At 38.9% G+C, this 576,716-nt stretch overlaps 9 protein-coding genes and 1 long non-coding RNA gene across 16 annotated transcripts in view; 6 read left to right on the plus strand and 4 right to left on the minus strand.

Moving 5' to 3' along the window:
• pou1f1 (POU class 1 homeobox 1) overlaps positions 1-2,206 on the plus strand; it is an 18,969-nt gene extending 16,763 nt beyond the window's left edge. Inside the window, exons 5-7 of the mRNA XM_057852764.1 lie at positions 1,583-1,747; positions 1,827-1,887; positions 1,972-2,206. Coding sequence (XP_057708747.1) covers positions 1,583-1,747; positions 1,827-1,887; positions 1,972-2,206 — 461 coding nt within the window. The remainder of the gene's footprint in view (positions 1-1,582; positions 1,748-1,826; positions 1,888-1,971) is intronic.
• Positions 2,207-8,592: 6,386 nt separating this feature from the next.
• chmp2ba (charged multivesicular body protein 2Ba) lies at positions 8,593-26,902 on the minus strand. Its single transcript, XM_057853382.1, has 6 exons — positions 26,677-26,902; positions 22,276-22,367; positions 14,306-14,500; positions 13,339-13,441; positions 10,114-10,220; positions 8,593-9,784 (listed from the first exon to the last, which is right to left on the minus strand). The coding sequence occupies exons 1-6, from the start codon at positions 26,708-26,710 to the stop codon at positions 9,671-9,673; spliced, it is 645 nt and encodes a 214-aa protein (XP_057709365.1). The 5' UTR covers positions 26,711-26,902; the 3' UTR covers positions 8,593-9,670.
• A 25,344-nt stretch (positions 26,903-52,246) lies between these two features.
• On the plus strand, positions 52,247-55,540 carry vgll3 (vestigial-like family member 3). Its single transcript, XM_057852919.1, has 4 exons — positions 52,247-52,625; positions 53,593-53,935; positions 54,028-54,585; positions 54,658-55,540. The coding sequence occupies exons 1-4, from the start codon at positions 52,509-52,511 to the stop codon at positions 54,696-54,698; spliced, it is 1,059 nt and encodes a 352-aa protein (XP_057708902.1). The 5' UTR covers positions 52,247-52,508; the 3' UTR covers positions 54,699-55,540.
• Positions 55,541-124,946: 69,406 nt separating this feature from the next.
• Positions 124,947-174,060, minus strand: edar (ectodysplasin A receptor). 6 transcript variants are annotated; one of them, XM_057851457.1, is made up of 14 exons: positions 173,748-174,060; positions 171,975-172,769; positions 171,804-171,859; positions 151,341-151,406; positions 148,871-148,990; positions 143,887-144,068; positions 142,841-142,926; positions 141,640-141,717; positions 140,852-140,977; positions 140,694-140,765; positions 134,012-134,084; positions 128,666-128,999; positions 128,494-128,557; positions 124,947-126,167 (listed from the first exon to the last, which is right to left on the minus strand). In XM_057851457.1, the coding sequence occupies exons 4-14, from the start codon at positions 151,389-151,391 to the stop codon at positions 125,782-125,784; spliced, it is 1,572 nt and encodes a 523-aa protein (XP_057707440.1). In that variant the 5' UTR covers positions 151,392-151,406; positions 171,804-171,859; positions 171,975-172,769; positions 173,748-174,060; the 3' UTR covers positions 124,947-125,781. The 6 variants fall into 6 exon arrangements, with proteins under 6 accessions (XP_057707440.1, XP_057707442.1, XP_057707441.1 ...); XM_057851459.1 differs by lacking the exon at positions 171,804-171,859 and having other exon boundaries at positions 172,682-172,769; positions 173,743-173,896; positions 173,969-174,035; XM_057851458.1 differs by lacking the exon at positions 171,804-171,859.
• A 13,096-nt stretch (positions 174,061-187,156) lies between these two features.
• Positions 187,157-382,321, plus strand: LOC130926755 (E3 ubiquitin-protein ligase SH3RF3-like). The gene is made up of 10 exons (XM_057851916.1): positions 187,157-187,937; positions 306,187-306,462; positions 317,579-317,674; positions 333,635-333,946; positions 334,587-334,702; positions 341,598-341,768; positions 351,495-351,739; positions 361,967-362,292; positions 378,117-378,475; positions 378,554-382,321. The coding sequence occupies exons 1-10, from the start codon at positions 187,533-187,535 to the stop codon at positions 378,720-378,722; spliced, it is 2,475 nt and encodes an 824-aa protein (XP_057707899.1). The 5' UTR covers positions 187,157-187,532; the 3' UTR covers positions 378,723-382,321.
• A 12,315-nt stretch (positions 382,322-394,636) lies between these two features.
• septin10 (septin 10) lies at positions 394,637-413,369 on the minus strand. Its single transcript, XM_057852664.1, has 10 exons — positions 413,206-413,369; positions 412,497-412,611; positions 410,991-411,186; positions 410,719-410,905; positions 404,100-404,261; positions 403,925-404,021; positions 401,737-401,905; positions 401,521-401,653; positions 401,174-401,352; positions 394,637-395,609 (listed from the first exon to the last, which is right to left on the minus strand). Exons 1-10 carry the CDS (start codon positions 413,254-413,256, stop codon positions 395,594-395,596), a joined length of 1,305 nt encoding a protein of 434 aa, XP_057708647.1. The 5' UTR covers positions 413,257-413,369; the 3' UTR covers positions 394,637-395,593.
• Positions 413,370-413,816: 447 nt separating this feature from the next.
• On the plus strand, positions 413,817-417,190 carry sowahca (sosondowah ankyrin repeat domain family Ca). The gene is made up of 4 exons (XM_057852663.1): positions 413,817-414,350; positions 414,905-415,245; positions 415,528-415,917; positions 416,604-417,190. The coding sequence occupies exons 1-4, from the start codon at positions 414,002-414,004 to the stop codon at positions 417,066-417,068; spliced, it is 1,545 nt and encodes a 514-aa protein (XP_057708646.1). The 5' UTR covers positions 413,817-414,001; the 3' UTR covers positions 417,069-417,190.
• Positions 414,510-418,769, minus strand: LOC130927105 (uncharacterized). Its single transcript, XR_009066350.1, has 4 exons — positions 418,410-418,769; positions 417,845-417,896; positions 415,425-415,890; positions 414,510-415,303 (listed from the first exon to the last, which is right to left on the minus strand). It is a non-coding gene; the product is annotated as an uncharacterized LOC130927105 (long non-coding RNA).
• Positions 418,770-421,815: 3,046 nt separating this feature from the next.
• On the plus strand, positions 421,816-434,584 carry akap17a (A kinase (PRKA) anchor protein 17A). Of its 2 annotated transcripts, XM_057852535.1 has the most exons (7): positions 421,816-421,979; positions 422,373-422,712; positions 427,813-428,031; positions 428,761-428,973; positions 432,613-432,761; positions 432,841-433,081; positions 433,169-434,583. In XM_057852535.1, the coding sequence occupies exons 2-7, from the start codon at positions 422,386-422,388 to the stop codon at positions 434,003-434,005; spliced, it is 1,986 nt and encodes a 661-aa protein (XP_057708518.1). In that variant the 5' UTR covers positions 421,816-421,979; positions 422,373-422,385; the 3' UTR covers positions 434,006-434,583. The 2 variants fall into 2 exon arrangements, with proteins under 2 accessions (XP_057708518.1, XP_057708519.1); XM_057852536.1 differs by lacking the exon at positions 421,816-421,979 and having other exon boundaries at positions 422,375-422,712; positions 433,169-434,584.
• A 969-nt stretch (positions 434,585-435,553) lies between these two features.
• asmt (acetylserotonin O-methyltransferase) lies at positions 435,554-472,155 on the plus strand. Its single transcript, XM_057853226.1, has 8 exons — positions 435,554-435,736; positions 439,572-439,746; positions 441,194-441,323; positions 443,126-443,194; positions 450,526-450,644; positions 465,688-465,828; positions 468,411-468,533; positions 469,392-472,155. Exons 1-8 carry the CDS (start codon positions 435,641-435,643, stop codon positions 469,607-469,609), a joined length of 1,071 nt encoding a protein of 356 aa, XP_057709209.1. The 5' UTR covers positions 435,554-435,640; the 3' UTR covers positions 469,610-472,155.
• Positions 472,156-576,716: the final 104,561 nt, after the last annotated feature.

The raw sequence follows: 576,716 nt of genomic DNA on the forward strand, positions 1-576,716 counted from the left end.
TGATCAGTATGACTTTTACACGCCTTCTTGTGGTTTCTTTCAACAACCATCTACAGATTTAGCTGCCGATCTCAAGACAATGTCTGATGTATTTAAATCAGTGCTTCTCAATTATTTTCTGTCACGCCCCCCCCAGGAAGACGTAAATGTTTCGCGCCCCCCCAAACTCTCTGCCGCCACTGTAAATAGTATCATTTGTCTACAAAATTACTATTATAAATACGCATCTGCCTAACATTGTGTCCTTTTTTTCTAATAAAGAAAAAAAGTAACATAGATCAACTTATAATAAAGTATAACTTTATTAACATTGTTTTGTTTGTAACAGAGAAGACTTGACGTGCATCAATTTGCCTGAATTTAAAAAAAAAAAAAAAAAAATTCACATCCAAACTAAAAAATATTGTGCCCTGCGATTGGCTGGCAACCAATTCAGGGTGTCCCCTGCCTACTGCCCGAAGTTAGCTGGGATAGGCTCCAGCACCTCCGCGACCCTCGTGAGGAATAAGCGGCATGGAAAATGAATGGATGAATGAATGAACTAAAAAATACACTCAATGTACATTTTTGACCATTTGATACAGAAAAATAAAATGTAATAAAATCAGTCAATAATACAAAATTAAAATTGATTAGAAACATTCACTCATGAGGACAATGTGCCAAAAAAATTGACTGAAAAAACATTTGAATAAAAGAGGGAAAAAAGTGTCCTTGGACAGGACAGTTTTTATTTTTGCTGCTCACAGTATTTACCTCCTTTGCAATGGTGTGGAGTTATTTTGCAATTAGCATGCTAACAATGCTCACTGGCTTACTGATATAACACTGACAAAGCAGGACGATTGTTGGCAATATTCGGCACGTTTTCACTGAAAAAATCAAGCGGCTTAACAATGAGATTGGGGTCTAATGTCTTTAAGTGGCGTCTTAATTGATTTGGCTTCTTGCTGTCTGCTATAATTATTTTTAGACACAGTAAACAGTGGTCTTTCATCATCACCCACTGTATTAAAAGTCAAAGCTAAAAGGCAAACGGCACGAAAAAAGCGCATTCACGGCGGCCGAGGTAGTGAGGGCAGTCGTCGTGACGATCCCAAGCCGAAAATGGCACTTCTCGGGCGGCGACGTGAGAACTGGACAAGACAGTGGGTCGCTGCGTGAGTGAGTCCGGTCGGAAAACGGCTTTCGAAAACGGCGGTGGCACACTGCTCTTCATATCTGTTGTCTGTGTGTGCTGAGTGCTCTTCCTTAGTTCAAAAATACTGCGCGCACTCTGAAAATGAGAGCGCCACTGCCACCTACTGAGTGGATGTGCAACACTTTATTCCAGTACGGCAAAAAAAAAACATGTTCCCCGAGGTCACATGCGCCCCCCCTGGCATTGCTCGGCGCCCCCCCAGGGGGGCGCGCCCCACTATTTGAGAAGTACTGATTTAAATACAGGTTGTCCCTATAGTCTTGAAAGAGACAACTGACGGCAATGCAGTTATTCCCTGTTAAATTGCCTTCAGCTTCCCCTAGTAGACTTATTTAAAACTTGCTGAAATCAATACATTTTTCTTTTTTTGTGCGGCACTAGGCTACACTCAGACCAACGTGGGTGAGGCCCTCGCCGCCGTGCACGGTTCAGAGTTCAGTCAGACCACCATCTGCCGCTTTGAGAACCTTCAGCTGAGCTTCAAGAACGCATGCAAACTGAAGGCCATTCTGGCTAAGTGGTTGGACGAGGCCGAGCTTGCTCGAGGTAACCATCTTGCCATTTCCTCCCATCCTTGAATACACCTCTTGTTATATAATTCCCCTTCCTCTGACCTCCCCGTCAGCTCTGAACAATGATAAAATTGGAATGAATGAACGGAAGAGGAAAAGACGAACAACCATCAGGTAAAATGATTTTTTTTTTTTTAGACTAGCCTGTGACTGCAGCTTTTAATGACTTCATTATCCTCCGCTTGATCTTCAATGTAGTCTGGGAGCCAAGGAGGCGCTTGAGCACAGCTTTGTGGAAAAAAGTAAGCCATCATCCCAGGAAATAGCCCGGATAGCTAAAGGCCTCCACCTCGAGAAGGAGGTGGTTCGAGTGTGGTTCTGTAACAGACGCCAGAGGGAGAAACGAGTCAAAACCAGCCTCAGCTCCTGCTTGGCCAAATTAAGTCCAAACTGCATCAGCCAGATGAGTAAAACACATCGGCCAATGATATGAATAATGGATGTATTCCTAGCATATCACCTGTCACTGTGTTGTGTCTAACCCAGCAAGTTGAATGTTAATTTTTTTTCAAGCAATAAAGAATTGTAGACAATTTTTTCTACTTTTCTGATAAGTAATACAGTTTATTCTTATACGCTGTACAGTATGCTGCTTGAGAAGACATACTTTTTGGCGAAATGTCTAATTTGCAAAGTTGCTGTTACAATTAGCGGCGTGCCAATATATCGATTATTAGATTCATCGAGATTTGACAAGTAACGATTCGATTACGATTCATAAATGTTCCAAAATGATTAATTTCCATAATAACTTAATGACAGGAACTCTGCCGCTGCTCGCAGAACCAAAGTAAAAGACAAGCCTGCCACCAGGACACAGAAAGGAACGCACAAGGCGAGGATGGCAGCAACGGAAGTTACTGAGCGAGAGATTTACTCCTCAGGATTAAAAACTAGCATTTGGAAGCATTTCGGTTTTCATCAACATGACAATGGAAAGGGCATTGACAAAAGTTACTCCATATGTAGAACATGTAAAACCTGGATTAAATACAGCGGTGACGATACAAACATGCCTGTTAAAGTCGTTAACACCGTGATAATCATTCAATAATCGAATCATAGCACCCTGAATCGTAATCGAATCGAATCGTAGGGTGCCTTAGATGGTACACGCTTAGTTATAATGTGGTCAGGTCTCAGCTAAAGATTATTATTTTTAATAGTAATTTATTCACTGCCATTGAAGACAAATGTCAATTTCATTTTTACAGGGAGGGTTGGCAGTGAATGATCACTTGACCGCTGTCAATGGCAGCAAATACGTTTGTATGTGTGCCTTTGTAATTCCTAAAAGGTTTGTATATTGTTAGAGTATTTGTGTGTATAGATATAGCTTTTATTTCACAAATTAGAATTGTACTACATAAAATGTCAATTTTGGCAAGAGATTTTCCAGATTTGATATATTAGCCTTTTTTGTTAATGGCTTAAGGACATACATTCTTAATATAGTCTTGGTTGCTGTAGTGTGACAAGTTCACAAGTGCCTGAGAGACATTTTGGCGGAGGTGGGTAGTTACGCGTTACTTGTACTCCATTACATTTACTTGAGTAACTTTTTGAGAAAAATGTCTTTCTAAGAGTAGTTTTACTAAGACATACTTTTTACTTTTACTTGAGTTACACTACTCTTATTCTGCTACTTTGGGCTACACAAGAGAAGTTACATTTTTCCTCTTTATTGTACATATTAAATTAATGTTTTTATTTTTTTGCCAGTGATGTCAAGAGTAGCGCTACCAATTTCACCAATGAGACATCGCAACAATAATCACGACTCTATTACACCAATCTGACACAAGCTTGCCGTTCTATGATCACGCCAGCCTGTTCAATCACGTGGAGTCTTTAAAGCACCGTAAAAAAAGAAGTATTTGACGTAGAGCGCTGCCCTCAACATGTCTTGAAATGGCGGATTTAAACCTCTGTACCAGTTTTTTATTTGATACCAATTGACCACGGAAAACCGGAGATATGATCCTTTTAATTTCATAATAGTAACTATGAAGGAACTATTCACTATTTAAACTAGGAAATATTTTCTCCACTCGAGAGCACTCATGTTCTTTGGACGAATAATGCTTCATTTCTGTCTTTTTTCCCCCCTCTTGCAGGAATTCAATGATTATTTTTTTTCTTTTGTATTTCTTTTGCTTAATGTGGTTATGTAATGGGTTATTGTACAATGTCATTATAACAACAATTGTTTCTGCTGAGAAAAATATACCATTGTTTAAAAAAGAATAATAAATAAGCTGCTCACAATGTTACTCATTACTTCAATATTCTTTTCACTGGATACTTTTTTACTCGAACTTGAGTACATTTTTTGGATGACTACTTTTATTTGAGTAATATTATTTTGAAGAAACACCACTCGTTCTTGAGTGAAATTTTTGGCTACTCTACCCACCTCTGCATTTTGGCAACCGTGACTACCACAATATGTTTAGTACATTTTACACAGACTTATAACTAACCCATGTTTAGCTGCGTAAAGTTTAATGTCTTTAAGCAGGTCAGTTGTATGAAATTTTTTTAATCAATGTCGAGATTTGCAGAAGACTTTAAAGTGCTGTTTTGTATCCATACCATTGTTACAGCTCTTTCTCATTTGTACATTCCAAGTGAACCAATTAAAAAATTCATTTCAGAACATTCATTCATACATTTTCCAATAATTGCCAAATTGTCGTTTTCTTCGTGAGCAGTACAGACTAGTATGTTTATGAACAAGGCACTTTGGAAGCCCAAAAGTGACATCCAGCTAAATGGTACAACTACTCCACCTGGTGTTATGAATGTTTTGTTGCAGGTGTAACACTTGCCATTATAATGAATTGATAAAAAATGTCGACTGCCTTCACTTGGTTAGATTTTGTCTGCCCATCATTTTTTCCCCATTTTAAATGTTTTCATGACAAGATAGAACAAAGTTGATTCCCACGAGATGACACATCTTATTGTACTCTGTTGTTTATGAACACAGGTATATGGACCAGCTCCTGATCCCCCCCCCCCCCCCCCCCCCACTCGCAAGAGCTAAAATAGGCAAAGTGGAAGATTTTGTTTCTGTCACGCGTGATTCCACTATAATCGTATTTCATTTGTCTCCCAACAACAACAACAAAAAGGCTGCTCAAATCGTGAGTTACAGTATATCACAAAAGTGAGTACACCCCTCGCATTTCTGCTGATATTTAAGTATATCTTTTCATGGGACAACACTGACAAAATGACACAATGGCACAAGAAAGTCCGCCCGTCTCATCAGCAGTGTTGTTAATTTTACTTTAAAAAAGTAATTAATTACAGTTACAAATTACTTCTCCCAAAAAGTAATTGCATTAGTAACTCAGTTACCTGAATGTAAGAGTAATTAGTTACTTGGCAAAGTAACTAGGGATATATATATATATTTTTTTTTTCTCAAAAAAAAAAAAAAAAAAAAAAAAAAAACACACACAGGTCACACAATGTGAAGCTTAAAGGGTTTGGGGGACAATTGGCCCTAACCCAATTCTTTACCCTCCACTTAACTAGACACAAGGGTATTGCGATAACTAGCTAGTAAACTTTGCTATGTGTGGAAGTCATTTAAAGTTGTGAATCAATGGTTAAAGTTGTTAAAATTTCTCCCGTTATTGCATTAGTTCCCTTCTGTCTACTTTAAACATGTGTAAGTTTTAAAACTGTTTCATCATTTAAAGATAGATTTAAGTTAAGATTTTGCCGATTTAGGAGCATTTTAGATTTTAAAAAATTACTTAGGTTCACTAGGAAGGATCTCTACATCAGGGCCTTCCTGAGAGGTCTACTGCTTTAAGATGGCGGCTGTTTACAAACGCATGTAGTCCTTAAAACATGTTGGCAATGCAGCAGTGTTTGTCATTTGCATCTAGTTCTATAATATGATATCTACCGTGTCATGTGGGCGTAGTTTGTCGGCTATGGCTGCAGTTAGTATTATTGGAGCCACCTAGCATCGCGGTTGCAACGGCGTCTTCCCCACTCCTGCTCAGCTCTCGTCCCCGTGAGTCCGTTTCTCTCAGACTTTTTTTTTTTTTTATTCAACCAACTTAGTAACGCATAGTAACGCACGCCTTTCCCGCCTCAGTAACGGTAACGGCGTTGCCAAGATGAGAAAAGTAATGAATTAGATTACTCATTACTGAAAAAAATAACGCCGTTAGTAACGCCGTTATATTGTAACGCCGTTATTAACAACACTGCTCATCAGACCATAGGACATGGTTCCAGTAATCCATGTGCTTTGTTGACATGTCTTCAGCAAACTGTTTGTCGGCTTTCTTGTGTACCGTCTTCAGAAGAGGCTTCCCCCTGGGGTGACAGCATGAAGATACGAAGATGGCCAAGGCTACAAGAAGATTGCCAACACCCTGAAACTGAGCTGCCGCACAGTGGCTAAGATCATCCAGCGTTTTAAAAGAGCAGGGTCCACTCAGAACAGGCCCCTGGTTGGTCGTCCAAAAAAGCTGAGCGTACGCGCTGAGCGTCACATCCAAATGCTTTCTTTGAAAGACCGTCGCAGGAGTGCTGTCAGCATTGCTGCAGAGATTGAAGAGGTGGGGGGGTCAGCCTGTTAGTGCTCAGACCATACGCCGCACTCTACATCAAATTGGTGTGCATGGCTGTCTTCTGACGACGGTACACAAGAAAGCCCGCAAACAGTTTGCTGAAGACATGTCAACAAAGCAGAAGCCATGCACACCAATTTGATGTAGAGTGTGCCGTATGGTCTGAGCAATAACAGGCTGACCCCCCACCTCTTTAATCTCTGCAGCAATGCTGACAAGACTCCTGTAACGAGTCACGTGACATTTTGGAGGGAAAATGTCAAGTCGTACTCAATTTGGATATTTAGGGATGTACAGTGGGGAGAACAAGTATTTGATACACTGCCAATGGGTTTTCCAATTGGCAGTGTATCAAATACTTGTTCTCCCCACTGTACGTAGTTTCTAAGGGTGTACTCACTTTTGTTGCCAGGGGTTTAGATATTAATGGCTATAGTTTGAGTTATTTTGAGGGGAAAATAACTATTATATAGTGGGGCAAATAAGTATTTAGTCAACCACCAATTGTGCTCGTTCTCCTACTTGAAAAGTTCAGAAAGGCCTGTAATTCACAACATGGGTAAACCTAAACCATGAGAGACAGAATGTGGGGAAAAAAACAGAAAATCACATTGTTTTATTTTGAAATAATTCATTCCCAATTAGAGTGGAAAATAAGTATTTGGTCACCTACAAACAAGCAAGATTTCTGGCTGTCAAAGAGGTTTAACTTCTAACGCGGTCTAACGAGGCTTCACTCGTTACCTGTATTAATGGCACCTGTTTTAACTCATTATTGGTATAAAAGGCACCTGTCCACAACTTAAGTCAGTCACACTCCAAACTCCACTGTGGCCAAGACCAAAGAGCTGTCGAAGGACACCAGAGACAAAATTGTAGACCTGCACCAGGCTAGGCAGACTGAATCTGCAATAGATAAAACGCTTGGTGTAAAGAAATCAACTGTGGGAGCAATTATTAGAAAATGGAAGACATACAAGACCACTGATAATCTCCTTCGATCTGGGGCTCCATGCAAGAGCTCACCCCGTGGCATCAAAATGATAAGAACGGTGAGCAAAAATCCAGAACCACACGGGGGGACCTAGGGAATGACCTACAGAGAGCTGGGACCACAGTAACAAAGGCTACTATCAGTAACAAATGTACCGCCACGGACTCAAATCCTGCACTGCCAGACGTGTCCCCCTGCTGTAGAAAGTACAACGTCCAGGCCCGTCTGCTGTTCGCTAGAGAGCATTTCGATGATCCACAAGAGGATTGGGAGAATGTGTTATGGTCAGATGAAACCAAAATACCACTTTTTGGAAGAAACACAGGTTCTCGTGTTTGGAGGAGAAAGAATACTGAATTGCTTCCGAAGAACACCATACCCACTGTGAAGCATGGGGGTGGAAACATCATGCTTTGGGGTTGTTTTTCTGCAAAGGGACCAGGACGACTGATCTGTGTAAAGAAAAGAATGAATGGGGCCATGCATCGAGAGATTTTGAGTGAAAATCTCCTTCCATCAGCAAGGGCATTGAAGGTGAGACGTGGCTGGGTCCTTCAGTATGATTATGATCCCAAACACACAGCCAGGGCAACAAAGGAGTGGCTTCGTAAGAAGCATTTCAAGGTCCTGGAGTGGCCTAGCCAGTCTCCAGATCTCAACCCCATAGAAAATCTGTGGAGGGAGTTGAAAGTCTGTTGCCCAACGACAGCCCCAAAACATCACTGTTCTGGACGAGATCTGCATGGAGGAATGGGCCAAAATACCAGCAACAGTGTGTGAAAAGCTTGTGAAGTTACAGAAAACGTTTGGCCACCGTTATTGCCAACAAAGGGTACATAACAAAGTATTGAGATGAACATTTGGTATTCACCAAATACTTATTTTCCACCATAAAAATCAAACAATGTCATTTTCTGGTCCCCCCCCCCCCCCCCCCCCACATTGTCTCTCATGGTTGAGGTTTACCCATGTTGACAATTAAAGGCCTCTCTAATATATTCAGGTGGGAGAACTTGCACAATTAGTGGTTGACTAAATACTTATTTGCCCCAATGTATAAGCTACACAGACTACTTTTCATTGTGTCTAAGTGTCATTTTGTCAGTGTTGTCCAATGAAAAGATATACTTGAATATCTGCAGAAATTCGAGGGGTGTACTCACTTGTGATAAACTGTAGGTGCTAGAAATAAAATTTACATCCTACTAAACCAACTATTGTTTAAATGAGAAATAAACAAACATTAAAGTTTTCCCTGAAGAAATTTTATTACTTATAAAATCCCATTTACATGTTCATTCATTAAGGAAACAAGTGAACATACAAATTAAAACAAAACTTCCAGACCAATTCAATTGTTTAACCTCGATGAGCTTTCTCAAAACATGTTTGCAAATGATTAAAGTCATTCGTTGTGCATGTGTGACACATGCAAAAACAAAAATTGACAATTCGGGGAAATAAGGGAGAGTAAGTAAGATTAACGGTCGAGACACAAGTCGAAAGACGAATGACAATGTCCGTGTCACTCATGGTGGCTGATGCCAGAACAATCAGCTTCATCTTGTGAGTAGGAACATCTCTTGCATAACGGTGACAGTCTTTTGCAGTGTTGTGAAAAGAGAGAGAGAAAAAAAAAAAGATCCATAACTGCACAGCAGCTGAAAGAGAAAAAAGGACGGCAGGATAGATGCCATCCTGCAATCACTGAAGAACTCCCAAGGTTTATTCAATAATATAAAGACCAAGAAAACCCTAGAACCCCTCAAGTGATGACTCAGTATGGAATACTCTGTGGCTATAGCACAGTGATTCCTTAGTTAGTACCAGAAGTCAGCAGTAGAAATCAGGTGCCTCTGAAAATGTGGAGTTTTATCATCTCCAATTGCTTTCTTGTGAGGCTTTTCGCGATCATTTTGTATATTCTATCCTACAGAAAAAGAACTCTAATGAGAAGCAAACAAGAATGTATTGAATTATCCGTCTAGCGTCAAATTTCAGCAAAGGTAAAGGATGACTTGCATATGCATGTAGCCCTTTAGAAAAGAACGAGCTGTGCCGTAAACAGAAGTGGAGGTTCCAGCTTTTTAGAGTCGAGCGTGAATATTGTTGTTCCACCTCTTGGCTGTCGCCTCACTAATGTCATAATAAATATTTTAGTAGAACTGTGGCAGAAGACAGCAATGTGTCTGTCAATGATTCTCAGTGTGTGTTTATGCGAGTATGTGCGTGTAACCATTGAACCTATGATAAAGCTAGCGTCTGTCGCCGTTTGTAAGGAATGAGTATTCATCCCCGGATGTTAGTCCACGCCGAGGGCACGGAGCTGTCTCTCAATTTCCTCGTCAGACATTGTCGCTTTTTTAGATGCGGCGGCACCAGGGACGCTCTTTCCTGCAGCTGGAGCTCGTACCATCTGCGTACACAGACAGAAGCAGAAAAAAATTACAACGTGCATACTGGCAGCTTTTCTTGTCCGGCGGGTACAATATATGATAACTTCTAGATCTCAATTTCTGATCTAATTGCCAATTCAGAATTAGCTTAGGAGATTTCTATTCTTGCGTGACAGCTGTGCTCCTGTTTATTGGACAATGTCTGTAGGGGAAATGCAATAACTTTTACACGCCACAAGGGGGAGCCTTACCCATGGCAGATGGGCGCCCTGATACTTAAAACTCGTTGCACATAGATGCTGCACTTTGTGGAACTTAACTAGGCAAATACTCCTTTGGATTTCCTTACCTTTCCTGATATCTCGATACCAATTTCATCCAGGACTTGGTTGACAATGTCCTGAGATTCCTCTTCATCACCAGACTCATCCAAAAAGTCATCCATTGTGTCGTTTACTGAACACAAGTATGGGAAGAACAATTAATAAGTTGAACTGACTACAGTTGTCATGATATTAACATTTTCAACTGATATTGACACTCCAAAAAATGCTTGATACCATTTTGAATACCATATTTTTCGGACTATAAGCTGCTACTTTTTTTATCGCCGTTTCTACCCTACAGCTTTTATAAGGAAGCGCCTTATTTATGGATTTTTTTTAGTCTTTTTTTTTTTTTTTTTTTGGGGGGGGGGGGGGGGGGGGTGAGCTTCAGATTTTTTTGTTAAAAATAATAATAATAATAATAATTAAATAATTAAACATAGTTTAAAAGACTGACTTTACAAATTTTGCCATTACATAGCTCTCAGCCGCTACATTAGCTTGCCAGATAAAGATAAAGCTTGCCAGAAGCTCGTCAGACTTACTCAAAATTTTTTATAGATGAATATGGCGATTCACAAACATCCAAATTCCGATTATTTAACTATACCAGGTAAAGCGGAACTAAACACAGTCAGCGCGGTCTTCAGGACGCAATAAGGAACGGACTGAGAGTATATATGTTCAACTCATGCCGCTAGATAAAAAAAACAATAATACCTGACTGCGGCCGACAGCCGCTACAGACAACGCCCAATTGCTAGTTGCTACAAACATACGGCCACATAAATCCACGGTAGATAACACATATATATGTAGAACTAGATGCGAAATGACAATCACATATATATAGAACTAGATGCGAAATGACAGACGACGGCGGCGTTACAACATGTATAGAGAACTAGATGCGAAATGACAGACTTGCCGGCGTTAGTAAACAGTCGCCATCTTAAAGCAGTAGACTTCTCTGGAAGGCTCTGTTGTAGGGACCCTAATTAACTTTTTATCTAAAATACTCCTAAGTCGGCAAAATCTTGACTTGAATCCATCTTTAAATGATGAAACAGTTTAAAACTTTCACATGACGAAAGTAGACAGAAGGGACAATATGGAATAACGGGAGCAATTTTAACTTTTAACAGTTGATTCACGACATTGAATAAATTGATATAGTTTAAAGCTGCTGATACAGAATGGGGACTTGAGTATTTTATTTACTATTTTGAACTGTTAACTTGATACTGAAATAGTAGTTTGTTTTAGCCGAGAGGATTTTTGAACAATTTTGGAACTAATGTACGAAACATTAAAAGCAGTTTGGGGGTACATCAATAATCGATTTATAATCTAATAATTAGTAATCGACTCATTAGGTGCCCCAGGATTCCCACCGCTACCATCTAATAATATATGCTGCTACAAAAGAATTTTAAATGGATGGGCATCCACTAATCCGCTATTTGCTACGACAAGAGAAAGCGATGCTAGCGTTGATTAGCCGTTTTCAACTGGCACTTGGAGGACTTTATTGCCACAGTATGCTACAACAAAGCTGCTGTATTAGCGCTAGCTGTCAACCGTTTTCAAGAGGATTTTATCCACTTCAAGATTAGATGGCAAGGTAAAATGGATTGTATATTTTTGCAAATGTAGTGACCTGTTTTTTAAAGTTAGTTTGTTCTTAAGCATTCAGACAACATGAGTTGGTGATGTTTATGAATGTTTATCTGGTTAATATATATATATTTTTAATCAACCAAACATTTCTGTGTAACATTTATGTACACAATCCAATGTTAAGATTTGCACACCTGTGGCTTATACTCAGGTAAGGCATATATGTGGATTTATTTCTAAAATTTTGTGAATTTGGCCGGTGTAGCTTATGATCAGGTGCACTTTATAGTCCAGAAATTATGGTACTTCTTAAATAATAATTGAAAAGTTTTTATTAACACGGAAAATGCAAAAATGTAAAATCAAACTTCCCCTATGACAACAAATTTCTGGAGAGCGTTGGTAGTGCAAATACAAATAGAAAATGAATAAAACAGATTTCACTAATTAGAACACTCAGAGTGTCGATACTTTTTAACTCAAATATCGTACCCAGACACATTTCACTACCGAAACTTTTTTACAACCCTACAACAATATTTTTCGCATAAGTAGTTAGAGGTGGGAATCTTTGGGCACCTAACGATTCGATTACGATTCAGAGGCTATGATTCGATTATAAATCGAACCGCTATTAGCTGTTTTTGATGTTTTGGACATTAGTTACAAAAACTTTAAAAAAAAAAAAAAAAAAAGCCTCACAGGGTTAAATAAACGACTATTTCAGTATCAAGTTAACAGTTAAAAACAATAAATAATATACTCAAATCCCCATTCTGTATCAGCAGCTTTAAACTACATTCAATTAATTTAATGTTGTGAATCAACCGTTAAAGTTGTTAAAATTGCTCCCGTTGTTCCATAATTTCCCTTTTGTCTACTTTCGACGTGAAAGTTTTAAAACTATTTTAAAGATAGATTCAAGTCAATATTTTACCGATTTAGGAGTATTTTAGATAAAAAGTTAATTAGGTTCGCCTTGCAGGTAAGTCTACTGCTTTAAGATGGCGGCCGTTTACTAACGCCCGCATCTAGCTTTCTGTACATGTGCTGCTAACGCCACCGAGTCTATTTTACATCTAGTCCTATATAAATATGATATCTACCGTGACATTATGTGGACGTACTTTGTAGCAGCTGTCAGCAGCAGCCAGGTATGTTGTTGGTGTTGTTTTTTTATCTCGCGGCATGAGTTGAGCTAAAGCCGTGAGTTGAGCATTGGCATTACCCAAGGGGCCGGGTAATGACAAGCATGATGTTTAGCTACTCTCACTCCGTTCCTCATTGCGTCCTGAAGACTGCGCGGCGCGCTGAGTGTGTTTTACTTCCGCTTTACTTGACATATTTCAATAATCGGAATTTGGATGTTTGTGAATCGTTCTCGAATCTTCCACGGCCGAATCGCGAATAATCTAAGAATCGGAAATTTCGCACACCTCTATAAGTAGTGGTTATTTAGGGATTGAAAACACTTTATAAAAAAACAAACAAACAAACAAAAAAAAAACACACACCCGAGGTTTAAATCTCAGCTCAGGCCTTTAGTGTACTCTGGTAATCGTAACAAATAAAAAAAATTCTGTTTTCAGACTCCCTTTGCATAAGAGAGTGTGTGTATGTGTACATACTCATATCCTCAGTCATGCCCATTTTCATGTTTTCTTTCTGGAACTCTTGCATGGTCTTCATGGTCTTTTGAGGATCCATCTTTTTGTTCACCGCTTGCATTGTCTGAGGAATTTATTGGGAGTACAATTTCAGCTGTGTTGCTGTGATGCAAATATTGAAAAGAGTACAAAATAACGGAGACAGCAAAATGAATCTTTGTAGAAAGGATACAAACATGTCTGCTCCAATACAAACCATTACTAAATTGCACATACCAACAGTTCTCCCGAGTCTTAATTACATTCAGTCACATTAGTTTGTTGAAATTAATTAAAAAATGTTACCATTACCCCGTAGCACAAAGTAATAGTATCAAATGCTTAAACGAAAAGTGGAAGCTCCAGACAAAATTGGAGAATCTACTTTGGCTTAATGCTTTGATTCACCACATTATTAACTCTCTCTGGGCAGACAGTCAACATTGTAATGCAGAAACTTGCTTTGATTCACCACATTATTAAGTCTGGGCAGACAGTCAACATTGTAATGCAGAAACTGACAAATGATTACACCTCATTAACTGAGGGCTTATAGCTGAAAGTGTTGAGGTTTAATTCTGAAATAAGTGTGTGATTTCTGGGATTTTTGTTCCTGTAACGCTTCATTAGGAAAGCTGAGATTCCTCTTCACACTGGGACAGAATTCACACTCATACTTCAATTGCACACTAAAATATCGATATTGTCACAGTCATAGAAACTAGTTCACCAACTATGTAATAGTACTGCCTAACTTTTTTTCCCTTTCAACTTCATCATTACAGGGATAAAAGATATTTTGATTGGCAGTACTAGATCTACTGGTCGTCTTATTTTTTTCAACTGTTCAAAGACAGAAGCGCAAATTTCATGCTGAACAAAAGTGCAGCATTAGCTTGTTTCAGCATTCATAATTTCATTAAAGTTGTCATAAAGTTAAGGACAATACCTTAGCTGTGGAAGACATGGCACCGGCCATCTTCATTTGAGAGTTCATGACCTTGGTCTGAGTGGACATAGAGGTGACTTTGGAGCTGACGGCGTACGTGCGGTTCTTCTGCTTCCTAAGCTGGACCAACTGCTTGGCAAGGATCTTACATGCCTCCCGGTTCCCACTCTTTGCCATTTTCTTGATCTCTGCTTCCTGGTAAGGAGAAATAACATTATAGGACTTTCCTGGATGCTTGGCATGCTGCCCACCATCATCATCTGTTATTATCATTCGTTCTTAGTTCAAGAAATCGCTTTACTTGCAGGGTAAATGGAGTTATACTTGTATAGCGCCTTTCCACCTTCGAGGCCCTCAAAGCGCTTCACACCCTATCCCCCATCCACCTATTGGTGACGCAGCACCAGGAGCAATGTGCGGTTCAGTATCTTGCTAAAAGATACTTAGACAAGTTCATCATGGCGGAGAATCACACCTACACACGACTACTCTTCCACTGAGCCACGCCATGTCAGCGTGTGTGAAGTCTGTTACAATTCTAATGTATATTCAACAAAGAACACTAAGTATTGATGAACCAACAAAAAAATGCTGTAAAATGCAAATGTAAAGTGCTGAAAAATGAAAATTTCATCTCCATAAAGCTTTTCAGCAGATGGAAGCATCAAGTGCTCCAAAATCTCCTGATAGCTAGCTGCATTGACCCTGCCCTTGATAAAACACAGTAGACCAACACCAGCAGCTGACATGGCACCCCAGACCATCACTGACTGTGGGTACTTGACACTGGACTTAAGGCATTTTGGCATTTTCTTCTCCCCAGCCTTCTTCTAAACTCTGGCACCTTAATTTCCGAATGACATGCAAAATTTGCTTTCATCTGGAAAAAAGTACTTTGGAACACTGAGCAACAGTCCAGTGCTGCTTCTCTGTAGCCCAGGTCAGGCGCTTCTGCCACGGTTTCAGGTTCAAAAGCTGCTTGACCTGGGGAATGCGGCACCTGTAGCCCACTTCCAGCACACGCCTGTGGCCGGTGGCTCTGGATGTTTCTATTCCAGACTCAGTCCACTGTTTCTGCAGGTCCCCCAAGGGTCTGGAATCAGCCCTTCTCCACAATCCTTCTCACGGTGCGGTCACCTCTTCTTGTTGTGCAGCGTTTCCTGCCACAGTTTTTTCCTTCCCACAGACTTCCCACTGAGGTGCCTTGATACAGCACTCTGGGAACAGCCTATTCGCTCAGAAATTTCTTTCTGTGTCTTAGCCTGTTGCTTAAGCGGGTCAATGATGGCCTTCTGGACAGCAGTCAGGTCGGCAGTCTTGCCCATGATTGCGGTTTTGAGTAATGAACCAGGCTGGGAGTTTTTAAAAGCCTCTGGAATCTTTCGCAGGGGTTTTGTAGTTAATTCGTTGATTCAGATGATTAGGTTAGTAGCTTCTTTAGAGTATCTTTTCATGATATGCTAATTTTTAAGATAGGGATTTTTGTTTTTTCTTGACTTTTTTGCCAAAATCATCAATATTAAATCAATAAAAGGCTTGAACTACTTCAGTTGTGTGTAATGAATCTAAAATATATGAAAGTCTAATGTTTATCAGTACATTACAGAAAATAACTAACTTTATCACAATATGCTAATTTTTTAGAAGGACATATATTCAACAAAGAACACTAAGTATTGATAAACCAACAAACATATACTCAAAGCTCTCAAGGGAATTACTGCGTGTACAAATATAGACATAAGAGCCATAGCCGATACAGATAAGGCCAAATTCAGTGCCATACAAATGCACGCTTTTAGCTTTGGTAAACATTAGAATATACAGAAATGCCCAGAGGCATCATGGCTATGTGTGCAAGTGTGTGTGGATACACTTTCCAAGAGTATAGTGGAGCTTCAGATTATTGGAATCTGGCCAGGCCTTTGAGCAGCCATGCTTTTTTTTTTTTTTTTTTTTTTTTTTTTTTGAGCGTGCCCCTTCTAAACGTCCTGGATTGGAGATAATTAATTATTCATATTTGAATCTAGGTTCGCATAGACATCAGACCGAGCATGTGATACATTAGTGTCAGACCTGCTGTGAAAGTCTACAAAGACTAAATACAAATTTGGAAAGAGAGAGAGGGAGAGGTGTGCATCAGAAACAAAGGCATTCGCTGACTATCACCATGTCCGCTGTACATACAAGAGTACGAGTACAGTAGTGAACAAAAGACCCAACATGGCCTGCGGTAGAAATGTGAAATGGAGGGTGTCAAGATGTGTATCCAACAACTGTGAGCCTTAAAGGCAGACAGATGGCTGAACAACAGATGGACAATGTGTTGCTGCAGCGGTCACTCAAAGAAGCTATAACATGGCAAGTTGGCAACATAAAAATGTCATGACGCTTGATAACACACATGACTTAAAAGTTAGGTGTTTTTCCTGCGTGTTTCAATTGAATTTCCACTTGTGTCAAGCTATAAATTCAAGTTAAATTTTAAGTTAGTCTAAACTGTAAGTCTTTCTAGGATTTGAGTTTTTGCAGTGTTCAAAATAAATACTGTGCTGTATTGGAGCACATTAGGCACCAGTGCTACTTGGTGTTTTATCCAGCAATGACTACTGAGCTAAAATTGACAGTTAGCATTATTATGTTTTTATTTTACACCCTAATCACTCTACAGCGCTGTTTTCACAGATTAAATAAAGCCTGTATGTAAGAGTTAGCCACGCATCGACAGTGGTCATAATGAATAGAAACCTAGCCCTCCGCAGGGATACCGTTAGTGAGCGAGTGACAGTAACGTTAATCTTATTTATGAGCGCTCAGAAATGAACTGCTTTAAGATGGCGGCTGTTTCATTAACGCCGCCGAGTTTGTCATTTTGTGTCTAGTTCTACGTACATGTGATATCTATGACACGCATCAGACGCTACCTGCTAGGCTGCTACCACCGTAGCAACATACGTAGCGGGCGTAGTTTTTAGCAACGTCGGTGCAGTTTGTAACGGCTGTCGGCTGCAGTAAGGTATTTTTTTATTGCTTCTTCCTCTACGCACGTGACGTCAGCGCGTTGTCCCGCATTAAAAGTAGTCCAGACAAAACGTGATGCTTAGAGCTGGCAAAATTAAACGATTCCTCGAGGTGAATAAAATTACTCTGATCAGTTTTTAAACTCGAGTTACTCGAGTATTCGTTTCAGTTCTAATATTCATTACCTATTATAACACACCAAATGGCTTATAACTTGTATAGGCATGTATGTCCAACTGCTCATTAACGCTAATTTCTAATCAGCCAATCACACTACAGCAACTCAACGTATTTAGGCCTGGCGACATGATTAAGATGATTTGCTGCTGTTCAAACCGAGCAACAGGTTGGGGAAGAAATGTGATTTTAGTGACTTTGAATGTGGTATGGTTGTTAGTGTTAGACGGTGGTTTGAGTATTTCAGAAACTGGTGATCTACTGGGATTCTCACGCATAACCATCTCTATAGTTTACAGAGAATTTTCCGAAAAAGAGAAAAGCATCCAATAAGAGGCAGTTCTGTGGACGAAAATACCTTTTTGATGCCAGAGATCAAACGAGAATGGCCAGACTGGTTTGAGCCAATAGAAGGCAACAGCAACTCATAAAACCACTTGTTACCACCAAGGTATGCAGACGAGGATCTCTGAATGCACATCATGTTAAACCTTGAGGCGAATTGGCTCCGGCAGCAGAAGACCACACCAGGTGCCACTCTAGTCAGCTAAGAACAGAAAACTGAAGATACAATTCGCACAGGGACACCAAAATTAGACACAAGAAGATTGGAAAAACATTGACTGGTCTGGTGAGTCTCAATTTCTGCTGCAACCTTTGGATGTTATAGGGTCAGAATTTCGCGTCAACAAATATCTCCATCCTGCCTTGTATCAAGTGTTCAAGCTGGTGGTAGTGATGTAATGGTGTGGGGGACATTTTCTTGGCACACTTTGGGTACGTTAGTATCAATTGACTATTGATGCGACAACAAATCCTACCCAAGTATTGTTACTGACCACAGTGTACCCATCTTCTCATGTCAATTTCCAGCAAGATACCATGCATACCATCTCATAAAGCTCGAATCATCTCAGACTGGTTTCTTGAACATGACAAGTTCACTGAATTCAAATTGCCTCCACAGTCGCCAGATCTTAATCCAATAGAGCACTTTTGGAATGCGGTAGAACAGGAGATTCACATCATGGATGTGCACCCGACAAATTGGTAGGCGAAAGGGTGTGCGACCAGGTACTAGCAAGGTGTACCTAATAAAAAGGACAGTGAGAGTGTGTGTGTGTGTATGTATATACACCAGGAGTGGGCACTATTCCACAAAGGGCCGCAGCGGGTGCGGGTTTTTGTTGCAACCCATTAAGAGGACACTTTTTCACCAATCTGAAGTGCAATCAGTCGATTGCTGGCAGGTGCTTCTCATTTCTGCTGAAACCTCATTGGATAAACTATTTAAACTCTCTGTGCTGGGTCAGTTGGACCAAAGACCAGGACCCACTGCGGCCCTCGAGGACCGGTTTGCCCACCCCTGATATACACAGTATATATAATCACAAAAGTGAGTACACCCCTTGCATTTCTGCAGATATTTAAGTATATCTTTTCATGGGACAACACTGACATAATGACAATTTGACACAAAGAAAAGTAGTCTGTGTGCAGCTTATATAATAGAGTTAATTTATTTTCCCCTCAAAATAACTCAAAATATAGCCATTGATATCTAGAACCCTGGCAACAAAAGTGAGTACACCGCATGGGAACTACGTACATCCCTAAATGTCCAAATTGAGTACTGCTTGCCATTTTCCCTCCAAAATATCATGTGACTCGTTACAGGAGTGCTGTTAGCATTGCTGCAGCGATTGAAGAGGTGGGGGGTCAGCCTGTTAGTGCTCAGACCATACGCCGTACTCTACATCAAATTGGTGTGCATGGCTGTCACCCCAGGAGGCAGCTTCTTCTGAAGACGGTAAACAAAAAAGCCCGCAAACAGTTTGCTGAAGACATGTCAACAAAGCACATGCACTACTAGAACCATGTCCTATGGTCTGATGAGACGGGCGGGCTTTCTTGTGTACCGTCTTCAGAAGAGGCATTTCGTCAGTGTTGTCCCATGAAAAGATATACTTCAATATATGCAGAAATGCGAGGGGTGTACTCACTTTTGTGATACACTAATATATATATATATATATATATATACACAGGTAGTCCCCGGGTTACGAACGGGTTCCGTTACTACGCTGGCAACGTAACCCAAAAGTAATGTATTTTTAATGATGGAGGTTACACTGCCCTCTGGTGGCAGCCTTAGGTCTGGCTGGACTGTTGTTCAATAATGCTTCCATACGGGAGCACTCAGACGTCCCACATGGATGAAGGATAGCTGCGCTCTGGTTTGGCCCACATAAGGCTGTAAGTTGCTTCAGCTAATATACAGTATGTCTGTGTATGCAATTGTAATTAAGTTTTGACCTAAAGTTTGTGGCGTTACGTGTGAGCGATTTGCTATGAGAATTGTAAATACGTTAGCATTTGTAGCATTTAAGCTAGCACACTTTGGTGGAGCAAATTAGGCTAATTTAATCTTCTAAATTTACGTATTGATCAGACTAGATGGACGTTTGAACAGATATCGTTTTGTATTGAGTGTTTTGTTAAAATGCGTATTGTTTTGAACAAACGTGTACATACAGTATGTGTGTTACAGCTTTACAAATTTTCAAAAGTGAAGGATGTAAAAAGCTTCAAAAAGAAAAATTGCTTTGTTTGCCATCTGTCAAGCTGAACAACTTCATGTTTAGTCAGGACAGAATAAGTCATTTTAATTAAGTAAAATAAAATATAAGATACTATGAGGTACAATTAGGTACTGTTTGTGAGACTTAAAAAAAAAAAAAAAAAGACTGGGGACAAAATGGCGGACGAGACTCCGGCATCAAAGTCGAAATCGAATAAGTCGAGTATGTTGCAACCCGGGGACTACCTGTATATTTTTATGACTAATCATTATAGCATTTTTCTTTACGTTTATAAAATTTTCTTATAAATTTTGAAATTATGTGTTAATGATAATAAAAACAAAATTGATAAAATAAAAAAGGAATTAAAAACAGAAATACTTTAGTTATGGCCCCCAAAAGCACTCTAAAGTTGATTTTTTTTTTTCATAGTCTCTAAATGAGTGCTCTATAAAGGGTTAAGAATAGAACATTATTTTGGCCAATTCCAACATATATTAACTCAATGGCATAGAATGAGCAAAATATGATTTGCCAAAATCTTTTAGGTTCTTGAAGTGGTGAATACCGTAATTTCCCCGAATATAACGCACACTTTTTTTCCCCACAATCAACTTGTAAAATCATGGCGCACATTATAAACGGGTACATGGATGGAGACAGAAATATATATATATATATATATATATGTGTAAACCGATTTTTTTTTTTTTTATTGACACGGCCACGTTGTGTTGAAGAAACGTATGCGGCGACCCGTTGCCGACCATTACGGTACGTGACGTCATCATTTTGTTTCGGTAATACTTCACTCTAATCGGCCGAATAATTTCATCTGTGTTAAATTCTGCTTTTTTCACTCTTCATAAAGCACAGAATTTAGTTTGTTGAACTCATTTGAGTCAACGTTTATTGCAGCTCCGCAACTCGGACCATAACAAACGTAAGCACACAGGCTTCCTGTGTCCGCCAACTATATCTGTCCCTCGGGAAACTCAAACCCAAATAACAATAGTTACTATAGTTACTGTCGTGTTGACAGCGATGAGCTCTCACGGAATTCCGACTTATGTTCTCACTTTCATTTTACCGTATCAATCCATGGAAGAAACATTTATTCATCATGATGAAACGAGCAAGTTATACAGCAGCCTTTAAAAGAAAAGTCACATCTGTTTTGTTTTCTCCTAGATTCTGGTAAGTTGGAAAAGTTGTCAAATCATTTTATTACCGTAAATATTGTCAGTTTATGGTAATGTTTTGAACTACCAATGTGCTATGCTTGTGCTGTGTTTCACCAGTCAGTAAAATGACATTTCTGTATCTGTGCACGAGCTCTGTTTTCTTGTATTCTTCTATTTATTGGTGCTAAAATTAAGGTGCGCGTTATAAACGGGTACAATAATTTTCCCTAGATTTTACAAGTAAATTTGGGGTGTGCTTTATACACGGGTGCACCTTATATTCGGGAAATTACAGTATTAGCTTATCAAATGAAGAAAATCATGTAATACTTCACACCAATTCACATTATGAATTTACCTACTGATATTATTCATTTGTGTCACCCTAAGGAAAATGAGAATTACAAATTTTAGTCATGGAGCACCATCCAGGGGAAAATCAGTTTTGCAATTGTGCATTTATATGCAGGGGAAAGTGCACGTGTGTGTACTTAGGGCTAAACTGCAAAGTAGGTCATATCCAACACCAAGTTTCTTCTATTGAGAACATGCAACCAAGGCTCAAAACCACGACTAATTAGCGCAAATGTGAAATTAAAACCTTGTCCCCCAGTGAGTTAATTATGTCCTGTATGATATTTGCTTAATACAAAAGAGGCAAAAGGAAACGCCTGTTTCTTTTATGTGGCAGCGAGAGGAAATGTTGAGTGCTGTGCGCAAACAGCCTTATCGTGGATGTGTGTATATAAAGAGGAATAGTTGTATGGTTTGCCCGCAGCAAAGCCACAGCAGCAGATCCATCACGTCTATTAATTGAGGCCCATTAGTCCAACAGACATAATCCCTACAGTAGCAAGTGGAACCGTGTTGGTCGGTCTGTTTAAATCTCAAATGCAAGGGAATTATAGTTGGATGTTGATGCAATATGTGGCAATAAATACAGACAAAATGGTCTAATTACAGTACTGAAGTTCCATTTTTCTTTCATATGTTGTTGCGGTCTCACCATTTGCTTTTCTTCCCTCTCCAGGGCCGCTCTGTCTCTTGTAATCTGCCTCTGGGTGCCGCGTAGCTCCCTCGACTGTTGCTTGATGATGTCTTAGGGAAGACGTAACATTTCAAATAAACAACTCTGACAAAATGTTGGCCCTTACAAACACAGTAGCACTTCACAAATGTTATCATTAGGTAACCCAGTGTAATATATTCAGAGCCAATGCAGAAAAAAAAAGAACAAAACACTTGACATAAAGAAATGCGATTCATAAATTGTGATGAAAAGAAATGTCAGTATCAAGAGGACATTTTTGCAGTTGATGGAAATTTCAATATTTCTTTCCCTCTTCCGACTTACTGAATATTACATACAATAGCTGGCAGGTCAGTTTGTTTGGTTGTGCTATTGTGACATGAACTGGTTGATTGGGGGATGCCAAAAACAACTCTTGAGAAGTTAATTTAAGCACGATGAAAAAGGACATTGTCAATAAATAATACCAAACCATTAACTCGTCTTTTCAGCTGACAAATCACTATCAACATGTGAATTGTTTGCTTAAAGAAATTTTCCTGACATGGTGGTCTACATAGCCCTGTTGCGTTTTTTTTGTCTCAAAAGACACAGAGAAATAAATATTATTATAATTAATAATAAAGTTTTTCAACAAATAATAGCACTAGGAATATTCATACCTCAGTTTGTTTAAGAGAAGGACTGTTCATGAGTGACGTCACAAACAGTTTTGTCATATTTATCCACCACTGAAATGACACTCCAATCTCCTCTTTCAACTGTTACTGCTTCAAGAATCAAAGAGAAAGTAGGAATGGACATGTGTAGTGTTTGCTGTATTGATTGAATTATGAAGCTATTATTTGTGTTCTCTAAAGCACTTTAGTATGGTTGTGGCTGTTGTGAGGAGGCTATATAAATAGAGTCAAGTTAAGTAGTAAATGTTATGAATCATAAATGGTACGTGACTGGTTGATTCTGAACATAAGTGTACACTTGTACAACAATATTACTTCAACTGTTTATTTTTGCTCTCCCTGTAAAGTTTACACATAATTCATTTTTCTTCATTTGGTTTGTACTGAACAGGGTATAAGTCACATTGTTTTGCAGGAAAAGTTATTATATATTTATTATTATTTTTAGTTATTTTATTTATTATTTAATGTTGGCGTTTTTTTTCTTTTTTTTTTTCTTTTTTTTTTCTTTAAACATCACAAAAACCTGGCATTTAAAAAAAGTTGAGTAGACTTTTTACATCGCTCTGAGCAGTCCACATGAAAACTGGCTCATGTAATTTAATTCTCTAACTCCATAGTAGGGCAGGTAGGCTATATATGAATGTAAAATATGTTGTTTTATTAGTAAGTAATATGTCCATTAGCAACACAGCAGTTCTGCACTGACAGCTTGCATCACGTCTGAGTCAGCTTTCTCCCTCCAACACTAAGTGGAATCATGTGAGACAATCAATGAATGACCATAAATCCACAAGAGATTTGCATAGCAAAACAACACAGCCAATGGTGTAACTACTACAAACTCTAAAATTACAAAATAATTTTTGACTTAAATTATCGTTCTTTTAAAAAATAAATGGAATTAAAATCAGAACACAAATCAATTTAAAATCCAGTTCCAAAATAGAAGAAAAATAATATTTGTATTAGGGCTGTCAAAATTATCGCGTTAACGCGCGGCAATTATTTTTTTTAATTAATCACGTTAAAATATTTGACGCAATTAACGCACTAGGCCCGCTCAGACAGATTTAAATGTCAGTACAGTGAAAGGCCAACTTGTTAATTGTGTTTTATGGAGTTTTTCCGCCCTCTGCTGGCGCTTGGGTGTGACTTGCATATGTTATGTGGCGTAATGTCGCCCTCTGCTGGCGATTCAGTGCAGCTGATTATTTGGGTTTCGGCGCGCTTTTCTGACGTAATTATATGTCGACGCGAACTCACAGTAATAGACAGTGCTATTCTGACCAGCTAACGTCCGCATCCAGTATTCAGTGGCAGTTGTCATAGCCCCATCACACTGTTTGTGTCTAATACATGCATCGCTTGTGAGTTATATTCCTCCTTTGTTTATATTCATGAGCATTAGATAGTTATTGATGATGTGTATTTGAATTTGTTCACATATATGGTGTAATGCAGTTACATTGTTAGATGCTTGTGAGCTAATTGGCTAATGGACACGTGTGTGTACATTTTATGTTATTTTGTGATTTATGCAAGTTATTGACACATTGCCTTGTTATTTTCAGTTTTACAAAAATACAAGAAACGTGCTCCTGTCAAAAAGAGATGACTTCAGTAAAGCCCATGCAACTTTGCCACACCGTCTGATTTCTTTTTGGAATTTATGTTCGCTATCTGTCAATTTGTGTACTCACACACATTGAGGACAGAATAGGGCTACTAGTTTATTTTTTGATTGAAAATTTTACAAATTTTATTAAAACGAAAACATTAAGAGGCGTTTTAATTTAACATTTCTGTAACTTGTACTAATATACATCTTTTAAGAACTACAAGTCTTTCTATCCATGGATCACTTTAACAGAATGTTAGTAATGTTAATGCCATCTTGTTGATTTATTGTTATAATAAAGAAATACAGTCCTTATGTACCGTATGTTGAATGTATATATCCATCTTATCTTATCTTTCCATTCCAACAATAATTTACAGAAAAATATGGCATATTTTATAGATGGTTTGAATTGCGATTAATTACGATTAATTAATTTTTAAGCTGTAATTAACTCGATTAAAAATTTTAATCGTTTGACAGCCCTAATTTGTATCCTTAACAATAATAAAGTAACAATGCTGTATTTTAACAGCCATCCATTTTCTATGTAAAGTGACTAAAAAGTTATTATTTGACGCTCTCCTCTTGTGCCCTTACGCCCTCAGCAGAAAAACAGAAAATGTGGGAAGATCAACAGCGCAGAAGCGTCATCAAGCTGCTCTGTCAAAGACCATCCATTCCTTAGTATACACCAAAATCAACACATTAAATATATACAGGTTAATTTTTAGGAAGTGTAGAATCCAATGCACGCAAAGGGCAGGCATAATTCTTCAGAACGGGAGGGAGATTTCATGGAGCGAAAAAAATAATCCCTTTTGTGGAGCGAAAGTTCCCATGAACTCTGAGGAACAACGTCACATCGTGTTGGACCACTTGCGAGAGCGAAACTTGAAGACGTATGTAGTGACGAAGCAACAACGTCTTCGAGTGGGAGGGATGTTGTCCTACAAATACAAGTGATCAAGCCCCCAACACTGATTTACAAATCACCTATTAAGCAGAAACCCTTTTCAGCCCAAGGCTACAAACGACACACTGAGACAAGATGAAGGAAGGAAGGATATTTGGTGGATTCTGCCTATAAGAGGAAGCTGAGAAGATCTGACATTGGCTTGGTAACACTGAGGTGATGGTAAGAACCAGATGTGGACCACCGCTGTTGTTAAATGTAGGATGACAATTTTGGGAGTAGTAGGTAGGTGCTTGAAAATTTGCATTTAAATGCGGTATTTTGTCTTAGCAAAAAGATTTGGGGTAAAGTGGACTAAGATTTCTTTGCCATTTCTTCTGACACTCTCCTACAGCACTCTATAATCCCAATTAAATATGGGTTGAATTATTAATTAGTTTTGACAGGGGTTGGCTTTTGCCCTTGTAATGGTTGATTATGTGGCCTGAGGAAAATAATTTTGAGATTGAGAGACCACTCAGATTTTTGACAATGTAATATATAATCAAAATGTTTTTTCATTCATGATTCTACAACTAAAATTATGATGTAAGAATATGACAAAATGTGCTGTTTTATAAAAAAAACATGATCAACTAATTGACAATAGATAGATAGATAGATAGATAGATAGATAGATAGATAGATAGATAGATTTTTTTTTTTTTTAAATATATAATTTGAATATTAAAGCCAAACGTTAATTTGAAAACTGTCGTGGGCGCTCAAACGCTATCATATAAAAAAATAAAAATTAAAAAAATATTTAAAAAATAAAAAAATATATGAAAACATTTTTAAAAAACTAGTCATGGGAACACCGGTTTAATCATCATTTATACCGAAACTAAAAACCTTTTCCGACTTGTTTGAAACACCAATCTGATAATTGAAGCAAATTGATGACATTCCTAGCCATTTTTGAAGTAGACGTACAAGGATAAAATCACTATTTTCACATAAATTGAGGTATGCTGAAAACTATTACGTAATATTAAAAGTAACGATGTGTCTTATGACTCACGAAACATCTAAAACAGGTCAAACGAGTTCAAGTATAAGCTAACTTCGAGCTAAAAACACAAATAAGCTATCGGCTTCTCACACAAAACAAAACTTACCATCGACTGTCTTCTTCTTGAAAAGGGAAGCCATCGTTTTGTTTTGAAGTTGACACTTATTTTATAGATGAAGGTTCAAGCGATTCACTGAAAGGACTCGTGGCGTAAACACGCACCGTGTTGGACGGACAGAACGGCCGGGTGGTTATTTTAGCAGCCTGGCTGTCTTGTCTTCCTGGTTGACTTTCTGTTGTCGGCAACGAGTTCCTCCCTCAGCTGACTGGCTGGACCGCTTTGCGTGACGTCAAAACACTAACAATGCTGCCTTCACTTGTACCCCGTGAAACATACAATGTAATGTGACAATGGATTAAACATGGACAGGGAATGGCTTTTGCGACTTTTAAAACCAACAAATTATTTCTGTTTAGACATCTGCAGCGTAGTCGTCACACACCGGAGTGGCTGTTAAAAGCAAGTGAGTGTGAAAGTTGAGACTATTGTCGTTTCCGCAGTTAAATTAGATATTGAAGGTAGCACCAAAACTTTAAAGAGGCGACAGTAGCACACTAGGATAGAAAAAAATCATAGAACGTGATACATTTCACGTTAAATTTGATAAAAATCACTTTTAATAAGGATGAATATTGTGTTACACCGTTATAAATTACAAAAAATAAAGATAAAACAAATTATAAATGTATATTTGTAGGATAAAGTGAATATTTTTCTTGTAACAAACAAACAAAAAACTTTGCGTCCATTTACGTAGAAATTAAATTCTGGGCCATGTAATCCACCATATTAACAATTGGGTAGCCTACATGACCCAAAATGAGATGTCCAAAAATGGGGATACCACCACCAGTTCACAATGAAGACTGTAGGATTTTTTATTTTTTTTTTTAAAATTCATCATTAGCTTTATGTATTATTTATGACTAAATGAAATAGCAAATAAAAACATGGTAATACAAACAAAACTGATTAAATTAAAAATAATTAAAAACAGAAATACACGATGCTTATGGCCCCCAACAACAGAATAAAGTTTATTTTATTTTATTTTATTATTATTATTTTTTTTTTTTGCACATTTAACTTATTGCCTGCCATTGACAATGATAGCTGTCCAATTCGTGAAAACAGGGAAGACTGGCTCATGAATGCTCATGTCTCAGTACATTGATGGCACTAGAGGTCCAATCCAATTTGACTGGGCAATCCCTTCCAACCCTCCCAGTCAAAATGGATTGTACATCTGGTGCCGTCAATGGCAGCCAATGTGTTCAAAGGGTGCTTTACAAAAGGTTAAAACATGATTACTTTCATGCTTTGACATGAGTCATCACCTTAATCACCTTAAAGATGGGCAAGTTGGTCTTAATTTGGGAAATAAGGATGGAGTGAAAATGTAGAATTGATCATTTTATTAAACTATTGAACGTGTTGTAACAAAGTAATGACTTTTTTTTTAATCTGGTCTGAGAGACTTCCATAAACTACTTCTGTATCAAAAGGAAAGAAAATGTAATACATGGGATAACAACATGCTGTATCTCCTCGCTACAAATACTGTCCCCATATTAAAAACAATATTTTAACGTACACACTATTAACTAAATAAAAGCTGTATAGCTACAACAACAAAAACAACATCAACAAAACTTGCATTATCACATCCTGTTCTCCCCTCAATTTCCTTCCATATCTCATCATCCCAAGGGACGAGTGCTTCCCTTCGCCTCTATTGTGTATTCATATTGTCTTATTTCATATTGATGCTGAGGGCAACTTTATGTGGCGAGGTGGGACTCATGAACCATAACCAACTCAATTTAGTGCATGTGCGAGCGTGTGTGTGTGTTAGTGAGGTGGGTGGGTGGCAAAAAAAAGGTGCGAGATGCCCAGCTATGGGTCTAGGAGGGAAGGAGAGAGGGGTGACTTTGTGGAGGAGGAGGAGGAAGGGTAGCCCACAGCTCTTCTATCTCCGATAAGGCATTACTGTGTGCGTGTGCGTTGCGGTATGCGGGTGTGTGTGTGTGTGTGTGTGGGGGGGGGGGGGGGTGCGCAGCAGCATGTCCTCCTGAGGCGCCGTACTTGTTAAGGTTATTAGAGAAGATGTTTGCCACTAATCACTGGAGGACTACGGGGACCCCCCCACTAAATGGGCTTATCATCACATGGTCTCAGTAGTGATGAACTGGCCCCAAGCATTTAGGGCTCCCCCAGGTATAAAAACCTTGCATATGTTTGCGACTGCTTTGGTGAAAAGTAGCACAAAGTCAAGTATATTTTTATCAAAATTTACTGTAGGGCTGCCACGATTAATCGACAAATCCAAACAAACAATTATTAAACTAATTGACAAACAATTTGACAATTAGTTAATTATTTGGAAACATTGTTTGATTAAAAATGATCATAACCTTCTTCTTTGAGCCACTTAACAGTAAACATTCTCTTATTTTTATAGTCCTCGATGAAAGCTGATAACTGCAAACATCTGCTTTTTCTTTGGTAAGCAATGATCGTTACATACAGGAGCATTCATAGTCCAACTTTTCTCAATGCATTTTTTGTTCCAATGCACATTTTCAGTTAAAATGTCAAGCCCAGTGCAATAAAACAATAAATAATATGTTAATTAATTTAGGACCCAATTAGTTGACCAATTGCAAAAAATATTGTTGATACTATCAAAATAATTTTATGTGGCAGCTATATTATAAAATAATAGTAATATTAAATGTGATTTATCGTGGAATCAATATTTCAAATTAAATTAAATTTTGTGTAAATCCGAACTGTAATGGACATTTTTTTCCTTTTTTTTTTTTTTTTTTTTTTTTTTTTTTTACAAATAGATCATCTTGAAAGTAAACCAGCATCACCTAACAAACATGTTCAACGTTCCATGATATTTTAATGTCCGTGAAAATCAAACGCTGCGAAGAAGTGCTTTCACTGAAAAACAAAGAGGCTTTTTAATCTGTTTTATCATCCCTTATCGGTGAAGTAGTTTTATTTCCAATTTGCCTCTATAAAAGCTTATCCGACACCACTTTATCTGTCCACCTTCTACTGTGTATAACATTTAGCCTAGGGCAACATGTATTGTTAAAGCACTAAACGCAAAATGTGTGGGGCGCACACATACACACAGTGGCGAGACTTTCATGTGTGAAATGAGAACTCTGAACAATCTGCAGGAGTCATACCATAAAGCTATTCAGCTTTGAGGTATTATTGAACAAATCACTTGAATCCCTGCTCTTGATGTCTGTGAAGTTGCTGTAGGGTGATAACAACTGTTTCCACCTCCTCTGTACAGATAAACCTACAACCAATGATGAGTGTGATGAGTGCTGCCATGGAAAGGAAACTAAGGAGTCCAAAAAGACCCTCCAAAATTATTGTAGTGGTTTGACGGTTTTGTGTGTGTGTGTGTTTTCCGTTTGTGCAGAAAAGAAATAGAAAAGAAACCGATAAGTACAGATTGAACTGTGTAAAAGGACATTGTTTTATGTGACTGTATGGGGCACTCCTCAAACAAGTTCCATGAAAATATATTGTGCAGATTACAGAATCTAACTTACTCAAATAATGTTCAAGTAAACAATCTGATACAACAAGTACTGTATTTTCTGCACTATAAGGTGTATCTAAAAGCCTCAAATTTTCTAAAAAGCCAACAGTGTGCCTCAAAATCTGATGGGCCTTATATATTGGTTTATCATGGCATGACAGTCCTTTTAGGGCAGCTTCATCTAGTGGATGGATAACACAACCCCAACCACAACTACTATTACTACTACTACTGCACCTTATAATGCGGTGCGCCCTATAGGCAAGGCAAGGCAAGGCAAATTTATTTATATAGCACAATTCAACACAAGGCAATTCAAAGTGCTTTACATCACATGAAGATCATAAAAATACATTTAAATCAACACAACGTAGAAACGAAGACAAAAGATCGCATTTAATCACAGAATAAAAATAAATAAATAAAATAAAAATAAAACAAAAACTACTACTACTAATAATAATTGAAATCAGCAATGGAGATAAAAACAAGAGGAATAGAAAGCAGGTAGATTGAAATATATAGACAGTTATAGATATGCAGTGCTAAACAAAAGCGTTTTTAGCCCTGATTTAAAAGAGCTAACAGTTTGAGCATACTTCAGACGTTCGGGTAACTTGTTCCAGAGGTGAGGAGGATAATAACTAAATGCTGCCTCACCCTGCTTGGTTCTTGTTCTTGGAACATGCAGAAGACCGGTTCCAGACGACCTTAGGGGTCTAGATGTCTCATAGGACTCTAACAAGTCAAGCATGTATTTTGGTCCAAGGCCATTAAGTGTTTTGTAGACGAGCAGTAGTATTTTATAGTCTATCCTTTGACTTACTGGAAGCCAGTGTAGCGATTTCAAAACTGGTGTAATGTGGTCCAGCTTCCTTATATTTGTGAGGACTCTGGCTGCAGCATTCTGTACCAGCTGCAACTTCCTGACTGATTTTTTATCAAGACCTGTAAATATACTGTTGCAATAGTCCAATCTGCTGAAAATGAATGCATGCATAATTTTTTCCATGTCTTGTTGAGTCAGAAGCCCCTTAATTCTGGTTATATTTTTTAGGTGGTAATAAACGGATTTAGTGACGGACTTTAAATGGCTATCAAATTTTAAGTCTGAGTCAATAATTACGCCAAGGTTTCTGACTTGATTTGTAGCTGTAAGTGACATTGTGCTAAGTTGGCTGCTTATCTTTGACCTTTCCTTTTTTGGCCCAAAAATGATCACCTCTGTCTTCTGCACATTTAACTGGAGAAAATTCTGGCACATCCATTCATTGATTTGATGAATGCATTTGCTCAGGGTGACTAAGGGACTATAATCATGTGGGGACACAGAAATGTACAGTTGTGTGTCATCTGCATAGGCGTGATAGGAGATGTCATACTGTTCCATTATCTGAGCTAACAGAAGCATATAGATGTTAAATAAGAGTGGTCCAAGAATTGACCCTTGAGGGACTCCACACGTGAATTTGGTTCGTTCTGACTGATGGTTTCCGATTGACACAAAGAAATCCCTATCATGTAAATAGGATGTGAACCACTGAAGAATAGTGTCAGTAAGCCCTACCCACTGTTCCAATCTGCTGAGTAGTATGTTGTGATCAACCGTGTCAAATGCGGTACTGAGATCCAATAGTAGCAGAACAGATGATTTGCCTGCATCGGTATTCCGACGAATATCATTTAGGACTTTGATAAGCACAGTCTCGGTGCTGTGTTGTGGTCGAAATCCAGACTGAAATGAGTTAAAAAGATTGTTTTGCATCATATAATTCTGGATCTGTTCGAACACAACCCTTTCGATAATTTTCCCCAGGAATGTCAGATTTGATATTGGCCTGTAATTACTAATGGTTGAGGCATCCAGATTAGGTTTTTTTAGGAGAGGTTTTATTACTGCAGTTTTTTAAGTCTGAGGAAACTCTCCTGTTTGGAGAGAAGTATTTATAATCTGAAGTATGTCTGGGGCTATGCAATGAAAAACAGTTTTGAAAAAGTTTGAAGGAAGGAATATATATGAAAACAACTTTAAAAAAGGTTTTATCTTGCCAGAAATGCTTTGAAGCCGAAACTTCAAAGCGCTGCATTCGTCAATCATCATTTAACTTGTTAAACAGTTGCTGTGGCAACTCATTGTGCGTAAGTGAGCAGCTTGAGCGGATTTGAGTGGACTCACTCAATGAAGCGTTTAATAAAGACAAGCATTTTTCTACTTTATTCTTGTTAAATAATTCGGTGGGACAGTAACATGTTTAAAACCTATCAAAATTATTACATTTGAACTGCTTAAAAACTATTTATTAAAATATATATGTAAATACAAGATATTTTCTTTTTAATTATACTTTGAGGAATAAAAGTGAAAAACACTACTACTTACTACTTCGCGGTTTTTTTACTTATCGCTGCGGGTTCTGGTCCTCATTAACCACGAAAAACGAGGGATCACTGTGTAGTCGAATGAATACTTCACCGATTGAATCAATCAAAAAAAAAAATTACATATTATCTTTGTGAAATCCCCTTCTATTTGACCTTATTGTACTGTGTACTGAATACTTTGCTTCTCTGGCTGAACCAACACACATTCCTTCTTTTATTTCCATATTCTGAGGCAATAGAATTTCAACCACATAACACTCAGAGGCCGAGGGTACATCTTCAATCTCTGGCATAAATCCCAAATAATAATACAACATCATATATGTCAGCATCTTTGAGTATTCCTGTGGTCCTGCCATGAAACAAGTCTGAAATATGTCTGTATGCAAACACAGAGCAACACAGGGGTTTGATGGGAGGCTGGGGACTATGAGAAGCGGTACTGTTGTCTGATGGATGGATTCAGCAACGGTACTCAATTAGAAATACAGAACTGTAGAATGAGGCAGAAATCAAATGAATACGGCCTGCCACAATGGAATGTCACATAAAAAGGGAGGGCTAATTGATGGAAGAACACAGGGGGAGCTGATTGAAACAAGAAGTGCAACTTAGACAGCAACTTGGGGCGACATCTGGAAGTCAGCGGGTGGCCACGAGGAGTGATGCAGGAAGCGTGGAGAAGATGGTAAAGGCAACAGGGAGGACAAGGATGAACCAATAAATCGACTGAGTGCCTCCACCCGTGGGAAGACTCCAGTCACGCTCGCTGGCACAAAGCAGCATTGGAGAATTGTGGGTAATAAGAGATTATTCCCCCCTGCAGTGCTTGCTCATCATCACTTGCATCCCCCGCCTGCTGAGCACCAGAACAGAAAGTCAGAGCATGTGCAGGTTGGACCACACATCTAGTCGACATGCTGATGGTTTTGTGCATAAGGTCAAACTGTGATGTTGTATTGCGTTAACATGCTCCTGGCGCCAATTTTGGATCCCACACATGCAAGCTCCAATGATTTTCTGACTTTTATCCACAGGTTCATTTTGCCTAAGGAGGCCAATCTGAGTGTGGATAGACCTGACATGCATTAAACCATCTCTCCTAAGGCTATAAGCATGTGCAGCCATCTTCATCCAGGAGCCGGGCTGTGACTACAAGATGGAGACTGGTGGTCCCAGCAGGAGTCCGGCTCAGACACACCATCAGCATGAGGGAATTAAAGTCATTATGGCTGGAAGGGCAATAGAGGACGAGTAATTCACTCTGTAAATGAAGGTGAAGGTTTAAAAAGTAGTTTGAGGGTACTAATACATTAAATAGTAGGTGCCATTAGTCAAATGTGAAATTTGGGTCCTGCATTAAACAGTACTTTACTAGTGGAAATGGCTTGATAACCACAACAAGCAAATATGTTCATGTTCAAGTCAGACCATGTTTGGAAATGCTGCAATTAAATGTTTGTAAAGTAAATTCCTGGAGTTGAGTAAATAGTACCATAAGTTGCATTTAAAACATTTCCATTTCACCAAAATATAGTTGACATTTTCTAATGACGTTCATATTAATTGCATTAGGTAGATCTTTTTAGACAAGCAGACTGGTCAAGCTCACAGAGCGTTTTTTTTCTTTTTCCCTGCTACAGTTTAGTAAAGAAAAAGCTCCTGATGAGAACACCAAAAGCACTTAAAGGAAAAGAAAAGCGTAAATATATAAGTCCTTCATGTGGAACATGTTTTCTCAAAAAAATTAAATATGCAAATCATAAATGTTTAAAGCAAAAAAAAAAAAAAAAAAGACACCCCTTCTGAGGACCACAGTTGTGTGCGTGCAGCACATGTACCGTAATTTTCTGACTATAAGCCGCTACTTTTTTCCCTCATTTGGAATCCTGCGGCTTATTTGTTGATTTATTTGGGTAAATAAATAAGACCGCCAGAATTATGACATGACACTGTCATGGGCATTAATGAATGTTTATGACAGGGTCATTAAGTGTCACCTGGAGAATTTTGTCACTAACTTCACTTATGTCCAGCTCAGATCTTTTAACATCTATTCAAAAGTGAGATAATTTTCCGGATGACACAAAATGGCATCTCTCATATGCATTAATTAATGCTCATGGCAGTGTCGTGTAATATTTATGATAGTCTTATGGTGCCACTGTCGAATAAAGTGTTACCAAATACCATAACTCGCAATTAATGAAACAACTGGGACAGTAACTGAAGAAATAATTAGCACAGAACATGAATGGATTTGATTGTTATTTACATTTGTAGCGCTGCAATGCATGCTAGGAGGCATGTTGGTGGACAACAGTGTTGAAAGCAGGTGGAGCAGTAATGGCCAAATGAAGCTTCTTCAAGCAATGAAGCATTGCAGCCAATTGGTTCAAAGCTTCATGGTGGTTCATTTGGTCTTATGACAGTCTTACAATGCCGCTGTCAGATAAAGTGTTGCCAGTTCCTTTCTTTTGGTGAAAGTATCTCATTATACAGTGAGGACAGCTACGGCTTATAGTCAAGTGCGGCTTATTTGTGAGAAAATGCCATTTTCATTTCAAATTTGGTGGGTGGCGTCAGGTGCGCCTCATAGTCCGAAAATTACTGTATTTGATTGGCTAAAATAGTCCTGGCATTGAAATGTTTCATGCAAATTTTTGCGTTATTTCCAGAAATATTGGCTTTTATTGACGTTTTTCTCCACTATTACATATTAATAAAATTGAAATTCTTTTTTTTTTACCCCAAAATTGTTGAGCAAGATTCTTTCCCCTGGGATGCAATTAATCAAAACATTGTCTTCAGTAGCATCAGGCTACAAGCTTCAGATCAGTAACTTTAATTGCTATGGTATATTGAACTAAATTAAAATACTGTATTATGCACGTAGCAGCATGTAGTATGCACAGGCAACTACTGCTACCTACTGCATTTATGAATACATATGATTTGACTGTTAGTTCAGAGGTAATAATGGGCTCACTGTGTTCCTTTTTTTTTTTTTTTTTTTTTTTTTAGGGTATTTTGTTTTTAGAACTAGTTTTGTGTGTGGTAATTGGAAGCGGGATATTTTTTCTATTTTAATTTCATGCATGTTCAAGACATAAGCAGCAACATTCGCTCCAAATTTGTATACATTTTGTTTCCCTCAGTTCGTTGTGGAATTTTAGATTAGATGTTTAATGCATGTCAAAGTGATATTTAACCCTAAACATGGAACCATCGCTATCATTGGATGGATTCCCCAATGTCAAAATGACCCCACATTTGAGTCTACATCATCTCATTAACTTTTAGCCAGCAGCCAGAGCAGCTTCATTATCTTCACACATGCAGAATGAGTGGTAAAACTGGTGGATAGACTAAGTAATTATGTGCTTTTCAAGCAAGGTCGGTGTTGAGACTCTGAGGGAATATCCAATATCCTCTGGTCACTTTGTAAGAAGAGTGTGCGCCCTCACACATGCAAGTGCCTTCTGTTAGAGAAGTCTTTCTTTGTCTTTGCAATCAAAACCTTCATTATCATCTAGAAGATTTCCATTAATGACAAGAACAATTAAACGTGACTGTTCAAGTCTGACTTAATCTTAATAGGAAAGTATGGTGCTTTTGTTGCACAAAAGACTTGGGATGCTCTTTTCATCTTTGCAACTCCATTAATGTCCACACGACTCTGTTTCTCATTCAACTGCTTCCACATGACAAATAAGACTAATGTGTTAGATGGTCTCTCCTAGTGATTTCGACATGTATGCTTGTGTTGTAAATTAACTGGAAATAGTGATGTTCATCATGTTAAGGTGTCTTGCAGAACTCTTGGAATTGTGCCACAGCAAGGGGTTTAATAATATAATGGACCTCAGTGTGTATTTTATACACAGACAAGCAGAAGCATATATTATGATTTCACGTTATTTATACTGGGTAATTCAGCCAAGGGCGTGGGTTTGCATAGGGACAGTAGGGATATAACAATACCAACTTTTCAGGATGCTGAAATTGTCCCCACCAACTTTTAAGCCACCTTATTTGCATCATATAATGAGTTCAATTATATAAGTAATTTACATTGTCTTCCCATTTGTTGTAAGGATACAATTGACCCTACCATTATTAAGTGAATTTTCATTATGTTCAGGCTTACATTTACCCCTTTTCACTTTCTGAATGTGCCGTTCCATTTTCCCCTCTTCAACGCACGATCGATTGGCTGATGACTTGCATTACCGTATTTTCACGACCATAAGGCGCACCTAAAAGTAAATTTTTTTCTCCTAAATGGGCGGGGCGCCTAATAATGCCGTGCGCCCTATGTGTGTACCGAAGGCGGACGTGAGTGAAAGCAGCATGAGAACCATTAGAGGTGTGAATGGTGCTCGTCATAGGGGGCGGGCCGCCATTCGGTAGAGTATAAAATTGAGTTACGTGCGTTGGGCAAATCAACTTCTGTTTGAATCAAGACCCCCGAAAATGGCAACTCCGACGAAAAGACACGCTTACGAAGCCCAGTTCAAGCTCCAAGCTATCAGCTACGCGAAGCAACATGGAAATCGAGCCGCGGCGAGACAATTCAGCATCAACGAGTAAATGGTTCGCAAGTGGAGAAAGCTGGAAAACGAGCTAAGCCAAGTCAAGAAAACAAAGCTGAGTTTCCGCGGAAATAAAGCGAAGTGGCCTCACCTGGAAGACGAACTCCAGAGGTGGATTCACAACCAAAGAACAGCCGGGAGACGCATCTCGACAGTCACCATGCGAATGAAGGCACACACGCTGGCGCAAGAGATGGAAAATTGAACATTTTCGAGGAGGTCCGTCGTGGTGCTTTCGATTCATAAAACGGCGTCATCTTTCCATCCGGACAAGAACTACACTGGCGCAGCAACTTCCAGCTGATTACAAGGAAAAGCTGACCATCTTCCGGTCCTACTGCAGCAAAAAGATTGCCGACAAACGCATCCAGCCGAAGCATATCACGAACATGGACGAGGTGCCACTCACTTTCGACATCCCGGTGAGCCACAGCGTGGAGAAAAAAAGGGCCAGCACGGTAGCGATACGCACAACAGGGCAGGAGAAGTCATCTTTTACTGTTGTGCTTAGCTGCCATGCTAATGGACAAAAACTGCCGCCGCTGGTGATTTTCAAAAGGAAGACGTTGCCGAAAGAAAAGTTTCCTGCCGGAGTCGTCGTGAAAGCCAATCAAAAGGGCTGGATGGACGAGGAGAAAATGAGAGAGTGGCTGAGGGAGGGTTACGTGAAGCGACCGGATGTTTTTTTTCCATGTTTCACCGTCCCTCTTGATCTGTGACTCCATGCGCGCACATCTCACACCCGCTGTGAAAAACGAAGTCCGCCTGATGAACTCGCAGCTTGCCATCATTCCGGGAGGCTTGACAAAGGAACTACAACCGCTGGACATCGGTGTAAACAGGGCGTTTAAAGTCAAGTTGCGTGCAGCGTGGGAGCAATGGATGACGAATGGCAACGCCGGGCAAGTTACGCCACAATTTGCGAATGGATTGTGGATGCTTGGGCTAATGTGTCGGCTTGCACTGTTGTTCGAGCTTTCGCCAAAGCCGGCATTATTTCCGAGGAGGAGCCTCATGGCAACGAGACTGACTCGGACAACAACGCGGGGGTTCCTGGCGTGTTTGATGGAGACCTAGCCCAGCTGTTCATGTCAGATACAGAAGATGAGGACTTTGATGGCTTTGTGGATTGACAAAAAATGTGAGTACTTATTAGAATTATTTAATAAAGTACAATCGAACTGAGTTTTGCTTCCGCTGCCTTTAAAAAAAAAAAAAAAAAAAGTTCGTGTGTATGCTAGCGTGCAAGCTAGCGTGAATGCTACTGTATGCTTTAGCGTGAGTGCATGCATACACGCCCACGCGCCCAATAATCCGGTGCGCCCTGTATGTGTGTTAAATACAAAAATAGCACACAAGAATTAGAATGCGCCCTTCAATACGGTGCGCCGTATGGTCGTGAAAATACGGTAATTTAAAATGTATTTATTTTCTACATTATCTATTTAAAAATATCTTAATTTGCAGCCTATGCAAACATTTTTTTTTCAGATAATCATACATTAATCATAGTCGAGGTAAAAAGCCTAATTTTTTTTGTTCAGTTTAGCTGTGCTTGTGGACAAAAGCAGTTGTGTTTTACCTGAAGGAAGGCTCCATTTTTATTTAGTTTTGTTCTACCCTGACTAAGAATTTTTTTTTTTTTTTTTTTTAAATAATACTAAGGCCATGTCTACACGTAGCGGGGTATTTGGTAAAAAGAACAACTTTTTCTGTGGTTTGGCCTATCATCCACACGCACACGCACATTTACACAAGGGCCCTTAAAAACGCCGTCCAGAGAGAAGATGTGCAAATTCTGCATTTTTGGCGCCATCATGTGGACACTGATAACCGAATATATAACTGTGGAAACATCACTGACTGCGACAAACTTTGTCCCTACGTCACACATGAAACCAATGTTTACATTTGGAGTAAATTGGACAGGAGCTTTTTGCTTCCATTCAGGGGTTAACAAGATCCGGCACCTCTTGATTTTTGCTCTCTGTGTTCCGGGACTTATTTGGGCAGATCCGGCTCATTTTGTGTTTAGAAAATAGTAATAATATGTGGACCGGTGATTTCCGTGGCTCGTTCGTCGTCGCTCCTAAGTCCGGTTCTTCCTTCGGGGAAGTGGTGTAGTGTATGAAATGACAGAAACGCCTCGGGTGGCTGTTGCATGGAGACTTTAATTAACTAAACAAAAACCAGCGGGGGACAGTCAGCCAGGCAACACCGCACTCCAGCGCAACTTTCTTTTTCGCTCACTCTCTCTCCCCCCTACGCTCGCCCACTTTTCCTTCTTTGCCAAACTGGCAATGCCGGTCACACTGAAACGGAACAGCAGCCCCTTGGGGATGCCGGTAACAATATTTTTTATAAAAATTTAACATCATTTGAAAGAATCGGCGATTTGACATAAAAATTAGGGCTGTCAAACGATTAAAATTTTTAATCGAGTTAATTACCGCTTAAAAATTAATTAATCGTAATTAATTGCAATTAATCCCAATTCAAACCATCTATATAATATGCCATATTTTTCTGTAAATTATATATATATTCTGTAAAATAAATTGTTGGAATGGAAAGATAAGACACAAGATGGATATATACAGTGGGGAGAACAATTCAACATACGGTACATAAGGACTGTAGTGGGCATTTCACTCTACTGTCATTTAAATCTGTCTATGCCGTCCTCACTCCGAAGCATCTACTTTTTCCAAAGCTAGACAGCTAGTGAACGACGCCTTAATAATCAGACTTCTCCCTTTTTCATCTGATTTATTAATAAAATAGCCTCAAACCATTGTCCTCTTTAGACCGTCGTAAAACTACAACAAAAAAAAGTACACAGCATTGCATTAGCAACAACGTTAGCTTAGAACGCTATACAGGTTCACTAAATATAAACAAAAAGCGTCTCATACAAAAAATAGAACATTTCGCTTACTAACATAATATGTACATTCTTTACAACAACCATACTTACGGACAAATCTTGTCCAAGGATCATATAAGCACAACATTACAACGTAGGCGTCAGCCCGAGACGTCGTGCAGCCATATTGAACTGGCAAGAAAAAAAATAAACCATGTCGCAAAGCGACCACAAGAGTTCGCTGTTAGACAGCACAAAAAGCCTGCTGTAAAACTTACCAAAAGGCAGACTACTGTCTGAGCGGGACATGTGCGTTAATTGCGTTAAATATTTTAACGTGATTAATTAAAAAAATTAATTACCGCACGTTAACGCGATAATTTTGACAGCCCTAATAAAAATATAAATAAATAAAAAAAAATTTAAAATGGAAATTTGGGGCATCTGGGGAGTAAGCTGCCAGGATCAAACGGTATTTCAAAATGCCAAAAAGACAGTTGCATTTACTGTCCTTTTCCAAAAAGAAAGAAGATGTTTCAAAACGAGTCAGAAAAGCAACAACCGGTGATGGGGACACTGGCAGCGATCATGCTAATAAGTGGGACTGGGTGCAGCAGGAGGCTAGCGCCGCATCAGTGAGCCAGGTTCACGGACAGCCAGCCAAGCCAGGGCAGGAGGCTGCTACCGCGGCAGCAACTGGTCAGGTTCAGCACCACCCGGAGTGGGGGCCAGTTACAGCGCTAGCAGTCAGCCAGGTGGACCACCAACAGCCGGAGCAACAGGCCAGTAACCTGGCATCAGCTAGCCCGGTAGAGCAGCTGGAGCAAAAGGTGGGACTCGCGACATCAGCTCGCTTACATAAAGATTCAGAAGGAGAGGAGAGCGCACTGAGCGGAGAAGAATGTGGGGCATCCAGCGACAGGTCAGGGATGGGATGCACAACTGTTTGGACAGCAGCTCATTTCAAGGTGAATGCAATAAAGTAGGAGACATCTTTTGAATTATTTTCAATTTATTTGCTTACATGGGCCTATACAATAATTACAACTATGTTATTGAAAAAAAATATTATAGAAATCATATGAATTATCGGAAAAATATGTTTTCAGACCACAGACTCAAGGCACGAGTATAATGGCGTAGTGATACATTTGGTGATTAGGCCCTAGCCATGTATTAATCATCTAGCCATGTTATATCATGATTAATACATGGTAACTCACCAATCAGAGAGCTTCCTCAAACCTAGCCGTTATTATAATAAACTATAACAATGGGAGATTTGCATTATTTAACCACTGATTTTTAAAAAAAATGTTTTACAAGTTAGATCTGTTGAGAAACTAATTGCTCACTGTGTACTGTAAGTCCCACCTGTGGATATATGGGCAATTGCCCGTGCTGTGCAGAGTATAGCCTAAATAATTGTAAATTGTGTTCATAACATTTATACCATGGATACTATCTGAAATTGAGGCTTGTAAGTCCCATAGCATGGCAAGTGGGCATTTGCGTCTTGTTTTCAGTACCATTTTCTGCATATGTTCCGGGACCTGTACCTGTCTCGTCATCCCTGCTCTGTCATATGTACATTGCGTTCCGGCACCTTATGATTTACCAATTAAGCACTACTTCCATTTATTTACAAGCTCTTGCAGTGCTTCATGCTGAAGAACACATGCGAAGAATGAGTGTATTATGGACAGTTATTTTTCGCGCATTGTTATGAATGTACTTAAAAATGAATTAATGCGTTTTTATCTATTTTATTTTATTTTATTTTATTTTTTTATACAAACGTGCTAGTGTGGACGTAATTATTTTTTTCCCGAGGTTTTAGGGCAGGATCCTCGGCTTTAAAAAAACCCTGCTAAGTGTAGAAACGGCCTTAATTTATTTATTTAGACAGACAATGTTGAGTGGTCTGAAGACAAAGACATTTTTTTTTTGCATTCCTGGATAGAAAGAGATTATTAACAAAATTGTATTTATTGTGTATGCTAATATAAGTTATGTTCAAATATTGTGCTTTAAATTCGCTAATTAAATCCAGACATTTATTCTAGAAGTTTTCTAAGTGTTTCTTTCGTAGTTTTTTAACACAAAGGCTTAAATCGTCCCTACAAATGCTGAGCCCAAACCTATGACCTTGGATTCTACTTAACTTTGTGCCGTCGGAAGCATACTCATCCTCAATTAATTCATATAAAAAATTCAATGTCAAATCTTTGTAATATTTTATAAAGCTCTTAAATATGTTAGAATGTGTTTTTTATTCAGTTTATTTAGCTGTAATCATCATCATCATCGGGCCGTCAAGAAAGCACTCAAGCAGGTGTGTTTCCATAGATTTTCTCCAGAGAAAGAATGATAGCAATTATTCAGCTGGATATTCCTGATGCTGCATTCTGCTTAATGTGACTTTTTATAAACAGTAGTCAGCATCATCTCAACACCTGCAGTATAGATTTAATTAAACTTCCTAATTAACCAGAATCCTGTCTCCTTATTTTTCTGCACCTAAACACTGCCTTTTAATTTCTTCAGTCAGTTTTGCCAGATATTTTAGCAGCTCATATGTGGAACACTGCTTCAAGGACATCTACAAACTCAAAACATCATCACAGACTGCCTCTGAAATGTGTCTCAGTTGAAAAATGTCTAAGGATCCAAAGCACTTGAGGTTCTTCCTCTATTCCTTTAGGGCTTATAGGATTGGAAAAGCAAACAATTCTAAAACTTCATAGTTATTTCTGTCTCTAGCTTCTGTCCCCCCAGTTTCCCCTCCTTCAAAACATCCGCTAAAAATCATCACAATGCCTAATTACAATAAGATGCAGATGACAGGAGGCACGAGCGGCTCCAGATGTTTGGCGGAAAAACCCCAAGGTTGGCTGTCTGACACGAGGAATTCATGTGCATCTGTGCTATAATATACACTCGCAAATGTGCTAAAGTGTGTGCGATGATATATAAACAAGTGTGTGTCCCTAAAGGCTCTTGGAGTGCTCTATTGCCCCAATTCCTCACCACAAAAATGTACAGTGGATGACAGGACTTTTCAACCTTAAAAATAGAGAAACCTTTTTCATTAAAATAAATCTTAAGTTAAAATGCATGCAGTAGCTTTCTGTTGATTCAGCTCTCAATATGAAGGAATCCTCAGCAGCACTAAATAAAATGTCTATATAAAGTATACTGTATCACTGACACTATTGAACTCATGTGACATCAATTATTCATTGAGTCTTCCCAGTTCTCTCAAACTGATGGCCTAATTCCGTGATGTCTAATCACAACAGGAGACAATGGCTGAATAATTTGCACTCCCTTTTTGAGATCAAAGTGACAGAAAGAAGGCTGAAAAGTAATGGAATCGTTAACCATTTGTCTCAGTCCCTCAGGTGTCATCAGTCCCAGCACCTTGAACAAGAACCACGGCAATGACAGCAAGCAGGGCCAACCCAGGGAATAATAATAAATCATGCTGTCTTATTTATGTCTCACTGGGTACAAATGTGCAATGATGAATAGTAAACAGGAGGCTGTGTTGCTGCTAAAGAGCGGATGTGCGTGCTGTTTAAAAGCTTGTCTCACTCTACATCAGGGGTCTCCAAACCTGTCCTCAAGGGCCGCTGTGGGTCGTGGTTTTTGTTTCAACCGATCCCACACAGACGGTTAAACAATGATGTTTGTGCTGACACAAGCAGTATCTGACAGCAATCAACTGATTACACTTTTAAGACACCAGATTGGTGAAAAGGTGTCCTCTTGTTCAGGTTGGAATTAAATCTTGCACCCACTGCGAACCTTTGAGGAATAGATCGACGACCCCTGCTCCACAAAATATTGTGTGTGCGTGTCTGTGTGATTTATATAAGTGTATTTTTACTAATACATTGGAACAAGCATACAGGTGGTAGAAAAAATGTCTACTCTCCCTTGTTCAAACAGCAGGTTATTGTGATACATAAAATTTGGACCAGAATGAGAAATTTCAAAACTTTTCACATAAATAAGTAGCTTATACTCCAAACAACACAACTGTCACAAGTGTGCACAATTTTCTTATAAGTGAGACATGTTTGTTTCGCATAAACCACTCACATTCAAACTAATGTTGAATGCAAATCAGTGATTTAAAGTGCTTCTAAATAACATCAAATTAACTTCAGACAATTTGTTGGCTTTCTGGACCTTTTTGGTTAGTTTATTTCATGCTTTTTATGACTGTGTCATAAGACTGTCATAATCATGATATGGCACCTGTCATTAATATGAATCGATGCTTATGACCAGTGTTGTGTTACTGCAATCTGATTACTTTCTTTCAGTAACGAGTAATCTAATGTGTTCGTTTTTACAAACCAGTAATCTGATTAAAGTTAGTTTCATTAATGTCTGTGCGTTACTATTTTGTTATTGCCTCATAATATAGTAGAATGACGAATATTGTAGTCATGTACAAAGAGCATTTTGAATAACAATTTGTTAGAAAGGTTCCTGCTACGTGTTCGTTTCCATGGTAACCGCTCATAGTCCTTCCTGTTTGGGTCTCAGGTCACTGGCGTGTGCCAGCAAGGGTGCACATTCGAGCCGAGTGCGGCCACCTGTTGAGATGTGAGAGGGATTGTTGATATGCGTGCGCCCATAAATGAACTTATTTCCCTTCATTCTGAAGGGTTCCAATGATAGGTTGGTGTTGGTACATGCGCAGCCATTTCGTAGCTTTTCCTTTGGAGCGGCGGGTAGTCGTCGCTCCCGCTCGTCCTCGCATAGTCAGACCGTTTTTACATCATAGTCGTGTTGCACATTTATGCCATTAGGTGACATCTTTGGGATGTGTTGTAAGTCCGACTGAGTGTAAAGTGCTTAGTTACCGCCACGTTTTGTGGCCAAATTGAATGTGTGTGTGTACGACGTACTTCCGGGTTGTGCGCGCACATCCGCGGCCGCCCCGACCTTTGTGTTTATTGCACTGTGCAATTCATTTGTGTGTTGTTGATTATTATGCAGTCACTTTGCATTGTTTTACATTGGCACTGATATACTGTTAACCCTAAACCCTAACCATAAGTTTGTGCTATTTGCCGTAATTTTTCACATAAGGCTTAATCTTCGAGTTAGCGGGGTTTAATTAGTCGGTGGAGTTGATTTCAAAAAATTCCATACAGTTTGTCAGTTATTTGTTAGTTTCAGGGGCTCCTGAGTGGCTAAGCAAGCGCGAGTAAATGGTATTTGAAATCAACTCCATCGACTAATTAAACCCCTGAAAATTCAAAGATTAAACATTATGTGAACAATTTGGATTTTCCCCTGTAAATTTAATTGTCGGAAAGTCAATTATATGTGATAACATTTTTATGTTGTCATTCTTATGTTGAACCAATAAAGGGAGAAAAAGTAACCGCTAATTACTTTTAAAGTAACTCAGTTACTTTGATATGAAAGTAATCAATAAAGTAACTAGATTACTTTTGTGAGGCGTAATCTGTAATTATATTACTTTTTCAAGTAATCTGTGTCAACACTGCTGATGACAGATGTCATTTAGTGTCATTCAGTAAACTTTGATGCAAAGGATACATTTTTTTTAAATGACTTTGGGTTAGGGGTTTAGATTAGGACTAGGGTTGGGCATCGATCATCAATGGGATCCGGTTCTAACACTCCGATGCTCCCAGAACCATTCGAATTTTAAAATTTCGATTCCCTGTTTCGATGCCCTGACCACCGAGCGGAAAAAAATTGCTGCCGAAAACCACGAAGAAGAAGCCACAAGAAGCGTGTGATTGCGCATTGCAGCTTGATTACAACCATGGACACAGTGCGGCGGCGCTCAAAAGTTTGGCTCAACTTTACAAAAAAAAAAGACCAGTCAGCTCAGTGCAAGATTTGCAAGACAACTATTCCATGCAAAGGTGGCTGCACGACATATATGATTAAACACTTCCGGCTTCATGGAATACAAGTACCGAGTGCCCAGTGCATTGCTGAGTGCCGCGTATTTGACCCGCTGCGCAAGTCCTCTAACCCAGTGTTTTTCAACCTTTTCTGAGTCACGGCACGTTTTTAAATTGGAAAAAATCTCGCGACACATCACAAACCAAAAATGTTCCAAAATTACTTTCTGGACAGTATATTTATTTATAAGATAGTTTCTCAACATTTATACTTAGGCATTGTGAAACTTGGGCCTGTTTAGATGAGCCCCAAGCTGATATCCTGGCAGGAATCTTTATCAACAGCTCTCAGTCTCTATTTTTATTTTTTTATAGCAGTTAGGCTTGAAAAGCTCAGAATTATCAGACAGGGGGACTTTAGCAATGTCTTTAACCGCATCAGGGCCAAGCAGCACGCTGACAGTAGCTTTGCAGGCAGGTAGTATTAAGGTCTCTGCCCCAGTGTGGGACTTTTGGATTTAGCAACAAGTTCAGCAACAAGGTAACTGGCTTTGGGGGCTTCCTCATTTACCTTTGTAGCTTTTCTCAAAAAGGTTGCCTGTCTCTCTGTGTTTTCATAAAGGCGAACAAAATAGTTCATCGACTTGTTTTGAAAAGACGGGTGTTTCGTTTGGGGATGACGTTTAGGATAGCTGCTTGTGTCGAGTTCAAGAACTGCTCAGATCTCCTGCCGTCAGCCACCTTGCTGCCCTTGACAATGTGTTGGAATAAAACACAGGGGGAGGATTGACTGTCGTCACATATGGATAAAATGGAAAGGACACTTTCTTGAATATTGACTCTTGATGAGTCTAATCAAATGACGTACAGTAGACTTGCTAGGGTCCACATTGTCGCAGACAGCAAGGTAGCTAATGGCTAGAAATCCGAGCAGTTACTGAACGCGACAAGAGCAATACCTCGCTCATCTGCACACGACCCCAACTTTCTACCTCCTGCTTCCTTCCTACTGCAACTCCGCCCGACGACGTAAAAAAATAAATAAATAAAAATGCAATATCGGATAATTTCTCGCAGCACTGCAAAACACTGCTCTAACCAGTCAGAACAAGGTAAGTAAAATAATAAACTAAGTCTGTCTTCTGCTGTCCCCACAACCCAACCCCGGATTAATCAGTAGATCATGGATGGATGGATGGATGAAATAATAGGAGAATAACTTGTATTATTACATCGGACTACGGTAGACATATACTGTATATAGAACTAGATATGAAATGACAGACTCGGCGGCGTTAACACATGTATAGAGAACTAGATGCGAAATGACAGACACTCTGGCGTTAGTACACAGCCACCATATTAAAACAGTAGACTTCTTAGTCTATATAGCCTATATAAGCAGCTAGGTACTTTACGTGGCACGTTGCCGCCTTCATTAAAATCAACAGTATTAAAAGATCATCAAATTACAATCAATAGTAGAATTTATACTAATGCCTCGTTGTAGCTCCCAGCTAAGGTACATGTATGGCAAAAGAATATGTGTAAACGTTTTCTCCGTGAGCTTTTGAAAAATAAACATCTTTGTGAAAGTGCACTTCTGTGGAAAGAAACTTCATCATATTCAAGTTCAAAGACTGATATTTAAATGCAAGTTAAAAATAGCCCTGTGAGAAGTTCATATAATTTAAAAAAATCATCGAGAAGTTAAGACATTAATATAACTACGCAATTTTTTACCCTGCCTTTTAAAAGAATTGGAATCAAGAATCGTTCGGAACCGGAATCGAAACGTGGAATCGGAATCGGAACCGGAATCGTTCAATTTCAAACGATGCCCCACCCTAGTTAGTTAGGACACTTAGGGCATGTGTCAGGGAGCGCGGGAAGGCAGGTGGTGTGGACCCAATTGCAGGGAAACAAAAAGCAGCAAGGCAGGTGGAGGAGAACTCAAAATACGTTTTAATAACAACTAACCAAAAGCACAAAGTACAAACAAAAGGACTAGGGATCAAAAAGGCAATGTTCAAACCAAAACTTACTTAAGCAGAGGGACTGGTGCACGAGGGTGTGGAACGGACTTGACTTTGGCAAAGACATAGACATAGACAATGACGCAACAAGGAGTGAACAGAAAATGGGAGCTTATATACACACACGCAGACAAGGGGTAACGAGACAACAAGGAACAGGTGAGCACAGGAGGATAGTCTAGGAGAAGGCACATCAGGTGAAATCAATGGGCAATCACAGGGACAAGTCACACTAGGAGAAAACAAACACAAAACCTAACAGCATGTGTCGTAAGCATTTGTTCATGTCAATAACGAGTTGTGATTCCACTGACTGATATTTCAAACTGTTCATAATTACTTCCACCTTGTCCAAGGCTCAGTTCCAGTATCACTTTCAACAGTTTTGTATGTATGAGTTTGTCTAAGTAGCGGTCCAAGTACTAAAACCAAAAAAAAAAAAAAAAAAAAAAAAACGATACTGAATGACCTAATACCTAATAATTTTTAATGAATTTTGAAGTTCTAGAAGATAAAAATAAAAAATATAGTCTGAAATTGACAGTTTGTCAATTTTTCCAAATATCTATCCTTCGTCCTTTTCCTCTGTCAGCCATTTCCGTTGGTTACCACTTTCCACATACTTGAATCCAGTGTTATTAATAACGGCGTTACTAGGGGCGTTAATTTTTTTCAGTAGTGAGTAATCTAGTGAATTACTTTTCTCATCTTGGCAACACCATTACTGAGGCGGGAAAGGCGCGCGTTACTATGTTGGTTGAATGACGCGAGAAAAGTCTGAGAGATACGTACTCAGAGACGAGAGAGCATGAGGCGGGAAAGGCGCGCGTTACTATGTTGGTTGAATGACGCGAGAAAAGTCTGAGAGATACGGACTCAGAGACGAGAGAGCAGAGCAGGAGTGGGAAGGAGGCAAGGGAGTTGTGACGGTGTTGCAAACGCAATGCTAGGTGGCTCCAATAACACCAGACTGTAGTCTACAAAATACGCCCACATTATCCTACGATAGATATCACATAATATAGAACTAGATGTAGATGACAGACACGGCGGCATTAGCAACATGTATAAAGAACTAGATGTGTTAGTAAACAGCCGCCATCTTAAAGCAGAACACCCCTCAGAAAGGCTCTGTTGTAGAGAAACTTCCTAGCGAACCTAAGTGTTTTTATCTAAAATGCTCCTCGGCAAAATCTCGACTTAAATCTATCTTTAAATGATGAAACAGTTTTAAAACTTACACATGTCGAAAGTAGACAGAAGGGAACTAATGCAATAACGGGAGCAATTTTAACAACTTCAATGGTTGATTCACAACATTAAATGCAGGGGTGAAAGTGAGCCAGAACGGTCAGGAACGCAATTCCGGTATAAGATTCAGGGCCAGAACGCAGTTCCGGTATAAGATTCAGGGCCGGAATGCTGTTCCGGTATACGGTGCTTTGATTCCAAAAATATGACGGCAACTGTCAAAATGCTATGTAAAATAGAAAATAAATGAATAAAAATGCTAAGCTTCCACACATGCATTTAATCTCCAAGAAGAAAACAATCCACCAACATCAGATTTACACACACAAGTGTTAACAACAAGCATAATAAAGTGTTTCACCAGCAGCTGCAGTTATCTGAGTCTGACGATGATGAGTCAAGTGAATGTGCAAATGCACGCAGCGAAGCAAAATGCCTGGACTAATTTATCCGTCCAATTGGCTGACATACTGATTGATGTGATCAGCAGAGATAGTTAGCTCTGATTGGTTCAAATGTGCAGGTTTTCTGGAACAGAAAAAAAAAAAGGTTGAATTGATGCAAAAAAAAAAAGGGCAATGCAACATAAAATGGATCAAATCTTTAAGAACAACAAAAGAGTTGAAGATACGTATTTATCATATTTAGTTTTATTTGCTCTGATGGCGAGGTTCAGAACATGTAAGCTGTCAATGTGCACTTTAGACTTATATTTGTTCATTTATGTTAGGCTACTTACTCATTACCTTATGATTTTAAAAAGTCAATGTCGGATCTTCAAAATATATTTGATTTTAACTCTGCATAATATACGTCATTTGTACTTATTTTTCTGAATGTATGTTACTTATATCTTTGTTATTAAAAAAAAAGTAAATGTTCACATTATCTTCAATTTTAATTAGGGCTGTCAAACGATTAAAATTTTTAATCGAGTTAATTACAGCTTAAAAATTAATTAATCGTAATTAATCGCAATTCAAACCACCATAAAATATGCCATATTTTTCTGTAAATTATATATATTCTGTAAAATAAATTGTTGGAATGGAAAGATAAGACACAAGATGGATATATACAGTGGGGAGAACAAGTATTTGATACACTGCCAATGGGAAAATCCATTGGCAGGTACATTCAACATACGGTACATAAGGACTGTAGTGGGCATTTCACTCTACTGTCATTTAAATCTGTCTATGCTGTCCTCACTCCGAAGCGTCTACTTTTTCCAAAGCTAGACAGCTAGTGAACGACGCCTTAATAATCAGACTTCTTCCTTTTTCATCTGATTTATTAATAAAATAGCCTCAAACCATTGTCCTCTTTAGACCGTCATAAAACTACAAAAAAAAAAAAGTACACAAGCATTGCATTAGCAACAACGTTAGCTTAGCACGCGATACAGGTTCACTAAACATAAACAAAAAGCGTCTCATACAAAAAATAGAACATTTCCCTTATTAACATAATATGTACATTCTTTACAACAACCATACTTACGGGCAAATCTTGTCCAAGGATCATATAAGCACAACATTACAACGTAGGCGTCAGCCCGAGACGTCGTGCAGCCGTATGAACTGGCAAGAAAAAACTAAACCATGTCGCAAAGCGACCACAAGAGTTCGCTGTTGTGCTGCAGCACAAAAAGCCTTGCTGTAAAACTTACCAAAAGGCAGAATACTGTCTGAGAGGGACATGTGCGTTAATTGCGTCAAATATTTTAACGTGATTAATTTAAAAAATTAATTACCGCGCGTTAACGCGATAATTTTGACAGCCCTAATTTTAATATACATCCTATGTTCTTAAATAGTTAAAATTGAGATTTGGCATTTAGTATATTAGGAAATGAGGGAAAATAAATATTAGGAGATGGAAGTTGGGGATATGGCTGTTTTTTGTTTTTGTTTTGTTGTTGTGACTTTTATCTTGCAAATCATTGGAAAAATACAATTTTGAATGAAAATCAGTGTGTTATTGAAATAACTATGCTAAAACAGTTTTCTTTGCATTTCAGTAGTTAAAGAGGTTTGATTAACAACACTGCTAGAATCATTGTTTTGTACGCCTGGGTTTTGGAGTTCATTGTTACGGAAAGGCAGCCTTCTTCTGACAGCTGTTTTGTCAAAGGCTTTTTCTAACATGGACAAGACAATTACGAAATATTAGTTTCAGAATTAGGGATTACCAAAATTTACAGTGAGCAGAGTATCACAGCAAGAAATCAAATCTCCCTGACCTGCCATCAGCACTTTCTCCACAAGATGCCCTCATACACTTTCTTCTGTCCCTGCGTACAAAGCCAGCCCACACACTAGTTTACATTACTTTCCAGACTGTGGCATCATCAGAATGAACATCAGTATCAAAGACACTACAATAACAACATTGGCAAATTGCCGTGAAATATTTACATTTTTTAGATCTTGATGTCTTGGGCAAGTTTGTGTTGTTTCTAATATTTTCATTGCTAAATGAAGTTTCATGCAAGGAGACAAATATTTTTTAAAAAAATAGCTCTCGATTATGATGCGGCTCAGCTGTGCAGTATTTGATAACACAAAAGGCCTAATGCAACTCAGCTTTACTTTTCTTATTTATTTATGAATGAAAATCTTGTTTGGTGCCAAGCTTGTATTGGTTCTGACGGCGCACTTCATGTTGTAGAAAGAGAGAGAAATATTTGTCTGTATCTGATGTCTGTACATTCCGGGAAAAAAAATGTGGCACAAGATAATTTTAGAATGTCTACATATAAAATGTATGAAAAATAGGAAGCTGCCTGGTTTGGTTGTTAGACTGCGCCATTGCTGTGTAAACAAACTTGTGGTGGTGTAACATTATCTGAAGGGTGATTGTATTTAGTGCATATACAGCAAGTGTGTCCTGGCCAGACCCTTCCCAAATGGGCGTGTGTCAATGTGCTCCAACCCTCTCTCACGCCTACCTCATAACCTAAAATGAGAGAGCGATTGAGAGAGAGTGAGTGGGAGAGATAGAAATGCTCACCAAACAGCCAATCAGAAGAGGTCTGAAGACTTGACAGGAGTTTTTCACTAGGCTCGAGTGTCACAAGTTTTTGGTCTACTTCGTGGCCCCAGGTGGTGCACTGCAGGAGGGACATTGTCAGTATTCAAGCAGGGCGGCATGGACATTGTATGTGTTTGCCAATATATGGAGGCTTGGAAAAGTAAGAGGACACAAGTAGTCTGAAGCTTCTGAGCCCCTGTCAACTGAATCCAGTCATAATCTTGCTCTCTCGCTATGAGCTGCCTGGATGTGATGTACCACCAAAGCTATGGAGCACACCTCCTCCCAACAGAAGCCTACAAATCTACTTACTACAACCACCACTACCAGCAACAGCAACAACAACAACAGGTGAGGCACTTTCCTTTCATTGGTGTTATATTTTGGGACTGAAGAACCCATATCTAAGAAGTCGGCTTTTTAAAGTGAACTTCTATGCTGTTAACTGGTGAATTTTAACACAGGAGTGCAGTGTTATAAGTCAACAATCATATACAGAAGGAAGAACTCAAGTTCAAATGATGTAAAAAGGTTCATTTATCTTCCCTTTGATGAATAAATGGTGACCTAACACTTTAGAATTTTCATATATTGTTACCAGAATACATAATAAAAATCCTGGTATACACTGTATGTCTATTACTGTAGACAAGAAATGGAACACAAACAATCACAAAGTTCACATACTGTAAATGGTTACGTTGTGTTTGTGGACAACGTGTCACCTTAGTTGTTTTTGTGTGAAAGTGTATACTAGCAGTAATATGAGACTGTGATCTCATCATTCAAGTTGGTATTATACTTTATAGTGTTACTGTGTACCGTTTGTTGCAACACCACCCCAAAAATAATGTTCAATTGCTAATTTAAGACACTAAAAATATCAACTTAACTATTACACTGTTATTAATGAAAGTTTTTTCAGTTAGCTACATCCGAGTTTTCTTCTTAAAAGCAAACAACAGAGGTTACAATTAATACTGGAGACTCAATCTGCACACACTTATCTTTGTAGGTGAGCAAATTTTTTCAGCACCAAAGCATTTTTAACAAAACTGGTTTTCTCAAATGTATGTGACCTAACATGCTGACTCTCAATCGTGTGGTGACAAAATGCTGCATGGCTCCCACAAAGTGAGAAAGACTTCTGCAGCACTTTTCAGACAGTTCAGAACTCAAGAGGGTTAATAGATTAGTGCACAATTTGGACATATAAAATGTATTCATTTTAGATCCCAAAGAATTAAATCAATTATATATACTACTCAAATAATTAAATGAATAGAAAAACAAATCCTGTTTTGCTTTCTTGTCCCAGAGGAGGCTGAATGCTCACAGTAAGATGCACAACTGTTCGGGCCAGCAACAAGGTGAAGGACGAGGAACATTATCCAGAGATCAGAGTCTCCGTCTGGCTCCTGGAACCGAATCTGGATGTGTATCATTACATAACTTGGAGGTCAAAGACGGAACTCAACCAGCAGGTGCGGAGTATCTGAACTCCCGATGTATATTGTTCACCTACTTCCAAGGGGACATCAGTGATGTGGTGGATGAACACTTTTCTCGGGCCCTGAGTCAGTCGGCTGAAATGAACAGGGAGACCAAGCCGATACGGATGACTCAGACGCCTGCCTCAAGCGCTTCCCAATCATGGAAAGGTAAACAGAGGCATTGAGATTAGAAATATTTTTCTAAAAATTAACATTGGGTCATAATAATTGGCTGATTGTGATTCATGTTTTTGCTGTAGATGGCGAGTCACTCCCAGACGGTCAGAGTAGTCCATCTTGGAGCAGTTCCTACCAATCCCATTCTGCTACCTGCCTCCCTCCTGTCTCTGTCTCAGTCCACCCCGAATTCTCCCCATGTCCGATTTCCCTCAACCACTCTGATGGAGGTCTTTGGGCTGGTCATGTGCTCTCTCAAGCCAGCCTCCAACCATTGGCTAGTCTCACAGACAGCTGGACCTACAGCCTGAACCCTCAGAGCACAAGTGGCTACCCCAATGTTCAAGATATCTACCATCCTCACCCCCATGCTCATGTCCATACTCGACATCCCCACCAACACCGACATAGTGTGTTTCATTCATATCCAAGCCACAGCTCACCGCTGGAATCAAGGTTTAGTCCTCTTCTGTTGCCCGGTGTGAGGAACCAAAGCCAGTCAGCAACTAGCGCAGGGAGTTCCCCACACAGCGAGAGTGCAAAGACGGACATGGACCCCAGCAGCAGTAGCCCAATTATGGCTTCATCTGTTTCATGGAACCCTTCACCACTTCATGGATCCCTTGAGTTGTATGATTCAGGTTGGTTTAGACACAAGCATAACGTTTTTTAAGTTGATGGACTGGGAATAATAATGCTTTGTCTGTTTGCAGCTCAGGACCAGACCAAAGCAAAGTCATCAGTTTGGTTCTAACTGCTTACAAGCATTAGGGAAGGACTCATCTTACACTAAGAGGGACCATCAATATGTAGCTGCAAAACTTGTACTGCAATGTACAATATGGACAACTTCACCACTGTTCCTACCATACCAGCACAGTTTAGGATGGAGATCATTGATGACTTGGAGTTCACAGAAATCTTTTGGTTACTGCCAATGAGGAACTTCATGTCTTCTGTCATTTTTTTATTGGCCAAAACAGTTTTTATTTGTTTGTTTTTTAATGTGTGTTTAAGTGGTTCTGTTTCAAGAACTGTTTGAGTCAATACCACTATAAATTGCATTTGGAGTCCACAAATCATGCAATTTTCATTTGTTTTGATCTCAGAGGAAATGATTGTAAACCAATTCATTAGCTTATTGCCTGCCATTGACAAAGATAGACAACCAATTCATGTAATCTGGGAGAATTGGCTTTGAATGCTCATTGAAGGCACTAGATGTGCAACAAGTCAAAATGGACTGGATGTCTAGCACTGTCAGTGGCAGCCAATGAGCTAACAATAATATGAATCTGTAAAAAACAAAAAACAAACAGCAACAAAAAAAAAAAACAAGCAATCATTTTTGAGTAATCTGTCATCTTTCTTCAAGAGAGGCAGAAACCGTGGCTCTTTATAGTATAAATTATGGTTACCAATTTACGTTTGAAATGGAGAGGCCTCAAAGACACCTTATTGTGATATTGACTCATACACAAAATGATGTACAGTTTTGCCTCTTTTTTTTTTTTTTCCCGCTGGATGACCTTTGTCCCTTGATGCTAGCTTTGAATCTTTGTCTCAAGGGATGTGTGATTTATATTTTGATACTGTATGTTGTACTATAATTAATAAATTATGAAGTTCTATTTACAAATTAAGTTTGGGGTCCTTTCAATATTGGAATCACAATTACGCAGCCACATAACTGGTTTAATCTACTTCCCAAAACTAGTTGGCATATACATGATTGAACAACAAAAATGGTATTTTTTGGTAACGGTAAATGGTAATTATTTCTAAATTGTTTGCATATCCAGGTCCACGACCAATACATAGTGTACGTTTTTCCAGCTTTTGGCAATCCTCTGAATTGTTGCTGGAAAAAGTGAGCAGAACCAGAGGAAATAGGCTGCATTCCATAAATAGTTATTATAAGATACCATAACAGGTAGGCGTTTCTTTGCTCCTCACGAAAACATGCACATTAAATCAAACAAAGACAAACAGCAAGAATGTGTTTGTCCCGTCTGGACAGGAAGTATAGTTGACACGGCAGACATAGACAGTCAATGCTATCAGTGAGCTGGTTCGTTCCATCTGTTGTATCAGTTTTCCAGAGTTTGCATTTCAAACAGTTCTTTTTACCAAGTAAAAGCATATGAGCTGAGAACAAAAAAGCAGGCAAGGCATTTCTCCATTTTCAACAGCAACATTGTATGGGTTTAAGGTGGCCAAACCAGTTGGTATGATCAACAGTAGCAACCCAGTACTGACATTTAAGCCTCCTTTTTTCTATTATGCAGTACTATTTATGAGTCAGAAGCTCTTCTGATTGGGAACAAATCATGATGCATCCAGAAGGAAATGAAGTCTAACACATTATTGGCTTTAAATGAATGCCAATTGCTTTCCTTCATACATCTTTAAAAAAATATATATTTTGAGAATCAACTCTGTTAAATTTCATATGGCACAATTGAGAGTAAAAGTGCATCAGAGATTTTCTCTTCTCACAGACCGTAGCATTAGCATGTCGAGGATGTATATGCAAAGAGACATCCCACTGGCACTCTTGGAGGATAACTCCAGGCACTTCCACTCCAGGAAAACCAACAAAAATCAATTCTGGATTCTCAAAAGTTAATTGAGATAGTCATAAGGGTTTTATAGTGTATAAAAATAGGCTTTTAAAAAATTACGGTGACTGTCATGCTGAACCCTTCATATTCCCCTTGTACCGGATTTGTGCTCATACACTAGAATAGATTTTAAAAAAAGATTAAAAAAAAAAAAGTAACAATATACAATGCGGTGTATCTATGGACAATAATACACACATGATATTAAAGTATAGAATAGCCCATCTGGGTCTTTGCTTCACTTCTTTTTTTTCCTGTGCAAAATTGCCTTTTTTGTGTATCCAATGGCCTTCAATTCTGTACCACATCATTGAATTGGCTTTAAGGAATTGAAAAAAAATAATTAGGTTGTATTTTCTCTTTTGCTGCTGCCCCATTTTAACCCTTATTGAGTTCGGACTGGGATTACTCTGATTCCTGCCAACGTCCAACAAGATATTGGCGAACAATAAGCCACACACACAAATACAATATCAATTTCATTGTAATTTGCCCCCAAACATGAGACCACACAACTCAGCACAGAACAGACGGTTTTTCATTTTAGGACCCTTCTTCTGTGTCTTCCAACTACTCTGCTTCTAACTTGATAGGACACGGGATGGGATCCTTTTTTTTAATAAAAATTAAATGAAATAAAAATGAAACCAAAAAAACTAAGAGTGCAGTTCTTCACATAAAGTTTCTTTGGGAATGTGCAAGCTGTATCACGGTTGTATACTAAATATGGCATGATTTAAGTTAAGCCACACAATTTTCTTTGATGAAAAGATTATGTATGCCGAATTACAGGTACCTTTTTTTTTTTTTTCAGCAGCAGCAGCATTTTTTCATCGTTAATTCCGTAATGATGTCTCAAGTAGCCCTCCTTAACATAATAACATACACGTAATTTTCCCATCTGATTTTAATTTGCGTTCTAGACACAAAACACGAAGAGGTCATGAAGATGCTTCATGAGCTGTTGTAGAAAGAAATGAAACCATGCTTGTGTTAGCTAATTGTCTTCTTTGCTATCAAAATATGTTTGATCACATCGTAAAACGGCTAACAAAAAAAAAGTTTAATTTGCTATTTGCTATTTATAGACAAGTTACCTAAGCTAAAATTTCATTTTCTGCTACAGACTTCCGGTTTAGACACAACACCATGAATTGCGGTTGAAGTAGACAAAGTTTTAAACTGCCCAAATCAAACCAGAGAAATCCACGGAATCTGCAAAAATGGATTCACCGAAGATGAGACTTCGGGATTTTGTGTGCTGTGCATGAACTCCTGGAAGCGCCTATATATACAGTATGCTTGGAAGTGAAATGTTTTGAACAGCGTCCACCTTCAAAGCACCAGTGTGGATCTACCTCGCCGTGAACCTTAAATTGAAACCAGCAACAGATTAAGGATTTGGCTCGAAGTTTTAACCCTAAAGGGTCCACCTAGAAGATTGCATGTTTGTTCATATGACTTCGTTGATCGTTCGTGGACAAAATTCTAACAATCTGTGCAGCCTTTGTTAATATGGGGTGTAGAATGATACACCGGCCACTTGAGTGACCAAAATAAGACGGAATTACAAATAATATTAAAGTTGCCGAATGCAGAAGCACTGACACGGATTATGTTGTTTTAAAGGGTATGACAACACCTGGGGAAATGCTAATATTTCATCATTTATCCATAAACGCATGCTTTTTGGATTAATATCATGCCACTTCGTGTAATTACACACATCGCAACACCAAGAAAATGATAGAAATTTGGATCGATTGTCAAGCTAAAAGGACCCCCCCCCCCCCCCGAGATCCCGGAAATCTAGCATATTGTGTGCGTGACGTCACCACAAAGAAACAACCGGTTCAGTGCTTAGTACTGAATGGCGGTGATGATAGCGGACAATTTTGTTTCTAGTTGCAGCGACGAATCCGACGTAACGAACATTCTTCTAATGGTGACGGGGAGAGTTATGAACCTTTCTTTGGTCTTTTGGGTTACCAATTTGAGCCCAAATGAAAGCCAATGCAGCCTAATGAAAGGATCATTGAGAGGAGCAATCACACTGATGAAACACCGGCAACATCGTGTGGGAAACACCGAATGGTTTGTTTTGCATTTCTTTTTGTGAAGCTGATTCACCGTGACCGCAAAATAATGTAATGTATAGAATAATTATCATTTATTGTGCCATCATAGGTTTTCGCTCTGCCAACAGACACAAATATGAATGGGATTCGAGGATTTGTTCTATATATTTTACGAGCAATAATATATACATGTGTCCAGTCCTATATCCAATGCGTGATATGTTTTTATTATAAAAGAGTACTCACTCTGGCCATTTCGAGCTTGGCTGCTCTGCTCCTTTGGTTAGCCTGGAGTGGTCACATCAGAGCCAGTCGTCCTCTTTCTTGATATCTCGGGACATTTATGTGGCTGCGCGTGTATGGTGGCTGCTTTCATCAGCAATTTCTTAGCAAAACCTGATTTCATTTGTCCATAGTTCGAATAGCTTTCAGGTGTAAAATGCGCACCACACAAAACCGTGCCGGAGGCTGGGTCTGCAAAATTAGCCCTCTTAGCATGGACAAACTTTACTCATTGTCTGCGTAGTCCAGCTCTTTTTCTCGCGTTCGGGAACTCATGGGTACTACATTGCGACAAATGGCTATTTGTAGACCACATAGCATGACAGGTTTCAACCATTTTAGTGATTTTTTGATAAAACACGAACGCAACTCTCTCGTCGATAAACAACGATTGCACCTGCCTCGACCTTTCGTTTCCTTGTTATGACGTCTCCGCCCCATTCGGCTGTTTCCGGAATACTTTCGGAAATGTTCGTAATTTTCGATCTATTTACGATAATTGCTCATGAATGCGATTTATTTTTTTGGTTAACTTTATTAATATTTGTTATCTTGCCACATAACGGTTCTATTGATATCTCACAGCCCCTTAGTGTTTTAATACCCTTTAAGGAAATACTGTAAGGTAATTTTCATCTGGTTATAGTTATAAACTCATCGCACATGTACATGTTAACACAAATAGTATGTCATCCTTTTTTATTGCAGATATTGATCGCAATTAAGCTTTTGGACAACATGATTCTATTTCGTGTTTTATTTAAAACAATTGATGCATGTGCAAAACAGGTCAATAAATCACAATTTATAAGATCATTGGCAAAATATTAACGAAAGTGGAGCATAAATCGAGCCTTCCATCAAGCAAAATTTTAACGAAAGTGGAGCATAAATCGAGCCTTCCATCATCAAGGTAGAATGCACGTAATCTTGATATACGTCAATCAACGTAAGTGTTGTTGTGAGGCACATCAAGTTGCCTTCCCTTGCCTAACAGCGTTTCCCACCTGTAAACAAACGAACAAAAAACGTTTAACACTTGAATTTATGCATTTAGCCCCTAAAGACCTGGAACATGAAGCAATTATCAGAGAATCCCAAAATTTGAAAAATAAGGTCCTAATGGAACCTTTTTTTCAAATTTGTAAAAAGAAATGTCAAAATGAATATGTGTAATAAGCGCTCGAATATTAAAAACCCTAGCTAAATCCTATTTTTTTTCACATGGAACCTGCAGCTGCATGTGTTGACTTGCATCCATCATTTATTTATTTATTTATTTATTTATTTTTAAGAAATGTCAAAATTCTGAATTACTCTCAAAATCATGAATTTGTAGGTGTATCTAATGTGATACATTTTGCAATAAAGGATTCAGGTAAAAAGCCCATGTATGACTTGTAGTAGATGAGATTTTTCCATTTCTTTATCGTTGAAGCTAATGCTAAGCTAATGATGTCTCAGCTGTGATGCAACACACAGAATTGTAGTCAAATTGAACATAATTGTATCTGTTATTGCTTTGTGATGGCACAGTTTTGGTTCCACATCTGCCTTCTTGAACACAAAATTCCCATATTCATGTATTAGGAGTGGACACATTCAACTGGATGCTTCAGAGATTTTCAGATCCCTGATTGCGTTCCACTGCCATTGAATAAATAAAATACAAAACTATTTTGGTTGTGGCGACTCTCAGCCATTTCTTCTTGTCCTCCCATGTCGTGATGATGGGAGATGGATGCGGCATTTCCAAATGGTCTTTCTTGAGGGCTTTTGATGAGTAATGTCACTCCAGCGCTGTTGTTTTGGTTGGAAGTCGTGAGCATAAATTCAGAAGTACCTCGGGAACTTGTCTATAACAACAACAAAAACAAAATCAAATCACCCGGTGTATTTTTTACAGATTACACGTAGAAACTACGTTAAAAGCTTGAGGTTTTTAGGCTGACACCACACATTCACTATGAACAAAGAAGGAAGTAATGGCTATTTTCAAAAGCAGAAAAAAAAGTTTGGTACAGATAAAAAGTATTTGCGCCTCATATTTCAGCACCAAACCAAAATCGTAGTGTTACATCGAACAAAATTAATTTGGAACAAAACGGAATCACAGCCTTGACTGCAAAATAAACCTAGAGGCAGTTTGGTAATAATAGTTTGCCTGTTCACATTTTGCAAAATACAAAATAACAAGATCTATGTCCTTGCATTCATCGTGCGTTTGCAAACCACCAATCCTCTTCCAATCGGGGGGAGAGGCACTCCATTCCATTCAGTAGGTTATTGCTGTCAGCTCCACTCTGGGTAATGTTCCAGTAACCGCAGAGGCCAGTACATAGCTGTCATTCCTCTGTTCACTCAAAGCACATTTAGCAACCAACACCTGTTTCCCCCCTGCTCAGTCTCCACTGCCCGGCTGCTCGAAGCAAGGCCTGTCCTCTGTTTAGACAAGCAGGAATCCACCTCATGACGTTTTAGAAGCCAAATTGGCTATTTCGGACTAACGCTAACAGTTGTGGGAAGCTCACTTGTATATCACACATGCCGAAAAATCCATAACAGGAAGTAGTGTGACATTTTCCGAGGGATAGCACCAGGCAAGCCAGATAGATACATTCTATAAACTGTGTTTGCTTCTATCAAACTTATCATGCAAGAAGTAATAATTTGGCCGGCATTCGGGTTATTAGAGAGCTTATCAATCGTTTGTAAGTCAGAGAGGTTTGAATGTTAAATACTTCTTCTACATTTGACTACTATATCCAATTTTGAATCATTTTCTCCCGATCCTTCAAACAAAATAACTAGCACTAGTGTCTGTCATTAAAAGAAAAATGACATTGTGACTGTCAACCCTCATAAAGCCTGCTTAGTGAAGTGTGTTATCGTTATGTCGTAGCCACACTTTAGCCTCTCAAATTGTCACTCATTTCAATTACTGTACAGTCATCAAGTGTCCTTAAACACAACTTTCCTACCACTCGTAAATTGAGGTTAACAGAACGCTGAGAGTGGATGGATCGCAGATCTGTCACGGTCCTGTCAGGTAGACAAGGACAATTAGCATCAGCTACAGTTGGGAGGAATGACAATAGAAAATGACCAGAGAGTTATGTGACAGTAGGAGTTAGTTTAGGAGTTTTTTAGAGTTAATTTAAAATACTTTTCTATTCCATGCATGCTCCACCAATGCCCTGATGAATACACAGAGCCCAGACATTTTAAATGCGGAAGCTCCAAAAGGCCCTTTTTCCAACCTTCAACCAATGACATATTTTTTAGTTTGAAATTTACAGTATGGGCGGGGGGCAACTTCACTCTAATCGGGTCAATTACTCTGGGCCACCACGCACCTGTGAACACCAACGCGCATCCCCGCAGCATCAGAGCTTTTTCACTGAGTCACCGCCAAGTCTCTGTTAAGCAATAACACTCATCTAACCCACTTGAGACTTTTTACTAGCTGTTTTTACATTTCTGGTTTTGATCTGATCAGCCCAACACTCATTGCTTTATCTTCATGCTCATACAAGCGTGCGCGTCATGCACGAGCTGCTATTACTCTTTAGGATGAAGGTGGCAGTTGTGAGTAAAAAAAAATAAAAAATAAAAAGACAAACTCCGTAAATGTTTCTTTTAAATGTTTGAACCATGAGTCTATTGTAGTAATTGCTATAAAATGCATTGTATATTAAGCTAAAACGCAACAATACTCAAGTCAATAAATTATTTCCCAATTTCAATACAGTATTTCTTTTAACGTAAGAGTGCATTTCACTAAAACATTTTTGTGGAGAGACCACTAAACAGTCAATCCCTGAATTCGACAGATTATTCAATAAAACATGCAGGTAAATTCTTCTGTATTTATTAGCTAATATTCTTATTTTATTTTTTATTATTTTATTATACTTTATCTTTTATTATTATTATTATTATTATTTTTATTTTAAACCCGTCCTGTTCAGCTGTTTGACATGGAGAATGGAATTCTAAGTGTCAAGTTGGTCTGAACAGTTTTAATGTTTCACAGTGAGAGTATGACATACTCCCATTGTGATCATACAACATACCTCATTTGTTATGACAAAGCAGCGAACAGGAAGGCTATGGGGGAACAGAAGAAAAGAAACACAAACAACAACAATAAAAACATTGAACGCCTACACTAACAATTGATATGTTGGTGCTATCGTCAGCTAGATGTATTTCCGGTTGACACCATGTGGGGGGTCTGTTGACCAGGGAAAGAAGGGGGCGGGGGAGGGGGAGTCTATTAGCTAAGTAATCGAAAGGGGTAGAGTGTACACAAATCAGCTCTGTGGTCTAGAACCCTGTAATTGTGTGAATCCCTTGTGAGTGTAAGCCCATTGGCGACCGACCCTATGCCGCCCCATCGCCACCCCCGGCACCGGGACCCCCCACCCGAGCGCGTCCAATCACACTCTTTTTTTTAAAAAATTATGTATTTATTTATTTTTTTAATTAAAGTCATTTAGATGATGACAATTCTGTAATTTATATGAATATAACATTTATTTATAAATTTAAGTAAATTGTTCATTTTGTTTGTAGTGACTCTATGTAATTGAATAATTTCACCGTTTGAATTGAAATAAGAAAATAAAATATATTTTCCACAATATTTAAATTCCTTGAAATGCAACGGCATAAGTAGCATTACAGTGAACGCTACAAGTTGAACAATAACACTATTAAAAAAAAAAAAGAAAAGAAAAAAAACATTGCACACACAGCACGAGGGAATCATTTGCCTAGCCACCTGCCCGTCAATCATTCAGTGGGCCCAATGTAACTGGACCTGCTGCTCCCAATGCTGCCTGTAGTGACCATACCACACATACCAGAGCCACAGAGACATTCCCGGACCATTGACTCAGATGTTTGCTTTTGTTTTGTTTACACTTTGGAACTGTCTCTGAGATAATGTTTTCTCTGAGGATTAAAAGGAACCAAAGGATGATTTCCTGTGTTAAACACTCGAATCAAGTCAGCAGGATGCATGTGTGCCGACAAAACAAATTCTGTATTATTCTCGTGAGATTGTTTAGAATTAAAAAAAAAAAAAGAAGTAGAAAAAAGCAGCGCTGCTGACAATGAAGTACAAACATACAGTATTTCTTGTGCTCTGCATGTGCAAACTGATTGTGTAGTTCATTTATGAAAATTCCAAATTGAGATTGCAATTTTTAGCTTTTTTATTAAGCAAGGGGCCTTGTGTGGCATGCAATGACATTCATTATTATGTATCACTTATCTTCACAAGTGTAAGTATGGGCAGAGGGTGTGGTACACCCCGGATTAGTTACCAGCCAATTGCAGGGCAGAAAGAACTATACAACTATTCACGCTCACATTTAAAGGGTATGACAACACCTGGGGAAATGCTAATATTCCATCATTTATCCATAAATGCATGCCTTTTGGATTCATATCATGCCACTTCATGTAATTACACACATCGCAACACCAAGAAAATGATAGAAATTTGGATCAATTGTCAAGCTAAAAGGACCCACCCCCGAGATCCCGGAAATCTAGCATATTGTGTGTGTGACGTCACGACAAGGAAACAACCGGCTCAGTGCTTAGTACTGAATGGTGGCGATGATGGCGAACAATTTTGTTTGTAGTTGCAGCGACGAATCCGACATAACGAACATTCTTCTAATGGTGACGAGGAGAGTTATAACCCTTTCTTTGGTGTTTTGGGTTACCAATTTCAGCCCAAACGAAAGCCATTGCAGCCTAATGAAAGGATCATTGAGGGGAGCAATCACACTGATGAAACACCGGCAACATATCTTGTGGGAAACACCGAATGGTTTGTTTTGCATTTCTTTTTGTGAAGCTGATACACCGTGACCACAAAATAATGTAATATGTAGAATAATTATCATTTATTGTGCTATCATAGGTTTTCGCTCTGCCAACAGACACAAATATGAATGGGATTAGAGGATTTTTTCTATATATTTTACGAGCGATAATTTATACATATGTCCAGTCCTATATCCAATGCATGATATGTTTTTATTATAAAAGAGTACTCACTCTGGCCATTTCGAGCTTGGCTGCTCCACTACTTTGGTTAGCCTGGGGTGGTCTCATCAGAACCAGTCATCGTCCTCTTTCTTGATATCTCGGGACATTTGGGTGGCTGCGCATGTATGGTGGGCACCGCATCTGCTTTCATCAGCAATTTCTTAGAAAAACCTGATTTCATTTGTCCATAGTTCGAATAGCTTTCAGGTGTAAAATGCGCACCACACAAAACCGTACCCCGAGGCTGGGTCTGCAAAATTAGCCCTCCTAGCACGGACGAACTTTACTCATTGTCTGCGTAGTCCAGCTCTTTTTCTCGTGTTCGGGAAATCATGGGTACTACATTGCGACAAATGGCTATTTGTAGACCACATAGCATGACAGGTTTGAACCATTTTAGCGATTTTTTTGATAAAACACGAACGCAACTCTCTCATCGATAAATAACGATGGCACCTGCCTCGACCTTTCGTTTCCTTGTTATGACGTCTCCGCCCCATTCGGCTGTTTCCGGAATACTTTCGGAAATATTCGTAATTTTCGATCTATTTTCGATAATTGCTCATGAATGTGATTTCTTTTTTTGTTAACTTTATTAATATTTGTTATCTTGCCACATAACGGTTCTATTGATACCTCACAGCCCCTTAGTGTTTTAATACCCTTTAACCAACCTTCCATATACGTTTTGGGGCTGTGCGAGAAATCCGAGTACCCAGAGGAAACCAACATAGGCACAGGGGAACACGCTAACTGAACTCCTGACCTGAGAACCGTGATGTGTCATGCTAACTAGTCAACTAGTTTAATGACATTTTTAATGACATCTAAAGTTCCTGAGTGTGTTGTGTGAGTTCCTGACTTTTTTAAATTTTAAATAAATAAAGAACAAAAAATATTAGATTTAAAAACTATCACAAATGCATGATGAACGGTGCCTCATCATTACACCTATGTTCACTCCTATGGATATTGTGGTATTGTCTTACCTCAGATCTATATCAGTCTTACATAATTAATGGTAGAATACTGCAATATAATTATCATAAGTTAGCAATCCTCACCGTATGCGTAATCTTCCTAAATTTGAGTATGAATGCTCCTGTGGTTTTCAATGAACAGAAACACATCAAACAATTGATAAAAGATATGACTGTGGGCAAAGTTGGAATAAAAAGGTGTTTTTCCCAAACTACAAAGGCATCAAAGAAAAACTTCTCTGACCACATAAAAAATTTCAGTACAACCGTTTATGTTTGGTCCTATGTTAATATAAACATGATCTAGCTTCTGAAACAGCGCTGTGCCTTGGCATACATTTAACATTTTTATTACTATTTATACACACTTGTCACTCATACTCATACAGTGGGGCAAATAAGTATTTAGTCAACCACCAATTGTGCAAGTTCTCCTACTTGAAAAGATTACAGAGGCCTGTAATTGTCAACAATGGTAAACCTCAACCATGAGAGACAGAATGTGGAAAAGAAAAACAGAAAATCACATTGTTTGATTTTTAAAGAATTTATTTGCAAATCATGGTGGAAAATAAGTATTTGGTCAATACCAAAAGTTCATTTCAATACTTTGTTATGTACCCTTTGTTGGCAAAAATGGAGGCCAAACGTTTTCTGTAACTTCACTCTTCGCTTGGTGTAAAGAAATCAACTGTGGGAGCAATTGTTAGAAAATGGAAGACATACAAGACCACTGATAATCTCCCTCGATCTGGGGTTCCATGCAAGATCTCACCCCGTGGCGTCAAAATGATAACAAGAAGGGTGAGCAAAAATCCTAGAACCACACAAGGGGACCTAGTGAATGACCTACAGAGAGCTGGGACCACAGTAACAAAGGCTACGGTCAGTAACACAATGCGCCGCCAGGGACTCAAATTCTGCACTGCTAGACGTGTCCCCCTGCTGAAGCCAGTACACGTCCAGGCCCGTCTGCGGTTCGCTACAGAGCATTTGGATGATCCAGAAGAGGACTGAGAGAATATGTTATGGTCAGATGAAACCAAAATAGAACTTTTTGGTAGAAACACAGGTTCGTGTTTGGAGAAGAAAGAATACTGAATTGCTTCCAAAGAACACCATACCCACTGTGAATTATGGGGGTGGAAACATCATGCTTTGGGGCTGTTTTTCTGCAAAGGGACCAGGACGGCAGATCAGTGTAAAGGAAAGAATGAATGGGGCCATGTATCGAGAGATTTTGAGTGAAAATCTCCTTCCATCAGCAAAGGCATTGAAGATGAGATGTGGCTGGGTCTTTCAGCATGACAATGATCCAAAACACACAGCCAGCGCAACATAGGAGTGGCTTCGTAAGAAGCATTTCAAGGTCCTGGAGTGGCCTAGCCAGTCTCCAGATCTCAACCCTGTAGAAAATCTGTGGAGGGAGTTGAAAGTCCGTGTTGCCCAATGACAGCCCCAACACATCACTGCTCTAGAGGAGATCTGCATGGAGGAATGGGCCAAAATACCAACAACAGTGTTTGAAAAGCTTGTGAAGAGTTACAGAAAACGTTTGGCCTCCGTTATTGCCAACAAAGGGTACATAACAAAGTATTGAGATGAACTTTTGGTATTGACCAAATACTTATTTTCCACCATGATTTGCAAATAAATTCTTTAAAAATCAAACAATGTGATTTTGTGTATTTTTTTCCACATTCTGTCTCTCATGGTTGAGGTTTACCCATGTTGACAATTACAGGCCTCTCTAATATTTTCAAGTGGGAGAACTTGCACAATTAGTGGTTGACTAAATACTTATTTGTCCCACTGTACATATGATATCGCTGCTAATATTGGTAATATTTGCACTACTTATCTGAGCCACAATATTCAAATTGCTGCTATTTTCACACTGATACCTACACACTAAACTCATTTATACTTTGTTATAATTTTACAAACCTTAAATTTGCGGTCCCTGGTAAAAAGTTTTGGATTTTATATTTGTACACTTATATTTTTTATCTTTACATTTTATATTTATCTTGTATACGTCAAAAACTGGAGTTGCACAACCAATTTGCTGTGAAGGCAATGACAAACAAAGACTCTATTCTATTCTATTCTATTCTATTCTATTCTATTCTATTCTATTCTATTCTTGTCACGCCTGGGTGAGGGTTGTCATGTCTCGGTATATTGTTGTCTCTTCCTGCTTTATTTTGAAGCCTCACCCTCCTGTTTCCACCACTCCCCCTTCCTGCTGTCTCACCTGTCTCTGATTATGATTACCTATTGTTCCCACCTGTGCCCCATCCCTAATGTGCTTGAATTGTTTGTCACTCCCTGGTCTCATGCCAGTGTCTTTGCCCTTCGTTGCCACCAAAGCCAGTATCCATAGCCAAAGATATTCTAGGTTTTAAGTTGTTCATAGTGTTCTGGCATAGCTCTTTGTTATTTTTGTGCCTCCAGTGCATTTAGCCTTGCTGTGTTGTTTCTCGTTTGTATCATTTTTGTTTATAGCCCGTTACTTCCTTCTTCTGGAGCACCCTCCGTTTTAACCTGCCTCTGACCATTTATGTTAATAAAAGACTGAATTCCACATATGAGTCAGCCACATCTTGTCTAAGTGTGACGATTCTAATCTCGTCACCAAAATGTTACAGAAAGGGATATTAACTTCATTAAAGGCAGTGTTGTTAATCATACTTTAAAAATGTAATTAGTTACAAAATACTTTTCCCAAAAATAATTGAGTTAGTAACTCAGTTACGTCAATGTAAGACAGTACTTCTCAAATGGTGGGGCGCGCCCCCCCAGGGGGGCGCAGAGCGATGCCAGGGGGGGCGCGAGTGACCTCGGGGAACATGCTTTTTTTTTTTTTTTTTTTTTTTTTTTTGGCCGTACTAGAATAAAGTGTACTTGCACATCCACTCCGTGGGTGGCAGTGGCGCTCTCATTTTCAAAGTGCGTGCAGTATTTTTGAAGTAAGCAAGTGCACACGGAAGAGACTCATGCAGAGCTGGACTCACGCAGTGACCCACTGTCTTTCTCACGTGTCCGGCCGAGAAGTGCCGTTTTCGGCTTGGGATCGTCACGACCACCGCCCTCACCTACGGTTCTCCCTCGGCCGCCGAGAATGCGCTTTTTTCGGGCCGTTTGCCTTTGACTTTTAATATAGTGGGAAATGAGGAAAGACCACTGTTTACTGAGTCTAAAAATGATTATAGCGGAGAAGCCAAATCAGTTAAGACGCCACTTAAAGACATTAGACCTCAATCTCATTGATAAACCGCTTGATTGTTTTTCAGCGAAAATGTGCCGAATATTGCCAATTGTCACAATCGTCCCGCTTTGTCAGTGTTATATCAGTAAACCAGTGAGCACTGTGGTGAATCAGCGAAAATAAAAACTTTCCTTCTGTCCAGAGACCTTTCCCCCCCCTTCTATTCAGTTTTGTTTTTTTTCGGTCAAATTTTTTGGCATGTTGTCCTGAAGAGTAAATGTTTCTAATCAATTTGAATTTGTTATTATTTACTGATTTTATTACATTTTATTTTTCAGTATCAAATGGTCAAAAATGTACCTTGAGTGTATTTTTACAGTTTGGATGTGACTTTTTTTTTTTTTTTTTTTTAACTTCAGGCAAATTGATGCGCATTAAGTCTTTTCTGTTACAAGCAACACAATGTTAAAAAAGTTATACTTTATTATAAGTTGATCTATGTTACTTTTTTTCTTTAATAGAAAAAAAAGGACACAATGTTAGGCTGAGGCGTACTTATAATAGTAATATAGACGAATGATACTATTTACAGTGGCGGCAGAGAGTTGGGGGGGGCGCGAAACATTTACGTCTTCCTTGGGGGGGCGTAACAGAAAATAATTGAGAAGCACTGATGTAAGAGTAGTTACTTTGCATGTTTGACACGTTATTACATGATCCATTCTATAACGTCTTTCATATCAAATACGTTTATATTAACTGATTGAACTGTCTTTTTCATTTAAAAAAAAAAACAAACCTAGGTCGCACTTTTTACATTGTTTTTCTCACCGATATAAGAGTGCAATGGTATACAAAGTTTACCATTCAAATGCTGTGAGGAAAAATACTTTTTGTTTTTCCTGTTGTTCTGAGGCCGCATGGAAACATGACAACCGTACCGAGGTACGTATTGAACCGTGACTTGTGTGTACTGTCACACCTCTAATATATATGTAGATATATTTTTAAACATGCAGGTGAGGCTCTGAATCTCTTCCCTCTTCAATCTTTGCTCTAGTTGTTTTGATTAAAAAAAAGAAAAATCACAAACAAGTTTATGGATATGTCATTCAAGAAAAGTTTAGGGCAAGTGACTGTTTTTGGTAATTAAAAAATAAAAAACCAAATTATTATTATAATATTGTAGCATATACAAGGACAGCGCCCAATTGGTGATGATAATGCATACTCAACAGGAAAACAGCCCATTATTTTCAATTAATTATACCCACCTGAACGTTCCGAACTGTAAAAACAAAACAAAAAAACTAAAAAAAGTTGCCCGAGAGTGTAAGATGACGCTCGCCACACCAATTGCTAATGCTAGTGAGAACGTGAATGCTATGCTAACACTCTGAACCAAATAGCATCATATATGCAACGGTGTCACAACTCAGCCTCCCGCTCTGCTTCTCCGCGGTCTCAATCGCGCGTCATTCAACCAATTGTAGTAACACGAGTCTTCATATCCTCAGGTAACGGTAACGGCGTTGCAAAGATAGGAAAAGTAATTAATTAGCTTACTCACAACTGACAAAAATAACGCTGTTAGTATCAGTAGTATGCCATTATTAACAACTCTGATTAAAGGTGATCTCGTCTCATCGTATTCAGAACATGACTAATCGGGTGCTAAATCGGCACCTGTGTCATGAAACACAAAGTTCAGAGAAATGTGATGTAATGTTAAATAATCAAGCATGAAAACTTTTCATATTCATATAATTTTTTACCCAATAACATGCCTCAACTTCCATTTTGTCAGGAGATGTGACATGTGTCTATCACCTGCCAGTACACCCTCTACTTAAGTTTTCTCCCTATCCATACTAACTGCCAGATGGTGGACCTGGATTTTTTTTTAAAGCTACGGTTATTAAATGATTTTTTTTTTTCAGCTATAATATTAAACAACTTGGCTTCATGTTAGAGCAAGGCATTAGGGTTTGGAAGATCCCCGTATCTCAGTATGTGTGTGCACGAGTGCGTGTCAGCAGAGAGTGTAATCTGAGGGATAACATGCAGTTTAGCCAGATGATCTCCCAACCTCCCTGTGTTCTGACAGGTTGACATCCATCATTCTTTCTATTAACTTTGCCTAATTGGCAGGTAATTCCTTGCACCCATGCTAGACTTCTACTGTCTTCTCATTGATATTGTAATGGGCTCCTCCTGTCAGTAGCTTTCTCCACTAGTATAACTAGGCACCACGTGGCCAGAGAGCTCCTTGCCCGGCAGGACGTCTTGTCCTGGGACAGCAGCTCGGTTGGTTCTGTCACTGCAACCTGGGGACGCCAAGTTGGGAACTTCCTATGTACTGATGACCCCCATGTGGTGAAACCCTCCTCAAGTCTGACAGGAGAGCCGGCCCCAAATGAAAATGTCGACATTAGATGCCCACGCATCACAGTAGTTCTAAATGGACATACATTTGTATAGTACTTTTCTACATAGGCGGAGTTTGACTATTGGAGCAGGGGGGCACAACATGTTGATGAACCTGAAACGCAGTTTCAGCAATAAAATTAACTTCCAAGAATAATTATAATAATATGTGGAAAATAGGTGTTTTTTGTTTCCCATCATTTTTTAGGAGAATTACAAATCAGACTGCTTAGAACAGCTATACTTTTCGCCGGTGTTAAATTTTTCACCCCATCAGAAATTGCTACTTTGTGTCAAAAATGGTAAACACTACAAACTTTCTTTAAATAAAGGAATATTTACTCACGTTTGTTCATGGACGGACATGTAGAAAAGTTCTCCTCAGGCACATTCTGCCATGTTAGCTGCACACAACAACTGCATGCCGCTCTCTCACTGTTTACGTCCTCACCATGTAGTTAAGCATTCATTTACACTATATTCGTGTGGAACGTGTATGTTTACGATGTTACTACTTTATTTAACACCTGTGGATAACATTGAGAATGCAATTGAATGTAAAAGAGGGCTTATTCACTGCCACAGCTTTGGGAGCAAAATATTATAAGTGTGCAAAATTTGTTGTTTAATTAGCATCTTTAGTGGAGCAAATTGAAAGTCTGCTCACCATTTTGGTGGTGCGCTCTGGCTTTTCATGGTCCACATTTTCAATCCTTGGTTCTTGCTCAGTAGTTGTTGTCGCTTTGAAAGCTTAGGTTTGAAAAAAATTACGTATATCTATCTTGCCTCTTTGTTCCTCCGGTGGTTTTGGCTAAGCAAAACAAATGACCGGTGCTAGTTGTGTTACTTTGTGGATTTCTTGAATAATACAACTTACTGAATGGGTTCCGTTTTTTACTGACAGATCTTTAGTTACAAAACAGAAGAGAGGCATCATTAACATTAACTGTCCACTGGCGGGCTTTTTATCAGCTGTCTCGAGCTCGCTGTGTATCTCTGACTTCCGTGTGCTGTAACCAGCAGACATTACTAATCGAATATGCAGATAAAATTTGCTCATATCATTACAATAGTCACATGATCTGTTCGAAAAATAATTTTGACCCATTTTTAAAAATTTTTTGTTTATTTCATTCATTTTTGTTGTTTGTTTGATTGCTTTACAACTTTCATAGACAATATTTTACCAGAAAATTATTCATTTTAAAATCATTTATAAGAAAGTCAATTACATGCAATGACACTTTTTGCCCCCCCCCCCCCCCCCATAAAATCCGCTTATGCTTTTCTACCATGAAGGTGCTCGAAGCGATTTGACACTATATCCTCAATTACCACTGATGACTCAGCACCAGGAGCAACGTGAGGTCCAGTATCTTGCTTAAGGTTACTTAGACAAGGTCACCAGGGCAGGGATTCGAACACACAACTTCTGGGTTGGGAAACAACTACTCTATCACTCTTTTGTTGTCAATAAAGTATATGACACAGTTAAAAACTCAAAAATTCAAAATCCATGACTTTTTGTGGCACCATCCTGTGGCACAAATTCCAGTTAAACTCTAATCCTGCTTAGACAGTGATTGACAGGTACTTGTGGGACCATTGGCCAAAATCAGACACAAGACATATGTGAGTCCCGCCCTCCTGTCACGTCTACCTTCCCATGAGTCTTTTGTGGAGAGGGTGAAGGTGGCAGGAGCAGGCAGGAGCACGTCAGAGCAACAGGAAGAATCTAACATACTTGCTGTCGCTCTGTCACACACCGACAGCTTCCTTCTCTCCTATAGGAACAACCCTGCTACACCCTTACTGTCAACCCCCTGTGAATGTGTGTGTATATACTTGGATGTGTGAGAAAGCTGTCAGTTTGTTCAGATTTCCTCTAAGCAGGGAGCTTCCTTTTCGCTTCCACCCAATGCTAGGCGACTCTCTTTATGAGGAGTAATTATCACAGCCTTTACATTTCGATTTACACCACAAGCTCAATCAGATCAGCTGTGAGGATTTTTTTTCTCCTTACATTGGGACGCTTTGTTAAAATCTACAGACGTGCAAAATGTGATATGAGTTTGGAACAATCTTTTCGTTCTTTAGGGAAGACTTTTTACAACTTTTCTGAATGTGTGAATTTTTTTCAATGATTTGTCCAAATTTGGCCAATTTTCAAGTCACTGATGTTGAACTTGAGAACATTCCAGTTGTTTGTATTTCACCCAATGAGTCTTTGATGTGGTTGCAGTCAGGAATCTCAGTCAAGAGAAGGGCTGTGCCAAACGATTATTTTTCTCCCGATTAGTCAGCAGACTTTTTTAACGATTTGCTGACTAGTCTAATAATTTTTTATGATTTTTTTCCCCCACTAATCTTGCAATAAAAATGTTTGTTGATGATTATTAATTTACAAAAACCTTTTGGAAAACTTAAATTCTTTATTAAAGTACAAATAAACACATAAAAAACAATAATAAATCATTAATAAACAATGAGGTCAAATGCTAATGGCATTAACTAGTGCAAAAGAATTGAATGTAAACAGATTCAGAACACTGTGACTTCACTTTTCCAACAGGATCCAAAACAATTCTTACTTTCTCTTCTTCTTCTCAAAACACATTTCAAAAAGCACTTGAAAATGGTTTGGGAGAAAGCACTGGAGATTTCTAAAGTGGCCAGCAATAGGTCCAGACCTGAATCCCATAGAACACCTGTGGAGAGATCTGAAAATGGCAGTTTGGAGAAGACGCCCTTCATATCTCAGAAACCTGGAGCAGTTGGCCAAAGAAGAATGGTCTAAAACTCCAGCACAGCATTGTAAGAAACTCATTGATGGATACCGGAAGCGGTTGTTCGCAGTTATTTTGTCAAAAGGTTGTGCTACCAAGTATTAGGCAGAGGGTGCCAATCAACGGCGAAGGTTTGCATAGGGACGGTAGGGACATAACACTACCAACTTTTCAAGATGCTCAAATTGTCCCCACCAACTTTTAAGCAACCTTATTTGCATTATATAATGAGTTCAGATATATAGGTAATTTAGAGTGTCTTCCCATATGTTTTAAGGATAGAATTGACCCTAGCATTATTAAGTGAATTACTTTCATTATGTTCAGACTTACATTGACCCCTTTTCACTTGCTGAATCTGCCAGTCAATTTTTATTTTATTTTTTTTTAATCAAACAAATGTTTGATTGGCTGATGACTTGAACCCCTTCCCTTCCACACACACGCAACATCAGCCCCAACACAAATATAACATGCGGCCTCCTCCGTCCCCATCAAAGATGAGGAATATTAGTTTTTTTCCGTCAGCAGCAGCCACTGAAAGTAATGTAAAAAGACATCAGTGTGGTGGAGGTGGGGAACACATCACTAATTTTGCTCCTGAAAATCTTAAGATAAATGTTTATTTTTGGCATACCTGGGTAATTAAGAGATTATTAACAGGTTTGTATTTATTGTGTCTGTTAATATAATTTATGTTCAAATATTGCAATTTAAATTTGCTAATGAAATACAGACATTTATTCTGGAAGTTTTCAAAATGTTTCTTTAGTAGGTTTTGAAAACAAGGGTTTGAATCAAACGGTCTATCACCTGAACCAATATGTATGCACTGCAAAAACACACCTTCTTAAAACTAAATAAATTCCCTTTTTTTCAGTGTAAATCTAGAAATAAGTGAAAATATCTGCCAGTGCTTCAAGAAAATTTTAGTTATTTAGATTTCTTGAAACTAGTCTTTAACACTCAAAACATGATGGGGAAAATCATGGGACTAAGACGTTATGAATTTGCAGTGTGAAAATTAGAATAATCCAGATGTTTTTTTTTTTGCATTGATCATTTAGCCAATCAATTAAAAAATCATATTCGTGAGAAATGTAGCTTTGACCCCCGTTCACCCAATCTGTTTGGTTTTATTAATGTCCCGTCCCCAGCAAAAAGTGTACATGCAGGCTATGCTGTTATATCGTCCCTACCAATATTGAGACCAAACCTACACCCTTGGTGCCAATACTTTTGTCCGGCCCATTTATGGATTTTTGTGTAAAATGATAATGTTTTTTTTTTTTTTTTTTTTTTTGTGTTTTTTCATTGCGAGGAAAATAAATGAAGATATTACTACCAAAGCATTTGTAATTGCAGTCATTTTCTGGGAGAAATTGAGAGATTGAAGAGAGAAATTGAGAAACATCTGACATAATTGCAGGGGTGCCAATAATTTTGGCCAGAACTGTACAATAAAATAGTGTTAAATTGTATTGTAAATATACTGTAGCTGCCTTAATAACCTTGCGATTTCTATTGAGGGGGCCCATTGTTAGGATTAGGCTACACCCATGCCTGGGTGGCAGTCAGTCATGGGCACATACATACTGTACAAACCTAAGGACAATTTATAGTCTTCAATAAACCTGATGTGCATTGATTTGGCATGTATAAAGAAACCAGAGTACCTGGAGAAAATCTATGCACATGCAAAGTCCACATAGAAGAGCCTGAGCTAAGATTCTAATCTGCAACTCCAAAACAGTGAAGTGGACGTGCCTATTACTACACCACCATGCTAGACGAATACGTGAATTTTTACATTAGTTCATTTGATTTAAATAACATTGCAGATATGTCACCCACCATTTGTAATCTGACTGATTAATACAATTTAAAATAATGGTACATAAGCAGCACAGATGCAAGTGTGCATGTGTGATTGAGTGCTGTGAGGAATGTGTGTGTGTGATACAGAGGTTCACCCCTTGCACAACAATAGTGTCTTTGACAAGTGGTTGAAGAGAAGGCTTTGTTTGGTAATACCACACAGTGTTGTGAATGCCCAGCATTGCTGTCATTCCTCTCTCTATGCCCTCCGCCGGGCTGCTGGTTTATCAGGGATTCCTCTCTTTTCCATCTGCCTACGCACACCCTTTCAATATGTGTGCGTGCGTGTGTGTGTGTATGTATGACTGCATGTGGAAGTGAGGGAAATGATTTGTGGGGCAGTGCTGCCCTGACTAAGAAAGATGCAAATGAGCTCAGAAAGGAGAATTGACCCTTTGTTGAATGACATACTGTGCCTAAGCTCAAAAGGTTGCGGCAGCACTCGAAAATGATTTCAATCGGTGATTTCCTTTGCTCATTTTGTATGTTTGTAAATCTTTAAATATCATTGCTGTTTAATATGTTGATTTGCCATTTTGAAATAATTATATTGTCTGTAGTCTTCTGTATATCATGGTACAAGTACTGTACGTAGTTTTTTTTAAGTACCGTAATTTTCGGACTATAAGGCGCACCTGACTATAAGCTGCCACCCACCAAATTTGACACGAAAATGGAATTTGTTCATAGATAATCCGCACTGGACTATAAACCGCAGTTGTGTTCACTGTATTATGGGATATTTACACCAAAAGATATTAACCAGTAAAACTTTATTTGGCAGTGGCATCATAAGACGGTCTAAGAACAAATGAACCACCATGAAGCTTTGACTCAATTGACTGCAAAGCTTCATTGCTTCAGGAATCTTCATTTGGCCATCACTGATCCCTTGGGGGAGACAATAAACCTCTGCTGCCACCTGCTGTCAACACTGTTGTCAGGCAACATGCCTCCTAGCATGCATTGCAGCACTACAGATGTACATAAATGACGATCAAAATTCATGTTCTGCGCTAATTATTTCTTCAGTTACTCTTACTGTCCCAGTTTTTTCATTAATTGCTAGCTATGATACTTGGTAACACCTTATTTGACAATGGTGCCTTAAAACTGTCATAAGACCATCGACAATACACTGTCATGGACATTAATGAATGCTTCTGACAGACGTCATTTTGTGTCATCCGGCACATTATGCCACTTTTGAATGGATGTAAAAGACTCTAGCTGGACAAAAATGGTGTTTGTGACATTATTTGCCAGATGATACTTAATGACATCTGTCATAAGCATTCATCAATGCCATGATAGTGTCATTCATCATTATGACGGTTTTATGGCTTATCACGCCGCCATCAAATAAAGTGTTACTTATTAACCCACCTCACTATAAGCCTTCACCCACCAAATTTGCCACGAAAATGGAATTTGTTCATAGATAAGCTGCACTAGACTATACACCGCAGCTGTGTTCACTGTATTATGGGATATTTACACCAAAAGATATTAACCATTAAAACTTTATTTGACAGTGGCATCATAAGACGGTCTAAGAACAAATGAATCACTATGAAGGTTTGAATCAATTGTCTGCAAAGCTTCATTGCTTCAAGAATCTTCATTTGGCCATCACTGATCCCTTGGGGGAGACATTCAACCTCTGCTGCCACCTGCTGTCAACACTGTTGTCATCCAACATGCCTCCTAGCATGCATTGCAGCACTACTGTAAATAACAATCAAAATTCATGTTCTGTGCTAATAATTTCTTCAGTTACTCTTTTTGTCCTAGTTGTTTCATTAATTGCTAGCTATGTCCCTTTTAACACCTTATTTGACAATGGTGTCATAAAACTGTCATAAGACCATCATAATTATTTCAATACACTGTCATGGACATTAATGACTGCTTATGACAGATGTCATTTTCTGTCAACCGGCTCATTATGACACTTTGAATGGATGTAAAAAATTTGAGCTGGACGAAAAGGTTGTTAGTGACATAATTTGCCAGATGATACTCAATGACATCTGTCATAAGCATTCATTAGTTGCCTGGTACACCAGACTCACCGCTGTACCAGCGATTGAGTCTGGCCACCATTCAGTGGATACAATTTCCAGGGTGGAGCAAGCCACAGCAAACAGACAGCGGAGTGGACCAATCAGCGACGGGCAGACGTAACGTTAGTAAAACGACGAGGGCAGGACGAGGGACTTGCGCGCGGAAGTAAACATACGAGGAGAGCGGAGTTTATTCAACATGGCTAGCGCGAGACAGACTGTTGTCAATGACTCGTGTCGATGTGTTTTTGGTAATTTAAAACTGATTTTACCGTGGATTGGAACATATTCTCGGCTCTCCTGTTCACCATCTGTGTTGTTGTGGAGACGACTTCCGACGCGCAAGAGTGACGTTGCCCGTTAAGAACACGTCACGCAAATAAACGAATCTGATTTGTCGATTGATTTTGTACCTGCTCGAGAGGCCGTTAATGGGCTGGTTCCCAGACTTTTCTCTCAGTGTTTGAAAAATACAGGGAGAACAGCCTGGTCGTGCCAGGCAAATTCATTACTGCCAATGATAGTGTCATGTCATAATTATGACAGTTTTATGGCTTATCACGCCGGCGTCAAATAAATTGTTACCTATTAACCCACCTGACTATAAGCCGCCACATAGATATGTGTTCATAGATAAGCCGCACTGGACTCTAAACTGCAGGATTCAAAATGAGGGGAAAAAAGTAACGGCTTAAAGTCCAAAAATTACGGTATAACCTTGTTGACAAAGAGTATCTTTCACCACAGCTAAAAAAAAAATATCCCTCAAAACCGTAACTACAATACCGCACTATATTGGGCTGCTGCTCTTTGGTTCACTTAATTGAGGTTTGCAGACAAATGAGCATGTATTGAAGAAAGTGATCCCAAAATTTCAGTTCGGTTGAAATTGTTGCCAGGAACATCGTAAATCTAAAGAAGAATTCTGTTGTTGATTTATTAGGGCGTTTTGGTTTATTGTCCGCTGTCGCACAACTAAGTTTTAACTCTAGAATAATTTACTATGCAAAAAGGATGTAATGGTCCAGTGCGTCACAGCAATGTGCTTGGGTTGTGTGGCTGCAAAGCAAACCAAAACCAAGCACCTGTCACCCCACTGCCACTGTGTGACAGTTGGTATGAAGGGTTTGTGCTGACATGCTCTGCTTGGTCCTGTCTCAATGTGTTGATGTGCATGATGAACGAACATCTCTTACCTGTCAAAAAGCATACAGAGCATTTACAGACGCCTTACAGTTTGTTCAGAATGAATTTTGCAAATCGCCTGGATTTTTTTTTAGAAGCTTCTACCATAATGATCATGCGAATTTAACCTTGAGAGGTCGAAGACCCAACTCTCTGGTTTATTGATATTATTTTGAGTGTGGCCTTGTGGTCAACTTTCTGGAATAAGGTGTTTGCTAGAACTGGCTGAATTTCCAGAATCAGGAAATGAATACATGCGTGTGAGTGTGTAATCGAGCATCCATGCCAACAAGTTTTGGCTCTTTGGATTCCAGGATTTCAAAAGCAAATGTTGAAAACTGATGGGGGAAAACTGCTTTGTCCTTCAAATATGCATACCTTATAATTATATAAGTCTAACCCTATGTGGATTATTTGATTTAGCCAAAAGGTGCCTTTAGGCACATAATGGTCTGAAGCAGTACTTACTAACCTTGAAATATAACATGGGAAGGCTTTTTCAAGCATTAATGCAATACCAATCTCGAGTTCAGAATGAATCCCAATAACAGCCTTTTTGTCAAGGATGCACTGACCTCTCAGACCATGGAGCAGCTGTGACAGTAGATGCACAAAAACAAGAAAATGAACCAAGGAAACGTAATTTTTGAATTGCTGTTGGAGAACTGTACTGACTCATTCCAATGTCTTAAGAGATATTCTAGAGTTCATTCTTTCCATTGCTCCAGTCATTTTGTTTATCTGCTCTTATATTTTTTTATCCGTCTGTCTCTCTTTTTGGTCGGTTGGTCTGTCCGTTTGCCCCATCCACCGTCTTTAGACCAATTATCCTTGTTCAGGGTCATTGGTAACTATTAGCTGACCTTCATGGCACTGGATTTGTGCCACAAATACACTACATGCGAAATGCCATGTACGTAATTGGAAATACTGAGCACCAGAGGTGGGTAGACTAGCCAAAAATTGTACTCATGTAATAGTAGCTTTACTTCAAAATAATATTACTCAAGTAAAAGTAAAAGTAGTCATCCAAAAATGTACTCGAGTACAAGTAAAAAAGTATCTAGTGAAAAGAATACTCAAGTAATGAGAAACATTGTGAGTAACTGATTATTTTTATTTTTATTTCTTTTTTAAACAATATTTTTTTCCCTCAGCACAAACGTATCGATATGAACTGTTGTTATAATGATATTGTACAATAACCCATTACAGAAATACAAAAAAAAAAAAAAAAAAAATCATTGAATTCCATCAAGAGAAAAAAAAAACACAGAAATAAAGCATTATTCGTCCAAAGAGCAATAGTGCCTTCTAGTGGAGAAAACAGTTTCTATTTTGAATAGTGAATACTGTAGTTCCTTCAGAGTTACTATTATGAAATTAAAAGGATCATATCTCCCGTTTTCCGTGGTCAATCGGTGCCAAATAAAAACTGGGAGAGAGGTTTAAATGTGCGCGTTTGATTCATGTTGAGGGCAGCACTCTATGTCAAATGCTTACATATTTTACGATCTTTTAACTCATTTGCTCCCAAAACCGTATAAATACGTTCTATTTTTAATTGTTTCAGTGTCCCAAAAACATATTTATACGTCTTTTACGTTTTTTTTTTTTTTTTTTTTTTTTTAAAGAGGCATCTCTAGGTTCTGTTGCACCTAAACTGCAATGCACAATGCTCAAAACTCATTTTAATGCAGTAAAACTGGCCACTGGAGGGCAGTAGCGCATTTTGTAAGAACTCATCTCGGGCCAAGAAAGGAAGTGAAGAAAAATAGTCAGGAGATGGAAGTCGGAGGGATCTTGTGAACACGCATGAGAATTTGAGAAAAATATGGCGAACGATCGGAAAAAAAGGCAAACGACACTAGAGGAGTGTTTTGAAAAGAAAACGAAACCATCGTGAAAGAAGGATTCAAACAAATCTATCTTGATGAGACAGACAGTGACAGCCCCTACAGCGTCAGGTTCCACACGCGTTCTGCGGAGCTCATGTTGCGTTACTCCTGAGCTCGAGGTTGAAACCGACGATGAAGATGATGAAAAAAGTAAAACTGATCTTGATACGGACTCATCAGATTACCGGGAGCCACCTCATTCAACCGGGAGCAGCCGAGAGCCTTCCCCGTTGTTATGTGCGCCAATAAGTATTTAGTCAACCACCAATTGTGCAAGTTCTCCTACTTGAAAAGATTAGAGAGGCCTGTAATTGTCAACATGGGTAAACCTCAACCACGAGAGACAGAATGTGGAAAAAAAAAAAAACAGAAAATCACATTGTTTGATTTTTAAAGTTTATTTCTAAATTAGAGTGGAAAATAAGTATTTGGTCACCTACAAACAAGCAAGAATTCTGGCTGTCAAAGAGGTCTAACTTCTTCTAACGAGGTATAACGAGGCTCCACTCGTTACCTGTATTAATGGCACCTGTTTTAACTCATTATTGGTATAAAAGACACCTGTCCACAATCTCAGTCAGGCACACTCCAAACTCCACTATGGCCAAGACCAAAGAGCTGTCGAAGGATAACAGAGACAAAATTGTAGATATTCGATGAACACCATACCCACTGTGAAGCATAGGGGTGGAAACATCATGCTTTGGGGCTGTTTTTCTGCAAAGGGACCAGGACGACTGATCTGTGTAAAGGAAAGAATGAATGGGGCCATGTATCGAGAGATTTTGAGTGAAAATCTCCTTCCATCAGCAGGGGCATTGAAGATGAGACGTGGCTGGGTCTTTCAGCATGACAATGATCCCAAATACACAGCCAGGGCAACAAAGGAGTGGCTTCATAAGAATCATTTCAAGGTCCTGGAGTGCCCTAGCCAGTCTCCAGATCTCAACCTCATAGAAAATCTGTGGAGGGAGTTGAAAGTCCGTGTTCCCCAACAACAGCCCCAAAACATCACTGCTCTAGAGGAGATCTGCATGGAGGAATGGGCCAAAATACCAGCAACAGTGTGTGAAAAGCTTGTGAAGATTTACAGAAACTGTTTGGCCTCCGTTATTGCCAACAAAGGGTACATAACAAAGTATTGAGATGAACTTTTGGTATTGACCAAATACTTATTTTCCACCATGATTTGCAAATAAATTATTTAAAAATCAAACAATGTGATTTTCTGGGTTTTTTTCCCCACATTCTGTCCCTCATGATTGAGGTTTACCCATGTTGACAATTAAAGGCCTCTCTAATATTTTCAAGTGGGAGAACTTGCACAATTAGTGGTTGACTAAATACTTATTTGCCCCACTGTAGTTCAACAGTTCTATAGTTTAGTTATGTGCAAATAAATTGTTACTTTGCGATCAAAAGCTCTATTTGTCTTGTTGTTTATGTTATTTTGTTGTATGAAAACATTTTTCAGATGTTTGGGATGTCACAAAAGCGAAAAATAGCTGTGTTAAAGTTATGTTTGAAATGTATGCATTTAAAAAAAGCTCAATTTCTCAGTTTTTTCATCAGAAATTGGAAAATTGCTCCAATTAAGCTATTTTCCAATGCTAATTTCTAAAGAATGGAAAAAGATATGAACTAACTTTTTTTATACTGAAAGAAGAGAGTCGCATCTTCCTTTTGGTGGGTTCCATGTTTATATAGCAACATAATAGAATTTTCTGTGGGCCTTGCAAAATCAGTCAAAATCCAGTAAAACGACCGGGAGCGAAGGGCCTTGCTCCGGTGAAAATGGCTGCGAGTGAATGAGTTAAAGATGCCACGTGATTGAACAGGCTGGCGTGATCATCGAATGGCAAGCTTGTGTCAGATTGGTGTAACGGAGTCATTTGATTAATGTTGCGACATCTCATTGGTGAAACTGGTAGAGCTACTCTTGGCGTCGCTTGCAAAAAAATTATAAATCTAATACATTGAATAAAGTGGAAAAATGTAACGACTCTTGTGTAACCCAAAGTCGCAGAGTAAGACTAGCGTTATTTATTCGCAAATCTACTCAAGTAGGCAAAGTAAAAAGTATGGTTTAGTAAAACTACTCTTAGAAGTACATTTTTCTAGAAAAGTTACTCAAGTAAACATAACGGAGTACATGTAACGTGTTACTACCCACCTCTGCGGAGCAAAAAGCATGTTTTGAGAACGGGCTGTCTGTGGGCAAAGATATTTTTTTTGCAAGAACTCTGTTATATGTTTGGTGTAAAACATTATTTTCCGTGCTCGTGTAACCAATAGAATGAAGACACTGGTCCAGTTTAATGTAAAGGACTGAAATGTATTTTATCTCCTCATTTTACTGCATGAAACCTTGTTACAACAATGTAAATTAAATCTTACATTCAATGACGATATAAACAAAACAAAACAATGCAATAACAACAATACTAAAAAAGCTACTCTTGCTTCTCCCGTCTTAGTGGCTTAAAATTTTGAGAGAATTAAATTGGCACTCTTCTTGCCAGCGTGACCAAATTAGGATGTTCTGATGTAGAAATATTTCAGGCAGTGAACAGTGAGTTTTTTGAAGATTAGAATTATTATATGCACGGCAAAAAGATGTATTTTTCATTATCGCACAAGAAAGCCACAACTTTGCATATTTTAATGAAGAAGGGGGGATTATAGTAGCTGTGAAAAGGGCTCTGCTAATTTCTATAGGAAAGTGAGGAGGGAAGTTCGATTTCGTTCAGGTTACAGTTTCACTCAAAGTGTATCCAGATATAATGTAGGCTGAGAGTGGAGAGGTTTTTCACATTCCCAAATCTTGGGAAACTCAAAGAATTTACTGTCAATTACAAGTCATTTATCAAGGCTTTCGCTGTTTTTCTGCCACCGTTACTTTTGAATACACCTGCCACACAAAATCCCTTCGCCAGACCCTCTCCTTTTGGAAGCGCTGTCAGATGTCACAGCAGTACCGCTCTCAATGTTTCTGAATCGTTTTCTTCTCTACCTGAAAGCACTTTCTCCATATATTTTCATGATTACTTCTTCAATTAGGTTCTTTTTCTTTCTGTAATATCGGAGAGTATTTGTTTATGTTCTCTTCTTCAGGGAATAGTTATGTTCCATTTATGTTGTTGTGCTTTATTTCATCAACTCCACCACATCCTCCCTGACTGTAACATAAATACACCAATATGAACTCTCAAGGTCCTTTAACTTTACCATGGCTCTTCTCTTGTTTTGTCGTAGCCATTCTTTCTAGTTTCTAGTGACCATTGTTTTGGACAAAAAAGTAAAATATTCACCTTTGCCCAGAAATAGGTTTGTGTAGTAGTGTGTTCCTTCAGGCATGACCATTACATATAGGGCTGGGCAGACGGTTTATTTCCTAATACAACCATTTGGCCTGCTGCTTTACACACATACCTTAACTTCCAGACAGTCCCTCAGAAGCGGGAATGAGAAAGGCACTGGAGTTGTTAAAACATGACATTCCCAAAAAAGGGCCGCCGGGCCCAGAGACGAACGACCCAGAAACATCCCACATGACACAATCCTGCAGGAATTACAGCACTGCCAGGGTCACGCAGGAAGGTCTCCTCTGATATGCTAGTCTCTACTGCCATCTCCTCCGTCCTTCGTCATGTCTCTCTCTTGTATCACATGATCCTTGTCCTTTGTTGTCGTGCGAAAATTGGGGGTCTTTCACAAGGCCAATACGGTTATAGGTGACAAACTATTCCTCCTTCTTTGAAGAACGTATGGGAGCTTTATTTGCTCTTGCATTCAGCAACTTCCATAGGTAACTTGACTGACTACACAGCATATACAGTCGTTTAGAGTAGATTAACTCATTTGCTCTCAAAAACGTATGAATACGTTCTATTTTTAATTGTTTTAGTGTCCCAAAGACGTATTTATTAGGGCTGTCAAAATTATTGCGTTAACGAGCGGTAATTAATTTTTTAAATTAATCCCATTAAAATATTTGATGCAATTAACGCACAAATGCCCCGCTCAAACAGATTAAAATGACAGCACAGTGAAAGGTGTACTTGTTGTGTTTTTCGGAGTTTTGCCGCCCTCTGCTGGCGCTTGGGTGCGACTGATTTTATAGGCTTCAGCACCCATGAGCATTGTGTAAGTAATTAATGACATCAACAATGGCGGGCTACTAGTTTATTTTTTGATTGAAAATTTTACAAATTTTATTAAAATGAAAACATGAAGAGGGATTTTAATATAAAATTTCTATAACTTGTACTAACATTTATCTTTTAAGAACTACAAGTCTTTTATCCATGGATCGCTTTAACAAAATGTTAATAATGGAAATGCCATCTTGTTGATTTAATTGTTATAATAAAGAAATACAGTACTTATGTACCATATGTTGAATGTATATATCCATCTTGTGTCTTATATTTCCATTCCAACAATAATTTACAGAAAAATATGGCATATTTTATGGATGGTTTGAATTGTGATTAATTGTGATTAATTACGATTAATTAATTTTTAAGCTGTAATTAACTCGATTAAAAATTTTAATCGTTTGACACCCCGAGTATTTATACGTCTTTTATGTTTTTTTTTTTTTTTTTTTTACAATAGACATCTCCGGGTTCTGATTCATTTTAGCTCCAAAGCACAAAGCTGAAAATCCATTTTAAAGCAATAAAACTGGCTACTGGAGGGCAGTAGCGCATTTGGTAAGACCTGCAACATGATTCAACGGTAACGAACGGCCGGGCCGCACGGCCAGGACGCCGGTGGAAGACGACCGAATGGAAACCAACCTAGAGGACGCCCGGGATACAAGGCGCTGGACGACCGAGCAGAACGAACGGGATCACCAGTGCAGCGGTCGATGCCGTTGAGTCCGTGCTGCTCGCCGAGCAGACCCCACAGAGACTCAAAAAATTCCATCTTTATGAGACAGGCGGCGATGAGGGAAAAGTTTACCTGGCTGTCATCTTTCAGTTGGTTATGAGTAAATAAATTGTTACCTTGCTATCAAAAGCTCTATTTGTCCTGTTGTTTATGTTATTTTGTAAAAGGAAAATATTATTCAGTTGTTTGGGATGTAACTAAAGCAAAAAAAATAGCTTTGTTTAAGTCAAAGTTATGTTTTCAATGTATGCTTTCACAAAAAGCTCAATTTCTCTGTTTTTTCATCAGAAATTGGAAAATTGCTCAAACTAAGCTATTTTCAATGCTGATTTCTAAATATTGGAAAAAGTTATGAACTCACCATGTTTTCCTGCTGAAAGAAAGAGTCTAATCTTTCTTTTGGCGGGTTCCATGTTTATATAGCAATAGAACAGAATTTTCTGTGGGCCTTTCAAAATCAGTCAAAATCCAGTGAAACGACCGGGAGCGAATGGGGTTGCGCCGGTAAAAATGGCTGGGAGTGAATGAGTTAATATAGTCCCCAGGTTACGATTTATGACGTACTCGACTTACGCGATTTCGACTTTACGACCCCAGTCTCATTTTTTTTTTTTGTGTGTGTGGCATAAACAGTACCTTATTGTGCGTATATATGGGTTGCAAACAGTCCCGGATTGCGCGGGATACCCTAGAATTTAGGAAGCTGTGATTAGTACTGTCGGCGGCGGTGGTACCAATCAGAGCTTCCTGAATTCCGGGTTATCACACGCAATCCAGGACTGCTGGCACCCTACCTCACAGTACCTTATCTTTTACTTTATTAAAATGACGTGTTCTGTCATCACTAAATGTGAAGTTGTTCACCTATACAGACAGCAAACAAGGCAATTGTGCTTTTTGAAGCTTTTTACTTCCTTTACTTTTGACAGTTTGTAAAGCAATAGCACACATATGTACACACATGTTCAAAACGACACGCATTATAACAATAAAACACTTGACATAAAACAATTGGTGTTCAAACGTCCATCAAGTCTGATCAATATGTAAATTTAGTAGCTTAAATTAGCCTAATTCGCCAAACAAAAGTCTGCTAACTTAAATGCTACGAATGCTAACGTATTTACAATTCTCAACTCCACAAACTGTAGCTGTAAATTTAATTAAAAATGCTACACAAACATGTATTAGCTGAAACAACTTACAGCCTTACGTGGACCAAACCAGAGCGCAGCTATCCTTAGTCATTGTCAGACGTCTGAGTCTGCTTCTCAGTCATACAAGGCGACAGTCCAGCCAGACCCAACGCTGCCACCAGTGGGCAGTGTATCCTCCATCATTAAACAAAATACAATACTTTTGGATATTTGCATGGTTATTTTGTAGGGGTACTTAAAGGGTTCATTCCGACTTATGCGGAAATTCGGCGTAGGAACAGAACTCGTTCATAACCCGGGGACTACCTGTATATTCTATCAGCAGAATGGAAAAAGAAGCACCCCATTCAAATTGGAATCGGCGCAGTTTCTGTAGAAGTCTTAGTTAAAATGGATTAAAGTTGACTCAACCTCTGTCGTGTGTCCTTGTGTGTACTTGAGAAGCAAAATTGTAAAAGGAAGCATGGGCAATCTCACGGCTACAAGTCCATCTCCAAAGACCCGAATGTTCCTGTGTCTACCCTGTGCAGTGTCATCAATAAGTGTGAATCCCATTGCACTGTGGCTAACCTCCCTAGATATGGACAGAAAAGAAAAATTGGCGAGAGATTTCAACAAAAGATTGTGCGGATGCTGGATAAAGAACCTCGACTAACATCCAAACAAGTTCAAGCTGTCTTTCAGTCCGACGGTACAACAGTGTCAACCCGTACTATCCGTCGGCATCTGAATGAAAAGGGACTATGGTAGGATACCTAGGAAGACCCCACTTTTGACCCATAGACATAAAAAAAGCCAGGCTGGAGTTTGCCAAAACTTACCTGAGAAAGCCAAAAACGTTTTGGAAGAATGTTCTCTGGTCATATGAGACAAAAGTAGAGCTTTCTGGGAAAAGGCATCAACATAGAATTTACAGGGGTGAAAAACGAGGCCTTCAAAGAAAAGAACAAGGTCCCCACAGTCAAACATGGCGAAGGTTCCCTGATGTTTTGGGGTTGCTTTGCTACCTCTGGCACTGGACTGCTTGACGGTGTGCATGGCATTATGAAGTATGAAGACTACAAACAAATTTTGCAGCATAATGTAGGGCCCAGTGTGAAAAAGCTATGTCTCCCTCAGAGGCCATGGGTCTTCCAGTAGGAAAATGACCCAAAACACACTTCAAACACTAGAAAATGGTTTGAGAGAAAGCACTAGAGACTTCTAAAGTGGCCAGCAATGAGTCCAGACCTGAATCTCATAGAACAACTGTGGAGAGATCTGAAAATTGCAGTTTGGAGAAGGCACCCTTCAAATCTCAGAGACATGGACCAGTTGGCTAAAGAAGAGTGGTCCAAAATTACAGCAGAGCATTGTAAGAAACTCAGTGATGGATACCAGAAGTGGTTGTTCGCAGCTATTTTTTCTAACGTTTGTGCTACCAAGTATTAGGGGGGCTGAGGGTGCCAATACTTTTGTCTGGCCCATTTTTGGAGTTTTGAGTAAAATGATAATGATTTAATTCTTTTTTTCATTCTCTTTTGTGTTTTTTCATTGCAAGCAAAATAAATGAAGATATTACTACCAAAGCATTTGTAATTGCAATTATTTTCTGGGAGAAATTGAGCATTATCTGACAGAATTGCAGGGGTGCAATACTTTTGGCCAGCTGTGTATGCCTAAAGCCTAAAGCTTACTTTTAACAGCTATTTCATGTTTAGATCATTCATATCACAGTAAAATGTGTTTAATAATTTAGCTCGTTTGGTAACCACCACCGCTCTCCAACCTAATAAAATGAGTTTTTATTAAATATATTTTTTTCATTTTCTCTCTATAAATTTCCCAAACCCCAAATGCTGTGCACAATGTGTTAAGGGTAAACATTAAAATATTAATGCATTCATTACATTTCTAGAAATTATTCTGGAAAAATTAATCCGGTAAAGTGTTCTAATTGACTGTAGTTATTATGATGATAGATTCAGAATTTTTTCATGTTAATTACACGACCAATATAATATGCTTTAATAGTAATAGTATAATCAATAGTTAATCTGGTTATTCATAAGTTAGTATGCTGTTCTGTACGTTGCAATCAGCAAAACTGTTTCACTGTCCAATGTGTTTTCAGCCTCAGCCTGTTTTTTTTTTGTTTTTGTTTTTTTAATTTACCGTATTTAGTTTTGTTAAAAGAGGTGGCAATAATTGGTATTGCTTTAGTCGTTCTGACAAAGAGATTTTGATTTCTGTGATTTGTTCAACTTGAGGGAATCTGTTTCCTTCAATCTGTTTGTTTTCTGCAATATATCAATTTCTGTTTTCAGATTGTTGTTTTTTTTTCTATTTTATTTTTGTTGTTGTTGCTATTTCCTTCCCATTTATCCCCTGGATGCGTAACATAATAGTCCTTAATATTGAAACGCTCATAAAAAGGTTTTTGTATCTTCTTCAGTCTTCTGAGAGAGCGTAATTGCTCGGGGGCCCCTCTGAAGTCATGAAAGCTGTATTAGCATACATACTGCAGCTCTATGGCTGCAGACAGTCATGCCAATTGAAAAGCAATCATTTTCCCAGCATCCTTAACATCGTTGCTGTAATTGTGTGTGTTACGTGCGTGTAGGAGTGGTTGTTTATGCATGTTTTTTTCTGTCATCAGGAGAGAGAGGATAATTGCCTCAGCATTACAACATAACAGTATGCTGTTAATTCAATGACGGGACTTGATTGCTTTTGTCTGTTATGTCCCCCAGGCTGAATCATATGTGTTTGTCTTATTCGTAGCTAAACAGGAGGAACAAGAAGATAACTGGCCTCGTGCCACTAGACTGTTTGATCAGACTTGACCAATTTGCACACACACACGGACACAATGATTTTCCAGAGGCTATGACCAACCCTTAACCTCACTCATCTTAATATGATGTAGGCCAATTAAAATTGGAGTAAATCTTGAATTGTCAACTGTTGGTGGGCGACTGACTATAGATGCTGCCACGATGGACAGAAAGTTAGGACATTTAATGAACGCTATATGTTTACATTTAAACAATAGTACAAACAGTAAAGCAAAATTATATTTGAATTGACTATTGCAATGGTAATTGTTTTGAAAATGTCCAGTATTTTTTTTTTGTCAATTGGTTGTAGCTCTACCTGTGTGTGTCCTGTTTACAAAACCCATTACTGTTCTAGTGTTGTATATGTCTTGGTCTCGATTAGTTCTGTTCACCACCAACACTACAAAATATAAACAAATACTGTACTGGGTCCCAAGAGAGAATGTTATGGAAACAATGACACCTTCTGGTCTAAAGCTAGAATTACACACATGTACAAAAAAAAAAAAAAAAAGAATAAATAAACAAATAGATAAATAAATGCTCTTAAAGCTAGCCACTTGCCGAATGGTTAATTATTTCTTTCATCAATGATTTAACAGAAATATAATAAAAAACTATTAAAAGTAATATAATTCTGAGGTAGGTAAATCACTTCTCACTGGTAGTCATGGAGAGACCATACAACCATAGTCTTAGTGGCGGAGTGGGCAAAGTAAAGTTTATTAGTGAAGTAAAAAGCTGAAATGCTCTAAAATAATACGGCTTTTACTGTTGAAAATTCTTGAGAATAAATGCTTAAATACTGAATTCATTATAGATATGGACGTAAAACAGTCTCCATTTTTTTTATATATAAATATGTCGAAGTACAATGCTTTGAGTGAATGTAGCTAGAAGCTCCCTTATGTAAACAGAGCTTTTCTGGTGAAAATTCTTGTGAAAAAATGCTTAAATCCCCAAATTCTTTATAGATATGGAGGTAAAACAGTCTTGATTCTTGGTTAAAAGCAACAACAACAAAAACGTGCAGTTAGCGTTTATTTTATGTAAATATGTCGATTATGTCGAAGTACAATGCTATTCTGTCAGTGAATGTAGCTAGAAGCCCCCTGTTGAAAACAGTTTTTTCCTGTGAAAATTCTTGTGAATAAATGCTTAAATTCACGAATTCTTTATCGATATGGATGTAAAACAGTCTTGATTCTTGGTCAAAAAAAAAAAAAAAGGGCAGTTTGAATTTACTTTACGTAAATGTGTCGAAGAACGATGCTAGTCTGTTAGCGCTTTGTTATAAAAAGGATGCGCCACAATGGCTTTTTCCGTTGAAAATTCTTGTGAATAAATGCTTAAATCACTAAATTCTTTATTCATATGGACGTGAAACGGTCTTGATTCTTGGTTAAAAGTAAAAAAAAAAAAAAAGGGGGGGGGCGAGTGTTTTGGTGGATTCTTTTTGTTGTTGGTGTTAAAAATAATTTTAAAAAAATGAATAAATAAAACACATTGAAATAATAGCGTACAGTAGTTAACTATGGGGATTAAATATACATGTTGAAAAAGTTTTTAACACTACCTGACACCTTGCCTCCTACAAGGTCATGTTGAATAGTGGGCTGTTGGAACGGAAAAGTAAACTGTTGACAGAGGAAGCATTGAAAATGAAGATGATTGTCCTTGGTGGAAAATGAAGATGATTGCCTTTTGGTGTCTTCAAATAGGTAAGACATGCTTGCATTGTAGCCATATTATTGTTTCTTGTTGTTGTTGAGCTGCTGCCGTGCAGAGCACTGTTGGACATTTGTGCGAAATTTATTTTACTGTCGTGAAAAGGGGGTGTTAAACCTAGGCTTATTGACAATTTTAGTTTTCAGTGTTAATGTGTCATTGTGCCGTCTAGCTGCGGGAATTTGCATTGTTATATACGGGTGCTTTTATTTCCATTGCAAAAACTCCAACACACACTGTAGGTGAAATAGAACGCTGTCTTTGTAGTACCGTAGTAGTAGTAGTACATAAACCAGGGGTAGCTAACGCCGGTCCTCGAGGGCCCCTATCCAGCTTGTTTTCCATGTCTCCCTCCTTTACACCTGAATCAACTGATCAGCTCATCAGCAAGCTCTGCAGGAGCCTGATAACGATTCTGATTATTATCTACCCTGGGACTCTCAGACTACAAAAGAAGTGCGACATGTTGGTACAACAGCTAATATTAGTCTATAAGCTTAAAGTGAATAATTCAATTTGTGTAACACATAGCTGTCAAGTTGTACGATTTCGGCGTAATTTCCACAAGAGAGCACTGGTTTTTAAATGTGTATGCCGTACGTTCATAATCTGTACTTTTTTCGTGGATTATGTCTTTTATTCTCTGTTCGGATTTTGTCACCGTTCCGGCATCGAGACAATGTGCGTTACTATGCGTTACTACGTTGGTTGAATGACGCGAGAAAAGTCAGAGACACGGAGAGAGAAGAGTGTTTGTTATGACGCTGTAGCAAACGCAATGCTAGGCTAGGTGGCTCCAATATTTCCTGACTGTAGCCGACAGCCTACGATCTATGCCTAGATATCACAGGCATATAGAACTACATGCGAAATGACAGACTCGGCGGCGTTAGTAAACAGCCGCCATTTTAAAGCAGTAGACTTCTCAGAAAGGCTCTGTTGTAATGAACCTTCCTAGCGAACTTAAGTAACTTTTTATCTAAATACTCCTAAATCAGCCAAAACTTGACTTGAATCTATCTTTAAATGATGAAACAGTTTGAAAACGTTCACATGTAGAAGGTAGACAGAAGGGAACATATGCAAAAACGGGAGCAATTTTAACAACTTTAACAGTTGATCCACAACTTTATATGACTTCCAAACATTGTAAAGGTTACTATGTTTTTTTTTTTTAATTAAAAAAAAAAAAAAAACAAAAAAAAACATGAAAGGTACACTAGTTACTTTGCCAAGTAACTAATTACTCTTACATTCAGGTACCTGAGTTACTAACTCAATTACTTTTTGGGAGAAGTAATTTGTAACTGTAATTAATTACTTTTTAAAAGTAAGATTAACAACACTGGTCATAAAGATGAAGTCTGCAGAATGAAAAGTGACGAAAGTGGAGATTTTTTTTTGCCAATTTGTTGCCGAACACAATTTGCCCCCAACTATTGCTGATCACTTCTCAGAATTAGCAAAAGAAATGTTCACTGACTCAAAGATTGCATCGGTAAGTTAACTTTATCAATTAACCTTTTTAATTTATAATTGGACACACTAACGAACTACCTTCAAGTCAAACTGAATTGCGAGCTGAAGTGCCATGAAGTGCAGCCATCAAGACATGATAGAAATTGCCAAAAGTGCTACATACAATTACAACAAAAGTCGCTGTTAAAGTTTAGTAATCATGATGTAGCTGAATATATTGTTCTTTAATTGCACCAGGTTATATGTAACAATATTACCAATAAATTCCTATTATTCTAAAAAATTGAGTTTTATTTTTGTTTCATATTGCACGCTATATACAACGTTGTAAGATTAGTCACCAATTTGTAAGGGCACACGTCACTATTTCTAAGATTGCCAACGGCCTCGGTTTGACAGGTATGGTAACAGCTGAAAACAGTAGAACAAAAAATGCCACAATTCCACAGCGTTTGTCATATTAAGTATTTTATTTTGACATCAACCTATAGATCTCTATTTAAAGGATGAAAACAGCATATATCAATGATTCATAATTTAAGATAAATACAACAATTTATTACATTTTACGTTCACCCCGCGTTTGGGAGTGAAGGTCTTTTCAAGTCATGATTTTGCCATAACAGTTCTTTCTGTGGCCAGAAGATGACGCTGTGACACAATAATTCTGCACGCATAACTACATCCTCAAATGTTACCTTCTGCTGTACTCAGAAATGTCCACCGCATTTTCCTTCAATGCATGACTGAGATTGATTATCTGATGCTGGTAACGTGTACGTTTTCATCTTGTGTTGAAATGAGAACCACTTGAAGTCCTTGTGTTTGTTTGTGTTTAATAGCTTCTTCTCATTAACTTTAAGGAGGTTGGCAATGAAGTCACAAATTGCATGTTTACACTTTGCTTGGTTTTTGATTGTGTCAGTAGGCTACATCTTTTCAGCCTCAAAGCATTGGGGTGGAAGTGGCGGGGGAAACTACCCCGGGGCAAGAAGGACATGGAGATCCTGATTAATATCATCATCATCATCATCATAATAATAATAATAAAATCACGTTTTTATGTTTTTCCATGGAGTTTATAATGATATCATTATGAAGTCTATGGTTTCTCATCTTAATTGGGACTTCCAATTAATTGGTGTGTTACAAATTAGTTCAAATAGCGTACATTGATAACATAAATTGAGAGAATTAACTTTAAATCATGCACAGTTCTCCAACATATTGAACATTTGGAGGCGGGAGAGCGTATCGTAGCATGGCAAAGTCAAACAAAGCAAGTACCAAGCAAGCAATAAAGTGCACATTGGAAAAAATGTGGCTGTCATTTACATGTTGAGTCTGCTGAATATAACTTAAAAAGTAACTTGTAGCCTAACTATTATTGTTTACGTCAAAAAAACTGTTTAACTACATTACTTTTCAAATGACTAAACTATATTCATTTTACAACAAGGATTTAAAAGTAAGTGTGGCAACAATGAATTCAAGTTAGATGCTGCTGATGTTTAAATGCACACGTGAAGTCTTTATTAGCTCGTCACCACGCATCTTCTTGTGTCTGTAATTATAAAGACAATTTCAGACCAGCTAACATTAGTTGTCAACATTAACCAATTTCAAAAACAGACAGTTGTGGTAAAGGATCAACAGAAGTAACACCATGGCTGAAAATGGTTTTAAATATTAATAATACTATAACCTAATCCCAGAGGTGGGTAGCGATGCGTTACATGTACTCCGTTACATTTACTTGAGTAACTTTTTGAGAAAAATTTACTTCTAAGAGTAGTTTTACTAAGCTATACTTTTTACTGTCACTTGAGTAGATTTGTGACTCTTATTCCGCTACTTTTGGCTACAAAAGAGTCGTTACATTTTTCCTTTTTATTCTACATATTAGATATATTATTTTTTTAGCTAGCGATGCTAAGAGTAGCGCTACCGATTTCACCAATGAGACATCGCAACAATAATCACCTGACTCCATTATACCAATCAGACGTAAGCTTGTCGTTCTATCTTCACGCCAGCCTATTCAATTATGTGGTGTCTTTAAAGCACAGTAAAAAATGAAGTATTTGACATAGAGTGCTGCCCTCAATATGACTTGAAAGCGTGGATTTTAACCTCTCTCCCAGTTTTTATTTGACATCAATTCACCACAGAACACCAAAGACATGACCCTTTTAAATTCAAAATAGTAATTATAAAGGAGCTCTTCACTATTCAGATTCAAACTAGGGATTATTTTCTCCACCAAAAGGTACTCATGCTCTTTGGACGAATATTGCTTCATGAATTTTTTTCTCTCGTCGGAATTCAATTTTTTTTTTTTCTTTTTTTTTTTTTTGTGTGTATTTCTTTTCTTTGGTTTAATGTGGTTTTGTAATGGGTTATTCTACAGTATCATTATAACAATAGTTCATATAGATAATTTTGTGCTCAGGAACAAAAATACCATTGTTTGAAAGAAAAAAAAAATCCAACAAAAATATAAGCAGTACTCACAATGTCACTCATTACTTGAGTATTTTCACCAAATACTTTTTTAACTTGTACTTGAGTACATTTTTTGGACGACTACTTTTACTTTTGCTTGAGTAATATTATTTTGAATTAATGCTACTCTTACTTGAGTAAAATGTTCAGCACTCTACCCACCTCTGCCTTATCTCCTTTTGATTATAACATGTTTCATGCTCTGCCTTTGTGAGTGTATGCCCCTGCCTTAGAATCTTACAACGCTAGCTTACCTGGGACCCAGTATGCTACCCTATTTCAGTTCTATTGGGTTGTCAGTGACTTGCATGTTTTACAGGAATGAGCAAGATCCACTTTTGCTGACACAAATGCGCATTAAGTTGAAAATCTGTCTAAAATTCTTGAAATCTGACCAGTATAACTGTATCAATGAATGAAGGTGGAATATTACATGCCATTCCAACTAGTGGATACAAAGGGTAAGAGGTACCTGAAAAGCTAGAGATTGACAAATAGCAGCTCTCTAGTGCTTTTCCTTTACATGAATTTTGGAGCGCAGCTGTATCTTTCTGGTCCGATTTATTGGTTTCATCCATCTTTTAAAGGAGAAGCCTACTGGTTCCCTGTCAGGTTGGATTGTTTTTTCAGCCATTCTTTTTGATGAATATCAGAGATGACATATTGTTCCTATTTTGGGGAGTACTATAACAGTAGTAACTGACAGCAGGCACTAGGATGAATTTTGAGGAATGACCGTTCTACCAAGTATGTGTTCTCGAATGCAGTGCACAGCATGCAGCTCTTTTTGCCATGCTGCTGCAGTTAAGAAAAGCTGCATCAAAGCTCACCATTAAGCTCTCGGATCCATGAATGACTTTCCATTCCAGAGAGGTCAATGTCCCATCTCCTCCGCTCCAATTTAAGTCAAATCCATTTATTCTCATATGCATCTGAAACCATCTGAATTATACCATAGAAAAAAGGGAATCATTTTTGCAACACTGACCCAAATGACAAATAGAGGTCTTTAATTAAAAAGTGTTTCTTAACCTAATTTAGGATTAAATGGTGAAACTGCATAAGATTTAATTTGAAACATATTCAAGGCATACATTATTTTTCATACGTGTCTCAGTCTGACTTGTTGTCAGATAAAGTGCTGGCTCTATTTCTGGACTGCCGCCATATGGATGCGAGGTGCAAAGAGTATCACTGATTCAAAATTAACCGCTCTCCAGGAAGTAGTGTTTCTGACCCAACACAATTACACACAACGTACTTGTATTAACAACATGCTCTGTGCACCTGTCTATCCATTCACATACATCGCTAAAATAATAATCATTTCTCTATAATCTACTGTAAATCTTGGCGAACTCATTGCTGGTCACCAAAGAAAAACAACCAAGTTTCAAAGGGCATCCACTCTCATTCTCTTAATAATTTATTATTATTATATTTATTTATTTATTTATTAAAAAACATGAACATATTATTTTGTATGAAAATTCTAACTTGTGAACAAGACCCCAAGATACTTGAACTTTTGAACTCTCACTTGGGGCAGGATCTCATCCCCGACCCGGAGAGGGCATGCAACCCTTTTCCGACTGAGGACCATAGTCTCGGATTTGGAGGTGCTGATCTTCATACCAACCACTTCACACTCGGGTGTGAACCGCTCCAGTGACAGTTGGAGGACACAGCTTGATGAGGCCAACAGCACCACATCATCTGCAAAAAGCAGGTATGCAATGCTAAGGCCACCAAACCGGACCCCACTCAACGCTTCGGCTGCGCCTAGAAATTAAGCCCATAAAAATTATGAACAGAATCAGTGACAAATGGCAGCCTCGGCAGAGTCCAACCCTCACTAGGAACAAATCCAACTTACTGCCAGCAATGCGGACCAAACTCTCACAACGGTTGTACAGGGACCGAAAAGCCCTTGCCAAGGGGCTCGGTACCCTGTACTCCCGGAGCACCCCCCACAGGACTCCCCGAGGGACACGGTGGAACGCCTTCCCCAAATCCACAAAACACATGTAGACTGGCTGGGCAGACTCCCATGCACCATTGAGGACCATGCCAAGAGTGTAGGGCTGGTCCACTGTTCCACGGCCGGGACGAAAACCACACTGCTCCTCCTGAATCCGAGATTCGACTTATCCACGGAGTCTCCTCTCCAGCACCCCTGAATAGACTTTACCGGGGAGGCTGAGGAGTGTGATCCCTCTATAATTGCAACACACCCTCAGATCCCCCTTCTTAAAAAGGGGAACGGAAGATCGACAGGCGGATCAGTGTAGTGTCTGCAGTGATACGGACTCTGCACCGGTCCGTGGGAGTGAAGAAGGAGCTGAGGCGAAAGGCGAAACTCTTGATTTACCTGTCGAGCTACAGTGCCTTGCAAAAGTATTCGGCCCCCTTGAATCTTGCAACCTTTCGCCACATTTCAGGCTTCAAACATAAAGATATGAAATTTAATTTTTTTGTCAAGAATCAACAACAAGTGGGACACAATCGTGAAGTGGAACAACATTTATTGGATAATTTAAACTTTTTTAACAAATAAAAAACTGAAAAGTGGGGCGTGCAATATTATTCGGCCCCTTTACTTTCAGTGCAGCAAACTCACTCCAGAAGTTCAGTGAGGGTCTCAGAATGATCCAATGTTGTCCTAAATGACCGATGATGATAAATAGAATCCAAATGTGTGTAATCAAGTCTCCGTATAAATGCACCTGCTCTGTGATAGTCTCAGGGTTCTGTTTAAAGTGCAGAGAGCATTATGAAAACCAAGGAACACACCAGGCAGGTCCGAGATACTGTTGTGGAGAAGTTTAAAGCCGGATTTGGATACAAAAAGATTTCCCAAGCTTTAAACATCTCAAGGAGCACTGAGCAAGCCATCATATTGAAATGGAAGGAGCATCAGACCACTGCAAATCTACCAAGACCCGGCCGTCCTTCCAAACTTTCTTCTCAAACAAGGAGAAAACTGATCAGAGATGCAGCCAAGAGGCCCATGATCACTCTGGATGAACTGCAGAGATCTACAGCTGAGGTGGGAGAGTCTGTCCATAGGACAACAATCAGTCGTACACTGCACAAATCTGGCCTTTATGGAAGAGTGGCAAGAAGAAAGCCATTTCTCAAAGACATCCATAAAAAGTCTCGTTTAAAGTTTGCCACAAGCCACCTGGGAGACACACCAAACATGTGGAAGAAGGTGCTCTGGTCAGATGAAACCAAAATTGAACTTTTTGGCCACAATGCAAAACGATATGTTTGGCGTAAAAGCAACACAGCTCATCACCCTGAACACACCATCCCCACTGTCAAACATGGTGGTGGCAGCATCATGGTTTGGGCCTGCTTTTCTTCAGCAGGGACAGGGAAGATGGTTAAAATTGACGGGAAGATGGATGCAGCCAAATACAGGAACATTCTGGAAGAAAACCTGTTGGTATCTGCACAAGACCTGAGACTGGGACGGAGATTTATCTTCCAACAGGACAATGATCCAAAACATAAAGCCTAATCTACAATGGAATGGTTCAAAAATAAACGTATCCAGGTGTTAGAATGGCCAAGTCAAAGTCCAGACCTGAATCCATTTGAGGATCTGAGAAAGAGCTGAAGACTGCTGTTCACAAACACTCCCCATCCAACCTCACTGAGCTCGAGCTGTTTTGCAAGGAAGAATGGGCAAGAATGTCAGTCTCTCGATGTGCAAAACTGATAGAAACATACCCCAAGCGACTTGCAGCTGTAATTGGAGCAAAAGGTGGCGCTACAAAGTATTAACGCAAGGGGGCCGAATAATATTGCACGCCCCACTTTTCAGTTTTTTATTTGTTAAAAAAGTTTAAATTATCCAACAAATTTTGTTCCACTTCACGATTGTGTTCCACTTGTTGTTGATTCTTGACAAAAAATTAAAATTTTATATCTTTATGTCTGAAGCCTGAAATGTGGCGAAAGGTTGCAAGGTTCAAGGGGGCCGAATACTTTTGCAAGGCACTGTATGTTCCTACCCTCACCTATGGTCAGAAGCTGTGGGTGATGACTGAAAGAACAAGATCCCGGATACAAGCAGCCAAAATGAGTTTCCTCCGCAGGATATCCGGGCTCTCCCTTAGAGATAGGGTGATAAGCTCGGTCATCCCGGAGGGACTCTGTGTTGAGCTGCCACTCCTCCGCGTTGAGGTGGCTCGGGCATCTGGTTCGGATGCCTCCTGGACGCCTCCCTGGAGAGGTGTTCTGGGCATGTCCCACCGGCGGGAGGCCCTTGGGACGACCCAGGAAATGCTGGAGAGACGATGTCTCTTGGCTGGTCTGGGAATGCCTTGGGATCCCGCCGGAGGAGCTGGTTGAAATGACTGGGGAGAGGAAAGTCTGGGCTTCCCTGCTAAACCTGCCATCCTCGCAACCTGACCCCGGATTAATCGGTAGATGATGGACTCTAACTTGTCCATACGTGAGACGTCAGTGTGAATGGTTGTTTATGTTAGTTTCACGATTGGTGGCAAGTAGTCCTTGGTGTAGTGTAGATGAATAGCTGGATTTAAAGCCCATCTAGACAATTACTATTATACTTTCATGAACTCTTTTTTAAGTAGAATTCTTAAAATTTGGTCACCTACCTGACCTTTATGAACGGTCAAATGTCCTGGTAGTGTTGGACCAGAAAGCATCTCCAGTATTTTCACAAGTGGAATTTACCAGGGTTGTTGATCATAGCTCTTAAAATTGCAGTATGCCCATATACTGCTGAGGCAGTGAGGCTTATTAGCCTCATTGTGAGTTTTTGAGTTTCATGGTCACCAGGAGTCTTGTGAAGTCTGGTAATAGTTGTTCTTTACTACCTGAAGTAAAGGCAAACAGGAGATGGAAAGACTTACACTTGGAGTTCACCAATAAAAAGAACTACTATAAAATTAAGACTAATGATCCTCAGACACACCTTTCACACGAGCAGTGAGTGTTGATTGTGAAAGGACTGTTTTTTTAACCTCTTGTATGTTGTATTTCGTAGTTCTGGTCGGGGAGACATGACTTCTGCTTTATTTATGTGAATTTTTCTTCCCTGATCTTTTCATTGAGGGGAGCAAAGAGGCACACGACATCCCTCACCTCAGCATGGTAGACTTGTTTGAAGATTTAGAATGAATAATGGGACACAGGTACAAAATTCGGCTTAAGACTTTCTTTGTGGAATTTACCTGTTCTCTCTGGGTTCCTCATGCAGTTGTTGGTTAATAGACTTTTTGCCTTGTAGTAAGGAGATGTACTAATGCCAGGTTGCCAGGCAAAACTTACAAAGACAACAGCATCAAAGTCTTTTCAGTATTCTTGCTGTCTGATGGAATTAAGGTTAAAATTACTGTGAATAATGAATTGGCTTTATAATTGCTTGTTAAAATTGGGACAGTTAGTAGTAAAGTTATCTAAGAATCTATATTTTTCCTGTGTACTTAGACTTGCTCCCAAAAAAGATAGCGGGGAAAAGATGAATTTATTTACCAGGAACGCCAAGAACTTTTGATAGAAGCATAACAAGGGCTTATGGTTATAGCTCATAATTGTAAGTTCAATAACATCTTGGCAATGTTTCTTGATGTCTCATTTGGCTGTCTTAGTGCAAGTTTCCCTCAGGCAAGAAATATTTCCTATCCTCGTTTCCTGAAAATTCTCCAAGTTTGCTTTTAAACAAGTCCTTCAAGAGTTGCTGCCAGTCTGCAACATTTTTTTTTCATGTGAAAATGGAGATTTCTTGAGTTTCATCTAATGTCAATCTGAAGAGAGTGATCTTATTTAGTTGTTGCGAAAATAGTCCATTCTCTTGTTCATTAAAAAAAAAAAAAGATTTTAACCCCTGGTTTGAAAACGAATTCGTTCTGAACTAGTCCATCTGTTCTTTTTGACTTGGTGCCAGCAAGGCACTTGGACTGGCCAAAAATCTTTCTTTTGCTCAGACAGTGTTCCCTTGGTATAGTGTTCCAATTTAGGGCCAGTCAAATTTGTGTTGCCGAGGGATTTTGAAACCAAGTTAAGCAGAAACAAATGCTTGATTTCTACGAGCTGAAAGGTTTTAGGTTCACATTTTCCACACATACAGTATGTGAAAGAAGCAGTGGTCTGATGGTTGCAGTTATGCTGACGTCAAATGCAATTATCATCACAAAGTTTGATACAACCTACATGCGTGTCTGTGTTGGAGCTAGGTGTATTTATAAGATTTGGCATCTGTCAAATTTCATGAACATTTGCTTGTCAGAGCAAGAACCTGAATGGGTTAGAATGATTGACACTTTTTAGACTGTAGTACAATAACAGACAAAAAAAAAACTGTATACGGTGTGTTAGAAAGTAGAAATATTTTCCCATTCCATGTGATCCCAGATGAAATCGGTGTTTCCTGTCTCATCTTTATGCCCTTTAGAAAGGACCCAGATAGCAAAATATAATTGGAGCGGACATGGGCCAGATGTACTGCAAATTTCAGCCCAACTTCATAAAACGGATCCATCCCAGTGTCTTCTTGAACAATGGCCCAAACTCAATAAGGAGTCACTTGCTGGATCACCAACCAGCTTCAGGCCAGAACTGGTTCAAAGTAGCGGACACGACATTAATGTATGGCCCTTATATGGCACACATGTTTTGGATCAAAGCGTTTTCAGTATTAAATTTGGAGTCCATTTTGTTCAGTTTATAATACTGTAATGTGTTTATATTGCAAATTAAATTTGTCTATTAAAAGTAATAATGACAACACTTCTTTTTTATGTCATTTATTAATGCTAACATATTAATGCAATGCACAACAACATAACAATACAACATTGCTTTTTTCACTAAATATTTTAACTGGAACAAGCAACTCAACGTTAAAGATGACCCATTTTCAGACTGTAAGCAATATATTGTACTGTATTTGTTCAGGTGCTGGAGTAAAGGGGGACCTAATTCATTGACGATGAGAGGGAGTGGTAGATAGTGTCCGAATAATCAGGCAGTTTGGTGATAGAACAGGTGAACGGGCAGGCAGGCGTTTTACCGGACAAGCAGTACAGGATCGAGGGGGGAAAAACACAAAAATGAGCCCAGTATCAGGATTACAAGATTCTTTGTTAGCTGAAAGTCACATACCTGTAGGTGAGTTGTTGATCTGGCGATGATGTGAGGCCAAGGACCGGTTTAAGTAAGCTGCTGACAATGATCAGTGGCACCTGGTCCCAGGCTCACCCATCCGTGCAATCAAGGCGACAATTAAGACAAAACTGTCATAGTGCTGATCCGGGCTGCATCTGGTGCACTGATGTTAGGCGGGTGTGATTGCTATGCGGATCTGGTGAGCTGAGGCCAGATCCGGCACGCAGTCGATTGCTATTGGGGGATTCTTCTGGGCTCTTCTGCAGTTTCGTCGTAATGCCCATCTTGAATGGGTCCCCTTGATGACCTGCTTGAACCTCAATAGACCCTACTCACATGACGTCACAACCACGCCTCCGCGCCATATTGTCCGTCAGCTCGTCGTGTTTACGCATTACCGCTACGTAAATTCCTCCTATTATGGCGTTTTTTTCTGCTCGTTAACATTAATAATCAAAATGGTGAAGGCGTGTGTGGCGGTTGGTTGCAGTAACAGAAAAGATAGACGGAGAGACCGCCATCATTATTTTTTGAATAATATTTATCTGGTACCAAGTGAAAGAAGCTGGCCTCGTCTACGGATCATCAGTTAAACAGGGATGTCCAAACTTTTTGCAAAGGGGGCCAGATTTGGTGTGGTAAAAATGTGGGGGCTACCTTGGCTGATTTACGTAGAACAATATATTTAAACAATTTTTAGCAAGCCCTTCTGTGTGTCACATTTGCTCTATTATTATTATTTTTAATTCACAATTTCAACAATCTCGCCTTTGTGGCATTCTCTTTCGACACTTTGAAAGCACCGGGGCTGCCATGAATTGCACTATAAATTGCACGACAAATTGAAACCATTGAGAATACGGATAAACAATGACGGACAATATGGTGGCCGGATACAGCGACATGTCATTGTGTGACGTGTGTGAGTGGGGTTTATAGGCGGGAATCACATAGCCAGGGTCGGTAAATAGGTAGGTTGCTGCAGGATAGTAATATCAGCTCTTTTCACACATTAAATTAAGCAAACTGCTGCAGAATCTTTTTGCAAACATGCTGTGTGATCCTTGTGCCCTTTGTTAGGAACTTGTATTGGACAATTTTCATATATTGAGCTAAGCATTCAATAAGAGTTTGCATGTGGCTTTCTTGCTTTTTTCAGTCTTGATAACGTCGGACTCTTCTATAGGAGGTTCTTGCGTTTGGTGTTAGAGTCGTACTCACAGACCTATCACTCATCACCAATGATGACTATCCTTAGTAAGTCTGGTCTTGTTAGTCTCTCAGATCACAGAAATGATACAGTGCCTTGCAAAAGTATTCGGCCCCCTTGAATCTTGCAACCTTTCGCCACATTTCAGGCTTCAAACATAAAGATATGAAATTTAATTTTTTTGTCAAGAATCAACAACAAGTGGGACACAATCGTGAAGTGGAACAACATTTATTGGATAATTTAAACTTTTTTAACAAATAAAAAACTAAGAAAGTGGGGCGTGCAATATTATTCGGCCCCTTTACTTTCAGTGCAGCAAACTCACTCCAGAAGTTCAGTGAGGATCTCTGAATGATCCAATGTTGTCCTAAATGACCGATGATGATAAATAGAATCCACCTGTGTGTAATCAAGTCTCCGTATAAATGCACCTGCTCTGTGATAGTCTCAGGGTTCTGTTTAAAGTGCAGAGAGAATTATGAAAACCAAGGAACACACCAGGCAGGTCCGAGATACTGTTGTGGAGAAGTTTAAAGCCGGATTTGGATACAAAAAGATTTCCCAAGCTTTAAACATCTCAAGGAGCACTGTGCAAGCCATCATATTGAAATGGAAGGAGCATCAGACCACTGCAAATCTACCAAGACCCGGCCGTCCTTCCAAACTTTCTTCTCAAACAAGGAGAAAACTGATCAGAGATGCAGCCAAGAGGCCCATGATCACTCTGGATGAACTGCAGAGATCTACAGCTGAGGTGGGAGAGTCTGTCCATAGGACAACAATCAGTCGTACACTGCACAAATCTGGCCTTTGTGGAAGAGTGGCAAGAAGAAAGCCTTTTCTCAAAGATATCCATAAAAAGTCTCGTTTAAAGTTTGCCACAAGCCACCTGGGAGACACACCAAACATGTGGAAGAAGGTGCTCTGGTCAGATGAAACCAAAATTGAACTTTTTGGCCAGAATGCAAAACGATATGTTTGGCATAAAAGCAACACAGCTCATCACCCTGAACACACCATCCCCACTGTCAAACATGGTGGTGGCAGCATCATGGTTTGGGCCTGCTTTTCTTCAGCAGGGACAGGGAAGATGGTTAAAATTGACGGGAAGATGGATGCAGCCAAATACAGGAACATTCTGGAAGAAAACCTGTTGGTATCTGCACAAGACCTGAGACTGGGACGGAGATATATCTTCCAACAGGACAATGATCCAAAACATAAAGCCAAATCTACAATGGAATGGTTCAAAAATAAACGTATCCAGGTGTTAGAATGGCCAAGTCAAAGTCCAGACCTGAATCCAATCGAGAATCTGTGGAAAGAGCTGAAGACTGCTGTTCACAAACACTCTCCATCCAACCTCACTGAGCTCGAGCTGTTTTGCAAGGAAGAATGGGCAAGAATGTCAGTCTCTCGATGTGCAAAACTGATAGAAACATACCCCAAGCGACTTGCAGCTGTAATTGGAGCAAAAGGTGGCGCTACAAAGTATTAACGCAAGGGGGCCAAATAATATTGCACGCCCCACTTTTCAGTTTTTTATTTGTTAAAAACGTTTAAATTATCCAATAAATGTTGTTCCACTTCACGATTGTGTCCCACTTGTTGTTGATTCTTGACAAAAAAATTAAATTTCATATCTTTATGTTTGAAGCCTGAAATGTGGCGAAAGGTTGCAAGATTCAAGGGGGCCGAATACTTTTGCAAGGCACTGTATATACACTATACTCATAGTATTGACGGGTCAGCTTGGCCATGCACTGCGCAAATCCTTCAAGCAGGGGGCCGCCCACATCAAGAGGAGCTATTCATGAACACACGCATGCAGCGAACTAACGATGGATTTCAGTTCAAAAAGTACGAAAGCTGTACCATATACAAACAGGAAGGATTGTCTCAGGAGTGATTTGTTCGAGGATTCAAGGTAATTATTATATTTTTCGTACTATGCATGCATTTTGAAACGTTGTGAAAAAAATGGAGAAATCAGCCGCTAAGGCATTGGCATCATAGTTTGCAATGTTTACGTAAAATAAATGCTACCTGCATGTTTTTTTGCTTTTAACCAAGAATCGGAACAGTTTTACATCCATATCTATAAAGAATTCATGGATTTAAGCATTTATTCACAATAATTTCAACGTAAAAAGCTCTTTGTTGTGGATTTGTGGTAAGGCGGCGCCACAGTGAACTTAAACACGAGCCGCACATTCTACATATTGACGTAAAATATGTTACCTACACGGTTTCTTTTTCTTTTAACCAAGAATCAAGACTGTTTTACATCAATATCTATAAAGAATTCAGGGATTTAAACATTTATTCATAAGAATTTCAACGTAAAAAGTTCTTTGTTGTGGACTTGTGGTAAGGCAGCGCCACAGTGAACTTAAAGACGAGCCGCACATTCGACATATTTAGGTAAAATAAATGCTACCTGCACGTTTTTTTTTTTCCTTTTAACCAAGAATCGAGATTGTTTTACGTCCATATCTTTAAAGACTTCAGGGATTTAAGCGTTTATTTACAAAAATTTTCAACAAAAAAAACTCTGTGATTCCACTCCGTCAGCTTTGACGGCCTCGCCAACAATGCAGGCCCCCTATTTATCGGCCCCGTGCCTTGTGTCTCATCAATTACATTATGAAGTCTATGGTATAGGCTACTGTAGATTCAATCAAATGGGAAAAATGTTCAAAGGCTGCAGAGATCTGATGTCACATTTATACACTCAGGTGTCAGGAACCTTTTAGTCAGAGAGAGCCAAAACCCAACATATTTTAAAATTTGATTCCACAAGAGCCATACAGTGTCACAGTGTGTGTCTATGTAAGTATATAAACAAACGCTGTATATTCTATGTTCTTTTGCCAGCTTGTCCGAGTCCGTTTTGTAAGCACTGTTTTTTTCGTGAACGCATTTGAATGCATTACATGGGAGGCAGAGGGTGGTCACGCTCTGCTTTTACGAGCAGTCGCTGAGTTGCGATTGAAATAAATCTTGAGAAAACGACAAAGAAAGTCTAACACCGTTACTTGGGTTGTTACAATCATTCTGCAGTTGTGCACTCACCACAAGGAAAATAACAAATAGAAACATGGTGTGCCGCGTATATTTCCTGGAATAGGAAACCACAATCAGGGACAACCAGAGGGACGTGTCAGTAACAGTGGCCAAGACAGGCGGAGCCTTTTGGGGTGGTCGTTTCGTGAGTATCGCTCTCCTAGAAGAGGCGACAATTTGACAGTTCAAAAAGTTACGAAAGTGAAGCGTCTGTGTGACTTGGGGTACCACGCGGGTCCCTTTTGTGGTTTAATTTTCCCCTATGTATTTTTTATATACCATAATTTTCGCACTATAAGGCGCACCTGACTATAAGCCGCCAACCACCAAATTTGACACAAAAACGACATTTGTTCATAGATAAGCCGCACTGGACTATAAGCCGCAGCTGTCCTCACTGTATTATGGGATATTTGCACCAAAAGATATTAACTGGTCAACATGCAGCCAATTGGTTCAAAGCTTGATTGCTTCTAGAAGCTTCATTTGGCCATCACTGCTCCCCTGGGGTAGACAGTCAACCTCTGCTGCCACCTGCTGTCAACACTGTTGTCATCCAACATGCCTCCTAGCATGCGTTGCAGCACTACAGATGTAAATAACATTCAAAATTCCTGTTATGTGCTAATTATTTCTTCAGTTACTGTTCCAGTTGTTTCATTAATTGCTACTTATGGTATTTGGTAATACTTTATTTGACAGTGGCACCATAAGACTGTTATTAGACAATCATAATTACGACATGACACTGTCATGAGCAATAATGAATGCTTATAACAGATGTCATTTAGTGTTATCTGGCAAATTAGCTCACTTTTGAATGGATGTAAAAGACCCGAGCTAGACATAAACAAGGTTAGTGACATAATTTGCCGGATGACACCTAATGACATCTGTCATAAGCATTCAGTAATGCCCATGATAGTGTCATGTCACAATTATGACGGTCTTATGATGCCGCTGTCAAATAAAGTGTTACCTTTTAACTAGGGCTGTCAAAATTATCGCGTTAACGGGCGGTAATTATCTTTTTGGTAACACTTTATAAGAACTATCCGTTTTACTAGTCAATAGATCATTAGTAAACTGTTGATAAATGATTTATTGTTGATTTGTGAAGTATTTGTTAACAGTTTGTTAAGCATTTACAGGGTGTTCTTAACCTGAAACACAGTTTGTGTAGAAACGTTTCAAGTTTTTGTGTGTAACGTTTGGCATTTCTATCTTTTCAGGTTAAGAAATGTCGTTCACTTCAAAAGAAAAGGCATTTTGATAAGGCATTTTGTAGGCAGCGCTCATGTTGCACATTTATGAAAATCTGCCATAGAACCAACAAATATTTGTACTTTTCTTTGTATATTTAACCAATAAAACTTATGATCTTCAACATAAAGTGGATATAGTTTTATTAAGATCCATCAACTAGCATGGGTATTTAGGATGGTGTCAACCATATTCGAACACCCTGTAAATGCTTAACAAACAATACTTCACAAATCAACAATAAATCATATATCAACAGTTTACTAATGAGCTATTAACTAGTAAAACGGATAGTTATTATAAAGTGTTACCAATTTTTTAAATTTATCACGTTAAAATATTTGATGCAATTAACGCACAAATGCCCCGCTCAAACAGATTAAAATGACATCACAGTGAAATGTGTACTTGTTGTGTTTTTCGGAGTTTTGGCGCCCTCTGCTGGCGCTTGGTTGCGACTGATTTTATAGTGTTCAGCACCCAGGAGCATTGTGTAGTAATTATTGACATCAACACTGGCGGGCTACTAGTTTATTTTTTGAATGAAAATTTTACAAATTTTATTAAAACGAATACATGAAGAGGGGTTTTAATATAAAATTTCTATAACTTGTACTAACATTTATCTTTTAGGAAACTACAAGTCTTTATATCCATGGATCGCTTTAAGAGAATGTTAAAAATGTAAATGTTGATTTATTGTTATGATAAACTAATACAGTACTTATGTACCATATGTTGAATGTATATCCATCTTGTGTCTTATCTTTCCATTCCAACAATAATTTACAGAAAAATATAGCATATTTTATAGATGGTTTGAATTGCGATTAATTGCGATTAATTACGATTAATTAATTTTTAAGCTGTAATTAACTCGATTAAAAATTTTAATCGTTTGACACCCCTACTATTAACCCAAATAAATCAACAAATAAGCCACATTGGACTATAAGCCACAGGATTTAAAGTGAAGGAAAAAAGTAGCGGTTTATAGTCTGAAAATTACTCCAGTTCACTCAGCATTGAGTCGGGAGGGGCCGACCCCGCCATTGGCTGAGTGGTTACTTAAAGCATGAGGTGATCTGGGGTGATTATGTTAAACAGGCTTCAATTTAAATTTTGTGGTCTAAAGACACGGTCTTAAGCTACGTTCACACTGCAGGTCAAATCTAATATCTTTGCCTACATGTATGTGATTTTTTTTTTTTCATGCAGATTCAACAGTCCAAATCCTGATTTTTTTTTTTTTTTCCAAATCCAACTTGGGCTTATTCATATGTGGATATATATTAGATATTTATCTGACGTCTTTGCAGTATGAACGCGATCTGTATTAATGGGACTTATACGTCATCAACAAAAACATCATAATTGTTTGACAAAACAAACAATATACGCAAACAAGCAATGGCAAACGAAATTGCCATAAAAATCTTTTCCTTCTTGATGCCATACATGAAGCTATCAGGTTAAGAAAATGTTTGCTCTGGTAGCATAAAATCCTCAAAATTGCCACAAAAGACTTCCGAAGGGACCATATTTTCTTCCATTAACCGTTCATAGGTGTTACGTTACGGATGCATTCTGATTATCTATGGTCAGATTTTTTTTTCTTTTTTTCTACATTAAAAAATCAGGATCCTCCAAAAAAATCCGAATTGGACATGACATCCTGCGGTGTGAACATAGCCTGGTATGAATTTGTGGTTGGAGTGTTTTACATGGTGTGTATAATCTATCAAAAGTTCAGTGCTGGAGTCACAGTAACTTCTGCGTGTCTAAATTTTTTCATGACTAAGCTTGATAGTAAAAGGGGAACTATATTGGAGAAATATCTCTTTAAGAGTACTTAAAGAGCCTTGTTATTGCGCCTTCTCTGCAAACTGTCAACGACAAAATTATTTACTTTCATAACTGCTTGCCAATGTCTGCTACATGTTCCCCAAGATATAAATGCCAAACTACTCTGCTATGCATCACCCACACTATTGTATGCACTGATAGTGATTTATGTTTAGGTTTTTTTCTGTCATCCAAATATTCTGTAAATTGCCCTCAAGAGCTCCCACTCCACCAGTTTGGCTAGTTATGCTCATTAAAAGGTTATTTGGTTGTTGGGGGGGAACATTAGTGGTTCCACTTGGGCTGAACCATAAAGTCAAGACAATCAGCAGTTTGACGCGACAGACCACAAAATATATATTATTTCCACCAACCACAGTGTGCGTGCTGCTGAAGTAATGCAATAAGCACATGTGCATGGATGTTCTACTAATGTACGATTCTGTAATTGGTGCAGTCAGTATAAAAATACTATGAATGTGAAGATTGTTAGTAGCTCTGCAACTTTTTACAGAATTTACTTTTGTTTAAAACCCTACAAATGCTCATAAATGTTGTTTTAGTCATTCTATTTACAGTACAGTACTCTCATTTGGCATACCAAATCTTGGAGGCAGTGTGTATCACAGTGAAGCTCAAAAGTGGTACATGTCAATAAGTAGCAAAACAAATGTGAGCAGGTCAAGTCCGAAATTTTGCGGGCCCCTCCAGACAACCGGCAAAGCTTGGGGGTGGGGGGCTGTTAAAACTATGACCTTACTATGATCAAGTGGGGGCCTGGGGGGTCATACGCCCAACCCCCCCGGTGACCGAAAATATCATTGCATGTAATTGATTTTCCCAATATATGAATTTAAAATTAAGACTTTGCCGGTAAAATGTTGTCTATAAAAGTTGTAAAGCAAAAAAACAAACAAAAATGAATGAAATGAACAAAAAATAAATAATTTTGTAATGGGTCAAAATTGATTGAACAGATACTGTGACTGTTACCTGACAGACGGTCATTTGCTTGGTTTAGCCAAAACCACCTGAGGACAGAAGAAACAAGATGGAAATACGTTTTTTTGTTTGTCTGTTTTTTTTTAAACCTAAGCTTTCAAAAGCGACAACAACTACAGAGCGTGAACCAACGATTGAAGATGTAGACCATGAAACGCCGGAAAGCATCGCCAAAATGGTGAGCGAAGTTTCAGTTTGTCCCACTAAAGACGCTAATTGTACAACACAGCCACAACTGGCCGTACCATATTCAGTGAATGCCGCCTTGGCCAAAAGCACAGATGTCCTAAGCAGCCTGATTTAGAATTCCCCCTGAAAAATGATGGGAAACAAAAACGCTCATTTTCAATGTATGACTATAAAAATTCCTGTCTAGAATATTCAGTCAAAAATGATGCCGTCTCCTGTTTTGCCTGCCGCCATTTTCAAACTCACCATGGTGAGGATTCTTTCGCAAGGGTGTGTGACTGGAAAAGCTTGGCACTGAATTGGATATCTCCGCAGAACGCAAAAATCGGCATTTACGTCTCCTCAGAAAAACACGTGCGCTCACACGCACCATCACACACTTAGCTGGGATGTGTGTATTTCAGAGCATATGCTAAGCTACTAACTGAGTATATATTTTGTAAGTTAATTTTTATTGCTGACACAGGGTCCCTGCCTTTCAGGGTCATCAACATGTTTTGCTCCCTGATCCACAAAAGTTAAACTCCGCCTATGTATATTACAGCTGTGCGCATCATCTTAGCTTTCTGTTTGACCCTACTCTTGTCCAACTACGCCTACTGTACATTACACCTGCAAAAGGGCCCCTTTGAGCTCTGGGTGCGGTCGACCCCCCAGCAGCCCCCTAAATTCCACCCCTGACAGTAATCTTAAAATGAACAAATTAACACACCTTGAGGTATTTAACTGCGTTGTGATAGAAATCTTATTTACTGTAAAAATCGACGGAAATCTTATTTACTGTAAAAATCAACAAAAAAAACTTTGTAATACAAAACACTCGTAATACAGTGATCCCTCGCTACTTCGCGCTTCAAACTTCGCGCCTCAGTCAATCGCGGATTTTTTTTTTTCAATTGAAAAAAAAAACAAAAAAAACAGATGAGCTGTCCAGAGCCGATCGTGTACTCTCACACCCTCCCTCCCTCAGCCAGTGAGTGCACTGGAGTATCTTATTAAAGTTAACAATGATTGACAGACTTTGATGTTTGATTTTACTAGAGAAGCGAGCTTCAAAGCGCCGCATGCGTCAATCATCGTTTAACTTGTTAAACAGTTGCTGTGACAACTCATTGTGTATAAATGAGCAGCTTGAGCGGATTTGAGTGGACTCACTCAATGAAACATTCAATAAAGCCAAGCATTTTCTACTTTATTCTTGTTTGAAAATAATTTGGTGGGACAGTAACATGTTTAGAACTTTCATAATTATTGCATTTGAAGTGCTTAAAAACCATTTATTAATATATACAGTGGGGAGAACAAGTATTTGATACACTGCCAATGAGGGCGCGACTTTGCGGTTTTTCACTTATCGTGGCCGGTTCTGGACCCCATTAACCGTGAAAAACGAGGGATCACTGTAAATGTCAAATTGCCCATTTTAACCTTTTTTAAATTTTGTTTTTTTCTCTTAAAAGGTTTTAACCCACACTTGTGATCTCTGGCCTTGTTTGGTCCTGTCAGGCTGCCAAGACTTGACAATGGATATGTCTTTAATCCGCTATGAGGCCTCTGTGAATTTTCACTCAGGCTCCCACAAACAATTATTTTTGGAACCAACCAATCACAAATTATTTTTTGAATTGGTCAACTAATTGGCTCATATATAAATTAGGTTATTTAGGGCTATAGTCTGGTCTTAATATTTTACCATTAAACGCGCATTCAAACTAACGTTCTGCTTTCATCGAGAACTAGAGAGGAAGAGGATTCTGACTTTTTTCTAAATCTTACTGGCTCAAATTGAGGCAGAGGTGGTACCATACCTGACCATCCACAATGATGTGCATGTATTCTGTAAATTCAATTGACTCACTTTAAAGAATTTTTTATTTTTATTTTTTACAGACAATATACTTTAAGAGCGCCAATAAGAATTTAACTATTATGTTAAAGCATTCATCAATTACTAGTATAACTACACACATTCACAAATAATAACTATAAATTGAATGTACACTTTCAGCCTCCTCTTTTTAATTCTATACACCCTTCTCATGCCTTGTATTCCAAAGCCCCCTGGTCTTGTCCATCAATGCCCACCTTACAGTTAGTGATGCACCGGTACCATTTTTTGGCCCAGATACCGATACCACTTCATTTGAAATATATTTATAAATAAAGATCTACATACTTAGATGTGAAATCATTGTTCTCGTGGCTTTGTCAGGCTACTGCTTACCATTGTGAAACAGGAATAAGACTAATACTGTACAAAGTGAATCCAGTAGAACTTTTTATTACATAACTGGTATGGGTGACAATAGTTATAAAAACCTTTGGCTTTGTAAGGCCAAAATAGAGCTAAATTCGTGAAATTAAAACATGTATAATACTAGCCGAACAGTGAGAAAGTAAAAATACAATGAATGAAATGAATAAACTTTTTTAAACTCTGAGTTTTGGCTCTCAAAGGGCAAACAGTGCAACTTTCTTGAAATTATGAGAAATAACATTGATCAAAGCATTCTGTCTCTCTATTCGCCTCCCTCTTTGTACACCAGCAGCAACATAACTCCATCTATAGCTACGCACAAATGCAAACAGCGAACGAGAGAGACTTTCTCTCTGACACACACACACACACACACACCCTTAGCCACTTAGCTTAGCTTACTTTGCTTACTTCTACAGCACTTTTAAATAGGCTTGCCACCCATCCTTTGAAATAAGGAATCGTTCCGAATTCGGAATTAAATGTTGCGTTCCGTATTGAACCAATACGTAATATGTATAAATAGATACATTTCTTTGCAATTTAGGAGTTTTGGGGATGTCCCTTTTTTTTCGTCGCAAAGGGGGCGTCCCTTGTTTCTATTTCTTAAAAGTGGCAATCCTACTTTTGAAACAGGTCTCACATTACTGTGGCATTTCTTTCAGTAAAAGACAATAAAAGTAAAGTAGACGAAGTGAACTGACCAGGATTTGTTGCTCCAGCCCAGTCTTCTTCCTCTGGATAGCAGTCCTGCTGTTGCAGCCTCAAACTCTTTGTGTTCGTTCACATGTTTCGTCTTCAAATGTTTTACCAGGTTCGAGATATTGAAACTGGCCGATTTAACTCCACCTCTCGAAGCTTTCAGGCCGCAAATCTTGCAGGCAGCCATTGTACTCGACGGAGATCTTTCTATACAGTAATATTTCCAGACCGCCGACATTTTCCTCTCCTAGTTTGTTTGTTTTTCCTCCATATGAAAAAGCTGCACCGGTATTGGTTAAGAGCGGCTATTGGCCCGCTGTCATTGGTCTAGAGCAGGTCAATAGCGATAGCTGCTTGGCATGCAAAGTGATAACGTTTGATCACACAACAAAGAAGTGTAGTGAGCATCAGGAGAAAAGGCTGCGGTCAAGTGTTATAATACTGGACCAGTAAACGGTATCGGCGCCCTATTTGTTGGTACTCACCGATTCCACTATTTTAGTGCTGGATCAGCCCCCTCGCCGATACTGGTATTGATGCAGCTTACAATAGACATCTAAGTGTATCTCCTTTAATTCATTGTGCAGAGGTGTCTTCAGCTTATACAAAATAATTTCTTTTATATTAAATATTTTTGTATTTATTATCATAGAGACATAAAGAGTGATAGTGTTTTCAATCATACATTGCAATTTTGAGTGCAAGGCTTAGCTCAGCAGATTCTGAAGTCACAAGCCACAGAAGCGCCTCCTCCAGGGATTTGGTCTGAATTTAAATTATTCAGTAAAACCAAGCTGTTGTAGTGGTGATACAGTTGGTATAAAAATTTGTTTTAAAAAGTTTCAATCGCGTGCACATTGGCTTTGCGTTGTTATTTTCCTGAGTGGAAACCTTTAACTTTTAATGTCCTGAGGCTTTTTTGGCCGTTTTGTTTAAATACTTGCAAAAAAAAATAAAAATAACAAGCAGTATTTACCTGTTTCTACCATACTCCATGGAAAATCAGGACTACGATAGTACCAACTAGCTGAGAAAAAACACAAGTCAATCTGTTTCTTCTTCAGTAGTTTCTTCAGGTCTCTCCGCTGCACTGCTGTTGTGGCGCGAAACCGCATCTGCAATATATAGCTGGCGCAGTACGACATCAATCGGTCAGTCAACACATCTGAAATTTTCTGTTGAGCGATATCAATTGCTCAGGCTTGGGGCGGCACAAAATTTTGAATGCAGAAAAAAACGTTGGTATACAATATCTCCTGACGATTTATTAATTATCCCCCCAAAAATTATCAATTTGAATCGTGGCTGTCCTAGGGTTCACGTCACCAAAACGTTTCATTTAACAGCTTAAATTATTTGGTCACAATACTATCAGATGCTGTTAGTGATGTTGGCTTGACCTACCGCGCGCAGCATCAAAACATTTTACCCCCTTAAAACGTGTAATGTCTGATCCCATCATCTTGTACGTCGTTTAAAATTTAGTGTCATTGTCCACTTTGGGACTTGTAAAGAGTATATGATAAGTGTCGGGGCAGCAATATGGCCTTTTATTCTAAACAGACTAGGCTTCAAAGAATAATGCCTCTCATGACCTACCAGAATTTTTAACTCGGCCTGCTCGACAAAGTTGTAGCAATGAAAGTTCATTTACTCTGAAAAGTCTTTTACTGTAAATTAATCAAAAAATCCCATATGTTAATCAAAAAATATCATAATCTGTGGACACATTTAAATTGATAAAATTATCCTTTTAAAACGTGCAGACACACGCTCGTGAGGTCACGCTGCAGGCAAAATGTTTTGTTCCATCCAGCATTTCACAGGCCATTGCTGCATTTGATGAACAACAGTATGTTTGATCAACACCGACAGTGCGTGTCAAGTCATATCCGCACGAAAACAGGGTTGAACATTTGACTGCAGGCAGGATGGCAAAGATTTATCTTTAAATGATTTAGCTGGTTAATGTGTCAAATTTAATGAACGATAATTACAAGTCAACGGAATTATCTTGAAAGTGTTAGTGATTTTCCACTCAATGTCTTGAAGTTATTAATACACCCTGTCAGTATTCTCCGACTCAGCTGACAATATAATGCATGATGCTGACTGGTTACAATGGTTTTACCCTCACACTGATTAAGAAGATCCAACACAAACGTGTTCAACCTCTTCCAATAAATAAGTTACGCTCATTTATTGGAAGAGGTTGAACACTAATTGCAAATACCGCTCATTTTCAATTAATACTGCTGGACCACAAAAATGCTTCATTCTGTTGTTGAGGTGGTGTATAATGCACCAGCCTGATTAATACTGTGTTTAATTTTAAAATTTAACAAAACATTTTGCATTTTACATCTTTTCTCTCTGTATATTGATTTACTTAGTCTTAAGTGTGGAAAAGGTAACTGGACTTTTTTTTTTTGGGGGGGGGGGGGGGGGGGATTAAAGAAATCCAATGTAACTCAAGCAACTATGCTATGAAGCTATTGCTATGTATGTATTTACACTGAGGAAAGTAAGAATTTGAACACCCTGCGATTTTGCAAGTTCTCCCAATTAGAAATTATGGGTGGATCTGAAATTTTCATGGTAGGTGCTTTTCCATTGTGAGAGATCTAAAAAAAAAAAAAAAAAGAAAGAAATCGCAGTGTATGATTATTTAACAATTTATTGGTATTACACTGCTACACATACAGTGGGGCAAATAAGTATTTAGTCAACCACTAATTGTGTTCTCCCACTTGAAAATATTAGAGAGGCCTGTAATTGTCAACATGGGTAAACCTCAACCATGAGAGACAATGTGGGAAAAAAACAGAAAATCACATCGTTTGATTTTTAAAGAATTTATTTGCAAATCATAGTGGAAAATAAGTATTTGGTCTATACCAAAAGTTCATCTCAATACTTTGTTACATACCCTTTGTTGGCAATAACGGAGGCCAAACGTTTTCTGTAACTATTCACATGCTTTTCACACACTGTTGCTGGTATTTTGGCTCATTCTTCCATCCAAATCTTCTCTAGAGCAGTGATGTTTTGGGGCTGTCGTTGGGCATCAGGACATTCAACTCCTTCCTCACCCCGTGGCGTCAAAATGATAATAAGAACGGGGAGCAAAAATCCCAGAACCACACGGGGGACCTAGTGAATGACCTACTGAGACCTGGGACCACAGTAAAAAAGGCACACAGTAACACAATGCGCCGCCAGGGACTCAAATCCTGCACTGCTAGACGTGTCCCCCTGCTGAAGAAAGTACATGTCCGGGCCCGTCTGCGGTTCGATAGAGAGCATTTGGATGATCCAGAAGAGGACTGGGAGAATGTGTTATGGTCAGATGAAACCAAAATAGAACTTTTTGGTAGAAACACAGGTTCTCTTGTTTGGAACAAAAAGAATACTGAATTGCACCATACCCACTGTGAAGCATGGGGGTGGAAACCTCATGCTTTGGGGCTGTTTTTCCTGCATAGGGACCAAGACGACTGATCTGTGTAAAGGAAAGAATGAATGGGGCCATGTGTCGAGAGATTTTGAGTGAAAATCTCCTTCCATCAGCAGGGGCAATGAAGATGAGACGTGGCTGGGTTTTTCAGCATGACAATGATCCCAAACACACAGCCAGGGCAACAAAGGAGTGGCTTCGTAAGAAGCATTTCAAGGTCCTGGAGCGGCCTAGCCTGTCTCCAGGTCTCAACCCCATAGAAAATCTGCGGAGGGAGTTGAAAGTCCGCATTGCCCAACGACAGCCCCCAAATATCACTACTCTAGAGGAGTTCTACATGGAGGAATGGGCCAAAATACCAGCAACAGTGTGTGAAAAGCTTCTGAAGAGTTACAGAAAACGTTTGGCCTCCATTATTGCCAACAAAGGGTACATAACAAAGTATTGAGATGAACTTTTGGTATTGACTAAATACTTATCAGTGTTTAAATTAGGGATGTCCCGATCCAGGTATTTGCACTTCTGATCCGATACCGATATTGTTTTGCATTTCCGATCCGATACCGATACTGGCCGATACCGATACCGGCCTCTGTGAGCATGTATTAAAGTTTAGTTATTTAGCCTCCTTACTTAGTTGTCAGACTCATGTTGAAAACGGTTTTAGTAGTCTTGATAACAACTTGCCAGCTGAATTAGGTGAGTTGGAATAACACATAACGGTTGGTAACAAGAAACTGACCTGTTTATTAAATGATAAACACAAAACATTATAAGTAACAAACAGAAATGACATATTCAGACAGTAAAACATGCTAATAATATTGTAAACTGTCTTAAAAAAGCAAAACATACAAACAACCTCAAACTATTAACCATTACACACACCCTTTGATTTGCTTGCCCAGCCCGAAAAACCAAATTTTATGTTTTATTTGTAGGCACGAGCCCGTAAAAAACAAAATTTTATGCTTTATTTGTGAGGACTCAGGAGTGATGCGTGGTTACGTTTTGTGTGATCACGTTTGGTGACGCCAGTGCATATATGCATAATGATAACAAATTATAGCCGGTCTTTTGTAACAAATTCTCCCAGTTAAACAAGACTGTAAGATGGATATTCAATAAACATTTATATATTTTATATTTGCATGTGTGTTCTAACAGGTGGATAGTGGATTTGACATTTTAATCTCGAGTTGGCAGAAAAAAAAAAACGCAAGTTTTCTCAATGTTTAAATACTCTACATATTTTTATCATTATAAATGCATTTACACAGCGAAATAACGCTGGAAAAGTACATACATACATACATACATCGTTTTAGTATAAATATATGAATATATATTTTTTGAAAAAAGTCTGCCCGATGCGTCTAAATCCCACTTTACTCACGAGAGATAATGGCTCGTCATCCAGAATGATTCCTTCGGCAATGACTCTTCCCTGGGCTTTGGGACTGTCAAGTGCCAGTTTGTCACGCATAGCAAAAGTTTCTGCCAGTGTTCGTTGCGTATGACCTTTCTTTCTGTCTTCGGTTTTCTCCTTATACTCCTCGTATACTCCTCATACTCCTTGTATTGCTTGTGGTGGTATTTCGATAAATGCTTGATTAGTTTGGTTGTATTAACACTTCTTACAGCTTTACCACCTCGCTTGACTTTATCGTGGCATATGTTGCACTCTGCCTCTTCGTCTTTGTCGTCCTTTAAAGTGAAATAATCCCACACTGCTTACATTTTTACCGATAGTCTCTCAGTCAATTGGGACACGGTAATGTAGTGTGTTGAAGGTGTGCATAAAATGCGGACCGGATTTTAGGGAAACCGAAGCAAAAACTGGAATGGATTATGTAAGTCGGTGCACTGGAAAACCCGGTTCGGACTTAAAAAAAAAAAACTGGATCGGAAGTCTGGATCGGAATTTTTCCGTGTCGGCCGATCCGATACCGATACGCATTTTTTTGCTCATATCGGCGTCCGATCCGATCCAGATATCGGATCGCGACATCTCTAGTTTAAATACTTATTTGCACCAGTATAATACAAATAAATTGTAAAAAAAAAAAAAAAAAAAACGCTGTCATTTCTGGGTTTTTTTTAGATTGTCTCTCTCAGTGTACAAGCAAGAAAATTTGAGACCCGCCCATCATTTCTAAGTGTGAGAACTCGCAGGGTGTTCAAATACTTAATTTTCTCACTGTATATTAGGCCTGAACGATATATCGTTTAAACATCGCCATCGCGATGTGCGCATGTGCAATAGTCCCATCGCAAGGACGTGCGATAGTTTTTTAATTTCATTTTTTTTAATCCACAAACGTTTGTTTTGAGGAAGGAGAGTGAAAAAAAAGCGCACAGTTTCTCTTTCTCTCCAGCAAGTCATCGGCTCCTCCCCCTCCCCCTGCAACAGCGGAGTGGAAGGAGGAGGGGCCGAACAGCAGAGCGGAGGGAGGAGGGCCCGTTCTCAAAGTGAAAGCAAGCAATCAACACGTTGGAGGAGCAAGGAAGACTGTATCCAAAAGGAGTTTTGGAAGTATTTTGGCAAGAACAAGACTATAAGGGACAAAAAACAGCCCTGTCGACAGTGCCTCGCCATGGTTGCCTCAACAAGAAGTAATCTGTCAAACATGTGGGACCATTTAAAACGCAGGTATCTATGCATTCCTGCTACGAGCTCCCCATCAGAGGCTTTTTAGCACAGGTGGGAACATTGTTACGTGCCAACGTTATTGTCTCAAGCCTGCTATAGTGGATAAACTAATAGTCTTGGCCAAAAACCTATGAGACCCAGTTGAGAATTGCTGAGCAAGGAAGGTGGACGATATGCAGACAAATACATAACACAGCTGAAGGAATGTCTTTTCTTCTTTTAATGTGACAGCTATCAGGAAGGCAGGAAATTTGGGAGTTAAAATGGTTCTGTTATTCATCACAGTTATTTGCAGTTATTCAGTTCAATTATTTACAAGTTCAATTGAGTTTGTTTCTTTTATATTTAAATTTATTGTAAACCGTATTTATCAAATAACTATATATAGTACAGCTGCACATAAAGTTTTGATACTTAATATTTTTGTTGAAATATTTTTACAACTTTGTTGCCGTTTTGCAGTTTTATATTGTTATATTTTGTGTAAACAACTCAGGGGACTAATGCACTTGCACTTTTATTAGTCAGATTTAATATTTCAGTTCAAATATGTTGACAACTTTGTTGTTTAACTGAGGTTTTTATGTATTGTTATAGTTTGTGAACTCTTTTGTCATATTTAATATTTTTGTTCAAATATGTTGACAACTTTGTTGTTTTACTGAGGTTTTTATTTATTGTTATAGTTTGTGAACAACTCTTTTATTTGTCATATTTAATATTTTTGTTCAAATATGTTGACAACTTTGTTGTTTTACTGAGGTTTTTATTTATTGTTATAGTTTGTGAACAACTCTTTTATTTGTCACATTTAATATTTTTGTTCAAATATGTTGACAACTTTATTTTACAGAAGTTTTTATTTGTTATACTTTGTCAAAAACTAAGGGGACTAATGCACCTGCTCTTTTATTTATCATTTAATGTATTTGCTGCTGTTGAAGTGTAAAATATTGTATTCAATAAATGATCTATTTTGTGCAGACATGACTTCCTGGATACCTTCATACAGAAATCTTCATCATTAACAAATTAAACGGTATTATATGAATACACTGTGGTCACGGTGTGTTATGTAAAGTATTTCCAAACAGCTATTCAAGTCATTTAGTGAAAATTTCTTTAAAAAAGATAGATCTTTTTTTTTTTAATATCGCAATATAATATCGCAATATATTGCAAACCTAAAAAAAATCGCGACAATAGTTTTTTCCAATATCGTTCAGGCCTACTGTATATGATGTTTGACACTTTGCAGGGAAATATATCAATTTCTCTCTCTGTATCTCTTACACAAAACATTCATAGTACCATTTAAAAACAAAAAAGAAAAAAAAAAAGTACAGCATTCCACGTGTTATACTGCATTTAATGCAATAATATTTAAAATGGTGTGTCTAGTGAAATACAGAAATCAGTTATCACGCCATTTATGCAATCTTGTTTTCATTTTATTAAAGTATACATTATGTACAGTAATAAGTTATATATACAGTCTTTGTTTAATGAAATTTTCATTCCACATGTTCTGCTATACTACCGTTACAGCTAAAGTAAGCCATCTTATTCCCTGTCTCTTCAGGACTAATAGATAACAAAAAGGATGTTTAAAAAAAAAACCCAAAAAAAAACAGCTATGGGGACCACTTCAGTTTAATTCAGTCCAACAATTAGATCATTTACGAACAGCTCAGCAAACAGTACCATAAAAAATGTTCAGCCTGTTTTGAATTAAACTTGAGTTCACGAGACACTGGATCTCAAACAAAGCAATATACAGAGTCTTGAGTTTGAGGTTTTAATTTACTGGATTGCTGTTACAAAATAAATGAATACATGCACATGAGTTCATTTAGGATCATGGAGTCCAGCCCCAGTAATGTAAAATAGAAAATAAAAAGATGTTCAAAAGTGGGCTTACACTTTGGCTTATTCACTGACAGTATTCTGATGAATCAGATCAAGCATTGTTTTTTATTTGTATCCTTGTAGGATTCAATTCCATCTCTACAGTATTTACTCAACAATAGGTAAACAGGCTTTTTGTTCTCAAAATGGTCCCATGGGGGAACAGGGAGCTTGAATTATGTGTCAACAGGATTGACTGAACCACAAAGCCTGAGTTTATTTAAGTTTAAAAAGAGGCTATTGTGCAACACTCGAGCACTTTTGTGTGCTGGGTAGCTTTACACAACACAATTTAAAAATAATTATTTTGTCTGCTTTCAGTTTGAGTCTGTTTTTGTCCTCTAACACGCCAATGCTGTGTAACCGATGGGACAAAATAACACCAGTTTATACGTTTTCATTTATATGATATCTTGTTAACGCTCCTGAGGGCAGTTAGTCACGCCTCTGCAGCGGCTCCATATTTTTACAACTTTTTTTTTTACTGGATTTTCAATGGCTAAGTGGCCCTAAATGCTTTATTAGGTGGTGGGAATCACAGGCACTTTGCACCCACTGTATAAACGATAACACTTATGGGAAGCATTAAGGTGCAAAGGAAAGGAAAAGTTAGGAAGGGGGTGTGGGTGTTGCGTTGGGGTCACAGACATGGTGGCTGAAGAGGAAATACAGTGCCCTCCATAATTATTGGCACCCCTGAAAAAGTTGTGTTTTTTAGCTTCTAATAATTATTTTTTTAATTCAAATAATATGGGACCTTAATGGAAAAAAAGAGAAAAATCTAACCTTCAATACAAGTGCATTCATTCAGTGGGGAAAAAAATCCCACATAAAGAAAAAATTATTTGACATCAAATAATGTGTGTCACAATTATTAGCACTCCTGGTGTTAATACTTTGTACAACCCCCTTTTGCCAACAAAACAAGGTCTGGGGACTGAGATGGCCATGGGAGGAGCTTGATTTTGTGTCTGGTGAACCATTTCTGTGAAGATTTGGCCATATGTTTAGGGTCATTGTCTTGCTGAAAGACCCAGTGACGACCCATCTTCAGCTTTCGGGTAGAGGGCAACAGATTTTGATTTAAAATGTCCTGGTATTTCAAAGCATTCATGATGCCATGCACAAAAACCTGACCATGTGCTTTTTTGGTCAGATGAGACCAAGATTGAGCTTTTTGGCAACAAACACTAAGTGGGTCTGGCATGCCACGAAAGACGCGCATGCTGAAATGTTGCCTGGCTCTGCCAGACTGTTCTCCCTGAATTTTCCAAACACTGACAGTATAGTCTGGGAACCAGCCCATTAACGGCCTCTCGAGCAGGTACAAAATCAATCGACAAATCAGATTTGTTTATTTGCGTGACGTGTTCTTAATGAGCAACGTCACTCTTGCGCGTCGAAAGTCGTCTCCACAACAACACAGATGGTGAACGGGACAGCCGAGAATATGTTCCAATCCACGGTAAAATCAGTTTTAAATTACCAAAAACACATCGACACGAGTCATTGACAACAGTCTGTCTCGCGCTAGCCATGTTGAATAAACTCCGCTCTCATTGTATGTTTACTTCCACGCGCAAGTCCCTCGTCCTGCCCTCGTCATTTTACTAATGTCACGTCTGCCCGTCGCTAATTGGTCCACTCCGCTCTGTTTGCTGTGGCTTGCTCCGCCATGGAAATTGTATCCGCGTGAATGTTGGCCAGACTCAGTAGCTGGAACAGCGGTGAGTCTGGTGTACCAGGCAAGCTGAAAAGCACCTCATACCCTCTGTGAAGTATGGGGGTGGGTCAGTGATGGTGTGGGGCTGTTTTGCTTTCAAAGGCCCTGGGAACCTTGTTAGGGTGCATGGCATCATGAATGCTTTGAAATACCAGGACATTTTAAATCAAAATCTGTTGCCCTCTGCCCGAAAGCTGAAGATGGGTCGTCACTGGGTCTTTCAGCAAGACAATGACCCTAAACATATGGCCAAATCTACACAGAAATGGTTCACCAGACACAAAATCAAGCTCCTCCCATGGCCATCTCAGTCCCCAGACCTTGTTTTGTTGGCAAAAGGGGGTTGTACAAAGTATTCACACCAGGGGTGCCAATAATTGTGACACACATTATTTGATGTCAAATAATTTTTTCTTTATGTGGGATTTTTTTCCCCATTGAATGAATGCACTTGTATTGAAGGTTGGATTTTTCTCTTTTTTTCCATTAAGGTCCCATATTATTTGAATAACAAAAAAAAAATAAAAAATTAGAAGCTAAAAAACATCTTTTTCAGTGGTGCCAATAATTATGGAGGGCACTGTAGTTGTTGAATTATAAATATTTGGTCCATGTGTCTAGCACTGCATAGGCACTTGTATGTAAATCTATGACTTTATGTGCAAAATGATCGTACTGTATGAGTTGGTGGAGCCTTCCTGTTGGAAAATCTCCATTTGAGTGTGCAAGAAAGCTATATAGCTTTCCATATTATCATACTTGATAGAACCTTGGCAAAAAAAAATTCATAAGACAAGAATATAAATAACATTGCGTACATGTACCCTGCCTTTTTTTGTGGTTTTGTTTTTAAAATTTCCATTCATTTGGCAAGAAGGTGTCATTCTTCCAGAAGAACATATGTGAAGTTAGACACAATTAACCAGCGAGAAGACCTGAAACACAATGTCTACGTTCTAGTTCACTATAGTGAGTTCAATCCTCATTTATGCATCTCTGCATCTGTCTCAAAAACTATATGCAATAACAATTACCATAAATTTCAGACTTTTTTGCCCATTAAATTTATGGATTTTTATAGGCTAATAAGCTGCATGTCTTATGATTTAAATTTCCCATAATACAAAGTGGACACCTGCATCTTATAGTCTAGTGCGGCTTACAAACGACAAGAAGAAAAAAAACTCAAGTTTTCTTGTTTTGTGACGCCGTCTTATAGTCAAATTCTGTAGTCACAATTACTCGTTTTAATGTGTATCTTCTTAACTTGGGGATATATCGACTGAGGTCCATCAACGTTCTTCATGTGATGAGGGAACTTAAGAGTTTGTGCTTCTCAATGCTTTCAAACACTGGCGCAGCGTTGTGAAGTCTGCTGGCATGGTGACGGGCAAACCAGCTGGCTATGGAAACTGCTGATGCCTTGTCTACTGCCCTGAGCCGTCATGTCATTGCCTCCTAGAACGTCCGAGCACAGCGACTCGACAGCGTCCAGTCTCTCAATCTGCACTAAGCGGGTGAGCAAGTCGGGGATGCTGTATCCTGCTGTGCTCACCCTCTCGAAAAGTTGCAGGCCGTCGCTCATCCCGCCGATCTCATCCCGCTTCAGGCCGAAGCTCTCGGCCAGATGCCTCCAAGTCTTGACCACTGCTGCCTCGCTGCTGTAGGAGGAGCTCAGCATGCGGCTAGCTTTCTCCAGGCAGTCGAATGGTAGTTCCGTGGGGCTCAGGCCTTAGGAAAAACAAGTATGCACGCTAAGACCTTGCAGTTTGCTTGCTAATTTCCATTAAGGTAGTGAGACAAAGTAGCATCGGGGCACAAATTGTTCACAACTGAAGTCTGTAAACCTTGAGGCTGCAATAACTAATCAGTTTAATCGATTAAGAAAATAATTGCCAAAGAATTTCATAATCGATTTTTACAGGCAGCTATGAGCAGTCCCGTTTGGGTCCTTGTTAATGTTGTTTGTAGAGCAACAGAGAGAAAGAGTTCACTGCTACAGGTTGGGTTGCTGAATCAAAAATATTACGAAGTGTCGAGACTTAGATTGTTTTTTGTGTTGTCAGATTCAGTGTGCCTCTGTCAGAGTAGAGCCGGGCGGTGTACCGAAAATTTACCGTTAGTGAAATTCTTCACGATGACTGACGTAATTTTGACGATGTCGTTAAATTCGGTAATTTAATACAACAAGGAAATATAGTCTTTTCATCCCGCTTTGACTCTGTGTTGTTCAGCTACGTTCATTCCCCTTTAAGAAAGCAGTCACTCGCGGCTAACGCTACAAGGAAACATGATGTAGTCAGGCTTAAGGGAGCTTTTCCAATCTTTCACCTGACTCTTGGCGGCCTCCAGACGGGCTTTCACTGCTTTCCTCCCTGATTCTCACGATTTCAGGAGAGTGTGCTTTCAATGCTCATACTGGTAGCCAGGGCACAGGCTAACGCTAGCGGCTAATAGCGGCTACAAATGAACGTGATGGAGTCTGATAGCGGATCCAACCTTGTCGAAACGGCTGAATTTAATGAGTGGATTGGGCACGGACTAGATCTAGCAATTATTGTGTCGCGTTATTTTGTATCTCTGTGTGTGTGACTTCTTTGATATCTTTTATGATCGTAAAGCATTCTGCATAAATTATAATCCAACAGTGACCGTTTAATGGCCACAGCTATTTTTCTGTATGTGCTTGCTTTACTCCGTGTCATTACTGCCATCATAAAATCTTAAATGTTTAATTGGCAAAAGAGCAATATAGCTTTAATGTGTGTGTGTGTGTGTGTGTGTGTGTCTGTGTGGGGGGTGCATGTGTGTGTGCATGTATTAAAAATGCTCTGGGGAAAAAAAACCTGAAACTTGAAGTAAACACTTGTGTTGAGTAATTGTGTCACAGCAGACATTAACAATACGTTGCCTGTTTGAAGTGTACTGTTCAAGCTGTAAGTCATTTGTGTTACAATGACATGTTTGCAAAGTCGTTGTATTGATTTTTATAATGTTGTACATTGTTCAAGTCATACAAGCTGTTATAAATGTTCATACTTGAATTCTTATGGTTTACAAGAATTTTTTATATACTTAATGTTTAGACTGCATGTGCAATTGTTAAATATGTTAAATTGAAAGCTGGTAAATAAATCAACAAGAAACCGTTCATTTGTATTCCATGTACTGATTCAGATTTTCAAAATATATAACAGTCCGCTTGGACGAATTTATCGTCATTTATCGTTATCGAGGTAAATCTGTTCAATTTTCTGTGATACGGACTTAAGGCCATATCGCCTAGCCCTACTTCAGAGGTGAGTATATGAAGCCAATATTATTGTTTGTATTCTTTGTTGAGACGTTACGACTTAGTACGGAGCGCTTAGCTATTTAGCGATAATGCTAATCAGTGTCTTAAGTGTAAGTGTTTGTATTGTGTTTTGGAGAAGCATACTAGCACTTGAGTTATTGTTAGATCGTAAAGTTGTCTCATTTCTTTTTATAAAGAAACCACACACATAAATCGATTCATATAAAATCATAGAGTCACTTTTCAACACAAACTCCCATTCTTACAGTAAATTGTCATCCTGCCGCCTCATTTGATTTTGTTTATAGTTTGTTTAAAGAACATAAATTAGTCATTGACAATTTATATCAGTGCTTTCCCTACAAGAAAAAAAAATGTCAATCAGCAGCACTTTTTTATTTGAATGAACAGGACTTGTCTGACTTGTGTTCTGAAAAATTCTATTTATGTTTAATACTCACAACCTTTTATTAAAAACTTTAACATGTTTTATATACTTAAAACAATAAAGTTGTAGACTAAAGGTAAGTCAGAAAGCTGTAATCAAATACTATTTTTGAAGAAAATAGTCATCCACTTGTCTTCATTGTTACTTTCAACATGCTTAAACTTCAAGTTAAATTGTGAAGGTAACTGAAAAAAGTGACATCTATCCAAAGTTAACTAATTATTCGAGATTAATTTATTGTCCGATTAATCAGTTATAAAAATAGTCGTTAGTTGCAGCCCTAGTGAAACATATTTTGTTTTAGAGGCACTTACCATCTGTCACGTTGCACACCGTAGTATACAGATCTAGGATCTTTTTCCTGCGACTCTGTAACATCTGTGTAGTAGAAAAAATGAAACACTATGTGATCCAGATGATCCAGAACTGCAGATCTGTTTATAATCATAAATGTATAGTGCATATTTCATAGATCCAAATTCCTACCCCAGGGTTTTTATTGCTATTGTTGATTGCGGTCACATTGCTGATGTGGTTAGCGCTGGAGATGTGGTTGACATTGCCCATTGGGCTGGGATTGGGGAGGTTGCTGTTGGGGTTAGCTGCGACGTTGGCGGTCCCGTTGCAGGCGCTATCACTATCCTGCACGCCCAGAGCGAGCAGGCAAAGGTCTGGCTTGTTCCCCACATTGATGAGGCCTAAATTGGGGGTCAGGTTGTTTGTCTCCGCTACGGAGCCCTGCTTCTCCAATGTCGCCTCCTCGTCGCTGTCAATACTGCGGCCCAACAGCTGCTCATTCTCTGATGATGCGTCGTTCTCACTGCCACATACAAAGACAAATATCCCTCAAACACAACTAGTGCTGCAACGATTATTCGATTAACTCGAGTAATTCGATTTGAAAAAAAGCTTCGAAACAAATTTTGCCGCTTCGACGATTCGAAAATTAAGAGCTGTGTTGTAATGGTTTGTTTTTAAAGTGTTTTGAAGGAATAGTATCTTTTCTCGTATTTACTGTTTGACTGTTTGTATTACTCTAACGTACCCAATATGAAATAGCATTTATATCATAGTTTAAGGAAAACAAGCAGAATATATTTGACATAGGGCATAAGAGATACATGATGCCTTCTGACCATGGAAGCCCAATGCGTGCGTCATGTAGCTGACTGAGCAAGATTGACGCTGACTACCAGGTGATAGGCAAGACATTTATAAGCCCACGTCTGCGACACCAAATCCCGCAATCAGCTCTTCAGGACGGGCCAGAACAAATGGCGGGACGTGCTGTACTGACACAACAACATAAGTTTGATAGCTCAGCACCTCTCAGACGGTGAGGCGTGCCGAACCTCCCACCTCAGTTGCCCAAATCTGCAACAGAAGAAGACCCAAACACACCCTTCTTCCTACTAACAGCCCGCCCCGCGAAAGCCTTCAAAAAGACTGAATGTTTAACTAAGCATTGTCATTTTTTCTCGGGAATCTTTTGTTGACTTGTGATATGTCTACCCTGAAACCAGCCTGCCTCTTCACCTGGGTCTGTTGCCGTTTTGCCTTGCCGTTTGATCGCTGTCGACCTGAATAACTTGTGTTTCGAAGCCTTTTTCCAGCTTTCAAAATGCAGTCAGTACAAGGGGTTAAGACTAGGCTGAACGTGCAGAGTTTGGCCTTTTGGCCGGGATGTTGGGGTTTCGACGACCCGGGTCTTTGGCTCTGCACCAGCGCAGGTCTGGCGGTTCGGCTGGCGTGATTCCGGCAATCTGGTTTAAAGGTCATATTCCTTCAGTTTGCATTTAGTTTTATTGATTTGGGTGGGTACCCTGTCCTCTAGTGGCAACAGGGAATATGACATAACTCATCTAACATGGCTGGATCCAGCTGGTCCCCCTTAAGACCAACATAAGATTGTAAGTTTCTGTTTAAGCTAATATGATTGTTTATGTATTCATAATTTAGTTTAAAGGCATATTTTGCAGTTTTTTCTTTTTTGTGGAAATATGTGTTTGGATAATTTGTTAAGAGCATTGTAAAAAAAAAAAAAAAAAAAAAAAAAAAAACATTTTAAAGCATTTAAGCTAGCGGACTTTTGTTATGCAAGTTAGCCAATTGTTCTTTTGTTGTCTTGATCCTCATTAATTCATTTTTAAGCTCATGTATTTAAATGTATTGTTAAATGCATTTATTGCTCTTGTGAAAGTTCAATTCTGCAAAGTTTGAAAAACTCAGGAATTTTATTTTGTATTTGCATTTCTCTCTTTTGAAAGTGCAATCTTAGTAACCCTTTGTTTTGCATCTTCTAAAATTGATTCTGCAACGCATTCAGTGTTCTTAATCCAATTACTCGATTATTCAAACTAATTCATAGACTAATTGATTAACAAAATAATCGATAGCTGCAACTTCTCAGGACCCTACTGAGGATAAGTGCTACGAAAAATGAATGTGTAATATGACCTAATTGTTTCACTGGACAATAGAAGCTGTATTATTTCCACGGTAACAACAAAATACTTTAGCGGTCTTCAGTCCACGAGGACAAACAACTTTCTAGTAGTGAAACTACTACAACTATAACGTATACAATACCAAGAATAGATCGCAGTAAAGTGAAAATGAATGTCTTCCAAGTTTGACATACTACAAAGCAGTCTTGTCAACAACCCTGGCAATTTTGAGTGAATAAAATCACCAAGTAAATGAAAGTGCAAAATTTCAGGCGCTCTATGCGAACAAAGGCTTTCAAATTCTTGCAATATAAAGGTAAAGAGAGTAAAGCAGCAAAATACAATTAACATAAAATTTAACAACCTGTGTTGCTCAAATTGGTAATTTTTCATAGTTTGTCCATTGTTTGGAGTTAGGGTATTTTCCATACTATAAAGCGCACCAGATCATAAGGCTCACCTTCAATGAATTACGTATTTTAAAGCTTTTTCCATATATAAGGCGCGCCGCATTATAAGGCGCATAGAATAAATGCTACAGTAGAGGCTGGGGTTATTTTATGCATCCATTAGACGGTTCTGGGCTAAAGGGAATGTCAACAAAACAGCAAGGTAAAACATGTAGTGCAACACACAACATCACATGGTGGAGGGGAACTTTTTTATTTTTCACAGTCACCCTTTTTGTGTTCGATGGGTTATTATTAGAGATGATGCTGATCGATCGGGTCCGATCACGTCATTTTCAAAGTATCGGAATTGGCAAAAAAATATCGGCCATGCCTTTTTTCAATATATATACATTTTTTAATTAAATCGTTTTCTAATTGTATTTAACGTTACAGACATAATATGTTACACTCATCCAGAGTCTTTAGTTTAGGCTTAAGGTAGGGTTATCAAATTCATCCCGATAACGCCGGTAATTAATTTTTAAAAAATGTATCACGTTAAATATTTAACGCAATTAATGCATGCGTTGCACGACCCACTCACGCATTGTCGCGCTCAATCTGTAATGGCGCCATTTTACCCCCATAGAGAGATAAAAGGCAGCGTAAAATGAGTTGAGTGAATTTTGGCAGCCTTTGAAGTCTTTTTTTAATAGGCTAAAGCCTTACAATCCCTCTCCCTGCGATTAGAAATATCATGGGAAGCAATGTGGGGAGCAAGGAAGCAATTGATCTTTTTCTTAACACCTTATGTTATTTCCCAACGCAGAGAAGATATATCAATTGGTAGCACTACGCAGTGTCATGGTTCCACTTCCCATCATGCATTTGGGTTGAATGGCTGTAGTATCATTTACTGAAAGCTCAACAAATACACTAGATGGCAATATTTAGTCACAATATACAAAGTCACAAGTCTTTCTATCCATGGATCCCTCTCACAGAGAGAATGTTAATAATGTAAATGCCATCTTGAGGATTTATTGTCATAATAAACAAATACAGTACTTATGTACTGTATGTTGAATGTATATATTCGTCCGAGTTTTATTCATTTTTTTCTTAATGGATTGCCAAAATGTATATGATCGGGAAAAATTATCGGGAATGATTGGAATTGAATTGGGAGCAAAAAAACATAATCGGAACAACCCTAGTTATTATGATGGAGAGTGTTATTTGTGAATTTCTTATTATAATGGTACAATTTTGTAAGCCTGTTTTTGTTTGCAAATTTGTATAAATCTGTCAGAAATTTTTTTTTAAAACTGTTGCGGCTCAATATTGATTCATATATAAGGCGCACCGGATTATAAGGCACACTGTCGGCTTCTGAGAAAATTTAAGGCTTTTAGGTGCGCCATATAGTGCGGAAAATACGGTTTGTCATTGTAATAGCAGCAGGGACAAAATGGAGGAATACACGCAAACACACAATTTGTTTCCTTTATATCTGATCCTTTATTGTGGTTGAATATTTACTGCAATTGATGCTCATTTCATCTACTCTTTAATTGAAACCCCCACTAAAGTTGAGCAGCATGCATGCTAAAAATGTGAGTGCAATGGCTAAGCAGAAAATGTTACCTCCTGGTTTTTACAAAGTGCCATTGTCGGAAAATTGGAATAAGGTGCGCCTGAAGGTATATGAGGAGGAATAAGTTTCCTATTTCTTGAGATCATGTTTTATTGTAAGTGGTTTTATGTGAAGCCTGAAATAAATAACCCAGAACACCTTTACCACCGGACCCCCGACTGTTCACCTCTTGGCGTTTATGAGGTGTCGTGTACCTCACGCCCGCCAAAGACTCACCGACTGACAGATCACTGCTACACAGACTTGTTTGCGCAGGCCAATTATAAACACATGTTGAATAAAGGCTTTCCAGACCTTTTGGGTGTTGTAATACACATGCACAAACCAGTAAATAGTTATTGGAATACATTCATATATAATGTGGCGTGAAGTGTGATTTTAATTGGGATGTGCGTTGGTCTCAACTAGGGCTGTCAAACTTATCGCGTTAACGGGCGGTAATTAATTTTTAAAATTAATCACGTTAAAATATTTAATGCAATTAACGCATGCGTGGAACTAACCACTCAAGCATTGCCACAAACAGCCTACAATGGCGCTGTTTTACTTAAATACAGAGCTAAGAGGCACTGTGAAGTGAGTGGAGTAGATACAAGCATTTATTGGAGCCGAGCTTTTAATTGGAAAATGCATTGACTTCTCATCCACAGCAACTAAAAATATTGTGGGAAGCGACGTTGAGAAGAATGACAGTTGTTCTTTTTCTTAAAACGCTGTATTGTACCCAACGCAGAGAATATATAGCATTTGCAGCCACCATACACAGCCATGGTTGCACCACTTCCCATCATGCATTTGGGCAGAACAGTTAAGTCGCTACAGTATCATTCACTGAAAGCTCAACAAATACACTAGACGGCAATATTTAGTCACAATATACAAACTCATATTTATCCTTTAAGAATTACAAGTCTTTCTACTCTGGGTCCCTTTCACAGAAAGAATGTTAATAATGTTAATGCCACCTTGTGGAGTTATTGTTATAATAAACAAATACAGTACTTATGTACAGTATGTTGAATGTATATATCTGTCTTATCTTTCCATTCCAACAATAATTGACAGAAAATATGGCATATTTTAGAGATGGTTTGAACTGTGATTAATTACGATTAATTAATTTTTAAGCTGTGATTAACTCGATCAGAAATTTTAATCGTTTGACAGCCTTAGTCTCAACAGATGAGAGCAAAAATGTGACATTGACACTAAAATTCGGTATTCACATTATGAAAGTAGAAAATTATTGGGTAGGAAGAAAAAGTGCTCAAGTTACTAAAAAAATTAACAGGTAAGAAAAATCTGGTATGTAATGTCAGCATGAGATATGTCTCACCTTTTGACTGCCTTCTGAGGTGAGGCCTGAAGTTTGTCAAATTCATCTTTTTCTGAGTAGATCACCACTTTATCTGTAGAAGAAAGATAAGACCTTTGTAATAATAATGATAATAAAAAAAAAAAAACACTGTAAATCCAGTAGGTTGAGTTGCTGTGAAAATGCAAAATAGAAATCAACTGCTAACTACCACACTGTCAAAAGACTAACAGTTCTCTACATTTTCTTTATAATACAACTTTGCCTCAGCTTTGCAAGATCCATGATAGTGCAGAAATTGTCATGAGTAAAAGAAATGATAATTATTAAACAATTCCTTTTGTTGTGTTCAATTAATTTTTTTGTTCTATGTGGGGAAAAGACAACATACACTGTACCTGAGATAGAGCTCGCAATTGATTGAGGCGTGGTGAATATTGGCGCTATCCTCAGTATTTGAGGAAACCCATAGCCTCAGCTAATTCTCAATTTATTCTCTTACTTGCGTGGTTAAAATCTGAGCCACAAACGTATTTATTCACAGAACACAACACCACTCGAGGCACTGTAGTTGAGACTATCCTAAAGCATTGCAATTACAGTCATTATTGAGGCTGCTGGTGTTGCACTTTCTAGTGTGAGTAATTAAAGACAGCATTGGTGTGAGGGTTGAGGTTGAACTACGATTTTATCTATCGCGGTCCACAAATTACAAAGGTGTGTGGGTGTGTGTGTAATCACCCATGATTTTCTTTTGGCAGCCTAATTAACTCAGTCTACTCCTGTTTGTAAATGACAGTTATGAGCTATGGTGTCTTACCCCTGTACTGTATACACACAATATTATTCTGTCTTTAAGGACCAACATATTTCGTTGTGAATTAAAGCGCATTAAGTTGCTGTGCTTTTAGTGGTTATGTTATTAAGTCTATAAATTGCCGCACATTTTACGATGATATCATTAAGTCTATTTTTAATCAGTCCCGTTGTACCAGAGTATGCATGTGTGTGCTGAAAACAGGAGGAACCGTTAAACAGCTCAATGTTTACACTTGGTACTGATGGGTATTTATTTTATGGGTTTGCACTTTGCACTTTACCAACTTAGCTGTATGAGCTGGATGGATGCTCCAAACAAAGTTTCGTTGTGCTTTTTTTGTAACAATGACAATAAATATTCTGAATCTGAATCACATGAAAAAGAATAGAGCATCATTGTCAGCAGTTATGGTGCCTTAATTTATCTGGGTAGGTTCAACATTCCATCAAGATTTTGTCATTGCAATGCAGCTCTCGTAGCCCACACACACACACACCATCATGCATACGCATATATAAATACATATGTACTGATGTATACACATACACGTACAGCATATGTACAGTATATTTAGTGCTGCAACGATCACTCGATTAACTCGAGTAATTAGATTAGAAAAAAAGATTCAAATTATATTTTGCTGCTTCGAGTATGCGTTTAATTAATGTGGCGTTGTAATACTTTCTTTTGAAAGTGTTGGCATTTAGTTTTATTGATTTGGGTAGATAGTGACTGCCTTCGAGTGGCAACAGTGAATATGACATGACTCATATCACATGGCTGAATCTTGCTGCTCCCTGTTAAGATCAACATAAGCTAGGTTCTTGTGTGGGATAATGTTTTTTTTTTGCATTCGTATGTTAGTTTATAGCTATATTTGACCGTTTTTTGTGGGAATGTGTGTTTGAACCAGTTGTCAAAAAGAAAAATGTATTTTATAGCATTTAAAGAGCATACGACACCAGAAAAAAAGTCTTAAATGGCCTTATTATGTGAATTAGAATCATATTTTGAGACTATTCGACTATATACAACAATTTAGCAAAGCGCAGATGACGAGAAATTAGTCTTTTAATCTGCCGGTTAGCCACGCCTACAATTATAGGGCTTTAGCGTCCCCAACAGGTGGATGACGTCAGCGGTAGACTAGGCTCATCGGTTTTACTATTCAGCCCATTGAGGGGGAATTGTTCAGAACGAGGAAAACGAGACGAAGAGAGCTGCAAAATGTCATTGTTTCAGTCTCTCTACTCCCAATATTTTTACAGGATATTCTTTTTATCCAAGTATTTTCCCCAATAGCTATATAAATGGCTTGAGAAGGACCAGTCAGCCCGTCGAGGGGGAACTATTCACAATGAGGAAAACGCGACGAAGAGAGCGGCAAAATGTCATTGTTTCTGTCTCTTTACTTCAATATTTTTACAGGATATTCTTTTTATCCAAGTATTTTTCCCCAATAGCTATATAAATGGCTTGAGAAGGACCAGTCAGCCCGTCGAGGGGGAACTATTCACAATGAGGAAAACGCGACGAAGAGAGCGGCAAAATGTCATTGTTTCTGTCTCTTTACTTCAATATTTTTACAGGATATTCTTTTTACCCAAGTACTTTCCCCAATTGCTAAATAAATGGCATGGTCATGACAAATAACTTGTGCTAAATGGAATATAAAATAATAAAAATCCATTTATTCAAGACGACATGGCAAAATTACTCCATAATGGTCAAAACAGTCGACTTTACCTTTACTGTCACACCTGCCGAACAATATTTTATGACACCTAAATCGGACATATGTCATTTCCCTTCCCCGGCTTCGGAGAATGTAAACAGACCAGAAGGAGTGACAGCTAGCCGACATGCTAACACGAACCGAGGGAGGTTTCAAAGTCTTCGAAGTGGAAAATCACACATAACTAGCCTGGATTATTTGACATGACGACCCGGTTGTCGAGTTTCTTTGCGGATCGGCAAACCGCCCGGCGGAGAGCAATTTACAGTTCGTTCCCTGGAGGAGGGTGGCTGGAATTGTTGTGTAGCTAACGTGCTAACAAATAACTGCTAATGAGCGTGAGGATAGCTTTTTACATGCCTATCAATGATCAAACGTAAGTAGTCCTTTATTTAAAGGAATTTTATAGTGTTTACTTTGTAATCACTGTATTCGTATTTGACATAATACAAAACAAGATGTTTACTCACTTCCTTGTAAGTCCAATGGTCCCACAGTAAATATCCACGGTGAATGGGAACCTTTTGAAACTCCAAAAAGGCGCATACGCCTCTCCCGCATACAGAATGATTTTTCTGCAGCCGTTTGGCTGGCGTGATGCAAAAAATAAAAGTATTAATCCGCAAAATCAGCTGAATCCTTCGTCCTCATACACAACAGTACACTGTAGCGTGAAGAGGACGTCTTCTACCGTACACGTCACAGCGCCCTCCTCCTCAATGCGAGACCGAAGCCGGAAGTCATTCATTTTCCTGGCGCGGGATTCAAAAAACTAAATAAATATAGCGATCGCTTCCACACACATCCAAGCGGTCCATATCATTCAGGAGCATAAAATACCGCGTGTATTATGAAATAAACATGCTTTTTCGTGTCACAAGCGCTTTAAGCTAGCTGACTTTTGCTATGTAAGTTAGCCAATTGTTCTTTTGTTGTACTTACAGTGGGGCAAATAAGTATTTAGTCAATCACTAATTGTGCAAGTTCTCCCACTTGAAAATATTAGAGAGGCCTGTAATTGTCAACATGGGTAAACCTCATCCATGAGAGACAGAATGTGGGAAAAAAAACCCAGAAAATCACACTGCTTGATTTTCAAAGAATTTATTTGCAAATCATGGTGGAAAATAAGTAAATGGTCAGTATCAAAAGTTCATCTCAATACTTTGTTATGTACCCTTTGTTGGCAATAACGGAGACCAAACGTTTTCTGTAACTCTTCACAAGCTTTTCACACACTGTTGCTGGTATTTTGGCCCATTGCTCCATGCAGATCTCCTCGAAAGCAGTGATGTGTTGGGGCTGTCATTGGGCAACACGGACTTTCAACTCCCTCCACAGATTTTCTACAGGGTTGAGATCTGGAGACTGGCTAAGCCACTCCAGGACCTTGAAACGCTTCTTACGAAGCCACTCCTTAGTTGCCCTGGCTGTGTGTTTGGGATCACTGTCATGCTGAAAGACCCAGCCACGTCTCATCTTCAATGCCCTTGCTGATGGAAGGAGATTTTCACTCAAAATCTCTCGATACATGGCCCTATTCATTCTTTCCTTTACACAGATAAGTCGTCCTGGTCCCTTTGCAGAAAAAAAGCCCCAAAGCATGATTTTTCCACCCCCATGCTTCACAGTGGGTATGGTGTTCTTCGGATGCAATTCAGGATTCTTTCTCCTCCAAACACGAGAACCTGTGTTTCTACCAAAAAGTTCTTTTTTGGTTTCATCTGACCATAACATTCTCCCAGTCCTCTTCTGGATCATCCAAATGCTCTCTAGCAAACCGCAGACAGGCCTGGGGGTGTACTTTCTTCAGCAAGGGCACACGTCTGACAGTGCAGGATTTGAGTCCCTGGCGGCGCATTGTGTTACTGATAGTAGCCTTTGTTACTGTGGTCCCAGCTCTCTGTAGGTCATTCACTAGGTCCCCCCGTGTGGTTGTGGGATTTTTGCTCACCGTTCTTGTTATCATTTTGACGCCACGGGGGGAGATCTTGCATGGAGCCCCAGATAGAGGGAGATTATCAGTGATCTTGTATGTCTTCCATTTTCTAATAATTGCAACCACAGCTGATTTCTTTATACCAAGCGTTTTACCTACTGCAGATTCAGTCTTCCCAGCCTGGTGCAGGTCTACAATTTTGTCTCTGGTGTCCTTCGACAGCTCTTTGGTCTTGGCCGTAGTGGAGTTTGGAGTGTGACTGACTGAAGTTGTGGACAGGTGTCTTTATACCGATAATGAGTTAAAACAGGTGCCATTAATACAGGTAACGAGTGGAGCCTCATTAAAAGAAGTTAGACCTCTTTGATAGCCAGAAATCTTGCTTGTTTGTAGGTGACCAAATACTTCTTTTCCACTCTAATTTGGAAATAAATTCTTTAAAAATCAAGCAATGTGATTTCCTTTTTTTCCCCCCACATTCTGTCTCTCATGGTCGAGGTTTACCCATGTTGACAATTACAGGCCTCTCTAATCTTTGCAAGTAGGAGAACTTGCACAATTGGTGGTTGACTAAATACTTATTTGCCCCACTGTAGATCCTCATTTATTTTTATACTTTCAGGCTAAGCTCAGGTATTCTAATTTTTTATGTTCCTTATCCAATTACTTGATTATTCGAACTAACTAGTTCATCGATTAATCGACTACTAAAATAATCGTCAGCTGCAGCCCTTATATATTTACGTATATATATCAGAAAATTGGAATATCCTGTCAGATCAGCAGTCTTCCCCATATCTGAACTCTTCTGAGCCAACCAAAGACTGCCTTTTTAAAGGCTCAGGACCATTTTGCAGTATTTTTTTTAATTACCCATGCACCAAGTGTGTACAAAACTAGATCTTTTCAAAGCTTTTCCAATTTTCTGAGTTTGAGGGTTTGTGGTTTTAATATAACTTAGAACAAAGAACTGCTTGAGTTTGCTATAACAACTGCTTATGTCAATTTGCGTGTAATGGCTCAATAAAATATGGTATATATAATATTCTATAATGTTAAATTATCAAAATAAAACAACTTTTACTTGATACTCTAATTTTTCAGGTAGTACTGTATACAGCCCCTATTGCTGAAGGCACAAGGTAATTTCAAGGCAAGACACATTTCCGATGTGCGCCACAAATCCTACTTTAAAATTCCTTGCTGTCACGCAAGAGATGATGTCAAACATGATAGTGGTTTGAACTGAATTTTCATGTAGTTTTCGAAGCATACTTTTTTCATGTAAGTGTGGTTCTATTGTGAAATTACTTTAAATGTTCCACTGTAAGGATTGGGATAAATACTTAATTTGGGGTTTTAAGTATGAACTGTATCCCTTGTCTAAATCCTCAATTGTAGTGAAGGAAAATTGAATGGATTTTAGAAAAAGTACAGTAAATGAACCATCATTACCAATGTTGCAACATTTTTTTTCCCCCAGGACAATGTGAATCTTGTTTAGCATCATTAAAGCAAAGATGGAAATGGTAATTATAGTCTGTCTTACTGCAATCAGGATGCTGTGTGCACTGTTATTACACAAACATATGATTTTCCGTTTAGTTTGATTCAATTTAAACTGGGTCTGTTATGCATTTTGTAAGCTATTCATTTTTATAAATGGTTATGTGCGATTAAAGTTTACAGAAACAGATGCCAACCTGTTAGTAGTTTATATTGGCGATATACAAATATACTTTGTCATAAAGAAATAAAAAGCACATGGTTGTAAAAAGAATCTTATATGATGTCACAAATGTAATGTTTTCCTCAATTAAAACATAATTGAAGTTGAATTTCTTACACTTTGAAAGAATTAATACTGTAGAATTTTTTAATTTTTTTTTTTTTGTAAAGAAACATACTACATGTATGCGGAGTTTGCTCTACTGTGTAGTTTGTTGTCTTTTCCCGACAAAATACATTTTCAGAACGAAATAAATACTCTTTACTTCAATCAGTTTGAAGCGCTAAATAATTTATATGACTTTTACTAATCGGTAACAAAAAATCTGACTAAAATACAGTTAAACAAGGATCTTAGAAATATAAAGGAACACAGTTGCTTATGTTTCACCAAAATGATTCAAACCATTCTAAGTGTGCATGTAAACATTCCCACCACAGTTACAAGTGTGCATGCGAGTGTTTGTAGTTCCTCTCCTACCAGGGACGTCTTTCTTGTCCTCTTGTTTATTGGTCTGAGCTTCAACTGATTTCACTTGTCCGTTGCAGCATGCTGCAAACAGATGCATACGTTATTGAGTAAAACCACGAAGGCTTAATGGTTGATACCCGCTGTGTGTATGTGTTGTGTGCGCTTACCCTGGCCACTTGGCTTGGCTTTCAGGATGTAAAACATAATGATGAGAACAATGGCGACTGCCATGACAAAAATGGTTGACATGGCGATAATGAGAGCTGTTGCTAGATGACCTTGCCCTGTTGGGTCTGAAACATACAGTGGGGCAAATAAGTATTTAGTCAACCACTAAATGTGCAAATTCTCCCACTTGAAAATATTAGAGAGGCCTGTAATTGTCAACATGGGTAAACCTCAACCATGAGAGACAGAGTGTGGGGGAAAAAAAACAGAAAATCACACCGTTTGATTTTTAAAGAATTTATTTGCAAATCATGGTGGAAAATAAGTATTTGGTCAATACCAAAAGTTCATCTCAATACTTTGTTATGTACCCTTTGTTGGCAATAACTGAGGCCAAACGTTTTCTGTAACTCTTCACAAGCCTTTCACACACTGTTGCTGGTATTTTGGCCCATTCCTCCACGCAGATCTCCTCTAGAGCAGCGATGTTTTGGGACTGTCGTTGGGCAACACCGACTCTGGTATTGACCAAATTCTTATTTTCCACCATGATTTGCAAATAAATTATTTAAAAATCAAACAATGTGATTTTTCCCCCCACATTCTATCTCTCGTGGTTGAGGTTTACCCATGTTGACAATTACAGGCCTCTCTAATATTTTCAAGTGGGAGAACTTGCACAATTAGTGGTTGACTAAATACTTATTTGCCCCACTGTACATGATGACATTGTGTGAGTTCATGATTTAGCTGTTTGTGTTTTCTAAAAGTGTGTGCTTGTATCTACCTTTTTGAAGATGAGGGAAAACAGTGGTGCTCTCAAGCTCTGGCTGAGGTTTTTGTACTGGCTCATTGGACTGCATGCCTAACACAACCAGACACAAAACAGATATAAATCTATACTTGTAATACTGTTAGTGCCATTGCCACATATTTAGCTCAAATTCTCCACTACTAAAGATTTTCCAACATCTTCCTTCATTTCTTTGTAAATAAGAATTTCTTCGTAAACAATCCAGATGCTGAAAATCAGGCCTATTTTATACTAGTTTGAAGTTAAAGGGAACCTCGGATTTAAAGACTTGTAAGCTCTAATAAGCCACAATTGTTCTTTTTCACTAAAATATGTTATTAGAAACGCAGAAAATATTGCCATTGATTTAAAAATCTACAATATTTAGTACATGTTTTGACTTACAAAGGGCGCCATGTTTTAAGCGCGCAATGGACATTTGAGGTGATGATGTAGACCGTCAATGTCACTCGACGAATACAACCGGGTTACTGCAATTCCTTCTACGCGGCGAGACATCTAACACGTGCTCATTGGCTAAAAGTGGCGAGTATTTATTTTTTGTGTTGTTATTGAGTCTTTTACTACCTTTTCAGTGCCTCAAAATTTTGTATTTGCAGAGATTCCTTTTTTATTACAAGGCCACCGTTGACCAAAAGAGATGGTCGTTTGACATGATAACAGGATGAGCATTCATAATATGCTGCGAAAGTACTGGTATAAAGTCATGTCAGGTGTCGAGTCAGTTGTGTAAGGAACTCTCTGGTTTGTCTTACTCAACTAATTTACATGGAAAGTAGCCATAATGTATCATAACAGCCTGAAAATAACATGACACGAAAAATGTCTAGCAAAACATTAGTACAAGTGCTAACGTGCTAATCATCATTTAATTCTGATTGAAGTTTTAATTGTTCAAACACACACGCACACAGAGCAGGGCTGAAAACAGACTAATTTTGAGATTACAAGGCAAGTGTGTGCCTGTACTCTAGGGGTGGGAGAAGTAGTCATGTCTTTGATGTAGAACTCTGCACTAGTGTTTCTAATATATCTTAATTTTGACATGTTGCACAGTTGTTGGGATTGATGAAGTTCTGCCAAAGGAGTGCCCATTTATAGCTGAAATACATCAACTAAAGTTACAGAAACTATTTGGTTAAATGATGGAAATAGAATGAATTTTTCTTCTTACATTCTTTGGTGTTGGGTGGTGCATTCTGGCAGGAATGGCAAACCATCCCATAGATATTTCTGGGTCTATTGTCCAGCATGTAATACCTGCAAGAAATACAAGAGTTAAAATAGGGTAATGTAATAGTAATAATGTAATCTAAATTGAAGGCACCAGGTAATGCTAACGTGTGAAGAATATGTTTTGTAGACACAGTTGAGTACGGTATGTTAAAAACTGGGGGAGTAAAAAACACAACCCTAAAGACCCGACAGATGATAAAATGTAGCCTGCAGACACTAAACATGGCTTGCAATAGTTTGGAGTTGAAACTGAAGCTAAGGAGATGATATGGAGTCTGTAAATGAATGTCTCTGAATTAAACCAATAATCTTAGGTCAATTAAAGGTATATGTCAGAATAGGAATAATAGTTTTTAATGTTCAACCTAAAGATAAATAAAAACAAATTTTAATTTGTTCCCTTTCAATGGGAGTCTAACAGCACTTAAATGTTACAAAAACGAATCAGTACTATAAAACACAGAAGTAAATCAACTTCAGAATGGTTTCAGAAGAACAAAATACACGTTCTGGAGTGGCCAAGTCAAAGTCCAGACTTGAACCCCATTGAGATGTTGTGACATGACCTAAAGACAGCGATTCATGCCAGACATCCCAGGAATCTGACTGAACTACAGCAGTTTTCTCGAGAAGAATGGGCCTTGTTGAAGTTATTGCTGCCAAAGGTTGGGGGGGGGCACAAAATATTAAATGTGATGGTTCACTTACTTATTTTTCCCCCTTCTGTCATTGTTTGCATACTATTTTCATTAAAATATGAAAACCTAGAAATGTTTGGCTGGTTTTAGTTAAGGCAGACACTGTTTTTTCATCTGTGTGATTTTGACAAAGATCAGATCACATTTGATGGTGATTTTATCCAGAACTGTGAGAAATTCCAAAAGGTTCAGATACTTTTTCATACCACTGTAGTCTCATACTCACTAATTGTATTATCTTACATAAAGTTGTTATCTTTAAGCTTGTGTTCGTGTGTCACTTTACCCTGGTAAACAAGGTCCGCACTCTGCATCGCTGTCCTGTGTTCCCACCGTACGCACTGTGGCTTTGTAGAGGGCGTCACAGTCTTTGTGCCGTCTGCAGATCTCATATTTACCTTTGGAGTACTTCCCAGGTGGACATGGTAGACAAGAGAAGTCTTCATCCTTCACACCATAGCCACAAGTCTACAACACACACATACTCAATAAGGTAAACATGCAACGATGCCACATTTCCTTTCTGACAACTTGAAACAATTTAAGCCAGCATGAATTTTACTACAGTCCTGATGCACTTGTGAAACTCTTCGTGTAGTAGTTGCATATGGGTATTGCTATATTGCGACATCTTGATCCCAGGGAACTATTTGGTGGTTAGCCTTGCCTAATAGAAAAAAAAGTGTTTGCTGCTATATCCTGGAACGTAAAGCCAACACAAACTTTTTCACACATTTTCGCTATTTACTGTAACTCTAATCCTGACTCTTGAGTATGCTGAGCCCTTGCCTTGGTGTTTGTTGCTGCCATCAAGTGGTGTTTTATCTAACACTCCCTTGTAAACAAATTTTTTTGGCATGCAAATCAAAGCAAAAAACTGACCGAGCTTATAAATTTGAGAACTTTCAAGTTGGTGCAGTCCTTCAACAAGGTACTACTGTACTTGCACTCTGTCTTTTATCTGTCATGTTTCAAACAGGATGTTACTGAAGTCAGCATTGGCCCCTTCAGGCTAGAGTGGATCAGCTCTTGGAGGAAACTCATAAGTCTTCCCTCCCGTTTGACCCTCATAGCTCTAACATAAAGCAGTGTTCGGCCCTCGGCACAGTTCTGTCACTTTATGCTTTCACTATATGCTTTAGATCTTTTTAGGGCATTGACTAGTGATATTGGATATAAGATAAACTTAAATGCATGCATTTTAATGCAAGTTTGTATTCAATGAAAGTTGAGGTGTTACGTCTTAGTCTCAATTAGATATTTTTGTATTTTTCCCTTGCAGTCTTTGTTATCTACTATGATTCCTTTGTTGAATCGACTACAAAGGGATTTTGCATCTATACAGTGGGGCAAATAAGTATTTAGTCAACCACCAATTGTGCAAGTTCTCCTACTTGAAAAGATTAGAGAGGCCTGTAATTGTCAACATAGGTAAACCTCAACCATGAGAGACAGAATGTGGAAAAAAAAAAACAGAAAATCGCAATGTTTGATTTTTAAAGACTTCATTTCCAAATTAGAGTGGAAAATAAGTATTTTGTCACCTGGCTGTCAAAGAGGTCTAACTTCTTCTAACGAGGTCAAAGGAGGCTCCACTCGTTATCTGTATTATTGGCACCTGTTTTAACTCAATATTGGTATAAAAGACACCTGTCCACAACCTCAGTCAGTCACACTCCAAACTTCACTATGGTCAAGACCAAAGAGCTGTGGAAGGACACCAGAGACAAAATTGTAGACCTGCACCAGGCTGGGAAGACAGAATCTGCAATAGGTAAAACGCTTGGTGTAAAGAAATCAACTGTGGGAGCAATTATTAGAAAATGGAAGACATACAAGACCATCTCCCTCGCTCTGGGGCTCCATGCGAGAGCGCACCCCATGGCGTCAAAATGATAACAAGAACGGTGAGCAAAAATCCCTGATCCACACGAGGGGACCTGGTGAATGACCTACAGAGAGCTCGGACCACAGTAACAAAGGCTATTATCAGTAACACAATGCGCCGCCAGGGACTCAAATCCTGCACTGCCAGCCTACCGGCCTAGCCAGTCTCCAGATCTCAACCCCATAGAAAATCTGTTGAGGGAGTTGAAAGTCGGTGTTGCCCAACGACAGCCCCAAAAAATCATTGCTATAGAGGAGATCTGCATGGAGGAATGGGCCAAAATACCAGCGACAGTGTGTGAAAAGCTTGTGAAGAGTTACAGAAAACGTTTGGCCTCCGTTATTGACAACAAAGGGTACATAACAAAGTATTGAGATGAACTTTGATATTGACCAAATACTTATTTTCCACCATGATTTGCAAATAAATTCTTTAAAAAAAAAAAAAAAAAAATTGATTTTCTGGGGGGTTTTCCACATTCTGTCTCTCATGGTTGAGGTTTACCCATGTTGACAATTACAGGCCTCTCTAATGTTTTCAAGTGGGAGAACTTGCACAATTAGTGGTTGACTAAATACTTATTTGCCCCACTGTACCTAATAGTATTCGGTCTGCCGAATGTTACAGAAGAGGTTGGATATGTAAACCAGCTGCATTTACTACTGTATGTTTTTCTTTTAATCAGGTAAAAGGAGGTTTGAACATCTTCATCTTCTCGTGATGTATCGTGTGTGTGCACGCAGATGCTCTCTGAAGTCAGTGTGAGGATGCACCCTGTGGTTAGACCATGATTGAACACACACTTGTGCCCTAACACATGAATTAGAGGCTCTGTGGGGATCAGACACACAGGCGAAAGTGCAGCGGTGACGCTCATATGATTGATTCTCAGTTCTTTCTAATCTTGCTCTCTTCAGCTCGAAACTCACCACATTAGTCAACGAGATAATTGGGATCAGTCAGAGGTGCTCACTAAAGGAATGAGTACAGTGAGAACAGTGTGCTTATTGGATTAAGGTACTAAATGAGGAAGGAAGTTGATAATAGTGTAATTAATTCAGCTTTAAAAGGAAGGATGTTATTGTCTCCTAACGGGCTTTAAAACCTTTGAACAATCTTGAGAGAGCAGACTTGGCAAGTTCACACCACCTTTGAAAATGGCAGATTGCAGTGTGGCCTTTAATACTAATGCGACACTAGCTGAATAGACTACATATATAGTATTCTGGGAGGGTTACAATTTAAAAGTTGAATCGCCTATTGCATTAAAGCAACACTAGGTAACTATTCAACCTTTATAAAACATTTTCATAACGTTTGTGATATGTTGACTGACAACTAGTTGAATGACACATTTTTTATATCTTGAGGTGGTCTGTATCACTTTCACAATCTCTAATTAACTTTGAAGAGGGTAGCAGGATCCCTGCCACACAAAAAAACTACAAATGTGCAAATAAACAAATAACCAAATAAACATTGCCCCAGCTTTCGCTCGCTGGTATGACGCCCCCCCAACTGAACTCGTTAACCGTCATGTGCTTTTGTTTAGCCACAACTGGATTCATTACCTTATTACTATTTATCCTTCACACAGCCGCTGGAAACAGAAATGTCATTTAGCTAGAACTACCAAGGGTGGATCAGTTGATACAAATCACTTTTGTTAGCCGAGAAGGGTCATCTGACCCTAATAAGCATATCTTTTGTGAGCATTGAGGTCCTCATTAGTCATTCCCGTTAACACTCGCAAAACCACAGTGTTTGATTGCTCCATTAGCATCTTGAGTGTTTACAGGGCAGGGCTGCCTTGGCTCAGACAGTGGACCGCTCAGGCAGGCAATCGGGCAGACAACCTTTTTTCATATTCCAAAAGCTGCAGGTTGCCTACAGTACAAAATAAAAAACAAAACAAAAAAAACCTTTTTATGTGGTGACATACAGTATGACACTTTGCCCTTTCCCCTGGTGTTGGAAGTTGTTGCCTGTTTCCTTCTGCGCCTTCTTTGCGTCCACATGAGAGTGAGCCAATTCCTTTGGAAGACCCACCAAGAAGTCCACCCGTCTCTCTTGCCTTCCGGTGCATGCCTGATACTACACATATGCATTCAGTGCTGCCATGTCAATCATATTGTAGAACACGGCAACTGGCCATTTCCGTGTTACTCCGTGCTTGACAAAGCAAGCCCTGGATTGGCAAATATTCAAGATGCTAATTGCAGCTATCCAGAGTGAAACCCCCCTTCACACCTAGGCAGCGACTCCAAAGGAGTGTGTAGGGGGGTTGGTTGATTTCTTGTTTGAGTGGTCTATTGTTTGACAAAGCCCAGTGGTCAGTTTGGTATCGGGGTCATTTGACGCCTTTCTGGTCTTTATAGCCCAAAAGAGCCTGGAACTTCCAGTGTTTAATCCATCTGCCTGCGAGATTGATGTTTGATTGATTGATGATTTTACGACACAGTGGGGGTGTGCGCTGGTCCTCATAGGAAACACAGTCTTCCTTAAGGCAAAACACTACCGCTTTTGTCCATCGGCGTCGCTAAAATCTTTTTTTTTTTTTTTTTTTAACGATCATTACTGAACTGTTTCCATGCATGAAAGTTTTCAATACATTGTATTCTTCCTTTTTTTCCCAAAGTGTATGTCCTCTTGTCTACTATGGTTTACAATTTCCCCTTGATAACAATTTTACCAATAGATCAATAGAGTCCCACATAGCAAGCTACAAATATGATGGTAAACATATTGCCATAAAAAAAAATTATATGGCTTGCATGTATCTATATTAAATATTATTATTTTAAAGAAGTATTTAATGTTAATGAAATTCGTCCTTAATGGCATTTATGTTTCGTTTTAATATGTTTGTTTGTTGATTATAATCTTATTAAAAAAAAGAAAACCACAGAAATTCCTCTACTAGCTTCCTTTCTATCATTTTGTCATAGATTTAGTTATAGGGATTGTTTCTGTCTTAAAAAGGCCCTGTCTCCTAAGCACCCAACTAAGCGTTTTACTTTGGCCTGTGTGGACCAACAGGCAAAGTGTGTCATTTACTTTGACACATACCATCACATCAACATCAGTGAAAGCAAAAAAAAACCCACAGGAATTGTTCATTTAATTTAAGGCACTTTTCACTGAGCAGGATGGTGTGGTGTGTGAACACAATGGGTGGTCCTAGTGCAATACATACATTTGTTATGTTATTCTGTGCATGACATGAATGTTTTACATGACTTGAGATGGAGTGATGTGCATATCAAATTGAATGAATGTTTTACTACTCTCTTTTGGAATGGGATCAAGATGGATTCATGGTTAAAATATTAACCAAACAGATGAAAAGTGACAAGTAGCTGTACTTTAGTGAATCTCTCACCATGTGTGGCTCCTGTCCTGGCTGGCACTGAGGGCATGCCTGGCAGCTGTTATTGCTTGGGTTTAAGAATTCATACTCTCCACAGCTGGAATACTCTGCACTCGCAAACATACAACACACCTACAGAGATGGAGAGATGATACATTACGTGAGGTCTTAAGGAAGGCTTTGCAAGTATGACACTCATGAAATGAGAACTAATACACACACAATTATTGCTGAAAGAACATTTACTCTAAGCATGTATAGTGCTGCACAGTATATGTACTGAAGGTCCAAATCAAGAACTTTGTATAGCTCACAAAAATAATGTAATATTTGTCGAAGTATAAACGACTTCCTATACTTAGTTACACTGCACTGTATTGAGGTGGGTGAATCATAAGCAAGAATTAAGATTTTAGTAACGGCAGAATTATCAGTACGGTTTATGTATCTTGGAATATGAATATATTTTTTTAACAGCTTATATCTTGCAAGCAAATAATAATTGGACTCAAAGATGAACCTAATCTTATATAATCCTTTAAATTGTTAGAACAATTTAAATCTTCACAGGACATTTTTTCATTCTATAAATTATGCATAATGTTGAACGTTGGCCACCCCACTTTTAATTGTGTTTTACAATATACACTGATATGAAAAAGTATCTGAATCTTTTGGAATTTCTCACATTTCTGCATAAAATCACCATCAAATGTGATCTGACCTTTGTCAAAATCACATAGATGAAAAAAACTGTTTTAAGTACATTTATAGGTTTTCATATTTTAATGAGGATAGTATGCAAACAAGAGGCAGAAGGGGAAAAAAAAAAGGGGGAACCATCACATTTACCCCCCCCCCCCCTTTAGCAGCAATAACTTCAACCAGGCCGGAATGTGTATTTTGTTCTTCTGAAACCATTCTGAAGTTGATTTACTTCTGTGTTTTGGATCATTGTCTTGTTGTGGCCCCAGGTTTTCCTGCAAGACATCCTGATAAACTTTTGAATTCATTTTTCCATTAATGATTGCAAGTTGTCCAGGCCCTGAGGCAGAAAACAGCTCCAAATCATGATGCTCCCTCCACCATGCTTCAAGGTGGGGATGAGGTGTTGATGTTGGTGAGCTGTTCCATTTTTCCTCCATACATGACGTCGTGCGTTACTCTCAAACAATTCAACTTTGGTTTTATCAGTCCACAAAATATTTTGGCAAACTTTGCCTTTTTGTGAACAATAAACGAGCAACAATGTTTTTTGTTTTTTTTTTAGACAGCAGTGGCTTCCTCCGTGGAGTCCTCCCATGGACACCATTCTTGGCCATAGTTTTACATATAGTTGAAGTGTGCATAGAGATATTGGACTGTGCCAGTGATTTCTTTAGTAGACACTCTACGTTTCTTTTTTACCTCTCTGAGTATTCTGCGTTGAACTCTTGGCATCATCACAGTGCCAAACTCCATTAGTAGACAACTTCTCTGACTGTCGATTGTTGAGCATCCAGATTTTTAGAGATGGTTTTGTATCCTTTCCCAGCTTTGTACAAATCAACATTGATCGCAGGTCTTCAAACAGCTCTTTTGACCGAGCAATGATGCACATCAGACAATGCCTTTCATCAAGACATTTCTTACCAGGTGTGTGTTTTGTAGTGGGCAGGGTAGCTTTAAACCTCTCATCATTGATTGGGCACATACCTGACTTTAAATATTTGGTAAAAATTGGTTTCAATTTCTCTTTAAGTGTCCTTAGGCAGAGTGTTCACTTACTTATTTTTCCCCCTTCTGTCATTGTTTGCATGCTATCCTCATTAAAATAAGAAAACCTATATATGTTTGGGTGGTTTTAATTAAAGCAGAAACAGTTTTTTCATCTGTGTGATTTTGACAAAAATCAGATCACATTTGATGGTGATTTTATGCAGAAATGTGAGAAATTCCAAAAGGTTTAGATAGTTTTCCATACCACTGTATTGAATCACTGGCTGCCATTGACAGATTCACATTGTTTTCCCTCCGTGTTAAACCCATCACAGTAAGTGAATGTTAAAGTACGGGGTTTCTTTCAGTGCACAGGGGGAAGTTAAGGATAGGCTTTCGTTGCCTTGCTTAAGGGCTACTCATGGTGGCAGGCGAACACTACTTCCTGTAAAGCCCATGGTACAAAAAGTGACATGACTGATAGCCATTCAACTGTCAGGCAGTATTTGGGGTTCAGTAATTAATTTTCATGAGTGGCTTACCATCAGCCACTGTTTTTAACCCAGAGAAGCATACATTATTTTGTATCAAAATATCTTCACTGACACCAGTTATTTAAAAAAAAAAAAAAAAAAAAAAACTTTAAATTATACTGTAAAAATTATATTATAACATTATAATAAATTATATTATCTTATATAAATTATACTTTAAATTGTACTGTTACTGTTTGCAAAAAATGAGAAGACATACAACATGGGAAGTAAAATAAATCAACACTTACCAAAATTGAGGACAGGAAGATGGATTTTGTTGCTTCTTTCCACTGTGGCATCTTTGCTCCCGGTTCCTGGAAGACATTGTAATTGTAGAAATGATAAAAATTCACTTCATGTTTTCTTAATATAAAGATGGTTCGCGGGTGAGTATAAGCAGTACTGCCAATTGTGATACGTAGTGTGTGGCCCAGATGAGTACAATGAAGCACAAGTGTCACATCATTGCCTATAAACATGTAATGATAGTGGCAAAACAGCCTGTGGCATTTCGGCAGCTCATATCTGAAGGAACGCGTCGCCGTTGGCTAACCTCTGTTTGAAACTTTTTTTTTTCCCCTTAAAGAAATAATGAACAAAGAAACAAACAAGCAAACAAAAACTAGCCTGGCTTTTCCGTCCTTGCCTTGTATTGCATTTTACAATATACAGATTATTTCAGACAAATATTGTAATTTGTTGGTCGAGCCTGTTCCATTTCAATTTTAAAAATAACCCCCCCCCCCTTGTCTACATATCTTGCCTGCTTTTCATTTAGTGAAAAAAATGTCAGGATGCCCTAAAAGGCACTATGCGTAATAGGTGAAAAAAAAAAAAGTAAATATTTCCCAGAAGTAGCCGAAATAGCTGCTTTCAAACATTTTTAAGCTTCAATACTATATCATAGTGAATGAAATGTGAGTAGTGCTGCAACGATTAATCGATTAACTCCAGTATTCGATTAGAAAAAAAGATTCAAATTTAATTAAACGAATACTCGAAGCAGCAAAATTTAAGTGGCGGTGTAATGGTTAATTTTGAAAGTGTTTGCATTAAGTTTTATTGATTTGGGTGGATACACTGCCCTCTAGTCGGCCTCATTTCACATGGCTGAATTCAGCTGCTCCATGTTAAGATCAACATAAGCTAAGTTTTCGTTTGAGCTAATGTTTATTTAAAATGCATTTGTAATTTAGTTTATGGGTATATTTAGCCATTTTTTTGTGGGAATATGTGTCTGAACAATTTGTTAAAAGCATTGTTAAAAAAAATAGCATTTTATAGCATTTAAACTAGTGGACTTTTGCTATGTAAGTTAGCCAATTGTTCTTTTATTGTACACAGATCCTTTTTTTTTTAAATACCTTTTGAAATTTACAGTTGTGTTTTTGTGTGTGTGTTTTTTTTTGGGGGGGGGGGGGTTACAATGTCTGCAAATAAAATTATTTTTAAATGAATGAGTTAGAAAACTAAATATGTTTTAATTCATGAATAAATGCCTTAAATGCACAATTGAAATAACATTAACAGTAGAAAACACATACAGTACAGGAGGACACTTATCTCTAAGATGCTCTCTACTCGAGTTTTGCAGGTTGGCAAGTTCACACAGTTTAATGTGATGCTAACTCTGATGCAGGTCGCACTTTATGTATCAAAATTTGTGGCATATTCCCCACTTCCACAATATTGACATCTTTCTACATTACCTGCAGTGGCTGCTGCTGCGGCTGGCCGAAAAAAAAAATAAATTCTACTATCCTATAGACAAATTGAGCATCCTGAAAAGTTGATAGTGTTATGTCCCTACTGTCCCTATACAAACCTTGGATGCAGCCCTAAATGTGAGTATCTCAGATTGTCTTGCCTACTCATCATGCATTGGCTACCAACTGTGCTACATGCACCTATGAAGGAAACAACTGTTAATAGACTCAGGAATTGACGCAGACTTTGTCTGAGTCTCAGACAGAGAAAGGAGAAAGACCGCAACAGATTGAACACGTACATAAATTATTAAATGTGCCTATTTTCTTAGCTATTTTTTTTTTAAAACTATTTTGAGTGTCAGAGTCAGTACTCCTGTGCTGTACGCGCGTGATGCCACACAATGGTTGTGCTTGTCATTTTTTCTGTATTTAAACATTATTTTCTCCATTAGCAGGGTCGAGAGATGAGTGGGATTTGCATACATTACTAGTTTAAGCACCTGCCTTTCACATGAAGGTCATTTATGCTAGGTGCTGTCTATCACTTTAAAAGTAAAAATTTGATTCACGCTATTGTGAGAAAACCTCACATCTTCGTGCATTTATGATCTATGTCCAGTCTGTGTGGCGCTTTTTTTTTTGTTTGTTTCTTCAGTGGTCGGATGCAGCAGATTCCAAAAGCAAAGGAAACTTGTTTTAGAAGTTGTGCTGATTAGAAATGTAGTTTATTTCAAGGATCATTAATAAATCACATTGTACAATATTTAGGACTTACCACATTTTTCAAAGCCTGCTGTTTTCACAATTTTCCAAACATACTTTGCTTCTAACAGTCACTTCCCTCTATCAAAGTAAAGCTTAATTTGTAACACACAGCCAAAAACTGTGGATAGTGGAGTTGAACTGTGTAGTATAGGCAAAAACAAACAATTCCTTGATTACGGCAACGAAACACCTTTCTACTACACGTTGGATACGCTAATTACTAACGGAAAGAAAGAAGGCACACAAATATCTGTGTAAATTGTGTGCACTTCAAAGCAAATGAAGTTATATTTTCACCGATGAAAGGGCATGAAACATTTTAATCCCAGCGGATTAGACATGAGAATCACATCCACTCAATGTCTGACAGGCCTGCTTATAAAGGTTAAAACAAACAAGTTGAATGGTTGGAATCTGCCTGACAAGCCACATGTTGCACACATGTGCAGTAGCCAGCAAAGTGGCGCCATCATGACAGCAAGAGTAAATGGACCGCATTATTAGAGTACTGTTTCTCTTTTAATAGAGCTCCGGGCTTTATGATAATGCTTCTAATTTGGCCATTCACACTCGCACAATACGAGTCTAGGGAGCAGCTGTTCAAGGGGAAAATTGTGTCTTGCTATGACACACAAGCTTGGTGACAATGTTTTTCTCATCTCATCCAGCCTGTCTGCTGCATACTGTATATTATTTTTCATGATGGCTGGACTGAGGTCCTCAGCAACACTGCTTTTTGCTATATTCTCCCTGAGTTACTGTTATTTGGTTTTGAGCACTGCCTGATTTGTCCACTGGCCAGTTCAATTGGAAAATTTAATCACCAATACTAATCTAAGTGGAGTTTGTAACGTTATCAAACCAAATACGATTGCTGGGTTCACACTAGGCATGTGCTGGTATGAGATTCTGACAGTATGATAACCTTAAACCATAGTATCACGGTTTCACGGTATCACAGTATTGCAATTACAGCTCTAAAATGGGTTACTTTAAGGTATCTGGGTTAAAAAAAAACAACAACTTTTTTTCCATTGAACAGGATTTTTATTTGTCAAAACATTAGCAAATTGGACCATAACTATAATGTTAAGTTTAAAAAAAAAAAAAAAATAAAATAACTGAAATATTCTGAATCAAATTCAAATAAATCCTGTAGGTGAGCCTAAACCCACAGCCGCAGCTCAACATTAATACCATCAGAACAAAAATAATTGAATTATTTTCCATAAAAAGCACGTGTGTATGACTCGTATCATGCTTACATTATATACACACTCTTTCTCAACACAGGTAGTTGCCAGAGAGAGAAAAAAAAAACACATTTTACCACCACTAGACCAACTAAACACGCTAGAGTTAACTCTCGTAGTTGGTGTGAAACGTTCATGACAGTGTTTACTTAATTTTGTATAAAAATCATATTAGAGGTATTGCTATTGCCTCCTCGGCAGCCAACCTACGCAAACATGTTTTTACATGTCGGTTGCCCCCCCCCAAGCCACGGCCATCTGTAACTTTTCTGTAGCCGAAGTATTCCCATCCCTGCAATTTCGTTTTCTTCAATGGGGGGAAAAGGTTCAGGAGTTTCCCCTCCTCCAGCCATCGTGTAGCACAGCTGACTCAATGACACTGAGCAACAACTGGTGGGGGAGGGTTGATGCTTGCAGCTGCAAGCGAGGGATTTCACCCTGCATTTTTGGGGCATAAAAAAACTAATACCATTCGGATGGTATGACGGAAATTTGAGGGGGGTTTGAATCGTAACGTTTTAATACCATGGTTTACCTTGAAACCAGTAATCGAAACATGTCTAGTTCACACTTGACCAAACTAAGTATCAAGAAAAAAAACAAAAACAAACATGTACCCAAAGAGGTTTGATGTTTTTTTCCCAAAGGGTATGTGTCTACAGACTGTAAATTGGATCAGCTGAAGTTATATTGCACCTTATATTGCCTGGAGTACCAAAGTGATTTTTAAAAAATAATTGCGATTAAAAAATAACGTTTTTTTTTTTTTTTCTTCGCAGTTCAGCATTTTTATTTGCCGATCCAGTTCTCAGCTCTCACTCCTCAGTGAATAACATTCTGATCCTCAGTAATGGCTAATTCTCCAGAGACCCTGGGTTTGATCCAAGGGCACAGGTTTGCATAGGGGCGGTAGGGACATAACACTACCAACTTTTCAGGATGCTCAAATTGTCCCCACCAATTTTTAAGCGACCTTATTTGAATTTTACAATGAGTCCATCTATAAAGGTAATTTAGATTGTCTTCCCTTGTGTTGTTAGGATAGAATTGACCTTACCATTAGTAAGTGAATTACTTTTATATGTTCAGACTTATGTTCACCCTTTTTCAATTGCTCAATGTGCCGGTCCATTTTTTCCCCTCAAACACACGTTTGATTGGCTGATGACTAGAACCCCCACTTTCACACAATTTTTTTTTTTCGGCCAGCAGCTGCGGCCACTGTAAGTAGTTTAAAAATATGTCAATGTTGTGGAGGTGGGGAACATGCCACTAATTTTGCTACTGAAAGTCAGACCTGCATCAGAGTTAGCATAACATTAAACTGTGTGAACTTGCTAACTTGTGAAACCCGAGTAGGAAGCTGCTTAGAGGTGTCTTCCTGTATGTTTTCTACCGTCAACTTTAACTGTGCATTTTGTGCATTTATTCATTAAATTAAAATGTATTTATAGTCAACTTCATTTTTTAAAAGTATATTTCCAGTCTATGCACATTTTTTTTACCCCCCCCCGAAAAAAAAAAACAACAACACAAAAACACAACCACTTCAAATTTCCTTGAAATGAAGGAAGCATTTTAAAAAAATGACTTTCTCCCTAAGAAAATAATTTAAACTTTTTTTTTCCTTTTCATGCAGTAACTAGCCATATTTTAGAAATATATCCAATCTGTTTGGTCTCATTAATGTCCCGTCCCCAGCAAAAAGTGTACATGCAGGTTATGCTGTAACAGCGTCCCTACCCTTGGTTTGATCTTGCATCATCACCAATTACACACGCACATGCATACAATATATAACCCATATGTCTTTGAGGACAGTCCTTGTGGTCAGGCCACAACCGGGATTAGTCCGTGTGTGTTTATGAGTGAAGGTGGGTGTGTGTGCGTGTGTATTGATGCTGATGAGATAAAACGCTGGATATGATAGCAGGAAATGAAGAACTGCCAAATGTGTATGAAGCCCCTTAGGCCAAATCGTTTCAGAGTTAATCTGACACACACACACATACAGTAAGAGCAGCATGTTTGAAGACTCTCTGTGTCTTTTGACAAGCCTTACAACCTCTTTCAACCCTCACTTCACCCCTACCCCCCAAACTTATCTCTGTCTGTCTAGGCAGGTCTATGATGAAAGTCAGGCCCCGAGGATATTCATCTTCTAACAACAGCATAATCTTTGCTAAATAACGCCTCTGTTTTTAGGTGTGTCTTGGCAGAATTTTGCGACTCCTGACAAAAATAGGCATTGAAAGTTGAAGCTGCATGTATTAACTTAATGTGCTGGTGAAGGATGAAATTTAAGTCTGTCTTGGCGGACATATGCTGTATTAACGGAGGGGGTTGTAAAAAAAAAATGCTAGGGCAAAAAGTATCGTTTTGGACAGCTTGATGGTTATTGTTGCTCGGTACTTTATGAACAGCTGTAGCATAGTCATGTTTGTTGTATTTTGAGGTGACCTTTGATATTTAGTTATCTGGTTTAAGGTTCTATAGGCGACAATGATTCAATTAAACGAAATAAACAGAAATACAGTATATTATCGTATCCAGCTTTTGTTTATTCAATATAACATGGTTTAGTAAATTATATTGTTATCATTTACAGTACTGGATTTAATATAGGTCTTACTTGCTGAGTTGAGAGATCGGATTTATTGAAATTCCTCTTTTTCAAAACATAAAAAAACCCTAATATGGGGTTAGGCTCTTAAGGCATTTCCACTATCAGTGTGCGAGTCGTGCAAGTAGGAAATCATCTACACGTGGACTTCTCTAACAAGAGAACAAAGGGCACACCAAAAAAATCTATTATTGTTGTTTTTGATTTACTGATTCCCTATGGCAACTCAATTAACGGCACATGGAAAAAGGATTTGAACCCCCTGTGTCCCATTGAACCTGTTTTCTGTTATTTATGCATCTCTCGTTCCTTGCCATAATATATTCATTAAGTTGTGTAACATGGCATCTCTTTTATTCAATAGTAAAAGCAAGATGTGATTATGATTAGTCAGAATTCAACAGCTCAGGCCACTTGTCCTTAAAACTGCCTTTTCCAACATTAATCAAGTCTTCATATCCATCACTGAGTTCAAAAGCCCTCCAAAATCAATTAAATGAATTTCTAAAGCCATGACTCAACTCATCAACTCTTATTAGGTTTTTAGATTTTTTTCCCCCCCACCAGATAAATAACTAGCAGATGCTGTATATCAAGCTTTCTGTCTTTGGAGTACTGACAGAAGAATAAAAGGTTATTGTGACTTAACATTATGATTCGATGTGTTTCTCCATCTATGACATATTCTGAAGATCATTTCCAGACTTTTTTTTTTTTCTTTTTTCAAAACGGACATCATAGTTCCAACTTTCCTCTTCATTGTGCCCTCACATCTGTGCAACATGTGCATGAATTAACATCAGTCAATCTTCTGCACAGGTTTAACAGCAGATAATAAATCATCTCAATAAATGCACTGAAGATTTAGTGGGCTGACTTGAGAGACAACAAACTGTGGCATCAAACCATAAAGCACATGGTTTTCATAATCCTTCCTGACAATGAGCATCATTTTTCTTGTATTGACTTTAGCAACTTACTACTTACTGTATATTTACGAATGATAAATGCCTTACGGCCGATAATCATTGGAAATATAGTGATTCCATTTAATAACAATCCATGAACACAGTCATCCATAAATGTTGGCAATATGGAAGGTGTGTAATTGTTGTTATTTAGCAAATCCACATCAAAGTGATGGCAAGTGAGGGACACTCCTAACTAATCCTTGAGGAGGAATGAGCTGCTGGCAGTTTGTCTCTTGGATAGGGAGGCACCTAAGGAGAATAAACGCAGGGTTTGGGTTGCTACTAAAAAACCGCGCATCTAACATGATTTATATTGTTATTCAGATGTATAGTAAATGTTTAGGGTAAAAAAAGACGATAGACGCACTATAAATTAAGCATATTTAATCTTTGGAACTTTGATCACCAATCATTCCCATGCGCACATAACACTATTTCTTTCTATATAATTTGACACACAGTGGCTTATTTGAGAAATGTGATCTATGATTCAAATATGTCAGGACATAGAGATCATTTCAAAACATCAGAATGACTGAACTTCTGTAATGCTTCAGCTAGAAAATGCATTTGAAACTCAAATCTTGCAGTCTTTTACCGGTTCACAGTTATTCCAACCAAAAAGAATTTATCTGGGAATGCCTACATTTTTTTTTTCTTTTTAAATAAAAAATGAAATCGGCAAATTTGGTTGTGAGTTGTGACGTCATTTATTATGTTTCCTTGCACTTTTCATTTTATACATAGTTTCTACACGGACATTGAACACAACAGCCATCAAAGCTTGGAGGAACTAAATGAGCTCAACGATGAACACAACTCATTAGCAACATCATCAGCATATAAACTGGACATGAAAATAAACACACGCGTTAAGTGATTTCCAGCTTTGTGAGCAGAAGCAAATGTCAACCAACAGCTGGAGCTCATTTCCTTACGAAGGATTAATTTACACAGTTGCCACTGCTAAATGCACGTTTATACAGTGGTATGAAAAAGTATCTGAACCAAAAGGTTCAGATACTTTTCTCACATTTCTGCATAAAACCACCATCAAATGTGATCTGATCTTTGTCAAAATCACACAGATGAAAAAACAGTGTCTGCTTTAACTAAAACCACCCAAACATTTATAGGTTTTCATATTTTAAATGAGGATAGTATGCAAACAATGACAAAAGGGGGGAAAATAAGTAAGTGAACCATCACATTTAATATTTTGTGCCCCTCCTCCTTGTGATCCCCCTTTGGCAGCAATACCTTCAACCAGACGCTTTCTGTAGCTGCAGATCAGTCTGGCACATCGATCAGGACTAATCTTGGCCCATTCGTCTCTACAAAACTGCTGTAGTTCAGTCAGATTTCTGGGATGTCAGGCATGAATCACTCTCTTTAGGTCATGCCACAGCATCTCAATGGGGTTGAAGTCTGGACTTTGACTTTTGTTCGTCTGAAGTTGATTTACTTCTGGATGTGCATTCGCTGCCACCCTCCCACTTCAAATGGACTGGACGTCTACTAGTGATAAACTCATTCCAATTCACAGCAGAAGCTTGTTTTTCTGTTTATTGGTCATTTGTAGAATATCATAGAATGATTTCCTGACCAATGTATCGATAATCGTTGTATCACCATGTATCACCATATTGTCAGATCAACGTTATCGTGAGCTTTGTATCGCAAATCGTATTGTGAGGTACCAAAAGTTACCACTCCTAATATGGATAACGTTTTTATGTTTATAAATTTATTTTTCAGATTATCACGCCTAAAAAATGTTGCTTTGAATGATTATTTAGGGTTAACATGAGGGGTCATGGGAAGTGTTGCACGTACGCATTAACTGGAATTCAAATATTTTTAATGGATAAAATGAATTCATGATAAGAGTACATTCATGTACTGAGACTAATGAGAGTGGTCGTGGAACGGGGATCAGAAGGGTCCACTCTATTCTATTTTATTCACAAGTAACAGTACTCTTACTTTACTACAATTTTGGCCACGCCACCAGCCTCTGAGAAAAAGACCCAATCACATCTGTGTGATGTGTGTAATGTATACATCTGTGTATGTATTTCCTCATCGCTCTTCATCTTTTGATTGCTTTAATTACAGACTGAGTACCAGCTTCCCTCTCAGTGCAGAGTAAAAACAAACTCACATGCGAAAAAGGCACACATCCACACAGTCTTCCTTTCCTCTTTGATGATTTGCCTACTGGTGTGTCTTTCATCGACTCCTCTTCCTGATACCTTGTTTGCCTCTCTTTAAATTGGCTGGGCCACACGTCTTCCTCTTGTCTGCCTGACTCGTCTGTGTTTATTTTTTCGTGGCTGTAAGTCGAAAGCTTAATCTCCAGCCTGGAATGCATTTGTATTCCTCATTGGACCGTTCTGGAGTTAAAGCATTTTAGCCCTATCTAGCAAAAAAGACCCAACGTCATTTAAGAATGCATGACTCACACTTCCACACAGAGCTTACATCAGAAGTGACTAGATAGATTAATAATGAGGCGCTGACAAGAATATCAGCGACTCACTGAGGTCATGAATGACCTTATAGTCAAGAGTAAACAAGTTTGAAATTGCAGTTGCGATTTCTTTGACAAATCCGAGCACTATGGGAGTGATGCCTGCGGTTGCATAAATTTGATAGATGATGACATGATGGATGGATTGACGCATGCAGTTGGGAGGTCCCAAAAGCATTCAAAACACAAATCATAGTCGAGCTACTATGGCATCATCTTTTTCAGGCAAACACAGAGAATCATGACAACAGCTGGCAATGGCTTTTACCCTTCTCCCTAATACTACCACCCTAATACTACATTTACACCCAAGGCAAAAGGGGTAAAAATAAATAAAAATGACTATGCCACCATCTAACTTGCAAGGCAACATTGGAATCAGATGAGTAAAGCAACATGGCTCAGTGGTGACTTCACACTCGCCAATTGCCCTCAATAAATCATACGACGCTTGAGGCTCCCCAGCTGCGGTTAAACCACTCATAGCGCTCGCTTTGCACCAATAATCTGGTGACTCAGTCTTTTTCTGATTGACAATGTTTGTTTTTTCAAACAGCATCTATGTGTCTGCTTTTCATTTATTGGCCTGAAAAAACTAAATCGGACAATTTGAACAAACGTGATGTAGTGGAGCAGCCTGGGCCCATAATTTCCTGCAGATTCACTCCAGCGTTTGAAGCGTATAGTATTTTTCAATTGACATGAAAACAACACAAAAGCACTCTCCACGTGAGTCCCTATAGAAAATGACCCTTACTGTATCAAGTACAGTGGTACCTCTACATACGAAGTTAATTCGTTACAGGACCTTGTTTGTTAGTCGAAATGGTCGTATGTCGAGCAGGATTTTCCCATAGGAATACATTATAATTCCATTAATTCGTTCCACAGCCCTACACTAAATCCTTAATAAATACTGCTTGTACAATTACAAATGGCAACTAGGCCTGCAAGCAGGACTGAACGGGCCCTCGCAATCTAGCGCAACTCGGACGTCACGCAACTCGGACTGTGTGCAGGTCAGGGTGGTGGCAGATCCTCCTCTCTAATCATCTCATTACAACCTAACATGCTCGAAAGTCGCCTATTTACATTCCCACACCCAAGAGATAAAAACCCCTATTGGAGAGAGTACTACAAAAAAGGAGCCACTACTGAGCTGTGCAGCCAAGCCCTTATTCAAAACCAAAATTAATATTCTAAATGGGCCAATTCGACCAAGTGTGCCAAATATTGTGGCTCTATAAGCTGCCTGAGTCTCTGAAAAAAAATCTTTCCTTTAAATGGCGAACAAAGGGTCGTCACGGCAACAGACAGAGACACGTGGACATGGGCCGTAAATAAGTATTTTAATAGGTCTTGAAACTACAATGACCAACCTGAAAAGAACTGGACATGTATTGGAAAAACGAGTGACTTTCTATTGCCACTAGTTGGCGCTGTAGGGTTGATGCAAATGACCCCTACAAGGCCCTTCAGGGTATGACTCTCAACAAGCACGGGAAGTTTGGCGCAGATATCTTGTATATCTGCCGAGTTATGACTGTTCAAAGTTTTTGGAGAGAAAAATTGTTGACAGTCATTTTCACTTTCCTGTTTGGACCCCTCCGCTTCAACAAAACTTCAATATTTTTCATCAGGCACCTGAAGACAGGTCTTAAGGCTTCCCTTATGCAGGTTTGAGGTAGATTGATTTTTTCCCTTTAGAGGAGGAGTGTGTCCCGTAAAAAAGGGCACTTCCTGTTCCCACTACGAGGCGCCAGGCACAAATGGTAAGTTTTCAATCCAGTCCTGCTCAGGCTGGTATACCTCACACACATGCCAGATTTAAAATAGATTGAACGTTGTATGAGGGATTTATCAGTCATTTTCCGAATTCGGTGTTTTGACGAAAAGATGGCCGACTTTGGCACCCCGCCCAGGTCAGGCCCGTGAATGAAAACACACCATTTTGATAACTTAAGATTTCATATGCCTCATGAACAGTCTCGCCAATTTTGAGAATGATCAAACTAATTCCCTAGGTGCCAAGGTGTAAAATGTGCACACTGTAAATCGATAAAAATTTCACATTCAATCCAAAATACCCGATTTCCTGTTGGGTTTGGAATATGCATGCAAGAGACTTTTTGGAGCATTTTTGTACAAGGTATCGACTCTCCGAATTTCATCCCTCTAGGTTGAAAAAACCTAAATGGAGAGGCCTTTTTGAAAATTTCAAGGGGGCGCCACTGAGCCATCTTGTTACATGTTTTCGTAACGTTGCAAGATTATTGAACGTTATGGAAAGCCGCATTTATGTCCAAATTTTTGTGAGTTTTCGTGCATATTCAAGCCTCCAAATGTAAACTCCTACTGTGAACCGATAAAAATTTCACATTCGATCCAAAATACCCGATTTCCTGTTGGATTTGGAATACGGGTGCAGGAGACTTTTTGGAGCAGTTTTGCATAAGGTATCTACTCCCCAAATTTCCTCGCTCTATGTTGAAAAAACCCAATAGGAAAGGCCTTTTTTAAAACTTCTTTTTGTCGCCACTAGTTGGCACTGTAGAGTTGATGCAAATGACCCCTACAAGAACCTTCAAGGTATGACTCTCAACAAACACGGGAAGTTTGGCTCAGATATGTTGTATATCTGCCGAGTTATGACTGTTCAAAGTTTTTGGCGAGACAAATTGTTGATGGTCATTTTCACTTCCAGTTTGGACCTCTCCGCTTCAATGAAACCTCAATATTTTTCATCAGGCACCTGAACACATGTCTTGAGGCTCCCCTGAAACAGGTTTGAGGTCAATAGATTTTTTTCCCTTGGAGGAGGAGCCTGTCTCGTAAAGAAGGCCATTTCCTGTTCCCACTAGGGGGCGCCAGGCCTAATGGGTAATATTTCAATGCAGTCGTGTTCAGGCTGGGATATCTCATATACATGCTAGAAATGAAAAAGATTGAACGTTGTATCACGGAGTTTTTAATCATTTTCTGAATTTGGTATTTTGCCCAAAAATGGCCGACTTTGGGACCACGCCCAGGTCACACCCTTGAGTGAAAACTCACCATTTTGAAAACTTAAGATCTCATATGTCTCCTGAATAGTCTGACCAATTTTGAAGACGATCCAACTATTTTCTTCAGCGACAAGGTCTCAAATGTAAATCGATAAAATTTCACATTTGATCCAAAATTTCCGGCTTCCTGTTGGGTTTGGAATATGGGTGCAAGAGACTTTTTGGAGCAGTTTTGCACAATGTATCGTCTCGCCAAATTTCATTGTTCTACGTTGAAAAAACCTAATAGGAAAGGCCTTTTTGAAAATTTCAAGGGGGCGCCACTGAGCCATTTTGTTAATTTTTTTTGTAGATTATCAAAATTTACGCAAAGTTGCATGTATGTGCAAATTTTGGTGAGTTTTCGTGCATGTTCAGGCCTCCAAATGTAAACTCCAACTGTGAACCGATAAAAAATTCACATTTGATCCAAAATATCCGATTTCCTGTTGGATTTGGAATATGGGTGCAAGAGGCTTTTTTGAACAGTTAGGCATAAGGTATCTACTCCCCAAATTTCATTGCTCTACGTTGAAAACCTGAGAGGAGAGGCCTTTTTGAAAATTTTAAGGGTCAAGGGGGCGCCACTGAGCCATTTTTTGACATTTTTTCAAAACGACACAAGATTATCGAATTTTACGCAAAGCCGCACGTATGTGCAAATTTTGGTGACTTTTCGTGCATGTTCAGGCCTCCAAATTGGCCATTTTCATTTGCCCTGAAAAAAGAAGAATAATAATAACAAGAGATAAAAACCCCTATGGGAGAGAGTACTACAAAAAAGGAGCCACTACTGAGCTGTGCAGCCAAGCCCTTATTCAAAACCAAAATTAATCTTCTAACTGGGCCAATTTGACCAAGTGTGCCAAATATTGTGGCTCTATAAGCTGCCTGACTCTCTGGAAAAAAAATATTTCCTTTAAATGGCGAACAAAGGGTCGTCACGGCAACAGACAGACACGTGGACATGGGCCGTAAATAAGTATTTTAATAGGTCTTGAAACTACAATGACCAAACTGAAAAGAACTGGACATGTATTGGAAAAACGAGTGACTTTCTATTGCCACTAGTTGGCGCTGTAGCGTTGATGCAAATGACCCCTACAAGGCACTTCAGGGTATGACTCTCAACAAGCACGGGAAGTTTGTCGCAGATATCTTGTATATCTGCCGAGTTATGACTGTTCAAAGTTTTTAGCGAGACAAATTGTTGACGGTCATTTTCACTTTCCTGTTTGGACCCCTCCGCTTCAACGAAACCTCAATATTTTTCATCAGGCACCTGAAGACAGGTCTTAAGGCTTCCCTTATGCAGGTTTGAGGTAGATTGTTTTTTTCCCTTTAGAGGAGGTGTGTGTCCCGTAAAAAAAGGGCTTTTCCTGTTCCCACTAGGAGGCGCCAGGCACAAATGGTAAATTTTCAATCCAGTCCTGCTCAGGCTGGTATACCTCACACACATGCCAGATTTAAAATAGATTGAACGTTGTTTGAGGGAGTTATCAGTCATTTTCCGAATTTGGTGCTTTGGCGAAAAAATGGCCGACTTTGGCACCCCGCCCAGCTCAGGCCCGTGAATGAAAACACACCATTTTGATAACTTAAGATTTCATATGCCTCATGAACAGTCTCGCCAATTTTGAGAATGATCAAACTAATTCCCTAGGTGCCAAGGTGTAAAATGTGCACACTGTAAATCGATAAAAATTTCACATTCAATCCAAAATACCCGATTTCCTGTTGGGTTTGGAATACGCATGCAAGAGACTTTTTGGAGCAGTTTTGTACAAGGTATCGACTCTCCGAATTTCATCCCTCTACGTTGAAAAAACCTAAATGGAGAGGCCTTTTTGAAAATTTCAAGGGGGCGCCACTGAGCCATTTTGTTACATGTTTTCGTAACATTGCAAGATTATCGAACGTTATGCAAAGCCGCATGTATGTGCAAATTTTGGTGAGTTTTTATGCATATTCAAGCCTCCAAATGTAAACTCTTACTGTGAACCCATGAAAATTTCACATTCGATCAAAAATACCCGATTTCCTGTTGGATTTGGAATATGGGTGCAAGAGACTTTTTGGAGCAGTTTTGCATAAGGTATCTACTCCCCAAATTTCCTTGCTCTATGTTGAAAAAACCCAATAGGAAAGGCCTTTTTTAAAACTTCTTTCTGTCGCCACTAGTTGGCACTGTAGAGTTGATGCAAATGACCCCTACAAGAACCTTTAGGGTATGACTCTCAACAAACACGGAAAGTTTGGCGCAGATATGTTGCATACCTGCCGAGTTATGACTGTTCAAAGTTTTTGGCGAGACAAATTGTTGACGGTCATTTTCACTTCCAGTTTGGACCTCTCCGCTTCAACGAAACCTCAATATTTTTCATCAGGCACCTGAACACATGTCTTGAGGCTCCCCTGAAACAGGTTTGAGGTCAATAGATTTTTTTCCCTTGGAGGAGGAGCCTGTCTCGTAAAGAAGGCCATTTCCTGTTTCCACTAGGGGCGCCACGCCTAATGGGTAATATTTCAATGCAGTCGTGTTCAGGCTGGGATATCTCATAAACATGCTAGAAATGAAAAAGATTGAACGTTGGATCACGGAGTTTTTAATCATTTTCTGAATTTGGTATTTTGCCTAAAAATGGCCGACTTTGGGACCACGCCCAGGCCAGACCCTTGAATGAAAACACACCATTTTGAAAACTTAAGATCTCATAGGTCTCCTGAATAGTCTGACCAATTTTGAAGACGATCCAACTTTATCCTTCAGCGACAAGGTCTCAAATGTAAATCGATAAAATTTCGCATTTGACCCAAAATTTCCGGCTTCCTGTTGGGTTTGGAATATGGGTGCAAGAGACTTTTTGGAGCAGTTTTGTACAATGTATCGACTCACTAAATTTCATTGTTCTACGTTGAAAAAACCTAATAGGAGAGGCCTTTTTGAAAATTTCAAGGGGGCGCCACTGAGCCATTTTGTTAATTTTTTTTATAGATTATCAAAATTTACGCAAAGTTGAATGTATGTGCAAATTTTGGTGAGTTTTCATGCATGTTCAAGCCTCCAAACGTAAACTCCAACTGTGAACCGAAAAAATTTCACATTCGATCCAAAATACCCGATTTCCTGTTGGATTTGGAATATGGGTGCAAGAGGCTTTTTTGAACAGTTAGGCATAAGGTATCTACTCCCCAAATTTCATTGCTCTACGTTGAAAACCTGAGAGGAGAGGCCTTTTTGAAAATTTTAAGGGTCAAGGGGGCGCCACTGAGCCATTTTTTGACATTTTTTCAAAACGACGCAAGATTATCGAAATTTACGCGAATCTGCACGTACGTGCAAATTTTGGTGACTTTTCGTGCATGTTCAGGCCTCCAAATTGGCCATTTTCATTTGCCCTGAAAAAAGAAGAATAATAATAATAATAATAATAATAATAATCCTTTGCAAAACAATAGGGCCTTCGCACGTCTAGTGCTCGGGCCCTAATTACACATCGCAAAACAAATAAATTATAAGTAAAAATCGGAAAAATATAATAATAATAATAATTATTATTATTCCTGTAATAATGAAACGAATCGGGTTCTAACGTGGCGGACGTTTTTTGCTGTACCTGAACGCACCGCACCCAAGAACGGTGAGCTTGAGAGTTTCACTTTCAATGTTTTCTTGAGAACAACGTCAACTTTGGCGGTCAAAAGGCGTTCTGTGTTGAATAAGTTGTAAAATAAATGATAAAAACGTGACGAAGCTGGCGATTCTTTGGGCGATGTTACCACAATAATAATTGTCAGCTTAACTTATAAAGACTGGCCAACGGTGGTCGTCGGAGGACCATGGAGATGTATTGTTGAGCCAGTTCACGGATGCGCATCCCACGCTCATATTTTTCTATAATTAGCATTTTCCTTTAGAAGGTAAGCGTAGCCTTTTTCCTTATTTCACCACCTTTACCAACCTTTTTGAAACCTGCGTTGATTTCTCACACAAGAAAATCCGCTGTGCGTTCGTCTACCATACTGTCATGTCGTTGTATTTCGAGCATGTCGTCGGATGTAGAAACAAATGGCGAGTCAAATTTTACGTCGGATGTCGAAAAGATCGTGTCGAAGTGATCGTATGTCGAGGTACTACCACTGTACAAATAAATAGTCACGTTTTAACTATAACAACAGGTTGCTGTAATTTAGTGAACATCAGAACGTCTTACACAATACTAAAATATTGCGCTCCTGGATGCTGACTGACCCCTGATTGATTTGGCTTTAGAATAGTGGTAATCGGTTTTAAACAAAGTAATGAATGGTAACAGTAAGTGACATACATATAAAAAATAAAATTAAACAAGAAACTGCCATTTCTGGAGAAATTATGATGGGGCTTTGCTGTGGTAGATCTATCAGGTCACTTCCTTTTGATTTGGGGACATTTCAGGGACACTTCCTGTTGAAAACAGGTCACTTCCTGTTGATTTGGGGACATTTCAGGGACACATCTTGTTGATTTCAGGTCACTTCCTGTTGATTCGGGGACATTTCGAGGACACATCCTGTTGATACCAGGTCGCTGCCTGTTAATTTCAGGACATTTGGGGGACATGTCCTGTTGATAGCCATTTGGGGGACACGTCCTGTTGATATCAGGTCATTTCCTGTTAATTTGGGGACATTTTGGGGACACGTCCTGTTGATATCAGGTCGCAAAATGTCAATGGGCTGTAATGGGAAATGGTCAAAAATCACGAGAACCCGTTTTCCTGCCATTGAAAATGAATGGGAAATTTGGACGTACATGGCAGTTGCATCCCATTAGAAAGGAATGGGACTGTTTTTGGCAAATTTTGGAGGATCCGTACATTTTTTCCAAATTCTGTATACAACTTTTATGTCCCTTACCGTCCTCGAACTTTTGATATTCAAATTATGCAATTTTTCAAAAATTGTAGGACAACTAGCGTTTTGAAACTTTTTTTTTTTTTTTTTTTAAATCACGTTTACGGGGGAACAGAATTTTTTGGTTGCTTGAAAATGTCCCCGCGTCGCGCGAAAATTTCAGTTGTTTTGAAATTTAGACGGTGACGGTCGGTCAAACGGTTTGGGCTGTGCGACGCGCCGAAGAAACGCCATTCAAAAAAATATACTTTTTATTACAGGTATATGTTTGCCTGGCACAGCCAGACTATTCTCCCTGTATTTTTCAAACACTGAGAAATAGTCTGGGACCAGCCCATTAACAGCCTCTCGAGCAAGGTACAAAATCAATCATCCAATCAGATTCGTTTATTTGTGTGACGTGCTCTTAACGAGTAACGTCACGCTTGCGCGCCAAAAGTCGTGTCTACAACAACACAGATGGCGTACGGGAGAGCCGAGAATATGTTCCAATCCGCGGTAAAACCAGTTTTAAATTACCAAAAACACATCGAAACATTGACAACAGTCAACATGGCTCGCGCTAGCTATTTTGAATAAACTTCTCCATTCGCCGTTCACACTAAATACTTGTCGCTTTAATCACGTCTGCCCGTCGCTGATTGGTCCACTCCGCTGTTTGCTGTGGCTTGCCCCGCCCTCGTAATTTGATCCGCCGGACGGTCGCCAGACTCAATCGCTGGAACAGCAGTGAGTCTGGTATACCAGGCAAGGTATATGTGCCTTTGCCTTGCAAAGCCCCATCTAAAAAAAGATGTGTGAGTGTGTGTATACACACACACACATATATATATATATATATATATATTAGGGCTGTCAAACGATTAAAATTTTTAATCGAGTTAATTACAGCTTAAAAATTAATTAATTGTAATTAATCGCAATTAATCGGAATTCAAACCATCTATAAAATATGCCATATTTTTCTGTAAATTATATATATATTCTGTAAAATAAATGGTTGGAATGGAAAGATAAGACAAGATGGATATATACATTCAACATACGGTACATAAGGACTGTAGTGGGCATTTCACTCTATTGTCATTTAAATCTGTCTATGCTGTCCTCACTCCGAAGCGTCTACTTTTTCCAAAGCTAGACAGCTAGTGAACGACGCCTTAATAATCAGACTTCTTCCTTTTTCATCTGATTTATTAATAAAATGGCCTCAAAACATTGTCCTCTTTAGACCGTAGTAAAACTAAAAAAAAAAAAAGTACACAAGCATTGCATTAGCAACAACGTTAGCTTAGCACGCGATACAGGTTCACTAAACAAAAAGAGTCTCATACAAAAAATATAACATTTCGCTTACTAACATAATATGTACATTCTTTACAACAACCATACTTACGGACAAATCTTGTCCAAGGATCATATAAGCACAACATTACAACGTAGGCGTCAGCCCGAGACTTCGTGCAGCCATATTGAACTGGCAAGAAAGCAATAAACCATGTCGCAAAGCGACCACAAGAGTTCACTGTTAGACAGCACAAAAAACCTTGCTGTAAAACATACCAATAGGCAGAATACTGTCTGAGCGGGACATGTGCGTTAATTGCGTCAAATATTTTAACGTGATTAATTTAAAAAAATAATTACCGCGCGTTAACGCGATAATTTTGACAGCCCTAATATATATGTATAAACGTATATGTTCAATTACTGTTGTTTCAGCTTCTCAACTGTCCTTTGCTGACCTGCTCTTCCACTTCAATGCACAGCTCAGCCTACCAATGAATACCAAACAAAGAAGAAGCAATACAGTTGATATCTGTAAATGTATTTTGACATTTCAAGTGACTGCTCAGATCTGCAAAAGACTCACAATCACCTGTTGAGGAATAAAGTGACAATTATTAAGCCGCTTGCAAACTATGTCTCTCGGCTGGCCTGGGAACACCTTGGGATCCAGCTGGAGGAGCTGGTTGAAGCGCCTGGGGAGAGGGAAATCTGGGCTTCCCTGCTAAAGCTGCTGCCCCCACAACCAGACCCCGGATTAAGCGGTAGATGATGGATGGATAATATTGCAAGTGCATTTGTTGAAGCACTGCAAATAATCTGAACGAAGTTGTTGATTTTGGGAAATTTGAACATTTGTCTTAGGATTCTACCCACGGAAAAGCCTTAAAGATTTTTTTTTTATCTTTCAAAAAAAAAAAAAATACATATATATAAATATATATATATATATTATTAAGCATCACAGTTTTGGTTAGCACTTTTGCCTTATACTTGTGTGGTTCAGAGTTCGAATTGTATGTTAGGTTCACTTCAAATTGCCTGTTGGCGTTCTTGTAAGTGTGGATGGTTGTCTCTATCTTCCCAGAATTAAGAGACCAGTCCGAAGCGTACTTAGGTTAGCAATAGAAAATAAATTCAATCAAGTGTGAGTTAAAAATATTAGTATATTCTACATTTTGGTGATGACAGATGACAGAATTGATGTGGTGCACTTGACGCTTGGCACTGAAAAAGCAATTGGTTGTGTCTTGAAGTACAGTAAATTACCTTGACTTCAAAATATTGCATATTCTAATACTGATGAATGCTCTTCGTTGTATTCTGTTCGAGATGTGTAACCCATTATAAATGGGCCTCTGGAGCTCTCTAAATTTTACTGTGGTTCTGAGTTTTGGATGAGAATCAGCCATGACATTTAAACATAAATCATCTCACTACTTTCACAAGGAAACACACTTATCCACTAAACAGGCTCATTATGTGGATTTAGTGTGAGGCAACAGTGTGGCGATTGACTAAACCAGTTATGGATTTGATTCAGCCATGTTTGAAAGCAAACGTTTCATGCTGATTTTTTTTTTTTTTTTTTTATGCCAATACCCCTTTAATCCTCAAAAGACATATTTACATCTTTTGAAGATTACATCCTTCATCCTCTTCTGGGTTGCTCTTTAGCCTTTCTACCTGTGAACATGAAAGACTTGATGGCAACAGAGGCAACTTGGGGGGCTGGGGGGGTTGCTTAAAGGAAGAGAGGTGGAGAAGTGTGTGGGTGTGGGTGAGACAGATAGATTTCCACCTCCAGCAGCTGCAGTTCAAAGTCAGCCAGCAGACTTCAGAAGCTCGGCAGGACCCGGCTTGTCCCCAGCCGGGCCGACCTGCCTGTCTGCGGGCAGGACTTCCCCTCAGGGCCCCGGGACAGTCAGGCGGCACCAAGAAAACAATTATACAGACAGGAGAAAGGTGTGCAATGCACAAAACACACTTTCATACACAAGCACTCTCCCGTGGAATGGTGTTACTAATTAGGAGCCATTGAAATCAGTTGATAGGGAAGCCATTCTTAAGAACATAAGAAGCAAAACAGATTTCCAAGGTCATGATAATGCAAACTAATTTGTTTGTACCCGAAGGCTGAAAACTTTGTGCCAGCATGCAGCTTTCACGCATACAACACTGCCTGCTTAGGGATGTGTTTGATATTCATGCAAATAAAACAGTCTTCCTCCAATGTAATGCACTTGGCAGCCAAACCTTACATCTGCAATACATGTGTTTGGATAGGGCAGGTCCACCAGTCAAATACATTGTTATCTTATTGTCGGAGAGATTCACTAATCAAAACTAAACGTGACATTGATTTATTTTGATTCGCACATTCCCTGCTATCCTCATAAGCCAGACATAAAAAAATGAAACTTAAGCAATAAAGAAGCACAGCTCAGGAATTTCCCCAAGTCTTGCAGAAATCCGTCCCGGCATTCCATAGCTACTCAGGAGTCTTACCTGCAGTCCTCTCCAGAGGTAAGTGGTGGGACACCAGTCCGCTTTCTCCAAGGATGTTGCACGACTGGTTCAGCTGTCACTCCTGGTTCTAAGCAGATTCAACATGTGATAGGCATCACTGAGGGTCAGACTGACTGTGAATGCCTCACTCCAAGCCGCTTGAAGTGAGTCTCAGCTGCCACTTTTTAGTGAGCATGTTTAGCATGTCTGTAGGCTCCTCCTTAATGGGAAAAAGTGAAGTTTCCTCCGCCTTGAGACAAATGAGAGCAGGTAAACTCCTGGCATGGAGTGAACGTGGCTGTACGTCATGACTCGACTGTGCCCTCTAGTGTAAAAAAAAAGCGTGGTAGTAGTTATAAATGCATAGTTTAGCACTGAAGTCTTTCTTTTCATAAGCATAACCATAGGGGGAGTTTGACTTTTGGGGTGGGGGGCACAAAATGTTGATGAACGACCCGAAACACAGTTTCAGCAATAAAATTAACATCCAAGAATAATATAATAATAAATTAAAATACGTGTCTTTTTTTTTGTTTCCCAGCATTTTTGAGGGGAATTCTAAATCAGGCTGCTTAGGACAGCTATACTTTTCACCAAGCTCGTCATCCATTGAATATGCTACGCCCGCCGGTGTCAACAGGTGTACTGTCAAATTTTGCATCCCATCAGAAATTGCAACTTTGTGTTATAAGTGGCCGCAAATACAGCGGTTACAAAGTAAACACCACAAGCTTTCTTTTAATAAAGGAATAATTACTTACGTTTGATCATGGACTGACATATAGAAAAGTTCTCAGACACATTCTGCCATGTTAGCTGTACACGACAACTGCACGCCGCTCTTCGCCGTGTAGTTAAGCATCAATTTCCGCCATATTTGTGTGGAACATGTATGTTTACGATGTTACTTGTTTACTTAACACCTGTGGATAACATTGAGAATCCAACTGAATGTGAAAAAGGGCTAATTCACCGCCACAACAGCTCTGGGAGAAAAATATTATAAGGGTGCAAAATTTGTTGTACAATTAGCATCCTTAGTGGGGCAAATTGAAACTCACCTCACCATTTTGGCGGTGCTCTCTGGCTTTTCATGGTCCACATTTTCAATCCTTGGTTCTTGCTCAGTAGCTGTTGTCGATTTTGAAAGCTTAGGTTTGAAAATATTAAGTAGGCTATATCCATCTTGCCTCTTCATTCCTCAGGTGGTTTTAGCTAAGCAAAGCAAATGGCCGTCTAAGGTGCTAGTTTTGTTACTTTGTGGGTTTCTTGTATAAGACAACTTACTGAAAAGTTTGACTGACAGATCTTTAGTTAGAGAACAGAAGAGAGGTATAATCAACATTAATCGTCCACTGGCGGGCTGTTTGTCAGCTGTCTCGAGCTCGCTGCGTATCTCTGTCTCTGACTCTGACCTCCGTGTGCTGTGACGACTCACGAGCAGACATTACTAATCGAACATGCAGATACGATTTGCTCATATCATTACAATCGTCACATGATCTGTTTGAGAAATAATTTTGACCAGTTATAATTTTTATTTTGTTCATTTCATTCATTTTTGCTGTTTGTTTTATTGCTTTACAACTTTTACAGACAATATTTTACCGAAAAATTCTTCATTTTAAAATCATATATAGGAAAGTCAATTACATGCAATGACACTTTTCTGTCACCAAGTCCCCCCCCCCCCCCCCCCCGCAAAATAACCCTTCATATTCATTTTAAGGTCTTTATAACCACCTGCACCAGGAAAAGTAGTAGGCTCAACTAAAAGAAATGTGTGTCACACTAGCAGCCTTTTAGTGAGATGGAGATCAAGCATATCTGTTTGTATACAGTGTATCACAAAAGTGAGTACACCCCTTGCATTTCTGCAGATATTTAAGTATATCTTTTCATAGGACAACACTGACAAAATGACACTTTGACACAATGAAAATCAGTCTGTGTGCAGCTTATATAATAGAGTTAATTTATTTTCCCCTCAAAATATAGCCATCAATATCTAAACCCCGGTAACAAAAGTGAGTACACCCCTATGAAAAAACGCACATCCCTTTATGTCCAAATTGAGTACTGCTTGTCATTTTCCCTCCAAAATGTCATGTGACTCGTTACAGAAGTGCTGTCAGCATTGCTGCAGAGATTGAAGAGGTGGGGGGGGGGGGGGTCATTCCCACCACCATGCTTGACTGTAGGCATGACACACTTATCTTTGCACTCCTCACCTGGTCGCCGCCACACATGCTTGAGACCATCGGAACCAAACAAATTAATCTTCGCCTCATCAGACCGTAGGACATGGTTCCAGTAATCCATGTGCTTTGTTGACATGTCTTCAGCAAACTGTTTGTGGGCTTTCTTGTGTACCGTCTTCAGAAGAGACTTCCTCCTGGGGTGACAGCCATGCACACCAATTTGAGAGTACAGAGTGTGGTCTGAGCACTAACAGGCTGACCCCCCATCTCTTCAGTGTCTGCAGCAATGCTGACGGCACTCCTGTAACGAGTCACATGACATTTAGGAGGGAAAATGACAAGCAGTACTCAATTTGGACATTTAGGGATGTACATAGTTCCCATGCGGTGTGCTCACTTTTGATGCCAGGGGTTTAGATATTAATGGCTATATTTTGAGTTATTTTGAGGGGAAAATAAATTAACTCTATTATATAAGCTGCACACAGACTCCTTTTCATTGTGTCAAAGTGTCATTTTGTCAGTGTTGTCCCATGAAAAGATATACTTAAATATCTGCAGAAATGCGAGGGGTGTACTCACTTTTGTGATACACTGTATATGCTAAAATGGCTTTCGTAGATGAGGCCTTTATTCCAAGGACGTAGGTTTGCATAGGGACGGTAGGGACATAACACTACCAATTTTTCAGGATGCTGAAATTATCCCTACCAACTTTTAAGCAACATTATTTGCAATAGCCTCAGTTACAGTGCTGGCCAAAAGTATTGGCACCCCTGCAATTCAGTCAGATAATGCCCAATTTCTCCCAGAAAATGATTGCAATTACAAATAGTAGTAATATCTTGATTTATTTGGCTTGCAATGAAAAAACACAAAAGAGAATGAAAAATTGAATTGAATATCATTTTACACAAAACTCCAAAAAATGGGCCGGACAAAAGTATTGGCACTCTCAGCCTAAAACTTGGTAGCACAACTTTTAGACGAAATAACTGCGAACAACCGCTTCCGGTATCCATCAATGAGTTTCTTACAATGCTCTGCTGGAATTTTGGATTTTTGGACCAACTCTTCCAGGTCTCTGAGATTTGAAGGTTCCCTTCTCCAAACTGTCATTTTCAGATCTCTCCACAGGTGTTCTATGGGAATCAGGTCTGGACTCGTTGCTGGCCACGTTAGAATTCTCCAGTGCTTTCTCTCAAACCATTTTCTAGTGCTTTTTGAAGAGTGTTTTGGGTCATTGTCCTGCTAGAAGACCCATGACCTCTGAGGGAGACTCAGGTTTCTCACATTGGGCCCCACATTATGCTGCAAAATTTGTTGGTAGGCTTCAGACTTCATAATGCCATGCACATGGCCAAGCAGTCCAGTGCCAGAGGCAGGGAACCTCTGCCATGTTTGACTGTGGGGACAGTGTTTCTTTCTTTGAAGGCCTCGTTTTTTCCCCCCTGTGAACTCCATGTTAATGCCTCCTCCCAAAAAGCTCTACTTTTGTCTTATCTGTTCTTCCAAAATGTTTTTGGCTTTCTAGGATAAGTTTTGGCAAACTCCAGTCTGGCTTTATTATGTCTCTGGGTCAGAAGTGGGTTCTTCCTGGGTATCTTACCATAGAGTCCCTTTTCATTCAGATGCCGACAGATAGTACAGGTTGACACTGTTGTACCCTCGGACTGCAGGACAGCTTGAATGTGTTAGTCCAGGTTCTTTATCCACTATCCGCACAATATTTTGTTGAAATCTTTCATCATTTTTTCTTTTTCATCCACGTGGGCTTTACACTTATTGATGACACTGCACACGGTAGACACAGGAACATTCAGGTCTTTGGCGATGCCTTGAGATTGCCCATGCCTCCTCACAATTATGCTTCTCAAATCCTCAGACAGTTCTTTGGTCTTCTTTCTTTTCTCCATGCTCAATTTGGTACACACAAGACAGAGGTTGAGTCAACTTTAATCCATTTTAACTGGATGCAAGTGTGATTTAGTTGTTGCCACCACCTGTTATGTGCCACAGGTAAGTAACAGGTGCTGCTAAATACTCAAATTAGAGAAGCATCACATGATTTTTCAAAGGGTCTCAATACTTTTGTCCAGCCCATTTTTGGAGTTTTGTGTAAAATGATGATTTTTTTTTCATTATCTTTTGTGTTTTTTCATTGCAAACAACATAAATGAAGATGATACAACCAAAGCATTTGTAATTGCAATCATTTTCTGGGAGAAATTGACAATTATCTGACAGAATTGCAGGGGTGAAATACTTTTGGTCAGCACTTTATTTAGCTCATTTAGATTGTCTTTCCATATGTTGTAAGGATAGAATTGACCCGACCATTATTCAGTGAATTACAGTACTTTCATTATGTTCAGACTTACATTGACCCCTTCTCACTTTCTGAATGTGCCAGTCCATTTTTCTCCCTCAAACGCACTTTTAAAACACGCCGCCTCCTCCGCTCACTTCGAAGACGAGGGATATTAGAAGCTTATTTCCGCCTGCAACAGCCACTGTAAGTAATGTTAAAAGACGTCAGTGTTGTTGAGGTGGGGAACACACCACTAATTTTGCTACTGAAAGTCCGACCTGCATCAGAGTTCGTATAACATTAATCTGTGTGAATTTCTCAAACTCGAGGAGGAAGCTGCATTGAGAGAAATATCCTCCTGTATGTTATCTACTGTTCTACAGTCATGCCTGTTTCATTCATATTTCATTGTACATTAATATTTGGTGTAGGTTCCAAAATGTAAAAAAGCCCAGCCCGACGCTCTCCCCGCTCGTCCCCTTCACGCACGCTGGACAGCAGCCAAAAAGGACCCTCATGCTCGTTCTGAGTTTGTTCGCTTAATCCAATAAAAATGTAATCCACAGTTTGACATCCAAACGTAAACAAAAGAGCAACTGAGAGAGAGATAGTGAGATATTAATCTAGAGAGGGAGAGGTCGGAAAACTCTGCGGCTCTATTGGCTACTTCCGCCTATCACTAACTAGTCCCCATAAAATCAAATAAATAAATCACTATGAACATGAATAACGAAACTAAACTATTATTTAGGCTCCTACGTTAAGGTTTTTTCCTATATATATATATAAAGATTAAGCAAACTTTTTTATTATTTAAAAAAACGGGTGTCTAGTTACTCGACGTGGTAGAGGAAAAATCAGAATTTATTTTTTGATTCTGAACACAAAAGTAGTTAAAAACAGCTGTCAGACCCAATTCAACAAAAATGTGTTCCCAGTTATATTTGAGTTTGCTACTGACAGTTTTCCTGGTTTCATTTAACTATCACTTTTTCTCAGTATAGAAATTAGATTCAATGAGAGAGAAAAAAAACTCAAACCATACGATGAATTATCATTATATGCCTACTTGTATGTGAATGAGTTTGTGTGGTGTAGACAAACGGTTTTCATAAAAGGATCTTCGGAAGATGGTCTTTATCTCCCCTCCTTCCTCACCAATGCTGATCTTCTTCTCCAACACAGGAAGGATGAGATAAAAGAGGTGCTTTGAAAACTCAGGGAGTCCTGTAATTACTTTACACTCCCCATCTTGTGTTTCTGACCATATCCTTGTCTCCTCACTTCTTATCTTTACTCTTTGGTGGTCATTTGCTCCTTTTTCTTCCACCTGTTCTGTTCCTCTTTCAGTCGGCATCCCTCACTTGCTAACCTATTAGATTTTCACTTCATCTTTCTTCTTCACATCCCCTTTAAGCTTGTCATTTATGTTGAGCCAAGGGCTTCCTGACAGGAAAAAAGGGGAGGAGAGGGGAAGAGATTAGATGAGATGAAAGGATAAATGCAGGATGAGGAAATGATAAACAAGAAGAGTAATGCGATACAATGAAAACAACAGATTTACCCAGCAACAAATCTGTATTCAGTATGATGGAGTTGTACAAGTGATAAATGAGCCAGAGTACACAATGAGATTAACTGTGACGAGATAAGAGATGCTTGTTGGGCATTTAAATGAAGAATTAACAACTATCAAGCATAAACATGACAGTCTGATAAAAATGTAAACGTATTCAGAGTTCGGCTTGAGAGTAGAGATCGAGGACAGGAGCGGGTTAGGTTAGTCGAATCATTGCAAACTTTGCAAAATCGGCAAATATTGTATCACTGTCCAAAGAATCGATATCATATTGTCGTGGAATTGGTAATTTACAACCCTACCTGGTTGTGCAACAATGGAAAAGCTTGATAAATAGTTAATCAATAGATAGGGAACTCCAGATTTGTATTCAGATTTGTTTGAACTGTAAACTTCTTTGTGCAACACCATCTTTGTGTAATGTAAATATCAATATAATATAAACAAACAAAGGCAACACGAAATCACATGCTTAAAACACTCAGAAAGGAATGTTTTTATTCTGGACCTGTTCGAGACTAAGTATTGTATATTATCTGTTGCCCCCACTGCAACATATCAAAGGGTGGCTGTATTCTATAGGATCAGCAGGCCTCATTTACGGCTTGCTATAATAACATTACTGCGATTGGCTGGCAATCAGTTTAGAGTGTTAGGCTCCTGCACCCCGCGACCCACGTGAGGATAAACAGTTCAGAAGTTGAATGAATGAATATCCTGACATTTTGATGGGACTATTTTGTAATGCAATAATCAAACACATACTTTCTTTTTGTTGCTTTTGAATTATATGTATGGAGTACTGGATGTGAGCTGCTCTAAACATCCTCAAGGACAGCTCACATCCTGGTTTCCAGCTGTCTGATCTGCTCCCTTATGAGGAGATGCTACAGGTGTTTAAAAGCAAGAACAAACAGACTGAGGAACAGTTTCTTTGCTAAAACCATCTCCACCCTGAACAGCCATATGTAAACCCACATCACCCAATGTCCAATATCCATTTACATGCAATATACTATGTGCAATACATACTATGTGCAATATTCAATGCCTCACTGTCAACTGCTGCTACTTAACTTCTATTCACTCATATTCTATGTGCAATACTTATTGAAATGCAATATTAATGTGAAATATTCAATGCCTTCACTGTCAACACTCCATTTACCATTTTACTTCACTTCAATTATTTGCACTGCCTGAACATAGGACTAGCTCATACATTTTTTATATTTATTTAGATTTCATACTTCTATTCTTGCAAGTAACCTTTGAGATTTTTACTTGTCCTGCACTGCAAAGGGAGATGCTCCACAATTTTATTGCATAAAGGGCTATTCTATTCTATTCTATTCTATTCTATTCTATTCTGTTCTGTTCTGTTCTGTTCTGTTCTGTTCTGTTCTGATATATTCTAGGGTCAAACATCCTCCAGTATTTCAACCAGGATAAACCTGGCATCTACAAGATTCTTCCAATGTAGCAGACTTTGTCTGACCTTTTAGTCCCCTTCTTAGCATCCCTTATTCTCACATTTACTAACTACTGTATAACAAGGAAGAAAGAGACGGTTTCCATGGTGACTGCCGCATCAGCTAACCTACTTTTGTGTGATTTGAGGCCATTGGTTGATGAGGGTATGTATGGTTGAGATACAAAAAACACACCACGAGGCCTTCAATTTAACATAAAAGCTCAGTTAACTGTAGTATTCTTGCTTATTTCACGATAAAGGAAAGAACAGATTGCGGACAAAAGGCAATTCTGAAATCAGGTGAGGATAGCATATGTCTAACTTCTGTAATTGTTGCAGTGCATTGCTTTTGTCTATTGCAACAGTAAAACTGAATGTACATTATTGTTTGGGGGAAAAAAAGTAATTCATACCTTGCCAAGCCTTTACAACATTTCATTTGGCTAAAGACAGTGCAATTAAAGTTTGTACTTCAGCTTTGTGCTATAGCAAACACTCGGGACATATTTGAGCTGATTGTCTCAGAACTTTTAATGATGTCAAGTTGAATGGGTACACTGAATGAAGTCTACAAATAGAGTACATAAGCATCTGTAAATTCAACCTTTTTACAGCATAATGATATTGAAACATTTCAAATATTCATGTTAGCATCCTTAGCAGACAATTTAATTTGCCATGGTCTCACCCATGCATCTCCAAAATAGCTTGTTATCACCCTTAGCTGCTGTTTACAGGGATTGAAAGGGATTTTCATCCAATAATTACTTCTGAAAACTTCTCATTCTACTTTTAATGCTCAATTGTTGGCTGTGGACATTTATATAAAGCTGATGAAACACACTGAGCAAAAGACCTGGGTGGCTGTGATAAATTTTGGGAGACGTGATGAATGGCTTGATGCCAGCACTTGTGAGGGAGGCATTCAAAATCAGGGCTTGACAACATCAGACTCGTATTCTCCATAGATGAATGGCTATAGCATCAGAATAGTGCAGTCTTCATATGGACTGCAAATAAAGCTTTAAAAAATGGCAGGCCCCTGTGGACATAATGCAATGGGACCTCGATTTCGACTACTTGACCTTCATTTGACTACCACACAGTCTCAGTGCAGTTCAATCAGAATTTCATTTTAGCACGTATATGAGTGAAACTTTGTTTGCAGCCACCACATTAGGGACACCTGCACTGATATAAAGCAATGCTGCTCAATTTTGGTAAACACTTTCAAGCAGAGATATACAGTGGGGAGAACAAGTATTTGATACACTGCCAATGGGTTTTCCCATTGGCAGTGTATCAAATACTTGTTCTCCCCACTGTATATACCAAAAAAAAAAAAAACTATTACCTCATCTCCCCTGGTAGGGTGGGGGGCTGTTCATCTCAAGCTCGGGTCCTTTACCAGAGGCTTGGTAGCTTGAGGGTCCTGCGCAGAATCGTTGCTGTTCCTAGGAGTGCACTCTTCTGGGCGGAGATGTCTGATGTTCCTCCAGGTATCTGCTGGAGCCACTTCTCCAGTGTGTTGGACACGGCCCCCAATGCTCCTATGACCATGGGCCCACTGTTACTTTCACCTCTCAAGCTCTTCTTTGAGCCCTTGGTATTTCTCTAGTTGCTCATGTTCCGTTTTCCTGATATTGCCATTGTTGGGGATGGCTACATCGTTCACAATGGCTGTCCTCTGCTGCTTATCCAAGATCATGATGTCCGGTTGATTGGCCATGACCATCTTATCAGTCTGTATCCGGAAGTCCGACATGATCCTAGCCCTCTCATCTGCCTCCATTTGAGGTGTTTCCCATTGTGATCCATATATTGTATACATACAGTATATGTGTATTATTGTTGTTGTGCTTTTCACTGTTGTAAAAGTGCACTGCATCATACTGACATCAGTTGTAAGCATTTCACTTTTTTTTTTTTTTTTTTTTTGTTAATTCATATATTCTATAGTATGTTAATTTTAAAGGGGGGGGGGGGGGGGGCAGAGCTAGAGAAGCCAGCTTTCATGGTTTGGCTTGCGCTGTCACAAGCCAAAATGTCAGAGAAACTTCATGGATCAGCTTGTTTGAGGTTAATCAATCATTGAATCATCACCTGAACACAGCCTTTCAGAGTGGATATGCTTGTGCATCCCAATTATTCTGGTCTTATTTTTTTCATCCCCACTAGAGGCTTATTTTTTGTAATTTGTAAAAGTAAAAGTTCACCGTGACCAGAAAAGTTTATTTGACTCATTCCCCAACCCCAATCTTTATACCACAAATTTGGCACCATGGGTAAGTTGACTTCTTGTTGAATACACATTTGTACTGTATGTGTATCTACCAACTTTGATGTTAGGCTTTAGCCAAGTAATACTGTTCGTAAAAGTTGAAACCATGTGGTTTTACTGATACGTTACTAAACTTCCCTTAGCTAATTACATGTTGTTATTAATTAAATAAACAACCAGTATACTCTGAATAGACTCACCTTCATGAAAATATTAATTAAGTCACTGTGTTTTGCAAACCCATAATAGTTGTCTTGATAAAGGTATTTACTGGGATACTCTTATGTAATAAAATACCTTGACGTTTTTTGCACTCATATACACACACCCTTTCCCTCTTGCATAAGCACTCTCCCCTGAGTTTTTAATTGTGGGTGGCACTTAGCCCGACTGCCCCTCACTCTTGAAAGTCACATACTGACACACAGGGACAAGCACAAACCCTCCTGATCCATCTGGAGCTGAATGGTTGCGAGAGTGGAGCAGGTTTGAACAGGTGGACAGGCATTGTAAGTCTCTGTTTAAAGCAGACAAACCCACAAGCACTGTAACCTACATAGCATATTGCTACACGTGGTTTCCAACATTGATCTAGCAAATGTCAATTTTACTTTGATGCCTGTCTAAATTGCAACAACAAAAGAGTGCATCACAAAATATGTGAATAAGAACGTAGGCAGGCATCTGGTACCCTGTGAAAATGCTACAATTTAAAAAATACTAATTTGTTGGGTTCTTTGTTAGTAAATGTACTTTTAGATTTCTCATCACTTTTCTCCGCTTTGTGGTAATACAGGTATTCACCCAGATAGCAGAACGACGTTAAGAAGATGTTGGATCAGCATTCCACTGTCGATCTTACATCATTGAATCAACGTCACTTTTGCACCCTCAATTAATGTTGTTTCAACATGAAATCCTTACAAAACCTAAACGTCATTTCAATTATTGAGAATATTGGAACAACACTGAATCAATGTTATGTTTTCGACCAAAACGCCTGCGCATCCATAATTCAATGACTTTTCAATCATATTTCCCGGTCAATCATAAATCAGCTATTTATCAACATTAGTTCATCAACAGTAAAACAATGTTAACCCAACCATCGCCTGACATACCAGAGATTCTCTGGTTAAGATAAGTTTCCTCCTAAATCAGAATTGAGAAGGCAAGAAATTAACAGGTTGAAGCAGTCATATCAAGAGTCGAGCAAGCTCTAACGCACAATTTAGGGGACTTGTGGTGGGACAGACGGAATATAAAATTGCCCTTTATGCTGATGACATCATTTTAATGATTTCTAAACTATCAAAGTCAATACCAGTGCTGTTGCAACTAATTGAGTCTTTTGGCAAGATTTCTGGCTACAAGGTGAATAATAGTAAATCCTCTATATTGTTACTCAATACTGATGAAAGGGACAACCCACTTCCGGTAACGATCCAATTTAACGTGGTCGAAAAATTTGAATACTTAGGGATTCAAATTTTGCCCAAAATAGAACACGTGGTTGGAGCAAATTATTCTCCATTAAGGGAAGAAATTATTAAATCAATAGACAGATGGAGTTCACTACCGATATCTGTAATCGGTAGAATTAATGTATTGAAAATGATTGTGCTTCCCAAGTTAATATATCTCTTTCAGAATATCCCCTTGCCACCTCCCCCAGAATTCTTTTCAACATTAAAAAAGGAATGGGTAAAATTTATATGGAATAACAGAAGGTCTCGATTGAGACTAACACTGCTGTATCTCCCATTCGATCGGGGTGGCTTGAAATGCCCTAATCTGAACTGGTATTATCAAGCAACTCAACTGAGATCTATTATGTTTTATTTTCTGATCAAAGACCCTCCATGTTGGGTCGAAATGGAGTCCTGTGGTCTTAACTTGCCGGTCTTTTTATATTTATATTCTGATTTGAAAAAAAGGTTGATCAAGCACACCAAAAACCCAATTTTGAAAAATATGATAGCAATATGGCATCAAATAAAAGAATATTTAGGAGAACCAAATACTCTATCCCGTTTTAGTCCAGTCTGGGGAAATAATTTGTTCGTTCCAGGGAGGGCGGACGCTATATTTAAGTTGTGGCACTCAAAGGGACTTAAAACGATTAATGATTTCTATATTTCTGACACAAACGTTATGATGTCCTTTGAGCAATTAAGACTGAAATTCGGACTTGACGGAAAGCATTTTTTTAAGTATTTGCAACTTAGGAGTTTTATTTAAACAAATCACAGTCTTGATCTCCTTAAACCTCCTCTCACTTTTTTAGAGGATTTGATGACTAAAGACATTCTTAGGAGAGGGGCTATCTCGAGTTTGTACAAAATTCTAATGTGTAATTCTCCTGAAAATTCAAAGGACAAAATGAGGGCATGGATTCATAACTTGGATAAGGGCATAACAGAAAGGGAATGGGCTAAGCTGTGTGTAAATGCTCAAACCATATGCATGAACGCACGGTTGAGACTTATTCAATACAAGTGGATAATGAGAACATACATAACACCAGCAGAACTTAACATATATAATAAAAATATTCCTGATACCTGCTTTAAATGTACAGGAGAAAAAGGTACCCTGTATCACTGTGTATGGCAATGTGGAAAAGTTAAGAAATTTTGGGATGAAGTTAGAAGTATGTTGGAGGGAATGATTTTAAAAGACATTCCAGTTGGACCAAAGTTTTTTCTGTTGGGATTGTTCCCAGAAGAACACAATTACAACAAACATGAACGGACACTTATCAATTTTGGTTTAATAATGGCAAAGAAATGCATTGCATTAGTATGGAAATCGGATCGTGGACCTTCTGCCAAACAATGGATCAATCAGATGTTGTCAGTTATACCTCTAGAACGCATGACATACATATTGAAGGGAAAACAACAGCTTTTTGAGGACTTGTGGACACCTTTTATGAAGTATGTCCAAAAGATGAAATTGTCTTGAGGCTTACAATATCATATTAGGGACTGTGATTTTGTGTTTATGGAGGATAAATGGGGTGCAGCTGGAGCTTAATTATAGGAGAGGAACAACTTTTTTGTTTGTTTGTTTTGTTTTTTGTTTTTTCTTTTTTTGTGGTGTGTTCTCGGTGTGGTCTCTTTATGGTATTGTTTTGATGGTGTGAATTATTAGTTTGAAAATCAATAAAAATATTGTGGGAAGAGTCGAGCAAGGTTATTGTTAAATCTAACGGAGTGCTCACTCAGAGTGTTGAGGGTGTTGGCCGAACATAAGAAACCGTTTTCTGATGGAGAAATAATAAAAGAGTATACTGTATGACTGAAGTAATGACAGCAACGTTCGAAGGAAAAGAAAAGGAGGTAATGACAACAAAAATCAAACAAATCTCACTCTCATCTTCATCAACCACAAGACGCACTGAAGTAGTGGCTGATGATGTGAGTAGACAGCTTTGTGACCCCCAAATGCAATTTCTCTCATCGAGCAGTGTTTTACAGTTAAAGTTACTGTCAATAATTATCATGTTTGCACCTTAATGAAAGAGCTTGTCATTTATATTCTGTACATGTGAAAATGTACTGTACTATTATTTGCACGTTTTCTTTTTTGTCCAGCAGTGTTTTACAGTTACAAAATGTACTGTCAAGTTATTGTTTGCACCTTAATGAAAGATTTGGTCAATTATTTAGTGTACACGTGTAAACATTGTTTGTTTGTTTTTTTGTATTTTTTTGTTTTGAGTCTAGAAATGTTTTGTTAATTTTCTTAATTGTATTTTTTTACCACCTTCAACCTGCCTTGTACTTGACCGACATTAATAAATGGACCCATGCTTGTATGAAGAAAATAATTGTGGACCTTCAAGATTTGTATTTGAGGACCCCTGCCATAGAACAACTTAGTTTCAACGTCACTTGAAGTCGAAAATTTCGATATCAACCACACTGATGATTTGATGGGAAATCAACGTTTATTCAACTTTGGTCTGCTATCTTGGCAGTTTCTTTGCCGGTAAATTACAAAATATTAATCAATGTCCAAATTAATACTGTACTGTAATACTTAACAGCCTCTTTTCCCAAAAAACTATATTAACTTTTACCACTAGATAGCGCTAAAAGCCAATTATTCCACTGAGAGCGCCACTTAGTATTTGCCCCCGAGAGCAAGTACATAAATTCGGGTAGGAGGAGAGAGGGAGTATGTTTGGTTAAAAGTTAAATGTGCACAAATATTTTGGGTCGGCGCTTACATGTACGACTTGTAATCAAAAGTTTAAAACATAATTTTATAATAATAATTTAACAAAATGCTGGTAAAATACTAAAAATGATGCAATGATTAACAATGACAAAGAAACTAAAGTTTTTTTTATTTATTTATTTATTTATTTATTTTTTACTTTGTCTGAATTAATTGATACAGCGCTTTAAATAGAGTAAAATTAAGGATTTCACGTGATTGTCGTATGTGATTGTATAAATATACAGTACCTATTTATCCGGCGTTATTATTTCTGCACTTTCAGATTGTAAATTGCGAATTACGTGGATTTAATTCGAAAAGTGAGACCAGTTCGTTTTCTCTTATAGCCTGTTGTGATTATTTTCAGTAGTAGCTCCTGGCTTAGTCATAGAGCTTGCGTTGATTGATAAGTTGTCTCGTCTCGGCGTTCTTGATCAATTCGTCTATGCGCACGCGCCACAATTGCGAGAAGTGATGATGACGAAGATGAGGATGGCGATGAGAGCGTGACCTTATCGCCTCCAGCACAGCCGTGGGTGACATAGCTCGGAGAGACGGAGCGAGGTGGACGGACACACGGAGAGGGAAGCACACAGACACACTGGAGACGACCCGGGGGAGGAAAGTGCACGACGACGCACGCGGGGCGTCCCTCGACTGCTTCCCGTCTGCTCGCCTCCCAGAATGTTCTGTGCTCGCGGTCCGTTCCTCCGCCACGAGAACCAGCAGCAGCAGCAGCCGCCGCCGCCGCGTCTCCACGGAGCCTGAAGCACAGATGATCACCCTTTCCGCCGACATGGACGAGTCTTCGTCGTTGCTGGATCTCTTGGAGTGTTCGGTGTGCCTGGAGCGCCTCGACACCACGGCCAAGGTGCTGCCGTGTCAGCACACCTTCTGCCGCCGCTGCCTGGAGAACATCGTCAGCTCCAGGAACGAGCTGCGTTGCCCGGAGTGTCGCATCCTGGTGGACTGCGGAGTGGACGATCTCCCGGCGAACATCCTGCTTGTTCGCCTCCTGGACGGTATTAAGCAGCGGCCTCAGCGAGGGAGCGGTGGAGCGGGCAGCAGGCAGCCCGTGGCTGGGGGCTCGCTGCAGGGCTGTGCAGCCGGGATATCGGCGTCTCCCCCGGGCAGCGCCGTCAGAGAATTGCCTATCGCCACCCGGAGCTCTCCTGTCAAGGTAGCTTACCTCCTCACTTTTTGTGTGCACTTTTCGAATTTATCTTATCTCACACTTCCTTGCTACTTGTGCTTCTATTCTGTTTTGTCAACAATGATGACAACAGTGCTTCTGCTATTGCTGCAGTGCATCACTGGGTAACATTGGATACACTGTGCACACATATTCTTTCAAGATAAGGATTCAATCCCGATTACCTCTGATAGTTTATAGCTAAAACCTGCTCAGGCTTGCTTGACATTTGCTTTTTTTTTTTTGAGGTATGCATGTTATAGCGTCAAAGATTCATGATGTGGCTGTATCAGAAACTTACCTGGTTCACCATCCATGCAATACCCTAAGGAACATGTAGACAGCAGGGGACTGAACTATAAGTGAATAACACAATCGCACTGCAGATGACTCATCTTCTGAATAATGTGTGTTGTCAATGAACCGCTGTTCTTTACCTGTATCGTTGGTCTGACTTGGCAAAGAGGCACTTTGAGTGTCAATTTATCCTTAAAGTGCTACATAATTACTCTAACATTGAGTTGAGTTATAGTCCTGTACTTTCCATTTTTATGAGCTGCAGTAGATTGTTTTATAGCATAAACTGAGAAGTTATTGTTTAGAATTCAAAGTGCAACATTATGTTCAATGCACAGGATTCTAGTTTTATTCCGTATTTTAAAAAAAAAGAAATATGCATTTGATGCATGTGCAGGTGTTTCGTTAAGGTTGATAGTTGACTTGGTATTGGCATGCAAGGTGTATGACTTGATGATTGGAATATAGAGTCCCTCCACGACTATTGCTTCTCCATTAGTCCAGGATGGGAAATGAGCTCAAGGGAGCAGAAAATCATTGTCTTGTTTTGAGCTATGTATGCTAAGGTGGAGTCTCACGATGGTCCTTTAATGCCTTTAGTGGGCCCCACAGATGATTCTATTAGAATTTAATTTCGAGTATGTGTTTAGGAGCACAAGTTTTCCAAGCCGCAGTTCATAAACACTCTTGCCGGTTCGCATCTAATAAACTCCATAAATATTTGTTGCTCCGAGTCAATATTAGTGTCATGTTTGTCATGTCCCTCACCTGTTCAGCTGTTTGTTGTCGACAATAAACCAGGTCTCTTTGGCCAATAATGTGTAGAGCTTATTTGTATGCACTTTGGGTAGGTTGGGTTGTATCTATCCTTATTCAAACTAAAATAATGCCGGTAATGCCCCACTTTTGAATCTTAATTGTACATGTGTCAGTGCTTATCTTGTTTGCTTTCTGATGGCAATCAACAACAGTCAGGGATAGCTAGGGGAAGAAAAAGTTTTGGGACATTCAGCTAAAACAACTGGAAGCTGTATCATCCAGACAAAGCATACTTCATTATGCACAGGAATTTATTCTCTCTGTTCTGGGGGAACAGCAACTATTACTTGAGCTCATTTAGAGTTGTGTGCGATATCTGCATCTCTTCCAGCAGAATTCAGTGCTGCCCGGGATGTTTCAGCACAAAATTGTACTCCACTGTAAACCCATAAAACAATATTCAATTAAAAGTGTCTAATGAAGTGGATAAGCGCACTTTGAAATATGTTACAACACTGAGAAACTTAAACTCCTGTATGGACTAGGATACTGTGAATAACTAGAGTAACAAACCCCCTGCCCTGCACACACTCTCACACTCTGGGTTTACAATAAGATTTATCTGGCAATCTCACCATTGATTGATGCAGTGGAGTGATTCAGAGTGGTGAAATGTGGTTGCAGCATAAAAATGCAATCCAAACCTGTGACATTTCCGCTAACACTTAACACCCAATATCCATTCATTCAATATTCCTAATCTTTGCGACAAGTAAGCTATGTTTGCTGGAAGGGAAGATATGTGCTGACTTATGATTTGAGACATGGCACCTTGAATGAAAGTTAATTTTAATTTGTAGAGAATCACTAAATTTAACGAATGACTTTACGATTCAAACAAACAAACAGATTTCCGCCAGTTATAAGCACGCTCTAATGTACACACATTGCACGGGGTTGTGACCAGTCTGTGTTTGCCTTGGGATCTCAATGAGAGACCCCTCGACTGTATGCGTAGCCTTTAATGCCCCTTAACACACAAACGTACATGCACATGCATACGTGCGCACGCATACACACGCATTATCTCTCTCTCTCTTACTCACACATGCATGCTGCGGCACTTGGTCTCGTCCAGGCTCCCCTGGGAGCAACACTCTATGATAAAAGTGAGAATTCATCTCTCTCACAGGGTACGGGGCAGTGTGTGCCACCCCTGCACATAAAGAACATGCAGCCTTGCAAAGGGATTCAATTCTGACATGACACTCATCCACACTATTATCGAGTGTGTCTAATGGGTCAAAAAGTAACACTACTTCAAATGGTGAGGAGTGTAAATAAGGTGTTGCTATGGAACTAGAAGCGAAGGCGTAAATGCTGAGCCTGCAAGAAGCCCAGCATTTTTAATGCTGCCTGGCCTTTGACCAATCGAACTTTGACAAGATTGATGATTGCCTTGCTCACTTGAAACATAGTAGTGTGATGCAGTAAAAAAATGGTATATTGTGTCTGCTGCATTCAAAAATGATATGTAAATAGACTTTTGGCTGCACATCAAACCGTATAACATATTTACCAAAATACACATGAGACGTTTTTTTTTCTTTCTTTTTCAGTAGAGGTCTAAGGCTTGTAGTAAGATCTGGTGGATTTTTTTTCATTCAATATATTTATTAGTTTGTATTGTAACTTATTAAACACTTTTTGACTGTGTCAAAGGAAGTGTGGAGTGCATGCATTTTATGGCCCTTAAGTGAAAGTTCTTAATTAGGTAGAATATTGATGCTGCTTACACAGTGCTACGAGAGCAGAGTGTGTATTGAATGCATAAAAAAATGGTAATTCTAATTTTTTGTGGGGGGGGGGGGGGGGGGGAATGAAATAGATGACATTTTATAGGCAATATCGTCCAGCCCCATTTAGAGGATACTTCACTGACGTCTGAGATTACCATGGTAATGAAAAATACCATTTTATCTTCAGACAAAGACATGACTTTGCTCTTTCTTTCGCACTTGTGTGTGCGTAGGTCATAAGGTGTAAGGATTAGTTTGAGGCTTCACCAAAAGGAAATGGCCTGTTATCAGGCCTAATAATGAGCCTTTAACCACTGTGCTGCCTTTGTACTCACCGAGCCTCTAACCTTGAATTTTAAGCATTCCATTAGGGTTTACAAGTCACGGAAAAAAAAAAATGAAAAGAGTGCAATTCATTTTGAGAATTTAGCTATTCTGTGTTTCTATGTGTTTGATATGGACATAAAATGTGATCAACTTGTACAATACCTCGAGAAGAGAAAAAGACTTAGGACTGCAATTTGCAAGCCTCCGTTCCAGTGTTGTTTTCGTTAACGATGAATATAACGAAAACATTTCATCGACTAACAAGCTAAAAACGTCTCTTGGGAGACAAACATATTGAGACGAATGCCAGTTTTTGTCTGACGAGTTGAGAACAAGACGAATAGTTTCTGTCACATGTTCACAAACTGTGACATTTTATATGTAGTTTGCCTGCATCGTAGCAGTGTCTCACTCATGTGATGTGCTGCACCCACCCTCCCAACTCACCAGTGTCCTCTCCTGTCTCCCCATTGCTTGTTTTGAAACGCACACGGTCAGATTTGTTTTCTGATCTTGGCAAGAGAATATGCAATGTTGCTTTAGCCTTTAAAGGTCTATGCTGAATGATCATCACACACCAAATGTAACTCGTAGCGTTAGCATAGCATTCACGTTTATGTTAGCATTAGGCTAATGCTAACGGATCACTTTTTTTCCCCCAAATACAGTTCGTGCCGTCCAGGTCGGTGTAATTTAAAAAAAAAAAAAAATGTACTGTTTTCCTGCTGAGTGAGTATTATCACCAAGTTGGTGATAGATTTGTAGTTGCTACAACATGTGCTCGTCTGTCAGTGTTCATTTGAAAAAGGTGGAAACTTTTATATATTTATTTTGGTAGTAAGACTTTTAAATTTTACACATAAAAACATTGAGTAAACCTTGATTAAAACGACACGAAATTAGTCTGAGTTTCGTCAACAAAAACTAGATGAAGACACATTTTGAAACGGCTAAAATTTGACTTAGAATAATAAGTATTATCATTTAAAAGACTAAGACAAAAATTAAAACTTCTGCCAAAAACAACACTGCTCCGTACTTTGTTAAAGGTAAATGGAAAGAAAGAAAAATTGCATGTTAAGTTCCAAACTTTGCATGTATTGGTATATCACAGTAAAGTCACTAATGGTGGTTACTTTGATTATGTTCTCTGAAAGAGAATATCTAGCAAGAAGTACCTCTATACGACATTTTGCCAATTTTTCTGATGCGTGATTAATCAAGCCGGTAACAGAACCCTCATACATGTTTGTGTTAATGTTTTATGCTCTGTCAATTTTATATAGTTTTATGTTTCTGAATACAGGAATAGAAATAAAACAAAAATCTGATTATTTGAATCAATTACTAAAATACTACTAGAAATTGATTTAATGAACAAAAACACAGAATGTAATAGGGGCTCCCCCATTTCCAATTTCACCATTTTCTAGCTGCTATTTTTGACAATTTCATTTTTGCTGTTCCAGATTTTTTTATTTCACGTATTTTTTCCAGTTGTAACATTCAACCTTTCCTGTGAAATGTTTTTGTCAAACGTTACATCAGTAGTTCTCTAAAAATGTATTTAATAGTTGGGAACTTTTCTTTACAAACTATTGAATTCTAATTGCCTTACCAAAAAATAAAATGTGGTAAGAGTTTTAGGTAGACCTACTATCTAACTGAAATCACTCACAGCGTAAAGACAAGAAAACAATTGACCCACAGTGACTATATCAAACTTCCATAGAAATACCTCTTCTCCCCACATTAAAAGACATTATAATCATAAACATTGTACGACTCACAAAAGTATGATAATAGCCAAAAAGTGCACTTATAAGCTCATCCTGTATTAAGTACATCAAATGCACTGATCCGCCCAAATTATTTAAATCGGCCAGTCAAATCGAACTGTGCACCTTATCAGGGTACAACAAAAGCATTTTGGCAATGGTGCACAAAGGTTCCTTTACTGTGGTCAATAATACGAAAGATCTCTTCAGGCCAAATTGAATCGTGCACCACCCCATGTCAAAAGGTCAAGATTCATAGCAGCAGGTAATATGCCCAACATGTAAATGTTCTGTCCTTAATACATTTCTACAGTCTATTTACCTGTGAGCGTTTCAAGCCTAATCAAAGTATGTGTCATCTCATATTGGCTCCATATTTTGCCCATTTCCACTTTCCCATTCAGTAGTTCTGTCCACGCGGATGTCCCAGCATGTCCCATAATGCAGGTGTCTCCAAACTGGTCCTCAAGGCACTCTTTGGGTCCTGGTTTTTGTTCCAACCGATCCAGCACAGACAGTTCAACCAATGAAGTTTCTGCTAAAACAAACAGCACCTGACTGCAAATAACGGATTATACTTTTAAGACACTAAATTGGTGAAAAGGTGTCATCTTGCTTGGTTGGAATTTCAGTGAATCCTGCCCTCACAGCGGGCCTTTGTGGAATCAGTTGGAGACCTATGTCATAATGGATTGATGGATACAGGCAATGTGGTGGTCAAGGGTGGTTTATTGCATATACTATGACACGGAATGTGTGTTGTTTGATTTGTCAGTGTGTGCATGCATGGTTGTGTGTATTTGCATACACAAACATAGTGGGTGCTAAAGTCCAAACAAGCTTTGGAGCTTGACTGTGATTCCCAAGGGTTATGGGTGGAATCTCATCAATTCCATCCCCCAGTCAAACAAGTTCACACATACATGCATTAGACACTAGGTTAAAGGTCAACCCCCTGACTTCTGGGACAATTGTTATTATGGAAATGCGGGTCAGATATCAGTGGTCACCGGTCAGACCTCCGCATTTCACTTGTGACATTTAAAACACAATCACTAAATCTTCCCTGAAATAGTCAATACTTATGAGTCATAAATTGTTCCAAATTAAACGTCTCTTTTTTTGTACAAAAGTAATCAATGCATCAACTCTCTAAATACTAGTCAGACTCAGGCTCTTGAATAAGATTAAATGAACAAGATTAGTGCTGTAACGATTAATCGATTAACTCGAGTATTCGATTCGAAAAAAATATTCGAATTAAATTTTGTTGCTTTGAGTATTCGTTTAAAGTGGCATTGTAATGGTTTATTTTGAAAGTCTTTGCATTTTGTTTTATTGATTAGAGTGGATACACTGCCCAAAGGTCTGCCTCATTTCACATACAGTAGCTTAATCCAGCTGCTCCCTGTAAGTTTTTGTTTGAGCGAATGTTTTTTAATGCATTCGTAATTTAGTTTATAGGTATATTGCCTGAACCATTTGTTAAGAGCATTGTAAAAAAAAAAAAAAAAAAAAAGGTTAGCATTTTATAGCTTTTATTTAAGCTAACGGACCTGTGTTATGCAAGTTAGCCAATTGTTCTTTTGTTGTACTTAGATCCTTATTTATTAATTTTTTATAACGTTTGAGGCTCAGCTCAGGTATTTTGATTTTTTATGTTCCTTATCCGATTACTCGATTATTCGAACTAATTAGTTCATCGATTAATTGACTACTAAAATAATCGATAGCTGCAGCCCTAAACAAGTGCTAACCAGTGAACGTGTGATACGTTGGTTGTAATGGATTTAAAGTGAGGTGTGAATTGACATAATGACATCAATGCACTGACACGAAATGCTTGTTAAAAGTCTTCTGTTAGGTGCTATGGACAATTGTTTGAGCTCAACAATCCTGATTTCAAAAGGAACTAAAATTCAGGAAAGATGTCTTAACTTCTCGTGACAAGTCCAAAACGTTGCATAAGTTTCTCAATGAAACACCTTGACTCACGGAAGTGGTAAATTGGTCGTTTTTAGAATTTATAATAGCTGCCACATCAGTTAAATTGATACGAGACAATTGCGTAAGCTTGACATCTGCTGGAAAGCTTCAATTTGCAGGCCTGTGGGGCTGTTGCTCAACTGCAGGCAGCAGTAGCAGGTATTTATTATAGGTGTTGAATCAAGAGGAGGCCATTTGCATGAATTAATTTTTGTATGTATGTGTGAATGATTGTCCGTCTCCTTGAGCCCTGGGATTGGCTGGCAACCAATTGAGGGTGTTCCCAGTCTACTGCCCATAATTAGCTGGGATAGGCATCACCACATCCCTCGTTAGGATGAGCGGGGTTTTTTTCCTCTGTCCTGAACAATGCTTGGGGAATTTAAAAAAAAGTTTAAAAAAGGATTTACAAAGACGATGTATGTCTTTAAAGGTTAGTTACCAGCTTTTTGAAAGTGCCGTTGCATAGTTTTTTGGCAAAGGGTCCATGCCTTTAAATTAGTGCTGTCAAATTTATCGCGTTAACGGGCGGTAATTAATTTTTTAAATTAATCACGTTAAAATATTTGACACATTTAACGCATGCGTGAAACGACCCGCTCATGCATTGCCTCAAACAGATTAAAATCACGGCTTTTTTTTTTGCTCATTGAGAGGCAGAGAAATGCGAGTGGACACAGGGGTTCATTGGACCACGCTGTTTTTAGCATGAGCTTTGGCAACTCTTTTCCAACAATCATAACTATTGTAGCGAGTGACGTGGTGAAGAATTACAGGAGTTGAACTTTTTCTTAACACAACGCAGAACAGATACCATTTGCAGCCACCACTGACAGTCATGGTTGCCCAACTTCCCATCATGCATTTGGGTGGAACAGTTAAGTCGCTACAGCATCATTTAGTGAAAGCACAACAAAAATAATATTCCTATCTCTCAAAAAAATAATGTTCACAAAAAGAAACACGCTCAATGCAAAGAGAACTGGCATTCCCAATCAAAATAGCTATGCAAAGTACACATAAAACTTACTCAGACTGCCTTGGCTAGATCTCTTATTTAATTTAAAACTCGCCATTGACTCCGTATGGTGTATTTCAATCACTACCTTATGTAGTTAAAGACACTGCGGAAGAACGGTAGGGAGCCCATGTGACGCCCCGCTCGGCGACGTCAACAATGGCGAGCTATTAGTTTATTTCTTGATTGAAAATTTTACAAATTTTATTAAAACGAAAACATTAAGAGGGGTTTTAATATAAAATTACTATAACTTGTACTCACATTTTTAAGAACTATCAGTCTTTCTATCTGTGGATCCCTTTAACAGAAAGAATGTTAATAATGTTAATGCCATCTTATGGATTTATTGTTATAATAAACAAATACAATACTTATGTACAGCATGTTGAATGTATATATCCGTCTTGTGTCTCATCTTTCCATTCCAACAATAATTTACAGAAAAATATGGCATATTTTAGAGATGGTTTGAATTGCGATTAATTACGATTAATTAATGTTTAAGCTGTGATTAACGCTATTAAAAATTTTAACTGTTTGACAGCCCTAATTTAAATGCTACTTTATTTGAACACTGTTCGCTATATTAAACTACAAACTATTCACACGGGCTACAGTGCACTGTACTTCATGTGACGCAGGACGTCAACGGAAAGCAACTTCAAAACGAGTTTGTAGCAGCAATGAAGCGAATTTAATTTATTTTCCTTCATTTAATAATTAATATATTTCTTTGATACCTCAAAATACTTCTAAATCGCAGACATGTTGGCTGTGAGCCAGTAGTGTCAACTCGCCATTAGGGCTGCAGCTATTGATTATTTTAGTAGTCGATTAATCGATGAACTACTTAGTTCGAATAATCGAGTAATCGAATAAGGAACATAAAAAAATATTAAAATACCTGAGCTGAGCGTCAGACGGTATAAAAAAATCAATAAATGAGGACCTATGTAGAACAAAAGAACAATTGGCTAACTTACATAGCACAAGTCCGCTAGCTTAAATGCTATAAAATGCTAAAAAAAAATTTATATATTCATTTTTTTACAATGCTCTTAACAAATGGTTCCAACATATATTCCCACAAAAAATGGCTAAATATATCTATGAACTGAGTTACGAATGCATTAAAAAACATTAGTACAACAAAAACATAGCTTATGTTGGTCTGAACAGGGAGCAGCTGATTCAGCCATGTAAAATGAGCCAGAATAGAGGGCAGTGTATCCACCCAAATCAAAAAACTAAATGGAAAAACTTTCAAAACAAACCATTACAACACCACGTTAATTAAACGAATACTCGAAGCAGCAAAATTTCATTCGAATCTTATTTTCTAATCAAATACTCGAGTTATTCGATTAATCGTTGCAGCCCTACTCGCCATGTTTTGATTACATCATCACAAAAGGACTACGGCTCTAATTTTTGGCCACATCTCTAATTATTTTTATTAGTTGTCTTCATTGTTTGAAGGCATCGCCAATGCATCTCATTGTTTTGTTTCTGAATTTGTCATGACTCATTGGACATTCAGAACAAGATTTTTTGCTCTATTTGTGCATAAAATTGTTAATTCTGACTGTGAACGTAGTAGCAACCTCAGTTCACGTAGCCTACAGAGCTGTAGCAACCTGGATGAAACACAAAGAACTGATCTTGTAATTGGCTGATGGTGAAAGGCGGGACATCTGTTGTAGTCCTGCAATGATTAATCGATTAACTTGAGTAATTCGATTAGAAAAAAGATTTGAATTAAGTTTTCTGCTTCGGATATTCGTTTAATTCAAGTGGCGTTGTAATGGTTTGTTTTGAAAGTTTTTGCATGTAATTTTATTTATTTGGGTAGATACACTTCCCTCTAGTGGCAACGATGAAGATGACATAACTCATTTCACATGGTTGAATCCAGCTGCTCCCTGTTAAGACCAACATAAGCTTTTTTTTTTTCATAAGTTTTTTTTGAGCTAATGTTTTTTTTTTTAATGTATTCGTAATTTAGTTTATAGGTATATTTAGCTGTTATTTGTGGGAATGTGTGTTTGAACCATTTGTTAAGAACATTTTATGGTATTTAAGCTAGCGGACGTTTGCTATGTAATTTAGCCAATTGTTGTACTTAATCCTCCTTTTTTAATTTTTTATATTGTTTCAGGCTCAGCTCAGGTATTTTAATATTTTTTATGTTCCTTATTCGATGACTCTATTATTCAAACTAACTAGTTCATCGATTAATCGACTACTAAAATAATCGAATCTAGCTGCAGCCCTAATCTGTTGTAAACAGAATCAAAACAATAAAAACTTTGGGCTGACAATCAACTTTTAAAATGGGAAAATCTCGGTTTATCCATCAAGAGCCGTGTTAGCAGTATTCCCCCCCCCCAAAATCTTTAATGTTTATTGAATATTAAGGCCATTTATGACAATTGAAGTGCAAATTTTACATATAGCTCATTTCAAATAGTTCTTTCAGTGTCACTTCTGCCTCAAACGTTTGATGAAAGGTTTTGCACTCTATAACGTATGCAAATTAATCCGCCCAGAGATATTTTTTTATTATAACCACAATATTTCGCAGTGTTTTAGTATTTCAGGTTATTTCAGAAGAGAATTTTTACATCATTATTGCTTAAATTTGCTTTCTAACTGGTCATTTATCGGATACTTAGGTCAAGTTACCACTGAAATTTGCACATTTTTGGTGCGGGACAACTTCAAGGGATTTTCATATTTGAAGATGAAACTGGCTTTGCGCACAATTTTTAATAACATGTTTCAGGTTAATGCATCAAATGCTTTTTGTTTTCAGGCAAAAACTGCCTGTTGGTCTAGGACTGTCTCGTGATAACAGAACGACTTAGAGTTCTGCACTGTATTTCTTATGTCTGCTTTGCATATTGCAACGTCAACTGCATGTGCATTGATGGATGACTTCCAGTCATGCCGGGCAGCAAAAAGTGAAGCTGTTCTCCTGGGGCAAGTGAATTTAAGGAACACTGTGGATTCTCGTTGTGTAAGCACAGGTGTGTGCTGGGCTCAAATAATAATATGTCACACCTCTTTCATGTTGCGAATCCAAAAGGCCACTCTCCTTGTTCTCGTCATCCTCCTCAACTTTCTCTCTAATCAGAAGATGTTGAAATGTGCCCACCACCCACTTTAAGCCAGGCAGGAAACAGAAACTTGGCGAAAGTAGTGACGAAAGAAGAAGAAAGAAATCAGTGCGCACACATACACATGCGCACACAATTGAAGAGAGGTGGCATACATGGCAATGAATACAGGTCTCTCTCTTCATCGACCTGCTGTTCACTCTCATGGCTCTCCAATTTAATCCGTCACCACCAATGTCTTTTTTTGTCTTTGTGAAAACAGTCTTCTCTGTAAGCCTCCCCATTTTGCCTGTGGGACCGATTGAACTTTCCATGGTTGTTCTGTTCCTTTTCACAAAATATTTTTTTTCTTCACAATTCATGATAAGTTCTTCACTAAAATGAGTCGATTGAGGCCCCACTTGAATGGCTAAGACTTTTCGTAACAATCGCCAAATAAAGTTGTACTGAATAAAAGATGAAATATGAACATTAAGCTGTAAGCTATACTTTAGAAAACAGTTTAATATTTCGGGGTCAATTTAAGAACATCGTAGGTTATTTTAGGATACTGTGATCCAAAGCGCACATGGCTGTGATCATCTTTCCGCTTTGGCGTCTGCGCCGAAACCTCCTCTGCTGGCTCTGTATGAGTCACAGGTATGTATTTGTGCTTCTTGTAAATGCGCCTTAGTATGTCGGTGGCATGTGATACTGGTTTGTGGTTGTGGAAAAAAATATCATATTTATCACTCTATTTACGCTAATCAATTTTGTGAATAAATCGTTGTTTGTGTGTGTTTGGTATGCAGCTGCTGGCTCAGGTTTATAAGGTGGAAGTAAAGTGAATGTGTTGGAAAGTTGGAACAAAGTCCAATACAGTGTTTTTAGGGGGATACATTTTCTCTCCTTGGACAGGAATTATGTAAACAAAAAAAAGGTAAATTCGCTTTTTTACATTTCCATTGGAAATACTGTATGTGCATATATAAAGTTCAACTGTTTCTCCTCAGAGGAATCTTTTGCACATTTATCTGTTTATTCATGCGATTAAGTGTTTCTTTAGGATTCAGAGACAGAAGACGCATTACCAAAGACTTGTTGCCATGGCAACATGGACGGATCAGTCTAGCACTCAAATTCACATCCTTCTTGTGTGAATCTGTTGGAAGTTAAGTAGACGGAGTCCTTTTTTTTGTTGTTGTTTCCCGCCAAAGGTTTATTAGATATAAAAATTGGGGTTTTAATCACGGAGTATTTAGAAATATCACTAAACACATCAAATGCTTGAATTATTACAGTTTGCAATTTGATTTTAACTAGTGGGTTTTTAATGATGACAATGAAAAAACAGCCACTGTTTATGTCACTTATTGCATTCACTTCAAACAGACCATAGAACCATAGACTAGTGGTAGTATGTCAGAGTTCTTTACCAATGGAAATATGTCAATAAATAGATGTGTCTGCAAAAGGCAAGGCAAGGCAAGGCAAATTTATTTATATAGCACAATTCAACACAAGGCAATTCAAAGTGCTTTACATCACATGAAGATCATAAAAATCACATTTAAATCAATACAACGTAAAAACCAAGACAAAAGATCGCATTTAATCACAAATAGAATAAAACTAAATAAATAAAAATGAAACAGAAATAAAAATAAAACAAAAACTACTACTACTAATAATAATTGAAATCAGCAATGGAGATAAGCACAAGAGGAATAGAAAGCAGGTAGATTGAAATATATAGCCAGTTATGGATATGCAGTGCTAAACAAAAGCGTTTTTATCCCTGATTTAAAAGAACTAACAGTTTGAGCATACTTCAGACGTTCAGGTAACTTGTTCTAGAGGTGAGGAGCATAATAACTAAATGCTGCCTCACCCTGCTTGGTTCTTGTTCTTGGAACATGCAGAAGACCGGTTCCAGACGACCTTAGGGGTCTAGATGTCTCATAGGAATCTAACAAGTCAAGCATGTATTTTGGTCTAAGTCCATTAAGTGTTTTGTAGACGAGCAGTAGTATTTTATAGTCTATCCTTTGACTCACTGGAAGCCAGTGTAGCGATTTCAAAACCGGTGTAATGTGGTCCAGCTTCCTTGTATTTGTGAGGACTCTGGCTGCAGCATTCTGTACTAGCTGCAGCTTCCTGACTGATTTTTTATCAAGACCTGTAAATATTCCGTTGCAATAGTCCAATCTGCTGAAAATGAATGCATGCATAAGTTTTTCCATGTCTTGTTGAGTCAGAAGCCCCTTAATTCTGGTTATATTTTTTAGGTGGTAATAAGTGGATTTAGTGACGGACTTTAGATGGCTATCAAATTTTTGGTCTGAATCAATAATTACGCCAAGGTTTCTGACTTGATTTGTAGCTGTAAGTGACATTGTGCTAAGTTGCCTGCTTATCTTTGACCTTTCCTTTTTTGGCCCAAAAATGATCACCTCTGTCTTCTCCACATTTAACTGGAGAAAATTCTGGCACATCCATTCATTGATTTAATGAATGCATTTACTCAGGAAGACTAAGGGACTATAATCATGTGGGGACACAGAAATGTACAGTTGTGTGTCATCTGCATAGGCGTGATAGGAGATGTCATACTGTTCCATTATCTGAGCTAACGGAAGCATACAGATGTTAAATAAGAGTGGGCCAAGAATTGACCCTTGAGGGACTCCACATGTGAATTTGGTTCGTTCTGACTTATAGTTTCCGATTGACACAAAGAAATCCCTATCATGTAAATAGGATGTGAACCACTGAAGAATAGTGTCAGTAAGCCCTACCCACTGTTCCAATCTGCTGAGTAGTATGTTGTGATCAAACGTGTCGAATGCGGCGCTGAGATCCAATAGTAACAGAAATATGATTTATTGGTCTTTTTTTCAACATAAAATACGAACAAGTATTCAATTCCAACATCTAAATAATGACAGATTGTCTGACATTGTGTAATGGTAAACTTTTGGCAACAATTACAGAGTAAATACCTAAATTGCACAAAAATGCCTTTAAAAGTAAGCCATTCCTAAAATATATAACATTAATACACTGCAAAACACACCTCCTTAAAACTAGTCAGTTTTATAAGTGTAAATCTATTAGAAATAAGTGAAATTATCTGCCAGCGCTTTAAGTGTATTTCTCTCAGATTTCTTGGAAGAAAAATAGCTAGCTGAAAATAATCTTAACAGCCTTATTTTAAGCAATACACTATTATACTTAATCCTACAAAAAAAAACTTTTTAAATAATATTTGTGGCTACAGAATGTTATTGTTATTTCATTACAACAGGAATGTGCATATTTAAATTGATGAGTGTTAATAAGTGCCAATAAGTTTTGATTATCTACTGTGACTGTAATTGAGCAGACAAATACGTTAAATTAATTTGAGAAGTGATTGCTGATGTTATATACTTTATTGCGCACTGTGAAAATGATTAACTCGAAGAGCGAGATGTCATGTATCCATTCTGCAGCGCTTTGTTTCCATTTGCGGCACTCACGACATGTGCTTTACAGCAGCTAAACTGATACACGGCAGTACTATTTGGATGGAGTTGGAGGTCGCATCTCCGTGCGTGTTGTTTTGTGCCTGAGTTTTGTTAAGCCGAAAATAAAGGCAGCGTTACAAAATCATCTGACCGCTCGTCATTTTACATACTGAATGCATTATTGACTGGCTGACTTCGTTTTCTCCATGTTTAAATTATCATCTAACCACTGTGCCGTCATGATAAGCTTGCTTACTGGACATCACTTTTACAAATATCAGTGGTGAAAATGTGATTGGCATGTTTTTCATGAAGAATGGTGGTTGTAGGGCTTTGGCTCTCGGGTCATTTCGGTAAAAAAAAAATAAAAAAAAAATCGTGTCTCGTCTCGGCGGCTACGTTCGTACCGGATAATCCGCCCACACCGGCCTGTTCGCCGCGGCGTATTCGGGGCCTGGCTCTGCTCGCACGCCGTGGGGGAACGCTCGAGAAACCGGGGTGTTCGCCGGAGGTCCTGAAGCCGGGGAACCAGGCTCTGCCCGCCCCGCCGAGCGGCCTGCCGGACCAGCCAGAGCGACGGGCTCCGTCGGAAGACAGCTACTTGCAGACTATCGGTCTCCAGTCGTGCCGGTGTTTCAGCCTTAGATGCGAGTTTACCACCCACCTTGGGCTGCTTTCCCAAACAACCCGACTCTGTATTGTCACAAGCCCCGTAGTTTAGCTTGTGTTTACAATAACTTTAGCATTCCCACTAGCAGCAGCCTCGTATTCGTTCCAAAAATCTTTGTGATGCAGTTTTAAATGAATGCTGGGTTAGTGGTTTTGAATGAGGACGCTTTCTTTCGGCCTCGTGGAACTTCTGGGGTACATGTTTCGCAGATGGCGAGAGCGTCGTTTTTTTAGTAACAGCCGCCATAATATTCAACTATTTCTTGTCGTGTAACTCCGCCTCTTCAACCCCTCCTCCCTCAGGGGCTTCAGAGAGGGGAGGGGTTGAGGAGGCGGCGTGCTGAATTCTTCGGTTGCGCACATTTGGAGGCTAAATCAAGTATATAATTATCGGATTGCATTATCGGTTGAATTTTTTTATTATCTGGATTATCTGTGTGACGTCATAATTGCCATTATCGGCCGATAATTATCGGCGACCGATATTATCGTGTATCTTTATTTGCATCATAAAAGTCTGGATCTGTTCGAACACAACCCTTTCGATAAATTTCCCCAGGAATGTCAGATTTGATATTGGCCTGTAATTGCTAATGGTTGAGGCATCCAGATTAGGTTTTTTTTAGGAGAGGTTTTATTACTGCAGTTTTTAAAGTCTGTGGAAACTCTCCTGCTTGGAGAGAAGTATTTATAATCTAAAGTATGTCTGGGGCTATGCAATGAAAAACAGTTTTGACAAAGTTTGAAGGAAGAATGTCAAGGCAACATGTTGTGGGCTTCAATTTTGACACAATAAAAGGAGGCTGTACTAAATATTTATCATGTTTTTCTGCAGGGATGCCTAAATTCATGCTTATTTTTTGTTTAAATGATTATTATGCACTTTATCCAATAAACTTCATTTCAGTTCTCAAATATTGCTGTGTTCATCTGCTATATGATATACAGTGGTATGAAAAAGTATCTGAACCTTTTGGAATTTCTCACATTTCTGCATAAAATCGCCATCAAATGTGATACCAACCTTTTTCAAAATCACACAAATGAAAAAACTGTGTCTGCTTTAACTAAAACCACCAACATTTATACAGGGTGACCCAAAAAAAGTTTACACTCAGTTGACTGCTTGTTTAAAAGCCATTGAAACATATCTAAATAGGTTGTCATGCTTAAGTGATTCATTAAGGTCACTCAATGCAGCTGGTAATCTCTCGTCTCTACAATTCCTGTGCTTCTGCTGAAAATGAAGAAAACTTTAGCTGTACCTGAATTGCTGCGTGCCGGTCTGACACCTACTGAGATTGCAGCAAATCTGAGAATATCCAGATGTGCAGTCTACAAAGTTAAAAAGAAGCTGAAAGATACTGGAACAGCCTCACGAAAACCTGGGTCTGGAAAACCCGATCTGTGCGGACCAAAATGTTCATTGACAAGGTGATATGTGGCCACCCCAGAGTCCAGATCTTAATCCCCTGGATTATAGCATATGGGCAACTGTGGAGGACAGTGCCTGTAAGAAGCCACAAACTTCTGTGGCAGCCTTGGAGAGGTCCATTGTTAGATCTTGGGAAAAGATGACAGCATCCTACATAAACAAGACCTGTCAAGCGTTCCGCAGGCGCCTGGAAGCTGTTGTGACACTTAAGGGAGGACACACTGAAAAATAGAGTGTACTGTACATGTTCTTTACAATAATGTATAATTTCTGATTAAATTCTAATTCTAAGATGAATAAACATGGCATTTAAGTTGTATTATGGCAGTGTAAACTTTTTTTGGGGTCACCCTGTATGTATTCATATTTTAATGAGGATAGTATGCAAACAATGAAAGAAGGGGGAAAATAAGTAGGTGAACCATCAGCCATGAACCATTTAATAATTTGTCACCCCCCTTGCCCCTTTGGCGGCAACAACTTCAACCAGATGCTTCCTGTAGGGGTGGCGTGGCTCAGTGGTAGAGCAGTTGTCCCCTGACCCAGAGGTTGTGGGTACAATTCTCCACCCGGGTGAAATTGTCTTAATATTCTTGAGCAAGATACGGACCCCCACGTTGCTCCTGGTGCTGCGTCACTAGCAGGTGGATGGCGATGTAGTTTAAAGCGCTTTGAGGGCCTTGAAAGGTGGAAAAGCACTATACAAGTATAGTACTTGTTGGTAAGTTTCTTTGGTCATTTCCATGCTTTTGGATCATTGTCTTGTTGCAGCATCCATCCTCTTTTTAGCTTCAACTGTCTGACAGACGGCCTCAGGTTTTCCCGCAAAACATCCTGATAAACTTTTGAATTTATTCTTTTATTAATGATTGATTGAAGTTGTCCGGGCCCCGAGGCAGCAAAACAGCCCCAAATTTTATTCATGATGCTCCCTCCACCATGCTTCACGGTGGGGATGAGGTTTCGATGTTGGTGAGCTGTTCCATCTTTCCTCCACACATGACGTTATGTGTTACTCCCAAACATTTCAACTTTGGTTTCATTAGTCCACAAAATATTTTGCCAAAACCTCTGTGGAGTGTCCAAGTGTGTTTTTGCGAACATTAAACAATCAACGATGTTTTTTTTTAAAAACAGCTGTGGCTTCCTCCATGGAGTCCTCCCATGAACACCATTCTTGGCCATAGTTTTACTTATAGTTAATGTGTGCACATAGATATTGGACTGTGCCAGTGATTTCTGTAAGTCTTTAGCAGACACTCTTTTTTACCTCTCTGAGTATTCTGCACTGAACTCTTGGCGTCATCTTGGTGGACGGCCACTCCTTGGGAGAGAAGCACCAGTGCCAAACTCGCTCTATTTGTAGACAACTTTTCTGACTGTCGATTGATGAACATCCAGACTTTTACAGATGATTTTGTATTCTTTCCCAGCTTTATTAAAAAAAAAAAAAAAAAAAAACAATCCTTGATCGCAGGTATTCAGACAGCTCTTTTGAAAGATCCATGATGCACATCAGACAATTCTTCTCATCAAGACAATTCTTACCAGGTGTGTGTTTTATATTTGGCAGGGTAGCTTTAAACCACTCATCGGTGATTGGGCACAAACCTGACTTAAATTGTCTAGTGAAAATTGGTTTCAATTGCTCTTTAAGTCTCCTTAGGCAAGTGTGCACTTACTTATTTTTCCCCCTGTCTGTAATTGTTTGAGTGCTATCCTCATTAAAATGAAAACCTATACTGTAAATTGTGGGTGGTTTTGATTGAAGCAGACACTGTTTTTTCATCTGTGTGATTTTGACCAAGATCAGATCACATTTGATGGTGATTTTATGCAGAAATATGAGAAATTCCAAAAGGTTTAGATCAGGGGCCCCCAAACTACAGCCCGCGGGCCGGATACGGCCCGCCTCCACATTTGGTCCGACCCCCTGAACAATTTTTTATTTTATTTTTTTTTTTTTAACTTGTGTTATTTATTTCCTGGCTTTTTCTGCGAAGAACCCATTGAGGGTTATTTGGTTATTATCTATTTAATTAATAGTGTTATTATTATATTATATTATTATTTTTATTTTATTTACTTTTGTTCCGTGAAGAATCCAGAAAGGGTTATTTGATTGTGGCTTTCTGAAAAACAATAAATTTTTACATTTAGGCACTCCTGCAATCGTCATACTTTTTCTGTTACAAACTGACCCCGGCCCTTCATCAGAGAAGGGAAAAGTTATGTGGCCCTCACAGGAAAAAGTTTGGGGACTCCTGGTTTAGATATTTAACTGAAATTTTTGTTCCAAAGAATCTGTGATTTACAAAGGAAAATCTTCACCTTTATCAGGGGTGTTCAAACTTTTGCATACCACTATACACACACACACACACACACATATATATATATATATATATTTTTTTTTCCCCAGATATTCCTCATTTGTTGCCAGTGAGAGATCTTGTGTTCGTCCCCAAAACATTTTTCTGAGCACAAGAAATTTAAACGTTACATCCTTTTCCCATATTTTTTTAGATGCATTTGAATGTTGAAACAGCTGACATGTAGTAAAATATAACAACTCTAAATTAATAATAGATTGTAAATAGTGCATTACTCTTTTACATTTTAAGAGTGCAGCGATGAGTAAGAACAAGCTATGTGAAAAAAATACAACGTAAAATACTTTATTCGTTTAAATGTGCTATCCCCAGACACTGAGTGCATTCTATTGCAGTTAGAAAATGTTGCATCTGAATGATGAATTCATTTCAAGCCATTCGGGAATAGTTCAGGGGTCAGATCAGATGCTACACTTAAAATAGCTACCATGGATGGATTCAACTTTGTGCACAATATCCTGCAAGAAATACTGTGAAAGTAGATAACAGTGCAGCAGCCTGTCAGACAAGTCTTTTGTCCTCCCACAAGAAAGCGGCATTTCAGGAAATCACACACAACAATATTGATTGAGCTGATAGGTATCCAAAATGTATCCAAGATATACAATCAGTAGTCACCCCACAGATTGTTCGCAAGACGCAACTGCTTTCAGTTGTAGTATATTTTGGACTGAAATAATGAAGAACTCATGCGGAGTTTGTACAAAAGGAACTGAAAAGTGCTGTAGCTGTTTTGATTGTGTGGGTATGGGGCTTTTTCTTTTGCTCTGAATGACTCATATTATATATGTGTGTGTGGCACACACTCTTGATTCCTTTTGTTTGGCTCGATCATGCAGCATGGCCAATTTAGAGTTATATAATATGCAAATGTCTTATTAACTCTTACCATAAATATAGCGCATTTAGAATAGTTTAGGATATTTTTAACACATACACATTAAGGGATATTGGCTTTTGAGAAAGACAGTCACACGGATATTGTGACACAACATTTTAAATCCATTGAAGTAATGCTTCATTGCATGCGTCTAACTGGGTGATAAAACAAAACAGTGAAGTCATTTCAAATGCTACAAGAAATGTATCCTTTAATTTAAAATATCAGTTGCCTAAAAGGCTAATGTACCAGAAAATAGCATGGAAAAAGTTACCGTAGTTGCACAAAACAAATTTCAAAACAGGTTAGATTCAGCAGCTCTTAACAACGACACACACAGGCTAAATGACCTCGATGCTTCTGATAAAGAAAACATAGATCTGAACCAACATGAAAATAAAAAGCAACAATAACTGTAGAAATTCCTTAATATTAATAAAAAAAAAACAACTTTGGGATATGCTATCAAATGTTCACATTTAATATTTCATAGAGGTATTCTGCAGCAAAATGTGCTGCCGTGTGAGAAAGCTTAGTTATAGATGCATGCAAGTCATGGGTCCTCCAACCGGGTCGAGACACAAAAACAAAACAAATAAATAACATGGTAAGGAACAAAGGATTGCCTCAAAAGTGTGATTGCATTACTTCTGAAGAACTTAAAAGTGCGCAAAAATAGATTTGAGAAGTGGATTGCTTTGCCAAACTCCACTAATGCTGCAAGTTTTGTTGCAACCCGGGAGATAATAAAGCGTTCACAGATGGAGTACATGAAGGAGATATTCATCAACATATCAGAACACATATTTGCAGACTTCAAAAACAAAACCGAGATAATACAGAAAATCAAAGACATGCCTAGATAAGGGGCATGTTATGCACAATTGATTTTGTTGTTTTCAAAACCTCAAAATGAAAATGACATCAAAAATTTGATTCCTTTATTGCAGTTCTTTAATTTCACAAAAGCAATTAAACAATTCATTAATATTGTACAACAGAGTCGTCATGTGGTGCGTTGGATGCACTGCAGGGAAAATAAACACTAAATTATTAAGGCCAATTATGTATTTTTAGCCAGCTTAGCCATTTTGATAGTAGCTAATACAGATACATACAGCATGTGTTGCCTTCATTATATGGCTTATGTCAGGCTTTTAATTTTTTGCGGACCCAGACTTTTTTTTTTTTGGTCCAATATGGCTCTTTCAGCATTTTGGGTTGCCGACCCCTGCATTAGACTTTTCTGTAATACCCATTGCTGATTGTGACTTACTATGCATTAGACCTGCACGATATATCGTTTGAACATCGCAATCGCAATGTGCGCATGCACAATAGTCCCATCGCAGGATGTGCAATTGTTTTTTGTTTGTTTTTTTTACGTAAACTTGTTTTTCTTCATAAAAGCAGCTAGTGTGCAGAGACGTGACTTCCTGGATCCCTTTTATGTGCACCATTTTCATCATTCACAAATACACCACCTTAGCCTGGATTAAACGGTATTATATGAATACTAGGGATGTCCCGATCGCAAATTTTGAGTCACCTGATTTTGCCGATACAGAGTCCAGATCCAACACCGAAATAAAAGTTTGTTTGGGTTTTTTTTCTTTGACACTCACACTACAGAGAACACCTTTTCACTAACAAAATGAATGAGTTGCCACAGCACACTTCAGACTATGTATCAAACGTAAAGATGATTAACACATTTGAGCCTTTGATGGTAGAGCTACGAAGGTGTCTCTGGCCAGGTCAAAGCTACAAACCTGTCGACCATTGTTAAGTTTAAGTACCAAACGCCTGCTGCACTGGTGACCAAGAAAAAATGTTTGGTCGCATTGCTTAGCAGGAGCAAACCCCTCAAAAAAGTCCCAATGTCAGTTTTTTCCAATATCTTTCAGCACTACTATAAATCCTATTTAACATCTAAAAAGTAGCTGTCTGAAAATGCTGCCCTTCAAACCTGAGAAAGCCACACAGCAGTTTACTCATAAGCTGTGGGTCATTTTACCAATCAACAAGTACCAGTGAGTGGTAGAAAAAGCATTTTATTGCTTATATATAATTGTTTTCATTTAAAGATTTTTTTTGGTTCAGTTTCAAGTTTTTTTGTCCTCTCTCTCAGTTTGAAGTTATTCAGGGGAATAACAATCTAGCCTTTATGTGTAATCCTATGAAATGCGCTCTATAAGTTGAGTTTGATATGCTGCCAATGTCAATGTTTTACATATTCATCCAACAGATACCAGTGTTGACAGTCCTCAAACTTAAAAGGCATGTCAGCTGAATACTAAAGGATCCTTCACTACCACTGTGCATCACTGTCATGTGTCATTTTTCCTTTCTTTCCCTTTTCCCTCATCACTCCCATCTTTTTGTCTGAGTGATGCTTGTGCCTTGTGAGAGCGACTTCGAGCAAATGGTTGCAGTCGTTTTGCTACTCAATTCACTATTCATTCTCTTCATGGGTCCTCAGACAGCTGGCTTAAGTCCCAACTCATCTCGGGCTTCCTGCCAGCTCGATTAAAGAACCGCAGGTCATCAAGACGTTGATCTGGCATGAGCTACGTGCATCGGAAAAGCTTTTATTGTGCCAAAAGGCTAATATCTGCCTGCTCTCTGAACATTTTCTGTATATTTGTAAAAGTTAAGTGAATAACAGATTCAATGCAATGCTCATGTGAAAATCTGAAATGTCGCATTGAGACTGTTTCTTCCATTGCCTCTTTTCAAAACAGTTGTCCAGAGATTTGAACATGTATGATACATTACCGTATTGGCCCGAATATAAGACGGCCCCCTCTTTTTCAAGACTCAAGTTTGAAAAAAGACTTTTTGAACACAAATTAATTTTCATACAGAAAATAATTACAGTACATCCGGAAAAAAATTATTATAAGAATAAGACATGTTTTTTTCATTTTGTCCTCAAAGTATGTATTTTTTAAAAATGTTTTTAAGCACTTCAAATGTAATAATTATTGATCAGTTTTAAACATAACTGTCCCACCGAATCATTTTTAAACAAGAATAAAGTACTCTAGTAGAAAAATGTTTTGCTTCATTAAATGCTTCTCTTTTTCTACCTTGGCTGCAGAATCACTTCTGGCGCTTATTTCCACAACAGAACACAACAGGTGTACAAAGCATACCGATTTGTCAGAACACCGGCTGCCTCGAAGGTCTTTACACGCACACACATTCATTCCAGCGCACGCTTCCTACATGCAGCAAGTGCCTAACGAGTTAAACTATTATTGACACACACATACATGCGGCGCGTTTGAAGTCCGCTTCTCTGGCAAGATCAAACACAACCATCAACATCGTTAACTTTAATAAGCAAGTGCCGCAGAGGAACAAAGAGCTGGGAGAGGAAGGGAGCGACAGTGACACTATAGGCCAGGGGTCCCCAACCGCCGCGCCGCGGACCGGTACCGGTGACGGATTTGCTAACGGGCCGCACAGAATAACTTATTAACGACTGCATTCTGGCCAAATTAACTTTGGTGTGTCGCCCTGAACACACCAATATCCCTGTCTACTCTAGATATGATACTACAGGATAGAATGTCGTCATACAAATCCATAGATTGGACTGCTAGCAGTACATCTTGTTTTGTATATCTATGTGCGCTTGTCCTCAATAATGATGTATCACGTAGGGCGGGCGCATCACATTTGTTTTCGGAAATAATTAACCCCCACTCTAGAATGACTGAAAAAAAGGACATCTTTGGACAGATTTTTTACGGAGAAAAGGGCAGAAGATGAGCCTACAACCTCGAAGAAAACAAAATCTACGCTACTTCCCAATCACTAAAGACCAGTGTTGGGCACGTTACTTTAAAAAAGTAATTAGTTACATTACTCACTACTTCTTCCAAAAAGTAACTGAGTTAGTAACTGAATTACTCTATAGTAAAAGTAACTAGTTACCAGGGAAAGTAACTATTTCCGTTACTTTAAAAAGAACTTGTTGTATGTCAAAGAATTTGAAACTTTCTGAGCAGTATTCGAGTCAGTGGAATAGAGAAGAACAGACAGGTCGTTAACTTGTTAGGTTCTTCAGCAGATTTGAATTACTTACCACAGATGTCGACAAAAGCTTTGCCCCGGGACATAAATGCAGGTTCTTTCCTTTAATTTCGACAAACTTGAAATAGTGTCTATATCTCCACCTCTTAAAGGACAATTTTTCTTCTGAATGCTCTGCCATCCCGACCCTGTGCATCTGTTTTGCGTATGTGTGTTTGCCGCACGCGCTGTTCCGGTTTGCTTTTGAAATCACGGGCTCTGATTGGCTTACCACGACACATGAATCTAACCCTCAGCCAATCACAATCACTTCCATCGCATCTCTCGAGGGGCTGCATTTAGGTAGGCTCGTTTCCCGACAATTCACGTCACCTTCAAAGCGCCTGCCGTCCTCAAGATGGAAGCAGAATTATTGCTGGCTGACAGTGGGAGATGGGACCGAGGCTAGCATCAGGTGTAGCAAGCACAGAAACGTTACCAAACTTTGGAAAGCATTGTCTAATTGAATGAGCAGGGACAAACAGCTTGGAGTCAGAAGTACGTGCGCAATTCTCGAACCTGAACGCACCCCAAGTCTTGGATGACAAATCAACAGAGCGACTGTTGATCAACAGAGAGTCGACTCAACACGGCTGGTAGTTTCTTCAATTTATTCAGAGTAAGTAACGCACCGCTTTTGACCGTCAGTAATGGTAACGGCGTTGTGACGGCGGAAAAAGTAATTAGTTAGATTACCCTGTTACTGAAAAAAATAACGCCGTTATGTAACGGCGTTATTTATAACGGCGTTACTCCCAACACTGTTAAAGACCCACAAACTGCTAAGGAGTGGAATAAACCGAGTGATTCGAGCATGTCTGTGCAACAGGAATATCAGGTTGTAGAGATCGCAAATCACAGCAACCTTAAACGTACATTTGAGACAACTCTACCGAGGTTCTGGATTCAAGTCATTTCGGAATATCCTGACATCGCTAGGAGAGCACTGAAAACTGTGCTACAATTTCCAACATCGTATCTTTGTGAAGCGGGCTTCTCTCACTCTCCCATCTCAGGACCATCTCGTCTCGACGAAACAAGCTCAGGCCTCCCACTGATTCAGCGAGTGAGTTGTATTTTCCCTGCACTTAACACGATGGGGCTAAAAACGAATGTTATTTTATGTTTGCTGTATTTTTCTATCGCGCATTGCTGGTGTTCTGACAAATTTGGCATGCGCATAACGTTAAAAATGACCGCAAGTGCAGTGATTCCAAAGTACACACTACAAACTTTCTTTAAAGAAAAGAATATTAACTTACGTTTGCCATGTTAGCTGCACACAACAACTGCATGCAGCTCTCTCACTTAACGACTTCGCCGTGTCGTTAAGCATTAATTTACGCCATTTTGGTGTTGCACATGTATGTTTATGATGTAAATAAATTTTTAGCACTGTTGGATAACATTGAGAGTCCAAGTGAATATAAAAAGGTTTTTTTTTCACCACCACAAAAGCTTTGGGAGCAAAATTTTATAAGGGTGCAAAGTTTGCTATAGGCGATCACCTCAGGACAGGGAAAGCGTTAGCAAAACCAAAGTTTGTGGATTAAAAAAATTTTAATAAAATAAACTATCGCACGTCTTTGCGATAGGACTACTGCGCATGCGAACATCGCGATGGCGATGTTTAAACGATATATCGTTCAGGCTTAGTAAACAGTGTCATGAACGTTTCCCACCAGCTACGAGAGTTAACTCCAGCGTGTTTAGTGTGTCTAGCGGTGGTAAAACATGCTTTTTTTTCCTCTCTGGCAACTGTCTGTGTTGAGATTGAGTGTAAATAATGTAAACACGATACAAGTCAAACATACATGCTTTTTTTTAATTGAAAATAATTCAATTATTTTGGTTCTGATGGTAATAACGTTGAGCTGTGGCTGTGGGTTTAGGCTCACCTAAAGGACTGCATTTATTTTAATTTTATTTATTTATCTATTTTTCAAATTCATTTTAACTTAAAATTATACTTATGTTTCAATTTGCTATTATGTTTTGAAAAATAAATATCCTGTTAAATGATTTTTTTTAACCCAGTTATCTCAAAGTAACACACTTTAGAGCTGTAATTGCAATACCATGATACTGTGACACTGTGATCCGTCGAAAATTTTAATTCTGCCTTAATTAAATAGTTGGAAAATAAGGCACATCAACTACCGGAGCTCTTTCTTTTCTTTTTTTTTTTTTTTTTTTAATCATACAGTGAATTTGATTTGCTACACTTCACAATAAGCCATAGTGCATCCATTGCCTCCCAGTTATCACCCTCGTACAAGTCCCAGAACAGTTTGTTTCATGTAATCAAGGCTGAAATATAACTGTGGGCCTAAACTAAGGCAGTACTGTGTGGATCGCTATAGTTTTTTCCAGCCTTCAAAAATGCTGGCTATGGTTGTGATGGCAGCATTAATCAAGCGGGTGGAAATGTTCAGGAGAGCCACAGGAGATACAGAAGCTGTCGTAAAACTGGGACAGTGTCAGACCCCGCGGCCGTGGCTTTCCCTTTTTCCTTTCCGAAAATACGTTTTTTTTCATACATTAACCCCATTTCTGTCCTTATCAACTCTGCTTTTTTTTTTTTTTACCGCAGCCTCCCCGGCTCTCCTAAACCACTCCGCCACTCGTTATCTTCCCTTTATTCGAGTCCATTGTGTGTTTTTGTGAAAGACAAGAAAGGAACCTGTCCTATCAAAGTGATTTACAAATTACTGTGATCAGAAGGCCTTTCAGGGCTATAGAGAAAAAACACAATGGCATAAGCTACTGTGAAGCAGTTTTTAAAGTTTCGGTACTCACTTAGACTGCCAAAGACACCAACGTTCGACTCTGGTATTGATCATCATGGCCATTAGTCAAGTAAATGTACATGGATTATGTGTCTATCGACACTAGGTGATTCAAGTATGGTCAAGTATAAATGCAGCTTTTCACAGTTATTATGGAATTCTTATACACTTTTATTTTTAACCTTGCAGCCGTCAAACTTTGGATGGTGATTGAATGTTGGAATAACTGTTTATGTGCAGTTGTCTATAAAGTCACATATTATCATTACAGTATTTCCAGTGTTTTATAATTAAGAAACCTGAAGTATATGGCCAGCAAAATAAAATATTTTTATTCTTATCATTAAAACTTTTTGTTTGTGGCCTTATGTAGCTATTGTTAGTAACTAAAACTATTTAGGGCAGGCATTTGCAACTGGCAAGCTACATGGAGGCCCCACCCTCACTCAGTGAGACCCATGAGTTGGTGGGTGCCATGTGAATTAGGTCCAGCTTTTAATGATTATTTACAGAAGGAGATCAAAACAATTGAAATTCAGTGTCTGTTGATGCCACTAGCAAGGTCACCAAAGTTGTCAATACGTGCAATACACTGGCATGTTCATTCAAGTAAATAGAAAATATTGTAAAACTGCTCAAATTTAAAAGCTTGGTTGCCCAAACCTGATCCCTTAAAAAAACAAACAAAAGACAACAACATTTTAGTAGCATTTCAAGTTATGGGACAAAGTATGTTCTCAAAGCTGTAGTGTGAACTAATTTCTTCACATGCCAAATAGGGTCACAAGTAAAGTAATTAAACATTGTCCACCAAATAAAGCATGAAAAAATAATTTATATGTTGTATATTTGACAAAATAATCGCGTTTCCGAAGTTCGAGCCTGAAAGGGGACGAACCCGGAAGTGATACGTCACACCGGGAACAGCGTTGGCAGCTCCATACATACGGCCGCCAAACAAAGCCCTTCAAACAATGATTCAAACAGCGATATAAGCGATAGACCGAGTGCAAGGGAGGAGATCCAAGTTTTTGAAGAGTTGGAGGAAGAAGAGGAGCTTGGAATTTTATGTTGGATCTAACATGTATTAGCCAGACGCTAATCAGAATGCAAACAATGTACCTAGACTACCTGACATGGAATGGATACAAGACCCATCGAGATTACAACATTGGTAAGATATAGGCTGTTATTATTTTTATGATTTGAAGATGCAGGCATTTGCACATAATGTTTTTGTCTATCTGATGACATTGTTAAAAAAAATAATAATCAGACTTCATGTTCATTTTGGCACATCCGGCAGCTCTCGTGCATATAAAATAATAATATAAAAGCGTTGGGGGGAAAGAAGGAGATGAGTCTTCGATGGCTTTCTCCATTTTATTGTGGCAACAATAAGAAAACAAAATAATAGCGGACTGCCGCCACATTCGACCGCAAAGTTTTGCTTCTCGCCGATCTCCTCCTCGCCTCCCACTCCAGCGTCTCTTAAACGGATTGTGCATAGTGTGTTGTTATGAGCTTTTTGTTTACAAATGTATTGAACACACGACGCGCTGACAACCTTGTCTCTTTATTAACACATGGAGCAGTTCTTATGGAAAAGTTAGAACACAGCTCGGCACAGCTCTCGGCAGGAATTGGCGTCTAATGGCGTGAGGAAATGTAGTTTTTTTCACACAAGCGAACAGATTACAAAGCACCAATTCAGTGATGTCTCGAGACTACATTTCCCATGATTCACTGCGTGACCTGCGCGCTCGCTGATTCGCTGCGAGATTGACTCAATGGCTACGCTAAACCAACACGCTATTTTTCAGCTGTCACCTGTCAGCGGCTCTCATAGCTTATACTGTTCAATTCCACAACAGTAGGCAGCTATGCTTTGACAAAGTCATCAGTCATCTATCCAAAAATCACACTTACTTTTTGGCAAATCCTTGATCATAAGCAGACCGGTTAAGGAAGCAGGCATCTTCGAAGTGTTTGCAGCAGAGAACACGATGATGGCGTGAAATTCATTCGCTTCGTGCGAACGAAAGATGTCCATTTACGTGCCCTGCTATCCTTTGGCCACTCATACAACTTTTCGTTTGAGCGAGAACAAAACATTGCCACACACCGCTGTGGCATCTTACCGAGAAGCAATGCAACAAACAATACTGTTCTATGGTGGACTTCCCTCGCATGTCTAGGTGTGACGTAATTTCCGAAGACTTCCGAAGATTGCCGAAGAAAAGCATTTTCGTTGTCAAGGGCGTTGCTATAGGTTAAACAAAGAATCTGGAAGGGTTGCGTTAAAAAAAATAATGAAAATATGCTTATAATTGTTTAGCCATTGATATTATTCAAAAACATGGTTGGCCAACCTTACTTCAAAGTTCCCCTTTAAGTAGAGGTGCACCGTTAAATCCATGACTTGAGAAATAATGGATCATCAATTAATTGATGACTATTTTGATATTCGATTATTATTTTTGAATATTTGTTTAGCTTGAATTTTTTAAAACTATATAGTGCTGCAACAATTATTCGATCAACTCGAGTAATTCGATTAGAAAAAAGCTTCGAATCAATTTTTGATGCTCCAAATATTCGTTTAATTTAGGGCTGCAGCTATCGATTATCATAGTAGTTGATTAATCGATGAACTAGTTTGAATAATCGAGTAATCGGAAAAGGAACATGAAAAATTAAAATACCTGAGCTGAGCCTCAAACGGTATTAAAAAATAAATAAATGAGGATCTATGTACAACGAAAGAACAATTGGCTAACTTACATGGGAAAAGTCCGCTAGTTTAAATGCTATAAAATGCTAACTTTTTTCCAATGCTCTTAATAAATGGTTCAGACTCATATTCCCACAAAAAACTGCTATATATATACATACAAACTAAATTATAAATGCATTAAAAACCATTAGCACAAAGAAAAACTTAGCTTACGTTGGTCTTAACAGGGAGCAGTTGGATTCAGCCATGTGAAATGAGGCAGACAAGAGGGCAATGTATCCACCCTAATCAATAAACTAAATGTAAACACTTTCAAAATAAAACATTACAATGCCACTTTAATTCAACGAATACTCGAGGCAACAAAATTTAATTCGAATGTTTTTTTTCTAATTTAATACTCGAGTTTTTCGATTAATCTTTGCAGCACTAGTTTAATTAGAGTGGCGTTGTAATGGTTTGTTTTAAAAGTGTTGTCTTTTAGTTATATGGATTTGGATGTATACGCTGCCCTCTAGTGGCAACAGTGAATATGACATAACTCATTTAACATGGCTGAATCCAGCTGCTACCTGTTCAGACAAACATAAGGTAATTTTTTGTTTGAGCTAATGTTTTTTATGCATTCGTAATTTAGTTTATAGGTATAATTAGCCATTTTTTTGTGGGAATATGCACTTAAATGATTTATTAAGAGCATTGTAAAAGAACACATTTTCATAGTGTTTACGCTAGCGGACTTTTGCTATGCAAGTTAGCCAATTTTTCTTTTGTTGTACGTCGATCCTCATTTATTTATTTTTTATACCGTTTGAGGATAAGCTCAGGTATTTTAATTATTGCTCTTGTGAAATAAAAGTGCAATTCTCCATAGTTTGAAAAAACACTCGGGAATTTTATTTTGTATTCACATTTAATGCTCTTTGGAAAGTGCAATTTTAGCAAGCCTGTTTTACATCTTCTAAAATATATTCTGCAACTCATTAAATGTTCCTAATCGATTTCTCGATTATTCGAACTAATTAGCTAAGAGATTAATTGACTATTAAAATAAATGATAGCATCAGCCCTAAAACAATCATATTTCGGTAGCTCTTCAGGAAAGAAGACTGTCCGCCCATATTTTGGACCAAATGAGGAAATGAATCAAGACCAATATATTGTTTGTGCATTTTGTTGAAGTCAAGGCAAGGTACAACAAATTGATAAATCCAAATAAAATGATATATTATTTGAATATCAATTAATTATTGTTGAAAATTAATGCCATCCATTAAATCAATTTAGTATATATGACAAATGCTATCCTTTCACACTGGCAAACAATCAGCACAATTCCATTACGCATGAGAAGAAACACTTTTTTTCTTTTGGTACCTTAGCCTTAACATGGTAACAGTGTTTTAGTGTGGAGAATAGTGCTTTTTTATTTATTTATTTATTTTTTTAACAGTAATTACAACCACCAGCCCACACACTGGTCTAATTAGAATCTGTGATTATGTTTCCCTTTGTCACCTTGCTACTCCGAAGCCACTACAACACTTTTACATGTGATTACGCAATAATAAATTTGCCTCATTGGCTTTTACACTGCCTGATTACATTGATGTTGGCTCAACTATTAGGTAGTTCAACATTCACAATCCAGTTCATTCACTAACATTATTTTTTATATTTCAAATTAATGCATTAATGAAAAGGTGACACACTACCGCATTCAACCTTGATCTTATGCATTTGCAGTCATTCGCACTGAAATATTTACAGAAAAAAAGTAACTTTATCATACGCATAGAATACATGCAAACGACTAATTTCCCCTCGATTAGTTTGCCGACTTTTTTACGATTAGTCGACTAATCTAATATATATTTATTAGGGCTGTCAAACGATTAAAAATTTTAATCGAGTCAATCACAGCTTAAAATTAATTAATCGTAATTAATCGCAATTCAAAAATTCTCTAAAATATGCCATATTTTTCTGTAAATTATTGTTGGAATGGAAAGATAAGACACAAGACGGACATAAACATTCAACATAATGTACATAAGTACTGTATTTGTTTATTATAACAGTAAATCCACAAGATGGCATTAACATTATTAACATTCTTTCTGTTAAAGGGATCCACGGATAAAAAGAAGTAGTTCTTAAAAGATAAATTTGAGTTATAGTAATTTTATATTAAAACTAGGGATGTCAAACGATTAAAATTTTTAATTGAGTTAATTACAGCTCAAAAATTAATTAATCGTAATTAATCGCAATTAATCGCTATTCAAACCATCTATAAAATATGCCATATTTTTCTGTAAATTATTGTTTGAATGAAAAGATAAGACCGAGATGGATATATACATTCAACATACGGTACATAAGTACTGTATTTCTTTATTATAACAATAAATCAACAAGATGGCATTACCATTATTAACATTCTGTTAAAGCGATCCATGGATAGAAAGACTTGTAGTTCTTAAAAGATAAATAAAAATAATAAATAAAATATATAAATATATAAATAAAATATATACATATTTATAAAAATTTATAGAAAATAAATAAAATAACTAGTAAAAGTTATAGAAATTTTATATTAAACCTCTCTTCATGTTTTCGTTTTAATAAAATTTGTAAAATTTTCAATCAAAAAATAAACTAGTAGCCCGCCATTGTTGATGTCAATAATTACTTACACAGTGGGTGCTGAAGCCTATAAAATCAGTCGCACCCAAGCGCCAGCAGAGGGCGGCAAAACTCCGAAAAACACAACAAGTACACCTTTCACTTTGCTGTCCTTTTAATATGTTTGAGCGGGACATTTGTGCATTAATTGCGTCAAATATTTTAACGGGATTAATTTTTAAAAATTAATTACCGCTCGTTAACGCGTTAATTTTGACAGCCCTAATTAAAACCTCTCTTAATGTTTTCGTTTTAATAAAATTTGTAAAATTTTCAATCAAAAAATAAACTAATAGCTCGCCATTGTTGACGTTGCCAAGCGAGACGTCACATGGGCTCTTTTACTTCTTTCTTTCACTGTGTCTTTAACTACGTAAGGTAGTGATTGAAATACGCCACAAGGTGTCCATGGCGAGTTTTAAATTAAGTCTGAGTAAGTTTTATGTGTATTTTGCATAGCTATTTTGATTGGGAATGCCAGTTCTCTTTGCATTGAGTGCATTTCTATTTGTGAACATTTTTTTTTGAGAGATAGGAATATTATTTTTGTTGTGCTTTCACTAAATGATACTGTAGCGACTGTTCAGCTCAAATGCAGGATGGGAAGTTGGGCAACCATGACTGTCAGCGGTGGCTGCAAATGGTATACAGTATGTTCTGCGTTGTGTTCAATTAAGCGTGTTAAGAAAAAGATCGTCTCCTGTCATTCTTCCCCACGTCGTTCGCCACAACACTTGTAATTTTTGTGAAAGAGTTGCCAAAGCTTAAGCCAATAAAAGTCGCGGTCCAATGAACGCCTGTGTCTACTCGCATTTCTCTACCTTTTCGCTCTCAATGTGCTAAAACGGCTTCATTGTAAACTGTTTGAGGCAACGCATGAACGGGTCATTCCGTGCATGCGTTAATTGATGCACGTTGATACGACGCACATAAAGGCAACTTCCATTTAAAAAAATCGTTAGAAAGTTTTATGGATTTAAAAACCGCAAGGTTGTTGTTTCTTGTTGTCTTTCAAAATTACACCTGGGTGACAGTGCTTCAAGTGTTCATTCATGGCCGACGTGCTACCGTAGTATGCGAGCTCAGCTTAGCAAAGAGTACACACAGTGGCACACTATATTTTCCTTGAAGTAGTCCCAGGCTCTGGCCATTCTGTTCCACTTTTTTGGCTTTATGCCGCTTTCACCGTTCGCATCGCGAGCGCCCGCCATTCTAAACTTTATCCGCATGTAATTTTTTTTCTTTTAACCCGTCATTACCCGTCGACTGTATGTTTTGCCCGTCGACACATTTACGTCATCGATGACGTCGACTAGTCGGGACAGCTCTAGAATTTACACAATCCAAAATGAATTTAGGGTTTATTTTTGATAAAAAACACATGGAGGATTTACTGTAGGACTACATACTGCATTGGCCACATTGTAAAAAGAGAATTTCAAAACTAACTTTCAAGACCAAATAACCATTCACTTAGAACAGGGATCTCTAAACCAGTTCTCGAGGGTCGCTGTGGGTCCTGGTTTTTGTTCCAGCAGAATGAGCAGGTTAACCAATGATATTTCTGCTAAAACAAGCAGTACCAGACTGCAATCAACTGTGTAAAACACTAGATTGGTGAAAATGCGTCTTCCTGTTTGGTTTGAATGATATCCAGCACTCACTACGGCCCTTTGTGGACCTCTGGCTTAGAAGATGGCAACATGCTAAATAGAATAACTTTCTTTGGTGGTGTTTTGAATAATTGGCGGTGCCATCACAGCTTTCTTCATCATGTTCTCTTGGGAATTGCTCCTGGGAACAGCTGCAGTATGTTTGCAGTCCTCCTGGGAGATTGAGCTGAAGCCTATCAGTGTAAAAACAAGAGCGCAGGAGCTTTGATTATAGTATTCGGATAAGAATTTATCTAGAAAGCAATCATTTGCTGAATATCCTAGTGTAATGATTGTTTACACTTGTATACACCAGTTTTGGTGCAAAGAAACATGAAGTAAGCTTCGGTGATGGCATATGTAGGGCATATGTATAGGAGTATTGATTTTTTTCTTTGTTTTGTTTTTTCAATTTACAAGACCCCACAATGAAAATTAATATAAGATAATTACCTTGAAAGCAGAGAATGTGGCTAACACTTAGAATCTTTTGTCGTATGCCCCTGATCACTATCACTGCCGTCTATTACCTAATTAATTTGAGAATATTTACAGGCATGCAAATTCATTTGGTCGCTGCTTTATGGTTCATAATGTGTAAAAAGTACTGTACAGTACTAGTAGTTGTAGTAGTAGTTGTTGATTTATGTACGGTATTCAAAATAAAACATGCTGCAGTGTTTCACTTAATTTCGAAACTGAAATTATAGCCCTGTAAGATATGATGCAGAGAGATACAGTATTTTTTAAACATGCTACACAGGATTTCGCATATTACATTTAAATTGCTTCCAAATGTGCTTTAGAGGTCAGATCCAAATTAAACCCGTGGTACTGATGCTGGTGTAAAGAGTTATCTGTACTTGTGGTCAGAGGCTGTGGCCAAACAAGCGCACAATATACCGGTAACCTATTTGTGGAAAATAATATCTAGTCTCCCTCGGGAATCAACTCTGAATAAACGATTGGCACACCCTCTTTATACAATAGGCCGACCCCAAAGTGCCCACTAATGGCTTCACCAATATTGTAAATTTGATAAATATCTGGTGTTTCTTAATTTGTGTCTAGTCGTTTGTTGAGAGACAGCGAGAACGAAAAGTGGTATTTGGTATGTGTCAAAATGATTTTGCCATGTGGCATTTTTTTGCCATGTGGCAAAATGTATTTTGGCATGTGGCATTTTTTTGGGGTGTGTGGCATTTTTTTGGGGTGTGTGGCATTTTTTTTGCCATGTGGCATTTTTTTGGTATGAGGCAAAATTGATTTTGGCATATGGCAATTTTTTTTGGTATGTGGCAAAATTGATTTTGCCATGTGGCATTTTTTTGCCATGTGGCGTTTTTTTTTTTGGTGTGTTGCAAAATAGTTTTTGGTATGTGGCATTTTTTTTTTTTTGTATATGGAACATTTGCAGGCCATGCACATCCATGCCATTGACAGTTATGCACATCGAAATGTTCCATTCATTTTAAATGGCTGTGATTTTTGACCATACACTTACCATTACAGCGCATTGACATTAAACTGGCACTCAAGTCAGGCTATGCCATTGACGGCTATGAACGTCCAAATTTTCTATCCATTTTGAATGGCAGAAAAACGTGCGGTTGCGATATTCGACCATACACTTTAAATTACACCGCATTTACATTTAACTTTACTGGCACCCAAATAAGGCTATGCCATTGAAAGCTGTACGTGAATAGCCGTCAATGGCATGGACGTGCATGGCCTGCAAAAATGACATATACCAAAAAAAAAAGTCACATACCGAAAAATAAAATAAAAAAAATAAAAAATTGCCACATACCAAAATACATTCTGCCACATGCCAGATCTCATCCGAGCTCCGTTCACCAGTCTCTTTAATATAGGGTGTCAATTAAAACAATTTTTTATTTCCGATTTATTATTAGTGCAACATGGGCAAGGACGTCGCCAGCTTCGTCAACTTATGCAACACAACACGGCTACTGTCCACTGTGAACGACGCCAACAACAACTCTCTCTCTCTCTCTCTCTCTCTCTCTCTCTCTCTTTCTCTCTCTCTCTCTCTCTCTCTCTCTCTCTCCCCCGTCAGTCACACGGTGCGTTCAGGGACAGCATGCATAACACAACCCCACATTAGAACCCGATTTGTTACATTGTTTTTATTAATATTAAACTATTAATGTTACAATTTGTATACTTAGATAAGCTGCTCGAAAAATGAATGAATGAATCAATAGATATTTGTTTTGCTATGTGTGAGGAGTATTTGTAATTGTACCTGCTGTATTTATCAAGGATTTAGCATAGGTTTTTGGGAATTAACTGATCAAATTTTATAATGTATTCTTATTGGAAAATCCCGCTCGACATGGTACAAACCAGGTCCTGGAACAAATTAAATTTGTATGTAGAAGTACCACTGTATATCCGTCCGTCCGTCCATCCATCCATCCATCCATCCATCCATCCATCCATCCATCCATCCATCCATCCATCCATCTCTATATACAGTGCCTTGCAAAAGTATTCGGCCCCCTTGAATCTTGCAACCTTTCGCCACATTTCAGGCTTCAAACATATAGATATGAAATTCAATTTTTTTGTCAAGAATCAACAACAAGTGGGACACAATCGTGAAGTGGAACAACATTTATTGGATAATTTAAACTTTTTTAACAAATAAAAAACTGAAAAGTGGGGCGTGCAATATTTTTCGGCCCCTTTACTTTCAGTGCAGCAAACTCACTCCAGAAGTTCAGTGAGGATCTCTGAATGATCCAGTGTTGTCCTAAATGACCGATGATGATAAATAGAATCCACCTGTGTGTAATCAAGTCTCCGTATAAATGCACCTGCTCTGTGATAGTCTCAGGGTTCCTTTTAAAGTGCAGAGAGCATTATGAAAACCAAGGAACACACCAGGCAGGTCCGAGATACTGTTGTGGAGAAGTTTAAAGCCGGATTTGGATACAAAAAGATTTCCCAAGCTTTAAACATCTCAAGGAGCACTGTGCAAGCCTTCATATTGAAATGGAAGGAGCATTAGACCACTGCAAATCTACCAAGACCCGGCCGTCCTTCCAAACTCTCTTCTCAAACAAGGAGAAAACTGATCAGAGATGCAGCCAAGAGGCCCATGATCACTCTGGATGAACTGCAGAGATCTACAGATGAGGTGGGAGAGTCTGTCCATAGGACAACAATCAGTCGTACACTGCACAAATTTGGCCTTTATGGAAGAGTGGCAAGAAGAAAGCCATTTCTCCAAGATATCCATAAAAAGTCTCATTTAAAGTTTGCCACAAGCCACCTGGGAGACACACCAAACATGTGGAAGAAGGTGCTCTGGTCAGATGAAACCAAAATTGAACTTTTTGACCACAATGCAAAACTATATGTTTGGCGTAAAAGCAACACAGCTCATCACCCTGAACACACCATCCCCACTGTCAAACATGGTGGTGGCAGCATCATGGTTTGGGCCTGCTTTTCTTCAGCAGGGACAGGGAAGATGGTTAAAATTGACGGGAAGATGGATGCAGCCAAATACAGGAACATTCTGGAAGAAAACCTGTTGGTATCTGCACAAGACCTGAGACTGGGACGGAGATTTATCTTCCAACAGGACAATGATCCAAAACATAAAGCCAAATCTACAATGGAATGGTTAAAAAATAAACGTATCCAGGTGTTAGAATGGCCAAGTCAAAGTCCAGACCTGAATCCAATCGAGAATCTGTGGAAAGAGCTGAAGACTGCTGTTCACAAACACTCTCCATCCAACCTCACTGAGCTCGAGCTGTTTTGCAAGGAAGAATAGGCAAGAATGTCAGTCTCTCGATGTGCAAAACTGATAGAAACATACCCCAAGCGACTTGCAGCTGTAATAGGAGCAAAAGGTGGCGCTACAAAGTATTAACGCAAGGGGGCCGAATAATATTGCTCGCCCCACTTTTCAGTTTTTTATTTGTTAAAAAAGTTTAAATTATCTAATAAATTTTGTTCCACTTCACGATTGTGTCCCACTTGTTGTTGATTCTTGACAAAAAATAAAAATTTTATATCTTTATATTTGAAGCCTGAAATGTGGCGAAAGGTTGCAAGGTTCAAGGGGGCCGAATACTTTTGCAAGGCACTGTATATGGCGGAAAACACAGACAGGGCTGAAAAAGCAGTTTCTGCTCTTGCACCCCTCTTTAAAATAAACTGCTGTATTTCAAGCCAAAAGAACTGTTGTGTTTGATAGAACTATATGTCTATATGCTGCCATAGCAGATTCATGCCGCATGAAGCCCCCAAACTATTTTTAATTTGTCCGTTTTGCCCTGGAAACCCCCGTTTACAGACGTCACACAACCGCTTTTCTCAACCCAGCTATAAAATGAAGGTAATTACAGTAATTATATTTATTATTCAAAATGTCTGTCATTTTTAGCTTAGAATCATTAATTGATGTCTAATATTTCGTTCTAAAAAAACAAAAAAATGACTTTAAAAAATTAATCACTCGCATATTTTAAACTTTTAAACAAATGACGTCACAATGAAAAAAATGGCGTCTGTAAAAAAGTCATGGATATCTACCCCATAACTATCGCTTAATCGTATTTTGTTTGTTACTGTCGCATTTTCCCCTTAATTTGAGATGATAAATAATCGATCCAAACAAAGAAAAATTGAAGAAAACGTTTAAAAGAGTAAATATACAGTATGAAAAAGAACATCTCGACCACATCTTGATGTCTGCGATTTCTGCATCGCGACCCTTGTTATATTACCATGTTTCACCCATAAAATCCCGCAAAATCCAGCTGTGGCCATTCACAGCTGTATCTTGACACTCAGTGATACATGCTACATGGAGTTTTTGGATCGAAACAAGGTAAGTATGCGATAATATCTCGTTAGTCATGGCGTCTGTAATTCTGCTCTCGCGTTCTCTCACCTGTAGATAAGGTTTTGCTGTTTAAAAAACTTTTTTTTTTTTTTTTTTTTAAATGCGATTCTGTTCAAAATTCTTCTTCCCCCAGAAAATTGAGATTTTAACCTTTCCAATGATGTATCACACATGCATATCGGACAATTTTGAAAGTTGGCCAAATTGGGGGTCTCAGAGCGGAACTTAAAGTCAACTCCGTGTTTTCCGCCATATATCATATATAGCCTATATGATAAAAACATATATACAGTATATGTATTTTTTTCCCCCTACCGGAGATACGCTTTCAATTCCTTCAATTTTTAAAACGCGCTTTATTGTTTAAAATTGTGTAAAAGGCTTTCGGAAATTTTAGGAGTTTGCTATGAATTTTTTTCATTAATTTCAGTGGTGGGTTTAAAGTGGTTTAAAAAAAAATAAAACTTCTTGAAAGTCTAAATTTAATTTGTTGAAATCTGCAAGAACTCTGTCTTATATATCTGCAGAATTCATCTGTTTCGGCTATACACACATTCAGAATCTCACACACTTTTTAAAGACATGAAACAATGTCAGCAGGAAGGCATTTCCCGGCCGGCTGTTTCTTTCGTGTATTCTATATTATCATGGCTGTATTAAAGCAAAGTCCACAGGCGTAGCCGCTCAGTCACGCTCGTTCTCCTCTTCATTTGCTACCAGAAAATTACATTTCTGCCGCTGTTGTTCCCTGTGATGTCCCTGTCCTAGATAAGTCACCTCTGTCCCATGGTGCATGCAGATAAACACACTTCATTGAAGCAGTATAAACACAGCTCTGTAGTGCCATTGTATTGTTATTATTATTATTTTTTTGTTACTATCTGATATATTTGCTGATATTCTTTCAGGATTTCCTCACTAAAAATATAGATTCTCTCATCTTTTTATTCTTGTCAAGGTTTCTAATCCATGTGAGTAGCGGATTAGAATCAGGGATTGAATCCCAGCAAAATAAAACTAGAGCAAGATGGTCTGCTATCCCTGCTAATATGAAATATAATGTTTTATTTTTGAGTAAACATGGCACCCAGACAAGAGTGATTAAGAATGTCTTGCTAAAAATGCCTCAAGGACGATTTGAATACAGTGGTACCGCTACATATGAAATTAATTCGTTCCAGGATCTTGTTGGTAAGTCGTAACTGGTCGTATGTCGAGCAGGATTTTCCCTTAAAAATAATAATTATTATTAATAAAAATAATTAATTGCATTAATTCGTACCACAGCCCAAAAACCTACACTAATCCTTAATAAATACTGCTGTTACTATTGCAAATAGCAATTACAAAGAGCAAAACAAATAAATGAATAAAAATCTGAATAACAATAATATAATAATAGTAATAATTAGTGTTGCACCGATACCATATTTTGGGCCCGATACCGATATCGGTACATGACTGTGTAGTATTGGCCAATACCGATACCATTCCGATACCACTTTGTTTGCACACACAAAACAAAAAAAAACAAAACAAAACAAAACAAAACAAAACAAAAAAAAAATATATATATATATATATATATATATATATATATATATATATACTGTATATATTAGGGGTATAACGGTACATACAAATCTCTGTTCGGTACGTACCTCTGTTTTGAGGTCACGGTTCGGTTCATTTTCGGTACAGTAAAAAAACAAAATGCAAAATATAAATGTGCTAGTTTATTAGACACTTTTGTGCTTTCAACAATAAGAACATTAGCCTATACAAAGCTAGAATTCTGCTCAAAAAGTAGCGGGTATTTAAAGATAATCCAACAACAATTTGCCTTTCAGACCCTGCGTATTGGTCAGCTTTCTTTCTTTCTGAAAGAAGAAAAGTATAGTGAACGAAATCATCATCCACAGGCATATATATATGTATATATATATATATATATATATATATATATATATATATACATATATATATATATATGTATATATATATATATATATATATATATATATATATATACATACATACATATATACATATATATATATACAGTGGGGAGAACAAGTATTTGATACACTGCCAATGGATTTTTCCATTGGCAGTGTATCAAATACTTGTCGATTTGTTGACAAACTGTTGACGTCACCTTTACTATCGTACCTTCTGAATGATATTTTAGGCCACCTAAATCTGGCTTATGTCATTTCCCTTCCTCGGCTTAGGAGAATGTAAACAAACCAAGAGGCGTGACAGCTAGCCGACATGCTAACCCAAACCGAGTGATGTTTCAAAGTCTTCGGAGCGGAAAATCCCACATAACTAGCCCAGATCCTTTCACATGACGACTGGGTTGTTGATTGTTCTTGCTGATCGGCAAACCGCCCGGCGGAGATCAATTTACAACTCGTTCCCCTGCTACTATGGACAGGAGAGCTCACCGGGGAAGCAGCTGGACAATGACCGCTGAACAAACCGGCCGACGTCAGAGGAGCGTGTAGCTGCAAAATAGTCAACACGAATATGGCAAAATAATGCTTGACTACACGGCGAAGTCGTAAACAGCGAGAGACTCAGTAGAGGAGGGCGGCTGCAGTTGTTGTGCAGCTAACATGTGCAGCTAATGTGTATGAGGAGAGCTTTTTACATGCCCATCCATGATCAAACGTAAGTTGTCCTTTATTTAAAGAAAGTTTGTAGTGTTTACTTTGTAATCGCTGTATTCGCGACTATTTTTAACTCAAAGTTGCAATTTTTGATCGATCGTAAAATTTGACAGAACATTAGGCACATGAAAAGGGGAATAAGCCGAATATAGTGCTCTCCCGGCGGGGGGATGTGCTACAAGCCGCCGGTCGTTGGCCGAGTGGACAAGGAGCATGTCAGCCACAAAATGCAAGCCACCTACATATTAAAATCATCCCAGTATTTGACATAATACAAAACACGATGTTTACTCACTTCCTTGTAAGTCCCATGGTCCCACAGTAGTAGGGCTTGTTTTGGCCAATATCCATCGGTGAATGGGAACCTTTTGAAACCCCAAAAAGGCGCACACGCCTCTCCCTTCTACAGCAAGATTTTTCTGCAGCCGTTTGGCTGGCATGATGCGAAAAATAAACGTATTAATCCGCAAAATCAGCTGAATCCTTAGTCCGTCTCATACAACAGTACGGCTGTATAGTGAAGAGGACACCTTCCTCCGTACACGTCACAGCACCCTCTTTCTCAACTCGAGACTGTTGCCGGAAGTCACTCATTTTCATGGCGGGGGATTAAAAAAAACGAAATAAATATAGCGATCGCTTCCACACACATCCAAGCGGTGCATTTCATTCAGGAGCATAAAATACCGCGTGTATTATGAAAAAAACATGCTTTTTCGTGTCACAGGCACTTAAGGTCGTGTGTGGCGGTTAAGCATGGGCTGGTGTCAGGTTCTTACAGTTTGATAACCTTGACCAAAACTTCAGTATACCCCCAATCCACTTATCGGTCCATGCCCCTGCAGTTGTACTATCAAAGTCTAAACCTTGACGTGGCAAACATTTCTGCTGTGACATAGCCATTAGAAAAATGATTATAGACTCTGCAGAAATCAGTGTACTGTATGTCGCAGTATATAGCAATAGACATAGAAACATTTTTTAGGACCTTATTATAAGGCTGAGTCAATTATCGGGGGTATAAAGGCCCCACTAATACCATCCCAAAAGCAGTCTTTCCATACAGGAACTGCTGTGTTTTAAACAATGTCTGGTTTTACTTGTCCTCCCCCTTAATAGTCCTTTTCCAAAGTACAACATTTCTGCTGACTGACATTCTTGTTCCCACACTAGGCTACATTCCTAGCCTCAAGCTGTACATAGTCTCTACAACCACAGATATATACATGCAATCAGACAATTGCTAATGTCCGAATGAAAGATACGTAGCACACACGCCAAGTTGATTGAGCCGTCTGTAACAGCAGATGGTACTGAACCCTGCAGATGTTTATGTTGTTGTTGTCAATCTTGAATAAAGATCACTTGTTTGCCATAATTGAATCTTATGACTTCACGATGCAGAACAGCGCACACATGAACACACATTCCTACAATATGGTTTAATGCTTTGTCCCAGACCAACAGGCACTGATTCATTATTCACTTGTGGTCCATAAACAGACAGCTGGGGTACGCTGGTGTTCCCCTGGAAGAGTAAATGTGTGCATGGCTGTGTCAGCATCTTCATTTGTGTTTGTTACTGACATTTGGACCTAGTTTGATCTTTACGCGCAGGACCGAGGATACTCTTTTTGCAGTATTCCCACTGTGTGTGTGTGTGTGTGTGTGTTAGGCCTGTTTAATATGTCACTTGAGTGAGCTGATAGTCAAAAAGAAATTGAAATAACCATGGCATCTGTTGGAATCTTACAATATAGAGTTGTGCCTTGATGCAAGTGTAGTTTCAGATCAGTTTGTGTCTGGACCCACGCCTTTAAAGTGCCTAAGCATGTTTATTTCAAATTTCACACGGTATTTTATGGTCCTGAATGAAATGGACCGCTTGGACGTGTGTGGAAACGATCGATGTATTTATTCAATTTTCTAAATCCCGCGCCATGAAAATGAGTGACTTCCTGGATTGACGAAGACTGCAAATGTGATGTCAGCGGGATAATCATCTTCAGTATACAGCCAATATTACAGTATTCAGAGCGAGTGCAGATTCAGCCTATTTTTCAGATTATTTCGTTTATTTTTCGCATCACGCCAGCCCTGTTTGGTGCAGGCTTTTGTTACTGCACCAAGGAGAGGCGTGTGAACCTTTTTGGGCTTCAAAAATTTCCCCTTCACCGCCAATAATGGCCAAAACAAGTCCGACAACTGTGGGACCATTGTGAGGTGAGTAAGCTACGTGTTTTATATTATGTCAGATACTGGGATCATGGCACACGTTTTAATAAGGAGATGGTTTGCATTTTGTGGGTGAAAATACTCCCTGTCTACTGAGAAGCCTGCCCGCCGATAATGAGCTTTCCTTGGCTTGGCTATGACCAGCGCCCCACTCCGACATCAGCCGGTTTGAATGGCCGTTCCAGCCCGCTTGCTCCATTCTCTAGCTGCTTCCCCGGCAAACGAGCTCTCCTGCCCACAGCAGGGGAAACGACAAGCTGTACCTTGCTCGCCGCCGGAAGGGGATCATTTCACACGGCGGCAGGGTTGTCTTCACCAGTCGACAACCCTGCTGCCGTGTGAAATGATCCGGGGTAGTTTTGTGTGACTTTTCGCTTCGAAAGGCGAGAATAAGACTTAGAAACGCCACTCGGTTCGGGTTCGCATGTCAGCTAGCTGTCACGCCTTTTTTAATATTTCATATCCCATTTAGCACCAGACAGTTTTTTTGTCATGACCCTACCATTTATTTAGCTATTGGAGAAAAATACTTAGATAAAAAGAATATCCTGTAAAATTATTGAACGATTGACTGAATGATTGACACAATGACATTTTGCTGCTCTCTTGTCGCATTTTCCTCGATCTGTTTAATTCCCCCTTAATGGGCTGAATTCTAAATCTGATGAAATCGTGACCCTGCCGATGTCATCCACCAGCTGGGGACGCTAGAGCGCTATAATGACAGGCAGGACTAAATGGAGGATTAAAAAATTAATTTTTTGTCATCTGCGCTTTGCCAAATTGTTGTATATAGTCGAATCGTCTCAAAATACGATTCTATAATTCACATAATAATTATCTCTTTAAGCTGTCACATGCACTTTTTAAAGTAAAATTTTAAATGTATTGAAGTTTTAAAGTTTATTAAAAATTTACATTATATCTTGAAATATATAATATTTCAGGCCACCACTGCAATTTACCTCTTGGATTGGATTTTTTCTTACTTTTTTTGTATGTTATAAATTCAAGCAAAAATTTATGCTTCATGAAATGTTCCCAATAACAATTTTGTTAGAATAAACACTTGTTCTGAATTGTTTCTTAAATTCTTCCTCCCTTTCAGCCAATTACCGAGATAAATCTAGCCTATTGGCGTTGACATTATCGCTAGCATTTGTGCCTATTTAGTTTCCATTCAGCAGGCCAAGTAATTCTGCTTGGTTCATTCGTATTCCTCTAGGTATACCATTACGTATTTGCCTGTTCAATTGGTCTCAACTACTTTGTAGGTAGTAAAAGAAAAAAAATGTCAGATGTTGAAATTTGAGATACATACTTCGCCACAGGAACATTATTCTGCTAAATACAACACAGGAGTTACGAACATTCCAAAAGAGATAGTGCTTTATCATTACCATACTCATCAATTACTGTTTTAATTTTCCGCGTAGTCATAGTCAGGGAAGTGATTCAGTAAAATGGCCCTCCAAGAGATACTGCTGGATTACATTGTGGTTTTTCTGGAAATGCAAAACATATGTTCTCATTTATTAAAATAGATTATCCCAGTGGGGTCACTGTAATGTAATCTGATTCACTCTAATATTTCACAGAATTTTCATTTCCAAACCACATAGTGCTGTGTAGGTCAATATGATCCAAATTTTAATAATCCAGTTTTAGAACTACCTACGTACTGTATATGATCCATGAGGATGATTTCGTTCACTATACTTTAATATCAGTACAGTGTAATCTGGTTTAGACTGGTTTAGTTCACATAGAGGAGAAGTGGATGTGTCCCAGCAGGAGACTCAATGTGTCTCTCTCTGCCCGAATGAGGTTATGATTGACCTGCACTGTGGGCAGATGGAGGAAGATGGAGCATACGTGTGTGCGTGCGTGTGTGTGTGTGTGTCGCACAGTACCAGCGTCCCCTCTTTTAGAGCTTTGGCTAGCAACCCCCCACCACCATACCCACACCGCCACCGCTGCCACCAGGACATATTTACCACTGTGGTCAGATGTCTGGACACAGTCTAGCTCAGGGGTTCCCAACCTATTCCACTAAGGCACACTGTGGGTGCAGGATTTCATTCTTACCAAACAAGATGACAACACTTTTTCCCCAATCTGGTGTTTTACAAGTGCAATCAGTTGATTGCAGTCAGGTGTGGCTTGTTTTAGCAGAAGCCTCATTGGTTCAACTGTCTCTGCTGGATCGGCTGGAACAAAAACCAGGACCCACAGTGTGCCTTGAGGACTGGGTTGAAAACCCCTGGTCTAGCTCATATAATTGGTACGCAGAATATGAATGTAAAGCATCTTAAATACTCTACTGTGAGTGCGTGTGTGTATAAATGTGTCTGAGTCAGAAACAAGAAATATGGCCTTGTTGATTGAGTGAACCTCAGACTGACTGACGGAACCTCAATTATGGCTGCAACCACCCTGCGCTGTATTTTTGGCAGTGGGTTTGTGTCTGTGTGTAAATGCGTGGAAGTTGAGTTTGACATTGGTTGGTTTTTATTGTGTTCAAGAAGGCTGTAGTTATTATTACTCAGACCAAAAAAGTGTGAGAAACAGTTGTGTTTCGTTTGTTTTTAACTCAATTGTTTAATCTGGTAAACCCATTGGCTTGTTTTAGGGAGCCCATCAGAACCCTATTCATCACCCTTGTTGTTAAGTTCTCTCTTTCCTGTGAAATTGTCTATAGGTTTATATGTGCTGGGAAACTGAGCCTACCACACGGTCTCCCAGTTACGAGGTATCCCCTGCATGTACATTTAATAGTTCCTGGGCCTGCTTTGCATGCCAGTAATAAACACATTGAGTCATTTGCTAGGTGCAAATCCCACTCATGAAAGTCTAATGTTGCCTCAGTCCCCTTGTAAATCCAAGAAGAAAAAAGTTGGCTATAAACTATGAGGCAGTCTAACGAATGGGTCAAAAATTTAAAAATGATATTTTTTCATTGTCCTTATTGTGCTGTTGAAGAGTTTTCCAAAACTGTAAAGAAAATCCCATTAAAATTAGAAACGTAATCGATTTTTTTTCTCCTTCAAATTTGTTGAATTCAAGATCATCAAATATGAGAAAATGTGCATAATCAAAAATACTTCACAAAAATGTTTCTTTCAAATAAACTGACTTTTGATCACCCTGTTACCGGAGTGATGCATTTCGCAGCTGATATCTGTAATATGGGTAAGGCTGCTGAAAAACCTGTCTTAATGCTGATAATCATTCTCCTGATAAAGGCTTGTAAAAAGACAACTGAAGGATGCAAACCTCAAAGTGAAAATTTCCGGGTTTAGTCATACCTCATTTTTGAAAGGCTGAAATACACACTTGACATCCTTAGGCCGTCAAATTTTAATTTTGACACTGTGTGAGAAACATCCAATTTCGGTGGAACTGGAACAGCTTGCAAATTTTACTGCCATTGACTGTTATGTCTTAAACGGATCCACGGATAGAAAGACTTGTAGTTCTTAAAACATAAAGATTATTATGAGTTAAAATAATTTGAAATTGAAGCCCCGCTTGATGTTTTCGTTTTTATACAATTTGTAAAATTAGTTTAACTAGTAGGTTGCCATTGTTGCTGACGTCGCAGAGCGGTGACGTCACATGGCTACACTGCCAGGCTTCCAGAATACTACTCTAGCGACATATACATGTCATCTGTTTTTCAATTTTTTTTCAAACACTTTCAATTTGAACCCGAGAGGAACATTAATGAGCATGACAGCACTCTCGATATTTCATAAAACGAGCTACAAAAGCAAAATGAACAGGAAAGACGGGATGAGACGTGACGAGGGAATAAAAAAGTGTTCTGCCACAATGTGCTACACCGGCGAAATGTCCTATAAGAGGCGAGTTTGACACCCAAAGTACTAACGAACGCGTTTAGCTTGCTTTTTTTAGATGCATACAGACAGAATATTCTAAAGATGCCTTAAGAAAATACTTAAACATAGCACTATCAAATAAGGGGGGTTTAAACACGCAATTAGACTAATGTGGTCACTAGAGCAACAATCTGCTTTAAAGCTACCACAAGAAAACACTATGCTTTAAAGTATGATAGGGAAAAACATGCAAAAAGTATTTTGAGGCAATGAAAAGGTAATAAAAGACTCAATAAAAACACAAATATTAAGTACTCGCCACTTTTAACTGATAAGCGCATGTGTTGGACGTCTCACAGCGTAGAAGGAATTAGAGTAGCCCCGTAGTATTCGCCGAGCGACAGTGACAATCTACGCCATTACCCTGAGCATTCATAAAACATGGCGCCCTCTGTAGGTCAAAACATGCACTAAATATAATAGATTTTTAAATCAATGGCAATACTTTATGGGTTTCTAATAACGAATTTTAGTGAAAGAGAACAACTGTGGCTTATTAGAGCCTACAAGTCTTTAAATCCGAGGTTCACTTTAAATAACTGCTCATATGTAAAATAAAGGCTACCTCTATGGAGGTAGATTTGTGTCTTTATTATTCAATCAAAAAAAAAGTTGCTTCGATCAAATAAAAAGTTGCTTCAATCAAAATATATACTTTCAATCGAAGAAAACGTCACTTCAATCAAAAAAAATGTGTATGAATGCAAAAATAAATTTGAAACTCAAAAAAACATATTTGAAAACTATTTTTCTTTGATTGAATTTTATTTTTTTGATCAAAGTCAAGTTTTTTTTAATTGAAACACCATTTTTGATTGAAGTCATGTAATTTTCCGTTTGGACCACATTTTGGCTAGGACATTTGTGTCTTTATTATTAAATCAAAAAATAAATTGCTTCAAACAAAAAAATATATATTTTCAAAAGAAAAATCCCTTCAATCAAATTTTTTTTAAAAATCAATCGTAGAAAAAAAGGTTTGAATGTGAAAAAATATTTGAGACTCAGAAATTCGCATTTGAACACTTTATTTTTCATTCAAACTGTTTTCTTTGATTGAAGCAATCCTTTTTGTGTTTGAGCCATATTAGGGGTAGGACATTTGTGTCAAAATCATTCAATCGCAATAAAAGTTGCTTTAATCAAAAAACTTTTTAATCAAAGAAAAAAATCATTTGCAAAAACTTTTTTTTTTTTTTAATATATTTTTTTATTTGAAATATATATTTTTTTTTTTATTGAAGTGTCACTTTTTTTGAAAAGCAAAAAGTTTTAAACTTATTTTTTTCAAAGTGGAAAAAGTTTTGAACACACTTTTTTTTTTTTGAAGTGGAAAAAGTTTTGAAGGCACTTTTTTTCGACTGAATCATTTTGACACAAAGATTCTCCTTCAACGCTAGTTCCGGTGTGTTTGATTGGCAGGTAGCTGAGCCAATGACATAAAAGTATGAAGCAAGCATAATGGCCACCAGGGCTCCATCCAGCCATCGGTGTCTGTTGGAGTCTAAGCCGAATATAGGGCACCGGTACGGGCGTGTGACATCGGCATTTCACCGGAGTACGGTGCCCTGTTGCTTAATGTGATTTAACACGGCGAACTTCACCCGCTGCCCTGACGTGACGGTTGGCAATTGGTTCCAACCGGAGTGTCCGCGACGCGCCGGTACGGGAGTGGTCGGCGAGTGGCCCGACACTAGCCTGCCCAGTAAGCGAGTGGACTACCGGCGAGTCGCCGGCGTCCACGCCGGCAGCCCCATCGCTTCAGCTTTGAATGAGTGCCGTGTCATTCGCGGGGCGTCCACTCGACAGCCGGCCTCCGCGCCTGGGGGGTGATATCGGGGTCCGACCAGTGTGCCATGACAGGGCACCGTACCGTTGCGGGTACTCCGGTGAAATGCCGATGTCACACACCCGTACCGGCGGAGAATTGAACCCACAACCTCTGGGTTGGGGGACAATTACTCTACCACTGAGCCACGCCACCCCAACCTTTTAACCAAGAATCAAGACTGTTTTACTTCCATATATATAAAGAATTCTGGGATTTAAGCATTTTTTTACAAAAAATTTCAACGTAAATAAGCTCTTTGTTTGCGTATGGCGGTCGCTAATTTCCTTACTGACTAGCCTCATAGTTCGCAATATTTACGTAAAATAAATGCTACCTGCACTTTTTTTTTTTTTGTGCTTTTAACCAAGAATCGAGACTCTTTTAGGTCCATATCTATAAAGAATTCAGGGATTTAAGAATTTATTCACAATAATTTTTAACGGACAAAGCTCTTTGTCTGTGTTTCCACTCCACAGATAGGCTCCGCGTTCCGTGTCATGTCAATACATTATGAAGTCTATAACTCTGACTACTTTAGTTTTCTGACTATTAATGATTGTTTTCTCCAGACACTCTTTCTAGTGTCTGCTGGTACATTCTTATTTTAATCTCTTTCTCATTTTTTTAATTGACTCATTTTCAATGGCAGACGGCTGTGACGACATCTTGGTTAGAGGAGGGTCGCTATAAGTAAATCAGCGCTGCATCCCACTCCGATTATATCCTTTGAAAGTTATACCACATTTAACACAGCATTTCAAATTAGAGATGTCCCGATCCGACATTTGCATTGGATCGGACGCCGATATGGGCAAAAAAATGTGCATCGGTATCGGATCGGAACACGGAAAAATTCCGATCCAGACTTCCGATCCAGTTTTTTTTTTTTTTTTGAAGTCCGGCCCGGGGTTTCCAGTGCCCCGACTTACATAATCCATTCCAGAATTTGCTTCGGTTTCCCTAAAATCCGGTCCGCATTTTACGGCACACCTTCAACACACTACATTTACATTACCGTCTCCCAATTTACCGAGAGACTTTATCAGTAAAAATGTCAGCTGTGTGGGATCATTTCACCTTAAAGGACGACAAAGACGAGGCAGAGTGCAACACATGCCACAATAAAGTCAAGCGTAGTGGTAAAGCTGTAAGAAGTTTTAATACAACCAACCTAATCAAGCATTTACCGAAATACCACCACAAACAATATGAGGAGTATGTTAAGAAGAGAACCGAAGACAAAAAGAAAGGTCCTACGCAACTAACACTGGCAGAAACTTTTGCTATGCATGACAAACTGGCACTCGACAGTCCCAAAGCCCAGGGAATAACAAGAGTCATTGCCGAAGAATTCATTCTGGATGACGAGCCAATATCTTTCGTGAGTAAAGACGCACCATCCAACACTTAGAGCCACGGTACAACATGCCCAGCCGTCATTACATCCTTGAGCGATTCGGCCGTGGAAGATTCGAGAACGATTCACAAACATCAAAATTCCGATTATTGAAATATGTCAAGTAAAGCGGAACTAATACACAGCACGGTCTTCGGGACGCAATGAGAAACGGACCGCATTGCATCCCGAAAGTAAACATAATGCTTGTTATAGACCCGGGTAATGCCAATGCTCAACTCATAGCTTTAGCTCAACTCATGCCGCTGGATAAAAAACACAAGAATACCTGACTGCTGCTGACAGCCGCTACAAACTACGTCAACGTCGTTTTACTGGAGATAATAGATATCATATGTATATCGAACTAGATGCAAACCGACAGACTCGACTGCGTTAGCAACATTGAAGTATTGAAAACCAGATGCGTTAGTAAACAGCCGCCATCTTAAAGCAGAAGACTTCCCTAGTAGGCTGTTGTGAACCTTCCAACTGAACCTAATTAACTTTTTATCTAAAATACTCCTAAATCTGCAAAATCTTGACTTGAATCTATCTTCAAAACAGTTTTAAAACTTTCACATGTCGAAAGTAGACAGAAGGGAAATTATGGAATAACGGGAGAAATTTTAACAACTTTAACAGCTGATTCGCAAAATTAAATGAATTGAATGTAGTTTAAAGCTGCTGATACAGAATGGGGACTTGAGTATTTTATTTACTGTTTTAAAATGTTAACTTGATACTGAAATAGTCGTTTATTTAAACCTGAGATGCTTTTTATACAATTTTTGTAACTAATGCACGAAACATTAAAAGCAACTAATAGCTTGGGGGATTTGTGGGATTTTCCACTGAGGTTGTTGGTGTGTTTTGCTTTTTAAAGACAGTTTACAATATTATTTGCATGTTTTACTGACTATGCCATTTCTGTTTGTTATTTATAATGTTTTGTGTTTGTCACTGAATAAACAGGTCAGTTTCTTGTTACCAACCGTTGTGTGTCATTTAAACTCACCTAATTCAGCTGGCTAGTTGTTATCAAGAGTACTAAAACCTTTTTCAACATGAGTCTGACAACTAAGTAAGGAGGCTAAATAACTTTAAACTTTAACACATGCTCAGATAGATCGGTATCAGCCAGTATCGGTATCGGATCGGAAGTGCAAAACAATATTGGTATCGGATCGGAAGTGCAAGAACCTGGATCGGGACATGACTATTTCAAATATCTTGAAGCACCTCTGAAGCAGAAAAAAAAATAATAATAAAATAAAACAGAAATAATGTGATGGTTTGAGGGCTTTGGAATGCATTAGTTTAACTTGATTTCGTATACACTAAAGGTAAATTGAGTTAAAAGCTTGGCCACGGATAAAATTAAACTCATAAGCCAAGGTACAACTTCCTATCCGTTCTTTTTCACTCCTGAGGAAGACGGTAGGATGCCACCTCTTGGCAGACTTATTATGATTGACAAGTTGCTACCATGGCAACCTGGCTGCATCTCAATTAAATCTAACCTCTTCCACTTCAGCCTCTCGTTCACGACATTTCTTCCTGCCCTCGACAGTAGCCATTGATTGTATTAAACATCCATTTTGTTGGCTTAGCCTGTGAAAAGTTGATGACTCGCCGTTGTTAAGACCAAGAACAAAAGCAGTTTGTGTACACTTTCACAATGGGGGACAGAGCCAAAGACCCAAGCGGCCTTCTCACACTGCGGCTTCACAGCTGCCGTAAGCTGTCCTACGGTGATGATGTCAACAAGCAGCTGCGGCCTGGTGATGACATTGATAACCCCCGACATCCCAACCTACTCAGCACAAGCACTCATCCAATGACACCAGGATGTGTTCTGTCACTTTCTTTCACAGTAACAATTCCACTGAAATCCAAATTGGAAGGCTTTCGACTGCTTTAAATATTTCATAGGCTGAGTTTACATTGTCTCAACATATGAACACAGAGAGGGATGACCAAACAATTACCGTGACTTCGAATGGCTTTTAATGAATGTTTTGTGTAATTTAATGAAGTGTTAATTGTTCAACTCATTAATCCAGGATTGCTATAAAGTGTTGTTTACTATGAGCTGACAACATGAAGCCATTTAAATAATGATCTCGCACAGTTGGCCTTCCTCTTGCCAATGTTTTTCAGTAGAAGCAAATACCGTCTTTTCGGGCTATAAGTCGCAGTATTTTTTCATAGTTTGGCTGGGGGTGCGACTTATACTCAGGAGCAACTTATGTGTGAAATTATTAACACATTATTATATCATTTCACATGTTTTTTGGGTGTTTTGGAGTGACACTAATGGTTTGGTAAACTTGTTAGCATGTTCTTTATGCTAAAGTTATCTAAATAACTCTTAATAGCTATGTTACGTTAACATACCGGCCACGTTCGCGTTCTGCCTTTGGCAATGTGTGTTCAATTGTATTATTGACTTTTTTATATTAAAATGCATGATTTTAGTTTGTGGCGCTTTCACGCCCACATGGGGGCACACTAGCACTTGTTCAGACGTCAGAAGAAGACGGACAACTACGCAGCTCTGAGCGAGTGGGCGAGCTTGCGAGAGAGAAAAACACGGTCGCAAACCTACGTTCATTATTTATGCTTGTAAAATATCTCTACAGAGGCAACACCTGTGTGTATCATCTTTTCTGTTGTTGTTACGTGTTTTCCACCCGCGATTGGACACTTAGAGCCAGTTGTGTGGTTATTTGAACGATGTGCTAATGCTAGAGAACGCATGCTAACCATTTGTGTCATTGCTATAATAGCAGCTAATTATTATTTATTTACGTTGATGCGAACCTGTTTGGTATCGAGGACGAAATTGATTTGTATTATTTCTATTTTTAGTTTCAATCTTCAAATGATGGTGTCATAACAACGGTCAAAATAAAGTCAGCAAATTTTACGGACGTCCCGCATTGTCATTTGGGAGTTTAGCTCGCTATATAGCCAGGACCGAGCTGCAGCGTCCTGGTGAGGACAGTACATTCGCATTTCCTTGTTCATGCATCATGTAACATTATCATACTGTAGACTTATTCGGCATGTTGTTCTCTATTGTATTTTTATTTTAAATTGCCTTTCAAAATGACGTATCTGTTCTATGTGTTGGATTTTATCAAGTAAATTTTCCCCAAAAATGCGACTTATACTCCGGTGCGACTTATATATGTTTTCTTTCCTCTTCGTTGGGCATTTTATGGCCGGTGCGACTTATACTCAGGTGCGACTTATAGTCCAAAAAATACGGTAAGTGGAATTGGGTCATAGATGCCCTGACAAGCACCGAGCCAAGCATTTGCATAATATATTTTAAAATGACCCGAAAAGTGGACATTTGTATGTTTGTTTGTTTCGTGTTCGTCCTAGTCTGTGGCTGGTATTTAGTTTCATGTTCCAGCAATTCCCGCAATGTTTTGGTTATCACTTTTAATAAACTGTATGCCTGCAGATTCTAAAAGCAAAACAACAACTCTGTGCGGTAATAAATATGACAACAGAAAAACATGATGTTTAACGAACAAGAAGAAAAGACAGCCTGCTGTGCTCAAGAACATTTTAGTTGCCAATTTTCAAATGCTTTCAGTTTGAAGTATGAACATGAGTTGTGGTTTAGGAACACCTATGGCTTTTGCTGTCGATGTCGATCAAAAACACGTTCCACAATCAAACACTATCTACATTGTTCTATTATTCAATGTGCCTACATTCCGTGAATACCGGTATGCTGTTAATTTGTTAGATTTACTACAATTCATTTATAGGATACTGTGCACTGCTTGTTGTAATTTTAGAGGTGCACACCATTATACTAAAGCAGTGTTGGACTTTTAACAAGAGTAAGTGGCAGTGATATTGCCTCTGAATGGGTAAAATTTTCACTGCTTTCTTCTACTTTCTAGTAAAAGAGAAAATGGTGTTCTAATGTGTCCCCTTAAAATGTAATGAAGTTAATTAAAAAGGCAGACTGGTAATAAAATCAAGTGTATAGTTTACATTGTTTCTTTGTGTCTAATGAATTGGGAGGCAATTTTCAAAGTAGTTGTTTTTTTAATTTGTTATAAGCGTTTTCATTTGCCATTTATTATTGCTTTTTTCACTTTGCAAGAAAAAAAAGTTTGAGTAATGTAAAAATAAATAAATTGGAACAAATTAAGTAAGGGTGTGACAAAATATCGAAATGGTGATATATCGTGATACATTGTATCCCAAAAGGTTATCGATATGCTCCTGTCAAGAAACGAGATATCGTTTTAAAAGGTGTCAATTAAAAAAAAAAAAAAAAAAATTTTTAAAGGCTGCCATTGATGGTGCTCGACGCCCAATCCATTTAGACTGGGAACGTTCGTTCATTCAAAACCAGATCATTCACAGTCATTCGGTCCGATTTTCGGGGCATTTACAGGTCATTTCCTGTTGAGTTTGAGTCACTGCCTATTCATTTGGGTGATTCCCAGGTCCCTTCCTGTTCTGTAACGCAAAATAAACAGCAAGTGACCCATAAAATACCCCAAAATCAACAGGAAGTAACTGAAATCAACAGGTAAATGACCTTTAATGGCCCAAATTTACACATTGCCTGGCATTGGCTGCCACTGACGGCCATGGACGTTCAATTCGTTTGAAATGGGAGGGATGGCAGCGAATGAATCTTCATTCGCTGCCACCTTCCCAGTTCAGATGGATTGGATGTCTGCTAGTGATAAACTCATTCTAATTCACAGCAGAAGCTTGTTTTTCTGTTTATTAGTTTTTTGTAGAGTATCCTAGAATGATTTCCTGACCAATGTATCGAAAATCGTTGTATCGCCATATCGTCAGATCATCGTTATCGTGAGTTTTGTATCGCAAATCGTATTGTATCGTGAGGTACCAAGAGGTTACTACTCCTAAAATTGAGTAATTGTATTGTTGCAAGTAGTTAAGGGTTTACCTAAGTACTAGGGGTGTGCCATCTTAGGCACCCCACGATTCGATTCGATCACAATTCAGGGTGCTACGATTCGAGTATTGAATGGTGATCACGGTATTGACGGTGATCACGATTATCACGGTTATCAATGCAACATACATTACTAAATAATAAAGTAGCCAAACAAATTCATGTCCCTTATTTATTTAAAATGTCCTAATGATTCAATAGGAATGATGGAAACATGCATAAACAACTAAAAACCTGCCCTTAAACTGCTTTTTTTTTTTTTTTTTTTTTTTTTTACAAGAAAGTGCAAAAACATTAAACATTTTAAAGGCAGTACTTATTTCTCAACATGCCTATGCAACACACAGCTGACCCTGAAATGCTCTTTTTTACAAGAAGGTGCAAAAACATTAGCTGTTTCAAAGGTAGTACTTATTTCTCTCAACAATACAATAAAATTTACACTGGTGGAATGAATTCCACACTTTCTGGAAACAAACAAAGTGTCTTTAGAAATCAGACTTCTTTTAACCAATATACTTTGTTTTCACATATTCCTGTGCTATTTTGCATGTTTGTAGTGTTACTGCTGTACCTAATCCTGGTTTTAAACGTTCTGCATCTGGAATAACTTTAGTACACCACCAAGTAACGCACAACTTGACATGGAAATACACATTAGCAAAGTCGCTAATCAGCATGGCGCTCGGCGCTAACTAGTAACATCTCAAAAACAACAATAAATGCTAAACAGTGCAAGAGGATTCGTGTACTCACCTCTTATAGATGCACACAGGACTTATGAACACACTAGGGGCATTTTCCAATTAACACGACTTGAACCTACTGCTGGACAACTGAAAAGCAAGGAGCAAACGAACTATCTCTCTTCCCCTCTCGCTCTAAAGAATAACTTGCGCACAGAAAAGAACCAAAGCTTGACTGGCAGGTCCCTGCCTGTCTATTACACCAATTTATTTTCGAGTCTTTTGAAAAGGAGTAAATCTCTCGCACTGTAACCAGCTGCATCCATCATAATGCTGTGCGTGCGTCTGTTAAAGGTGTACGGGGGGCAGACGTGTCTTGAATTTCGTTCCGCTGCTAGCGGCTGTCATAAAGTTATTAGGGAAAAATCATGGTTTTTTGAATCGTAATCGAATCATCCCGTGTCGAATCGCGATGCATCTAATGATCGATTTTTTTGGCACACCCTTACTAAGTACCTGATTTGTATCATAGCTATGTATTTGCGATGTTTTTGTGGTTTTGTGTCATTCAATATTATCTAAGTCAACAGAGAATGACTACTTCTGTGCTATTATTGAATTGAATAGAGATGAAAAATCTACATTTTGCCTTCCTTTTTTCAGTGCTGAAAAACAGTTTAGTTGTCAGTACAAAGAAATGCTTGACCTTGGACTTTACTGAATTCCTTCTAGTTGGAGATAGATGGAGATGTTGATGATGATTTTCAGCCAAGTCTCCTCTAGCTGCTTGCTTGTGGGGATTTGTTTTCAGAGGGTTAGAACCATGGTCTATTGGCTTGAAATCAGACAACTGACTTGCCCTTTGAAGAGTTTTCCATTCTAAAATTCTTAATTGTACAAAACCTTACTGGATGTTAACTGCTAAATTTTAACCAAGCCAACTGCAATTTCTCTCTGTCTTGTCCGTCTGTCTTTCTAAGTTTCTTAAACAAACCTGCCACATATGGTACCATCACATTCTAATAGACATCACTATGATCCTGAGGGAAATGCAAGCAATATACTCATACATCCCTGGAACCTATTGGATTTTAAAGTTTAATAAAATGCCCGCTAATTAAGTTAGATCTGAGTCAAGCCAGCTCTAGTGAAAGGATTCCCAGAAAACCGATACGTCATATCTGGACTGCCTTTACTTCTGAAGAGTTGAGCCCATATTAGCAGATGAATATGAAAGAGGACTTCAATCAATTGGACTAACAGAGAGAGGGTGAGGAAATAAGATTTTTTTCCCGCCTCCCCTCTCCTTCAAGTCACCATCAGCGATGTGTTGGATGACCCACTGTGGCCCCTTTCGTTTGTGCTGATTCCTGTCCTGTCTTTTGATGAAGAGCATGTTATCCCCTAATCACTTGGTTTTAGGTTCACTCCCTACTTTCTTTTGTCCAAGACAGTCAAGTGATTCATTTGATTTAAGCAGAAGTGATGTTAGTTCATTGTTTGTTGCATCTCGCAGTAGACAACTTCCCACTATCAATCACACCATGCCCACTTCCCCCATCCACAGTGCAGCCGTACAAGAGTGTGTGTAAAAGAAAGGCTCAGTTCTGAATAAGATGTTTGCCAAAATAAAGGTTTAATCTTCTTTAAAAGAGAATTATAGCCTATGCACACACACACATACATGCATACAAACACACACTCAGTTAATCTGCTTCCCATCACCACAAAATCCAACTATTTTGAGACGAACAAATCCGCCATCCATTGACAGAATTTCAACATTAATGGACAAAATACCCATACCACCCATTCCTGCTAGATAATACGCAAAGAAAAAGTAGATTTGGTGGTTGGCTCAGATTGTTTAGATATATTTGGTGTTCCTTTATTTGGCCCACCTGCATAGCTCCTAATCTGAAGTGTTTGTCAGACACGAGGTGGTCTTGATGTCCCTGCATTTATATAAGAGATTACAGTTTGAATGTATTGCCTTCTCGTCCTTATTTTCACCCTGTTACAAACCATAAAGAAGGGGATAACAAGCTTCTAGTGTTAACGGTTTACAAACATCCCATAGTAGTAACAAATAATTTAAAAAAAACAAACAAAAAAAAACGCCTATTACAGGTACTGTATGTAGTGTACAAGCCTGTCGCGATATGCAATAAGTCAAATTATCAAACGGTAAATAAAAATGATATATAATAATAATTTTCCCGGCTTTGATTTATCGCCGCGTGCGTGCATACATTTGTCCGTACGTGTGAAGCGTGCACTTGGCACACGTGCATGTTGATTGCATATGGGAATCCAGTAGCTTTCACAGATTGGCCACCAACACGCCGTAGAATTGAAGACTTACAAAATAAGGAAACACTTCTATATTAAAGATTGTAAAACGTTAGCATTGCTACATTGAGGCTAATGGAAAAGTACAATGTACTAATTACTTGAGCCCGCTATAAAACATTGGCAGTCTTCTCAACACCGCAAAATTGCGGTTAAAAGGTGACACTTCAATCATGAAAACTCGCTGGATTAAAGAATTTGCAAGCGATGCAAACAAAAGAAAGAAATCTATTACTGACACCTAGTGCTGCAACGATTAATTGATTAACTCGAGTAATTTGATTAGGAAAAAAAACATTCAAATTAAATTTTGCTGCTTCGAGTATTCGTTTAATTAAATTGGCGTTGTAATGGTTTGTTTTGAAAGTGTTTGCATTTAGTTTTATTGATTTGGGTGGATATGCTGCCCTCTAATGGCAACAGTGAATATAACATAACTGATTTCACATGGCTGAATTTAGCTGCTCCCTGGTTAGACCAATATAAGCTAATTTTTTGTTTGAGCTAATGTATTTTAATGCATTCGTAATTTAGTTTATAGGTGTATTTTGTCATTTTTTGTGGGAATACATGTTTGAACCTTTTGTTAGGAGCATTGTAAAAAAAATAAATTAAAAAAAATAAAATAAAAAGCATTTTATAGCTTTTAAGCTATGTAAGTTAGCCTTAGCCAATTGTTCTTTTGTTCTACCTAGATTCTCATTTATTCATCTATTTAATACCATTTGAGGCAGGCTCAGCTTAGGTATTTAATTTTTTAATGTTCCTTATCCCATTACTCGATTATTCAAACTAACTAGTTCATCGGTTAATCGACTACTAAAATAATCGATAGGTGCAGCTCTACTGACACCACATGCTTGACGAAAGCGAGGTGTACTTTGTTTGTTTGTTTGTTTGTTTGTTTGTTTGTTTTTAACTGAGTGTAAAGCTTACGGTTAGTGATTTAGCAAACATACTTCTGGTGAACATTTCAAAATAGAAGCACTTTTATGTTCAGATTTCTGGAGGCAATCGCATATACTTCAGATTCTACACTAAGTATAAATTTAAAATGACACCCATGATGAAAAATCTGATTAGCAATGATAATATGATGTGATAAATGATAGTAATTTAGCTTCAAATTTGTTGCATGCGCACTTTACAGGACAAGATGACAGTCATTTTGTATCAAATTAACACTTTTAATAGGCTCTAATTGGCAGACAACAAAAATGACATTGGGTTTCTCACCTATTTCATATTCTGCACTTAACTAGCTTTAAAATGACTCATTATGCAATGTGTCTTTTTGTATATTTATAAATTTTAATATACTTTGTGTTTCACTTAAGAATAACAATTTATTGCATTTGAATAGGTGATTTATTAGGATGTATTGTAACTATATTCATGGTTAAAAAGGTTAAAAAAAAAACAATAAAAAACAGCTAAAATCAGCAATAATTTAATTTAGGAGACAAATAAATTCGTTATCGCAGCAGGCCTAGTGGTGTAACATGTAACAAAGCAATATGCAAGTATAGCCTACAGGATTATTAGATAAGAAAGAAAACTGTCACATTTCACTGCTGCACAGCAATACTACAACGCATCCGCTGTTCTTGAAAAGTCAAATAAAGTAAATATTTGATGATGGACATATATAATTCAAATCCCTGTGTGATGAATAATGCACTGTCTGTTGGGATTTGATGAATATTTGCTTTGTTACTGATAGTTCCCTCTTCAATCTCCAGACACTGAGACCTTTCTGGCATATGCAAAGTTGATGATAAGATAACCAACCTGAACCCCTAGTTTAAACAATAGTATCTTTACTCAAGACTTGCTGGAGCTGTAATTTGTACAGTAATTATAAACTATACATATTAAGCAGTGTTTTCAGAACATTAGAATTTAATCTTGGTATTTGTTTTTCCACCTGAATCAGTTGGCTCATTCTGAGTCACTAATTGCCAAGGCAAATATGCTTTTACTCCTTGCATGCCACCATCATGTTAATAACATTCCTCTCAGCACCAACTAAAATATTAACACCACTTAGCCGCAGCCTGGTATTTGCTGCAGGTGACGAGCAGATTAAGGGCCTTCAAGCTTTACTTGTTTTCTACACTGCTTCTGTTTTACCTGCTCTTGTCTCATTCCACTCCATTACAACCTTTCCCAATTAAAAAAAAAAAAAAAAAGATTAACAAATATAATTCAAAAGGCAACCATTAAAAAAAACATCCTGGGAAAACCTTGTCACAGAGTAAAATGCGGTCATGCACTTTAGCGTTTGAGACGATTGAGTGAGCTGAACAGCTGAGGAGGCGCTGAACCTCACGCGTGTTTTGTACGACGTGCTAATGGTCGGGGGTTACGGAACGGTCAAAATGAGTCAGGAGAATCATGTGAGGAAGCTAGAGGATGGCTTCATGTAAAAGTATTTGAAAAGCCATGCATTACAGCAAATTTTGCATCTGTGAAGAGTGAGTGTTTGTGTATGTATGTGTATATACACCGCAGTCTTGGCCCGCCCACCTAATGTGCCACCTGATCCTGCCCACCCCATGGGCCCAGAAGTCATTACATGCTGCTATCCAATCCCTGCCTGTCTCCTGCCTTTTCCTCTGGGGTATCACACATATACATTGGCCACAGAAATGGGTTTGTGTGTCTGAAGGATTTTGACAGCCATTGTTGCAATATTACGAGGGACACGCATTTATATACTTTGTTTTGTATTAACGGATTAGTCTAAACCACAATGAGGCCACATACATCTAACTTCATCAATATATACGTATGTTTGAGAATGGGTAATGCGGTCATTGCGTATTTACGGTCTGAAGTCTTGTTTTCTTTATTTACACAGTAACCTGAATGGTACCCTTAAGTCAATACGGTGAGGCAAAGTTAGAACGTTTTAACCCTTGAGTTAAGGATCATTTGTCAATTTATTAGTGTTGTTTTAGAAAGGGAATCGGTAAGGCTCTAAAAACGATTTACTGTCTAATCCAGCTCTTGGATTATCTGTCATCCTCCCTTTTTAAATTGGGCAACAACCTCAACTGTCAACATTGAAGGAGCAAAATCTAAATGAAGCCTTGCTGGTCGTTGTTTTGCATTTATTTGTTGAGAAAATGTTACTATTATAGTGTTGTTATTTCGAAGCTATACATATTCTTTTAATGCATAATCAATTAATAATTGCAACTATTAATTAACTCATTTGCTCCCAAAAACGTATAAATATGTGCTATTTTTAATTGCTTCAGTGTCCCAAAAACGTATTTATACGTCTTTTGCGGTTTTTTTTGTTTTGTTTTTTTGACAGGAGGCATCCATAGGTTACAATCTATCTAAGATGCAATGCACAAAGCTCAAAACTCATTTTAAAGTAGTGATGCACGATAATGCATTTTTCAGCCGATACCGATAACCGATCATTTCCTCCTCGTTCCAACCGATAACCGATAATGTCAAGCCGATAATTCTATTAAAAGATTTATGTAAAATTTTAAAGTATACACAAGAGAAAATATTACTGTGCAAAAATATTATTGCTCTTTGTTTCAACATCAAATGTGAACAAGTAGTAAATTCCAACATCTAAATAAAGACAGATTGTCTGACATTGTGTAATGGTAAACTTTTGGCAACAATTACTTACAGAGTAAATACCTAAGTTGCACAAAAATGGCTTTAAAAGTAAGCCATTCCTAACGTATAACATTACTACACAGCTAAAACACAACTCCTTAAAACTAGTTAAATTCCCTTGTTTTCAGTGTAAATCTATTGGAAATAAGTGAAATTAACTGCCAGCACTTCAAGTATATTTCACTCAGATTTCTTGAAGAAAAATAGCCAGCTGAAAATAAGCTTAACAGCCTTATTTTAAGCAATATATTATTATACATAATCCTGAAAAAAAAAAAAACTTGTCAGAAATGTTCTTTATTCAACAATATGTATGGTTCAAAACATTATTTGAAAGCAATTTTTTCTTGGTTTAGGTGAAAAATGACCTTATTTTTTTAGATGTTTGGGCTTAATAAGAACAAATGGCAATATTTAGTTCAAGTACGTGGAATAATCTGGCGCATTCATCTGTTAACTAGTCTTCAACACTCAAACAAGATGGGGAAAATTATTTGACTAGATTTAAGAAGAATGATCTGATTAAGACGTCATAAATTTAAAGCGTACTGAATGCATTACTGACTGGATGACTTCTTTGTGTGGTTTGGTGCATGTTACAATTATCAACTAACCACTGTGTCGTCATGATAAACATGCTTACTTGACATCACTTGTCCAAATGTCCGTGGTAAAACTGATGTGATCGGCATGTCTTTCACGAAGAATCGTGGTCGTATAAACTGCATTATTTTTTCATCCAGGGGTTTGGCTATTGGGTCATTTCGGGAATTCCCTCCCACCTGTGCCCTTCAGTCCGTCCGGCTGCCAAATTAGCACCTACGCCAGGCCTCTGTCTTGAACTGGAGTGGCGGCGGCAGCTAAGTTTGTACCAGATACCCGCCCGCCCCGGGCGGCTCGCTGCGGCGTATTCGGTGCATGGCTCTGCTCTGCCCGCCTAGGGCGAGGTGGCAGCGGCGCCCTGCCGGACCGGCGGGCTCCGTCGGCTACTTGTCGACTATTGGTCTCGTGAGGTGTTTAGCCATAGATGGGAGTTTACCACCTGCTTTGGGCTGCATTCCCAAACAACCCCGACTCCGGGAGGACCGCAGCTTCTGTATTGTCACAAGCCCCGTAGCTTCCTTTAAAGTGTATTTGTGTTTGCAATAGCTTTAGCATTCGCGCTAGCAGCAGCCTCGTATTCGTTCCAAAAATCTTTGTGATGCAGTTTTAAATGGCTGCTGGGTTAGTGGTGTTCAATGAGGACGCTTTCTTTACGCCTCGTGGAACTTCTGCAGTGCATGTTTTGTAGATGGCGAGAGCGTCATTTATTTCATTTCACACACGGGAAAATCAACGCACGCTAGTGAGAGTGCCTCAACACTGATAACACCGCCTCCTCTATGACGCCGTACTCCTCAACCCCTCCTACCACAGGGGGTTCAGAGAGGGGAGGGGTTGAGCAGGTGGCGGTGGAGAAGTGGAGAAAACTGCTTGGTTGCGCACATTTGGAGGCTAAATCAAGTATATAATTATCCGATTGCGTTATCGGTTGATTTTTTTATTTTTTTTTAATCTGTATTATCTGTGTGACGTCATAATTGCCATTATCGTCCGATAATTATCGGTAACCGATATTATCGTGTATCTTTATTTTAAAGCATTAAAACTGGCCACTGGAGGTCAGTAGCGTATTTGGTAAGAACTCATCTCGAGCCATGAAAGGAAGTGAAGGAAAATTATCAGGAAACGGAAGATGGAGGGAATCTTGTGAAGATGCGTGAGAAGTTGAGAAAAATGTGGAGAACGATCGGGAAAAAAAGGCAAACGACACTGGAGGAGTGTTTTGAAAAGAAAACGAAACCATCGTCAAAGAAGGATCCAAAAAAATCTATCTGGATGAGACAGACGGTGACGTCCACAACAGCGTCAGATTCCACACGCGTTCTGCGGAGCTCACGTTCCGTTACTCCTTAGCCCGAGGTTGAAACCAACGATGAAGATGATGAAACGATGAAGATGATGAAAAAAGTGAGACTGATCTTGATCCAGACTCATCAGAGGGAGCCACATCGTTCAACCGGGAGCAGCCGAGAGCCTTCCCCGTTGTTATGTGCGCAAATTGTTCAACAGCTCAATAGTTTAGTTATGTGTAAATAAATTGTTACTTTGCGATCAAAAGCTCTATTTTTCTTGTTGTTTGTTATTTTGTAGAACGAAAACATTATTCAGATGTTTGGGATGTCACATAAGCGAAAAATAGCTGTGTGAAAAAGTTATGTTTGAAATGTGTGCTTTCACAAAAAGCTCAATTTCTGTTCAAACTAAGCTATTTTCTAACGCTGACTTCTAAAGAATGGAAAAAGATATGAACTTACTTTTTTTCTGCTGAGAGAAGAGAGTCTAATCTTTCTTTTGGTGGGTTCCATGTTTTTATAGCAATAGAACAGAATTTTCTGTGGGCCTTCCGGTGAAAATGGCTGGGAGTGAATGAGTTAATCTGCCTGCCAAACAGAAATGTTGCTAAGTTTGTTCTCAATACTGTAAAATGCTTGTACTTGCAGTATAGGTGAAAAATCCCTCAATACAGTGTTTTTCAACCTTTTTCTGAGCCACGGCTCACTTTTATTCACTACGATTTAAGGCACAAATGTGTTAATCATCGTTAAACTTGCTGGCCAATCATAAGTGTGAGAGACTGTTCTTGGTAGCATGAGTGGATTTGAGTTGACTCACTCAATAAAGCATTTAATAAAGACAAGCATTTTTCTCTTATTCTTGTTTAAAAATAATTCACAATATGAAGGCAGACAGTGATCAGCACGTCCACTTCACACTTCTGGGACAAAGGGTTCAATCCCTGCTCCAGCATTCCTGTGTGGAGTTTGCATGTTCTTCCTGTGCCTTTGCCTGGAGTGAGCTATAATAGGCTCCAGCACCCCTGCAACCCGCGTAAGAATGAGCGATTCAGAAGATGAATGAATAATATGAATTAGAGCTGTCCCGACTAGCCAACATAGTCAACGTCATCGATGGCATAAATGCTTCGACGAGCACAACTTCCGACGGTTGACGGTTAATGAAGGGATTAAAAAATATATGCGTGAAAAGTTGAGAATTTCGGACCCTCGGTATGCAAGCGTGGAAAGCGGCACAAAGCCAAAAAAAGCGCACCAGAGTGGCCAAAGCATTGACTTATTTCCACGAAACAAAGGAGGATACACTGTTGTGTCCTGTCTCTTCGATGCCAAGCTTGCATACCAGGCTGCGTGGGCTGTGAATGAACACCTAAAGCGCCGTCACCCAGTTGTAATTTTGGAAGACGACAGGAGACAACAAGCTGGCAGATCGTAAGTCCATCTAACTAACTAATGACATGTTTTATTGAAGTTGCTAAGCCTTTCCCAATATGCAGTGAGTCCATTTATTGCACGGTAAATAAAAATGAGGGTGGTAATTTTCACGGTTGCGTTTTATCGCCGCGTGTATGCGTGTTGATGGCTTATGAGACTCCAGTTCCTTTCACAGATGCTTATTGGTCACCAACAACCAAGCAATTAAAGTTCAGACATACAGAATACGGAAACACATCTATATTAAACACTGTAAACGTTAGCATTGCTACATTGAGGCTATTGGGGAAAAAGACAACCTACTTCAGCCTGCCATAAAACATTGGCAGTCTTCTCCAAAACGCAAACTTGCGGTTAAAAGGTGACACTTTAAACATGAAAAATCGCTGGTAACAGCATTTGTAAGCGAAAAAATGAAAGAAAAAAAAAAAAGTATCACTGACTAGGGGTGTGACAAAATATTGTAATGGTGATATACCGTGATACTTTGTATCAAAAAAAGGTGATCGATATGCTCCTGCCAAGAATCAATATATCGTTTTAAAAAGGTGTCAATGTTTAAAAAAAAAAAAAAAAAAATTAAGGAACCAAGTTGCTACCAAACTCGTCCATAGTATACAATAATATAATAGTGTCTCTGTTAACTCTATGGCTGCCATTGATGGTCCTAGACGCCCTTTCATTTTAAACTGGGAGGGGCCAGAAACCAGAGCACTTGCAGCCAGTCTTTCTGATTTTTGGGGCATTTACAGGTCACTTTTTGTTCATTTTAGGGCATTTACAGGTCACTTCCTGTTGAGTTTGAGTCACTACCTATTAATTTGGGGAGATTCCCGGGTCACTTCCGATTCTGTAAGACAAAACGAACTGGAAATTACCCATAAATGCCCCAAAATTAATAGGAAGTGACCCATAAATGCCCCAAATTAAACAGAAACTGACTGAAAATCAACAGCAAATGACCTGAAATGTCCCCAAATTAAACTAATTGCTTGCCATTGATCGTCATAGACGTCCAATCGGTTTGGAAGAAAATGGATTGGACATCTACTCGCATAAACCTACAGCCGAAGGATGAAAATAGCATCTTTTTCTGTTTATTAGTCGTTATGTTGAATGATTTCCAAACCAATGTATCGATAATTGTTGTTGTATCGCCATATCGTGAGCTTTGTTTCGCAAATCGTATCGTATCGTGGAGTACCAAGAGGTACCCACTCCTATTACTGACACCACATCCAATGAGGAAAACTGCTTTTTTTGTGGCGTGTAAAGCTTACGGTTAGCAGTTTAGCGAACGTACTTCCGGTGAACATTTCAAAATAAAAGCATGCCATGTTCGTTATAGAAATAACGATTTCTGGAGTTAACCCCACATACTTCAGAATTCAGATTCTACACTAAGGACAGCTTTAAAGTGACACCCTTTATGCAAAATCTGATTGGCAATGAATAATTATTAGGATGCTATTATACTGTATATAGTAATATACTACAATATTATTGCTAGATTTTTTTTTTTTAAGAATTGTTTAAATCATGTTGGAAAGGCGAAGTCAGTGTTCTGAACCTGTTTACATTCCATTCTTTTGCACTAGTTAAGGCTATCAGCATTTGACCTCATTGTTTTTTTTGCGATTTATTATTGTTCTTTACGTGTGTTTAAGTGTTCCAAAATGTTTTTCTGAATTAATAAGTGTCATCAAATATTTCATTGCTAAATTAGTAAAAAATATATATATACTGTATATTAGATTAGCCGACTAATCGTAAAAATAGTCGGCTGACTAATCGGGAGAAAATTAGTCGTTTGGCACAGCCCTATTTCACATGTATTCAGTAATGTAGGTACATATTGGTATATTATATCAAGGTCTTAAATGTACACAAAATAGAATATTGGGGATATTTTTCAGTGGTTCATTCATTGGTTAGACTTTATTAGAGTTTGAATTCTGCATTTGGTTCTTAAACACAAGCAGAAATACCAGTTATACATTTATTTTTTTAATAGATAGTACTATAGATAGGCTATAGTAAATTATTTCATTTGGTGTTGTAGTGTGTTTGAATGCTCTTTAGATTCATTGGTTTTATTCCACTTGTCAACATTAACATAAATCCCAACCTTGGTATGCAAAGTGGGATGTACTTCTTGTCGCAGTCTAGTTTCTGCTAACGCGGTGTTAACAAATGAGCTTCAAAAGGTTTGATGTGCCAGTCCCCATTGTTCTGTGTCTACTTGTTCGGTTTGCCTGTTTGATCAAGATAACTTGGCAATCAAATTTCAATCCCGCATTCTCCGTATTTCTTTCCCCACGGATGCAAATTGTGTAGATAAACTACAATGTTCTCAACCGTTACATCTGTCATCCTGCATTTTACAATTTGCTGCCATTTACCCTAGAGCTCTCCCCTGCCAAGAGAAATGTCAAAACCGCATAAACAAACGCATCCACTCTATAGACAACAGAATAAAATGCTATTATGAAAGTCTGTCACAGATTAGCCAGGGACAGTTAAATCCTTGAATGTGCACAGGTACTAAGAGTGAACTTTTACCCTTAAAACCGATTTTCAGGATGAGACCTGACCCAGTTCGTTTAACAGCACTGCCACACTAAAATCACTAATTGCGCGTAGCATTCTTAGTTGTTCACCTGTTTACATGCCATTACAGAGCTGTTCAGGCGACAGCAAGAGGAAATCCAGCAAAACAATAAAACCAATCAATAAATAAGGTTCTCACTGCATTATCTGGCCTTAAATAGTGTTATAAAACTCAAGACTGACCTTGGGCTTGAGGCGGCATTTTGGTCTAGACTCCCTAAGTTAGTGAACTTCAATTCAATTAAAGTTATCACTTACGACCGCTGTAAATGAATCTAACCTTAAAAATTTGGGGTGTCAAACGTTTAAAATTTTTTAATCCGGTTAATTACATCTTAAAAATTAATTAATCGTAATTAATCTCAATTCAAACCATCTATAAAATATGCCATATTTTTCTGTAAATTATTGTTGGAATGGAAAGATAAGACACAAGATGGATATATACATTCAATATACGGTACATAAGTACTGTATTTCTTTATTATAACAATAAATCAACAAAATGGCATTACCATTAGTAACATTCTGTTAAAGCGATCCATGGATAGAAAGACTTGTAGTTCTTAAAAGATAAATGTTAGTACAAGTTATAGAAATTTTATATTAAAACCCCTCTTCATGTTTTCGTTTTAATAAAATTTGTAAAATTTTCAATCAAAAATTAAACTGGTAGGCCGCCATTGTTGATGTCAACAATTACTTACACAATGCTCATCGGTGCCGAAGCCTATAAAATCAGTCGCACCCAAGCGCCAGCAGAGGGCGCCAAAACTCCGAAAAACAAAACAAGTACACATTTCACTATGCAGTCATTTTAATCTGTTTGAGCGGGGCATTTGTGCGTTAATTGCGTCAAATATTTTAACGTGATTAATTAATAAAATTAACTACCGCCCGTTAACGCGATAATTTTGACAGCCCTATTAAAAACATAAACAATAATTAATAATTTATATGGTCCTATCATGGTCTCGGTTGGTCTCGAGATCACCATTAATTGCTGCGTTAAGTCACACATGTTTTGTTCCGAGCATATGCTATATGCGCATAACGCAATGCGAAAAGGATGCCACATATTCTAGGGGGCACTACGACTTGTTTTTTATTTTGTTTTGTTTTGTTTTGTTTTTTTAGCAGCCTACACACGCCCATGCCATGCGATCTGTCAGACCATAAACTACACAACTAAAATATTAAATAATTTAGTGGGAAGTTTGTTTTCGCCTTGTCTGCCCCGGGTGCTCGAGCCAGGAGACCCTCCATTCCACAAACATCAGTTTATCCAGGAATATTCTTGAGTAAATATTTACATTCAGCATTCAGCAAACTATTTTGTGATGACATTGACAAAATATTGACACCATAGCATGAAAAAGTCCCTAAAATAAACAAAAAGGAGAAAAATCCTAAGTGGTGAGGACTGTGGCTCACTCCCATGTAGGGTAGTAAGTGTGCTGCTGCAGCTGTTTGTTTGTTGCGACCCAAGATACGATGAAACATCCAAACATGTCATTACCCTTGGTTAAGTAGTGTTACAGTAGGCTACCAGTCACCTATAACATTTTTTATATATGACTGAATTTTCTGTAATCTGCAGCAGTATTAGAAGCAGATTTGATCTCCCTGAAATGTCACTTTCTCAGTGTATGCAAAATCAGATCAAATGAAACGAGAGAGAGATTTGCCTTTTCTTCCCCAGATTTTCCAATATTTTCCAGTATTTGTACGACTGTGTTTTCTTTTCATGCTCATGCTTTTTAGGTTAGTTCATATTCCTATGAACATTGCATACTTTATATGTTCTCCAATATACAGTTACCGAATTTTTCGGACTACAAGCCGCACCTGAGTATAAGTCGCACCAGCCATAAAATGCCCAACAAAGACAAAAAAACATATATAAGTCGCACAGGAGTATAAGTCGCAGTTTGGGGGACATTTACTTGATAAAATCCAACACATAGAACAGATCTGTCATCTTGAAAGGCAATTTAATATAAAAATACATTAGAGAACAACATGCTGAATAAGTACAGTGCATGAACAACGAAATGCGGATATATTGTCCTCACCAGGACGCTACGGCTTGGTCCTGGCTATACAGCGAGCTAAACTCCCAAATGACGATGCTTGACATCCGTATAATTTGCGGAATCAATTTCGTCCTTGATACCAAACAGGTTCTCATCAACGTAAATAAATGATAATTAGGTGCTGTTACAGCAATGACACAAATGGTTAGCATGCGTTCGCTAGCATTAGCACATCGTTCAAACAACCACACAACTGGCTTTAAGTGTCCGATCGCGGGTGGAAAACACACAACAACAACAACAGAAAAGATGATACACACAGGCGTTGCCTCTATAGAGATATTTTTCAAGCATAAACAATTAACGTAGGTTCGCAGCCGTGTTTCTCTCTCGCCCACTCACTCAAGCTGCGTAGCTATCCGTCTTCTTCTGGCGTGTGAGCGATCTTCTTCACGTAAACAAGTGCGAGTGCGCCCTCACGTGGGCGTGAAAGCGCCACAAACTAAAAGCATGCATTTCAATATAAAAAAGTCAATAATACAATTGAACACACATTACCAAAGGCAGAACGCGAACGTGGCCATAGCTATTAAGAGTTATTCAGATAACTATAGCATAAAGAACATGCTAACAAAACCATCGAACCAAACCATCAGTGTCACACCAAAACACACCAAAATAACATGTGAAATGATATCATAATGTGTAAATAATTTCACACATAAGTCGCTCCTGAGTATAAGTCGCACCCCCAGCCAAACTATGAAAAAAAACTGCAACTTATAGTCCGAAAAATACGATAATGCTTACAAGAAGGTAATTGATTTAATTGACTTTATTTAGAAAAATATTTAAGTATAGTAGTTTTGTTTTTGTTTTTTTGCTTTGGAGTCGGCCTGCACAATATATCGTTTGAACATCGGCATTGCAAGGTGTGCATGGGCAATAGTTACATTGCAGGATGTGCAATTGTTTTTTGTTTTTTTTTAACATTTAAACTTTTGTTTCAGTGAGTAGAAAGTCTGCAGATCCTGGATCCAGTTTATATACAGCAAGCCTGGATTAAACTGCATTATATAAATTAGGGATGTCCCCGATCACATGATAGGAAATCGCGCTGTTTTTCAGAGGATTGCAATCGGATAAAAAAGGATGGTGTTTTTAATTTTAAAAAATATGTATTCACGCTTTTCTGCTTCATGCTTGTATGGCACCACAGCCTCTCACCCTCCCTCCTGCTAAGCAGTGTGACAAAATTGTTTTTCTGTCACCAACAGTGCAGCTGTCGTTTGGTACTTAACGTTAACAATGATTGACAGGTTTGTAGTTTTGATCTGGCCGGAGAGGTCTTGACACCTCTACGATTAAAAGGCACAAACGTGTTAATCATCGCTAAACTTGCAGCCCAGTCTGAACTGTGCTGTCCCAAGTGCGAGTCTGTTCTAGGCAGCGTGAGCATCAAAGCATGAGTGAATTTGAGTGGATTCACTCAATGAAGCATTTAACAAAGACAAGCATTTATCAACAATATTCTTGTTTTAAAATAATTCACATTATGAAGGCGGCATGGTGGGACAGTGGTTAGCACATCCACCTCACAGTTCTGGGATTGAGAGTGCAATTCCGGCTCTGGCCTTCCTGAGCGTAGTTTGCATGTTCTTCTCATCCCATCCGTGGGTTTGTTGCCACATCCCACAAAAATTGTGCGTGGTATGCTGATTGAACACTCCAAATTGTCCGTAGGTGTGTGCGTGTGCATAAGTGGTTGTGTTTCTACATGTGCCCTGCGACTGGCTGGCAACCTATTTAGGGTGTACCCCACCTTCTGCCTGGAGTTAGCAGTGATAAGCTTTAGTGTAAGTTTTACTATCACAATATATCGCAAACCCACCAAAAATTGCAATGATACTTTTTCCAACATCGTTCAGGCCTACTTCGTAGTGATTATTAATAGACACACATTTAAAAAAAATCCAAATATATTTTTTTGCGACTATGTTATTTAGTGATGTTATGGGGTGGGGGCACGATCTGACTTTTCATTCACCAAAAAAACTGGTGGCTTTCACACAGCCAGAATTCCTGTTCAGTAACTGCAGGTTTGATCCAAGGTGCAGTGACCCTGAACAGAATAAGAGGCTAGAAATGGACTGCTGGAAGCGTTCCAGTGATGCGCTCAATGGGTTTTGGTTTTGGCAGACTGCTTGAAGCAATACTATTTTGAACTGGAAAATAGACCACTCCAAATACATGACAGAAAAGTGGTGTGAGAAGGTGTGAAACACTGGTCAAGGGATGTTGAGATGTTCTTTCCACGTTAAGCTTTTTGGTATTTTTTTTTTTCTGTTTTCGTTCAGCCTTCCCTTACCACTCAGGATCAAAAATAAAAGTCCTTTCACTTCTGTATCACGTCAAATCTCTCCATCAATGACTCTACAAATGGCTCTATCAACACATCAAAAAAATGCCATACTCCACCCTAAAGGTGAATACAACAATCACTGTTTTTTATAATCAATAATTTATAAGCTTCACAAAGGTCAGGACCTTTTTTGTAGGACGTTTTGCAGATCAAACATGGTTTTTGGGTTTGAGATGGCTAACTAGAAAGGGATTTTAATGGACCATGGTTTATGATATATGACCTGTAATAGCATATAGGGTCTCAGCTTGCCTTGTTAAGGTATGAAAATAGATATGGACCAGTACAAAGGTTCAATGGGTATGTGTGCAGGGGTGTGTGTAAGAGTGTGATGTGCGTGGGTGGACTCGGATATCACGTGTGTATATGCGATAGCAAATGGGTGCTGACTCCATCATTAACTCTATATGAGAAGATACTGTTGTTCTCTCTAACGTAGTCAGATATATTAGGTTAGTGCAAACCGCAAGTCATTGGCATTTCAAAGAAGCAAGGTGGAGAGAGATGGAAAATTTTGCAGCAACTGTCTGGCCAGTCAACAATTTGACTTCACTAATCTGCTCCGATCTTTACTTAGAATGCCTAAAATCGACTAATGGCTAATCGCATGTTTTTGTTTACAAAGGATTTTCAAGTTGCCCATCTAGTTTTGTTGCAGGACCATAACTCAGTGGAGCGATGAAAAGTCTGTTCAAAAAGGTGACCAAGTATTCACATGTTTAAAAGAGAACTGTTTGTGCGCAGCAAGAATAACCATTTTTTTAAGGGCGAGCCTGACCAAATAGGTAATATCTTGTTTCAAAACACACTATGCTGCAGAACAAAAAACAAAACTAGGCCTGCAAGTAGGACTGAATAGGCCCTCGCAGTTTGGCGCAACTCAGACGGCACGCAGGTCAGGGTGGTGACCGATCGTCCCCCTCCAATCATCTCATGACAACCTAACATGTTTGAAACTCGCCTCGTCTTTTGGGATTAGAAATACATTCACACAACTAGGAGAAAAATGCTCTATTGGAGAGAGGACAACAAAAAATGAGGTGCTACTGAGCTGTGCAGCCATGCCCTTATTCAAAACCAAAATTAATCTTCTAATTGGGCCAATTCGACTGAGTGTGCCAAATTCCATGGCTCTATAATCTGCCTAAATTCCTGAAAAAAATATACTTCCTCTTAATGGTGAACAAGGGGTGGTCACTGCAACAGAAAGACACATGTGGACATGGGCCTTGAAATGTAGTATTACAAACGGTCTTGAAACTACAATGACCAACCTGAAAAGAACTGGGTATGTATAAGTAAAAACAGTGACTTTCTGTTACCACTAGTTGGCGCTGTAGGGTTGATGCAAATGACCCCGACAGGACCCTTCAGGGTACAACTTTCACTAAGCACAGGAAGTTTGGCGCAGATATGTTGTTTATCTGCCAAGTTCTGACTTTTCAAAATTTGTTGTGAGACAAAATGGCGTTGGTCATTTTCACTTTCCTGTTTGGAGGCCTCTGCTTCAACCAAACCTCAATATTTTTCATCAGGCACCCGAGCACATGTCTTAAGGCTCCTCTCATGCAGGTTTAAGGTCAATTGTTTTTTTTTTCCCCTTCCAGGAGGAGCCTGTCTGGTAAAAAAGGGTGTTTCGTGTTCCCAGCAGGGGGCGCCAAGCCTAATTGGTAATATTTCAATGCAGTTGTGTTCAGGCTGGGATACCTCACACGCATGCCAGATATGAAAAAGATTGAACCCTGTATCAGGGAGTTATCATTCATTTACTGAATATGACGTGTTGCCAAAAAAAAAATGGACAACTTTGGCACCCCGCCCAGGTCAGACACGTAAATGAAAACTCACTATTTTGAAAACTTAAGATCTCATATGTCTCATGAACAGGCTTACCAATTTTGAGAAGGATAAAACTTATTCCCTAGGTGCCAATGTCTCAGATATGCACCCTATAACTCGATAATAAATTTCGCATTCAATCCAAAATACCCGATTTCCTGCTGGGTTTGGAAAGTGGGTACGAGAGACTATATGAAGCAGTTTTGCACAAGTTAAATCGACTCCCCAAATTTCATCGCGCTAAAAACCTGATAGGAGAGGCCTTTTTGAAAAGTTCAAGGGGGCGCCCTTATGTTACAGTTTTTCGCAACGTTGCAAGATTATCGAAATTTACGCGAAGACGCATATACGTATGTGCAAATTTTAGTGAGTTTTCGAGCGTGTTCAGGCCTCCAAATTGGCCATTTTCATTTGCCCTGAAATAGAGAACAATAATCCTTTGCATTACAGTAGGGCTCTCGCGCCAGTTGGTGCTAGGGCCCTAATAAGCAATTCATTCAAAAGAAAAGCATTTGACATAAATGGTAAAATGGCATGTACAGCATGTACGACAGCAAATCATTAAGATTTTGAATTTTAATAAAAGTTCAGCTAGCAATAAAATGTTTTCAGGATGTGTCAGACTGAAATGTTGCACTACCTTTACGCCTGCTGAAATTCTTAACATTTTCAGGGCAAAAAAATGTTTCTATCGGCTGAATTAATTATGAGATTTTCTTTGTCTCTCAATCAACTGTAAATTAATTAGCAAGTGCAAGGGTAGAATTCTTCATTCTTTTCATCTTCCAATATGTTGCTGATGTTCCTCTTTCTACAATAGATAATATAGAAAAGAAGCATGCGGAAGGAAAAAAAAAGAGAACTTAATAAAAACAATTGTTTTGTGCTTCATTTGCAAAAGAAATCATTATAATATTGTTTATTTTACTATAGTAAATATAGTACATAATCATTAACGTTCAGCCGATTCATATTTTGTATTTTTCTACCCATTTCAATAGATGGTTCATGTGTGAATATTAACTGCCGATTTGAGGCAAACGCCCCAAGCACATGCAGCATTTATCAGATGTACTCAGCTAGAATTACAGCGTGCGTGTTATTCTTGCAAGTGTTCCCAGTATTTCTCTCTATGCATGTTGCATATGCATTAGACATTCATGGCAAAAGATTTGTTGAAGACAACTTTGAGCATTACAAATGTCCCACAATTTGTGCCTTATCAGTCTCGAGGAAAATGTTCAGCTTTTGAAGACCAAAGCGTAAAAAGGGATTTACAAGTGCCACAAGGAAGTTTGGGGGAGGGAAATGACTGCTATCGTCACTGAATAAAAGCTGAATATATGCCAGCACTGACTGCCAAACCAAGAAAGGATAAGACACATCTACCAACAAGATCTTTTTAGTAAATCTAACCCTATACACTATTTTGAGTGTAGCCTAGAAACAGTGTTGTTAATCTTACTTTAAAAAAGTAATTAATTACAGTTACAAGTGACTTCTGCCAAAATGTAATTGAGTTAGTAACTCAGTTACCTGAATGTAAGAGTATTTAGTTACTTGGCAAAGTAACTGGTTTTACTTTTCATGTTTTTTTTTCCCCATTCAAGAAAACAAAACAAAAATAAAAAAAACATAGGTCACACTATTTGAAGTCGAAGGGTTTTTGGGACAATCGCCCTAGCCCAATTGTTTATCCTAAATTTAACTAGACACGGGGGTTTTGTGGATATTGCGATAACTAGATCGTAAACTTTGCTATGTTTGGAATCTTTTAATGTTGTAAATCAACTGTTCAAGTTGGTAAAATTGCTCTCGTTACTGCATTAGTTCCCTTCTGTCTACTTTCTACACGTGAAAGTTTTAAAACTGTTTCATCATTTAAAGATAGATTCAAGTCAAGATTTTGCCGATTTAGGAGTATTTTAGATAAAAAGTTACTTAGGTTAGCTAGGAAGGTTCTCTACAACAGAGCCTTTCTGAGAAGTCTACTGCTTTAAGATGGCGGCTGTTTACTAACGCCGGCAAGTGTATCATTTCACATCTACTTCTCTATACATTTGCTAACACCGGCGAGTCTGTCATTTCGCATCTAGTTCATATCATGTGATATCTAGCGTAGCATCATGTGGGCGTAGTTTGTAGGCTGTCGGCAACAGTCAGTTATTATTGAAGCCACCTCGCCTAGCATCGCGTTTGCAACAGCGTCACAACTCCCTCTTTCCCACTCCCACTCTTCTCTCTCCGTGTCTCGCAGACTTTTCTCATGTCATTCAACCAATGTCGTAACGCACGCCTTTATATCGTCAGTAACGTTAACGGCATTGCAAAGATGAGAAAAGTAATTAATTAGATACACACTACTGAAAACAATAACGTCATTAGTAACGCCGTTATACTCTAATGCCGTTATCAACAACACTGCCTAATCTGTGAGAGACTGTTGAGAACATTTAAATAGTACTTATTCACATATGAATCTTGTAGATACTCTGTATTTCGGCAAATTTTATCTTCCAAAAGTCTCCATATGAAAATATAGTCCAGCGCGGTTTATTTGTTGATTTATTTATTTGATTATTTGCCAGATGACCATAGACTCCACCATCAGTTGACAAGACAGCTCCCACAGACATCGCACCACACCTTCACGTAGGGGGCCGACCCAGGCAGAACGTTGAGTTGGCTTTCACTGTGATAAACTCAAACACGCTGCGTTGTAACGCCGGATTTAGGTGGAAATAGGACAAAGGTTTTACTGCATACAAGCAGGCAGGAGTGTCTCAAGAGTGATTTGGTTAAGGATTCAAGATAATTATTATATTAAATAGCACCATGCATGTACTTTGAAACACTGTGAATAAAAATGGATAAAACTTTGGCTGGAAATATTTATGTATAATGACCGATAACTGCCCGTTTTTTGCTTCTAACCAAGAATCTCGGCTGTTTTACGTTCATATCTTTAGATATTGCGCAAGACTTTTATTTACAAGAATTTTCAACTTAAAAAGCTCTTTGTTTCGTGACGGCCGCCATGTTGGATTACACAATACCGTAACGTTTGCTTAAAGACTCATGTATGCCTTTCTTGACGGCCGCCATGTTGGATTACACAATACTGTAACGTTTGCTTAAAGACTCATATATGCCCTAAAGGAGGTGCCTGTTTTTGTTTTAGGTCGCTAGTGGCTTTGGTTTTGAAAATATTAGAATTTTAAGTTTGTTAAAATAGGCCCCCTATGGATCGCCCCTGAGCCCCGTGTCCCATCAACTGATAGTGAAGTCCATGGGATGACACTAAATGACATCTGTTAGAAGCATTCATTAATGTTCATGACAGTGTCATGTCATAATTATGATGGTCTTATGACAGTGTAATGGCGCCACTTTCAAATAACGCGTTACTAAGTATCATAACTAGCAATTAAGGAAACAACTGGAACAGTAACTATATTGCTAGAATATGATACAATTCAACATTTAGTGAAGTTTAGTTCACTTCTGAGCAGCGGTTTTGGAGATATCATCAAATTTATATTTCTCTTCCATATTGCACTTTCAAAATTCTTTTTGAGGATTCTGCACAAACCAAATGTCCCAGACCCAAATTTCCAAATGTAATTACTGGAATGACACAATTCAACTTTTTGTGAAGTTTGGAACAGTAACTGAAGAAATAATTAGCACAGAGGCTGAATATTCATTGTTATTTCTATCTGTAACGCCACAATGCATGCTAGGAGGCATGTTAGATGTAAACAGTGTTGACAGCAGGTGGCAGCAGAGGTTGACTGTCTTCCCCATGGAAGCAGTGATGGCCAAATTAAGCTTCTTGAAGCAATGAACCATGGTGGTTCATTTGGTCTTATGACAGTCTTATGATGCTGCTGTCAGATACAAAGCTACAGAATAATATATTTTGGTGTAAATAGCCCATATTAGAGTGAGGACAAGTGCGGCTAATAGTCCAGTGTGATTCATCAATGAACAAATGTTGTTTTTGTGTCAAGTTTTTGTGTGGCGGCTTATAGTCAGGTGCACTTTATAGTCCTAAAATTATGGTACTGTAGTTTCCATTCATTAAGAAAAACTGCTATTGGAGCAGACCAACCCATTGCAACAGTGTTGGAAGCATACAGTCCAGCTAAACTGAATAATCAAAATTCAGGGTGGATTTAAGACCATAGGCCAGTTCTTTTTTTTTTCATACTGTTAAAAAAAATGTTGTATTTCTCTTGCAAGTAATATCTTTACATATAGTGATGAATAATGAATGAATTTTCAGCTGTGCATTTTTATTTTCCTTCATCCTTACTATGTTGTGGTGGATGTAAAACTCCCAAGACGACGGTTCAATTTCATCAAAAGTGTACTGGCAAGCAGCTACAGTAAAATTTATTCTCTCCTGTGCGACCTATCAGTCCTTAGAACCCATGCAACCCAAGTGCATTTCACTCCTTTCAATCTCGTCTGTTGGATTTAGCTTCATTACTCTTTGATTGATTATTAGTATTCATGAAGCAGTTCTGTGGCTTAGTTGTATCTCCGTCTGTATTCAGCTGGATACAATGTTTACGAAGAAAATAAGGGCAATTGCTCGATGTAGTCACATCTGCATTTAGAAGTAGTAAATTAATCCCCAGTTAATTGTTTAAATGTGAAAATAAAGTCCTTGAATTGTTTCTAAGCTGTTTTATTCAGGGCTGAACTTACTTGTTTGCAACTAAAATAAAAGCAAGTGCTAATGCTAATTAAGAGCAGAGTCAAAATAATGTTGACAATTCCTGGAAGAAAAGGATGGGAAGCTAATCAATTCCTGGAAGAAAAGGATGGGAAGCTAATGTGTGAGGAAAATGTGCTAGGTGGCGGATGCATGCAGAGAGAAAGTGAAAAATGGTAGATCTCAATGTCGTTACAACATGTTACCAACTGATTGGCCACTGCCCTAAGCTCCAATTCAATCATCTTAGCCTTCAGTGCCCAATATATACCGTATATAAGTTTATGTGTGCACATTATATGAAGGTCTGACAACATGGTGGAAGAATTTCCTTAGCAGTAAATATTCAAGGGCTATCCCTCAGGGGAAGATTCACTAGTTCCTCTTGACATCAGTGCTCCCACATGTATGTTCATGTTTTTTGATTGAAGTACAATAGGAGTGTGTGATAGATAAAGTGCTAGCTGCTCTCCTTGTGTCATACTCTATCGTAAATTCTTTCATTCGCCTTCACAATGTTTCAGAGCTATATCAAGCACTCAGCAGGCCTCTGGGCTAAAGATTTGTTGATGCTATCCGGATGACCTACCATTAAAATTTCTCTCGATGATTGGTTGTTTGATTAGAGAAAATAAGATGGCTCTTGAGTGCTAAAGGTTTATCATGGTTAGGTAACCAATTCAGAGTGTAGTCCACCATTTGCCTGAAGTAAGCTCACATAGGTTCCAGCTCCACTGTGATCCTGACTTGGAAAAGCAGTTCTGAAAACGGATGGATAAGATGGCAGTCGATAAAATAGTGCTGTGCATAATTGGCATTCATTGTACTGGCATATATTCATTTCCAAGTTGGAGTTTATGATGGCTAATAAGCAATCAGTATATCGTTTAACCCTATATTACATGTAACGGACATTGTAGCAACAGAAATGATAAGAAGTATATTCGGTAATGTGTTCTACAATTTGCGTGTAACGGACATTGTAGCGACAGAAATGATAAGGAGTATATTCCATAACGTGTTCTACAATTTGCGTTTAGTACAAGATTGTTTGAAAATAGCTGTGTTGTGATGCTGAACTGGAGACAACGTTCTGAGGGGACCAATCACAGTCCTTTGACGTTCATGTTACGATGCATTAACGTGACAGTAGTCAGATATTTTGGAGGCGCACGTCAGGCTATGGCCTGGAGTTCAAATTGGGGTCTGCGTTAACGGCATAGGTCCCCCATCACTGCAACGCAGAAGCAAAAATCAGCCTTAAATTAGACATTACAGGTGCATTCGGAAATCCAAGCCGAAGCCCCTTTCACGCATACCTAAACACCGCTAAAATCCTGTATTTAAATGGGTAGCCCTTATGTGTGAAAGCAATTTCCCGGGTTGACTGACACAAAATGATGCGGACATTTACCGAGCCACATCTTAGTATAATGTCCAGGACTTTCCCAGGAAGAGATATGTGTGAAAGCAGGCGTTAAATTCCCGGGTCATAACGCGATGGCTGATGACGTAAATATCATGGCGGGCTGATCGTCATGTCCTCTTTCTTCGCAGTAAGACGAAAAGCAGTAAACAAACATTGCAATTATCAACATGGCAAACTGGAAATAGCAAAATTTAAACTGAAAAAAATAACAAAATTAAATTGCTACTGGATCGTAGAGCAGAGGCAGAGAGTCCATTGTCCATCTTTGGAAATGTGTGGTTTATTTTGTTGCCAGTGTCAACCAAAAATAATGTAATGTCCGGGTTATAAAATCCCCCTCGCACAGAGATCCCAGGGTTGGTAACACGGGACAATCTGTGAAAGTGTCCAACCCGCGCTATTTTCAGGATATCGCTCCATGTGTGAAAGCAATGATGCGGGTAAGGCCTGCATCACCTTTCACGGGACGGAAGCTTGAAAGGGACTCAACACTAAATCTACAATGAGAGTGCACGTGTTCCACTACATTCCAGCAACACTCTGAGTTTTTCGAAAAACACATCCATACATAGACTTTTATTCCGATTATCCTCACAGTTGTCGTAGGTGTGCTGGATCTCAGCTGATCAAGGGCAAACGATGGGATACACCCTGGATTGATCACCAGAAAATCCACAGGCACAAAATAAACAAACAACCAATCACAGTGACTTTTGCACACACGGACAAAAACTGTATTACCTGAAAAAATCTACTATATACTGTAGGCAAAGTGTCTCTTCGCAAACTGGAAGCCTCCAATTTTTCACTTCAGTAAACCTAACTGTTTATGGAATTCATTTCTTTATGACAGTTTCTCAAGATAATACGTTTTCTCTTATTAGAGAAGGCACCTAGGTTTTCACACTATCATGTAATTATTTAAAAGAAGTAAACCTTGAAGGCATAGAGTAACAAGGTCCCCAGGGAATCTGGGCAGGTTTCTACATTGCCCTTTTGGTAATCAATCACTGGCTTAAATTCTGATAAGGATATGCTTCAACCACAACTGACACCGTCAGACTATTAGATCAGCTAAAACTCAATTTGAATGGATTGACACTTCACAATCTATTATTTGTCACTCTGCCTCATCTAATGTTTGGAAAAATGCCATAGATGGAGATCATTTGTATCACTTGAGAAATGCTGCTTGGCAGACGGCACTCTTTCACTTTTCCTTCCTCTTGCAAAACTGTTTTTATAATCTAACTCAAAGGTATTTGGACATTCAAAATGTGATTGATGTTTAGCCTGAAGTTTAATTTGAGACGTCTCCCCAATGGTTAGCAATAAGCAATGACAGCAATTGTATGGAGAATACTAAAAGTGAGAGACATATTTTTAACCATCCATAACATTAAATTAAATCTATTTTAATTAATTACCGCCTGAAGTCTGAAGCTCGTGGGCAACAGCAAATTGTTAGCTTGCCAATCCATGACTGTATCAACTTGCTGTTTGTTGTTAAGCCAATCTTTTCATAATATTTTTAGCATCATTATTTAGCAATCATTTTAGGTTTGTATTATCAGGTTGAATGTTGGTAATGTATACAACCTGCAATCAACTGGCTCATTCTGGAGAGACAGTCAGAACCAAAAGTGGTTTTTGCCATGTGGTAAAATGGATTTTGTCATGTGGCATTTTTTTTGCCATGTGATAAAATGGATTTTGCCATGTGGCATTTTATGTTTTAACATGTGGCATTTTTGCCATGTGGCACAATTGATTTTGTCATGTGGTATTTTTTTTTTTTTTTTTTGCCCTGTGGCAAAATTGATTTTGCCATGTGGAAAAATTTTTGCCATGTGGCATTTTTTTTTTTTTTTGCCATGTGGCATTTTTTTGCCGTATGGCAAAATGGATTTTGCCATGTGGCATTTTTTTGCCATGTGGAAAATTTTTTCCATGTGGCATTTTTTTTGCCATGTGGCATTTTTTTGCAATGTGGCAAAATTGATTTTGCCATATGGCATTTTTTGACATGGACGTGCATGGCCTGCAAAAATGCCATATACCCCCAAAAAATGCTACATACCAAAAAAAAAAAAAAAAAACACATGGCAAAATCAATTTTGCCACATGGCAAAAAAAATTCCAGATGGCAGAATCCATTTTGCCACATAGCAAAAAAAAATGCCACATGGCAAAATCCATTTTTGCCACATGGCAAAAAAATGCCACATGGCGAAATCAATTTTGCCACATACCAAACACCACTTTTCGTTCTCGGCCCTGCTGTCATTCTGTCTGCAGCCACAAGACTCTATGTTCGACACGTCACAGTATGTAGAGCATTACTTTGGATAATGAGCTATTCTATCCTTTCTCCGTGCTTTTCTGATCCCATCCTTCTGATAGAAGTTGACTTTCATTTCATCTGTTCAAAGAATCTGGTTCCCGAAATTTGAATGTTCGTTCCCCAGATGTTTTCTGCCACAGTCTAATCTGACTTTCCTGGAGTTGAATTCTATGACGGGTTTGTACGTTTTTGCCTTTATGCGTACAAAGTCACAAAGATTTGTCTTGATTGTAAATTTGGACCAAAGAATACCTTCTCTAGAGTGTACTACTCATCTTTTCTATTCATTCCAATTTCTTCAAATCTTGTGTGACCAACGTAATTGTCCTATATGTTGGAAGAATTCTCACCTAATGTGTCATGGCTGAGATATTTGCATGAGACATCCCTTGCATGACTACAATCCCCTTTCACAGATTTTGCATACTTTACTCCAAACCTTGAGTGAATATCAGCAGGTTCTTATGTCCATGGATGTATCCTTTAAGCTCTTTAGTTGTCTGTTAGTGTGACTGACACATTAAGTACCGCTAACAACCGCCGACACGCCTCAGCAACCATCTGTCATTCACTTGCACCCTGTCGCCACAGTAACAGGCTTCTCGAGAGGGACAGGACCATATAGAAAGGACACATCGATGGCGATCTGTCAGCCTTGGCGACGTCACCTGCCCCCTGCGTGTCTCTCTCCCATCCATGCAAATATTTCGATCATTCTCTGATACCAAGATTTGACTTTTGAGCTGCAAATCAGCTTTATTATAAATAACTGAGTGACTTTACAAATATGATCACAATGAAATCAGTCAGTTGAGTCTCAGAAAGGCTGCGGAAAAGCAGCTCTTTAATGAAAACTCGATTGAAAGCACCAGAGGAGATGAGGCTTGACATCCACCTCTTCTGGTGTTTCTTTAACCCTAAGGATGGACGGGTCTCATTTTATATGAGGTGGAAATTAACGAATTAAGTTTCTGTATATTGGAATCAGTGGCAGCCTGAGTAAACCCCCGTTTAGAAAAAGACTACAGTTAACCCTATACTTCATTGAATCATAAATATATTAGAATATGACGAAAGTAAAGAATAATTTGCGAATTTACAAAAGCAATTTTACCACTGGTCCAGTGGGCAACTCGCATAAGAAAAGCTGCAATTCTCCATACTAATGCCAATGATTGGCAATGTAATGTGTTGTGAATTCCTATCCTCATTTGCCGTACTTTGAGTGCGTAAGGGTTGGGAAGAAGCATGAAAAAACCTTTCTGGTGAATTATTAGCTGCCGTATACTTTTTTTCACTCATTCGTTAACCATGATAGACCTCTCAATTTAAATGAAATGCACGTCTATCCCTGTAAATGGCAGCCAATGAATTAAATGAAACTAAACTTGTTAATAAGCACTAAAATGATTAAGAAACCCAATTTTAAACAACCGTTTTTTTCAGCACATTGTGAGCATTTTAACAGAAAAAAAAATGCAACCAATGTGCTGACCTAGTCTTATTTTCCCAACATTCAATAAATAGTTTAAAAGTGCAATGGTTACTTGCTCTCTCACATACAAGTGCATTGCAGTAAGTATAGTGTGAAAATCCATCAGGATTGCATTAAGCACACACATACTGTACATACGTACAAACACTCACACACGTAATATAGCGTGAGCACAAACGATTAAATGTGATATAATGTAGCGTTCTATAACTGGAATTGCTGATGTCAACACAGAAAAGGTGATGAAGAAGGAAAAATATTCTGTATAATATATTCATAAATGCATTTGTTTATTGGGATCATGATGGTGACACATTGTTGACTGCTAAATTAAAATATAACTAACTGGTTAAGGTACATCGAAATCTAAAATAACACATTTTCAATTTTACTGCTTACCTCTATGTATTTTATCAGCTCAACCATGACTTAATCATGTAAAATACACTGTTAAGAAGAAAAAGTTTGCAGAAATTGAAATTTCAAGTCGATCTATTAAGCCCCTTTTAGACTTATATCCCGGTAAATTCCCGTGTAAGGTGACGTGGGATTTACCCGCACCATTGCTTTCACACATGGAGAGCTATCCTGGGAATTATGCAGGTTGGACGCTTTCACAGACATGTCCCGTGTTGCCGACTCAATGCTCTCTGTGCGAGGAGGGCAGCTTGCTCGATTTTATAACCCGAACATCACGCCATTTTTGGTCGGCATCAGCAACAAAATAAACCACACATTCCCAAAGATGGACGATGGACTCTCTTCCTCAACTCCACGATCCAGTAGCAATTTAATTTCGTTATGTTTTCCAGTTTAATTTAGCTATTTCCAGTTTACCATGTTGATAATTGCGATGTTTGTTTTCCGCTTTTCGTATTACTGTGAAGAAAGAGGAACTGGCGATCGGCCTGCCATAATGTTTACGTAATCAGCCATCACGCTGCGACCCGGGAATTTAACATTTAACGAATTTACAGTCCCGCACATTATACTAAGGTGCGACTCGGTAAATGTTCACGTCATATCAGTCGGCCCTGGAAATTGCTTTCACACATAAGGGCTATCCGTTTAAATCCCAGAATTTTAACAGCATTTAAGTATGTGTGAAAGGGGCTTTACATTTGTAAATTTTAATGGAAGAATGTCAATTCAAAGTTAATAAGTAAATTTCAAGTAAGCAGAACTTACACTTAGTAAGCAGAACTTAAGTTTTAGTGCATAAATATAAAGGTAAACTAAGCGTAATTTGCATCTGGGTCGCTGGAATGACAGCACAAAGCACAGTGAAGTGAGCTACAGTACACTGACTGGCTGATTAAAATGTTTACAGCATATTTTTGAAGGCATCATGACTGAGGCCAGGGCCAAGTTAACACACTTTATTATCAATTACAAAAAAAAAAAATTTTTTTAACTAAAATTTCAAGTAAGCCCATCTTAAAATTTCAAGTTAGCACAATTTAATATTATAAACTCAGACTTTTGTCCAAAAACCTGATCATTCAAGTTAGCAGAACTCAATTTATCAAGTTACCCTTTAAGTGCCAATGTTGCAAATTTTCGAAAAGCAAGCTGACTTTTAACAAAATGTGGTGCAAGGTAGTAACTACATCAGGCACCATATTTGCAGCTCTGGCTTGTGAAAGTCAACCGTGTTCTTGTCGCAATTTTGCGACTTTGGCACTTAAAGGGTTAACATAATCAAATGAGTTGTAAGATGAGTTACAAATACTCAAAATAACAAGTTACTGACTAAAACTTGAGTTACGCTGTCTTCATGTCTTCACACAGCTTTTTGGAAGTTGTATTTTTTTTTGCAGTGTTTACAATGCATTTGAATTATTCATTATGTTAAGGGTGTCTTTTACGACACAATGCAATATTTTCAACGTAAGTGATGACAAAAATGTAATCCCCAAGATAGCCATCAACTCCCACGTCACATTTTCTATTAATATTTCATCATTTAAAAAGCTACAGGATGTTTTTAATGATGTAACAGCCTCCCAATACAATGATGCAATGGACATATTGGATTATGTTCTGGGGGTAATTAGCTTTTTGATGCATGTCATTACTGCATGAATTGTTTGCATTGTACTGTTTGCAGCAAATGAGTTGCACAATTTAGTGTCTGTGATGAACATAATAAGATACATTTAGATTACCAAAGGGGTCTTTTCTGTTGATGAATGATGATTAGAGTGGTCCACACCCTGATACTCTCGCCTGCTTTTCTTCATGTTCTCTTGCTTGAGTGCTTCTTCTCAATCAGCTATAGGACACCCATCCCCTTTAAACCACCAATAGTGCCCAACTCAAACGCTAGCATTTCTAACAAGCTCAGCTTCTGTGTGCATCTGTTTATATTTTTTTTCACAGCCACTTTTGACTCACATGGAAATGAGTCTGATGAATATGCATTCAAGCTTTTGGAGTTGTTTCTTACTTGTCTAACTCCATGGTAGGGAGTGTCAGTGTAGGATGATTTTGCCTTTCATATATTGTACTGTATCTCACCCACACTCAAGTTTTGTTTTTTTTCTTAAGCGATCGCTTATTGTGGCTGTTGTTTTATAGCGTTTTACAGTATACCGTATTTTTCGGACTATAAGTCGCACCCGAGTATTAGTCGCACCAGCCATAAAAGGCCCAACGAAGAGGGAAAGAAAACATATATAAGTCGCACCGGAGTATATGTCGCGTTTTGGGGGGAAATTTACTTGATAAAATCCAACACATAGAACAGATATGTCATCTTGAAATGCAATTTAATATAAAAATAAAATAGAGAACAACATGCTGAAAAAGTGTACAGTACGATAATGTTACATGATGCATGAACAACGAAATGTGAATATACTGTCGTCACCAGGACACTACGGCTCGGTCCTGGCTATACAGGGAGCTAAACTCCCTAATGACGATGCTGAACACCCGTATAATTTGCTGACTTTATTTTGGCCGTCGTTATGACACCATCATTTGAAGAGTGAAACTAAAAATGGAAATAATACAAATCAATTTCGTCATCCATGCACGATTAGCATGCATTCGCTAGCATTAGCACATCGTTCAAAAAACCACACAACTGGCTCTAAGTGTCCGATCGCGGGTGGAAAACACACAACAACAACAGAAAAGATGATACACACAGGCGTTGCCTCTGTAGAGATATTTTAGAAGCATAAACAATGAACATAGGTTCGCAGCCGTGTATCTCTCTCTCTCTCTCTCTCTCTCTCTCTCTCTCTCTCTCTCTCTCTCTCTCTCTCACTAACTCGCCCACTCGCTCAGAGGCTGCGTAGCTGTCAGTCTTCTTCTGGCGTGTGAGCGCTCTTCTTCGCGTAAACGAGTGCGAGTGCGCCCCCACTTGGGTGTGAAAGCGGCACAAACTAAAAACATGCATTTCAACATAAAAAAAGTCAATAATAAAATTGAACACACATTGCCAAAGGCAGAACGTGAACGTGGCCATAGCTATTAAGTTATTCAGATAACTATAGCATAAAGAACATGCTAACAAGTTTACCAAACTATCAGTGTCACTCCAAAACACCAAAATAACATGTGAAATGATGTCATAATGTGTTAATAATTTCACACATAAGTCGTTCCTGAGTATAAGTCGCACCCCCAGCCAAACTATGAAAAAAACTGCGACTTATAGTCCAAAAAATACGGTACTTAGTATGCCTTCACATTTAGCGACAATCAGTGACTAAGGATATTAATATGTATATATCCTCATTAAAACAACCTGTCTTCAATTAACTCTGAACAAGATTTATTTTATTGGGTAACGTAACATTCCACACCACAGATTCAAGGAGAATATACAGTGCCTTGCAAAAGTATTCGGCCCCCTTGAACCTTGCAACCTTTCACCACATTTCAGGCTTCAAACATAAAGATATGAAATTTAATTTTTTTGTCAAGAATCAACAACAAGTGGGACACAATCGTGAAGTGGAACAACATTTATTGGATAATTTAAACTTTTTTAACAAATAAAAAACTGAAAAGTGGGGCGTGCAATATTATTCGGCCCCTTTACTTTCAGTGCAGCAAACTCACTCCAGACGTTCAGTGAGGATCTCTGAATGATCCAATGTTGTCCTAAATGACCGATGATGATAAATAGAATCCAACTGTGTGTAATCAAGTCTCCGTATAAATGCACCTGCTCTGTGATAGTCTCAGGGTTCTGTTTAAAGTGCAGAGAGCATTATGAAAACCAAGGAACACACCAGGCAGGTCCGAGATACTGTTGTGGAGAAGTTTAAAGCCGGATTTGGATACAAAAAGATTTCCCAAGCTTTGAACATCTCAAGGAGCACTGTGCAACCCATCATATTGAAATGGAAGGAGCATCAGTCCACTGCAAATCTACCAAGACCCGGCCGTCCTTCCAAACTTTCTTCTCAAACAAGGAGAAAACTGATCAGAGATGCAGCCAAGAGGCCCATGATCACTCTGGATGAACTGCAGAGATCTACAGCTGAGGTGGGAGAGTCTGTGGAATAAGGTGCTCTGGTCAGATGAAACCAAAATTGAACTTTTTGGCCACAATGCAAAACGATATGTTTGGCGTAAAAGCAACACACCTCATCACCCTGAACACACCATCCCCACTGTCAAACATGGTGGTGGCAGCATCATGGTTTGGGCCTGATTTTCATCAGCAGGGACAGGGAAGATGGTTCAAATTGACGGGAAGATGGATGCAGCCAAATACAGGAACATTCTGGAAGAAAACCTGTTGGTATCTGCACAAGACCTGAGACTGGGACGGAGATTTATCTTCCAACAGGACAATGATCCAAAACTTAAAGCCCAATCTACAATGGAATGGTTCAAAAATAAACGTATCCAGGTGTTAGAATGGCCAAGTCAAAGTCCAGCCTGAATCCAATCGAGAATCTGTGGAAAGAGCTGAAGACTGCTGTTCACAAACACTCTCCATTCAACCTCACTGAGCTCGAGCTGTTTTGCAAGGAAGAATGGGCAAGAATGTCAGTCTCTCGATGTGCAAAACTGATAGAAACATACCCCAAGCGACTTGCAGCTGTAATTGGAGCAAAAGGTGGCGCTACAAAGTATTAACGCAAGAGGGCCGAATAATATTGCACGCCCCACTTTTCAGTTTTTTATTTGTTAAAAAAGTTTAAATTATCCAATAAATTTTGTTCCACTTCACGATTCTTGACAAAAAATTAAAATTTTATATCTTTATGTTTGAAGCCTGAAATGTGGCGAAAGGTTGCAAGGTTCAAGGGGGCCGAATACTTTTGCAAGGCACTGTATACAGGTTTTTAGTTTTTGTAGGGCATCATCTATATCGCGAGAATGATTATTCATGCAGTATGTGCTTGTTGGAAAGCTAAGTATCAATACTCTGCTACTATGAATATTAAAATATTTTTCTTAAATGATTAGCTATGGTTCATTCATTTTCTTAATGGTTAATTCTGATACAAGCTGCACGACCCAGAGCCTATACCAGCTGAATTTGGACTAAAGGCAGCAAACACCGTAGTGGTGGCCAGTCAATCGCAGGGCACAATTACCCAGAGTCTCCTTCGAATTGTGATTGAGTATTTTTAACCCACACCAGTGTAGTTTTTGGCAGCCCTGTTAATTTTTGTCTTTTGTACGATAATACTTATTAGTCTTAGTCATATTATAGTCATCTCAAAATGTGTTTGTCTTCATCTAGTTTTTGTTGACGAAAAAAGACTAAAAAGACTAATTTCGTCTTGTTTTCGTCGACGTTTCCTCAAAACCTTTCCTCTGTAAAATTATCCATTTTTACTCCAAAAATAAATAACCAGATAAGGTTTTCCAACTATTTCGAATGAACAGACGAGCAAATACTGTAGCGTCTAAAACAGAGGTCGGGAACCTATGTATGTCTCGTGAGCCATATCTGGCTCTTTTGATGAGTGCATCTGGCTCTCCGCCAACCTGTAATTTTAAATGTGGAGCCATCCGGCTCATTTGACATGAATGAGCTGTAATGAGCCGAGGGTCGGTTCACACATTGTTCATGGCCCTACAAACATGACTCACACTAATATGCTTCAATTCAGTGCCCATTGGTGGTCCTCCCGTCGCGGAGCACAGAGCTGGGCGTAAGTACAGGGCTCGTCTTGCGCCTTAAATCTCTGCTTAGCCAGAAGCAGGGCTGGGCCCTCTCAACTCAATGCTGGGCGATCTGGAGTATATAAAAATGCATAAGGGAAAATTAAACCACGAAAGTGAACTGCGTGGTACCTCGAGTCATAGAGGTGCGCAATCAGTTTGACTTACATTACTTTTTTCACCTGTCAAAATTGTCGAGTTCCCTGGTTGCGGTTTTACACTTCCAGGAAATATATTCCGTGCCACACCATGATTCTATTCGTTATTTTCTAAGTAATGATTGCGGCACTATTGTAACATACCAAGTAACGATGTCATGCTTTCATTGTTGTTTTCTAAAGATTTATTTCAATCACAACTCGGCGACTGCTCGTAAAAGCCGAGCGTGCCCTCACTATCCTGAATGATAAGTTCAAATGCTCTTACAAAAAAAAAAAAAAAAAAAAAGCTGGCAACAGAATGTGTAAATATATACATATGGCAGAAAACACAGACAAGAATGAAAAAGCACTTTCTGCTCTTGCACTCCTCTTTAAAAGAAAGTGCCGTATTTAAGACAAAACAACTTTTGTGTTTGATAGAACAATATGTATATATGCTGCCATAGCAGATTCATGGTGCATTAAGCCCCCGAACTATTTTTAATTTGTCCGTTTTACCCTGAAAACACCCGTTTACAGACGTCACGCAACCGCTTTTGTTTCAACCCAGCAATGAAACGAAGGTAAATAATTATATTTATTATTCAAAATGTTTGTCATTTTTAGCTTAGAATCATTAACTAATGTCTCATATTTCGTTTAAAAAAAAAAGACTTTAACAAATTATTCACTCGCATATTTTAAACTTTTAAACAAATTATGTCACAATGAAAAAAATGGTGTCTGTAAAAAGGTCACAGATATCTACCTCATAATTATCGCTTAGTTGTATTCATTTATTTATTTATTTATTTGTTTTTTGTTTTTTTGTTACTGTCACATTTTCTACGATATGTTAGATGATAAATAATCGATCCAAACAAAAAAAATTGGGAAATAAACTTTTAAAAGGGTAAATATATGAAAAAGAAAATCTCGACCACACTTTGATGTCTGCGATTTCTGCATCGCGATCCTTGTTTATTACCATTTATTACCATGTTTCACCCATAAAGTCCCCCCAAAAATCCAGCTGTGGCCATTCACAGCTGTGTCTTGACACTCAGTGATACATACTACATGGAGTTTTTGGATTGAAACAAGGTAAGTACGCGATAATATCTCGTTAAAGTCATGGCGTCTGTAATTCTGCTCTCGTGTGCTCTCACCTCCAGATAGGGTTTTGCTGTTTAAAAAACTTTTTTTGTATTTTAAATGCCCTCCTGTTCAAAATTGTTCTTTCCCCAGAAAATTGAGATTTTAAGCTTTCCAATGATGATGAATCACACATGCATATCGGACAATTTTGAAAGTTGGACAAATTGGGGGTCTGATAGCGGAACTTTAAGTCACCTGAGTGTTTTCCGCCATATAACACTGTATGGCTCTTGTGGAATCATATTTTAAAATATGATGGGGTTTTTTGGCTCTCTTGGTCAAAAAGGTTCCTGACCCCTGGTCTACAAGGACAACGCCAACTGGGTGATAATATACACTCGGCAGAAAAACAGTACATTATTTTCTATTAATTATACCACTCTGGACGCCATGAACTGTTTTCCGAGAGTTTAAGAGGACGCTCGCCATTAGCACTAGCCTAAAGCTAACGTGAACGCGTATGGTATGCTAATAAAATGAGTTACATTTAGTGTGTGATGACCTCTAAGCGCAGACCTTTAAAGGCTTAAGCAACATTGCATATTCTCTCTGTCCAAGATAAGAAAACAAATATTACTGTGTCTGCAAGCCTTGAAAGTAGTTAGGACACTGCACTGGTGAGTGTGTGCGGGGGAGAAGCACGTCACATGCGTGATACAACCAGACACTGTTAGGATGCGAGCTAACTACACATAAAATGTCACACATTGTGAAAATGTGATGGAAACTATGGCGCATTTTCGTCTCGTTCTCATCACATCAGACGAAAACTTGCATTCGGCTCATTATGTTTTAGTTAAACACTTCTTTAGTTCGTTATCGTCTCGCCATCATCATGAAAAAAAGTGTTCGTTGACGAAATATTTTCGTTATCATATTTGGTGACGAAAACAACACTAACCCACACCAATGGTCTTTCTTTTCGTTTGTAGAAAAAAATGTGATGATTGATCTAAGAAGACTTGACAGTTTGAGGTGAGTGAATGGGGTGAATTAAAAAAAAAAAAAAAAAGGCACACACACACAAAACCTAAACAAAAAAAGGGCTGCCAATGTAATCATAGTAGTAGCCGCTGGCTAGAACTGTGCCTGTTGCAGCACGTCCTAAGTTTTTACAGCACTTGAGGTTCGTTTTTTTTCTTCTCTCAGCCGCTCATGTGCTTGTGCATCGCCGCTTAACCGAAGTTGTATGTCGTATCTTGAATAATAGATGGGAAGTAAATCAATAGTTCACTGAATGGATGCCAGAAGCCCATGTGTATGCTTGTATCTGTGATATACGTCACGTTATTTTTGTGTACCTGCTGATCTGCAGACTTATGACAACATTATTTACTTTTAGATAGGGTATTCCCACACATAGCTCGAGCTTTTTACCATCAATACCTACTGCTGTTATTTTGTATTGTGGTTTCACAGTATTTCAAGCTTTCTTCTCGCTATTCACCTCATTTATATGATTTTAACACACAAGTAATATTTTTGGAACTGAAGATGTGTGTTTCACTTGTGTGTCTGCTCCAATAAAACAGCACAGCATGATAACATGCTGCTTGCACAGCAGACTGGAAAAAGACCTTTGTAGATTTACTGGTCTATTACTACACAAACACAGACACACATGCACTTACACACACTGAGTAAGGGAAAGTTGTACAGGCCCCAATGCCCCTCCAAGGACAGATGAGGAAGACGTGAGAGCAGTGTAATCACAAGTGCATGTGTGTGCACGCGTGTCTGCGTGCATGTGTAGGGTGAGGGAGAACCAGAGGTCAGTAGACAGTCTGCAGGGACAGAAAATGGTTTGGTTTTATAAAAATGGATGAGGATGTGATTGGAGTGGAACATCCTGTCCCAACGACTATCCTTCACATACACATGCACTCCTGAGCAGCTCGGCATGGGAATGTTAGTGTTGGCGAGCAGTGTTGCTGACAGTTGAGTGAATCCAGGCAAGAAGATGTGTTCCAAACTATACGCTTTAGTCCCTTTTAATTCCTTACTTCTCTGAACGCTCACCTCAGATGAAGCTTGGCGACATTTCGTATATTCAGTATGCAAATGCTTCCTTTGAAGTGGAGCCTCCTAAATGACATCTCAACAGTGAGTGAGACACATGAATTTTCAGATCAAGCGTTCAATTTAATTTGAAACGTTGTAGGTTGGGAGGATGCAAACGCCACTATCTTCCATGATGTTTAACCTTTTACAGGACACTTCTTTCAATACTTGAAAATCAGGTGTACCAAGTTGTGCTTTGCCTCTTGCCTGGAAAGGAAAGCTTTAAAAAGTAGAGATGGATCGATTTGTTTGTTTTTTTTCAGGACAGATACCGTTACCGATTATCAGTAGTTAGAGGCGCTGATAACAGATTTTTGTAGCCGATATTCATGTGCAGTAAAAGTGTAAAAAATTGGCATAAAATAGTTGAATAATGCACACACTGAACTACAGTGAAATGCATAAAGCATGTTTATTGAATCACACAAATAGAAAATAATACCTCCAGAAGTGCCTGAATTTCCTAGACTCACAACCCAAAAGTTGTGGGTTCGATTCTCAGCCTTGATCACCTCCTCTAAGTATCCTTGAACAAGATACTAAACCCCACATTGCTCTTGGTGCTGCGTCATTAGTCGGTAGATGAGGATGTAGTGTGAAGCGCTTTGAGTGCCTTAAAAAGGTGAAAAGGCGCATGCAAGTGTAACTCTATTTACCATTACCATTTAACACATCAGAGGACGGGGTGAATACTACTGCAGGAGAGAGAGGCGCATAATAACCCAGTTTTAAACTGATTTTTTATTGGGATTATTATTATTAAATATTGGCGCCGATCAGTGTTGTTACAGATTACTTGAAAAACTAATTTAATTACTGATTAATGATTACGCCTCAAAAAAGTAATCCAGTTACTTTACTGATTACTTTATTATCAAAGTAACTAAGTTACTTTAAAAATTATCAGTTACTTTTTACCATTTTTTTTTTTTTTTCCCACTTTGCTGCCTAACTGATCATGTGAGTAGCACTTTAGAGACGGTCCTTTGCTTCGCTTAGCCAAAACTTCACCTGAGGAGGCAAGATAGCTATTTAGAATTTCTTTAAACCTAAGGTTTCAAAAGCTTCAACAACAACTGAGCTTGAACTGAAGATTGAACACGAACAGTGTCAAGATGTATATGATGAATATATATTTATACATATTAAGGCTGTCAAATCTATCGCGTTAACGAGCGGTAATTAATTTTTTAAATTAATCACGTTAAAATATTTACTGCATTTAACGCATGCGCGGAACAACCCATTCATGCATCGATGCATTGCTGTAAACAGACTACAATGGTACCGTTTTATGTATATTGAGAGCTAAGAGGCAGAGACGAGCGAGTGGAGTTGACACTGGCATTCATTGGGGCAGCGCTATTTAATGGCATAAGCTTATGCATCTCTTCTACAACAATCATAACTTTTGTGGCGAGTGATGTGGGGAAGAATGACAGGAAATTATATATATATATATATATATATATATATATACATACATATATATTAGGGCTGTCAAACGATTAAAATTTTTAATCGAGTTAATTACAGCTTAAAAATCAATTAATCGTAATTAATCGTAATTAATCGCAATTCAAACCATCTATGAAATATGCCATATTTTTCTGTGAATTATACATATATTCTGTAAAATAATTTGTTGGAATGGAAAGATAAGACACAAGATGGATATATACATTCAACATACGGTACATAAGGACTGTAGTGGGCATTTCACTCTACTGTCATTTAAATCTGTCTATGCTGTCCTCACTCCGAAGCGTCTACTTTTTCCAAAGCTAGACAGCTAGTAAACGACGCCTTAATAATCAGACTTCTTCCTTTTTCATCTGATATATTAATAAAATGGCCTCAAACCACTGTCCTCTTTAGACCGTAGTGAAACTACCAAAAAAAAGTACACAAGCATTGCATTAGCAATGACGTTAGCTTAGCACGCTATACAGGTTCACTAAACATAAACAAAAAGCGTCTCATACAAAAAATATAACATTTCGCTTACTAACATAATATGTACATTCTTTACAACAACCATACTTACGGGCAAATCTTGTCCAAGGATCATATGAGCACAACTTTACAACGTAGGCGTCAGCCCGAGACGTCGTGCAGCCATATTGAACTGGCAAGAAAGCAATAAACCCTGTCGCAAAGCGACCACAAGAGTTCGCTGTTAGACAGCACAAAAAACCTTGCTGTACAGGCCAAAAATTTGGACACACCTCATTCAATGCAATACAAATAATGGTCCCAACCCCATTGGAAAGGCAACAAATTTCACTTATTAACCCTGATAAGGAATACCTGTGAAGTGAAGACGTAGCCTAAGTCTGTTAAAAAGCATAGCCAAAGGGTTGCCTGCCTTTTTAAAACAGAGCTACTTTTTTATTTCACACAAATCTCATAGATAAAAACATTAACAAATGTGGAGACACTCAACATGTTTGCTAGGTATGTCTCCTAAAAGCATTAACAGTTTCAACAAATGAGAAAATCGATGAATTAATTAAAATGCAGCCCTTTGATTTTCTAAGACTAGGTTCATACTACAGGTCATAATGCACAAATCCGATTTTTTGGCGTGTCCGTTCAGACTGCCTTTGTCCATTGAGACCATTCAAGTATTACGCATGCGCACTAATTTGCAGTCCGACACGCGCTGAGCAAGATGACCCGCATGAGCAGAAGCATCAAAACAAATGACCACACATGCTGGCTGTCATCCGTCATTCCAGGGATGTCATATTTTGCTTTTTAAAAAGAGGACACAAATAACAGACATAAATCATCCCAGTTTAGGCTTATATTCAAAGTATATGGATCAATAGCATGCACGCACTGTCCGTGCATGTCACACACACATACGGGCAGTTTGCCCCGACTCTCGGCCGTGTAAGCAATGTTGAAATATTGCTTATATGAAGCAGACAGAAAACCGATCATTCTCAGGCTTATCCTCAACCCATTTTTATTTTTTTTATGACTGTTGTCAAGTCCGACCCTTCCTAAAAAGCCATGTTCAAGGCAAGCTAGGCGCTAATGACGCACAGCTGCACTGCTACCGTAGCGTCTCTCTTGCTTTTTGATGACGTAATTGCTGCATGAATTCCGATTTGATTTGAGAGACTGGACAGTACGGACCGCCGCGACAGTCTGGAAAAATGTGGCCCAGATCGGATTTAAACCACATACGAAAGTGACCCAGATCAGATTTGAAATGGTCCAGTTCTATGCGACTTGTCACGTTCAAACCGTCAAGTTAATGCCTCACTCGAGTCGGAAAAACACGAAAAAATCGGATTTGTGCATTAAGACCTGTAGTATGAACGTATGAACGTAGCCAAAATCTCTCCAAGTGCTATCATTTTTTTAAAATGATGGCTCTCGCTAAAGTGATAAGCTGATGGTTTTGTGTGAATTTTAATATTTAATATTCACAATGCTGCAGATGACTTTTTCTGAAGGATTGTCTAACCAAAATCTTATTTCAGTCCTGAATTTTTTTTAATGCATCACAAATTGGTTGTCAACCACTAAAAAAAAATGGAGATAATTTTTTGTGGAGTTATTTTCGTTTTGATAAGATATTTCCTGGACTTGAACCTCCAGAGCGGACATCAAATTACAATGACTTCTTAGTTGCAGCACTCAGCTTTAACTTTTCTATTTCACATAACTGCATAAAAATAATTTATATTAGAAAAGAAATACAATATAAAGCTGGTAACTTATGACATCATGTTTTTGGTCCTTCTCTTATCATGGCTTAGGGTCTTGATTTATAATTCACCTCAGTGACTCTGCTGAGGCAGCCAAGCAGAATTATAGTTTCCGCTGAGTAAAACTCTGTATTACATAATAAAAATGTCAGCGAAAAATGGACTGGGGTATTAGCTAAGGGGAACACGGTATCCCATTTACTTGTGTAAAATCCCTGCTTGATTGGCCATGATTGCTATTGCTGCAGCAAGACCATGTAACAAGTGTGTTAATGTGGTTCCTTAAATTCCTTCTGTCACTCACCCCTTGAGGTTCAGTTCCATTTCCCTCTAATATTACATTCAGTTTTCCTTGAATTGGATCTGGATAGTCTTTATTGATTAAGTTACAGTTCCTACAAAAACATTAATCATCGGTCGGAAGGTTGGGTCTTTGGCGCAGTTGGGTGTTTCAACGGGATAATGACCCCAAGCACACATTAAAGTGGTAATGGAATGCAGTGGCGCCCTGTGATAAAAGATTCTTGAGGGGTGCACTTGCAGGCCATACTATACGGTAGGGGTGAGAACCTCTTGGTAGGTATGATACGGTTTGTGATACAAGGCTCACGATAACGATTACCTCACGATTAGGGGTGTAACGGTACACAAAAATCTCGGTTCAGTACGTACCACGGTTTTGAGGTCACGGTTCGGTTCATTTTCGGTACAGTAAGAAAGCAAAATGCAAAATATAAACGTGCTTGTTGTTTATTACACACTTTTGTGCTTTCAACAATAGGAACATTAGCCAATACAAAGCCAGAATTCTGCTCAAAACGTAGCGGGTATTTAAAGATACTAATCCAACTACAGTTTGCCTTACAGACCCCGCGTATTGGTCAGCTTTCTTTCTGAAAGAAAGAAGAAAAAAGAAGTCCTGTGCGAGAAGAGAAAAGCAATCCCAATGACAAAGATTTTAACATGTATTTTACAAATGAAATGCCTCAATGAATCATCTTTTTTCTTATGAACGGTTTTCAAAAGCTTTATTGGTGGATTTTCCTAAGTTAAAGCGCCACACAGAAATTATTAAATTTATTGTGTAAGCAGGATCTGGGTATTGTTCTTATTATTTAATTACAGGTGTTTTAGCTCATTTCAATTTATTTTATTTAAATGGGCTATTATTTATTTTATTATGTGTTTATATTTTACAAATGTGATGTAGTATTCATTTATATTGTATATTTTATGTTGTATAACTTTAGTTCCTACGTGAATATGAGTTCCTACTTGTTTTGTTGTGGTAGGAGGGTTTTGTATTGAACACGGGGCCGTGTTGGTTATTATTATCGCAGAGAACACAGCAGTAAATCAACAAAGACAAGTCAACTCTGCCCAGATCTACCACTCAAGAGATCTGATGGACTCAAGAAGTGGGTTACGGTTGCATATTAGTTTGAAAATCGACCGGCTCCACCGTATTTTTACACGAGTGACTTCCGGTCTGCCCGATCCTAGCTAGTAGTATTGATGCAGGAGGGCCGCGTCTCGCGTCAAATAATAAACCCGTTCTTTTCGCGTGCGTCGCGTTGAGCCACTTCTGGACGCGTCTAACACGCGGCCGCACTGATACTGGTGTGCATTGGCTGATTCACTTTAACGCCCAAGTTTCACTGCGTTCTCACGGCGGCCACGTTGTCGCGCCGTTGACGTTTTGGGGTCAACACTGTCCGTGTTGGTCCTCATTATAGTAGAGAAGACGGAGTAAATATAATCTAAACAAAGAAACTGTAACCCGATCGCCTCACATCCTCGAAAAGTAAGGGGTACATTACGTCAGAAACTCGTTCGGTACGCCTCCGTTCCGAACCGACCACCCCGTACCGAAATGGTTCAATACAAATACATGTACCGTTACACCCTTACTCACGATATGGCGATGCTACAATTATTGCTAACAGAAAAACAAGCTACTTTCATCTTTGTGCTTTGAATTGAGCTGGGAGGGTGAATGTTCATTTGCTGCCATCCCTCCCAAATCAAACGGATTGGACATCTATGGTAGTCAATGGCAACCAATTAGTTTAATTTGGGGCATTTTAGGTAATTTGCTTTTGATTTTCAGTCATTTCCTGTTGATTTTCGGGCATTTCTGGGTCACTTCCTAGTAACCCAGGAATCTTCCCAAATGAATGTACAGTGGCTCAAACTCAACAGGAAGTGACCTACAAATGGCCTAAAATGAACAAAAATATACTTTTAAATGCCCCAAAAATCAGAAAGACTAGCTGCGAATGCTTTGGTTTCAAATGAATGAGCATTAAATCACCCCCACTAGAGGAAATGGATTCGGCGTCTTGCGCCTTAATGGCAGCCGTACTATTATAGTGGGAGATTTTGGTAGAAAGTTGTTTTTGTTTGTTCATTTGTTTTTTAAGCATTGACACCTTTTTAAAAAGATATATCGATTCTTGGCAGGAGCATATCGATAACCTATTGGGATACAAAGTATCGCAATATATCACCTCGTTGATATTTTGTCACACCCCTACTATACGGTGCCCAAGAAGTGTCAGGCAAATTGCATATAAAAATGCTCTGATAGAGAAAAAGAAACTTGAATGCAAATTGACACAACACCAACTTAAAAGGTAGTGGACACAAAAACTGCAATGTCAATTGCTATGACATAAACGCAAACCGCCGACATTTTCTTATCCTACTCCTAGTTTGTTTTTCCTCCATATGAAAAAGCTGCCCCAGCATTGGTTAAGAGCAACTATTGGCCCGCTCTAGTTGGTCTGGAGCAGATCAATAGCGATACCTGCTTGGCATTCAAAGTAATCATATGTGATCACTAGGGCTGTCAAAATTATCGCGTTAACGCGTGGTAATTAATTTTTTAAGTGAATCACGTTAAAATACTTGATGCAATTAACGCACATGTCCCGCTCAGACAGTATTCTGCCTTTTGGTAAGTTTTACAGCAAGGCTTTTTGTGCTGTCCAACAGCGAACTCTTGTGGTCGCTTTGCGACATGGTTTATTGCTTTCTTGACAGTTCAATATGGCTGCACGACGTCTCGGGCTGACGCCCACGTTGTAATGTTGTGCTTATATGATCCTTGGACAAGATTTGTCTGTAAGTATGGTTGTTGTAAAGAATGTACATATTATGGGCAAACTATTCCACAAAGGGCCGCAGTGGGTGCGGGTTTTTGTTGCAACCCATTAAGAGGACATATTTTCACCAATCTGCTGTTTTACAAGTGCAATCAGTCGATTGCAGTCAGGTGCTTCTCATTTCTGCTGAAACCTCATTGGTTATACTATCCGTGCTGGGTCAGTTGGAACAAAGACCAGGACCCACTGCGGCCCTCGAGGACCGGTTTGCCCACCCCTGTTGTAAAGAATGTGCATATTATGTTAGTAAGCGAAATGTTATATTTTTTGTATGAGACGCTTTTTGTTTATGTTTAGTGAACCTGTATAGCGTGCTAAACTAACGTCGTTGCTAATGCAATGCTTGTGTACTTTTTTTTTTGTAGTTTTACGACGGTCTAAAGAGGACAATGGATGAAAAAGGAAGAAGTCTGATTATTAAGGCGTTGTTCACTAGCTGTCTAGCTTTGGAAAAAGTAGACGCTTCGGAGTGAGGACAGCATAGACAGATTTAAACGACAGTAGAGTGAAATGCCCACTACAGTCCTTATGTACTGTATGTTGAATGTATATATCCATCTTGTGTCTTATCTTTCCATTCCAACAATTTATTTTACAGAATATATGTATAATTTACAGAAAAATATGGCATATTTTATAGATGGTGTGAGTTGCGATCAATTGCGATTAATTACGATTATTTAATTTTTTAAGCTGTAATTAACTCGATTAAAAATTTTAATCGTTTGACAGTCCTAGTGATCACACAACACAGAGTGTAGTGAGTGTCAGGATAAAAAAGGCTGCGTTCAGTGTTACCGGACCAGTAAACGGTATCGGCGCCCTGTTTGTTGGTTGTTACTCGCAGATACCGATACCAACATTTTGGGCCGGATCGCCCCCTCCTGCCGATCCTGGTATCAGTAAATATTAGCTATTCTGTTTTTTGTTTTTTTTTTGTTTTTACCTAGCAGGTTGTAACTTTTTCTAACAAAAAACGTATTGGCCCGAATATAAGACAGTGTTTTTTGCATTGAAATAAGACTGAAAAAGTGGGAGTCGTCTTATATTCGGGGTCTAGACATTATACCCATTCACGGCGCTAGATGGCGCCAGATATCATTGAAGCGAATGCTGAACTTGAGGAGTAATGTTCTGTCATGACAGATCTCAGCTACTCTCAAGTTTAACCAGTTTGCATTATTTTATTGCAATGTTTTTCCTTATTCAGATTTTTTTCAAGACTATGGTTACAGTTAGACCTCACTTTGATGGTTAATGCAGTTATTGCAATTTTGTTGTTTTATCACACTAGATTGGTTTATTTAAATTTTAAAAACCAGAATCTATTTATTTGCGAGTGTGATTGCACTTTAGTTTACATATTTAAATGTTCAGATATTTAGATTTGAATGAGGCAAAATAACATGCTTTTTCTCTCAAATATATTGTTCTAATCATTTGTTTCAGATATACTGTAATTATTTTCTGTATAAAAATTAATTTGATGTTAGAAAGTCTTTTTTCAAACTTGAGTCTTGAAAAAGAGGGCGTCGTCTTATAATCAGGGCTGTCTTATATTCGGGCCGATACGGTAATAGTCATAAAAAAAAGCAAACTTCATCAATGTTTTTTTTTTTTTTTTATTTTGTGACAGAGGAGTATCAGTTCCAATCGCTCACTCCATTGCAAAAATACCTGGAACCTCAAGGGATCCTTGACATTATGTAAAGTGTATGTAAACGTTTTACCGCAACTGTACGTTAATAAAGATCCTCCTATTTTTAGATCCCACTGACAAGACATGGCAATTCTGCTGCATCCTTAGCTCTGTGTTACCAAATGAGAAGAGATGAAGCTGTTTAGAGCAACTGTTGGGGTTTAGCGCTAACAACAAGTGCACGATCTCCCAGTACACAACGGTACTTCTGACATCCAAGAGTTTATGTCAATACCACAGTCACTCATGTCTCCTTCTCATGTTTGAGTCATATTTGTGTCAGCCACTGTACACTTGGAGATAAACAGAGGAACAAATGGAAGATAGGCTCAGTGGGTCAAGAGGCTGTGAAGTGCCGCCTCTCAGCAAATGTTCTCTTATTGGTCTCAGTGGCAGCATGCCCACCAAACAATAAAGTCACAATCTTCCTTTCCCACTGCATGAATTTTCTCCCATTGATTTCTACTCCTTTGTACTCCCTATTTATAAATAAATGATCACTCCATTTATCATACCCTCATAAATAGATAAACAAAGACTTACCATGTGAATGTTGTTAATCATTGTAGTGTAATTGTTTGCCAGTGTTATTACCACTAATTGGATGTTTTCACATGTAAGCGATAGAAAACAAAGAGTGACTAGAATGAAGTGTTTTGAACCATAAAGGCATTTTTCAACTGTAAAAAAATTTAATTTCAAAGCAAAAGCAAATGGTTTGTCCCGGTCCAATTAAGAAAAACATATTTTTGGGGAACAATATGCTTATATTTTATGGAATCAGATTTTGTGTGTGTGTGTGTTGGTGGGGGGGGGGGGGGGGGGGGCGGTACGTGTTTTATTTCTTTTTTCCCCACTTTCCAAAACACGCATTTGGGTTCATTAAAAAAAAAAAAAAAAAAAATCTAAATTGTCCATTAATTTGATTCTGAGTGTGAACAGTACCCTGTAAGTGATTGGCAACCAGTCCAGGGTGTACTTCTGCACCTCCCACTCAGTCATTTGGGAAAGGCTCCAGCTCAGCTTCTGCAATCCGTATGAAAACAAGCTCCACTAAAAATTGATTGATTATAATGAAATACAATCCAGGGGAATGCCAATGAACCAACTAATCCTTTCATTTATTCTGGTTACTATAGAAAAATACAAGAAAGGGTGTTTGAGCAATGATAGGAGTGTCCTACATGCTGTTCCAGAACATGAAAACGGCTTTGGTACATATAGGCTAAGTATAGCTGGTATTTATTGATTTTAATTAGCTCAGTGCAAGCCCTACATACTGCAAACCTGTTAATAAATGCCTATAATGCATGGTCACGTATAGAAATGCAACAAGTAATCAATTAATCTACAACTAATCGATTACCAAATTAATGGACAACAATTCTGATAACCAATTAATCGTTTAGGGCCTTCTTCACGTTAAACTTGTCTAAATCCTTGAAATTATAAGATACATATAACTTCTAAGTTGTAAACATTATCAGATTTCTTCATTATGTTTTTGTTAGGTCAAAGTAGAGCATGAGCAAAAATCTGCTTTTACTTTACAAAATAACATTTTTTTGCCAATTTTCAGACATCTTACTGTCTAAACTAGCTTCTTAGTAAGGCTGCAACAACTAATCGATTAAATCGATTAATAAATTAATTGCCAACGAATTTGATAATCGATGCAGTAGTAGACTACAGTCAAGTCAGGAAGCTATAATAAAATATTAGTTTTTAAGGAAATAGTCATCCATTTTGTTGTTATTGTTACTTACAACATGCCTAAAACAACTTCAAGGTAAATTGTTGAAGGTAATTGAAAAAAACATTCATCAGATTAATCGATTAATCATTTAATTAATCGTCCGATTAATCAATTATGAAAATAATCGTTAACTGCAGCTATAGACTTCATAATGATATTGACTGGACACATTCCCCAGACACTGCGCCAAGCCTTCAAGTAGGGTGCCGTCCCACACTCCGCTTCAGTCGGTCGAAGTCGGTCGCAGTTATTCTCAAACACATGCAGCGATCCAACGCCGGGTTTAGGTTGAAAAAGTACGAAAGCTGTACCGCATACAAACAGGAAGGATTTTCTCAGGAGTGATTTGTTCGAGGATTCAAGGTAATTATTATATTTTTCGTACCATGCATGCATTTTGAAACGTAAAAAAAAAAATCAATGGGAGAAATTAACCGCTACGGCATGGGCATCATAATTCGCAATGTTTATGTAAAATAAATGCTAACTGTCCGGTTTTTTGCTTGTTTTACGTTCATATCTATAACAGGGTCCCCCCAGGATGGATAAATCTAAATTCAAGACTTATAAGACCTTTTTTAATGCCATTTCAACTGAAAATTAATACTTTTCTCGCACCCATTATTTAGATAATATTGAATCATGTTAAAAAAAATAAAGCACTGAACATCAAATTTAACCTCAATGACTATGTGTGTTTGACAAAAGAATACACATTTATTGAAGATACAATTAAAACACATTTAAATACAAGGTCTTTCAGATTTTTTTCCCCCAGGATAAAATGGATTTTACACTTTTTATAAAGCAACTTCAGAAATACATTTGCAATACAACAGGTTTCCCTTTTAAGAGGACCTAGTCAAGGTGGTAGGTTGGTGATTGTCAAGTTGGTCACCTTAACTGATGATTGTCAAGTTGGTCACCTTAACTGTAAAGTGCTTGGGAAAATCTTGCAATTGGCAGTGAAAGTTTAAAAAACAGCCACTAAATGGCAGTAGTTTACCATTAATTACCACAAAATAAAAAAGCTACACATGACCATTTCCCTTGATAATTGTTTTTTTCTAATCACATTACAAGAAGTATACAAAACACATGTTAATCCTTTGTTGGCTATTGAAGACATTTCTTTTAATCAGATAGAGAAAATCCATACTCTTATTCAATCAGGAAAAACATTTAAATATACCAGGAGGTGTTTTACTATCACCTACATTATAATTTGCCTATCGCCATGCCATGTTATTCAGATCAACGTTACCCCGCACTCGTTCCAATAATAGTGTCAACCGTGTTGTGTATCTGAGGGTGAGGGTGGATCTACAACTCCGGTTTATCCATGATAAGGCTAGTGCACCTGCCAATACCCCATTGAACATGGCTAACTCCTGAGTTAAAACTACGAAATTCACATTCATTCGAAAGGCAAACCGTGCAGAAATACATTATTGCATCTAACACATTTTCATTGGAAAAATTGGCAGCTTGCTTTGAAATGTTAAGCAGGTTCACTGCCTTCGCATGACCCATAAACTGCGACCCTAAGTATCTAGACGACTTGGTCGCCGATCCAATACCTCACATGCTGGCCCAACTGTTTGGACTTGGTTGTCTTGTTGAGGCTTTTGTCGAACATAACAACTAAGGCATCTGAGCAGTTCCTTACGTTAGCACACAGTACTGTGCGATTGCCTGCTGTTGTGATGTTGATGCTAATGATGCACGAGGTGCATTATGATTTGTAGTGCAGTGCATCGTAAAAATTTACGTAAATTAAATGGTAACTGCCCATTTTTTTGCTTTTATACTGTTTTACGTCGATATCTATAAAGAATTCAGGGATTTAAGCATTTATTCACAAGAATTTTCAACGTAAAAAGCTCGTTGACTGGGTTTTCACTCGGTCAGCTTTGACGGCGATAGGCCGCCTATTAATCGGCCCCATACCCCGTGTCCCGTCAATATACTATGAAGTCTATGTTGCAGCCCCAGTCATGTATGTCTTTGCTGCACTAGAAATAGGATTGTAAACCTTGTGGTCATAATTTTCATTTACTTCTGCTTCCTTGGCTTTCCACTTTTTGAACAACCTCATCTTCTGGAATGTGGTCTTCAAACAGGCCAGATTTTTTATATCTTGGAATAAGATCCTGTCAGTGGACTTCTTAACTGTTCAAGAAGACCTACTTGTTTGAAAAAAATTGCAACGGGTTAATGACTCTCTCTCTATGTGCCTGAAATGTCTTTATGCTCTAACATTTAAACCGAAGAGCTCCAGGCCACAGTGGATAACCTCTGTAAGTCACTTCCACGGACTGATGCACTCCACAGCACATTCTGACACCACCATCATGACCGGAGGATCCTTGCGATCTCCTCAGTTCAACCCCAAAGGAATTGCTTCTCACATCACATAAACAGCCAAGCCAAAGTCACGCTTTCTACATCAGCTGCCGTCCATCTGCTTCCTTAGGTCCAATCTAAAGAGTTTGCTTTGGTATAGGTAATTTCTGCATGAGTAAAATCCGATGAGGTGTGACTACAAGCTCTGTCAGTTTTGTTTCAGGGTTGAAAACCTTTAATTCACACACTGATACATCATTTCATGTAAGTCGACCGACATTTCAACCTTCAATGGTACAATGTAAACCAAGACAGACTCATGCTGAAAGATACGAACAGATGGTAACCTCAGCACTGGTCAATGTGTTTGCATATAAGTACACACACACACATTCATACCGTCTGTTTATGACGGAAGTCCACAAACACTAATTACAGCACCACAGGGGTTAGTGGATTTACTTTCTCCTGGGTGGGGTGGAGTCATCTGACCAGTCAAAATAATGAAATATTTATGGCCGTGCTTGCAATCAAGAAAAGCGAATGGATCCGCATTTGGTGAGTTGTTGAAAGATAGTTTAAAGCACATTATACAATTATAATGTGTATTACGTACAGTGCTGGCCAAAAGTATTGGCACCCCTGTAATTCTGTCAGATAATGCTCAAGTTCTCTTAGAAAATGATTGCAATTACAAATGCTTTGGTAGTAATATCTTCATTTATTTTGCTTGCTTGCATCATTTTACACAAAACTCCAAAAATGGGCCGGACAAAAGTATTGGCACCCTCAGCCTGATACTTGGTAGCACAACCTTTAGACAAAATAACTGCGAACCACCGCTTCCGGTATCCATCAGTGAGTTTCTTACAATGTTCTGCTGGAATTTTAGACCATTCTTCTTTGGCCAACTGCTCCAGGTCTCTGAGATTTGAAGGGTGCATTCTCCAAACTGCCATTTTAAGATCTCTCCACAGGTGTTCTATGGGATTCAGGTCTGGACTCATTGCCTGCCACTTTAGAAGTCTCCAGTGCTTTCCCTCAAACCAGTTTCTAGTGATTTTTTTAAGTGTGTTTCAGGTCATTCTCCTGCTGGAAGACCCATGACCTCTGAGGGAGACACAGTTTTCTCACACTGGGCCCTACATTATGCTGCAAAATTTGTTGGTAGTCTTCAGACTTCATAATGCCATGCACACGGTCAAGCAGTCCAGTGCCAGAGGAAGCAAAGCAACTCCAACCACATCAGGGAACCTCCGCCATGTTTGACTGTGGGGACCGGGTTCTTTTCTTTGAAGGCCTCGTTTTTTTTCCCGTAAACTCTATGGTGATGCCTTTTTCCAAAAAGCTCTAAGTTTGTCTCATCTGACCAGAGAACATTCTCCCAAAACGTTTTTTGCTTTCTCGGGTAAGTTTTGGCAAACTCCAGCCTGGCTTTTTTATTTCTCTGGGTCAGAAGTGGGGTCTTCCTAGGTATCCTACCATAAAGTCCCTTTTCATTCAGATGCCAACGGATAGCATGGGTTGATACCGTTGTACCCTCGGACTGCAGGAACTGGAAACTGGAACTGGAACTTGTTGGGATGTTAGTCGAGGTTCTTTATCCACCATCCACATCTAGAGAGGTTAGCCACAGTGCCATGGGCTTTACACTTATTGATGACACTGCGCACGGTAGGCACACGAACATTCAGATGGACTTGTAGCCTTGAGATTGCCCAAGCTTCCTCAGAATTTTGCTTTTCAAGTCATCAGACAGTTCTTTGTAGGGCTGTCCCAAACGACTAATTTCCTCCCGATTAGTCAGCCGACTATTTTTACGATTAGTCGACTAATCTAATATATATATATATATATATATTTTTTTTTAAATTTTAACTACTCTAATAATGATTTTTTTGTTCAAGCTTATTAATTCACAAAAAACATTTTGGAACACCTAAATTCTTTATTAACGTATAAATAAATAACATAAATACCAATAATAAATCACAAACAATGAGGTCAAATGCTGCTGGCATTAACTAGAGCAAAAAAATGTAAACGGAAACACGGTGACTTCACCTCTTTAACAGGAGTCAAAACAATTCTTACTCTTTTTGTGGTATGCCATTGTCTATATATTTCTAAATGTTAAGATGAATTGCAATGTCCCGGACAACCATTTTCAGAATACTTTGTGTGAGTTCAGATGCTTTTTCTGGTGTGCATTCCGCATTTTTGGGGATGGGAAAAACTGTTCAACTTTTGTTTGTTTTAACCTGAAAATAAATAAAGTAGAGGGCACACTGAAATATTACCACAATTATTTTGAATGAAAGGCACACATACCCACAGTAACAAAAAATAAATATATAGTATTAATTTTATAGTATACTATAAAATGTAAAACTTTATAATATTAAATAACTAACACCAGTGCAGTCATGGATTACAATAAGCAGGCCAGTGGTGTTTCCATATATATTTTTATTATATTATGTATATACAGGATATATGTATATATTTTCCCCAAGTGGGAGCTTCCATGATCCTAATAAATTTAACAATAATTTTAAAAAATATATAATTATATTAATTATTTTATTAAATAAAAATGCACGTTGATACGACGCACATAAAGGCAAGTTCCATTTAAAAAATCGTTAAAAAGTTGTATGGACTTACAATCCGCTAGCTTGTTGTTTCTTGTTTTCTTCGAAAATTATACTTGGGTGACGGCGCTTCAAGTGTTCATTCATAGCCGACGTGCTACCGTGGTATGCGAGCTCAGCTTAGCAAAGAGTACACAAAGTGGCACCCTCCATATTTTCCTTGAAATAATTCCAGGCTCTGGCTATTCAGGTCCGCTTTTTTGGCTTTATGCCGCTTTCACGTATTACCAACTCTGCCCTTTTTGGAAATTGGCGGTGTTTTTAACTCCTCACCGACGATTCACTTGGCTCGTCTGGGTTCGTCCGATTTCCTCCTCAGGAAGGCGGCGGCGTGCATAAAAACACCGAGAGGCGTCGCATGGCTCTTTAAGGATACTTTTATTGACCAAAACTAAAACGTGAGGGATGAAGCCAGTCAACTCGGCGCTACCTGCGCACTTTTCCAACTCACCGATCTCGTTCCCTCTCTCTCGCTCGCTCGCCCACTTTCTTCCTCTTTGCTCAATCTGACAACGCCGGTCACATTGAAATAACAGCGGCACCCTTGGGGGTGCCAGTAACAACCGCTTGTATCGCGAGCGCCCGCCATTCTAAACTTTATCCGGATGTTTTTGTTTTTTTTTAACCCGTCATTACCCGTCGACGGTATGTTTTGCTCATCCACGCATTTACATCATCGATGACGTCGACAACGTCGACTAGTCGGGACAGCTCTGGTTCTATGGTCTTCTTTTTTTTTCCATGCTCAATTTGGTACACACAAGGACACAGGACAGAGGTTGAGTCAACTTTAATTCATTTTAAGTGGCTGCAAGTGTGATTTAGTTATTGCAACCACCTGCTATGTGCCACAAGTAAGTAACAGGTACTGTTAATTACAGAAATTAGAGAAGCATCCCATGATTTTTCAAAGGGTGCCAATACTTTTGTCTGGCCCATTTTTGGAGTTTTTTGCCAATGGTTTAATTTTTTTCCCTTCCATTCTCGTTTGTGTTTTTCATTGCAATCAAAATAAATGAAGATAGTACTACTAAAGCATTTGTAATTGCAATCATTTTCTGGGACAAATTGAGCATTATCCGACAGAATTGCAGGGGTGCCAATTAGGAGTGGGAACCTCAGGGCACCTCACGATACGATACAATTCGCAATACAAGGCTCACAATAACGATTATCTCACGATATCACGATGCAGCGATTATCGATATATTGGTCAGAAATTTCATACATATTATACGATATAACTGTTGAGATGAAAAAAAACAGTACTTTTTCTATTTTGAAATATCTTTTTAAGTCATTTATTAAACAGTGACACCTTTTCTGTGCAACATTGCTGTAAAATATAAATCTACTGCAAATTGTGTACCTGCACATATAGAGGAAACACACCACAACCACTGATATCTCTTGGAGAGATCATGATGAATGGAACCCTTAATTTCTTTAAAGTTTTAAATCTTAAAAAAAAAAAATAACAGTGCTGTAGGTGTCAGTCAGCAGTTGAGCTTGGAGTGGGGCAGAGATAAAATTGGTGGGTCTTTTCTTCGTATATGACCTTCGTTGCCAAAAGCATTGGTTTGAGCACTTCCACCATCTGCTTCAGCATTTGAGATGTCGGACTCACAATTTTCCTCACCTTAAAAACAACAAAATAAAACAAAAAATATTGGTTACTTAATAGCTTTTGAGTTGAAATCCTGATTTTTTATGGGGTTTTTTTGTGTGTTGGAAGTATTGAGTGAATTAAAAAAAATATGAATTGAATGTATAGAAATTAAAGATGCAATAATTACCTATTTTAATATGTAGGCTACATTAATTATCATGCACATCACCTTATATATCTTGGAAGCTATTCAAACCATTTTTTATAGCTTATTGCATCAAAATGGCAGTAATAACAGTTTGTGTAGTAAACTAGATGGAAAGTGGTTTTCAAATAATATCAAATAAATCAGTGAATTCATGTAGGCTTGTTCGATATTCATTTTCATCCAGTTTAGGGTTCTGGTTTATTTTATATCACTCAACACCAAATGTCATCAAAATAATACCTGTAAATTAAAAAATCAATTACATTTCAAAACTTTCTTAGCTCAAGTGATGAAAGCGAAGCAGTGAAGAAATCTGTGTCCACTTAGTGACCAGCTGCCAGTGAAGTTAGTGAACCTTATTTTTGTTAGACAATTCTTGCATACAGCAAAGTGCTTGTTCACCTTACTTCCTTTCTTGTTGGTGTAAAATCTAAAGCGTGTCCACATGTGTGATTTGTAGCAATATTTTTGTCACTTTTTCCTAGGGTGACCAAACGTCCTCTTTTGCCCGGACAAGTCCTACTTTCACGTCGTGTCCTCGTGGTCCGGGCGGGTTTTATAAATTCATAAAAATGTCCGGTTTTTATGATTTTTCACGGGACCAATTTGAAGAGAATCCCTCCGGCCGCTGGGTGGCAGCAGTTGACATGGCTCCTACTAGAATGGAGGGAAGTAGTAGTTCTTCTTGTTTTTGTTGGCAGTTTACCCCTATCATGAGGCATTACCGGCATCTACTAGGTTGACGATTTGGCCACAATGCCTGTTTTTTTTTTTTTTTTTTTTTTTTTTTTTTTTTTTTTTTTAATGATAAATACGTATATAATGGCAACTGTTGACTTCTGTCGGAGCTTTGACTGTAAAATCCCGTTTGGTGTCGCATCGGCGCGCTGCCGATGATTGTAAACTTTCATAGCAAAGTTTGATTTTTGCCTCAGCTAGCTATCAGTAAGCTAAACCGCGCTAGGCATTATGGGAAAGGTAGTTTTGAACTGGTAGGTTTGGAAACATGCTGATTGAATAGTTTGACAGTTTATTTCGGTTTTGTTTGTGTGCAATCTAGAACATTGAATGAGAACATCAATTGAATGGGAATAACAATTTGTCAAGGACAATTGTCGGGATAGTAATTTATAAAAATGTTTATTTGGCACATAGCAATTAACGCACATGTCCCGCTCAGAAAGTAGTCTGCCTTTTGGTAAGGTTTACAGCAAGGCTTTTTGCGCTGTCCAACAGCGAACTCTTGTGGTCGCTTTGCGACATGGTTTATTATTTTCTTCTTTTCTTCATTATGGCTGCACGACGTCTCGGGCTGATAATGTTGTGCTTATATGATCCTTGGACAAGATTTGTCCGTAAGTATGGTTGTTGTAAAGAATGTACATATTATGTTAGTAAGCGAAATGTTATATTTTTTGTATGAGACGCTTTTTGTTTATGTTTAGTGAACCTGTATAGCGTGCTAAGCTAACGTTGTTGCTAATGCAATGCTGTGTACTTTTTTGTTGTTGTTTCACTACGATCTAAAGAGGACAGGGGTTTGAGGCCATTTTATTAATAAATCAGATGAAAAAGGAAGAAGTCTGATTATTAAGGCGTCGTTCACTAGCTGTCTAGCTTTGGAAAAAGTAGACGCTTCGGAATGAGGACAGCATAGACAGATTTAAATGACAGTAGAGTGAAATGCCCACTACAGTCCTTATGTACCGTATGTTGAATGTATATATCCATCTTGTGTCTTATCTTTCCATTCCAACAATTTATTTTACAGAATATATATATAATTTACAGAAAAATATGGCATATTTTATAGATGGTTTGAATTGTGATTAGTTGCGATTAATTACGATTAATTAATTTTTAAGCTGTAATTAACTCGATTAAAAATTTTAATCGTTTGACAGCCCTAGTTTTTTTATTATACAACTACAGTCAACCATATCTACTTCTAGGTTGTTGTTGATCTTATTTTCTACAATAAATAGAAGAACATTTTAAAGTTAAAACAAATGATGTTTGAGTCAATCTGTTGCCATTGAAACAGCTTTAGTAACGGTGCAAGCAATGTTTTAAGGTGGAGTTTCACATTATCAAGCACTCAAATAAAATGAAATGGTAATAGCTAAAGATCTACTGGGTTCTACTGTAAGTAAAAAGTTTGCAGGAAAAATCTGATTTTCTTTCAGCTGGTTACGACACCACATTTTACTAGTGTTTTAATTTTTACTAATTTTAACGTTTAGATATAAAAGTTAAGCGCAGTTTATATGTCTTATGATTTTAGACAAACTCTACAGCATATCACCAAAATGTATTTGCACCTTATTGTGGTGACCTAAAGAAAATGTTCTAGAAACCATTAAATCTGATAAGACAAGTGAATCAAACAAGCACATTAGTTATGGATTTTTTAAAAAATGCACCTCTGTAATTAAAGTCTCCAGCTGCTCAACATTTTATTTGCATGTTTTAATGAATATTGCACAGCTGTAATGGATGATAGCAACAGTAGTGACTGTATTTTCATTACTGTTGTGTGATTTTCCTAAGATTGCATCAGCACTGATCTCAGACAGTCTGGCGGGAAAGCCTCTGGCTGTTTGCTTCTAAGTGACATCCGGAAAAAAACGTTTTCATGACAGAGTAGCACAATTCTCTGTGTGACAACAATTGTGTATTCATTTTTTTTCTCAAGGCATTGCAAATCAGTTGGCCAATGGCTCCCCACTTGATAATATCTACCATGAGGCCAGTTTCAATACATGTTAATAAAGCGGGATGCACCAACACCACCTTTTTCCAGACATGTACTGTCCTTACCATGAACAGGGTTTATGCAGGTCACTAAACACATTAAAAGTCATTAAAAGGATTTTGTCAAAATTCAGGCCTTAAAAAGAAAAGCATTCAACTAAATGTTCGAGGCATTAAAAATTATGTAAATTTGTATGTTATTGTTGTTTTGCCTTCATTTATTTTGCCTGGTCTTGTCTTTTGTATGTTTGCATATCAAGAAAATCAATTTTAAAAAAATATGTAAACTTGGTTGTCAAAAAAAAACTTTTTTTTAAACATAATTTATTTGAGTTGTCTGATATTATCGGGTAGTCGATAATATTGGCCGATAAATGCATTTTAAAATCATATTGGATTATATCGAAATCGGTTTTGGGCATTTAAGCATCTTGCCCTTAAAGTGGATGTAGAAGCCTTCTGCCTTTGTACAAGGGCTGGTCACAGCTTAGCACAGAAGTTATGCTTATTAGATGTGTCCAAACTACGATTCAATTCAATTCAATACACTTTATTAATCCCTTGGGAGGGTTCCCTCAAGGAAATTAGTTTTCCAGCACCCATACACTACAGCAGCAAAGATAAAAGCATGAAGTGCAAGATGGTAAACAAGTGCAAGAGTAAAAAGAATTAAAAGAAAATAAATCAAAATTCAAAATGTAATAATACAGTTCAATACACTATTACTATTAATACAAGAAATAATAAAAATAATACACATTAGGCAGACAATAGCAGGACAACCCGAGTTACAAGTGGCAGCAGAAGTGCTAAAGTGCTAATAATGCATTATGACACCCCCTCTCCCACCTAGAATAGAGTTGTGGAGCTTGATCAGTCGTGGGACAAGTTGATGCTTGGGATTTGTTATGTGAGCACTGAGCAGGCTTGCATTCATAGTGAAAAAATTAAATGAACAGTAAATGAATGATTAACTCATTATATACCTCATTCACTGTAATGAAGCTGTGTGTTTTTGTTGTTATTTTGAGTCCGAAGCACTCCGTGAGCCATATGCGATATGGCAGTGACTTATTGGCACTTTGCACTTGCACTTACTCCAAAAACCTAATGTTTGCTTTATTTTGATTTCAACAATTAATATATTGGTGCAATATAGGATCTTGTTTGATTACTTTAGTTAAAGATGTTCTCTTATTTTTCACAGAATGTTAATGAGAAAACCTTAAAGTTGTTACATTTATCATTATTAAAGCATCCAGTGGGGCATCATAATACAATTAGCCATAATATGTTAAGTTCATGACCGCATACATCGGTTATGGTTTGATATCTGTATCGGATATTTGGAGTTGGACAATATCGAGATATTGGTTATCGGTTAAAATGTCATGATTGGACAACTCTACTTACAATTCGTATGTGTGAAACTATCTGTTGTTGGGCATGGGCATTAAATTTGTTTAAGTGGCATTAGAAGTGGTCTGAATGAGTATTAAATGAGATTTGCTGTTACCTGTAAAAACCCTGATGAATACATACTGTGTATGGGTGTTGCCTGGGACGGCCAGACTTTTCTCCCTGTATTTCTTAAACAAAGGAAGAACAAAATGGGACCCACCTTCTCATTGGCCTCTTGAGCCCGAACAAAAGTAACCGCGCTATCAGATTCGTAAGTTTGCGTGACGTGTTCTTAACGAGTAACGTCACTCTTGCACGTCGGAAGTCGTCTCCACAACAACACAGATGGCGAACGGGAGAGCCGAAAATATGTTCCAATCCCCGGTAAATTCAGTTTTAAATGACCAAAAACACATCAAGTCGTTAAAACCACCAGTCTGTCTCGCGCTAGTCATGTTGAATGAACTTCTCCGTTCTCCGCTCTTCTTGTATGTCTTATATTTGCTCGTGCTAGAGTTTCTTGTCACTTTACCAACGTCACGTCCGCCCGTCGCTGATTGGTCCACTCCACTGTCTGTTTGCTGTGGCTTGCTCCGCCCTGGAAATTTGATCCGCGGAACGGTCGCCAGACTCTATTGCTGGAACAGCGGTGAGTCTGGAGTTCCAGGCAAATATGAGTGCACTCCAATGCCAAGTACTGATACCTGATAATTCCATTATCCCTTGCAACTGTAACAAAGATATGTTTCATTTTAATAAAATATTATTCAGAAACATGAAACACGTTTTTTTTTAACATTGCATTAGCTAGCTTTCTTTTATGCGATGTTAGTTTCAGTGCATCGCTATGTATTATGTCACTATTTCATCCATATTCATATATTTAGAACAGGGGTCCCAACCTTTTTTGCACCACGGACCGGTGTGATTTGGGTCTTTTATTCACGGACCGGTGTTCTGTCAAATTTTGCACACTTATAAAATTTTGCTCCCAAAGCTTTTGTGGCGGTGAAAAAGCCCTCTTTTATATTCAGTTGAACTCTCAATGTTATCCAACGATGCAAAAAAACTATTTACATCATAAATATACGTGTGCAACACGAAAATGGCTAAATTAATGCTTAACAACATGGCAAAGTCGTTAAGTGAGAGAGCTGCGTGCAGTTGTTGTGCGCAGCTAACATGGCAAACGTAACTAAATATTCTTTTCTTTAAAGAAAGTTTGTAGTGTTTACTTTGGAATCGCTGCATTCGCGGCCATTTTTAACATTACGTGCATCAAAAATTTGTCAGAACACCGGCAATGCGCTGCAGAAACATACAGCAAATATAAAATAACATTTGTTTTTAGCCCCGTTGTGTTAGGTGCAAGGAAAAAATAACACCCGCTGAATCAGTGGGAGGGCTGAGCTTGTTTCGTTGAGACGAGATGGTCCCATCAAAGTGTGATGGGAGAGTGAGAGAAGCCCGCTTCACAAAGACATGATGTTGGAAATTGTAGCACGGTTTTCAATGCTCTACTTGCGATGTCAGGCTATTCCGGAATGACTTTAATCCAGAACCTCGGTAGAGTTGTTGTCTCAAATGTACGTTTAAGGTCGCCATCATTTGTGATCTCTACAAATTGATCCTCCTGTTGCACAGACATGCTCGAATCACTCGGTTTATTCACAAATGGGTCACGAATCCACACCTTCGCAGTTGGTGGGTCTTTAGTGATTGGGAAGTAGAGTAGATTTTGGTTTCTTCGAGGTTGTAAGCTCATCTTCTGGCTCGTCAGGTGCCTTTTTCCCCATAAAAAATCTGTCCAAAGACTCAAAGTCTGTTTTTCAGTCATTCTACTGTGGGGGCTAATTATTTCCGGGAACAAATGTGATGCGCCCGCCCTACATCAGACATTATTATCGAGGACAAGCGCACATAGATATACAAAACAAGATGTACTGCTAGCAGTCCAATCAATGGATTTCTATGACGACATTCCATCCTGTAATATTATATCTAGAGTGGACAGGGATACTGGTGTGTTAAGGGGCACAGGCCAAAGTTAATTTGGCAATTATGCAGTCGGTAATAAATTATTTCTTTTGCGGCCCGGTACCAAATGCACCACGGTACCGGTCCGTGGCCCAGCAGTTGGGGACCCCTGATTTAGAAGACCATTCTTGGTTTCACTTCACATATTTTTTGAATGTCTCGCAGCGTAGCATTGTGCCTTGTTTGCGTCTTTTTAATATGAAGTTCCACAATTGTTAAAAATGATATCAGAACAATGGAAACAAATCAAGGCTTTCAAAATGCAATGGAAGCAATTTGTTCCGGTCTTCACACAAAGGAACACTTTCACCTCCTTAAATGGAAAAACATAATGAAACAGCAGTTCACTGGAAATTGGAACCTCGGGGTTTGTTAGGTATTATTTGGAATAATTCCTACTCTGTGACACTAATGCAATACAGTATTCTTTTAAATCTTCCTTGGGGGTTTTGAAAACACTTAATGCTGTTCTGGCCAGTGTTTCATAAGATAAATGGCATGAAATAACATCTGGTCATAGGAAGCAACAAGTTAAGAGCACAAACAGCTCTTCTGTAGACCCCTACAAACAAATAGGGCGAATTGTCAAGCTTATTATTGGTTGACAGAAAAATTAATGGTGGGCATTTGAATAAATGTACTTTTAATCTCTTTCAGAATATCCCAGCGCTGCCTTGTGGGAAAGCTCTTTACTCTTACGAGGGCAAGGAGCCAGGTGATCTGCAGTTCGCCAAGGGTGACATCATCATTCTGCGACGCAAGGTGGATGACAACTGGTATCACGGGGAGTTGAATGGTTGCCACGGGTTCCTACCTGCGAGTTACATCCAGTTGCTGCGTCCCCTGAGCCAGACTCCGCCCCAAGGCAAAGCATTGTACGACTTTGAGGTGAAAAATAAAGACCAGGATAAAGACTGCCTGGCATTCAGCAAGGTAACACACATAAACATTGTTACGCAACTCTCTGCTCTACTTAGATAGAAATGGTATTCATAAAGGTGATTTTTTTTCTTTTCTTTTTTTTTTTTTTTTATAACATTATTTTTTTAACCTTTGATGTCATTTCACTAGGTTTGCAAGGTAAATTTGGTTTGAAAAATCCCAGAATGTCCTTTTTCAAGATTCTCTTTGACTGTCATTTAGCTGTTAAGACGAGGCGTGTAACGCTCAATTTCATGATGATATGATACCATATTATAAATCTGTCACAGTTCGATTCAAGGGCCTTCAATCGATGTAATGGGATATGTACACATTTGACACGGTCACATATCACCTAAAGCAATGAAGAAAAAAAAATACAAAGCGATTTCGATGTTTATGACAATTTTCTTGCTGAAACATTTCAGACATTTAAATGAAAAACATTATTTTCAACGAAATGGAATTTCTATCCTTTTCTGTATGTATTGATGTGGTCAGATCCTTGCTCAACCAACTGATCCAGATTGATTTATCAACACACCTATAATTGATAATTTGCACGGCCTTTGACGAGTAGGTGTGAGGAAGCACAAAATGGGCTAGCACGTGCATTATAAGGTGCGGTGTTTAATGTAAAGTCACAGATAGAATACACTTTCGTGTATATGCTCCTCTAATTTGCTGGTATACATGAAACAGAATTTTTGTCTTCACATTCATATATAATGTGATTTGTCAAAAAATTGTCATACTTTTTTTTTCAGATAACTTGCCGTTCATTTGAATAAGGAATTTTCTTAATACATGAACACATCACTGTTCACACGTAAGTGAGCCATTTCTCGAAGATGAGCTTGAAATGTCCATGAAATAAAAGCTTTTATGATAATTTTTATTTAAAAAAATATACATTTCATTTTCAGCAGTTGGAGCAGACATGAGTAGATGCACAATGTCCACGTTAATTTTGGTGAAGGGCATCACTGTTGTTGGGCAGTTTACAACCTCAGACATTACCGATCATAATGTTCAAAGATTATGCCGTTTCTCAAATCCCAATTTATACAATAATAAATATAGATTTTCCTAACGTTTTATGCAACCCCCTGAATTCGTAATTTAATTTCCGTCAAAAAATTGCACGTTATGCTTAAGTAATTACAGTAATTTGTTCTGTGACCACTGACCAAGCTTGTAATTTGTATATAAAATCAATTTTCCTCAATGAAATTAATTGATTGATCAATTAGTATTGTATACTGCTGCAGTCCCCTTAAAACAGTTTCCCTTTCGTTAAAAAAAAAAAAAAAAAAAAACTGTACTGTAAAGTATGAATCTAAAACCCATAAGAGAAAGACATATACAGTGGTATGAAAAAGTATCCGAACCTTTTGGAATTTCTCACATTTCTGTATAAAATCACCATCAAATGTGATCCGATCTTTTTCAAAATCGCACAGATGAAAAAAAACTGTCTGTTTTAACTAAAACCACCCATACATTTATAGGTTTTCATATTTTAATGAGGACAGCATGCAAACAATGAATGGAGGAAAAATAAGTGAACCCTCTGCCTAAGGATACTTAAAAAGCAATTGAAACCATTTTTTACCAAACAATTTAAGTCAGGTGTGTGCCCAATCACTCATGAGTGGTTTAACCCCTTAATGCCAGCAATATGAAGCAATTGTCAGAGAATCACAAAATTTTAAAAATAAGGTCTTAATGAAACCTTTTTTTCAAATTTGTAAAAAAAAAAACAAGCGCTCTAATATCTATAACCCTTGCCAAATCCTTTTTTTTTTTCTCATGGAACCTGCAGATGCATGAGTTGACTTTCATCCATTTTTTTTTTTTTTTTGAGGAAATATATTTCAAAAGTCTGAATTAGTCTCAAAATCATGAAATTCTAAGTTTATCAAACGTGATACATTTGGCAAGAAGGGGTTAAAGCTGCCCTGCCCACTATAAAACACACACCTGGTAAGAAAAGAGCTGTCTGAAGACCTGCGATCAAGGACTGTCGATTTGTATAAAGCTGGGAAAGGATACAAAACCCACCAAAGGTGACGCCAATAGTTCAATATAGAATACTCAGAGAGGTAAAAAAGAACCCTAGAGTGTCTGCTAAACACTTACAAAAATCACTTGCACAGTCCAATATCTGTGTGCACACATCAACTATATGTAAAACTATGGCCAAGGATGATGTTAATGGGAGGACTCCATGGAGGAAGCCACTGCTGTATAAAAAAACATTTTTGCTTGTTTAATGTTCGCAAAAAGGCACTTGGACACTCCACAGAAGTTTTGGCAAAATATTTTGTGGACTGGTGAAACCAAGGTTGAATTGTTTGGGAGTAACACACAACGTAATGTGTGGAGGAAAAATGGAAGCATGGTGGAGGGAGTATCATGATTTGGGGCTGTTTTGCTGCCTCAGGGCCTGGACAACTTGCAATCATTAATGGAAGAATGAATTCAAAAGTTTATCAGGGTGTTTTGCAAAAAAAAAAAAAAAACCTGAAGACCCGTCTGTCAGACAGTTGAAGCTGGATGCGGAAGCGGATGGATGCTGCAACAAGACAATGATCCAAAACACAGAAGCAATTTCAGAATGGTTTCAAAAGAACAAAATACATGTTCTGGAGTGGCCAAGTCAAAGTCCAAACTTGAACCCCATTGAAATGCTGTGGCATGACCTAAAGACAGCGATTCATGCCAGACATCACAGGAATCCAACTGAACTAAAGTAGTTTTGTAGAGAAGAATGGGCCAAGATTAGTCCTGATCGATGTGCCAGACTGATATGCAGCTACAGGAAGTGTCTGGTTGAAGTTATGGCTGCCATAGCTGGGGCTACAAAATATTAAATGTGATGTTTCACTTACTTATTTTACCCCCTTAAGTCATCGTTTGCGTACTATCCTCATTAAAATATGAAAACCTATAAATTTTTGGGTGGTTTTAGTTAAAGCAGACACTGTTTTTTAATCTGTGTGATTTTGACATATATCAGATCACATTTGATGGCGATTTTATGCAGAAATGTGAGAAATTTCAAAGAGTTCAGATACCTTTTCATACCGCTGTATAAAGACACACTAGTCTTATGAAATATAATTAAGATTGAAGTCACATAAACACTACAATGTACCTCAACAGGGGTCGTGGAGTCGTGAGTGATGTCAGGAACAAACCTCTGGGTGGCCATTTCCGTGGGCTGCTGCATGCTCCTTGAAAGTGTTTTATTATTTTATTTATGTGTTTGGCTGCATGTCCCGTTCAATAAAGGTTAAAAGTGTGGCTGCATATCAGAAGCTCACTTGTTAGTCAGCTTTTTCCTCATATCACAAAGCAATGAAATCAACTTAGGGGTCTGCCCGTAAGTCAACATTCATGCAGTAAGTCAAGGCACTTCATTACTAGGTTTTACTTCAATTTATGGAAACCCCAAAGAAATCTCTCAAGAAAATGATCTGAATAATCAAGGCCATGTTTCTCCTTGGAGTCCATCTGTCATGTTTTCTTCCTGACAACGATCTCACCGGTGGGTCAGTTGCTTATAGCTATTATGTTCTGAGGTTCACATTAAAGAAAAACGAGACGGCTTCTTCAACAGAACACTTTCATCTGGATTAGGAGACAGCTTTGTTCAGGCCACTTTGATACTCAACAATACCGTGTTCTCATCTCTTTGGATATATAAGGTCATTGTCATCTGCCTGATCAAAACGAAGTCTGTAATTATCATTGAGGGTGGGAACGATGATAACAGCTTTCCTTTTAAGAGGACATGATTCCAGAGCACCTTTGGAATACTAAAAGGCACTAGACTTTTCAAAAGAAGTTTTGTTGTAGACATTCCGAAATTCATCGTATTTTCACTGAATCTCAATTTACAGGCCTCCTTTATTCAGACAGTCTTAGACTGGAAGACTGTAGTATTAACTATCATTAATAACTCTAAGACCTAATAGGTTTGAACCGTATGAAGACAAGTGTCTGTGACACATATGACCTCTTACCTCGTTATATTTTAATTCTTTGTTATATTTGGCAGCCGGTAAACATACCACAACAATTACATACCAGGCAATTTTTATCCATTGTTAAAAATGCCAGTGTGAATGTTCAGTGAACCAGGACCATATGTGCGGCAAGAGCTATTATGTATTGTTTTCTCCTCTGATGCAGTCCAGACAACCGAATTATAATTCAAACCAGACAGAATGCAAGGATAAATACTGAAAAATAACACAAAAGCTTTGCATGGAGTCTGGTAAAAGTATTCCAAGACCTTTGAGGATTTTATTTCCACTTCCCAACAGTCTCCTCTTAAAAATGAATGACTTGTTCAATTCCGCCTGATTTTACAAAATTATACTCTCAGTGTTGCTCCGAAAAGCTCGGGAGGAAACGTAGAGAACAAAATGAGAGAGCACGCGCCCTCCACAAGCGTGTTCCCAGGCTCGTTCTGGTGTAAACAGTCATTTCCACACCCTGTTCTATTATGTCGCTCCAAGCTTATCATTTAGTTTCTACTATAACACACACTCATTTGTAAAAGGATCCTAACCTTCTTACTCTGAAAAGTGTGATGACATTGTACTGCAGACATCATAGAAGATGACAGCAAGTAGTCATTAAATGACACCTATTTTACTGTATGATCAACAGTGTTGTCATTACTGTTATCTGATTACTTTCCTCAGTAACGAGTAATCTAACCCGTTCATTTTTACAAACCAGTAATCTGATTAAAGTTAGTTTCCTTAGTGTCTGTGCGTTACTATTGTGTTAAAGTGCATACGACAGGAGAAAAAAGTCTTAAATAGCATTATTATGTGAATTAGAATCATATTTTGAGTAGGGCTGTCAAAATTATCACGTTAACGAGCGGTAATTTTTTTAAAAAATTAATCACGTTAAAATATTTCACGCATTTAACGCACATGCCCCGCTCAAACAGATTAAAATGACAGCACAGTGTCATGTCCACTTGTTACTTGTGTTTTTTGGTATTTTGTCGCCCTCTGCTGGCGCTTGGGTGTGACTGATTTTATGGGTTTCAGCACAATGAGCATTGTGTAATTATTGACATCAACAATGGCAAGCTACTAGTTTTTTTTATTTTTTTTATTGAACATTTTACAAATCTTATTAAAACGAAAACTTTAACAGGGCTTTTAATATAAAATTTCTATAACTTGTACTAACATTTATCTTTTAAGAACTACAAGTCTTTCTATCCATGGATCGCTTTAACAGAATGTTAATAATGGTAATGCCATCTTGTTGATTTATTGTTATAATAAACAAATACAGTACTTATGTACAGTATGTTAAATGTAAATATCCGTTTTGACTTATCGCTCCATTCCAACAATAATTTACAGAAAAATACGGCATATTTTATAGACGTTTTGTATTGCGATTAATTACGATTAATTAATTTTTAAGCTGTGATTAACTCGATTAAAAATTTTAATCGTTTGACAGCCATAATTTTGAGACGATTTGACTATATACAACAATTTAGCAAAGCGCAGATTACGAGAAATTAGTCTTTTAATCTGCTGTTTAGCCACGCCTACCAGTATAGGGCTCTAGCGTCCCCAACAGGTGGATGACGTCAGCGGGAGAATGGGCTCATCGGTTTTACTATTCAGCCCATTGAGGGGGAATCATTCAGAATGAGGAAAACGTGACGAAGAGAGCCGCAAAATGTCATTGTTTTAGTCTGTCGATTCCAATATTTTTACAGGATTTTCTTTTTATCCAAGTATTTTTCTAATAGCTAATAGCTAAATAAATTGCATGGTCATGACAAATAAAAGTCTTGTGCTAAATGGAATATGAAATAATAAAAATGCATTTATTCAGGACGACATGACAAAATGACTTCATAATGGTCAAAACTGTCGACTTCACCTTTACTGTCGCACTTCCCGAACGATATTTTATGCCACCTAAGTCGGTCTTATGTCATTTGCCTTCCCTGGCTTCGGAGAATGTAAACTAACCAAGAGGCGTGACAGCTAGCTGACATGCTAACCCGAACCGAGTAATGTTTCAAAGTCTTCGTAGCGGAAAATCACACATAACTAGCCCGGATCATTTCACATGACGACTGGGTTGTCGATTGTCTTCGCCGATAGGCAACCCACCCGGCGGCAAACAAGTTAGAGTTCGTCGTTCCCCTGCTGAGGGCAGATGGCTCGTTTGCGGGGAAGCAGCTGGACAATGACCGCTGGACAAACCGGCCGACGTTGGAGGAGCGTGTAGCTGCCAAATGGTTAACACGAATATGGCAAAATAATGCTTTACTACACGGCGAAGTCGTAAACAGCGTGAGACTTATAGGAGGACGGCTGCAGTTGTTATGCAGCTAACATGACAATATGTGTATGAGGAGAGCTTTTTACATGCCCATCCATGATCAAACGTAAGTAGTCTTTTATTTGAAGAAAGTTTATGGTGTTTACTTTGTAATCGCTGTATTCGCGGCTTTTTTTGACACAAAGTTGCAATTTCTGATCGGTTGGAAAATTTGACAGAACACCGGGAACATGAAGAGGGCAATGAGCCGAGTATAATGCTTTCCCGGCAGGGGGATGTGCGACAAGCAGCCAGTCGTCGGCCGAGGGGAAAAGGAGCATGTCAGCCACAAAATGCAAGCCACCTTCATATTAAAATGATCCCAGTATTTGACATAATACAAAACCCGATGTTTACTCACTTCCTCGTGAGTCCCATGGTCCCACAGTAGTAGGGCTTGTTTTGGCCAATATCCACCGGTGAATGGGAACCTTTTGAAACACCAAAAAGGCACACACGCCTCTCCCTCGTACAGCAAGATTTTTCTGCAGCCGTTTGGCTGACGTGATAAGAAAAATAAACGAATTAATCCGCAAGATCAGCAGTATCCTTAGTCCTTCTCATACAACAGTACGGCTGTATAGTGAAGAGGACCTCTTCTCCCGTACACGTCACAGCGCCCTCTTCCTCAATGCAAGACCGAAGCCAGAAGTCTGTCATTTTCGTTGCGTGGGATTCAAAAATTGAATAAATATATCGATCCCTTCTTCACACATCCAAGTGGTCAATTTCATTCAGGAGCATAAAATACTGTATTATGAAATAAACATGCTTTTTCGTGTCACAAGCACTTTAAGGTTGCCTCATAATGTATGTAGAATGAAGAATGTTGTCATGTACGGAGAGCATTTTGAATAGAAAATGTTCATTTCCATGGAAACCGCTCATCGCTCTTCCGGTTTTGGTCTCGAGTCACGCGCACTAAGTGTTTTGGGACTGACGTGTTCCAGCGCAGATGCACATTCGAGCCAAGTGCAGCCGCTTGTTGAGATGTGCGAGGTAATATTGATCTCTGTGCGTCCATGAATGAACGTATTTTTCTTTCATTCTGGAAGTTTCTGTTAGAGCGTGTGTTTATTAGACTGTGCAATTAATTTGTGTGTTGTTATTATTGTACAATCAATTTGCATTGTTTTGTATTGGCACTGATATGCTGCTAAACCTAACCCTTAACCTCTACATGAAGCTTAATCTTCGAGTTGGTGGGGTTTGATTACCGTATTTTTCGGACTACAAGTCGCACTTGAGTATAAGTCGCACCAGCCATAAAATGTCCAACGAAGAGAAAAAAAACATATACTGTATAAGTCACACCAGAGTATAAGTCGCATTTTGGGGGGAAATTTACTTCATAAATTCAACACATAGAACAGATATGTCATCTTGAAAGGCAATTTAATATAAAAATACAATAGAGAACAACATGCTGAATAAGTGTACAGTGTACAGTGCATGAACAACGAAATGAGAATATACTGTTCTCATCAGGACGCTACGGCTCGGTCCTGGCTATGCAGCGACCTAAACTCCCAAATGACGATGCTGGACGTCCGTATAATTTGCTGAAACCAATTTCGTCCTCGATACCAAACAGGTTCGCATCAACGTAAATAAATGATAATTAGATGCTATTACAGCAATGACACAAATGGTTAGCATGCATTCGCTAGCATTAGCACATCGTTCAAACAACCACTCAATTGGCTCTAAGTGTCCGATCGCGGGTGGAAAACACACAACAACGACGAAAAAGATGATCCACACAGGCATTGCCTCTTTAGAGATTATGCTGTTTATTACTGGTTATGCTGTTTATTATGCTGTTTATGCTTTTATAAGCATAAACAATGAACGTAGGTTCGCAGACGAGTCTTTCTCTCTCTCGCTCTCTCTCTCTCTCTTTCTCTCGCCCACTCGCTCTGAGACGCTGTGTAACTGTCCGTCTTCTTCTGGCGTGCGAGCACTCTTCTTCGTGTAAACAAGTGCGAGTGCGCCCCCACGTGGGCGTGAAAGCGCCACAAACTAAAAGCATGCATTTCAATATAAAAAAGTCAGTAATACAATTGAACGCACATTGCCAAAGGCGGAACGCGAACGTGGCCATTAAGCTATTAAGCTAAGCTATTAAGAGTTATTCAGATAACTATAGCATAAAGAACATGCTAACAAGTTTACCAAACCATCAGTGTTACTCCAAAACACCAAAATAACATGTGAAATGATATCATAATGTGTTAATAATTTCACACATAAGTCACTCCTGAGTATAAGTCGCACCCCCAGCCAAACTATGGAAAAAAAACTGTGACTTATAGTCTGAAAAATACGGTAGTCGGTGAAGTTGATTTCAACAAATTCCATGCAGTTTGTCAGTTATTTTTTAGTTTCAAGGCTCCTGAGTGGCTAAGCTAGCGCAGGTCAATGGTGGTTGAAATCAACGCCATCGACTAATTTTCGCCTTATGTGAAAAATACTGATCTTCCCCTTATAATTCAATTATCGCAAAGTCAATTGCATGCGATGACATTTTTCTGTTGTCATTCTTATGTTGAGGCGGCAAAGGGAGAAAAATTGGTAAAAAGTAACTGATAAATTACTTTAAAGGTAACTTAGTTATTTTGATGATAAAGTGATCACTGACTTAACTAGATTGCTTTTTTTGAGGCGTAATCAGTAATTAAATTACTTTTTCAAGTAATCTGTGACAACACTGTTGTCTGAGTACTCTTAAAACAAGATCCTAATAATATGTCCTCAATTGATCTTTTTCTAAGGCTAAGTCAGTGCTTCTCAATTATTTTCTGTTATGCCCCCCCCCAGGAAGACGTAAATGTTTCGTGCCCTCTCAACTCTCTGCCGCCACTGTAAATAGTATTTTTTCTATAAAATTATTATTATAAGGTCACCTCTGCCTAACATTATGTCCTTTTTTTCTATTAAAAAAAAGTAACATACTAACATTAGTTTGTAAAAAAAAGTGCATCAATTAAAAAAAAAAAAAAACTCACATCCAAACTGTAAAAATAATTTTTTGACCATTTGATACTGAAAAATAAAATTTAATAAAATCGATAAATAATAATAAATTCAAATTAATTAGCAACATTAACTCATGAGGACAATATGCCAAACAACTTGACCGAAAAAACAAAAATGAATAGAACAAAAACGACAGTGTCATTGGACAGAGGGACTGTTTTTATTTTTGCTGCAGGCAGTATCAGCTCCCTTGCTGTGTGGGGTTATTTTGCACTGAGCATGCTAAACAGTGCACGCTGGTTTACTGATGTAACAGTGACAAAGCGGGACAATTGTTGTCAATATTCAGCACGTTTTTGCTGATAAACAATCAAGAGACTTATCAATGAGATTAGGGTCTGATGTCTTTAAGTGAAGTCTTAATTATTTTGGCTTCCCGCTGTCTGCTACAAACAATTTTAGACACAATAAACAGAGCGGTCTTTCCTCGTCTCCCACTGTATTAAAAGTCAAAGCCAAACGGCCCGAAAACGGCGCATTCTCGGCCGCCGGGGGAGAACCGGAGGTGAGGGTGGTCATCGTCATACTCCCAAGCCGAAAATGGTACTTCTCGGGCAGATACTTGAGAACCAAGGACATGGGGTCGCTGAGTGATTCTGGCCCAAAAACGGCGCACAGCTGTTCATATCTCTTTTGCAGTGTGCTCTTGTTTGGTTAAAAAAAATACTCCGCACATTCTGAAAATGAGCCCACCACTGCGACCAACTGAGTGTATGTGCAATTACACTTTATTCTAGTATGGCAAAAAAGTATGCTCCCCCTGGTCCCATGCGCCACCCCCGGCAACGCTCTTCGCCCCCCCTGGGGGGGGGGGCACCCCACTATTTGAGAAGTACTGGGCTAAGTGAATCAACAGGTATGTATATGACAGAAGATGCTGTATGTGCACTTCCCTGCGGTGTGAACAATGTGTGTTGTCATGCAATAACAGTATGTGTGATTGTTTTCTCAGTGGGAAAGCAAATTACTCACTATGACTAATACAAAGTCATTTAGCAGAATTACATTATCACTGCTGGCCTTAATGGTCTAGCCAAGACCTTCATATTGAGGTGATGACAGAAAAATACACGGGAGGGTACATCACGACCCTTTGTGTTTTATGGGATTATATTAATACTGAAATCGTTTTTTCAGATGCTCATCATACAGTGAACAGTTACTGTAAGTGAGAATGAATACAGGACACCAAGTTGGATTTTAAATGGATACCTACCCTCCTGGCTTGACATTTTCTCCATGTGTCAGTCACATGTTTTAAAGCACTAAGTCACTTGGACTTGCTGCAAGTCGATTAAAAGTTCTCTCTCTGGTATGGTCATAGTAGAGTAAGAACATTCCTCAGCGCACACCCCAAAATACAGCTTTGTCTTCGGGTGGTTACCCTCATGTTTCCAAAAATGTCCTCTTTAACCCAACTCAAAGTGTACCATGAACTATAGACGGCTCCATTCGATAGCGTGTGCTCGAAAAAGAACGGCGATGTTAAACAAGCATGTACTTATTCTACGTAGTAAGTATGAGGTGGTCAATGTCGGATGATGTAGAAACTACACGGTTGTAGAGGCGTCATTGTTCTTTTGCTATAAATATATTTCATATGGGCATTCCTTTAGGATTACATATAATTTTGAAAGATGCACCGCTACTGTTTTTGTGAAGCGATTTAACTTTTGTCGTGTGTTTGTGTTTGCCATCTCTACAGGATGAAGTCCTGACGGTAATCAGGAGGGTTGATGAAAACTGGGCAGAAGGCATGCTGGGAGACAAGATTGGTATCTTCCCCATTCTCTATGTGGAGGTAAACCTAGAGATATCAAACCACGGACACACACACCAGACAGATGCAGACACTAGAGTGAATAGAATCAAGAAAACTTGTTGTAAAATTAATAGCTGCATTTTGGGGTATAGTTCTCAACTAACAATCTAAAAGGCACTAAACCTCGTATCTAAAGATCAGTCATCTGAAAAGATATACCTCAGAGACGGATGTTTACATGACAGCAAACAATATCTACAAATTGTAAACCCACGGTAGCTCTTGTATTGAATCAAATTATATTGTGTAGGTGTTGAAAAATCAAAAAGCAAAGTAAAGCCAAGAAATTGTTTAACATTACACTTCAACCTTAAGGGCTTGTTTTTCTTGTGGTGGTCCCTGTTCCCAATGTAAATAATTCTGGCATGACCCACACGTACTCAACAGTCAGATATCCATCAATCCAAGGGGTTCCTTTTAAATAGAGATACATAAATAATTTAGACCTCTCCATCACTCTGAAACAGCAGGGGCACGAAGACATGTTGAGTGTGCACACGCGTGTATGTCTGTATGTGTGCGACTGCAGTGAATGCCAATAAGACTAATGAATGGGACCCAGCTGGACTTCAGCTGGTGTTTGTGTGTACGAAATAGAATCATTTGATGCATTTATAAATGATTTGACAGCATGGCCAGTATTTTCCAGTTGTAAAGATGATTACATTTTACAATCATTTGCTCTAAAAAGACAAGAGAGCCAACATTTATCCTTCTGCAGAAATGAACTAACTGGCTGCCACAGACTGCAATAGATGTCCAATCCATTGTGATTCAGAGCTGTGGCAGTGAATGATCAAGTTTCACTACCATTTATGGCAATCGAATGCAAATCCATTTAAAGCGGGAGGGTTGGCAGTGAATGATCACTATCAACCCTCCCAGATTAAATGGGTTGGACATATATCACCATCAATAGCAGCCAATGAGTTATGTAATGTATAGCTACAGTATGCCTTTGCCAGTTTATATGGATCACTTCTGGTTATTGTTGAGCTTTCACTTTTCAGTTTCAGTTTATTCACATATCATGTCAAGGTACACACAAAAACATGGTCATATACAAACAGTTCATCTGATAAGATGCGTGAAATGGACTCTCCCAATAAGCTATTTAAACTTTTAGTAGGGGCCCAGTTGGACAGCACACACATACACACAGACACATACAATTAACTATGGAAAATTTCAACATTCTGATTACATTGGATTTAATATGAGATACCTTAGTAATGTTATTCAAAGAATCAGCATATTAAGCATACATTGCAAGGATGTGAGTTTTTTATGAGGGGCCGTACGAGACATTTTTCATTCTGGCCCTATCACACACATACATTCTCCTTTTACATACATATATTTTCACTCTCACACACATACATTCTCCTCTCACATTCATACATTTTTACTTTCAAATTCATACATTTTCACTCTCACATTCATACATTTTTACTTTCACATTCATACATTTTCACTTTCACATTCATACATTTTCACTCTCACATTCATACATTTTTACTTTCACTTTCATTCATTTTCACTCTCATATTCATATATTTTCACTCTCACATTCACACATTTTTACTTTTACATTCATTCATTTTCACTGTCGTATTCATATATTTTCACTCTCACATTCATACATTTTCACTCTCACATTCATACATTTTTACTTTCACGTTCATTCATTTTCACTCTCATACTCATTAGGAGTGCAATGGTTCAGTTAGCCCACAGTTCGGTTTGAACCTCGGTTTTGGGATCACGGTTTCGGTTTGCGTTTTGCTTTTTTTTTTTTTTTTTTTTTTTTTTTTTTTTAACTGCCTTTATTTTGCTTTTTAAAAAATGAAATAAACACTTAAAATGTAAACATTTTCGACCGTTAAAATGCCTCTTAGCTCTTTGGCTAGTGTAGTGACTGACTACTGAAATACACACACAGTAGTAAAAAAGTTACTTGGCAAAGTAACTGGTGATGCCTTTCATGTTTTGTTTGTTTTGTTTTTTTTTTAAACAAACAAACAAACCCAAAAACATAGTAACCTTTGCTATGTTTGGAGGTCATTTAATGTTGTGAATCAACCGTTAAAGTCGATAAAATTGCTCCCGTTTTTGCATTAGTTTCTTTCTGTCTACTTTCGACATGTGAAAATTTTAAAACTGTTTCATCCTTTAAAGATAGACTCCAGTCAAGATTTTGCCGATTTAGGAGTATTTAAGATAAAAAGTTGCTTAGGTTTGCTTGTAAGGTTTAGTACAACAGAGCCTTTCTGAGAAGTTTAGTGCTCTAAAATGGCGGCTGTTTACTAACGCTACCGAGTCTGTCATTTCGCATGTAGTTCTATATGCATGAGATATCTAGGCGTAGATTGTATGTTGTCGGCTAAGTCAGGTAATATTGGAGGCTGAGCCACCTAGCCTAGCATCGCGTTTGCTACATCGTCTCAACAAACACTCTTCCCTCTCCTAGTCTCTGACTTTTCTCGTGTCATTCAACCAACGCATTGTCTCGTTGCAGAAACGGTGACCAAATCCGAATGGATGAAAAAAAAAAAAAACATAATGCACGAAAAACGTGCAGATTTTGAACGTAACGTATGGCGTACACATTTAAAAATGAGTGCTCACTCGTACAAATTACGACGAGACCGTACAATTTGACAGGTATGAATTATAGTGGACCGTCACAGTTAGGAGTAGCACTCTGTAGCACGGGATGTCCAACTTCCAACTATCAGTGGTCAGGGCGAAACTATGTGCTTTAGCGAAATCATCTTCGATGGCTTTGCGTGCCATTTCATAAATGTCGGGGATTACGTTGTTGGACAAATATGTCCGCGAGGGAACAATGTAACGCGGGTCAAGCGTTGCAAATAAATTAACGAAGCCCGCCGTATGTTTTCACTGGGGTCATCTTCGGGGTTGTCCTACCCTGAGAAAGTGATATCTGTGGGTGATGCCGGTTGAGGTGCCGGAGTCATGTTATAAAAGTGTTGCCATTAGCACGGGGAACAAGCGCTGAGCAATGCTTGCATTTTTTTTTTCTTCAATTCAATATTTTCTCTCCCTCCTCATTGAAGTCCACGGGGAAACCAAAATGTTGCCACACCGCAGATTTGAAAGAAGCCGGTGCTTCCTCAAAATTCGGTCTCTCCACTCCTCCGCTCGCCATAGCGATTTGTTTTCTTTCTTGTTTCACTTTCACTTCGCTCGTAAGCTCGGCTTCTATTATACAGGTGCTTGACAGCGATCCGACATTTACTTGCGGGGCGGGAATTTCTCCACAGTGGTGCTTCACGTCACACACAGGCAAACAGAGCTCGATCAATTCATTCCACAAGCGTTCAGAATACATTAATTGCAAAACTGAAAAGGCGCGGTTCATAAAGGCGTATTGAACCGTACTGGGCGAACCGTATGGTTCGGCTTTGAACCGCAAACCGTTGCACCGCTAATATTCATATATTTTCACTCTCATATTCATAAATTTTTACTCTCACATTCATACATTTTCACTCTGTGTCTATAGGTATGTAGAAAGAAAATATATGTAAATGACAGAAGAATATATCGGTGTAAGAGTTAATATATATCTGTGTGAGGGAAGAATATATGCATGTGTGAGTGAAATTATGTATGTACAGTATGTGCGAGTGAAAGTATAGTGGAAACAGAAGGCAGCTCTGATTGGCCAGCTCTGATTGGCTGAGAAGCTGAAGCAATTCTTGTTGAGGCAGGTCAACATGGAAAAGGAGACGTAAGCACTTCGGCAAGCAGTTTGGCAATTACGAAATATTTTGTCGACCTCTGATACAGTCACATCTTTGTCATGCTGTCTCGAGCAGCAGAGGACAGGATCAGCTGCACCCAACTTCACTCATAATAACGAGGTACAAAGTGAGATGAGAGAAATTTTCTGACCTAGCAACTCCCAAAACCTTTTAGCAGTCCAAGCGGGAGCTAACGTGACACGTTCCCAAACTGGAGGATCGTCACGGCAGTTATTGCGATATCAGACGCACTGTTTTAACAACTGGAACTCCCGTCAATGGAAACACTGCGGTGAACTGAGCCGCGTTTTGTAATTCATAAATAATGGTTCTGATGTCCAGAGGTAGAATTGGTCGTCTGTGGCTCGGTTAACGTGGGTCCGAGTCCCGCTGCAGACCTATGTTTACTTGTATTTTTTCTCCATTAAAAGTTAATGATGGCTGCCTGACTAATTAAGACTGTATTGTAAAATCAAGCATGCACTTTATATAATTGTGTCAAGTATTTTGACAGATCATATTCCATTTGTGCTGATTTACAGCAACAAATAGAAAATGTCAAGCTGTCTTCATGATAAAAATATGTTCCACAAACAGTAAGGACAGTTCTATGAATGTGCACTGATTAAAAAAAATAAAATAAAAATGGAGCCTTCTTTCAGGTAATACACCACTGCTTTTGTTCTTAAGCATCTCTAAAGTGGATCAGTGGGTTGAGCAATTATGGAAAAAATCTAAATTGGGATGAATTAAACTTTTTACCATGATTATTATCAATGTATGATTATCTGGAAAAATGTTTGCATTAGCTGCAAATAAAAATAATTTTGAAAATAAATACATACATTTTCATTAATAAATGAAATGCATTAATACGTATTTAGTTTCAAAAGTGTAAAGTCACAACATGCTCTAGCCTTGTTTCCTTCTAAACCAGGCCGTTTACAAGAAGAAAAGCATCAGCATGTGTAGCATTTCACACAGTTTAATTAACGTTACCAGTAGAAAACACATACAGGAGGACACTTTTCTCAGGCAGCTTCCTACTTGAGTTTAGCAGGTTAGGAGGTTCACACATTTCAATGTAATACTCTGATGCAGGTCGGACTTTCAGTAGCAAAATTAGTGGTGTGTTTCCGACCTCCACATTATCTTTTTACATTACTTACAGTGGCTGCAACTGGCTGAAACAAAACTTCTAATATCCTTCCTCTTTGAAAGAGGCGGAGGAGACGGCATGTTGTATTTCTGCGTCGGGGGACTCGGGGCTGGCCGCGTGTGCATGTACGTGTGCGTATGGAAGGGGTGAAGTCATCAGCCAAACAAACGTGCGTTTGAGGAAAAAACAAATGGACCAGCACATTCAACAAGGTGATGGTGGTAAATGTAAATCTGAACATGATGAAAATAATTCAGTTAATAATGGTAGGGTCAATACTTTCCTTACAATCTAAATGACCTATATAACTTATTAGATAACGCAAATAATATTGGTTAAAAGTTGGTGGGGACAATTTAAGTATCCTGAAAAGTTGATAGTGTTATGTCCCTACCGTCCCTATGCAAACCTTCCAGTAGCATTTGAGAATGAATTTTCTTTTTTTTTTTAATTTAATGAAATTAAAAAATAAAACATTTTTTTAAAAAGAATGAATTTTCTTCTTTCAAAGTTTAATCTGGCTGCTGCCATCATTGATTCAATGGGTTTATTCTACAAAAAATCCATAGACAGTTAGGTCACCAACTGCTAAAGCGTGTATACATTTTGGGGGACACCCTGTGTTTTTCTCGGGGACAAAAAAGTTACGAATATCCTTTGAAAAGGCCAGAGGTGGGTGGAGTAGCCAAAAATCTCACTAAAGTAAGATTATGCATTACTTCAAAATAATATTACTCAAGTAAAAATAAAAGTAGTCATCCAAAAAAATGTACTTGAGTACAACTAAAAAAGTATAGTGAAAAGAATACTCAAATGGATCCGCATTTGATGAGTCGTTTAAAGATAGTTTAAACTGGAAATACAATTGGCTAATGATAGCACCAACATATTGATCGTTAGTGAATAGTATGTGTTCAATGTATTTCTTGTTGTTGTTTGTACTTCTTCTGTCTCTCTCTCTCCTTCTTTTCTTCTGTCCCCCCATAACTCCTTCCTGTTTGCTGCTTTCTATTAATAAACGAGGCATGTTGAATGATCACAATGGGAGTATGTCATACTCTCATGCAGAGGTGGGTAGCGTAGCCAAAGATTTTACTCAAGTAAGAGTAGCGTTACTTCAAAATGATATTACTCAAGACAAAAACAAAAGTAGTCATCCAAAAAACTGTACTCAAGTACAAGTAAGAAAAAAGTACTTGGTGAAAAGAATACTCATGTCATGGGTAACATTGTGAGTAACTGCTTACATTTTTGTTTGATTTTATCTTTTAAACAATGGTATTTTTTTTTCTCAGCACAAATGTTATCTATATGAACTGTTGTTATATTGATACTGTACAATAACCCATTGCATAACCACATTAAGTCAAAGAAATACAAAAAAACATTGAGTTCCGACAAGAGGAAAAAAATGATAGAAATGAAGCATTATTCGTTCAAAGCACATGAGTGCCCTCTGATGGAGAAAATAATTCCGAGTTTGAATAGTGAATAGCTCCTTTATAGTTACTATTATGTACCTAAAAGGGTCCTATAACCAGTTTTCCGTGGTCAGTCGGTGCCAAAAAAACTGTGAGAGGTTCAAATCTGCGCTTTTGAGTCATGTTGAGGGCAACGCTCTATGTCAAATACTTCCCTTTTTACTGTGCTTTTAAGAGGCCACGTGTTTGAAAAGTCTGGCGTGATCATAGAACGGTAAGTTGATTGGTGTAATGGAGTCATGTGATTACTATTGCGACGTCTCATTGGTTAAATTGGTAGAGCTACTCTTGGCATCGCTGGCAAAAAAATAAATAAATCATTTGGTAGAGCTACTCTTGGCATCGCTGGCAAAAAAATAAATAAATCTAATATGTAGAATAAAGAGGGAAAATGTAAGGACTCTTGTCAAGCCCAAAGTCGCGGAGTAAGAGTAGCGTTTTTTTCTTCACAAATCTTCTCAAGTAAAAGTAAAAAGTATGGCTTCGTAAAACTACTCTTAGAAGTACATTTTCTGCAAAAAGTTACTCAAGTAAATATAATTGAGTACATGTAATTTGCTACTACCCACCCCTGGGAAAGGCCAAAACCAATACTTTACTTTGAAAGCTATACTTTGGAGAGTGGAAATATGTTCACTAGTAAGGATATTATTCAAGATTTGTAAATGGTGGGGTAAGTTCTGAGAGACTAGAGGATGTTGGACCCATTTCAGAAGATAATGGTTAGTTTTTTGCTCAGCAGGCAATAAGCTGTTCTGTGTTTTTGACTTATTATGCGAGGTTTGGTAGCACCAGCATGACAGGAGATGATGTAAAAGGTTGCTCCAGGGTGTGGGGACTTTGAAATGATTTAACCTTCCCATTTTCTGGCTTTGAAATAATATAAGCTGTGGGTGGTCATAATAGGGCTGCTATGGTTCATTTTTCCTGTTTGGAGTGTTTGCTGCGCTGCTTTGAGTTTGCTTATAATCATTGATGGATGTGAACAGGACCTATTCAGTCATCGCTGAGAATAAACAAACATATTAGAATTGAACTGCCTGCCAATCGACAGGGCAGAGCTTATGTGTGGTGTATGCAGGGTGGGCCATGAAGCTCGTTTTTTTTTTTAACAGAAAAATTAAAAGATGGATTTTTAAAAAATTTCTTTTAATAGAAAAGTGAACCATCTAATAGTATTTATTTTTCATATTCTTCTATTCTCAAAAGTTTTTTTCAAGTGCAAGACTGCCCTGAGTTTTACCTCCAAGTATGATTGACCTGCTAAGTAAAACTGAAAAAAAGTGAGTGCAAATCATGGACGCCAACCTTGGATTTCTTATTCAAGTAAAGAATTGTTCCTATCAGGCGCATCTCTCGCCTGCTCTCTCTCCTCCAAGCGCTGTTTTATCACCTTCACCGCAGTAATGATCGTGAGCTATTCTGGAGCCCTGTGAATGTGTGCCTGCATATAGTCAGTAAAATTGACTTGATTAGTTTTGATAAGTTCTGAGAGCTTGTGTGCGCTGCGTCACTGACCTTCTGTGTCTGGGGAGTTTGTCTATGTGTCCTCTAGTCTATCCCAGGAGAATCGTAGCTTCAATCCATCATGCTCATTAGCATATGATTTGGCTTGATTAGCATATTTATTAATATGGAAATGGTGCCTATATAGGTTGTTCTTGTACACAGATCCTCTTTTTCTTTCGGTCCATCTCCGTTAAAATAACTTCACTTTTTCCTCTAGGGAGTGTTTGTAGAGTCTTATGTGAAGCTGAGCAAAGATAATTGAAGTTTGTCAGAGGGCAAAAGCTGATGCTGTCTCCTACTGTTGTAGTTTATGTATCGCTGCTCCGACGGGTGTTTAGTTAGTGTGCTGGAAATTAATGCAAGTCAATTGAATGTCCTCTAAAGCGATGCAGGTGCTTAACAAGAACCTATTTTAATTGGGAAGTCTTCATTATTCAAATAGGGACCACTAATGCACATGCACCTGCCTGTAATTTGATTGTCTACTTGAACAGCTTCCAATACATTAATGCCTTGGGAAAAAAGTGTTTATACCGCTGCACCTCTATGCACTCTGTTATAACTGCCCTATCGCCACCCTCCAGTAGGCCAAGCCTTTTCCAATTGGTGAGCGCAAGCAAGTGGTTTCCTCCTTGAATATGATAACGCATTCCGCAGTGTACATGAAAGAATTTTTTTCTTTAACCCATTAGCTGAGTTCAGCAATATCGGTATGTGCATTACTTTTGAAGCTTGCTGCTGAAACTGTTGTTTGTTTGAAAACAGCATGTTTACCATAAAAGCTTTGTAACAACACATTAAGCAACCTTATTGGAGACACTTCAAAGAAGGATAAAACAACATTCTGTCATTATGTTGTTAGGGGCCCCATATTATTGTGTAAAAAGCAATGTGAAAAGAAGTTAACCAATGTCAATAGTTTTGTTCAGTCTTTTTCTACTCTTTCCCTAACATCCCTTTTGAATACAGTACAGTAATGTGGAAAAAAAATAGGACGCCCCATGCAATATTCAGTTCTTTATTTATTTTTATTTATCTCTGGAAAAGAAAGTGATTTGCATGTAAACAGCAAAAATTAACATTGTTTTACTCATTAAACCAGATATATCAACAAAAATGCATATTGTAACTGAGGAGAAAGTTAGGACACCAAATAGCTAGTTATACCCCCTTTGCCTGAAATAACTTCAGTAAGACGCTTTTTGTAGCCATCTACCAGTCTTTGACATCGAACGGAAGAAATTTTGCCCTACTCCTCAACGCAGAATACTTTCAGCTGTGAGGTGTTTGATGTGTTTGTGTTCTTGCATGTACAGCTCGATCTGGGATGATCTGGGCTTTGACTCGGCCATTCCAGGACTCTCCATGTCTTCCTTTTTAGCCAGTCCTTGGTGGATTGGTTGTGTTTTGGGTCATTGTCGTGTGGCAGGGTCTAGTTTCACTTCAGCTTTATCACATGTTCCTCAAGCACCCTGATTCACAATAGAATTCATGGTGGATTCTATGATGGTGAGCTGGCCAGGTCCTCCTGCAGCAAAGCATCCCCAAACTGTGACACTTCCACCTCCGTGCTTCACAGTTGGTATGAGGTTCTTTTTCTGGAATGCCGTATTGGGTTTACGCCAAACATGTCCTCTGTTATGGTGTCCAAATAATTCAATCTTAGATTCATCTGTCCAAAGAACATTAATCCAGAAGTCCTGGTCTTTGTCTACATTCATCTGACAAACATCAGTCTGACATTCATGTTCTTCTTGGAGAGCAAAGGTTTCCTCCTTGCACACCTCCCATGAAGGTTAAACTTGTGAAGTCTCTTTCTGATTGTAGAGGCATGCACTTTCACAGCAACAGTACAGTGCCCTCCATAATTATTGGCACCCTTGAAAAAGATGTTTTTTTTTAGCTTCTAATATATATTTTTTAAATTCAAATAATATGAGACCTTAATGGAAAAAAAGAGAAAAATCCAACCTTCAATACAAGTGCATTCATTCAGTGGGGAAAAAATCCCACATAAAGAAAAAAATATTTGACATCAAATAATATGTGTCACAATTATTAGCACCCCTGGTGGTAATACTTTGTACAACCCCCTTTTGCCACCAAAACAAGGTCTGGGGACTGAGATGGCCATGGGAGGAGCTTGATTTTGTGTCTGGTGAACCATTTCTGTGTAGATTTGGCCATATGTTTAGGGTCATTGTCTTGCTGAAAGACCCAGAGAAAGCACACTTGCTGAAAGACCCAGCCAAAGCACACGGTCCCAGGCTTCAACTGGGATCATGTGCTTTGGTCAGACGAGACCAAGATTGAGCTTTTTGGCAACAAACACTCTAAGTGGGTCTGGCATGCCACGAAAGACGCGCATGCTGAAAAGCACCTCATACCCACTGTGAAGTATGGGGGCGGGTCAGTGATGCTGTGGGGCTGTTTCGCTTCCAAAGGCCCTGGGAACCTTGTTCGGGTGCATGGCATCATGAATGCTTTGAAATACCAGGACATTTTAAATCAAAATCTGTTGCCCTCTGCCCGAAAGCTGAAGTCGTCACTGGGTCTTTCAGCAAGACAATGACCCTAAACATATGGCCAAATCTACACAGAAATGGCTCACCAGACACAAAATCAAGCTCCTCCCATGGCTATCTCAGTCCCCAGACCTTGTTTTGTTGGCAAAAGGGGGTTGTACAAAGTATTACCACCAGGGGTGCTAATAATTGTGCCACACATTATTTGATGTCAAATATTTTTTTCTTTATGTGGGATTTTTTTTCCAACTGAATGAATGCACTTGTATTGAAGGTTGGATTTTTGTCTTTTTTCCATTAAGGTCCCATATTATTTGAATAAAAAAAAATATTAGAAGCTAAAAAACACATAATTATTATAAATCCAATAATTATGGAGGGCACTGTAGCAAGAGCCTGCTGTATGTCCCGTGATGACCTTTTAGGGTTTTTGGAGACTTTTGCGGTCTGCTCTCAGGGTGAACTTTCTTGGACAGCCAGACCTGGGCATGTTGGCAGTTGTTTTGAGTGCCCTCCACTTGTAGACTATTTTCCTGACGGTGGAATGGCTCATTTTATATTCTTTTGAGATCATTTGAAATCCCTTACCAGACTCATAAGTGTCTACAATCTTCTTTCTGAAGGCCTCAGACAACGCCTTTGATCTTACCACAGTGTTTTTTCTCACTTCAACAATCAGTCACTGCTGAAAGTATTCTGCGTTGAGGAGTGGGCCACTTTCTTCAGACCGATGTCAAAGACTGGTAAATGGCTACAAAAAGCATCTCACTGAAGTTATTTCAGCCCAAGGGGATAACACTAGCTATTAGGTGGTAGGGTATCCTAACTTTTTCCTCGGTTAGAATATGCATTTTTGTTGATATATTTGGTTTAAACAATTTGGTAAAACAATGTTAATTTTTGGTGTTTACCTGCAATTAAATCACTTTGTTTTCCAGAGATAAAGCAAAACAAGATCAGACATTGATATGTGAACATTTCTTAATAAAGAACTGAATATTTAATGGGGTGTCCTAATTTTTTCACATGACTGTATTAGACATGTGCCGGTTACCGGTTTCACGGTTTACCGTGGTGTGAAAACGTCACGGTTTCAAAACCACTAAAATTTTCCGTCATACCTTAGTACGGTATTCGCTATTTTTCATGTGCCGAAATGCAGCCGAAGTGGCTTGGTGCGGCAGCGCTCACCTTTCCCGTTTGTTGCCGTGAGTGTCAGTAACGCTATTCTGCTAAACAGCCAGCAAACCCAAAAACAAACCCTCGAAAAACAAGGCGTACTTTTCTTCAATTTATTGAGCTCTCAAATCATGGTGAAATATACAAATGAATACATTTAAAACGTTATACAATTGTATTTTTCCATACGTGAGTAGGTTCAGCAGGATAGCAGTAGCACCATGAAAAAGGTCGCCAAAAACAAAACATACATTTTCCTTTCAAATTCAATATACAAACTAACTAAAACTTACAAAGACGAATGTTAGCCTAAGCTAAGCTGGGAGAGCAGCTTCGTCGACGTTTTATGTCTCACAGCCGCTGAGTGAGAAACAAGCTTGAATGAAGGGGGGAGGAAAAAAAAGGAGCGCGTCAAAGATCGCTAATTGCGCAAGGAGGTCTCACTCCTCACTTTTTGTTTTAGATGAAACCTTGAAACCTCAACAATATATACATTTTAACTAACTTATAAAACTAACTTATACATTTTTAACTAACTTATTAACTTATGAATTCTTTGTTCTTTTTAACACTAAGGCATGACATCATGTAGAAGAGAGTTGACACAGTGGCTGAAAATGGCGAAACTTCAGCTTCTCCCCCTCAAAAAAAAAGTCATACAGTATATATTTTTAATTTTATTTAGAAGTGTTTTTACTTTTTTATAGCAATTATTTTGTTCTTGCTCTATTATTGAGCAACTTGAGCTCTGGCTGTAGGTATAGTCTAGGTTCTATTTATTTTAATTTTATATAAAATATTTGTTATTTTTTGTTAATTTATTTATTTTCACATTAATTTATTTTCACATTATATTCATGTTCTAATTTGCAAATATGTTCTGAAAAAAAAACTGTTCAATGGAAATTTTTTTTTTTTTTTAAACCCCATACATCTCAAAATTTTGGAGCTATAATTGCAATACCGTGATACCGTGAAACCGCGGTATTTTTGCTCACGGTTATCGTACCGTCAAAATCTCATACCGGCACATGCCTAGACTGTATGTTCCTTGTTTCGAAATAAGGAATGTAATCCATGACATCCGTCCTTCTTGGTATTGTTTTTTTTTTTTTTTTTAAAGCCAAAGCAAAATACACACCCATTTTTTCATTCAGCAGTTGGTGAGATCGTGCGCAAAATACATTTCACATGACATCACGCACGACAGCTGTTCAAACTAGTGTGCAACTTCAGAAGTACATTTTCCACCAAAAATGTTTCATCCTATTCCAATTGTGTGTCTTCAAAGTTTCCACTATAATTAAGATTGTTAGAAGGTTCCGCTCTCATAGCCTCCATATTCTCCTATTTGTGTAAGAGGGAAATGGTACACATTTGTGATCTATTCAGAATATTTAAAGTTAAAGCACACACCCTGTCTGGAGGGTGGCCTTTCCCTGTCATACCAAGCCTTGCAGGCGTAGCATGTCTATCAGAGCCCAAGTACACATGAATTGAACATTAGAGAAAGGATTGACAGCTCATGGACAGTGTGAGCTTTGAGGAAAGAAGAGATTAGCCTTGTGTAATGATGCCAGACCCAGTGATAGTAACATCATCTAGCTAAACTAGCATGAAGCGTCGTAAGTGATGAGCACATTTTTCACCAAGCTGTGCTCGGCAAGTTGCTCATTTGTATTCAACTTGTTCTCGTGGCTGCTGTCGAATACTTGGCTTCTTCAGCTGGCCAGCATTCTCATCCCTGTTGATAAACAACTGTCCAATGTGGCAGCTAGTCACAGCAATGGAACGAACTTGGATTGCACACATTCACCATTTGTGCTCGTGAGAATGATCTGATTGTCTACCAGAGCTCAAATGAGCAACGCAGATTAAGAACTGAGAGCGCCCATCAGTCCCAGTTCTGGCAGACAGTTTGATATCTCTGCCCAGGACAATATGTTTGTATTGTAACTGAATTCGAAATACGCTGCAGATTGCTACATGTTTCGTGCATAAGGGCTCTTGTCAGTAGGCTATATTGTTTGTCCCCTAAAAGGTGTCACAAATGGTATTATATGTCTAGAACCAACTTGGGATACTGTCACCCCTCTCAATTCAGATAAGTTCCTAATATTTAGAATATGTTATTGAGTAGGTTTATAAACTGAATAAACTCTATGGACAGGTGTTGAGATTGAGTGTTGTGTTGTGTTGAGAGTATTGATAATTGTTGAGAGATCTCCAGATCTCCAGATAATTGTACATAAATTGGGGCTTGGTTACAGCTCCATGTCATCATTTCTACACAACCTGTCTGTGGTACAAAGCAAGATCCATAAAGGCGTGCATTAAAAAACAAACAAAAAAAAGTCGACCTTTCCATTTACTGTACATGATTTATGCTGTGAAATCGTCTAGTCTTATCTGGCCAAAACCAAACGTGTTTAATGTGGAAGAACCTAAACCTCATCAAAACATTTTGGAATGAATTAGAATAGAGATGGTGGGCCAAGCACTTCTCTTACGTCCAGCAGGAATGACTTGAAACCTTCTGCTTGGACAAAAGATTCCCTCAGACACTCTGGATGACAGCTGAAAAGTGGTGTAATAATCAGGTGCTACATGATGCAATCGTATAATCATCTGCAAAGTTTTGTTCGGAATTTAAGACGTCGTTAACCATGGCTGACCAAAATCATCCAGTTATGATCCTGCCTTATTTCGAGTACAAAGGGTTACGTGTTTACTGTATTTTCTAGACTAAAAATGACATCTTTTTTCATGGTTTACTACTTTTAATAGTAGACTGAGAGTTTGTTGTTATGGTGTGTTGTTTAGGCTATGGTTAACTAAATAACTGTTAATATGTTATGCTCAAAGGTGCCTATTTAGCCTGGTGTTCTCCAATTTATAATTATTACTATAATGTACAATATTTTTTTCTGATCCTTGATCCTTGAATTGGACTCCTCCCAAAATGCAGCATATTGTTTGTTGTCAGTTTTTGGCCGGCCTGACTAAATACCATTCATGCGGGTTATTATAAATAATTAAAGGTCATTAAATGGATGTTGTCAAAATCCAGGCCTTAAAAATCATTAAGAAGCATTGAACTAAATATTCGAGGCATTAAAAATCATGCAAACTTGACGGTTAAAGAAACTTTATTTACATAATTTACAGTGGGTCAAAAAAGTATTTAGTCAACCACCAATTGCGCAAGTTCTCTTACTTGAAAAGATTAGAGAGGCCTGTGATTGTCAACATGGGTAAACCTCAACCATGAGAGACAGAATGTGGAAAAAAACCCCTGAAAATTACATTGTTTGATTTTTAAAGAATTCATTTCCAAATTAGAGTGGAAAATAAGTATTTGTTCCCCTACAAACAAGCAAGATTTCTGGGTGGGTCTAACTTCTTCTAACGAGGTCTAACAAGGCTCCACTCAGTTATCGGTTAAATAGTCAGTATCGGACAACTCTACTTACAATTTAAGGGTGTGAAACTATCTGTAGTTGGGCACGGGCTTGAAATTTGTTTAGGTAGCATTAAAAGTGGCATTAAAAAGCAAAACGAGATTTGCTGATACCTGTAGAAAGCCTAAAATACACATATATGACTTGCGTGTATTCTGAAAAAGATCGTAATTATTAAGTGGCTTTAAGATGGAGGTGATTAAATTTATAAACACAATAAGTTTATAAAATAAGCCCTATCATTTAGCCCTTTAAATAAAATCTTGAAACTTTTTAAAACTGACTGCTAATTCTTTATTGCTAAATTGGAGATGCATCAACTAATTGATTAATCAACAACAAATTATTATGAAATTAATTAGCCCCATTTTTATAATTTATTAATTAGCGGGAGTAATTGTTTCACTTAAGCCTCTAAACATTCAATATTTTGATGTCTGTAGTCTGTCCTGAATGTAAAAAAAAAGACAATTACAAACATTTATTATTATTTATGCCTTTTTTTTTTTTTTAACCCAACCTATAAACTGATTAACAATCACTTAAAAATCACTTAAAATCACAATCACTTAAATTTTTTTAATCTTCGCCATGTACACAATAAGCCATTGCCATTTGGACTTTAGCTGAATGATGCTATGTAAATCTAATGTGCATTATGTACATGAACAATTGCCTACTTCTTTCTGTTCCGAACACTTTAAACCTCACATACCAACCTAACATATCAGAGTTTAGGTGTCAAGTGAACTCAAGTACAGCACAAATTGCCCAGTGTGTGTACACACTTACAGACCAAAATCGAACACTCGCCATCACATCCTCACTTTCTCCTTTCACCTCTGCTCTCCTCAGTTAAATGAAACGGCAAAGCAGTTGATGGAAATCGACAAGCCGACGACAATAACCAGTGTTCCGGGTCCAAGCTCGGAGCCGTCGCCTTTGGGTCCCTGCTCTCTTGGACCCTCCCCGAGCACGTCGCCTTCTAATGGCAACGGCTCGGCACATCGGCGAGGAGAAGGGAAGAAAAACGCTAAGAAGAGGCATTCGTTCTCAGCTCTGTCTGTCACCCAGCGAGCTGCACAGCTCAACAACAGACACAGTATGGAGATCTCCCACCCAGTCCTCATCAGCTCCTCTGACCCAAGGGCCGCAGCACGCATCCAGGTTTTTTACACACAGACACCCACAGTACACATTCACTGATGTTTAGCAAATCCCCATTGAACAACAAGTCATTCTTGGTCAATCAGGTCAAATGAGTTTTTTTTTCAAGCTGTCGGATCACGTGAACAGTACAGTTGACTGAACCTGTCAGTTTTTTGAAGGAGGACATTTTGATTGGAATTGTTTCTAACCACCAATTTGCCTAAAAATGTTGTGTACAATCTCAGTGTTACGATCATTCCAGTTTCCTGTACATGATTCATGCTATGTTATCGTCTAGTTTTATCTGCCCATAACTTGTAGGTTGCAAGTTGACCAGTAAACAGACTGCACTGTGATTCAATTTCTATATTCACCAGTATGTCTGTGAAAAGATATACGACGTAAAAAATAATGCAGTATTTTAACATTGTTGAGATATTTCCCAATTACTAGCTCTGACAGTTCAATTTAGATAACATATTTGCCATCTTTTATATTGCTATAACCTAGAGTTGCTTATACTTATACCTTTTATACTTGTTTTTGTCTCCAGCTTAATACTCAGGATGCATTCAGAGGTCGATATCTGCGCATGCATACAGAATATTATGTCTGCCTCCATATTTTTATGGGTTTGCTGCTTTCTGCGTGCCTTTAGGATGCATCATCCCCTGGTCCCTCCCCCTCTTCGACAGGGGTACTGGTACCCCCAAAGGTGGCATCTATAACCTCTGAGCTATTGGCCCATGCTAAGGTGCAGCTGCCTCTCAACATGTGAGTAAACATCAATCACTCCTCTTTCTTGTAACCTGGATTTTATAGTGCTGCTCTTTGTTTTCCACCACACAGAGTATGAGTTCTAAGGTTCACCCAAGATGCCATTTTCTTGCAAGCATTAAAAAAACATTTCCTCCATTGTGCCCAGAGATATTGGCCTTGTTCCACTTAATTCTACTACTAACAGCTACTCCTCCACCATCACACTCAGAAAACCCTTTCAGAGCAACTTAAAAAGACGTCCTGTGAAAGACAACACAACACAATAACATACTTTGACCTTGGCTGTGTGAAGAAATGTTTCAAAATAAGGCTTACGACTTAACACTCACTGAATTACACATCACATTTTCTTTTGTTCTTTGAGTTGTTATACATAATCTTACTTCCATGTAGAAATTGTAATCTCACTTGATATGTGAAGACAGCCAATCACCAGGAATATTCATGTATGGGATATAGAAAATCACCCAAGTCACTAAACATAACATTATTTGAAAAAGGAAAAGAAAAAAAACATTGAAAATGCCTTATGATAAGCTGTCAGATCAGAAAAAGCATTGGCAGTTCATCAGTCCTCTCTTCTAATAAGGTTAATATCTACTGTGTGAATGTTTGGGGAAATTATTGTGCTATGTTCATTAGACGTGTGCCGATTACCGGTTTCAAGGTATACCATGGTATAAAAACGTCAAGGTTTCAAAACCGCCAAAATTTTCCGTCATACCGTCCCTACGGTATTTGCTATTTTTTATGTCCCAAAAATGCATGAAGAAACCGGTTGTTGCTCAGTGTTAGTGAGGCAGCTGTGCTACATGATGGCTGGAGGAGGTGAAACTCCTGAACTTTTCCCCCCATCGGAGAAAACAAAATCGCTGGTATGGGAATACTTCAGCTACAGAAAAGTTACAGATGGTTGTGGCTTAGAGGAGGGCCAACCGACATGTAAAGCATGTTTTCGGAGGGTAGCTGCCGAGGAGGCAATACCTCTAATATGACTTCGCATTACCGTATTGGCCCGAATATAAGACGGTGTTTTTTGCATTGAAATAAGACTGAAAAATAGGGGGTCGTCTTATATTCGTTTTTTTTTTTTTTTTAAAGGGTTAGGGTTAGTCTTATATTCGTGGTCTAGACGTTATACCCATTCACGACGCTAGATGGCGCCAGATATCATTGAAGCGATGTTCTGTCAGATCTCAGCTACTCTCAAGTTTAACCAGTTTGCATTATTTTATTGCAATGTTTTTCCTTATTCAGATTTGTTTCAAGAATACAGTTACAGTTAGACTTCACTTTGATGGTTAATGTAGTTATTGCATTTATGTTGTTTTATCACAATAGATTGGTTTATTTACATTTCAAAAACCAGAAGCCATTCATTTACGAATGTGATTGCACTCTAGTTTACATATTTAAATGTTCAGATATTAAGATTTGAATGAGGCAAAATAACATGCTTTTTCTCTCAAATATATTGTTATAATCATTTGTATCAGATGTACTGTAATTATTTTCTGCATAAAAATTAATTTGGTGTTCAAAAAGTCTTTTTTCAAACTTGAGTCTTGAAAAAGAGGGGGTCGTCTTATATTCGGGCCAATACGGTAATACAAAATTAAAGGTTAGTAAGCACTGTCATGAACGTTTCCCACCAGCTACGAGAGTTAACTCCAGCATGTTTAGTGTGTCTAGCGGTGCTAAAACATGATGGTTTTTCTCTCAGGCAACTGTCTGTGTTGAGAAAGAGTGTGTATAATGTAAACATTGTACGAGTTATACACACGTGCTTTTTATGAAAAATAATTCAAATATTTTTGTTGTGATGGTAATAATGTTGAGCTGTGGCTGTGGGTTTAGGCTCATCTAAAGGACTGCATTTATTTTGATTTTATTTAGAATATTTCAGTTTTTTTTTTTGTTTTTTTTTTTTTTGTTATTTTGTTTAACTTAACATTATACTTATGTTCCTATTTGCTAATATATGTTTTGAAAAATCTGTTTGTTTCTTCAATGGAACTTTTTTTTTAACCCAAATATATCAAAGTAACACATTTTAGAGCTGTAACTGCAATTCCGTGAGAACATGAAACCATGATATTTTGGCTTAAGGTTATCATACCATCAGAATATTATACCGGCACATCCCTAGTGTTCTTGAAGTGATGTGCGTTCCATTCATTAACAATGGCAGCTTTTACATCAAGTTTCCCTCACTTCAGCAGCTTTGACAAGCCCTCCCCTAACTGTAAGCTAACATTTCCTAAAACGTAAAACAAGATGTCACCCTGTTTTTTAGCCCTGGATGTCCGAGTCTGGAGTGGATTTGTACTGGTGATGAGGGTGGACGTTTCAATCTTGACCTGGCAACTCTTCCTGTTGCCATGGGAAGACAGAATACGATCCCACATCTGTTACCATGGCAACGTAGAGGCAGCATATAGAGCTGGTTTATGCTAGTCTCATTGTTTGCCATCACCACCACCATCAACAATAAAAGAAGCTCATCTGTATGTTACGTAGACAATGTTCCATACATGAGCCCACTTAAGTGCTTCTGTGAGTACTACTCCAGTGGTACTACTCCTATTTGTAAGAGTTTGGCACCATTCCTGGCATTTTAATATTCTTTGGCAGGCAAAACAAAAGCCTGTTCTATGTTCTTTGTCAATCTTCTACATTTATCACCATCTGTTTACGGGAGCAGATTATTAAAGGGAGACAAAAATGTATATTTTATATTAATTTGGTATCCCATTAGTGTAAAAAAAAAAAATTAATAAAAACTTGGCATATCAGGTTTATGTTTACAAAAGATACATTGGGGAATTAGATCTCTGTCATTGAAGGTATATGGGGGTTTTCTCTGGATTTTTTAATGAGTAATACGGGCTTTTAATAGGCAGTATCAACCAGTGTTGTTTTCGTCAACTATGATGATAACGAACATATTTCATCAACGAACAACTTTTTCATGACGACGACGTGACAATGACAAACTAAAAATGTGGCTTGGGAGATTAAAACAATGAGAAGGATGCCAGTTTTCGTCTGACGAGACGAGAACGAGATGAAAATTGGCCGTTTTCTTTTTGTCATAAGTTCACAATCTGTGACATTTTGTTATCGTATGTGCAGTTAGCAATAATCGGAGCACTGTTTGGTCACACACACGCTTTTTCACTGGCCGGAGAGTAAGCATGTATCGACTCCGGAGTCCTTTTGTGTCAGGTGCTGCTTGGTAACTTTTGTTTTCTTATCTTGGTAAGATATGCCATGTTGCTTTAGCCTTTAAAGGTCTGTGCTGAGTAATCATCACACACTAAATGTAACTTGAAGCGTTAGCATAACGTTCACGTTAGCATTAGCGTTTAGTATTGTGAGTGTCGTCTTAAACTCTTGGAAAATGTTTTATGTACCATTCGTTGCATCCGGGTGAGATTAATTAATTGAAAACAATGTACTGTTTTCCTGCTGAGTGTAACCATCATGAAGATGGTGATGTCCTTTTACACTCTACAATTATGTGCTCGTCTGTCAAAGTTGATTCGAAATTTTCGGAAACCTTTTATTGATTGATTCATGGACTAAAACTTTTAAAGTTTACAGACGAAAACTTTGAGTAATTGCTGACTAAAACTAAAAGAAATGTGTCTGAATTTTTGTTGACAAAAACTACACTTTCTATATTTAGTGGCCCTTTCTTTCAAGGTATTCTGTCTAAATGCGTTATAGGTATCACTAGTGGTAATCTGGCACACACAAAACCACAGAATAAAATACAAATACATTAAAATTATTACATTTAAAATTAAATAACTTCAAATTGACCGCCCCCACCCTCTAAAAAATGGAGATACAAAACTTCAGTAGTCTTTAAATTTTAGGCCCAATGCATTTCAATATAATCTTGTTTCTAATCATTTATTTAGATCCTATTCAATTTATGCAGCACATTTTAATTGAACAAATAAGTGAGATCATTGTAAGGTCATTTATCGGGTCACATATGGATTTTTAATATGTGTGTAAATCAGAGAGAACATTTTGTCAATAGGAAAACTGCCTTTGGGAAGAATGTACAGTATTTTCGGGTATTTTGGAATACAAACACAGTGAGTCACTGATAACTCTACATACGAAGTTAATTCGTTCTAGGACATTGTTTTTAAGTCGAAATGGTCGTATGTCGAGCAGGATTTTCCCATAAGAATACATTATAATTCTATTAATTCGTTCTACAGCCCGAAAACCTACACTAAATCCTTAGTAAATACTGCTGGTACTATTAGAAATGGGAATTACCCATACCAAAACAAATAAATTATAAATAAAAATCGGAATAATAATATAAAAATAATAATAATAATAATTTCTGTACTAATGTAACGAATCGGGTTCTAATGTTGCGTGATGTACCTGAACGAACCACATGACTGATGTTCAGTGTTGTTGATCTTACTTAAAAAGGAATTATTTACAGTTACAAATTACTTCTCCCAAAAAGTAATTGCGTCAGTAACTCAGCTACCTGAATGGAAGAGTAATTAGTTACTTGGCAAAGTACCGTATTGGCCCGAATATAAGACTTGTTTCTTGCATTGAAATAAGACTGAAAAAGTGGGGGTCGTCTTCTATTCGCAATTTAGACATTATACCCATTTACGACACTAGATGGCGCCAGATATCATTGAAGCGATGTTCTGTCATGACAGATCTCAGCTACTCTCAAGTTTAACCAGTTTGTATTATTTTGTTGCAATGTTTTTCCTTATTCAGATTTGTTTCAAGACTACAGTTACAGTTAGACTTCACTTTGATGGTTAATGCAGTTATTGCAATTTTGTTGTTTTGGTGCAATAGATTGGTTTATTTACATTTCAAAAACCAGAAGCCATTCATTTACAAATTTGATCGCACTTTAGTTTACATATTAAAATGTTCAGATATTAAGATTCGAATGAGGCAAAATAACATGCATTTTCTCTTAAATATGTTGTTATAATCATTTGTTTTGGATGTTCTGTAATTATTTTCTGTATAAAAATTAATTTGGTGTTCAAAAAGTCTTTTTTCAAACTTGAGTCTTGAAAAAGAGGGGGTCGTCTTATAATCAGGGCCGTCTTACATTGGGGCCAATACGGTAACTGGTCATAATTTTTCATGTAAAAAAAAAACAACAACAAAAAACAAACAAACAAAAAAACAGGTTACACAATGTGAAGTTTAATAGGTTTTGAGACAATTTGCCCTAGCCCAATTCTTTACCCTAAACTTAACTAGACACAGGGGTATTGCGGATATTGCGATAACTAGATAGCTATGATACCTTTGCTATGTGTGGAAATCATTTAATGTTGTGAATCAACCGTTAAAGTTGTTAAAACTGCTCCGATTATTGCATTAGTTCCCTTCCGTCTAATTTCGAGATGTGTAAGTTTTAAATCTTGTCTCATCATTTAAAGATATATTTAAGTCAAGATTTTGCCGATTTAGGAGCATTTTAGATGAAAAGTTAGGGGGTTCGCTAGGAAGGTTCTCTACAACAGAGCCTTCCTGAGAGGTCTACTGCTTTAAGATGGCGGCTTTTTAATAACGCATCTAGTTCTTTATACATGTTGCTAGGGTGTCATTTGCATGTAGTTCTATAATGTGTGATATCTACCGTAGCATCATGTGGGCGTAGTTAGAAGGCTATCGGCTACAGTCAGGTATTATTGGAGCCACCTAGCTTCGCGTTTGCAACGGCCTCCCCACTCCTACTCTGCTCTGTCATCTCCGTGAGTCCGTCTCTCTCAGACTTTTCTCGTGTCATTCAACCAACATAGTAACGCATAGTAACGCACGCTTTTTCCGCCTCAGTAACGGTAATGACGTTGCCAAGATGAGAAAAGTAATTGATTATTCACTAATGGAAAAAATAACGCCGTTAGTAACGCCGTTATATTCTAACGCCATTATTAACAACACTGCTGACGTTACAGAGAGAGAAAGAAACAGTTGAGATTTTACTTTCTCTTTTCTATTGTTGCTGGCACCAACTGCGGCGGACGGTAGGCGTGTTGTGTTGCACAAGTTCTGAAATAAATGATTTAAAACCTGACGAAGCTGGCAATCTCTTTGGCGATGGTACCACAATAATAATTGTCACCTTAACTTATAAAGACTGGCGAATGGAGGTCGGAGGATTATTGCCGAGCCAGTTCACGGATGCGCACCCTATAAACCCGAAACCATAAACCCTAACCACACTCATATTTTTTCAATCATTTCCATCTTCATTTCTATGGTTAGCGTCACCTTTTTCCTTTTCTCACCACTTGCACTAACCTTCTTGGAACCCGTGTCGGAGGCCGTGCGTCCGTCTTGCGCCAAAACAAAGAAACTGCGGCGCTGTCGTATTTCGAGCATGTCGTTGGATGTAACAAATAGGAAGTCAAATTTTACGTCGAATGTCGAAAAGATCGTATGTCGAAGTATCACTGTAGATACAAGTGTTTTTATACAGATACAGGCTGTGTATTTTGTAGTTGGCCTTGCCACAAATAAAAACGACATATTTTGTATTGTATTTGGACATACCGGTACATACATTTTTTTGGGCTGATCCCTGGTAGTTTATGAGTTTTTCTTGTTGCCTTAAGCAACTGCACATCATTTATGCTTCTCTCACCACAGTATTATGATTGCAGATTTCATAAGAAAAATCTTAATGTTGTGCATTGTAATTCATGATGGTCATCTAAAGCCATGGGTTTCAAATGATCACGTTTGATGTTTTGAGTTTTGGCTTGACGTCCCATATGTCTCAAAATAAGCCAGATGGACGTGTAGCTGCCAATAAGCCAGTGCTTTCTATTGATGTATTATTTTCTAACATCTTTGTTCTCAGCTACCTTGCGCTTTACGCCTACAAGCCCCAGAAGGCTGACGAGCTTGAACTAAGGAAGGGGGAGATGTACCGGGTGACAGAGAAGTGTCAAGACGGATGGTTCAAAGGCACCTCACTGAGAACGGCGGCGTCAGGCGTCTTCCCGGGAAACTACGTCACCCCCGTGTCCAGGTCAGTGTTAAAAGCCGGGACGGATGGAAGCCTTTCTTGTCAAATTATCCTTACAGCTAACAGGCGTTTTGTACGCAGTTTGTTGCAGTTGAAAGATCTACATTCAGTTTTAACTTGCTAATATACTGTATATGTAAATTACTAGAAAATAGATTCCAAAACTGAACAAATTAGTGTTGACCAGCTATGCAGAAGAGACTATATTCAATCTAAGAAGATCCACTGTAATGTATTTGTCTGCCTTTCTGGTGCTACCACATACCGAGAGTAGATTATTACCAACGGCATCATCACCATTATCATAAAATTGTTATTAGCGCTGCTGTTAGCATTGAAACCCAACTACCCGGCACTGTTAAAACCGCAGGAGATTAAAAGGTAAGTGTGTTGAGGTCATAGTTGTATATTTGCTCAATGTTATAGCCATCGTCATTCCTTCGAGGAGGACCATATTTCAAATGGCTGCTCGGCGGCTAATCTGCATTCTGGCCCGTGATGCGGTGAAAGACTATGAACGAGGGAGAAACAAAAGCTGAGCAGCGTCGGAATAATAGAAACACAAACAAGCGGGAGAAAGATAATGAAGACTCGGGGACCGGCAGAAAGAAAATGAGGCATGAAAGGAGTGAGGAAGATGATGAAAACAAACGTGGGTGGGTGGGGGGTGGACAAACAAAAAGGTGAAAAGAGGCAGAGAAATGACAGTGAAGAAATTGAAGAGAACACAAGACACACTGTTGTATGGGATGTAGATACTGTAGTACTGTATATAGGAATAATTAAGAGGTTGGAGGATGCAAGCAAATGAGAGAATTTGTTTTAGCTGTACCAGAACACTTGCTATTTCTTAAGATTCCCTCCTCTATCATTACGTGGCTGGTAGGATGCTCATTATGATGAGGAGAGCTTGACACGCACGCGAGCGCGCACTTGGGGACATTTAATTGACTGGCTGCATTTTCCTCAAGCGCACCTTTGAACTGAATCGAGATTTGTGTCACAATTTTTGTTTCAACTATTGATTTTATGTTTGGATTCACGTTTTGTTCCTTCACTTGTGCTATTCAAATAAATTTGCCTTTCCTTTACTTCTAGTCAGTTGAATATAGCACATTTATTTGAATATTTTCAATTCAGTGCCAAAATAGTTGATGAGGTTGTTTTGTAGCGGTTTTGTGCCTGTTTTATCACATTTATGTTTTATTGTGCGTATTTGTAAGAGTATTTTACCTTAGCACTCATTTCTTTCCTTAGGCATTAACATCTATGTTTAGAGATGTCTCGATACGATCAAGTGATTCTCGATAGACTAAATAATATATTGATGGGGCGCGGGGCCGGTTAATAGGGCGCCTATCTCTGTCAAAGCTTACAGAGTGGAAACACAAACAAGGAGCTTTTTACATTGAAAATTCTTGTGAATAAATGTTTAAATCCCTGAATTCTTCATAGATATGGACGTTAGTCTCGATTCTTGGTTAAAAGCAACAACAAAAAAAACAGGCAGTTAGCATTTATTTTACGTAAATATGTCGATTGTGCTGCAAGTCTTTAAGTCACTGTAGCACCGCCTTATCAACACAAAGAGCTTTTTATGTTGAAAATTATTGTGCATAAATTCCTGAATTCTTTATAGATACAGTGGAGCAAATAAGTATTTAGTCAACCACGAATTGTGCAAGTTCTCCTACTTGAAAAGATTAGAGAGGCCTGTAATTGTCAACATGGGTAAACCTCAACCATGAGAGACAGAATGGAAAAAAACAGAAAATCACATTGTTTGATTTTTAAAGAATTTATTTCCAAATTAGAGTGGAAAATAAGTATTTGGTCACCTACAAACAAGCAAGATTTCTGGGTGCGTCTAACTTCTTCTAACGAGGTCTAACGAGGCTCCACTCGTTACCTGTATTAATCCCACCTGTTTTAACTCATTATTGGTATAAAAGACACCTGTCCACAACTTAGTCACACTCCAAACTCCACTATGGCCAAGACCAAAGAGCTGTCGAAGGAGACCAGAGACAAAATTGTAGACCTGCACCAGGCTGGGAAGACTGAATCTGCAATAGGTAAAACGCTTGGTGTTAAAAAAATCAACTGTGGGAGCAATTATTAGAAAATGGAAGACATATAAAACCACTGATAATCTCCCTCAATCTGGGGCTCCATGCAAGATCTCACCCCGTGGCGTCAAAATGATAACAAGAGCGGTGAGCAAAAATCCCAGAACCACACAGTGGGACCTAGTGAATCACCTAAAGTGAGCTGGAACCACAGTAACAAAGGCTACTATCAGTAACACAATGCGTCGTCAGGGACTCAAATCCTGCACTGCCAGACGTGTCCCCCTGCTGAAGAAAGCACACGTCCAGGCTCATCTGCAGTTCGCTAGAGAGCATTTGGATGATCCAGAAGAGGACTGGGAGAATGTGCTATGATCAGATGAAACCAAAATACAACATTTTGGTAGAAACACAGGTTCTCGTGTTTGGACAAGAAAGAATACTAAATTGCATCCGAAGAACACCATACCCACTGTGAAGCATGGGGATGGAAACATCATGCTTTGGGGCTGTTTTTCTGCAAAGGGACCAGGACGACTGATCCGTGTAAAGGAAAGAATGAATGGGGCCATGTATCGAGAGATTTTGAGTGAAAATCTCCTTTCATCAGCAAGGGCATTGAAGATGACACGTGGCTGGGTCTTTCAGCATGACAATGATCCCAAACACACAGCCAGGGCAACAAAGGAGTGGTTTCGTAAGAAGCATTTCAAGGTCCTGGAGTGGCCTAGCCAGTCTCCAGATCTCAACCCCATAGAAAATCTGTGGACGGAGTTGAAAGTCCGTGTTGCCCAACAACAGCCCCAAAACATCACTGCTCTACAGGAGATCTGCATGGAGGAATGGGCCAAAATACCAGCAACAGTGTGTGAAAAGCTTGTGAACAGTTACAGAAAACGTTTGGCCTCCGTTATTGCCGACAAAGAGTACATAAGTACAAGTATTTAGATGAACTTTTGGTATTAACCAAATACTTATTTTCCACCATGATTTGCAAATAAATTCTTTAAAAATTAAACAATGTGATTTTCCGGGTTTATTTCCCCACATTCTGTCTCTCATGGTTGAGGTTTACCCATGTTGACAATTACAGGCCTCTCTAATATTTTCAAGTGGGAGAACTTGCACAATTAGTGGTTGACTAAATACTTATTTGTCCCACTGTATCAGCATCAATTGTTTGTCAAAAGAGCAAAGAACCGAGCAGTTAGCATTTATTTCATGTAAATATTGCGATATATTACGCCAATGTCGTAGCCGTTAATTTCTCCCATTGATTTTTTTCACAACGTTTCAAAATACACGCATGGTACAAAAAGTATAATAATTACCTTGAATCCTCGAACAAATCACTCCTGAGACAATCCTTCCTGTTTGTATACGGGACAGCTTTCGAACTTTTTCAACCTAAATCCGGCATTGGATCGCTGCATGTGTTTGAGAATAACTGCAACCTGACACGTTTCACAAAAGGAGCCTGGAATGGGCACACACTTAAGCCTGTGTGTGGGGTGGGCGGGGGGAGGCGTGCTAACTACACATACAGGGTGACCCAAAAAAAAGTTTACACTCCCATAATACAACTTAAATGCCATGTTTATTCAGTTTAGAATTAGAATTTAATCACAAATTATACATTATTGTAAAGAACATGTACAGTACACTCTATTTTTCAATGTGTCCTCCCTTAAGTGTCACAACAGCCTCCAGGCGCCTGCGGAACGCTTGACAGGTCTTGTTTATGTAAGATGCTGTCATCTTTTCCCAAGATCTAACAATGGACCTCTCCAAGGCTGCCACAGAAGTTTGTGGCTTCTTACAGGCACTGTCCTCCACAGTTGCCCATATGCTATAATCCAGGGGATTAAGATCTGGACTCTGGGGTGGCCACATATCACCTTGTCAATGAACATTTTGGTCCGCACAGATCGGGTTTTCCAGACCCAGGTTTTCGTGAGGCTGTTCCAGTATCTTTCAGCTTCTTTTTAACTTTGTAGACTGCACATCTGGATATTCTCAGATTTGCTGCAATCTCAGTAGGTGTCAGACCGGCACGCAGCAATTCAGGTACAGCTAAAGTTTTCTTCATTTTCAGCAGAAGCACAGGAATTGTAGAGACGAGAGATTGCCTGCTGCATTGAGTGACCTTAAAGAATCACTTAAGCATGACAACCTATTTAGATATGTTTCAATGGCTTTTAAACAAGCAGTCAACTGAGTGTAAACTTTTTTTGGGGTCACCCTGTAGTATAAGAAAAAATCACACGTTTTGAATTTATGACGGAAACTATGGCGGATATCCTTCTCGTTTTCATCTCGTCAGACGACAACTGGCATCCATTCCATTATGTTTTAGTATCCGAAGACACGTTTTTAGCTCGCCATCGTCATGAAAAAACTGTTTGTTGACAAAATGATTTCCTTATCGTTGACGAAAACAACACTGAACATTACGAATATTTTCCTCTTCTCATTGTGTGTGTCTGTTTCAAAAATCGATAAAGATGTTAAAATCTATACAGTAGGTTCGTATAATGCTTCAGTGAGTATTTTTTCCCAATGTATTACCTGACCATGACCACAATATTCACAACAGTGTTTACCAACACCCCTTAAAGTGCCACATAAGCCTGCATTGCTCAAACGATTGTTTGCACATGTTAAAAATCCATTCACTCCATTCAATCCATTCCCCAGTGTGAGATATTTTTGAGGGATCTCTTCCAGCTGTCGCACTTACACATGCATCAATGTAGCGACGCATGCTGCCGCTCCTGCTGGCGTATTGACATAACATTCTGTTCCGCCGCTCCTTCCCAGTGCGGTTTACTCAAAAGGGCAATATTCCTGATGGGAAATGACTGTGTACACAGGGCTTAAGCGAGGTCTGGCCAAAATGTCCTCTCTGCAAGTACCCCTTTATAGATGCTTTAAAACTCAAGTTGTTTTGCACAGATGACACACACATGAGCCCGTAACTTGTTTATACGACTGGAAGTCAATGGGCAGCAATAAGAGAATGGATGTTGCAGTCAGTGCAATTCAGCTTGCTGGTCTCCCATTCATTATTCCACAGACATATAAATTAGCGACTCGCCACACCCTTTACTGTATATGATCAAGAGGCCATGCTGGGTTTTTTTTTTTTTTTTTGCTGAAAACAGATTAAAGAAGGAGATATGACTTTCACGACAATGGCAATTTTTACAACGGAGTAGTAGGGCCAAAGAAAGAAAAATAGGACTAAGATGTTAAACTCACGAAAACAAATGTCATACTAGTACTAATAGAAAAAAAGTCTTACTAGTTGTCGGAGAATAAAGTCTTAATTTCTAGTACGAGTAAAAAAGTATATTATTTGGTACAGGAAAAAAATTGTAGTATTACTTGACATAATATACAGTATATGGATGCAGTACGGCTAAAGTAGCTAAACTTCTACGGACTTTACGTAGTGCTTTGCCGCTTGCGTTAAAATTACCAATATTGATAGCATCTCGTGAAACTGTGTTTTAGAATGGGTTTCACAAATGAGGAAATCATTGATCTTTTGGATCATCTACGTATATCAAAATATAATCAGTAGTAGGATTTAGAGGTGTGCAAAATTTCAGATTCTGAGATTATTCGCGATTTGGCCGTGGAAGATTTGAGAACAATTCACAAAAATCCAAATTCCGATTATTGAATTGAACCAGGTAAAGCAGACCTAAAACACGTCAGCGCAGTCTTCGGGACGCAATGAGGAACGGACCGAGAGTAAATATCATGTTCAACTCATGCTGCTAGATAAAAAAAAAACAAAAAAAACCAATAATACCTGACTGCGTCCGACAGCTGCTTCAAACAACGCCCAGTTGCTAGTTGCTACAAACATACGGCCACATACGGCTATAGTAGATATCACATATATGTAGAACTAGATGCAAAATGACAGACGATGGCGCTGGTGTTCTGTCAAAATTTGCTCCATTACAAAATTTTGCTACCAAAGCTTTTGTGGCGCTGAAAAAACCCTCTTTTACATTCAGTTCGACTCTCAATGTTATCCAAAGGTGCTAACTAAACTAGATACATCATAAACATACATGTGAAACACAAAAATGGCGTAAATTAATACTTAATGACATGACGAAGTCGTTAACAGTGAGAGGATGCAGTTGCTGTGTGCAGCTAACATGGTAGGATGTGCCTGAGAACTATTGTACATGTCTTTACATGATCAAACTTAAGTAAATATTCCTTTCTTTAAAGAAAGTTTGTAGTGTTTACTTTGGAATCGCCGCATTCGCGGCCATTTTTAACGTTACACGCATGCGCAACACCGAAAGGTAGCAATTTTTGATGGGTTGCAAAATTTGTCAGAACACCGGTAGAACATGTAAAAAGAACTAAATTTCAAAATGACAGATTGCCGTTTAGTAGTTGCCGCGTAGTTAACAGCCGCCATCTTAAAGCAGTAGACTTCTCTAGAAGGCTTTGTTGTAGCGAACCTAATTAACTTTTTATCTAACATACTCCTAAATCGGCAAAATCTTAACTTGAATCCATCTTTAAATGATGAAACAGTTTTAAAACTTTGACATGTCGAAAGTAGACGGAAAGGAAATTTTGGAATAACGGGAGAATTTTAACAACTTTAACTGTTGATTCACATCATTAAATTAATTGAATGTAGTTTAAAGCTGCTGATACAGAATGGGACTTGAGTATTTTATATACTGTTTTAAACCGTTAACATGATACTGAAAAATTAGTTTGGTTTCGCCTGAAAAGGATTTTTGAACAATTTTGAAACAATGTACATAACATTAAAAGTGTGTGTGTGGGGGGGGTGTAGGTTCAATAATCGATATATAATCGAATCGGAGCCTCTAAATCGTAAACGTAATCGAATCGTTAGGTGCCAAAAGATTCCCACCTCTAGTAGGATTTATCAAATACTTCCTTGTAGCTCTCAGTTAAGGTAAGCTAATTGCATTCATTCACTGCATCCTTATGTATAATGATTTTTTTTTCTCGTACTAATGTTACGACTTTATTCTTATACAAGTACTGCAACTTTATTTTCGCACTACTTGATCAACTTTTTTTCTCATACTAATATGACTTTATTCTCATAATTGTACATCTTTATTCTCATACTATTAGTGTGACTTTATTCTCATACTATTAGTACGACTTTATTCTCATACTAATAGTACGACATATACATTACAGGCCAAAAGTTTGGAGACACCTTATTCAGTGCAAGACAAATGAAGGTACCAACCTCATTGATAAAGCAATACATTCCACTAATCAACCATGAAAAGGCATATCTGTGAAGTAGAAAAACATTTTAGGTGACCTCCTCTTAAAGCTCATCAAGAGAATGGTAAGAGTGTGCAAAATAGTCATCAGAGCAAAGGGTGGCTAATTTAAAGATAAAGTTTTTTGTGGTTAATTGGGACCAGAAACCACCACAATAAGTGAAAAACCACAATTTTTTTTTGTGTGTGTGCGTTTAATGTATTTTTTTCGGATGTAGCATTGGAAAGAGGGTTAGAGGGTTATATATAAGACATGTTTTTTCACTTTTTTCCCTAATGTATAATTTAAAAAAATAAACTTTTATAAATGGTTTTCAAGCACTTTAAATGTAATAATTATTATAAGTTTTAAACATGTTACTGTCCCACTGATTTGTTTTTAAACAAGACTAAAGTAGAAAAATGCTTGCCTTTATTAAACACTTACACACAATGAGTTGCCACAGTAACTTTTTAACAAGCTAAACCATGATTGACACATGCGGTGCTTTGAAGTTGCTTCCAAATCATCTCTGGCAAGATCAAACCTTAACGTCTGTCAATCATCGTTAACTTTAATAAGCAACTCCAGTGCACTGCCAGACCAAGAAAAGCAGCAGGATGGAGAGGGAGACTACTGATCGGATCGGGACAGCTCATCTGTATTTATTTTTTGATTTTTAAATTGAAAAAAAAATATGCGATGGACTGAGGGCGCGAAGTAGCAAGGGATCACTGTACTAGAATATTATACATGTTTTTAGTTATTTCTACTTTTTTTTCTACGTACATAATTCCACACATGTTCATTCATAGTTTTATTACCTTCAGTGAGAATTTACAATGTAAATAGTCATGAAAGTAAAGAAAACGCATGAATGAGAACGTCTGTCCAAACTTTCAGCCTGCACTGTATATATTTTTGTTTTTTATTTATTTATACTGTAATAGGATATGAGGTTAATTTTCAAATTCTGTGACCAGGATTGTCACTCAAAACATCCATATCTAAAATCATCTTTTTGTTGAAATGAATTAAAATGCCAGTACAAAGCATATAAGCAATAAGCAAAATAGCCCCATATAATCTGGAATTTTAAGATAACAAAGAGTAATTACTAATTCATTCCTCAGACTGGGTGAGGGAGCAATTAATGTTTTTTTTTTTTACCCCAATATTAAGTATGACCGCTATTAAAAATGCACTTTATGTTCACTTAGGTTATCTTTTTTTCCCCTGATCTTAATCAAGTACATTCTCGATGGTAATGCAAAAAAAAAAAAAAAAAAATCTGAGAGGGGGTCACGTCACTGTAATTAACTGCAGCGTAAAGAATTAAATTAAATACAGGTGGAGACGATCACTGTTTGATGCTAGGTATTCCAGTGAACATTAAACTGAAAGTAGCATTAAAATCCATGAATCAATTTTTTGTAATGGATTGTAGGCTCTATGCAAAACTTTTTCTGAATGTTATTTGAATTCTATCAGTCCTAGCATGCAGCATTGACATCTCAAATGCTTAACTTACCGTAATTTTCGGACTATAAGCTGCTGCTTTTTCCCTTCATTTTGAATCCTGCGGCTTATAGTCCAATGCGGCTTATTTGTTGATTTATTTGGGTTAATAAGTGACACTTTATTTGACAGTGGTGTCAGAAGACTGTCATAAGACCGTCATAATTATGACATGACACAGTCATGGGCATTACTGAATGTTTATGACAGATGTCATTAAGTGTCATCCGGAAATTTATGCCGCTAACTCATGTCCAGCTTGGATCTTTTACATCCATTCAAAAGTGAGATAATTTGCCGGATAACACTAAATGACGTCTGTTATAAGCATTCATTAATGTTCATGGCCGTATGATGTCCTAATTATGATTGTCTAATGACAGTCTTATGGCGCCACTGTCAAATAAAAAGTTACCGGTTAATATCTTTTGGAGTAAATATCCCATAATAGAGTGAGGACAGCTGCAGCTTATAGTCCAGTGCGGCTTATGGATGAACAAATGACGTTTTTGTGCCAAATTTGGTGTGCGGCGGCTTATAGTCAGGTGCGTCTTATTGTGTGAAAATTAGGGTAATTGTTCATACACTGGCTTCATTTTTGGTAAAACTCGCAAGTCTCAAGACTCCACTCTAGCAGTTATTAGCATTTTTAAGAAGGGGGTGGGGCATGAATTACTCATGTTTTCTTTTATTTCTCTTCTGCAACTAGTCTCAAACCCTAAACCACTCAAATAGCAAGAACTTATACAGCAATTATTGTTTCTCTTGCAGGCTTAGCGTAGTGTCGTTTACCGTCTTGTCAGGCCTGCACAATACAATGAGAAGTCACTATCCTCTTTCTCTTTTTAAGGGCTACATTTGGAGTTGGTGCCACCAGGGGCTCATGTTTGTCCAGTCCTGGGAATGGCGGAGGAGGAAAAATTTCAGACCCTTCTTCTCCAGGATCCCCGGGGCCCTCTTCGTCCCGTCCGACCACGCCGCTGATCAACTGTGTCAGTCCCGCTTCGTCGCCTCAAACAGCAGCCGCACAGCTAAAGAACTGCTTGCGTTCCAGTCAGCATTCAGTCAACCAGACGCGCACCTCAATGCAGCTGGGTAAGCACAACCTAACCAATTTTCAATCATTACTCATTAAAAATCGAACCAACCCCGGATGGATGTGACTTTCATAGGCGTTTCAGTCACGCTTTGAAGTAAAACGATGCATTCCAATTGAGTGGAGGTTTGTGTATAACAGGTTGAAGCAGGGACAATCTGCTGTGCTGTCATTAAAGCAACATAAACTACTATCAGTGTCATGACATAATGCAATCTCCACAATTTGCACCCCGCTGTGCAACTTGAAATGTTTCTGGTGAAGTGGAATGGCTGCCCATTGAGACCTGTGTAATCAGTACACACTTCAAACCAATGTATACACGCTTGATTGAGGGCACATTTGCCCTTGCACGGTTGCGCTGCTTCAAGATTGTCTAGAAATTGTTTTTTCATTATTTGAAATGATCCCAAAAATAGGATGAGTTCATATTGTCAGACAAAGTGGATGATTTTATTTTTCAATACTGGGGAAAAAACAAAACGTTAAAGTAGAACATCCAAGGTATTTTACAAATGGAAATAAGTTTGAAGGTCAAGATTCATCATCATAAAATCTAGTATAAATTATTTTAAATTGCATTTTATCATTAGCAACTACACATACAAGTATACTGTAAGATATGATAAGTTAACTTTCTTTAAAGATGCAAACTTCCTGCCTTAGAAACTGTAATGTACAGTACTGTGCAAAAGTTTTAATCAGGACACCTGCCTAAAACTTTTGCACAGTACTGTATATTTTTATTATATTATGTATATACAGGATATACTGTATATCACTTATGTTAATTAGATGCAATTTACTTAATTATTTCAGGTTTGAGGGAATCAAATTACTTATAATATTTGGATTAAAGTAAATTGTTTAAGTTGGCATTGCTCAAATTAACCTGAATTAGCTTACAGTAATTTATTTATTGTGAGCTTCCAGTACCGAAGTACCTGGGTTAGCTTTAGTGCTGCTCATATGCAGGTAAACTTTTTTTTTTTTTTTACCTGAAATAAATGATACATGCTAATTAAATTAATTTAATTGTTGACACATTTTCAAACAATAATGACCCTTAATAAAAAATGAAAGGAGACCACTCAATGGATTAATTCAGGGGAATTAAACTATTTTAACCCCTTCAGACCTGCATTTTTTCTGCTGGGCCATATGGCTGGGCAAAAAAAAAATCTGTGCTGATTTTTACGCTACTTAAACACCAGAACAAATTTTTGGGTTGGGGATATTTCATGCTTTTATTGGTTATTTTTAATGTTAATGTTAATGTGTTTTTAATGAGTTTGAATTTGTGTTTGGTCAGCCATTTTCAAAGAGCCAAAAATAGCAAAAAGGGCGTGCCAAACCTCATGATTTGATTTCGATGGGTAAAGTTTCATCCAGTCATCTCCCAGAAGTGGCAATAGCAACTAAATTCAGTGAATTATTGGTTTACAGAAGTGAACGCGTAATGTCCTTCAGCAGCATGCTTAGGTCTGAAGGGGTTAAAATCCTCAACAATGCATTTCCGACAAAAGAGACATTGGCTCTTGACACACTGCTGAATGCTTATTAATGCTTGGTGTGAAATGAACAATCAGTAGTATAACCTTATATAGTATTACCAGGGCTCTCTTCAATCATCGATTTTTAAGTAAATTTTGTGACGAGTGACGTGGAGAAGAATTATTGACAGAGGCGTTGCATCCCATTATGCAAACCAGGCAATTGCCTAGGCCCCCAGCCAGCAGCGGCACCCAGAGGGCCAACAGATTTAGCACACGCAGATTTACTGCACTGTCGCAGCGACAAGTGCAACAGTGCCAGTGAAAGTCTTATGTCTGAGTTCCCTGAAGGGGCCCCTTTACTCGCTCTACCCCCCCCCCCCCCCCCCCCCCCACGTGACTCAGAGTGAGCGGCGATTTGGCTTTTTTTTAAGTTGGCGTATATTCAAAATGAAGAGAAGTTATCCTTCTGGAAGCGACAAAAGAAAGGGAAAAAAAGCAGAAGAGGAGAAAAGGAAGCAAGACAGCGGTGAGTGTACTATGTTACTATAGTTTTATGTCCTAATGTCGTAGAAGCCGGGCATTTTGAGTGTCCTAAAAAGCCGAGGCGTTATTATGCTTTTATTAAATGTGCTATTGCTCCAACTGTCCCCCTTCCTTGCACACGCTCGAAGGGCCCCATGTTGCCTGGGGCCCCTGGGGACCCTTGCTACCCCTCTGATTATAGAGACTGGCTTTTGTTTTTAACACTTGCTGTTCTTGTACCCCATACACCGCACGACCCCAAGAAGCTACACACTTTTTTGAACAGGACACAATTAAAATAACAACAGCAATCACTACTCTCATTCGTGGTTGCCACAACTACCCATTATCCATTGCGGCGGAACAGATAAATAACAGTTGCAAAAATATTTTACTTAAATAGCAGCTTATAAAAGACTAAAATATTTACTTACCAAATCGATGTGAAGTAAGTAAAGAAAGTGAAGGTGCCGAAGAGAGCTCTGGTTGACGGCGCGGTTCACCGTGGACGTGTGCGGAGATGTTTTGGTGTCAGAAAAGTAAGAAATAGACGAGGCAGATCTGCACATGTCTGAACGAACACCCAAAGAACACTGGGTACAAAAACTTATTTTTTTCTAATTTGTCTTAACTGAGATACATCAAGTTAGGCATGTTTTCCAGCCCCAAATTACTACTTACTTATTAAAAATTGTGTTATATTAAAAAAAAGTGTTCACATCATTTTGTTAAAAATTGAGTTCAGTTCACTTATCATATTTAATGAAGTCGTATATTTGCATTTACAGTGTACAAGGTTAACCAGAAAATGCCATTTCTGATTCTGGGATACTTCCTGTACATTTTCGGTCACTTCCCATTAATTTGGGGGTATTTTTGGGTCACTTCCTTTTTAACTTATTGGCTGCCATTAAAAGGTCGGCACTCGCAGCCTGACCTCCGAGTTTAAATTAATTGGATGTCTATCGTTTTCAGTGGCAGTTAATTGTGGGTTACTTTGGCACTTTCGGGTCACTTCCTGTTGATTTCGGTTCACTTTCTGAAGATTTTGGGTTATTTCCAGGTCACTCTTCTATATTTTTGTTTACTTCCTGCTAATTGTGGTGAAATTTGAGGATATTTTTCTTTTGCTAAAAATAATGAATTGAATGAATTGAAAATGTATGGGGAAGTTTTTGTCAAATTTTGCCAGAATTTTACATTTTTGCCAAAACTAACTGATAACTTGTGTTTTCCTTGATTTTGTGATTTTCTATTTATTTATTTATTTATGTTGCTTGTTAATCGGACAAAAACAATTTTTTAGCATTTTGTCAGTTTGCAAATGTCAATGTTTTTGCTATTTGAAATGAATGGGAGGCTTTGTTGGGGGGGAGGTTAAAAATAAATAAATCTTGTTTTTGCCGCAACCGTGTGTAAAAGGGGTGACATCGAAAGAGCCTGCATCACGTGAATTGTTGGAGCATCCAGAAGTTCGAACGGTGTGAATCGTTCAAAGCATGTTAGCTGTGCGGGTGCACTGAAAAAGTGGACAGAAAAAAAATGTTAAAAATGAGATTTTAGGACAATTTTAGGCATAATTTTGTTTTCATCAATTTAGGATTATTGACTTTTAGCCAAGCGCATTGCACTAACAACTAAAAGGTGTGTTCTATCTTTGATTGGCTTCTACAGTATTACATATTTTTATTTTGAATTTTGTCACGGCATTTGTAAATCACAAAAAGGCAATGAAAAACAGTACAGTGTTAAAATACAGCAAAGAAATGCTACTTTCAATGTGTACTATTTTAAAAATTCTTGGTCAAATTCTTTATCTATGCACGCACGACTCATTCAACTTCGAGATTCCAGACTTGTGATGAAACATTTTGTTATAGCTAAAAATTTTCATTTTAATTCAATCAGTCTTTAGTCTTTAGAATTTGACAACCTCAATTGTATTAGCAAAGACAATATCGCATGTACTGTACTGTAGATGACTTCTCAGAAAATATTCTTTAGCTCAAAATATGCAGCTAAAAATGTGATTCAAATGAAGCCAGCATGTTTTTCAAGGTTATGTCATAACTTGCTGTAACACAATTCCTGAAATAACATGAAGTCTCAAAAGTATTCAGTCTATCTTATTATTCGTGTGTCAGAAAGGTAAATCTTCTGCTTAATGTTGGCTCATCAAATGTGTAGCTGCAGCATAGTGCTGTTTTGTGTCAATGTACTTTGTTCAATAGAATTATCATTCAATACTGGAGACACATTGCACTTTTATTTAATACAGAGAAGAGAAAAAGGCCTTCACTTCCTGCTTCCAAATCTCCACTCACCGCAGGCAATCAGCGACATATTCAGTCGATGGGTTAATCTAATCACAGGTCAATCTTGAACTGCGCCACCCTTGCTGCATAAGTTCAGCCAGTGTTAACAGCCTGCTGGAACTGAGGTCATGTTCATACACAAAGCCTGGAAAAGCGGTGGGAAGACATTGTAATGACTTGAAAGACAAGCGAGAAAATGTTAGAAAAACACAAACTTGAGGATTGCATATAGTGGTGAAACGATTAATCGATTAACTCGAGTAATTCGATTAGAAAAAAGTTTCGGATCAAATTTTGCTGCTTCGAGGATTTGTTTAATTAGAGTGTCATTGTAATGGTTTGTTTTGAAAGTGTTTGCATTCAGATTGATTGATTTGATTTGGGGATACACTGCCCTCTAGTGGCAACAGTCAATATGTCATAAGTGGTCTAACATGGCTGGACCCAGCTGCTCCCTGTTAAGACCTGTTTGAGCGATTTGTTAAGAGCATTGTTTAAAAAAAGGTTTGCAATTATTAATTTATAGCATTTAAGCTAACAGACTTTTGCTAGGCAAGTTAGCCAATTGTTTTTTTTTTTGGTGTACTTCCTACCTCATTTATTATTTTTACCGTTTGAGGTTGATCTCAGGTATTTTAAAAGCATTTATTGCTCTTGTCAAATGAACGTGTAATTCTGCAAATTTTGAAAAAACACTCAGAATTTAATTTTGTATTTGTATTTAATGCTCTTTTGAAAGTTCAATCTTAGCAAACCTTTGTTTAACATCTACTAAAATATATTCTGCGACGCATTAACTACTCGATTACTCAAACTAATTAATAGATTAATCGATTACTTTAATAATTGATAGCTGCAGCCCTATTTGCATAAGGCAGTGTTGTTTTTGGCAGCCCTTTTTGTTTTAGTCTTAGTCATTTGGACGAAAATACTTATTAGTCTTTGTCATAAGTTAGCCATTTCAAAAATATGTTCGTCTTCGTCTAGTTTTAGTCGACGAAATCTCACACAATCTTTGTCTAGTTTTAGTCGACACTTACTCAAAATGTTTTCGTCTGTAAAGTTCAAAATTATAAGCCCAAAAATAAACTAAGGTTTCCAACAATTTCTAATGAACATAGACAGAGGAGCACTTATTGTAGCATCTACAAGGACAACACCAACTTGGTGGTGATAATACACACTCAGCAGGAAAAGCAGTACATCATTTTCAACTAAACCCACCTGGAAGCCACGAACTGTAAGTCAAAAAATGTTGTCCAAGCGTTTAACACTGAGAAGTCTGGAAATATTTTTGCTATTCTAACAGTCTAACCAGAAATTGCAAGCAATCAGTATTTCCCAGTAATTGCGTATTTACCTAACAAAACAGTTAAAGTGGGCTATCAGCTAAATGACATTTTTCCAACTGGCTCTCCTCTAGACTTAGGGGCGGTTTACATGGTGACTCTCCGAGAATACGAAAAATTTCAAATTTGCCGTCTCCATTCAAACAATGTTAAAATTCCGCATGACAGCGATGTAGTATTCATGCCAGGCCCTAGGGGGCAGTGCAGATTTACAAGGTGACAGCGAATGATGTACTTTGACCCCAACAAGCTCCACAGCCCAGAAAAAAATATGCCCGCCCACTTGAAGCAATGGCATTTTTCTTTTGTTCAAAAAGGCACAAAAATGGAAACATTCAACATATATAATTTAAAAATATTATTAAAATAGTAAATTAAAGCCGACATTCAACCATATTTGCTGTTTTTAATGTTTAGTAGCACCGCTGCGCACGCCCAATGTGACGTGCACGAGTGCTGACGTTATCGGCGCGGTCTCCCGCCGCGGGAGCTTTTAAATATTCATGCGAAGCAAGCCCCCCTCAATCCCCCATAATCACATTCTTCCACTTTGGAGGCAGGATTCAGAATTTTTCGTCTTCGCCGACATCATATGCACGCGAGGTGATTCCGCTACTCAGTCATTGCGTCTTTGTGTCGCAGAGTCGCCATGTAAACTGCCCCTTAAAGACCAGAAAAGCCAAGTTGCTCTGCTTTTGACTGGCCAGCATTTTAAAAGGATGCTTGCCTTTCTGAAGCTAATGCTAACGTGAACACTAGGCTAACGCTAGGAGTTACAACTACCGTCTGATGATCACTCAGCACAGACCTTTAAAGGCTAAAGCAGCATTGCATATTCTCTTTTGCCAAGATAAGGAAAACAAATCTTACCGTGTTTCCAAACAAGCAAGATGGAGCCCTAGACACATCCTAAACTCCGGTTGTTAGGATTCGCGGAATGGAGGGGATCCCTGAGCAGACACAGACACGGTTTAGCGATGAACAAAATACTTTATTTGCATCCAAAATAATAGAAACACAAAGTATGTCGCATTTTTTGGCTCGTTGTCATCTAGTCAGACAAAAACTTGCATTTGTCTTGCTATATTTTAGTCTCCTAAGTTTTTAGCTCGTCATCGTGACGTCATCGTCATGAAAAAATTGTTCGTCGACGAAATATTTTTGTAATCGTCATTGTTGATGAAAACAACACCGGAATAAGCTAGGCAGTTAAATCCAAAATCAAATTAATGAGAGTTTGTCGTCTTAAAATATAATATTGGAACATCAACAGAGAAGATACATTCGGGACAAATGCCAAATAATGGGAAGAAGTTTGGAAAAAGGTAACCGAGCTGAACAAAGATAACCCAAAAAATGGCTTTAAAATAGAAACATTGCTGCTTTGTTGGCGCTGTAGGGCAGAGCTGGCAGCAAGTAAATGAACCTTGGCAGGTCTGCATGGCATGTGCGGATGATGTGGAGCAGGTGTAGGAGTGTAGCGTTACATACACACACGCACACAAACAACACTGCTTGATACTGAGAGACTAGGCCGCACAAAGAAACACTACTGAATGACATCACTTTGTTTTTGTGTTCTATGTAGGCGTAATGACAGAGCCGCTTGCCTCTTTCGCTTTTTCAGTCTCCAATTGTGTCGTTCCCATACATACCCATACATCTGGAACAGAAATACATCACATATTGGCAAGCCACGATAATGCAGTGTTGTAAAGCAATGGGCATCAAACTCCATATGCGTTGTGAGGTTGTGGTGTATGTTTGTTTTTGTTTTAAATATCTGGTGCCAAATGTTCACATACAGATGGAAGCTGAGTACAGAGATTAATATGAAGGCAGCAACTTGGATTTATTTATACTTCTTATGTTTTTCAAAATATTCACTATTGGTATATGGGGTACATTTTCAGGATGGATCTCAAAGTAACACTTGAATTTAACCTGACCTTTTATTCACTTTTGTCCAAGTGATAATTATCACAGTGTAATTTGTACAGCTTTTGGTTTCCAAACAAAAGCCAATGACAAATTGTTTGATCCATGAGCATTTTTCCATGGATGTTCATTTCATATTTTTTTGACATCGCAAACAAGTTGAAGCCTTGCAATGGAGAGTGTCATTATGGTCTCATGATATAAAAATGTGAAGAGCTTGATGATAATGACTGTTTAATTCTAGTTGTACCAGTTGTTTTTTTTATTTGTCGTTACAACAAGTGCAACGAAATTCATTTACTCATCCATTACAGTTTCAGCCCGACCGACAGGCCGAGCTGCCTGCCAGATTGCGATGCAAAGCGTTCCAAGAAATGTATGGGTCAATTAATGGATTACAAATTTTCACCTTCCGATTCTTCAAAATGGGTAAAACGCAACAATGGGATGTGTGCATTCAAAAGTTTGGAAAATATTAGATTTTGTGTGAAAATAAATGGCTATAGACTTCACTATCAGTTGATGGGACACGGGGCCGATCCGTAGGGGGCCTATTTTCAAAAACTTAAAATTAAAAAATTTTCAAAACCAAAGCCGCTAGCGACCTAAAACCAAAACAGGCACCTCCCGTAGGCATATACTGTATGAGCCTCCATGAACAGCGACATGTATGTAATTCAAAATTCAAAGTCGTTCCCTAATAAAATCCCGATTAATTATTTTTTATACAAGTATAACAAAACTTAAAATGGCAATAAAATGCTCAAATTCTACGCTAGAAGCACAAAAATCACCAAATACAGAGATAATCACCTATATTTTCAGAATCAATAGCAATATTTAACATATCATATAAGGTTTTTGCCCAAAATAGCAACTTTTTTTTTTTTTTTCTTTAGTGTGAGTTTTCAACAGCTAATAAATCACTGAATTTTCACATCAGGAACTTAATACTTGAGGAAAGCAAGCAGAATCTTCTTAATTTTACTCAACGAAAGCAAAATTTGCATTTTTTCTATATACAATCACAACCTATTTAGGTTTAATTCCGATATTACTATTGCCTCAGCACGGAGGCACGTCTTGCCGGCCATCTGGCCCTCGTCATTTTTAGGTTGAAATGTTACATAAAACTAAATCCGTAAAAGGCAAAAAAAAAAAAAAATTGTATAGATGCAGAAATGTCTAAATTACTTTTTTGCAACAGACGGGCAGTTAGCCAAAAATTACCTGATCATTTGAATGTAAAGTTACGCTACTGTGTTTGGATACAACATGGCGACCATCACAAAACAAAGAGCATTTTAAATTCTTGTAAATAAATTCATACATCCCTGAATTTCTATAGATATGAAAATAGAACAGTCTAGATTCTTGGTTAAAAGCTATCTTTACTTTACTTTAAAAGCAATCCTTTACTTAAATCCTAGCAGTGGCTTATGCAAAGTTTTCTTACTGTTCTAGAGGCCTTATTTTTCTATCATTGAGTGATGAACCTTACTGTGGAAATTAGCAAATGTTTGCATTTTAAAGTGTTATTTTTACAAGTTATTGAGAGGCCTTTTGGGTATTGATAGGCTTGCTGTCCCATAATTGCCAGGTTAAGTTGTTTCATGGACCAAGACCACAACAGTCTCCTCTCCTGTAGCACAAAATGTTTTTATCTGTTGACAAAGCACAATACCTGTTGGGTTTATGTTTGTTTTAGTTCTGTGCTTATTGTTCAGGAGAACACATCGTCAAGGATATTGACTGATTGATTGTGACTGACTTAAATTATATTTATTTGAAAAAATAAATATAGAAACTTTATTTGAAGTTGAGATGTTCTTGTCTTTGTTTTGTTCATTATAATTATGTTCATGTCATCATGAAAAATCTGGTTAGGTCAAAGGCAAATCTATGTTGAATCCACCACTAGTCTTTTTTTAACCTCCAGGGATTCAAAAACTGTGAATATACATTTAAAAATTATATATTTATTATCGGTTATCTGTATTGGCTTTGAGGAGAAGGAAGTTATCGGTATCGGTTTCAAAAAATGGATATCGTGCACCCCTAATTTTACATAATAATTACCTTGAATCCTCGACCAAATCACTCTTGAGACACTCCTGTCTGCCTGTATGCAATAAAACTTTAGTCATTTTTCCACCTAAATCCGGCGTTTGAACACAGCGTATTTTTCTGTTTATCACAGTGAAAGCCAAATGCTCTGCCTGGGTCGGCCCCCAACGGGAAGGCTTAGCGCAATGTTTGTTGGAGCTTTCACATCAACTAATGGTGAGGTTTATGAAAGGGCAATTCAGGCTTACCATGGAATTTCAGCCAAAATTCCACTCAGATTCTAATTCATCCACATTCAGTCAAGTGATGGTAAATCATCAAACATCATAATGCAGTACTGTTGTTGCGACTGAAGCTGTAGTGTGCCACTTTGTTGTCCTGGTCCAATGATACGTGTTATTTCTAATTAACTGCTAAAAAGGTGAAACGCAGTGATAAATGTTCCCTTCCAGAATTAATGAGAACTAATGTCAACTTGCTGTCAGTGAAAGGTCCTCGTGGCTGTATTAATGCAGAAAATATATTTGTATCTATGTTAGTCCATAGTTCTCCTGCTGGAAGCCCAGAGCGCCCCGCGGTGGCGATATCATCCCTGCGCTCTCAGAGCTCCTCGCCTTCACGTTGCTCCGGCCAATCCGGACGCCCTCTCTCAATGACATCTCCGGGGTCCAGTTTGGGGCCTTCTCCACTGTCGTCCCCCGCCTCACGGCCCCACCTGCCCTTGTCATCTCCTCTTTCCTGCCTCACACCACCCAACGTATCAGCAGTGCTACTCAACGGGGAGGCGACCATCCCCTTGCAGCCGCCATCGCCAGGTCCTTCTCATGCACCTACGCAGTGCATCCTTGCCCCCAAACCAGAGAAGGTAAGTATAGCTACCTCAAGGGCAGTTGACTGCCCTGTATTGGTTTAAAACTTCAGACAGACCAAAAAAAAAAAATCTGCCAGATTTTATATTCGAAGGCTTTTGCATGTTAAAGAGACAGGTCTGAAAATATTATAGTTTCTCATTTTGCCTACGCCATAGCCCTTCAGCAAAGCAATTATACGTATCAGAGCTAATTATTGAATCATTTCTGCTTCCACAGCTGCAAAGGCAATGGGATTATATGAAATGAAGCCACATTTTGTATTACTATATATGCATGCTTGGCTCTGTTCTACCTACGTCAGAAAATCTCCCATACCTCACGGCTCTTATATTGAACTCGGTCTCCAACGCCGCCTCGTCTGCCGCGCGGAAACTCGGAGTGTCAAATCCAGACATGCTCACATTGAATGATGGCAGAGAAAAGCACTGCATCTGTCTAAGCTCCATTTGTTTTCACTGCCGGCTCCGCTGTGTTGGACAGCTAATCTAACTACATGGCTAGCTGACAAACAGCTCTGTGATGGTAGAACAGCAGGCTTGTTTACATCATCCCACTCAAAGATGGCTCTTGTTTTTTATTAGGCCCAGATATTAATGAATCCTCTTCTCCAACCTGCAGCTACAGATTTGATTTGTATTCTATTTACGTGTCCGTTCAATTTGGTAGGATGAATTTAACTTCTTGTAATTGTAATTTGGAGGCATTCAAAGAATTGCAGACTTTCTCTATGTATCCCCTGGACGAGTTCTGTATCACAAACCTCTAGCTGGCATTACCCAAGTTCTCAATACAGATTGAGTGCCTGTTTCCTTTTTCGATATACCATCAAGTGACACATATTTGAAGCTGCAATTACACATGTCCAAACTACGGCCTGCGCGCCAATTGTGGCCGACTGCCCAGTTTTTATTGATCCACAAATTATGAAAATATCATGGAATATGGCCTTCACAAGAGGCTTAAATACAGCCTACATTCTGTTGCAATTTACAGTTTTAAACACTAGAAGAACCTAGTCACTTAAACTGTGCCTCTCCATTAGTTCAGAGGTCACAATTTACAATATACAGGTACTTATACCTCTGGATTATTTTATTGCTTTTAGCCATTCACTGCCATTGACAGTTATAGACATTCAATCCATTTCAACGAGAAAGGCTGGCATTGAGACATCATGTTTCACTGCCACTGACAGCGATAGATTTATTTTGTATTTTAAAAACCTGAGCTTTTTTTATACCTGGTTCCGATCCACTGGAAGTGATGTGATCGGGTCCAATTTCCGATCACATAATTGCATCAGGGACATCCCTAACATACAGTCCCTGACAAAAGTCTTGTCGCTTCTCCATTTTGTAGAAACAATTGCTAATAACCTGACTTTTAATTATTCAATTGGTTTCAGAAGTGGCTCATATGAAAGTTCAGACCCTCCGAATGATGTTGAATGTGCAAAAATAAATGTTTCACTGAAAAAAGATTTATCATTTAATGAAGACATAAAGGTAAAATTTTGGCAAGACAAAAGTTGTGTCGCCTACAGAAAGTAGTGTGAAAATTGAACAAAAAATGTACTTCAAATTAGGGCTGCAGCTATCGAATATTTTAGTAATCGAGTAATCGACTGAAAATTCTATCGATTAATCGAGTAATCGGATAAAACAAATATATTTTTAGGTGAAGAGCAATTATAAATATACATGAGAAAACAAGACATTTCATCTAATCTTGAACCATTTTCAGTCAATCAATGTCTTTATTTTCGATGTATATTGTAGCTAGAATTAAAAAAAAAAAAAGACTAATTCACTGCTTTCACTCAAAAAACTTTTAGATCTTATTTAAAAAAATATATATATACATATATATATTACCTAAAAATGCCGTTACGCTTGATAACACACATCACTTAAAAGTTAGGATTTTTTCCCACGTGTTTCAATTGAATTTCTCTTTGTGTCAAGCCATTTTTAAGTTCTAGTTAAGTTTTAAGTTAGTCTAAACTGTAAGTCCTGATAGGATTTTGAGTTTTTGCAGTGTTCAAAATAAATGTATGATACAGGCTGTACTGGAGCACATTAGGGACCAGTGCTACTTGGTGTTTTATCCAGCAATGACTACTGAGCTAAAATTGATAGTTAGCATGATTAAGTTTTTATTTTACACCCTCATCACTCCACAATGCTATGTTATGTTAAAGCCTGTATGTAAGACACGTTAGCCACGCAACGACAGTGGTCATAATTAATTGAAACCTAGTCCTCCGCAGGGCTAACTTTACGTGCGCTAGTAGTGACAGTAACGTTAATCTTATTTATTAGCGCTCTTTATTAGCGCTTAGCGCTGTACTGCTTTAAGATGGCGGCTGTTTGATAACGCTGCCCAGACGCGGCCGAGTCTGTCATTGCGCATCTAGTTCAACATACATGTGATCTTTATGAGACGCATCAGACGCTAGCTGTTACCAACGTAGCATCGTGCGGGCTAGTATTTGGCAACGTCGGCGTCGTTTGTGGCGACTGTCAGCTGCAGTAAGCTTTTTTCCCCCCCTTCTTCCTCTCCGAACGTGACAGCGCGTTGTCCCGCATTAAAAGTAGTCCGAGCAAAACGTGATGCTTAGAGCTGTCAAAATAAACGATTACTCGAGGTGAATAAAATTACTCGGATCAGTTTTTAAACTCGAGTTACTCGAGTTGCTCGAGTACTCGTTTCAGCTCTACTTCAAATACAAAAATATGTTACATAACATAAGCAAATTAAGTAGTGGTGCTGTGTGATCCAAATTTAATATTTTGCATGACTTCCATGGGCTTGAAGGACTGCATCCATGCGGTTTGACAAGGATTCATACAATTTATTGATGATGATTTATTGATCAGGAACATCAAAGAAAGCAGTCTTGCATGCCTCCCTGAGTTCATCAACATTCTTGGGTTTCGTCTTTCATGCTTCGTCTTTCATCCTACCCCAGACATGCTCAATGATGTTCATGTCTGGTGACTGGGCTGGCCAGTCCTGGAGAATCTTGATCTTCTTTGCCTTGAGGAACTTTGAGGTAGAGATTGAAGTATGCGATGGAGCACCATCCTGCTGCAGAATTTGTCCCTTTTTATGCTTAGGAATGTAAGAGGCAGCTAAGATTTGTTGACATTTCCGACTATTTATGTTGCCTTCCACCCTGAAGGCAGCAAGAGACCTACCACCCGGCCAAAAGGCCAAACTCCGCGCATTCACCTTAGGGGCCGTTTACATGGTGACGCTCCGAGAATACGAACAATTTCAAATTTGCATTTGCATTTGCGTCTCCATTTGAACAATCTCGCAATTCCGCATGAAAACGATGTAGTATTCATGCCAGACCCTAGGGGACAGTGCAGATTTACTGGGCGACCCCCACCCAGCTCCCTCAGCCGGAAAAAAATATGCCCGCCCACTCGAAGCAATGTCATTTTTCTTTTGTTCAAAAAGGCACAAAAATTTAAACGTTCAACATATTTAATTTAAAAATATTATTAAAACAGTAAATTAAAGCCGACATTCCGCCATATTTGCTGTTTTTAATGTTTAGTAGCACCGCTGCGCACGCCCAATGTGACGTGTACGAGAGCTGACGTTAACAGCGCAGTCTCGCGCCGCAGAAGCCTTTGATATGCATGCCGAGGTAGCCCCCCTCAACCCCCCGCAAACGGATTCTTCCACTTTGGAGGCAGGATTCAGAATTTTTCGTCTTCGCCGACACCATATGCACGCGAGGCGAGTCCGCAACTCAGTCGTTGCGTCTTTGTGTCGCAGAGTCGCCATGTAAACTGCCCCTTAGTCTTAACCTTTTGTACTGACTCCATTTTAAAAGCTGGAAAAAGGCTTCAAAGCACAAGTTGACAATTTATTCAGGTCGACAGCGATCAAACGGCAAGGCGAAACAGAAACAGACTCAGGCGAGGAGGCAAGGTCACCCTATTACACGTCAACAAAAGGTTCCCGGGAAAAATGACAACGTTTAGTTAAATATTCAGTCTTTTGAAGGCTGCGGTGGGGTGGGCCAGGCGAAGGGTGTTGTTTTAGGATAATTCTTCTGTTGCGGGTTTGGGCAGTCAAGTCCATGCGTCACCTTTTGTTGCTGGGTCGTGGTTGCTAAGGCAACTAAGGTGGGAGGTTGGGCCTACCTTGACGACTGAAAGGGGCCGAGCTGTCAAATTTAGTTTTTCTTGTTCTCTGGTGTTGCTTTAGTAGGTCGGGGTGTCTTGGCCCCACGGAAGAGATGACAGCGGCGTCTTTTGCTTTGCCTATCAGACGAGGGCTGATATGGAATGTACTAATGACTCAGCGCTGGCCTCCCACTTTGTTAGGAGTGCGTCTGTGTATTATAACTTATATTATAATTCTTATACTATGATATTAGACTATGGTTAAATGTCTTTTTTATTATATCGAGTTTGTTAGAATAATGCAAACAGTAGGATTTCAAGTTAGCTCCTGGCACCACCTACTTAAAACAACCGGCATCCCATCTGTTTGGTGCTGGTGCAGATTTAGAATTTCAGATGGTCAGCATCGACTGGATTGTCACCTTCTCTCCAAAATATTATTATTCACAACGTTCTCCATCATCACATTTGATACCTTTAGTTGTTCTAGGCGACCAAGCCTGTAATGACACAGAACCGTCTGTCTGTTTTCGTCCAACTGAATCTACGGGAAATGATGGAGCACATCTGATAATGTCTGGCAGATTTGCTGCACACAGGCCCACACAAAGCACACACACATGTTGAACATTAGGAAGCCAGAATAGAAGATGCTTGATGGCGAGAGCTTTGAGTGAGTCCTTTAAAAATCCTTTACCTCTCTATTTTTTTTTCAGTGAGCAACAATTTTAAGTGTTTTTGCTCTCAATGATGAGTAAAGGCCAAACATATTTCTCCGAGGGCTGCTTTCAGAAAAATCAAATGATTCAAGGGCCAACTTACTTGAAATCCTTCCACTTTCATTTGTTAAATAGATGATGGGAATCAGGTTTAAAAAAAAAAAAATCAGGTTATCAAAATGTATTTATTTGTTTTATTTTTATGTCCATTGAAAGCGGTACACATCTAATCCAATTTGATTGGAGGGCTGACAGCAATCGTTCAGTCGCTGCCACCCTCCTAGTCAAAATGGACTGGATGTCTATTGCCCTCAATGGAAGTGAAACATGATCACTCAATGCCAGCCTTCCAAGTTGAAATGGATTCAAGGTCTATAACTGTTAGTGATGCCTGATAATACATTTTTCAACCGATATCGATAACTGATAAATTCCTCCTCGTTCCAGCCAATAATGTCAGGTCAATAATTCTATTCAAAGATATATGTAAAATTTTAAAGTATGCACAAGAGCAAATATTATGCTCTATTTATATTTGCAGATGGCGACAGCGTTATTTGTTTTACACAGGGAAAAGTAAACGCACACTTGTGACGCCGCCGCCATGGTATCAAGCATTTCGTGTGACGTTACTCATGCGACAGGCTTCAGAGGGAGAAGGGGATGAGGCGGCGGTGCAGAATTGGACAAAACTGCGTCAAGTGCGCACATTTGGAGGCTAAATGAAGTATACATTTATCGGATTGCATTATCGGTTGAATTTTTAAAAAAATCTGGATTATCTGTGTGACGTCATGTTGCCATTATTGGTCGACAGTGTTGGGAGTAACGCCGTTATAAATAACGCCGTTACATAACGGCGTTATTTTTTCAGTAACGGGGTAATCTAACTAATTACTTTTTCCGCCGTTACAACGCCGTTACCGTTACTGACGGTCAAAAGCGGTGCGTTACTTACTCTGAATAAATTGAAGAAACTACCAGCCGTGTCGAGTCGACTCTCTGCTCTGTTGATTTGTCATCCAAGACTTGGGGTGCGTTCAGGTTCGAGAATAGCGCACGTACTTCTGACTCCAAGCTGTTTGTCCCTGCTCATTCAATTAGACAATGCTTTACAAAGTTTGGTAACGTTTCTGTGTTTGCTACACCTGATGCTAGCCTCGTTCCCATCTCCCACTGTCAGCCAGCAATAATTCTGCTTCCATCTTGAGGACGGCAGACGCTTTGAAGGTGACGTGAATTGTCGGGAAACGAACCTACCTGAATGCCCCTCGAGAGATGCGATGGAAGTGATTGTGATTGGCTGAGGGTTAGAGTCATGTGTCGTGCTAAGCCAATAAGAGCCGGTGATTTCACAAGCAAACCGGAACAGCGCGTGCGGCAAACACACACACGCAAAACAGATGCACAGGGTCGGGATGGCAGAGCATTCAGAAGAAAAATTGTCCTTTAAGAGGTGGAGATATAGACACTATTTCAAGTTTGTCGAAATTAAAGGAAATAACCTGCATGTAATGTGTAATTTATGTCCCGGGGCAAAGCTTTTGTCGACATCTGTGGTAAGGAATTCAAATCTGCTGAAGCACCTAACAAGTTAACTACCTGTCTGTTCTTCTCTATTCCACTGACTCGAATACTGCTCAGAAAATTTCAAATTCTTTGACATACAACAAGTTCTTTTTAAAGTAACGGAAATAGTTACTTTCCCTGGTAACTAGTTACTTTTACTATAGAGTAATTCAGTTACTAACTCAGTTACTTTTTGGAAGAAGTAGTGAGTAATGTGACTAATTACTTTTTTTAAGTAATGTGCCCAACACTGTTGGTCGATAATCATTGGTAACCGATATTATCGTGCATCTTTAATAACTGTCCATTGTAGTAATTGAATTAAGGACTACAAGCAACAAAATATACCAGAGGTATACGGATATTGCAGTATACTAGTACCTGTATATATTTACATTTACACGACTGTAACACAATGTCCAGAACAACGAGAAAATGTCCAGCAAAAGCAAAGTCAATGAAATCATTACCAAGATAGTTCAATTTTTCACATTGTATTTTTTATATGGCAGAAAACACAGACAAGACTGAAAAAGCAGTTTCTGCTCTTGTACCCCTCTTTAAAATAAACTGCTGTATTTTAAGCCAAAAGATCAGTTGTGTTTGAGACAACATTATGTCTTTATGCTGCCATAGCAGTTTCTTGGTGCATTAAGCCCCTGAACTATTTTTAATTAGTCCATTTTACCCTGGAGACCCCAGTTCACAGACACCATGCAACCGCTTTTGTTTAACACAGCCATAAAAAGAAGGTATGTAATTTTATTTATTAATCGAAATGTCTATCATTTTTAGCTTAAAATCATTCATCGATGTCTAATATTTTGTTTAAAAAAAACGACTTTATAAAATTATTCACTCACATATTTCAAACTTTTAAACAAATTACGTCACAATGACAATGAAAAAAAATGTTTCTGTAAATATGTTACGGATATCTACCTCATAATTATCGCTCAATTGTATTTTTTTTATTTTTTTTATTTTTTTAAATGCCCTCCAGTTCTAAATTTTCCTCCCCCAGAAAATTGAGATTTTAAGCTTTCCAATGATGTATCACACATGCATATAGGTCAATTGTGAAATTTGGCCAAAATGGGGGACTCAGAGTGGAACTTCAAGTCACCTGAGTGTTTTCTGCCATATACAAGTTTATTAATGTTAAACAAAATGCTGAAATTCTACGGTTTCCAACACTGATGTCCACATGTTGTCAGGTTTTAATCTAATAGAAAAGCTTTGTTTAACTGACTAGCGCCATCTAGTGTTAAAATTGAGTAGTGCAACAGAATGTAGGCTGAATTTATACTTATTGTGTGGGCCATATCCAATGATATTGTCATAATTTGCTGAAAAACTGAGCAGGCATGAAAATCACTCACCTTTCGGCGAAATTCGCTGTTTTGAAGTTAAAAAGGGTGACCTACGTGAATTGAGTAGATCCGAGGAGAAAATTTTTAGGGGGGCGGGGGGTTTAAGTCCATCTAACTAACTAACTAATGACATGTTTTATTGAAGTTGCTTAGCCTGTCGCGATATGCAATGAATCCATTTATCGAAATGTAAATAAAAATGAGGGCGGTAATTTTCACGGCTGCGTTTTATCACCGCGTGCATACGTACATTTGTGCGTGCGTGTAGATGACATATGAGACTCCAGTTGTTGTGTCCAGATGTTTATTGGTCAACAACATGCCGTAGAATTACAGTTCACACATACAAAATAAGGAAACACATCAATATTAAACACTGTAAACGTTAGCATTGCTACACTGAGACTAATGGGGGAAAAAGACAACTTACTTTAGCCTGCTATAAAACATTGGCAGTCTTTTCCAAAACGCAAACTTGCGGTTAAAAGGTGACACTTCAAACGTAAAAAAATCATTGGTTAACAGCATTTGCAAATGGAAAAAATGAAAAGAAAAAAAATATCTATTAGTGACACCACAAGCTTGACGAAAAGTTGTTAGCGGTTAAGCGAACGTACTTCCGGTAAACATTTCAAAATAAAAGCATGTCACGTTGGTCATATAAATAACAACTTCCTGAGTTAATCCCACATACTTCAGAATCAATACTGTATTATGTAAATACTATAATACTACAGAATTCAGATTTTACACTAAGAATAACTTTAAAATGACACCCGTTTTAAAAAATATGTTTGGCAATTAATAATATAATTATAATACTATTATATATAGTAGTATACTATAATAATAATGCTAGACATTTTTTTATAAGAATTGTTTTGAATAATGTCGGAAAGGCGAAGTCAGTGTTCTGAATCTTTTTACATTCAATTCTTTCGCACTAGTAAATGCTATCAGCTAAGCCTGCACAATATATCGTTTGAACATCGCCATCGCAATGTGCAATAGTCACATCGCAGGACGTGTAATTTATTTTTCTTTTTTTCAACATTTAAACTTTTTTTTTTACTTCATAAACGCAGCAATTGTGCAGATCCTGGATTAAACTGAGTTATAAAATTTAGGGCCGATGGCGCAATTTTTCAGAGCATCGGAATTTAAAAACAACATACATTCATGTTTTTCTGCTTCACGCTCATACAGCACCACAGTGTCTCAGTCTCCCTCCTGCTAGGCAGCGCGACCAAACTGTTTTTCTTCGTCAACAGTGCAGCTATCCCGAACGGAGCTATTCAAGTTATTTGGTGGAAATGTTCTCGTTTTAATATCTCAATATAATATGATCGCAAACTCCCCAAAAATCGCAATGATAGTTTTTCTCCAATATCGTTCAGGCCTACTATCAGCATTTGACCTGTGTTCATGTGTGATTCATTATGACCTGTGTTCATGTGTGATTATTGTTTTTTTACATGTTTATTTGTACTTTAATAAAGAATTTAAGTGTTCCAAAATGTTTTTGTGAATTAATAAGCGTCAACAAAAATTTAATTGCTAAATTAGTAAAAAAAAAAAAATAATAATAATAATAATAATAATAATAATAATAATAATAATAATAAATATTAGTCGACTAATTGTAAAAATAGTCGGCTGACTAATCGGGAGAAAATTAGTCGTTTGGGACAGCCCTACCGGAACATATTTCCTCTACACCCTTCTCACCTTTTTAACCCCTGACCCATTTTCATGCCTGCTGAGCGGCGGATCGCAGTTGACCCGTGGGCCATAGTTTGGACACCACTGCGCTATAGCAAATCATGCGTCTATACATGTCAGTTACAAAAAATATATATATACTCTTTAATTGAACAAGTTGAACTATTTATATATAATATCGAAACTAATTGTTACGTTTATGTAAAACCATGATGAGGTGATTATACGTTCACATGACTTTAGCCATAAACTGCAAAGTGGCCGGCGGTGAAAATGAACTTCCCACCAAACGCTTGACATGTTTTAAGTGTTTTGCTCGGTCTCCAATCGTTGAAGAAACATTCAAGACAACAAGCAATTAGCACAAGTCGTTTGATCTGTCAGCCCCTGTATTCATCTTTGAGATAATTTACTGTAAAAGCGTGTTGAGCGTGGGCGAGAAAATGGTGGAGTAATTACTTTGATGGGTGGGCAGGAGCTGGCATAGACTACAGCACTGCTCTTAAGCATGCCGTCTCCGTCTACTACTATTCGGAATCTGACCTTATCATGAATGGATCAAACACTCCCACTATGAGGCTGGACATGCGAGTGCAAAAATGTTTTGCAGAAAGGTATCCTACAAAAGTGATTTTAGCTGAGTTGTTGTTGCAGTTCAGTGGCTGTATACTGCCACCTTGTGGTTCGTAGAACAACAGCGGCTAGACCATTCATAGAAAACTTTTTTTTTTTATTATTATTTTTTTAGCAAACAACAACAAACATTACAACTTATATGGCATGGTACAATGTTAAACAACTTTAAAAGTAACAGACAAGCCTGCAGAAATCATGAATACAATATCAGAAATTACAATCACATATAACTGAAGAAAAAAAAATTTTTAATAATTTTTTTAAAAAAAGAGAAATAGAGGAAAGAAAAAAAAGATATATAAAATAAAAAATAGTAAAAGAAAAAATTCTAGGGTCTACTTGTCAAGTCAAGCTCCTCAACAATTTCACAATTTTAAAGCATTTTACCCCTTCATATATTTCAAAGACGAAAAATAGTGACATAATTCTTTGTGAAGAAAACTAAAATTAAAAATAGATTTGAAATATGTATTATTATGTATGAAAAATTTCCCAAGAATCATAATTATGTTGATAGCCAGGTGGTGCGATGACTCTAATACAGAGATACCATGTAAAACATTTTCTTTTGTGAAACTAGATAAATTTGCCAATTTAGGAAATAACCAGTCATACAAATCTTCCCACAATGCATTGACATTTTTACAATATAAAAATAAATGGTCAATCGTTTCGATGTCTTCATTACAAAAAACACAGTTGTGGTCCTAATTAAAATGGAGCCTTAAAAATTCTGCTGATCATAGAAAACAAATGGCGGATGTACGCACATTATCAGGGTGTCACCTGTAATTAACAGAATTTTATGTCACAACAGTTCAATATGTGCATTGCCTGTGAAATGGTCAGTAGTCAATTTTTTGCTTCTTTAAATTTTTGGTACATTTTTGCTATTTGGTGAATTATTTTCAGTTGAAGGCATGCTGCAAAGTCTTGGGTTATATTCAAAGACGCACATTTACTTTTCTTTGCAAATCAATGGCATTTTTTAGCCTGAAAAAATATGTACAGTGAGGTGCAGAAGTATTTGCACCCCTTGTGATTTTGCAAGTTCACCCACTTAGAAAATAGGTAAAGGTCTGAGATTTCAATCATAGACGCAATTCCACTTATAGAGATAAAATGTAAATTTTTAAAAATCTGGAACTTACATTGTATGGTTTTTCAGTAATTTATTTGTAATTTCCTGGGGTTCAGAAGTATTTGTTCTCCTGAGAAAATCAGTGCTAATATTTAGTGCAGAAGCTTTTGTTTGCAATTACAGTGGTCAGACGCTTTTTGTAGTTCTTCATTAGGTTTTTACATATAGAAACAGGGATTTTGGCCCACTCCTCCACACAAATCTTCTCTAGATCTGTCAGGTTTCAGGACGGTCGTTGAAAAACGTTTTAGCTCCATCCAAAGATTTTCTATTAGATAGAGGTCTGGCGACTGGCTAGGCCACTCCAGAAACTTGATATGCTTGGCTGTGCGCTTCGGATCATTGTCATGATGGGGGATCCAGCCACGACTCATATTCGAGTTTCTGACTGAGGGAAGGAGATTGTAGCTCAAAATCTGACAATACATTTCATCATTCATCCTCTGCTTTATACAGTACAGTCGTCCTGTGCCCTTTGCCGAAAAGCAGCACCAAAGCATGAGTTTTCCACCCACATACTTCACAGTGGGGATGGTGTTCTTGGATTGTACTCATCCTTCTTTTTCCTCCACACACGACGAGTAAAGTATGCACCAAAAAGTTCTACTTTGGTGTCATCTGGCCACATAACTTTCTCCCATGACCCCTCTCCATCATTCAGATGATCCATGGCAAACTTCAGACAGGCCTTCACATGTATTGGCTTCAACAGGGAACCTTCTGGGCAATTCATGATTTTAAACCATTGCACCTTAGTATTCTACTGACAGTAGCCTTTGAAACTGTGCATCCAACTCTCTTCAGGTCATTGACCAGCTCCTGCCGTGTAGTTCTAGAATGAGCCCTCACTTTTCTCATCATGAGTGATGCCACACGAGGAGTGATTTTACATGAAGCCCCAGTACGTGGTAGATTATCAGTCATGTTTAGCCTTTTCAGTGTTCTAACAATTGCTGCAACTGTTGATTTATTCTGACCAAGCTGCTTTCCAATTGTCCCATAGCCTTTTCCAGCTTTGTGTAGCTCAACATTTTTTTCTTCTGGTGTCTTTCGAAAGCTCGCTGGTTTTGCCTATATTAGCAGTTGAATTATGACTGTGGGGAGAACAGGTTACAATATTGAGCTCAAATTTGTGGTGGGCGGTTGGTTACTCAAAGGGTAAAGGTGGACTTTTTTAAGGTAGACTGACTCTTTGAGTGTTATAATTATTGCTGATTCTCAGGGGTACAAATACTTATGAATCCTTGTAAATTACAAATAAATTATTTTTAAAAATCATTCAATGTGATTTCTGAATTCTTTTTTTAGATTATGTCTCTGTGAGTGGAAATGCATCGACAGTGCTGGCCAAAATTATTGGCACCCCAGCAATTCTGTCAGATAATGCTCAATTGCTCCCAGAAAATGATTGCAATTACAAACTGCCATTTTCAGATCCCTCCACAGGTGTTCGATGGGACAAAAGTATTGGCACTCTATGCTGGCCACTTCAGAAGTCCCCGGTGCGTTCTCTCAAACCGTTTTGTAGTTCTTTTTCAAGTGTGTTTTGGGTCATTGTCCTACTGGAAGACCCACGACCTCTGAGGGAGACCCGGCTTTCTCACACTGGGCCCTACATTATGCTGCAAAATTTGTTGGTAGTCTTCAGACTTCATAATGCCATGCACACGGTCAAGCAGCCCAGTGCCAGAGGCAGCAAAGCAACCCCAAAACATCAGGGAACCTCCGCCATGTTTGACTGTGGGGACCGTGTTCTTTTCTTTGAAGGCCTAGTTTTTTTCCCTGTAAACTCTACGTTGATGCCTTTTCCCGAAAAGCTCTACTTTTTTCTCATCTGACCGGAGAGCATTCTTCCAAAATGTTTTGGGCTTTCTCAGGTAAGTTTTGGCAAACTCCAGCCTGGCTTTTTTATATCTCTGGGTCAGAAGTGGGGTCTTCCTGGGTATCCTACAATAGAGTCCGTTTTTGTTCAGACGCCAATAGATAGTACGAGTTGACACTGTTGTACCCTCTGACTCCTGGACAGCTTGTTTGGATGTTAGTCAAGGTACTTTATCCACCATCCGCACAATATTTCTTTGAAATCTCTCGTCAATTTTTCTTTTCCGTGCACACTGTAGACACAGGAACATTCAGGTCTTTGGAGACGGACTTGAGCCCTAGCCTTGAGATTGCCCATGCTTCCTCACACTTTTGTTTCTTAAGTCCTCAGACAGTTCTTTGTTCTTCTTTTTCTCCATGCTCAATGTGGTCCACATAAGGACACAGGATGGAGGTTTAATCAACTTTAATCCATTTTAAGCGGCTGCAAGTGTGATTTAGTTATTGCCAGCACCTGTTATGTGCCACAGGTAAGTAACAGGTGCTGTTAATTACACAAATTAGAGAAGCATTACCTGATTTTTCAAACGGTGCCAATACATTTGTCTGGCTCATTTTTGGAGTTTTGTGTGAAATGATAATGATTTAATTTTTTTCCATTCTCTTTTGTGTTTTTTAATTGTAAGAAAAATCAATGAAGATATTACTACCAAAGCATTTGTAATTGCAATCATTTTCTGGGAAAAATTGAAAAAAATCTGACAGAAATACAGGGGTGCCAATACTTTTGGCCAGCAGTGTATGATTGAAATCATCATCATCTCAGACCTGTACCTATTTTCTAAGTGGGTGAACTTGCAAAATCACAAGAGGTGCAAACACTTCTGCTCCTCATTGTATAATGTAACATTACACATACAGTGCCTTGCAAAAGTATTCGGCCCCCTTGAATCTTGCAACCTTTCGCCACATTTCAGGCTTCAAACATAAAGATATGAAATTTAATTTTTTTGTCAAGAATCAACAACAAGTGGGACACAATCGTGAAGTGGAACAACATTTATTGGATAATTTAAACGTTTTTTAACACATAAAAAACTGAAAAGTGGGGCGTGCAATATTATTCGGCCCCTTTACGTTCAGTGCAGCAAACTCACTCCAGAAGTTCAGTGAGGATCTCTGAATGATCCAATGTTGTCCTAAATGACCGATGATGATAAATAGAATCCACCTGTGTGTAATCAAGTCTCCGTATAAATGCACCTGCTCTGAGATAGTCTCAGGGTTCTGTTTAAAGTGCAGAGAGCATTATGAAAACCAAGGAACACACCAGGCAGGTCCGAGATACTGTTGTGGAGAAGTTTAAAGCCGGATTTGGATACAAAAAGATTTCCCAAGCTTTAAACATCTCAAGGAGCACTGTGCAAGCCATCATATTGAAATGGAAGGAGCATCAGACCACTGCAAATCTACCAAGACCCGGCCGTCCTTCCAAACTTTCTTCTCAAACAAGGAGAAAACTGATCAGAGATGCAGCCAAGAGGCCCATGATCACTCTGGATGAACTGCAGAGATCTACAGCTGAGGGGGGGAGAGTCTGTCCATAGGACAACAATCAGTCGTACACTGCACAAATCTGGCCTTTATGGAAGAGTGGCAAGAAGAAAGCCATTTCTCAAAGATATCCGTAAAAAGTCTCGTTTAAAGTTTGCCACAAGCCACCTGGGAGACACACACAACATGTGGAAGAAGGTGCTCTGGTCAGATGAAACCAAAATTGAACTTTTTGGCCACAATGCAAAACGATATGTTTGGCGTAAAAGCAACACAGCTCATCACCCTGAACACACCATCCCCACTGTCAAACATGGTGGTGGCAGCATCATGGTTTGGGCCTGCTTTTCTTCAGCAGGGACAGGGAAGATGGTTAAAATTGACGGGAAGATGGATGCAGCCAAATACAGGAACATTCTGGAAGAAAACCTGTTGGTATTTGCACAAGACCTGTGACTGGGACGGAGATTTATTTTCCTACAGGACAATGATCCAAAACATAAAGCCAAATCTACAATGGAATGGTTCAAAAATAAACGTATCCGGGTGTTAGAATGGCCAAGTCAAAGTCCAGACCTGAATCCAATCGAGAATCTGTGGAAAGAGCTGAAGACTGCTGTTCACAAACACTCTCCATCCAACCTCACTGACCTCGAGCTATTTTGCAAGGAAGAATGGGCAAGAATGTCAGTCTCTCGATGTGCAAAACTGATAGAAACATACCCCAAGCGACTTGCAGCTGTAATTGGAGCAAAAGGTGGCGCTACAAAGTATTAACGCAAGGGGGCCGAATAATATTGCACGCCCCACTTTTCAGTTTTTTATTTGTTAAAAAAGTTTAAATTATCCAATAAATTTTGTTCCACTTCATGATTGTGTCCCACTTGTTGTTGATTCTTGACAAAAAATTAAAATTTTATATCTTTATGTTTGAAGCCTGAAATGTGGCGAAAGGTTGCAAGGTTCAAGGGGGCCGAATACTTTTGCAAGGCACTGTACATTTTAAAATATATTTTTTTAATTTGAGCTTTGAATTTCCAAAGTTGTTGGCCTGTGAAATGATGTCAATTTTTGGGGATACACTGAATTTCCGCTTTGTTTCTGCTCCCAAACACTCCTTATCTTTTCCCTAAACAGAAGGAGAGAAAAGCAGGAGGTTTGTTGAAACTCCTATCCGGAGCGGCGGCAAAGAAGAAACCTCGCTCACCTCCCACCTCACCACCCACCCACGACCCCTCATCGCCCGGCCAAGGCGCCGATCTCACCCATCACCCTCACCACCACCATGCCCGCTCCGGGTCATGTCCCATGGTCTCCCAAGGGCGGGCGGGCTCGTGTCCCGTCGAAATTGATATGGCCGGGGCTGTGGGGCTTGAGCCACTGCACAGGAAGTCGGGTTCCTTGGATACCAACTTTCCCATGTCACCCCCGCCAACGCGAGCCAGCAGTGTTCTTATGGTGCTTCGGCCTGAACCTAAGCCCCTATCCAGGGAGAGGTGCGTTCTCTTGCTCACAGATTCACAGACTAGGGGTTTACGGTACTGTCTTGAGTCTAATCGTTCTGTGTTGACCAGGTACCGAGTGGTGGTGCCATACCCACCTCAGAGCGAGGCGGAGATCGAGCTTCGCGAGGGAGATGTGGTGTTTGTCCACAAGAAGCGCGATGACGGCTGGTACAAAGGCACCCTGCAGAGGACGGGACAGACCGGTTTGTTTCCCGGCAGCTTCGTGGAGAGCTTTTAAAAAGGCACACAAAATCATTTGGCTTGTTATTGGCTTTTCCAGCCTGCCTTAAGGAGTTGTTAAGTCATTGGCTAACATTGACGGCAAAGGCCATTAAATCCCTTTGAACTAGAAGGGCTAGAAGTAATGACCAATTTAATAAAGATAGGATGAAAAATACAAAGCAATTTTGACACTTTTGACAGTTTTGTCACTTAAATACATCTGAATGAAAACCGTTTTCTAAATCTTTCTAACAAAACTAGCATACAGTGGTATGAACAAGTATCTGAACCTTTTGGAATTTCTCACATTTCTGCATAAAATCACCATCAAATGTGATCTGATCGTTGTTAAAACCACACAGATGAAAAAACAGTGTCTGCTTTAACTAAAACCACCCAAAAATTTATAGGTGTAAATATTTTAATGAGGATAGTATGCAAACAATGACAGAAGGGGGAAATAAGTAAGTGAACCATTGTATTTAATGTTTTGTGGTCCCCCCTATTGCAGCATTAACTTCAACCAGACGCTTCCTGTAGCTACAGATCAGTCTGGCACATCGATCAGGACTAATGTTGGCCCATTGTTCTCTACAAAACTCCTATAGTTTAGTCAGATTCCTGCATGATGTCTGGCATGAATCACTGTCTTTAGGTCATGCCATAGCATCTCAATGGGGTTCAAGTCTGGATTTTGACTTGAAGACTCCAGAATGCGTATTTTGTTCTTCTGAAACCATTCTGAAATTGATTTACTTCTGTGTTTTGGATCATTGTCTTGTTGCAGCATCCATCCTCTTTTTAGCTTCAACTGTCTGACAGACGGCTTCAGGCTTTCCTGCAAAACATCCTGATAAACTTTTGAATTCATTCTTTCATTAATGATTGCAAGTTGTCCAGGGCTTGAGGTAGCAAAACAGCCCCAAATCATGATGCTACCTCCACCATGCTACATGGTGGGGATAAGGTTTTGATGTTTGTGAGCTGGTCCATTTTTCCTCCACAAATGACGTGTGTTACTCCTAAAAAATTCAACTTTGGTTTCATCAGTCCACAACATATTTTGCCAAAACTTCTGTGGAGTGTTCAAGCGCCATTTTGTGAACATTAAATGAGCAACAATGGGTTTTTTTTGGATAGCAGTGGCTTCCTCCGTGGAGTCCTCCCATGAACACCATTCTTGGCCACAGTTTTACATATAGTTGATGTGTGCACAGAGATATTGGACTGTGCCAGTGATTTCTGTAATTCTTTAGCAGACACTTTAGGGTTCTTTTTACCTATATGAGTATTCTGCGAAGAACTCTTGACATCATCTTTGGTGGATGGCCACTCCTTGGGAGAGAAGCAACAGTGCCAAACTCTCCATTTGTAGACAACTTCTCTGACTGTCGATTGATGAACATCCAGAGTTTTAGAGATGGTTTTGTATCCTTTCCCAGCTTTATACAAATCAACAATCCTTGATCGCAGGTCTTTTGACCGACCTATGATGCACATTAGACAACACTTCTCATCAAGACAATTCCTACCAGGTGTGTGTTTTATAGTGGGCAAGGCAGCTTTAAACCACTCATCAGTGATTGTGCACACTCCTGACTTAAATTGTTTGATAAAACTTGGTTTCAATTTTTACATCTGAGTGATTTTGACAAAGATCAGATTTGATGGTGATTTTATGCAGAAATGTGAGAAATTCCAAAAGGTTCAGATACTTTCTCATACCACTGTACCTAAAATATCAGTTTAGTGAGCATTTTTTGCATTTCAGTCCATTTAATCCAATGGAGGATATATCAATCCAGGTCGATGTATCAGTACTTTCCTAGTATTCACAGTCAACCCACTGTTCAAATGGATTGGACGTCTACTGTTGTCAATTTGCAGCCAGTGAGTTAACCTTCCCATGTTTTTTTTAAAAGACACAACAATTGGAGTTTCGGTAACAAGATTCTAAGGATCTATAGGAAAGGCAGCAGCACAAGACGTCTTCAGAGGTTTGTCTCAATCCAGCACACGTTCACCAGAAAAAAGGATAAGCCCTCTTTTGTCCGGGAAAACTCCACATCACAGCGGCCCTTCTGGGTCCCTACTGAGGGCACACATCCACACTTACTCTAAAAGCACACCAAGAAAGCTTCCCAGGTGTCGTCCACCAGCACAACAAGCATCAGCTCGGCTTCAAACTGCGACCTCAGAACTTTTCTCTGGTGCGTTCTTTCTTTGCAAAGACCCAAACCAGGATCATTGTGTTTGTGGCAATAAGCGCACATTTCTTTTTTTCTTTTTTTCTTTTTTTTTTTTTTAAACTCAATATGTGTTGATGACAAATGCGTGTAGCCTTGTTTTCCTCCTTTTTTAATATATAAATGTTAAGTTTGATATTTGTGTTGTCCCAAACTGTGATCTGTCACTGGAATTGTTTGTACTTAAAAAAAGAGAGAAACACAACAAAGGTGCAACAAGTAATTTGATCTTTTTTATATTTATTGATTCTGAAGTCTCTTTATCGTTCTATTTAATGTTTCCTTCATACACACGGTGGCTTCAAGTTTGAAAAAATGGCTTGCTGAATGTAACAAAAAAAAGTGATTCAAAGTCTTCGGGTGGTTCATTTCTATTGATAATGTTGTGTTTTGTGTGTGATGGAAGCAGAGATGAGATTGCACTTAGTGAGATTTTAAACACCCGAACATTATTGCTGCTCTCTAGGGTCAACAGCTACCTTGGAAGAAAGAAAAATCCCCAAATTCTCTTTAGAGCATAGCAGTGTAAAAAAATTGAGGCAAAGAAACAGAAAGTGTCAACAGAAGCTTTTCATTCACTGACTGCCAAACCTTTGACAGCAGCTCTGATCTTATTGATATTTTTGTACAAGGCTTCGGTGCGTGTAAAGTCTGCTTTATGAATTTCTATGTTTTGAGGGGCGGTTCGAGCTAGTTTACATCTGTCACACTATCTACCTTTTCCGAGATAAGAAGCACAGCCAAACTGACTCACTTGGTATGTGTGTGTGCGCGTGCGTGCGTGTAGTGTTGTGTTACATTTTGGTTCAGGTTCTGTTGATGGTGAGAAGGGAAGGGCTAAAAAGGACTATAGAATGTGCATCCTCAGAGGGATGCTAGTGTAAAGTGTGAGTGAAGCAGATTTTTAATCGTGGCCGTAGGAGAAGCTCATTGATTGGGTGAGTACACGTTTTTTTTAGTGCTTTCTTTTTTTTGTTTTGTGTTTTTTTACATGACCTACATGTAAATGTTGCCATGGTTATTAACCCTTTCAGGAACAATGGTCACCACAGTTATTCAAAAGTTGACACATAAGTTAACCCTTTGTAGGGAAGGTCACTATTTTAGTCACTTAAAAAAACTGAAAATATTTTTCATTATTATTGTATTTTTTTAGAACTATAAATATATTTCTAAATTAATACAGCGTCAATAAAGCAGAACTACACACTGGTTAGTTACAACCACAATGAACACTATTGAGATTTTTTTCCCATAGTATTTAATAAGGATAAACGTAGTATTTAATAGGGATGAACGTTATTGAAAAAACTTACATTATGACTTATTAGGGGTTTGCGATATATTGCGATATACACTCACCGGCGACTTTATTAGGTACACCATGCTAGTAACAGTTTGGACCCCCTTTTGCCTTTAGAACTGCCTCAATTCTTCGTGGCATAGATTCAACAAGGTGCTGGAAGCATTCCTCAGAGAGTTTGGTCCATATTGACATGATGGCATCAGACAGTTGGTGCAGATTTGTCGGCTGCACATCCCTGATGCGAATCTCCCGTTCCACCACATCCCAAAGATGCTCTATTGGATTGAGATCTGGTGACTGTGGAGGCCATTTGAGTACAGTGAACTCATTGTCATGTTCAAGAAACCAGTCTGAGATGATTCCAGCTTTATGACTTGGCACATTATCCTGCTGAAAGTAACCATCAGAAGTTGGGTACATTGTGGTCATACAGGGATGGACAAGGTCAGCAACAATACTCAGGTAGGCTGTGGCGTTCCAACGATGCTCAATTGGTACCAAGGGGCCCAAAGAGTGCCAAGAAAATATTCCCCACACCATTACACCACCACCAGCCTAAACCGCTGATACAAGGCAGGATGGATCCATGCTTTCATGTTGTTGACGCCAAATTCTGACCCTACCATCGAAATGTCGCAGCAGAAATCAGACCAGGCAACGTTTTTCCAATCTTCTATTGTCCAATTTTGATGAGCTTTTGCAAATTGTAGCCTCAGTTTCCTGTTCTTAGCTGAAAGGAGTGGCACTTGGCATGATCTTCTGCTGCTGTAGCCCATCTGCCTCAAAATTCGACGTACTGTGCGTTCAGAGATGCTCTTCAGCCTACCTTGGTTGTAACGGGTGGTTATTTGAGTTACTGTTGCCTGTTGTCGAACCAGTCTGGCCATTTTCCTCTGACCTCTGGCATCAACAAGGCATTTCCGTCCACAGAACTGCCGCTCACTGGATATTTTTTCTTTTTCGGACCATTCTCTGTAAACCCTAGAGATGGTTGTCTGTGAAAATCCCAGTAGATCAGCAGTTTCTGAAATACTCAGACCAGCCCTTCTGGCACCAACAAACATGCCACGTTCAAAGTCACTCAAATCACCAACTGTGTGATGCCATCATGTCAATATGGACCAAACTCTCTGAGGAATGCTTCCAGCACCTTGTTGAATCTATGCCACAAAGAATTGAGACAGTTCTGAAGGCAAAAGGGGGTCCAGTCTGTTACTAGCATGGTGTACCTAATAAAGTGGCCAGTGAGTGTATATTGCAATATTAAAACTAGAAGATTTTTTAACCAGATCACTTGAATAGCTTTGTTTGGGAAGACTTTGGTTGATTCACCATGACCACATTTTATTCATATAATACAGTTTAGTCCAGCCTAAGGGGATTAACCTGTGAATTATGAAGATTGATGTATTTTGAAGGAGATAGTACCTTTTATCGTCTAACTGTTTGTATTATTGTAACACACTCGGCTTCCTTCAATATCAAAGGGATCCAGGAGGCCATGTCTCAGCACAAGTGCTGCTTTTATGAAGCAAAACAAACATTTACGTGTTCAAAAACAAAATACAAACAAGAAAAAAACTATTGCACGTCCTGCTATCGGACTATTGCGCATGCACAAATCGCGATGACGTTCAAACAGCATATTGTGCAGGCCTAGTATTTACCTCATTGTATGCCATTGACTGCGATAGACGTCCAATTCATTTAAACTTGGAGGACTCACTGTCAATGCTCATCTATCGGCGCTTGAATGAACATTTGTTCATTTTAGTTTGCTTGTCAAAGTGGATTGGATGTCTAGCATCATCAATGGCAGCCAACGAGTTCAATGAGTGCCCTGTGAGGGTCATCGTAATAGCGTACCGCACATAACACGTCACCTCTGCTCATTAATGTTCATGACGTTAGCAACTGTTGGTAGGGGGGTCAAATGCGCGTTTGTCCCTCATGCTAGATGCATATAAATAGTGTATGAACGCGATGTTTACTGAACTTAGCCTTCCAATTCCGTCCGAAAATGATGTCCCCGGTGCCAAATGCACTGGTAATGATGTGGAAGAACATACAATTAGGTAATGAGGATTGAGTGCGAGGGCTGAAAAAGACGGGGAAAAGTGCCATCCTGATCCAGAGGTAGTTTTTTTATCGATACCTTTTTCTTTTGTGCATTGCCTTACGCCACTGACAATTACATTCTCCTGTTTCAACAAGTTATCCTTTACCACCATATGCCCCGTCTCCCTTATATTTTATATCCTCTAGGTTGTATTACGTCTCTCTACGACCGTTCTTGGGGTAATTTATATTGCTATTTTTGTGTAGCGATCGCAGATGCTACTCGGTGACGGGCAACGAACACTATTAATTTTTTCATTAATAACAAATCTTAATTCTATTAATTTATTTACACTTCCCCCTCACTAAAGTTGTTTCTTTACAACATAAACGTTAAAGCTGTTAAATCTAGAGCCTACCTGTAGGCATGAGCAGGCTTACTAAAAAAAGACCAAGACCAAACATGGCTAATTTAATTAAATATCAGTATTTTAGAAAAATCGGCCTACATGACTGTTGTGATATAAATAAAATTAGAATTTTTATCAGGTCATTCATTGTCAGAAAGAAGCAGTACGGCAAAATGGCACGCTAAAAAATAAATAAAAATATCAAAATAGGTTACCTCTTCGGGATCGTCATCTGTAGGACCATGGCTCCCAACAAAATGTTAACTGCATATGAAGGTGAATGGCTTCACTTGGCTGGCATTAAACTGGTCTTTTAGACTTCCGCACAAGTTGATCCATTGTTGATCACATTTTTTGCCTCTATGTTTTTGGCATCGGGAAATGCATGAAGAAAACATCCTGCATATGTGGACGATCGTAATGTCTAGAGTTGTTTGTACAAGTTCCATAGCAGTAGTGTTTAATCGGCATGTTCTTTTTTTAAGGCTACCCGGCAGAAAACAAGCAGTATTTGCATGGGTTGTATATGGGCACGCTTCTATGTTGACCCCCTTCCTGTTTACTATGGTGACGTCATGCAGCCTTGCGGTCTATAAATAGCATTCGTGCGGTACGCTATTCATGCATGAAAGCGTTAAAATGAAAAAAAAAAGGTAGTGTTTACCCTTTCACGCACAAATTATGATAACCTTCATCTGGACTTTTTCTCCAATGTTTTTATTACATTCATACAGGGGAAAACAACTTTTGGATAGCTGTCCCTGAAAGGGTTAACGTAATTACTGAACAAGAAAATACATTTAAATCAAACCTAAAAAATGAATTGTGAAATTCTGCAAAATTTTAATTTTAAGATGTACAGTATTAGATAAGTGTTAAATGTTGCCGGGTCTTTACTGTCTCCTATTTAACTTGAACTTAATTGGATCATAATAATAAGCACTGTCCACGTCAGCAGTGGTGCCTTGACTTAAATGATGAATTCATTTAATGCCTAGATTGGTAATGTAAAGCACCTATATCTCAAATCAACCTTCATGTAATTAAATACATGGAAATTCCATTCATCTGTTCCAGGAGGAGTCCTCAAGTAGGGGTAGGTGCCCTGATGAGGAAGAATTTGAAGTAACATCCACCCATCATCTCATAATTTATGATACAGTACATGTGATTTGAGTTACGTGTTCACTCCCGAACGAGTCAGTCGAAAGTCAGGTACCACTGTATTGAAAACCTTTGATGGTAAACGCTGTAGTGTGTCACCCCTGATATGTGTCTGCACCCTTGTTTGAATCCTCGCTAAAATGTAACTTCAGACTCACATGATAATCAGTTGTGTAGTTTTTCCAAAACTGCTCATTCAGAAAACAAATGACGATAAAATCTTATGTTTGTATTTATTTATGCATATAAGATGCCCCATCAAGATGACCAGTATATATATATATATATATATATATATATATATATATATATATATATATATATATATATATATATATATATATATATATATATATATATATATATATATATACATATATTTTTTTTTTTTCTTTTTTTTTTTTAAAGCTCCCTTTCAAGCACAGTCCTTGGAATGAAAACTGGAAAAGGGTTAATAATTTTGACCATTTTAGCACACAAAAGACAACATGTTTGTGACCTCATCTCATGAAACTGTGAAACCAAATGGTACCCAAATGTGTCAATAGGGAGAAGAAATTGCAAACAATCAGATTGGTGACTGGGAAAGAGGAGCATATTGCATTGTGAGTAATCCCGTGCATCTGGAGCCAAGTAGATTAAGGTCAAAACTAAAGTAAGGGAAAGCTGGAAAAGCAAATTGCAAACAAATTACTTAAAACAATGTATTTTGTTTTCCATAGTTAGATTCAAAGCACAGTGCAGAGAGCAAAGTCAAGCATCAAAAACCCTTTGCATGTCAAATGACTTTATTTCAACTCTCAACTTTTCCCTCTGCTGTCTCCTGATGTGGATTTGTATTAATGGTACGAATGTATGAGCGTGAGAGTGTTTTTCGGGTGAGGCCTCTGTATGTAGCTCAACACATGAAATAAAAAAAATACAATATAAAGCGGCGTGGAAACTCATTAGGACTCAGTCAGGTCTCTCTCATGTACAGCAAACGGTGAAATAAAAAGAAAAATGTCTATTGAATTCTATATTGTGCAGAATATTTATAGGCCTTTGGTGCCATTGAAGTCATGCTCTGCGCTGGCCGTACTCAGCGCGCTCTACCATGTGATCATGATACATCGTCTTGTACTAATGACCCGTGGTTGACTTGATTGTTTTTGCCATGTCAAGTGCATTTTTCGCAATAAATGCCTTTGATTAATAAAAACCTGCAGACAATTTTGTTCTTTGACCCACCACCCTGCTGAAATGAGCTTTGAATTACCAGGCTAGACGTGGAAAAACATGGAATACTTACTGTACACACTGCAAATTTATAATGTCTTAATCAGATTATTTTTCTTAAATCCAGTCAAATAATTTTCTCCATCTTGTTTTGAGTATCAAAGACTAGCTAAGAGATTAATGCGCTATTATTCCACTTACTTTAAGCTAGGGTTGTTCCGATCATGTTTTTTTGCTCCCGATCCAATCCCGATCGTTTTAGTTTGAGTATCTGCCGATCCCGATATTTCCCGATCCAATTGCTTTTTTTTGCTCCCAATTCAATTCCAATCATTCCCGATCATTTTTCCCGATCATATACATTTTGGGATTAAGAAAAAAATGAATAAAACTCGGACGAATATATGCATTCAACATACAGTACATAAGTACTGTATTTGTTTATTATGACAATAAATCCTCAAGATGGCATTTACATTATTAACATTCTTTCTGTGAGAAGGATCCACGGATAGAAAGACTTGTGACTTTGTATATTGTGACTAAATATTGCCATCTAGTGTATTTGTTGAGCTTTCAGTAAATTATACTGCAGCCATTCAACCCAAATGCATGATAGGAAGTGGAACCATGACTGTGCGTAGTGCTACCAATTGATATATCTTCTCTGCGTTGGGAAATTACATAAGGTGCTAAGAAAATGATCAGTTGCTACCTTGCTTTCCCACATTGCCTCCCATGATATTTCTAATCGTAGGGAGAGAGATTGTAAGGCTTTAGCCTATTAAAAAAGGCTCCAAAGGCTGCCAAGATTCTCTCTACTCACTTTACGCTGGCTTATATCTCTCTATATAGGTAAAACGGCGCCATTACAGATTGAGCACGACAATGCGTGAGTGGGTCGTGCAACGCATGCATTAATTGCGTTAAATATTTTAACGTGATACATTTTTTTTAAAATTAATTACCGCCGTTATCGGTATAAATTTGATAACCCTACCTTAAGCCTAAACTAAAGACTCTGGATGAGTGTAACATATTATGTCTGTAACGTTAAATACAATTAGAAAACGATTTAATTAAAAAATATATATATATTAAAAAAAGGCATGGCCGATATTTTTTTGCCGATTCCGATACTTTGAATATGACGTGATCGGACCCGATAGATCCGATCGATCGGGACATCTCTACGTTTAAGCAAATATTAATTACTATTTGTTCTTACTGACCCCATACATCTAAAAGTTGGTCATTTTCACCTAAATCAAGAAAAAAAAATGCTTTCAAATAATGTTTTGAACAATATCTATTCTTGAATTAAGAACATTTCTGACAAACAAGCTTTTTTAAGCTTAATTTCTGTACACTTAAGTCCGTCAAGCAGCTAGCTATTTTTCCTATTTCAAGAAACCTAAGTGAGTAAGCTTTACTTGGAGGACTGGCAGATGATTTCACATTTCTAGTAGATTTACACTGAAAACAATATATAAACAAATATAACAATTTTACAGGATCCATGGATAGAAAGAGTTCTTAAATGATAAACGTCATTATAAATTAAAAAAAAATTGATATTGAAACCCCGCCTGATGTTTTAGTTTTTATATACCTTGTAAAATTAGTTTTAACTAGTAGGTCGCCATCGTTGTTGACTTCGCAGGGCGGTGACGTCACATGGTTAAGGCCGAGTTATGCTTCCGCGTCAGACCTGCGGCGTCAAGGATGACCCTATTTTTGATCCTCCGCCGTGGCCTCTCTGGCGCCTTCCTTTTTTGCTGACTTCGCGTCGCATCAACGTGTGTGACGTGGTGGAAATGGACTATGATTGGTCCGCTCAAACGTGGTTTACGGTTCAGTGCGAAATCACTGGCATTGTCAAACATTATTTTTCTACACGCAAAAATGGACCAAGCCGACGAGAGTATCAATGAAGAACAAGTACGACAACTTCTACAATGTCTTGTCAAGACATTATGAAGATTGCCAAATGGCAAGCAATTCGTGGGAGGAGATTGCTGAAAATACGGGGCTGGAGGTCAGCCAGCGATTGAATAAAAATAAAATGGAAGAACCACGAGACAAGTACAGTGGGGCAAATAAGTATTTAGTCAACCACTAATTGTGCAAGTTCTCCCACTTGAAAATATTAGAGGCCTGTAATTATCAACATGGGTAAACCTTAACCATGAGAGACAGAATGTGGGGGAAAAATAAACAGAAAATCACATTGTTTGATTTTTAAAGAATTTATTTGCAAATCATGGTGGAAAATAAGTATTTGGTCAATACCAAAAGTTCATCTCAATACTTTGTTATGTACCCTTTGTTTGCAATAACGGAGGCCAAATGTTTTCTGTAACTCTTCACAAGCTTTTCACACAATGTTGCTGGTATTTTGGCCCATTCCTCCATGCAGATCTCTAGAGCAGGGATGTTTTGGGGCTGTCGTTGGGCAACACGGACTTTCAACTCCCTCCACAGATTTTCTATGAGGTTGAGATCTGGAGACTGGAGCCACTCCTTTGTTGCCCTGGCTGTGTGTTTAGGATCATTGTCATGCTGAAAGACCCAGCCACGTCTCATCTTCAATGCCCTTGCTGATGGAAGGAGATTTTAACTCAAAATCTCTCGACACATGGCCCTATTCATTCTTTCCTTTACACAGATCAGTCGTCCTGGTCCCTTTGCAGAAAAACAGCCCCAAAGCATGATGTTTCCATCCCCATGCTTCACAGTGGGTATGGTGTTCGTCGGATGTAATTCAGTATTCTTTCTCCTCCAAACACGAGAACCTGTGTTTCTACCATAAAGTTCTATTTTGGTTTCATCTGACCTTAACACATTCTCCCAGTCCTCTTCTGGATCATCCAAATGCTCTCTAGCGAACCGCAGACGGGCCTGGACGTGTACTTTCTTCAGCAGGGGGACACGTCTGGCAGTGCAGGATTTGAGTCCTTGGCGGCACATTGTGTTACTGATAGTAGCCTTTGTTACTGTAGTCCCAGCTCTCTGTAGGTCATTCACTCGGTCCCACCGTGTGGTTCTGGGATTTTTGCTCACCGTTCTTGTTATCATTTTGATGCCACGGGGTGAGATCTTGCATGGAGCCCCAGATCAAGGGAGACTGTCAGTGGTCTTGTATGGCTTCCATTTTCTAATAATTGCTCCCACAGTTGATTTCTTTACACCAAGTGTTTTACCTATTGCAGATTCAGTCTTCCCAGCCTGGTGCAGGTCTACAATTTTGTCTCTGGTGTCCTTCGAAAGCTCTTTGGTCTTGGCCATAGTGGAGTTTGGAGTGTGATTGAGGTTGTGGACAGGTGTCTTTTATACCGATAATGAGTTAAAACAGGTGCCATTAATACAGCTAACGAGTGGAGCCTCGTTAGACCTCGTTAGAAGAAGTTAGACCTCTTTGACAGCCAGAAATCTTGCTTGTTTGTAGGTGACCAAATATTTATTTTCCACTCTAATTTGGGAATAAATTCTTTAAAAATCAAACAATGTGATTTTCTTTTTTTTTTTTTTTTCCAGATTCTGTCTCTCATGGTTGAGGTTTACCCATGTTGACAATTACAGACCTCTCTAATCTTTTCATGTAGGAGAACTTGCACAATTGATGTTTGACTAAATACTTATTTGCCCCACTGTATGTGTGTGTTCGGAATCGAGTGGCCACACAAAGCGGTGACCCAGTCTGCCAAAAACTGCCAGCTTTTTATCACTTTATGTCGTATTTTTGGTTGGTGCGCTTCATCATTTATTGTGTAAATATGGTTGCTGTAAGTCTGTGACTTATTTACGTGTCACACTTCAAGTATATGAAGAATAAAGCACAGGTTTGGTGTCAAAAGACAGTTCACACACGATACATCATAACTGATTGAGAGTGCCTCGGTGATTTTATGATGCCGTTAACATCAATGCTTTCAACGCAGTTTGGGAAGTTCCATAGACGCCAGAAATCTGCTATGGCTTCCCACTGGTTGGTTGTAGGACACGGCAAACAAATCTGGCTGGAGGGCTTTGCAGACCTCGGACAAAACACTGGACGCAGTGCTCAACGCCAGTTTGAAGGTAGCAGCCTCAGCTAGCTGGTTTTCACCCGAGGCTAGAAGAACTCTATGCGGCATCAAAAGTTGGACAGACCGCCTCGAAACCGTCTTCTCCGTCGCCTGCGCCTCAACATTTGTAGGATCAACATTGATTCAATGTTGATGAGCTGAAGATCCACATTCAAGCGTTCCATCGTGCGTTATTTTTTCTCCGTTAAACTAGACAAGAGGAAGTCAACAAGCATGCCCCAAAACCGTACAAACATAACGCCACACCCCTCTAGTGGCTTGGCGGTGAATTACAGAGCAACACGTCACCTGGCGGGAGAACTATTGAATGTCAAATGACGGCGTAGTCGCTGCGCCGTCACCGCAACGCGGGAGCGTAACTCAGGCTTAAGCTGCGACCCACCAAATTTGACACGAAAACGACATTTGTTCACAGATAAGCCGCACTGGACTAGAAGCCGCAGCTGTCCTGACTGTATTATAGGATATTTACACCAAAAGATGTTAACCGGTAACGCTATATTTGACAGTGGCATCATAGGATTGTCATAAGATCAAACGAACCGCCATGAAGCTTTGAACCAGTTGTCTGCAAAGCTTCATTGCTTCAACAAGCTTCATTGGGCCATTAATGCTCCCTTGGGGGAGACAGGCAACCTTTGCTGCCACCTGCTGTCAACACTGTTTTCGTCCAACATGCCTCCTAACATGCATTGCAGCACTACAGATGTAAATAATAATCAAAATTCATGTTGTGTGCTAATTATTTCTTCAGTTACTGTTCCAGTTGTTTCATTAATTGCTAGTCGTGGTATTTGGTAACACCTTGACAGTGGCACCATATGACAGTCATAAGACCATCATAATTATGACATGACACTGCCATGAGCATTAATGAATGCTTATGGTATGTCATTATGTGTTATCCGGCAAATTATCTCACTTTTGAATGGATGTAAAGATTCAAACTGGACACAAATGGAGTTAGGGACATAGTTCATACTATCATTAATGACCATCCGTTGTCAAAGAAAGTGTTACTTATTAGTCCAAATAAATCAACAAATATGCCGCACTGGACTATAAGCGGCAGGATTCAAAATTAGGGAAAAAAGTAACGTCTTACAGTCCGAAAATTACGATCCTGTATTTTTTACACGAGCATTTGGGTGGGGTTTTTTTTCCGCAGTTGTGCCAAATGTTTCGTCCAGTGAACATACAATACACTGCAGTCAAAGACAAGTTGGTGTCAGATGTTCAATAAAGATAAAGGTGCTCCTGACCCTCCATCTCCTTCTCCTTTCACCTTCCCATTAACTTCTAGGCCCATTTCCAAGCCTTATTAGCATTTAGAGTGATGGGCAAAAAGGCTGCGTGTACAAATTTTAAGATCTTTCAAGGATTTCTTAAGCTCTGCATGGGAAACTGTGCGACACAGGCTCCCACCCAACAGCTTTACCCCATGCCGGGAGGTGAAGGTGCCTCCTTCTGTGTGGTGCTTCTCCTCACCAGTGAGGTTCTGCGACCTCCTGTAGCGACTCCATCCTCATTCTCACACTTGACGCCATACCTGTCTGCCATATAGCGTGTGCGTTCAGACTGCAAGGTGAGACACTGCGGGGGAGGACTTGTCTCCCCAAGAATCTTCCCTTTCAAAAGCGAAGCGGTATTAACTGGTTTTAAAAGGCAGTACTGACACAACCTTGCCTCGTCCTTCATTTCAATGTTTCTTTTCAAAGAGGAACTGCGTCACAATGTCTATCAAAATCACACCTGAACATTAAAACGCATCCATATATATTTTTTATTATACAGTTCTGACCAAAAGAATTGGCACCCCTTCTTTTCTGTCAAATAATGCTCAATTTCTCACAGAAAATGATGTGATTACAAATGTTTTGGTAGTAATAATCTTCATTTATTTTGCTTGCAATGAAAAAACTCAAAATGGGGAAAAATTATATCATTATCATTTCACAAAATTCCGGACAAAATTATTGGCACCGTTTGAAAAATCATGCGATGCTTCTATATTTGTGTAATTAACAACATCTGTTACTCACATGTGGCACATAACAGGTGGTGGCAATAACTAAATCACACTTGCAGCCAGTTAAAATGGATTAAAGTTGACTCAACCTCCATCCTGTGTCCTTGTGTGTACCACATTGAGCATGGCGAAAAGAAGACCAAAGAACTGTCTGAGGACTTGAGAAGCAAAATTGTGAGGAAGCATGGGCAATCTCAAGGCTACAAGTCCATCTCCAAAGACCTGAATGTTCCTGTGTCTACCGTGCGCAGTGTCACCAATAAGTGTAAAGCCCATGGCACTGTGGCTAACCTCCCTAGATGTGGACGGAAAAGAAAAATTGACGAGAGATTTCAATAAAAGATTGTGCGGATGGTGGATAAAGAACCTCGACTAACATTCAAACAAGTTCAAGCTGTCCTGCAGCCCGAGGGTAGAACAGTGTCAATCAGTACTATCCGTTGGCGTCTCAATTAAAAGGGACTCTATGGTAGGATACCTAGAAAGACCTCACTTCTGACCCAGAGACATAAAAAAAAAAAAAAATCCAGGCTGGAGTTTGCCAAAACTTACTTGAGAAAGTCAAAAACGTTTTGGAAGAATGTTCTGTGGTCAGATGAGACAAAAGTAGAGCTTTTTGGGGAAAGGCATCAACATAGATGTTACAGGAAAAACAACGAGGCCTTCAGAAAAAAAAAGAACACGGTCCTCACAGTCAAACATGGCAGAGGTTGCCTGATATTTTGGGGTTGCTTTGCTGCCTCTGGCACTGGACTTGACCGTATGCCCAGAATTATGAAGTCTGAAGACTACCAACAAATTTTGCAGCATAATGTAGGGCCCAGTGTGAGAAAGCTGGGTCTCCCTCAGAGGTCATGGGTCTTCCAGCAGGACAATGACTCAAAACACGCTTCAAAAAGCACTAGAAAATGGGGTGAGAGAAAGCACTGGAGACGTCTAAAGTGGCCAGCAAAGAGTCTAGACCTGAATCCCATATAACACCTGTGGAAAGATCTGAAAATGGCAGTTTGGAGAAGGCACCCTTCAAATCTCAGACACCTGGAGTAGTTGGCAAAAGAATGGTCTAAAATTCCAGCAGAGCATTGTAAGAATCTCTCTGGTTGTTCGCAGTTTTGTCTAAATGTTGTGCTACCAAGTATTAGGCTGAGGGTGACAATACTTTTATCCTGCCCATTTTTTGTTTTCTGTAAAATGATAATGATTTCCATTCTCTTTTGTGTTTTTTCATCGCAAGCAAAATAAATGAAAATATTACTAACAAAGCATTTGTAATTTCAATCATTTTCAGGGAGAAATTGAGCATTATTCGACAGAATTGCAGGGGTGGCAATACTTTTGGCCAGCACTATAAAATATGCCAGGTACATGGGAGACTACAGTATACAGGACACATTAAAAATCAGAACAAATCTCCTGAGTAACACTGTTTATTTCATAAATACGAGTGCAGTACAAATATAAAAGTTTCCCTCCATCTGGCGTGTTTCACTGCGTGTACAAGCACTTTTTTTTTTTTTTAAACTACAATAAGGCACATGGTAACAGATCGTGGAACACAAATTTATGTGTAAAGTGTCATGAGAAGAAAGCAGCACCACTGGGTTGTTGTCAAATGCTACGAGGTGTAAGTCTCCGAGTTTCGTCCGAGACGCGAGTGCATCAAAGTACAGTACTGTTCCCCCCCACTTTTTTTTGTCAGCACTGCTGTGCACACTTTTACAAGCACGTCAGCAGAAATGAGAGCAATAAAAACACATACTGTCTAGTCTAGTGTATGTAACTATGCTAGAAAAAAAACAATCCATAGTGGAGTAAACAACTTTGCGTGCTTTCTGCAACAACATTGAGTGGGTTTTGAAAGTTATTTAAATCAGATGAGTTCAAAGAATGACGCAGACGACTGTATTTTCCGGATAAATGACACTTAATGACCAAAAATTGTCTATTTAAAATAATACAAATGCTGCTTTGTTGTACAGACGCCACTCTCCCTGTGACTAGATTACAATATCAAAGACACACATGTACCATAAAAACTATTGTAGGTCCAATATTAACCAGGAGCCTCTAAAACCACAGGAAGATTACAAACAACAAGAGGTATCATGGAGAATATTATACAAGAATACAAACAGATAAGAAAAAATAAAACCAACGCAAATTTAAAAGCTAAGTGTACACATAAAACCTAATATTTTAACTTTGGCACATAAAACACACCAATGTGCTGCTGCTGGTGATGATGATGATGATGTTGATGATAAAGAAGATGGCAGGGAGGAGCACTTTAGGTTAGTTTTTGAGACTGGCCGCAAATGTTTTTGGGAATGATGTTGCTGGTCAGACTGGAGATTAATTCTGGAAATCTTCACATGAAGCCGGAACTAGTAAAGAGGTAAAAAGAATAAATAAGTGTCAACATAGGGACAGATCAGATTTTAAACATCAGACTGGAAAGTACAACACTTTAGTCAACTCTGTTACGTTAACCAGGGGTATGCAAACTACGGTCCACAGCAAATTATGAAAATATCATTGCATATGGCGCGCACATTCTGTTGCAGTTCTCATCTTTAACAATAAATGGAGCTAGTCACCTAAACAGTGCCTCTCCATTAGCTTATGGGTCATAACCTGACAGCATGTTGAAATCAATAGAGTCTTTGGGCACCTAATGATTCGATTACGATTCAGTGGCTCCGATTCGATTACAAATCGATTATTGATTTTAATGTGTTTCATTAGTTCCAAAATTGTTCAAAAATCCTCACAGGCTAAACCAAACTAATATTTCATTATCCAGTTAACAGTTAAAAACAGTGCAGTAAATAAAATACTCAAGTCCCCATTCTGTATCAGCAGCTTTAAACTACACTCAATTATTTTAATGATGTGAATCCACCGTTTGAGTTGTTAAAATTGCTATCGTTATTCCATTATTTATCTTCTGTCTCCTTTCGACATGTCAAAGTTTTAAAACCGTTTCTTCATTTAAAGATAGATTCAAGTCAAGATTTTGCCGATTTAGGAGTATTTTAGATAAAACATTATTTAGGTTCGCTACAACAGAGCCTTCTAGAGAAGTCTACTGCTTTAAGATGGCGGCTGTTTACAACGCGGCAATTACTAAACGGCAAGTCTGTCATTTTGCATCTAGTTCTCTTTATATGTTTTAACGCCGCCGTCGTCTGTCATTTTGCATCTAGTTCTACATATATGTGATATCTATTATAGCCGTATGTGTCCGTATGTTTGTAGCACCTAGCAACTGGCCGTTGTTTGAAGCAGCTGTCGGCCGCAGTCAGGTATTAGTTTTTTTTTTTTATCTAGCGGCATGAGTTCTACATGATATTTACTCTCGGTCCATTCCTCATTGCATCCCGAAGACCGCGATGACTGTGTTTTAGTTCTGCTTTGCCTGGTATAATTCAATAATCCGAATTTGGATGTTTGTGAATCGTTCTCGAATCTTCCACGGCCAAATCGCGAATAATCTAAGAATCGGAAATTTCGCACGCCACTAGAAATCAATGTAGGAAACTGTACAATTTCAGACATTTGTTTTACATAAGTAAACCTACAGAAAAATAATCAATTCTGATCATTGAGCTATATTGATTGGGATCTTGGTGACATTTTTGCTGTCGCTGGAGTTTTTCTCTGTTGTGCAAAGTTTGTTTCAGTAGTGTAACATAGACTCCACCATCAGTTGACAAGACAACTCCTACAGACTTAGTACCACGCCTTCCCGTATGAGGCCGACCCATACAACGTTGAGGCTGCTTTCACTATTCACTGTGATAAACTCAAACAGACACTGTGTTCTAACACCAGATTAAGGTGGAAAGGTTTTACTGCATACAAGCAGGCAGGAGTGTCTCAACAGTGATTTTGTCAAGGATTCAAGGTAAATATATTTTTTTTGCACCATGCACTTTGAAATGTTGTGAATACAATAAAATGAATGGAAAAAGAATCTAGACTGTTTTACGTTCATATCTAAAGAAATTCCGCGATTTAAGCATTTATTTACAAGAATTTTCAATTTTAAAAGCTCTGTTTCGTGACAGCCACCATGTCAGATTAAACAATACCGTAACTTTGGCTTGAAATATTTACGTAAAATGAATGATAACTGCCAGTTCTGCTTTTAACCAAGAATCTAGAATGTTTTACGTACATATCCATAGAAGTTCCGTGATTTAAGCATTTATTTGCAAGAAATTTCAACTTAAAAAGCTCTTTGTTTTGTGACCGACGTTAAGTTGGATTTTGTATCTCTACACAATAGCGGATTTCAACCTAAATAAATTGTGATTGTACATATGAAAAATGACAAATTTGCTTTTGTTGAGTAAAATTCTAATGATTCTGCATGCTTTCCTCAAGTATTAAGTTTCTGATGTGAAAATTGAGGGATTTATTAGCGGTTGAAAACTTGTAATTTTGGGCAAAAACTTCCATGTTAAATATTTCTATTGATCCTGAAAATCTAGGTGATTATCTCTGCATTTGGTGATTTTTGTGCATCTAACGTAAAATTTGAGAATTTTATAGCAATTTTACGTTTTGTTGTACTTGTATAAAAAAATTTTTTATTAGGGAACGACTTTGAATTTTTTTTATGTCAATGCTCATGGAGACTCATATACATTGGCAGTGTATCAAATACTTGTTCTCCCCACTGTATGTCTAAGGGAGGTGTCCGTTTGGTTAGGTTGCTAGCGGCTTTGGTTTTGAAAATATCTGAATTTCAAGTTCTTGAAAATAGGCCCCCAACTGATAGTGAAGTCTATGAGTGTAAATATACACTCACCAGCCACTTTATTAGGTACACCATGCTAGTAACGGGTTGGACTCCCTTTTGCCTTCAGAACTGCCTCAATTCTTTGTGGCATTGATTCAACAAGGTGCTGGAAGCATTCCTCAGAGAGTTTGGTCCATATTGACATGATGCTCTCTATTGGATTGAGATCTGGTGACTGTGGAGGCCATTTAAGTACAGTGAACTCATTGTCATGTTCAAGAAACCAGGCTGAGATGGTTCCAGCTTTATGACATGGTGCATTATCCTGCTGAAAGTAGCCATCAGAAGTTGGGTACACTGTGGTCATAAAGGGATGGACATGGTCAGCAACAATACTCAGATAGGGTGTGGCGTTCCAACAATGCTCTTTTGGTACCAAGGGGCCCAAAGAGTTCCAAGAAAATATTCCCCACACCATTACACCACCAGCCTGACACGTTGATACAAGGCAGGATGGATTCATGCTTTCATGTTGTTGACGCCAAATTCTGACCCTAACATCCGAATGGCGCAGCAGAAATAGAGACTCATCAGACCAGGCAACATTTTTCCAATCTTCTATTGTCCAATTTCGATGAGCTTGTGCAAACTGTAGCCTCAGTTTCCTGTTCTTAACTGAAAGGAGTGGCAACCGGCGTGGTCTTCTGCTGCTGTAGCCCATCTGGCTCAAAGTTCGACGTACTGTGCGTTCAGAGATGCTCTTCAGCCTACCTTGGTTGTAACTAGCAGTGCAACGGTTTGCGGTTCAAAACCGAACCGTACGGTTCGCCCTGTACGGTTCAATACGCCTTTATGAATCGCGCCTTTTTGGTTTTGCAATTACAGTAATTTATTCCCAACGCTTGTGGAATGAATTAGTCAAACTCTGTGTGCCTGTGTGTGACGTGAAGCGCAGCTGTGGAGAAATTCCCGCCCCGCGAGTAATGTCCAATCGCTGTCAAGCACCTGTGTAATAGGAGCCAAGTAACGCCCTCTCTCGCTTACGAGTGAGGTGAAAGTGAAACAAGAAAGAAAACAAAAAAAGTTATGGCGAGCGGAGGAGTCGACAGACCGATTTTTGAGGAGGCACCGGCTTCTTTCAAATCTGCGGTGTGGCAACATTTCAGTTTCCCCGTGGACTACAATGCAGACGGCGAGAAAATATTGAAAAAAAAAAAAAAGCAATTTGCAAGCACTGCTTAGTGCTTGTTCCCTATGCTAACGGCAACACTTCTAACATGACTTGGGCACCTCAGCCGGCATCACCCACAGACATCGCTTTCTCAGAGCAGGACAACCCCGAAGATGACACCAGTGAAAACACACGGGTCTATAGAAGAGGCGTTCCAAAAGCCTTACAATATCAGGTCAGAAAAACACAAGAAAATAACCCGCGCAGTGGGGATGTGCATTGCAAAAGACATGCAACCATATTCCGTGGTTGAAGATGCGGGCTTAGTTAATTTAATTGCAACGCTTGACCCGCGTTATATTGTTCCCTCGCGGACATATTTCGCCAACAACATAATCCCCGACATTTATGAAATGGCACGCAAAGCCATCGAAGATGATTTTGCGAAAGCACATAGTTTCGCCCTGACCGCTGATAGTTGGACGTCCCGTGCTACAGAGTTTTTAAATGTGTACGCCGTACGTTACGTTCAAAATCTGCACGTTTTTCGTGCATTGCGTTTTTTTTTTCCCCCCCCATCCGTTTGGATTTGGTCACGCGTTTGGTTTGTAGCAAACGCGATGCTAGGCGGCTCCAATCTTTCCTGACTGTGGCCGACATCATACAATCTACGCCTAGATACCTCATGCATATACAACTACATGCGAAATGACACACGGTAGCGTTAGTAAACAGCCGCCATTTTAGAGCAGTAAACTTCTCAGAAAGGCTCTCTTGTAGTAAACCTTCCGAGCGAACCTAAGCAACTTTTTATCCAAAATACTCCTAAATCGGCAAAATCTTGACTTGAGTCTATCTTTAAAGGATGAAACAGTTTTGAAATTTTCACATGTCGAAAGTAGACAGAAGGGAACTAAGGCAAAAACGGGAGCAATTTTATCAACTTTAACGGTTGATTCACAACATTAAATAACCTCCAAACATAGCAAAGGTTACTATGTTTTTTTTTTTTTTTTTTTTTTTTTAATGAAAAAAAAAACATGAAAGGTATCACCAGTTACTTTGCCAAGTAACTTTTTTACTACTGTGTGTGTATTTCAGTAGTCAGTCACTACACTTGCCAAAGAGCTAAGAGGCATTTTAACAGTCGAAAATGTTTACATTTTAAGTGTTTATTTCATTTTTTAAAAAGCAAAATAAAGGCAGTTTAAAAAAAACAACAATAAAAAAAGCAAAACGCAAACCGCAAACCGAAACCGTGATCCCAAAACCGAGGTTCAAACCGAACCGTGGGCTAACTGAACCGTTGCACCCCTAGTTGTAACGGGTGGTTATTTTAGTCACTGTTGCCTTTCTATCAGCTCGAACCAGTCTGGCCATTCTCCTCTGACCTCTGGCATCAACTAGGCATTTCCGCCCACAGAATATTTTCTCTTTTTCGGACCATTCTCTGTAAACCCTAGAGATGGTTGTGCGTGAAAATGCCAGGAGATCAGCAGTTTCTGAAATACTCAGACCAGCCCTTCTGGTACCAACAACCATGCCACGTTCAAAGTCACTCAAATCACCTTTCTTCCCTATGCTGATGCTCGGTTTGAACTTCAGGAGATTGTCTTAAACCATGTCTACATGCCTAAGTGCACTGAGTTGCCGCCACGTGATTGGCTGATTAGAAATTAAGTGTTAACGAGCAGTTGGACAGGTGTACCTAATAAAGTGGTCGGTGAGTGCAAATATAGACAGTTATTGACATCAAATCCATTTCAGCTAGGATGGCTGGCATTGAGTGATCATGTTTCACTGCCATTGACGGACATAGACGTCTTTTCCAATTTGACTACCATCAAAATGGATTTGAAATCTTTCACCGTCAATGGCAGTCCATAAGTACTTCAAAATAAAAACATTAAAAAAAAAAAAAAAACACTTTTTCATCCGATTTCGAACACTGTTTCACAAATGTAAAGTGGAAGGACTTCAAGTTGCTCCTCACATCCTTTGCTAAAGTGCAGATTCAAAACCTTCCTTACTTCTTGCGGTCTTTGTCCTTCTTGCCGTTAGCGGTGAGGCTTTGGCCCTGCAGCAGTTGAGCGGCAGCGCGTCTCTTGCCGAAGGAGCTCTGGTCTTCCTCCAGGAGTCGCCTCTTATCCTCCAGAGCAGACTTCTCCTCGGCGTGGAGTCGCTTCAGCTGCTCGAAGCGGCTCTGCAACTGCAGTGGGAGCATAGCAACCGCGTTGTAATGAGGACCTCAAGTTGAAGAATAAAAAAACATCAGATTTGAAAAGGTTTTTTTTTTCTTAATAAAAGCTACTCAAAATCATCCTGACAAACTATTGATGGATAAACTGGCGCGGCGTTTAATGATGCAGTTAGTGACCTCTCGCTCTGCATCCTTAAGTTCAGCCTCTTTCTCTTTGACCCGCTGCACGAACATCTGCCTCATTTCGTCTTCTCTTCTCTGTAGCTCCACCAGGAACTCTTGACGCTTGGCTTCGTAGGTTTGCTGCAGACTGTGCACACACGCGTATACAGACGTCAGTGCGCTTGCCAGTTTATTGAGAACACCGAGAATAAGGTCACTCAGAGGGGTCACCTGACAGGCTTGCACTCTGGGTCCGTATCCTTGAAGCCCATCTCCTCCAGCTTGCAGCGTCTGTAGAGCTCGTAGTGGCGAGTGTGTGTCTGCTCCCTTAGATCTTCCATGTTGACGCAGATCAGCATCTCCCGCAGCTTCACAAAGTCGCAGTGGCTTTCGTTCTCCACTAAAGGAATTTCAGTGGGAGGACGGGAGACAGTAATGTCACATGGTTCAAATATACAGGGGGTCTTTCGCTTAAAACAGGGATTTTTAATGTAAAAATAATTAGGAAAATAATAGAAGAGTGAGCCCTGCAGCGAAAAGAGGAAATGACACTGCTCAAAAGGCGTAAAGTTGTGTTTAGGAGCCACGAATTTGAGCCAAACTAATACTTTTTTGTATTACAAACCACAGTATATTGGCTACAGCATAAAACAGCAAAAAGGTAAGACTTGAAATACTCTAAAAAATAAATAGGGGCTACCGAGCTAGGCAATTTTAAGATCAAAGCACAATTTTTTTTCTTTTTTAGATCGATCGAGGGTGATCTGCTGTGTCATATTTAACAGAGTCCAATGTTGGTTGGTTTTCAAACGGTTAATTACACTCCAGAGCCACTTTCATGATTGTATCCCGGTAAATTCCTGTTTAAGGTGACAGGGCATTTACCCACGTCATTGCTTTCACAAATGGAGAGATATCCCGGGAATAACGCGGGTTCGACACTTTCATAGACTTGTCCCCTGTTGCCGACTCAGCGGTCTCTGTGCGGGGAGGGCGGCTGACGTGATTTTATAACCCGGACATTACATCACTTTTGGTCAGCATCAGCAACAAAATAAACCACACATTTCCAAAAATGGACAATGGACTCTCTTCCTTGGCTCTACGATCCAGTAGCAATTTAATTTTGTTATGTTTTCAGTTTAATGTTGCTATTTCCAGTTTTCCATGTAGATAATTGCGATGTTTGTTTACTGCTTTCGTTTTACTGCTTACTACTTCCTTAAATATTTTATTATAGCTTTCTGACTACGCTGTACAACTGTACTCTTAAGTATATTTGTTTTGTATATTGAAGAAAAATTTGTTGAAAGTTTCCGAGTATAAAACTAAACTTTTTCTCAGTACACAAATTAAGTTAAGTCCAGTTCAATCAAATAAAAAAGTGCTGCTTATTGACATTTTTCCTCTGTCGGCAAATTGCTGATGTAAGTTGTGTCAATGACTCATTATTTCTAAACAAACTAAACAACATGCTGTACATTTAATTAAAAATGGCAAAACATTTGCAAGCTAAATTGTAACATTCCTGTTGAAGTGAAACACTATATACTTATTATTATTAATTCACATATATTTATTTTACTTAAAGATTCTAGTATTAATTAAATGATTAATAATTAAATAATATTGTTTTTTAAATGTGATATAGTGTCCCACACTTACAGTGTCCGTGAGAAAACTGCCACTGCAATTTAGTTCCGCTTAGCTCGCAATATTAATAAATTTTATGAAGAAAAAAAATGCATAAAACTAAAACGGTACGCAAGTGAACCAAACCAAACATGCAAAACCAAAACGCTTCAAAACATATATATCCACATGACACGTTACACCCACGCACAAAGTTTTCAACAACCTGCTTAACTGTGCTAAATTGATCCAGTTTTACGTTTGGTTCTTTATAGCGCATATGACATACGTTCCAAGCAAAGTCCATTTTGCAAATATTGCAGGTAATTATTTGCTTCACTTTTTTTTTTTTTAAATAAATGAAATGTTGCCATGTCTATGATGTTTTAAGTACGATCGTGTGCCTGAACTGCACTTGACGCTGCCATTGTTGTATTAACTTACGTTCGCTACTGCGCATGCGCTTAGATGTAATACACACCCACAATTAGTTACTGACAATAATCAATAATCAAATTCGTTGGCAACAATTTTATTAATTGATTATTATAGATTTCATCGATTAGTTGTTGCAGACTTAAAAACTATCAGTAAAACCAACATAAAACAAAAGTTAGAAATTTTTTTTAAAAGACTACATCAGACAATATCGGAGGAAAAAAAATGATCTTTTTTTTTTTTTTTTAGACCAAATTATCCTGCCCTAAAACATACAAACAAACAAAAAATAAAATCAAGTGTTGCAAGTTCCCTGTTCAGTTGTGATTGATGGACTCAACAAACCCACCTTGGACAACCCCCCAGGGGTACTGGCGAGCCTTCACCATCTTGTTGCCCACAGCCACTTCTTCCGTGCTGCCCACCACAGCAAAAGGTAGATGCCCCTAAAAACACATTAAAAAGAAATAAAACGAACCAGAGTTCGCAAGCAAGACAAGGGGCTTAGGATGATGCGCACTTACATTCATGGCCGTGTTGACCTTGGCGACGGTCTCGTCGTCCAATGGGAACTGATAGATCTGGACGCCGTTGCTCACAAGTTCACTCATGATCTTGATCTTAAACTTGTGCAGCTCGCTCTTACTGATCGTGTCTGCTTTGGCGATGACGGGGATGATGTTGACCTATACGATGTCATTATTATAGGCTTGTAGAAGGGTTTTATACGATTAACTTCAAACAGGGTTTCTACAGGTATCAGCAAATCTCATTTAATGTTTTTATTGCCACTTTAAACTAATTTAATGCCCGTGCCCTACTACAGAGTTTCACTCACACAAATTGTAAGTAGAGTTGTCCAATGGTCCAATAATGATTTTTTAACCAATATCTCCTTAACTTCAAAAATCCGATACCTATATCAAACTGAAACCTATATATGCGGTGGTGGACTTGATATATTATGGCTATTTTTATTGTGATGCCCCCCTGGATACTTTAATAATGATAAATGTAACAACTCCAATATTTTCCATTCAGCATTCTGTGAAAAAAGTGCCATTATTGCACCACTATATCTATTATTCAACACAAAATAGTGCAAAAATCAGTTTTTGGGATCAAGTGCAAGTGCAAACTCCCACTAAGGCAATGCCATATCACATATAGCTCACACAGTGCTTCTGGCTGAAAATAACAACAAAGGCACACCGTACAGTGAATTAGGTATGTGTTGAGTTTATAATTCATTATTTTTCAATCATTTATTGCTCATTTATTTTTAGCACCATGAAGGCAAATGGTCTGCTCACATAACAAATTCCAAGCATTTTACTTTGGAGACCTCTAATGGCCAATAAGCATAACTGCTGTGCTAAGCTGTGACCAGCCCTTGTACAAAGGCAAAAGGCTTCTACATTCACTTTGAAGGCATTTATCGGCTGATATTACACCATGTAACACATATTTTTTCCCAGGTTTAAAGTGGTATTTCGTAGTTTGTTCCATCACATTGACATATAAAAACACTTTTGTTTCCCAAAAAGTTTGGGGTTGTGGTCACGACCTTGAAATTCTATTTTTCACTTTTCTTTACTGTTGGTCTTTATTATGCTTTATATATCTACTATACAGTGCCCTCCATAATTATTGGCACCCCTGGTTAAGATGTGTTTTTTAGCTTCTAATATATATATTTTTTTAATTCAAATAATATGGGACCTTGTGCTGTACGCTTTGGTCAGATGAGACCAAGATTGAGCTTTTTGGAACCAAACACTCTAAGGGAGTCTGGCGTGCCACGAAAGATGCGCATGCTGAAAAGCACCTCATACCCACTGTGAAGTATGGGGGTGGGTCAGTGATGCTGTGGGACTATTTCGCTTCCAAAGGCCCTGGGAACCTTGTTAGGGTGCATGGCATCATGAATGCTTTGAAATACCAGGACATTTTAAATCAAAATCTATTGCCCTCTGTCCAGGCTTCAACTGGGACCGTGTGCTTTGGTCAGATGAGACCAAGATTGAGCTTTTTGGAACTAAACACTCTAAGTGGGTCTGGCGTGCCACGAAAGATGCGCATGCTGAAAAGCACCTCATACCCACTGTGAACTATGGGGGTGGGTCAGTGATGCTGTGGGACTGTTTCGCTTCCAAAGGCCCTGGGAACCTTGTTAGGGTGCATGGCATCATGAATGCTTTGAAATACCAGGACATTTTAAATCAAAATCTGTTGCCCTCTGCCCGAAAGCTGAAGAGGGGTCGTCACTGGGTCTTTCAGCAAGACAATGACCCTAAACATATGGCCAAATCTACACAGAAATGGTTCACCAGACACTAAATCAAGCTCCTCCCATGGCCATCTCAGTCCCCAGACCTTGTTTTGTTGGCAAAAGGGGGTTGTACAAAGTATTAACACAAGGGGTGCTAATAATTGTGACACACATTATTTGATGTCAAATAATTATTTCTTTATGGGGGATTTTTCCCCACTGAAAAAATGCACTTGTATTAAAGGTTAGATTTTTCTCTTTTTTTCCATTAAGGTCCCATATTATTTGAATAACAAAAAAAAATATTAGAAGCTAAAAAAAAAACATCTTAACCAGGGGTGCCAATAATTATGGAGGGCACTGTATATATGTACATTTTCCTCCTTATTTTATAGACTTAGTATGACCTGAAACACGAATGACATTTAACATACATGTTTTCTGCATTACTAGAACATAAAATTGGACATTTCTAATATAGCCTCAAATTTTAGCAAAACCAACACTTTTACCTTATTCGTGGCACTTTTTCATTTAGCTTGGACCCAAGCAACACAAATAAAATGATTTTGGTTTGAGTTTGGACTTGGTTATCTTGGAGCTAAACAGCAGAGAGGTCATACATGCTGTGTTATAGGCTGCTCAATATTCCATTAAAGAGGCCGGCTCGATAACACAGCCAACTTTCATCAAGAGTTCAAACAGATAAACAATGTGTCCTGATGTTATTTGTGGCTCCGCAGCCCGCTTTGCTGTCCAAGCCACCCCGCATTCCAGCCAGTCTCTCTGCATGTGTGTGTGTGTCATTTTGTCAAGCTGGAGAATGTTTTTTCTGCTCGAGCTTCAGGGTCAGACACACAAAACACACAAGTGATGGCTGCGCACAAACTAATACAATGTGCGTGGCTGACTGCCCCTTCTTCACAGACAAACGTCTCTTTCTCTGTGTCTGTACAGTGATACAAAAGACAACTCGATTGAGTGTGTGTGGGGAGGGGGCATTCCAGCGTTTTTTTGTTTGTTTGTGTGTGACTCTTTTCACACGCAAATTCTGGTTTACTGGCACTTCCCGGCAGTGAAACACAAGAGCATGGGAAAGGTTGTGACCACCTCCAGTCTTGGGGAGGGAAACACTCACCGACTCAGCAGTTTATTACTAATCCATTCAATTTGACGACCTGTGTCATGTGTACTTTGAATCACTGGATAATTTCGTTCTATAATTTAATTTTTCCCGTCCTCATCGAAAGCATGACACAATATGTAACCACTTTGATGACAATGTGAGTGATGTGTGAATTGGCTTGTGTGTGATAAGACTGTGATAGAGCCTGATTCAAATATTCACTTTAGGATAAATTCATCGACATCCAATCCTTTTGAACAAGTTCAAATGGATTTGGTCATTTATGATATCGCTGCCAATGACAGCCACTGAGTTAACTCAGTGATGTCAAAACTACAGCCTGCTGCCCAGTTTTTATTGGCTCACAGAAAAATTATGAAATTATGATTCATATGGCCTGCACAAGAATTTTAAATTTAGCCAATATTGTTTTGAACTTCTCAGATGAAGCTTAAACAGTGCCTCTCCATTAGATAAGCGGTCGAAACCTGACAACATATTGAAATGAGTGGAGGACACTGTATAGAATTTCAGTGTTTTCGTTTACATAAATAGATTTAAATTTACAAAAAATAATCGAATGTGATCAATTGAGTTGTTCTTTGCAGTGGTTTTCTTGACTTATTGTGTTGTCCAGTTTATTTTCTTTTGTCTTTTGTTTTCTTTTCTTTTCTTCTTTCTCTCTGCAGTTTGTTTCAGTGGTGTAAATATGAATAGATAAACAGGGAATCCTTGGGTTATGGTGATGTCCTCAACCTGTAACGTTTCGACATTATGATGGACATGCCTTGTCCGGCATTAAGTCCCCTACAACAGTGTTTTTCAACCAGTGTGCCACGCCACACTAGTGTGCCGTGAGAGATCGTCAGGTGCGCCGCGAGAAATTATCCAATGTGGCATATATATTGTATATATATGTATATACTATATATATATGTATATACTATATATATATATATATATATATATATATATATAAACGTCGTCGGGCGGAGTTGCAGTAGGAAGGAAGGAGTAGGTAGAAAGTTCTCGGTCGTGTTCAGATGAGCGAGGTATTGCTCGTGTCGCATTCAAGAACTGCTCAGATTTCTAGACATCAGCGACCTTGCTGTCCGAGACAATGTGGACACCAGCACATCTACTGCAAATCATTTGGTTAAACTCGTCATGTGTCAATATACTCGAAAGTCACCTTTCTATTTTATCCATATGTGATGACCGTCAATCCTCCCCTTGCGTTTTATTCCAACACATTGTTGAGGACAGTAAGGTGTTTAATAGCTAGAAATCCGAGCAGTTATTGAACGAGACACGAGCAGCTATCCAAGAGCGCCAGTGTGCCAAGCAAGTTTAAACTTCATCTCCAAACGAAACACCCATCGCTTCAAAACAAGTCGATGGAATATTTTGTCCGCCTTCGTGAAAACACAGAGAAACAGGCAACTTTTTTGATAAAAACTACAAAGGTAAATGAGAAAGCCCTCAAAGCCAGTTACCTTGTTGCTGAACTTGTTGCTAAATCCAAAAAGTCCCACACCGTGACAGAGACATTAATACTACCTGCCTGCAAAGCCATTGCCCGCGAGATGCTCGGCCCTGACGCGGTTAAAGACATTGCTCAAGTCCCCATGTCTGATAATTCTGAGCTTTTTCAAGCCTAAATGCTATAAAAAAAAAAAAAATAAAAGCAGAGAAAGACTGATAGCTGTTGAAGAATAAGGATATCGACTTTGTGTTCTTCTAAACAGGCTCACGTTTCACACTGAGTAAGTATGCATACTGAGAAATTATTTTTTAATTGAATATACTGTACAGTGAAAAAATTTGGAACATTTTTGGTTTGTGGTGTGCCGCAAGATTTTTTCCAATGTAAAAATGTGCCGTGACTCAAAAAAGGTTGAAACACATTGCCCTACACCTTAGTTTCTGCATAGCTAGAACATAGTGCTTGTCTGTGTTTGTGCCTTGGAAGTATCTCAGCCTTTTTGCCCTTCTTTTTTCACATTATAGCCCTATTGAAGAAAACAATCTTCTACGTTCATCCAAAAGAATAGCAATTACCATGGAAACGAAGCTTAAAATCATAAAAACGGAAAAGAAACACTGACGCACATCAGTAAAGATATGCTACGTTCAGATCAAAGTTCAACTGTCACGCGAAAATGCATTGCTCCTTGTCAAATGCACTTTTGAGTTCACACTGAATTTTCGTCACAGACAGTCAAAGTCAAACAATTTCCGGTTCACGTAACCTAAAATTAGGGCATTATTGTAGTGAATCAGGTTGCATGTATGCTTCAGGTTGCAATGTTGATGTGTTGAGTTAGGGGCAGCCCAGAATACACCCGTCTCTAAACCAAAGGTTCTTAATCTGGGTTCGATCCAACCCCAGGTGTTTGGTGAGTAAGTATAAGAGGTTCAGCAAAGGGGCCCTATTTTCGTACACTGACTAAATCTAGGCAAAGTGGTGCTTTAGAACAGGTTTTGGACTGGTTGCCTTTAATTTACAGGCTGTATTCCATTTCTTTTAACTGCTAGCCCTCCATCTAATGAGATGAAAAAGTGGTTTGCTCAGTGGAAGGTTGACTCGCCCTGGGTATGAGGAAGTACAACAGACCTACGGTCAGCGTGGACTCAAATTTTGACTTATTTTAGCATACTTTCAAAATGTAACAAACACTGAAGAAGAATTCGCTTAGTTATTAGCTTTCTCAATTAGATATACAGTATGAGTTTTACATTTTTTGTATTTGCTTTGTTATCGAATTCTGAAGTGTTCAGTGAATGCACATGTGAAACTCGGGAGTTCAGTGCCTTAGCAAGGTTAAGAATTTTTGTATTGCTATTTTATTAGGATCCCCATTGGCTGATGAACACATCTGCTACTCTTCCTGGGGTCCACACAAAAAAATAAAACAAACAAGACATCAACATACAAATCAACATAGGCTATATATAAAAGAGCAAAAAGAATAAGAACCACTGCTCTAAACACACCACCTGTCTGACTTAAGGGAGAGGAAAGGGCAGACGAGTTGACTGTTTTGGTTTCATTTTCAATTGTAGTACTGTTTAGTGCTTTCGGTTGCAAATAAACCATTGAAGACGCCAACTCTATCCACCTCTCAGTAATAATGGTAAGTACAGCATCTTATTTTTTTTATTTTATTGTGTTTTAGTTTTTGTACTTTTAAGTACTTGTACTTTGTAAGTATTTTGACGTAAATTTCGACTTTAACAGTGAAATTCGCGTTTCATCGCCAGCTATGAACGGAACTAAATCGTAACTCGAACACTCTCTGTATTGCAATATCCTTATGCCTCTAAATTAAAAAAAATGTCTCTGAATTATTTGTCGCTTGTAGCCATTTATTAATTGCCATTGACAGTTATAGACAATCAAGTCCATTTGAATTGAAAAAGCTGGCATTGAGAGCGACCATTTTTCACTGCCAATTGACAGTTATAGGCGTCCAATCCAATATGACTGTCAATCAGTGTGAATGGCAGTCAATAAGTTAATTCTTAAAAATAAATACATTTAATCACATTTTTAAAAATGGTTCGATTTATACTCCAGAGCGACTTACACCCTGGAAAATGCAGTCTGTACCGGATGAAACCTAAGTCTACATATACCAACTGCTATTTAATGTAATCTGTGGGTTGGCCAAGCGTCTAGTTGTTTTTTGTTACCTGCAATTGACATGTGTGTGAAAGAATCTAACCAAAGACATGCTCCTACCTTACTGTCCAGTTTCTTCATTGTGACCAAGTCCAGCGACTTCAGAGAGTGGCCCGAGGGGGAAATAAAATACAGACAGGCGTGGACCCGCGAGTCGTGGTAGTTAAAAAGGGAGCGCTTAATTTTGAGCTCCTCCTGAAGATAACTCTCAAACTGCTTGTCAATGTAGTCCACAACTGGCTGATAACTATTAGACAGACAGAAAGCATTGATGGTTAACGGCGGTGCTGTGCGGCATCAACTCGCACGCTCGCTCCCCACGAAGCTCCGACCTTTCCTGTTTGTTCATTTGATCCCCAAATCCCACCGTGTTGACCACGGTGAGGCGTAGTCGCACGTTACTTTCTTGCAGGTCGTAGGTTTGAGCCCGCAGCTTCACCTGAGGCTCAAAGTGGGAGGACTCAAAGTTTTCGAAGTTGGTGTTGAAAAGGGTGTCCATTAGGGTGGACTTGCCGATACCAGTTTCACCTGAGGACCGAAAGAAGAGACAAAAGACTGATGAGAACGGTACTTTTATGTGATATATTTTTCCACAAATAAATAAGAACACTTGGTCAAAATAAGATGAAGTTTTTTGATTGCATTCTTTTTGTTCCTTCGAATATGCTGTTAAAGACCCAGATAAGATATGCACTGTCATGTGTTCTACTATACACAGTATTCAGAAAAATGAAAACTAAAACTCCAATTAAGAGTACACAGCTAAGCAATTAGATGATTAAAGTTTCAAAAGCAAGTATGTTTTAACGAAACTCATTTCCCTGTAAATCTGATCCTATGGTTAATGACTAAACTATTTGTACACGTGTTTGTTTTCTTGAATAGCTCCAACTGGTTTCATACCAAGGAATATTATAGATAGTCAATCTCTCCCTTTTTTTCTCCCGCCCAAATCTGATACTAAAGTAGAGATCAGTTAAAAACTGAGCTTCATTGTCTCCCTTGGCTGTGCTTCTATAGCTACCTCTCTTTAAAAAACATTCTAGTGTTTGTTTTAACTTCCATTTTGCGTACGGGAAGTTCGTAAAACATTGTTCACTCATTGCAAAAAATAAAAACACTTAAGGGAACTATTTCACTTAATATATTACATGTTGCATGCTGAGCCTGTATACTCCTTTTATGTTTAAGAAAAAAATAAGTACTATGAAAGACACAAAAATGTTTGACATGTTACAAATCTACAGCAAACTTTATTCAAAATTGGAATATCCAACGGTGACCCTGAAGTGCAAAACACAATGGCAAAAACAAAAAAAACACACACACACAATGGCAAATCACATAACAAAAAACACAACAATAAATTACATTAAAAAACAACATAACCAGGGCAAATCAAAAAACAAAACGGCAAATTCAAAACCACAACGGCAAATAACAAAAAAACAAACCGCTAAATCACATGACAAAAAAGCTAATGTTGCAAATAGCTGTTGATTGTATGACATGGTTGAGTGCGTTGTAAATAAAATTTGTGTGAAATGTCTTTTTGTCATGTAATTTTTTTGTGTTTTTGAATTACTTTTTTTTTGGTGATATAATTTGCCGTTGTGTTTTTTAAATTGTTTTTTTAGTATGTGATTTCCCTTTGTGTTTTGCACTTCAGGGCCACCATAGTTTCCCTTTTACTATATATGAATATTAGCTCCAAATATCTGTTCTTTGTTTCTTTGACCTGATCTGTCCGGACTTAAAAAAAACATATTGGTCAATGTCTATTGAACGTTGCTGGCCATGTTGAGAACTTGAGATGGATGTCAGGAGGTATACAATACCAATGCAAAGGATGTTGAAGCAGAACCCCTGATCTGTAGACTTGTTGACCAACTGGTCTGGGAGGCTGTCAAAGCCCACATGCCCTGCCAGGGAGAGAGGTCGGACACCCTTGTCCTAAAAAAAAAAAAAAAAAAAAAAAAAAAAAACACAGCTTTTCAATATGTGTTTAGCTATCAACTGTAGAATCGGTTAAATTAAAACGCAGAGGTACCAGAAATGTAAAAATACTACTCTGTAAAAGCACACCATCCAAAGCTTAGTGCTGTACCGTACTTTGTTGAAAATATATTGTTGAATATGAATCAATTCAAGTTTCATTTACTTTCAGCACTTTGCTAGTTTTTCCAGTTCAGGTGGTCGTCGTGGAACTCTGAAAACCAAAGTCTCCCGAACTTCACACCAGCATTAGGATGACGTGATTGCTTCTTTCAGGCAGCTAACGCCCCTATGGCAGTCAATGTTTATGAGCCAAAAAGCAAACCACTCGATTCGTTAATTTTGGCGTGAATCCATACAATTACATGAATTAGGTTCATGCGTTTTGTTTTATTTGAACCAATTATGTTGTGTTTGAAAAGTAGCACAAATTCTTCGACTTTAGATAGAAGTTATGCTGGTCGTAGGGCTAGCTAACTTCAATGTAGCCCTAGACACTCCCTGTCCGACTATGTTTATCATTTAAGAAAAGATAGAAACACAAATACAAACCGGTTGCCGAGCAACTTCTGAAGAAGCCATAGTCATCGATGAAACGTTCATGTCCCCGCAGATAGGAGACAGAATACAGTAAACTTAGTTCAGAGTCAGATGTCTTTTTTTCCACCAAAGAATCCTCCTGAATGGGACCGCCTCACCGCGGAGAGATCAGACCACATTAGGAAGAGAGGATTGGCGTCTCATCTGTTAATTTGGAATTTTCACCTAATGTAACATAGTCGGATTTAAGCATTCCATTTTCAATTTACATAATACACCTTTTCACTCAACGATTATTCAGAGCATAAATATGCTTTATATGTTTATTTATTATCACATTTTTCCACGAGTCCCCTTTCTTTCAAATTGGTTCAGTCCGATCTGTTGTCACATTCATGGTATTCCAACTGTGGGGAATTTGCCAATGTTACTAATTCGTTGTTGATTTATGTTAAACGTACTTATAATAATTACTTCATACGCAATTGAAAACTGAATAAAATAGATATTACACACAACATCTCCTTATCTAGCTTCGACACCAGGCGCCTGAACTCGTCTCATAAAGGAGAAACCCCAATTTACGTGGACTACTGTAACGTTACATGACGAGCGAGATTAATGGCAATGGGCGCCCTCTATCGGCTGTGCCTCGAAACTAATCAACCCATGATGGAGGAAAGGAGGAGGCCCACCAGTGAAGATGCTGTCATCGGCAGTCAACGACCATGAAATGACAACGGACTGATGTCGAAACCATCTGGTGTCATGTAATTCATTTATCGATTTAGTTGGTTGGTGATCAAAGATGACGTCACCGCGCACGGTTCGAGCCGTGTTTGAGTTCCTAAAGGATCGAGGAGGGAGGGTCCAACAGATGGAGCTGATCGATCACTTGACGGCGACGCAGGCTGGCTCGAGTGACCCGCTGGAGTCGGAGGAGGTTTTGAGACAGGTCGTGGACACACTCGGGGTCTTGGAAGTGGAAAGCGGCGTGAAATACGTGCGTTTGAATGAGGATTATAGTAGCGCGCGCTCGATGACGCGCGTGGAAAGCGACTGCCACGAGCACGCAAGCGAATGCAACGGGGACGTGCACGAAACACCGGACAACAACAAGCTCGTCAGCAGCAACGTTGACAACAAACAGCAAACAGGTGAGTGCTGATCTAGAGGCATCCTTTGCTTTAAATAAATCTGTATTTGATTAATTTAAGTTAGTATTGGTTTATTCACACGGATATGTTCAATGATCATGTGTTGATGTTGGACATTATGCGTGTAAATTGCACAAAGTGTAAGTTCACTCACTTTTCACAGCCTCTCTGGTAACATGAAGCATTGTCTTACTGTTTTATTTTCTCAGTTTGTACTAAACACCGTGTTCAGCATGGGGTGTAATAAAATTAATTTAATAAGAAAGTGTAGAAAATTCAATTTCTGGAGAAAGTGCGTGGGGATGCTTTGCTCTATGTGTCACTTCTTCTCATTTTTGGGGTCACTTCCTTGTTACCTCATGTTTCCGTGTCTTTGATGACACTAGACGTCCAATTCATTTTGATTGGGAGTGGGCGAATGAACATTCATTCAAGCCTTCATCTCAGTTTTGTTGTATACATGGGAAATTTACATTCACTGCACTCTATATTTATTTTCTAGAAAATGAGCCAAAGTGAATATTCATTAAAAACCTTGTTCTGTGATCTCACAGGAGCTACCAGTCCCCCTTCTTGTAATATGGATGTTGCCAAGCAGAACTCCCAGACTAATACAACTCCCGCTTCTGTCAGTGCCGGAGAAGTGAAGCTGAGGGAGAGAAGACGACGCGAGTCAGCCCCGCTGATAGGAGTGCCAGATCTAGACCATCCCGCCGGCTCCCAAAGCCAACAAGTCCGAGGGTCCCGCAGGGTGTCCAAAGGGTCGCAGCGAGCGATGCTGGCCAGCTGCCTGTCTGAAGACAGCACCATAGAAGGGTTGGATAACCTGGATGTCAACACACCCAAAGGCAGTCGCAGAAACTTCATCGAGCTGATGATGAATTGTTCACCTCAGGTGAGGCGAGATCATGGATCTGATTCATGTACTAGTACTTGAGATGAGTTGGGAATGACTGTTTTGAAAGATATTTAAAAAAAAAAAAAAAAAAAATAGGTGAAAATGTTGGATCAGGTAATTCAGATAATTTATTTGGTTTCATTTAGAACTGATTAAAAAAGAAAAAGTGTTCTCACTTGAATTTAAAGATATGGACTTCTGGATCAATGAAGATAAGCTGTGTGAGAATGTAAAGAGGACACTTATGAAAATTAATTCCATGCCTGCCTCCTCTTATAGGTTCGGCGGTCTCTCATCAACCGAGGGCCTCGCCTTCGGGACTCGATGAGGAGCGACGGGGATTCGGCGTCTCTGCTCTCGTCGGCCACCGACGAGGACTGCGCCTCGGTGACGTTGGACCCGATGGAGCACGAATGGATGCTGTGCGCCTCGGACGGCCTGTGGGAAAGCCTGCAGCCCCTTTTGGCCGTGGAGGCCGGCCTCGTGGCCAAGAGAGACTTCGTAACCGGCTTCACCTGCCTTCACTGGGCAGCCAAGCAGGGCAAAGTGGAGCTGCTCTCCCAGCTGCTGAAGTTCGCCAAGGATAACGCCGTGCCCGTTAACGTCAACGTGAGGTCAGGTGCTGGATACACGCCTCTACACCTGGCAGCCATGCATGGACACACTCAGGTAAAATGCAATGCTGTAAGCTAAGAAGATACTTGTAGGACAATATCTCAGTATTTTGTATCATTATTGAATATCGACATGCTTACATCTAGAATTGATCTATTGTAAAATTTTCAAGAAATATATATATATATATATATTTATTGCCCGAAGGGAAGTGTCAAAAACCTACGTACTTTGTTCTTGTTGTTTTTTGGGAGGACACTTAACTTTTTTTTTTGTTTGTATCAGGGCTGATAATTAATTCATTGCGCTGTTAAAATTTCTACCCTCTCGTTATTCGTGGACAGATCAGATTGAAATTTGTTATGTATGCATTTTCTCGTAATACACGTGATTCGTGGAGCCTTATTTCTGATTTTTCTCCTCAGGGCTGATTAAATAAATTCATTAATTGTTGACTTATCGTTGCCTGATGGTTCAAAGTAAGCCAGTAGAGAAAGCAAGGTGGTTGTAGTAAATTTTGAACTTGTCTTTTATATTACTGGACTTAACTTTGCTTTTTATTTTTTTGGTTTGCTCCCTGCCCTTTGAATATACAGGCAAATGCCTTCTAGTTGATTTGTACTTTCAAGTAACGTAATGCAGAAAAAACACAAAAGGTGTGCTTTCTTTGGCAAAAGTTGCATTAACAAGCCAAGACAAAACATTTTGAATGCATTTTTGTTGTCCTTCCAATTGGCCAGGTGGTACGTGTGCTGCTGTCTGACTGGGAGGCTGACCCCGAAGTGAGGGATTACAGCGGCAGACGAGCCTTCCAGTACCTGCCCGCGCCTCTACCTACAGACCTGCTGGACCAAGGGGCGGTCACCTCACCAGGAGGCGAGTCTGACAACAAGCACGCAAACATCGGCAGCAGCGGGGCACGTGGCTGGAGGTTCCCCAAGGTACTCCAGGGAAACCTAAACCCGTTGCGCCTCCTGAACTCTACAGGAGGGGCCTCCGAGGAGGCACTCAGGAATGGGAGTACTAAGGGGGGCATACTTAGGAAGTCGTCGCTAAGCAGGCTCAACGCTCGGCTACATCGGGGGCGACACCGGGCTCAGATTATACATAGCGCCTCCTTTAGGGACACGGGGGAAGTAGGGAGAGGAGATGATGATTCCAGCACCCCCCAGCGAACACGGCCGCTTTCCAACCTGTTTGGATAAAGCAGCCCTAAAGCAGCTATTTATTTACAGTGAGACACATTTATAGAATCTTTATTTGATTTTATAATGTAAAGCCAAGCCTTTTTGAAGTTTTTAGGGAACAAAGCCCATGTTTTTTTTTTTAAGAAACGTATTCTATTTTTATTCCTATTGTTTAATTTTCACTAAGGAACTAACTTATTTAGGTAGCATTTCATAATCTTATTTTTCTGTTTACACAGTATCTAATTGATTTTGGACAGTCAATGAATGCTTCCATGAATGTTTTTTTTCCCCTTTCAAATTAGGGGAGGAGGCATATGGAGGTTTATGATTCACATTGGTGGAAATTTTCTTATCACTTTAATAAAAAATGTGGTATCTGGTGCATAATATTCACATATTAGGAGAGTTTTCCATCCATTTTTAGAATTGTTCTACTTCCATACACTGTTGCAGTTCTATTTGCACTTGTCACTTTCAAGATTGTAAGCACACAAAGGAAGAACTTGTGCAAACACAAACATTAAAACTGCTATTTAATATTCTTCACAAAATGGAACATTTATAAGCTGGGTTATTAATATGTTTCTTGGTACTTTTCACTAAAATGGTGGGATTTGGTTGGACTTGTAAGGGATGGGTGGGTTTTGGCCAGTTCAAATGACAATACAATTGCACGAAAAAGCTGCATCCCCTTTTGTGGAGTTCTTTTTTTACTTACGCCTCAAACCTTAATCTTATTTTTGTTATTCTTCTACTGCAAGATGAAGTATGCGTATCCATTCCGACCTTACCTGAAAATTGTGACAGATTTTTACCACTAATTTCATGTGCCTCTTTGGAGACCTGCCAAGTCAAAATCAGCAAATACAACATGATGAGATCAGGGACCATGACAACCAACATAGGTAGCACACATTCATAAATATGCAAACAAACAAGCACAGTCGCAGTCAACACATTCGAATGCATTTGTTTTCAAGCAAGCGCAACTTCTTCTCATGTACAAATGTAATAATTAGGTGTTTGTTAAAAGTGAATGAATAGTAGAGTTTAGATTAGAATATGGTGTTTGCGTCTTGTCTCTTGTTTGTGAGCCTTTTTAAAAATGATCTGATCATTTCATTTGTACCACGCGGATCACCCCATTTTCACGGTTTTTGTAATGTACATCCTGCCTCTCGCTTCAAATTGCTGTATTGTAAAGAGTTTTACTTCAGGTGTACTATGACATCACTTTTCACCTGCATGAGTGTGGGAACACTGTTTACTGACTACTGTGAAATTACCATAAGGCAAAAACCACTGTCATTGCTTCCAGCTGTCCAATTGTTAAATGTGAAATAAAGCAATACGTACTTCAGGTAGAATCGCCTCGTCTCGTGTTTAATGATGAACTCAAGTCTCGGATTAGTTAACAAATTCCCTGCAGACAGTAGTCTGCCGTTGTCTGGTGATGCTGAATAATTGATGTTCCCATGTCCAGCAACTGCCACTGCTGACTCTAACACTGCTCTCAATATTAAATGAGCATCAGTGCACACCTGTTCACCACACTCAATATGTGTGTGTCATGTTCTCAAGGGCTTTGAATGTGATAACTCAAATTTGAATTGGTTATGACCCTCGAGAGGATAAGCGGTTCAGAAGATGAATGAATGTTTGGTAAATACTGTCAAATTTGATGTCCTATATTCTCCTATCATCTAGTCTGAAATAATCTGGGAGATCACTGCATGATTTAATTCTCTCACTGGGTTCATAGTTGCTTTAGGCCGCTTTTATCTGTTACATGACTGCTTATTGGGTGAGAGAGCGAGTGAGAGAGGGTGTCTGTCTGACTGCAGCTACTGACCTACATACAAAGCGAAGGGAGTAATGCCTGTTATGTAAATTCCTCTGGCATCTTTTTAAGGAACTGATGCCATTGGTATTCCCTTATTTGGCTAATCTATTCTCATTCTATCTTCCTTTTAGTCGCCAAGTGTGGTATTTGGTAGTCATTCGCCCCCTCCTAGTCAAAATCGATTGGACGTCTAGTGCTGTCATTGGTACTGAAATATAAAAATTCACGGCCAGTCCCCCGTTTAAAATTAATTGGATGTCTATTGTTGTCATTGGTGGGCAACAAGTTGATTTTTACATTGTTTTTCTATTTACCGGTCTCTTTCTGTGCATTTTGGGGGCATTCTGGGGTCACTTTCTGTATATTTTGGATCCTTATGGTTGATTTTAGGGCATTTCAGAATCCAAGGGCATAGGTTTGCACAGGGACGGTAGGGACATGATACTACTAACTTTTTAGGATGCTCAAATTGTCCCCACCAGCCTTAAAGCAACCTTATATGCATTATACAGGGTGATTCAAAAAGAATGTGCCAAAATCATCACGCATTTATTTCTTTTAAAATCATTGAAATAGATTGAATTAGCGGTCATTTGATACAGGAATTATCCTTGTTTAACTGGGTGTCAATTTCAATTGGTCTTTGTCGGAAAATCACTCGTTTATTTACGCTCAAAATGGCGACTCCTCAGCTGAAGGCGTTTTGTGTGCTTGAGTTTGCGTGTATCCTGAAGCCCGTTTGGGATGAATTTTCATATTGGTTTGATGTTGTCCGTGCCGCTGGTGGTGGTCACATTGAGCACTTGTAAAGCATGAAATAAAAACTTGAAGTTACATACAATACTTGTATCCAGCTAGTTATTTAATGTTTTTTTTTTTTTTTTTAGATATGCCACAATGGTTTTGGCACATTCTTTTTGAATCACCCTGCATAAGCTGTTCAGTTATACTGGTGATTTAGATTGTCTTTCTATATGTTGTAAGGATAGAATTGACCCTACTATTATTAGGTGAATTATTTTCATTATGTTCAAACTTATATTTACTCCCTTTCAATTGCTGAATGCACCAGTCCACCCCTCCCAACGCACGTTTGATTGGGTGATGACTTGACCCTCCCCCGACACTCACACAGCCCCAACAGAAATAAATGTCGACAACATGCCCTCTCCTCAGCCCCTTTCGAAGAGGAGGGAGATTAGAAGTTTTTTTTTCCGGCCTGCAGCAGCCACTGTAATTTAAAAGGACACCAATGTTGTGGAAATGGGAAACACCACTAATTTTGTTCCTGAAAGTCTGACCTAAGCATAACATTAAACTGTGTAAACTTGCTAACCTGAAAAACTCGAGTAGGAAGTTGCTAAGAGAGAAATGTCCTATTTGTGTTTTCTACTGTTTATGTTAATTAAACTGCGATTAAACTGAACTCTGCTAGAAACTATAGAACCAGAAAAACGTGCGCAAGAAGCTGCTTAGAGAGGCGTTAGAGGTGCTGCATATGTTGCTCACCTTATATGTTGCTCACACAACACAACACAACATACACACAACATAATCCTAATTAACTACGTACATAACTTTTTTTTTTTTGGATGCCGCGAGCTACTCACACTAGCGTTGCAATCGACTGGTCAATCGTGATCGACGTAATGAGCACCCTTGATTTAGCGTATCAATTAATCAGGTACGTATTGGTAAGAAACATAGCCCTGACCCCGTTCACCCAATCTGTTTGGTCTTATTAATGTCCCATCCCGAGCAAAAAGTGTACATGCAGGTTATGCTGCTATATGGTCCCTAACAATGTTGAGACCAAACCTACGCCCTTGTCAGAATCCTTTCCTCTCATTTCAGGTCACTTCCTGTACGTTTCATGTCAATTCAAGGAGTTTTTTTTTTTGGTCAAAAATAATGACCATTAACAAAGATTTTTTTGCAGGTCCGACTTGTCTAATAATGTATGAAACAGTCAAAAATATTGGAAAATGACTTTAGTGCCCCTTTCAATAATATACTTCATACTTACAGGCCACTTCCTGTTGATTTTGGGGCATTCCAGGGTTACTTCCTGTACATTTCTGGTCGTTTCCTGTTGATTTTATGGCATTTCTGAATCGCTTCCTGTAGGCTTTGGGGCGTTTTCAGGTCACTTCCTCTTGATATCACTTCATATTATTCCCATTGGAAATAAATGGGACCATTGGAAATACTGTAAATGGGGATGTTTTTGTCAAATTTGGGTGGAACTGTACGTTTTTGGTAAAGACTGTACACAACTTCGTGCACCTTGATTTCCTGAAATTTTTTATGAATAAATTATGTGATTATATACCTAATATATAGGGTTAAGGTTTAATATATTATATTTTAAAATGTCAATGCTTTTTCTGTTTTTTGCCAAAACTGTAAACATTAGGGTCGCAATTGAAAGCGAGGCTGTGTCGAATGATTTCAAAATAAAAATATCTAGGAAGTTGGAAAGGTGTAAATTAGTCAAACGTGTGGGCAAGAACGGGGAGAAAATGCAAACTCCACACAGAGGGGCCGGAGCTGGGAAAGGTGAGGCAGAAATGCTAAAACCTTTCCTACTGTGCCGCCACTTTTAATGATAATAATGGGATAAGAAGTACAGAAAATGAATGATAATATTAATAGTAATAACACTTTTCCACCGTGCCACCGTTTTTAGTAATAATGGGATAAGTAGTACGGAAAATGAATGATAATACAAATAGCAATAATACTAATAATGATTATAAAATTACTTCATTGAATTAATACTTGTACAGTTTTTTTGGTAATAATTTTTCTTTTTGTTTTAAATGTAATATGCACTTTTCTCCACGCGAGGTCACTGTTCTAGGAAACCATGAGTTCTGATGTAAACCCTCATTCGTCTACTCTGGGGTCAAAGTTGACACCATGCGGAAGTGGCTTCGCTTGTATTAATATGCCACAGTAGGTCGTTTGCTTTTCGTTTCATTGTCTTTAACCGCGAAGTTACCAAATGTGCGACAGATTTGATTTTTCGTCGTAACAGAAATCCAAGCGCTTTAATCATATTACATTGGTGAGGTTTTCAGGTAAGTGCAAGTCAAAGAACTATTTGTGCTAACTCGACTGGCCTGTAACCAACATTACATACTTGCTGTCCCGCAATCTGCAGCTGTCTGGTTAAAACGTGTCCCAAGAGCAAATCAGTTATTTCTTGCACCATTTGCGACGTTTATACATTCTTGACTTGCTGTCGAAACGTGCGTCGCGGGTTTTAATTTACAGTAACTCATTAAAGTTGGAAGGCATACTGTAAAGAGCATAACAATGGTCAACAAGGTGGATGTTATCATCTTCAATGTAACGTAAACAAATTTGAATTGTTCTCCAAAAACCAAAGCAGGAAAGTCCACTTATTCTTATCATTATTAAACGCATCTTTTAATTCATTAACAATGATTGTTTTCGCCAACTTCCATCAGGCTTTCTGTCACAATGACCACCATCGTCCATGACACTACAGAGGCAGTGTGCCTTTCTGCTGAGCACAACATTTACTTGAAACCCATTGCCAAAATGACCGTCAGTGTGACGCTTCCACAACTCAAACTGCCGGGAAAGAGCATTTCCAACTGGGAGGTCATGGAAAGAGTAAAGGCCATGGTAGTGCCGGACCAGTTTTCAGCCCTCCGAGTGTCCAAGAGCACGATGGACTTCATTCGTTTTGAGGGCGAGGTGGAAAACAAAATGGTTGTGAAGACTTTGTTGGGGCGTCTGGATGGGAAGAGCATCAAACTCAGTGGATTTACTGATGTATTGAAGGTAATACTGGCATGTGTTTTGAAAATCAGTCCCTATCTTCATCTGTTGTTTTTTCTTCTTTGTTTTCTCAAGGCATCTTTAGTACGTTCTTCCTGTATGCATCTAAACAGAACAAGCTGAAAGCGCACGGTAGTACTTTGGATGTCAACTAGGGCTGCAGCTATCGAATATTTTAGTAGTCGATTAATCGATGGACTAGTTAGTTCGAAAAATCGAGTAATCTGATAAGGAACATGAAAAGTTAAAATACCTCAGCTGAGCCTCAAACGGTATAATTTTTTTAAATGAGTATCTATGTACAACAAAAGAACAATTGGCTAATTTACAAAGAAAATGTCCACTAGATTAAAAGCTAACGTTTTTTCACAATGCTCTTAACAAATGCTTCAGAAACATATTCCCACAAAAAACGGCTAAATATACCAATAAACTAAATTATGAATGCATTAAAAAACATTAGCTCAAACTAAAACTTAGCTGGCGTTGGTCTGGCATTTAATTTATACTATTTTTCTCTATTGTTTTATTCAGCTCACTTTGTTTGCTGCTTTTCTTTGTTTCAACTATAAAGCGTCTTTGAGCATTGGTAAAAGCGCTCTATAAATAAAATGTATTAATATTAGTACAGTGATGCCTCGACATATGATCGCTTCGACACACGATCTTTTCGACATCCGACGTAAAATTTGACTCGCCCTTTGTTTCTGCATCTGACGACATGCTCTAAATACGACGATATATGACAGCACCGCAGTTTGTTTTCCTGCAAGACGGACGCACGGCAGATTTTCTTTCGAGAGAAATCAACACGGGTTCCAACAATATTAGTGCAGGAGATGAAAAAAAGGAAAACGGTGATGCTTACCATTGACATGACGATGGATAGATAATAGAAAACTATGAGCATGGAGTGCGCAAATCTGTGATATGGCTCAACAATACAGCCGTAGACGGCATGATCTCGGCGGTCCTCCTCCGTTCGTCAGTTTTTATAAGTTAAGGTGGCAATTATTATTGTGGTAACATCGCCAAAGAAATTGCCAGCTTCGTCAGGTTTCTAATCATTTATTCCATCAACTTGTGCAACACAACACGCCAAGTCTCCCCTGCAGTAAGAAAGCAAAGTGAAAGTAAGGCTCACTCTGTCATGTCAGCCACGCGAAGCGTTCAGGTACACTACCCAAACACATTCGCCACATTAGAACACGTTATTTTACATTATTACAAGTATTATTATTATCAATATTATTACTACTGGGAAAATCCTGCTCGACATACGATCATTTTGACTTACAAACAAGGTCCTGGAACGAATTAACTTCATATGTAGAGGTATCACGGTATTTAGTAGAGGCTGCTGTTAAAAAATGGTTGATTCGGTGTATGGTGAGTTACATTTTCCCTCCACTTACACACGTGTAAGGTTTTAGCCCCGTCCTGTTATTTTATTTTTACTGTCATTTTCTGCCACACATTGCTGGTCCGTGAAAAAAATGCCCACATCACACTGGTCTGTGGTGCAAAAATGGTTGGTGGCAACTGATTTAGACCACAGTGTAGAATTACAGTATTTTCTTAAATAAGTTATTAGGATATCAAAATTCTATTACAATTTCAGTATTTTCTTAGATACGATACGTCAAAATTTTAAAAATAATCCAATGTGATAAATTGAGAGATCTTGGTGATGATTTTATTGACTTTTTTTTGCTTTGTTCTGCAAAGTTTGTTTCAGTAATGTAAATATATATATTTTGCAATATCCTATACCGCTGGATTATTTTCTTGCTTGTAGCCCTTAACTCATTCACTGCACCAACAGCTTTAAGGCTTATTTATGCTTTTGCATAGCGGTGACGACGGACCTACACCGTTAACACGGACCCAATATACGACCCTCACGCCGTACCGCGCGGGGCCGCGTAGCTAGTTAGCATGCTGGAGTCTCGTTAGTTATCGGAACTAACCAGACAAATCGCTCCACCGACTAAGAACGGCCATGCACCACCACCCACGGATTTGAGAAAGAGCTGTCAATCTGTCAATCCTCTATCCTGACGTGCGCCTCCAAAAAATCCTGACTACGCGTTAGGGCTGGGCGATATGGCCTTAAACATGTATCACGATAAATTGAGCAGATTTATCTCGATAACGATAAATGACGATAAATTCGCCCAAGCGTACTGTTATATAATTTGAAAATCTGAATCAATGCATGAAATACAGATGAACTGTTTCTTGATTTATTTACCAGCATTCAATTTCATATACTGTATTTAACAATTGTACATGCAGTCTAAACATTAAGTTTATAAAAATGTATTGTAAGCAATAAGAATTCAAGTATGAACATTTATAACAGCGTGTATGACTTGAACAATGTACATTATCAAAATCAATATGCCTGTGCAAACATGTCATTGTAACACAAATGACTTGCAGCTTGAACAGTACACTTCAAAAAGACAACTTATTGTTAATGGCTGCTGTGACATAATTATTAAATACAAGTGTTTACATTATGGTTTCAGGGTCCCCCCCAGTGCATTTTTTAATAAATGCACGCACAAATGAACCCCCAAACAAACAGAGACACACACATTAAAGCTATATTGATCTTCTTCAATTGAAACGCTTAAGATTTTATGATAGCAATAATGACACAGAAATAAGCACATACAGAAAAATAGCTGGGGCCATTTCTCGGTCATTATAAGTTTCGCCGTTGGATTGTACTTTATGCTGAATGCTTTACCATCACAAAAGCTATCAGAGGAATCACACACAGACAGATACAAAATAACGCCACATAGTAATAGTTAGATGCAGTCCGTGCCCAATCCACTCATTAAGTTCAGCCGTTTCGACAAGGTTAGAGCCGCTATCCGACTCCATCACGTTCATTTGTATCGTTAGCCGCTAGCTAGCGTTAGCCTGGCTACCAGTAGAAAGCACTGAAAGCACCATCTCCGGAAATCGTGAGAACAAGGGAGGACAGCGGGTGAAAGCCCGTCTGGATGCCACCAAGAGTCTACTAAATGTCGGTTGAAAGTTTGGTGAACCTCCCTTAAGCCACACTCCATCACGTTTTGCTTGTAGCGTTAGCTGCTAGCGTTAGCCTACCGGGCTTTTGTTTGATTGGCTTCTTGATGATCACGTGACTCCCTACGTAAGCCCATTGACAGCTTTCTTAAAGGGGAATGAACATAGATGAACAACACAGAATCAAAGCGGGATGAAAAGACTATATTTTCTTGTTTTATTAATTTACCGAATTTACCGACATGGTCAAAATTACGTCGGTCATCGTTAAGAATTTCGGTGACGGTAAATTTTTGGTTTACCGCCCTGCCCTACTACGCGTAACGTCAACGTGCGTGACGTGAGCGTCGAAGGACTGTGATTGGTCTGCTCAGAACGTTGTTTCTAGTTCAGCACATCAACACCGCCGTTTTCAAACTTTTGGGAACGTCTTCTGTGTCGCCTACGCTTCGACATTTGTATTACCAACATTTGTTGTTGAGTATTAATTTGCTGCCCCTGCAAATACACACGTTCCTTCTTTTTTGCCATTGATGTCAATTGCCACGTTTACATGGAGCCAAATATTCCAATTACAATCGGAATATTTGTCCAAACCGAACAAATGTGTTCCATATAAACACCTCATTCGGAATGAACAGGTCCAAACCGAATCGAATTTCATTCCGATTCACAGGGGTGGAATATTCCTTTTCCCAAACCGATTAGAAGTAAAATTATATCATGTAAACAGGGAAGCGGAATGGTGTCTGGTTGCGTTCTTTCTGCACATGCTCCGTACTGACGTGGTGACGTCACTTTGTGACGTAAGTAACGTCACTTGCAACATGGCTTCCAAGCACAGCGCACCTAATTGGAGTCCGGCGGAAAGATTGTATTTAATTCAAACTTTAAAAGAATTGAATATAATTGCTCGCTTAGACGGGCGTAAAACGAGGAACAGTGAACTATTTAAAAAAGTTCACGAGAGGTTACACGAAGCCGGAATAGACCGGAGCGTTGACCAGATTAGAAACCGGTGGAAAACCGGCTACTACAAGGCAAAAGAGCAAAACAGCAGAAGCGGATACGACCCCACAAACACAACAAGTGGGTTACAGTTAAAACAGCAGCACTCCGACGATCGATCTCCATGTTTTGCAACGTGACGCTTTGTTTTGATTAATCTGGGCATGTCAAACGGCAGTTGTCAAACGTCCTTTCGGAATAAAGGCAGTCACATGTAAACGCTGGATCGGAATTGATGAAGTGACATGTAAACAGCTGATCTGAAATTTCCATACGGAATGATTTGAATCGGTATGAATAAAAGTCAGCATGTAAACGTGACTAATGACTAGAGGAAATCTAAAGGAATTCGACAAGTGGCATAGCGGTGATTTACAGAACAACGCATTCCCTCGGCGCAGAATTTTGTATGCGCAATGATGGCATAGCGTCTACGTCGTCGCTTCGCGATCGGCGTAATGCAGAAGCCTAAATCAGCCTTTAGACATCAAATCCATTTCAACTGGGAAGGCAGGCATTGAGTCATCATGTTTCACTGCCATTGATGGATTGGACGTCTATCGCCGTCAATGGCAGCCAGAGTTAATCCTTATTCCAAACAAATGAAAGTGGCAGGCTTTCGAATTGGACCTCGTATCCTTTGATCTTTCTGAAAGTACCCCTTTGAGGAAAAAGTTTGTCGACACCTCTGGACTAACTAGTGATCAGGAAGTATCCTGAAGTATTTCACTTACGCCCGCTAACAAGCAAAGTGAAAAAACAAGTAGCGTCCGCGTGACGAACATAATACACATGATCACAAATTCACAAATGAATACAAAGGAGGATGCAAATTGTCATTCAATGTTTGACACATTCGTCCTCCACATCTCTGAATCTAGACACCATGCCGACGTCGCAACTTGTCCTTAGTTGTCACCTCGTACAAATCTACGTTTAAATTTTGGCATTTAAATAAACAGGGATCATCTGAATGGTCTTTTAAGTGAACTCAATTAACCAGTTTGACCTATGGTACAGCTTGAATGCAGACATTTTTTGTCTCTTCAGGTGCGTGCAGTTGAGAACAAAGTGGACTTCCCCACGAGACATGACTGGGACTCATTCTTTCGAGATGCCAAAGACATGAATGAAACTCTACCGGGTGAGAGGCCTGACACTATTCACCTGGAAGGACTGCCCTGTCGCTGGTTCAGCCAAAAACAAAGCGGTTTTCCTGACCGACCATGTCAGGAGGTCCTCATCGCGGTCTTTGAGGCATTTGGCAAGGTACAAACTCTGTTTCAATGATGCAAAGGTAAAAAAAACATTAAGTTGCTGTTGGGGGGAATCCTAGAACTTCTTTACAGGAAATTAAAAGACATTCTTATGTCTAACTTAAGTGACCAAACACTAAATCAATGTAAACACGACACCATGTTCAATAGAAAAAAATCTAGAATTGAGCTATAGCAGGACGTCAACAATTTTGAATCCATTGACAGACGTCCAATCCATTTCATGTGGCAGGGCTGACAATGAATGCCCTCCCAAATCAAATGGCTTAGTCAGCTCAGTGATAGCCAATGATTTAAATATTGAAGCCCTGTCCATAGACTTCATAACTTTAGGTTATGAAGTCTATGCCCTGTCATACACTTTATTCATTGTAAGCAGCTTGTTATGCAATATAAATCAAATAAAAATCTATGTATTTATGGTAGAGCTCCAACATGAAGTCACAACTCAACAAGGTTACATAAAAAACAAAAATCAATTAAAATAAAACAGTAAATGGCACACAGTACTTTAAATACATAAAAGAGATGATGTTGATCGGCTTTTTTATTGCTCAAACAGAACATTGCAAAGCAAGAAGTTATCACACTTGTGTTGCTCAAGTTCAACAAGTGAAACAATTTATTTTTTGGCCTTTTCTGGCCAAAAGGAAGGCATATTTGAATGTATTTTCATTTCTTTATTGTGTTCCTCTGCAAAAAACAACAACTGTTGATTTAGGTACGAAATGTGGACATCCCAATGCTGGACCCATACAGGGAGGAGATGCTGGACAAAAACTTTAACACTTTTAGTTTTGGGGGCCATTTGAACTTTGAGGCTTATGTGCAGTACCACGAATACGACGGCTTTACCAAAGCCATGGACACGCTACGTGGAATGAAGCTGATGCTGAAAGGAGATGATGGAAAGGCAGTCGCTTGCAATATAAAGGTACATTAAATCCCTTAAATTGTGAAAGCTGACATTCAGTGACTTTGCCGCAAAAAGACATAAGCCGGCACACTGCTTTTTTCATTTCTGACCATGAACTGATTGACCACCATGCACCTTTTAAGCGTATTATGCATTTTAATAACGCAAGTAATTTAGACCTCTTAAGTGAAATACAGCTCTGAGTCACCGGGCTTCTTTAAGACCTTTTAGTTTAATGAGAATCAAAGCTGCTCATGTTGTGTTGGGAGGGACCGAGGGAGGCTAATTAAAAGGGGTATTTAGGGTCTTTTGCACAAATCTGTACTTGGGGAAAATGGAAACAGGAAGCAAAAGTCTGGATTTGGAGTGATTTATTTTGTTTACAAATGCAGTGGTCAAACACAATGTGAAACTTAGATTTGATAGGAAAGCGTTCCCCCATTGAGAGTTAAAATAATAACTCAAAAGTGCTGCCAGTAATAGTTTAATTGTCACACTTAAAAGTGAAAGTTGAGAATTTTTGACATTAGGCTTAATTTTCGAGTTAGCGAGGGTTTAATTAGTTGGTGGAGTTGATTCAAACAAATTCTGTGCAGTTTGCAAGTTATTTGTTAGTTTCAGGACTCCGGATTGGCTGAGCTAGGTCTAGTCAATGGCACCTTCATAGCATGCCAATAAATCACGATACAAAGCTACGAACAGATTCAACATAGTCAAATAAATTCAAAACACAGATCATTGTTTCAAAATACCCATGCGGCCAAAACAATGTCGCAACAAACTGTCGTAATTAATTTCCATTCTGCAGGACTTTTTTTTTTTTTTTTAGATGCATAATACAACCACAATGAAGAAGAGTGCTTTGGCCACTTGTGCTCACACTGCATTCAAGGAAGTTGGGAAGTCGGACTTATCCCGCTTGGAGGGTTCCAGTTGTGACCTCAAAGCGTTCCAAGCGAATGTGAACAGCAAAGATGGCTGCTCGTGGCAAGATTTTTTTTTTATTTTGGTCCTCAAAAACATCTTAACCTCCACCAAACCTGCTATCTCGTAAGCGATCAAATAGTGGAGGCGTTCCAATGATATTTTTCCAGAGCGGAGGTTGGAAACTCTGACTTCCCTCCTTCCTCGAATGCAGCATCAGTCTGCTGCGTTAACTGACGGCCGGCAACCGGGCAAAATGTGCATTTAGAGGATGTGAAAACAGAAGAAATGGGCAAAGGAAAGTTTCCAAAAATTCCCTATGAAGAATGAGGAACTATATAAACTGGTTATTTGCTGCTTGCTACGACATTAAAAAATCAGCGGTCAAAAAAACCCGATGTGATATCACTCCGTCCTGCGCCTCTGCAGAGCTTCTGGATTAAAAATGTTGCTTTTCATACTGCAAATATTGACATGCAATGGTAAGTTTTAATAACTTTATCCCGAAAACATAGCCAACACTATTGATTGCATGGGTCATTGATGATTTTCATGTGTGCAAATGTTTTTTTTTTTTTTTGGCATGCTAAGAAAGTGCCATTGACTTGCGCTAGCTTAGCCACTCTGGAGCCCTGAAACTAACAAATAACAAATACACAGAATTTGTTGAAATCAACTCCACTGACTAATTACACCCTTGCTAACTCGAAGATTAAGCCTAGTATCAAAAATCCTGAACTTATACCCTTTAATGTTGGGTTAAAAAAAGCTAATGGTAAAGCACATCATACTGTACTGTATTAATTTTGTAACTACATGAAGCACTTGTTAAGTCCGCTCTGTAAAAAATGCTATAAACATAATATGAACTTGCTACTTTCAAATTTTGCAAATTCTTTTCAATTAGCATTTTGACCAAATAATTAGTATTAGTAAAGAATGATCAGGTTCGACTTATGGGCCGTCTACATGGTGAAGTTGCGACACTAAGACGCAACAATTGTGTTGCGGAATGGCCTCGCCTTTGCATGGTGACGGCGAAAACAGAAGGCGAAGGCACAAACTTTTGATTCCGTCCTGCAAAGCGGAACGATTCGATTGCGGTGATTGCATGGAACGCTCTTGCTCCAATGACGTCAGCACTCGCACACATCACCTCGGGCGTGCGCAGTCGTTGCTAGCAAATATTCAAAACGGCAAACATGGCGGATAGGCAGTTTTAATTTACTTTTTTTAATCATATTTTTTAATTTAAATTTGTTTTATTTTCGCGTTTTTGTCCCGTTTAAAGCAAAAGAACAGAAACAGCCGCCATCGCTTCGAGGTTTTTTATAATTATTATCAGGGGTGCACATATTTTTTTTGCCCAGGTTCTCAGAGGAGGACCTGGAGATGTGACTTGGTCCTCATTGAGCTTGAGAGCCGACCCGCCTGATGCGATAAAATTATGACAAGCTTTACTTAGAGCCAATTAACTTTAAATAATTATATTAACAATTAATGCTTGATTAATATCAACTGGCACAACAAAATTGCCATTACTTTGAAGTGAAATGTAAAGAAATAAACATAAAAGCACCAATTCAAAATAAAGGGCATTATGCGGCTCCCACATTAACTCCAAGCCTTTGTAAAAGTGGGATGTCCTCCTCATAAGACCTCATTGATCGTGCATTTTTAGCTTTGTAAAATGCAAAACACGTTAGTCAGTGCATGGCGCTTTTCTTCATTACCTTTATTCCGCCACTTGTCCATAGGGCGAGTGGGGTCCTGTCTGACATCGATAGTTTGCCTAATTGCCACATGCTCTGTTTTTTTCGTGCTTTTCAAAGTTTGGATGGCTGAAATTCTTTGACCCTACATAAAATGCGCTGCTCTTATCAGCGACATTGGGATTCTCACGGCACATTTGTACGCATTTCCGTGCGAGCATCATTTGCTTCTAGCCATGGTACCGCCTGCAGCCACTTTTCAGCAAAAATCCTTTTTTTCGGTAGCTCCGGTGACGTCTCTGTCGTCTGTCTTTTGACGGGGGTGGGGGAACACGGAAATAATTACTCTGTGGGGCCTGCCTCTTCGACATTTTGAGAAGTTATTTTCTCGTGTCCGCCGCAAATACAGTGGTCAGCCATCGATACGCAAAAGCGTATGGAAGCCGTTGAGGGCCAGCGCGTTTGTCTACGTCCAGTACGCATGCGCACATGCGGACCACTTATGTGCACCCCTGATTATTATTATTGACAAGCAATGTTATACAATCATTTAAACTTGTAAACGGCAAACGTACAAGAAATATGAGAGAAAAACAAACAGGAAAAACCGTGAATAAAACTCCAAAATAAAACCTAGCTGGGGAAAAAGGAAAAAAATGCCATTGCTTCGAGTGGGTGGGTGTGTTGTCTTCTGGGCTGAGGAGGTTGTCAAGGAAGTGCATCATTGGCTGTCGCTTTGTAAAACTTCACTGCCCTCTAGGCCCCGGCATGAATACCACATCGTTTTCACGTGGAATTGCGACATCATTCGAATGGAGACTGAACCAAGACAGAACCATGCAAATGCAAAAATGAAATTTGTCATATTCTTGGAGCGTCAGCATGTTGACAGCAAAAACTTGTTGATCTCAAGCTGCTCATTATGACAGAATATAATTATGATTTTACTCATTTTGGTTATGTAATCGTCATCCATAAAATGACCTTTCAAATATCACGATTTGGTGTTTGCTCACTCCAGGTGACGTTTGACACCACCAAGCATCTCGGTGAGTCAGCTATGAAGAAGCGGAACCTGGAGAGGCTCAAGCTACAGGAGTTGGAGAAGCAGCGAGAAGAGCAAAAGCGGAGGGAGAAGGAAGAGGAAGAGCGTCGCAAAGAGCAGGAGCGGTAGGGGGCTATGTCAAATAAAGATGAGATAATTAAAAAACAGCAGTTATTGAACAAGTCCAAACATGCTATTTTCCAGCAAACAGAAAGAACAGGAGGAAGAGGAGCGCGAGAGGAAGAAAGAGGAGAAGCAGCGGAAGCGTGAACAGAAGCTGCAGGAGAGGGAGGAGAGGAGAAACATGAAGAAGGTGAGAAAGCAGCAGGAGGAGGAGCAGAAGAAGCTTCAGATGAAGATTGCCATGGAGGAACGGAGGCTTCTTCTGGCGCAGCGGAACCTTGAATCAATCCGGCTCATTGCTGACCTGTTGGCCAGAGCTAAGGTACTGCCTTAACATGTTATGCTTTGACATAAAATTGTCTGCTTGTCCATCCATGTGACATAAATGACTTCTCTTCCTCCCCCAAAGGCTGTCAAGCAGCAGCAGCAGTTAAAGGAGCAGGCCGAGCGCGAAGAGCGCGAAAGACAAGAGAAGGCTCGACAGGAGGAGGAACGCGCCCGCCGTCAGCATCTGGAAGCCTGCCGGCGTAAGCAGCAGGAGGAGCTTCTTAAAGTGGAATTGGAAAAGGAACGCGCCCTCGACCTCCAACGCCGGGAGAAGGAGCTCAGAGAGAAGCTGCTCTCCAACATGTTGAAGAAGAACAGTGACAAGCCTGTAAGACCTCGTGACACGCCGGAACAGGACGATATCACCATGAGCAAGGAAGCCCCAAATCCTGGGAGAGAGAAAGTACCCTTGGCAGTCTTGGGTCAGGTAAATGGAGTGATAGCAACAGAGGACAAAGACAAGCAGGGATCCGCACCTTCTAAACCCTCAGGTAGAAGTCGAGGGACTAAGGAGAGAAAGGAAGGAGAGGCTGTGAAAAATAAGAAGGACGATGTGAGGTGCAGGTATAGCGAGGAGCATGACAGCAACTCAAAAAGCCGAGGGAGGAGGCCGCATTCCAGCAGCAGCAGCAGCAGACGGAGAACGAGCGCTAACCACCGCAAGACCTCCAGCCATCACAGGAGGAGCGAAAGTTCGCATCGCTACCGGAGGTGTAGCCAAAGCCATTGGAGCAGAAGCACAAGCTCTAGCCGGGACAGGAGCAGGAGCAGCAGCGGGAGGAGCTACAGCAGGGGAAGGAGCCGCAGACACCGTCACCGTAGATACAGCAGCAGGAGTGACAGCAGGAACAGGAGTCGCTACAGTCGAGGATACAGAAGGCGCAGCTACAGTAGAGACGGGAGTCTCTCCAGAAGATGAGCACTACTTTTGTCCTTTTCACACATTTCACAGTGTTGTTGAACTCCAATAAACTCAGTATTTCAAGGGCACTGAAACAGCTTGTGAAAGTGCACTGTTACTGTAGTACCGATGATCCATTCCAAACTCACGTGACATTACATTGGGTATATCTTTGAACAACTTGAATGTACAATCAATCGAACAGATGAAGAAACTTTAGAAAAATGGTTACGTAGCTTTTCAATTGTCGGCATGGATTTGATTCCCAAACTCTGGTAGTAGTCCAAAACCAAGATTAACCCTTAAATAACTGCAACATGAACCAATTATCAGAGAATCCCAAAATTTGAAAAATAAGGTCCTAATGAAACCTTTTTTTCAGATTTGTAAAAAGAAAAGTCAAAATGAATATGCGTAATAAGCGCTCTGATATAACCCTTGCTAAATCCTGTTTGTTTTTCTCATGGAACCTGCAGATGCATGTGTTGACTTGCATCAATCTATTTTTTTTTTTTTTTTTTTTTTCCAAAAAGAATTGTCAACATTCTGAATTAGTCTCAAAATCATGAAATTTTAGGTGTATCAAATGTGATACGTTTGGCAATAAAGGGTTAAAGCTTTGATAAAAGATTAGTTGTCGTCCCTCATGTGCATCAAATACAAACATACATGATCTCATCTGAATTAGTAACGTTTTGAAAATAAAAACATTTGACTAAATATACAATACTTGAAACATACCGTTTTGAGCATAGTCTTCAGCAAGCTTCAGACTGCCTCTGATGTTGTAGGGTTGGGCAAAGAAGCGAACAACCTGGATGCTGTTCCTACTGAAATGTGAAGAGAAAAGCTTTCTCAAAGCTGCAGACATTTTAGGAACCCCCAAAACCTCAGGATTTGCAACCACAGCAACATATTTATAATTCTTTTTCCCCAACACATCTTAGTTTGCTTAATGCTATTGCTGTCTTTATCATTTTAAGAAGTGTTTTTGAATTTTTAACAGCTTTTCTGTGTGTCAATGAAGAACTTGTATAATAGAGCGCAGCAAAAAAAAAAAGTCATTACATTCTAGAGCTGATTAAGAGAGCAGCACATTTTCCACAACAATAGGAATGCAAGAGCTCTTGACCTTGGCTTCGTGTTTATACCTTGTAGCTCTTAATAAGGATAGCATTTTTACCTGAAATAGTTTTGGAATTCATACAATTTGTGTTTTGACTCATGGAGCATGTCCACAACCAAGCAGAATTTTGACCATTCCACAAAACCTAGTGTCAATCATGTTGGATGAGATGGCCTATTTCACAAGCTTTTTCCCTTATGGCAACTGGAATCCCCTCCAAAATTGCCTTTCCAAAAATATATTCGTAAGAGAAAGAATTCAAGTTTAGTGCTCTTTTTTGCACACAAACTAACCCTCTGAAATGGCTCAAGTGAAAGACTCCATTGGTGTGAGAATGATGGTGAACAAGGCAGCAGTGTTTTGTTTCATGGTCCAGTGAGCCCCTGCTCTAATCTGGGTTATCGCCCTCTAATCAGATTAGCCCACTGCTGGACGGACACTTTCTCTAGCTTTAGTCTGGTTTTGTCTTCTCAGGTGACATTCCTACTGTATATCGTTGGAAGAGGAATACTGAGAGTTCGTAGACAATGGCAGATCAGCATGAGATGGACGCAACTTTTCCTGCTGTTGGAACATACCCGCGGAAAATACTAAACTATATGGAAGGTTTCTTGGTCTCCAAGGTAGCACACATTTCCAGACAAGAGTCTTATAACTACACCGTGGGTTCTCTTCACGGTACAAAAAAAAATTCTAACAGTTTTACCTGTAGTTAACTCAATGGCTGCCATTGACTGTGATGGACATCTTGTTCATGTTAACTCTGAGTGTTGGCAGTTTTCATTCACTGCCAGAATTCCTAGTTAAAAATGGATTGGATGTCTATTGCTGTCAATGGCAGCCAGGTTGTTGTTCTTGTTGGCACAAGTCCTACTCCTTCATTGGTGATCTGACCAGCATGAAACTTGAATTTATTAATCCTCGAGTCCAATTGTGGATATTTTTGTATCGGCTGATTAATTAATTGTGGGATTATAGTTAGAAATTGGCGAATAGAGGGCAGCCTTCTGTAGGTCAGGAATTTGCCAGTAGATGGCATGCGTAACTAAGTGTTTGTGAGCCCATATATGTACAGGTTATGAATATATATTGGTGCAGTGCTGCATGAGGGATCAAAAGTCAGGCATTCAGTGTTGGTTTTCGACTTGCGGCTTACATGCACATTCTCTGAACCTTTACGTAATTTTATGGGCCGTAGGGGATGAAATTGCTAATGTCCATGCAACTGTACATTGAGAAACTTTGTCCTTAAAACTGTTCCTTGCTTGTGACTGACTACATTTCAGACAACCTCCTTTATACCAATCATGGCACCCGCCTGTTCCCAATTAGCCTGTTCACCTGCGGGATGTCCAAACAGGTGTTTGATGAGCATTCCTCAGCTTTTTTTGTTTGTCACCTGTCTTTTGGTATGTGTTAAATCCATTGAATTCTAAGTTAATCATTATTTTCTAAAAACAATCAAGTCAAGTGCGTATGTTTGGTTTCAATATTGGTAGGGACGATATAACAGCATAACCTGCATGTAGGCTTTGCAGGGGATGGGACATTATTAAGACCAAACAGATTGGGTGAACGGGGCTCCGGGCTACATTTCTCACCAATATGAACCTAATTAATTGGTAGCATAAATGATTAATGCTAAATAAATCTGTTGATTTATACTAACTTTCACACTGCAAATTTATAACTTTATCTGATATTTTTTCTTCAATCCAGTTGAAAAATTGTCTCTATTTTGTTTTAAATGTCAAAGGCTTTGTTAACAGATTAATGTGTCAGACTCCTACACTTTAAGTCAGGGGTGTCCAAACTTTTTGCAAAGGGGGCCAGATTTGGTTTGGCAAAAATGTGGGGGGGCGACCTTGGCTGACATCCTTTACATAGAACAATATATTTAAGCAAATTTTAGCCAGCCATTCTGTGTGTCACATTTGCTTTCTTTATTTCTTTTTAATTAATAATTTCAACAATCTCGCAACTAGCCTTTGTGGCGGTCTCTTTCGACTCTCGGGCTCCTGCGAAATACTGCTGCTGTGAAATTAAACTAGCTTCAAGTTGCTTCAATTTCTCGCTACGTATTATATCTTCCCTGTAATCTTGTCGTATATGTCAGCGTGTCTTGTTTGGTAATATCGCCTCACATTGAACTCTTTAAAAACAGCAACTGTCTCTTTGCAAATGAGGCAGACACAGTTGTTGCGTATTTTAGTGAAGAAATAGTCCAATTTCCACCTATCCTTGAAGCGTCGGCCGTCGCAGTCAACTTTCTTTTTTTTGTTGTTGTTGATTTTCGCTATTTTAGAAAATTGGGAGTAAAGGGTCACACGGGGTAATGTTGCTTAGAGTGCTGTTGCCTTTTAGTGGGTAAATGAGGAGCAGCATTTAGTGTGTAAGCTACTACATATGCTGATAGCAGTACTGCTGACCAATTTATTAAGTCTGTGTGCGGGCCAGACGTTATTGATTTTAAGACAGAGGTAGGGGGCCGGATGAAATTTGACCATGGGCCGCATTTGGCCCCCGGGCCGGACTTTGGACATGTCTGCTTTAAGTAAATATTACTATTTGTTCTTATTAAGCTCATACATCTAAAAGTCGGTCATTTTTCACCTAAATCAAGAAAAATGCTTTCAAATAATGTTGTTGTCTTTTAAAAAAAAAAAAATCTTTAAACAATATCTATTCTTGAATTAAGAACATTTCTGATAGTTTTTTTTAAAGATTAAATATAGAAATATATATAAAAATATCTTTTTGCTTAAAATAAGTCTCTTAAGCTACTTTTCAGCTAGCTATTTTTCTTATTGTAAGAGATTTAAGTAAAATTTACTTGATCACTGGCAGATAACTTATTTCTAGTAGAATTACACTGAAAAGAAGGGAATTTAAGTTTTGTTTTTTTGTTTTTTCAAGTTTTAGTTTTTGCAGTGCATATGTATTGGTTCAGGTGATTCACCGTTCAGTTCAAACCTTTGTATTAAAAAACGACTAAAGAAACATTTTGAAAACTTTCAGAATACATGTCCGGATTTTATTAGCGAATTTAAACTGCATTATTTGAACACTAATTATATTAACTTACACAAGAAATACAAACTTGTCAATCATCTCTTAAGAATCCAGGGGGAAAAAAACATTTGTCTTAATAACACTCAAAATTGTCTGTCTAAATAAATTAAATATAACAAAAAACTTCGTAGTCAGAGAATAACAAAAATAAACAAAAATGGAGCCGTCCTTCAGGTAAAACACTACTGCTTTTGTCCACAAGCAGAGCCTAACTCAACAAAAAAATGAAAGCTCCTTTGGGCTGCTTTAAGTAAGACCACGTAAACAAAATAAAAATGAAAACTGGGGAAAAGGGGGTAAACCTTGAGTCACTACATTTCTTATAGGTTAATTAACGTTAACTGTAGAAAACTTCCAGGAGGCTATTTCTCTCAAAGCAGCTTCCTCCTAGAGTTCGAGAAATTCGCACTGATTAATGTTATGCTAACTCTGAAGAAGGTCGGACTTTCAGTAGTAAAATATGTGTGTGCTCCCCACCCCCACACACTGACGTTTTTATATTACTTATAGTGGCTGCTGCTGGTGGAATAAAACTAATATCCCTCGTTTTCGAAGAGGGCGGAGGAGGCGCCATATTGTATTTGGGGGTTGAGGGAGGCGGCGTATTGTATGACTATTATTCCAGTCATCAGCCAATCAAAAGTGTGTTTTAGGGGAAAAAATGGACTGGCACATTCAGCAAGTGAAAAAGAGTCAATGTACTGTAAGTCTGAACATAATTAAAGTACTGTACTGTAATTCACTTAATAATGGTAGGGTCTATTACTAGTATATCCTGGACCTTACAACATATGGGAAGACAATCTAAATTACCTACAGTATATAACTGAAGTCATTATACAATGCAAATAAGGTTTAAAAGTTGGTGGTGTTATGTCTCTACCATCCTTATGCAAACCTACACCCTTGAATCAAGTCTATCAGTTTGAACACTAAACATTTTGTAGTGTATTATTATAAGTTGAACATGATTAGCAAATTATTGTCTTCCGTTTTCATTTGTTTAACACAGCGTTCCAAATTCATTGAAATTGAGGGTTGCAATACATGTTAAAAAAAATCTACATATTCAGTCCTTTTTAATTGAAAAATAAAATACTGCATTTGGGAATAATATATGGAAACAGGGCTGAATGACTTTTGATTTCACGACGCTTTATTTCTGTGAGCACAAAATAGTTTCAGTTATTTTTTTTTATTTTATTCTTTTAGCGGTAAGTGATTTTGTTGGTTTTCGGTACTGATAGTAACCTAAGCCCAAGAGTGAAGTAGAGCCAATAGGTATTTATTTGGTGGATTCTATTTTACTGTCAATAGGTCTCGGTGTAATTACTGACCATGTTTCTTTCCCACATTAATGAATCATACATGTTCTCCTCCGGGCAGACTCTGTTCACAGCATGTGAGCTCGGCGTGTTCGACGTGCTATTGGGTGCAGGGCGCCCTCTGTCTGCAGAGGAAATCAGCCAGGCCGTAGGTGCCAACTTGGATGGCATCGAAAGGCTGTTGGCAGCTTGTAGTGGCCTTCAGCTACTTCAGACGCACAAGCAAAATGGACAAGGTGAGGTGACCTAACAATAGGGTTAAAAGATAGTTGTGTTAAGTGATATTGTTCATTGCATTTGAAAAATTCTTAATCCCAGTAAGAATTTGATGTCACCAATGATCTGTGAGTTTACAAAAAAAGTTAAACGTTACCCAGACATAGGGAGAAAACGGTTCATGGGGAGACCTTGTCAGCGGGAAGTTCTTGGGTGTTTGTAAAGTGTGTGCTATGACGTTGTCTCATTGCAGAAGCTTGTACTACAACCATTCTTCAATGACACCAAGCTTTACTATTTTGTAATTAGACAAAAATAAATTATTCACTCGCTTGACACTTCTGCTTCAGCGGGGTTCCGTGCGCGCATAGAGGCACATTTCAGCCAGGAGGCCAGATTTTGCTAAGACTTCCTAGTTCCAAAGTGCTAATATATTACTTATTTCTACTTAAATAAAACGTTCACTCCGTTATCGCCAGCGCACTCACGCAGTTAAGTCTAGAGGTCATCATCGCATTACAAACATCCAGGAGCGACACACAGGAAAAAGAAATTAGAGAAATTCAATCGAGAACCAGGCAAGGAGGCCAAGTTTTCCCGGCGAGCAAGCCCAGCAATGTGCCTCTCGACCAGCTAGACGGTAAATATGGGCAAGGAGGCCGACTTTTGCCAGTGAACAAACCGTGTAAAGTCACTCTCGGGCGGCTAGACAACAAACGGCGGTGTGGGGGGGTTGTGAAAAAATAGACAGCAACTGGTAGTGTGACAAAATTATTGTACTAAACCAAAGAAAATGCACATGTATATACATACGTATATTAAAAACCAACACTGCATACTTTTTTAAAACCCAATATAAAGTATTTTTATTAACGAGACTCGCTATGTGCAAGCACGTTAGCGAAACCTCAATGACTTAAAATAGATGCACCTTCTTTGCTGTGTTTTCAGAGCGCTTTCAAAACGGTATGTTTTCTGAAGCTACTTCCTGGAAGATGGATTCACATACGTATCTAACCAATCCTGTGATTAATTTGGTGTTTGAAGTCACACTGGTATCAATTTCAAAACCTACTGTTTGCAGAAAGAGTTTACTTCTAAAAGTGATTGCAATAAAAAAAAAAAACAGATTACACACTTCGACCAGGGCATGCTCCCATTTCGATCTTTTGCATGAAACAGTTTAAAATATTGGAAAATGACTTTAGTGCCTTTAAATACTTTTCACATGTAAAAAATAGCTTTGTGTATCGATTTGTGGGTAAAAATAGTGATACAAATCGAATCGTGAATTTTTGTATGGTTACAGCCCTAGTATTTAGTCATACCTTAGTCCTGACACTCCATTCCTTTGTGCTCTGATGTTCCCCACATCAATTCTCTCTTCGTGAAAGATGAAATTGTTTTTCGACACCTGCAGGAACTCATTTGCAGTCATCCCTTTTCTCCTCCTGTCTTTTTGTTTAGTGTCTTACAGTAATACAGAGCAGGCCAGACTGTACCTGACCCGCTCTGGTCCTGCAACTCTCTACCACTCCATTCAATACAGTTCCAGAACCATTTACCTCTGCTGGCACTACTTGACTGATGCTGTCAGGTCAGTCTATATAGAGCAGGGGTGTCCAAACGTTTTTCTCTGAGGGTCACTTTCAGAAAAATTAAAGTATACAAGAGACAGCTTGAAATCCTTCTACTTTCATTTGTTATACAGAGGATCGGAATCAGGTTAAAAAAAAAGGTGGTGGGGTTAGTATGTATTTATCCTTAAGAATTTGGGCTGCAGCTATCGATTATTTCAGTTTTCGATTAATCTATCGAATAGTTAGTTCGAATAATTGCGTAATAGGATTGCAAACATTTAATGCCTTCCAGAATAATTTTTAGGTGATTTAAAAATTAAAGAAACAAGTATCGATGTTTGCAATATATTTGGTCTGCTAAGATTGCACTTTCAAAAGAACATTAATTGTGAATACAAAATAAAATTCCTTGAGTGTTTCTTCAAACTATGCAGAATTGCATTTCATTTTACAAGAGCAATAAATGCATTTAAAACTAAATTAAAATACCCGAGCTTAGCCCCAAGCGGTATTAAAAAAAAAAAAAAAATAAAAAAAATAAAATGTAAGTGCAACATAAGAATTTGCATCGCAAAAATCCGCTAGATTAAATGCTGTAGAATGCAATTTATTATTTTATTTTATTTTTTAACATATTAATTTTTTTTTTTAAACAAAGCGCTTAACAAATTGTTTAAACACATACTCCCACAAAAGTCTGCTAAATAAACTACAGCCTTTTGTTGGTCCTAACAGGGAGCAGCTGGATTTAGCCATTATAGATGAGCTATGTCATCCTGACTGTTGCCACTCGAGGGCAGTGTATCCACCCAAATCAATAAAAGTAAATGCAACACTTTCAAAACAAATCATTACAATGGCACTTTAATTAAATGAATCCTCGAAGCAGCAAAATTTGATTTGAAGTTTTTTTTCATATTGAATTACTCGAGTTAATCGATTAATCGTTGAAGCACTATTAAGAATTAACTCAATGGCTGCTGTTGACGACATCAGATGCTTTCAGCGCTCCCAGCCAAATGGATTGGATGTCTACCGCCGTCAATGGCAGTAAAAAATGATCACTCAGTGCCAGCCTACTCAGTTGAAATGAATTGGATGTCTCAAACTGTCAATAGCAGTGCATGATTTAAGAGATGCAAGCGACAAAATAATCCAGAGGTATAGAATATTACAAAATATATATACAGTATATACTGTTTTTACACTACTGAAACAAATTTTGCTGAACAAAGAAAATATCCAGCAACAGCAAAAAAGTCAATCAAATCATAACCAAGATGACTTTATTTATGACATGAAATATTTTTTAAAAAATATAAATTTATTTATTTATTTTAATAGTTTAAAAAAATACTACAATTCTAAACGGTGCTCTACATTGATTTCAACTTGTCAGGTTTTTACCCCTTGACTAATGGAAGGGCACTGTTAAAGTGACTTGTACCATCTAGTGTTAAAACTGAGAAGTACATAGAATGTGGCTGAATTTAATCTACCTGTGCAGTCCATAGTCAATGAATTTTGTGCGGGCCAATAAAAACTGGGCTGCGAGCCACAGTTTGGACACCCCTGATATAGAGGTTTTACACCTAGAGGCATTGAAGTCATCAAATATTTTAATGATGTGGAATGGTTGTCAAGATGTTGGCATATCTGCTTCAAATCTTGAAGTTGTGGGTCGAGGTCTAGACTCAGGCCTTCCTAGAATGCTTGTTTTTTTTCTTTGTGTGTACTAGGGCCTCATCTGACTTTACAAATGTAAAATACAAGTACAAGCGGTCCAAAATATGAACATTATGTGTTTTGTATGTCATAGGGAAGGAAGAAGTCAATATGAGAAAGCCTTCGGTGTAAGCTCCAAAGATTTGTTTCAGGCTCTTTACAGGTAAGAATCTCCAACTTCTCAAGAACTGGTGTTCAAACAGTACTGCGTGTTCTGTGCTTAAGTCTTAATGTTGAATACAATCTGAATAATACACAGCTTTAAAAAATGATTTGAAGAATATTGTTCAAAAAACACAAAAGCCTTGTGTGCCTGCTTGTGAAAACATTCAAGCTGTTCAGACAGTGTCCAAACTTTAATCGTTATATGCACTTGTTATGCAAGAATTACCCCATATTTCAATAGAATGGTCTTTGGCGCATTTGTATGCTACTCATCGTTGCGCTTTATCCATTGATTACACTATTGCTATGTTGTAGTTGTTTCCTAATGTCATCACGCAGAGCATCTGATTATCCCGCAGAAATGGTACCATTTATGAAGATGAACACCATCTGAGAATATTCCAAATACCATACGCGCACTACCAATGTGATCTATCGTCAGAAAGATGAATTTGTTATTCACCCCCTAATTGATCAAAAAACTAAATATCAACACCTGCTCACAATAGCGCAATGAGGAGCCGCAGTTGTTTGTCTCTGCTGATTTCCCCCGAGAATACTGGGGGGAAATTAGCGCAGGAAACAAGCACGGAAGTCATTGAGGGCTTTCTAGAAGCAGCAACAGAATGATTCAAAGCTGGCTGCATGACTCAGACACTTGTTTACTCCTTGCCATTTAACCAGCCGCATAATGCACCTGAATAATTTACAGCCAAGTCTGGAATATGGCGCGAATTCTAACACTGGGGGGAAAAAAAAGACCTTGAGACAAGACTATAGACAAAGCACAAATTTAGATGCGGTTTGGAGATTCAGAGCATGTACAAGATTGCATAATTAGAAATTTAAAGCAGGGTAAATGCCCTTCTCCTATTTGCATCACTTAGATGTGTTTTCTTAAATGGTCAGATGATTTTCAACCTCTCAGCGCTCAGCAAGTCCTTTCAAGGGCAAATATGTCGATCTCCATATGGATCCCAGGCAGAAACGGAGAGGTTCTGTTGCCTTGTTTGCTTTATTTTTATTTTTTGTATCTTCTTGTGGAGTTTGCTACTGTAGTACCTTTCAAGGTACGGTAGTGTCATTTTTGTTTACAGTGTTTATTTTCAATTTTTGGCATTTCTGAAACAAGATTTATATTTCATGGTTAAAATTCCAGCCATTTTATCACCTCAACAACAAATTTGCTGTGCAATATTCCAATTTGCAAGTTTGCCGAAACACACCTATTTTTTAAAATTTTGTACCCAAGCCTAAACTTTTTCCAATATAAAAGTATGGCTGCCGCCAGTGGTGTTACCAGGATGCCAGGTGTGGGTGGGCATTAGTCTTACCTGGGTGGGCCAAAAAAAAAAAAAAAAAAAAAAAGCTACAATGCTCAAGTAGGTCGAAATCCAGCATAGGGCTACTGCACCTTAAAACATGTTTTGTTTTCTCCTTGAGATAACTGTTGTTGTGATTTGGTCTAAACAAATAAAAGTTGATTTTATTTTATTTGACTTAGAACACATCCATAACGGAACAGTATGGACATGGTGGCAATGTTTTTTTAGGTAACCTATTGTGGTTCCTCGATTTTATTATTATTATAGTTATTCTTTGTTCAGCAGCCCCTTTGAGCTCAATTTGACCCCCTTAAAATGCTTCAAAATGCAACATAATCGGCAGGCAGGTCAAGACAGGTGCAATCTTTGATACCGCGTAAAGACAAATTCCAAATACACTATGTAGCGCCCCCTAGCAGTCATTATTTGTCCCGCCGATGCTTTGAGCCCACTTTGACCCCCTCAGAATGCTTCAAAACTCACCAAACTCAACAGCCAGGTGAACACTGGGTGAAAACTTTCATAAAATGTAAAAAAAATAAATAAATAAAAAAATACAAATATGCATAAATGTGTGTGGCGCCCCCTAGGAACAAAACCAACATTTCACTTCATTTCATTTTTTTTTTAAGTGAAAGAGGAGGTAACAACGCAAAGGTTAAAACTTAGAACACATCAGTACTATATTAACGGCATACCATACGCGGTGCCCAGACTGCCGTTAGTACTACATCAAGTTTTCTGCCCCCCCCCCCGGTAATGCCCCTGGCTGCCGCACTTTTCTCTAGCATCTTCACAGAACTGCTCGCTTCTCCAAAACTTATAGCGCACACAAATATTTTCAGTACTTTAAAAAAAAATTGGAATACATTGAATTTCATTGTTATTATATTCAGACATAGAAGCCTATGGAAAATAAATTACAAAATCAATGCAAGCATACATAGTCAATGTGTTTTTTTCCTCAAAAGAAAGTAAATATTCTTCTGTAATTTCTTCCTGACTGTATTGTAAAAGTTTTCATAAGTGTAGGGCCTGCTTTGTTTTCTGTCTTCTGTCCTGTTGGACCAAAATTCTCTTGCTGGGGATTAAATCTGGACAATATTATAAACATTAATTGTCTTTTATTTAAAGAAAAAAAGAATTGGATCATCCAGACCCACCCTACATATCAGAAAGTGGTAGTGTACCAAGAGTAGAGATGTCCTGATCCGATCACGTGATCGGAAATCAAGCTGATCGTGCCATTTTTCAACAGAATCGAGTGAAAAGGATCGGGTTTTTAATTTAAAAAATATATTTATATTAGGGCTGTCAAAACGATCGCGTTAACGGGCGTTAATTAATTTTTTAAATTAATCACGTTAAAATATTTGACGCAATTAACGCAGATGCCCCGCTCATACACATTTAAATGACGGTACAGTGAAACGCTCACTTGTTAATTGTGTTTTGTGGAGTATTGCCGCCCTCTGCTGGCGCTTGGGTGCGACTGATTTTATAGGCTTCAGCACCCATGAGCATTGTGTAGGTAATTATTGACATCAACAATGGCGGGCTACTAGTTTATTTTTTGATTGAAAATTTTTACAAATTTTATTAAAACGAAAACATTAAGAGGGGTTTTAATATAAAATTTTCTATTAATTTTAATAAATTTCTACATTTTTCTTTTAAGAACTACAAGTCTTTCTATCCATGGATCGCTTTAACAGAATGTTAATAATGTTAATGCCATCTTGTTGATTTATTGTTATAATAAACAAATACAGTCCTTATGTACCGTATGTTGAATGTATATATCCATCTTGTGTCTTATCTTTCCATTCCAACAATAATTTACAGAAAAATATGGCATATTTTATAGATGGTTTGAATTGCGATGAATTGCTATTAATTAATTTTTCAGCTGTAATTAACTCGATTAAAAATTTTAATCGTTTGACAGCCCTAATTTATATTTTCCTGCTTCATGCTTGTACAGCCTCTCACTCTCCCTCCTGCTGCTTTTGTTGGACAGCAGTGTAGCTGAAGTTTGCTACTTAAAGTTAATGATGATTGACAGGTTTTCTAGCTTTGATCTGGTGAGTGAAGGCTATGTAGCTCTACGATGAAAGCCGCAAATATGTTAATCATCATTAAGTCAATCTTCAAAGAGTGAGTGAATTTGAGTGGACTCATATGAATTATATGAATTTTATGGAGAGTGATTAAAAGTATGGCGTTAAAGCTGATGCAATGAAAAATGTGGTGCACCTTAAGAAAAAAATTAGGTGCATCAGTGCAACCAATGCAAAAAGTAAAGTCTGAGTTATGCTTCTGTGGCAGAACGCCGCCGCCAAGGCAGACCCGATTTACGACCCTTCACCGTAGCCTGATATGCATCTCCACAATTTTCTGACTAGTCGACGCATCAACGCATGGTGACGTGGCGCAAATGGACTGTGATTGGTCCGCTCAGACTGTTGTATCCGGTTCAGCGCGAAATCACCGCCATTTTCAAACATTGTTTTGCTACATGCAAAAATGGACCAAGCTGATGAGAGTATCATCGAAGAGCAAGTACAACAACTTCTACAATGTCTCGTCAAGACATTATAAAGATTGTCAAATGGCAAGTTCAACAATTGCATTAAAAAATGTGGGTGTTCGGTAGCGAATGGCTACCGGAAGCAGTGACACAGTCGGCCAAAAAATACCAGCTTTTTATCACTTAAGGTCGTAATTTTGGTTGGTTCACTTCATTATTTATTGTGTACATATGTTTGCTGTGAGTCTGTGACTTAGTATTTACATTTCACACTCTAAGTATATGAAGACTAAAGCACAGGTTTGATGTCAAAAGAGTTGTTTTGATGTTTAATTTTCAACAAGTGTTCACATACTTGATACATCATCACTGATTGAGAGTGCCGCGGTGCTTTTATTATGACGGAAGAGTGGAAGAAGAATGGGAGGAGTCGATGATGGCTTTCCCCATTTTATTGTGTCAACAATAAACAAAATAATAGCGGGCTGCCGCAACATGTGACCACTAACTTTCGCTTTCTCCCGTTCTTTCCACTCGCTTTCTGCTACGTCACCGCTCCCCTGTCTGATCGCCTCTTGAAGGACCCGTGCATACTTACGAACATTACAGTACGATCAACATTTGTTGTTCAATGTTGATGAGCTGAAGATCCACATTCAAGTGTTCCATCTCCGTTGGCATTTGTAACGGGAAGAAAACTAAAGGAAGTCAACAAGAGTCGCCCCAAACCGTACAAACACAATGCCACACCCCTCTAGTGGCTTCGCGGTGAATTACAGAGCAACGCGTTCCCTTGCTGCAGACCTATTGAATGCTCATTGACTCCGTAGTAGCTTTGCATTGTCTATTGCCTAGCATTCCTGACATCCAATTGGCTAAGAAGGACCTGTATTGTTATTGTATGTGTGTATCCCAGCATCCTCTTCATTCGCCCCTCGTGTTCTGACAGCTCTATTTGAGTATACTTTTATTCTTTATTCTATTTTTTTTTTTTTTTTTACATTATGCAACTAAGATTTTATATTTATTGTGCAATAATCTAATTGTAACATGTATTTGTTACATGTTTTGATGCATTTTTATGCATTATAAAATATTTACAGTATGTGTGAATTTTGGGAACTGATTAGAGCATTTAAATGGAAAATGCATCTCTACTTACAGAAATTTCAACTTAAGAAACGACTTCCAGAACCAATTAATTTCATACATGTATGTACAGGTACCACTGTATATATTTTATACTCCGCAACCCTCCTGGAAAAAGCAGAAGAGTAGGTACTGTAAAAACGTACAGTATTGTAACATGTTTGGAACTTTTGTTCAATTTAAAAAAAAAAAAAAATCGGTATTGGATCGAGACTCTGTATCCGCAGATTCTCAAAATCAGGTGACTCCGACTCGGTGGCAAAAATATGTGATCAGGGCATCCCTAACCAAGAGCACATAAAGTACTATTATCGCTATGATCATCACTTGAATGCTTGGTTGAGTAACTATATGGATGCTTTTTTTTCATCAGCGTTCAACACTTGCAGCAGTGGCAATGTCTGAGTACACTCTGTATTGACAGAGAACTTTGGTTACAGTTATAACGTGGACATTTTTTTTTGCACTTTCAAAAAAAAAAAAAAAAAAAAATGTGGCAGTTATAAGCCTATGCTTAGGTCATTCATCATGTGTGTGCCTTGAGAGAATCCTACCAATAGGTGTGGTATAATATACAGTACATCTCATTATCACTAAACACCTTTTTTTAATTTGGACTGTCAAATTAAAAAACTGTCTAGTCATACATTTTGTCATTTTTGTTTTCTTAAAAGTATGACAAATTTATTTATGTAGCACAATTCAACACAAGGCAATTCAAAGTGCTTTACATCACACGAAGATCATAAAAATCACATTAAATCAGTAGAACGTAAAAACAAAAACAATCGAAACAGGAAATAAAATTATACATAAAAATCGCATTTAATCACGAATAGAATAAGAAAAATAAAAATAAAAAATACTACTGCTAATAATAATAATTGAAATCAGCAATGGAGATAAAGCCCAAGAGGAATAGAAAGCAAATAGATTGAAATATATAGATAGTTATGGATATGCTGTGCTAAACAAGAGTGTTTTTAGCCCTGATTTAAAGGAGTTAACAGTTTGCGCATACTTCAGACCTTCAGGTAACCTGTTCCAGAGGTGAGGAGCATAATAACTAAATGATGCCGTTCCCTGCTTGGTTCTTGTTCTTGGAACATACAAGAGACAGGTTCCAGATGACCTTAGGTGTCTAGATGTTTCATAGTAATTTTAACAAATCAAGCATGTATATTTTGGTCTAAGGCACAGGTGTCAAACCGATTCCAGAAAGGGCCTAGTGGGTGCTGGATTTTGTTCCAATCGATAACGTGCAGAGAGTTTGACCAATGAACTTCCTGCTGAAACAAGCAGCACCTGACAAAGTTTAACTGATTACACATGTAAAAGATCTAATTGGTGAAAAGGTGTCCTCTTTATTGGTTGGAAAGCAAACCTGCACCCACTAGGCCCTTTCTGGAATCGGTTTGACACCTGTGGTCTAAGGTTAAGTGTTTTGTTGATGTGCAGTAGTATTTTATAGTCTATCATTTGATGAAAGTCTCCTCTCGCCTTGGTCTCGTGGGCCCAATATTACGTATTGCATAATCTCATAAGCTGCATGTGTCATCATCCACTACTGTGTATTTTTGTATCATCCTGAAATTATTATTATTATTTTATTTTTAAAACATCCATGTCATGTTCTTTTATCAGATTCTCTTTCGACCTGAACTGCTTGACTTTTGGGGGAAGGAGTCGCTTGCCTTATCCTGTGCATTGTTCGTAGTCAAATGTTGTATTTGAGGAGAATTTTATTATAATATGGCAATTACAGCAGGTCATTGTTTGGCCCCAGAGTTATATGACTTGTCCACATCTGAAGTAATTTGACTCCAGAGCTGCAACATTGAAGCATTGAGTCACTTTCGAAGTTCATCCGGCGGTTAGTGTGTTATTCAAAGTTTGCTTGTCGATGAAAACTTTTTTACTACTACATTTAAATCTTGACACTCACAAGCCTGTGCTGGTGTAGAACAGAAGCAGCTTTGATTTGTGTGTGGGTGTGTGTGCGCGTGCGAGCACACATGCGTGTGCGCCCTGAGGCATGGTAAAGTGCTGGGTGATGAGGTGGAGATTTCTCAGAACAGCAGCAGTCACCACAGGCTCTTCTATGTTGCAAAAGCAGCCTGTCTCTCCCAAACACACACAATGTGTCGCTGTAGGGTGATATTTTTCTGGAAGCGGAGAAACCGTGCGTGCGTGTGTGTCAGTGTGTTTTTATTGTGTAGCCTTCAGTTACGGCGTGCAAAAATAAGTTCTTAGCTCAATGTAGCGACCCGTCAAAACAGGGAGAGTCGAGTTTGGTAAATAACACTGATATGTGTGTGTGTTTAGGTCTGACGAGGAGATGGTGAAGTTCATGCAGCTGATGAACTCCATATGGAACGTCTGCGGTCGAGATGTGCTCACAGCCTTTGACCTTTCGCCTTTCAAGGTCATCTGTGACCTCGGAGGTAAGTGACTCTCTTCAGTTAATTACTGTAAAGTCATTTGCAGCGAGGTTGCAGTTTCACGGCCATTAACATTTCAAACTGTCAGTCCCGTGTGTTGAGTGACAAACAGCTGGCTAAGGTGCATATACATATTCATGTGCTCCCTTTTTGTCCCGTCATACTTCACAGGGACTCTGATTAGCTGCATGAATGGCTTTCATGACAGTTTAGTGTCCTGAGTGGTTGGTAATTAGTATTTTAATAAATATCAAACGAACATTGTCTATAATAGCATGAAAAAAAAAAGCTCCGCCAAAGAAAAAGCTTACCAAATAATGCTTACCTGTTGTTGGAATTCACTGAAAATAGCCATTTACATAAGAACTGCTAAACGTACTAAAATATACATACTCCCGTGAGAGTACACTTGAACTCAAAAATTATATTTATTGTAATATTTCAAAATACAGTACAGTGGTACTCAGAGGTGGGTAGAGCAGCCAAAAATTGTACTCAAGTAAGAGTAGCATTACTTCAAAATAATATTACTCAAGTAACAGTAAAAGTAGTCATTAAAAAAAAGAAAAGGAAAAAAAAAACGTATTTGGTGAAAAGAATACTCAGGTAAGGAGTTTTTTTTTTTTTTTTTTTTACAATGGTATGATTTTTTATCAGCACAAAATTATTTATATGAAAAAAAATGATGTCAGAGATAAAGCATTATTCGTCCAAAGAGCATGTGTGCCCTCTAGCGGAGAACTAGTTCCCAGTTTGACTAGTAAATACTAGTTCATTCATAGTTACTATTATGAAATTAAAAGGATCATATCTCCAGTTTTCCTAGGTCAGTTGGTGCCAAATAAAGACTGAGAGAGAGGTTAAAATCTGCGCTTTCGAGTCATGTTGAGTCAAGGGCGTAGGTTTGCACTGAGACGGTAGGGACATAACACTAAACTTTTGAGGATGCTCAAATGGTCCCCACCAACTTTTAAGCAACCTTCTTACATAATAAGTTCAGTTATACTGTATAGGAAATTGAGATTGTCTCCCCATATGTTGTAAGGATAGAATTGATCCTACTAATATTAAATGAATTATTTTCATTATGTTCAGACTTGACTCATTTTCACTTGCTGAATCTGCCGGTCCATTTTTTGCCCTCAAACGCACGTTTGAGTGGCGGATGACTTGTATTTATTGTCAACATTGTTTATTTAACATATTTTTTATTTGCAGTCTAGGCTGGCATTTTTTTTTACCCTAGATAATGATACATTAATCATCCTTGAGGTTAAAAGTTTTCATTTTTTGTTGAGTTTAGCTGTGTCTGTGGACAAAAACAGTAGTTTTACTTTAAGGAAGGCTCAATTTTTATTTTTGTTATACCCTGTCTAAGAGGCTTTTTCAGTTCAGTTTCATTTATAAACAACTTTGTATTGTGTATGTTAATATAAATATATGAAGAGTTAAGTGTTTAAAAATTACAATTCAAATTTGCTGATAAAATCCAGTCATTTATTTATATCCAAGTTTTCAAAATGTTTTACTAGTTTTTGAAAACAAAGGTTTGAATTAAACAGAGTATCACCTGAACGTGAACGTTCGTATAAGTCAATACAGACTTATTTTGCATTGATCATTTAGCCTTTCAGTCAGTTAGGTTCATATTCGTGAGAAATGTAGCCCTAACCCCCGTTCACCCAATCTCTTATTAATGTCCCCCAGCAAAAACTGTACATGTAGGTTATGCTGTTATATCGTCCCTAGCAATGTTGAGACCAAACCTATGCCCTTGTGTTGAGTGCAGCACTCTATGTCAAATACAGTACTGTACTTCATTTTTTACCGTGCTTTAAAGACGCCACGTGATTGAACAGGCTGGCATGATCATAGAACGGCAAGCTTGTGTCTGATTGGTATAATGGGGTCATGTGATTATTGTTGCGACGTCTCATTGGTGAAATTGGTAGCGCTACTCTTGGCATCGCTGGGAAAAAAAAATCTAATTTGTAGAATAAAGAGGACAAATGTAACGACTCTTGTGTAGCCCAAAAATAGCGGAGGAAGAGTAGCATTTTTTCTTCACAAATCTACCCAAGTAAAAGTAAAAAGTATGGCTTAGTAAAACTACTCTTAGAAATACATTTTTCTCAAAAAGTTACTCAAGTAAATGCAACGGAGTACATGTAACGTGTTACTAACCACCTCTGGTGGTACCTCGACTTACAAACATTTTCACAAACGATAATTTCAGGTTGCGACACGCTTAAATGGGGGGGAATGCCTCTTGTTAAAAGTGAAATTTCAGGTTTTGAAAGGCAAAAATACAGCACAGTATGGGGAGCTCCGTGTGTGGGTAGCTACTCGCAGTTCTTGGAGTTTACTGAACCTTATATACTCGTAGCTGTTCTGCCATTGGCTATTACCTAGCATCTTTCTGGCATCCAACTGGCTAACACTGTACAACATTTTTATTAGTGGCATGCTCTTAATTAGCACTCCCGGTATGTCTCGGCAGCTACTCATGAGCGTACGTATTAGCTTTTATTCGCTATGGTTCCCAAGAAAGTGATGGTGAAAAGAGGAATAGAAAAGAAGAAAACAGTTACAGGTAGTATCCGATTTGCGCATTTTTTTTTTTTTTTCGACTTTACAATGCCGGAGTCTTGTTCCCTAAATTCGATCTCCAGTTCTTTTTATTTTCTGTATTTTGTTTTGTTTAGTCGCATAAACAGTATCTACGGTAGTTCTTGCCATATTAGGGTCCCCTCCTCCCCCCAGCAGCGCCGCCACTGTCCTGCAGTTCCTGACGGTGTCAGGTACCATTCATTTCCTTGAGCTTATGCTGCTGCTGCTTCCCTCCAGGCGCGAGATCCTCTTGCAAGTCCCGATCCGGTTTTTTGAGTTAGGACGGTGAGCTTGTGTTAAGAGAGGGGACGCTGGCAACCTGAGCAGCCCCCTTCTCTCGCCTCCCTACTCTTTCCACGGCGCCCTTTTCTGTCACTAACGCAACTCACTCGCGAGTAAAGCCCAAAGAGTGTCACTGAAGTCTTTGAATATAACGGTATTTAACACAACGTACCACACAGTATCTTATTTTTCACTTTATCTTATTAATATGATGTATAATACATGTTTTGGGCAGTTATTTTGAGGTTCAGGGGGTATCTTGGGGTACTTAAAGCGTTAATTCCGATTTACGTGGAAATCCGGGTTGCATCGCCAGCGTAGGAACGGAACTCGTTCGTAAACTATGGGCAACCTGTATTTTGTCGACACAAACAAAGCAAGACATAATAGAAAAGGATGAAAAAGGGGGTGCGTTTGGTTGATCTTGCCAAAGAATATGGCCGTAAAACATCAACAATCGCCACGTTATTAAAACGTCGCCGCAAGAACAACACCGGGAGTTTAAGGCATTGCGCGGATGGTATGAGAAGTTCAAAAAGAGAACAGGAATTCACTTTGTTGTTCGGCATGGTGAGGCAAGTAGCGGCGACCACGAAGCGGCTGACGAATTTGGGCAAAAATTCAAACAATTGGTGATTGATGAAGGCAAAATGAGATGAGGACCACAGTAAAAAGGTAAATGACAAATCATTTTTACTCTTCACTTTTCTTTTTTTTTACAGGATGCTCAACGCTCATTTTGTTTATTGTGCAATAATCAAATTTTAACATGTGCTTATTACGTTTTGTTGGATTTTTATGCTTTACAAAAGATTTGTGTCTGAATTTTGGGTTTTTTGGAACGCATTAGGGTATTTAATTGGAAAAACGCGTCTCTACTTACAGAATTTTCAGGTTAAGAAACTACTTCCAGAACCAATTCAATTCGTAAGTAGAGGTATATATATGAAGTGTATGTGATACGCAAACTGGCCACACAGGGGAGCTGTGAGGTCACCAAAGAGGCAATCACAAACGCACGCACACACACACATAATGGGGCTGAGGCACTGCTGTCAGATTTCTGTGTGTTCATATTTATGCATAGTAAATGTGCTTCTTCACCAAAATGAATGTGTATGGATGGACAGCGGAGGTGCGAAGGGCGTGACCATAGCGCCCCATTAAGTCTTCGTCTCTCCGTCGACATCTGTTACGTCTGCACACACCTGCTGCTCAGCTCCTCCGGCTGTCCTTCTGTCCAACTTTGTGCCAAGCAGCTGAGATGAATATTGAATCCTCTGGCGCAGCAGACATCATTGATATAATGAATAAAAATTGTTATAATTATAGGTTCAAGGGATGCTGCTCGATAGGCAAGTAATTTATTACCTGTTCAAAGGGTACCTCACACAGAGATTTGAATGTGATATTCTAAACATATACCTATGGTAGGTTGTTTATGGAATTCCCCCCATCCTTTTCAACAGCTTAGACATAAATCAGAGTGTCTCTAATGGCTGGAACAGTTTTAAGGTGGCATGTAGGAGTTTGGTGTACTCCCGTTGTGGTTAGTTATATTGTGTTTATTGAGAAATTACAGCTGGACAGAAAAGGGTTAGGAGCAGTGTTGTTAATGTTACTTTAAAAAGGTAATTAACTACAGTTACAAATTACTTCTCCCAAAAAGTAATTGCGTTAGTAACCCATTTACCTGAATGTAAGAGTAATTAGTTACTTGGCAAAGTAACTGGTGATAATTTTCATGTTTTATTAAAAAAAAAAAAAAAAAAAAAAAACGTGAAGTTTAAAGGGTTTTGGGACAATTGGCCCTAGCTAAATTCTTTACCCTAAACTTAACTAGACACAGGGGTATTGCGGATATTGCGTTAACTAGATAGTAACCTTTGCTATGTGTAGGGATGGGAATTGATAGGATTTTTACGATTCCGATTCCATTATCGATATTGGTAACGATTCGATTCTTTATCGATTCTCTTATCGATTCTAATTTGGGGAAAAATAAGAACAAACGTTTTGATTGGCATCGAGTTTGTTTAATCAGAAGTCACAACCTTAAAAACTCACAACGAGGTCAAAATAGGCCCAAAGCCTCAATATTAACTGTGGCAATGAGTGGCGAATGCACAAGAATGTGTAACGTTTTACTGAAACATTTTTCTAATCGAAATAAAAAATATTGATATATATTGGCATATAGGTCGTTAGTCTGCCGTTGGCAATATGTGTTAAACTTGGAGGGGTCCCCAAACTTTTTCCTGTGATGGCCACATAAGTTTTCCCTTCTCTGATGAGGGGCCAGGGTCAGTTTGTAACAGAAAAAGTGTGACGATTGCAGGAGTGCCTAAATGTAAAAATTTATTGTTTTTCAGAAAGCCACAATCAAATAACCCTTTCTGGATTCTTCACGGAACAAAAGTAAATAAAATAAAAATAATAATATAATATAATAATAATAAATAATAATAACACTATTAATCAAATAGATAATAACCAAATAGCCCTCTCTGAGTTCTTCACAGAAAAAGGCCAGAAAACAAATAACACTATTGAGAAAAAAAAATACAAATTCAAAACGCTCTCTGGTATTGTTCAGGGGGCCGGCCCGCGGGCCGTAGTTTGGGGACCCCTGTTAAAGTGTATTATTTACCAGTATATTGAAATGCATGCCTTTTAGTTTTTATGGTGCCTTCACGCTCAAGTGCGGGCGCCCTCATGCAAAGAGGAACGCGCTCACGTGAAGAAGAGCGCGCTTACATGCGAAGAAGAAGAAATGCCGCATCCAAGCGAGTGAGCGAGTTAGTGAGAGAGGGAAGCACTGCTACGACCCTACGTTGTTTGTTAATGTTTGTAAAATATCTATAGAGGCAACGCCTGTATTGTGTGTTTCCACTCGCGATCGGACACTTAAATCCAGTTGTGTAGTGGTTTGAACGATGTGCTAATGCTAGCGAACGAATGCTAACCGTTTTGTTATTACTGAATTAGCAGCTAATCATCGCTGATTTACGTTGATGCAAACTTGTTTGTTATTGGGGACGGAATTGATTTGTTTCATTTCTATTTTTTTAGTTTCACTCTTCTAGTGATGGGTGAATAAAGTCAGCAAATTATACCAACGTTTTCTGTATCGTCATTCCGGAGCTTAGCTACCTGTATAGCTGTCTCGGTGAGGACAGTGCAGTCTATTCCCTCCCGATGCAGTTATCTCCACCTTCCCTCCCGATGCAGTTATCTCCACCTTGCAATGACTGCAAGTCGTTTTGTTGTAATTTTTCCTCGTGAAGTGAAGACACACCTTCGAGCGTTCGAACCTACGAGCTGTCATTGTTATGTTTAAGGCTGCAATGCTTGTGCTAAACCATCGTAACCTTTCATTTTCACCCTCTTTCCTGTTGAATTGTAGCCAAACTTTGGAGCGGGTGGTTCTTGGTGCCATGCTAGTTTGATGCGTCTGGACAACAAGACAGTCACGACGCAATATGCGTCTTTAGGAATCGTTAAAGGGTACGTTAAGGCTTTTTCATTGTGATGTCGAGGTCTCGAAACACTAGGAACCGGTTCGGAATTGGAATCGGATTTCGATTCCCATCCCTAGCTATGAGTGGAAATCATTTAATGTTGTGAATCAACCCTTAAAGTTGTTAAAATTGCTCCCGTTATTGCATTAGTTCCCTTCTGTCTACTTTCGACATGTGTACGTTTTAAAACTGTTTCATCATTTAAAGATAAATTTAAGTTAAGTTTTGCCGATTTAGGAGCATTTTAGATAAAAAGTTACTTAGGTTCGCTTGGAAAGTTCTCTACAACAGAGCCTTCCTGAGAAGTCTACTACTTTAAGATGGCGGCTGTTTACTAACGCATCTAGTCCTTTATACATGTTGCTAATGCCGCCGTGTCTGTCATTTGCCTCTAGTCCTGTATGTATGTGGTATCTACCGTAGCATCATGTGGGCGTAGTTTGTAGGCTATCGGCTACAGTCAGGTATTATTGGAGCCACCTAGCATAGTAGCATCGCGTTTGCAACGGCGTAACACTCCCTTGCCTCCTCCCCACTCCTGCTCTGCTCTCTCGTCTCCGTGAGTCCGTCTTTCTCAGACTTTTCTCGCGTCAGTCAACCAACATAGTAACACATAGTAACGCATGCCTTTCCCGCCTCAGTAACAGTACCGGTGTTGACAAGATGAGAAAAGTAATTAATTAGATTACTCACTATTGAAGAAAATAATGCCGTTAGTAATGCCATTGTATTCTAACGCCGTTATTAACAACTCTGGTTAGGAGGTATAAAAAGGAAAAAGAATCGAGGGAATACTGATACAAATGTAACTACTGTAAGTAACGTTTCTATCGCCATATGGAACACTGTTTCCAAGGGAGCACCATGTGAGGGAGGGATACCGAAGGATAAAAAGAGGGAAGATAGGTCAGATAGTAGTGTGACAGGATAAGGTTTGTGCACAAGCAACATTAATTTGTTTTGTGGAACCCAGAATTAAGACAAATAACCTGTGAGTAATATTTAGTTGACATCTGACTTCGAGCTATGTTATCACTAAACCTGGCACAGTTTTATATGGCGGAAAACACAGACACAGCCGAAAAAGCAGTTTCTGCTCTTGCACCCCTCTTTAAAATAAACTGCTGTATTTTAAGCCAAAAGAACTATTGTGTTTGATAGAACAATATCTCTATATGCTGCCATAGCAGTTTCATGGCGCATTAAGCCCCCGAACTATTCTTAATTTGTCCGTTTTACCCTGGAGACCCCCATTTACAGACACAGCGCAACCTCTTCTGTTTCAACCCAGCCATAAAAAAAAAGGTAAGTAATTATATTTATTATTCGAAATGTCTATCATTTTTAGCTTAGAATCATTAGTTTACAGTATGTCTAATATTTAGTTAAAAAAAAAGAAACGACTTTATAAAATTCCCTACTCACATATTTCAAACTTTTAAACAAATTACGTCACAATGAAAAAAAAATAGTGCCTGTAAATAGGTCATGGATATCTACCTCGTAACTATCGCTTAATTGTATATTTTTTGGTTACTGTCGCATTTTCCCCGATATATTAGATAATAAATAATTGATCCAAACAAAGAAAAATTGGGGGAAAAAAAAAAAAAACGTTTAAAAGGGTAAATGTTTGAAAAAGAAAATCTCCACCATTCCTCGATGTCTGCAATTTCTGCATTGTGACCCTTGTTATATTACCGTGTTTCACCCATAAAATCCCCCATAAGTCCAGCTGTGGCCATTCACAGCTGTGTCTTGACCCTTGGTGAGACCTGCTACAGACCTGAGTTTTTGGATCGAAACAACTTAAGTAATATCTCGTTAAAGTCATGGTGTCTTTAATTATGCTCTGTCATGCTCTCACTTCAAGTTAGGGTTTAGGGGTTTCTTCTTCTTCTTATTTTTTTTTTAAATGCCCTCCTGTTCAAAATCCCCCCCCCACCCCCCCAAAAAAATTAAGATTTTAAGCTTTCTAATGATGTATCACACATACATATAGGACAATTTTGAAATTTGGCCAAATTGGGGGTCTCATAGCGGAACTTCAAGTCACCTGAGTTTTTTCGTCATGTACGTCTAGTGGCACCTAGTCACGCGTGTACCCACACTAATGTGTGTGTTTGCCACGCGGAGAATTAATATGTAAATAGTAACAATTCATTTACTGTCATTGAGCAAGAATCGCAATAAATTTGAAATTGTGTTCAAGCCTAGAAAACATAACAGGCAGTTGACTATTCTGTTTTCCACGTCTTTGTTTTCAGTTGCATCAGTTAGGAGGTGAAAATGTGAAAAATTGACGCCACGTGTTTTTGGTTATAGTAGATTTCCATAACGTCTTCTGCTTTACAGAGTACATTGAACAACACGGTCATGACTGAAAGTGAGCGTGATGTCGTAATTCAGTGAGGATAGACTCATCTAAGCGTTTCCGAGCCAGACAACAACACATAAAGGGTACAGGAACAGTCACAAAGCTCCAATAAAAGGCGGTCATTAACAAACTGACTCATCCAGGTCACTTTGGGTCTCATATGTTGTGATGTTGCGTTGTGCTCGCTTTTACTCCCCTCCGTTGCTCTCTGATTTTCATCCTGACTGACCTTATTTGATGTGAAGGCCAATGTGTGTGCATTGGTCAAATAAAAGAATCCTAGGAATATTGAGTAGGACTTTCTGTCGATAGAAAATAGGAATATGGCACATGCTCATAAAAAATGGAATAAGTCAAGGGTTGTGACATAGAATGAAAGACCAAAACACACTGGCGCACATGCATACACACGTACTTGCACAGTTATCGTTTTGTCAAAATGAGATCTTTTGATCCTGTTTTCCACCTCACTGCTTTTCTGTCCTCCCATCAAATTTATATGCTCCTTTTCCTATCCCTCTGTTTCAGATTGAGGTTGATTTACAAAAGTATGACGATAATAGCGCTACTTTTTGCCCTTCCATGTGTGTGCTATTTTAGAACCTTTCACATCATGAATGAGGCTACAAACATGAACTCTCAGTGTCAAAAGAGTGACAACGTGATTGCCAACATGTTCATAAAAAGCACACTGAAAAATAATCACGATTAGAAAGTCAGAGTATGCATAGAAGTGTTCTTGTTGTCCACAATCAATCTGTCGTTGTGAGCCTGAAAACACAAAGAATTAATGTAAACTGTCCACATGATAAAACTGTAATCAACTGTATAAGCATGTCATTCTCAAACGTAACCAAAAAAAACAAAACATCTTAGCTGTTCTAGTACTGTCATCATGACCAACACTCAAGTTCAGCAGTGATCCCGAACAACCGAGGTGCGGACCGGTACCGGTCCGTGGCGTATTTGCTAACGGGCCGCAGAGAAATAATGAATCATTTGTTGACGACCGCAATCTGGCTGGTGACTGTGGCCATGACACATCAATATCCCTATCTACTTTATAGAGTCTATTATTTTAGTCTATAGCAGGGGTCGGGAACCTTTTTGGCTGAGAGAGCCTTAAACACCACATTTTTTGAAATGTAATTCCGTGAGAGCCATACAATATGTTTAAAACTAAAAATACGAGTAATGTGTGCATTTTATGTAATTTTGACATTTTTAAAGTACAATAAGTCTCTGAATTATTTTTAATAACATTGTTATGCTGTTGTTAATCAATGATGAGTATTTCTTACCATTAATGCGACTTCTGGTGCTGCATGGTGTTGCTGATGGCTTTGTAGTCTGGTTGATACTTGATGAGGTTAAGCGTCATGCAGGCATTGAGAAACTTAGGATACGTGTCTTTTCATGTTCACGAAGAAGTGACACAAATCCTGTTTTTTCCAACCATACACGGAGCACCATCAGTGCACACCGAAACAAGTTTGTCCGTTGGTAGATTTTTTTTTTTTTTTGCGAACTCAATGAAGGACTTGAATAAATCCTCCCCTCTTGTTGTCCCTTGCATAACCAAAACTGCCAGACTTTCCTCATGTAGTGTGTCACCGACAACATACCTTGCGATCACGCTGAACTGTGATAAATTGCTTACGTCCGTTGACTCACCCAAAGCGAGTTAGAAAAATGGAGCTGAATTTGTCCTTCACTTGCGTTGCCTCAAGTTGATTTGACATCATGATGGTACGATCGTGAACAGTTCTTGCTGACGGGGGCATGTCTTTTATCCGTTTAATAATCTTGTCTTTATCCGAAGTCATCAAAACGTTCATTGGCAACATCAAGCATGAATGCTTTGGCGTACTCCCCATCTATGAATGGTTTCCCGTTTGCTAAAGCGCCAGCAAAGCCAGCCGAATTCCAGTCACCTTGTTTGTTTCAAACACTGAGTTGCTACTGACTAGCTTGCACTCTTGTAAGAAGCTCTTGACATGCTTTCTTCCTGTTGTCCCCCACCGGATATTTCGATGCAAATGTATTATGGCGGGTGTCGAAGTGCCGCTTTATATTTGACTTTTCATAGATGCAATTTTATCATTGCAAATGAGACACACTGCAGAACCTGCTCTCTCTGCAAAGGCGAATTCCTCCTTCCTGCTGAAAAGTACGATACTCATCTTTTTTTAAAAATTATTACGCACATGCGCACATCGGCCGCTCTTTTTGACAACAAGATATGGCGACCCCACCCGATCAGTGTCTGCCTCATCTGCGTTGCCAATGCGATTGATAGATAAATAGATAGACGCAACGACATGTATGTTTGCCACTTTCCTACTAAAATAACTGCGAACCGGCCCTCTAGTCGGCGGGGATCGTCGCTGTTTTCCGCAATGCGCAAAGGAGTATAATGAAGCTTTTTTTTTTTTTTTTTTTTAAATAATTAACGATTTGTCTGCGAGCCAGATGCGGCCGTCAAAAGAGCCCGATATGGCTCGCGAGCCATAGGTTCCCAACCCCTGGTCTATAGTAAAGACTAATCCGAGTAAAGCTTTGTGTAGGTCGCCATCTAGGGGCTGGCCGCAATTACTGGTGTGTTTGCACACCTATAGCGGCCCCAGAGCCTGTCAATGTAAACAGTAACTTTAGCTGCTGTTGGTTGTGTGCTGCGTGCGGCGATGTCTTTGGACAGCTTTTTTTTTTATGGAGAAAAGGCCACCTGCTATGCCAGAGGGGGAGCCTACAACCAAGTCCATTCTGCATAATATGTGGCTAAAAGCTCGAAAACGAGGCAACAAAAGTAAATGCACTGAAAGCATTATACCTCATGTCGAACTGTACTGCTAAAGGCAAGAAACCTCATTATGCTTGAGACCACAGATATTTGCCGACAAGTTTTAGGAGAGGCCGCAGTTAAAAAAGGTTGATTCAGCGCATGGTGAGTGACATTTTTCCTGCTCTTAATATTAATTTTTAGCCCTGTCGTGTTATTTTATATTTACTGTCATTTTCTGCCACACATTTCCGGTTCGGGAAAAAAAAGCCCACTTTACACCGGTCCGTGGTGCAAAAAAGGTTGGAGACCACTGAAGTACAGTATAAAGTTTTTAGTCATTTTAGGCCATTATTGCACGTAGCAGGGTATTTGGCAAAAATTACTTTTCCAAGGTTTGGGGTTATCATCCACACGCACATTTACAGGAGATTTTTTTTTTTTTTCTTTTTTAATAAAAGTTTTTTTTAGAGGAGGGTCCTTAAAAACTGTGCCCAAAGTGAAGATGTGCGAATTCTGCATTCGTTGGCGCCATCATGTGGACACTGATAACCAAAGATTTAACTGTGGAAACGTCACTGACTGCGACAAACTTTGTCCCAGTGTCACACATGAGACCAATGTTTACATTTGGAGTAAATTAGACAGCTGCTTTTCTGCTTCCATTTATTTACAAACTCTTGCAGTGCTTCATATTGAAGAACACATGCAAAGGATGGGGATATGATGGACAATTATTTTTCGCACATTGTTATGAATGTATTAAAATGAATTAATATGGTTGGCCGTGGAAGCTTTTTCTTTTTTCTTTCTACAAACGTGCTCGTGTGGACGTAATTATTTTTTCTTGATGCACTAGGGCAGGATTCTCGGTTTAAAAAATTAAAAAAAAAACTGCTAGGTGCAGACATGGCCCTAAACTAAAAAATATGTTTGATATTAATGTACTACTAGTGTACTAATAGTGTTACTTATACAACACTTGTTTTAAGTAGCATTTTGAAGGTCAAATTTCAGAACTGTGTGTGGAACTGAAGTTGCTGCTTTTAAAAGTAAATTAAAATACAACAACCGGTTGACCCAATACATGCGTTTTGTGTTTTTCTTTTTTTTGAAGACACTTACAGGTGTCAAACTGAAGGCCTGGGGGCAAGCTCTTGACTGCGATATCATTTTGCGTGGCCTGCAATAGCCAATAATGTGCACTGTTTTCATGTCTCTTGCTAATATATCAAAATTGTAGACAGTTGCTGTTTTTAAACATGTTGTAATACTTCAAGCATTTTTATTACCAGTCTCCCTTTTAAAATAACTTTAATAATTGTTGAGCAAACATTTTTTACCAAATAAAAGATATGTTTATTGAATATCCATCTTACAGTCTTGTTTAACTGGGAAAATTTGTTTCAAAAGACAGGCTTTAATTTGTCATTATTAAGCATATATGCACCGGCATCGTCGCAAACGTGATCACACAAAACGCAACCATGCATCGCATCCCCGCATTTCCTCCTTCTCCTGAGTCCCCACAAATATTATTATTATTATTTTTTTTTTTCGGGTTCGTACCTACAACTAAAACAAAATTTCGTCTTTTTTCGGGCTCGAGCAAGAAAATCAAGTTAATTGATTGGGCTCGGGATTTTTTTAGGCCCGATCTAACTTCTAGCATCTTCTATTGTATTTTAAATTGCCCTTTAAAATGGCATGTCTGTTCTTGGTGCTGGATTCTATCAAATAAATTTCCCCCCTAAAATGCGACTTATACTCCGGTGCGACTTATATTTAATTTTTTTGGGCTGGTGCGACTTATACTCAGATGCTATGTATAGTCTGAAAAATATGGTATATGTATCATTCAATTTGTGTTATGTACGGCGATGATACATGTATATGAGTTCGCAGCAGTGTTTTTTGCAGCCCTTTTAATTTTCATTATACTCTTAGTCTTTTGGACTAAAATACTTATTAGTCATATTTTAGTTATTTCAAAATGTGTTCGTCAAAATGTGTTCGTCTTCGTCTAGTTTTAGTCGACAATTCTCAAAATGTTTTCGTCTATAAACTTCAAAAGTTTTAGTTTTTGAATAAATAAAAGGTTTCCAACAATTTCGAATGAACATTGATTGACGAGCACATAATTGTAGAGTCTACAAAGACATCAACATCTTCATGGTGATAATACACACTCAGCAGGAAAACAGCACATTATTTGCAATTAATTAAACTCACCTGGATCCCACGAACTGTATGTAGAACTGTTTTCCAAGAGTTTAAGAAGACACCGAATCACTGCGCTAAATGCCAATGCTTATGCGAACGCTATGCTAACGTAAACACTATGCTAGCGCGACAAGTTAGTTTAGTGTGTGATGATCACTCAGCACAGACCTATAAAGGCTAAAACAACATGGCATAGCCAAAATAAAACTTATCAAGCAGCACCTGACACATGTGTTTCTACAAAGGGGCCTGGAATGGGAACATGCTTACCCACCTGGGTAAGCCTGTGTGCGGGGTGGGGGCGTTGGGGGGAGGCACAGCACGTCACATGAGTGACACGACCAAACAGATAAGATGCTTGCTAACTACACATACGATAAGAAAATATCACACATTGTGAACTTATGACAGAAAGTATGGCGAATTTTCATCTCGTCAGATGACAACTGGCATCCATGTCATTATGTCTCCCAAGACACATTTTTAGCTAGTCACCGTGACATCATCATTATGAAAAACTGTTCCTTGACGAATTATTTTCGTTATCGTCATCGTTGACGAAAACAACACTGGTTCGCAGTCATAATTTCCCTTGTAGTGAAACCAACTACCGTGTGGCCTTAACAGAAATGAGTTTGATACCACTGCACTAAATATTCTAAAAGTATGACTATAATAGAGAATGTTTTTTTAATCTACATGTGCTTTGTGTTTGGCTGGAAACTAGTACAGGGCACCTCTTGCCCCAAGTCATCTTACCATTTAAATAGGCTGCAGTTCAAGGGAAAATGTTAAATAGATTTTTATATGGAAAACTAAAGTACTACTTGTGTTGTCATGCAGATAACAACTAAAATTCAACAAACAGTGGCTGCTAATGCTTAATGTAAGCAAATCTGCAGTTCATTCTATTGGCATCGCATATTAGGGTCCTTTGGCTTGAACGATTCTTCAGTCCCTGCTTTGCTGTGTACGAAGCATCTGTCTCTCTGTCACTCCAAATTCAGTTCATTTGGTTCTGCTTTATTGGCATGAATGTTCGCTGAACCGCGTCCCTAAGGCTGCAGTACACAACAGAATACCAATCGTGCAATAATAAATAATAATGGCGACATACCTGCGAGCATCTGTTGCGCTCGACTGACTTTATTTGTCCATTTGTGAGTGATTTCCCAGCATTTTAATTATGATTGTGTCTCTTCATGGTGCAGTGACTCAAAGTAATTCTACGTCTTTCCCGCTCTCTCTCCCAAGGCTGCAGCGGAGCATTAGCAAAACAGTGCACGTCAGCCTACCCGGAGTGCACAGTGAGGATCTTTGACCTCCCCAAGGTGGTGCAGACATCCAGAGAACATTTTGTCAAGGAAGCTGACCAAAGGATAAGCTTCATTGGAGGTAACTTCATTAGCACTCTGGTAAAATACTTCTCAGTGAATGCACACAGCTCTATACACAGTCACATACTTCTCTATAACCTAGGTTGACCAAACGTCCTGTTTTGACACGGCATGTCCACTTTTTACATCCTGTCCGGTACGTCCGGCTGGGTTTTATAAATTCATGAAAATGTCCGTTTTTTTTGACTGACGATTTGCACAAAATACTACGGTACTGTCGGACCTATGCGTGTTCCCAAAGAGCCTCCCCAGTTGTCAAGACTTGTGTTGAATACTTATTTAAGCAAATTCTCATGTTGCTAAAAGTGTAATTAAGTCAAAAATACCTTTATTCTACTTTGGATATAAATTTGCGCATGCATGTGCAGTCACCGACTGGCTTTATCATGGCCTCAACTAGGCGTGGGAACCTATTGTTACCTCACGATACGATACGATTTGCGATACAAAGCTCACGATATAGATGATCTGACGATCTGGCGATGCAACGATTATCGATACATTGGTCAGGAAATCATTCTAGGATATTCTACAAACAACCAATAAACAGAAAAACAAGCTTCTGCTGTGAATTGGAATGAGTTTATCAGGAGTCGTTCATCCGCTGCCATCCCTCCCACTTCAAATGGATTGAACGTCTATGGCCGTCATTGGCAGCCAATGCCAGGCAACGAGGTAATTTTGGGTCATTTACCTGTTGAATTTCAGTTACTTCCTGTTGATTTTGGGGTATTTTATGGGTCACTTCCTTTTTATTTTAAGTTACAGAACAGGAAGTGACCTGGGAATCACCCGAATGAATAGGCAGTGACTCAAGCTCAACAGGAAATGACCTGTAAATGAACAGCAAGTGACCTGTAAATGCCCCGAAAATCGGACAGATTGACTGCGAATGCTCTCTCTGGTTTCGAATTTGTGCTGCAACGATTAGGCAAGGCAAGGCAAGGCAAATTTATTTATATAGCACAATTCAACACAAAGCAATTCAAAGTGATTAATCGATTAACTCGAGTATTCTATTGGAAAAAAAGATTCAAATTAAATTTTGCTGCTTCAAGTATTCATTCAATTAAAGTGGTGTTGCAATGTTTTGTTTTGAAAGTGTTTGCATTTATTTTTACTGATTTGGGTGGATACATGGCCCTCTAGTCTACCTTATTTCACATGGCTGAATCCATCTGCTCTCTGTTAAGACCAGCATAAGCTAAGTTTTTGTTTGAGCTAATGATTTTTTAAAATCCATTCGTAATTTAGTTTAAAGGTATATTTAGCCATTTTTTGTGGGAATATGTGTCTGAGCCATTTTTTTAAGAGCATTGTAAAAAAGCGTTAGCATTTTATAGCATTTAAGCTAGCGGACTTTTGCTATGTAAGTTAGCCAATTGTTCTTTTGTTGTATATAAATCCTCTTTTTTTTTTTTTTAATATACCGTGTTATTTGAACTAAATATTTCATCAATTAATCAACTACTAAAAAAATCAATAGCCACAGCCCTATTTCGAATGAACGAACGTTTCCAGTCTAAATGGATTGGGCGTCAGTGGCAGCCTTAGAGTTACCTGAGACACTATTATGGTGGAAGATTTTAAGAGCGACTTGTTGGTCCCTTGTATTTAAAATTTTTTTTTTAACACTGCCACCATTTTAAAACAATATCTCGATTCTTGGCAGGAGCACATCAATAACCTTTTGGGATACAAAGTATCACGATATATCACCATTTCGATATTTTGTCACACCTCTAGCCTCAACTGTCAATTCTCATTCACAAACAAACCTTCGCGAGTCGTGACGACAGGAGCTCACAGGCTATCGGTACCTACACTTGCTAAACTTACCTTTCGGCAACTGTTGACTTCGGTCGGAGTTTTGTACAGGTTTCATCTGTAAAATCCCGTTTGGTGTTGCATCGTTACGCTGCTGATGATTGTCAACTTTAATATCAATGTTTGATTTTTGCCTCGGCCACAGGTGGTAGCTGTCAGTGAGGTAAGCCGCGCTAGGTATTATGGATATGTAGTTTTGAAGTGCTGCATTTGAAAACATGCTGGTTGATTTGTTTTTCTGTTTATTTCGGTTATTGGTCGCGTGTAATCTAGAACAGTCAATGAGAGTAATAATTTAGTGGGAATAACAATTTGTCAACGACAATTGTAGTGGTAGTCTTGTGGCTACAGTTTAATTTACATTATTTTAATGCAAAGGGAAATGAGCTTTTTGTTAAAGCTGTATTTTCTACAGAAGAGGTGTTATTTAGAACTATTTTTCAGAATATTTATTTGTAAAATGAGAATTGAAAAGATAGCTATTATTTTGTTCAAGAATTCAAGGATTAGCCTATACAGAAGAGGCATTTTTCAAAATTGACTATTTAATTGCAGTGGTATTTTTGCATTATTATTTTAGGAATAACAAAGCATGTTAGGTAACCCCTGTGAATTTTGTGCAACACACTTAACTTGTAGCAACTGTGTGAAAGTAGTACAAGTTGGCTGCCTCGCTTTGGTCAGTCTGCCTTATGGCAGCTGCAGCTTCAATTGCCTTAGTTCCACTTTTTAGCGAAACTTGTGTCTATTTAGGAGATTTTTTCAAAGACCCCCTACTCGAGGCGGACCTCTACATCCTTGCAAGGATCCTTCATGATTGGACGGACCAACGTTGTGTAGAACTGCTCAGTCGAGTTCACAGCGCCTGCAAACCAGGTCGGTTAATAGCTGCCAACTGTGAAATTATTTAGAGTAGCGCCGATAATTCAGAGAGCTTTATTTTAACAAAATGTCTTTTTTGTTGTTATTAAACTGATGGTGTTAATTGGTGTCACCAAAACCTAACAAGGGGCATCCGTGGACGTATATACAGTGATCCCTTGCTACTTCACGCCCACGGTCCATCTCGGATTTTTATTTAAATTAAAACAAGAAAAAAAATACAGATGAGCTGTCTGAGCCAATCGCATCGTCTCACGCTCGCAAACCTCTCTACCTCCCTCTACCTGCTCTTTGTTCGTCAGAGAGTGTGAGACTGGAGTTGCGTATTAAAATAAACGATGATTGACAGACGGTTAAGCTTTGATGTTGCCAGAAACTCGACCTTCAAAGGGCCGCATGCGTAAATCATCGTTTAACTCGTTAAACTGTTGCTGTGGCAACTCATTGTGTGTAAGTGAGCAGTCGGAGCGGATTTGAGTGGGCACTCAATGAATGATTTAATTAAAACAAGCATTTTTATTATTAACTTTTTTTAAATGGATTGGGCGTCTACTTTTTTTCTTGTTTAAAAATAATTCTGTGGGACAGGAAAATGTTTAAAACTGATCATAATTACATTTAAAGTACTCAAAAACCATTTATTAAAATTATATATACATAAAAGTTTTTTAAATTATACTTTTGGGGAAAAAGGTAAAAAAAGCATGTCTATATGTATCTCTTTCCAATGATGGATCTGAATAAATACATTGAGGCGGGTTCTGGTCCCCATTAACCGTGAAAAACGAGGGATCACTGTAATTCATGAGAAGTTAAGTAGAAGGCTATCACCAATCTTCATTGGTCCCACAGGAGGCGCTGTCTTGGTGGTGGAGGCGTTACTCTATGAGGACGGCTCCGGCCCACTCACCGCACAACTCTACTCGCTGAACATGCTGGTGCAGACGGAGGGTCGAGAAAGAACGGGGGCAGAGTACAGCGCCCTGCTAGCTGCCGCCGGGTTCACTGACATCGAGTACCGTCTTACTGGCAAAATATACGATGCGGTTTTGGGCTTTAAAAAAGCATGAACCTGGAAGAAAATTGAATCAGAGTTTAGACAGTTCATATCAATGAACTATGACGTACATGAACATGCAATTGTTACATAAAAAACAGCTGCAAATGAATCTACATAGAATGACAGCTGCAAATGAATCTACATAGAATGGAATTATTCATTGTTACAATTGCATTTAGACCAGTGGTTCTTAACCTTTTTGAAGGTACTGAAACCAACAAGTTTCATGTGGATTCACCAAACCCTTTGGAATGAGATAATAAAGCTTTTTTTTTTTTTCAAATTCAAAACCAATATATCTAAGCCCTCAAGCTATTGATTTAGCAAATTCCCGTTCAATATTCCTCCCATTTTGGCAGCATTTTTAATAAACAGGTCAAAATTTGAGACCACGCTGCCCATTTGTCTGTTGTATTCCCTCATACCAAGTGCGAGTCAACCTTCCACTGAGCAAACCAGTTCCTCCTCCCATCAGATTGAGGACTAGCAGTTAAAAGAAATGGATTAAGCCTGTAAATTGGGAGCAAACCAGTCCAGTACCTGGTCTAATAAGCAACTTTGCCTAGATTTGATGGGCGTACAAAAATAGGGCTCTGCATTTCTTTACCTTCGCCGAACCCCTAAGACTTACTCCCCGAACCCAGGTTAAAAACCACTGATTTAGAGATTTAACATCATAAAATTGCCTCTAAATTATGGATAATTCTTCCAAAATGGTATTTTTCTATGATATATTGTTTTCAAAGTTCAAGTTTGCAGTATAATCTGCATATGTCTTTATTAGTACAGATCTGGCCTTCAATCCCCGGGAAATACATGCCTATCAAAATTTACTCACACATCGCTGACTGATGCCCAGCCAAAAATGCTTGTTTGCATGTTAAAATGAATACTAATCCGTTCCCACACATTTGAATGATTATAATTGCACACGAATCAACACGAATCCCCTGGAGTCTCATTTTTTCCCCCCAACCAAATCATCTCATTTTTAATTGGTCTCTTGAAGAGCAAACATGAAATATTTGATGAGAGACAAATAATCAATTTCTCTTTTAGAAGGCCAGTGTAGTAATTCCTGCCAGGAAATAAAGTTTCCACACTTGATGTCCCGACATGAACCACGTCTGAATTTTGATGTACTCATAGGAACGCAAGTAATGACCTCCATTTGTTGATCAGTGTTGCTTTTGTTATCAATTTTCGATGATAGCGTTGCCAACATTTCTCTCCCCGCTCTTGTGTTTCACTGCCATGACCATTCTGTGTAATTAGATTGAGAGTATTTAGCTCACCTTTTAGTTGCACCTTCAGAACCTTCAGTGTACTAGAGTGCCCCCTCTTTTAATTAATGTCACATTGCCGCTGGGATTTTCAGATATGTGAAATAATTACTGTAAATCTACATTACGTGCATACTTTCTTCAGTTCGCTCCCATTTAGTTACATACATTTACCACCCACCAAGAATAACTAATAATATTTACCCGTATGGAATTGTTTAGAATATGATTAACACACAGTGTCTTATTCCATGAATTGCCTTATCCATAACCTTACCATCGTATTATTTTTTTTATCATCCTGAGAAGAATGAGCTGAAAAAGCTGCCATGATAACAAAGCTGAAAGGAAGATACTTACTGAGGCCTCATTCTACCGTAAATTGCTTCAAATTTCAATTGAGTCCTCTGCAGTCTGACTTTTTTGTTTTTTCACTAAGATGATAAACTTGCTCGTATATCATGTCTTATCTCTCAAGCTAAATCCCGTCTGAACCTCTTACCATTTTCAGAATGTAGATGCCATTTTTAGAACCATCTTTTGTTTCAGCCACACAAGAGAATAGGAGGCTAATCAGACTATCGGAGTTTAAACTTAAGACATTGTGACGTGAAGTTGGTTCACACAAAAGTGAACAGTTTTAACGAGACAGTCTGAAGTTCCCAACTTTTTCTTTGTATTCTCCAAGCAGTATGTGTTTATTTCAACTTCAGACATTCATTTCACTCCCTATTTCAACTTTTTCCTGCTTGATTCATTCATTGAGCACATGTTCAGCTCTTGGCAGGCTGTAGCACTGTCACAGTTCGAGTCGCGCAATAAACTCCAACGCCAAGTGTGTGTGAGCAAGTATGTTGGATTTCCCCTTAAACGGTTTTAATTAGTACAATGAATACAAAAAAAATAATTATAGTCTGAATAGATTTGCTACCAGTGTAAAGATGGCGTTTAATAGAGTTCATTGAGTAATTTCAGTTTTGCCATGACGGTAATAGTTTTCTCATTACAAGCCAGTATAACCATGAAAGTTTTAGACTTTTTAGTTTTTTAGGACAAATATTGATCCCACATGTACTAAAAGCTTCAGTCTGGCGAACCTAGAGAGACACCATACACCAATGTTTCCTCTAATTTTTCGTGTGTCTGAGCCAGGGGTCGCGTTAACCGAATATTTTCCGTCGTTGACCGGTTTTTTAAAACGGTGACGGAAAAAACTGAAGTCCATCCGTCATTTTGACCGGTTGCAATTCACACCCCAGACCACAGGGTGGCGAGTGAGCATATTAATTAGCTATTGTCTCTCTTGATGCATGACGTTGTTGGCCTTACTCTGAAAAAATGTCAAGGCAACTGAGTGTCCGAAGTTTCTTCAAAAAGCCCCAAAACGACGATGGTGTTGAAAAAAGAGGTGAAAAAACAGGGACTGCATAAGCGGGCACACAATTCAAGTCCATGCGCACCAGGAGGAAAGTGTGAGACTACGTTCAGGCCACAGCAGGTGAACTGTTAATTTCATTGTTCCATATGCTACATATGGTAGGCTACCTACCTACTGGGGCCTCAGTGACGTTTCTTATTCTCGCTATATGATTATACAACTTTAACATTTGTTAATAATACGCTCTGTGTGTAGTATCATCCATCGCTTTTCCTTTTTAAATGGGCACTTATAAGTGAACGCAAGAAGTAACAACGGGAACATTTTTAAACAGGCATTTCACGGGAGAGCATTTCGACTCTTCGGCCAATCATATAGCGAGAGCGAGTGGATAGTGAGGGGACCGCGCGCGGCTCTTAAGTGTCTCTGTCACGTGACTGTCGTAGCCGGTGTAGGCGCTTGAACCTACACCGGTGACGCACTCGGCCAAATGGACACACAAGTACGGAAGGTGAATTATGCCAAACAAAGGGTCACCACAATGTCATTATCATCATTTAAAAAATTTAAGTGATGGGTAAAAATAGATTATGACCGGATTTTTATGACCCTGTCAGTCAAAATGACAGACAACGAAAAAGTCTAGCGCAACCTCTTGTCTGAGCAGACACACAATCTCCCTGAGCACACTGCGGACCACGGTGAGCAACATCAGATGTGTTCCCTTGGGTACACACGCCTGTTCAAAACCCTGGATCATAGCAAGTTACATGGCTTATTAAAAGAATGGAACTACAGCAGCAATTTTCATTAGTTTACTTTTAATATAACTGATTTAGCCCACATGAAAAGAAAAAGACAAAAATCTTGTTGTTAATGAGATGTGTACTATGTTATATGTGAGAGTCCTGCTTTACCCATTGGAAGAATCCTGTTTTGACCTGGGTAAGGTCTAGTAGTGGCATAGATGACTTAATACATAAAAATAATGAACAAACACAATAGGAGTACAGTATAACAAACTCACACGTTAAAACTGTTCAGACAATAAGGACAACCAAGATTCCTATTGCCAGGGGTGCACATAAGTGGTCCGCATGCGCGCATGCGTACTGGACGTAGACAAACGCGCTGGCCCTCAATGGCTTCCATACACTTTTGCGTACCGATGGCTGACCACTGTATTTGCGGCGGACACGAGAAAATCACTTCTCAAAATGTTGAAGAGGCAGGCCCCACTGAGTAATTATTTCTGTGTTTCCCCACCCCGTCAAAAGACGACAGAGACGTCACCGGAGCTACCGAAAAAAATGACTTTTTGCTGAAAAGTGGCTGCAGGAGGTACCATGGCTAGAAGCAAATGATGCTCGCACGGAAATGTGGTACAAAGTTTGCCGTGAGAATCCCAATGTCGCTGATAAGAGCAGTGCATTTTATGAAGGGTCAAAGAATTTCAGCCATCCAAACTTTGAAAAGCACGTAAAAAAACAGAGCATGTGGCAATTAAGCAAACTATCGATGTCAGACAGGACCCCACTCGCCCTATGGACAAGTGGCGGAATAAAGTTAATGAACAGCGCCATGCACTGACAAACGTGTTTTTGCTCGCATTTCACAAAGCTAAACATGCACGTTCAATGAGCTCTTATGAAGAGGACATCCCACTTTTACAAAGGCTTGGAGTTAATGTGGGAGCCGCATAATGCCCTTTATTTTGAATTAGTGCTTTTATGTTTATTTCTTTACATTTCGCTTCAAAGTAATGGCAATTTTGTTGTGCCAGTTGATAATCAAGCATTAATTGTTAATATAATTAATTCAAGGTAATTGGCTCTAAGTAAAGCTTGTCATAATTTTATCGTCTCAGGCGGGTCGGCTCTCAAGCTCAATGAGGACCAAGTCACATCTCCAGGTCCTCCTTTGAGAACCTGGGCAAAAAAAATATGTGCACCCCTGCCTATTGCAGCTTCACTGCAAAAACACACCTCCTTATAACTAGTTACCGTATTTTTCTGACTATACGTCGCACCTGAGTATAAGTCACACCAGCCAAAAAATGCACAATGAAAAGGAAAAAAACATATATAAGTCGCACCGGAGTATGGGCCCAAGTACACCAGATGCATGATCGTTGCGGTTCCGGTCCGGTTCAGTGTTGACTGCGTGCCACGCAGTACGTCAAAAACAGGCAAATCGTACCAGCTGCGCACAGCTGCGGTCCGCCAACTCCGTCCCCTTGTGAGCTCTCGCGTGATTGCGCGCGATAATGTGCCATTTAAAACAACGACAAACACACGGAGTCTGTACTCATCAGAGAAGCAGAGAGAGAGAGAGCACATTTTTTTCCTTGCATATTGATATTGTAACGTTTGCTAAGCGGACGTTTGGCCGCGAAAACAACACACGAGCTTCAACGCCTTTTTCCTCTTTTTCTTTATTAACGTCCCGCCACCTCACCAATGCAAAAACAACAACTATATACACTGACGCTATCTAGTCCACCAATCGGAGCGTCGCGCTGATGCACCAGCACATCAATGACAGCCCCGCATTGGTGCATAAATTAACCCACCGATGACAGCCCCGGCGACGCTACAATACATTAGTTGTGTCTGTCTCTTAAATCCAGATTGACTGCATCATGTTGAGATCAGGGCTCCGTGTGAGTGGGAAGGGGGGCTATTATGCCCTTGGTTGTGTCGGTGAGTTTATATTTTTGTGCACATTTAAAATTTATGGCACATAACATCTTATAGAGCTGTTATAAACAACTGTTAAATAATCTGTAATATTTATAAAATGGATAGCGAATTATATACTACACGAACTAAAAAACAGCGTACTTGGAATTGGTGTCTCAACACTGCAGATTCCTGTGCCCAGCTTAAACTGTTGTTTTTTCTATGAAGAGTCAAGTGAAATGTAGGAAAGAAAGAGAAACGTCTTGAATAGACCACCAGGTCGAAACTTGTGGGTGTCTCTTTATTCTCTTTCGTACTTTTCCCCCTCGACTCTGTATACAAACCGACATTGTGTGTGCGCCGGGCATGAGAATTTCTGCAGTGGAACCACTTCCAGATACGCTGCTTTTTTTTTTTTGCTCAAAGTTGTCAGCACGTCGTGTGTTTGATTACATTGCCAGAAAAACACACATAATAGGACACCTTGCAGCTTCGCTTTAAATGCTGTCCTTATAATAACGATCTGCTGCATCGTATATTACTTTGTGACTTTCCACCTCCATGATAAAACGTTCTTCGTCCATGTTCGCTGGTGTTTAAACCGTGAATAAGCAACTGGGCTGTTGCGTCCAGGCCCAGCTCCGCCCATTTTGTCGGATGCGTGTCCGGCAAAAATAGAAAATAGCTTATACCATCCGGCGGGCATGCGGCACGCCACAGATGGTTCGCAGTCAATCCGGAGCACTGACACGGCCGGTATACGTTGAACAATAGGATATAATGGGAACAGATTGGTTCCGGTGCTATTTTTTACCGGAGTCGGACCGGAACCGCAACGATCATGCATCTGGTGTACTTGGGCCCTACAAGTCGCATTTTTTGGGGTTAGGGTTACTAAAGCCCGACGCGGCCCTAGCCCGACCAATTAACTTGATTTACTTGCCCGAGCCCGAAACCCCCCGACAATTTATGTTTTATTTGTGAAGACTCAGGAGAAGGAGGAAATGCGGGGACGCGATGCGTGGTTGCATTTTGTGTGATCGCGTTTGTGACGATGCCGGTGCATATATGCATAACGATAACAAATCAAAGCCTGTCTTTTGTAACGAATTCTCCCAGTTAAACAAGACTGTAAGATGGATATTCAATAAACATTTCTATCTTTTATATTTGCGTGTCTGTTCTAACAGGCGGATAGTGGATTTTGACATTTATTTTAAACGTTTTGTCAATGTTGAAATGGTCTACATATTTTTATGATCATTATAAATGCATTTACACAACGAAATAACGCTGGAAAAGTTTGTTGAATATATTTGTCGTATGAGATCAAAGCGCCACATTCGTTTACATTCAGCGGCCCTGACATAGGTTTCCGTATGGCAAATTTATTTCATCGTTGAAAATTATTCATTTGTTGTTATAGTATGCATAAATTTGGTGGGAGTGTAAATAACGAAAGCCTAATTTCTGTCTTCCGAACGTATTTTATTTTGTAATTCACCATAACTTCCGGTTACGCTTTTATTTTGTTGTATTTCCTGTTCTGTGTGTTTTGCAATATTTGTAACTCGAAGGCGGACAAAAATGAACTGTGAGAGTCTTGATCTAGTCTGCGGCGATATTACCACATCACAGGAAACAGGAATCGGTGAAATGGGCAGAATGTGCATTAGAAAAATGATTTCAATATTATTTTAAAATTCTTACTATATGTATCCTTGTTCTTTGGTTTTATTGTCTTTGATAATTTTTTGAATACTACTATCATCAAATATTATTTGAACATTTTTCTTGATGCCCTTTTGGACGCTGCAGCGCCCCTAGCATTTGCCTAGCTTGCCTTAATGGACCGCACCGGTCTCTTCATTCAACATACTTTATCAGGCAATAACAAAATAGTAACACACAGATTACTGGTTTGGAAAAATGAATGCGTTCGATTACTCGTTACTTAGAGAAAGTAATCAGATTACAGTAACGCATTACTAAGTAACGCGTTAGTAACAACGCTGACCATAATGATAAATTATTATTAAAGCTGTCCTGATCGATCGGGATGCCGATCGATCGGGTCCGATCACGTAATTTTCAAAGTATTGGAATCAGCAAAAAAATATCGGACATGCCTTTTTTTAATAAATATATATTCTTTTATTTAAATCGTTTTCTAATTGTATTTAACGCTACAGACAAAATGTCTTACACTCACCCAGAGTAGTTTTGGCTTAAAGTAGGGCTATCAAATTTATTGCATTAACGGCGGTAATTAATTTTTTTAAATTAATCACGTTAAATAATTAACGCATGTGCTGCACGGCCCACTCACGCATTGTCACGTTCAATCTATAAAGACGCCGTTTTACCTATAGTTAGCGCTAAAAGGCAGCGTATAATGAGTAGAGAGAATTTTGACAGCCTTTGGAGCCATTTTTTATGTGGCTTAAGCCTTACAATACCTCTCTCAGCAATCAAAAATCACGTGGGAGGCAATGTGGGGAAGAAAGGTAGTAGTTGATCATTTTCTTAACACCCTATCTTCTTTCTCAACGCAGAGAAGATATATCAATTGGTGCCCCTACGCACAGTCATGGTTGCACTTCCCATCATGCATTTGGGCAGAAGTTAAATGGCTGCAGTATCATTTACTGAAAGCTCAACAAATACACTAGATGGCAATATTTAGTCACAATATACAAAGTCACATTTATCCTTTAAGAATTACAAGTCTTTCTATCCTTGGATCTCTCTCACAGAAAGAATGTTAATAATGTAAATGCCATCTTGAGGATTTATTGTCATAATAAAAAAATACAGTACTTATGTACTGTATGTTGAATGTATATATTCGTCCGAGTTTTATTCATTTTTTTCTTAATGCATTGGCAAAATGTATATGATTGGGAAAAATTATCGGGAATGATTGGAATTGAATGGGGAGAAAAAAAAAAGCAATCAGATCGGGAAATATCGGGATCGGCAGATACTCAAACTAAAACGATCGGGATCGGATCGGGAGCAAAAAAACATGATCGGAACAACCCTAATTATAATACCTTTAGCAATTTCAACGAGATGAGGGCGTTCGTATTCCAGCTGTAGTATGGACAGTATCTGCAAAAACGCCATATTGATAGTGACTTTATCTTACTGAACAATGAAAGCTATAAAAGAAAGAAAATAAAAGGATAGAGATGGGGTTGATAGATTTCCATTTGGAGAGACTGAGAATAGGGGGATTTGAGAGGAGACTGATAGATTAACCTTAGCCCATAGAGAGATAGAGCGGGAGAGAGAGACAGAGGACGTTTGAGGTCAATGAGAACAGTTGTCAGAATAATACCACAATCAAAATGACTTAGGATGTTGCCTGTTTTCAATTTTACACAAATTAGAGGTAAAAATCAAACACGCTTTTCCAAAATGAGACAAAGTGGAATGTATGACATATTCAGATTTGTGCAACGTGTGCCAGGATCAAAACCATTTTTATTCTTGGTCAAGAGAGACAGAATGATGTCAGTGAAGTGACACCCAGTGAACAAAATTGCTTTTGTGGCACATCCTGCCACAACAGAAGGTCCGCAATCTGTCGTCTGGACAACTAAAAACACCAACTACGCTATGATAAATGTCCAATTCATGTTTTCAGGCAGGAAGTAATAGCAAATGTGACCATCTTTAGCTTAACCTGATTAGGATCAACCTTTCGATTTGATTGTTGAGAGGGGATCCCTGCTCTGTATTCAGTTGAGTGCAAATTTTGCCTCACCTCCTCTTTCTCACGATAATTATGAATTAATCAGACCTCCAAGCGCCACAAATGAGAATGATGTCAAATCCGCGAGGGGAGCTTTACAAAGAGTCGACGTAATGAGCGAGGATGAAGTTCTGAGACTGGCGACATTTTGACCTGTGTAGAGACTCACTGATAGAACAAATTGACACTAATGGCTGCATATGCAGAAGTTTCACGTTAAACTTGGATTTGTACTTTTACCTTTTCTGAGATGTCTTCTCGGCTGTAATTTTAATTAGAATCCTAAATTAATCCCTATCTGAATTGTTGGACTTAAATAGTACCTTATCATGTCCAAGCCTTCACTCAAAATGAAGGATAAGACGATACAAGAACGTCTCGCCCTCAAAGAGATGACAAAGTTCACATCCTCTGGCTGAAAGCCTTTCCATGCCATGTATTTAAGTGTACCAGGAACCAATTTATACAGTGAGTCAACATGCCTGATATGTCTGGAAGAAAACGAAATTCTGTCATGGAACTCGACAAAACCTCTCTACTGCAACAACAGTGCAGCGCAACAGGGCAAGTAAGTATTTAGTCAACCAACAATTGTGCAAGTTCTCCTAGTGGAAAAGATTAGGGAGGCCTGTAATTGTCAACATGGGTAAACCTCAACCATTAGACACAGAATGTGGAAAAAAAAAAACAGAAAATCACATTTTTTTTATTTTTAAATAATTCATTTCCAAATTAGAGTGGAAAATAAGTATTTGGTCACCTACAAACAAGCCAAATTTCTGGCTGCCAAACAGGTCTAGCTACTTCTAACGAGGTCTAACGAGGCTCCACTCGTTACCTGTATTAATGGCACCTGTTTTAACTCATTATTGGTATAAAAGACACCTGTCCACAACCTCAGACAGTCACACTCCAAACTCCACTATGGCCAAGACCAAAGAGCTGTCAAAGGACACCAGAGACAAAATTGTAGACCTGCACCAGGCTGGGAAAACAATCTGCAATAGGTAAAACGCTTGGTGTAAAGATATCAACTGTGGGAGAATTATTACAAAATGGAAGACATACAAGACCACTGATAAACTCCCTCAATCTGGAGCTCCATGCAAGATCTCACCCCGTGGCGTCAAAATGATAACAAGAACGGTGAGCAAAAATCACAGAACCACACAGGGGGACCTGGTTAATGACCTACAGAGAGCTGGGACCACAGTAACAAAGGCTACTATCAGTAACACAATGCGCCGCCAGGGATTCAAATCCTGCACTGCCAGACGTGTCCCCCCTGCTGAAGCCAGTACACATCCAGGCCCGTCTGCGGTTCGCGAGAGAGCATTTGGATGATCCAGAAGAGGACTGGTAGAATGTGTTACGGTCAGATGAAACCAAAATAGAACTTTTTGGTAGAAACACAGGTTCTCATGTTTGGAGGAGAAAGAATACTGAATTGCATCCGAAGAACACCAAAAAGAACACTGTGAAGCATGGGGGTGGAAATATCATGCTTTGGAGCTATTTTCTGCAAAGGGACCAGGAATACTGATCTGTGTAAAACATAGGTGTCAAACCGATTCCAGAAAGGGCCAAGTGGGTGCAGGTTTGCTTTCCAACGAATGAACAGGACACCTTTTCACCAATCAGATCTTTTACATGTGTAATCAGTTAAACTTTGTCAGGTGCTGCTTGTTTTAGTAGGAAGTTCATTGGTTAAACTCTCGGTACTGGCACGGTATCGGTTGGAACAAAATCCAGCACCCACTTGGCCCTTTCTGGAATCGGTTTGACACATGTGGTGTAAAGGAAAGGATGAATGGGGCCATGTATCGAGAGATTTTGAGTGAAAATCTCCTTCAATCAGCAAGAGCATTGAAAATGAGACGTGGCTGGGTCTTTCAGCATGACAATGATCCCAAACACACAGCCAGGGCAACAAAGGAGTGGCTTCGTAAGAAGCATTTGAAGATCCTGGAGTGGCCTAGCCAGTCTCCAGATCTCATCCCCATAGAAAATCTGTGGAGGGAGTTGAAAGTCCATGTTACCCAACGACAGCCCCAAAACATCACTGCTCTAGAGGAGATCTGCATGGAGGAATGGGCCAAAATACCAGCAACAGTGTGTGAAAAGCTTGTGAAGAGTTACAAAAAACGTTTGGCCTTCGTTATTGCCAACAAAGGGTACATAACAAAGTATTGAGATGAACTTTTGGTATTGACCAAATACTTATTTTCCACCATGATTTGCAAATAAATTCTTTAAAAATCAAACAATGTGATTTTCAGTTTTTTCCCCCACATTCTGTCTCTCATAGTTGAGGTTTACCCATGTTGACAGTTACAGGCCTCTCTAATATTTTCAAGTGGGAGAACTTGCACAATTAGTGTTTGACTAAATACTTATTTGCCCCACTGTAAATAGACATTTTGGGGTAAGAATGAGAATTTGTATGCACTCTGGGTTAGAACTCATCTTGCTATTATTTCCAGTTCCACGAAATGTGAGCGCATCTTTTCATGTACCGACCGTTGCTTTTGTCCCACTTTCGTCAATGATTTAGACCCGGGTCCATGTCTTCTCCTTCACTGGAGATAAGATGAAGGTGAGTACGCCGCCCCCTCCCAACATCGCTTCCATTTACGTCTCGGTCTCACGAAGCTATTATTGCAGCAGCCTCAGGTTCAAATTGAGCAGGTTTCACGGATGCTTCTGTGAAGCTAGCGCTATATAAAAATAGGGAATTGTTACAGAGATGGGGGGATGCATATACTGTAGTTGAGCTGAGGACGTCTAGACTCCATCCTTCTCCCTGAAGTGAAACCAGAGAAACATACAATCCCAAAATAACTCTGATGGCTCGGGGTCAGCTCAAGCGGGCGACCTCTGATGCATTTTTAAGCCATCTCGCTCGTTTTTTTCTGTCAGAGAGGAATTTTTAAATGTATTATTAAATTGCAAACCCTCCTAATTGGTACAACTCTACAAGATTATTTAGCCCACATACATTATCCTCCAGGAAGATGAGGAAAACTTGAGAACAAGAAGTCTCATGAGTATTATGACACCCTAAGCTTGGAGCCATTTGTGTAACTGTGTATTTTGTGTGAATGAAAGCACTGAGGATGCAGTCACCTGTCTCCATTCACTTGTGTATACGTGTGAGAGTACAAGACTCTTTTGGGACACTAAATATGTTCCGGAATTCACACACCTCCCAGCTCCAGGATGCCACTTTAAGATAACAACTTTGAGCCGAAAGGGAATGTGCTCTGTTTGAGTGCGTGTGTGTCACGCTTTATAAAGTTCTCCACTATTTTTGTGGTGTAAACTTTGCATATTTTCATCCCAAAGTTTTCGGTCAAACTGAAAGCATAGACTTCATAATTTCAGTGGGGAGAACAAGTATTTGATACACTGCCGATTTTGCTGGTTTTCCCACTTGCAAAGCATGTAGAGGTCTGTAATTTGTATCATAAGTTCTCTCCAACTGTGAGGGACGGAATCGAATACAAAATAGCAGAAAATCACGTTGTATGATTTTTAAATAATAAATTTGCATTTAATTGAATGAAATAAGTATTTCATACATCACAAAAATCGAACTTAATATTTGGTACAGAAACCTTTGTTTGCTATTACAGATACCAAACGTTTCCTGTAGTCCTTGACAAGGTTTGTACACACTGCAGCAGGGATTTTGGCCCACTCCTCCATCATGCAGATCTTCTCCAGAGCCTTCAGGTTTTGGGGCTGCTGCCGGGGCAGCTCGCTCCATAGATTTTCTATCGGGTTCAGATCTGGTGACTGGCTAGGCCACTCCAGGACCTTAAGATGCTTCTTACGGAGCCACTCTTTAAGCCTGAGTTATACTCCCGCGTTGCGGTGACGGCGCAGCGACTACGGCGTCATTCGACATTCGATAGTTCTGCGGTGAGGGAACGCGTTGCCCTGTAATTCACAGCCAAGCCACTAGAGGGATGTGGCGTTATGTTTGTACGGTTTTGGGGCATGCTTGTTGACTTCCGCTAGTCGGAGAAAAAATAAACAATGCAAGATGGAACTCTTGAAAGTAAATGTATTGCTCATCAACACTGAATAAATATTGAACATACAAATATTGAGGGGCAGGCGACGCAGAAGACGGTTTCGAGGCGGTCCGGCCAACTTTTGATGCCGCACAGAGAGTTTTAGACTCGGGTGGAGAGAGCTAGCTGTGGCGGCTAGCTTCAAACTGGCGTCGAGCACCGCATTCAAGGTCTGCAAAGCCCTCCAGCCCGATTTGTTTGCAGTGTCCTACAACCAGCCAGTGGGAAGCCATAGCAGATTTCTGGCGTCTATGGAACTTCCCAAACTGCGTTGGGAGCCTTGATTTTAACGTTATCTTAAAAAGCACCGAGGTACTCTCAATCAGTGATGATATGATATGATATGTGTGTGAACTGTCTGTTATTGAAAATTAAAGATCAACTCTTTTGACACCAAATCTGTGCTTTATTCTTCATATACTTGAAGCGTGACACGTAAATAAGTCACAGATTCACAGCAAACATATGTACACAATAAATGATGAAGTGCACCAACCAAAAATACGACATAAAGTGATAAAAAGTTGGCAGTATTTGGCCGACTGGGTCACCGCTTCGTATGGCCACTCGATTCCGAACACACACATCTCGGTGGTTCTTCCATTTTTTATTTTTTCAATCGCCGACCTTGCCATTTGGCAATCACAATAATGTCTTGACGAGACTTGCTCTTCGATGATACTCCCGTCGGCTTGGTCCATTTTTGCGTGTAGAAAATAATGTTTGATTCTATTCTACAATGGTGGTGATTATAAACTGGAAACAACAGTCTGAGTGGACCAATCACAGTCCGTTTTCGCCACGTCATCCATGTCTACGTGACGCGAAGGTTAGAAAATTCGAGAGGCGCGCGTCAGGCTACGGCGTAGGGTCGTAACTCGGTTCTTCCTTGACGGCGTATGTCTGACGCGGAAGTATAACTCGGCCTTTAGTTGCCTTGGCTGTGTGCTTTGGGTTGTTGTCATGCTGGAAGACCCAGCCACGACCCATTTTCAGGGCTCTCACTGAAGGAAGGAGGTTGTCAGCCAAGATCTGGCGATACATAGCCCCATCCATCCTCCCCTCAATATGGTGCAGTCGTCCTGTATCCTTGGCAGAGAAGCAGCCCCAAAAAATGATGTTTCCTCGTCCATGTTTCACGGTTGGGATGGTGTTCTTGGGGTTGTACTCATCCTTCTTTTTCCTCCAAACACGACGAGCGGAGGCCAGCGCCATGTAAAGACGTGTGTCGGTCGAGCTCCCACAAGAATACTTCACTTTTGACTCAATGCTTTAATCGACAATCGCCAACCTAAAACAGCTCCTGACTCTCGCCTGAAAAATCATTTGCTCACTGCAAATCGAATTGTGGGCATAATGGCTCCTAAAAAGCCCAACACAAGAAGCGAACAAGATCCGAAAGCCGGCCCCAACGCTAGCTTCCCTTGCCTAACCGCTTTGGAGCCAATGGAAAGCAGTTCGGGGGACCGACAAATCTTAGAGGCTATAAACGGACTTAAGCGAGAGTTGCTGGACAAATTGGAGGAGAAAGCAGCCGAAACTCAAGCAGAGGTACGCAGCGCGATTGGCCTTATCAATCAGAGGCTAGACAAGTCCGAAACACGCACAACAGAGCTGGAAAGCGGTGTCAACGCCCACTCGGACGCGATCGCTGCTTTGGAGTCCAACGTCTGTTTCTTGACGAAAGAGTTAGTTTTGCTGAAAACGAAATGCGACGACTTAGAGGGGCGCTCCCGTCTTTGTAATGTGAGGATCACCGGAATAAGAGAGGGAAGAGAACACGGTCAACAACCTTCTGAGTTTGTTGCTAACATGCTAAAAGATGCGCTGGGCTTGGAGGAGCCGCCATGTTTGGACAGGGCGCACCGGACTCTTCGCCCCAGACCACAAGCTGACATGCCACCGCGAGCTTTTGTCGTGAAATGCCATTACCTCAGGGAAAAGGAGCTACTCATGAAGAAGGCAGCTGAATCTGGAACAATAACTACCCACGATGGTGACCACATCCGTATCCTGCCCGACTACACCCAGGCTGTGAGCAAACAACGCGCTGCATTCACCGAGGTGAGGAATCTGCTTCGTGGATGTGGCGGGGTCCGCTATGGGCTGAGATACCTGGCTACACTTAGAATTACTACCAGGTTTGTGAAGAGATTCTTGATAAAAAAGTCCTTCCGGAAACTATGACACAAGCAACAATTTCTCTCCTATTAAAAAAGGAGAGAGACCCTTTGCTCTGCGAATCATACCGCCCAATTAGCCTCCTGAACTGTGATTACAAAATAATATCAAAAGTGTTAGCAAGTAGGTTAGAAAAAGTATTATCAAAACTAATACACCCCGATCAGACAGGATTTATGACTGGTAGGCAAATTTCTGACAATCTGCGTCGTGTCTTGAATGTAACTTATCAACGAAATGACGCCTCACCACAAGTTGTGATCTCTCTAGATGCACAAAAAGCATTTGACAGAATTGAATACAATTTCCTATTTGCTGCACTTAAGGAATTTGGATTTGGCCCTGTATTTCGGTCTTGGATTTGTATTTTATATGCGACACCGCAGGCTTCAATACGAACAAACAAAACCGCGTCAGATTTCTTCCCTCTTTTCCGTGGGACAAGGCAGGGCTGCCCGTTAAGTCCCTTGCTTTTTAATATCGCTATTGAACCTTTGGCAATTATGCTTAGAGAAACTGCCCAGTTGACTGGAATACAAAGAGGAGGACAAATCAACAAATTATCTTTATATGCAGATGATCTTCTTCTCTTTCTTTCTAATCCACTCAACACTATCCCTTTAGCTCTTGCTGTTATTACTAAATATGGACTAGTGTCCGGCTATAAGTTAAATCTGTCCAAAAGCGTACTATTTCCAATTAACGAAAAAGCCCAACAATTGAATTTCCAAGGCTTCCCATTTAAGGTAAATAAAGACCACTTTACTTACCTAGGTGTGGAGGTTACTTATAACTATAAAAGATTATTTGAGAATAATTTCACTAAAGCACTTAATAAGGTCAAACAAGATTTAAAGAGATGGTCAAATCTGCCTCTGTCCCTGGTGGGAAGGATTAATTCGGTAAATATGTATATATTGCCCAAATTTCTTTATCTGTTTAAAATGATTCCAGTTTTCATTCCTAAAGCCTATTTTAAAGAATTGGATAAACACCTGTCAATGTTCATTTGGAATAAAACTACACCTCGAATTAGGAGAGAGTTCCTGGAAAGAAAAAAAGAACATGGTGGCCTTGCGTTACCAAATTTCCTCTACTACTACTGGGCTGCAAACATTCAAATGCTATTATTCTGGCTTGAAGATGGCTCAGAGCCTGATTCCCCACCATGGGTCATGATGGAAAAACATTCCAGCGAGCCAGTCTCTCTTGGTTCCCTAATATGTAGCTCTTTGCCACTGAGTAAAAATAATTGGACAAACAATGAAATTGTACGTGGCTCCTTAAAAATCTGGTTTCAGTTTAGAAGACATTTTCAATTCAGGTGCGCTTTAACTGCAACACCCATTACTTCCAATGTCCACTTCGCACCATCACTTATTGATCCATCTTTTCAGCGATGGAAAAAGGGAGGTCTATCGTGCATAAAAGATCTCTTTAGAAATGACAAATTTGTTGCTTTTAACCAACTAAGAGAAGATTTCGGCCTGTCACAATCAGATTTCTTTAGATATGTACAAGTTCGTAGTTATGTGAAAGAAACATTCTCACTTATTTTACCACCTAAAACCTGGCTTGACGACTGTTTAGAATTGGACCCCTCCATTAAAGGTGTCGTCTCAGCTCTTTACGACAGGATTCAGAGTGCGGCTCGCCAGCATTAAATCATTTGAAACTCAAATGGGAGGAAGAGTTGGGCGAGCAGTTTACTGATAACACCTGGCAAGCTGCTATTAGGTCAATCCATTCATCATCTATATGTATAAGACATGGTTTAATCCAGTTCAAGATTCTTCATAGGTTACACTGGCCACCAAGTAAAATTTCAAAACTGCATACAGGTGCCGATCCAGCATGTCCAAGATGTGGCCTTACCCCAGCTAATTTGAGCCATATGTTTTGGTTGTGTCCCAAGCTTTATGCATTCTGGAGAGAGATTTTCAATGCACTGTCCTCCTTATGCAACAAGGATATTGCGCCAAACTGCACAACAGCGTTGTTTGGGATTGTCCCATCAAATATGTTAGTTTCATTTCACCAGGCCAGTGCAATAGCTTTTATTACTTTACTCGCTAGGCGCATGATTTTATTTAATTGGAAAAAAACTGAGCCTCCACATTTTAAGAGCTTGATTGAAGACGTCATGGCCAACCTAAAATTGGAACACTTGAGACATGTTTCTAATGGCTCTCTCCAGACCTATGAAAAAACACGGCATCCATTTATAACCTTTTTTCAGACTGAATTTAAAACCTAGCTTTAGCGACCATCCAATGTGTAACAACCTTGCTTCCCCTTTATTTATTTATTTACTCATTCTATAATGAGTTCTCTGCTTTATATTCCAAGGTATTCAGATTCCCATATATTGTTTTGAAAATAATGCTGAACTTATGTGCCCCTCATGAAATACTCTTGGGTGCTGCCCAGTTCTTCCTACCTACCCATAGAGCCTGTGCTCCCCCTGAATCTTTGGAGTGGAATCATCAAATTAAGTAGCCGTATCTGATATCCCAGACTATGTACTTGTGTATGGTTAGTCTATGTTGTTTGAGTGTGTGCACTGATTGCTGCTTCAGTGTCAGTTTTTGGATAGCATTAATAGTCTGTTTTTGTTTATTCTATGTTGTTCTATATTGTTTATTATATGTTGCTTTGTTATGGAAAAACCATTAAAAAAAGATTTGAAACACAAACACGACGAGCGGAGTTTAGACCAAAAAGTTCAATTTTAGTCTCATCCGACCACATGACGCTCTCCCATTGCTCCTCTGGATCATCCAGATAGTCAGTGGCAAACTTCAGACGTGTCTGGACATGCACTAGCTTCAGCAGCGGGACCTTGCGTGCGCTTTAGGATTTTAATCCATGACGGCGTAATGTGTTTCCGATGGTTTTCTTCGAGACTGTGGTTCCAGCTCTTTTCACGTCATTGACCAGGTCCTGCCGTGTAGTTCTGGGCTGATCCCTCACCTTCCTCATGATCAGTGATGCCCCACGAGGTGAGATCTTGCATGGAGCCCCAAAATGAGGCAGATTGACCGTCAACTTGATCTTCTTCCATTTTGTAATAATCACTCCAACAGTTGTTACCTTCTCACCAAGCTGCTTGCTTATTTTCCTGTAGCCCATCCCAGCCTTGTGCAGGTCTATTATTTTATCCCTGATGTCCTTACACAGCTCTTTGGTCTTGCCATTGTGGAGAGGTTGGAGTTTGTTTGTTTGAGCATGTGAACAGGTGTCTTTTATACAGGTAACAAGTTCAGGTGCAGTTACTTCCGGTAATGAGTAGAGAGCAGGAAGGGTTCTTAAAAAAGAACTAAGAGCCGAAATATTTACTAGTTGGTAATGTGTCAAATACTTATTTCATGCAGTTAAATACTAATTTATTATTTAAAAATTATACAATGTGATTTTCTGGATTTTTGTATTAGATTCCGTCCCTCACAGTTGAAGAGAACTTATGATACAAATTACAGACCTCTACATGGCTTGCAAGTGGGAAAACCAGCAAAATCGGCAGTGTATCAAATACTTGTTCTCCCCACTGTATATGGATGGGTCACATCCGTCAGACACTGTGTCACGTCTTCAGGTAAGGCGCCTGCTCACACACAGCATCAAGAGTAGTTATTCCCAAACACACGCACGCAGCGATCTAACGCCGGATATAGGTTGAAAAAGTACGAAAGCTGTATCGCATACAGACAGGATTGTCTCGGGAGTGATTTGCTCAAGGATTCAAGGTAATTATTATATTTTTCATACCATGCATGCATTTTGATTACTGTTGGTACAAATAGCAATTACACAGAGCAAAACAAGTAAATTGTGAGTACTAATTGGCATAATAACATATTAATAGTAATAATAATAATAAAACCTTTAATAATGTAATGAATCGGGTTCTAATGTGGCAGATGTATTTGTGCGTGTTGTACCTGAACGCACCACGTGGTTGAAGTGCCAGAGGGAGGGAGGACTTTTCACTTCCACTTTACATGGTCAGCTCAGGGGACTGTAGGCATTGTACTGACTAGGCCCTGTTCCTAGTCAAGTACTGGATGATCGTTAGGGGATTGTGATGATGACGTGCGCCCTGTGCAGTTGGAGACGTGAAGCAAACACCAGCAAGTCCATTTCTCAGTTCAAATAGTTTATTCTGGTGGCATCTTAACTCTTAACTCAAAAGCACTTTGTCCAAATAAAAGTAGTAAACCAAAAGACTCAAAAATGTATTCAAAACTGAACAAACAAAAATGAGTATACATATTTCCTTCCTGCACACTGCACAAAGACAGTCAAAAACTGTTTGCACCCCTAACTGCTAACACCTGTGACATGATTAGCTATCATTTAAAGCATACGGGGGCTGACTCCAGGTCAGTAGACGGACACGACTTACATCCCCTCGTGGCAAGGAGTAAAATTACCATAACAACACAAACCAGGAATATGACTCTTGCAGGCATGTTGCACAATTTAATGGAATAAATGACTAGAAACCTGACGAGGCTGGTGATTTCTTTGGGGATGTTACCACAATATTAATTGTCACCTTAACTTATAACCACTGGCGAACGGAGGTCGGAAGAGGACCGTCGAGAGTAGACATTCTTCGGCCATATTGTCGAGCCAATTCACGGATGCGCACATGACGCTCATTTCCATGGTAAGCATCACCTTTTTCCTTTTTTTCACCACCTATACTGACATTATTGGAACCCATGTTGATTGCTCTCACAAGAAAATCTTCTGTGCGTCAATCTTGTTGGTAAAAAAAAAAAAAAAGCGCCACTGTCGTAGATCGTCGTATTTCGAGCATGTTGTCGGATGTAGAAACAAATAGTGAGTCAAATTTTACGTCGGATGTCGAAAAGATCGTGTGTCAAAGTGATCGGATGTCGAGGTACTACTGTATTTGACATTAGGCTTAATCTTCGAGTTAGTTGTGTTTAATTAGTCGGTGGAGTTGATTTCAACAAATTCCATGCAGTTTGTCAGTTATTTGTTAGTTTCAGCGCTCGGTAGTGGCTAAGCTAGTGCGAGTCAATGGTGGTTGAAATCAACTCCATAGACTGATTAAGCCATATTTGAAAAATTCTGATTTTCCCCTTTAAATTCAATTATTGGAAAGTCAATTACATACGATAAAAATTTTCTGTTGTCATTCTTACGTTGAAGCGGCAAAGGGAGAAAAATAGGTAAAAAGTAACCGATAAATTACTTTTAAAAACTTAGTTACTTTTATAATAAAGTAATTAGTAAAGTAACTACATTAATTTTTTTTTTTAGGTGTAATCAGTATTCACTAATTAAATTACTTTTTCAATTAATCTGTGACAACACTGTTAACGCATTACTCCCCAGTAATTACTACTCGCCAGTAGATGCCGCCATCGAAGGTACCTTGCAATGAAGCACCACGCAAAGCATCTGGGATACAGTAGTGGGCCAAGAATAGTAGCGCTGTGTTCTCCAAATTGGCTTAGAATGGCTGAAAAGGCGGATGCTTTTGGAGGGAGGCTTTAGAGCATCCTTCGAATTTTAATGAATTGAGACAGGCCTTGAAGCAGCGTTGTGACGTAACTAGCTTTCAAATGCAGGTTTTGAAGGCAACAGACCCTCAATTTGGACATAGCCTACAGTATGTCTGAGTTCTGACCAACTCCTTGTGAGTATGCTTATTTCATATTGGTGTGTTTGACTGTTTATACCACAGTTGAAGATGCATCCCCCCAGCGCCAATCTCTCTGCACTTTTTTTCCCCTCCCAATCTAGCTAGTAACTAATGTTTTGGCTTGCAAAACAATAAATATTTTGACCAGGTATCGCTTGCAACTCAAAAATTCACAAGTTGGGGCACTTGTCATTTTTGAAACTATTGCTTCAAAATCGTGATACTTATAATGATTTGCTACTAATGTGCCTAAACAATAATTACTCTATTACTATTGAATGTATACTTCTATAACGCTGTCTGCCTTATGCTGGTGCATAGACTTAACTATACATTAAGGAGACAGCTTCCACAGACATTGCGGCAGAGCTGTGATAAACTTCAACACCCCTGCGTTCTAACGCTGGATTTGGTTGAAACAAGTTGTACTGCATATCAGCAAGCAGGATTGTCTTAAGATTGATTTGGTCGAGGATTCAAGGTAATTATTATATGAAATAGCACGATGCATGCCCTTTGAAACGTTGTGGAAAAAAATGAAATGAATAAAAAACTTTAGCATAACATTAGCATGACATTAGCATGAGATATTTACGTAAAATGAATGGTAACTGCCTGTTTTTTTGCTTTTAACCTAGAATTTAGAGTGTTTTAAGTTCATATCTATTAAGAAAATTCTGGGATTTAATTTTTCATGTTTTTTTTTCCTCAAAAAAAAAAAAAAAAAAAAAAAAAAAACAGATCATACAATGTGAAGTTGAAAGGATTTTTGGGACAACTGGCCCTAGCCTAATTCTTTACCCTAAACTTAACTAGACACAGGGGTATTGTGGATATTGCGATAACTACAACATTTAATATTGTGAATCAACCTTTAAAGTTGTTAAAATTGCTCCCATTATTGCATTAGTTCCCTTATGTCTACTTTCGACATGTGTAAGTTTTAAAAATGTTTCATCATTTAAAGATAGATTTAAGTCAAGTTTTGCCAATTTAGGAGCATTTCAGATAAAAAGTTACTTAGGTTCGCTAGCAAGGTTCTCTTCAACAGAGCCCTCCTGAGAGGTCTACCTCTTTAAGATGACGGCTGTTTACTAACGCAGCTAGTTCTTTATACATGTTGCTAATGCCGCGATGTCTGTCATTTGCATCTAGTTCTATAATAAGTGATATCTACAGCAGGGGTCGCGTTAACCGAATATTTTCCGTCGTTGACCGGTTTTTTAAAACGGTGACAGAAAAAACTGACGTCCATCCGTCATTTTGACAGGCTGCAATTCACACCCCAGACCACAGGGTGGCGAGTGAGCATATTAATTAGCTATTGTCTCTCTTGATGCATGACGTCGTTGGCCTTACTCGGAAAAATGTCAAGGCAACTGAGTGTTTGCCTGGCACGGCCAGACTGTTCTCCCTGTATTTTTCAAACACTGAGAGAAAAGTCTGGGACACAGCCTCTCGAGTAGGTACAAAATCAATCGACGAATCAGATTTGTTTATCTGCGTGACGTGTTCTTCACGAGCAACGTCACTCTTGCGCGCCGAAAGTCGTCTCTACAACAACACGGATGGCGGGAGAGCCGAGAATATGTTCCAATCCGCGGTAAATTCAGTTTTAAATGAGCTAAAACACATCAACACGAGACATTGACAACAGTCTGTCTCGCGCTAGCCATGTTGAATAAACTCCGTTCTCCTCGTATGTTTACTTCCACGCGCAAGTCCCTCGTCCTGCCCTCGTCGCTTTGGTAACGGCACGTCTGCCCGTCGCTGATTGGTGCACTCCGCTGTCTGTTTGCCTCTTGTTAAGCTTGTTCGGACAGAATATTAATTAAAAATGAATGAAAACTAAATACTATTCAATATGTCATTATTATCATTTTAAAAATGTAAGTGACGGGTAAAAATAGATTATGACCGGATTTTTATGACACTGTCAGTCAAAATGACAGACAACGAAAAAGTCTAGCGCAACCTCTGATCTACAGTAGCATCATGTGGGCGTAGTTTGAAGGCTATCGGCTACAGTCAAGTATTATTGGAGCCACATAGCATCGCGTTTGCAACGGCCTCCCCACTCCTGCTGTGCTCTCTCGTCTCCGTGAGACTTTTCTCGCGTCTTTCAACCGACATGTAATGCATAGTAATGCACGCCTTTCCTGCCTCAGTAATGGTAACGGCTTTGCCAAGATGAGAAAAGTAATTAATTAGATTAATCACTACTGAAAAAAATAACGCCGTTATATTCTAACGCCGTTATTAACAACACTGCTCATGGCCAAGCCGAGGAAAGCGCATTCTCGGCCGGCACGCGAAGAGGCCCGAGCGGAGTGTGAGGACAAGCTGCCGGTCGTCGGCCGAGTGGCCTTCTCGGTGGACAAGGAGTGTTGTCAGCCACAAAATGCAAGCCACCGCCTGATTAAAACGTGTGCCATAGTTCCAGTATTTGACATTTAGTTTACTCACTTCCTCGTAAGTCCAATGGTCCCACAGTTGTCGGACTTGTTTTGGCCAACCTACGCAGAGAACGGGAACTTTTTGAAACCCAAAAAGGCTCCCCAGCCTCTCCCAGGTGCAGCAACAAAAACCTGCAGCACATTTGGCTGGCGTAATGCAAAACATAAATGAATTAATCCGCAAAATCAGCTTAATCGGCAGTCCATCTGCATGCTATAAAGCAATACTGTATTGTTAGATGCTGACACGGGTGACGTCACATTCGCATTACTCCTCAATCCAGGAAGTCACTCATTTTCATGATTAAAAAAATTGAATATATAAATCGACTACTTCCACACACATCCAGGCGGTCCATTCATTCAGGAGCATAAAATACAACGTGAAATATGAAATAAACATGCTTTTTTCTGTCATAGGCACTTTAATCTACAGGTGCCACACAACAAACCACTAAAAGTCAACATGAATCAAGTATCCTCCCTGCAAAGAAATCCAGCACATACTGGTTTCTGTACCAACAAAACCAATTCAATTCAATAAACTTTATTTATCCCTTAGGAGAGTACCCTCAGGGATTAAATAAAGTTTCAGTACCAGAACACAACAAAACCAGCAGAATTTCTTAACATGGCTGGCGACCTATAGTGGACTCAAAGCAACATCTCCTGGTGCTTAGTGTTAGCCAGTTGTCACCAGATCGCGTGGACTCGGAGGGTGTTTGGGAAAAATGTCACTAGACACAGCTCCTCTTTAAATTTGATGGATGACCCTCAGCTCTTTCCATTATTTTTTAAAAACCACTTGCAATGGTTGAATATAAAACATCCTCTTCCTGGTGCAGGAAGAACCAGTCTGGTGTGACGGTGAGGCGCTCTGTTGTCTTTTTATTGAAAGTGTGGCTGACACGACCTTATACACATACACACACACAGAACTCAATAAAAGTGTCTCTTGGCTGTTAACCATGCTTTGTCACTTTCAGACACTTCCATAATTCATGGCCTTGTGACAGCAGTATTGAACTGAGGACAATAATGTATGCCCTGTGGGCCCCACACATAGACACACACATGCACAGACACGTACGTATGTTTGTTGTCGGCTTTCAAGAGCTCCAAATTCTAAGATACACAAAATGTAGGATGTAGGTTTGGTCAGTGTATGTGCGCACACGATAGACTTCTTTACTTAATAATGACTTTTTGCCCTTCGTCCTCTCTGTCACTTGCAATCGATTTTGTTTTTGTATCTTTGTCCTGCCCCTTAGCATGGCTAAATACAGTATGTCTCTCTCTACACACACAAACACACAAACCAGGAGGGTGTTGCTGTCCGGCAGACATATTTCAGCCAAAATGTTGTCACGTCTCCTCTCACAAGCGTCCTCGCCAAAAAAGAAAGGAGTGACTACATGCTGGCTTTGACGTCACGCACGACTGTAAGGCTCGCCTTTGGGAATGAATCTAGCCAACTGCTTCTCTTTATTAAAGTGATTTTTCACAGAGTTGATGCCGCTAACAAGAAGTCGCAGAAGGCGCACACATGACCGAGCACACACCAGCTACATTGAAGGTGACATCTAAATTGTGTTTACCAAGAGTCCACCCAAATGGCTTCAGAACCAGCAGCAGGCAAACAGTATGGCGACAAAACCTTTGGAATGTTTCTTGGTTTGATTCACTACTTGTTAATTCAAGTGTCCATTTTCAATATGATGTTTATTAACTCATTCACTCCCAGCCATTTTCACCGGAGCAAGGCCCTTCGCTCCAGGCCGTTTTACTGGATTTTCATTGATTTTGCAAGGCCCACAGAAAATTCAGTTCTGTTGCTATATAAACATGGAACCCACCAAGAGATAGATTAGACTCTCTTCTTTCAGCAGAAAAAAAAAGTTAGTTCATATCTTTTTCCATTCTTTAGAAATCAGCATTAGAAAATAGCTTAGTTTGAGCAATTTTCCAATTTCTGATGAAAAAACAGAGAAATTGAGCTTTTTGTAAAAGCATACATTTCAAACATAACTTTGACTTTAACACAGCTATTTTTCGCTTTTGTGACATCCCAAACATCTGAATAATGTTTTCGTTCTACAAAATAACATAAACAACAAGACAAATACAGCTTTTGATCGCAAAGTAACAATTTATTTACACATAACTAAACTATTGAACTGTTGAACTATTTGCGCGCATAACAACGGGGAAGGCTCTCTGCTGCTCCGGTTGAATGAGGTGGCTCCCAGTAATCTGATGAGTCCGGATCGAGATCAGTCTCACTTTTTTTCCCATCATCTTTATCGTTGGTTTCAACCTCGAGCTCAGGGGTAACGCAACGTGAGCTCCGCAGAACGCGTGGGAAACCTGACTCTGTTGTGGCTGTCACCGTCTGTGTCATCAAGATAGATTTTTTTGAATCCTTCTTTGAGATGGTTTCGTTTTCTTTTGAAAACACTCCTCCAGTGTCGTTTGCCTTTTTTTCCCCGATCGTTCTCCACATTTTTCTCAAATTCTCACACGTCTTCACAAGATCCCTCCAACTTCCGTTTCCTGACTATTTTTCTTCACTTCCTTTCTTGGCCCGAGATGAGTTCTTACAAAATGCACTACTGCCCTCCAGTGGCTAGTTGTATTGCTTTAAAATGAGTTTTGAGCATTGTGCATTGCAGTTTAGGTGCAACAGAACCTAGAGATGCGTCTTGTTAAAAAAGATAAATAAATAAAAAAACGTAAAAGACGTATTTATTAGAGGTGTGCATCGGTACTGCCCTCACGATTTGATTCGATTACGATTCGGAGGGCCATGATTCGATTCAATTCGATTCGATTCGATTAAGAGGGTCACGATTCGATTCGGTTCGATTCGGCAATGCATTGCGATGCCTTAAAGCCTGGGATGCATTAAAATTCTAAAGCAAAGCATATTTTTCGTGAATCATGAGGCAACACAAGCGGTCAGACATTAAACAACTTTTTATTGGCTCTTGTGTCACTCCTGGTTGAAGTCAAATGAAAATATTTTTAGATATATATTTCCTTAAAAAAAAAAGCAAAAAACTGATCACAGCATTTAATTGGTGATTTGAATGAGACCAGGGCTTTCTCTTTTTTTTACACACAGTAGCAGCCTTTCACACAATGCAACATCTGAACTCCTGTGCAAAATCAGTAATAGCAGTCACTGTATTTTAGTCACAACAACCCATCGATAAAAATATTCAAGTTAATATGAAAGAAAGCGACAAAGAAGATATTGTAGTGCAGCAGCATCTTTATCGCAATATCAATCCAGGGATCGGTTCAGTTACAAACAAAACATCCAACTAAATTGCAATGTAGAACAAAAGTAAAATGTAGGCCTAGCCCACTATATATGTGCAATCAACTTAGAAATGCAATTAGTAAGTACCACATAACAATAAAAAATAATGAATTAAAATGAAGTGCAGCAGCATTTTAGCAGCCATAACAATCTGTTTCAACATGAGGAAATATCATTTTTTTTTGCAATTGAGAGAGCAGAGAGATAGTAGAGGTTAGATGGGGCCTAAAAAATCCAGCCCGACCCGACACGGCCCGCTGGTATTGAAGCCATACCCGGCTTGGAGTGACGCGAAAAACAAAACAAAACGCAGCAGCAGCAATTTATTTTCATTTCTTCGAGATGGCAGAAAAACCGCATGTTTCTTAATGTTTAAATAGTCTACATATTTTTGTGATCATTATAGAAGCAACGCGTTAACGAAATAACGCTGGGAAAGTTTCATATTTAAAAAAAAAAAAAAAACATCCGATTTTGCAAACACACAGAGGAGATGATTCAAAAGGATCACATTTGTGTTGCCTTTGTGTGCATAAAAAAGTGTCTTTCGTAACGAATTCTCAGTTGGCAGAAAAAGAAACGCAAGTTTTCTTAATGTTTAAATAGTCTACATATTTTTGTGATAATTATAAAATCATTTACACAACGAAATAACGTTGGGAAAGTTTAATATAAAATAAAAATAAAAAAAAAACGAGTTTGCAGACACACAGAGGAGAGGATTCAAAAGGATCACATTTGTGTTGCCTTTGTGTGCATAGATAAAAGTCTTTCGTAACGAATTCTCAGTTGGCAGAAAAAAAAACGCAAGTTTTCTTAATGTTTAAATAGTCTACATATTTTTGTGATAATTATAAAATCATTTTCACAACGAAATAACGTTGGGAAAGTTTAATATATAAAAAAAAAAAAAAAAAACGAGTTTGCAGACACGCAGAGGAGAGGATTTAAAAGGATCACATTTGTGTCGCCTTTGTGTGCATAAATAAAAGTGTCTTTCGTAACGAATCGCAAGCGCCACAGCGGAGGAGAAGAAGAAAAAGCGGGCAGCGCCACTGCTTCATGTGAGTGCACAAGCAAATGCACAATACAGTGAGCCTGCTCTTGGTTTTATCCCATTTTTTTTTTTATTAGTCCGGCGCAGGGCGGCCCGACCCGACCCGACCCGACCCGACCCGACCCGACCCGACCCGAACGTGAATGCTTAACATTTTGGGCCCGAACCCGAACTCGGGCACAAGATCTAACCTCTAAGAGATAGGACATAACATAACAATGGCTGAAGCGGAGAAAGAGGGAGCAAGAAAGATTCTTGATGCACCTAAGACATTGAAAGCTGACATCTGGAGACATTTTGGCTTCTATGAGGTTGGTGGGAAACTTGACCAGAGTTATGCAGTGTGTAAAAAATGAAACATGACAATAATATTACAAATGGGGAAACCAAATCCATTGCATCACCGGAATTGCGCAGGGAAGATTTTTGAACGTACTTATATATTTTAAAATGCGCTGAATCGATTCGGCTTGTTGCCCGCATCGAATCGAATCGTCCGTGCCCCGCATCGGGATGCATCGCCGCATCGATTATTGTTGACACCACTAGTATTTATACGTTTTTGGAAGCAAATGAGTTAATAGAAGTCATGTAGAAAACTTTTTTCACACAGACAAATGCCATTTTCTGTTCATTTTGTTTCACAAACTTGTGTTTAGGATTTATAGTACTTAAATACGGGGGTGAAAGTGGCTACAATTTCTTGCTGGAACTCCCAGACATGAAGGTCGGCATGGAGCAAGATTTTATTTATTTATTTTTTTTATGGAGGTTGCAGGAGTCTAAACCTCCTAAAACCACTGAAAAAGAAAACACAGAGAATACACACAGAGAAACTGCTTTTGGCACAGGTTTTTCTATAACACATACAAACACATGCAGTGATCCAATGCCTGATTTAGGATTGAAAAAGTACGAAAGCTGTACCGCATACAATCAGGAAGGATTGTCTCAGGAATTATTTGTTCGAGGATTCAAGGTAATTATTATATTTTTCGTACCATGCATGCATTTTGAAACCTTGTGAAAAAATCAATGGAAGTAATTAACAGCTACGGACTAGCATCATTCTTCAACATATTTACGTGACGTAAGTAAAAGCAAACTACCTGTTTTTTTTTTGCTTTTAACCAAGAATCGAGACTCTTTCACGTCCATATCTATAAAGAATTTAGGGATTTAAGCATTTTTAGCATTTATTTTACGTATATATGTCAAATTTGCTGCAAGTCTTTAAGCCACTATGTCGCTGCCTTATCACCACAAAGAGCTTTTTATGTTGAAAATTCTTGTGAATAAAAGTGTAAATCCCTGAATTCTTTATAGATATGGACGTAAAACAGTCTTGATTCTTTGTTTAAAGAGCAAAGAACTGAGCAGTTAACATTTATTTTATGTAAATATTTTGAATGTGCCGCTAGTGTTTAAGTCACTGTGGCGCCGCCTTATCGCCACAATCCCCGAATTCTTTATAGATATGGACGTAAAACAGTCTCGATTCTTGGTTAAAAGCAAAAAAACGGGCTGTTCGCATTTATTTTACACAAATATTGCGAATTATGACGCCAATTACGTCACAACGTTTAAAAATGCATGCATGGTACGAAAAATATTAACATTTCCTTGAATCCTCAAACAAATCACTCCTGAGACAATCCTTCCTGTTTGTATGCGGTATAGCTTTCGTACTTTTTCAACCTAAATCCGGCGTTGGATCGCTGCATATGTTTGACAATAACTGCGACCGACTGAAGCGAAGTGTGGAACGGCGCCCTACTTGAAGCCGTGACTCAGTGTCAGGGAAATGTGTCCCGTCAATATCATTATGAAGTCTATGGTTAGATTGTTTTCTTCATAGAGATGAGATGCGTGTGTGGCAGTTTTTTTTTTCAACATTAGGTTTTGACAGTTGCCGTCATATTTTCGGGATCAAAGCACCGTTCCGCCCTGCTTAAATACTTTTATGTTTTGTTTTTTTGCTTGGATATCTTGCAGACATAATTCAAGCCAATTGATTCTGCATCCAGTCATATCAAGGGTCAGCAACCTGTTGCATTAGAGACACCAATGGTTATCTAACGTCATTGAGAGATACTATACTGTTTTTAGCTGAATTAAGAAGCTCTGATTTAAGATTTTTTTTTTTTTTTCCCATCTACTTACCTAAATAGACGATAACTCATTTGATGCCACTGACCGCTGAAAAGTCATATTAACTCGTTCATGTTAAGGTCTCTCCCCTATTTTTTATTTTATTTTATTTGCAGAGTGAAAGTTTATATGAATGCTTTTAATCCCCCTCCCTCCCTTCCTTCCTGAATTATGTTCTCCTTTTTGGACATTTTTTTTTCATTAATATGCAAAGATGTAATTGTTGGTTTAATCCCTCCTTGTGTGGAGTTTGCATGTACTCCCCATGCCTGCGTGGGTTTTCTCCAGGTACTCCAGTTTCCTCCCCAAAACATGCATGGTAGGCTGATTGAACACTCCAAATTGTCCCTAGTTATGAGTGTGTGTGTGTGCGTGTGTGCATGGTTGTTTGTCTCGATGTGCCCTGTAACTGGCTGGCAACCGCTTCAAGCTCTACCATGCCTCCTGCCCGTTGTTAGCTAGGATAGGCTCCAGCACCCCCGTGACCCTCATTAGGATAAGCGGCTCAGAAGATGAATAATATAAAAATCTTACATCAGCCCCACCCTCCTTCTACAATGTCAGGAACATGCATTCTGTATTATTGTAAAATCGCAAACTGAGGGACCTATAAACTTAACAACACGACGACTAATGACAAGATTCACTTTGATGATATGTTGAAAGCAACTGTACTTTTGTCGTCTTTGAAAATAAATTAAAATGTGCTCAATGTGATGTCAACAAAAGTGCAGTCAATGTACTCTTTGAAGTGAAAACAGATATGATTTAATGAAAATTAACCAAGTGCAATGTTATTTCATATATAGTCAAATCATCGTATACAGTGGGGCAAATAAGTATTTAGTCAACCACTAATTGTGCAAGTTCTCCCACTTGAAAATATTAGAGAGGTCTGTAATTGTCAACATGGGTAAACCTCAACCATGAGAGACAGAATGTGGAAAAAAAACAGAAAATCATATTGTTTGATTTTTAAAGAATTTATTTGCAAATCATGGTAGGAAATAAGTATTTGGTCAATACCAAAAGTTCATCTCAATACTTTGTTATGAACCCTTTGTTGCCAATAATGGAGGTCAAACGTTTTCTGAAACTCTTCACAAGCTTTTCACACACTGTTGCTGGTATTTTGGCCCATTCCTCCATGCAGATCTCCTCTAGAGCAGTGATGTTTTGGAGCTGTCGTTGGGCAACCCGGACTTTCAACTCCCTCCACAGATTTTCTATGGGGTTGAGATCTGGAGACTGGCTAGGCCACTCCAGGACCTTAAAATGCTTCTTACGAAGCCACTCTTTTGTTGCTCTGGCTGTGTGTTTGGGATCATTGTCATGCTGAAAGACCCAGCCACGTCTCATCTTCAATGCCCTTGCTGATGGAAGGAGATTTTCACTCAAAATCTTTCGATACATGGCCTCATTTCATTCTTTCCTTTACACAGATCAGTCGTCCTGGTCCCTTTGCAGAAAAACAGCCCCAAAGCATGATGTTTCCACCCCCATTCTTTCTCCTCCAAACACGAGAACCTGTGTTACTACCAAAAAGTTCTCTTTTGGTTTCATCTGACCATAACACATTCTCCCAGTCTTCTTCTGGATCATCCAAATGCTCTCTAGCGAACCACAGACGGGCCTGGATGTGTACCGGCTTCAGCAGGGGGACACGTCTGGCAGTGCAGGATTTGAGTCCCTGGCGGCGCATTGTGTTACTGATAGAAGCCTTTGTTACCGTTGTCCCAGCTCTCTGTAGGTCTTTCACTAGGTCCCCACATGTGGTTCTGGGATTTTTGCTCGCCGTTCTTGTTATCACTTTGACACCATGGGGTGAGATCTTTTTGCCTGGTATACCAGACTCACTGCTGTTCTAGCAATTGAGTCTGGAAACCGTCCGGCGGATCAAATTCCAAGGGCGGAGCAAGCCACAGCAAACAGACGGCGGAGTGGACCAATCAGCGACGGGCAGACATGATGTTGTTAAAGCAACAAGTAATTAGCGTGAGCGGAAAATGGAGTTTATTCAACATGGCTAGCGCGAGCCATTTTGACTGTTGTCAATGACTTTTTTCGATGTGTTTTTGGTAATTTAAAACTGGTTTTACCGCAGATTGGAGCATATTCTCGGCTCTCCTGCTCGCCATCTGTGTTGTTGTAGAGACGACTTTCGGCGCACGAGAGTCACGTTACTCCTTAAGAACACGTCACGCAAATAAACAAATCTGATTGGACGGTTGATTTTGTACCTGGCTCGAGAGGCCGTTAATGGGCTGGGTCCCAGACTATTTCTCACAGTGTTTGAAAAATACAGGGAGAATAGTCTGGCTGTGCCAGGCAAGAGATCTTGCATGGAGCCCCAGATCGAGAGAGATAGTAGCCTCTGTTACTGTGGTCCCAGCTCTCTGTAGTTCATTAACTAGGTCCCCCCGTGTGGTTCTGGGATTTTTGCTCACTGTTCTTGTTATCATTTTGACGCCACGGGGTGAGATCTTGCATGGAGCCCCAGATTGAGGGAGATTATCTGTGGTCTTGTATGGCTTCCATTTTCTAATAATTGCTCCCACAGTTGATTTCTTTACACCAAGCGTTTTACCTATTGCAGATTCAGTCTTCCCAGCTTGGTGCAGGTCTACAATTTTGTCTCTGGTGTCCTTCGACAACTCTTTGGTCTTGGCCATAGTGGAGTTTGGAGTGTGACATGACTGAAGTTGTGGACAGGTGTCTTTTACACAGATAATGAGTTAAAACAGGTGCCAATAATACAGGTAACGAGTAGAGCCTCGTTAGACCTCGTTAGAAGAAGTTAGACCTCTTTGACAGCCAGAAATCTTGCTTGTTTGTAGGTGACCAAATACTTATTTTCCACTCTAATTTGGAAATAAATTCTTTAAAAATCAAACAATGCGATTTTCTGTTTTTTTTCCCACATTCTGTCTCTCACGGTTGAGGTTTACCCAGGTTGACATTTACAAGCCTCTCTAATCTTTTCAAGTACAAGAACTTGCACAATCGGTGGTTGACTAAATACTTATTTGCCCCACTGTATTCCACTATTAAAATAAATAGGACATTTCACTTATGTGTGCTCTTTGGCATGTAGTGCATCTCATTTGCGGGGTATTCCTGTATTCTGTACACGTTGCTTTTCATTTACAGGCATTATCAGCATTGATCCAGAAGCCATGCAGGATACACTTGAATTGTTCTACTCATTAATGTACCAAATTATCTTAGCTTTACTTCACAGTGGAGTACATCACTTTTTGTTTTTGCCTTGACAGTATTATGACTGCATGTTAATGAGGTTCACACCTCTGTGGGTTTGGTTGTTACCTGGATGCTAATCATGCATAATCTGCACCCAGTGACAGAGTAATAGTAATAGTCGATCTGCGACGCAGCAGCTGTGTATAAACAGCTTTGCGCGAACGGGTCAACTACAGCACCTTAATAGGGAAATGATTCATCTGCTGGAGGTTGTTACTCACAGGAGCATCTGGCCTTTTTTAAAGATCACAGTTTATTTCAGCCAACCACAGCGGGCGTATTAACATACTTCCCATGATTGTTTTCATTAGAGCGTAAATGTCAAGGTCACCCCACTGACTGTCCCGCAAGGAGTCGTGCAAAGCCCACAAGCTGTTTGGGATGTCAATAGATGGGCAGTCTTGGCTAACTAATAAGATATAGGTGAACTGCTTTGCCAAAATCCAACATTAAAGCAGTAATGTGAAGTAAGGTTGGCCAACCATGTTTTTGAATAATATCAATGGCTAAACAGTTATAAGCATTATTTTCGTTATTTTTTTTTAACGCAACCCTTCCAGATTCTTTGTTTAACCCATAGCAACGCCCTTGACAGCGAAAATGCTTTTCTTCGGCAATCTTCGGAAATTACGTCACACCTAGAAGTGCTAGGGAAGTCCGCCATAGAACAGTATTGTTTGTTGCATTGCTTCTCGGTAAGATGCCACGGCAGTGTGTGGCGATGTTTTGTTCTCACTCAAACGAAAAGTTGTATGAGTGGCCAAAGGATAGCACGGCACGTAAATGGACATCTTTCGTTCGCACGAAGCAAATGAATTTCACGCCATCATCGAGTAGTGTTCTCTGCTGCAAACACTTCGAAAATGCCTGCTACATTAACCGGTCTGCTTATGATCAAGGATTTGCCAAAAAGTAAGTGTGATTTTTGGATAGATGACTGATGACTTTGTCAAAGCAGAGCTGCCAACTGTTGTGGAATGAACAGTATAAGCTAGCGACGTTAGCCGAAAGTTAACTCGTGGCAATGCCGATCATAGTTGTTGTCGCGTTTGCTAGGTTAAGCGTATTTAAATTGTGCGTCATCTACGATCTTGTCCAAAAGGGTTAATCCACTGTCAATCGGGAAAGGGGTGTGAACGTGCATATAAGCGGGTCGGCGTCGCGGTAATTCACGGTCACGTTGCAGTAAGAGACACACACCGCCGGTGAGTTTGTGCACATTTATTTCTATTTGTATTATGTATTTCCATCTTCATGCTTCAAGCATTGCATTGCATTTGTACGGTTCGGCGTTTCTTTCACGGTGATCGTTTGATAGCCTTCTAGTTTGTGTTTTACTGTACGAGGGCCGCTGACAGGTGACCCCAACAAGCGTGTCTGGCAGCGAATCAGCGAGCGCGCAGGTCACGCAGTGAATCATGGGAAATAGTCTCGGGACAACACTGAAGTGGTGCTTTTTAATCTGTTCGCTTGTGTAAAAAAACTACATTTCCTCACGCCATTAGACGCCACTTCCTCCCGAGAGCCCCGAGCCGTGTTGTACTGTTAGCTCCATGTGTTAATAAAGAAACAAAGTTGTCAGCACGTCGTGTGTTCGATACATTTGTAAACAAAAAGCTCATACCAAGACACTATGCACGATCCGTTTAAGAGACGCTGGAGTAGTCGGAGGCGAGGAGGAGATCAGCGAGAAGCAAAACTTCGCCGTTGAATGTGGCGGCAGTCCGTTCCTTTTTTGTTTTCTTATTGTTGCCACAATAAAGAGGAGAAAGCCATCAATGACTCATCTCCTTCTTTCCCCCCAACGTTTTTATATTATTATTTTATATGCACGAGAACTGCCAGATCTGCCAAAATGAACATGAAGTCTGATTATTATTTTTTTTAACAATGTCATCAGATAGACAAAAACATAAAATTATGTGCAAATGCCTGCATCTTCAAATCATGAAAATAATAACAGCCTATATCTTACCAGTCTTGTAATCTCGATGGGTCTTGTATCCATTCCATGTCAGGTAGTCTAGGCACATTGTTTGCATCCTCATTAGCGTCTGGCTAATACATGTTAGGTCCAACATAAAATTCCAACCTCCTCTTCTTCCTCCAACTCTTCAAAAACTTGGATCACCTCCCTTGCGCTCGATCTATCGCTTATATCGCTGTTTGAATCATTGTTTGAAGGGCTTTGTATGGCGGCCATACGTATGAAGCTGCCATCGCTGTTCCGGTGTAACGTATCACTTCCGGGTTCGTCCCCTTTCAGGCTCGTACTTTGGAAACGCGATTATTTTGTCAAATATAAAACATAAATTATTTGTTTCATGCTTTATTTGTTGGACAATGTTGAATTACTTTAATTGTGACCCTATTTGGCATGTTATGATATTACTTTACATTACTGCTTTAACTCTTTCAATTACCTTCTTCACTGTAGTTTTTGTCATTGTAAAACAGAACGTAAACAGGAAATCACTTTTGTTAGTCATTACATTAATGACGGCCCACACATTTTTGTTCAATCTTTGAATCAACATAATTATTAATGTTGTCCTGCATGTGTTACATTAAGTTAACTGATCTCCATGGCAACAGACTGACCTATCTCCTGATGTGGCAGAACTGCAGGACTTGCCACTGGGGAATTGCGCAAAATTTTGGTTGCACCTTCATTTCTACTGAGACGAAATGGCTCAATGAGCTCAAGCACAAAGTCTTTCACCAAAGAAGTCTCTGAACCAATGAAAGAAAGTTCACAGACCCGCGAACTCCCAAGAGAACCATGTTCTATGCCTCCCAGCACTGATAGCCTACTCCACCTTGCAGTCCTCGTCCAGTGAAAATTCTTCCATTTTACTGAGTTGGGTCCAATTTGTGTAAAATTTTAAGTAACTGCCTATTTTTGTTAGATATATATTAGGGCTGTCAAACGATTGAAATTTTTAATCGAGTTAATCACGGCGAGAAAATTAATTAATCGTAATTAATTGCAATTCAAACCATCTCTAAAATATGCCATATTTTTCTGTAAATTATTGTTGGAATGGAAAGATAAGACACAAGACAGATATATATGTACATTCAACATACTGTACAAAAGTACTGTATTTGTTTATTATAACAATAAATCGACAAAATAGCATTAATATTATTAACTTCTTTCTGTTGAAGGGATCCACGGATAGAAAGACTTGTAGTTCTTAAAAGATAAATGTTAGTACAAGTTATAGTAATTCTATATTAAAACCCGTCTTAATGTTTTCGTTTTAATAAAATTTGTAAAATTTTCAATCAAAAAATAAACTAGTAGCTCGACTGACGTCGTAGCTCCCTGTTTTTTTTTTTTTTTTATAGACTGGGTCTATTTTGATTCACATTCATTTGAGTGCTGGCTTCACAACTTACGAGACCACTGATAGTTTGTATATTGTGACTAAATATTGCCATCCAGTGTATTCGTTGAGTGTTAGGTTTTGTGTTGTTTCCCTCCTAGTGTGTCCCTGTGATTGCCCATTGATTTCACCTGTTGTGCCTGCTCCTAGTGTATCCTCCAATCTGCGTCCTCCTGTGTCACCCATCTGTTCCTCGTTGTGTTGTTACCCCTTGTCTGCGTGTGTATATAAACTCCCAGTTTTTTTTCACTCCTTGTTGCGTCATTGTCAATTTCCATGTGCTCTTCCGAATCTGTTCTCGTCAGTTTTCGCCAAGCCCTCGTGTTCCCCACATTAAGTTTTTGATACCCAGCCTTTTGTTAGTAACCTGAGTTTTGTTTGCTACTGTGTTTTTTGGGATCACCTCAATTTTGGTTTGTACTTTGTTTTTCTGTCAGCTTTAAATTACTTTTGTACCGCCTTTTTGCCTCGCTTCTCTTTCCCTGCTCTTGGGTCGACACACAACCTGCCTGCCCGCATTCCTGACATTGAGCTAAACAAAATGTTTGAATAGAGTTTAACCAAAGTCTGAGTAAGTTTTATTTGTATTTTGCATAGCTATTTTGATTAGTGTTGCACCGATACCATTTTTTGGCCCCGATACCGATACCTGGCTGTGCAGTATCGGCCGATACCGATACCATACCGATACCACCCCGATTATATATATATATATATATATATATATATATATTCCCCAAAGAGCTACACAATTGGATGTGAAATCATTGCTATCAAGGCTTTGTCAGGCTGTTGCTTACCATTGCAAAATAGGAAAAAGACTAGTACAAAGTATAATACTAGCCCAACAGTAAGAAAGTAAAAATAAGTTCATAATAATAAATTCTGAATGAACTGAGTAAACTTTTTTTAAACCTCTCAAAGGCCAAACAGTGCAACTTTCATGAAATTATTGTCACATTCTGCTGCTGGTTAGATTGTGTTTTGTTGCTGGGCTGTTAGTGGGGGCGTTCCTGACGTCGCACCTGAATCCAATGCGGGCTCATCAACGCAGCATTTAAGCACGGGTGAGCTCAGAGAAGGCTGCTGAGATATTTGCTTTGCTGATCGCCATTTGACATCTCGCACTATAGTCTCGCTACATTTGCTTGTTACGCCCCTGCATTGGGTTTTTTCAGTTAGTGTGCTGCACTCGTTTGTAACCTCTACCCTGTGCAGGTATTTGAGTGTTTTTATTTTGGCTTTTTGGCTCGCTGCCTATGGTCTTAGTTAATCTTCGAGTTTTTAGTATTGAGCTCCGTCGACCTGCTGTCACGGACTCCTTTTGCTATTTCTACTATCCCGCGATCGCGTGTTATTTTTTGTTTGCAATCATTAAACCCTTGTACTTATCCCCCGCTTGTTGTCCGCTTCGAGGTCCAACCGTGTTTCCGCATTTGCGGACGCTCACAATTATAAGTAATAATAATTGACCACAGCCTCCCGTCTCTCTATTAGCCTCGTTTTTTCGGGAGGCGGTGGGTCCCTTATTTCTATTTCTGAAAGGTGGCAACCCTACTTTGGAAACACTTCCCAAATTACTGTGGCATTTCTTTCATTAAAAGACAGTAAAAGTAAAGTAGACGAAGTGAACTGTTCAGAGATAGTTGCTCCGGTCCAGCGCCCTGCTTCCTCTGGATAGCAGTCCTGCTCTTGCAGGCTCAAACTCGTTGTGTTCGTTCGCGTTTCGTCTTCAAATGTCGAGGTATTGAAACTGGCCGATTTAATTCCACATCTCGAAACTTTCAGGCCGCAAATCTTGCATGCAGACATTGATTTTAATTGACGGGATTTCTATTTTGAAATATTTCCCGACCGCCGCCATGTCGGCCATGTCGCCATGTCGGCCATGTCATTTGTCAGAAGTGGCTATTGGCCCGTTCTCATTGGTCTGGAGCAGGCCAATAGCGATAGCTGTTTGGTGTTCACGTGTCATCACACAACACAGAGACAAAGTGCAGTGAGCGCCAGGAGAAAAAAAAAGGCTGCGGTCAAATATTATAATAATGGACCGGTAAATGGTATCGGCGCCGTCTTCGTTGGTACTCGCCGATACCGATACCACCATTTTGGGCCGGATCGGCGCCCCCTGCCGATACTAGTATCGGTATCGGTGCATCTTTAATTTTGATGGGAATGCCAGCTTTTCTTTTTGTGAACATTATTTTTTTTGAGCGATAGGAATAGTATTTTTGTTGTGCTTTCACTAAATTATACTTATGTGTGCTGTGAAGGAGTTGCCGAAGCTTATGCCAATAAACGGCACTGTCCAATGAACGCCTATGTCCAGTGCCTTGCTCTGCCTCTTAGCTCTCAATGTGCAAAAAACTGCGTCAAACATTTTTTTTTTTTTTTTAAACAATGGTATTTTTTTTTTTCAGCACAAACTTATCTATATGGACTGTTGTTATAATGATACTGTACAATAACCCATTACATAACCAATTTAAGCCAAAGAAATATATATTTTTAAAAATCATTAAATTAAAGAGAGAAAAACAAACAGTAATGAAGCATTATTCGTCTAAAGAGCATGAGTGCCCTGCCCTCCAGTGGAGAAAATAGTTCCTAGTTTGAGTAGTGCATACTGTAGTTCCTTCATAGTTACTACGATGAAATTAAAAGGATCATATCTCCGGTTTTCTGTGGTCAATCGGTGCCAAATAAAAAGTAGAAGAGAGTTTTAAATCCACGATTTCGATTCATAGTGAGGGCAGCGCTCTATGTCAAATTCTTCATTTATTACAGTCAGTGTTGGTAATATTGCTTTAAATAAGTAATTAATTACAGTTACAAATTACTTCGCACCAAAAAGTAATTCAGTTAATAACTCAAGTTACCTGAATTGAATGTAAGAGTAATTAGTTACTTGGCAAAGTAACTGGTGTTACTTTTCATGTTTTTTTTTTAACCCGTCCCCCCAAAGAAAAAAAAAAAAAAAAAAAACAGGTCACACTATGTGAAGTTCAAAGGCTTTTGGGACAATTAGCTCTCGCCCAATTCTTTACCCTAAACTTAACTAGACACAGGGGTATTGCAGATATTGCGATAACTAGATAGTAACCTTTGCTATGTTTGGAAGTCATTTAAGTTTGTGAATCAACCGTTAAAGTTGTTAAAATGGCTCCCATTATTGCATTAGTTCCCTTCTGTCCACTTTCGACATGTGAAGGTTTAAAAACTGTTTCATCATTTAAAGATAATTCAAGTCAAGATTTTGCCGATTTAGGGTATTTTAGATAAAATGTTACTTAGGTTCATTAGAAAGGTTCTCTACAACAGAGCCTACCTATCTGTCTAGTCTATTGTTTTAAGATAGCGGCTGTTTACTAACGTCGGCGCGTCTGTCATTTCGCATCTAGTTCTCTATACATGTGCTACCGCCGACAAGTCTGTCATTTTGCATCTAATTCTATATAAATGTGATATCGACCGTAGCATCATGTGGCATTTGTAGGCTGTCAGCTGCAGTCAGGTATTATTGGAGCCACCGAGCATCACGTTTGCAACGGCGTCACCCTTCCCGCCTCCCAACTTCCGCTCTGCTCTCTCCGTGTCGCTCAGACATTTATCGCATCACTCAACCAACATAGTAACGCATAGTAACGCACGCCTTTACATCCTCAGTAACGGTAACAGTGTTGCAAAGGTGAGAAAAGTAATTAATTAGATTACTCACGAGTGAAAAAAATAACGCCGTTAGTAACGCTGTTACACCCTAACGCCCAGGGGCGGACTGGGACTAAAAAGCAGCCCTGGACTTTGACTCAGCCCAGCCCAAAAGAATCGCTGTACGAAGGGAAACACAAACCCTGTAGGGGGGGTCCGGGGGCATACCCCCCGGGAGATTTTTTTAAATTTATTTTTTATTGTAAAATGCATCAATTTCGTGCACTTTGAGAGAAAAATGAAGAAAATGTGTCTAGACTGTGAATGTCTGACTTGGGCCACTCAAAGTACTGCAAGGCTGAACTGGAGTTGGATTCATCTTCTAGCTCTATGATCAACTTGAATAAACAAATGAAATAATTTTTTTAAAAGCAAGTTTTATGTATCCAATTGATTATGTTAACACCTATCCCCTGTGTCTATAAAATGACTTCATTGTTTATGCCATAATTAATCTTGCCACACAAATAATGTCAATGAAAATACAATAAACATTTCAAGACAAATCCTCTATACATAACTTTCATTGGAAAGTATTAACCAGAAAACAAAACGATATATAAATGATTAAAAATATATCATATCAATTTAACTACCTAAACTCTAAAGTAAAACCATTCATTTTATTAATATTTTGTTATATTTCTTCTGAATTAATATTGCTGCTGCGTGTGCATATGTTGTTTTACAGCTAAAATACTAGCCCTTTAGTTGCCATTTTTTCATTTAAATTGTAGCTACCTGGTGGATAACAATTGCCAATATCCCTAACAAGTAACCCTCTTCATTCCATCTCAGCCTGGTGGCAACTAGAAAGTCCGCCAAAGCTCTTATCGCTCTATCCTGCCCCTTCGTGGGCCACAGCAAGTCTTTCAGAGTTGTCATTACCCAATCGTGACTTCTTCGTTCTCCTCCTATCAGATTGGCGGTTAACAGCAAGGCGCATTGCTGCCACCTGTCGGATTAGGTGCGAACTGTAGATAATCATAGAGGGTATGGGGATAAAAACAGTGATGTGTGTATGGCGGTCGCCGGCCATCCAGAGCACCGGCCGTTCTGTGATCCTCCAGAAGCTACAGATTACCAGTCCGCCCCTGCTAACACCGTTATTAACAACACTGGTTACAATGCTTTAAAGACGCTCGATTTTACAGGCTTGGATGACCATAGAACGACAAGCTTGCGTCCGATTTGTATAATGGAATCATGTGATTATTTTTGCGACATTGGTGAAATTAGTTGCGCTACGCTGGGCATTACCATCGCTAACAAAAAATAAATAAATAAATAAATCTAATATGTAGATAAAGAGGAAAAATGTAACGACTCTTGTGTAGCCCAACGTAGCGGAGTAAGAGTAGGGTTTTTTTCTTTACAAATCTCCTCAAGTAAAAGTAAAAAAATTGGCTTAGTAAAACTACTCTTGGAAGTACATTTTTCTCAAAATGTTATCAAGTAAATGTAACGGAGTACATGTAATGCGTTACTACCCACCTCTGTAAATATATATTTGAGTTTATCATTTTTTTATAGAGTTAATTTTATTATCTGCACAACAAAATCCATACTTGCATTGCTACTGACGATAAACAGATTCTGAGACATTTACTATTACAGTAGCTACTTGAAAAATTCTTTGTAACAAAGAAAAAACTGTTAACATTAACTGTTAACAGATATGGTCCTGGCTAGATTTGCACTTCCTTGCACCTTTGTGATCAATGACCATGCAACAAAACGCAAGGATTCGCAATTGTTGTTGTGGGTCCCAAACACACTATGATTGAGTCTCATGCTCGACCTATTTAGAGGAGCTAACCAGGCGTATTTTGGTCATAAATATGTGCTGTATTTGGAAATGAATACGTACTGCTTTTGGGAATGAATTCCAGAAAGCACATGCCAGTCTTCTTTTGTGTTTATGTTTTTTTTGGGTTGTTTGTTCTTGTCCTTCCTTAAATTTGCTATTCATCAAAAATAAAATCCTTCGGATTTTTTGGACATGCACAGCCATAATTCTGCCTACCAGAGGAAACATAAAAGACACACAGTGTTCCACCTACCAGATAACCCTAGAAAACATGTAATTCAACAAATAAATGGGGAGGCACAAACCCACAACTCTAAAAATGAGACTTTCATGCTCTACCGATTGAAGTAACTGGACTTCTTCTGTCAAAAAAAGGCTTTATTTCACAGTAAATCTGGTAAGGCACGCTAAGCACTACCCTGCTGGGAATTTGTTCTACTGTAACGATCGTATGACATGCAAAGACAGTCACAGCTTTACCTGCCAGACATAACTTGAAAGGTGGGTCTTAGCATAAAAACAACTACAAAAAACTTAAATTTTGTGCTTAACACCACTACCCTGAGATTATGAGTCCAATAGCGAATGCTATTTTTAGCTGCGTGACGTCACCATCGTAAACCATCAACACAGAAGCATGCTCGCATATAACCCATGCTAGTACTGCTTGTTTTCTGCTGGTAATCTTTCAAAAAAGAACATGCCGAGTAAACACTGCTGCTATGGAACATGTAGAAACGACTCTAGACATTACAACGGTCCATATACAGAGTGGAAAATAAGTATTTAGTCAACCAGCAATTGTGCAATTTCTCCTACTTGAAAAGATTAGAGAGGCCTGTAATTGTCAACATGGGTAAATCTCAACCATGAGAGACAGAATGTGGGGAAAAAAAACAGAAAATCACATTGTTTGATTGAAAGAATTTATCTGCAAATTAGACTGGAAAATAAGTATTTGGTCACCTACAAACAAGCAAGATTTCTGGCTGTCATAGAGGTCTAACTTCTTCTAACGAGGTCTAACGAGGCTCCACACGTTACCTGTATTAATGGCACCTGTCTTACCTCATTATCGGTATAAAAGACACCTGTCCACAATCTCAGTCAGTCACACTCCAAACTTCACTAGACCACCAAGACCACCAAGAGCTGTCGAAGGACACCAGAGACAAAATTGTAGACCTGCACCAAGCTGGGAAGACTTAATCTGCAATTGGTAAAATGCTTGGTGTAAAAAAAAAATCAACTGTGGGAGCAATTATTAGAAAATGGAAGACATACAAGACCACTGATAATCTCCCTCGATCTGGGGCTCCATGCAAGATCTCACCCCGTGGCGTCAAAATGATAAGAACGGCGAGCAAAAATCCCAGAACCACATGGGGGGACCTAGTGAATGACCTACAGAGAGCTGGGACCACAGTAACAGAGGCTACTATCAGTAACACAATGCGCCGCCAGGGACTCAAATCCTGTACTGCCAGACGTGTCCCCCTGCTGAAGAAAGTGCACACCCAGGCCCGTCTGCGGTTCGCTAGAAAGCATTTGGATGATCCAGAAGAGGATTTTTTGGTAGAAACACAGGTTCTCGTGTTTGGAGGAGAAAGAATACTGAATTGCGTCTGAAGAACACCATACCCACTGTGAAGCATGGGGGTGGAAACATCATGCCTTGGGTGTGTTTTTCTGCAAAGGGACCAGGACGACTGATCTGTGTAAGGAAAGAATGAATGGGGCCATGTATCGAGAGATTTTGAGTGAAAATCTCCTTCCATCAGCCAGGGCATTGAAGATGAGACGTGGCTGGGTCTTTCAGCATGAAAATGATCCCAAACACACAGCCAGGGCAACAAAGGAGTGGCTTCGTAAGAAGCATTTCAAGGTCCTGGAGTGGCCTAGCCAGTCTCCAGATCTCAACCCCATAGAAAACCTGTGGAGGGAGTTGAAAGTCCGGGTTGCCCAACGACAGCCCCAAAACATCACTGCTCTAGAGGAGATCTGCATGGAGGAATGGGCCAAAATACAAGCAACAGTGTGTGAAAAGCTTGTGAAGAGTTACAGAAAACGTTTGGCCTCCGTTATTGCCAAGAAAGGGTACATAACAAAGTATTGAGATGAACTTTTGGTATTGACCAAATATTTATTTTCCACCATGATTTGCAAATAAATTCTTTAAAAATCAAACAATGTGATTTTCTGTTTTTTTCCCACGTTCTCTCTCTCTCAGGGTTGAGGTTTACCCATGTTGACAATTATAGGCCTCTGTAATATTTTCAAGTGGGAGAACTTGCACAATTAGTGGTTGACTAAATACTTATTTACCCCACTGTATGAAGGATGTTGTCTTCATTTGTTTCCCGAAGCCAAAAACTCGGGGGAAAAATGTGAACAATGGATCAACTTGCGTGGACGTCCAAAAAGAGTCAGTTTAACGGCAGCAAGGTGAAGCCATTCACCTTCATAAGCAGTAAACATTTTGTCGGGAGCCATGGTCCTACAGATGACAATCCTGATCAATTGCCTACCACAGCCTGCCCCTAAGAGGTAAGCCATTTTGGCTCATGTCATGTCATTTTACAACGAATAAACAGTATTTAATGTTCAAACTGATAACCTACTGATTACTTTGAGTGAATAATCATTTAACTTTGGAATTTTATGGCTGCAACATATTCCAAAAGAGCTGGGACTGTTGGCAAAAAAGACTGAGGAATGCTAATGAAACAAATGTTTGGAACATCCCACAGGTGAACACAGGTTAATCAGGAACAGGTGGGTACCATGTCTGTGTATAAAAGGGTCTTTCCTGAATTCATCAGTCATTCACAGGCAAAGATGGGATGAGGTTCACATATTTGTGAACAAGTGCGTGAGAAACTAGTCCAAAATTTATCCTGTTGAGAGGTATTTAGGGGTATCATCGTCTGCAGTCCATAATATCAAGAGGTTCAGAGAATCTGGAGAAATACAGCGGCAAGGCCGAAAAAGCATAGTGGATGCCTGTGATCTTCGGGTCCTTAAATGGTACTGCTCCACAAACAGGAATGCTACTGTAAAGGAAATCACATAATTGGCTCAGAAACCAGAAACCTTTGTCAGTGAACACAATCCACCGTGTCATCCGCCTTTGCCGGATGACACTCTACAGTGCAAAGAAGAAGCCATTTCTAAATGGGACACAGAAGCACAGGCATTTTCTCTGGGCTGTGGTCATTTAAAATGGAGTGTGACAAAGTGGAAAATGACTCAGTGGTCAGAAGAATCACAATTTGAAGTTCTTTATGGAAAACTGGGGTGCCATGTCATCCGGACGGAAGATGACAACCCACGTTGTTAACAACGCTCAATTCAAAAGCCAGCATCTGGGATGGGGCAGTGGTAACTTGCACATCTGTGAAGTCGGCATTAATGATGAAAAGTACATATACAGTGTATCACAAAAGTGAGTACACCCCTCGCATTTCTGCAGATATTTAAGTATATCTTTTCATGGGACAACACTGACAAAATGACGCTTTGACACAATGAAAAGTAGTCTGTGTGCAGCTTCTATAATAGAATTTATTTTCCCCTCAAAATAACTCAAAATATAACCATTAATATCTAAACCCCGGGTAACAAAAGTGAGTACACCCCTATGAAAAACATACATGCCTAAATGTCCAAATTGAGTACTGCTTGTCATTTTCCCTCCAAAATGTCATGTGACTCGTTACAGGAGTGCGCCCGTCTCATCAGACCTTAGGCCATGGTTCCAGTAATCCATGTGCTTTGCTGACATGTCTTCAGCAGACTGTTTGCACACCAATAAATCATAAACCAATAAATGCACACCAATTTGATGTAGAGTGCGGCGTATGGTCTGAGCACTAACAGGCTAACCCCCCACCTCTTCAATCTCTATAGCAATGCTGACAGCACTCCTGTAACGAGTCACATGACATTTTGGAGGGAAAATGACAAGCAGTACTCAACTTGGACATTTAGGGATGTCTTTTCTTAGGGGTGTACTCACTTTTGCTGCCAGGGGTTTAGATATTAATGGGTATATTTTGAGTTATTTTGTGGGGAAAATAAATTAACTCTATTATATAAGCTGCACACAGACCACTTTTCATTGTGTCAAAGTGTCATTTTGTCAGTGTTGTCCCATGAAAAGATATACTTAAATATCTGCAGAAATGCAAGGGGTGTACTCACTTTTTTGATACACTGTACATAGGCAACTTTGTTTTCGTCAGGGCAATTCTTTATTAATAAAAAAAATTGTCATCAGTGTTTTGAAATATTTCGTCGATGAACAATTTTTTCATGACGATGTCGTGACGATGACGTTCGTCGATGAACAATTTTTTCATGACGATGTTGTGACGATGACGAGCTAAAAACGTCTATTGGGAGACTAAAACAATTGCCACGTTTACATGGAGCCAAATATTCCAATTACAATCGGAATATTTGTTCAAACCGAATAAATGTGTTCCATATAAACACCTCATTCGGAATGAACAGGCCCAAACCGAATGGAATTTCATTCCGATTAACAGGGGTGGAATATTCCTTTTCCCAAACCGATTAGAAGTAAAATTATATCATGTAAACAGGGAAGCGGAATGGTGTCTGGTTGCGTTGTTTCTGCGCATGCTCCATGGTGACGTCACTTGGTGACGTAAGTAACGTCACTTGCAACATTGCTTCCAAGCACACGCACAGCGCACCCACACAACTTTTTAAATGAACGGCGTATCATTCTGAAGTTTTGTTTCCACTCGAAAAGTTAAAACAGCAGCTGATCTGCCGATCGATCTCCATGTTTTGCAACGTGACGCTTTGTTTTGATTAATCTGCGCATGTCAGACGGCAGTTGTCAAACGTCCTTTCGGAATAAAGGCAGTCACATGTAAACGCTGGATCGGAATAGATGAAGTGACATGTAAACAGCTGATGTGAAATTTCCATTCGGAATGATTTGAATCGGTATGAATAAAAGTCAGCATGTAAACGTGGCTACTGAGACGAATGCCAGTTTTCGATCTGATGAGACGAGAATGAGATGAACATGCGCCCTAGCTCCTGTCATAACTTCACAATGTGTGACATTTTCTTGTCGTATGTGGAATTAGCCTGCACCGTAGCAGTGTTTGCTCGTGTCACTCTTGTGATGTGCAGCGCCCACCCTGCACACACTTAAGGCCAAATTATACTGGATGCGTGTGCAGATCCGCCAAGCTCCGTGTTGACTGCATGCTCCACAGTATGTCAAAAATAGGATAAAACATACCGGCTGCGCACAACTGCAGTCCGGCAGCTCAGTCACCGTCGTGGGGTTGCGCATGATAATGTGGAATTAAAAACAACAACAAACACACGGAGTCTGTACTCAACAGAGAAGCAGAGAGAGAGAGGTGGACTTGATTTGACAAAACATTTTAATTTTGCTTTTAGCGTGGGTTTGTGACACCCCGACCACGTCAACAACCCGTTCTCTATTATTTAATTACTGTTTTATACTACATAACTTGCATAACTCACTGTCCATCCTCATAGCTTCTGCTATGGCGTTCCATGCAGATTCCTTTTTAAAGTTGACCTTACAAAAAGGATCTGCTGAGTCGTTAATCACTTTAGCCCCTTTCACACACTCCGAAACACAGGGAATATCGTGGGATTTAACCGGGCAGCAGTTGTATGTGAAAACAAATTCCCGGGTCGACTGACACTGAGATCACGCGGACATTTCACGGGTCGTGTCTTAGTATAATGTCCGGGACTTTCCCGGGAAGCGGTGTGCGTGAAAGCAGGTGTTAAATTCCCGGGTCACAGCACGATGGCTGATGATGTAAATATCATGGTGGGCCGATCGTCACTTTCTTCTCTCTTCGCAGACTAAAAGCGGTAAACAAACATCACTATTATCATCATAACAAGCTGGAAATAGCTACATTAAACTGAAAACATAAAGAAATTAAATTGCTACGGGATCTTAGAGCCAAAGAATATAGTCCATCGTCCATCTTTGGAAATGTGTGGTTTATTTTGTTGCCGAATGAATGAATGTTCGGGTCCACTACTGCGGAAACAAGGTTGTACTTCAAAGCAGAAAACAACAGGGGAGGCCTTCAAGGGCTTTTTAAATACAAAAATACATGTGATCGCGGAAAAGGGGGAATAACACAATGCGTCTGTGACAGCAGAGCAGAGGAAGAGAGTCCTTCGTCCATCTTTGGAAATGTGTGGTTTATTTTGGTGCCAATGTTAGGGTCCGCTACTTCGGAAACTAGGTTGTACTTCTTCTTTCTGTCTTCGACGAGGGCGGACGTGTTTTTCTTCCCAGCTGCTGCTTGCTGTTATTTTCGTCTTTGTCAGTCAGTCTGTCTGCTTTTTTTCCCTCTGTGGATCAACCGCGCTGGTCTCTCATACAAAAATGGATCTAATTAGTTGGTCTATCTGCACAATTGACAAGATTTTTTCAACAAGACACTGTGCCCCAGGAGCGCTGTCTTGCCCGGATGGCACCTTCGCCGCTGGTTATGTGAGAGATTCATAGGATCATTGAAAACCAGCGTGTCTTACTGTCCTGTCTGTGGAAGATATCTAGGATATTTGGCTGTTTGGTGTGACGGTTGTAGGGTTCCTTCTGTATGGCTTAGGAGGTGCCCTGCTCTACCGGAAAGTTTCCAAGACGGCAGCTTTCAAGGAAATCAACAAATTGACTACGGATCAAATGGTGCGATTCAAGGCATTGGAAGATCGTGTCAAGGCTTGGACCGAGAACTGGCTCCATGGACTCACAGTTCGGTTCGAGGAAGGATGGAGAAAAGTGGATACTATCTTGCGCCAGGTAACGGAACTGTCGGGGCAGGAGCCTGAACTGTCGAGGCAGACCGCGACTAAATGCAATGACTTAAGGGACCTGAGATCTCTCTTACGCTACGAGGAGTGTGAATTTGACTGAAGACCAACAGTATTTGGGCATATTAAATTACTCATTCGGCTTAATTTGATTATAATTTTCCTTTCCTTTCCTGAACACCCTTATCTCCCCCCTCCCTTATCCTGGGAAGAGCCGTGGAGATATTTCTATCTTTTGTCCCTGATCTCTTCCCAAGGCCGGTCGCAGGCTCTGCGACTCTCATTTTGTCTACAGACATGTACAAATACTGATACACCTGCGCACTCATACACTCACTAAATCCACCCCCGCCTTTTCTTGCTATCATCCCCCCCCTCCCTCCAGCCATGACTGGTAGTTTTCCTTTTTTTCATACAAAAACGCCCTACGCGTCGTGTCATACCCCTGCTATGTTGTATGATATATGTGTGTCTACTTGTAACTTGCTCTGTAATTTCTGAGCGAGAAGTGGCGGCGTGGAACAAAGTCTGCAGCGGCCCGTTGCTGCTTGGTAAGTTTTATCTTTATCTTCATACCTTGGCTAGATATGACATGTTGCTTTAGCCTTTAAAGGTCTCTGCTGAATGATCATCACATACTAAATGTAACTTGTAGCATTAGCAAAGCATTTGAAATAGCATTTAGTGTGGTATGTGTCGTCTTTAACTCTTTGGCGTCCAGGTGAGTTTAATTAATTTAAAATTATGTACTGTTTTCCTGCTGAATGTGTATATCATCATGAAGATGGTGATGTCCTTGTGATGTCCTCTACAATTATGTGCTCGTCTGTCAATGTTCATTCGAAATTGTTAGAAACATTTTATCTACTTATTTTGAACTTGAAAATTTTGAAGTTTACAGATGAAAACAGTTTGAGTAATTGTTGACTAAAATATAGATGAAATTTGTCCTGAGATTTCGTTGACTAAAACTAGACGAAGACGAACACATTTTGAAATGACTAAAATATGACTAAAACTAAGAAGTATTTTTGTCCAAAAGACTAAGACAAACATTGACAACATTGGTCAAAACACAGTGTGGTAAAGAACCAATGGCCCACTAGCACAGTTGGATTTCAGAATTTTGACCACCATACTTGTACAAAAATTGCTACCAATTTATAATGCAACATGTATGAGAACACAGTGCCTTCCTCAGCATAGCTCTAAACATTGCATGGAATTCTGTAAGCTTCAGTTTTTTCTTTCCCATTTCTAGCTCTTTCTAGCTCTTATCATTCTTGCATCCGTCTTCCTGCTGTTTTCCGGGACAGCAGCTACGCTAAACTGCATCAGCCCCTCCCCCAACCTCTAAAATGACCTTCACATCGGGACGCACCAGAAGACACAAAAAGGCAGAAAACGGAATGTTGAGAGTAGGGAATTTCTGAAGGGATGAAAGGAAGATGAAGAAAGGAAATCGTTTCAGAATCAGAAAAATCAAGTTGAAATGATAGTGAATGCGTAGTTGTGAATTGGAGCAGGAAAGAGCAGCAGACTAAAATGAATAGCTATTTTGCAGTTACACAAAGGGTTGTGACAAGATGCCATCAGTCCAAATGTCTCACCTCCTCCTTCTGCTCAAATTATATTTCAGAATAAACCGGAAGACGTGGTTTATTCTAGAAAGACAAATAATTGAGTACGCCCTGCGGGGACGTTGTCTCACGCGGCCGGAACGACAGGACGAAGATTAAGTGAGTCCATCTGTTTTTGACCTTCTCTTTAACCTTGTTTAGCCCTCTCATGCTGCACCACAGAGACAGGGGAAAATGGGGAAAGCACATTCCACAGTGCTGCAGGCTTCTCATCTAAACTCCCTTTTTTCCTCACTCTGAGTCATCGCAAAGTCATAAATACTAAAGCGGGTAAAGAGAGATTATTTGAAAACTATCTTATACGTTCAGTAGGAAAGCGTGACTGTCAGCTCTGGGGGAAAAAAAAGGGCAACCGAAATATAGAGAAGCTTTCTCTCTCTCTCTCTGATTTTTACCGTCTCTTCCACCTCGCTCTTCACGCTGTATAATCTTCAGTTCATTAGCATTTAAAAAAATAATATCATTTATGAGTCATGCATCGAGGGCGCTCTGGTGAGTTTGTCATTACTTGGTTATGAAAGAAGAGTCACTGCGTCTCTGTGCTGCAACATTCTCTTTAGGGTTACTGCCCAAAACTGAAATGCAGCCACATCAGGGAATGCTGCATGGGGAGAACGTGGGATTATTTACTCAGGAACACTTTTTCTAATATTGTGCCTTAGTTGTTCAATAAAATTAGAAAACAACATATTGGAAAGACCTCTTGCTATCACACAAATACACTACACAATTGGGGACTTGATTTTCAATCTTAATTCGTACAGTAACCAAGTTTTTACCTAAAAATTTTTTTTTTGAATATTCCGTCACAAAATCGTTACAATTTTGTGCTTTTAATAAGAAAAATAGTATTGTGTTGTATTAAAGTGTATACGACACCAGAAAGCATGTCTATTTCATATTACTGTAATGTTCGGACCATAAGGCGCACGTGACAGTAAGCCGCCACGCACCAAATTTGACACAAAAAACGCATTTGTTCATAGATAAACCGCACTGGACTATAAGCCGCAGCTGTCCTAACTGTATTATGGGACAGTTACACCAAAAGATATTAACCGGTATTACATTTTTTTTTTTTGACAGTGGCATCATAAGGCTGTCATAAGACCAAATAACCCACCATGAATCTTTGAACCAATTGGCTGCAAAGCTTCATTGCTTCAAGAAGCTTCATTTGGCCATCACTGCTCCCTTGAGGGAGACAGTCAACCTGTGCTCCCACCTGCTGTCACACTGTTGTCGTCCAGCATGCCTCCTAGCATGCAGTGCAGCGCTACAGATGTAAATAACAATCAAAACGTATGTTCTTTTGCGATGAAATTATCAGTCCCGCCTTTACAAGGCCATTTTGATGTGGATTCTTGAACTATGCCTGGAAAACTTTGTAATATATATATATATGCACATATTTGTTTCTGATCAGTGTTCTTCTCCCTCTTAAAGGGGAACCATAATGATAATTGGAAATTGTTTATTGTCATCATTATCGGTATCATTGACAGTTACAAGATAGCATTGTGATAAGATTAACCCGAAGAATCCCGAGTCACTGGGAGAACGCCCTAATCTGACTCTCGTGCAGTTGTTTTTTTCCATACTGGAAGTCAGTCTCTGTAGCGACTTAGAATAATATCCTTAGATATTCTTTTAAAGGCTGCTAGGGACCCCATGTTGGTCAGTGTGGGTCAAGAGCATTCCAGAGGCGGGCCCCTATGTTAGTAATTAAAAATGATTTTGAGGTGGTTCTCACATGGCTTTAGTTAAACACACTGTTCCCTCTCAAATCATAATTCGATTCCCTCGCTTGGAAGCGAATTTGTAGGTTGTGCGGAAGACAATTTGAATGGGCCTTGTACATCACCTGGACAGTTTTAAAGTGTATCAAATAATAAAATCTTAAAAACTTAGATTTGATGTTAAGCTCATTTGTGTGTGCTCTATAGTGTGCTTTGTGGATGATCCTAATCGCTTTCTTTTGAAGGATCATCTGAGGATGAAGGTATATAATATGTGGTTTTGGAGTTATGTGCTGTGGGTATTGGGGGTGGGGTTCTTCAATATGTTTCTTTTCTGGTTGTTTTGTTTGGTTTGACAAAAAAAAAAAAGGCTCAAAAATGTTCTTTCCTATTTCTACTTAAAGGTATAGACTCTTTATAGTTTAAAGGTTAGATATTCGAACAAAGGACTTTCTGTTATGTATTGTTGTTATTGGCCAATGGGGAAAAAAAATCATGTTCTGTCCTAATTATTTCTTCAGTTACTTTCCCAGTTGTTTCATTAATTGCTAGTTATGGTATTTGGCAACACTTTATTTGACAGTGGCACCATAAGACTGTCATAAGACACTTTTAATATGCCATATGGGAGTTGTCTTAATATCTTTATTTGTAATTTAGAAAAAAAAAAAAATCTCACACTTCTTGTTTTAGTTGACCTGCAACTTTAGCCATGTACTTGTTTCGCCTAAATAGGGATGTTTGGACTTTTTATATTCACTGTCAGAACAGAATCACCGCAGTTATTTCGAAAACTTTGTTGCCAACTGCACAACCATGCAAAATGGTCTTCAATCAGCATGCAGAATCGTACATTAGATGACATTAGATCGAGCACACATATGCAGCCTGTGCCATGAATGCAAATACATGAGAGATAAGAATTCATTGCACGTATTGTCTCCATTTACTACATATAAGTGGTAACGATGTGACAGTGAACATGAAATTGCTCCTCAAAAGCCTGTAAGACTTGTCTCGAGCATACCCAAGCATGATTATTCATTACAAGCTGCTTCAGGGTTTATGTATGACATGTGCATTGAAAATAAAGGTACATTATGTTAAATTGTACATGTGTATTGTGAAACATGTTTTTTTCTCAATAGCAACGTGGGTATTTTGTTCATTTAAACTTTTTTTTTTTTTAATTGAAATATGAAATATGTGATGATGTTGCATGTTAAAATATTGTCATCTTCCCTCAAATGTTCCATCCACATAATGCTGAAAATATTTGCTCTGAGGCTTCATTAAACATAGTAATGAAAAAGAGATAACAAGGATATCCCAGTTTAAATTATGTACTGTGTCTTTAATGAGCATTGAATTAATGAAACCTTTTATCCCATTCCTCTGCCATGGTCCTACTTGGAGTGTGACTGTCTGACCCATTTAGGCCATGTATTCATTTATATTTGAGGACTGCCCATTTATTTCATTTTACATTTTGTCTCTCACACATTACTTTTATGTTCTTTCTCTGATTCCTGCCTTCTCTTTCTTCATGGGCTAATCAATCAAACATGTTATTATATCTAGTTTCTGATTGGTCTATTAACTAGTCATACAGTAGAGCTATTTGCGTTCATTCGATTTCCATACAACTCATTTTCACGAGGGTCGTGCTGGAGCCTTTCCCAGCTGACAATGGGCATGATGCGAGGTACACCTTGAAATGGTTACCAGCCAATCGCAGGCTATTTGTGTTCAGTCTCTGTCAAATCGTTTTTCTGTGGTAGCTCTTTAATTTTGGAACATTTTCAGTCATAGACTTCATTATGACATTGACAAGACACGGGGCCGATTAATAGGGGGCCTGGATTGTTGCCGTGGCCGTAAAAGCTGACCGAGTGGAATCACAGCCAGACAAAGAGCTTTTTCCGTTGAAAGTTCTTGTGAATACATGCTTGAATCCCTGAATTCTTAATAGATATGGACATAAAACAGTCTCAATTCTTGGTCAAAAGAGCAAAAAAAAAAAGTTCAGTTAGCATTTATTTTACGTAAATATGTCGAAGTACGATGATAGTCTGTTAGTCAATGTGGCGGCCGCCATATGTAAACAGAGGTTTTCCGGTGAAAATTCTTGTAAATAAATGCTTAAATGCCTGAATTCTTTATAAATATGAAAGTAAAACAGTCTCGATTCTTGGTTTTAAGCAAAAAATAAAATAAAATAAAAAATAAAAACTTGCAGTTAGCATTTATTTTACGTAGATACAGTTGTGGTCAAAAGTTTACATGCACTTGTGAGGAACATAATGTCATGGCTCTCTTGAGTTTCCAGTTATTTCTACAACTCTGATTTTTCTCCGATAAAGTGATTGGAACAGATACTTCTTTGTCACATAAAACATTCATGAAGTTTGGTTCTTTTATGACTTTATTATGGGTTAACAGAAAAAGTGATCAAATCTGCTGGGTCAAAAATATACATACATGGATCTGAAAAAGTGAATCATTGACTTGAACAAGTCAGGAAAGTCACTCAAAGCAGCTGCAGGTCCCAAGAGCAACAGTGCAAACAATTGTTTGTAAGTATAAAGTGCATGGCACTGTTTTGTCACTGCCACGATCAGGAAGAAAACGCAAGCTATCACCTGCTGCTGAGAGAAAATTGGTCAGGAGGGTGAAGATTCAACCGAGAATCACCAAAAAGCAGATCTGCCAAGAATTAGAAGCTGCTGGAACACAGGTGTCAGTGTCCACAGTCAAGCGTGTTTTGCATCTCCATGGACTGAGAGGCTGCCGTGCAAGAAGGAAGCCCTTGCTCCAAAAGCGGCACCTTAAGGCTCGACTGAAGTTTGCTGCTGATCACATGGACAAAGATAAGACATTCTGGAGGAAAGTCCTGTGGTCAGACGAAACAAAAATCGAGCTGTTTGGCCACAATGCCCAGTAATATGTTTGGAGGAGAAAAGGTGTGGCCTTTGACCCCAAGTACACCATGCCTACCGTCAAGCACGGTGGTGGTAGTATTATGCTGTGGGGCTGTTTTGCTGCCAATGGAACTGGTGCTTTACAGAGAGTAAATGGGATAATGAAGAAGGAGGATTACCTTCAAATTCTTCAAGATAACCTAACGTCATCAGCCCGAAGATTGGGTCTTGGGCGCAGTTGGGTGTTCCAACAGGACAATGACCCCAAACACACATCAAAAGTGGTAATGGAATGGCTAAATCAGGCTAGAATTAAGGTTTTCGAATGGCCTTCCCAAAGTCCTGACTTAAACCCCATTGAGAACTTGTGGACAATGCTGAAGAAACAAGTCCATGTCAGAAAGCCATCAAATTTAACTGAACTGCACCAATTCTGTCAAGAGGAGTGGTCAAAGATTCAACCAGAAGCTTGCCAGAAGCTTGTGGATGGCTACCAAAAGCGCCTAATTGAAGTGAAAATGGCCAAGGGACATGTTACCAAATATTAGCGCTGCTGTATGTATATTTTTGACCCAGCAGATTTGATCACTTTTTTCTGTTCACCCATAATAAAGTCATAAAAGAACCAAACTTCATGAATGTTTTTTGTGACAAAGAAGTATCTGTTCCAATCACTCTATCAGAAAAAAATCAGAGTTGTAGAAATAACTGGAAACTCAAGAGAGCCATGACATTATGTTCTTCACAAGTGTATGTAAACTTTTGACCACAACTGTATGTCGAAGTACAATGCTGGTCTGTTAGTCAATGTGGCGGCAGCCTTACAACAAAGAGCTTTTTACGTTGAAAATTCTTTTGAATAAATGCTTAAATCCCCGAATTCTTTATTGATAAGAACGTAAAACAGTCTTGATTCTTTGTTAAAAGAGCAAAAAAAAACAAAAAAAACGGGCAGCTAGCATTTATTTTACGTAAATATGTCAAAGAATGATGCTAGTCTTTTAGACAATGTGGCGGCAGCCTTACAACAAAGAGCTTTTTACATTGAAAATTCTTGTGAAAAAACGAAAAATATAATAATTACCTTGACTCCTCGAACAAATCACTCCTGAGATAATCATTCCTGTTTGTATGCGGTACAGCGTTCGTACTTTTTCAACCCAAATCCGGCGTTAGATAGCTACATGTGTCGCTGCGACCGACTGCGAATAACTGAAGCGGCTTGTGGGATGGGCCCTCACTTGAAGGCGTGGCGCAATGAAGGTTGAATCTGACCCATCAATATCATTCTGAAGTCTATGTTTCAGTTTCCTCTTAACCTTGTACTAACTTGTAATATCTGTAATTTAACGTCAGTGTTTCGAGTGTACAAATAATTATTTCAATATTGCAAATGTAATTATAGATATACAGGTAGTCCCCAGGTTACGAACGAGTTCCGTTCCTACGCCAGCGACATAACCCGAATTTGAGTCGGAATTAAAAAAAAAAAAAAAAAAAAAAAAAACTATCCAAAAAGTCAAAAAATATTTTATTTTGTTAAATGATGGCAGATACACTGCCCTCTGGTAGCAGCATTGGGTGTGGCTGGACTGTCATGCCAAACAGTACGCAAATTTAACAAAGTTCAATAGAAAATAGAGCACAAAAAACAAAATGATCAAAGTAGGATATAACCGGAGGAAACATTGGAAAACATGACTATGCGGGCACAAATAGCGGTAAGCTGATAGACAAAGACAGTTTGCTCTTTAAATTGAATTGCCTTTGAATTGCCTTGTGTTGAATTGTGCTATATAAATAAATTTGCCTTGCCTTTAATGCTTCACAAAGAACAACTGAGAACACAAATATGTCACAAAGAACAAATGAGAACAAAAACATGACAGGATATAGGACAGCTGCCCTCTCGCTTGGCCCACTTAAGGCTGTAAGTTTTTTTTAAAAGCTACTATTTGTTTGTGTATGCATTTGTAATTAAGTTTAGAGCTACAGTTTGTGGAGTTATGTGTGAGCGATTTGCTATGAAAATTGTAAATGCTTTAGCATTTGTAGAATTTAAACTAGGGGACTTTTGCTAGGCAAATTAATAACTAATTTAATTTAATTTAACTAATTTAAACTAATTCAATCTACTAAATTTACATTCTGATCAGATGAGATAGACGTTTGAACATCAATTGCTTTGTGTCAGGTTTTTTTTACTGTTAAAATGTGTGTCGTTTTTAACAAAAGTGTACATGTGTGCTACAGATTTACAAATTGTCAAAAGTGAAGGAAGAAAAAAAGCTTCAAAAACCACAATTGCCTTGTTTACTGTCTGTCAAGCGGAACCATTTCCCATTTAGTGAGGACAGAACATGTCAAATAGCATAACACACGGATGCTATTTTTAGACCGTGACGTCGCATCGTCCAGCGAAAGTGGGCCATTTAAGACACGCTCTCGCATACAAACTATTATGTTTCTGCTAGTTTTCTCCAGTAATCTTTAAAAAACGAACATGCCAAACAAACACTGCTGACATGGAACTTGTAGAAATGACTCTAGACATTACGACATATGAAGGATGTTTTCTTCATACGTTTCCCGAAACCAAAAATGGAGGAAAAAATGTGAAGAATGGATCAACTTGCACGGACGTTTAACGCCAACAAGGTGAAGCCATTCACATTTCATATGCAGTAAACATTTTGTTAGGTTGGCATGGTCCTTCAGAGGACAAAGAGGTAATGCATTTTGATAATTTTAACTTACCGTATTTTTTAAAATAATTAAAATGGTATCTGACTGCCACTGTTACCTTTTCTGTTGTAAAAAAACAACTTTAGTAAGGAGGGTGTAAATAAATTACAGGATAAAGATTTGTTATTAATGAATAATCTAGACGCAGCCGAAGCGTTGAGAGAGTCTGGTTATGTGACCTCAGCATTGCACCTCTGCTTTTCGCAGATGATGTGGTGCTGTTGGCCTCATCCTTAAGCCGTGACCTCCAACTCTCACTGGAGCGGTTCGCAGCTGAGTGTGAAGCGGTTGGGATGAAGATCAGCACCTCCAAATCCGAGACCATGGTCCTCAGTCGGAAAAGGGTGGAGTGCCCTCTCCGGGCCGGGGATGAGACCCTTCCCCAAGTTGAGGAGTTCAAGTATTTTGGGGTCTTGTTCACGAGTGAGGGTAGGAGGGAACAGGAGATCGACAGGCGCATTGGTGCAGCGTCTGCAGTGATGCGGACTCTGCACTGGTCCATAGTGTTGAAGAAGGAGCTGAGACGAAGGGCGAAGTTTTCGATTTATCAGTCAATCTACGTTCCTACCCTCACCTATGGTCACAAGCTGTGGGTCGTGACCGAAAGAACAAGATCCCGGATACAAGCGGCCGAAATGAGTTTCCTCCGCAGGGTGTCCGGGCTCTCCCTTAGAGATACGGTGAGAAGCTCGGTCATCCAGGAGGGACTCAGCGTCTAGCCGCTACTCCTCTGTGTTGAGAGGAGCCAGCTGAGGTGGCTTGGGCATCTGGTTGGGATGCCTCCTGGACGCCTCCTTGGAGAGGTGTTCCGGGCACGTCCCACCGGCGGAGGCCCTGGGGACGACCCAGAACACGCTGGAGAGACTATGTCTCTCGGCTGGCCTGGGAACGCCTTGGGATCCTGCCGGAGAAGCTGGTTGAAGTGGCTGGGGAGAGGGAAGTCTGGGCTTCCCTGTTAAAGCTGCTGCCCCCACAACCCGACCCCGAAGAAGGCGGAAGATGATGGATGGCTGGATGGATTAATGAAAAAATTTTAAGTGTTCATTGGCTGTCAACGAGTACACAAAAATAGCAATTTTAAATGCCCAAAAGAATGGTCGGAGACGTAAGACAACCAGAGGATATAATATATAAGATAGACATAGCATATGGTGGTAAAGGATAGATTGTTGAAACAGGAGAATGTCATTGTCAGTGGCGTAAGAAAAAGGTGTCGATAAAAAAAGCTAAGGCTAAGGTTAGGTCGGCCCGTTTCTTTTTTCCGTCTTTTTCAGCCCTTGACACTCAAGCCATCTTTTTAACTGAACACTTGAATGTTCTTCTACATCTTTACCATTCACTTACTATTGGGGACAAACGGGAACTTGCCCCCCCCCCCTTAGCAACAGTAGCTAATGTCATGAATATGAATGAGCGGAAGTGACGTTTAGCGTGCGGTACGCAATAATAAAGTTAAAAATAAGATACTGTGTGGTTTAATAAGGTACAAAAAAAAAAAAAAAAAAACGACTGGAGACAATAGCGGACCAGACGAAGTCAAAATAACTTAAGTCGAGTAACCCGGGGGACTACCTGTAACATCAAACCACTTGAATTCAAAATAGATATAGATAAATTAGATAGATAGATAAATTTATTAACAGACTCAAGGTCCAAGCCACAACCACACAATACAAGGGAACAAACCATACAAAACTAAAAACAACATAACAATAAAAGACGGTAAACTACAGTGATACAAAAATTAGGCCATCTATTGGCCCAGTTTTAAAAGGCACCTATTCCAGTGCTTCCAGAACAGTGACAAGCAGCGAGTAGAACTATGTAAAATGTTTGTCAGACCCAAGACAATCACATTTTCAGAGCATTTTAAACGTTGAATAAAATTAAACATTAGCACCCTTAGAAGGGCCTGGAGAGTATTCACCCGAGCAGATACAAACATTTCAGAGGCACTGCACCATCTGGGTCTTTTCAGCAAGATTCTCAAAGAATCATTGTATGCCACTTGCAGTCTCTGAAAACTTGTCTTAGTGTAATTTGACCACAGATCCGCAGTGTAGAGGGGAGTACAATAAGCCTTGAACAGGGCAAGCTTGACCTCATCAGAGCATGGACCAAATTTTCGAGAGAGAACATTGGCTTGGACATATAATGAGCGACACTGTCGCAATATGTCCTCGTTGTCAGTCAGAGTGCCCGTGAGCAGATGACCAAGGTATTTTACCTGACTACAGGACTTTAAAACTTGACCAGACAACTTAAAATTAGGGAAAACCAACCGTTTGTCCTCTTTGGTTCTTAAAATCATAATGACACTCTTTGATTCATTGTATTTAATTTTGTGTAACTCTCCATACCCGGAACACACATTGAGTAGCTGCTGTAGACCTGCTGAGCTTGGGCTAAGTAGCACACAATCATCTGCATACATTAGATGGTTGACCACCGAGCCACCAACCATGCAGCCATTTCTACACTTATTTAATAGTTTTGACAGGTCATTCATATAAAAATTGAATAAAATTGGAGACAAAATGCTCCCCTGTCTGACCCCATTGGTAACTTGGAAGGGGGCAGACATACAGCCGTCCCACTTAACCTGCATAGTTTGATGAGTGTACCAATATAAAAGAATTGTTATGATGTCATTGGGAACCCCCGCTTGGCTTAATTTCCTAAACAACTTTCCGTGATTTACACGATCAAAGGCTTTGGAAGCGTCTACAAAACACATAAACATAGACGAGTTTTTCCTCAAATAGGTGTTGACCAATTCTTTTAAAACATAAATACACATGTCTGTGCCATGCCTAGGTTTAAAGCCAAACTGGTTATCTGAAGAGTTTATTAATGTACTAACTCTCTCCAGCATGAGGAGTTCAAATACTTTAGAGAGAACACTAGCAAGGGCGATAGGTCTGTAATTGTCCGAGCTGCTTACTTTCCCTGCTTTATCCTTGATGACAGGGACCAGCATCACCGACATCATAGAGTCGGGAAGACAGCCGTGCTTTCCGAAACAAAAAAAAAAGCTCAAATGATGTTTGTCTATCCTCATCCTTCATTAAACACGGCAAGATGAGCAATGCAAACGGACAAGTTTGAGCACCACTTGAGGTCCATCTGTGCATGTGCCTACTTGTGTCATTACTGTTTTGTTTTTGTTCAAGAACGCAGCACTTTGTGCACAATAGATTGTTTTTTAAAGTACTTGCTTTTACCAGAGCTTTTGAATCAATTTACCTTGCTTAAGTTAAGATCCCAGAGGATTCATTTCTATGCAGATAACACTTATCTTTGTTTCCAATCAAGAAGTTCCGTTGTAGCCTTTCATCTGCCAAAAATAGTCACTGCAGAATCAATTTGGCTGCTCTTTTGATTCAAGACCAACCCAAAACGTATCTTTGAAGGAGAGTTGTACAAGTGCTTAAATCAAAGCATGAATGAAACTGGAAGGAGACCAAACCAATAAACCGACGTGACGCTTCTACATTTCACACAATCAATTCATCAAGGTCAACAAAACCCCAAATTTCCTGTCATCACTAAGAATTCCCCTCAAATGTGAAGGCAGCTATTATGTACAATCATATGAGGTGACAGATACACAGGAAGCCCCCAGCAGAGGAGACGAGGAGATAAAGCAGACACGAAGGGAAAATGACCTTGGAAATGGGACTTGCAGCTTTCACGTCCCTCTTGCTTGCTTTACGCATCTCCAATGTGCTCAAATTCAACAAAATCACAAAACAATTATGTTAATTTTTACTCAGAAAAAGATTATACACAAATAAACCATTTCAATTAAAATATTTGTTTTTAATGCAAACCTTTGTACACAGAGTCAATGTAACTTACAGAAGTCATCTTTAAGGAAAACCATCATAATATCTGTTTTCAGTGATTAGCTAATGCTGGTCTATCCATTGCACAACGTGTTAACTAGGCAGGTTGAGAGATGAAGTGAAAAAAAGGGGATGGGGACACTGGAAAATATGGGGCGCCGTTTGTAAAGCAGCACATGCTGAAAATTACGACAATATTTTCTCACATTCAGCGCCACACAGTGTTTAAAAGGGTGTGAAATTTTTAGAGTCACTTTTATTTGCACATTTACAACATTATTTAGCAACTTAAATATTTATTTTTAAATAAGATGCCTACTGCCCGTAGTTAGCTGGGATAGGCTCCAGCACCTCCGCGACCCTCGTGAGGAAAAGCGGCATGGAAAATGAATGAATGAATGAATGAATGTTTTGGACCTGATTGTTTAAATCAGATGCAAATCCATAACTAAATATTTAATTTAAATGTTTACTTTATATCCTATATCCTAAATGTTAAATCAGGAAACGGTCGGAACTAAATATTTAGCTTAATATGCTAATTCAAATGACTGGAGACCGGAAGTAACAAAATAAAAGCTGGTGGAGCAGCTCAGACTGTCTGTTCATGCTGCTTGAAAATGAAAAAAACCTACTCAACGGTGGCAGTGTGCTCTTGGACACAAGTCATTGTGATAATAACACTATATAGGTAAAATACATATTTAGGAGAAACTATTTCAAGAGTATTTTGTGTGCTCCAGCTTTTAATTTGTTACTTCCGGTCTCCAGTCATGTGAATTTGCATATTAAACTAAATATTTAGTTCCAACCGTTTCTATACGTAGCCTTTAGGATATAGGATATAAATTTAAGATTTAAATTAAATATGTAGTTCTGGATTTAAACATTCAGGTTCGAAACTTCTTATTTAAAAATGAATATTTAGGTTGCTAAATAATGTTGTAAATGTGCAAAAAAAAAGGGACTAAAAATTTCACGCCACGTTTTCAACACCGTGTGGCGCTAAATGTGAGAAAATCTTGTCGTAATTTTCAGCATGTGCTGCTTTACAAACGGCGCCCCATATGAAAATGTGACCAACTATGTGTTGCTTTCAGACTATGTGTGCATGTCAAGGAGTTCCACTTCATTTCAATAAGTGAGCAAAATGAGGCATAACAAAATTCACACGAAAAACCTTACTGTCACAATTACACAAAACGGAAAATCAGCATGGACGTATTTTCTCAAGTTCATTTAGCAAGCGATAACAACAAAGTACATCTTCGACCTCAGCTACAATGATTTTCACAGCTAATCTAACTCTAGATTAAAACAACTGCAACATTATTGCTGCCAGTTGCGCAATAGATTTGCTTCACCTCCCTCAGATTCCATTTCAGACCTCTTTGTAAGGGGAACAAAAGGTGAACAGGACCAGAGGGACTTTCATTCTACATTAATCACACTGACTACAGCAGGCCCCTTGTCCTATTAACACTAACTATTACAGCCTCCCCACAGAGTTTGGCCCGTATGGATTTATCAGCATGGACCCGATAGCTGAGTGGCAGCTCTGCTATCTGACATTGATTCTGCAGCAGGAAGGAGACTGCTAATGCAATAGTGCGGCGCTCACTCACTTTTGATTGTTTCATTAGGCAACATGGAAAATTCTCTGTGGATTTTACATAAGCATTAAAGTGCCTGTTACACGATAAAAAAAAAAATTAAATAGCATTATTATTGCAATTAAAATCGTATTTTTAGACGATTCGACCATATACAACAATTTGGCAAAGCGCAGATGACGAGAAATGACTCTTTAAATCTGCTGTTTAGCTCCTCCAGTCATTATAGCGCTCTGACGCCTCCATCTGGGTGATGGCGTCAGTGAAAGAGTGATTTCAGTGGATTTAGCATTAAGCCCAAAGGAGGAGGAAGCGTTTTTCAGCGATTTTGGTTTAAGTGTGGATCTTTCAAGTGATATTGTCGATCCAGAGAAAGCCTGTGGCATACAGCCATATATGTTTGATTCGTATTTGGAGGAGGATGAAGATTCGGAACGACAAAAAAAGCGACAGAGAGCAGACTGCAAAATGTCGTCATTGTTTTTATCTCTCTACTCCAATATTTTTACAGGATATTCTTTGTATCTAAGTATTTTTCCCCGATTGCTAAATAAATTGTATGGTCATGACAAATAGGTCTTGTGCTAAATGGAATATGAAATATTAAATGTTCATTCATTCAAAACGACGGGGTTAAATTACTGCATAATGGTCAAAACTGCCGACTTCTTAAACCTCCCGAACGGTATTTTATGCCACAAGAGTTAGTCCGGCTCTTGTCATTTCCCTGCGGTGACTCGGAAACTAAGAGGTAGGCTACATGCTAGCCCGAACCCAGCGGCTCTTCCAAGTCTCTGCCTCGCCTTTCGCACACGAATAATTACACAAAAACTACCCCGACTTATGTCACTTACGGCGGAGGGGGTGATTGCGCTCACCGATTGGCCAGCCCCTGGTGGCGAGCAAGTTTCGTCTCGTCGTTCCCCTGCTGCGGCCCCGGCAGGAGTACTCGTCGCCAGGGACACAGCTGGGGAATGAACGAAAATGCCGCATGTTCGGTGGACAAACCGCCAGACGTCGGAGTGTGTGGTCGCCCAAGTCCAAGCTGTGGATAGCGCTCTCTCGGCGGGCACACGAAGAGGGCCAAGAGGGGTGGAAGTCCCTACACAGTTGAGAACCGCAGACGAGAGCGTGGGGCTCTTAGGGCCCAAAGCCAAGGATAGCGCTCTCTCATCGGGCACACAAAGAGGGAGGTGGAAGTGTCGACACAATCGAGAACCGTAGACGAGAGCACGTGGCTGCCCGAGCACCGGCGCTCTCCCCTTCATTGGCCGGCGACCATGGTGTGCGACAAGCCGTCGGTCGTCAGCCGAGGGAGGCGGCCACTCCCGCCTTCTCGGTGGACTGGGAGCACTGTCACCCACAAAATGCAAGCCACTTCCTTATTAAAATGTGTGCCATGATCCCAGTATTTGACATAATATTAAACAAGTAGCTTACTCACTTCCTTGTCCGTCCAATGGTCACTCCATTGTCATACTTGTTTGTCCAATCTTCACGGTGAACAGGATCTTTTTGAAACCCAAAAAGGCTAACACCACTCTCCCTGGTGTAGCAACAAAAGCCTGCAGCACATTGGGCTGGCGTGATGCGGAAAGTAAACGAATGAATCCGCAGTCACATCCGACTTCTTCCTCAATCCGAGACTGTGGCCGGAAGTCTCTCATTTTCGTAACGCGGTAGTCAAAACATTTAATAAATATATCTATTGCTTCTGCACACATCCAAGTGGTCCATTTCATTCAGGAACATAAAAGATCGCGTGTAATATGAAATAAACATGCTTTTTGTGTGTGTGTGTCATAAGTACTTTAAGGAAACACAAACTCCTGATGGTGTACATTGCATCCATAAATAAAAAGACATTACTTGTAGTACTTGTAGGGGGGACAAACTGTTGTTTTGTTGCTGCGTTTACTTTCACAATGAAGACTCTGACCCTTATTTTGTTTTTTAATGGACAACTTTTTGCAGCTGAAAACATTTGGGGCTTTTTCTACAGCTGTTTTGACGTTGCTTGTGAAAGGTCCTCTAACAAAAGCATGCTCAACAAATGTTAAGAAGCAAAATTGTTGTGAAAGTGTCTGAGGCAAGAGAAGAGAATCTGTAATCATTTTCGGAACTTTTTAAAATGTACTCCAATGTTACTGCTTGTATTCTGACTTCCAAATATGATAATAATAAAAAAAAATTAAACATGGATAGCATACACACGTTGCCTCTAACGGTAGTCATACTGTATATGATTTTGACACTACTTGAGAAGCATCTGGTTTGATTGATGATTCAAATAGAGATAAATCCTTCATTTAGATAATTCCTAGCAAAGGTTTCTAGTTCCAGAGTGAATATGGGCCCATTAAGAAAGGCTCGTCTTTCATGTAGCAAGAGAACTATCCCAATGACGCAGTGCAGTTCTTCATCACTCCTAATTACCCATTAATTTTCCATAGCGTTTGTACTTTTTTGTCAGTTCGCGATGAAGCTGGCGACCATCCAAGCTGACTTAGGCGGGAGACATTTAATACCACCCCTGGCCTGGTTGCCAACCAATTTCACATTTGCACAAATAGCCATTCACACTCAAATTTAAACTCACAGGAAGGGTAGATCTGCAGGATGGAAGGCAACATAAATAGTTGAAATATCAACAAATCTTAGCTGCCTCTTACATTCCGAACCATAAAAAGGGACAAATTCTGCAGCAGGATGGTGCTCCATCGCACACTTTAATCTCTACCTCAAAGTTCCTCAAGGCAAAGAAGATCAAGATCCTCCAGGACTGGCCAGCCAAGTCACCAGACATGAACATCAGTGAGCATGATTGGGGTAGGATGAAAGAGGAAGCATGGAAGACGAAACCCAAGAATGTTGATGAACTCTAGGAGGCATGCAAGACTGCTTTCTTTGATGTTCCTGATTATTTCATCAATAAATTGTATGAATCCTTGCCGAACTGCATGAATGCAGTCCTTATGTAACATATTTTTGTATGTGAAGTACATTTTTTGTTAAATTTTTATACTACTTTCTGTAGGCGACAAAACTTTTGTCCTGCCAAAAGTTGACCTTTTTTTGTCTTCATTAAATTATAAATGTTTTTTTAGTGAAACAAATATATTTTTGTACATTCAACGTCATTTGGCAGGGTCTTAGCTTTCATCTGAGTCATTTCTGAAACCAATTGAATAATTAAAGTCAGGTTATTAGCAATTGTTTCTACAAAATGGATAAGCAACAAGACTTTTGTCAGGGACTGTGAGGCCCGCAGGCCAATGGCCCGCTGTCCAGTTTTTATTGTCTCGCAGGAAATTATGTAAATACAGTGGTACCTCTACATATGAAGTTAATTTGTTCCAATTTGTTGATTGTAAGTCAGAATGGTCATACTGTACGTCAAACAGGATTTTCCCATAAGAATACATTATAATACCATTCATTTTCTCCACGGCCCGAAAACCTACACTAAATCCTCAATAAATACTGCTGGTACTATTACAAATAACAATTATATAGAGCAAAACAAATAAATTACAAATAAAAATTGGAATAATAATATATTAATAGTAAATATGATAATATTAATACCTGTAATAATGCAACGAATCTGGTTCTAAAGTGGCAGATGTGTTTTGCGTGGTGTACCTGAATGCACCGCGTGGATGAAATGACGGAGTAGGAGAGAGGACTTTTTACTTTCACTTTTCATGTTCTGTTGGCGTCAGCTGTGGTGGACAGTAGGCACGTTGCTTTGCACAAGTTCCGAAATAAATGATTAAAAGCCTGATGTCAATTTCTTTGGCGATACTACAATAATAATAATTGTCACTGTATAAAGACTGGTGAACGGAGGAAGACTGTTAAGATGTTAGTATTAAATGGGGTTACACTTTTGACCTTTAAGGCCCTCAAAGCACTTTACACTGTATCCTTACATACCTACTGGTGATGGAGTACCAGGAGCAATGTGGGGTTCAGTATCTTGCTCAAGGATACTTAGACGAGTTCATCAGGGGGAGAATCAAACCCACAACCCATGGGTTGGTGAACAACTACACTACCACTGAGCCACGCCATCCCCATTGCATTACACATGCCATACAGATGGCATCATACAATATTAATAATAATAATAAGAGTTGTCCTCAAGATCGGAGACATATACAGGCCGTATTGTCGTGCCAATTCACCAACGCGCACACCACGTTCATATTTTTCTATCATTTCGATCTTCATTTCAATAGTAAGTGTCACTTTTTTCACTGGCTGCAGTAGCATTCTTGAAACTCATGTTGATTTCTCATAAGAAAATTCGCCGTGTGTCCGTCTTGCGGGAAAACAAGGAAACTGCAGCTCTGTCATAAATCGTCGTATTTCGAGTATGTCGTCAGATGTAGAAACAAATGGCGAGTCAAATATTATGTCTGATGTCGAAAAGATTTTATGTCGAGGTACCACTTTATCACTCAATATGGCCAGCAAAGGAAGCTTAATTTCAGCCTACATTCTGTTGTACTTCTCATCTTTAACGCTAGATTTAGCTAGTCCGTTAGACATTGCCTGTCTGTTAGCTCAGGGGTCAAAACCTGAGAACATGTTGAAATCAATGTAGGAAACTAAAATTTAAGTATCTTGTTTTACATAAATAATCTTATATGAAAAATAATCCGATGTGTTAAATTGAGCTATCTTGGTTATGCCGTATTGGCCCGAATATAAGACGGCCCTGATTATAAGACGACCCCCACTTTTTCAAGACTCAAGTTTGAAAAAAGACTTTTTGAACATCAAATTAATTTTTATACAGAAAATAATTACAGTACATCTGAAACATATGATTATAACAATATATTTGAGAGAAAAAGCATGTTATTTTGCCTCATTCAAATCTTAATATCTGAACATTTAAATATGTAAACTAAAGTGCAATCACATTCGTAAATGAATGGCTTCTGGTTTTTGAAATGTAAATAAACCAATCTATTGTGATAAAACACCAAAATTGCAATAACTGCATTAACCATCAAAGTGAAGTCTAACTGTAACTGTAGTCTTGAAACAAATCTGAATAAGGAAAAACATTCCAATAAAATAATGCAAACTGGTTAAACTAAAAAGAGTAGCTGAGATCTGTCATGACAGAACATCGCTTGCTTCAGTGATATCTGGCGCCATCTAGCATCGCGAATGGGAAGAGTAGCTGAGATCTGTCATGACGGAACATCGCTTCAATGATATCTGGCGCCATCTAGCGTCGTGAACGGGTATAATGCCTAGACCGCGAATATAAGACGACCCTCACTTTTTCAGTGTTATTTCAATGCAAAAAACACCGTCTTATATTCGGGCCAATATGGTAATTTTCTTGTAGCCCTTCACTCGTTCACTGCCAGTGTCAGCTATAGACGTCAAATCCATTTAAACTGGGAAGGTTTAATTCTATTTTACCCAATATTCATTCTCTTTTCAACTAATGAAAGTGGAAGGATTCCAAGTTGACTCTCGCATCCTTTTGTTTTTCTGAAAGCGGCTCATGAGGGAACAGTTTGCAAACCCCTGGTCTAGAGACTCAACAAACATGCTTTTGGCATGTGGGAGGAAGGAGGAGTACCCAGAGAATACCCATACATGGAGGGCCAGAACATACCAAATTTACCTCTGAAAGGCCGATACTGAGATCCAAATCCTAGATTTGCTAACCACTGCTAACCAGCACTACCAACACAGTGATAGTAGTTTAAAGGATCCATCAAATTCCATATGATGTGTAAATATTTTGCCTCTTTGTTTTTATCACGTCTGCCTGAGTCAAAGCATGCGCGTGCTAAAATTAAATGCAGTCACTCAAAGGTGTGTGCACTCAAGAGTCAAGACTGCCTTGAGAGACCCTCACGCAGAGAGCCATCTCTGCACCGCAGGGGCTCAGCAAACACTCAAATTAACACCAATTTTATTGTTTGCACTCCAACAACCTCTCTGTTGAGGTTAAGCCGCCCCTATCCAGCGTCTTTGAGTGCTTTGACATTGGAGAGCCTCTGATGTTTTCATGTCATTGGTCAGATGGTTGGAAGCGGAGGAGCTCTAGGGGTGAATGTGTGTCATCCCAAACCACCTGTGACTCAGCCGGAAAGCAGGGCCACAAGGTCAAGTGGTTTCAGCACATCAACTTTTGAGACAAGATAGGACATTCAATATACGAACACACATGCTAACGAACGCTGTATAACTTGCGAGTATATCAGCCCGAGACATTTTTCCACCCGTCCCCGTGAAAAAACGTAAAAGGAGAAAAACGCCTTTGGCACTGAATGATTGTGTAATTAGTATACACCACTGTCTCTACTTGCTCACAGCAACACTAAGAAATGTGTTGGCATTGTCCCATCATCGAAGTGTGGTGGAAAAATCTAAGATAATCCTCAGTTTTATTTTTGTTGTCTGTATAATGCAGTTGAGGTGATGTTTTCATAAACACACAGAAGAAGTTAGAACTGGCTCCCAAAATGGGTCACGTACAGCATATGAAATAAGATGATGTGATATAATCAGTGTTAACACAGTAACAGCGTTAGAGTATAATGGTGTTATTTTTTTCAGAAGTGAGAAATCAAATTCATTACTTTTTCCATCTTTGCAGCGCACTAAGGATGTGAAGGCACGCGTTACTACAATTTGGTTGAATGAAGCGTGAGTTGTCTGATTTTGTCACAGCTTCCTGGGAGTGGGAGGGGGGAGTAGAGAAGGGGGTGGTGACACCGTTGCAAACGCGATGATCATTGGCTAGGTGGTTCAGAGCATTAGCATAGCATTCTCATTAGCATTAACATTTAGCGTGGTGAGCGTCATCTTAAACCCTCGGGCAACTTTTTTTCCATACAGTTCGTGGTGTCCAGGTGGGTACAATTAATTGAAAATAATATACTATTTTGCTGCTGAGTGTGCATTATTATCACCAAGTTGACGTTGTCCTTGTAGATGCTATAATATGTATATGTATATGTATGTATATATATATATATATATATGTATAGTCACTTGACCTAAACCTTTCTTGAACGACATATCCATAAACATTGTATGATGTTTTTTAATCAAAACAACTAGAGCAAGGATAGAAGAGGCAGGAGATTCAGAGCCTCACCTGAATACTGAAAAAAAAAATATATATATATATATATATATATATATATATATATATATATATATATATATTAGGGGTGTGAAACGATGAAAATTTGTAATCGAGTTAATTACAGCTTAAAAATTAATTAATCGCAATTAATTGCAATTCAAACCATCTATAAAATATGCCATATTTTTCTGTAAATTATTTTTGGAATGGAAAGATAAGACACAAGGCGGATATATACATACAACATACTGTACATAAGTACTGTATTTGTTTATTGTAACAATAAATCCACAAATGGCATTATTAACATTCTTTCTGTTAAAGTTATCCACGGATAGAGAGACTTGTAGTTTTTAAAAGACAAATGTTATAGTTACAAGTTATAGTAATTTTATATCAAAACCCCTCTTCATGTTTTCGTTTTAATAAAATTTGTAAAATTTTCAATCAAAAGTAGAGTTAATATAATAATAATAAGAATAAAAATAAGAATAATAAGAATAGAGTGACCAAAGTCTGAGTAAGTTTTACGTGTATATTGCATAGCTATTTTGAGATGGAATGCCAGTTCATTTTGCATTGTTGTATAACTGTGAGAATAGGGCCTCATTACTACAGACTGAAGTGCTTTTCTTTTTGTGAACATTATTTTTTGGAGAGAGATTGGAATATTATTTTTGTTGTGCTTTCACTAAACGATACTTGTGTTTGTTGTGAAGGAGAAGCTTATGCCAATAAACGGCGCGGTCCAAAGAACGCCTGTGTCCACTCGCCTTTATAAAATATATATCTATGTACATATCTTACCCAAAATACAACAAGAGACACATAATTGCCACTAAAAGAAAGAAAACTTACCGAAATATGTGTGGAGCACAAATAGTAATTTGCATTGCATTGTGCATATAGCATAAACATGTCACAACTACTAATTCTCCCACGTTTAGAAGAAATAACATTAGTATGGAACGGCGCTGCCCCCAAGCGGCCGGTGGCATTCTCTTCACTCTTACTGTCCATAAACGGCCTCATTCTAATCTCTTTAAGGCAATGTGCGAGCTGGTCATTCAGCGCATGCGTTAATTGCGTAAAATATTTTAACGTGATTAATTTAAAAAATTAATTAACGCCCGTTAACGCGATAATTTTGACAGCCCTAATATATATATATATATATATTTAGGGGTGTGATGATACACACAAGTCACGGTTCAGTACGTCACTGTTCGGTGTGGGTTCAGTACAACAAAGAAGCTTTTTTTTTCTCAGAGCATTTGAAAGTTAAAGTTTGTATACCATTACACTCTTATGTAGGTTAAAAAAATGAAAATGTAAAATGTGTGACTGACGTTTTTTGTTTTTTTGTTTTTTTTTTAATGAAAAAATCAGTTCAATTCAATCAGTTAACATAAACATTTTGAAGTGAAAGATGTTATAGAATGTATAATGTAATAACGTGTAGAACATGAAAAGTAACATCAGTTACTTTGCTGAGCAGAGGTGGATAAAGTAGTCAAAAATTTTACTCAAGTAAGAGTAGCGTTACTTCAAAAAAATATTACTCAAGTAAAAGTAGTCATCCAAAAAATTTACTCAAGTACAAGTAAAAAAAAGTATTGGGTGAAAAGAATACTTAAGTACTGAGGAACAGTTGCCACGTTTACATGGAGCCAAATATTCCAATTACAATCGGAATATTTGTTCAAACCGAATAAATGTGTTCCATATAAACACCTCATTCGGAATGAACAGGCCCAAACCGAATGGAATTTCATTCCGATTCACAGGGGTGGAATATTCCTTTTCCCAAACTGATTAGAAGTAAAATTATAACATGTAAACAGGGAAGCGGAATGGTGTCTGGTTGCGTTCTTTCTGCGCATGCTCCGTACTGACGTGGTGACGTCACTTGGTGACGTAAGTAACGTCACTTGCAACATGGCTTCCAAGCACACGCACAGCGCACCCACACAACTTTTTAAATGAACGGCGTATCATTCTGAAGTTTTGTTTCCACTCGAAAAGTTAAAACAGCAGCTGATCTGCCGATCGATCTCCATGTTTTGCAACGTGACGCTTTGTTTTGATTAATCTGCGCATGTCAGACGGCAGTTGTCTAACGTCCTTTCGGAATAAAGGCAGTCCCATGTAAACGCTGGATCGGAATAGATGAAGTGACATGTAAACAGCTGATGTGAAATTTCCATTCGGAATGATTTGAATCGGTATGAATAAAAGTCAGCATGTAAACGTGGCTATTGTCACTACGGATGGGAATCGAAATCCGATTCCAATTCGGAACCGGTTCCGAGTGTTTCGAGGCCTCGACATCACAATGAAAAGCCTTAACGATCCCTTCAACGATTCCTAAAGACGCGTATTGCGTCGTGACGTGTCTTGTTGTCCAGACGCATCAAACTAGCATGGCGCCAAGAACCACTCACTCCAAAGTTTGACTACACTTCACCAGGAAAGAGTGTGAAAATGAAAGGTTACGGCGGGTAAGCACGAGCATTGCAGCCATAAACATAACAATGACAGCACGTAGGTTCAAACGCTCGAAAGTGTGTCTTCACTTCACGAGGAAAATTTACAACAAAGCGACTTGCAGTCATTGCAAGGTGGAGATAACTGCATCGGGAGGGAATACGACTGTGCTGTCCTCACAGAGAGGCTAAGGCTCAGTCCTGGCTATACAGCTAGCTAAACTCCCAAATGACGACGCAGAAGACGTTGGTAGGCTATAATTTGCTGACTTTATTCAACCATCACTTGAAGAGTGAAACTAAGAATAGAAATGAAACAAATCAATTTCGTCCCCAATAACAAACAGGTTTGCATCAACGTAAATCAGCGATGATTAGCTGCTAATAACAGTAATAACAAATGGTTAACATTCGTTCGCTAGCATTAGCACATCGTTCAAACCACTACACAACTGGATTTAAGTGTCCGATCGCAAGTGGAAACACAACAACAACAACACAAAAGATGATACATACAGGCGTTGCCTCGGTAGATATTAACATGAACAAAGAACGTAGGCTCGTAGAAGATTTTCCCTCTCTCACTAACTCGCTCACTCACTTGGATGCGGCATTTCTTCTTCGGGTGTAAGCGCGCTCTTCTTCACGTGAGCGCGTTCTTCTTCGCGTGAGGAAGCGCAAGGGCGCCCCCACTTGAGCGTGTAAGCGCCACAAAAACTAAAAGGCATGCATTTCAATGTAATGGTAAATAATACACGTTAACCCAGCAGTCCCCAAACTGCGGCCCGCGGCCCAAATACGGCCCGCCTCCACATTTGGTCCGGCCATTTTGAAAAATTTTTTTTTTCTCAATCGTGTTATTTATTTCCTGGCCTTTTCCTTGAAGAATTCAGAGAGGGTTATTTGGTTATTATCTATTTAATTAATAGTGTTTTTATTATTTGTTATTATTATTATATTATATTATTATTTTTATTTTATTTACTTTCATTCCGTGATGAATCGAGAAAGGGTTATTTGATTGTGGTTTTCTGAAAAACAATAATTTTTTACATTTATGCACTTCTGCAATCGTCACACTTTTTCTGTTACAAACTGACCCCGGCCCCTCATCAGAGAAGGGAAAAGTTATGTGGCCCTCACAGGAAAAAGTTTGGGGACCCCTGCTTTGACACATATTGCCAAAGGCAGAACAACAACCTATCTGTCAATATATACCAATATTTTTTATTTCTATTAGATAAATGTTTCAGTAAAATGTTACACATTCTTGTGTATTTGCCACTGATTGCCACAGTTAACATTGAGGCTTTGGGCCTCTTTTGATCTCGTTGTGAGTTTGTAAGGTTGGGACTTCTGATTAAACAAACTCGATGCCAATCAAAACGTTTGTTCTTATTTTCCCCCAAATTAGAATCGATAAGAGAATCGATAAAGAATCGAATCGTTAAGCAATTTCGATAATGGAATCGGAATCGTAAAAATCCTATCAATTCCCATCCCTAATTGTCACTGCTCACATTTTGTTATATTTTTTTAATGGTATTTTTCTCAGCACAAACTCATCTATATGAACTGTTGTGATAATGATACCGTACAATAACCCATTACATACCCACATTATGCCAAAGAAAAAAAAAATCAGCGAATTCCAGCCAGAGGAAAAAAAATGGCAAAAACGAAGCATTATTCATTCAAAGATCATGAGTGCCCTCTAGTGAAGAAAATAGTTCCACGTTTGAACAGTAAATAGTTCCTTCATAGTTATTATTATGAAATTAAAAGGATTATATGTCCAGTTTTATGTGCGCAATCGGTGCCAAATAAAAACTGGGAGAGAGTTTTTAATCCGCACTTTCGAGTCACGTTGAGGGCAGCGCTCTATGTCAAATACTTCATTTTTTGGTGTGCTTTAAAGACGTGACATGATTGAACAGGCTGGCGTGATCATAGAACAGCAAGTTTGCGTCTGATTGGTGTAACGAAGTCATGTGGTTATTGTTGCAACATCACATGGGTGAAATTGGTAGACCTACTCTTGGCATTGCTGGCAAAAAAAAAAAGAAATCTAATATGTAGAATAAAGAAGAAAAATGGAACTATTCTTGTGTAGCCCAAAGTAGCTATGTAAGAGTAGCGTTTTTCTTCACAAATCTACTCAAGTAAAAGTAAAAAGTATTGCTTGATAAAAATACTCTTAAAAGTACATTTTTCTCAAAAAGTTACTCAAGTAAATGTAACAGAGTACATGTAACGCGTTACTAAACACCTCTGTTGCTAAGTAACTAATTACTCTTACAATGAGGTAACAGATACTAAATCAATCATTTTTTGGGAGAAGTAATTTGCAACTGTAATTAATTACTTTTTTTAAAGTAAGATTAACAATTTTGGATATCATTGCTGAGACAAACGTTTATTAGATGCAGCATGGTGGTAATAGGTTAGCATTAGACATCAGCCCTACACTTCTGAGGATCAAGATTTCCCAAGATGCTTCTTATGTGGAATTTTACCTTGTTTTTCACTAGGTGTGCTAGGTTAATACCACATTTAATTGGACATATTTTGGTTTCATGAAGAGCTCATAAGCGTTCATGGTTGTCTGTATCATATCTGTCAGGCATTTTGAATCTCTAAAATGACAATTTGTTTGCTGTGAAATGGAGGGAGCCATCTTTCATGAGGTACCAAACACTGCATCGGTCAAATTGCTGTTTTTGTACTTTGAATTTCTATCAAATATTGTTGAGCACCAAACTCAAAACACTACCAACCGAAATGTATGTTAATGTAACAATGTGCACAATAGTAATTTGTTGCACTGTCATTGATTACAATGTTAGATTGTGCACAAAATCAGCATTGAAGAAATACTGAAGATACACACCTATTGCGAACCCGGAGGTAATCCGGAGGTTCTATGACATCACTGTGAATATGCCTTATAGTATCAATTTCTGAAAAATTATAAATGTGACCCTATGTCTTCTATAATTGGCTGGTGACCAGTGCGTGGTGTACCTTGGTATAGGCTACAACTTGCCCATGTCCCTGATAAGGACATTAATATAATAATCACTAAACATATTCTTCTTTGGCTCATTATTCAACCCCTCAATTTGCATACAAATTCTGAAAGGGGAATTAAAATGTCTAGTTGATATATAACCTTTAGAGTTGGAACAAGGTTGTTAAAGAGAGGGTAAAGTAATTGAAGGCTGTAGCAGCGAGCCTCGGTCACCTGTGTTTGTCCCCCATGCTGATCGTCCATGTGACAGCTGCATCATAATTTGAGTCACACAACTAAAATGCTGCAACCTTCCCGTCACTTTTGGGAAACACATTCTACAAGGTGTTGATTATTTCCGAGCTGATTTTTGTGATCCGAGACATCTCGCGCGTCTCCTTCTCATGCACGAGCAAAGCTTCCTTTTCCCTCTCCTGCGTAGGATGATACTTGACTACTATGCTAATTTAGTGCAGATTTATTCTGATTTGTGATTAGGAGCTCACAGTCATACGACTCACATCTTCTTTCCTCCTCAATGCCTCCATTTAACATGACCTTCCCAAGGCTCTGTCAAACCAATATGCCTCATTACTGCACTACAGGGGCGCTTATACAGACAGCGAAAGACGGGAAAAAAATCAAATGAGCTCAAAAATACTGACAAGAACACAAGAATATAGAATATGTGAAAAGGAATAGAAAAAAAGTAGCAAAGCTGCTGCCTTGTTCAAACACACACATGTAGACACACAAACATAGAGTAAGAGCAAAGCGATGTTGACTGACAGGAGAACTCAAGAAAGGCAAAATGAGGGAAAAAGTAGGTCTAAGAGTGGTGGAGCACAAAGAAGAGAGAATACACACACACAAACACACATGGAAAAAAATAAGTTTACATTTGTTTTGCTGATTTAGAAAGTGAATTGTAAGTTTACGTAAAAGTTTTCTGACATTTTGTTAACTAGCATTTTTTTCATCATGCGTGAATGGAATCTAATTATTCTTCTTTGGCTCCCAGGTGGAAAAGCGCTATATAAGTATAACACCACCACCACCACCACCCAGTGGCACGGGAATTTGGGTGCTGAGAGTGCTGCAGCAACCCCTGGTGTTGGTGAGGGGAAAAAAGATTTTTTTGTTGTTGTTGTTGTTAAAAATAAATCAATAATTAAAACATATTGAAACAATAGCATATTTAACTTTGAGGATTAAATATATATGTTGTTTTTTTTTTTTTGGTTTTTTGTGTGTGTTAATAACATGGTCACCACATGGTCACCTCCTTCTCGACCGACTCTCCTCCACAGGTATCACCCACACACCCCTTTCCTGGTTCACTTCCTACCTGTCCAACCACACACAATTCGTCAAATTCGGCCCCCATACATCCAATTCCCTCCCTGTCTCCGCTGGCGTGCCCCAGGGTTCTGTCCTGGGGCCGCTCCTCTTTATCATTTACATTCTCCCCCTCGGTTCCATCTTCCGCAAACACAACATTCACTTCCACTGTTACGCGGATGACACCCAGCTCTTCATCTCCTCAAAACCAACCGCCTCTCCCCTACCTTCCTCCCTCACCCTCTGCTTAGATGAAATTAACTCCTGGTTCTCCTCTAACTTCCTCCTACTCAACTGCTCTAAAACAGAAGTCCTCCTAGTTGGAACCACCGCAATGCTCTCTCATGTCCATAAGTTTTCTAGTACCATCAACAATGTACCGATCTCTCCTTCGTCTCAGGTTAAGAGTCTGGGTGTCATCCTCGACAGCACACTCTACTCGGAATCTACTCCGTTTAAACAATCCAACCCGTTCACTTCGCTCTACCACTATTCTCCCCCTCTCCGTCCCCCGTGTCTGCCTCTCCACCTTTGGTTCCAGAGCTTTTAGTCAGTGTGCCCCCAGCTCTGGAGCTCCCTACCCCCTGATCTTCGCAGCATATCTACCCGATCACTTTTTAAATCAAGACTGAAAACACACCTGTTCACTCTTTCTTACCCACCATAACCCCTAGCTGTTATACAGTTGTGGTCAAAAGTTTACATACACTTGTGAAGAACATAATGTCATGGCTCTCTTGAGTTTCCAGTTATTTCTACAACTCTGATTTTTCTCCGATAGTGATTGGAAAAGATACTTCTTTGTCAAAAAAACATTCATGAAGTTTGGTTCTTTTATGACTTTGTTATGGGTGAACAGAAAAAAATGATCAAATCTGCTGGGTCAAAAATATACATACAGCAGCGCTAATATTTGGTAACATGTCCCTTGGCCATTTTCACTTCAATTAGGCGCTTTTGGTAGCCATCCACAAGCTTCGGGCAAGCTTCTGGTTGAATCTTTGACCACTCCTCTTGACAGAATTGGTGCAGTTCAGTTAAATTTGATGGCTTTCTGACATGGACTTGTTTCTTCAGCATTGCCCACAAGTTCTCAATGGGGTTTAAGACAGGACTTTGGGAAGGCCATTCGAAAACCTTAATTCTAGCCTGATTTAGCCATTTCATTACCACTTTTGCTGTGTGTTTGGGGTCATTGTCCTGTTGGAACACCCAACTGCGCCCAAGACCCAATCTTCGGGGTGATGACGTTAGGTTATCTCAGCAAAACAGCCCCACAGCATAATACTACCACCACCGTGCTTGACGGTAGGCATGGTGTACTTGGGGTTAAATGCCTCACCTTTTCTCCTCCAAACATATTGCTGGGCATTGTGGCCAAACAGCTCGATTTTTGTTTCGTCTGACCACAGAACTTTCCCCCAGAAGGTCTTATCTTTGTCCATGTGATCAGCAGCAAACTTCAGTCGAGCCTTAAGGTGCCGCTTTTGGAGCAAGGGCTTCCTTCTTGCACAGCAGCCTCTCAGTCCATGGAGATGCAAAACACGCTTGACTGTGGACACTGACACCTGTGTTCCAGCAGCTTCTAATTCTTGGCAGATCTGCTTTTTGGTGATTCTCGGTTGAATCTTCACCCTCCTGACCAATTTTCTCTCAGCAGCAGGTGATAGCTTGCGTTTTCTTCCTGATCGTGGCAGTGACAAAACAGTGCCATGCACTTTATACTTACAAACAATTGTTTGCACTGTTGCTCTTGGGACCTGCAGCTGTTTTGATATGGCTCCAAGTGACTTTCCTGACTTGTTCAAGTCAATGATTCGCTTTTTCAGATCCATGTATGTATATTTTTGACCCAGCAGATTTGATCACTTTTTCTGTTAACCCATAATAAAGTCATAAAAGAACCAAACTTCATGAATGTTTTTTTGACAAAGAAGTATCTGTTCCAATCACTATCGGAGAAAAATCAGAGTTGTAGAAATAACTGGAAACTCAAGAGAGCCATGACATTATGTTCTTCACAAGTGTATGTAAACTTTTGACCACAACTGTATCGTTACTTCTCTCTATTGTGCTCTTAATCTTTTATCCTTTTAATACTTTTCTTATCGTACTGTGATTCCATGTCTCTTGTGAAGCGTCTTTGTGTGGTTTGAAAAGCGCTCTAGAAATAAAATGTATTATTGTTATTATTATTACCACCTGACAGCTTGCTTGCTACCAGGTCATGTTGAATAAGGCGCTGTTGTAACGGAGAAGTTAACTGTTGACAAAGGAGGCGTTAACATGGCGCGAAAAGAAATTAGCAATTTTTTTCTTTACAAAAACCAGCTAAATTTTTTAAAATTTAATTTGAGGTCGAAAATATAGATGATTATGACAGTTTACAATAGTGCCCAGCAGGAGAAGTTAGCTGCAGATTTAAACCGTGGAGTACTTCAAATAGTTTGCATTAGAGCCATATTATAGTTTGTTGTTGCTGTTGAGTTGCCACCATGCACAGCGCTGTTAGATATTCGTGTGCTATTTATTTGAGTGTTGAGAAAAGTGGGTGTTAAACCGAAGCTATTGGACTTTTTAGTTTTAAGTTTTTAGTTCTTCGCTTTTATTTCCAATACAAAAACTCCAACACACACCGCAGGTGAAATAGAACACTTTCCTTGTAGTAGCCTAGTAGTAGAACGTTAACTATCCAGCATTCTGAGAAAAAGCGCAAGTATTGCAAATTTAGACAGAAATGACTGTTTTGGGATAGGAAAAACAAAATATGATCCTCAGGACGACCTGCTGTGAGTGACTTCCAGCACCCTTGTTGGCTCCCTTCTGAAAGAAAGGTTTAGTGGAAATGTCAAAAAGTTTTGGCTAAGTATTGTTTTAGCAAGCAAGTAGCACTGAGGAAAAAGTGAGGTATAAATTTTGATTTAGTGAGGTATCTTAAATACACAATTCAGGAAGAAAAATATTTATATAATGTCCTGGTTAATAGTTAAGTGATGTGTTTAATAATTAGCGCATAGTTCTGCATCTCGAGACAGGAACACTATCAAGTAAATTTACCCACTTTAACATTGAGCAGCAGTCTCGAGAAGACACTCCAATTTCCTCGACACTGGATCGTATCAAGTGCGCACGGCGGTGTGTGTTTTGGATAATGTTTGATTGGTCGCAGATACCTGAATGTTCTTTGACTTTAATTCGTCTCCTCCATCCTGAGGAGGAGCGAGAGATTAGACACAGAGAGATAGACGAGATTAAAGAATTGGAAGGAGGATCAGGAGGAGGGATGAGAGTGTTAGATAGTGGGTGATCTCCGGTGAATAGAGTGTGTGTGTGTGGGGGGCGGGGGGGTTCCAAGGGGTTGGAGAGTCTTCCAGGAAACAAGCACTTATAATGTTTGTTGTTCACAGCGTTGTTTTGTCCTTGAGCGTATTGTCTATAGAGCCATTACATGTGAAAAAAATAGAGACGTCTGCACAATTGTCTGACAAAAATCAAGAAAATAACAATATCAAATCACTAAAATGTTTCATTTGCAGATATATTGTCTGCTTGGCGATCTGAATACAGTGAATATCTCACATCATCAAGCCCGTTCACTACTGGCAAGTTTAACGATAGCCAAAAAACAATATTGCTGAATTGGAAAAACAAACAAAATATTAACATAAACCAATGGCTAAATCTAATCATTGAATATACTGTATAACATTAGCGAAAATATCTGCCAAACAGACAAATACTGTAAAATGGACAAATACGAACAACAGTGGGAAACAGTTGCTAGAATGATGAACATAGAATAAGGATTCTCTCTTTCACCTGCAAAGAATGCCACAACAATAATAAAAATGTATATATAAAATGATACTATATGCGGGGTGTCCCGGTAGGTATGCATCCTTTTACAGCTGATAACTTAACATGTTCACACCTGAACTGCATTTTCAAACCCCAGTAGCATTTGATAAATAATTTTCTTCTTTCAAAGTTTAGTCAATCAATCGGTTTAATCTACAAAGAAACCCATAGACAATTTGGTTGCCAGCTGCTGGGGAATGTATGCATTTTTCTGAGACACCCTACATATAAATTACCAGATCCAGAACAATTAAAGAGCATACGACAGGAGAAAAAAATGTCTTAAATAGCATTATTATGTGAATTAGAATCATATTTTGAGACGATTCGACTATATACAACAATTTAGCAAAGCGCAGATGACAAGAAATTAGTCTTTTAATCTGCCGGTTAGCCACGCCTACCGTTATAGGGCTCGAGCGTCCCCAACAGGTGGATGATGTCAGCAGGAGACTGGGTTCATTGGTTTTACTATTCAGCCCATTGAGGGGGAATTATTCAGAACGAGGAAAACGCGACAAAGAGAGCCGCAAAATGTCATTGTTTCTGTCTCTTTACTTCAATATTTTTACAGGATATTCTTTTTATCCAAGTATTTTCCCCAATTGCTAAATAAATGGCATGGTCATGACAAATAACAGTCTTGTGCTAAATGGAATATGAAATAATAAAAATGTACTTATTCAGGACGACATGGCAAAATTACTCCATAATGGTCAAAACTGTCCACTTCACCTTTACTGTCGCACCTCCCGAACGATATTTTATGACACCTAAATCGGACATACTGTATGTCATTTCCCTTCCCCGGCTTCGGAGAATGTAGACAAACCAAGAGGCGTGACAGCTAGCCGACATGCTAACCCGAACTGAGTGATGTTTCAAAGTCTTCGAAGCGGAAAATCACACATAACTAGCCCGGATTATTTGACATGACGACTGGGTTGTCGATTGTCTTCGTGGATCTGCAAACCGCCCGGCGGAGAGCAATTTACAGTTCGTTCCCCGGAGGAGGGCGGCTGCAGCTGTTGTGCAGCTAATGTGCACGAGGAGAGCTTTTTACATGCCTATCAATGATCAAACGTAAGTAGTCCTTTATTTAAATAAAGTTTGTAGTGTTTACTTTGTAATCGCTGTATTAATATTTGACATAATACAAAACAAGATGTTTACTCACTTCCTCGTAAGTCCAATGGTCCCACAGTAGTAGGGCTTGGCCAATATCCACGGTGAATGGGAACCTTTTGAAACTCCAAAAAGGCGCGCATGCCTGTCCCTCATAAAGCAAGATTTTTCTGCAGCCGTTTGGCTGGTGTGATGCGAAAAATAAACGTATTAATCCGCAAAATCAACTGAATCCTTAGTCCTCATACACAGCAGTAGGTTGTATAGTGAAGAGGAGTCCTTCTCCCGTACACGTCACAGCGCCCTCCTCCTCAATGCAAGACCGAAACCGGAAGTCACTCATTTTCATGGCGCGGGATTGAAAAAACTAAATAAATATAGCGATCGCTTCCACACACATCCAAGCGGTCCATGTCATTCAGGAGCATAAAATACCACATGTATTATGAAATAAACATGCTTTTTCGTGTCACATGCACTTTAAGGAACTATGTTTAAATAATACACTTCACTGGTCCTCGGCACACATCTAAGGATGTTTGATAAATCTCTTCTTCTGTCAGCTACACAGGTGCTGGGTGGAGTTTGTTGGCATCCTGCCCTGTGCTGTGCCGTCGCTGGTCATGGCGCCGGGGTTTTCGGCTTGGGCTTGTCTGGTTGCATCTGGTCGCGCGTGGGTCCCATCGGGTGTGCAGTGGTCTCGCGGGCGGGTGGGGGTGCCGCCCCAGGGACGCGGCCCTTCCCTGGCCGGCCGGGGTGAGGTGGAGTGGGGTGGGGATTGTATGCAGCGGCCACAGTTCCCTCCCAGGTAGGCCCGGCCGGAGCTGCGTCTCCATGTACCAGGTACCGGGGAGGTGCCCCCTGGTGTCACCCCTGCTGGCCCGGGGTTGGGTAGGGGGGCTCGCGCCTCCATCTCCGCGGCGGCTGCCACTGCCTCCTGTCAACGGGGTTGTCAGCGGGGCCTCTTGGGGCCCATGGGGCCTTGGGTGGGGCTTGCTGTCCCTTGCAGGTGGAGTGGATATCCCCTGGTCTCCGACGCTTGGCGTAGCGCCTGTTCGGGGTGCGGGGTGGGTGCTTGGGCGGCGGGGGGAGGGGGAGGCGGATGTGGGTACGCTGGGGGTGGTCTGGGACAGGGGTTGATCGGGGCCCTAGCGCTTCTCCCGCCCTGCGGCTGCTGGTTCTGGCGGACGGGGCCACACCTGTGGGAGCCTGACTCATAATTCACGCACTCCTCACTTTGCACTGTAAATATCTTTCACCCTGGCACCTTGAGTACGTTTTCATTTTTACTGATTTTTAAAAGGGTGCCAATACTTTTGTCCGGCCCATTTTTGGAGTGTTGTGTAAAATGATAATGATTTAAAAAAAATTTCATTCTCTTTTGTGTTTTTTTTTTCATTGCAAGCAAAATAAATAAAGATATTACTACCAAAGCATTTGTAATTGCAATCCTTTTCTGGGAGAAATTGAGCATTATCTGAGATGCCAATACTTTTGGCCAGCACTGTGTGTGTAGTATATGTATATACAGTATATATATATATATATATATATTATATACATACTGTATACTCTCAAATCCAACCTGCTTCATTTGCAATTCACCTAGTAATGTTTTGCATTTCATTCTCCAGCTCCAACAGATCAAGCATTATAGGGTCCTGAGGGGTGCCTGAAGTAGCCACACAATAATTTGATCGGTCGCTTTTCCAAGGTCTCTTGAGTTGTCTCATCACCATGGGTGTCAGATAATACAGTGAGAGAAAAAAATAGCCATCTGTCATATTAACAGCTTGGTTATTATTCAGCATGGGGTGTAAATCACTACAGCCCTTTGTGACGGTCATTTCCTGTGAAGTGTCAGGCGCACAATCAGGGGAAGCTGCTAGAATCACTTTTACAATCCACCCTGGTTTATCTTGAAAGCTGATTTGTTTCTACTTGCATATGTGATCATCTCAAGCTTGAAACCAAAAAGCACAGCACATTGTTAGGTAAGCCTCAGTGCCCTCGTCAGTTGCGCCATGACAATTGTATTTTGTTTGTGTTGATATTTTGACGTCTAGTTAGGCTCTGGCCAACAAATGTATACACCTAGGGGTGAGACTTTTGCTGGAAGAATGATTGCTACAATTCACTAGAATGATAATGACACTAGCACAAGCAAGAGTGATTTAACTTAGAAGCCAAATCAAGCATGAAGGTCAACCTAAGTGATTAATGCTCCATACTGATTGATTCAGCTCGTGATTGATTACACATCACAATTGATAGAAGTGATGGAGAACAAATGTGACGAAAATCCACTGCACCTAGTGGTGCAATGAAATCACAGGAGGCCCAGTGGTGTTAAGTCACAAAGTAGAAGCAAATTATTGCTGTACTTTAGTCGAATTGTTGGCAATCTTTATTTTACGAACGGACTATTTTTCTAATCGCTATATTTCTTTGGCGATGTGATTATGCCAGTACCTACACAATTTGCTTTCAGCACACGCCCAATCATCCCATGAGAACCGGAGACAGACAAGGCATCTCACCACTGTATTCATGAAGCACAAAGCTGCTGATGTCAGTCAAATGTAGACGAGTTTATAGTGTAAATGACTTCAATTTATATTGTCAGAAAACCCTATGCATTTTGGAACAAAGATTACGCCCTATTCTGACCCATATTGTGAAGAATGAGCGCCAACAATAAGCGTATTTCCTGGTTCTCTGACAGTTTCTGAGCCACAACAAGCGCTACAACAACAGCATATAATGGACCTATCGCAAAACCATGCCCCCAAATCACAAAAGTCGGACAGCAGCCGTTGCAGTTGCATAGGAATACTGCGTGGTCGTGACCTAAAACATCTGCGAAAACCCGACGGTTACGGTACAATAATATGAATACGGTACAAAATCAAACGTTTCTTATTTTCAACATCATCATATGCTATTGTTTAGCCACAACTGGATTCATTACCTCATTACAATTCATCTTTCACTCAGCCGCTGGAAACAGAAATGTCATTCAATCCATCTGCAGGCAACTGGGAGATCAGGATTTTATGACACTGTGCAAGGGTCCTAGTCCTAATGGGAAACGCAGTCTTCCTTGAAAGATTAGAAGTACCAGGGGTTTTGGTACTTCTTAAGGGAGGTTTTGGTGCTCCCTAATCTTACCCCCAAGATCACCCCCAAGCCTAGCCTAGACTTTATTATGTAAATGGATCCATTACCGATCCACCGCCGGCCGCACCCCATTTCTATTTTTCTACCCCTACCCCTTGGCCCTTCAAACAGAGCAACAAGGGGTAGGGCTTGAAACGTCAGCCCTACGAATTGGGACACCCCTTCACCCTCACGTACATTATAAGTCCGTTCGGCCAATTGTTACGTAACCAAAAGGGACGATAAAAAGTGCACTAAGTGCACTTATGCGTTTAGCAAAACTGAAAAACAAAACAAACATTACACATGAAGAAACACAATGAACAATGAAGTAACATTACAACTAGTGGTGTCCTTTTTTTTTTTTAAATTTATTACACCCCTAATTAGATCACTTGTTATCGTGATTAATCTTTTAAACTCTTACTTTTCTGACTGAAGAAAACATATTGACAGTAGATAATACTGGTCATCAGCTGTTAGAATATCATTTGGATGTATCAAGCTTGTTTCATTTAATTTAAGCAAAGCAAACAACACAAACACATAGACAACACATGCACATAGATTTGGAGCACTAGTTCAGTTTAATTTAATTTGGTTTCATATTAAATGTAATATTTACACCATTGTATGAAACCAAATGATAGTTTGTTTCTGAACTAAGAGTGGGATTTACTAATCTTGCATATTTTTTTCCCAGCAATTTCATGTGAGGTGCTTTTCTTTTTACCACTGTTGCTTGGTGTGCTTAGTTGTAGTATTTTTAAATATCTATGTATATCGATGTATATCCACAGCAAATTGTTAATTAATTGATCTTTTCAAAAATGTTTTTTAACATGTAGAGGGTATTCAAACAAATACATCCGAATAAATTAGAATTATTAAAATACTAATACTAAAATATCCTCAGAGGTTTGGCAGTTTAGTGTCAAGTAAGACGTAACGGTGTCTGAAAGTAGCCTTAGGAAGATTTCACCCAACCCCCTCCTCAGCTAATGGCTGAATTTGCAAGTCAGGCCTTCCTGAGTCAGGCTACTTTCTCTTTACTTGCAAATGTTTCACCCAACCCCCTCCTCAGCTAATTGCTGAATTTGCAGTAAATATTACATTTAACTTGAAACCAAATTAAATTAAACTGAACTAGTGCTCCACATCTATGTGCAGGTGTTGTGGACCCTTCCGTTAGTTACAAGTGTTTGTTTTGTATGCTTTGCTTGAATTAAATAAACAAGCCTGATACATCCAAATAATATTCTAACAGCTGATGACCAGTATTATCTACTCTCAATGTTGTTTCTTCAGTCAGGAAAATAATAGTTAAAAAAAGATTAATCATGATGACAAGTGCAGTAATTAGGGGTGTAATAAATTAAAAAAAAAAAAAAAAAAAAGGACATCACTAATTGTAATGTTAGTTCATTGTTCATTGTGTTTCTTCATTTGTAATGTTTGTTTTGTTTTTCAGTTTTGCTAAACGCACAAGTGCACTTAGTGCACTTTTTATCGTCGCTTTTGGTTACGTAACAACTGGCCGAACAGACTTATGACGTACATGAGTGTGAAGGGGTGTCCCAATTCGTAGGGCTGACGTTTCAAGCCCTACCCCTTATTGCTCCGTTTGAAGGGCCAAGGGGTAGGAGTAGAAAAACAGAAATGGGATGCGGCCGATGTATCCTTCCTCAGTGCATCAGTAATGGCTCCATTTACAAAACAAAGGCTACACTATGTCCCAAAGTGGGACAGCCTTGAGGATGATCCCAGGATGTCCCAAAATGGGACACCCATGGGACTTCTAGTGTTAAGGCAAAACAGACCAAAGACCAAAACTGAAAAGTTATCTGTTAACTGGTGCTTTAAATTTAAATATTCAAATTCAATTCTATCGGTCACATATTAATGATAATCCAGCAGTGTGCAGGGGCAAGATGAAAGGACCAGCTAAAATTGCTTAAAAAAGGAAATTCTGGGCAAACACAAATTGTCTTTCAAACATGATAAAATCACATCAAATGTAATTAAAAATTAATGTAACAGTAATAACAAAAATGTAAGGTCACCTTCAATTTGAATAATTTCATTATTAAATTCTGATTCAGGGTGACTGTCTACTTTCCATAGTTAGCTGGGTTAGGCTCAAGCACCCCCGCAACCCACGTAAGGATAAGCGGCTTGGAAGATGGACGAATGAATGATTAAATTTCCAGTCTTTCCATGAATAACCATACTTTAACATACGTTAATTGTGAGTACTTTTCCTCTATCTGTGTGTACAAGAACCAGGACTTACAATATGTTGATGTATTAAAAATTAGAGGTGTTCATCGGCACTGCCCTCACGATTCGATTCGATTACGATTCGGAGGGCCACGATTCGATTCGATTCAGAGGGTCACAATTCGATTCGGTTCGATTCGGCAATGCATCGCGATGCATTAAAGCCTGGGATGCATTCGAATTCTAAAGCAAAGCATATTTTTCGTGAATCATGAGGCAACACAAGCGGTCAACAACAACTTTTTATTGGCTCTTGTGTCACTCCTGGTTGAAGTCAAATGAAAATACTTTCAGATATATATATTTAAAAAAGCATTTAATTAGTGCTTTGAATGAGACCAGGGCTTTCTCTTTTTTTTTTTTTTTTTTTTTTTTTTTACACATAGTAGCAACCTTTCACACAGTGCAACATCTGAACTCCTGTGCAAAATCAGTAATAACAGTCACTGTATTTTAGTCACAACGACCCATCAATAAAAATATTCAAGTAAATATTAAAGAAAACGACAAAGAAAATATTGTAGTGCAGCAGCATCTTTATCGCAATATCAATCCAGGGATCAGTTCAGTTGCAAACAAAACAACTAAATTGCAATGTAGAACAAAAGTAAAATGTAGGCCTAGCCCACTATATATGTGCAATAGAGGTTAGATCGGGCCTAAAAAATCCAGCCCGACCCGACGCGGCCCGCTGGTATTGAAGCCTGATCAATTAACTAGATTTGCAGGCCCAGCCCGAAAAACCCGAATTTTTTTCTTCTTTTTTTTTGGGAGTGACACGAAGAAGAAAAAAACGCTGCAGCAGCAATTTATTTTCATTTGTTCGAGTTGGCAGAAAAAACGCAAGTTTTCTTAATGTTTGAATAGTCTACATATTTTTATGATCATTATAAAAGCATTTACACAACGAAATAACGCTGGGAAAGTTTAATATAAAAAATAAAAAAAAAAAAAAAAACATGGGTTTTGCAGACACACAGAGGAGAAGATTCTAAAAGATCACATTTCTGTTGCCTTTGTGTGCATAAATAAAAGTGTCCTTCGTAACGAATTCTCAGTTGGCAGGAAAAAAATGCAAGTTTTCTTAATGTTTAAATAGTCTACATATTGTTATGATCATTATAAAAGCATTTGCACAACGAAATAATGCTGGGAAAGTTTAATATAAAAAAAAAAAAACATGCGGGCCGCGGCGTTCATGTGCGTGCACAAGCAAAAGCATAATACAGAGAGCCTGCTCTCGGTTTTATCCCATTTTTTTAATATATATAATCTATTCATCCAGCGCGGCGGCCCGACCCAACCCGAACGTGAATACTTAACGGGTCGGGTCAGGCCCAAAATGTTAATCGGGTTCGGCCACAAGATCTAACCTCGAAGCAATAGGACATAACATAGCAATGGCTGAAGCAGAGCAAGAGGGAGCGAGAAAGATTATTGATGCACCTAAGACATTGAAAGCTGACATCCGGAGACATTTTGGCTTCTACGAAGTTGGTGGGAAACTTGACCAGAGTTATGCGGTGTGTAAAAAATGAAACATGAGAATAATAACACAAACGGGGAAACCAAATCCGTTGCATCACCGGAATTGCACAGGGAAGATTTTTTAACGTACTTATATATTTTAAAATGCGCTGAATCGATTCGGCTTGTTGCCCGCATCGAATCGAATCGTCCATGCCCCGCATCGGGATGCATCGCCGCATCGATTATTGTTGACACCACTATTAAAAATGTCTTTAGGACACGGCGTGCTGGTGATGGCAAAGTCAGTAAAATGTGATGATTTGTCCCGGATGTGATTGCTAAATGAATGAGTTCGGTAAAAAGAATGAGGAAAGACAGCGGTTCAGTCTTTATGTTGGAAAATGTTACTTAAAACATTGACCCGGCTGTTAATAAGGAATCTATCAGGGAGACCCTGGACATACTAAATCAATTTACTTAATTGATTCCGACATGACGTTCCTCTTCTATGCTATCGATGAGGCCACCAATGGCCAACGGCGATTTCCGTCTACTCCGTGCCATTTAGGCTAAACGTATCTTAGCCCTAATAGAGAACGAACCAACATTGATTGCCTCAAAGCGTACAACGGACGCCAAAAAACTGAGTTTCCAAAATGTCACACCAGTGATCTAACGACGCCTGCCAGACACAGCAGGGCGGTTTATAGTGTTAACGCTCATTTATTGCCTTTTGACTCACCAGTAGCTATTTAGAAATTGCACTTAGTTGCAGGAAAGCAGGCCCAATGACTCAAGCGGTGGATTGTTCAGGGAGCCTGGGAGCAACAGTGTCTTTAGTAGACTTGAAAATAGCAGGGTAACAAACAGGCCATAGTTAAAGTAGTAGTAGTACAATTGGTAGTAAAGTAGAATATATTTAATTTCAATTTTCTTGTCTTATGTTATATTCAACCAGTTTAAGAAGCTCCGTGTACCTCACACTACATACAGTACTGTGCAGTACTCTACAGTGTAAGGAAGTGACTGCAGCAAGCAACCTCATTATTGCCAAGTTACTGTTTCACGACACTGTGAAGAGCCATAGCAGTAACACTGTAATAACAGCCTTTAGCAAATGCATTTATTTTAAATTAATTCAAGGTAATTAAAATACAGTTTTGTACACAAAATAGTAATGTAAATGAGGAAAGAAGACTTTGGGGCTGGAGAAAAAGCAGGGTTTTCCTCGGGAAAATGTAGTTTTGGCATTTCATTGAATTATCAGGAAAATATGTGGCCTGAGCAAACCTTATTTGCTGACTTTTGCTGTATACCACTCAACATTCTTTAAGTACTAAGAACCCATGACCATATCCTTAGTATTAATTAATACCATATAAATAGGGCATACATGCATAGATTTGTTGTAAAGTATTCAAATACTCAACACTATATTAGCTTGGATGTGAAATCATTGTTATCATGGCTTTGTCAAACTGCTGCTTATCTTTGTGAAACAGGGAAGAGACTAATGCAAAGTGAATCCAGGAGAACTTTTTATTGCATACCTTGTATGGGTGACAATAGTTGAATAAACCTTTGGCTCTCGAAGGCCAAAATATTGCTAAATTTGTAAAATTACAACATGTATTACACTAGCCCAACAGTAAGAAAATAAAAATACATTAATAATAATAAACGAACTGTATAAACGTTTTTAAAACTCTGACTTTTGGCTCTCAAAGGCCACACAGTGCAAGTTTCATGAAATTATAAGTAATAATAATAATTGACCACAGCATCCTGTCTCCTTATCAGCCTCCCTCTCTGTGCACCAGCAGCAACATACTGTAACTCAACTGCATCTTTATAGCAGCGCACGAGTGAGACTCTCAGACACAGACACACCCCCATACACAATTTAGCCACTTAGCTTACTTTACTTACTTGTACACCACTTTTGAAACAGGTCTCAAATTACTGCGGCATTTCTTTCATTAAAAGACAAGAAAAGTAAAGTACCAGTTGAGCAGTACGTTCTCTATTGCTCCTGCAGTACCTTGGCTGGTGTGTGATCCCTTGAATTCATTCGTATGAAGTGCTACGCTTTCCAGTGGGGTGTCAAGCAAAGCAGGGAAAGTTGGGAGACTTGGCTGCTCCAGACGTCGATTGAAAAGCATCTTCAAATGTTTTGTCAGGTTCGAGGAATTAAAACTGGTCAATTTTACTCAACCTCTCGAAACTTTCAGGCCACAAATCTTGCATGGAGCCATTGTACTCGACGTAGATTCTTGCTAAAATATTTCCAGACCGCCGATATCTACTTCTCATAGTTTGTTTTTCTTCCAAATGAAAAAGCTGCCCCAGCATTGGTTAAGAGCGGCTATTAGCCCGCTGTCATTGGTCTGGAGCCGGCCAATAGCGATAGCTGCTTGGCATGCAAAGTGATCATGTGTTATCACACAACAACAGAGTTGAGTGAGCGTGAGGAGAAAGAAGGCTGCGGTCAAGTGTTATAATACTGGATCGGTAAATGGTATCGGCGCCCTATTTGTTGGTACTCGCCGATACCGATACCACCATTTTAGTGCCACAAATTTTGCAAAGAAGGCACCAACTGCAAAACAAATTAGGACTTGGCACCAAAAATTTCAAGAAATTTCAGTGAGTTTGGCACGAGCTCGAATACCGACTCGACATGTGCAGAGTCACAGGCGGCGATCATATTGAACATTTATGAGAATCTGTCATAGAACCAACAAATATTTGTACTTTTCTTTGCAAATTTAACCAATAAAACCTATGACCTTCAACATAAAGTGTATTTAGTTTCATTAAGATCCATCAAGTAGTTTCCAAGATATGGGCATTTAGAATGGTGTCAACCATTTTGGAACACCCTGTATAACCCTGATCTCCCATTACCTTCTCTCCTCGGCAGAACGCGAGCAGCATGTCTTGTCATACAAGACATTCAATAGGATACAAGCGGCCGGTTACAGACTCGAATCACTGGCTTCCAGTTGAGTTTAGAATTAAATTTGAAATTCTCCTTCTTACATTTAAGACCATTAATGGTTTGGTGCCTTCTTATCTCACAGATGCTCTGGTTCCATACCGCCCCAAGAGAACACTTCGTTCTCAGAATGCTGGTCTACTGGTAGTTCCCAGGGTCTCTAAAAGTACAGTAGGAGCTAGAGCCTTTAGTTACCAAGCTCCTGTCTTATGGAATCAGCTTCCAGTTAATATTAAAGAGGCCGACACAGTCTGTACATTTAAGATTAGACTGAAAACGTTCCTATTTGACAAAGCTTATGGTCAGGCTAGTTGAAAACAGACTGGACTCATAGTTCAGTCTAAGCTGCCCTAGGAGCTATAATGCTGGGGGAAGTAAAGCCACTGAGTCCTATCCCCTGTTTTTCACTCTATCTACGATTTGTCTTTACTTTATTTCTCTTTCCTAATTCTAATATCTAGTTGACTATTCTCTTCATCACTTGTCACCCAGTGTCCCCTTTCCCCTCTCCCCTCTGAGGGAAGGGCTATTTTTTCAGCTGCAGCCACCTGACTATCCTGACCCCTCGCTGGACGGATGTCCTCGTTGCCCCCTCCTTCTCATCTGGCTAGGTGGATCCCCTCATGTTCCCTCATCCCATTGCATCTCTACAAACTGGAACTCCTTCTGCTAATACCCATAATCAGTCCTGGTGCATCTATAGCCTGTCCGTCCTGGGAGTGGATCTCTCCTGACAGTGGTTCTCCCTAGGTTTCTCTTTTCCCACTGGGTTTTTGGAATTTTTCCTTGCCGCCATGGAGGGTCTAAGGATGGGGGATGCCCAGGACATGAACTCATCTTATTCAATTACTGTATCTGACTGTGTATCAAATTGACTCTTTAAAGCACTCTGAGACAACCTTGTTGTGATATAGGGCTATACAAATAGAGTTTAATTGAACTGAATCGAATCGGTCTTTGGTCACGGTGATCGCGAATGTAAACGTTCAGGGTTAGCGGCTGTTGTTCACTTACTGACATCACCATCCACAGCTAACTCTAGCCCTAATTCTCTGGCTTCTTGTCCCCCTTTTAAAAACTTCCTTTTTTCTCGTTGACCTCTATGATCTTCATCTCTTTTTCTTTTTTCTTTTCTTTTCTGCACACCCGATTCATGACGATTCGCCATGTTTAGAGTTTACAACAATGACAGATTTTAATTTCCCGCTTCATGGCACGTACATAGTGTAGCCTTCAGTGCGCCAGAGCGGGGTCAAACCAATCTCTGCTAAGTGTAACACCTATGAAGTGATTACAGTTACCGTATTTTTCGGACTATAAGTCGCATTTTTTTTCATATTTTGGCTGGGGGTGCGACTTATACTCAGGAGCGACTTATGTGTGGAATTATTAACACATTATGATATAATTTCACATATTATTTTGGTGTTTTGCAGTGACACTGATGGTTTTGTAAAGTTGTTAGCATGTTCTTATGCTATAGTTATCTGAATAACTCTTTATAGCTATGGCCATGTTCGCGTTCTGCCTTTGGCAGTGTATGTTCAATTGTATTATTGACTTTTTTTATCTTGAAATGGATGCATTTATTTTGTGGCGCTTTCACGCCCACGTGAGGGCGCTCTCGCACTTGTTTACGTGACACGCCAGAAGAAGACGGACAGCTACGTAGCTCTGAGTGAGTGAGGGGCGAGTAAGCGAGAGAGAATAGACGGCTGCGAACCTACTTTCATTGTTTATGCTTTTAAATCATCTCTACAGAGGCAACGCCTGCGTGTATCATCTTTTCTGTTGTTGCTGTGTGTTTTCCACCCGCGATCGGACACTTAGAGCCAGTTGTGTGGTTGTTTGAACGATGTGCTAATGATAGCGAACGCATGCTAACCTGTTACTTATTACTAATAGTACCTAATTATCATTTATTTACGTTGATGCGAACCTGTTTTCTATCGAGGACCAAATTGATTCAGCAAATTATACGGACGTCCAGCATTGTCTTTTCGGAGTTCGCTGTATAGCCAGGACAGGCCGTAGCGTAGGACAGTATATTCACATTTCGTTGTTCATGCACTGTACACTGCACATTTATTTAGCATGTTGTTCTCTATTGTATTTTTATATTAAATTGCCTTTCAAGATGACATGTCTGTTCTATGTGTTGAATTTTATCAAGTGAATCTCCCCCAAAAATTCGACTTATACTCCGGTGCGACTTGTATATGATTTTTTTCTCTTCGTTGGGCATTTTATGGTTGGATCGACTTATACTCAGGAGCGACTTGTAGTCCGAAAAATACGGTAAATTAATTATGCTATGGACTAGTGGTAGGTTCGGCTACTGAAGCAGTATTTGCATAAACCAAATAAATGACTCAGACAAATTATGGATTTTGAACTGCTGACCTATTTTTATATACAAAAACAACACATACAACATACATACAATTGACAAAAAAAAAAAAGAAAAAGTACAAATTTGAAAAAAATTTCAAATTTCAAAAAATGTGTTCCCTTATTTGTAATATCTGATTTTCTCTCTCTCACTTTTCCTATCTTATCAATTAGTTTTGATTATTTGTAGGATCTATTATCAACTACCTTTACTATCTTATAATCAGTTATATTTTATTATTTGTAGGATCTATCTATCTATCATCCCGGGTTGTTTTTGTTTTTCAGATTTCTAATTTTTCTTTTTAATCGAATGATTTCTTCAACTTCCTCAATTTTATAGCCAACGTTTGGTTCCTATTTGAATTTCAGTATTCAAAATTTCCCCATCTACATGTAGGTCAAAAACACTCAAAGTATTAAAGACAGATGCATGAAAAATAAAAATGACAAGAAGAGTAAACTCAGAAAAATTCAGCAAAAGGCTGAATGGCTCCAATTGAAAGGAGTCTGTCTTTTCACTGTATCGATATCCTTTTTTAACAGTCTTTTTGGCTGCTTCCTTGTGATCCAGAGGGGAAAAAAATCCTCCGCTGGGCAACAAAAATATGGTGGATCCTACCAGATTGAAGGATGTCAAATCGAAGTCTCGCGTGCGTCTCGCTCCTGCGTGAGGCACAGTTCAACGGATCGTCTATGGATTAGCTCCCCGTCTTGTTTCTAGTGACGGGATCTGTCGTTCACTTGAGGAAACAAATCCATTCCAGTTCGTTCAGTAAAAAGACTCGTTCAAACAAATCGTTTAACGAATCGTTCGCCCCCCTCATCCCCCTCCCCGCCCAAATGAATCGTTCGGTTAGTGAACAGGAAGTGACGTTGCCGAACGAATCACCAAAGACCGCTTCGCTGTATTCCTGAATGGGAAGTGACATTACTTGGTCCCTCCCTCTCTTTCACACAGGATCCTCATTGACCGCTCGTCGTAGTTTCAGAAATGAGTGATAGACGATATCATTCTGTTTTCCCAGCCTCGTCTCCCTCCCGCTGCTGCAAAAGCGAGGGAGAACTTCCGCGTCGTCGGTCGGATTTCTATGGGATCAAAGTCATGGCTCGTGCTTGCATTTTGATTTAGGACACTTTTAAACATTTTCCTTTTGTGGGGGAAGTGGGGGTTTGGGGTCGGGGGCGCACGGACTTTCTTTAGCATGATCTTGATCACATATACAATGCTGCTGCTACCAGCCAACGCGGCATGCTTGCTGTCACGAAAATAAAAATCGAAAGTTTAATTTCTAAATATAGAACGACCAACACACTATATTTACCTCACGCTTTGTTTTGTTTTTGTTCTCATCGCTTTCATTTTTGGTAACTATTGTTAAAACTAAAGTGTAAATGGCTAGTTGTCAAATGTGTTGCTCTGAAATGAAAACAATACTTCATTTTGGTATAGACCCTACTCACCTACGTCACAAAATGACGTGTCGCTGTATCCGGCCGCCATATTGTCCGTATTTTTTAGACCTATTCTCATTGTTTTCAATTAGTCGTGCAAGTTATAGAGCAATTCATGGAAGCCCCGGTGTTATCTGACGCTGTAAACTCATTGGATGCGTTGCATAAAAGGCGTTATGTGGAAAAGCTTCAGTTTATCCATTCGCCAGATCCATATTTGATGCCTAAATCGATGTTTTTCGACCCGCTGTCTTCGCCGTCTGTGCCTGATATCTGCTACCCTGATATTTACAACTATCTTGTCCACACAAAATCAGCCTATTCTCACGAAAGTTTGAAAAACTTTAAGAGCTTGGAGGCTTATAAATACTTCATTGATGGTTGGGTGAAACAGGTCCTCGTCCACGAAAATTCGGCAGGAATCTATCTTGTGCTCGGGAAGGTGAGTTCCGAAATGTTCAATTCAAAATCTTTTGTTCTTGCTAACATCCACTGTTAAGTCTAATATATTTCATGTCATTTGTCAATGGAGCTAGGGTTTTTAATGTTTATATGGTTTAGCGATAGCACTCTCACTACATACATATATAATATGTAATAAATATGAAGTGCGATAGCACTACTCCAGATTGTCCCTAGTTGAGTTTATTTTTTTGGCTTTTGACCTCAATAGTGAAATTGTAAATTAATTGTATGACAACTGTCTTATTATCCCCTTATAATTATATATTTTCAGGTAGTACAACGTCTGAGTGTATGTTGTCGGCGATTAGCCTAGCAATGATCTTAACTGTGGTTGTCAGCCCAAAACCCTCTAAATATATATTAAATGCATCTTACCAGATATAAAATGACTACTACATAATCTGTGGTAATCGTTTGGAGCCCAGTTTTCTCGTCGAATTGCAGCAGCCCATCTCGCTCTCCTCTACGAGTCTCTCGGAATCCGGTAGAACTTCAAGTCTCTCCCCACTATCTTCTCTGTTATTGCAACCGACCGCCATACACGCCTTCACCATTTTGATTATTAATGTTAACGAGCAGAAAAACACATTTACGTAGCGGTAATGCATCAACAGTGACGAGTTGACGGACAATATGGCGCGGGGGCTTGGTTGTGATGTCATGTGAGTAGGGTCTATTAGACAGTTTCATTGCAAATCACTGGTATTAATAAATAAGATAATCCGGTCAACTCCCCTGTCGTCCCCTCATCTCAGATCATCAAATGCTGACGAGAAATAATTGTTTGCGCTTTACAATGTTGCCTTTCTACTCTCATTAGTCTGTTAAGAAAAATGTAGACATATTGCGACATCTCCCGTGCCCGCGTGCGTTGTTTTTGGGCGCTTGAGTAGCATATGATGGATGGATGGACATAATTTGTCAAATGTATATACAGTTTCATTGCAAATCAGTATTATGGTGATCATACTAAATATTCCTTTTTCTGTGCACATATGAGGTAAATATTGCTGCCATGAAGCCTCCCTGCAATGACAGTTCTCTCGCCCCTACACTGGCGTCACGCAACCGCAGCTCAGCTTTTGCTTGCCTCGTGGCTACCCGCGAAAGTGTTTTAAACTACTGTAAATTTGATAGTATGTCGTCATATGCAGTCCCGAGTCTGTTGAGAAAAGTCGTACACTCAACCATGCTAGCTAGGTTTCTGTGGTGTTTTTGTCTGTTTGAGCAGCATATGATAGGCTCCACATTAACAAATATGTGACAAAGTCATTTCTTTTCATTTTTTGACTCGTTCGGCTCATGACTGATAAGTCAAGTTAGCAACAAGCTCGGTCAGTACTCAGTAGCCGGAGGACCGAGTAAGTGAACGGGAAGTGACATAACTCAGTCTTGCCCCCTGCGTGGATGCTGGCTGCTTATTGGCCACACATGGAAGTGAGTGACGGACGCCCTGATTCTGTTTCCGCTCCCTCCACTGCCCGCGATGAGGCTGGCGTCTGATTGGTCGTGTGCGATGTCAGAAGACGCTGCTGCTTGCTCAACGCCCTCCCACGCAGCTAACAAGCCCCAACTACATAGAACGAATCAGTGCAGAAGGTGATTAGTTCGGTCTCGTTCACCCAAACAATTCGTTCAAAAAGAACGAATCGTTCACGACCGACACAACACTACTTGTTTCTCGGTTGGAATTTCTCTCTCCAACAATTATTCAGTCACTTCTGAATCAAGCTTTAATAGCCTATCGAATTCACAAAAATACATAATAAATAAACTAATTCGCACACTAAAGAGCTCTAAGTACGATTAAAAATAAAGTTATCGTCGAGTGAAGTCGACAAAAGTACAGTGACGCACGTTATAAACCGACAGAGCAGGTGGCTAGGCTAGACAAAAAGACATTTTGCGACGCCATACGTTCAATTAACCATAATTTCTCGGTTTACATCAATCGTGTGACAGAAATATCATGAATTCAGACTTTTAGCATACACTGACTAATACAATATGAAGTCAATATTCACCAAATATAACAAAGTAAAATTTCGAACTCACCAAGTCCCTATGAACAAGCAGTTTGTCACCAAGATGAACAGTGCTTGTGAATATTCAAAAAATACACCTTTCACGGTTAAAAGAAACGTTTTAGTATTATATATTTGATGATATTTTAATCTTTTTAGCAGTACTCTAAGTGGACTCACTGCTTCCTTTCCTCAATTACGAATGAGCAATAGCGGTGAAAGTGCGCATTCTACAGGTTCGTGCACTTCGCCAATAAAAGCATAGCAGAAGTCTTACACTTTTTATTTCTTTTAAATCAAATAATTGTTATTGATGATTATTTCAGGTTTTAAATATTTTTTAAACATAGGTTTTTAAACAACTTTTCAATATAATGTTTAGACAATGTATTCTTTTGATGGTTGTCTTTATCAATAGGCTCTTAATTTGGTGACTATGTTAACCTGGGTTACATATAACATGTTGTATTTGATAAAATTTTAATCTAAGTTAAATATTTTTGATCTAAGAATAAATTAATAGCATGTTACCGCCCTCTAATGGTAGGTCATTAAAAACAAATCCAATAAACAATAGCACGTTCCGTTTTTTAATTTTATTTTACTCACACAATTTTGAAATAATTGAAACAGACCTTTAACAAAATAAAAGTAAATAGCAACAAAACATTAGAAATCAAGCATTTAATTGTTTGTAACATAAAACAATATGGAAATTTTAATATGTTAAGTAATGTTTTATATATATATTTTTTTATACCAACTTGCTTGCCCGTAGTTCACTTGACTATCCTATGGACGGTGATGTGGGCTGATTTGTCCTCATTGCATCAAAAATTAATAAAATGGAGACTCACATTTAGTTTACAGTAATACTTCACCGTTAAATATGTCACTATGGTCATTTTACCTTTTTTATATAATACGGTATGAACTTGCTTTTCACAAATAAGATGTAGCTATAACTTTCTATTGCAAAACATATTCAATAGTGCTGCAAAGTTGTGTTTATGTAAGATGACAAAAACGCCATATTTATCGTTTCATATTTCACATTAGCCACTAATGCTTATATCGTGTCTGATTTTCTATTAGCACCTCCATTACCTGGATAAGTCCTGCCTTTCGCAAACGCCACTTCTAAAATGCAGACGCCGGTGCACTGCTTATGTGCATGTAGAGCGCGAAAGGAAAAAGTAGTACAAAAAGTGTGCACAAAAATATACCCCCAAAATAGACAAAGAAAATATAATATATTAATTCCAAATATCGATACTTTTGCTTGGGGATCGATACCTAAAACTTAATGCGCTGGATCGAAATATCGATATTTTGGTATCGATCCGCCCATCCATAATGTAAAGTAAATTAAAATTAAGGGTCATTCAGGGGCCCCTGTGGTCCTGAGGCCCGGGACAACATACCCGGTTGCCCCCCCCCCACCCGTTGACGGGCTTGACTATTGGCACAACACTAAATACCATGTGCAGTACTACTGACTATACACAAAGTATTGTGTTATTTACAAGGCACTACTTTGTAAAATACACTGGATGTACACAGACATCATCCATGCATGCACCATGTGGCACAAAGGGCACTACTATACCACATTCAATGCTATGTCATCGCACTTTCTGCATGTCTCATTTCCAATGATATACTTTGCATTTTGTCAACACAATAACACTGCGCCGTTTGAGCTGTTATTAAAGTCCGTACCCCGGTGAAAATTTAATGTTCCCCTCCCATCCAATTTGTTAAGCTAATAGTATTTATTTTGTTAAATATGTTGAGAGGCAGGCAGCTTATGACATTTGGCAGCTTTCAAACTAATTCCCCTTGCCACCATCATTAGAAGGGCTATAACCTGTTGATCATTTTTTTATGTATTTGTTTTCCTGTCTGCGCTCCTCTCATTTTGAAATCTGGTTGATGAAGGCACTCACTTTATGTTTAAAAATTCTCTGCAATGTTGTAATATTGACTGGACATCTGTAGGAAAAAAATGTACCAGGAGTTCTAGCAAAAATGGATTGGCAGGTGGGAAATCACCCAGCTTGTTGCCTTCTGCGAGTGACTTTCAAGGACACTGAAGGCCACTGAAGGCAAAGTGTTTTCTTCCCAGAAAATAAGAAAAAGAAGAAGAAGCAAGGATAAGTCTGCCACCTGAGAGCAGCAAGGGGAAGAGATTGTCATTCAGCAGGCGTTTGATGGCGTCAGGCACTTCTCCTCCACTGCAGATGTGACGCAAATGTTACACTCCTCTTTCTCGCCTCTCCGCTGTGTCATCCTCCTCCTTTCTCCTCACCGCCTCTTTTCCTCACTCCTTTCCTTGAGCTCCTTCTTTCTTCTCTTCCTTGTCTCGCCTGCAGATGTGGGTCTCTACCCACTCGTTCTGGCGTTTTCTCTGTAGATCTCTGCCCTCCCACCTCTCTATTTTCCTTTCTCCTTGTCTCTCCATTCTCTCAGCAGAGATGAGTGGGTGGAGAGAAGCATTGTGCCCTGGAGATTGTTGTGCCATCCGCTTTTCAGATGGGCCTGTGTGTGTTGTGTACGCAGGTGTGTGTGCTTGTGTGTTGAAGAGCCCTCACCCAACAAGAAAATCGAACTGTCCCTTTCACGAGGGTTTAAATGAATTATCTGATTTACTGGCTCATTGCTGTCATCGCACAAATACATAAATCTTGCTTACAGAATGGCGGCCAATTTTGTAGTCGCACTCTTATTTGATTTTGTCTGCAGCCGTCTGACTTTTTGTTCCCTGTGATAATTTTTCCCCTTGTCTACCCTCATTTCTTTTTTTTTTCATAGGAAGGAGAAACTGTACACCCTTCCTCTTTCGCTCTCTCTCGCCTGTCTTTTTACATTTCCATGAATCTTCTCACTTCTCATCCCTTCCTCCTCCTCATTGGACATTTTTAGACAGTAAATCCCATCCTTTCCTATATCGTACATAGCTGAGAGTGTATGGAAGTGTGTGTGTAATACCAAGGGAAGCACACAGCATTAACACATTGGCTTTGCTTCACTGTCTTAATCTAAGAATATAAGATTCCTCAAAGTGAGGAACACAAATACTGATTTTTAAGACGTTAACCATAGGCGGAGTTTGACTTTTGGGGCAGGGGGGGCACAACATGTTGATGACCCGAAACGCAGTGTCAGCAATAAAATAACTTACAAGAATATTTATAATATTTTTTTTTTTTTGCCTCCCATTATTCTTGAGGGAAATTCTAAATCAGGCTGCTGGCAGGACAGCTATACTTTACACCAAGATCATCATCCATTGAATACGGTACGCCCGCCGGTGTCGTGCCAATGTAGTTACTTCAGTCAAAAATTGTATCCTCTGGGCGGAGCCATATGGAGGTAGATTTGTGTCTTTATTATTTGATCCAAAACATAAAAAATGTTTCAATCAAAACAAAAAGTTGCCTCAATCCAAATATATATTTTCAATACAAAAAAGTCACTTCAATAAAAAAAAAAAAAAAAAAAAAAAAAAAGTGTTTTATTGCAAACATAAATTTGAAACCCCCCAAAAATGCATTTGAAAGCTATTTTTTTTTTTTTTTTTTTTTTGATTGAAGCAACTTTTTTTGATTGAAGTAATATTGTTTTGTGTTTTGGCCACATTTTGGCTAGGACATTTGTGTCTTTATTATTCAATCAAAAATTAAGTTGCTTCATACAAAACAAAACAAAATCAAAAGAAAATCACTTCAATCAAAAAAACCAAAAAATAAATCATAAAAAAAATGTTTTTGAATGTGAAAAAATATCTGAGGCTCAAAAATTTGCATTTGAACATTTAATTTTTCATGTACAACGTTTTCTTTGATTCTAGCAATCATTTTTGTGTTTGGGCCATTTGTGTCTAAATCATTCAATCCCCCAAAAAGTTACTTCAATCCAAAAAAAAAATATTTCAATCAAAGAAAAAATCTTTTGAAAAATAAAATTGCCCTATTCTATTCTATTTTTTTTTTTTTTTTTTTTTTTTTAAATAATATGCAAAGCAAATGACCGTCTAAGGTGCTAGCCACATGATCTGTTCAAAAAAATAGTTTTGACCCATTATAAAAAAAAAATCTTTTTTGTTCATTTCATTCATTTTTGTTGTTTGTTTTCTTGCTTTACAACTTTTATGTATACAGTGTATAGGAAAGTTAATTACATGCAATGACACTTTTCGGCCACCAAGGGGGGCCTGGCCCCCCTGGCCCCCCTTAAACTCCGCTTATGATGTTAACCCATTCTTAAAATGTAAGAATCACATGACGAGGAAAAATTGTTTTACTCTCAGCAAGTGTGGAGTCCTGTTCTCATTGACCAACTTAGCACACCCACTCACTAAGTTTTAACCTTTGCGTTGTTACCTCCTCTTTCACCTAACAAAAAAAAAATTTTTTTAATGAAATGAAATGTTGGTTTTGTTTCTAGGGGGCGCTACACACATTTATGCAGTTTTTTTTATTTTTATTTTTTTTATTTTTTTTTTTTACATTTTATCAAGGTTTTCACCAGTGTTCACCTGGCTGTTGAGTTTGGTGAGTTTTGAAGCATTCTGAGGGGGTCAAAGTAGGGCTCACAGCATCGGCGGGACAAAGAATGACTGCTAGGGGCGCTACATAATGTATTTGGAATTTGTCTTTACACGGTATCAAAGATTGCTCCTGTCTTGACCTGCCTGCCGATTTTGGTGCATTTTAAAGCATTCTAAGGGGGTCAAATTGAGCTCAGTGGGCTACGGAACAAAGAATAACTATAATAATAATGAATAAAACCGAGGAACCACAATAGGTTACCTTAAAAAAACATTGTCACCTGCATGTCCATACTGTTCAGTTATGGATGTGTTCTAAGTCAAATAAAATCAAATAAACTTTTATTTGTTTAGACCAAATCAAAACAACAGTTACCTCAAGTAGAAAACAAACCATTTTTAAGGTGCAGTAGTCCTACGCTGGATTTCGACCTACTCGAGCATTGTAGCTTTTTTTTTTTGCCCCCCCCCCCCCCCCCCCCGGTAAGACTAATGCCCACCCTCACCTGGCATCCTGGTAACACCACTGCTTGTTATATGAAATTTTTACGCCCACGTGCACGCACATACATGCAAATACCTGTGGTACCTCGACATACGATCGCTTCGACACGTGATCTTTTCGACATCCGACGTAAAATTTGACTCGCCATTTATTTTTACATCCGACGATATGCTCGAAGTACGACGATATGACAGTGTCGCAGACTGAGGGACGGCGGATTTTCTTGTGAAAAAAAATCAACACAGGTTCCAAGAAGGTTAGCGCAGGTGGTGAAAAAAACAGAAAAATGTGACGCTTACCATTGAAATAAAGATGGACATGATAGAAAATACGAGTGTGGGGTGCGCATACGGCCATAGAATGTTTACAATCTTGACGGTCCTCGTCCGACGAGCAAAATAGAATAGAATACAATAGAAAGCCTTTATTGTCATTGTTCAGTGTACATCGAGATTTAAAGCTTTTTGCAAACGTCTTACAAGCAGATGTTTGCAAATACAGTAGTACCTCGACATACGATCCTTTCGATATCCGACGTAAAATTTTACTCGTCATTTGTCTCGTCATATGACGACATGCTCGAAATATGAGGATTTATGACAGCATCACAATTTCTTTGTTTTCCCGCAAGACGGCCACACGGCGGATTTTCTTGTGAGGGAAATCAACATGGGTTCCAAGATGGTTAGTGCAGTTGGTGAAAAAAGGAGACGTTTAACATTGAAATTAAGAAGGAAATGATAGAAAATATAAGCGTAGTGTGCACGTAAGTGAATTGGCACGACAATACGGTATGTCTATGATCTCGATGACAACTCTCATTATTATTATTATTAATATTGTAACTTTGGCAAGGAAGTCACCAGTTTTGTCAGGTTTTTAACTTATTTCAGAGCTGCAACACAACACGGCTACTGTCCGCCGTAGCCGATGCCAACAACAGAACATGAAAAGAGAAAGTAAAAACTTCCTAGTTTTCTGCACCTCTGTCACCCTCGTCAGACATGGTGCGTTCAGGAACAGCATGCAAAACACAACCGCCGCATTAGAACCCGATTCGTTACATTATTATTTTTATTATTATTCCGATTTGTATTTATAATGTATTCGTTTTGCTCTATTTAATTGCCATTTGTAATTATACCTGCAGTATTAATTAAGGATTCAGCGTAGGTTTTTGGGCTGTGGTACGAATTAATCGAATTATAATGTACTTTTATGGGGAAATCCAGCTCGACATACGACCATTTCGACTTGCAAACCAAGCCGTGGAACGAATTAAATTCCTATGTTGAGGTACCACTGTATGTTATTACTATTATTTTTGTTAAATAAAAAAACTTTGTTTTTATGGGGTTTTTTGTTTTCAGGTTAGGTTTTGTGTTTGTTTCGTCCTCGTGTCCCTGTGATTGCCCATTGATTTCACCTGTTGTACCTGCTCCTAGTGTATCCTCCGATCTGCATCCTCCTGTGTCACCCACCTGTTCCTCGTTGACTCGATACCCCGTGTCTGTGTTTATACAGTGGGGCAAATAAGAGGGCTTGGACAGAGAAAACTGACCAGAACAGATACTGACGTGCACATGGACAACGTTGCAACAAGATTAAACAAAAACGGGTAGCATAGACAGTGGGGCAAATAAGTATTTAGTCAACCACTAATTGTGCAAGTTCTCCCACTTGAAAATATTAGAGAGGCCTGTAATTGTCAACATGGGTAAACCTCAACCATGAGAGACAGAATGGGAAAAAAAAAACAGAAAATCAAATTGTTTGATTTTTAAAGAATTAATTTGCAAATCATGGTGTAAAATAAGTATTTGGTCTATACCAAAAGTTCATCTAAATACTTTGTTATGTACACTTCGTTGGCAATAACGGAGGCCAAACGTTTTCTGTAACTCTTTACAAGCTTTTCATACACTGTTGCTGGTATTTTGGCCCAATAAAAAAAAAAAAAAAAAAAAAATCGAAATATGAGACATCAATTCTCTCATCAATTGTCGTTTTAGGTTCTAAGCTAAAAACGACAGACATTTTGAATAATAAGTATAATTAATTACCTTCGTTTTATGGCTTGGTTGAAACAAAAGCGGCTGCACGACGTCTGTAAACGGGGGTTTTCAGGGTAAAAGGGACAAATTAAAAATAGTTCGGGGGCTTAATGCGCCAGGAATCTGCTATTGTAGCATATTGACATGTTGTTCTATCAAACACAACAGTTCTTTTGGCTTAAAATACAGCAGTTTATTTTTTTGCAAGAGAAGAAACTGTCAAAATTGTCGAAAATAGCTGGACTGTCTTGTGGAAAATGGTTGGCATTGAATGAATAATGAATTGGGCCTTTATGAAGCTGAGATTATAGTTTTGATAAAAAGCGTAAAAGCAGGGCTAAAGCATTTTGGGAAAAGTCGAAAACACAGGATTCCTGTTTAGTTTCTATTTGAAAGAAAAATTTATTTGTGGAATGAGCGTAACAAATTTCCCCACCTACTAACAAACAGCAATAATAGTAATCTGTTGTTGTTATTGTATAGCTTCCGCTACCCTCATGTGCTGGCAATCAGGTCCCCCCCAAGAAGCAGCAGTTCCTCACCCTTCCAGGACCTGGGAACGGTAAGCTATTTTTTACGGATTTGCAGGACAATATGGCATACGGCTCTCTGCCCAGACCATTCGGAACAGGATGTACACGGCCAGTCGCCGAGCTGCCAGGAAGCCGGCTGTGATTTTTCCGCAGGATCAGGTCTGTTCATATTTGTCACTGAATCCGGAACTAATAGAGGAACGTTATGCTCAAGCAGCAGGCCGACTGTTGGGTAGAAAGTAATACATTCCATTGCAACGGATATCAGAATTTGGGTTTTAATTGTGGGTCAGAATGTGCATACTGAGGCACGAGGACAATACTGTTATAATTGTTGTAGGGTACTGATTAATATCCTTTGGTTGAGGCAGTGTCATGGGATGATTTTAATCATTCAATCCACCAAGAAACACCTATAGGAGTCATTTGTTTCATACAGATCATGTATTATATGATTAGACTTTGCAGGTGTAGCTATTGCTGCAGCCCCGAGCAGTGATTGCAGCATTCATCGCGGATGCATTTGCAAAGAAAGGAATAGCAGTGACACATTTTCCCTCGACAAATAATTGGTTTTACACAACAGCAGCGATCTGTTATTTAGGTCAGGTTTTATATGTCCCGTTAGGCTGAAGGTGAGGTGGTTTTCTTGTTCATTTCATCCATCCCTCCATCAAGAATGGTGACAAGGTCTATGTATCATTTAGCCCTGAACT

This window comes from Corythoichthys intestinalis, chromosome 12 (genome assembly GCF_030265065.1).
Source record: "Corythoichthys intestinalis isolate RoL2023-P3 chromosome 12, ASM3026506v1, whole genome shotgun sequence".
NCBI classification, from domain to species: domain Eukaryota; kingdom Metazoa; phylum Chordata; class Actinopteri; order Syngnathiformes; family Syngnathidae; genus Corythoichthys; species Corythoichthys intestinalis.

What these genes read in the sequence shown, in the direction of transcription:
- chmp2ba (XM_057853382.1), bottom strand. Translation starts at nt 26,710, where the DNA reads ATGGCTTCCCTTTTCAAGAAGAAGACAGTCGATG. An exon ending in AGAGGGAAGAAAAGCAAATG is followed by an intron (nt 14,501 to 22,275) that starts GTGAGACCGCAA and finishes TCTCCTTACCAG; the next exon opens with GAAGCAGAGATCAAGAAAAT. An exon ending in GGGCATGACTGAGGATATGA is followed by an intron (nt 10,221 to 13,338) that starts GTATGTACACAT and finishes ACTTGTGTTCAG; the next exon opens with TAAACGACACAATGGATGAC.
- vgll3 (XM_057852919.1), top strand. Translation starts at nt 52,509, where the DNA reads ATGAGCTGCCTGGATGTGATGTACCACCAAAGCTATGGAGCACACCTC. An exon ending in AACAGCAACAACAACAACAG is followed by an intron (nt 52,626 to 53,592) that starts GTGAGGCACTTT and finishes TTCTTGTCCCAG; the next exon opens with AGGAGGCTGAATGCTCACAG. An exon ending in CCTTGAGTTGTATGATTCAG is followed by an intron (nt 54,586 to 54,657) that starts GTTGGTTTAGAC and finishes GTCTGTTTGCAG; the next exon opens with CTCAGGACCAGACCAAAGCA.
- edar (XM_057851455.1), bottom strand. Translation starts at nt 151,571, where the DNA reads ATGTTTATAGGCAATGATGTGACACTTGTGCTTCATTGTACTCATCTG. An exon ending in TCTTCCTGTCCTCAATTTTG is followed by an intron (nt 148,991 to 151,340) that starts GTAAGTGTTGAT and finishes CCATCTCTGTAG; the next exon opens with GTGTGTTGTATGTTTGCGAG. An exon ending in ATAGCAATAAAAACCCTGGG is followed by an intron (nt 128,558 to 128,665) that starts GTAGGAATTTGG and finishes TCTACTACACAG; the next exon opens with ATGTTACAGAGTCGCAGGAA.
- LOC130926755 (XM_057851916.1), top strand. Translation starts at nt 187,533, where the DNA reads ATGATCACCCTTTCCGCCGACATGGACGAGTCTTCGTCGTTGCTGGAT. An exon ending in GCGCACCTCAATGCAGCTGG is followed by an intron (nt 351,740 to 361,966) that starts GTAAGCACAACC and finishes TATCTATGTTAG; the next exon opens with TCCATAGTTCTCCTGCTGGA. An exon ending in AAGCCCCTATCCAGGGAGAG is followed by an intron (nt 378,476 to 378,553) that starts GTGCGTTCTCTT and finishes TGTGTTGACCAG; the next exon opens with GTACCGAGTGGTGGTGCCAT.
- septin10 (XM_057852664.1), bottom strand. Translation starts at nt 413,256, where the DNA reads ATGAACGTTTCATCGATGACTATGGCTTCTTCAGAAGTTGCTCGGCAA. An exon ending in CAAATGAACAAACAGGAAAG is followed by an intron (nt 410,906 to 410,990) that starts GTCGGAGCTTCG and finishes TCTGTCTAATAG; the next exon opens with TTATCAGCCAGTTGTGGACT. An exon ending in AGGTCAACACGGCCATGAAT is followed by an intron (nt 404,022 to 404,099) that starts GTAAGTGCGCAT and finishes ATGTGTTTTTAG; the next exon opens with GGGCATCTACCTTTTGCTGT.
- sowahca (XM_057852663.1), top strand. Translation starts at nt 414,002, where the DNA reads ATGACGTCACCGCGCACGGTTCGAGCCGTGTTTGAGTTCCTAAAGGAT. An exon ending in TGACAACAAACAGCAAACAG is followed by an intron (nt 414,351 to 414,904) that starts GTGAGTGCTGAT and finishes GTGATCTCACAG; the next exon opens with GAGCTACCAGTCCCCCTTCT. An exon ending in CCATGCATGGACACACTCAG is followed by an intron (nt 415,918 to 416,603) that starts GTAAAATGCAAT and finishes CCAATTGGCCAG; the next exon opens with GTGGTACGTGTGCTGCTGTC.
- akap17a (XM_057852535.1), top strand. Translation starts at nt 422,386, where the DNA reads ATGACCACCATCGTCCATGACACTACAGAGGCAGTGTGCCTTTCTGCT. An exon ending in GATTTACTGATGTATTGAAG is followed by an intron (nt 422,713 to 427,812) that starts GTAATACTGGCA and finishes TTGTCTCTTCAG; the next exon opens with GTGCGTGCAGTTGAGAACAA. An exon ending in TCTTTGAGGCATTTGGCAAG is followed by an intron (nt 428,032 to 428,760) that starts GTACAAACTCTG and finishes CTGTTGATTTAG; the next exon opens with GTACGAAATGTGGACATCCC.
- asmt (XM_057853226.1), top strand. Translation starts at nt 435,641, where the DNA reads ATGGCAGATCAGCATGAGATGGACGCAACTTTTCCTGCTGTTGGAACA. An exon ending in TACTTGACTGATGCTGTCAG is followed by an intron (nt 441,324 to 443,125) that starts GTCAGTCTATAT and finishes TGTATGTCATAG; the next exon opens with GGAAGGAAGAAGTCAATATG. An exon ending in GGTCATCTGTGACCTCGGAG is followed by an intron (nt 450,645 to 465,687) that starts GTAAGTGACTCT and finishes CTCTCTCCCAAG; the next exon opens with GCTGCAGCGGAGCATTAGCA.